This window comes from Plectrocnemia conspersa, unplaced genomic scaffold (assembly GCF_051122295.1).
Source record: "Plectrocnemia conspersa isolate PC_06_02 unplaced genomic scaffold, ASM5112229v1 ptg000013l, whole genome shotgun sequence".
NCBI lineage: Eukaryota > Metazoa > Arthropoda > Insecta > Trichoptera > Polycentropodidae > Plectrocnemia > Plectrocnemia conspersa.
The window spans coordinates 4,990,294-5,567,009 of NW_028277177.1; the positions used below are offsets into that span (position 1 = coordinate 4,990,294).

Sequence of the window (576,716 nt, forward strand, 5' to 3'; positions counted from 1 at the left end):
AATGTTTAAGTAAGTGAATAATCATTATTTTAACTGACATTAGCCCAATTTCGAAATATTGAAATACTTCAAATTTGACTAATAATACTTTGACTTAGTAATAAACAGAGGGAAAATGTATAAATATTGTGTATTTTTTTCCAATTTTTGTCAAAAATACTGTAAATAATTGAAATACGTTTTATAATTTTTTTTCTTAAAAATAAATTCAATTGTATATAATTTCATGTTTTATATAATTTTTATATAAATTTATGATACAGGATAACATTTTTTTGCCCTTCTGACGTAATTATCAACCAAATATGAATATATTTTTTTTTGCAAGAATACGTAACTATGTGGTTCAACAAATTCTTGTCGTACATTATACCCGTGGTGAGCGTGAATAAGTTGACAAGTCTAAAATATCAATTTTTAAGATGAGCATTTTTAAAATTTACGATTTTGTGCAATATATATATATTGCTTCTGTGATGTTTTTTATAATGGCTATAGTTTTTATTTAGTGAACTTTTGTTATATTTTTCATGTAAATCATGAAAAATACCTATGTCCATAGATGATTTTAATACCATATTGACAATTTGGTTTTTATTTAATTTTGTCACTATAGTTAAACATACGTTTTATGTAAATTTCAGTTTTTAAACAAATACGGATGACATATTTTAATTGGTATATTAAACCTTCCTTATTTTTCAAGTCTATTAAGAAAATATATTGTTTTTACAAAATAAAACATCATAGCAAGTTTCACATTTCATTATTTAAACAATTGATTTTTAAGATCAATATTTTTTTTTCTTGAAGGCATCTAAGCTTTTTAAGCCGATTTTCTGAAAGAGAGTGTAAATATTTAATTTTCACACGTAAACGCCTTTTTATTGGGGTATCTTGTAAACTTATTTCCTAAGGTTCTGAAACAGTATCTAAATCCATTATCGAGGACGCAAAATATTTATTTGTATTATTCGATGATACATTATTTAAAGGTACTGCATGTTTTTTAATTTTTCGAAAAACACTTTTGGTAGTGTAAAATATATCTAATAAAAAATATTTTTATTTAGTAAACTTTTAGATGATACATAATAAAATTATACTAACTAGCACGAGAGTTCTTTATAAATATAACTAGTAAATCAGATCAAAGTTGTTGAATTTATAAAAATAATTATTAATCTACTGCTTCGATATATCAGTCTAGAGTGCAAAAAGCAAATAATTTAAAATCTCATGCATCTCGAGTTGTTAACTTATTCACGCCCACTACGGTTATACTTAACGTGCATTTTATTCGTACCTAATGATACGTTTGAATAGAGAACATATGCACGTATTCTTTATAAGCTAGTTCTACGTATTTGAGCAGTTTTTTAGCAATGTCTTTATTTGCAAGAGCATACGAAATTTATTGTGGTAGATTAATTCACGATTTTCAAAAACTTTTTAACGACTTTTTAATATCTTCAGTTTGTTATTATATTTATGGTTATTGTTAGCTTCGATGCTCATTGTACATAAGTTATTATAGCTGAAACACAGGTGTATTCATTACTCATAAGTCAAATAACATACTATCATAGCGGTACTGCTCAATGCGAAAAATAATGGATGTTTGCGATTCTTCAAAAGCTCGTCGATGCCATCGTCCGCAGATGTCTCGCGAGATGTAGGACATTGTCCTCAGTTGTCCAAACACTTCCTCGTACATTTCGTTGAACTTGAATAAATATTCATGACCTTGCCATGACTCTTTGCCCCGGCTGGCCGGCGTTAAGTTAGATTCCTACATAAATTTAAATAATATCCAAATAAATTTTGTAATAATAGCAGCGCCTGGTAGACCTCATTTTTCGGTAAAGACCCGAGAATGTCAAAATACCAGTTCTCTGGTCTTATGGGCGTTCAGAGATGAACGCTGCTGGCACAGGTATCGTTGCACAAACACTACAAGTTGAATGTTATTTAATCGTAGCACTTATTATAGAAGATAGGAAATATTTAAATTAACACTTGAGACTAAGTCAAAGTAACACATTTTAAGCTGCACAAATAATCACTATGATGATTACATTTTGCATCCTTCTGTTATATTTTTTCAGTGACGAAAGTAAACTATTTTCGTTCATGTTTTTGAGATATTTATCCGGAACTATGACTCTGTTCCCAATTTGGAATAAATAAGAGGTACACTCACACAAAGCAAAGTTACGCCGAAATAACCCTTATAAGACCAAGAAAAGCAATCGATTTCAACTTTGACTAGGTCAAGCTTAGCTGCCACTGGAGCTCAAGAGCTCAACCAGATATTCGAGATATCTTAGAAACTACATGACAAACATTTTTAAATTAAAAACGTTGTTCTATATTGGCATTGAAAGAATGTAATGTAACATTTGGCATTGAAAGAATGTAAATACCCATTATTGATTATTAACGTAATTAGGTAATTATTACTGTTACTTCTTAATTATGTAGATAGCAGAGAATTCGTTTTTTACTGTTTTGTTTTGTTTAATTAAAATTATTTTTAAGATAATTCACCTAATTAATTAAATACATATTTTAGTTGTGTTGCAAAATAGTAATACATCTTCGTTAAAGATACTATAATTATGTATTAAATATAGATTTATTCAAGACCAAATAGTATTTAAAATATTTTTGTGTAAATACAGATATAAAAATAATATATATAGATTTTTATGCAGGGCTTGTCATGTAACGCTATTTTAAGATGCATATTGAGCATTATTCCTAAAAATGGAGCCTTCCGGCCGGGCCACAGAATAAAGAATATATAAAAGCGGCGTTCGCAAAAAAATGTTATCCTGTATCATACATTTACATCTGTTATCATGAATTTATTTACAATAGAACTTATTTTTATGAAAAAATATAACGTTTTTCAATTATTTATAGTATTTTTGTCAAAAATACACAATAAAAATTTTGTCAAAAATATCTCTCTGTTTATTACCATTTTAATTAATTATCTAACTAAATTTTTTTTTATTGATTGTATAAAAACATGTCGAATTTCCAGTATTTTAATGTTTCAAAGTTTTTGTACTGGATAGAAAATGGAAAATGTACAGGAAAGGGACACGCTGGAATATTTACCTGGAAGTCTTAATGTGTATATGAGCAAAATATGCACAAGTGGCATTTTATTTAATTCCTATTTACATTGAATTAAATGATTTAAATATTCATTGGTGGAATAGATTTTTTTTCAATTTTTTAATGGATGTAGTTTTTATTTAGTGGGTTTTCGCAAATGAATCTAATTATTATCTCAATAAAAGCTTCGTTGAAGACTAAAATAATTTAGGCACTTTTGTTCATCAAACTCGTCGGACCACCTTCGACACTTTTTAATTCTTCAAAAACGTTGATATATGGTTACTCAAAAGACGATATTCGGCCATAGACATTAACACTATTAAATTAATCGAGAAGATTTGTCAGACGAGAATTGGACAAAACTTCAAAATCAATCACTATAAACTTTTATTCAAATATATGATGTTTTACAATTTTATTTTAGATTTAATCTTCTATTGTATATTTTTATTTGTTTTTTTACCATTAGATTCGACATGTCTAAAATAAAAATAAATTATGATAATTTTTTATGGGTTTTGTGGCATACGAAAAGCTGCGTTAATTTTTTATATAATTTCTTAAGTAAAAAGCTCACTTTTTTTATTAAAAAGCCCTGCTTATGCTTATATATTGTACTGTATAGTATTTAAGTGCTACGTTTATCTGTCTTAAAAAACACAAATTTTCTCTTATCATCATTTTAAATGACTTTCGCTCGATATCTTTTATATATTTCATATGATTGAATCTTGAGAATCTCGAGAGCTGGCTTATCATCATTTCAATGGATATCATTACTCTGTCCACGTCTTGTCCAAGACACAGCCTCCGAAGCAGGTTGGTTCGCCCGAAGCGCATTAAGTGAAAGGCCAATCTGGTGTCTTACCTTAACGATTGGCACCGAGCGTGTTTTGAAACGCGTTTTTATCACCATTGTCTATGGTTAAACGCAGTAATATTTTTTACACTTCTCGAATAACTTCACATATGTTTTTTTTTTGGTTCCAGTAGAGAATTTTTGCGTCGTACTGTTACGAAACAACAAAACACACAAGCACGAATCGATTTTTATACTTTGAGAAGCATGAGCGTGCATTTTCGGCTCCAGGGTCAGTTAAATAATTAAGAAGCAATTAAGAACGGTGTGTTTGTTTTCGGTTTTTAAAGAATGTGCATATTGACAGATGTATTTAGAGCTATTGTGTATTTGAACAGTATGTGTGTACTTTCCCAGTTTCTAAAATGTTAATATAACATGTATTCATGTCAATGATTGAAAACACTTCAATGACGCGAATGGTATTAAGTAGTTAAAATTAAGATAGAAAGAGACTGTCATCATACTGATTGAGTACAGAACACAAAAAAGTTGATCTTTTATTTTATCAATTATCTTATCTTTTATTTTATTATTGCAGCATATAATTTTTAGATTTATTATTGAGAGCTTTTCATTAATGGAAGCAAATGAGAATATCATGTTTTTTTTCATTTATTTTGGGTCAAAGATTCCACTTCATATTAATAATATAAGTGTTCTTTATAGACTGGTTTATATGAGTCGCTTTCATTATTTAGTATTTTTTTTATATCTAAACTTAATAATTAACTTTGCATTCTTACTCCACTGAGCCATCACTCATCATAGTTATATATTAAGGACATACATTGATCGTTCTTTAATTTGATTTATAAAAATATTGCTTATAAAGCGATCTAAATATAATATATGAATATTTTACAGTGCAGCCCGTTTAGATTAACTATTCTTAAAACATCTTATTGTATTTTTATCTATAACTCAGAAATACCTAAACATTCTAAGTCACGTTTGTCTTATCATGAATATCTGAATAAGCCGAGCATAGAGTATTTATATAATATTTTTATTAACCTTTAGATGTCCAAAGGCATGTATGTCATGCCCAAAATGGTCTTATCATTACAGTCCAAAGGCCCAATAATATTATATATTTTTTGAAGCCATTTTAAATGACAAACCCAACTATTTTACTAGAAATTACTAAATTACTACAATTTGTCGTAAAATCTGTTAATTCATCAATATATTTTTGAAACAATTTTTTTAGCAGTCTGTACCAGCCGCTCAAAACCTATACGTGTAAATTGCTATCCATGATTCTCAATCTAAATCGTTTTGTTTTTACATATAGGTACATATTTTCTTTAAATAAATTAAATTACTGTTTTCAATTCAATATTAAGACAATATATGTTGAATGGTGAAATTATATATTTATTATTTTGTGCCCCTTTCAGTCCTTTAGTTGTACGATAAATTTTGTGATACATTGTTTATTTTGAAGGATATCATATATAAACAGTGATCCAATTTCAGTTTCTTTTCAAACAAATTTAAAGATATTTTTAGATTTTTTTTTATTATTGGCACATTTGATGTATTTCATTAATTATGAAAAATATTATAAATTAAATGGCTGCGTCTGGGCCTTATATATTTATTAATATACACTTTTTGGAAAAGGGGAGGATCTCTTGCTTTGCTTATTTTGGATTTTTGAGCCAATGCTACGATTGGGGTGGAAACAGATTTGTTTTGTATAGTTTTCTTATAAAACTTTCTGGCATAATGGTTACAATTTGAAGATACATAGATGTACTTGTAATTCTGAGTCGCACATTTCACTTATTCCTTTGCTTAGGTAATTCGTACAAATTTTTAATTATTATAATTATGTACAAAGATTCAGTGCCAGCAGTCTAGGCAGACTTTTGAGTAGTATTGTTCATTCTTCTGTCTGGTTATTTGAAGTAAAAAGTAATTTACAAGGATAAAGAAACAGAAAGACTAGCTACATGCTGAACATGTTAAATCCGCACGACAAAAGGCAAGTAAAAAATATAAAATACTCCACAGCCTCTTTCAGATTAAGGTTAAATCATCACTTCCAAGTATTTCATGACCTTGAACTATCCACAATCTTACGTATTCAAAATGGCCAGCGTGAAATCTCATTACGGCTTTCGCCACGCCCGATCAGACAATTCAGCGATTGTGCCTTTGAAGTCACGGTCCCCCCGGCGGTGCCAAAATATGACCGGAATATTTCTGAGCCATTTGACATTCTGCCCGTCTCGTCATTATCTCACAATAATGGCGAACGGAGAAACAAAACGCGCCATCGAAACAAGACTCGAAACACACTCCAAGATTAACATTCTCCAGCGTATGACCCACATACACGCGAGTATGAAATCCACTCTGAACGCACACATGTACGTACTAGTGTTATGGTTATACACAGAGAAAGACTGAAACCCTTCCTGTTAACTGCTGGCACATTGCGACTTTAACGATGACCTTTCATTTGCACGTAAAATTTAGATTTGCTAACGCGCAGCGAATCGGACGCCGTAACAAACGCTCAAATCGGCACTGCGCAAACACCAGTTTCAGAATATGTTCTTGATGCTAAAACAGAGCGGTGATTTAATAGTTAGGGTTGAGATTATGACTTGGTAGATCAGGGGTTTGATTCAAATATACGTAGGAATTTTCCAGATACAAAATTTTTAGCTTACATGGCAGTACGTGATTATTTTCATGAGTTTAAATATTTTATCTTTATTATACTAGTGCATGCAAAGTGCGACTTATGTGGCTCTTTAGATATGTTGAATTTTAAAATAAGGCACTAAAATTTATTATTAATTTGTGTCTATAGATCTATAATTTTTTTTAAAAAGTCAAGCATCGGTTTGTTTTAGTCAGTAAATTTAATCAAAGCTCTTGAAATTGTTTCTTGATAAACGAAGCTTTAGTTTTGGACCACAAATGTTAGAAGTAATAGTAGTTTTTAAATATAATAAAATATCTTATCGTCTTCCTACTGTTTTTTAAATGATTCCTAAATCAATCGTTAGTGTATAGTCATCAATGATATATTATATAAATTAATATTCATATATTAAGTTACTTAAACACGGAATCTGAAATGTTTAAATTATAAAAAATTGACCCACTCATGTTAATATTTGCCGGCAAAGGTGTTTGACCTTGCGTTTTTAAATAATATTCGCAATGACATAGATATACTGTAGATGTGAAAAAAAAAGCAAATTTGTCTGTGATGATACAGACAAATGACTATATTTAGTGTTATGTAAAAAAATGTATGGAAATTTATTAGCTGTGTGTACATATGACCCGTTTTTAAATAAATGATCATATCGTTGGGAAATGTGTAATGTTTTTGTTAAACGAAAAGCATTGATAAAGTAGACGCATAAATTGTCTGGAAAATTGGAGACAAAGGCAATCATAAAAGTTGCGAACGAATTTTCGCTCTATCTGTCAAGTAATCAAGTTTGCTTTGGCATTGGGGTGACCAACCTTAAAATTGTTTGGAGACGTTGTTAGTAGAGATTGAATATTTTTTTCGTAATTTATACATAAATATGTAATAATTTTGATTAAGCATTTCAAAATGTATATAAAAAAAAGTTTTATTTTATTTTTTAGCACATGGTTATTGCTTTATGTTTGCTTGTAATTATGTCGAAAGTTTGTTAATAAGGCGTTCCGAGTTACTTGAACTTTTCACCTAGTGCTATTAAATAAAAAAAATATGTAGTAAAAATTCTATTTTAGAAATGTAATTACTGTGCATAACCATAATTAATATATTTCTTTCAATCGCAATTTTATAAACTGTACTTATCTAAAATTGAAATGAGCAATAAATAGAACGAGCACTAGAAGTAGAAAATCTAAAATTTCACCTTTATTTTAGAAATGAAATCACATTATAAATAATATAATCAAATTGTTGCATTGCTAGCTTTCCTTTACATAAAATTTAATGTGTAACTTTAAATATTACTTGAAAAATCGTAGGTAGTACAAAGTAAAGCAAAATAAGCTATTTTAATTAGTTTGATTTCTCTGTAACTTTAAAACAAAATTAAATTAAATGATTTTAGATGTTATATTTTCAAGCTTTTATGCTTTGCGAGTTTTTAGTATATACATAGTGGTATAAGTTAATGACTTATACTAAAAATACTTGGATTAAAAACCATATTAACCGATTATCTTATAAATATAATTTCGACCGTTCATCACAGATTACGTTTTCTTGATTTTCCTAATCTCACAGGTGAATATTGTGATGAATAATTAAATCAAACTATATAATATATGCGTTAACACAGTCAGTTCTAGAACTATCCATTTCATCATTAGTCAGAATTAAGAAAGAGATAGCAAGTTTATAAGTTAATAAATATAAAAAAATATAGTAATGATTTTTATTTATATAAATTTGTTTTTATATGAATAAATATAGCATATATCCGTATTGTGTACTTTAGAGCTAATAGTAAGTCCAAACTTGCCATCTCTTTCTTAATTATGAATAATGATGAAATGGATAGCTCTAGAACTGACTGTGTTAACCTAAATATTGTATAGGTCGTAACACTGTTTTAACGTAACACGTTTTTTATTGTAAATATTATTATATATACATACTCAAATCGAATAAAAAAATAATATTATTTAATTTAACTGCTGATATCTTATAGATAAAAATATCATACTTTAAAGAAATCAAATATAGGAGTTCACAAAAAACGTTTTACTAAAAATATATTTATACAAAAAGGATAAATATATGACATATATAAATATTTATATAAATAAATAACTAACTTTTGAGACATGGGATGAAAATATAGATAAATTTTGTTAATTTTATTACTAGTTTAAGGGAAACGTTTCTTTATTTCACAATCAAGAAGAGATACTCTTCTTAAAGATTTACAAAAAAATGATAAAAATTATAATATATATTTGAAAAAACGCTTGCACCCTATTACATCCTTAACAGATTGAGATAAAACAAGATTCAATCTGTGAGCATACCAGTATACAGATATGGAGCTAGGACAAATATCTCGATTTTTTGTACTCTATTGTGCTCCCTAGATATTACAGTCGCTTCGTCATAAGTATGAGCAATTATTTTTTCTGTACATATAAATATGATCGAAAAAAGCATCAGCTGTTCTATAGGGACTTGTATTGATATATCCGCAAATCCCTCTTGAATAATATCGTTCCTACATTAGTATGACCGTTAAGTAAAATAAGTCACGAAGAGAGATTTCACACATGCTTTGCAATTAGTATGGAAACGACGGTTCCCGGGTGCTCCCACCCGCTTCCTCAGGTCGTGTGTAAGCCGAGTTCAGCTCATTAGCGACCCTAGCACTTGAGCACATGCTTCTCATCGACATAGGGCCGTTGGATGACCGCGGTTGGTAACCCAGTCAGGAGCTACTGATGGTCTCCCGGCTTCACTATCTTTTGCTAGAGACGGATATTGGCATGGAAAGCCGGCAGCTCCCATTGCGAGACATGCATAGACAGATTCAAAACGTCAACCGCATGCACGGTTAATGGAGAGCGAATGTAAACATGAGCACGTGTAACGGCTAAAGTTCTAGTGCGCATGTGCGACCAATTTTATTCCCGATGAGAAATTCATAATGCACGCGTATCGACTACATAAAACAGCTGGCCAACCAGTCCGCCCGCGCTGCAGTCGGCTTTTGCCGCTCCCTCGGTGTGGTTGTATAGCCGATTTTTTTAGCGATTACGTTTCATAATTATGTCAATAAAAAAATGAATATATGATAAAAAAAATCTCAAGGCATGCGCCGCACTACCGCATGTATGGACCGCACACCACTAATATATATATTACATATATTTTTTTGTTGTTGTGTATTGAAATAATACAATTATTGTTTCTGATGATCGTGACGCATTGGGGTAATTTGTTAGGTTACGATAGTCTTAATTTATTTTAAATAAATAATAATTTATGTTAACGAACTTTAATGTAAAGCTGTCTAAAATATGAAATATAATTTCACACTTCATGTTTTTAGTAGCATAAAATAACTATCTTTCCATCGTATTAGTTACGGGTGATTCCCAGTAGGTGTGTTTAGCATTATAATCTCAATCAGTTATACATTTGTTCCCAAGAGATTGAAGAAATATAGAGTAGCAATCACCTTTGATGTTGTGACTATGTGGACAATATATTTAAAAAAAAATATGTTAGTCTTAATACTTAAATCCACTTATTTGCAAATTTGTCTTATACATACATAATATATATCTAATAATCTTGAATGCGAGTATTACTGTGATAGTCACATATTGAATATAAATAATAACTGATTTGTTTTGTTGTTGTGTATTGAAGTATCAGCTACTTCACAAGGTCAAAGTTTCTTTAAACTACAGCAAGTATATAATTCGCTATAGCAAAACGCTTTCAAATCACCCTTTCTCGGATCAATCGGACCAAACTTGATCCAACTCCATCTCCATGAAGCGCCTCCGCGTTAATTAACTCGGAAGGTTTAACAGATTCTTGTTACGAGATTACTAGTTCCGCGGGTCTCCGAGGGTCTCAGGGCCCGCCGGACCGTAACCCGGGGTCTCCTCGTCGTAAGTTTTAGAAAGTTGGTTTTGAACTAACGCGCAGAGTACGCACTGAGTGGTACAACAGTACAAGTTACTTCAGTCGCTCGCCCACCGCGCACGGGGGAGGTTGCGCTCGCTCGCCAACTTTATTTTTCCGATACGATTCTCGTGCAGTTTTCCGGTATTTTCCCGAGTGGAAAATTTCAATAATAAACTGTCAAAGGATCTTGACGATTTTCGAATTGTGATCGTTGTGATTGGCGACAAAATTGTTGTGATTTGTGCGTGTGCCCAGTGCTGAGACTTGAAGTCGGAGAAAAGTTTTCCGGATTGTCGAATTTTGTAAGTAAATGCATTGCTTTATTTATTTACTGTTTGGTTCGATGAGTTTTAAACTAACATATGTTGCGGATCGCTTGCATTATTTGAATGAAACTTGCATTAGTAATGTGATCGATTGTGTAGTTTTGAAAATTTTTAGGGAGAGAAAAATCAATTAAGATACTATTATTTTTATTGACAAGTAAATTAATTAGGTATAGAAACTATGCTTTATATAATATTAAAAAAAGTAGGGAAGGGTTCAACGAATATTAATTTATATTAAATTATATACATCTATTTATGTAAAATTATTTAATATTTTAACACTGTCACAATATATAGTAGTAGTTTAGATACAAGTTTTTTTGGGTCAACATTTGTATTGTATGCAGAATAAATGTATACAAACTTTTGTGTTTCCACAAAAACTATTTATAATACTTGGAAAGCTCTTAGTGTAAATGTAGTTAATAGTTAATTTATTTTTATATAAATAAATTAATGGAAGGTTGAACTTATCGCGCTTAGGGAGAAATGTACATTTATTTTCTCGACGTTTCGGCTTTAAAAGTTGGATCATCATCTAAGTCGATCTTATCTTCTCCAAAGTAGATTTTCTGCAACAAAGATCGAGTTGAAAATAATGCAGCCAGAAAATCTGCGTCGGGAGATAAAATCTGGGCTCTGCTCCAGACGATGACCCAAACACTAGAGGTCGAAACGTCGAGGAAAGAGATGGAGTGAGTTGACATTAAATAAATAGTAAAAACAGGGTTTTTTAAAATAAATTTAATTTTTCTTAAAGGCGATGGAATTTGTTTTATAAAAAATGTATATAAAAATAATATCGTGCATTTTTATAGCTGTATATATTTTTTTTTATTGCTTAGTACTTAATAATAATATTAAAATAAAATAAATTTTATTAATTACAGAAAGATATAATATTAAAAATTATTAGAAAATCGAGCTATTTAACAATCTCATAAAAATGTTCTCATATACATATTATATATATGTAGAAGTTGTTATATCTTACTCAAGACCGATTCGAGACGATCTTATCTCAATTCCTCAAATACAGCCAATTTTACAACCAAGCACGATTTTACGATTTATTAATTGATACGACGGGCCTAATTCGATCTATTTATTAACTTAACGTCAATGTTTGACTGTATCGTTCATCTCGAACAACTATCGCTTGATCTAGTATGGAGGTAATCGATATTAGAAAGTGAATTGTATATACCGTTGTCGAAACATCTCGTTCGAATTACATACACAAATTATATTGTATTGTGAATTGTGCAATCAATGAATCTATGAGTCCTCATAACCTTCTATCATTGTATTCGGTATTGATTCATTATGTATTCAAGATGGTGTAGAGAAATATTTTTTTGCCAATACGTCAATGTGTACATCAGTTATGGTAATGTTCTTTTAAAGCAGTACGTGTGGGGGAAACATTTACACGAAATTGATTTTTGGTGCCATATTGTATCTCTTGTAAGTCGTCTCGACTGGCTGATGTTTACGGAGTCAGAGATTCAGACTGCTCACGTTTTCTATACGGTTTCGTAATCCGTTCGATCAGGGTTGATGAACTTATCAGGTCTGATTGTGAAAAGAGTTTAAAGAAATGATCTCAGTTATCAATGAGCATTTTTAAAAATAGTGTCTGCAGATATTGTAAATATTTTTATACCTTAGCTGAATTTGATTTTTAGTTCAATATTTTATAAGCTAAAATAATTAAATACTTATTCGATTAATAGCTGTGATTATAATTTATTTTTATAGTATTTTTAAATTATTAGTAAAACATAATACTAGCGATATCAAATTTTCATTTCGTTGTATATTATTACTCTTGATATAAAATTCATATTGCAGTAATATGCAAATGTTTGTGATAATTTATGCAGTCTAAAAACGAACTGTTTGTGGTCTCTGTACTTATATTTTAAAATAAGCTATTGTAAATTGTAAGTTCATAGAGCTGTATTAATAAAAATGATTAAAATATTTATTTAACATACAAGGAGAAACACTCATTATACTTTATTCAAAGATTTTATTAAAAAAATACGATAACAAATTTTTCTTGGGCTTTGTTTTTTTAGCACAATACATATTTTCAATGTTTTATTTTTGGAGTAAGATAAAGTATATTATTAAATAGAGTAAGTTGTGGAAAACATTGTTTATTTACGTACATAAATTTATCTTTTATTGCTTTATGGAAACTTTTTTTTAAACAAATATCCAAAGGCATTGATTATTTTTTATGATTTTTATGTCAACAATGTTATTATTATCTTTTCTTTATAGAAAAAGGGATTTCTATTCGTTGCATTGCAGAGTAGTGTTATAAATTGGCAGGTTTCATCAATTTCACATTTATGCACGAAAAATATCAATATTGCCATATAGATATATGTCATCTACATTGATTAAAAATAAAACTTATAATTAAGTTGGTAATGCCTTATTTAAGATAAGGATTTGTATGGGTTTTCAAACAAAATCATATTTTTTAGATTTAAGTCAATTTGTTAAATATGGACTATACAATTCGTCTAAATTTGCCCCATCGGGAATTAAGGGACTGATTTGTGTTTTTTTTATTTAATAATACGAATAAAGTTATTCCTAATTTCAGCTCTTACTCTTCGCCAATAATTTCATTTAAATTGATTTTATTGAGGACTATAAAAACATTAGATGCTAAAAATAGTTCAATTACGATTACTATTTAGCATATTATATACCTATTTTAGAACAAAAACACTGTTTAAATTTGATTTTAAAATGGACAACAATGTGCTTATTTGTGCAAAAGTGTCCTATTTCAAAAGGGCTACATATTCCAAATGCAATAAAGCATCTAAGATGTTATTTTAGTCTCAATTAGTCAAATAATGCAACTGTATTGCATGTCAAAAGTGCATTAAAAAAACTATGAGATTCATTCTTCAGCCTACAAACGGTAAGGTACGCCATATTTTTGATTTATGCATTGGCGAGTAGCTAATCTGCTCGTCGACCGACCTTGAGAGTCAGCTGATATTTATTTTTGACGCTGCAAACCGATAAACCGCATTCTCTGTTATTTTATTTACCTACTTTTATTAAAAATGGTTTCTCAGATTTTTATTTATCACAAAATTTCTACTAGGTATGCTTATATATGATTTTCTCAAATCATGTCGACAAGTGTACTCAAGAAAACAGTGATGTAACGGGTGTACAATGCAGACGCATTGTAATTTTGCCAATGTTATTATTGTAAATATTTTAACATTTTTTTTTCTAAAGCCTTGTACATGTAGTATGCATATAAAAAATAAATTGTAACACGCGAGCAAACAGCTAATGTCATTATCACTTTTATTATTATACAAATTATTCTATGGCCACAATATTATTTAAATATGTTGTCATTTTTGGCAATGTGATGACAAATCAATTCTTACAATAAGCAACAATTAAATTTTGGGCGTCTCCATAACCAAAACAGGTTTATTGCGATTGATTTGGATGAGTCATATTTTTTTTTTTTATAAAAAAAAATCACCCACACTGTGTCATCATCACCTTAAAAACAATAGACGACGAATATGCGCGATATATCTATATACAATATAACGAATTATATAATGTGCTATTTTCTAAGCGTGATGCTCACAATTCATGAGCATAGCGCGAAATTGTGAAATATTTGACATTTCCATTATTTCCGCTTCGTCTTCTCCACGTTTAAAGCAAATTATCACGGTATAAGCACCAGTCTTTAAGAATTCTTCTCTTCCGGTTCAGTCTAAGCTTCCTTTTTGTTTTAATAAACTTCATAATATAATATTTAATATAAAGTATGTAAGCTCTCGATGCTTTTTTGTTTTGTTTTAATTTGCTTATATGTAATTAGTTGCATAAGCATAAAAGAAACATTTATATTTTAATATCAATTTGAGAATTAAATAACTGCATTTCCATAATATTTTTTATTGAGTAAAATGTAAGTGATCCAAGTGGCATTATATTTTAAATCAAGAAATTGATTTCATCGATAATTACATTTATTTTTTATTTTTGCGCATTTGCGAATTAGTAGTAATAGATATTATTTTTTAAGAATTCTAGTGCAGAAGAAGATAAAACAAACAAATATCAAAAAATGTATCAAGTAAATAATATAATGCGATAAATAAATCTAGAGCTATTCGAGCGTGATGCTTCATGTCGTGATTTTTATATTTATTTTTTCCTTTCCAAGAAATTGTCACTATACGCTTCATTTGTCACATTGTGCCAAAACTAAGCGGGTGTATCTATATATACACACACATATGTATGTCTGTAATATGTTGTATATACAGAGGGTTCTGAATTTAAAAAAATAATAACTGAATTCGATTGTTTTTTTTGTTGTCTTCTTTACAGACTAATAATTATTAATTGTGACAATAACATACAATATCAGACAATTTTGAGTTAAATATTAGTGTAATAATTTTAAGAATAATAAGTAATAGCTATTTAATTTTATGAAAATGTTCTTATTTGATGTTAGATTATGTATATTTTTCTATATACGATTAATATAAATATGTCTGTATTTTTTTTTTTAAATATTTTTTTTGCATAGATAATCTGTGAGTTCCTACTTAGAACATAAACCCTACTATATTACGAAAAATCATAGACATAATACAAGCTTAAACGTTATTTAAAAAAAATAAAATAGAGTTACTTTAACCCGCGTAAATTCTTAATGTTAGCCTATATATTTTTTTTTGTACACCATTAACCTAAACAAATGTATTAAATGCATCTATATATCAGGCGCGTATGGTGAAATACGTTCCCTTTCGCTCGCTCGCGTGCTAAGTGACGAGAGTGTGTGAGAGATAAGGGCGTACGTCACATGCGTTCCGCACGCCCACTTATTCTCATTCACTTTCGTCACTTAACACGCGAGCGAGCGAAATAGAATGCATCTTGCCGTACGCGTCTTCTATATATATGATTTTAAGTAATCTAAATATTTTTTGCATAGATACCCTTTATGGTCCTAATTAAAACATAGACACTCTACTATAATACCATAAATAATAGTCACTACACGTTTTAATTTTGTTTAATTGCAATCTAAGAATACGGAGAAATTATAGTTACCTTACCTCGCGTAAATTTTTGATGTTAGCCTATATATATTTTTATATACACCTTTAATGCAAATATATGTATTCAACCCGTCTGTATAATTACTTTATAAATACTTTTGACCAAACTAAATATTTTTTGCATATATACTCTTTAAAAACCTGCTTAAATTTTTTTAAAACAAATTTCATAGATGCCCTATAATCCTACATGCTTAAACTTTGCTCAGTTTCTATTTAAGAATATGAATAAATTTTAGTTACCCTATCCCATGTAAATTGTTGATGTTAGCCTATGTTTAATATTTATATATATACCATTAATACAAATACATGTATCCAATTTGTCTGTATACTTACTTTCTTTATAATTTTGACCAATCTAAATATTTTAATTACATTCACAGTCGTTAAACTTTTTGATGTACAAATTACTATGAATACAATACTGTACAAATCAAATGAAAATTACTTAATTTATTATTTTTCATACTTTTTGATCAGGGACGATATTTCAGCTTTTTTGATCTCTAGAATTAAGATAAGGTGCTATTGTATTAATTTAAAGAAATTCATGTACTATTTTAAGTAGTACATAATTTTATCGAATTTATTGTATAAACAGTAGTTAATGTTTGGGAAGAATTTGACGTACATAAAAATCGGATCCGTATCGCCGCTTGTTTTTTTGCAAATTTGTGTATAAAGTAAGTAATAAGAAAACAATTAACCGTGGTCTGATTATTGAACTGATTAAAATAAAATCTTAGCAGCACAAACATGTGGAATGCACACCTGTTTTTAAGATAAACGTTGAACAATAATAAAATATGAGCTTTTATAATATTTTGTTTTGTTCAATGACCAAATTCTTCGAATTTCGGTCATAGTAGATACAGTTGATAAGCATTATTTTTCGAAAATAATTGTAAATAGAAAAAAAGTCAAGACTTATAAGCGTTATAAAATTACTAAATCAGACCTAGCAAGGCTATCTTAAACACACACCGTTATACCACTTCACTTAAGTAAAAGCCAATTCGCTTCCATTCTTTCTATAACTTTGCCACTAGTTTTGATATACGACGTTCCACCGTTATGCTTTTACTCTTCATGAATATAATTAAATACGTTCGCTTCACCCTGTATCTGCTATTCACTAGAAGGGGTCCCTCGATTAATCATCTCGGCTAGGAGTTTCCTCGACGTTGTTTTGTGTGCGTTTGAAAGTTGGTTTGATTATGACGTGCAGGGCTCAACAATCGGCGTCGAAAGTTAGCATTGCGCTCCGTAAGGGAGACACGCAAAAAACCGGGAAAAAATTCGCAAAGCCACCCTAAACTTGGCTGGCAGCCATGCAAGTTTGATCAGGTCGCCGGGGGTGGTAGGGCGGTTTTGGCGAGAGCGCCAAAATCAGACCCCTATTAACCCGACCGTTCTATGGGAAATGATAGCGCGGTTCAATATGTCAATGGTGAAATATTGAAAAACCTCCATTATTGCCCATGATAAAAGAGCGCCAAGTCAAATATGCTAGCTGATGAATATGATAATTTGCGTGTTTGTGGCGGAGTAAAAGAAAAAAGGGTTAGAGGGCAAAAATAACCGGAGAATCATCGTATCAATGGGGTATGAATGGGTTTGTAGGCAATTTATTATGAATAGCTGTCCAGACCATGTTACGTCGTCGTCGTCGGATGGGATGGATATTATTAGACTGTGTACTATTTTATTAAAATAATTTCAAATATATACTTATATTTATTATTAAAGTATATTTTTATTTAATGCATAGTGCAAAAAGTTATTGGTTTTGAAAATCGCTACAGTTATATAAAATATATATAATTAAAATGTCAACCATTATTCTAATTTATTGCGTAGAATCCTCTTACTTTCTATATGGATATTGCTTATTAGTTAACTATTTTTTGCTGCTATTATCATGGCATTTTATAGTTTCTCAAGCTAAATATTTTGTCTCAATGCATTCAAAGATTTATTTTAAGTAGTCTCCTATTTATTTTTTTAATTATTATTAAATCTCTTTGAGTTAAGGTTGATTTAGGTATTCAATAGTGTATAATTTTTTTAGCGTTTAAAAAACTAATAAAACGTTGGATTTGATAATTATCTATAGTTAAAAATAAGTACTAATAACATAGTGTATGCCCATAATTTTTAAAAGATTTTATTATTGCTCACTCTTGCTCATGAACATCAATACACTTATCTTAGAGCCAGAATTACTCCCCAGATTCCTCCAAAGCCCACTTTGGTAACCTACGTAGTAATACCAAAATTTTTTGAAGTTAAATTTGAACTTCTATTGATGTATCTAAATCAAGAACGTAATTTTTAATAATAATACATTGTAGGGTTTATAATTTTTGTTTTTAAAAATAAATGTTGTGCAATAATTTTTTAATATTATTTAATAATTTTTATGACACACACTTAAAATATATGAGTACTATTTATATGTATATATTCACATATTTTTTTCAGCTTCTCATACCTATCGCCGAAAATATCCTTGTGTTGATATGTTGAGAAGCTGGATAGTTTGTTCAAAAAGAGCACTTATTCGCTATGCGCAACGCTATAGAATCAGGGACGCGATCGCGACTCTCTAAAGCTTGCAGCCGAAAGTCACAAGGCATTGATGGGTTGTCAATACCGCCCCTTAGAAACTTTATAAAGTGCTTTATTAAGTAGAAGCTAAACCGCAACGCTCCTAGTAAAAAACCTCTGGGATACATATATGGATATGACCCGTAGGAGTATTTGTAGGAATATTAAATTTTTTTTTAAAAACAAGAAGTACTTCGCTTCACTAATATTACATGCACACATAGACGTATGTAATATATGTTATGGACGTAGTACTGCGTGTTCATAGTCTCGTTAAAGATCGCGTTGAACTCTTGGAGCTTATGTGACTGCTAAGTAAATATAAGCAGTTGTCTAATAGGGTTTAGTCGTAAGCTTAAGTCGATTTAGCATAACGTTTTACGTTGCGAGCTTCGTATATTCTAATTTGTAATGACAGTGGTAGTTAAAAATAAAGTTGTTGTCTGAAAAAAAGTGATTAATTATGGCCATGTTCTAACCATCAGAATGCAGGAAGGTTCAGATCCCTTCAAGTTCTTGATTATCTGGTCAATATTTGTGCTTCGGGGTGAAACCAGACTTTTTGTATCTAGCTCTTCGTAGTCTCTAGACCATTTCTAAGAATACGTTTATTGGAATTCAGGTAACTACCAAGTTAAAGCTGCTGCATTTAAAGACATTTAAGGGACGTCTTCGTTGATTTAGCGTAGCTTCGCTCGACACAAATTCAGCTGAACTGAAGTATATTTTAGTTAATGATCGTTTGGCCAATCTCGATGTTTTAGGGCGAAACCAGATTCTTTGTTATTATCTAACACATTTTATTAGATTGTATCATTTAAAATCAGTAAAATTCGGCAACGTAGTCATTCTATGGAAAATATAATCTGGGGATGCTGCGCTTAGTACCTGATTGGCAAAAATATGCCCCCGATTTCTTAATGCATATGTATTTTAGTTTAAGACAGGTACCATTTTTAGAGCATTTAAACTGTTTTACAAAAATAAATAAATTTAGTTTTTGACACAAATAAATAAATAAATTTTGAGAGACTCATTTACATTGTCATTCCAAATTAATATCTTTGCATCAAATATGGGTTTTCATGACAACACACTATGTATAGGACATATTCTTACAAAATAGTAAAAAAATGTGCATATTATACCTTAGTGAACGACCTTCACCATCTTAAAATATAAAGCTATTTATCTCTAATGCATTTGACTGACATTGAGAGGAGATATGCATTTAAAATACTTTTTGTTGTTGTTATTGGCTATATGTCCATTGTTATATTTTTTATAAATTTATTGCATCATTATTATGATTTGGTATGTTTAAGTAAAGATAATGATTGTATATATATTTGTTGTAAAATTAAAAGAAATAGTTTTTTTGGTTTTATAATATTGCACAGTGAGTAAGTCATTAGTTTATTTTTTGTGTGTATTAACTTTTATTTTCAATGTTGTTGGTACATCAAAAATTTCGTTTTTCCAAATAAATTAAATACAGTAAGATATTCTTAATAAGCTTAAGTACTTCATTATTAAATAATTTTCAATAACTAACATGTGTGCCCTAGCTCAATTTCAATGATTAATTGATAAAATCTCTTAAGTTTATACCGACTTTAAAAAATCATTCGACCAAGTTTGTCATGAACTACTTCTTCAAACATTAAGCAGCTTTAGTTTTATTTGTTTTTCTACCAGCTACTTAGGCCACTGCTGTAAATATGTAAGCTATGAAAATCGTTGTTCCTATTAGTATTTCGCTTACTCTGGAGTACCACAGGGATCCAATTTGGGTCCTCTAATTTTTTCACTGTTTATTGACGATATTCATTTGGAAATAAATACCTCAGAATATTCATTAAATGCTTAAAAGTGTTCTAGAGTATTCGCACAAATTCAAATGCACTTTCTTTACATAAAAATGTTTAGGCTAAGGTGTTTTAAGCAAAAAATACTTACTGGTGATGTTCAAGGAGGGATAAAGATTTTCTTTGCACATCGCCAAAGTTTGCGATAATGCGTCAAAAATGCTCGGTTTCGTTATGCGAAGCGCGAGTCACTATTAGCGATTCGCATTCTGTATGATACGCTAGTTCGTAGCGTCCTCGGATATTCGACGACGCAACGAACTAATAATATGGATAAAATAAAATAAATAAATCATCATCACGATAATATCCGTGAGTTGAGGAAAATCTTGACGAACTTAATCATATATTAATCATTTACTTTGATCTTCCTGACACGATAAAAATTTAAATTGCGCGATAATATGTTATTTACAAATAAAATAGCTACTTACTTTATAGTTACTTAATTAATGAAATACGAGATTGTGTTGATTTTTTTTTTGATTAAGAATCAGGACACTGTTTTCAAGCGGCGACGACGATGACTAATAGTGGCGGTACGCATGAGCGTTTATCGACCACAATAATCAGTGACAAATCCTGCATATAAATTAAGGAGTTATAGTTCATTTCTAATCCCTTACAACGCTTTGATATCCTAAATAATAATGTCTTATTTGAACTATTAAATTTAAAAAAATCAGAACGAAGCAAAAATAATATTTAAAACCCAAAAAGTTAAGGATCCGGTATTCGCACACGAGAATATTAATTTATAAAATATATCTTTAAATTTGTTTCATCACATTTGTCGATCTCTGGCTTATTATTTTGGTGCTACTTACAAAAGCTTAAGTACAGTAAAAAAAAGTTTTATAAAAAAAGCGGTACTTGTATAATACATAGAAAATAAAAATAGCAGTAAAATATGTTTTTAATTTTTATTGACTTCCATTGTAAGAATTGTAGTAATTATCACATAGGTCATACAATTATTGTATATATTGATTCTCGAAAATTTAAAAGCGTCTTTTATTATTTGTTAGCTTTATTGTCAATTCAGATTGTGATTATTTTTTCAGAAATCGTTTATATATTTATTTAGTATTGGTCATTTTTGCGAAACTATTCATAAGCATTTATAAGGAGATTTCAAGTTATTTCCTAAACATAACAAGAATTATTTATCTAGCCGTCTATTATTTTTATACCCTTTCTGGGTCAATGTGGCCGTATAATGAACGGTTACGTAATATAATAAGTTTTCTTTTATATTTAATGAGCAGTGCATGTGGAGATTCTATACAAATATGGAACAATTTGTGGTTTAATTGTATATATATATATATATAGATACATTTTAACTGTACGCTTACGTATATATTACAATATATATTTTGAGACAATGTTACAGTTTTAAGACGCAACGTAATACATATAAAAGATAATTGAAGTTGTTAGAAGAGAAGGATTCTCACGCGATTTTAACGGCTCGCGTAACCAGAAAACCATCACATAAATTTTATTTGAAAAGTTATGTAACAGTCATGTTAAGAATAAGATTAAATGTAACAATTTTGTAAAGTTAAAAGGGTTTATAAATCCCTATTTTTGCGCCAATGTTATAAAAAAATATTTACAAGTAATAATTTCTTTGGGAGACTTATTTATAATAATATGATAACGAGATAAAAAACTTTTACTACCTACATAGCGAATTAATTTCACAATCGCATACATATATTAAAATTCATTTCAGTTCGATTAAGTAAAAAATGCGGTTTTAGAAAGTATACCGTCACTATTTGACTATGATATTTTTAGTGCACAAGTGCGCTTACGGCACGGTTATAATATAACTGTTACAATATTTTGTTATATCCGTATCGGATCGTTCGACGCGATTGTGTCAATATATTTTCGTATTGTACTTTCACGTTATAAATATGTATATTAATCGAACGTTTTACGTAACGTATTGTTATTTTCATACATTTTTTAAATATTACCACATATTACAGTTGTGTCGCGGTCGCATTACAAGTAATTTTATGTGCTTCAAAGGCATGTTGAAAATGAGAATGTAAGATTGAATTGCCGATGGCAGAAAAATTGTTATGGTAAAAAATAGATTGAATAATATATTTTTTGTGTTTTCAATAAGGTGTTCGTAATGTAATTAAAATAATATAACGGCGTCAAAGAAACTTACGTAATTAATAAAAATGTATAAATACACACAATATTTTTTTAATTAAAAAAAATTGTTCATTAAACTTGATATTGTTTTCATTGAAGTAATTACCAGCCAATAAAAATTGTGAATTATTTATAAAATTATTATTTTGTATAATCTTCAGTTCATATATCGATTTTGCCTTTTTCTCTTCTAAAGTCGCAAACCAATGTTCATTTAATATTCTTTTTACATAATCATTTCTCTTGTCAACTTCGACGTCTTGTAGATATTTATACAAGTATAAATAATTATTTCGGACATGGTATCTACATTACATTTCTACCACTTTCCTAAAATTAATTTAATTTTTAACGCAAAATTAGACTAAGATCTGTTGTTTCGATTTATAATAAAATAATCGCGAACGTGACTAAATTCGTCGTAAAAACTTGATTGATAAACACAAATTATAACCTAAAAACAAGCAAAGTTTTATTACATTCTATTTTTATGATTTTTTAAAGCATATATATATGTACGAGAAATCTGGATTTTTCAATAAGGAGTAATATTTTATTGTCATTTATGGCATGTAGTGTAATTAAATTGTCACAAACATATCATAGCTTATTAATAATAACATAATACAAAAATCATTTTTACAAAGGCAATAAAGAAAAATGGGCAAAACTTGACGTTTTTGGTCATTTATTAAGCACAACTTGCAGTGCAATAAATTGTAGCTTTCTACTTTATGATTAAAAAAGTTTTGAGATTTTTTATTTATTATTTTTATTGACATCCACGTTCAAAGTGCACAAAACACTACAAGCTTTATTGTTCTCATTACGAGTAGTAAGGTGCATCCAATCTTAGATTTACGAAAAACTGGTCAGTTGGCGAGTAGCTAATCTTTTCGTCGACCGACTCCAAAAATCAGCTGACATTCAGTCCTAATCCGCGACAGTAGGCTGCATATCGGCAGCTAATATTCGCTGATTTACTAACTCTTAATAGAATTTTTAGATGAGACAATATATTTATTTCCCACAAAATCACTATATAATTCAGATATTTTTTATTAACTGATCATCATAACTTGATAGGTTTTCCCAATGCGTCACAACAGCCATTATACAAACAATAATAAGCATATAAAAAATAAATCAATAAAACATTTCTCATATTTTTTCTAGCTTCTCATAGCTATCGCTGAACACATCCATGTGTTCGGCAAGCTCGCTAAAAATTTTCGGGCGCTGATGTTCTAGCCGCAACGGGCAAAAACATGGAACGTGATCGTGACTCTCGCAGCCACAAATCATTGAACATTGACAAATTGTCGATTACACCACTTAGCAACCTTAAAAAAGTGTAATGAAGTAGACGCTATGAACTATATTTTAACGTTCCTAGCAATATGATACTAAGGTGCAAGAACAGATTCGATATGTACTCCCTCTTGTAGATATCTCAGAAATGTTCTTTTAATACTCTTTAACAATAAGAAGTACTTCGCTTCACACTTCGCAACAAACAAATAATAATTGCTGCATGTATGTCACTAATTAAGAGTAAAAAGAGTAGAGGATCCATTTTCTCGAGTCACGTCAACGAGTAAATCTGAGAAAGCACTTTTTAAAGCTGTTTATATGGAATATACACAACTTAGTATTTGTGTTACTTCCCGTTTTTTAGTATTATTTGATGTACCGCATGCAAAAAATGCAATTGGATAAGTCTCCAATAGACATAGCTATAAAAATAAGCTATTTTGTTCTTTTTGGCTAACAATCAGTGTATATAAATTTATCTAATTGTTTTAAATTTTTTATTTTTATGTATTATTTTTTTTTGGCAGGGTGCACTAGCGTAAACCTGTATGTCCTACTCATGTATTTAAATAAATACATAAATTTGCCCGGCGTTTTGTTACGCCGACGCCAACGGGCGCGTCCTGACACGGTCGATGCAACTTATTAAAAAAACATATGCGAATCATGATAATCACGATTTTAAATTAAAAAAAAAATCATTATAAAACATAAAATTCAAATAATTTCTTCTTCATCTAATGAATATTCAGAGTTAGAATAGGCTTTAATTTTGTTATCAACCGGAATTTAAATTGCCTGAATCAATTTTTCAATAAAATAAAACATATTTATCTATTTAGATTCAGAGATTAATTCAAAACCTACTCAAAAGTTAAAGTGGTACAGTAGATTACTTCTTTTAATAGTAAATATTTTTGAAAACAGATGGGCGTATCGAAGCAGTACAAAATACGTGTCGTGTTGGTCTCCTGCTTTTAACCGATAAGCCTCGCGAATTCAACGCGTTAATATATTTTTCTGATTGTAGATTAAAATCTTCAACAATTTGGTAGCTATTAGCAATAATGAGAAATCCAGCACGGTTTTCGCGTTATTCGTTCCACTCCTTTCATCGATTTGATCATGTCTCCGTAATTAGTTTATAATGCGAGTTTTGCCCAAAGGAGGAGAATAGCAGGAGGTTTTCTTGGTGAAAAAGTGGCGAGAGGAACTTCGCCGCGAGCACTTTAAATATTCATGAGTTTAGCCCCGTTGTTATCTCGAGGTATTCAAATTGGCGGGCAGGTACTAGAACTCGATCGGGAACCGCACTTTTAACCGCTCGCACCCTTCGGTTAGGTTAGCTGTACAACTGTAAGGGAGCGAACCCCTAACCTGGCGCAATAATTCGATGCAAATTGTAAAAGTTCAACTTGGAAAGCTGAGAAAATCCGATGGCGATGTGAAATTTTACTTAAGAGTTTGCCGTAATTATAAAAAAAAACAATTATTTTCCTAAAGAGATTTATGATTAGCATATAAAAGTTAATTACATATCAAAATACTTTTTAGTTATATTTATTATAGATATTCCAAAAAATTCTGGCAGGCAAATACGATCAATTTCCCTAGTGCTTATCAATAAAAAATATTTTTTTTTCACATATATCCACCATTTTTTGTCAGGCTTCAAATTGTGTATGACACATATTAGTATTTATATCTATAAAATGTAAGCAAAGTTAAATTAACTTTCTCGATATTATTGATTTTAATACAATAGTAAGATAATCTTATTATCACTGTTCTATATTAGCTCATATTGTATATTTTTATTAATTTTATATTAAGTTTATTTAAAATTTTTCCATTATACGAGCTTTGTGTATATATAAAGACGTGAACGATCTCACAGAATCAATAAAACAATCACGATTAAGTCGTTGACGTCTACGCTTAGTTAACTGATTAACGTGAGATTTTTACAACACATTTAATTTGCATGTCATTTGTGTATTTATAAAGATAATATCTTTGAATGGACTATTTAAAAAAACATACGTTAACTACTAATAAAATAAATATAAAAAAAATGCTTAAGAACTCGTTTTTTAACGTCTTTAGAGTTGAAACTAATATTATTAAAGCGTCGCAGTTCGTTCAAAGACGAAATACAATATGCTCACATTATTAAAATGAAAATTTAAACTCTTATTTGTCCCATCTAAGATTTTTTACAAAGATAAAAAGTGTCTTTCTCTTATCTTTCCGGCGACGGCACTTTTCGAAGGCGCAGATGTGTTTTATTAAAAAATTCGTTCGGTTTTGAATTGAATGTACTATAACTTTCCAGACGTCTTTTCAGATCTATACGTTTTGTTTTCTCAATAAGATTGAAATTTTAAAGTTTCCGTTACTTATCTCTTCGGCTACAGTTATTATTTAATTTAAACTCAACGACTAGTTTAATTGAATTGAAACAGTGCATGGTTTTTGTTAGATATATGGCGCTTTTCGGAATACAATGGTTTATTTTGTATCTTAATATACAATAACTTTAGTTATCAATTAGAAAAAAATAATTATGTGAATATATACATCAAACTATACACATAAAAAATATAATATATTCATAATACAGTTTTAATTTTAACTAAATATTTATGCAATTTTATAATGAAAATATTTTCAAAAATGCGGACGGCAAATCTCTCATATTTTGAAACGTTTTCTTTGACAAAATGTCGTCTTTAAAATTTTTATAGAAGGGTTCAGAGTGTCATTAGGCAATATATTCTGATAAATAAATACCTATATTATTCATCATTTTTTGTCAGTCACGATTATTCTAAATAACTTTATGCAAAAGGAGTGCATAGAAAATTGTAAATATGTTTGTTCAAAATGTCACATATTTTTTTTAAAAACAGATTTATGTGATTGATGATTGTGATATTTATGTTATTAAGATGTAAATAATTTACATATTTTTTTTTAATTATTGCATATTTAAAATAGATTTATATTTAAAAAAACATCTCTCGTATACTTATTTATTTTTTAATGATCGAAATTTCTCGAGAGCAGTCCCAATCTCTTCCATAACTTATAGAAGACGTGCAATATTTTAGCAATAAAATTATCTCAGCAAAAAATATGTCACGTCAAACACTCGATGCCACTTTCTAGTAAAATTCTAATCGAATGCACAATATAGCACCTCATTGAAAGCCGAGAGAGCAGATTTTACATCAACGCATTCACTCACTCGTCTGCTTTCCATGTCTAAAATTTAATTCATCTGCAGAATTTTCAAATTCTGTTTTTGGGAATTCTAATGGATCTGTTTAATAAACGTCTGGTATATGTATACCACATTTGCTTAACACACGGACAAAAAACATTTTTTAAAAAAAAAACTTTTAGCGAGTTTGAAAGATCGCTGTTGGATAAAACATCATAATAGATTTAAAAATATTTTACAAACCAAATAATAAAATAAATCAATAGCGAAAATGCAAAAATTAATTTATGTACAATTATGTATTCATTATTTATATATTATGTATAAAAAGTATTTAAGGTATTTACTTATCTTATCTAGTGTATTTTTTTATGGCAATTAATATTTATTTTTATTTATAAAACAGCATTGTAATAATAACCATACTGTACTCCTTATGCTTCTTTAAAAGTTCAATTTAAGGCCAGTGACCTAAGTTATAATAATTATTTCAATGATATTTATGTAATAAACAATTCGCAAAACTTTGCTTATTTTGTACTCAAAGTAATATTAATAATACAAAGCTTGATATATATACTTTATATTTATACAGAAGGATATTTAATTAAAATACTTTCCTAAATATTAAATTTAAATTTATATTATAGCAACATAAACTTCTTATACTTAATGGCAATAACACTATTTTTTTAATTATTAAATTAATGCTTATGAATTAATGATTCATGATTTTTATGGTGTTATTTTGATATTGAAAAACTATAATTGTTACGAAAAATTGGCATATAAAAAATAGGTTTACTTCACTCCTTTTGTGATATCAATTTTCAAAATAACCATGCAGCGATATTGAAAAGTTAAATCGTTTTGATATTTAGACTGCCTTTATATATGATTTTTACAGAAAAAGATATATAGTCATATATTCATTGGCAATGAACATTTAGTCACGTTTGATAACGTTTAAAGTCACAATTGTCGCGAAATCACGGTTTTCGCTTCTCTCCAACGGTTTCTAGGTTTTTTATCGCAAAAATTACGTGATGACATTGATCTGTTCAATGACAAATTTCTAATCAAACACAATGCCTAGAGTTTTTATACAACATCAACCGATTGGAACGTAAAGGTATAATGTTATAAGATTCTGTTTATTTTTTTTCATCTCTGTTAACGAAACAGTATAAAAGATTTATTTTATATAATGAAGAGGAAACATTATGGAATACAAATATTCGATTACGGTACATCAAATGTTATGTTAATCAAAGCAGGTTTATATTTCAGTCTTTTATGATAATGATAAACACGAATGTCAAGGTATTTATGAATATATTTAGAGGTGGATTTCAAACGTGTTTTACTCGTATGCTGTAAATACATATAAATATAATTAAGATTTAGGACTTTCTTCCCAATTTCTAATTATTACGTAATATCTTCATTAAATGAACGTTTTTATTATAAAATTGTAGCACGCTATATTTACTTTATAAAGAGACATTTTCGGGCCTCAAATGTCAAATTATATAATTTTATCTTCTTTGTAACGAATAAATTGTAACCACCACAGATTGGTCGAGCTTCAGAGTGAGTAATTGAGAGGGTCAGATTTTGCGGTTCAAATCTGACACCAACCATATAAAATATGAGGTTTGTTAAACATTAACCGAATTTGCCTTATATATTATATGATATACGATAATCGGATATTTTGCCATTTTAATATTATGTGACATTTATTTATTTTATTATTAATTTATTTATATAATTTACGTTGCTCATATTTTACAAAGACAAATGTGAATTACAGTACATCTTTACAAGAAAAATCAATTGTAAGCATTGATAGCAAAAGTGATTTCTTATACATCGGGTAATATGCCATTATAAAAATACTGCTATATTATAAATATTATTACCAAATCTATAAATCTATTAAAAAAACTTGCTATAGATTTATTTATAATAGAATAGTGTTTATATATTTCCTGTTTAATTTTAATATATATTTAACTTTCACCAAATTAAAAAAATATTACATAGGATTGTAGTATTAGGTTGTTGGGAAAATAATTGCTGTTTATAACTTTTCTTTTAAAATATATTTCCTATGCTTTTAAATAATCAGCACCATTAGATTTATGTAGGTTTTTTTTGTAATGTAAAAATCTTTAATGAGCTCTATTTTTATTAAAATTTTGATATATAATATTCTAAATAAATATCAATTATTATTTTGATCAATAACTTAAATATTGTTATTAAAATGTTTTAACAACCTAATCTTTCGATTTAGTTTTAAACAGGCATTACTGTAAGCAATCATGTGTAATATTATTATAATATATATTTAACAAAATATTATATTAAATATTTAAATAGAAATCAAGACGTACATAGATTTATTACTAGAAATAGTTAGGTATAAGAAAACGAGTACGGCCATGGGAAAAATGTACGAAGGTATGAATTTGTACATTAATATTCTTAGGCAAATAATAAAATCGTAGGAGGTTTCGTAAATCGAATAAAGAAACACCTATTATGTGTTTTATGTATTTTTAGTATAAAATTATTTAGTGAAAAATTAACTTTATTATTTAAATAAATAATAAATATGTAACATACATGAAATCATCTATATATATCTTGGAGGATATTAATTTATATTGCAGTGTTGTCACAAGCTCTCTTATTTATCAGTCACATTTTTCTTACTCACACATATCTTTTCAGTGCGTTTAACCGATATAATATTTAGTCACCACAGTACTTCTTCCCTAGCAATTTAGAATTGCAAAATTTAATTAAGAAGAGAGACATGAAACGCAAATTATTAGTTTGATCCCCACAGTACTCCACCACTAACAATTTCAAACTAAAAAATAATTAAGGGAGAGAAGTGTAGAACTTTTGCAAAATATAGTGATCTGGTTCTCACATATGTTTTTATTTGCAATATTTTCATTAAAGGAAGTGCTTTGTTCCGCTTTCCATTTTTTAAATTCTATATTTCGTTTCATATAAAATTAGGAATAATAGGGAGAAAAATATTTAAAGTTTATCCTTCAGTCTATACAGGTTTACCTTGTAAATATATGTTGTCTATACATATACAGTTATTTTAGCACGATATTGTATAGTTTCGTGGCTAATCGGCGTGTATTACTCTTCTGCGTGATCAATCACGATTATCCGCCGCCCCGGTGACCCATTGAATGCAAATCGGACCAGATGAATACCAGATGGGAGTGTGGGTGGTGTAAACAGCCTCCGAGCGTTGGCTGCCTACCAAATTGAACGCCCTCGATACAAGAGAGTCTGGTCGTTGAAATCCGGATACAACACTTTTATTGCTCCTTCTTCTAACATCCGCTGGCGCCACTGTTTCCTACCCTCGTATTAATGACCCAATTATATGTGTATATAGTGCAGGGGTGCAGTGATAAGGCAGGAAAATGGTTAGAAACGACAAGACGTGACTGTAAAGAGGAGAGAGTATTTTATAAAATTGTAGACTTTATCATCCTATCATAACTTTAATCCAACTAACGGAAAATTAAAATTTCCTTCATAACTCAAAGATCCAAATTTGATAAAAAACTAATTGGCATTCGCTTCAGTGGAGGAAGCATCGATCGCGTTAGTGAATTTATGCGCAATTACGCCGATGGACCGGCGGGCATTAAAAAGACGACTTCTCATAAATTCTCGCGCAAAGTAGGCCGGTCATCCAAAACCGCAAGGAAGCGGTGGTTGTTCGAGATTAATATATGGCACTTTAGAAAACTCGGATCCGGTTTTTTCTCTTGGAGAACCATTATGCGAGGCAGTACTTCGCTCGTGCGGTTCGTGACCGAACCACCGGCAAGGACGGCGATCGAATATTGCTTGCTATGAGTGAATGTGGTTTTGCATTCGTGGCTGTGCTAAAACACCCATAATGACCCCGGGTTGCAAAACCGATAGTTTTTTTGTTTATTACATTATCTCAACACGGCGATTATTATGTGTTCTTTTTTGTCCGTTTCCATTCTTTCAACCGGTGAATAGATAATTAGCAAACCGCGGGATTTGTTGGGATGGGCGAAAAAAGACCATCGACTGTGGTGTGTTTATTTACATTAGCATAATATGGTAGTAAAAATGTTGAGGTCTATCATCAGCGTTTCTGGAAATTTTTTAGTTGTCTGTTTAACCACTTGAATCTCGTCGAATCTTTGCATTTTTTACTTCAAAATCAGTTCTTTGGACGTAAATGATTTCGATGAGATTAAAAATCAATCATTAACTATTATTCAAATGTCATGAATAAGTGACCTTTAATCACAAGTCTTCTTCGCATGCATGCCTATTGATTTACTTTTCACATTCCTAATTTTCAAGGCTTGATGGAATATTTTGTAGTTTAGCAGCGTCTTCATTAAATAATGCATTTATTTATTCTGGAATTTATGGATATATTCAAAATGTATTTTTTATTCCGTATTTCTATAACTGAAATTAATATGTTCAGATATAAATGCTTATATATATTGATAATGCAGTGTCTACAAAAAATCCGTAACAGTAATTTAGTTCTATTAATATAATATACATGCGTTCGTTCCATCGCAACTCCGCATCCAAGGTCATGCCGAAGTACTTCGCAATATTGTAAAATTGATAGGCTGAGATTAATCTCATTTATTTTGGTAAGCCATATGTTAGTGCATTCGTTGACTTAATTAGAAAATAATCTGATTGAAAAATATCGCATGAATATGTTAGAGCGAATGTTTTATTTTCACTGGAATTTAGTGAAATCATATCCACATACATTTTCAATAGTAGATATAGTATATATTTCTACTTGCAAAAATATAACTTAATTAATATGTGATAGTGAATTATATTATCTTCCATTTGCTGTTCAAATCCAAAATGAACTTAGGCAAATTAACAATTACACCATTTTTATATACCTTTAAGTTAGGTTTGGGTTTAAACATTTCGCAACTATTAAACTGTGTTTTAAAGACAGTTTTATAAGCTTAATAAGTGATTTTATATTTCTTTTAGTGAAAATATAAATACAGTGCGACATAAAAGTAATGGCCCAAGCACACTACTTTGAGGTACTCTAGTTGCTTATTTTTTAAAATAATCATATTTTTTTTATGTTTTCGGGACCCTTGGTGTAGTATATGTGCGTCGAAAAATCGAAGAAAAATATATAGCTGATTGTTAGTACCCAAAATCAAATATAGTGGCGGAAGCGTTATGGTTTGGCGTTGCATGGCAGCAGCAGGGGTAGAAAACCTGTACCTTTGTGAGAGTAGTATGGATAGTGACATTTATATTTCAATGTTGAAATCCATTTTAATTGATTTCCATAGAAAAATATTTCCAAGCTTACCATACTTTTAGAATGGTTGAGACACTAGCTTTAGCTTCTTGAAAAAGGAATCTCTTGAACACCCTAGAATTTTGCACAATATCCATGTAAATTTTAGATAGTCTTAAATTATCAGCAATTAAATCTTCAGTCCTGGCTAGTGTTTCAGGGTGTTCAATTTTTTTTATAAAAGTTATAAATGATTATTTTGAGTCAGTGCATGTATGGTTTGTAAATTATCGTAGTCTTGTTTGCGTCCAAAATATCTAATCATCTCAGGAGATTTAAGACTTCGTAGCTGGATCAGGGTTGACGTGAAGAGGGAAGCTGCTGGTTTCTCAAAGTGATCAGCGTTGCTTCATTTGGTTTTAAGTTTGGATGAACTATCATGTTTTCTTCTTGATTTTTAAAAGCGAGCTACAAATCAAAGTGTAGATATAGGCAAAAAATATTCGCTTTTATATGATTTCGGGAGATTTTGTTTACACTAATTTTCGCAGTAATGATAAAGATTTTGTATTATCTGTTCGTTTTTTCAATGAAAGCTTTTTTGTGTTGCACAACAACTTGTGATGCAGCTACCTAGAAACAACCTAGAAAAAAATATGCATTTAGGTTTAGATTTATTACCGACATTCAAAAGATGAAATACGAGACAAAAAAAAATAGTTTAAACGAAAATACATTAAAAGATATTTTATTATTTAGAGGTAACTAGGAATTTATTTTGTTTACATATGTTTCATTTAAATATGTTTAGTTTATTAAATTATATTATTATCATATATTATATACTTCTAGTTCTAATTAATATAAATCTAAGTGTTAATATTTATATTATTGAAGTGTGCTTATTAAAAAATAAAAAATAAAATATTTTAAATTAGAGTAGAAAATATTTTTGTATACAAATAAAAAAAGTTAAAAATTTTAAAAATAGCTGTCGGTATTTCACTGTCGTGAGGTACCAAAGCTAGTGAGTGTGCGTATGCCGGACTCTAAAATTTTTGGGTTATAAATACTATTTTTTGCTTCGTTCTGATTTTTTTGAATCTATTTTTGAATTTAATAATTAAAACAATATTTTAAAATCATTGTGTAGCACATCGCAAGTGTGCTTCCTAGTGCATTTTTTACTGTTACCGCGTTACTGCGTAAATTTGCGCATTACACAGACAAAACGATTTGATCTATAAAAAAATACTTAGCACTTTCAATTTTAACTGGCAAGTACTAATGGTTTTGGTATCACTATAATTATTTTATAATGCTTAATAAGCAGTATAGATTAGTTAGAAAAGTTTTATAATGGTTTTAAACACAATTTGCTTAAATATTTTTACTGCGATTAAACCTTGCAATATCTTTGATGTCAATTAAAGTTAGGTTTACTCTATATTTAATCCTATTTATTATACTTCTGTAAAAATTTTAATTTAGATAAAATCTTTATTCACTAATTCTTTGCATTTAAAGAACAGAATGCGATTTTATAAACTTTCAACTGACATTTTATAACTAAACTTATATCAGGTATAGCTCTAGACATGGAACTTGTCCTATTGCAATAGTGTGAGTAAATATGTATACTAATCTGCACTGATTGGACCCTGTAAAATAATTTTTGACGTAAAGACTTTTTAGTGGACGGCGATAACATAGGGATGGTTTAGGATCAAGCGGTAGCGGCGAAATACTTTCCCTATCGCTCGCTCGCGTGTTAAGTGACTAGAGTGAGTGAGAGATAAGGCATTCGGACCGTATCCCCTTATCGCTCACACACTCTCGTCACTTAACACGCGAGCGAGCGAAAGGGAATGTATCTCACCATCCGCGCCTGTTGGTGTTAGGTAGAATGGGTGTGAGTCAATAGGCAATTGGCACAGAGCAAAGCTGTCGTCTGTTGAGTACACGGTGTTTATCAAGTATTGAGATGTCGGAATACAGCAAATTAGGGCAAGGAAGAGCATTATCGGGACAAACTAAAGAAATGGCTTTAAACTTATATACATATTTTAAAAAGATGGACGATACTAGCAAATCGGTAATTATTGATAAAATGACAATAGATTCAGTAAAAAAACTAGTGGAAGAAAAAATAAATATCATAACTGCCAACGAATGGAGTAATGTCTGCCGAAATGCAACTCAAGGTTGTCATTCACGTATTTAATACATTTTAAAATCGTCATAATTTCTAAAGTATTTAATATAATTTAATAAAATTTTAAATTCTAAATTCCTCATATACATACCAAGTTTACAAATTCTAAAGATCCATGGAAGAACCATTGATATTAGCTTAGTAAATCTATCACAATGCGACAAGTAAGACAAAAAAAATCCCTTGCGCCAGCCCCATGTCAATAAACCATCCCTATCCAGGTATAAAAAATGCTTTGAACATAATTGCAACAAAAAAACAATCCATTGAAAATCTGACATAAATACGATCTGTTTCATTTAATATTTAAAAATAAATGCTGCAAAAAAATAATATTAGAAAATAAATTAATAACAAAATGTAAAACATTCATCAAACACCCTGTGACTCACACACACGCAATCGGACAAGTTCTGAGTCTAGAGCTCTACTTGTAGTTTTATTAATTGCAATTAAACGTCTTACCTTTAAAATAATCTTTATTTTATGAATATATCTCATTGACTTTCATCTTAATGGAATTTTATTGTGAATCATCAATTTGGTGACCTTAAACTTATCACTTATCACCAATAGCCTTCAAAGGTCATTATCACCAATAGCATTGAAAATATTTATGTAGCTTTCAAAACTTCTGCATCCATATATTAGTTAAAAACCCTCTGTTTTTATGGTAAAACATTATCATAAACATATTAATAAATCAACGCTGTAACAGACAGTAATTGACTCGATTTGCTTCCGATAAGTGAATACTTATAGTAAAGATTCATTACCTATCGCTGACGGCAACCAAAAACCATCTAATAAATCCAAATTTAACAACAACGAAGCACAGAGCTGTGGTAATAACCGAAATAAAAAATCATAATAATCTACGAAAACAAACACAGCACCGACTTTACTAGTTGTAATTACGGGCCAGAGTTATCTACGAGTCGGAATTAGAAAGTTGCCTCTCGGGGTCGGGACCCGGGAGCCCGTTTCGCGTTTTGATGCCTTATTTTACTTTCATTCGTATGTAAATACATCGCTGTCTCCAGTGGCGTAGATATAAAAATTAAGCTAATGAGTCGATTGTTAAAGATTCACTTTACATATTATTTTATAAAAATAATCTGAGAGATTTAAAGTTGTGTAAGTGTAAGGGCTTAGTGGACCAAAAACACGGTTTTCGTTTATGTCATTCCACATTTATTAAAAAATATGACGATATTATTTATTTTAAAGAGCAGTTTGCTTTGTAAATTTAATATATAATTGATATTATTGTTGTTAGAATACATAGTTACATAGTCAGATGTGCATACAATATGCGCCGCTTCCGGCTCGTGAGCCGTATTTGGTCGACTCCTGTCCTACGCCACTGGCGCGTTCGTAATGAGATTCTCGCGAATGTACACCGAATTCTGGGAGCCGATAATCTCGTGTGAGGTACTTTGAAGCGAGCAGGTGTCGCACTCTGTATGAGTTGTGTCAATAATGTTGGCATTGTCTACGCGGATTCAGATTGGACTTTGCATATTTATGCTCATGTGCACACAGCGCGTTTTAGCAAGGATAAACAGTCAGGTAGATAATGTAAATATCAGGTGCTGTGCTATTTAATATGAGCTGCGATTCTTTCATAGCAAATGTATAATCGTAAGCTATTTTTTGTGAGTCATTATTACTGCAGTTTTATACTTGTAAGAAAACTCACTAAAATTAATCAGCTTAAATGATTAAAATATTTTGCGATAACCTAATTAACTAAATTAATAAAATATATAAGATGTTTCTTACTCAACTATTTTTAATTGTATTAAAGTTACTTTGATGAATTCAAACATTATTCATGCTATATGAATCGTTATTTTTATCTCAGCAAACATACATATTTTTATATTTATAGCATGCAAAGAAAATAATGAGTAATTTACTGAATAAAAATATTTTTATAAACATCTACATTATATATTATGTTATAAATAAATAATAAAAAAATTCGATCCAACAGAACGAATATACATATTTATATATAATAAATTTCTCTGATTTAAATTTTACATTAGATTTTTACGTCTTTCTTCGCCATCTATATTTGTATTTTCCGTTGATATATTCAGATTAAAACACGTTCCAGTATAATAAATATAAAATGTATATTTTTTATTATAAAGAAACGGTGTCAACATTACCGTTATTTCATAATATTTTATGTAACAGAAACGAACACGGTGACATCAGAATAAATCGCGATCGTTATGGTCGGATTCTGTTATTCTTATCGTTAAAACTTGAATGCCTACACGAGTGTAAAACATCTTAACAATTCAGGTGTATATTGTATCCGAAAATATTTCAGAAATGAGCAATTAGTATTCGAATTCGTGGTAATATTTTTTACATAATTTTAAAGCAGCGTTTTGTATCGTTTTGTCATAACGAAGCGAGATAGACATCTACTGGTTAAAATGCGGTAAAATAAGATCGCGTGGTTTATTATTTCTGATTATGTGAATTCATATTAGGTTTGATGTATTACAGTATAATTTATCATGTGTCACAAAATAAGTTGAGTGTGATACGTTATAAATTAGGTATTCGTTGAAAAATGTATATTATTATTATTTTAACTGTCAGTCGAGATGACTTATCATTTTTAGAGTGAGAATTGCTTTCCAGTTATAATTCATATATCATATAAGGGTAGCTACTGCATACCCATTGTAGTATATTTTATATTAAATAGATCAAGTTAGAAAAAAATATGACGAGTGCCATATTTAAAGATATATTTTATTTTATATTATATTTTATTGATAAATATTTGTATTTTAAAAACAACAATTCAATTTTAATCCTACACCAATTTTTTATTAATAATATTACAGCTTTTGCTATAAAGATAATATTTTAATTAATTTTAAAATATGGTGTCATCATTGGTTTAAACATGAGTATATAGTAATAATATATTTATTTATAAGTATTGTCTTTAAGACTTTATTTTTATTTATACGTTTTCTATTTATTATAAGCTATAACGTGTATTGAACAAATATAATCAGTGATATATGTTTAACTTATTGCAACAATATTTTTTATTAATAGTGTATTTTTGAATAATAATAAAAAACTCGATTCCATGTTTACTTATTTAAAAATAAGTTTAAAGCAGTTATTTATGTTTATTTAAAAAAATGTGTTAATATTATTTCGATAAAAATTATACTAATTTAATAGATATATCAGATAAAATATTTATAAAGAAGTGCCTGAAGAATTTTTAGGGTTTAAATTGTTAATGGGATAGTATATGTATGAAAAATCACGTGATATTTACTATGCAGTATCAAAATATTATCCAAATTAGTTAAGACCAAGTTGTAGATATGATTGTTAAGGCCAAGAAAGGAGATTAGCAGTGTATCTATTCAACGAAACAATTAATTTTTGGAATTTGTGTATAAATGAAAGTTAAATCTTTAATCCGTAAATTACTAAATTGGAAATATTAAATTAAATATTAAAATACCACTATGATTAAATGGATTAAATTTTTTTTATAACGTATTATAACAAATATGTTAAATATAGCTTTAGAAAAATTATATACTGTTTCATAATTTTGAAAATATTTTATTTTTACCCTATAATATTTTACGTTAAAATTGCTAATTAAAAAAAAACCAGCAGCTTTAAATTAAATGTAAATTAAAAATTTCAATTGAGCTTAATAAATGCAGAATATAGAAATGACAACAGTTTCAGTAGTATATATTTAGAAGTAGCAAGTATTTTCGATAATTTTTTTTATAAATAAGCCGGAGAATTAGGTTCATTTTTATATTTCAAAAGTTTTAAAATAATGTATAGATATCTTATCTATACATTATTTTAAAACTTTTATAACAGGGTTATAATGTATTTTAGAACAAATATTGCATATACTATTTACATATAATTATGATATTTTTTTTAAAACATTTTCATGTTATAATTCTTGACTTTTTTATTTTGATTTTTTTTAGCAGTGTTATTTTTTTGGTATAGCAATGTGGAAGGTGCAACTAGCTGGTCATTAAAACGATCATTTTCAATATTATGCTACATGCTAGCATATCATTCTTAAAAACCAGAAAAACTACATTTTTGCGCGTAACTGATACGCGATAGACAATGCGTCGTATCTGCGTAAAAACCGCTATCGTCATCTGTCTCTTGCATTAATGATTTTCTATAGTTTCACTTCAACGCGTAAACACATTTTGTGGTTTGAGTAATGAAGTGATGCAATTGAACCACCAACATCCGCACCTGTGTTTCGGCAGAACTGTCTCGAATTAAGGATATAAAATATGTAACACTTCTTCACATCGAAAATTATTTGAGACGAAATAATCTGATCGTTTAAAAATCGTAACTTTGCTTTATTAACACTTAGTCTACAGAATATAAATCACCACTATTTATCTGCTTTACTGGCGTCTATTTTTGGCTGTAAAGTCACACCGATTGAACCTTAAAACCTAAAATACACTATATGATAAATCAAGTATTTTTCATAAAAATACTATCTAAAATATTAATAAACAGTAATACTGCCCGGATCACCTGTAACCGTTGCATCTTAATTAGTTGTGAAAGACTCACTAAAAACGTTAAAAAACTAATAGATTTGTGTTTAAGATATAGAGCTTTTATTGGCGTAACAAATCAATAAAAATGTGTAATAAAGTTATGACTTTTGAAGCACTTGCATCAAAACCGTTAGAATATACTTTAACAAAAAAAGTATCTGTGCTAAAATTTTCTGTTGAGAAAGTACAACAAGCTTAAATTGCACATTTTATGATGAATGAAGATATTGGTAAATAAACTGATTTAGAATCGATCGTACGCCAAAGAATTTGATAAGATGTGTATTAGGCAATAATAAAAAGTTTGGTTCCACTCTGTATTATCGAGATTTGATAGATTTAAAGGGGATATAAGCAAAAAAATTCTATACGCGATATCCTTTGTTAAGATTTATAACCATATATTAACCATTGCGCTTTATTTAGTTTGACGTAAAGCCCGGAAGATATTCCTAATTATTTAACTTCCAGACATCTTAATATGGATTATAATTTTTCTTACATAGAAAATTTAACCATTGAATTATTCTTGCAGATATGTCGCCTCTTCGTCTGATATAAATGAAAATTATATCGAATGCCATCTGTTCCGAATTTCGCTAATTTCACTCTAAAATTCTATGAAAAATTTCTAATGCTTAAACGACTGAACGACAAATATGTGTGAGTGAGTATTTAGCTTAATTTGCATTATTTTAATTTCATAAGAAAACTGTGCTAAAATAATTATGTTTTTTATTATGAATACAGTACCTTACATACAAATTATAAAATACATGATTTCAAGCGTTCTATTATATTATATATATAAATAAAAATTCCTCAGGTAGATTATTATTAAAGGTTAAAGATTGTTAAAAAAACTCTCTATTTTTATAAATTAGCCTTTAATACATATTCAATATTTTTACTTTTCACAAAAAGACTGCGGGTATTGTTGCTATGAACCACGCAAGTGAAAACCTATCGATTCGCCCACATTACAAAAGATAAATAGCTTTTGATAAACTTTTTAAATATATCAACGCTAACGGATTTTCGCATTGTTTTCTAATATAATAATACTAAAAATAACTATTGCCTACCAATAAAAACGTTCGCCATTGTATGGGCGTCAATTTTTTCAACGTTTTTCGTTGCTGTGTGAAACTTTTCCATAATATTTATGCGTGATGTATTGTCAATTATTTTGGTGTAAAAATCCCACGTTTTTACATAAAACATAACAAAACAGTGTAAAAAAGGCGTTCACGATTGAATATTTGGCAGAAAAATCCGTTCAAGATTTATAGAAGCACTTTTCGCATTATCTATCGCTTCACCCATGTCCAGATAGAATCTCTTTGTTCGCGTTATCAATATCCATTTTTGGAGACTTAACCTAAATTTGTCCAAAATGTGATAAAATATATTCTGTGTCAATATTGAGGGGCGCTGCTTTGAAAGTCATAAAAAGTGTCTCGGATGTTCATAATTGCAGTAGCAGATGTACCGTTAACGTAACTCCATCTATGATCTGACCATTTTTTATTATTATTTTATGGCACTGTTATATCACTTTGTGTTTAATAAAAAATAAATACTTATAACATAAAGAGATTTTTTATATAGTTTTATTGATCTCAACTCAGTGTCGTATTGGATGGTAACAAATCATAATAATATCTTTTACTTTGGAATCGATCAATTGTTTAGCCTAAATTATTGAGCTCAATTTTACTAAAAGAGTGTGTACGTGTTGTGTGAAATTGATCTATGTTGTGCAATGTGTTGCTATAAAAACTTTTTTGTTTCACGTCAAAACTTTGTACTCGTACATGAGAGAAGTGGAGAATGTAGAAAAAAGGACATAAAGATTTAATGCACTTTACTTATTCCGCGGCCAACTTTCCGAGTCAGTTAGCTTTAACAACTCAGCTTTAGATTTAAGAAAGTTTTAGCCGAGATTATCTTGAGTATAACACCTGATCTCGCTACTTGTGTCTACACTTGGATTTAAATTTTACACACAAACGTAATTAATTTAATTTAAAAGTTTAACACATAATACATAAGCTATGTAATGTAGGATTGTAACAGGTTATATTTTAGTATTTTTATAAAACATTATACTGAATATCTTTAAGTAGAGCATTTTTTACTTCAAAGGTACTAATCAAAAACTTTGCTAAGATCGATTTTATTTTTGAAAAAATTGTTAATGCATAGTTTTACATTAAAAAATCTTCAAATATCAATACATGTATTGTAAATACACTTATTGATTATTTTTATTAAAATATGATTTGTGTTACATTTTTAGTTTTTTAAAGGTAAATTTTATTGTGATATTTTTTTACCAATAGAAAGTAAGATAATCTTGATTTATTTTTTATATTATAAATATTTAATGTGAAATATTTTTTTTTAAATCACTAGCTGTTCTGAATATGTAAGATCGTAGAAAAATATATTTAAGTAAAGTTGCAATAAAAACAATGATTTTTTACAGATATACATAATATTAAAATTATAATGATATATCTTATTCATGACAATTTTCACACCTCTTTATCGCCACTGTGGTTAATCATTACGACTTGCAAATTGGCTCAATTATTCGCGATTCGCTCCAATCCACTCTTTCACCAATCACGCAATCAATTTTGTCATTTTTTATTTCAATTTTATTTATTATGAAGAGAAACTTCGAACCATCGACCTTCCGGTCGTTATACTCCTCTGGCACTGCCCACTTGACCACGGTCAAGAGCCTGTTATTACGTCCAATAACGAATAAAAATATGGTTCTATGGCACTGCTCCGACGTGTCGTTAAATGTAGATACACTTTTTTCCTTCATTATTATATATCGTTCAAGTCAAATCAAATCGAAGAGTTGTATCGCTTTCGAGCGGAGAAAGTTTCATCTCGAATCGATCTGCGCGAGATTTGGCGATGTGCAATTTATGGTTGACGTTGAACAATTCTGTGCTGTGATTTATTATAGGATACTCGGGGATAACGTATCGTTTGTTATATCCTACGCGGATCCAAAGACAATGGAGGTTTTATTATAACAAATTGCGCAAAAGTCACGTGATTGAGGAGCATAATCTTTAGGACAATTGACGGATTGGACAGATGGTGGTAGAAATTCATTAAGCGCAACTTTCAAGGTCGCTAAGTAAGGTAATCCTGAAATGAATGTCGTGTTTTTACTGAAGCAAAAAAATCACGTTTAAAAGATATATCTTTCTTTCACCTCTTAATATTTTTTTAAGTCCAATAACGTAAATTGTTGGAAGCTTTGATTTAAAACATAATATTTATTTCGATATTTTCATTTTCTCCGCAGTTTGAATTTTTGTTCCGTTCAGGAAGCATTGCATCGATCGAAATAGATTGTAGTCGGAAGGAGCAATGTCTGAAGAATATGATGGATGAGATAAAAACTTTCAGATAAATTCTTTCATTATATTAAATTCAATTTTTGCTGGTTTATCACATTTAAGACTTGACTTTATATCGTAATTTCCCGTTCGAAGTTGTTTAAACCATTTTTGCTATTTGCAGATATACCTACCACTTCACAAATTTAGCATTTTAAAATAAAATACATATAAAATGCAATTTCGTTATTATCAATTATTTTAAACAATTTTTAAACCCATTTTCTTAAGCATCGGAATTTTGAGTCCAGATGCTTAAAACATTAAACTTAAATTATTAAAAAAACAATTTCGAGATTAATGAGTAATATTTTAAATATTATCTTAGAAATATCCTTCTGTTTGAGTCATGTTTTAATATTTCGTATAACGTCATAATAGTTTAAATACCGTAAGGATTAAATCTTGACCTTTCACTAATTAAATTGCAGATAGAGCAAGATGTGTCGTCATCAAAGAATACTTCAGATTTGCGGCTTCTGGCATATTAATTTTATAAATATAAAAATCTATAGAGAAAAAAAATTATACCATAAAATTATTTTTATGCTATACAAATATTAAAAATATAATTTGCTGATTTTACTACACAAATTTTATTTCTTCTTCATCCTATATATTTAGTGGTAATATGAAAGTTTTATTTGTTTTTATTTCTTTGATGATGTTATAAATTACATAATAAAACCCAGGGTGCTTTATTTCTTTCATATAATAAAGATGTTCATCACTATTTGTTGACTTATCCGACGTAAAAAATCGTGACGTATGTATTTGTCTTGTTAAATATAAAACTCGTTCATAAAACGCATTGCCATTTTAAGACGACGTAATTATGTAACACGAATGATGCTTTAAATTTAATATTTTATTTATTATAAATATAAGTAACATATTCAAGAATTACATAAAATAATAATTCTAACATAAGTAACTCAAGATAGTTTGATATCTAGCGACACATAACGCAATTGCGACGTTATTAATGCCAAAAGGTTAAAAAAATATCCTCTTAAGAAAAAAATAACCTTTAAGCATAAAGATGATTCGATAGATTATAGTTGCTCAAACGTTCAAGTCGTGCCTTCAAACGTTAATGACGATAATTTATTTTTTACATGAAATTTTAATATTATTGACAAACATTATTGTTGAAAATCAAAACATCCCTGAAATAAACTAAATAAGATTTTTAGACGGTCGATTGTTATTTAACCGCGTTACCTTTTAACCTTAGATGCGAGGCGATGATATATAGTAGGATTATATATCTAATCCAGTTCAGCAATTTACGAAGAACATATTTCGAGAACCCAAAGGTTGTAATCCCGAGTACGAGATTAAATGGAATTGTTCCAAATAATTCATATAAGGTTTTATTATAATAGGAATTCAGCACATTTTTACTGTAAGTATATAGTAAAAGCACTATTCAGCAGTTTACTTGTATTTATCTTATTGAATAAATATTCACATTTTTCACTGTTCTTAAATATTAAGGTATATCTGAATTTATTAAACACATTATTTTGATTAAAATATCATCTGGTCTTATTCTATATAATATAACATTTTCGAGGAGTTCATGAATATTTAGGATTAAATTAATACTTTTAAAATTAAATTATAAATTATGAATAAATATATTTCCCATGGGTAATAAATATAGCTTACGGCTAAATTATACTGCTCTTATTTAATATCCGTTGATTTTTTAACTAATAAGATGTTAGTTTAATAATATGGTAAATTTATTAGGTATTGAAATTTTTTTCATTAAAGTATTTTTATTTTATGTTTCGATTGCGTGTTTAATTTTTTTGATTAATTAAAATAATAATTTTATAAATACTGAATATTTCAGTGAAGGTTAAGTAGCGAATATAAACTTATTGGATTCGCAAGGTTAAACAAATTAAGAACAGCATTAAACGAATTATATGATCACTTCACGCTTTGTAAAATATGTTAAAACGATTTGGTACTTACATATATTATAGACAAGGTTCTGAAATATCACGAATGATAACTGTCTATAAATAATAAATTTTTCTTTCCAAATACTTTTGAGCTAAAAGGAAAAGAGAGTTAGAAGTTGCAAAAGTTTACTATATAAGCTATGAATGAAATGAGATTGGCAGTGCCGAGACTGGGCACTTGAAGATTGGGTCAATTCAAAAAATCTTTATTTTATTATATATTATAGTTCTAATTCATCTTTATGGCGCTCAAGTAGATTTTTAGAGTGGGTGATGAATATATAATGGATTGCGTCGAACATAATAATAGTAATAAGAAAAGAGCTTTCACCTATAATCATGTCATAAATAGTTGTACTGAAAACTCTAGTAAAAAATAAAATAAATAAATACAAGCATACTTGTTTCTTATTGAATCTGCACTGCAATCCAATTTATTTATTTACAAAAATTAAGCTTTTTAAATATTATTTATATATCATTTATTTAGGGTAAGCCCTGTACCCGTTCCAGATGTTGGGACCACTACCTGATAAAAAAACACCCAGTAATGCAATGATAACCTTTGTGAATAATATTTAGTTAATTGTTCACTACTTTAATTTACACAACACCAGTGGTTCTCAATATATTTTTCAACACACGGAATTTATTGCTTTTTTTATTACTTTGATATATTAAACACTAAATATGTATGTACATTAAAATTTATTTTACATAATATAGAAATTTACTACATAGAAATAGTTTCCACACCGTAATGATTTTTTCCCCTTTAATGCAAATACTATAATATTATTCTTTATTTATTTATATGTTACAACTTATACTTTGCATTTTTTTATTGCTTGTGTTAGCCATAATTGCACTAGTTGAACATATTTTTAGAAAAAGTGAAATCAGAAAGTAATTTAATAGTGTAAAATTAGCAGGGTGATCCAATACGAGTTTCATTTGTCAACAATGTAAATCAGACAATTGTCAATAATCACGCGTGAACAAAACATCGTTGCAACTCTTTTAAAAGGGGGCAAAAGTTTGCCAGTTTGTGATGTTTTTTTTATTAACATTTCGATTACATTGTATTCTTCATTAAATGACATGCATTTTTCTGACCGTTCAGTCCCTGCTTCAAATCCACGTTAAAAGCAATAAAATCGTGCTCGATTTCCTAGCGTTCATATAAGACTTTTTAATACAATATTACGACTTATAATAAGTGAGAATCGTATACTTGAACTTCTGCATCAAGCGATTTGGTCAACGTTTTGGTGAAAGACAGAAAGTTAGTAATAGTGGAATGGGCGGAACAATGCGGGCGAAGAGTCAATTAAATTTGATAATCTATGATCTACATTATTCATATTGAAAGGCGTAAAAACATTTCGTAGGTGTGTTTTATACGCGATGCAATTGGCTCGCAGACATCCTCATCTGTGATACGCCAGAGTTGCTTCGAATCAAGATTATTAAAGATGTAACGCTTGGTTATAAAAGAAAAGACGCCACAATTACAGTAGACAACAGTTCCTGAAAGATTAGGATTTGAGAAACTCTTTACTGACAAAAAAGTGAGATTGTGTGATTTATATAATGTTGGAATCAATAAACTAGTTTTTAGGCTCAAGAGATTAATAGTACACATGTCAGAAAATTATAATAAAGGGTTATAAGTCGATACCAATTGTTTTTTAAGCTTGTTTGCTTTATGAATATGATTTAAGTATGAAACTTCAATACAAAAACGTGTTAACTGATATAAATATAGCTTTAACTCTTTGTAGTCCAAACTAGTGATTCTCCATGTCTAAGCGATTTTGAATAAATACATTTAATTATATAATTTAATGATCATTGAATATAATAAAAAAAACTATTTCTTCTGTATTGTATAAAATAAATTATATTTTAGCAAAAATAATTTAATATATATTAATATTATAATACTAATTTAAAAATGATATTTATTTATTTATTAACTACTAAAATTTATTTCGTTAATTGTAATTTATATTTAATTTTTATAATTAAATGGAATTTAATTAATTATTTATAATAATTAATTATTTACAAAAATTGTTTTATTCATTTCTTCTTTTATTATATTATAAAGAGATATGTGTATATTAAATGAAATATTTAAAATAATTTTTATTCATTTGGTTTTATTGTATATTTTATTTAGACTGTTAATAATTTTAAGATATAATATTACATAATAAAAACTATCCAGACGTTATGGACATACGGCAGCCAGTAGAAACAGACATGTGGACAAAGGACTTTAAAGGGTTTTCAGGTATTTTCAAACAATTCTATGTTTATATAATTTATAAAAAAATACAAAGTATGGATGACAATTAAAATCTAAAATGATACTGCTTATTGAATTTTCATCTCCAATATATTTTTACAATTGTTTATAAGTAAAATGCAGTTTACATATAAATTTCCCTGTATTATGTAAATTGATTTATATTTTATTATTTGTCTTACCAACCTCTGTTGTTTTTGCTAAACATATATCAGTTACAGCATAGTTGTGCTTTCAGTGTGTGTTTAAAAAGGTGTGGCAATTTCCGCTGAACTTCATCGCAAAATTATTTTTGTGTCATTCTTGATAAGCACAATAATGAAGTGTGGCACACGCTTATATTTTTAAAAGGCAAAGTTACTGATAACATTTTACATAATTTGTGTAATTGTCTTGTAAAATCCAGTTAATTTCGAAGATCAGGTAAAACTATAGATTTTTGACTTTGTATCTAGACAAGAGCTAACGTGAAATCGGTATCGGCTGCTTCCTTTTTCTCGGTCAGTAATCGGCGTAGCCCCGCTTGGTTCAAAATATTTTTTTTTATAGTTTATACACGATTATTAAAATACGGAAAGTACGTTTCTTTTCCCTACTTTCGACTTTTGGGCTTAATCTCCAATATGAGGGTAGAAACAGATTTAAATTTCTTTATAAAAATATTTTTTAAATAGCTAGAGATTCAGATCTCTGGCTATTTAATAAATCTATTTTATAAACCATATACTTAATGCGTCAGAATATCCAGACATAACAAATATGTTGTATTGTCATTTTTCTTACTTTGCACATTTTTTATATCTGTTTGCTGTCACTAATACTTATTAAAAAAAAAAAGAGAAAATAGTTTTTGTATGCGTTTAACAATAAATGTTTTTATTTGACAGTTAAGCTATCAAAAACTCAAATACCAGCAACAACAAATACAAAAACAGATTTTTGAAATAAGACAAAGCAAATCTTTGTCTACTTTAGACGCTTAGGTCAATTTTATTTTATAAGTTATATTTCTTTTAAGAAAGAATTTCTAGTAACGGTCACAATATAAATAGCTGGAGATTCGGATCTGCTTATGGTCCATTTGGAATTGCATATTCATATTGCGCAGAAATCTCCGATCGTCACGTGCGTTAGCGTAACGAATACACTTTCGGTGAATCTTGAAACTGATGCTTTTAACACATATTTGCGACGAATCTTTTCTAACAGTCGTTTTTCTCAGTTTAATTTTTCTTTTCTTAGTTTATTATCACGGACAAACTTAATTAATAATAAATAGTTTTTAATAGGCATTTAACGATTGATAACGATTTTTACTACAGCTACCGAAATATTCAGTTGTTGGAAACTCGAAACATATTTGACATTGTCTGCTTTATGAAGTACAAGTGTTTTAATCACAAAACATCTTTAGAACTGTGTTAAGTTAGTATTACATACATGCTTCATATAAATTATGTTATAAAACCATATTTTCCTGGAAAGACAATAATTTCTTAAAACTAAAGTTGTGCTGAAAACTAAGTTTACTCTTTACTTTAATGTTGTTATAATAATAAACATACACAAAACTATTGTTTAAATGATTTAAAGAAATTGTCGTAATTTATTTTACTATATTTAAGAATTTTTTTTAGTAGCAGATAATTTGATAATATGTTCCGTTTACAACAGTTTACATTTGGTAGCTTTATTAGGGAGCCCCATTATTTTGGTCAAGGTTGAATATCAGAAGACAATCACTAGATGGCATCTCCATATACGAATTTCTCTTATACGCCGAGAAATAAACACACCCAACTCAAACAGGTTTCATAGTATCTCCTTCTTCCGGTGTGTCCAAGCAGCCACTTGCCATACCAGAGAATCCAGTACCGAAGAATGTTGACCGTGGAAAGTAGATCTTATTATTTTTTACGATGAACGCACAGATAATTACATCCATCTCTCCTACATAGATACATATAAAGACCATCCGGCACGTGTCGTCGATAAATTCGCTTATTGATTATTAAAACGGTGCGGTTAAACTATAAAACTAGAGCGCGCCACCAAAAAAGGGAGTCTTTGGCCATTATATCCACGTACTTTGGACAAGGAGGGTTTCAGGGGTCACAAAATACGGTCATGATAGTACGTCGAAGGTTTTGTGTGTGTCTACTATACACAAAGTAGTTTTTCAAAATTATATTTCCCACGGGCCCGCAACACAACCGAACTTTATTATTCTTGGGATGCAATATATCAAACGGCTCGGTAAGGAGAGATAAATTTAATTAAACGCCGCAAAACGGGCCCTTTTCCAGACCCAATTCCTGGACCCTATAATCTATCGTAAATCGAACGATGCGTATAAATAAACATTACAAATAATAATCGCCTTTGTTTGTTTTTGTTTCAGATGAGGTGAGCACATAACTATTTTTTTGGGACACGGTGTGTGGTAAGTCAGCGGTGCGTCTTATCGGTTGAGTAATTTGTTATTGAGTATTTTTTTGCATCAATGTAACCTTATGACCTGTATGTAATACGTTTCACTTTTACGTGAGAAATCATCTTTGATGGGATGCAAATTTTGCAAGGTGTGTATGCGTGAGATCTCGTATACATGATAACATATTTGATGTATAAAAATACTGCTGATATTTATAGTGAATTATAAAAAAAACATCTGCTTAAAATATATACATTAGGCATGGCTTAAAATTTTATTTAGTGGAATGTTTGATTCACACTATATCATATTAATCATGTATTTGGTTTTATGAATGTTTACGATCGTACAATAATATTTTTTCATTGTCATGTGTCATATTGCACGTATGTATATATTTTTTAACAAACTTGATGATAAAAAATGCTATTTCGTCATTGACTGTATTGTTTTACTCAGTATACGATCGCTTTAAATTTTTTTAGCAAAGTTTGCGTTTTCCTGCTGCATATCTTTGATTTAATTTTGAAGAGTTGGAGAGTCAGTCCCGGTGCTCATCTAAAGCGTATATTTGATCTGATTCAATGTCACACATGTAGTAAAAATTTTTAGCCACCTGCACAATTTTTTATTATTTAGAAGTCATTCTAATGACCATTCCAAATAAAGAAAAACGAGTTTCGAAAGTTAGGCTACATACAGTATGAGACATCTCATGCCCAAACAATCAAACGTTTATAATTTTAAATATTTTACTAACCGCTTTATATCATGGCACATCCGAGCCAAGACGTTTATTACTTATTAGTATCGCTAAACATACTTTTTGTTTGGAAAGGATGCGCGCTAGATAATACGTTTTACCATTTTAAAATTTAAAATTTCTAATAAAGTAAATTACTTTTGCATAAAATATAATGCATGTCTGTAATCGTTTTTTCTTGGTACCTATGGGTTAGGCCAGTGGTCGGCAAACTTATTGGCCGAAGAGCCAAATATGTACATTACAACGATTCAAAAAAGTTTTGAGAGCCAAATCTGTTTTTTAATTTAGTAAACCTTTATTATAATTTTAGACCCTCATTAAATTACGGGTACACTGAATAAAACTTGATTTCACACTTAATAAAGATTTATTCGTTGATAAACAATAATATGAAAGTAAGGTATCCATAAATTAAAATCATGACAATGACTGACAAACACTTAATGCGAAATCTCCTTGGAAAGTTTCAGTAAGTCAGGTTTATATGTTGTTGTCTTGCATCTCCTTGGAAAGTTTCAGTAAGTCAGATTTATATGTTGTTGTTTTTAATTTTAGGCATGACTCCAGGTTCTCATCAATAAGACGATTTCTCAGTTTACTCTTGATAAAGTTCATGCTTGAAAAGGATTGTTCGCATGAATATGTAGAACCAAAAAGGGAAAGAACAGCAAACGCAAGTTTTTTCAGCTGATCGTAAGAGTCAGAAATACTATTCCAGACGTTGAAAATGATCATGTCTTCATTCTCCATGTCTTTCAAAGCAGACCACTTGTATTGTGAACTAAGATCACATTCGTTCTTCTCCAATATTTCCAAATCAATACAAAAACGGTGAAATTTAGAGCTCCATATTTCCTTGTTTTTTAAATCCTGCATTTGTATTTCAAAGTTACCAATGTCAATGCCAAAAACAGAAAATTTCAACTCAGTTATTGTAGCATTAAGAGGAATTTTGACGAATGCTTAGGTCGCTTTGCTGTTTTTAAACTCCTGAAACCTGCTGAGAAATGCTTCCCTCATATTTAAAATTGTTGTTTTGAAATGCTGTTTGTCAATAGAGGAATTATTTTCTTGGCGATGCTTCAGCAGGCTCGGAAAGAGAAACAATGTTACCCTTTCAAAATCTTGAGCAAAAAGGGATAATTTGTTTTCGAATGATATTACTTCTTCTAACATCGAAAAAATTGTGTTTCCTTTCCCTTGTAGTTTACGGTTAATCTGATTTAGATGAAACGTAACGTCTACCATGAAATGAAGTATTGGATCCACTGATTGTCTGTAAGTTCTTGATAGTGAACACCCTTCTCAAGGAGAAATGCTTCAATTTCTGGCAATAGGGACGCGAAACGTTTTAAAACGTTCCCTCTTGATAACCATCGAACCTTGTTATGAAACAGAAGATCAGGACATAAGGACACTCGACCAGAATTAGCGCCCGGCTAATTTCACAAATATCCGTGGATATCTGTGCCAGAGCCGCACTCAAGGAGCCAAAGAGCCGCATGCGGCTCCGGAGCCGCACTTTGCCGACCCCTGGGTTAGGTCAACACCGTTAGGGTACTTACTTATTTTGATTTTTTAAATTGCGAATACTATTTTAGTAGCATTTATTATTTTTAAGTAGCAAATATGTAATATAAATAGAAACTAATAATTATAAATTTAATTTTTATTTTTTAAGTACATAGCACTGTAGAAATAAAAAAAATGCAGTGTTTATTCAGCCAATCGCTGCAGTCGCTTCTTTGAACAACGAAAGCGACATTCGCTTGATGGGCATTGTCCAAGGTCATATTGCATTGCAACCGTGACCGTTTCACAACTAAAAAATATTCTCTCAATGACAGAAAATATTTACAGTAAGAACAAAACTCGTATTATTTATGTGGTTGTAACAAGGGATTTTATGTGGTCCATCCTTTGGATTGCTATTGTCTTGTTTTCTTGTAGATGGATGATCATTTTGGTCACAGTAAATCAACGCAAGTTTTTAGAAAAATACCCTTTTAAACGTAGGCATCTGTGAGTGATCGCCACACTATGATCTCGGTGAGAACATTTTAGCTACTTCCACTAAATCTTAGAATCACTTTTAAGAGCGAGTGAAAGTTCTCTCTACACCTAAACGAAAAATCTTGTAAAATGTTCGGCTTTGTTATTCGTCAGTTATTTGTATGACACATTAGTTCACAGCATTCTTGAACCAGGATCTATAATTTACAATACAATCCTGAATAATCAAATACTACATTTAAATCTAAAGAGTTGGAGAAAGCTTTTATATGAGGATATATACATTCTTGTGTCCTTTTTTTTAGGAGCGCTAGGATACGATTCTCTAAGTTATCGCAGAAAGTTTTATGTCACTAAGCATTTTTTAAAACTACTAAAGGGTTTTGTTGACACTAAAATTATTTTTGAAAAATTACAGTTTTGGAATGTATTCGAGAATCACGTTCGCGTTCTCTTCTAGTGCCCGTCAGAGCCAGGACATCCGCACTAGCCGACTCCCTTATCACTAGAGCCATCCGGTTTTTTAATACGCTGGCAGTGCACATTGATCTATTTAGTGTCAGTTACGAGAAGCTGGTACGGCTCATATCATTTAATTTTTTGTGTAATAATAGTACAATGTATTGTTTTGTATACTATCGTCACGAATTGGAATAACGTGTTAGGTCAGATGATCTTAATTTAAATAAATAAAAATAATATATATTGCAGGTTGTAAACAATATAGTATTTTAATGGGTGTCAGGCTAATGTTAAACAAAATTAATTCCCATGAAATCGGTTAGGTAAATTAACATAGCTAGAATTTCAATGGCCTAGTTAACGTCGCAGTTAATCGCTTCCATACTTCCAACACACAAAATATGATATAATGAGTGATGATTGCGCCTCGGAGCTATCCGCTTTTGAACTACCGTCTAATTTTTGTTCCGGGACGTGTCCAGAATGAAGTATTTCCACTTCGTGATTGTTATTTATAAAAAATGACTAGATTTGCGTCTTAAAAACAAAAAAACAGACGCAAAAACACCAGCATCTCGTTCAAGGCCTCGAAATCAATAGGACTGTTGTTTTTTTCCGACATACCTGCATTTGCTCAACAATAAAGGCAGTAATCCAGCGCGAGCGAATTAGAAGAATAGATTAGGTCCATTTTTTCTCCTTTGCTCTCGCAGCAAAAAAATGCGAATCCATCGTTGGCAATTATCGGGGAGAGCGCGCCGATCGTCTAATGGAATTATATAGCAATTTAATTACGCGAACGCGGATGTAAAAATATATTAAAAATTGCACAAAAAATAGGTTCGAAGATCTGACGATCCTTGCATATTTTTTCTCGGTTATATAAGACCGCAGGTGTGACGTAATAAATTGACCTTTTCATTACGCACCGTGAACGAGATGAAAAATTGTCGCAAATTATGACTTAGGGTTCGAACCGCTCTGGTAGCTTTATGGTGATAATTTTTCTTTCGACTCCCATAACTCTGGCGTAGTGCTTCTCAAAAGGAATTTTAATGTGCTAAAGAAAATTTCATTTATAGAAATATGCTTCACTTACGTCTGAAAAAGTGCATGGTGTATGACGGATGGAAACAATATAAATAGATCGATACGAAATTAGTTGAATGTGGACTCAATATTGTTAAAATATTTATTGTCAAGAAAGAATCTTTGAGGAACACATTCATTAGTGTGTAAGATAACACCCAACCTTGGTGCGGTGTAATTTCTTAATAACCTAATCTGCAAAACTTACGTTTCACCATTAAGCACACGTACCAAATCGAGCCTTTGGGCGCCGAAGAACGCATTAATTTAATTAAATTATGTTTTATTCAAAGACGTCACCTGGCGCGGGTTCACCGAGACCGGTGAAGGATTCATCCTTTATTCACCCTTTACGTTACCTAGTACCTAGCAACTTTAACTCCTTAAGCCGAGAATGTAACCGCTCGTGGGACCATCGGTGGCTTTTGGGGTCAGATTATGTTCCACGGCAAAGTTGCGCAAGTAATCTGCCTACCTGGTCAGATTTGCTTGCATTCTACGAACGAAAGTGAACTGAGGTTATAAAACAAACCTTGACCCTTAAACTTTCAACAGTGACAACGGTATTTATTAAAGGCGTGATAGAATATATTTTGGGCTTTCGAGTTTGCGGCAAAGTTTAAATTAACATTTATCTTTCGTGTTCATGTTGTAATGTTGACTTTAGAAGGATTTGTCTAAATAGTTATTCGGTTTACATTTTTTTACTTTGCTTTATTATTAATATTATCTTAGAGTTCAAGTGTTTGTTTTTAGCTAGATTAGATCAGACAGTCAAAAGAGAGTAAATATAGCGTAGTTCTGCTTAATGCAAGTTCGGTTCGATTAACGTTAATTCCAAGTCGGAAGTGAAGTGGTAATTCTGGATAAAATTTCCAAATAATTGTTTTGAAGAATACGGCAGTATATCATTTAAAATTGGGAAAAGTGTAATGTAACAAATTGTCCTCAATTATCTGAATAATGTATATTATTTGGGACGGAATCAGACTCTTTTTTACTGTATAATACAGATATAGCTAGATTGAAAAAGAGTATATATTAAATCAACAATATCGCCAACGTCTTCTATAGAATGCTGCGTTTGGTACTTGTTCGGTAAATATATGCACTGATCCTCCTATTTGCTTAATTTTTATTAAATCCTGAATAATTTCTCTCCACTTGGATACGCAATATCGTTTGTTTATGCCGAAAAAAAGTCATAAATTAATTAGATAGTCGCAAAAATTATTATTTTATAGATTGTAAAAAATATGAATTTGTAAATTAGTTATTGTTTTTATTTTCAATTTTATGTTTTCCCAAAGTTTTTTATTTTTCAAAATTTATCATTTTATTAAATTATTAAAAAATTATTTTTAAATGCATTTTTGCGATTAAATATATTAAATATTACATGTGCTGATTTAATATTCGTTTAATTCGTTTTTTCCATAGAAGTTTTACATTTAGTTATTCCTACTAATAATAAAAAAAAATCGATTCTGCAATACAGTTTAATTATATATTAATTTAATTTATAGATAATTTTTTTTATTTAGATTTTTATTAAGTGATGAATTTTGTTATTAAAGTGATTCGTTTTTTCAGTATATTTTTTTAAAATTATTATCTTAAGGACGTTACGTCTCAGACTAGTAACTCTAAGGTTGCGGGTTCGAGCCCCGACAGCGGCACTCGAATTTTTATTTCTAAAAATGCGCTATTATTTATTATTACAACGGAATATTTATTAAAAAATAAAAAAAATATAGCCCGTAGCTAGATTTAATATGTATTTTTTGAAATTCATTAAAAGCTTAGGGTTTTGGGTTTTTTTACGTACTTTTTGTCTATATTTCTAAAAATGAATTAATTAAGCTATTTTTTATAATGAAATATTTTGTGTAAAAATATTGAAAAAAATGTTTATCATTTAGTCTCATTCTGTATCAACATATTGATTAAAACTCGTAACTGGAATTAAAATAGAATAATTCTTTTACAAAATTCTTATTATTGTTTCTTGTAGCAATTATTATTTTTAGCAAACTAATCCATTTTTTTATTATACTGATCTTACAATTTTTAAGACTACTTACTGTAAAAACACTCTTTCTCTCTAGAAGAGTATATACTCATAGTTATTTTAGATTTTATTTAAAAAAATTCTACATTATAATACAAATCTATAATATATATTAAACTGATTTATAGTTGAATCTTGGGATCTTAATTATAATACAATTTTCTGTAAAAATGATACTAAAAAATATGTTTTTTTAACTAGATTTTTATTTAAAGTCTCTTGCTGTAGATTTTTAAGTAATGATTTCTATAAATTTACTACAAAACATAATGTTATATCATATCGCAATTTTGAGTTAACTACATTTTTGTGGTATTTCTTAAGATCAGATTAAAACTAAATAGGTTTGAAAATACACATAGTATATTTTATATAAAGGAGGTAATCATACTCATATTGATGTATGCTGTGTAATAATTTCGACATTAATGGTAACTATTATCTTAACGATCGTAGTTATCATTTGTAAATATTATATGGCCATAAAAGGAAGGTTATGTATTTTATATAATTTATAAAAAATATATTGTGATATGTCACTTTCTAAGCAACGCTAAATGTATCGCTTTAATGACTTAATGGATAAGTATTTTGAAACATCCTCTCCAAATGCATTATGCATACAATCGATAATATAAGACAATAAGCATTCTCTGAACTTCTACAAGCATAGAATTGTGTCAGGAGGGCATAAAATGGATAAGCATAAATTTACTTACACTGCATCGTAACACAATGGGGAAATTTGACGTTTTCCATAAAATATTTTTAATCCAGTTTATTATGAAGAGCCGTTTCAATAGATAGTCGAGTACCGATAATATCATTATCGGGTTTCTCGCTTTAGACTCAAAGAGACAGCAAATGCAACAGCCAACTTAAATTGGATTATGTCTACATTGGTCTGTGTTTTAGTTTGCACTCATTTACATGCTATATGAGGCGAATATGTATGAGAGACAAGATTCCTATACAATTATTCAAAACGGAATAACGAGCTATTGTTACATCCACAGTCCACCTTATACGACAATTCCCACGAGAGGATTAACGATAATAACTCAAATAATATATAAAAAATGTCTAGATCCTTTATAGAGTATTCCAAAGTTTCGGGATCTTGCGACTTGGGAATACATATTTTTCAATACAACATCGCTGAGAGGAAAATACTTATATGTGATATATTATCTGTGTATGAAATCCGTCACACGTTATCCTAAAGTTTTGCAATTTGTAACGTTGAAACCTAATAACACTTTGGCCTACTTTTGGTCAAAAAGGAATGATTGGAAAAAGTAGTTTGTTTTCTGATCCGGCCGCATATTGAATAGTGTTTACCATAAACTAGACAGAAACGTATAATGTGAATTTAATATATACATATATTTGTATTTATTTTGACGCATAAATCATGATAATAAATTGTATGTTTATGTTTTAAAGACATATTTATTACTGTTCTAGATTCTTGAGAAATTAATTTAGACATGAATGTTTTGTACATTTATAATTTATACACTAAAGATCAATATTTAACGAGCCTGTATTGTTATTAAATACATTATATTTGTTATGCATACCAAGAAAATTCCATTTCAAATGTAATGCGATCAGAATCAAAAACGCGATGATAATTACATATAATATAATCTACTGAGCCTTTATTTATAATTTTCTGAATTAAAAGCTTTTTACATATTATATTATTAAATTATTTATTAAAAAAAATGTTATTGTTTTAGTCTGACATGAAAACATTAATGTAAGCCTTGACTACATAATACATGTTTTAAACCTAAATAATTCTTAAAAATATAAATTAAAAAGCTTGAAGCTTTTTTTTAATATTTATTAGTCTTAGATATTTAATTATATTTGCAACTTACTATCAAATGCTCAATTTTCTCAATAAATTAACTACAACATTTTATTATTTATCGATACACACTAACTACGTGTGACTTTCTATGTGTATTTAATAATACTGTTTTTTTCGTCTCTTGATTTTGAATATAAATTAAATTGCTATATATGTAACTTATTTCACTCTTAGTTTAGTTTGTATAAAAATTAAATTATTTGTAATATTTTTTTTTAGAATAGCATTAGTTCTTTGATTGGTTAGAATATTGTTTTTTTTTTAAACATCAAGTAGTTTTGTTGTTATTATTTAGTTTACATTTTTTGTATTATGTATTTTATATTTATTTAAGGCTCTTAATAAGGATAAAAGATTTCATAAAAAAATATTTTTATTATACGCATATTTTACAATATTTTTTTTATAAATAAAGGATAGTAAATAAATAAATTATTATAGCAAATAAAATTTACCATTACAACATGTAATTTATTTTTAATTTTATCAATTTAAAATAAAACTAATATATCGATTATATGAGCCGTTGATTTTGAAAGTTGGCCAAGTCCATATTATATTATTGTTGAATAATTAATGGTTATAATATACATATATACGATACTAGTCTGATAACAAAAAAATGATAATTAAACTGATTGATGTTAAGTAGACCACCAAAATCTTAGATAGTTAACGGCGCATAAATACAGCTAAAAATAAAGAGACTCTAAGTAGGTACTGTATTACAACAACGGTTACATTTTTTTTTAATATTGCATCCATTTGTGTTGTTATTCAAACAGTGCAGACTTAAGTATACTATTATAGCAATAAAGCATGCAATATAAGCGTTTTTGTCTATCATTTATCGACTGCCGTTATTTCGCCACATTCCCGAAATAATTAGCAGTTGAGCTCAGACTGAAAAAGAATAATTCTATCGCCGGTCGAATTGTTTCGTTTTTTTGCTCGTATTAATATTTTTTTCTATCGGCAACACAACACTTTTTGCTTTCGCTGCGTTCGTGACTCGGTTAATATTTGAAGCGGGTCGTTAAGCTTTCGAGAACAGAGCGAAGGAAAAAATCGCGAAAGAGTCGCAAGACCGTTCCGGTCCCTGGCCACGATTTCAGAGTACAAGTCGACGAGACACGTACTGTGAACGAAAACGGAAAAACAGCGTGATGATACGTGCTTATTATGGAAAACTACAAATTAAAATCCAGCGAAAGCTCGGCGCGCGAGCTTTTCCACGAACTTTGGCACTTGCGCTTTAACGGCCGTGTAAAAAAGTTTCGAATAATTAAAGTTGAATTAAAGCGGCGTAAACGTTTCGCAGCGGAACACTCTGACACGCGTTTTTTTATATTTTTATGTACGTTTTATTTTTTTATTACTGCTTCATAACGCAATACAACCAGAAGATTTGCCGTAAAATTTTATTTTATTTTTTTATTACGACGAAGTGGCGCCGAGTTGGGTTCAAAAGTGCCAAGGTGCTGTTTAGAGTTTATGTTTTGAATTTTAAACTAAACTTTAAAGGTTGAACGTGCGAACTAACTGAATAGCTAAATAAATATCAGATTGATCTTTTAAGTGGAAATTAAAATATGTAAGAGAAATATACAAATAGTAAACAGTTAAGATCAGTAAAAGCGATTAATATTCTGGAGTACCACAGGGATCTAATTTGGGTCATCTGATCTGTAATTTTGTGCAAATTTTGCGATCACGAGTTTATTTTCATATAATAAAAAGTTATAGATATTATTATTAGTATTGCGCATATGTGTTTCCATTATACCCTTGTCTATATTACGTTGTCTCTAATCATCTTCTCCGATTATTGTTTATTAGACTTTGGACTTCATAGATTTAATCTAAAGTAGAGAACGATTGCTTTCTCAGTATTCTTAGGGTCTGTTTGGTGTAAGTTCAGATAAACTCTTTTGTGTGCTGTTAACAGCGACAGTGGGAAATTAAAGTTCTAGATAGATGATCCTCATTAAAGTATTTTTCAAAAAAAAGTGTCGTGAGTAGTAAACAGCAATATTTTAAATTTATTTCACGAGGGGTGTTGTGTTTTTTATTTGTAGACATATTAATTTTAAAGACTCCTATGTGTCGACAAAAGATTTACGAGTTCAAATTTAAACACAACGTGACGCATGTCACGAAAAATGTTAATTTGGGATATGGCGAGGGTGCTGTTAGTCAGAGAAATAATAGGCATTGCTTTAATGAATTTCTTAAGAAAAAATATTGAGAAGTACTATTAAAAAAATCCACAAATAACTTTTTAGAGGTTTCTTTTATAAAAATTGTATAACCACGAACTAACCAAATGGAAAAAAAATACTAACGTTTCAAAATCTTTTCGTCGTTAGTTTTCAGAAAAAATTTGAAACTATTCTTATAAATAATTGTTACTTACATTGATAAATGAATTTTCTATGGTAACCAGAAAATATAAAGATAGTAGTTAGATGACAAAAAACTTTTAAAACATGATCTGAAATATAATGATCGTTTTTTAAACCAGGCGAAATTATTACAGCAGCATCATATTGTAAAGAAATTAAAACCACAACACTTTTAATGCTGGTAAACAGACTTAAAAAAATATTGCTTAGTGGTAATTCAAAATCTTAAACTGTTACGAAATTTAGCGAATTTGTATTGAAAACTTTCCTTTATTTCCATATTTATTTCTGAATTTTTCTTCAAAAATTATCAATATTTAAAAAATTCAGAATATTTTTTTATTAATATAGAATACGTTACACAATTTTTACAAATATATTTTTAAGAACAATAATTTATTCAGTATTAAATCGTTGACAATAGAACATTTTTGTAAATGGGGTATATTTTAATTATTAATAATTGTGGTTAAAAAATTTAGCGTTCTAAATCTTACTATTAACCCTTGAGTAGTGAGCTAATTTATAACATTTGTTAACTTGTTAATAAACACTTAATTTTACATATGTTTTAGTTGTTAATTGTTTTATATTGTATTTATATTATATTATAAAATACTTCACTGATCCTCACTCTTTTTTTGCTTTGATTTATTTTACTATTTTTTTAAATTATTATATTTTAATAATTTATTTTACCACTTTTCTATTAACACATTTCATTTATTTATTTTACATATTTATTATATATTATTCAGCTTTTGTGGATTTTTTTTATATAAATACAAAAAAAGAATTCAATATTTCAAGAATTTTTATAAAATTTATTTAAATTATTTTTTTTATGTTAATATATTTTGTACTCTTTAATTTATTGATATTATTTTCTATAGAAATCATTTCCATTGTTGAAATCTAAAATTTTTGTTATGTATTATTTCTTTAGTATATAACAATATAGGACACCTCAAAACAGTGAAAGATCGACCGCCGTACATGTACGGCGATACTTATTATTGTAGAAAAAGGGAGTTGCTTTTAATTTGTTCTACTCATGACCCTCAAACTAATGCGACAATTTGGGGTGATAACAGTATTTGTTGTTGTCTTATTTTTTTTTATGAGAATAGCCATTTGCGTAACTTCAAAATTTTAACAACTAGAGATTTGGTAACACTGTCAATGGACACTTATACTATGGGTATCTGCTAGCTACATTAACGCAATTTCTCTGTCTTTGTATAGATACCGTCTGTCTTTCTCCGATCATTATCTGCGTTTGTATAACGTCGGCGTGTCGAATAAACTTGTCCTATAAGTCGCAAATATTTCACAATAATAGTTTTTAATATATTTTTAAATAGTGGTTTTAGCATCTTTTTTTCAATGAAATTGCGAGTCAGAATATTTATTATATGCTTGATTGAGAGTATTTGAATCTTACACAAATACCTCAAGATCTGAAGCATTGCCTTAAATATTAAGCATATTTAATATTACAATTATTATTTTGTTTAAAAAGGTTTTATAAAATATATAAAGTGATATATATTTATCTATATGCTATTACGAGCTTTGAGCGTTGCGATAATGTGATGTGACGTTCCTACGAACGGTTCTAGTTCTTGTTCCGGCGATATCGCGAAAGCTCAACTGTTTAAGCTCTAAAGCTTCCGAGGCGGCAATAGCGTTCATAGCGTTTAAGTGCGGTTGTCGGCCTTTGATAAGAGATAAACCTTCACACTCTTGAGTCATTAATTCGTATCATTACAGCTAGCACCCATAAATATTAAATTTTAAAGCCTTATAAAAGCCCACTGAACAACTTAGTCATGTATAGTGATTTTTGTATATATAACGCCCAAAATAAAAAAGCAATAGTTTAATTATAACAATATTAATTTATTGTTTGGAGTGCTGTACGTGATCAAATAAATGCGTGTTTTTCAGTCAAGTTATATTTTTACTAGTATAAATATAATTTGGATCACTTGGCTGTAAAGTTTTATCTCATCCACCGCATACTCCAGATCTTGCTTTTTCCGACTACCATTTATTTCGATCAATGCAGCATTTTCTAGACGGAAGAAATAAAAATACAATATTTTTAATTAAAGCATCCAACATTTTATACTAATGGAATTAAAAAAATAATCAGTAGGTTGAAGGAAGAAATTAGTGTTAGAATCATAGCATTGAAAAATAATCATAAAAAGTATTTTTTTTAGTTTCATTTAAACAAAAACATCAGATTGAGATTACTTAATGAATGTATTTTTTTTCACTTTATGTCTTTACTATCATTTTATATTTAGTTCAAGGCTTAATTTATTAAGAGTAGCCTAATATTACATAAACGTTACTAATTACATAAGTTCCTTTGATTATTCAATTATCGATGATTCTCAATTTCTATTTCGAGAAGTATCAATCGTGATATAGAGACAGACCCTTCGGCATGTCTCTAGAGAGCGGTGTCATATAGATCATAAAATCTAACGACTTGGAAACAACCGTGTCTACCATATTGATTTATCCGGGATATTATATTTTTATCTCTGAAAATAATCGTAAAAGTGGTTTTTATTATGCATGTGATGTTGTAAAAATGCTCAACTGCCAATATTGTTTTGTTTAAATAACGTTTTATGCCTTTCAGTTATTGTTTCTATCAAACTTTATTTATTGTTGCAATAAAAATATTTTTCCAGTTGTTTTTAACTGTGACTTTAAAATATATACTTTTAGCTTTTTTTGATATTTTATTTATGATGTTCAGAATGATACAAATAAATTGCTATGCTTTTCACATATGTTGATATAATATCTTATTGTATAATGTTATATATTTACTATTGGTCAATACTATTGTAAATACATAGTTTAACAAGCAAAAGGATTGACTTATAATAGTAATTAAATCTTACATTTTCGCATATATGCATATATATTTACTAGTAAAAATATAGCTGTTTTAAGCTGACAATTAACAGACGTGAAACGTTAGTCGTTAAAGTTCTAATGAATTGTTTTATTATTATTATAACATTTTAACTGATATTTATACTAGTAAAAATGTGACTTCACTGAAAAATACATAATTACTGTAACAGTTGCTAAGTGTCTATTTGCTGTTAAAACCCAAACCTAACCCAAGCAAATCAATCAAATCCAACTTGACCTAATAAAAGTCTTAAAAATAATTATAGTTTTTAATCTTTTAAACTATAAATAGACATTTTAGCAGCAAATATGTATCAATGAAAATGTATTTTGATATGATTTATGAACAGTCAGTGAAAATATATTTATACTAGTTTAAATATAACTTTATACATTGATAGTAACATATATTATAAAACGACTATTGGTCAGTATTAATAGAACTCGATCTTCAAAAGTTTACCGACACAAACAGTAAGTTTGCCGAATCGAATCAGTTTTCTTTCGCACTCGGATCGAGTTAACCAATGTTGCTTAACGTTGTTATCCAGTTAGTTAGATACTATATAATTTTGATTCGTACACGTAACAGTCACGTCAATGCGACGTACCGTAATCGGCCCTTAACGTGGTAATAGGATTAAAAGAGGATTTTCTTTGTTATCCTAATTGGATTACGTACATAATAAAAATAGTTTCGTAACGTTATTACTATTTTAATATATAATAACTAATGTAATTATATTTAATAGAAAATTAATAATTTATTACTAATTTTTTATTAAATTATTTTACTCTCACTGCGACTGCGTCGACACGATTTTATTGCTTTTGACGTGAATTTTTGCCTTCTGAGAAGTGATGATTGTTTTTAAATCGGGTAAAATTCGGTTTAGATGTGCTGAAATTAAGTCCCTGGCGGACCTCCCACAAACATGTCAAGTCATCTGGATCAGATTTGTAATATTAATGTCCAGATTCGATAGTAATTGAAAAACGCCAGCATCCATATGGTCTTTTAGGTAAACCACTGGTTTTCTATGCTGTTTTGTACATTTTGTACATAATTGTTTGTTTGGTTAATTAAGGGTAAATATGCAACAGGGAGACGTAGTGTCACCGATTGTATAAAATATTGCCTTGGAATAAATATTGTAGCACTATTATATTCATCTTAAACTGTTTTTTTAAGTATAAATATAATAAAATACAATTACTATATAAAACTAAACGTATTAAGGCTTTCAACGGCGTCAATAGCCATCACTTCTGCGTAAATAAATTAACTCTAAAACTTTTCCATTGTATCACTGTACGTATTATTCGTATGTGTAAATAAGAAATACATTATTTATATCGCATAAAACTTTTTTCTCGATTCTCGCATGAAATGGGAATTACGTCGAAAAACACAATTTAGTCAACCGGCGACCTAAGTTGCGATAAAGCCTGACTTAAGTGTAATTGTGTTTTGCGGATTCGTTGTGCGAAAGTTGCCGTTACCTCGCAAATTTTGTATGGGAAGCCCTTTCATACGACGCGTGTACATATACATATGTAAATATATTAAAATCTAGATTACTGTGACTACGCACAAAAAATATATATGTGCTGTACGAATTAAACGTGAAATTCAAACGCATATCAGATTTTTACGTGGCGTAATTAATGTACGTATATGCAGAGCTCGAAACTCTTTCTGTCCTATTGGGACGCATATATCATGTGATTCGGAAAATATACCGAAAAAAAAAATTTTGCTACCCTCAGGGTAGGTATGACATAATAAAAACCAAAACCAACAATACAATCTTGATTTTTTGCTTGGGTTATGTAAGGTTGTAAATGTTTGCTTGTATTTTAATTTGTAAAAATAAAATTTATTGATTTTATTTATTTATTACCGAGAAACAACATCGTGTTGTTGGTCCACTAGTTGACGCTTGTAGTGACTTTGATTGGGAATATAACTGTAAATAATTATATCAACATAGCAGGTGCCGAAGGAACAGATGTCCATACTCGCTTCACATACTCCTTCAACATCCTTCAGGCATTGCAAATTTAGCTGTACATTAACAAATTGCTCCACTTTTGTTCTCGAACCTTTGATTCCCACTCACGATTCGAGTTAATAGTCTCTCAGAGCAAGAACAGCTCTGACGAATCACATATGCGGATGTTGGTATGCCAATTGCATCGCTTGATTATTTAACTAACGTAATATATGCACGCATTGAATAAGTAAAAATACAAGGTGGAACTTTTGAAGGTCGTTAATACAAAGGCTAAAGACAATAGCATTTTTTATGCCCAATAAAAGCATTTTCATTGACGGATCAAAGGGTAGTTTTTCTGATGCTTACGAGTGGTTAATGTGCTAGCAGGTAGATGGTCTATGAAATTTCGCAATTGAGGTATTGAGTATTGTTTTATTTTTATTAGGCATTTTGTCAAAACATGTCGCTTTTTTTTCATAATATTTGAAATGGTCGTTTAAATGCCATTGGAGTTAATGGATGCTGCAGCTATTTGGACCTCTCACATATGCAATGGCAATAGTCTTTTTCTTAATATATCTTGAAGTTTTACAGTTTTTTCGAAAGTTTACAAAATCAATACTTCCTTTATTTGAGTCTTAATAACGTAGATTTGTTTGCAATTCTACTGCAGGAAAATTAAACGGAAGAACAGTTTAGATTATGGTTTTTTTTGCAACATTTTATAATTTTTTTAAAAATATTTTTTGTTAAATTAAATAATATGAGCGAATAAGATATACTTAATATTAAATTCGTAGTTATATTGAGTTTTGTTATTAGCTAGTTTTATATTTTTAGTATCTCTATAAATAAGTAGTTGGTTATTTTTAACGTTTTTATCAAGTGTTTTGGTAAAATAAGAATAATTTTAATAATTTTCATGTCTGTATATATTATTGTTTTTTTTCACAAATAATATAAAATAAGAATTTACTTTTTAACTTATGTTAAAATAAGTTAGTGTCGTACATTTTTAACCATCAATACATATTTTTATATATTTATTATTATATTTATCACAAAAGCATACATGTCCTGAATATATTTAGAGTACACGTGTTTAAATTAAAGTAATAAATATAGAGCCATATAATAACTAGAAGTATACTTTAGTCTCTGAAATATATATTAATATTAAGAAATTCTCGAATTACTTATAATAAAATCCTTTGTACATATTCTCGATCCTTGTTTAATGTCGTTTAATAAATTCTCTTTGATTAGGGTAAGTGTCTCTGACATATCATGGCAACCGGATGACCCTCTTGTGGTCATTCTGCAACAGATTCTCCTTTTAGTTTTAATAGTAAAAAAAGTTGGTATTTTATTTTAATAATGAATAACGTTATTTTTTTATTTTATTATAAACTAAGGTATACGTTTTTAATATCAACATCCAAATATTTGTTACCGTTGACAACAGATATATTTCAATTTTTAATTGAAATTGTTGTTAAGTATCTAATGGCTCAAAGGCAAATTATCTCGAATATAGATTTCTTGGCAATTTCCTTTAATTCTATAATTGACCTAAATAAAAAATCTATTGGGGTTATTTGATAACAATTCAGAGACAACAGTGTGATGGATTGGACTTGTGATCAGTACTGGAACTTAATCCGTTGATCGTAGACACGAAATCCATATAATTTAGATGGCAAAAACAACAATAAATATACTTATAAAATACAATGAATAACGCTAAAAATTATAAAAACTTTGTACTATCGAAATCGTATTTTTATTATACTTTACAGTTAAAATATTTAAGCAAATTTACTATTCGTTCATATACATATATCGGAAAATACAAATGGTGATTGATTCTTATTTATTTATTTTTTATTATTGAAATTGTTCTTTTGTGTAGTGGTCGCTTACGTTCCACTTATAACGCAAAGTTTAATTAAAGTTCTGTTCTCAGCTATTTTTTAAAGAAACATAATAATGCTTTTCTGGCAAATACAAACTATGCATCTTGCATATGATTGACAACTAACAGTAAAACCAATGTATATAAATTATCATGTATATATGTATTAATTTCACACTACTCCCATTTTTTATTAATGTAAATGATGTCAAAATATTATTTTCTTGTATGTGATCTTAAATTATTTTAATATAATTTAAATTTACTATGGACGCTTTACGATGAAATATTAAATAGAGTGGGAAAATCTAGTGATGCGAAATCAAACCTATCGTATATTTTAGCTGGAAAAGTGCAGCGAGTGCACTATCAATCGTTTGTTATGCAAATATTCCCTGCGAGCATTTGAAAGAAAAACGTTTTCATTTTGCAAAAGCCAGCTAGTTCTTCTATAATACATAGCACACAAACACAGCCTGGAGGTTTTGTTTGCGCAAAACTTTCAAATAAACTTCAAACGACATTTGATATAAAAAATAAATTCAAAAAATATTGTGCCTCCGCTGCTTTGATACATTCCGAGCGCATATCTGAACAAAACTACTGAAATTGCTGCCATAAAATGCACTGCTAGTTAATGCAATTTAAAAAATGCTACGCAAAAAATACTTTGTATAATAATACATAAATAAATAGTGAAATATTCATACTAATATAAAATTCATGAGAGCGCTCGTCGAGTCCAAGTTATTGAATTAAACGTCTCGGAGATATCTTTGTATAATTTATTTAATGTGCGCTGAAATATGATAATCATTGTGAACGGAACCGGAAAAATATTTGTTTATATAAATAAAGATACGTATTTTCATTACGCTGTAACGTAGCTACCATATTAATAAAAAATATAAGGAACGATGAATATTTTTGCTGCAATATATATAGCAGTATGTTTTTAGTCTGATGTCAATTAATTAAAAAGCGATTTTTAATTTCATACACAATGCAAAATGATTTCTTTTAATTGATAATATTGATATATCTATAATATTATTAATTCAAACACTATTCAATTAGTTTTCCCTACTTTTTTCTATATTATCAAGTACCAAGTTCTAACAATATCTTTGCTAAAAAAGCCTTATAGCGCAATGACAATTTTACCGTGACATCACCAGTGTAAGGAAAATATAAAAATTTGTGAGAAAAGCATTTTATTACCTAAATAAAAAATATAAGTAGTGCTGTCACTTATTTATATATTCAAATCTATGTAATTGCTAACAATGCTTAAATTTAGTTATTATTTTTTTTTATAAAAACATTTTTCTTGTTATTTTTTTATTTATTTTTTATTTAGTATATATGACAAATATTTTTTTGTATTTTAAAATAATATGCGGTATTTTTAAATTATATGGGGTACACTGTGATATACAAAACATTTCGTTGAAAATAAATCTTAAATGGCTTTAAAAACAAGCAATAAATTTTTTGTACATTGTAATGTGCACTGGGGCAGAGGAGGTTAAATTTATAATAAATTACTAAATTTATTGGTTTATTTTAGATAAATTAATATTTTTTAATATTTAATCCGTTTAATTTGTACAAATAGTTTATTTATTAAAATGATAAATATAGATTATAAAAACCGTACTTTAAAATATTTTGTCAGGACGCAATCATTGCGTCAAAATCAGAAAAGGATCACATTACTAATAACTGTGTACCCAAGTGTTTCTCAAAAATTTTTTATTGTAGTTTGTGATTAAAATAATACACTATATTTTTTATAAATATCTGTATTTTATTGATAAACAGTGATAGTTGAGTACAACAAACTTCAATAGGATGATGATTTGCTATCTTATTTGATTTGAGTTGAGAAAATCGTCAACAATTTTTTGCCATTTAAATACGACCTTTATTAAAAGCTTCCAAGAAAGCATGCTCATTATTAAGCATCTGGCTTAGACTCATCCTTTTTTATTGAGCAATATGAAAAAATGCTGCGGTTGTAAATAAAGAAATTTATTTTTTAAAAAATCAGTGAAAATTCTCAATTTGTCATTATTCTCAAGAAATTCTCAAGAAATAATTTTAAAGAAAAACATTTTGCGTATATTTCAAACATAAATCCCTAAATTTCGCATCAAAATTGTCAAATAAACCGATTTTGAATATACTTTTACAGCAATATCCATGCTTAAGAATCTGATAAGATATGTTTAAATGAGTCCAGTTTTACCCTAAATCATCAGCGTTGATTAAAAAATCGAGAATTGTAGGGGTTAATTAGACTTTTTTGTATTTTCTTATGATATACATATGTATATGACAAAACAGCTGTCAAAACTTACGGCAAAATTTTAGTCCAGATTACGAACGCAGAACTAATATTTAGCGGAGGTACGCTGAATTGAAAGAAACAACCCTTTGCAGCTCGAGTAAATCAATCGATTTTACTTCAACGTGTGATCTGATTTAGCCAAGAGTTGAATATTATCTTATCTTTATTACAACTTGCATGATTTAAAACGCAATACTACGGCTAGAATACATAATTATTATAAAATATATATATAGCCATATTTTGAACCAATAAAAAACTTCATAATTATAAAAATAAATGCTTATATATTTATTCCTAGACGCGGTTAAGTTTTTTTTATAGTATAAATCGTACAAATTTGGTTTCACAGTGTACAAAGGCATGAGTTTATGGCCCACTCTCACTAATTGCATTTGACTTACATATCGAACCTCTCTCACTGCCCAAGCAGTGTATCCTAAGTTGCTTTTTGATTTGCTCGCGTTTCGTTGAAAATTTTTCTCGTATACTTCATAATTTAAAAAAAAGTACAAGTGAATATTAATTGATCGTTTTATTATAAATTCCGTCCTATCCCTTAATTTACGCGATATTTCCTGGAACGTATCTATCGCGTAAATCGATGAATGAGTGTACTGCATATAATAAATAAAACCATTCAAACAAATAGATAATATGATTGCAAATCTTTTATCTGATGATGTCATGCGAGAGTTATTTAGGTTTATTATTTATTTTATTCAGATAGGCTTAAGCCCAATGCGTTACAACGGGACACATTTGTAGTAACTGGGTAAATCAATCAGACATTTTATACCTTTAATTAAGTATTAAATACTATACTGGAATTTTGTGATATCTATATTATTAATTATAAATATTTAATCAAAATTATTGATAGCGCATTTTTATAAATACAAATTCGAGTCTGCGCTGTCGTGGCTCAAAACTGAAGCTTCTGTCTTTCCTGTCTAATAATTTCGGACTACACTTTTCCGACCTTTATATACTAATGGTAATAGTTTTATTAGTGACAATTATTTTATTACGTTTCATGAAGACAAAAGCCTTACACGAACTAAGGATGGGTAGAGGGTGAGATATAATAGGTACCTATATTAAAGACAAACTAAATGTAGATAATTTTTAATAACACTGTTCATGAACTGATGTTTAAAATATGTGTAAAGCTTTGTAGGTAAAAACTAACTTTTTAACAAATAGCTTTTGTTTTAAAATAGTTTTTAGATACATTGAAATAATTAACACTTAATTTAATTAAGGTATAATATATTATTTTTTACATAATAAAATATTGCTAAAAATTCAGAGAACTAAGCTTGATCGCATTTTTAAAATAAAATATTGGGTTTTGTAAAAATAAATGTTTTTTTAATGAATATATCTCCCCTCTCTCAGATATCCGTATTTAGATTCTTGAATTTATGGTAAGCCTAGGTAAAATTATCGCCCTGGTTTTATTATATACATTGTTTTATATCCATTTATGGGAGGAGTACAAAATCGGTAGGAGAAATAAGCCAGGACATAAATTTTGTTTAAGGGACTATTACCAGAAATTGAGGCATTTAGACACTTTATTTCAAACTATGTACATACTTCAATAATTACTTATTAAGAAACATTTGAGAAATGGTTGTTAAATACAAATTTAATTCATACATTTTTTAATATTCTAATAATTTAGATTGTGTCAAATTTAATAACTAAACTATGACAGTCAATGAAAAAAAAATATACAAATATCGAGTCCCTATAACATGACATAATTCCTTGCTTATCTACGTATATGCATTGAAGCGCAGCATCCGTTTTTAACTCTTGTTACCAGCAAACGTTTTCTTGCTTCTAGTTATACGGAATTTTCACACAAACGGGTTCATAATAATTTGAAAATGGATATCGTGCTTTGTTTATTGAGCAAAATTTATGTGAAAATGTCTGAAAAGGAAACCCTGTGACAAGTTAATAACGTTGCTTCGCTGACATAAATTATTTGTAAAAAAAATCGCGCATGAATAGTCGAATGTTGAGATCAAGTCTTATCGCGGGATTAATAAATTTCATCGATTATCCCTTAGTTAGTACCGCGCCGAGGGTAAATTACGACCGTAGAGATTATGGAAGGGGTGCTTATAAACGGTGTGTAGACACGCCCTTAATTTATGGCCTCGGACCGTTTATCATTCAACCCTTTCGGGTTAATTTCGAACCCCAATATTTGCATAAAACACTCGAATGACACGCGGCCAATTGTCAAACTTGAAACTAGGGAAAATTTTCAATGTCCGTCACGAGTTTTACACAAATTTACCACCCCTGTGGGGAGACGCGAGTAATTGTCGAGTTTTATTTTTCGATAAGTATTTTTGATACAATTTATCGCCTGTGGGATTATTGGATCAAAAGTACTCGAGTTTCGCTATAGAAAATGCTCTGAAAAGAAACCGAATTTATTGGTAAGAACATGGAGCTGTATTTTAGAGAGGTATTATTTATTAGCTGGCTTTAAATCTGTTAAAAATTGTATAAAATAAAATTTATTTTTATAAGCAGCGAAAAAACCCCATAAAATACGACAAAGATTTAAACTAAATAAAAAAGGTAATATTGAAATGATTTAAACGCAACTCCCAAATAATATTAAACTAAAACACTTTTTTTTAAACATATTCATAAAAGGCATCACTTTTAGTTTTACGTTATATTGTATGCTATAAAAACATGTTCTGATTTTGAATTATTTGCATGTCATAGAATGCATAGGTATTTTGGAAAATCTGCTCCTTAAATTGCATCATAAAATTGACCATGAAACAAGCACTCATTTTTTAAATAAAGTTTTACTACATTGAACGACTGTCGACATATTTATTATCATGACATATAGAACATAAGGACAATTTAAATCACTGGGTTTTAATAAATAAATAAAATAGGATGATTTTATATATTAGTCAGTACGTTGCGGAGCTTGGCAGTGCATGCAATTTTTATATATGTATTTTTTAAATCTTAAGAGCTTAAAATGTGACGGTATCTCATATGCAATAATAAATATATGTATATATGTGTCTGTTTTTGCCATTAAAGACGACTTTATTTCTTAGTATTCTGAAGGTCGTTTTAAGCGATTCGGCGTATCTCTGTTTGATGAAAGTTAAAGGCTGAACTAATATTTATAGCTCACAAATGGCATTGAAAGTTTCGTTTTTAAGTCCTGATTAAAGTGATTTAAATTGTCAGTTTTCTGTCATATATGTTATTAAGGAATGTTCCTTTAAATTTTTGATCTTTTGACCAATAATAATGATTTAGGGCGAAACCAGACACTTTCTTTTAGTGCTTTACAGATCTTATAAGACATTTTCAAAAATATATGTCATTGTGGTCATAATTTCGCGGCATTCTGGTAACACTGGTGGGCTCGCACGCCGGTTCGGGCCCGCGCCCCGTATATTTATTACACATTGATTTGCTAAAGTAGTTAGTTTTTGAGATTTATATAAAATTTAAATTACGGAATATTTAAATTATGTTTTTAAATGCTAGTTATTAAATATATTAAAGTGTTATATCTATTGTGTATATATAATAATTTATAAAAATATATTAGTTGAGCAAGAAATTTGCAGTGACACTTTCTCTAATAAAATCATGTGTGGGATAAAATAAAAGCATAGATAGCTACTCTTTGATAGGTTAACTAAAAGCATAAACACACACTTATCGAAAAGGTATTCAGAGCAAATTTCAAAGTGAAAATGTGATATCGGTCGTTAATTTTCCGACGTGCTGATTCGCAAACGACCCTTTTCTAATAACAATTTTCCCGTTTTACGTACGTGGGCTCCTTTAACTTTTAACGTGTAGATATTTCCTTCAAATTTATTATTTTATCCTTTCAACAGCCACTTATAAATACACTTACGGTAACCAGGGAAAATATGCCCGATACCCTTTAAAATCGGGAAAATATTCTGGCCTTTAATAAATTTATTAAAAGTTTTTACATTATAACAAAAAATATAACTGTGCTTATATTCATAAGGAAAAAAAAATTTATTCCATAGCCTAACATATATCGTATGAATGCATTTATATTGTACTATATTGATAAAAATATATTTTATAGCTTAATTCTTAAAGGGACAATTGTTGTGTATTATTGTGCAAAAGAATTGGACCTCTTTGATTGACCAGTACGGGGACCAGTTGTCGCAGTTTTTGATAATTGTTCTTTGCCAAATATTATAGTCTGATATACTAAACGCAGAAATATTTTTTTTCTGCTGTTATTCTGGTTCTGTAAAAAAATCTTTAGGGCTTCATTTGTGTCCGATCATTGTATTGATCGCTTTTTGGTATTGTATAATTTTCGTCGCACGTTACAATACTATCAATTATCGGATCGTTTATGTTGCGTAAAAGTTTGTAAATGCGATTTTTTTGTGTGCGGTTATATTTGTCAAGCTTGTTTCTTTGTTTACTTGAGTAGTCCAGTGTTTTATTGGATTATTAAACATTTTTATGTATCGTTCTAATTCAACAAACTAATTTGCTGTTGTTATCTGTTGAAGGACATCTCACAGTAACCTCACAAAAAGTCTTGTTTTATTATATTATTTTTTTTTTATTGAAACTGAATTGAATTAGCAAAATATTTATAAAACGCTACTAAATCTTATAATACGAGCCGTTATTAAAAAAAATAGTTAGCATAACATAATCCCTAGATAAAAGAGCATTCAAAATAAATTACAGCGATGCAGCATTTCAGGTATATTAAATAGGAACTAAAGGCAAAGAGAGAAAGTCGTGAATGTTGCGCTAGCTTTTATAATTAAAATAAAGACAGGTCTGTTTGCGTCAGTAAGCTGCAATAGAAGTAGCAGTAGCGCAGGGGAAGAATTAAATTTGCGATGTGCAAGAGCCGAAAAGATGGAAAACATTTTCGGTATGTAAATATTCTTATTATACATCTCGCTCGCCAGGCAACTAATTTATTTCGACTGCTAGACTTCCTCTCCGAGAGCTTAAAATTAAGCTCCAGTAAGAGAATTTTTCGACTATCAAGTCGCATGAAATACAAATAATAATAATGGTATACTGAGTAATGCAATTTTCGTGTTGAGCTCGCCAAAGAAGCAGCTTCTCAAACGTCTGCATTTGATATTTGAGTAGACGAGTAATAAAATTATAATATATTTAACATTTCAGTTAAGCCGTGAGCATTTACTGAATATATAATGCATTATAATAAATACGAAATGCATTTATATTTAATAACCAAATATCGTCATATAAAAGTCTCTTAAAAAATCTTTTTTTTCGATTAATTATTTGGCCACTCGGATTTTAATTCAATAATTTTGACCAATAGGAGAGCGCAAAAACAATTATCACTTCTCAGAAGTAAAAAATCCACATAATTATTAAAATTATTTTAAAATTTGTAATAATATTTTTTTAATTTTTTTTTATAGGTGAGTGAAAAAACTTCAAGTGCTTCTAATTTAATTAATATATTACATTCGAAAGGTATGTGACTTGATATGAACGTTTTACATTATGGTAGCTTATTACTGTTGTCTTATATATTATTCTATATTTATTTAATATTTAATACAACTATTCAAATATTTGTTTATCAAAAATTTATTTTAGTTGAACAAGTATTTCACGTCCATCAGATAAGCAATTAAAATATTTAATTAATTTCACGTGGACGTAAATGAATTTTCACGGTGTGGTTACGGCGAATTTTTGTTGTATCCGAGGGTAATTTCGAGCTTAAAACCACGACTGCATGAGAAACCCCAATTTAGCAGCCCTCAAAGTCATCAAGAAGCCAAGATTACAGTTTACGGTCGAATTTAATTCCATTTTAATCTCTACTCAAAATTTGCCACCCTTCACTGCCAGAAACTGCGCCCCCTACACAAGTAGAATGTCATAACACCTTTGTGGTGTGGCGGCGAAAGTTGTTCAGATTCGTCTGATAATAATTTTAAAACAAACTTCCCCATGCATATTAGTAGCAGAGTCATTGGATAAATGTCACGTTCATGAGTCCTTGTGGAGCCTTCTGATGGTAATTATCTAGGGGAAATACACACAGGATGAATTAAATAAAAAGTTAATTTAAAGAAATAATATTTAATATATAAATTTAAATTAATAGCTAAGTATACAGTTTAATAAAAAAATTAAACATACATATAGAACATGATACAACATTATAATTTTGCTCTTAATTCACAAATATGTTTTTTTTTTATTCTATAAGGAATACAATATTTTTAATTTGATTCAGACATTTTAAGAAATGTCCTGATATTTTGTAACCAAATCTCAAATTATTCTAGATGAGTTACCTTTATTTAAGTCTATATGATTTTAATGATCCTTATTTATTGTGTACATCCTGTATATCTCTATGTACATATTTTAGGATGATTACAAAATGATTTATTAAATTCCCTGTGGACCGACGACATCGTGTACAAATATCACGAAACCATAAATTACACAGAACGTACTTAACTAGTGCAAATACAAGGGTCCTGTCTAAACAACCTTACTTTTGCTGACGAGACAACGACATTATTTCAGTGATGTTCGCGATTTAAATTATAGGGCAAAATTATGTCTTCTATGAATTTGTCGGTAATAGTTATTAAATAAAAAAAATGAAACATATACTGTATTCATTATCTATATAGTATATAAAAATATATAATTTATCAAATCCCACAAGATGCTTGATAATATTCATGTATTTTATTGACCATAATCAATTATGATAACTGTGAAAGGTCGACTATACGAATTATTTAACACTGCTGTTTGTTTATAATTGAGCTTATATATTTTGGACTGGGATTATTAATTACCAGCTGTATTGTACGCATAGTTTGTGATTGTCAATCAAGTATTGACGACGCATTTTGACACGGTCTTTCATTTATTTTACGGAACAAAAATTTGCATTACAAAGTGAAGCAATATTTTTAGAATCTTAAATGAGGGGTTTACAAATTGTATAAATGTTTATAAGTGGGTCGTGAAAATACCATGAATGACAAAAATATTTTGAGAAAGATTGTGCTTATAAATTGTTTAATTTTTATTAGAGGTGTTTTTAAAAAAGTTCAGATTTAATTAAAATTAAATAACTAATGACTAAAAAACATATAAAAATAAGTATTATTTATCTCGCAAATATTTTCTCAGCGCTCCACAAAATACATATATAAAATTATAACAGTATAATAAATTTATTAATATTATTTTTCAATGCCATTTAAAAAGCTATCGATTGGCATTAAAAAGTTTGGGGAAACAACACGTAATCATGAAAAATGAGCTTTTAAAATTTTCCAATGCCGACTGAGGAAGAATAATCTCATTATAATTTAAGAGGAAATGCTTAAATAAATGTTTTTATTATTTCTATTTATTAAAAAAAAATATTTGTTGAATATTTTATAATGGCATAGTTAAACTTTATTTTGGCTAGTATAAATATAAAAAAGGTTACATTATTATTTTTTATTATAATGCTACATTAATTAATCCTATTTATTTATTTTATATAATATACTTACTTACATATACGACTAAGTTCAAAAATAAATTTCATTGTAGTAAAGAAAAATAATAACTGGAATATCTTGTGTAATAGTGTAATGTGATTTTAAATGCTGGATGAGATGTATATCCTACGATTAATTATACATAATCTTAGCTTGTATTGTAGAATAACGATGTTAGATTATAAAGATTATAATTCTACCTAATATAAAATAATTTATTATTATTGAGTAAATATTAAACTTATTTTTTTAAAAGCTTTTAATTTCGTTGAAAAATTATTGGATTTTGCTATATTTGTGTTTATAATCTTTTTCATCTCATTGCATTTTTTAAAAATATGACGATAAAATATTTATAAAAATAAATATTTGAGTTTATATTTTTGAGATCATTTCATATTTTTCTGAAAAAAATTGAATATTTGTGGTATCTTTTAATACATTTTTGAGCATGTTATAAATTAATTAAATCCTAATTAGTCTATGTTGATTCTTGAACTTCTTAGTTATTATTATTCGAGATATTTTTAATCAGAATTTCATGTTACAAAAGTACATTATTTAAAAAAAATACCTTGCTATTGAATTGATATTCTTTAATCATTTTTAGAGAGCAAATAATTTAGTTGTGGCAGTTACTTTTTTAGCGTAATTTCATAGTACTGTTCTTTTGCAATTAAAAGTTTAAAAGTTCTTTGAAAAGGAAAGGGAAATTTTATCGTAAAGGTGAAACTTCAAAGATTAATTTAATTTATAATTATGTGTCTAACTTAAATTAAAATACATAATCGCATGGGAAGCTTTCTGAAAATTTTAAATATATATTTATACTGTAAATATTATATGCTTAATTTACTAACATCTGTGAAAGATAAAATTATTTTTCTCACTAGGTTTTACTTGCTTAAGAGAGGCATTATAAAAGATTTTTCATGGAAGCTAAGTCAGGATAAATATACAAATAATAAATATAAATTAGGTATTATAATAATGATTTTAAATACATTATTTTAGCTATGCCCAGAAAGTGTATAAACATAAATAATGTCAATTATGTTTTTAAGTTGGATTCAACAATTTTGCGCCAAAAAAAAAATTAGGGTGTAATAAACGTCTTATAAATAATGGCGACTATGACTTTTAAGCTGTTATAAAACTGTTTTTCGTTCAAAAAAAATTGGGCTAAAATGAACGTTTTGCTATACATTTTTTAATTAAATTTTACTAGCATCTCTGATGATTTCTTGCTTAAAGTTAACTGCTTCATATACATACATATTACTATTATTATGTTTTTTTAAGATTTACAATATTGTTATTTTTCAAATCTAAGGGGTACAAATCACATTATTTGCTTTATAATTTTAACAATATTTTGAAAAGTATGTACTGTAATAACAAACTAAGATTATGTTCTAATCTTCTTGATAACTTATTAATAACTACTGTCTGTGTCATCGTCAAAATTCAAATAAAGTGATCCTGATGTAATAAATAAAATATATTAAATCCTGGAAGCTTGGAATTTTAATTTTACGATCCTGGGATTTCACGACTGGTTCTCAAAGTAGAAGGAAATATTTGTTTTTCATCATATATATAAATTTATATATGTACAATTACTATATACTACATAAAACAGATATAATTTATAAAAAATAGCAAATATTATTTATTATATACGTATAATATATTTATTTTACATTTGCTACATACATATACTAAGGAGTATGTGATATAATAAAAAAGTGAAAGTTAAACAGTTTTATTTTGAATTGTGTTACTAAAGTAAACTGAAACCGTATATATTAGCATTAATGAGCTCTCTTTGCCATTTACAAGTTTCAATTATCAAAATTATTTAAATAATATAATTACTAACACATGTAACGATATTAAAATTACGTTCTACACCAATAAGTGATTATTTAAAATATGTAAGCATCCGGTGATCCCGCACGTTACAAGTGCAGGTGTATCGTTCATTTTAAATTTGTTCAATGACCAAATAATCGAGGTTATATTTGTTCATACATGAATTAATATATTTTCTGAAATTTCTTAATTTAGTTTTAAAATAAAATAATTAGTTAATATTTTATTTTATATGGCATATTTTTCGATTGAAATTTTTTTTCATTCGTGTTGCTTGATTTTAATTATCTAAATTATTAAATAATATAATAACTAACACTTATAACGATGTTGTAATTGCGTTCTACATCAATTGATTAAAAAATATTTGATTTTATCTTAAGAACGTGCAACCTATTTAAAAAATCATATAAAGAGTGCTAAAAAAATTCGTGCGATATGTTAATTGAAAATTTGATATATTACTTATATTATATAAAATGTGAAAATTGCTTATTATTAATGGTTTAAATATTATCAAGATCCTTTAAAAAATATCTGTTTTAATGTTCGCTCTTATTTGATTTAATATTTTTTTAAATATTTTGTCAACAATTGTCAAAAAGTTACATATTTTTAGAATAGATATTATTAATTCTTTTAATTGTGATTTGTTGTCTCTTAAAACTTTAATTTCGTGTTTGTTTAAAAACACTTGATTGTATAGTTCTTATTTTTAATTCTTTTATAAATATTATTTTTTATAAAATTTAATTTATGTTGTTTTTATATTATTTTATATTTATTAGGTGGGTCTTTATTTATTCATAAAAATAGGTTACCCCAATGTGACACAATAGTAAAAAAACAATACATAATGATATTTGAAGAATTAAAAAATACCAATTTTTTGTCATTTATGTAGGGTTTTAAGGAAACAATTATTTTTATTATTTTGACATACAACGTTTTTTTCTGAAAATAAATATATCAATATACATATATTACAAATAAATTAAAAATGTCATTTATGTTAGGACACGATTACTCCCGTTATTTTTTATTTTAAATTGTTTTAAATTTAGCTGCGATTGGGTTAGTAAGATCTGGCACCTTGTTTAAAAATAGAGAGTAAGCAAAAAAAAAATTTAATAATCGTAGCTATATTTGAAAAATCAAAAAAAAATATGTAGCTGTTTTAAAAAGAAAAAAAAGTTCTACAATAGATATTCGAAGATTAAAATAAAAAAAACTTTATACACTATTTTATATATAGAAATTCACCAAATTATTGCAGGCTTTGCCGAATTTTTTTCTTATGTATTATTTAAATAAATAAATATATACAAAACTTTTACTGTTAGATCAGTTGTCTTAAAATTTTTTAACAACCTTCGTAACCATAAATTCAAAGTGAATCGTCTCAAATTTTTGAATGTTCAAAGATCTAAACTCCTATGCTAGAATTTTTTATATAAAGCCATTTGCCACATTAAACGCACAGTGGACCAAGTGTTAAAACGCAATAAATCAAGCAGCGGAAAAAGTAGTCGGAAAGATACCCCCGCAGAAAAGATCGGTTTTGCTCGATAAAGAATGTGCTGAAATAACAAATAAAAAAAAATTGGCGTACAAAAAGACACTACAAAGTCATTGCACGCGTAGGACCCAAGAGGATTATTAAAATAAACGCAGGAAAGAAAAATTAATACACCAAAGAAAAAAGAGAATATTAGATAATCGTGAGCTTGATGAGTTAAACTTAAATAATAAAAGAAGAGCTTTCTGTAAGAAATAATAAAGCTCGCAACAACTTCAAGCCGAAAATGCTGTTGACATTCTGAATGAAAAAAAGGATAACTTTAACAGATGGTCAAGGTACTTTCGGATCTTATTGAACGGTGGTAAGGGAGGCTAATAGTTTAGTTCACACATAATAAGCGATTACTAAACCAACATTTGAAGTCAATTAAAAATGGTATATCAAGAGAACTTTTTAAGTACAGCGAAGGCAACTTCCTGAACATTACCTATGATATAAACATATAAATATGGAATAAAGAAGATATCTTTAAAGAGTGGAACAAATGGATTATATGCCCTATACTAAAAAATGGATATTCACCCTTGTGCTAACTAAAACTACCGAGGAATTATACTCATAAACGTAGGATATAAAATACTGTCATATATTTTTTTTGATAGACCTCACGCCTCCTCGATTGTGACGGTTATTAAAAAAGGCTATGAGTACAATTAAGAGTAGACCTTGCAACTAACAAATATTTTATTAATCGTTGGTAATTTTATTTAGAAAAAATAATGCAGCAATTTCAGTCATTATGAATATTTTTAACGTTGTTAATATTTATACAATTATATAATAAAATTCAATCCCTATTTTAATAAAAATATTTTTATTGTTGTACCTTTTTTGTAGAAGTTTGATATTAAATTTTAAATAAATAAATAATATCAAAAATCATTAAGACAAAATGTTTGTTTGTAGCAAAATTCATCACCCTTTATTTTGCTTGCTACGCAACAAACACAATCACGTATCACAGGTTTACAGCAGTACGCCGTCAATTTCATGTCGCGTCAAACTATCAACGTACAATTCAAATTATTTAGACGGCTATCAAAAACGTAATTGGATGACGCGTAACCTCACAAAATTCTCCATTGGGGATGATGTGCTACGCCCCCATTATAGTAATCGCGACGCGTATCGGCTACATCCGTAGCATATTAAATTCGCGGACTGGCCATAAGCCACCCCCATCCCCTTAGGGCATGTCACCACACGATATGTAAATTTGACACCACTTTATGCAAACACATTTTGTGAATCTCCACTTTTTGAAACCTCGAGTGCGGGCATAAAATGAAACACATCTGTGGGATAGCAGGGTTTTTTCATTAAGTGTTAGTCGTTTTAGAGAGGTGTAAAAATAATCTAATCTAACTTAAAAGTGAAGATGGGTTAGCATGAATGAGTCGAGGGCTGAAAGAGTTATTAAAAAAATAAATTGCAATAATGAAACTAGCGTCTTTGTAAGGCTTAAATTTATTAAAACTACTTTTACTTTGTAATGCGCATATTAAACGTATAATTTGTAATTGACAATTAAATATTAATTACGATTTTTTTAAATGATTGTTGTGATCGTAATATAATTATTTTTATTAAGATTTATATTTTAGTAAATTGCTCACTGATTTTTTAAGATAGTACATTTTAATATAAATATGATACAATTTTATAAAATCCATGAATCAATAGACTATGACTGAAAAATAATATGACTTTATGTAGTATTTTATAAAAGCAATAGTAAAGCTATCTTAATATTAGTGAATACCTGTAAACCTAATGACTTTGAATATGCTGTGAATGTTTAATAGTTTAGTTTTAAAAAGTATGGAACAATGTATGAAAAAAAAAATTATGAGATTTTTGTTTCTCGCTCCCAGGGGTAACATTGTGCGCTAAAACTGCCCCGTATAAATTATACATGTAATATAATATATTATACGAATTATCTTATTTATTACTATACGCAAAATGAGTCGATTTATATGCGCATTAGCTTTATGTAAAAATGTGTATTATATAAACACGCGTATGTATATATGAAAGTATAAAAAATGTCCAAGTAATATGTACATACTCTCAATAATACATACATACAGATTTTCCCATATCTTCTATTATGTTTTTCTTTCGTCGACATTGGGTTTTATTATTATATTAACGTAGAAAAAATATATTCTTGTATCGCTGCCGAAAACGATAGGAATCTCACACAATTCAGTATTGTATATTTTATTTTTATATAATAGGTATATTGTGTTTTTTTTTGTTAAAATTCAACCACTGGTATTCAGAACAAAGAGTATAAAAGAAGAATTATCTTTAAAAAATCATAAATGTCACTTGCTAAGAGTGAAATAACAACGAGAAAAAACAAAACGGGAGCAATTTTTATTAAAGCTGAGATTAATAGTCTCTAGTTAGATTTACATGCATAGATAGTTATATGATACTATAAATTTACATTTCAAGTAAGAAAAGCATTAAAGAAACATGATTTATTGTTATCTTTTATGAATAAAAACATCATGCAAATCTTTCAGAAACTTCTTAAATTAATTGATGTAAGATTAAATAAACATCCAGCCAAAATCAGACGAGTATTTTTGAACCCAAAAGAACCTTTTCGTCTCGGTTCCGATTTCTTATTCTCGTTCTTTTAAAATGTAGTATTCGTCGCAATTGCAGCACACGTGGAAGGTAACGTGAATATTTAAACCAATGGCTTCACACGAAATACATTTATTTGCGGCGCAATTCCTATTAGGTAGCTATGCCACAATAATACTAGAGTCAATATTTAAATTTATTAAAAGACTTGCTATTAAATACTTATACTATTGATAAATGTAAATGGTGTCACTAAATGGTTATTATTTGTCTCATATAGCGACATTCGCTTGACGGGCATTGTCCAAGTTCGTATTGCATCGCAACAGGAATCTTGTTGATCTGGTAATTTATTATATTCATGACCGTTTCGCTACAAAGGAATATTCTCTCTATGCCGTAGAATATTACTGTAAGAATGCGATTTTTTCTGGTCGTAACGAGGGCTTATGTGTGTGGTTCATCCTTTACGCTATTGTTTTGTTTCCTTATTGATGGATGATTATTTTAGTCACAGTAAATTAATACGAGTTTTGAGAATAAGACCCTTTTAAACGTGGCATCTGTGTGTGGTCGCTACAGATTTATATTTCTACTAACCTGAATATAATTTAACTGCTCTAAAATTATTTTTTGCTATAGCTTTTTTTACTATATATATTTTAGAATGATATTATATTTCATAGCAGATAATCAAAACATTCCAAGACAGGTGTAGCGATAAACCCATAACCGAACGATAATATCGAGTTAACTATTTACTCGAACCCCCATCAGTCTGCGAGTTAACTCGACACTCTGACATTTCGACCGAGCTTATCGAAGGCCGTTTCGACTGCATTCCGAACAATCGAGAAAGTTGCAATTTTATCTCCAACATTTTTTGTTGCTGTAATCTCAACACAACAACGATTCAAGTAATGGAATAGCGCAACCAAAGCAAACAGGTGCCCATTAATTTCTTTAATCGTTGCACGAGATTACGCTCTCTCACGCGTTATTCTTTTATCCTCGTGCTCTTTGGCTTTATCTAGGGCGTGTCTAAAGGGCAACTGATTATCCGAGTGAGACTTTATATTATATGAATGTGTCGCATATGAACTAAACGAAGCTGAATGCAAATGTGATTGTAGCTTTAATTGGACCATCTTCAAAGTACTCCCTTGGCGACTCTCGCCGTAGATTTATGGCTGTAATATAATAATTTATCTCATAAAATAAATCTAATAGAATGGTTATAGAGGTAACCCAAATTATTTCCTGGAAACACCTAAATTAAACTTTTTTATTCTAAGTTTCCTAATATTTTTACTAAAGTTGAAAAATAATTACAATATTTATTTTAAAATACATAAGTATTTGTACTAAAGTTTATTCTATGAATACCAATGGAATAAGTAATGTTTATTTAAATTTAAATCGATATGGATCTCGACGACATGGTTTGACATCGTAAAAAACGCATAAAAATGAGCTTTTAAAAATTCGACAAAAATTAGATGGCATTGCAAAAATTGCAACTTCAAATTTTTCGCATACTGGTTACTAAACTAATTACTTTAGGGATTGAAATTATGACCCTAAAATAAGTAAATAATATATTGCATAGCATTTAAAATAAGTTTTTTTGACATTGATACAATTTGCCATAAATAATCATTTTGATGAAATTAAAAAAATTGACATACATAATTAAAAATTTGACAAGAATAATTTTTTTTGACATTTATTTCAATTATTAAAATTTTAAGAATGATATTTTGTACTTCTGTGAACTTCCTAATATTTTATAAAATAGCTTATTTCAATGAGATCTTGCCGATAAAATGTTTAATAAATACTTGTATTCTGCACTCGTAAATCATAATAACAAAGAGAAGAACTTGTTGAAATTCGTTCATAAAAATTTACCACAGCTGTGTGAGAGAATTCACTTTGTCATCGCCTTTCATACATTTCACAATGGACCCCATTATAAATGATCTCTCGTATTCTTGGTAAATTACTACGGATATGATCCACGTACGCGTTACAATTTCCAAGTTATAGACACGCACATACCTACACGAATTAGCATTCGAAACAACAGGTGCAAGTGATGTTCTTACGTCGCGAATGGGACGCACGAGCTTCGTTATGAATAACCACGAAATTCGTTACGAAACACGACCTTAATCCATAGGAATGTTTGACGGACACTTGAAAATAAATTAATCAAAACTATTTATATTTTTTTATTAGATATCGGTTTATAGGCCGCAATGGTAGCAAGTCCTCCAAAGCAAAGTTGTAAAATGTGTATATAAAATTTAAGCATATGTATTAAACGCTTGTTTTTCATTTAACATTACTGCCCTGTTTTTTTTAGAAAGGCGGTGGCAAATTTTATTAAATACTATATTTATAAAGTTCAACCACTAAACCTTCCAATCAGAATTATTATAGTCAAAGAAAATTTTAGGAATAACCTCGATTTAAGATCTGAAAAATACCATTAACTAGCGCAATATTTAAAATTTATGGCAAGATACAGTTGCTAGGGTAATGGGTTGGTGATTTCAGAAAGTTTAAAATCGTATCCATGTCATGTAAATAGTTAAAAAGCGTCATCTCGGATCGATTCCAATGCACGTTTCTAGTGTTAAGATCCACGGATAAAATCACGAAGTTTTCAAGTCCAAATACTGTATTGAAAGAACGAAAGGTCAATTAACATCTTTGGGAGAATATACCATGCAAAAATTACTTTTATTTTTAACTTGAATAATTATAGTTTCTTGGTTAATTATTGTCTTGAGAAACAGTCTCTCCGAAAAAAGAGGAAGTTGGAGATGTAAATATTAACATGCGGTGACTACGACAATATTAATTTGGTTTTTATTAATTATTAGTCTTAGATTTATATTGGATTTAACATAATTAACCTTTTATTTTTATTTATATAGTCAAAGATAATTTTAGGGATGACTTTAACCTTGCTCTCTGGTGAAAAAAACACAGGAAGCTGTTCTGAAGACAGAGCCGCCTGGAAATATTACATATCTGATATCTGATAAATACCATTAACTAACGCAATATCTAAAATTTATGCCATAATGCAGATGCTAGTTTAAAATCGCATCTGTGTATTGTAAGTAGTCACTAGATTGATCTTGCTAGAACGATTCCAATGCATGTGCCTAGCGTTGAGATATCTAGTTAAAATCACTGAATTTTTAAGTCCATACACAGTATCGAGATCAAATGGGTTATTTTATTTTATATGAAAATAAACCTGCGACAATTGGTATTATCATATTTTATGTTTAATTTGCAATGATTTATTTCTTTTTTTTTTACAAATATTGCGAATTCTTCACCTGGTCATTAAAATAAATTTCTTATTTAGCTAACTAAATAAGTAAATAGATTCCAAACTTTGAAAATAAATAAATAAAAATTTATGAATTTCAGAAGAAGGATTTTTAAGCGAAGCTTGCGTAATTAAAATGACTATTTTAAACACACATTGCAAGTCCTATGATTTTTTTTCTTAGTAGTTCTACTATTATCTTAATGTTTGTAGATTTTCAGTATACATATGATATTACTTTATTACTTAAAATAAAATATGACGAAACTGTAAACGAATTAGATGATATTAATTTAATTTTTATCATATATGTATTGAAGTTAAGTTTAATTATATCCTGCAGTTTTTTTTATAAATTCTGTACTATCACGCGGACTCTAGCGAAAATTGCAGTACTGTCAATTAAAGAAAGCTCAATTATCTTGCTATTTCAAATTTGTATATAACATTCAGTTATTAATATATTAAAAATGTTATTCATATTTTTTTGTTATATTAATGAGATGAATAATATTTTTCATACTTTTAATATATTTTATTTGTTATATTATACTAACTTTTGTTTGAATTCCATTATTTTTCGACCACCCTGTATACATTTGTGATAAAATATTTCATATATACGAGGAGAAAAACGCTTTTCCCATACCGGTCCGGCGTGCACGTGTCCTCGTCGAATAATCCGTCCGTCTGCGAGTGTCACGTCCGCGGGTAGGTGATAAAAAATGTGTACATCCCCGGCGCAGCATCCCCTTCTGATCCCGTATGAATATTTAATTTGAAAAATGATCTCTCTCTAAAATGGAAACGATAAACAAATTGGTGTATCCGCGTTTCGGGACTTTTGTATGCCGGTCGCGGAATTGGCAGCTAGGCGCGTGTTTCACCTGGCTAATGCCGAACGCGCAAAGCCGTATCGGGTTTTGTGAGAAAAGCGTAAATTCAATTTTATCAACAACATCAGTTTTTTGTTATTAAGATTTGAATGAAGAATATATTTAAGAGAAAATGATACGATATATTCCCGATGTCGGGAACAGAGCGTAACAGTCAAGGATAATCTATTATCGATCATTTTTCTACTATTAATTTATATTCTCTTTTGCTTGGGTATTTAAGATGTCATTCTTAATGATATTTTGTGAAGATTAAAATTTTAGATAATTATAGTTTAGTATAAACATTAATAATTTCAATACAGTAGCTTCTAAAATCGACCATATAAATTTTACCTCTGATTTGGAAATACTTTACAATTAATATAATATAATCTGAATATTTGTATGAAAAGTATTAAGTACAAATCATTGTTATAATATTTATTTTATTTAAATTAATTTAAGTCCATCGTGACCTTCCAAGTTACCCCAATGCATCATCAAGGTTTGAAACTGTTTAAAACGGTATTTAATATTCCATGTATGATACTTTGAAATGAATAAGTAAATGTTATTGTTACCTCTATATAAAAGGTAATTTTATGTTTTTGAGTTAATGTGCTTTTCTCATTATATTATTATGTATATATAACCAGGATAAACTGTCTATTAGTACACTAGAATGCTTGCTTATACTAAGCCAAGTTAATTATCCAAAGGCGATATTCTATGTATTTAATAATATGTTATATTCACATCAACGTACATTATTATTATGTCATTTGTCTTATGATAATCTAAGAAGAATTCTCTGACTGAAGCATTAGCAGAAGTGTACAATTATATTGCGCTTTTGCACTGATGTTGTCTCAACTACTAGTCCTGAAATTAAACATCGCTCATAGTTTATTATGTACGTGATATATAAAATTATTATATAAAAAGCCTACGTGCCTAGGGGAAATAATTTTTAATTTAAAAATTTATTAAGCATTACACCCAACCAATTTGACTAAGCCACTCGAGACTATTTGCGTAGGAGATTTTTTTAAATTAAATTATTAGACGACCTTTCGCTGTCTTGTGTAATAAATTATAACAAAATGTTATTCTTGTTGACTCAGACGGCATTTTTTATTGACACTACAGTCTGTCATAATTTTGTGCTTCTTTGAAGTTGTGTCCATATTATCTTGGGTTTTAAAAGAGGATCGTTTTATAATTAAGGACTTTGTATAATGAAATATAATAAATGTTTATTAGTTTTATTTTTTAATTAATATAAACCTAATACATATGTTTTATTAATAGAGAAACATTTTATTATAAAATTTATTATGATAAACTTCGCTAATAATGCGACTTTAAATTGACCCTGAGAGAAGAATTGCTCTCCCAAGCTAATTCTTGTCACGTTGGGCGTCTGTCCTTGTTATTGATTTATTGTCATGACAAATAAATACAAATGATACCTTCTCTCTCAACAATCAAAAATTAAAATCAGTCAATAAGTATTTTTTTTTGTAATATTGGTAATGGTAACAATATCTAGTACATATATTGATTAAAATATTTTAAAATTACATTTTGTAGATCTTTTTGATCTATGTAGGCAGAGCTTACCAATATTTTTGTCATTGCAAAAATCATGAACTCACGATTTTATACTTTTACTATCCACAACCAAAAATCTGTTACATATTTATATATATATATATATATATTTAATTATTTTAAAATTATATATCCTAGTATATGTTTTAACTTAATTTTTCTTGTTGTAATGATCTATATAGTTTAAATATTTTTAAATATATTTTTTATCGCAAAAATCATCAACTACTAACTACTAATACTATTCTCTTTAGACAATCAAAAATAAAAAGAGTTATTTTTGTACTTTTTAAAATTAACTTTATTTTAAAATTACTTAAAAATTTAATTTTTAGCATATAATAAAATCTTGTTATAAAAATCTATGTACGTATAGCCCATCCAAGATGTTAACGCTCATCATTGTTGTGATGGAAATAAGGGTGCGTGTACGCATGCATGCATACATATGCAGTGTTACGAGAATTTGCTTACCCCGATAGGAGAATGTTACCAATATAAAATTAGTACTGTTTTAAGTACGTTGAAAATTGAATTAAAAATTATAATGTGTTATATTTTTATTATAAATTATTGTCATGTTGTGTAATTTGGTAATCAATTAAACAATTCCTGTAATATTCTATTGGTATTTTAAAAAATATCATATTAAACAGATATTCCAAAGAGTGATTCCAAAACTGCTATCATGTTTTTGCGTCAAATATGTATATAAATAAACAAAATAAGTAAGAAAGTGATATTTTACACTTTCCTCAACAAATTAAAGTAAAAAAGTTAAAATTAATTGTACATATAATTTCAAATGGTCACCCTATCTTTTTTTCTCGCCAATACTGTGACGATGAGCGTTCATATCTTGGACGGACTGTAGTTTCTCATTATTTTAAGTATCGCAAATTTATTTCGAATATGTATGTAAAAAATTCTCTTTAGACCGTTGAAAATAAAAATCAGCTACCTTTTTATTATTTATATATCATTTTTAAATAGAGAAACAACACAATTACTACAGTCTGTTTATTTTCATAAGTCAGTGGACAATAAGATTGTATATCCATTTTTGTCTAGTGATTGGTTGTTCGACGGGAGGGATGCAACGGTACGTGTTAAGACACAGGATTGTATTGATCTGCTGTTTTAGTAGGTATGATTATCAAGGTTATTTTCTTATCACCCCTTTCAGTTTTTTGCGAGCATCGATAATAAATTTCCTATGGGCTTTGAAGTCCAAAAATGAGAAATCATTAAAAACTAATTTTTAAACGTTTTCTTGAAGTATTATGGTAATATATATTTTATTCGTTTCTATTGTATAAGCATTTTCTTGCTATTTTTATTTTTATTTTATCCTAATTGTTTAAGGTTTTATTTTATTTTTAATTCATCCTCTGCAATTACGTGAATTAAAAGTGTTTTTACCTTGACTATTTATAATAAATAAACCATTGATCGGCTTAAGTTATATTTAAGAGTTTCTTAATATTTCGTTTCTTGATAGCGACTTGCTTTGATAAAAAAAACCCATCAAAATATGAGCTGCAAAGGTATCAGCCTATTCCTTATCACTTCTTGCCCATTTATTGTTTGCTTTTCTAATTAGCGATGAGTATGCTATGGGTTGCTTTAGTTTTTATAGCTTTTCATAGTGTAGTCGTTACTTTTTGAGACCGAAAAGTTCTTAAAGTTTTTTTAAGTCTTTCTAATAGAGCCTTGAATTCTTTAACGGCCTTATTGAATTTTGCTTTGTCGCTTGGTAATTCAAATTGTTGCCACTTTTTTTGTTAATATGTAGTTTTATTTTTTAATATTGTACTTTGCGTGACAATAAGTAAGTTTTTTGAAATTGAATGCAAGTCGCTTGAAAGTATTTTTCTTGAATTTTTTCTTCTTCATAATGTTAAATATTGTTCTTAACTATTGCTGTTGGCCGTGTGCATTTCTGTCTGAGTGTCTCGTAGAATAAACGCAGTATCAAGGTATTTAAAAATAAGTTTCGGTCTATTTTGTGTTCGAAAAAAAATATTTCTTGTGTATTTTGTGATAAGCCGTTGGCATTCCAAATGGCAATATGTAGTAAGACGGTAATTTTGCAATTTTAGCAACTACTGTTACTAGTTTGAGCATAGTACTCATTTGTTGCATTAGCTCTCTCATCATTTTTTATTTCGGATAAGTCATTGTGCTCTTCTAAAATTTCGTTCGGTTGTGTAGCGTCATTTTTAACTTTCTTTGCATAAGTTAGTTTGTTCTCGGTCGACTCCTTTGTATTTGTATTGGTTCTATTTGTATTTGTTTTGTTCGAAGTTGTGGATGCTGTTTTTGTTGGATTTGCTTATATACCAGACAACCTTTAGAATTTGCTAGGTGGTTTCCATTGCAATTTGCACATTTTATGTTTCTTTCTTTTGATATTCGCTAGTTAAATGCATCCCTGCACACTTTACACCTTTCTGATTTATTACAAACTTTAATATATATTGTTAAAAGTGGGTAATATTAATCAGGAAGCATGCGCGCGAGCATAATCTGTACTTTTTCAGCATGCTTATGCAAAATTTGTATGGGATTAATTTTAAAATATGCTTTGTGAAGATTAGTGTAGTAAATGATTTTTAGTACCGTTAAACCTACTAGAGTGTTGTTTTTTTACTTGCATAGGTACATTCTATACTATTTTTATTTATACAGACCAATCAGAATTACGCAATCGATAAATTTCCATTAGATAGACCCAGCTCGTTAGTGGTTTCGAGTATCGAATCACTGTGCTGCGTCGCGCGAAATATCCATTGAAGAAATCCCGTCAGGTGTGAATAACCATGCGGTAATTGAGCCCGCATACCGACCGCGTCTATTACCTACACCTAAGATGTTGCCCAACACACTTTGAGAGGTGGTGTTGTTGTTGCGACTGCTGTTGCTGCTGCTGGTAATTCATCTGCATTCCTCTGTGGCATTGGTGTTACGTCACCCAACAGGACCGCAGGTGGCATGGATCCAGCGAGCGGTGGCGTTTTTGCGCAAACAATGCCTCCAGAGTGGAGGCGGCATGGCCTCTAGAGATGCATTTGCATCTATGGATTGCTGTAACGGTTTAGAAGCGCTGAGGATAGTGCGTGGATGGATATAATATGCAAATGTCTAGTCTTTCAGATCCTTCCATAATGGTGTTATTTGCAATTTATTTTTATATGGTACAGCTTCTTTAAAAGGCAATAATCGTGTGGAGCTCTAACGTCATAATATATTAGCACACGAAGTAAGAAAATAGTTTTTCAGACTTATACGATGTGTGGCAAACAAATACTAGTCATTATTGTATTACGCCAGCGCATAGATTGTGTTTGACAGACAGGTGTTGACAATGCATTTGGTCACGCTCTGCGATTTCCGTATTCGTAAAAGAATTTGAATTAATTTTTGAGTTACAAATATAATATAATGATGAGCAGTGAAATAGTGCAAATGTTGGAAATATCTAAATATAATAGTAAAAACGATTCTAAAAACCTACCAATAAAAATGTGAATAAATGGATACTTTGTGCTTAAGAATCGCCTAATCACTATTAGAGAGATTGATGAAGAAGTTGGTATCTGGTACTTTTTCAAGTGACAATTTTGGTATAAAACAAGAAGCAATCATAATTGTGTCAAAAACAGAATTGTTAAACGAAGTTACTGACGACTTAAAATTATTCCAACGCGGTCTCAATAAAAACGTTATCCTGAAGAAGAACAAATAGCAAAATAAGCACGTCAAGTTCAATTAAATGTCAAGGTTATTTTTATTACAAAGTCTTATTAATAGGCCAAACATTTGTTGTTCCATAATTTAAGGTGCAGGTGCGTTTTTTAAGGTGCATCTTTTTATAAATTATTCTCCACATGGGCCTGGCATGTTGTGAGTATCGATAGTATGTAAACGCGGTTGCAGGTATACATATAAAAAATAACCATTGCAGCTTACTTAAAAAATAGTCACCGCAGAGTTTTATTCATTATCTTTGTGACAAAAATCATTTTATTATTAATATAACCCGGTTTTCTGATTAATAAAAAACTTTATCTAAAACAATGGCAATATGTCACTTGGGACGTCCAGGTGTCTCAAAACGAATTTTTGCATTAATAAGATAAGGGCCAGCCTAATTTACATATTATAAGAAATATTCAAAAAAGAAATATAAAGGTACATAGAATATTTCTTGAGATTTTTAGCGATTGACTTAAATATATTTATATTTAAACATCGTAAGTCTAGTATGAATCACCTTGTGCTTACTATATTTTTATTATAACTTAATAATCTTTATGTATTTTTTTATGATTGTGAATAAACTTAATCAATAGAAAAACACATATTAAAGTTATTATTTTATTTTTTGAATTTGAATAAAAAAACAAAAAAATATATAAACAAAATAAAGTGGTCGATGATTTTTTTATTGTAGTTTGTTGTGTTCCTTATAATAAACGTGTCAATTTAAACATACTGAAGATGTAATCTTTGCCACGTCAGGTAGGCCCCTAGTGTTAAAATTTACTTCTAATTTCGTCAGCCTTGAATTTTGACTCTCTTAATATCCCTCGTTTAATGAATTGTTATTGATTAGACCCTCATAAAGCCGCATGTTAAAAATACCATTTTTAAGCAATGGTTTAAAACTAATAAATTTCGAAAGCGTTTCAAGGTTAACTGTTTTTTTTTATTGTCTATAATAAATGTTGAAAAATTTGTATATAATGGCTCAGTTCGTGATCTGTTAATTATTTCTTCATTACATAAATCTCAGCCATGTATATACATAGAAGTATAGAATAAAAAAAAAACAGGTTTCAGAGAAAAGTTAAACAATTTCAAGTCGTATCTTACAGTATGCGCATATATAAGGTAGTGTTTTGATTTATTTAAAAAATAAGTACACTTAACATACATAAAAAGGTATGATACCGCGCGAGCACGGCCTCTTTAGAATTCGAGTCGCAATAGCGCAAAGAATCTGGGTTTATAGCGTCTATTATATTTTATTTATAAGACATAAATTATGCCAGTGTGTTATGGTAATGTGGTTCAACATTGTGAGGTGTAAAAAAATATGGCTTGTCGATTTACGCAAACGTACGTATTATAAATGGCATACGAATTATTATGAAGGAGAAAAAGAACGCGAGTCGTCACACATTATGGACACGAGAGCGGAAATAGTATGTTTTATGTAATGTGGTATAATAAATTGTGGGTAAACGTTAATGTGGCGATTATGTGTAGATTAAATAATGGATTCATTGTGAAATTTTACACTTTTTAGCCGCTTTTAAACGGCAATAAATAAGTCAACTGGCAACTAATTGAATTTATGAAAATTTCTTCTATTGCATCATTGTAATGGAATGTATATTTATTTATACATTGATATATTTTGCAAATATTTTGTATATAGATATAAATGTGCTAACTGACTCAAATATTTTTACATCAAAATCTGTTCGATATGTACTAATAATCTTTTTTATTTTATTACAGGTGAGCGTTATTTCACAATCATCAATCTATTTCATCAATTGCTATCTCTTATTACAAGGTAAGATACTTTAATATATATATAGTTGTATTTAATTGCTTTCTACATTGATTTGGTAAACGTTATTCTACTAGTTTAGGGATTGGCAAACTTTCTTTTAAATGGATAGATAAATTTGAATTAAACAGAAAAATACTTTTTTAAAATTTTAAATGAATGTAAATTTTTTAATGCTTTAATGATTCAACATTTTTCTACCTCTTAGTTAATTATTTTATTCCATAAACATAACATTGGCTTTGATTTAATATATTCCGATAGCCTCCTTTTCACATCGTCTGCATTTTGCATTTTTTTCTGTCTAGCAAGTGTTCAGTCAATCGAACTAAATTATAGTAGGAACAAGGTATTGGGAATAAGGTATATAAGATAAAATCTTCTAGCCAAGTTTCTTAATTTTATAAAGACAATTTAATGACTTGGAGACGCGCATTCTTGTGTTAAAAAACTGCAGATATTTCTTACATTTTATGGTCAACTATCAAGCGCATTGCTGTTATTGGTTGGCCATAATGAAGAGTTTCGTAATGCAAAATACCTTTGCACTCCCATCAAACATACAAAATAGCTGTTTTACAGTTAAGTTAAATTAATTTATTTAGCAGCAAGGAATGATTTTTAAAGCTACTTAGTATTCATCAATTATAACTTAGGGTGATTTTTTTATTGTTTTTATTTTATAAAAATATCAATTGCTACCCTGAGTGCAAAAAATCTCAATAAAAGATTATTGTGACTGGGCTATCAAACTGCTGATTGTAGATCAAGTAAGGATATTTATGTTCCTTTTTTGATAAAAAATATTTTCTAACTAACGACGTGTTTACAATTAAAAGTTTATTGCTGACACAACTGGTTCAATAATACATGATAGATTGAGATGTATTGCACAAAGTATTTGCTAATGAATAATCAGTAGTGTTAAACACCTTACATTTCATATTTTTCAAGTTCCATATTTTTTACTAACTAAGCCTTAACTTGATTTGCGTATATTTTTACAATAATCAAATGTGACACATTTCAGGCAAATTCATTTCAGAATAAAATTTGTTAAAAAATTTTCAGCTAATATTTTTTTTGCTATTTTTATAAAAATATATTTATTTTTTTGGATCGTTCCAAGTTTTTTCAGTAGTTGTTCTATGCAGGTTTTTCTTGAAAACTGACTTCAAACATAGAATTGACTTCTCAGATAAACAATGTCATTCAAACCAGTAGCTCATTTAGTACCTAAATTTTTGCAAAAGCTTTTAAAAATGTTTTTATCCCACCCTTTAATTATTTTTTATTTCGCAAAATGCACAATACTCCATTTGCGTTAACATAGTCAGTTTGAGAGTTATTCATTTCATCATTATTTATAATTTAAAAAGTGATGGCAGGTTTGGGTTTACCCTCTAACTTTTAGCTCTAAAGCACACGATACGGATATAAGTTCGATATACTTATAATTACTCTGGTTTATTTTTTGAACACATTTATAAAAAAAAATCTATAAATTTGGGGCGTAAACCCAAAATTACCATCTCTTTCTAAATTATGAATAAAGATGATATGGATAGCTTTTAAACTGACTGTGTTAACGCAAATAGAGTGTAGTTATAATTTGAAATAGGACACATTAAGAAAACATACATTTATCAAAGGCGCTAAGAGCTGAAAAAGTTAGGGAACTACTTAAAATAACTTGTTTTACTATTAAATTGCCTATTGATGTTACTCACAATGTGCTCAAATCTGAGTCAAAAACAACGGTATACTGATTAAATAAAGTATATGCAAATATTGTACAATGAAAGAAATCTGTTATATTTAATTAATTTTATGTGTTTTTTTAGAACATCATTATTGTTTTTGGTTTTAGTATTACCTATTTCTGTCTGAGTTTTGTCATTAAAATTAGGTGTTTTTTTTAGCTATTTACGTATTTAAGGGATATATTTAAACACTTTAGTTAGAAATTTTAAGTACTCTGCCTCAAGCGATGTTGTGATTTTGAATCACAAAACTTGTAGTTATAAAAAATAATGGAGAACAACGAAAAAATCTAACAAAAAATTATTTTAATAGAGCACTTTCTAAATAACTATATATTATTTTATCAAATAAAAATTGCATTATATTACGGTCAAATATAAAACATCAAAATTAAATATATTATATAGATTAAAAGGCAAGCAAATATTTCTTATATTGAAGAGGCAAATAATTAAATTTATATATTAAATCCATTTTGAAATAATTTTGGTTTTTTATAGCTTTTTATTATTACTATTTGAAACATACGATATGAGGCAATAAAGCGAGAAGCTTTTCCTCTAAATTAAAAAAGAAAAAAGGAATAAAGTGAAAACTTTTCTCGTACGTTTTGAAGTCGTATATTTTTTGCGCGTAAATTCCTACGCACCATAAATGATAAAAAAATATTTTATGCTTCTTTTATCGTTGGTTTGTAATTAACATTTACAATTTGGAGGCCTTGTATAATAATTATCGAGATGAGACGCTATATGGTTTGACAGGTGTTGCAATGAATTTCACCTACGTTTTTGTACTACGTATCGTCAATTCGAGTTACGCAACAAATTCGAGATAAATATCTCGAGACGTATTGTTATTTCTGTATATTCATAACGCAAAAAAATGTACACACCCATAAACATATTACAATATATAAGTAGGTGTTGTATGGTATGCAGCATTAATAAATTGTTTGGTAATAGCATAATCGATCGCAATAAAAAACGATTCTTGTTAAATTTGTTAAATTTTGAAACGCCTTGAACCATATTTCGCATAACTAAAATGTTATAATAAGATTAATGGTAACTTTTACGGTCGATTAAATATGTTATGTTTTAATAATCTCAAGGAAGTGTTTATATTATATTTTAATTTCAGAACAGCCAGATTTACGAGTGTGATTAATTGAGTGAATGGACTGTTCGCGTGTCAATCTTTTTTGTTTTTGAAACCTTGATTTGTCTCGCGATAGATGCTTGGAAATATTGTGTATATCACGACTCTTATTTATGAATGTGTGAGAGAGATATATGTGTGAGATAAATCCGTGAAAAGCATACGACGTAAGCCGCAAACAAGACAAGTGCTACGTAGATGAATTTGTAACGGCGAACAGGTGAAGCGTTCACCTGTTACGCAAGTCGCTTTGCTTCGGGGAATCTCAAGTAGTTCTTAAGTTTTCGTGTATACGCTAGTTAGTAGATGAGGTGATTATCAATTAGCGATGTACTGTGTTGCATTGAGTGCTTTTGCAAGAATAGAATTGCAGATAACTGCATTGCTACGCTGCCCTTTACTTTATATTGAAATCTGTCTTTGCGTTATTTTATTTCACTTTCTCTTGAAACATAACTGCGATAATTGAAGTATATTTTTAATATGCTAATAATATTATTCATATTAACAAAATACTTTATCTTTGGAGTGGCATCTTTCCACGATCGTCTTCTGTGTCACATTTTTTAAAATGCTGATTCGAGACAGCTCTGTTGAATTGCAGATGAGGATGCCTTCGGAACAATTTTATTGCTCCTTATACACACCCACGAAATGTGTTTACGTCTTTAAAGAGAACGGAATGTGCGATCGGTAACCAAATCGATAATAAATGGTATAAGAACACAAGTCTTATGTACTAAGTAGAACGGATTGTCTATCGCGCATCCTTTCCAAGTAAAGAGTAGTTTTGTAGCGGTACTTATGTGATATGCTATTAGGTGGTCCGTAAAGTATTTCTTATTATTAACTCAATTGTTTGATCACAATATCTCTTTTCCATTGTTTTCAAAATACTGTGTGTATCCTAACCTTAAAGATAAAATACAGTAATCTTTATAGCAACTGTGTTTTATTCCTTGAAAGGTACTGTTTTTATATTCCTGTAAAAAATATTTATAGTTGAAATTTGTTGATTAAATATAATATAAAATGCCATATGGCATATTTTAGGTTTTAGATTAAAAATGCTGAATTTTAAAGAAAAAAATCTATATTGTAGCTAAAATCTTTTTGCCAAAATTTTAATTTTTGTGATTTTATTGATAATTAAGTATTTTATTCTAATATTTAATTTTTTATAGATGTAAAGTTATGTGTGATTTTTGATGATTAAGTAATTAAAAAATAAGAATATAAAGAAACAAATTTATTATTTATCCAATGTATTAAATTCTTAATCCGTAAAAAACTTAAATAATTTTAATTTTAGATTAACTCTCTTAGTAAAATAATTTGAAAGGAGATTATTTTAAGTGGCTTTGGTTAGTAAGCCATATAGATGTAAATTCAAAACCTTCTTAAAATAAAAAATTGAAAATGTAAAAGGGTGTGTTATATTCAAATTTTCTTTAGTGATAAAATATATTGCTGCTCCAAATAGTAAATATTTACAACAATAGATGGGCCCAACATCGTAATACAAAAAATGTTTCGTCCTCGTCTCCCACTTTTAACCGATAAGTGTCGCGATACAATCTTCATATCTCCATACAAAGTATATTATAATATTTTCAGTTTTAAGTATGTTGCTTATTTATAAATATATTTAAACAAAATGAAAAATATATATACGCGTCACTGTTACCTGTAAAATAAACATGAAACCGCCTATAATAAACAATTATGCAAATTAAAAAATGATTAGTGCAGTAAATAGTAAAAAATGATTAGTGCAGTAATTAGAATAAATTAAAGATATATTTTCACCGTAATTTCTTTACTTTAACTATTCATTAGTATTATCTAAAGAACTTAAATTTTTATATGTACAATATATTATACTCTTATCATAAATTAAAACAAAACCTTCTAGAGATAATGCAATTCACTAAATTAATATTATTATTTAATATTTATAGCAAAATATTTTATATGTATTTTGTTAAATAAAAATGTCCATTTTTTTATTTCAATTGAATTATTTTTGTTAAGGAGTTTGAAGGTTTAAATCAGAGAGGAGTTGGCAAATATAGTATTTTTAGACTATTTTTGCATATATAATATATATTTACAGTTTTAAAATTCCAAATCGAGGACAATTATGATAGCTTACTTCAACTAGAAAGTATTATTAGTTTCTGGTCAAGCCCTGTATTCTTTTAGTGATGGCACTTAGCAAGAACTGGGGTCTTAATAAAAAAATCTTAAAAAAATATCTATTTGCTATCAAAACCTAGACCTAACCTAAATGCATTAACTTGACATGATAAAAGTAAAAATCTTATAATTATATATAATTATGATTGATTTATTGAAACTACTAAAAAAATAACAAATTGGCTAAATATCTCATTAGTAAAAATTCAGTAATAAAAGAGGTACAAAAACGTTTTTTTTTGACTAACTTATCTCATATGCACCATTTCTTTTTAAATAATTTTAACTATTCGAATATCAAATAGCAAACGATACCATTTTTTGTAAAATTATCAAAAATCAAAATATACAGTTAAAATATCATATTAAATACAGATTTATACAAACATATTTTAATTTCAACAAATAAAAATTAAAAAAAATGTTAAGCACTAAATTTTTTTATTATTTCTGCTACTGAAAACATTCATTTGGTTTTTGTTCATGTGAGCTTTATTGTCAACAATGTGTTGCGTCAACTATGCTAAGTATATTTAAGTATTTTCATATGCTAAGTATACTTAAGAATAAGTTAGTGAGGAATGACTTTTATATCAGACGCAGCTCCAATTTATTGGTTAGGAAGCAAGGTTAGTAATTATTAGGTTTTATTTTCTTTAGAACAAATAATTTACATATTTAATTTATTCGAGAAAAATAGTGTAGACTTCTGCTATTAATTTGACATCATAATTTGTAGATGATTTTTAGTGGATACTGATTTTAAGTATGGTAATCTAATGGGTGTTAAAAATATGTATTTGTAAGTTCTTTCAAGATTTTATTCATAAATATTACATTATTCTGAAAAATATGATATTATTTACATAGATATAGAAATATGAAAGGTATTCAATTCAAGCTATTTAGTTCTATTCATAATATACATTCAATAAATATTTTTATTTTTCATACAGATGCAATATTTCAAAAGTAAAATATGATTCATTGAGCATTCGTGCACTTGCACGATAGTCACGCACGACATACCTTCAATTATTTCATAATTGCATACTAATCCTATTAAATACGGCACTGCACAGTAAAGCGCATTAGCATGCCACTGTAAAAAAATAAAATAGTAAAATAACGATAATGTATCGAATAAACAGCGCACAAGGAAGCGTTACATTTCCTAATTAAATTATGAGCTTAGAAAGTAGTACAAGGTTCGATGCATTCATAACGCATTCGCAAACCAGAATCTGGCCCTAAAGTTGTTTTCTCTCAAACGGACGCTGTTATTTATTCAACTGGGCAAAGCTGTCTAGGAGTGGTAGCCGTTAATATCATATTTGAGTTAGTTTACCATCGCTGAAGTCGCAATTTGTATGTACGAACGTGTTTGTATTTGTATTTATGAATTTGTTGCGTTTGTAAAGGATCCATTTAAGTACCACTTAATGGAGCTTAGTTCTGTACAACTCATTTATGGGCACTGGACTTAAAATATACACTAATTGCTGTTGGGTATGTATGCGATGATAAATACGTCATTGAGATCGCTAACGATTCAATTTCAATTCAAAGTTACCTATGTTAGAAATTATACTAAATAAGTTTGAGTGGGAGAAGGAAAATAATATTAAATAAAGCTGTGATAATTAAATATTATTTAATGTGTGTGTATCAATATGTGCATATATAGACACGAAGGTGTGTAAGTGTCCGAATTAATTATAATGGTATTCGCGATTAGTAACAAACGCATCTTTTATAATAAAAAGCTTACTTTAAAACACGATCTATTAAACTTGCAGCTAAAAATTAGCGTACGACGCTGATGTCGTATCTATAATATAAAGCCATCTCTATGTGAGATGCCTTATAAACTTCCCATTATCGGTCTGTAAAGCCTGATGGAAAAGTCACACACAATCCACATACCACATTAAAAAGGCTCTGGTTTATTACAGACGGATTAAACTGTTGCTTTTATTGATTTAAACCATATTCAATAAAAATATGATTTCTGATATTTTGTGTCCTCTTTACTTCCAGTATTCTTATAGCTATAAGATCATTGAAATATCTGCATATTTTTTATATATCCCAGACAAACGTCGTAAGTGTCACATGTGTCACAATAAATCGACAGATAAAGGATACTCTTTTGTTGCAATTTATGTTTTCGTTTCCAGTCTAAGCCCCGATCTTCCATCTAGGGTTCGAAGGAATTCAATAACGTCACTCGAAACTTATCTTCATTCGACGCCTGTTTTTTTTACATGTACGCCTTTGTCGCCGAACCGTTACTGGGTGTCCGATACAAATCTTATTTGGTATTCACCGCATTCGACTCTCATGCAAAAATACGCAAAGATAACTACCAAGTTTGCTGAACTCGTTCGAAGTTCACAGGGAAGCCATAGTTAAATAGCTCCACGGATAATTCGATTCAGAAATTATTTATTCAGCTTGCGGTCTAAGTACGCGTGTACGAATTCGATTATGCCATTTGTCGCAATAGTGGTTTTAAACATAATACGATATATAATCTTAGTGAATCTGTAATTTAATTGTTAAATCGCGCATAAAATACATATGCGATAAAAAAATATTGTATAGTACTCAGATGAACTAGTCTGATTTATATTAATTGCAATGAGTTCTATGTTATAGCACTATTGATAGAAATATATTTATTTATACAGTTATTTCGTTATGTGCTTTCAAAAATATATAAATAAATGACTAGGTGGTGCAATAAACATTGGATGTTATTAAAGGGTTTGGGTTAATTCTCGACAGCCGAAAGCTCTGAAAAATTAAAATGGAATATATTACACATTTATATGTAGATAGCTTTCGGTGCCTTGCTGTCATGTGTACTTAATTATAATTAACTTTTAACTGACTTTAAGCTGTTAAGATAATAAAATATTACTAGGTAAAGCAAATATAGCAAAATAAGATACAATTAAGATAATAATTATTTTGGCAGCATTATCGTTTTTGTGCCAATTGCCTTTTTTTAAAAATTAGTTCTATTAATAAAAACTTAAAAACTTTACTATTCGTTTGTATCAAAGAAAATAAGTCAGAAATTAAAAAATAGTACTACATTAAATATATAATTAAATTTTTTTTGAAGATGCTTATTGTCTCATTCTCAAACATTATTTTTCACTCTTTGAAAGCATGGTACACGAGTGGTATTTTACAGTAACTAATAGCTGAAAAACTTAGGTTTAAATCTTATACAAATCTTAGTGTTTTACAATTTCAATTGTGTCGGTATTGATCTTCATAGATTAGAATTTTCTAGATTTTTTTTAACTTCACTGAAATATTGTGATAAATAATTAACATAAAATCAAGCTGGGTTGTGCATAGCAACGTATTTTTATTTTAAGGTTATAAATAAAAAAATATATGTTAAATGATTTATGGACTTTTTATGGATTTCAGTCTGTTTCAGTCTAAAGTTTTTGATTGTGTTTACCCCATTGTAACGTATAGGTTTAATGCTTTGTGTTGCAACAGTAAATTACTAGTGAGTTGACATTAATGTACATGTATTTATTTAGTTGAGTAAGCATTATATTTTTTTAATATGTCCTATTTTCACAGTTGAATTCAATATAATTTCAAAACTTATTCTAAGGTTTGCTTCCTAATTTAGTATTTAGAGATATTGAATCAAAATAATCATCATTTAAGATTATCCTCCATCTCTAAATTTCGACAGGCATTAATTAACCGCTTTGCAGGTTTCCAGTCGTCCATGCATGTCGGGCCCAACTAAAACAATCAATTGTTATATCTACACTTCCAAATATTATATTTTCTTTCAATAAAATTTTCACTCAAAAGTTCAGTGCTTATTGTTTATGTCTCTCATCCGTATTTTAGTAAAGTTATGCTATCTATATTGGTACTATTAAAATGTATTTATTAACCATATAAACAAAACTAACCTGCTGGTAAGTTTTATTCAAGTAGAACTGCAGTTTTAGGCTTAAATATATTTTGTTTAATTAATTGCCAATTTTTTATGAAGATTTATATAATGTTAATTTTAAAGAAATACACGTAGTTTTTCTATAAATAATAACATATATATTTTATTAGACATAAATATGCTTTGATCAGTCACTGTTGAACTTAGTTAATATACATATATAATAAAATTTTAGTTTATCTGAAGTAATATTATATATAAATATCTTACACGAATATATCTTGACTTTATTTACAAATGTAGATATGTGTAAACAATTATAAATAAATTTGCGTTCATTACAATTAAAAATATTATTATTATATCAAACTAAACATAAATATGATAAAATCACTAGATTGAATAAAAACCTTCTGAGAAATAATTTCCATTTAAAGTAGTACAAAATAAAAACAATTTTATATTATCAAAACAATACTGAAATAAATGGTAACTTTATATATATAGATATTCGATGTATAACATTTGCTTTTTTCGTACATATAATTTTAAACATATTCTTCGTTTTATATATATGTACATATTTTGCACATATTTTTCAACTAAATAAAAAACAAGCTAATACAGTATTATTTATAATAAATACTTACCATTTTCTTGTTGAAGAATTGAGTCTCATTGTCTATGAGCTATCAATCTTTTTTATAAAACAATTATTTATATGTCATTCCTTCGGCACCTCCTGAGTTCTTTAATATAAGTATTTATAATTACGACACGATTTTATTGCTTTTGACGTGGATTTTTGACTTCTGAGAAGGGATAATTGTTTTTTGCGTTCTCCTATTGATCAAAATTTGGTTTGGATGTGCTTTATTCGATTCTAACTTATTGTAAGTCGTAATATTGCTATACATTTTTTTAATATGAACGTCATTTGGGGTGGTGGTGGGGGGGGGGTGTTTTTTGTGAAAAGTGAGCTAAATTGTAGTTTCTTATCTTTCCCAGAATATGTGATTACATTGTTGGCCCACTCTTTGAGAATTATCATTTCATTTCCAAAAGTTCCAACATTTCTGCAAGATTCATTTTGAGTATGTTCAACCATTTATTTTTTGACCAAAAATTGTTTTTGATCTAATGACTAGCAATCCGAAAAAATATTTTGGGTTCGACCTTGCTCCTCAATGATCAGCTTCAGATGATTCAGGAGCATTAACTTGCACCAATATTTTTTATATTTTCTGTCGCCGTTTCTGAGACGGCGGTTGAGAAGTAAACAAAATTTTCTTTCATTTTTTTGGGTTAAACTTTTATACGTAAAAATAAAGAAAATAAAATTAATGACGTCATATATACGTGAAAATGAGGAGATAAAATGTTCCGCAGATTGTCAATCGCTACGCACGTGTACTCCGTAACAATTGCTTTTGAAACAGTAAAAATATCGTAAAAAAGGTGCCGAAACACCGTTCCACTGCGTTACATGACCATAAAAACCCTGGGTGAGATCATACCATATTTAGGTACTATTCCGTTTAAATACGTGAAATTAGTTATTGTAAATTCATTGTCATATTTTGGGATAAATTAGGAGCTAGTAACTCTTATTTAATTGTACTGCGTATGTAGTCAAGAAACTTTTGTACAACTATTTATAAGTCATTAGTTAATAATAATAATAATAAATTATATATTATACATTGATCGTTTATTAGGCTGTGTGTAATATTTGTTATTTATATAACACGTGGTATTGTAGCTCTTTGTTATTAATACGTAATGCCTTTGTAGCAAAATTCCAAACAATTTTGCTACGTCTCTCACGCGCTTTTCAGCGCAATTTTCTACAACATCCTGTCATACGTGCCAAAAGCGAGATGACAACCAAAAGTGAGAAACGTCAAGACGTACATTTTTGACGCCCCCAAAACGTAAACATTGTCTGCCGGCGGAAATTTCATCGTAATGATCCGTTTGTTTCTTTCTCCTGCGACATTTTTGTAAAAATAAAAATAAAACCTCCGATTTGAACGACGAAGCCACCGAAGAAGCAAAGATTAAATCCCCTTTCATATGAGAGGAGTGCACTTTCGGTTTATGATTTTTCACCGATTTTTCCGTGCCGTTTATCGCCGAGTGGAAGACGTGCGCTTTTTTGTGCAGTTAAATTTAACCGAGTTTATGTGTGACCGTTTCCGCGCAGCCACTTGATGAAGCGTTGACCGTAAATATCCCCAAGGAAAATATCCAGGCGTAATTTATGTATCTCACTTTCTTGTTATGACAAGAGCCGATGATAAATGGCATTGTCCTGATAGGGGATCTCTCCTTGTTATAGTACTACATCTTAACCGAGGCAATAATTGTCGCAAATTGAAACGCTTTGTGAAAAAGCTTGTTTTTGGAATGATTAACGACCATTTTGTTATACGTGCTCGATCGATTAGAATCGTTTAATTAAAGGTCGTTTGTCTTTGTATTTAGAATATATACATTTATTACGTAACTTGATATGAAAAAAAGTTGATGGCAAATACATTAATTGTTGTATTAAAAGCGTTCCTCAAATACTGGGAAATGAGATCTGGATTTTCTAACTTAAAAGAATATTTGGCTTTGAATGATTGTAATGTTAAATAAAGGATGCAACTCAATGATGTGTTATCAGTGTGAAACGCGTTCCTATTAACTTAGCATCAATACTATTGAAATGTAGAAAGAATTTTCACTATCTCGATAACTTAATTCCGAAGTTTTTATTGTAAATCTCTTTAACCAGTTGAGTTTTACACAAGCTCAATAAAAATTCTACTTGCAATTGAGATTATAAAATTGACATGACATGACACTATTCTTCGAATGAGTTCTATATTCTAGAATGGCTATTAGGGTTAGGTATATTTTAGCTATCGCTAAATTGTTTTGTAATATTGAAACATCGATCGTGTTTTTTACCCACCGTGTATCCATCCGATTGACAAACGCGGGTCGCAGTCAATCATTCGACCTCATCAATTACCTCCTAGCTCTTTCACCCCTGATCTGGCATAGTCTTTTTTGCGTCATGCCAAAAAGGGGCAAGTCCTTCTCGGTCGACGTCATGCATAAATGATATTTTCCAATATCGTATCACGTGTTTGGCAAGCAAGAAAAAAGTGAGCCGGAATGTTCTCTCATCCGCACGAATTGAATATACATGGAAAGTGGGAGAGGAGAGCAATACATCGCGGAAAATGCGTAAGTCACTATGACTCGTGTTCCTATATAGTACAATTTTTTCGCATGTTCCGTGTGATCGCACCGTTGGAAAATCTAGTGTATCATTTCCCGAGACTTCCGGACAAATGCCTTCGGAGCGCTCTGTCTTTGAAAAACTGAATGTTGGGCGTTTTGGAAAGGGGCTGGAGCAGAATGGAGAGACGGGGAAAAAACGGAATAACGTTAAGTCATACAAGGCGGAGATAAATGATCAATGAGGAAAATATAAACGACTTTATTTTTGCTCAGAGATTTATTTATATCGCTTTAACTTCGTTTCCGGCGATGATGAAGGGGCGTATTATAATGTAATTTTGGAAACTTATCGTATTTCCTGCCAATAGACAAAAACGTCAATGATGCGAAACTTTTGCTATGGGAGCGCAGATTTAATCTTTGGCGAAATTTTAACCTTTGAGTTTGTTGTTTTGTTTGAACAGGTTAATATACAAACTCTTCGTAACATAATGCAAAGATATTCCAAAAGTAAAGAGACAAAGTTAATAAAAAACAATACTTTTAAATTAGTTTCTGCGTGAGTTGACCAGCTTCAATTGTAGCAAGTATTTTGAATTGCTCAACTAAAAGTCTGATCCTAAAGTATTTCTATTATAAAGAAGTTAAGGATATTTACGAAAACATTTAATTCATAATAAAAAAAATAATGACAGGCCATTCGTTATCAGATATGAACTCGTTACAAAAATACGTTATTCAAAAAGTCTCTCTTTTACTAGCAGTTACATGATTCATATTCAACACTAACTTGTTTCTGCTTTAGCAATAGATTTTAAATGCAAAATATAGTTGATAATAAAAAATAAGGGAAAGAAAGAATTCATATACTTATTTTGATACTTGCTTATCAATATCAAAAAGTGTACAAATTTATTAAAAAGAAAGCTGATAGCAATAAAGATTTTATAAGGATCACAAAATGTTTTGTTAAGAAATAAGCAAGGCTGTGTTTTTAAGTATTTTTAGTAAATTCTATAGACATATTTTTCAGACCTTTTAAATATTTTTGTACACAATATAAGACACTTATATTTGTATATTAATTACATTTATTATTTTATCTAAAAATCACAGTATAGTGTTTTAATTGGGTTCTATAATTATTGAAATAATTAATATATATATGTGTCTGTTCGTACAGTAAAAATAATCTGCCTGTCTAGGTCTTCTTGGGGTCGTCTCGGTTGCTTCAGCGTAGCTCCGCTTTGTGCAAGTTCATCTGAACTTTTTCAGTATTGTTTTGGCTTATAAAGCCTAACGTATCTTCCATTTTTCGATCCTTTGACAAATGCCAATAATTTGTTATGAAAATAGTAATTAATTAGTTAAGTTTCAGCTGGGAAATTTTGACTAAGTTTGAAGTCATTAAGTACGAAAGCGTTATTTATTAATTTTAAATTATGGCCAACATTACCCAACAGGTAATGGCTTATATACATAGAAAATATGTGCATTATCCCACATCATCTGCACCAGCATTTTACCAATGTTGACCAGTCGGACCGTAACCAAACTTTTTGTTAATGTGTAATGTGCATCTGCGTAACGTCATTATGTAAATAAGGGCAAAAATAAGATACGCACTTACGTTTTTAATACAGTGCTTTGAAACTGTCAATAGATACCGTTTAATGAATCAGTCCCATTAGATACTCAAAACGTTCGTTTTACCGACTAGAATAAAAACAATCAAAACGAATCAATTAGTTAATTGAGACTCTTTTAGCAAGTTTTTTGCAAATATTTTTTTAGCAACGATTTTATGTGGTACTGAAATTATTTTTTTGAGGTAACAAAGTATAAAGTTGTTTTTTTGCGAATATATATAATATATTTATAATCAAATGTAATCCCAACACTCGTTTGCAATACTTTAACTATTTTATAACCTAATGCATTTAGTCTCAAAGAGTTTTTAAAAGTTCCATTTGTAAATATTTAAAAAAAATTATTAACATAGTCAAAGTCAAAAAAATTAGATTAATATTTTTTCATTATATCTAGAAGATCAGATTTTTGATTTATATTAAGTATAGTTTTGCTTAATATCCTTAGATTAAATTTAACTAGCTTTTTCAAATATTATGGATGCTAAAAAAAATAATAATAAATATATATGTATCTAAGACATACCTAGTGATATAAACTCTTCTTAAATTAAGTAATGGAGCTTATTAAAAATATTTCGAGTTATTTATGGTAATTTCAATACATAATAAATTGCTTTTTATATTTTCAGTTGCTTCTTTTAATCTAAAGTTTCCAGATAGATTAGTAATTATTTTAATATGTTCAATATATCATATTATTTTGCTTTTAAAAATAATTTCTGCTTATTCTTTAAAGCAAAAGTATTAAAGAATAATATTTAAAATCAAATTAGATGTTAAATTACATATGTAGATTAAGTTATATTATCTTTGTTAATAATATCTTCTGCAGAATTATATTAAGTTGAGCACACATATAAACAATGATTTGAGCTTCATAATTTTCGCGTTTTAGTTTAGAGGTTTTATGGCCACAGGGGCGTACTTTGCATCCGAAATAGACGCCATAAAGCTAGTAGCATTTTATACGATTTACTACAACGAAATATTGTCTATTTATACATATATCGTAGATAGTGTTGTTTTAGAAACTGATGGAGAAGTGATGTCTTCTGGGTGATCCGCTGAGGTCTTTTATGTTTGTTGTTGTTTGTTCTCGGTCTCGGTCTGGTTGTCAGTATCGTCTGCTCTCGATGCGTATGATTGTTTCTTATCTGCTCGATCGTCTGTCGATGTGACAAAGTGTCATATTTTTTAAACTCTTAATTCGAGACGTCTCTGGCGGATCGGAGATCAAATGTTGGCTGGCCAATTGCATCGCTTGCATATTTAACTAACGAAAAATGTTCACATCTTGAATAAACTATACTGCAAGATATACACATTTCAGGTCGTTAATGCAAAAGGGTTAGATTACAGTAGCGGTTTTTACGCCGGTTAGCTGCATTGTCTATTGCATCCGTTACGCAAAAAATATAGTTTTTCTGATCATAACGAGGAATTAACGGGTCTCTTCAGTTACGCAATTGTGGTATTAGGAATTATCTTATATCAAAACGCGTGGCAGTTCTTTTTCATAAGTTCGAAATTGTCGTTTGAATGTCCTTAGCGTTAACTGCGAAGCTGGGTGGACTTTTCACATAATTTGAATGGTTTTTAGTTTAATTTTTGCGCCACAACGTATCTCATTAAAAAAATATAAGTAAGCTTATATATTCCTTATTCCTTGGACTACCCAAGAACAGATTTTCGGATTATATCATATATATATAATGGAATGGTGGCATTGATAAATTTTCACAATATTAAAGACAATCAATATTAAAGAGCCTGTTTCCACTTTGAATCATCGAAATTTGCCAAACAATAGTTAATTGGGAGAGACGTAGAACATATATTGGCTCAAAAGCATTGAATTCTATTAAGTCATAAACACAATTTACTAATAGTATAGCACAACATGCCACTGCACATATTGCTTTAGAGACTGAAACATATTATTTAGTGGTTCCAGATTTTATGCAGATTTTAGGTAATCTCTTGTTTCTTACTTACTAAAATTTTAATCTTTATGTAACACAATTGGAAACATGAATTGGTTAGAAACATGTAACATGTTTGTTTGTTAGTAATTTAATCAGAAAATTGCAATCTTAGTTAGCAGAATTGTAAGTTTATGCCGCAGTAAAGTGAATGGTTTATAATACACTAATATACTCCCAGTGTTATGAATCAGATATTTGTTAAATTTTGTAATCATTATAAAAAAATATATTTCTTTATTAAGTTTCTGTGTTTGCTAAGCATGATATTTTTGCATAATATTTGATAATATTTTTATGACAGCTTTGATTGATTTTATTTTTTACAAGGAAATATTTTTGTTAAAATTTGCTTTCTGTTGTTTGTATTGGTGTCTATTTGCATTATTTGCAGTCAAGATATGAAAATACAGATCAAAAGCTACTTATAATACCTTATTTCGCTTTTCTAACTTAGTCTCATTTTATCAAATATAAGCTACGAGTATTACTCCACATATAAAAGAATATATTTCATATCATTGAAAAATTTTCCGGGGCACTTTTGCGTTTTGCGTTTCGTTTGAAAAACGCGACTTGTTCGAAATGCCAATTTTATCGTTGCCGCAGAAGAATGTTGCAATAAAATTCGCAAAATAAAGCAAGCGCTTGCAGATAACAGATGCACTTCCGCATACTGTCGCCATAACTGCGCAATGTGCGCATTATTATTTGGGCTTTCTCCTATGCTCTTCGAGCCAACCGAGTTTTCCGTGTGTATTGTGTTATATTGTAGTACTTTTCAAGTACGTGTGTGTGTGCGTATTAAAACCGTAAAATATCATATCGTATTTCTCGTTTTATTTATATGAGATTTACGCGGTATTACGTAAATTACGTGAGCGGTCTTATTCATGTACGTATGTATGTACGTGTGTCGCTTTAGAACTTTCATTTTCGCTTATTATATTCGCTTCCTATATGCATACCATTTTTTGTCATAAAAATAAATTTATGTAAAAAAACTTTAGACCTCTGTGTAGCAATGCAAATTTTAAACGCCAGATTTAATTTATCTTATACATTTACACTTTTCATAATTTTAACTGAGGATCTTGTTAATAAATTAAAGAATTGTTTATTACTTCAACCAAAGTTTAATCCATACTCAATTAATAAACATAACATTAAAATTTGTAATTTAAACCCATGGAATTTTTTATACGTGAACGGATAATTGAATTTTATATTAAGGTTCCGTGGTTAGGGGTTAGTATGCTTACTTATAATTTTGCTAAAATATTTTAAACTTTTTGAGCTATATATGCAATTAATATTAAATTTATATTATGTTAAACCTTTTGTATGTAATTATTATAAAGTTTATTGAAATATATTGTTTACTTTTATTCAAAAAATATATAGTTTATGGTAAATATGAATTTGTTGTAAATTTTATTTTACCACCAAATTATATTTACATTCATATATAAAATACAGTCCATTTGCATTTTTTACACTGTAAACAATAATATTATTATATCAACTTTATACTAAACAATTCAGTGCTACGCAATTTGTTAAATGAATATTCAGGAGATGCAAATTAACAATATCGTAGAGCTACATCTCAAAGTAAAGCTTGGCTAAATCAAGAATATTATATTTTCAACAAATCAGCATTGTATGCTGCGAAGTTGCATATAAATAAATTCATATCTGATTTCAAAAGTATTATATCTTAGTTACTTCTTAACAATTAATGCACCAGAACACACCACAGCATTTATTATTTGCATACCTTTCTTTATCTATTATATATATCTTTAAATATAAATTAAAGATACATTTAACGCAAATACTTCCGGTTTTATCTTTATGGGTAGTCAAAAAGCTTCTTGAACTTATTTCAAAATTCTGTATTTAAAAATATTTGAAGTTATTGAAAAATTAAAAAAAAAATTATTTGCAAAATTACTATAATATGATTTTAAATAACTGCAACCTTGATAATAAAACTTTTTTGTCAGTAATATTTTGCTATTCTAAAGAAATATATTATAGGTCAGAGGTTAGTGAGTTTGATCCGTTTGGTAAAGACGAGCTAACTTTCAAGGTCGGTCAACGAGAAGATTATTCTCTCGACGACCAAAAGTTTGTAAGCTTCTAGTTAAGTGAGCGGCATATGCCAGCAGTTTGTATTGTTCGTGAATTTGTGTCTGTTTAGTAGAGACCAGATTAGCTGATTCTAAGGGTCGGTCAACGAGAAAAATATTATTTCGACGACCAACTGAGATATAGGTGTGTGTTATGAGGTTATGATTAAGTGATTTTTATAGAAAAATCTGTTTCCTTATATAGTTTAATTTCATCAATTGGTTTCTAACTTTTCTAATTTAATTTTATAGAATTCTCACGACTTTGGTTTTCCTGTGGGTACAATATTTTACATTTACAATAAAATAATTCATGACTTTTTGCTTATGAGAATCAATTATTTTTTGCGTGAGAAGCTAAGTTCAGATTAGTTTGTTTTATTTACATTTTTCCAACAAGACATTGATTTTATGTTGCACTGTTAATCAACTTAAGTATTAAATTTGATGTTGTAAACTTAAATTTTACATTTAACAATAACTAAAATTGTAATGGCTCCTTTACTAGCTTAAGGTCTATAAATTTGTATTTAAAGTATTGTTAAAAATATATTGTGGAGCATTATTATTTTTTTTTATTATTATAAAATACATGAATAGCTTAATTAACTCTTTGCTTACAATGCGAACTTATATGTGCTTTTGATAAGCGCTTGGCCTGTTTATATGCATTTCGCATTAACAAAGTTATCAAATTAATATTATATATCGCGGCGTTGAACTCGCAGTCGTTGCGATTGTTGCGACAAACTTGACAAACGCGAGTTTCATTGCACTTTGCTCTTTTGACTGTGAAACTCAAAACGTGATATACAACCCTGGCCGTATTGCTGAAATTACGATATAAAACATGAAACGGTGAAATAGTAGGGGCGCTTTTGCAGACGAGAAATTAAGCAAAGGGTTGCTAATATGAGCGTATGTGACGGTTTGATTTTAATTTTAGTATAACAAAGGGTAAGCCAATATAAGGTTTAAAGGATAAACGAAAAATATAGTATTTGCAAAATATGTATTGCCTGGTTAAATGTTATGCTCTAAAGATTATTAATAAAATTATTAAATATATAAAACTATTTAAAAGCAATTTATATTATATATTACAAATTTTTATTATTAGGAATTGGTATAAAAACGCCACTAGAAATTATTATATAATACTTTAATGTTAAGGGGTTCACCTAAAATAAGTGAAAGCTTCTTAATATTTTTACTTAAGAATATTTTTTATATGAAAATATTTAAAAGCTTTAGTAATATATTATTCAGAATTATCTACTTGCACTTCTACGATTTTGTTGTGATAAAAAATAACGATTGACCTTAAACTTTCTTAATTGAAATTAAGTAAATTTCTTAGAGCATTTTAATTATAATATTTTTTAACGTTATCTCATTATCTCAATTCACATTAAAATGAATCGCCATGAGATATAAAACCAATTACAGTTAATTTAAAAAATGCGTTTAAATGCAAAACCTGTTTTTTTTACCAGTTCCATCTTTCTCATTAGTCGTAAGATTATCTAGAAATACAAAATCCTCGATACCAATTCGAGTAATTTGCATTAAAATTACATAAACGAACTTGAACGCGTGCATACTAAGCCAAAGCTCGTTTTGCTTCATCACCTGGCATTCTAATTAAAATTCTGGTGATGAAACACCAGTGGGTCAGCGGTGTAAAGCACAGTGGTAAGCTCAAGTCTGATTTATCGTTAAAGGGCTCAACGAAGGTTCTCGCGGTACAAATATTTATGTGATATAAGCTCAAGTGTGACATAAATATATGTGCGTGTGTTAATGCTTCTTATATGAATACGTAAATATAATATATGCGTTCATACGGAACCTCTGAAGTGATTAAATTTAAAGATGATTATTTAAAGCGGTGAGATGGGTCTGATTCACCGTTCAAGAGCTTTAGATTATGGCTTATAATCAAGAAATCGTTTAAATGATTCAATCGGAAATAAGAGATATGAAAAGTAATGCAATATATTGTAAAGTTTGAAGACGAAGTGCTGTACTAAAAAAATTTGCATTATAAAAGCAATTGATTTAAATATACACATTCTATGAATATTGTAGCAAAATACTATAATGGCACAGTTTTAAAAATACTTTATGTATATAGATGTATATATAATACTAAATTAGCATTCACCTAGCGCCTTGCTGAACATTCGACTAGAAAGAACTATATGACGTTTTGTTTATGAAAAAATCTTTTGTCAAGACAAAATCGGCGTAGAAAGTCGTACATACGTGGACCAGTATAGGTTTCGAGAACAATTTACATATTGACAGAAGATAACGGAAGGTGTTTGAGTTGAAGTTTCTTTCTTTGTGTGAAAGTGAGAGAGTTGTGTGTCGATGTTTTCTTACTAGTATTCATATACTCATTTTTGTGTTTTCTTTATTTACAGATGAGATAATAGCCAAGGCGATGAATGCCAACAATTCGAACATCTCACTGCGACAACGAGTCAATCTTTGAAATTTTTCCATGTGAAAGTGTATTGAGGTCGTCAAAGCGTAAAATAGTGCCAAGGTTTCTGCGCCAGTGAACTTCATTCGCCCTTTGGATTGTACCTAAAGATCGAAACCATGGAGACCGAAGAGTTGACGAAACTCGTCGACGGGATATATAAGGTATTTTATTATTACATTACAATATATTATTGATATTTGCCGAAAGATTTTTATGAAATATTTTATTCATGACTTGCCAAAGTTTTGACCTCGTTGTTTCTTCAGACCTTTGCTCATAAAACATGCAGTAACGCGTTAACGGTTTATTCTTTAACCACGCGCCAACGTGACGATTCGCTTTGGTACTTTGGTAAACACTTTCGACCAAGTAGGAAGTTTACCTTGGAACAATAAGCACTCGGATACAAGTTAGCTGTATTAATACTATTGTTTGCTCAGTTTGTCTCGAAAAGGAAAATAATAATAAAATGCACGCGAATTAATATTTCCGCGACACGCAATGGTTCCGTGCAAAATATACCATCATTTATGAAGTCATCTTTAGCGCATAGCGTAATTATATAATGCTAATTTTAGAAACTGGTTACTATGATGATTCAATGCATCTGATGCAGTAGTCTATTAAAAATGATTAAATCAGCGGAAATCATAAACAGGATGCACTATTATAGCTTAAATCTAATTTACCGTAAATATATTTTAAAAAATCAAATAATTTTGGTTATAAAATATTTAAGGTTTTCAATGATCTTTTAAACCTAGTAAAGCTCTTAAATCAATTGTTATATCCTTGTAAAAAATACGCCAGTATCCATATGACTCATTGATGTTTTCAACGCCTATTACATAGTTAAGTAGTTGGTATTAATATCAATCTCTGAAACCACTGAATCGATGTTTGATGTAGAAACCTTTCAAGACCTTTCCACCGTTCACATTTTGCTCATCAGCTGAGAGAATCGCGATTTGGTTCTCATTTATCAAAATTAGACCCTTCAGTTCGTAATACAATTGAACCAGACCAGTGGTTTTGAACATGTGAACACACCATTTTAATTTAAAATTATGACGGTTCTGTAAAAAAATAAAACTATATTTTTGTTAGTATTATTTCGTTAAGAATATTTTTTATTAATTTTCGCAACACATGGATGATATGCTACATTGTAGATAAGTGTTATATCATTGCTTGTCGTTCTGGCTAATATACAACTGGAAAAAGAAGGAGATCGACGTCCCTCCATTAACCGTATACTAGTTTGAGTGTTTTTGGGTAGTACTGGAAGCTTTGATTTAATTTAAAAAATATCATATTAGACTTTTCTGGTTGTTGGAGTAGGTATTTGATCCGGATTACTTTATATATATATATATATATATATATATATATATATATATATATATATATATATATATATATATATATATATATATATATATATATATATATATATATATATATATCTGAAAGCCACTCTGTTTCTTTGCAAATGTAGGAGAAAAAATAATGAACAGGCAGAATGTGTTAAAACTACTTAACATTTAAAGTACCTACAAGAAAAAAGATATATGTAGTCACTGAGGAACTCATTTTAAATTTAAAGAAAAATCGTTGGGCGTTAAACTATTAATATAATATAAATACTAGTTTGGTCAAAATTGTAATATTAACTTTGTGTAGCAAAAAATCAAGAAATTCGATTCCAGGGTCAACGAATTTATTAACATTCATAAAAATTTAAATAACTCATCCTTTGAGTGTCGCACATAACTTAAAACTTATTAGGGTTTTTTGCATTTTTTTATTCATTAGATATTGATAAAAAAATAAAAACAAACGTTTTTATTTCATTATTCAGAAAATTTTGTTATAAAAAGTAACAGTTTCGATAATGTTTCCTAAATAATCCTGATTATTTTCTGTTTATTTTTTACAAATTTTGTCGCTAAATATAGATGAGCTTTCTCGTTGTAAAAAATTTCCCTATGTTTTGTTATAAATTTATTAACAAAAAAAAAAAGATTTTTTTATATAACTAAAAAAGTTTTAACTGAAATTGTTCAGTTAGATTTCACAAGCTCATAATACGTGATAATCATTAAATTCCAATTAACATAAAGCGTTAATTTTTTGATGAATTATGGCGTTAGAATTGCGATTTTATTTTATATTTAATAAGCAATTATTATTAAAGTTTCTGTAGTTTCGTATTGCACTAAAATAAATAAATAAATACACTTACCTACCATTTATTTAATACTATTTCTTTAATCTCTATGTGGTTATTAATTCAGGCGCGTATGGTGAGATACATTCCCTTTCGTTCGCTCGCGTGTTAAGTGACGAGAGGGAGTGAGAAGAAGTGGGCGTGCGGAACGCATGAAACGCACGCCCTTATCTCTCACTCGCGCAAGCGAACGAAGGGGAATATATGTCACCTTACGCGCCTGGTTATTAATTTGGCAATAAAAGCCTCTAAAGTCATCTTGTTTTTATCTTATGAAAATTTCTAAAAACATCATAAGATCTATACATATTTAGTTGCATTACTACTGTACTTATTACAGTCTTTGATAAATTTATTAATGCACTTTTAGTTTTTTTACGAAAAGATCTTGATTATTTTTTTACCTACAGCATTAAAATTTTTTTAAACAATCAAGTGGGCTATAAATAAAATCATGCACCTATCCTAACAGTTTCTTACTTTCTAAAGATCTTATTTAGACTACTTTTATGTTGAAATCCTTTTTTTTGAAACCATCTTAATAATTTTTTAAATGTTTTTGCCATACGTAAAAGAACTTTTTCTGTTGCTAATTTAATAACAAAAAACCTAATTTTTTATATTACTTTTAAAATTTGAACTGTAATTATTCAGTTCAATTTCAGAAACTTATTATAATTAAAAATATTTTTCCAATGAGTTATACCTTTCAAGCGCCTAGCTATAAAAGTGCACACAATAAAATAAAACTTTTTCTTTAAACAATCGATTTATGATATTGATTGTACAATTTTAACCATAATTTTTATGGTAAATTTACATCGATTAATAATCATTTTAACCTTTAATTTGTCAATAAGAGACCTTCAATACTTTTTAGTCTATTGATCTTTGGTTGCATATGTACTTTTGGGTTGTTTTCCAAAAAAATCTTCATTTAAATAATTATATGAATGTTTTTTTTTCACCAATTAAATAGTTTATAATTAAAATCGTACAGAATTGCTGAATGTTAATATTGAAAAAGACGAAGAAAAAATATTTTAAGGAGATCGTTTGAGACCCAGAGAAAGTGTACTATGAAAGTTATGAAAAAAAATCAGGAAATATTTGTATAATTGTGCTGCATAAATAAATGCTCTTTTTAATTTCTTAATTAAAATATTGAAATATTTCACGCTGCATATATCTTAGCATTAAAAAAATAACATTTTTGCAACCTTAAAATAAAATCTAAGAAGCTTTAAAGGTTGCCGACTTATTCCTTAAAGCGTTATTCAAGGATAGGGTTCCTTGAATAATATTATTAGCTTCGAAGGTTCCGAAGGCCGCGAAAGGTCAAAGACCACTACATTACGTGTTACACGTAGTGCATCGTCCATTACATTTTAAATAATTTATAATATACCTATTTTATATACATATATATATTATTTACAATAGTATTATTTAATTTATGGCTCACTTATTATTAGCTTTGTAGAATATACATTATAAAAGTTCTTTTTAAACTAAATAAAATAAAGATTTAACTTCATAGATTGACTTTTTAAACAATTAAAAATTCTTCTTTTATTAATTGTTAATTCAAAGGTTATTACATTTTTGTTATTAGGTCATAGTCTATTTTACAGCACAAGTTGTATTATTGATCATTAAACGATTATTAAAATATGTGAATAATATTGTCTTTCCTCATTTTTTATTTATTAAAAAAGTGATTTTACATAAACATATATTAATATATATTATTTATAATTTTATATGTTTGATCATAATATTTATTCTATTCAGAATTGCCTTAAAATATTTTCGACGTCCGAAATTGTGTCACAGCCTCTTTTTTTACAACTTTAATATCAATTTGGCGAATGTCCAAAAATCGCAACAAAGCAAGAGTCAAGCTCTTAAGGATTATATTATTCTTTTAGGTAAAATCGTAATTGAGTTTATGCTTTTAGTGCATCATTGCGTTCATCCAAAACATCGTCTGATAATCGAGGAAATTGTATATTATAATTTACTCTTGATAGTAGCCGATTCAATTGCTTAATAAACATTACTTTTACATTGGACCGAGAGTGTTTTCTAGGAAAGAAATCCTAAATATCTTAAAAGCTTCCGCCGATTATATTATCGGCGGTAATTTAGTGCCAGATTGAAGTAACGCATTTTGTAGGGTCGGGCCGGGTTCTTCGGAACGGATCCGCATTTAAAGTATACACTTAAGCATGACATTCGTAAAAATGGGCCTTTGGAAGTTGGGTCACGTATCGAACCGAACCAGCGATTGACCCGCGGGTCCGTCTGTCGCTGACCTTACACCATGTTTATAGCGCTTTAGGAAAATTTCCCAAAACGAAATTGTATCAATATTGTATCGATACAAAGTGCGTGAAATGGCTTTAAAAGCGTACGTGTACAAAAATTAAGCTGATAGAAAATATTCAAATATCTTATACAACCTATTAAATATATTTTATAATAGAATCATAGTCCTCGCTCTCTCTTAATCAAAAAAGTTGAAAAAATGTTTGTGAGATACCTTTATTAAATCATTTTTGTTTATTATCCGTTTAGTATTTCAACGCCTCTCTTTTAGGAGTGTTGAGATACGAGTTCTCGCAAAAAGTTGTGCGTCGCTAAGAATTTATTTAAACTGTTAAAGACAGGTACCGTAACGTCTTCGAAAATCACAATCTTTTGATGTCTAATAGAGTTCGTTTATGTCTGTCGCCATCCGGCTCCCTAATACGCTGGCATTACTCATTGATATCAGCTACTATGAGCTATTGCTTTCATCATTTATCATTTATAAAATCAGTCTTCGATGTATAATTTCTCTGCAATGTGTTAGTTTCAATGGTTTATTAATACAAAAAACTTATTAGAAATATAAATAAAACAATAGCAGAAAGCAAACAAACAAGACGAATTTGTTATCTTATTTACGCGAAAGGGAAGTGGCTCGCCCGGCGTAATCATTTTCACGGAGCCGGCTCCCTATCCGGGAATTCTATTATTCCTGTCCTGGCAATCCCTCTTCCAGAAAACAAAAAGTGTGATAAAATTTGCGTAACGGCCCTCTTTTCTTCTCTTCTGTTTGGCTCTCGTAACGAGATGTAAATTAACGCGCGGTGGTTTTGATTATTAAATGCGATAAAGTAAATACCGATTGTATGTTTACATCACAAAAAATCCTCTGTATTTGATTTAAATATTATCTTTTGTGAAAATTGATGCTAATTGCGGCAAGCGTGCTTGTAGGCGGATGTTAGTAAAACTGAGCAAATGCGATCCGATAATGTTTACATCCTGACACAGTTCTTAGATTAGTGTTTGTTGAATTAATAATCATTTAATAAGTAATGCGACGCCCTGACATATATTTTTTGTGTTTTGCATTTATAATAAATTAAATTAAATTTAATTAAGATTAGAATTTAACCTTTACAATTAAAAGTAAAACACTTTTCCTTTTTAAAATATGCTATCGTTGTATAACTAAAACAATGAGCATTTACTTTAATGTTACGGTCAAAGTTTGAAAGTTGATTTTCGTAATGGTTGCGCCTCACTAATTACTACTTAATTATCTGTGAAATTAAATGTTTAATGCTAGTAACACAATAAATATATACTTATATTTATTAAAAATATAATAAATAAACAAATTTATTCATTAAAAATTATCTTTGAAGATAAATTCAGATCAAGGTATAATATATATAAATGGATTTTGATCGAATGCTATTTTGTTAAAAAAAATAGAGGCTATTCTAAAGAAAATATATATAGTAACTATATATAAATGTTACATAATATAAATAAAAATTAAAAAAATATTATTATAAATTTAGTCGTAATATAAGTTTAAAAAAACATAGATCAAGTAGATATCTAGGCTACGTTTGTACTACAGCCTGATCTGTCATTATGTTTAAAAATGCATTGAGTTAAAAAAATCGTTAAAAATTATTTTTTTGTTATTAATAAATTTATTTGTATAGATTTTTAAGGACTTTAATTAAATAACAATTCTCAAAAAAATTAACCTTTAAAATATTTTGTCATAGTACATTAAACAGCTTGATTCACTATATTATTTCAAAATGGCAACTAAAAAATTTAATAGTAAAAATAAAGTTTTTTTTAACGTATGTGTATGGGTTATTAAACGCTTTATAACTGCTGTAGTTTTAATTATAAATTTTACAATTATTAAACCTTGTTAAAATCTTGTTTGTCCAAGTTTGTGAGGTCTGCTTGATCAGACATATTGTTTTAAAATTATAGCTATACAATAAAACGGTTAGTTATTTTTTTGTTTTTTGTAAATGTGTATGTATATATTTTTAAGGACTTAGTAACTGCAATCGTTTAAGTCAGATATCTATGATTTTTTTAAAAATAAATTTGGTTATTTTTTGACTTAGTTCAGTAGACAGTCAGAACCGTTACTGTTTCAAAACAGCAAATATTAAAAAAAAAATAGTTAAAATTTTTTTCTATTGGTTTTTAAGGACTTGTTTCTACCGTAGATTTATCAGATTATAATTAACCCTTTTTTAATTTCAATCACATTGTGATGCAATTTTAAAAAAATAATTACATTGTGAATATTTTCGATACAAAAGTGAGTCATTTAATCACATTGTGAATATTTTAGATAAGTTAGATCGCCTGTTTGAGCAGTCATCTCATTTCGAAATGGCAGCAACTGAAAAAAGTCTTATTTTTTTCGTAGTTGTATGAATGTATTATATGTGTATGGATTTTTGAAGATTTCCTAACTGCTATAGTTTTATTTAGATTTCAATGAAACTTCAAGGAAAAAATTGTTAATATTTTGGCTATCTTTGTTAGATCCTGATGGTCCATTATGATAAAGAATTTGAAAATATATTTAAAATTAAAATAAAAGTTTGTTTGTATTGCTTTCTGAGAACTTGGTAGCTGACGTAGTCTTAAAAAAATCTTTATCAATTATTTAAAAAAATATATACTTCATAAATATTTTGGCCATAGTAATAGACCAACTTGATTTGGCATATTGTTGCAAAATCGCAGCTATAACAAATTTTTAACAATTTTTCTCATATTTTATGAATGTATGTGAATAGACTTTTCAATATATGCCATAGTTTTTTTCAAATCTCTATAAAACTTTTTAGAAAAATATCCTTTGTAAAAATTTTGCGTAAGTTTCTTAACAATTTATTTTAAAATGACAAATAATAAAAAAATACTGAAAAAAATTGTAGAAGTTAATGAGGACCTCAATTAACATTTCTGAAAAATATTCATTGCAATAAGTAATATCTTGGCTAAATTAGTTAGCAAATTTTATTTTTCACCTTTTTTTAAAACGGCAGCTATTCAAGAAAACCATCACAAAAAAATTTTAATACGATGTAAATGAAAATTAAAAAAAATATATTTTGTTTAGTTTGACCGCTTGATGTATTATGTTTCAAAATGGCAACTATTGAAAAATTGTATTGGTTTTTGAGGAACTTCTAGCTACTAAAATTTTAATCAAATCTCCAATTAACATTCTGAAAAATACCTTGTAAATATCTTGGTTTATTTAGATAATTTGCCATCTTGTTTTAAAATAGCAGCAATTCAAAAATCTTATATATTTTTTTTCATGTTTTATGCATATACGTATGTGTAGAGATTTTTGTATTCAATTTTTCATGCAACTTTTTTGATGGATAGACCTTTTAAATATTTTGGCTAAAATAGTTAGAAAACACATTGTAAAATAGCAATAAAAAAATCATTATTTTGTAAAAAATTATGCTAATATATATTTAATCATTAAAAAAATTATTAGTATGGAATAACATTGTAGTGAATCAAGATACTCAGTTGGTTTCTTTGTATGCGTTTGTATTTATTCATTACTTATTCTAATCAACACTAATGAACAGTTAAAAAACCTACATAGTATAGTTTAAACTAAAAGTCAGTTAAAATTTGAGCTATGTAGGCTGTATTTGACTCATGAATTTAAAAAGATATTATATTAGTCTCTCAAAAATAGAGAAAATCCGAAAGGTTGAGACATACTTTGTCATATTAATTACCTTATTGTTATATTTTTTAATATTTGTTTTATTAATGGCTTATTTTAATATAAGCATATCTATTTCATTTATGTGAAATTTTTAATGTCTATGGCAATAATTTAATCATGTATTGCTGAAGTATTCATTGTGAATTTTTTCATTACTATTTTTTTTTATTGAATTATTTTGAAAATTAATTCTTGGCTATTATTAATTTGTTAAATCCTTACATAAAATATTAGTTAAACTCTAAAAGAATCACTTAATAATTAATTATATTATGTATATACCACTTAGCAGAGATCGTTATTTTTTTTACTAGATTTCATAAGCGCTTAATTGCACTTTTCAATGCTAGCCCAATGTTTTTTTCCTGTCGATTTATTGTACACTACCGATTTTTCATCTTCAGTCTAAAATAAATTTAAAAAATGCGCTCTAATCAATTTTCAGTCGATAATTAATGAGAGACGCGAATATTGTACCTTTAAACCACCCCTTATTGACACATGTTATTTAACTTCAATGTGTTTCAACATAAAATCATACTTATCGTTCATTAAAAAACCTCTATAAAATTATATTTTAAGCATCATTAGGTCTATTGATAAATATAGTATACTTGCATCTCTACCGTACACATATTAATATTTTTGTTATTATGTAATTTTATACAAATTATTTAATATATACTGGAAAGTTTCACAATTAAAGAAACAAATCATATATGTTCTTAATATACATATCTATGACTTATATAGTTTTTTATCACTTTACAATGCAAAAATTATGAAATATATTTTTATTTTTATATTTCAAAATTAATGTGATATTTAATAAACTTTTTTGCTAATAAAATATATTTTCACAAAATCATCAATAAAAAAAACGAACAATTAGACTTCGACGCTAGGGCGTCACGCGAACCCGTTAAACGAAATTTAGTGGGCAGTGAAATATTCGATCGGTTCAAGTCTCTTAATTTAATCTCCAAAACCATCATCGGTTCCATTGATACACCTTAATTTATTTTCCTGCCCCTCTTCTCATGGCGTAAAAAGAGGCACTTTACGAGCAACTTTTATCGTCCCAATGCATTCGGCTCCATCTGATATCATTCGCTATGCCAACTTGGTACATAAATCGGCAATACTACAAAAGAGTAGGAAGTGTTTTCATCGATCGGAACCCTCCCTCTATGGTTTTCGGGGGTTTATTTCAACCCTTGCTAATACATATAAAATCCGCGAACGAACAGCCGCCGACCGCTTCGCATGGCGTGTACTTCGATAAAAACGTACAAATATTTTAGTGCAGTTTTATTATACTTTGATATTTTATGAGAAAAAACTTTCATGAAATGAATTTTGAAATATACGCATTTGCGTTCATATACTCACATATTCGCTATATTGTCGGTTTAGTGTTGGCTCTAAGTAACTCATTGTGGTTTATATCTTTTGAACAGTCTAGAACAGTTTTATATCCCTTATTATTATTTATAACAATTTAATTTTTAGTAACAAATACGATTTAGATTTGGGAAAAAAATATTTTTAAATAATAACTATTGTATCTTATACTGTTAAGCATATTAGTTAATGATGAATAAATTAATTTAATTAGTCTGAAAGCATTTATATTTTGCAACATAAAATAAAATTTATTAGAAATCAATACATTAAATAATATATATTTATATCATAGATACTGTATTGAGTGTAAAATATGGCCAAGGGCTTTATGACAAAATAATTTGTATTATTAATTGCATAATGTGTTTTAGCCCTGTGTTTTTCTTTATAATAAAAGTGTCATATGTTAAGAGTAAATCTACGAAATTTAGCCGCAAGGCTTTTGCCTTAAAAATTTAAATAATAAATGTAATACAATTTATTTACAATAACGATACGGTGCTATTGTAGATAGCAAGCAATGTGACAAGCATCTCTGACATATTTAGAGAAATTTCTCAGCAGATTGATACTAACAGGAATGCTTGAAATTAACTGTCACTATGCTATCAAGGCGTCTGTGTAATGAAGCAAAATTTATATTAAAGCACATTATTCACATAAATATAATTTTATTTTATACAAAAATTAAAAATAGCCATATTTAATACTTTTTATGCTTAAAAATTAATATTATTATATATTTTTGATGTTTATATCGTGAGGTCTTATTTTATTAAAATAATTAGTAATTACATAGACAAAAAACTAAGTATTTTATTGAAATACGTAATTTTTCTGTTCATAGCAATTTTTATTACAAAAATTCATTGCTTTATATTTAGACTTAATACAGTGTTACATCATATTCGTAGGCTTTTTTCAGTGTCTGTCTCATTAGATGGATATATTCTACGGTAGACCTGTTGGCTCGGAATCCAAACTGATATTCTTTCAGTATTTCATTGAAATATTTTTGTAGCCTACTATATATGTTTGAGAATACTTTGTATGTGACGCTTAATATATTCCTCTTTAGTTTATAGTATGAAACAGAAACTGATAGTTTAGGGCATGTTAGTGCGTTTTGCAAATCAAATATAAAAGCAAAATAGTTTCCTGGATTTTTTGAGGCTAGTGACTTATCTTCTTGTAAGGCTTTTCTAGTTAGTTGGGCATCTTTTAAATAAAGTTTATGTTGTTTCATCATATTTATTTTTTCTTTAATATTGCGTGACGTTTTAATTGAATCGAACTTTTTACACGTGTCTTTACGTGGATCATGAAAGTACAAATTAATTTTCTTGTTAAGAATATTCGTATAAATTTTCTTTTTAACATAACTTGTGTTATTTTCTTTACATTTATCAACGTATAAATTGTATGCTTTTATTATAATCAATTCAAAGTTAAAATACTTTCTTCCTCATTGGTTTTCCTGAATGCACTTCCACTCTACCACAAAGATTTGTTGCATTGAAAGCGCGGTCTACTCTTCCTTTATTTATAATAAATGTGTCAGTAAATTTTGGTGACAGTGTAGAATTCTTAAGCACCCTGTATATGTTCGCTAGCAAAATCCAATGCGTAATTTTTTTGCGAAATGGCAACAAATCTAAAAACTTAAGCACTTGTAACTCAGTAGGTTTAAATTTTAACGAAAATATTTTTATAAATGAAACGTTTATAAGCCTAAACTTTATCTAAATAAAATATAAAAAAAATATGTTTTTGATTCAAAACAAGTGATGTATCAGTTCGAACGGACCATTTTGGACTTGCAGAAGTGTAAACGCTTTTAATTGCTTGGTTTTGAAGATTTAAAATTAAATTTTTAGTATTGTATAGAACTACTGAGCACCCCCTATACATTCTGTATGAAAAAAAAACAAAATTTACAAAATGGCGGCCAATGTAAAAATTAAAAGTGTCTTAACTTTGCAAAACCCTACTCTTCCTTTATTTGTATTAAATGTGTCTAAAAAAATCTTTTGCATATTAAAATTTTTACGTCTTAGGTATCTAAAAAATATTTAAAACTGCAAGTCCTTTGCGTTCCCCTGTTATTTATCGGTCGCATTTTTCTCTAAGCACACTTTTGTTGAAAGCCATTGGTCTGTAAGACTCCAAAAAACTTCTAAATTTTGTTTTCTCGTAATTATGGAAACTAACTAACATATCACGTTTTTTAATTTTTATTAAAATTATTTTATTTTGAGTGTACTTGCCTCATTTTAAAAATCAACAAACAATTAATATCATTGACCAAAGTAAATTACTAATAAAAAAATTACACTGTTATTTATAAATTAAAAGCAGAAATTCTTAGATAAATTCTAATTAAAATTAGCTTAAACTCTTTTATTAACAAAATGAACTTGCCCCACTTTTAAAATCAAAGGCTCATTTATCACATTTAATTATAAGTGATAAAAAAATGATTTTAAACTATTATGTAGTATGTGTATATTTATTATAAAGTACTTATTACAGATTTATAAAGGCAAATAATTTGAAAATAAATTATTGAATCTTTATAGCATGAGAGCGTAACTTAATTAATTACTAGAAAAATAAATCAAACTTAGCATAAAAATTATAAAATTTACTCTAAGAAAAATATTACACATAATATGAAAAAACTTACTTTCTTTATTTTATCTCGTATTTTTGATATAATCTAGAGTTTAAAACTGAAAATAAATATAGTACATACAAAATATATCCCTCTATAATAAACGTAAAATTTAAACTTATCAGTAAATATATGCCGAAAAACAATAAATTAAAAAAAAATATAGTATATAGCTTAGATTTCGAAGTTTATTTTGTTTTCAATTTTCTTTTTAAAGTATAGTTAAATGAAATTATAAAAAAAATTGTAGCACAGAATAATTATTTTTAATAAAATTCTATATGAAAAAATATTACATAATACGTATATGAAACGTATGCAATCGTGTATCTATCCAATAATCAAAGTCGCTGGGGCGAATTCTATTACCTCATTCTATTTCCAATTTCGAGAGTAAATCTCTTACACTTCGACAGCTGTGAGACACAGAAGTAAGATAAACTGTCTGGATGTAGGCACAAGAAACGATTGAGCGAGATTTTCGTTAAATGCGTATTTCTCTAGGTACACTTCTGGACTTGATATAGAACTCAGATCCATATCTAATAATTTAGTAGCGACAATCAAAATTTACTTGACATATTTAAAAAGTAAAAAAATGGGACTGCCTTAACATATATTACCATTTTTAATAGCCTTGAACGTAACTAAATTATGTACGAGCATATGTATACATACAAAAACACTTGTGTGTACCTATGTAAAATTAGAAATAGAAGAAGAAGTAAGGTTAAGGATAATTGAGTTAATGCATTATGCATGTAAATGCGTATTTAAATTCGTGATTCTACCACCGTTTTCGCTTATCAACGCTTCACGTCTCTTACATACACCCAGATAGGAAGTACGCCTCGGTAATTAAGACTGAAGCGAGTTTATACTACGTATACTTTTTACGTTAAAATTTCTTTTTTTACGTCGGAAGATTGCGGAACTCGTTATTAATGATACTAATTGTTTACGCGACGCGCCGGCCGATTTAATTAGCAGAATTTTAGATGAAAAATAGAAAATTTGAAAGATGCGAGGAAGGGACTGTAGAGAAAACGTAGAGAAGGTCGCTAGTGTCACGGCAAAAAGCAAATTACTTACGACATATCACGACTTGTCGGGTCTTCCGTGCGATTATGGGAAGAACACTTTCGCCTTTGACGTTTTGCGTTATATTATTATTATTGTTATTATCATACAATTTTTGCTTGTGTGTTTCGCTTGAATCGAACAAAAATATCCATAGCCTAATGGTTAAATTGGATAGCCCTACTTTTGGGTAAAAATGACTTAATAAAGCCACTTTGCTTTCACTGCTTTGATAATCTTGCAACTACAAAATATGTAGTTATTCGACTGTCATTGTGAAAGTCATCAGATTAAAGACCAACCTGTTCAAGTATGTAATTAGATTTAACTACTTTACAACCCAATGGAAGGTTGCTCTAATTATAATTTTACTGAAATCATACAAATATTCAGACGATATTGCCTCCTACAAATTAATAAGTATCTCACCAGTTATGTCAAAAATTTTAGAAAAATTATGAAAAAAAAAAAACTGGTTCTATTTTTTAGTAGAGAAACTTAATCTCTTACAATTTCATCAATTTAGCTTTAAAAATATGCTTTATTTGGTAATATATATCTATTAAGACTTAGAAATTTAAAAATATTACTCAGTCGTATTCTTAAATATAACCCATGATTCTGTTAAAGCGTGGCACCTTGGACTACCTTATAAAGTTAAGAGATTGTTTCCACACAATATATTTTTATTTTATTTGTATAGTCCTACCTGAAAGATAGACACTTTTAAATTAAGATCGGATCAGCATACATAAAACTGTACCAAATAATAATGGGTGTGCCTCAGGGCAGTGTTTTTGGGACGATGCTGTTTTTGTTATACACGATAAATATTTCTCAGATGAACTTGACATGAATTACTACTTTTCCATTGCTACTACAACAATGGCATCTGATACTGTCTCAAAAGTCCAAGTTTGTCTCTTTATATGATATATCAAATGAGACATAATGAAACTAAGTCAATCCATATTAAATTTACGCTGAATAAAGATACTAGTCCTCTGGTATCCCGTAATGGGAAATATAATAAATACAAAAATATAATTCTGTATTTCATCTTGACATTCTAAAAAACTTATATTTAGAACAAAAGGCAACATCTGGGACTTACCTTTACCAGATAAAAACTTTTTTCTTATTGAATCCACTGCGTCTCAATTTATTTAAACACAAAAGTTCGTCATAATACCTGTTATTTATATAAAATTTATTTATGGTGTACCCTGTACTCGTTCCAAATGTTGGGATCAATACCAGAAAAAAAATCACCCAAGAATGCAACGATTGTAAATAGTATTTAGTTATTTGTTCACTATTGTATTTCACACAATACAAATGGTTCTCAACACATTTTTAATCGCACGGAATTTATTGTTGTTTTTTTATATTACTTTAATATATGAAACACTAAATATATTTATGTATGTATATTACAATTACTCACATATTTATATACTTGTTTGGTTATATTTCCTATCGTGTGATATTTTTCGTAGCAATGTTCCATATGAAGATATGATTTTGAATTACGTTTTTAAAACATCTTCTTTGTTTTTCTTCTTCTAGTTTTATTTTTACATAATTTAATAATTTACTACATTGTCCTTTCATGCAAATACTATAAAATATATTTGTGTTACAACTTCTTCCTTGCGTATTTTTTATTGCTTGTGTTAGACATAATTGTACTAGTTAAATATAATTTTTGGGAAAGTAAACTATTAGCAAGTTAATTCGAGTCTCAAATGTTAGCAGCACTGCAAATCAGACAGCTGCCAATAATCACGCGTGTTCAAAGTATCAAATGCAGTTACGTTATTTCAACTTTTTCCAGGGAGAAAGGGACAAAAGTTTGTCGGTCAGTGATCGTTTTTTTATTATTTCGAATTAAAGTATTTTTTCTTATATGGCACGCATTTTTCTAGACACATTTTTTTGCTTATCTAGCGTTCATATTAAGACTTTTTAAAATAATATTATGACTTACAGTTAGTGAGAATCAAATAAAGCATATATAAACCGAATTTTGACCAATAGGAGAGCGCAAAAAACAATTAACCCTTCTCAGAAGTCAAAAATTCACGTCAAAATCAATAAAATCGTGCCGTCACCGACGCATTAGGAACGCTCGTTACCAAGCGTTCCCACTGCAACGGCGCCGACATGATTTTATTGCTTTTGACGTGAATTTTTGACTTCTGAGAAGTGATAATTGTTTTTTGCGCCCTCCTATTGACCAAAATTCGATTTGAATATACTTTGACCAATGCTCTCATATCAGAAGTCCGTAATAATAATAGTAAGGATGGCTATCGTATTTTTAAAACATAGTGTAATATCGAAGCGCAGACAAACTATAAAGCAATATGCGAGATGCGTCGTCTGTCTGTATTTTTTCTTCCGCTTATTTTACCATAAGAGAAATATTTTGCACTTGAAGTTTTAAAACTTTCATTAGGTTAGGTTTGGGTTTGAACATAAAATGAACGTTTCAAATTAAGTTTCATAGACATTTAAGAACAGCCTATAATTTAACTAACGTATCAGTAAAAAATATTTTTGCTAGTAAAAATATATATCTACCAGTGAAAATGTATTTGGTCTATACTAGTGAAAATATAACTTCATTGAAAAATACACATTCACTGTAACATTTGTATTTCGCATGGGAATAAATAAAGATGTTTACGTAAATGTGTATATTACTACACATGGAAAAGTTGAAATCATATAATTTATTAGCACCTGTCAGATAAATGATATTTTCACTAATAAAAATATTATTAAGTCATTTAAAATGGCGTCAGAAAATAAAACATATATTGGGTATGTCATTGATGCATTTATACTGCAAATGTAAAACCATTTTGGGCATGACATATTATACATTCCTTTGGACCTCCAAAGGTTGAGATGTATCCAGTTATTGATTAATTTTTCTATTTGAAACCAAAGAATCAGTCGCAAGATTTTTATGATGTTCAATACAATAAATTCGTTCGTAAGCTCATTAAACGCATTGAGGCATAAAATTACTATATTAAAACGTTATTAAAGGGTTCTTTGAAGTGTATTGCTTATTAATCGCAATGTAAAATGCGTTAGTATCTTTACGTTTTAAATGTCGCTAGAATGTCTTTCATATTTTAAAGATTTCTCATTACTTGAAAGGTTGGAAATCATAACACAAGACAGTAACAGTAATCTTGTCGATTTATTCTCGCAAATGACGCTGTGTTGAAAATTGTTATGAGCAAAAATAAATACCCTTTCACTGTACGCAGTGTAAATAATTCACATGGTAATATCGAAATAACCATATATCATGAGATAATCTTCGTGTACTCAAGAGGTGAAGAGAACCAAGCGAGTGGTGATCATCATCAAGAAACTATTATATATAATTGTTTGTTGAACTTTTAGTGCTAATGATCTTGCTTTATTTAAAAAAAAAAACAGTTTAAAATTATTAAATTAAAATCTTGATTCAATCATTTAACTTTAAGATGGATATATAATTATACATAGCATGAAAGTAAAGTGGTTGTATTTTTAAGGAAAGTTAGGTTATGATATTATCAATAAATAACGACAATTTTTATTTTAAGTTAAGCAGATTGACTTAATTGATAATGTCTCTTTAAAATAGTTTCCATAAAATATTATGCACTTATGCTAGCGTTTGAAATTAACTATTTGCTATTTAGTTCACTTAGTTGTATTAGTTTTATCTCCTAATGGTCTTACAATGCTTTTTTTTATATACCAATTTTATATTTACAATTTGATATTAGCTTAAATATATTAAAAAACATATATATAATAAAACGTTAGTAGTTACAGTTTAAGGGGGGAAAATAGCTAAAAACTTTTTTTATTTTGAGTCAAAGATAAAATAAAAAAACAATATTTATCTGAAGATCTGGAAGCATTAATATGTGTTTTTCAATCTATAAAGCAATATGTGCCTTGTAATTGATTGTATTTAAATTTAAGTACATCATATTACTTTCTCGTTTTACTTTTTTCTGTTAATAATTGCTATATTTTAACTAGGTTGCTAGCGAACTTTTTTTGCTAACAATATTTTTACAAAGTCAGTTTAAAACAAAACTGCAATTCTTTTATTGATAAGAAAGAGTTATTTCGTAGTTTAATTGGATTATATAAACATTATTAAAATTTTGTAATTACTCTGTACTGACATTAAAAAATATTTAAGGGAAAACTCGTGCTAAAACGACGTCGCCGCGAAAAGTTGAAAGTTGTTTTTATTTTGGACTTATATACACAAGCATATGTTAAATAAGTCTGATTAATTATTTGCACAATATATTAATGTTTTATTTTTTATAGTAAGTGTATTCTTTCTAATAAATATTGTAATGGCGACAAGCAATGGCGACAAGCCCTTTTAGTACAGTTTCAAAATGTGTTTATTAATTTTTATCTTAGAGTCACGGTGTAAGCTTAAGTACTAAATGCTAGATTTTTATTTTATATTGCTGCAATATCAAAGTTTATTTACGTTATTTTTATTTTACACCTCTTGAAATATTTAACTGAGTTTTCAGAATATTTTTATTATCTATTCCCGATTATTTTTTTACTACGAGCACAAAAAATCTCTATATAAATAAACGCGTTTTTTAATTTTCGGAAATCGTTCTTATACAAGACAGAAAAACGGTCCAAGCAAACTTCCCTGAGGTACTCCATCTGGACTTTTACGCAGTATCGAGTATAAATTATTTAGTAAAATAGCATAGCTCTACTTCTCTGTTCTTTTTCTATATTTTTATCTATAAGAATATGAAAAAGTAGCAAGAGTAGCAAGTAAATACGGTAAATGTACTAGCACGATGGTGTTGTTTTTGCTCAAAAATTCATGAATCAGCTGTGAAGCATAAACCTGCGTTTTATCGTAGAAAAATTTTAACACTAATGTTATCCTCTTTATTGTCAGAATTCAAAGTTACAATAAAAAAGGAGATCTTTGTTGTTTGATAAATCTCGACGTGCTTTTTTGGTCTTGGATTTTTTGACCTTTTCAATTGGGACAATCACATCTTTGTTATTATGTCATAACCATTCGCTTAGTATTCATCACCTGTTATAACGCCTTGTAGCAATTCTGGGTCATCAGCGACACAACAATTGCTATTTTTACGATGCCGTTTCTGTTAAACATTTAACAGTTATGGAACAAATTTGGCTTCTACTTGTTTTATGCCTAGAATGCCAGTCAAAATTGCTTTATATGAAACGTATCTAGACACTGATTTCTTTAGTTATGTTTCGATTATAAAACGCAATATCTAATTTTTCCTTTTAATTTGTCGGTCGAAATAATATTTGTATACGTTTCGTTAGCATTCTACTCAAATTAATGTCTTACAACTATATTAAAATTAAGTAAAATACTTCACTGCACCTAATTTTATTTTTAACGTAAAATTTGATCCATATTTATTGTACTGTCATTTTTGAAGTAAATAATTACACAAAATTTAATACCATGGATAGAAAATTATAGAATATTTTGCACAATAATCGGTCGGCCTTTTCAAAGACTCACGTGTGTTTGCGTAAACTTTTTTCGAGTTATTGTTTTCAAAATTGTAATTTATTTATATAACTTAAAGCGCATAACCCCATTTCCACGTTCCCGTGCAGAGAAATTGTGTAAGTACCTCTAGCAAATCGTTTTACCGGAACAATGCAATGCTTTACAACAGTACAAAACGAGCCGTTCTTGTTATCAATAAAACTTTCTCCTTACAGAAAGCACAGACAGGTACATTTATGTATATTCATATATGTATACATAAATAAAACAATACTATGTGTCTCTGCAAAAGGTAAAACGTTATCTCAATCGAGGTGGCTACTGTGTAAATTTTGTTTAATTGCATCCATCGCGGCGGCATAAGTGTATCGTTCAATTATACAAATGCCCTCGTATAAAATACAATGGAAGGGTAGTCGGTGGGGGTTGGGGTGGTTCATGAAAATTGCAAAAGGGGGGTCATTTGTCAATTTTTATTACGGCGACGACGCCGGATTGGCTGATTTGTTACGGGAAAAAATGACGCACGGTTCATCGCTTGCCGAAAGAGTGTACACCGGATAGCAAATAACAAACATATCGGATGTAATATACAAATAATGAAAAATACCCAAAAGAGTAGTAGCTTAAATCAGATCAATATATACTTTTTGTTTATCTACAGGTGTAACATTAAAGGCGCTTACCAAATGCGTTAACAACGTTTGTGTAACAATAATTAAGAATATATTTTTTTACATTTTAAGGACTAATATATTAAACTCGATTTTAATTTTAGCCGTTTATTTGTAAAATTATGGGATTAAATTTAGATTTTTTAAAGTTTTTTTAGCACTTACAGAATTATTATTAGATAGAATGTATCTTAATTTAGCAGTAAAAAAATATTATTTTCACTATAAAAAACAATCTATACTTACATAAGAAAACTCTTAAATTACTTTATTTAAAAATATATTATAAATATAAAATAGTATTAATATATTATATTAAAAATATAAGTTTAATTTAAATTTAGAGCACAAACTTAAATTTATAGTTTATAGCAGTTTATTATAATTTGGAAACAAAATTTCTTAACAATATTTTGGAATTATTTATAAAAACTACTCTTAAAAACTTTTTAACAAAATAAAAAAATAACTTATAGCATTTTTACGGTAATATTCTAAACAAATAATATTTGTAAATTGATGATTTACTAAATATATGTTTTTATTTATTAAAAAAAAATTATATGATAACAAGTCACTTTAACATTGCATAAGCATCTGCATTCAAAATTACAATGTGCGTATAATATTATATAATCTGATTTGCTAGAAGAGGTTAAGCTTTTCAATCCAGATAAAACCATCAAGCAAAATATATAACGTCATTAAATTGGATTATTCTTAGTAATATTATTATAATTATTAAAAGCATTTTTAATCGCCTTTGAAGCACATTTGAAAAGAAAATATAATATTACATAAAATCAAACTCAAGTATAAGCGTTTAATTGCGAATAAATTAAGGTATTGCTAGGATTAATTTTATGATCATCCTTGAGGCGTTCGCGAAGGGTAATTGTTAAAAATCTCAAGGACTAGCGTGATAATGGAATTAGAATGGAATCGCAATAAAAAGTCCTGTGAGCGATTCTCGTTTACGCACATTAAAATCCAATCACATTCGCTCGTGTTCTTTTCAAGTGGCTCTCTCTTCAGAGACAGAGAATCAAAGAAATCGCATTAAACGTAACGCGATAGCATGAAAAGTCTCTCCAGAGACATTCTCTCCTCTTTATTCGGAGAACGAGTAGATGTAAGGACGCTGAGCTAATTTTGAACTGTGTTGAAAGAGAACCTAAACGAAACCCAAATTCTAAACTTTGTACGGGTCTGACCTAAATCATTTGAAACTTGAGCGATTAATGGCTGCGGGTTTTTAAAGGACGTGTGCGAAACAATGCCGTTCGGAAATCTCATCTATGCTACTATGGAGTAGGCCGGAGGTCTGTGAAAGGTCCGAACATTGAGGTCAGGTGTTTATTGTCACACTAAATATTTCGCGTAGGGAATGAATTAATTACTTCAATTGAATACTTTGCCAAGCGATAATATGTACAGAATTTCAAGCATAACATTTTCGTTTATATTGTATCTAACGAATTAATTTTAATAAATTAATAATATATAATTATTTAAATGTATGTAATATTTTATTATTTAATTAATAATAAATAAACAATATTTTATAAGAAAAAAATGAACTAAAACTATATGTTTTATAAATAAAAAATCATAGATTTTTCGTTTAATTTATACTTGAAAATACAGTTAAAAACATTTCTATATTTTTTAAGCCATAAATTAATTTTTTTTTAATCTAATAGTTATAATATAAATTGTTTTTTCTTATTATAAAATAGATATTTTTAATACCAAAAATTAATAATATTTTTTTTGTTTATAGGTGAGCTTATCAATTTCTAAGTCATATCGTGTATACGTTAAAAAATGGTAAGTGGCTGAATTCTTATCCAAGGGATCCAAATTTATGTAATGCATAATATTATTTTGTTAATATTTTTAATTAAATTATCTTTAGTTATGATTCGTTACAAGTCTGCACAAAATTCTAACAAAACTTCGAGTAATCTGTTAGTGCTTGCGTTTTTATATAAAGAATTTTTAAAGAACAACAAAAAAGTGTCTGTACATTGTACAATTTGTGCAATAATTAATGTACTGCATCACACAGTTTTGATGTCGTAGCAAATATAGATTAGTACTCTTGGTATTCACGTGACTGTTAAGCTCGACAACTCTAGAAAATGGCTGCTTTTTTAGGTTTTAATAAAGGTAGTCTAAGTCGATTTGGTGTGATTTAAGTGGGCACAGCAGTGTTCTGGTTTATTCACCCATTATATTTGGTTGACGACCAGTTCCTTCTAATTCTTCCGATTCTGACCAAAACTAGACTTTTTGTTTTGTCTAATACAGATCTTTTCAGCGTATTTTACGTATACAATGGCGTTGTGGTAGATGTTAAAGTGAAGTCCAACGGTTTTAGTACATATATATTTGAGTTTATCAAAAATATTTGTGCACTTTTAAATTAAGTTCTTTGTAACTATTGATAATAACAATATTGTTTGTTTGTGTCGATAAAAAAGCTATTAGAAAATCACAAGCAATTGTCTTTATGAAACAGTTTTAGCTTGTAAACAGCGTCTTAGTTAAAATATAATAAATAAATAGGTATTTAAGATAAGGACAAAACGAAAGCTTAAGAATTATAAAAAAATTGCGAAGAAGGTTTTATTCTCTTTTAAACTGTTTTATGTATTACACTTTAAGCTTCTGTATTTTATTAAAGAATTTACTGTATTGAAAATACTAATTTAAAATGACTAAAAACGCTGTTTTTTTCGTAAAAATATACTGTGGACTGTAAAAAATTACAATTTATATATATTATGGTAATGAAATACATTTTCATTAAAAAAAGTATCAAGTAGAACTTACTTTTAAGTATTGTTTTTTTTTTCTGAAATATAGTGTTATTTTATTAGTTATTAACATCCTAGAATATTGATTTTTTATCTAGAATTATAGTGAAGTACAGTATTTTTTGTTTTCTGCATCCAGAGGATTCAGAGAATATTTATTAAATATATCTACCAAAGAAAAAGTACGGATGGTATTTATATTTTTATTCTTGTACCTTTTGTCTAGGAGAGTTAAAATAAAAATCATTGATTCTCAACGCAGAAAAGCTACTTTTAATTTTTGGCAGTTTGAAAACATTCTTTCTATGCTCAGCGATTTTAAGCTGCGGGTTGTAGAGAGTCGCGATTGCATCCCTAATTCTTCACAGTTGCGCCACTTTTTTGATGAGCTTTCCATTCCATATATTGCTTATTCATGTTGTTCAATAAATTATTTTTTCAATATTGCGTGACGTTTTAATTTGTATATTGCGCAAATCGCACTTTTGGTATGTCTTTACATGGATGATGAAAGTGCAAATTAAATTTTTTGTTACAAATATTTTAATAAATTTTCTCCTTAACATAACTTGTGCTATTGTCCTTAAATTCATCAACGTATAAATTGTACATTTTTATTATCTTTAATTTAAAGTTTTTGGATTGTAAGACCTTGTATAATGGCCTTCTGTTTGAGGAAAACTCTTAATGTGTTTCTTCACGCGTTTTACTTCTTTCTCATTGATTTTCCTGGAGGAACCTTCCATTCTATCACGAAAATCTACTACAAAATTTTGTTGCATTGAAAGCAAGGTCCATTTTTCTTTTGAATTCATTAAATTTGTCTAAAAAATTGTTTGAATAATATTTTTTTTTACCTCTTTGCTAATATTTAAAATTGCAAGTCCTTTGCATTCTCCTGTAATTTCCCAGTCGCATTTTTCTCTTAGCCCACTTCTGTGTTAGACTTTAAAAATTTTCGTATTTATGAAAATTAACTAACATAACACGCATTTCAATTTTTATTAAAATTATTGTATTTTGAGTGGACTTGCCTTACTTTTAAATTCAACAAACAATTAATATCATTGAGCAAAATAAATTACTAGTAAAAAAATACACTGTTATTTGTTAATATGATTGTGAATTGATTAAAAATTGAAATTGTAAGATAAAATTTTATTGGAAATTAGCCTTTTTTTAAAAAAAATGGACTTGCCCCACTTTCAAAATCAACATCTCATATGCAAAATAGTGCACATATTTTTTCATTATGTATATATGCGCTCCGTCACTTTTTAAAGTGTGTTTGTACTTATTGCATTCGCTATAAACGTCTTGAATATATACTCACATATGTATATAAGCATATCTCGAACATCTCAAGTAAATAAATACGTGTGTATATTATAACAATGTTTTCATTCGCGAACGAAAATCCCAGCCAATGTATAAATTGGAGAGCCGGATCAAATACGTGTTGAGGTTGAGCATTTTCCTTTCGGCTGGATTTATATTTATGCCCTGTTGAACGGAAGGCTTTTCGGCAAATGGCCCGGAGAACATATGCATCCTCCACTAGAGTCAGAGAGTCTAGTTGAGGGGCAATGTTTGAGCAAAAGTGGATTTTGATTCGCAATTTCATTCCTAGTGCTCTTTCAATAAATGTATGAGAGCGCGTATTTTGTTAGTACATACACTTATATACGTACGTATTATTATATACGTAGACATTTATGTGTTTAACGTCTACGGAATATTTTTCAGATTTTTCCGTTTGCAAAGCTCAGTTTCATTTTTCAACGCGACGTATTTCGCAAATTTAAGATATGGATTCGCTGTGTGTGCGCATCTCAGTAAAAATTCCACGGAAATATGTCTCTGGTTGGTAAATGTGCACTGATATATGTTTTCGTTCGTATTTTAAAGTTTATTTAAATTTCTAAGAAATATTAAAATACTACATTGAAATGTAGTCATAAATTAAGCATTTTTATTTTATGGTTTTCGTTGCTTTATTTTGTTTTAAAATCATTGTTTTCATACTATCCCTAGCGTCCAAAATCCAATCGATGTTGATTGAATGTTTTTTCTATTAGATTACCAATTTCCAGTCGTTTCCCAAAATGCGTCAGGTTTTGCACTCAATTACTGAATACTTTTTCGGCTTCAGGTCTGGTTGAAATTTTCACCCCCAAATCGAATAAAATTATCCATACAATGGGATTTTGCGCGCTGTTTCGTTTGATACGCTTGCATAACAATTTTATTACGGTTGGAGTGTATTAATTCAATTATAGGAGAGCTCATAATTGTTTTAACGAAATTATTCAGCCGATCGCATCATTTCCCTTTATCGCTGATGATATTCGTAAAATCGTTCCGTTCGACAGTTCCAACGATTTAATAATTGTTACATATGGGTTTTTTGTGTCTGTGCTCACTAATAAATTATAAAAACTAAATATGAATTATATAATTCAATAAAAATTTGTTTAGCTCTGATTAATAATTTAAATTTATTATTCCCAATTTTTATAAAATTATTGCACTATAACTAGTAAAAGCTTAAAATAAACAATTAATATTTGAGGTAATAATTTTAATCAATATTTGTTTATAAATTAGTAGAAATCATTAAAATACCTAATATATATATGTTTAAAAAAATCTTTATAAAAAATCCATTCGTGGTTATTTTCAGTTTATTTTACAGTTTGTTTTCTAGCAATAATTTAACTGATATAGTAATAATATATCAAGCAGTCATTTAAAAAGTCACATTTGCCACAATAGTTTCATTGAGAAACATAAATTTTTTTAATGTTTAAAAGAGTCGAGAAATTTTACAAATTAATTAATTTTAATAGTTAATATATACATATGTATATAAATATAGTTGTTAATTACTAGATTATATTTTCACTTTCAACTTAATACAAGTTTTTTTATCTATGCTATAAATGTAGCAGTAATTACTATTTTATGTTTAAACTTTCGCTCGCGTAAGAACGTAGAAAAATACTATACTTTAACTTTCTAGCAATCTAGGCTATTTATTTTTTTATAAACATAATGTTTTTTAACTATTTTCAGTTAAGAATTAATATATAAATTTTATTTATTTTATATATTATTTTTATTATGTAAGGTAAATAATTTTTATTTATTTTATATATCAATTTTATATATTATTATTTTTCATATTAGGTAAATAAAACTCTGAAATAATTATTTTTCACCAAGTCAATGTTGCCAAAATGCATAAAAAGGGCCTCACTACATTTTTTTCTGCTACTATAATTTAGTGTTTTTTTAGTTATATTTCTTAGATAGTTAGAAAAAATTAAATTAATAATGACAATATCATGGATTAAAATCTAATTAAATAAATAGTTGTTATTACATCAATTATTGAATTTATATAAATTATTTAATAACAAATAGGGTATTCTGTAGATTTGTGATTTATCCGAAAAATATAATAATTTCTTACGCAAAGTAATATTTTCTTTCTTATAAAATCATAAAAATACACGTCTCATAAATTTTATTTATAAAACCGGTTTAAAGCTGTGTTTTATTTCAATATATTTTTACTCATTTAGGAGAACAATGGTTGCTACAAATACTATCAAATTACTTTCAAGACAATTTCAGTGTAGTATTTAAAAAAATGTTAATCTGGATACAGATTTGATACTTTTGTTTTAAATCATTACTTGCTTTTTATCAATAAGGACATAAGATTTACATTAGTTTTGAAAATAGTATATTATACTTATATTTATGATATATATTTGTAAAGAAATGATTGATTTTTTCAAAAAAGTTTTCTATAATAGAATTTAGACTTTGAATGGCACTCGAAACATTTTTTGATTCAAGCTTATTTTTTGGCTTCAAAAGTGCGCAGATTTTTTAGTACCCTCATTTTTGACTAGATAGTCGTGATTATTATAGGTACTTAACTTTTAAAATTTGCCTCAATTTTGCAAAAATATGACATCTTTGCATTTTTAAGTGATTAGTATAAGGACTAATACGAGGTCGATTTTATAAAGAAAAATAAAGGTTATCTGTTTAAAACAGAGTATTTAACCGTCATATAAAAAACGCAACTCTTATAACAGTTTGTATGGCCGTCCGAACAATTTGTTATAAAGAAAATTTTTTTTTCAATTTTATTTCGATGCAGATTTTCATTTTAAACGTTTTTTATTATATACATTTTAATGTATGCTTTTATTCGACAGAGTTATGAAGTTTTTAGTTTTGAAATTTGTAATTGTAATTGGTCTGTAAAAAATACGACAAGTTTGTTTGTTTATTGTGAATCATATGTTGTAACATAACAGGCGTTAGCTCAATGAGTTACAACGAAGTAAACACAATCAACAACTAAAATTATTATATAAATTATTGATATACATATTTTTTAATAATTATAAGCTATAATTTTCGCTTACAATCACAGTTGATTTTTTTTTAAATTGAATTTTCTTTAATAAATAATGATTAAAAGACTTATTTAAATAACGTAGGAATGTGTCCTTTCAAGATAACTTACCGTTATCTTATTTCATTTTCTGATAATTTATTATAAGTTAAAGGAAAAATTTTTGGATGAGAAAAAAATTCAAGATATTAGATCACGCATGTCAAATACAGATGGCTTGCCTAGATGCTTGTTAACAAGTAAGCTTACGATTCATTTATGCGCATTCCGGTGATGTAGACCCAGCATACATATAAATATAATATACGTAGAAATATTTAATAAAAAATACAAAATAATAATTAAAACTTTAGCCAAAGTCGAAACTTGAAGTGAATAAATGCGATTGTTCTATATACGTCCGTCTTAAATGACCGTTGCTGAGTAATTGACCTTGATGTACTATTTGTAGAGACGCATCAAGGTCAGGAGTTCTGCATCACAGGATCGATATACAAGTTAAATAAAATTTATCATAATAGTTATTTTTAATAATTTTTGAGATTTATAATACATGATAGTATGGCTTTTTTGTAATATTTAAATTTCCCTTGGATGATATTTGAGTGAAAAAAAGCTGTTTTCAATGAATTTTAGTACTTTATTTTTGTTATAAAAAATATTTATTTTTATATATTACTGTAATTCATAATATCATTATCTATTTTAATTTGAGTTTAATACTATTTTCTAGTTAAAAAGTTATATTGTATATACGCTCTGATCGAGCAAAGGAAAATATTTTTGTAAAATATTACACTTTCATATTAAAGTCGGTCGAAAAGTTTCGGGACCGAAAGCGAAATCTGACAAACATACATAAAATACATACTAGACGCCCATATATGATACGCACGGCGTTTGTAATATATACCATGGTGTCCATGGTTACCATGAGTTACGACACTGGGGGGAATAAATGAATCTGTAAGGTTGCAGTTTTGGAGTTAACAGCATCCGAGATAAAAACTTTGTATGCGGGGAAAAATGGGTCAAACTCAAGCTAAGCGCTTTAATGAATAATTTATCATTTAGGCTGGCCGTTATAAACACAAAAAATGGCATGCATCTTAGCCAACTTTTGATACTTGAAGTATTAGAGTATTAAACCAAGAATTTCAATTGTAATAATGAGGGAAGTAATGTCTAGTTTACATTTATTGAATATCATGTATGAAATTAGGTAGACCGATTAACCTGAAGCTGTTTTTTTTTTCGTTGACCGGAAAAAAATACAAACAGCGTTCAATTCTATAAATAAAATTTTAATCAAATATTACACATTAGTTTTATTTAGGTTTTCCCTATATTGCCGATGTCGTGATGAATTCAAATAAAATCGAAGTATATCATAGTTAAATTCATAGAAAAATACGCCACTGATTCACATATTTTAATTTCAGTTTTTTGTTTTATTGCTAGCTTAGTGGTTGTTGATTGTGTTAACTTGGTTGTATCGCTTTGGGCTAACTTCTATTGCAATGGAAGATTTACAATGCATATTGTAAAATGTATAATATACAAAGATCAGTTAGATTATTGAATATAATATAATATTAAACACTCTATTTGGAAATAGGTGCACGAAAATTAAACCCTGCACTGGCAACCAGTGAAGCTCACATAAAACGATTTAATATAAGCTTATTAGATATTTAGGCAAATGCTTTTTGTATAAATTTGGAGAAAAGCAGCATTTAATTGTTAGATTTTCTTACAGCCAAGTCGTCACCATTTATCATGAGTTGGATATTACCGTCACTTATGTTTGCTTTAAAGTCATGACACTACATCTTATCTTTTTTTCCATAAACATAAACAAGTTTATGTGAACTAATATTTCAAATAAAAAAAAATGTTTTTTTATTAAATAGATAATTGTAGTTATAAAAAATTTAGACGCCCTCAGTCGTTTAAATTAATAACATAACGAGTAAGTAATTTCCTTTTGAAACGACTGTAAAATATGTAAGGGTCACAATGAAAGTCCCACGTATTTTTCATTCCTATTGTGTTCCATTGCAATTTTTCATAATTAAATATAATAATAATTATTATGGGGGAATTTTGCGCACAGGGCAGTTGCTTTAGCGGTGTGTAATTGAAATGTTGAATAATTCGCCCGCTATGGTCTGATGCTTTCGACTCCCTACAAACTCTACTACCAGAAATGTTCAACCTTTCACCTTCGCGTGTTTGTTCGATGCTAATTAACAACAAAACTTAATTCCCAGCTATCCGAGCAACATCCGAGTTAATTAAATGCTGCATAATCGTGTTTTATCCTAGCTCTTAGAACATTCATATGCATAGGTATAGATCTTAACCCAAATCCATTATTAACAATGAACGTCTGTCGTTCTCCTTGAAAAATATGAAAGAATAGATCGGCTTCGTTTTCATTCTTCTCTCGCGTAACCCCGATACATAATAGGGGCACGTTCACCAACGTTTTACGACGCCTGCCTCGCTCTGAACGTTTCGAACGGGGCATTATAATTAGCAAGCGTTATACATACGAACGTTTTCAAGTTCTAGGCTATACAAAATAAAATGCACTGCTCAAACGAACCATTGAGTCAACGACGAAAGCACTTTAAACCCTTTAGCGTGTAAACTGTTTTTAGAGAAATTTAATTCTAGACAATCAATTGTACATATATGCAAAAAGGCAAAACATCGAGAATCAATACATAATATAAAACTTATTTTATTAATATATTTTCAGGTAGATAAATTTTAGACCTACTTTCAAAAAGCATTCGAGAGAGTTTGTCATGAACTTCTTCTTCGGAAGTTATACAACTTTGAATATCTAACCGTCAATTCAATCCTACTTTTAAAACCAGTAATTTTTTTTTAATTTAAGACTATTCTTATTGCTGTATTTTATAAATCTTAAATATCGTATTATATATATATATATACATACGTATATATATTAAGGAATGCGATGGAACTTTAGTAAGCCCAAAAATATTAATAACAAAATTATTAATTATTTATAAATAATATAAAATAATTTAATTTATTACTTATTCTTTCAGGAATCACTGCTATCACTAATAACTCATTTTTTGTGAAACTTTAATTAGGTACCTATCCAATCGCTTTTGCCTTTTTTTTAATAGATTCGTGGCTCGCATTACTACAGTGGTGGTTTTCCACGAAATTTTCCACTGTTCCCTACATTTTACAGATATCTCTTTTTTTGTGTATGAATATCATCATCGTTCTTCTCCAGTTTAATCCCAAATACATTTTTTTCGACAATTTGCGACTTCTGTTCATAAGCAAATCCAGCCATGGTATTAGGCCACAGTTTTCTCTAAGCAGAATTGATGGTTCTCTTAATAATTCCACTCTATTTTTTATCGATGATCTTGAGGCATCTTACGATATGTAAATGTTTTTTTACAAAAGTCTCAAAATGTAAGATTTATTCATTCAAACACTTTTTAAAGTTTGAAATGACTGAAGTAATAAAGTGACGATGGGATGAAGAAACTTGATTCTAATGAACTTGAAATCATCCATTAAGTCGTCTTTAAGGTCTGGAGGATAATCAGGAGTAATACTCATAACCAGATAGACAAAACTAGACAAGTGCCGAATTATTATCGATAGTCATTGACTATCGAGAAGAATCGTCGGCTCATTTGGGGAGAAAGTAGCAGTGGAATAAAAATGTATAATTTATTTTCAACCTTGAATAACTGCACTATATATTTTTTTTAAATATAATATGTTTCAAGGCTAAATACTAGTAATTTTCATTAAAAGCTAGTTTGCAATTTTTCACTATAAATATTTAACAAACTAAAATTTTCCACTGATTTTATTATTGTTATAAATAACATTTTTAAATGTACATTGATAAAATAAATAATATTTGTAATACCATTTAATATTATAAAATATTTGTAATGTGATATATTACAAACAATCATAATTCTTGCTTCTAACAGTGGTTCAACGTTTAATATATTATAATGTCATACAAAACTGCATTTCTTTATTGACCTTGGCCAAATGCCATAACAATTTATTAAGCAGTAGCATTGTTAACGAATGAAATAATTTATGCGCACACGTAATCTGAATCAATCTCGATTTCGAGTTATGAAACGTTCTCATTGTTAAAAAATGCAAATCGCACAGGTGCACATACATGTATAATATTTTTTGTGGGCGTCTTAATGGCTCTTTATTTATTTAATAATTGATCACAACATCGCTACTGATTATATAAAGAATACTAAGATAAGAATCTAACGATCGTTTCAGTATAAAATAGGCAATTAAACTCTTTCTTTTGTCTAATACTCTAATGCAACGCGACGGGAAAATGTTACGCATTAAGAAAAATCACGTAACATAACAAAGGCATAACATGCAGTCGTTAAAATCATTGATGATTTCTTAAGAATCATATTTAGTAAAGCTTGTCTTATGTATTTCATTCCATAACAAAGCCGTGATTAATTGATTCTTAATACATGTATTTTATGTGTACCTGTTTTAAAGCTAAATATGGTATTAAAACGGAATTCCTTGTACTGCGACATTTTCGTACCAATTAAGCTGTATAATGCGGAAGTTGATAAAATATGTGGTACCAGCGTACAAGCTGTATAGTGTTTCATTTAACAGATGTGGTAAACCTTGTTTGATGCGTTGATACATAAATTTTAAGGAAACTGTATCTTAAAAGGTGCTAAGAAAGAATGAGACGATGTGTCTTAGAAATAATCTTATCGGATGAATTAAAACAATTCTTAAGACTAAAATATCAAACACTAAATCCTAATTATCACGGGTTACTTTTAAATGCGCCACATGTATTCAACATATAACATATGTGATTAATGATTTACTTTTTAAAATAAAATGGTATTATATTTGTTATGTAGAAAGGCTAGTTTAGCTATTTGTTAAAAAAAGACTTGGTCAAGTTAATAAGTTCAAAGTATACATTTATTTTTATTACATTGAGAGTATTTTATATGTATCATTTTTTTCATCTCTTTGTAGTCATATTTGAGGAAAAAAAATAGTTTTTGGCAAATACCAATGTGTCGTATGTTGCCATACAAGTATAAATGCTTCAGCAATTAACCCTCTGGTTGCCAAGCCGTTTGGGATCACTATCTAAATATAGATGTATTACATAATAAATAAAAGTATTTTTGGAAAACGTAATACTATATAATGAAGCAATTACCATACAGTCCGGTAAAATGTATCCGATTTTATTTATTTAATAATAACGTCAGATTCGATAACAATAGGTAAATAAGCAAAAGTCGATATATTGTTTTATGCAAACAAAGGGTTTAATTGAAGCTTTTTTTGTTGTTTTAAGTTGACAATCATATTAGATTTTTTAATTTAGCTTACTGCTGTATGTTATATTTCAGTAGAATTGTACCCAAACCATTCTCTAAATTTCGTAGCTGCGAAATGCTATGTCTGCCTATTCTTTTTTTTCGCTAATTTTCTCTTGAACTACTACCTTATTTAGTTTTTTAACTTATTATATGACATATTATCTCAATGTTCCGAAGCACTTCTCGTTATTTATGCATATGTTAGAGTACTTCAATATTCTTAATTCTGTCCTTCTGTCACGCCAGTGTTACCAGAGTGCCGACAAGTTTTGGCCATAAGGAAATATAAATAAATATAAATTGGCCCCCTACAATGATATTTAATTAGTAGACGGAATGTAGTAAATAAAAACTGATTTAAAAGGTTTGATACAGCTTATTGCCAATATTTTTTTTATTTGCCGTGTTCATAAAATTAAAATCATATTTTTTTATTTTTGACTTATTGTTTTTCGACTTAATAACTCTTGTAAATATCTTGCTTAAATTGTTGACTTAGTGGCTTAAAATGGCGGCTATTTAAACAATACCTCTGGCAGAAACAGAAAGTTAATAGGGCAAAAATGTTTTAAGAAGAATATTTTATTAAGAAATATTATGTCATTATGTTTTATCGATGGACGAAACGTAGTTAATAAACACCGACTTAAAAGGTTTGGTGCTGCTCATAACATTTTTTTAAATTAACGTATTGGAAAATAATATCTTAAGATTATTTAATTGCCAGGGTTTTTTAGCTCAATAACTGCTGTAGATTCCCCAAAAATCTTGTAATTTATTTCGTTAGGTTCTTGAGTCTTATTTATCATATTATTTTAAAATTAATTATAAAAAGAATAAAACAGAGTGTAGTCAATAAAAACTTACTAAAAAAGTTTCGTGCAGCTAATAGACGAACTTTTTTCGATTATTATGTTTTAAAATTATATTGCTAGTTTTGTCAATTAACTATTTTTTGGGGTCACGATGATTGCTGTATTTTTAATTAGATTACAATTCAACTTTTATAAAAAGTGACCTTATAAATATCTAAGTTTTCAGTTTCGATAGTAAATCTTGTTTTAAAATTGCTTAAAAAAATATTCCAGTTGAGTATAAAAATCACTTTTAAGGTTTTGGTGCAGTTGATGGTTGACCTTTTTTTGATTTACGCCGTTTAAGATGATGTTTTTATACTAGCTAATTAATAAGTTTTTAAATGACATAATTACTGCCGTAGTTTTTATGATATTCGAATTAAACTTTGAAAAAATCTTAAATTTATTTTTACTAATCCGTTGTCTTGCCTAATTTACCAGTAAGGATATTATTCCATACATTTAAAAATGGAGAGCTTTTTTAAAAATAATCTTTACCAGTAGGGCTTGTTAAGTAAAGTTAAATTTATGACTATATTATAAATATCAATTTAGTATTAGAAATTTTATATTGAATTAATGTGAATATAATTTTGTGTAAAAAAATAAAATTGATTAAACTACTTTGCCGCCTGCCCTCCAGGGGGGCGCTATGGTAATGGAAGCCAGGAATAGTGAGGTGCGAATTAGATTTTTGTGTCCAGATCACGTCGAGAGGTCACCACTTTAGCGCCCGCCCTTCAGGGGGGTGCTGTGGTAGTGGAAGTCAGGAATAGGGAAGATTGCAGTCGAGTTCTCCAAAAATATTACTGTATATACTTCTGACGATTGGTTAATGGCACTTTATCTTCTTAATTGCTCCATATTTATAAGTAAATATTTAATTCGATACTCGAATTAATTAATTTTTAGCATGTGTCTATACAAAAATATTAAAGCAAAATTATTTTTATTTAAATAATATGTAGTTAATTTGTTGGTTTAGTAGTTAATTTCAAATAATTTACAAAGTATAAAATTACATGTGTCTTATTGCCAGACTTGATTGTTTGTATATATGAATCATGATTGTATAACATGTTGTAACACTGAAGGCTCTTGCTTGTTGTAGTAGTAGATTTAATAAAAAAACATTTATAATAATAAACTAGCACGGAGCTTCTTGTATGATTTCTTTTGGCAAAGGTTTTTATTTGATATTTCCCTGTACATAGTATTTTTAGCTTGTGATTAATAATTTATATATTGGCACAGTATTCACCTTAAAATCTATCAGTATCTTATGCAACTTGTAGTTATTTTTATATTTATTTCATTCAAAAAAATCTGTAAATACGTAACAAATTTGTAGAACGTAAATCTTACCAAAAATGAGGCTGCACGCTATTTAAAACCGCAGCACTGTTTATAGCGTATCTCAAAACAAAAAAGATACATTCAGAATTTGCAAAAACGATTATTACGCTGCATTTATAAAATACAAACCATACTGCCTAGAAAGCGATAGACGTTTCAAATAATTGCTTTTTGCGACCGTTCCATTCTTGCTGCGCGAATTACGTAAAGCCTCCGTTTTGCAACGAAAAAACTCTTAAACGGTACAAACGTAGAATATGCTATTATTTCTCAAAAAAATATGCTAAAAGCGACGTTCAAATTGACCGCAAAGCAATTCGCCATTTTGACTTCTCACTTAATTAAACGGACAAATATTTGTAAGCACTCGCAGAGTCGTTTCTTGCTTCGTTAAATAATAACGCCGCTTGTGTGTGACGTGAATTTTCCACGTAACATTCCGATTGTTTTCGCTACGAGAACGAATTAGCCATCTACGTGGTGAATCATAATGCTTGTACTATTTTCGCACTTTGTAATAGAATGTAGTTTCTCATTAAGAAATGTATTAAATAAACAATATTGTAAGAAGTGTGACAAACTCATTCCAGGATTGTCTCAATAAATATAAGTATTCTTTACACATCTTGTAATGCTTAGTTTATAATTTAAGGTTAATTAAAACTAAAAATAGCTATCGTTATCGTTGTACTTTGCATTAAAATTAATTTCAAGGATTAATAATATTTGTTAAATAGTCGAAAAAGTATTTTTTTTTCAATTTTTTTAATATCACTTAAATATATTAGAAAATATATACTATTTTAAGATCAGTGTTAAGAAATCGGTATGTGTTATTTTTAAAAACATATTTCAGGAGAAACCTTAAGTATAAATTAATTTACTTGTAAAGTTTGGTTAAAATAATAAAAGACATTTTTTCGATTAAGTATATTTTTAGATTAGCTAATTTCAGCCAAACCTATAAATATTTTTTTCAGTAACTATTCTTAGAAAGACATTTCAGATACATATGGTGCACACTTTTAAATTACGTGCATGTCACATTTTTATCTTACTTCTTTCACCTACATAATATAATCCGCGTCTACAAAAATAACTTGAGAAGTGAAGTACAACTTTTCTCGCCTTTTTTATTGTTTTATAAATATTAAAAACATACGTAGACATAAACAAATATTACAAAAACTGAAACTATGAATGAAAAATAATATGTAATTTATGTTAAAAGGGGTTTTCTATAAAAATAAACTCACAATGTGTCAGTGTCACATATTATTATATATAAAAAATATTACGAAAATATTCACTAAAAACATGGGATTAATTATGTATGATTGATTGCACGCGAATTTGCAATCATTTTTGTCAGTTTGGAAACAAACATTGAATACTCAGGTAAATGATTAATTTTACTGTCGACCTTTGATTGTTATAGTATTCTATATATTAAAGGTAGCCATATATTTTATAATCAAATTGAAGTATATTAAAAAAAGTAAACTATAAAACTAATGCAATTTAATTATAAAAAAGTACTATAAAATAATTCTTTATAGGACGTGTTGTATTGAAATATAATTATGCTGATTTGTATGACTTCGTTCTCACGGTGTTAACTGTGCGTATTGGATGTGTAATTAAATAATTAACGTTTAATGGTTGTGTAATGGTAATTTTTTAGCATATTATGATAATATAATTGTTAAAGATATCATCTGATATAATGTGATAATAATTTTATTATGTAAAAGTTGCTTATGTAAGACCGTGACCAAAATTAGTGTTTTACTTTTAAGGTGATCTTGGCCTAGGCGTTACTATTGCATATTAAATAATTGTTTTAGAAATCATTTTATGTGTTCATAAATAATTTCTTTTTAGTATGGATTTAGTTGCTTAGAGAATAAAATTTCATTCAAAATCCGAGCCGAAATTTTTCACGGAACGCTTAATGCGTTGTTATCACAGAATTGGTGTTCTCATAATACGCTTGAATAACAAAGACTGATATTGATCGGTACTGAAAGCTACAGATCTCAACTTGTTTTACCTTATACTTCTCTATATATAACACATAAATATTAAACGACAGCACAAGATATTTTTTATAAAAAAATCACTTGTGGTAAATAAATCATTGTTATAAAAATGGAATTATTTTTTAATGCAATTATTTCAAATTTTTTTAAATATTATTTGTCAAGGATCTAACTCAAAAGCACATTGTTGCAGTTAAATATAGTAATTACAGCTCATTAGTGTTGAAAAAATTTGTAGACAAAAACTATTTAAGGATTTTGCATGAAGATTTGATTTTTTCTGCTTAACGTTCAACATAAGAGATCATTACAGGCTATTGTGTTATTTTACGGCAGAAATCCAAGTTAGATCTGCTTTTTCTGATTTTTATCAATGGCATATATGCGCCCTTAAGTATTCAGAATATTTATTACTTCTTAATTTTTATTATCTACCAAAATATCTGGAATTGCTGTAGAGGTTAAGGGTTGTATTGCTACATTTTCCAGCTCGTTTGCTCGGTGGGTTTTTTTAATATAATATTTAATTAAGGCAGAAGTTCAACCAGAAGCTAAAGTTCTCTATAAGGCGTCAAAGATGCTCGGATTCGTTATGCGGAGCGCTTTCTACTTTTATTTTGCGCTTTGTATAATACGTTTGTTCATATCATTTTTAAATACAATGCAACTTCTGGTTGTTAGATCGGATTTAAAATAAGTTTCTTATGAATTAAAAAAAAATAGTAAGGATCGCACTTCTACTTACCTACCATCATGTAACTTTTTATGGCGGCGGTGAAACTGCTAAAGAATATTTCTAAAAAAATATATTTAGTATTTCAAGAAGTGACTTAATAACTAGAATAAGGCAGCCAGTATAAGGGTTAGTAAATACGGTGGCTAACAGCGTTTCCAAGCCCAACTCCTATTGTTGAAATGGTTTATTTATGTAACGTGTGGTAGAGCATTGTCTTGCAAGAGAATTGCAACTAATGACTAATCTAAGTTACTTAATCACATCATTCCGTTCAAATGGTTGCAGTAAACATCACTGTAATATATTGACAAGGTCTAATGAAGCTGTAAAAAATAGTACAAGTGCTGAATAATTTATTATTTAATATACCCTTTTAGATTCGAGCTGTGTTTTGCCACTTTATTTTCATTTAACACTATTGCTATAATTAACCATTGTAGTAATAACTTAAACATTACTGCTGATTCGCGTTTGGCTACAGATTAATAGCTCATCATTATCTTAATTGGATTTGAGTTGCACTTATTCTTAAGATTAAAATCATAAGACAGTGTATATTCTAATTTTGGGAAGGCGTTCAACAAAGTTTGACGTTAGTTATGAAAAAAGTTCTTTATTTCTTATTAAATTTATACTATTTTTTTAATAATATTAATGATCTAGTTATTATCTTAATCTACGACATTTTCAGTTTCGTAAAATTATTATTTTTTGCCAGAATATTAGGTTGGTTATTCGTAAGGGAAAAGTTGACATAAACCTCTTTGCGGATCTGTTATTTTTAATTTTAATCACCAGCACGATAGACGAGTGGTATAAATCTCCGACTATTGAACTGAAAGACCTAGGGTTTAAATCTCATATGGACTTAAGTGTTTTTACATATCTATCGTGGCTGGGAGATCGGAATTAATGATTATTTTATAATTATAATTCCGATCGATCGTCACAGATTAGGTTTACCTAGATTTTCTAATTAAAATCGAACTAGGTCGTATATATTACATATTGAAAATTCTTTAATAATGAGTTATTTCAGCTCATAGAGAATATCTTATATAAATATTTTCACACCAATTTCTGCGAATCATCGAAAAATATTTCGAATACAATTTTTACTTGTAATGAATTAACAGCATTAACAAATATATTAATAGATGTTTTAGCACAAAACTGTTTACATAGCATTTTTGGTTCAATTTTAAGTGCCGGAGTTAGCGACGGATTTTAAACAGAACATTTGGCGCCCCCATTTTCTCCGAGGATTTACAGGTGTCACAGCAGTAAAGACCTGCATGCAGATCATTAAACTTCTCTAACGATTCGTTTCTTAATATATGTTTATTTTTATTTTTTCATTCATTCTAAATTATTCGAAGATTTTTCTGAGAGTTTATAGGAAACTGATTCGTTGATAGTTTGATGCTAGAGTACGGTCCTTGTATACTTTTGAGATTAGAAATACCTATTTTAAAAAACGTGGAAGTATCCAATTTTTAAGCAAACATTAAAAATCTTTGCTAGAAAATTTGCACCTTTTGAGGTACGATATTTATTATTTTATTAGCTCTCGGGGCCTTCCAATGACATAAATTATTTGTACAAAATTGTCGGACCTCGGTTGCTCTGATATTCTAACCTGAGTTATTTAAGCTTTCGTAGAAAGTGCAAAACCGATAGCATCCGATTCTTGAAAAAAATATTCCACCCTAAAGTGGTTCCTCAAGGGTTCAACCTGGGTGTTTTGCTCATCACGTTATTTATTAATGATAAAGATACAGCTTCTATTCCTTCTTGTCTTGGGTCTTGGTAGGTCTTGGAATAACTTAATCTAAAAAATTTAAAACTGGTTTTTGAGATACATTTATAGAAGGTTATTATTCGCTTTTGAATCCTATCGATTTTCTGTTAGAAGCGTTAGGATACGATTCGCTGAGTTCTTGTATAAAAAAGGGTAAAGAGTAGTTTTGGGTTTCGGGATGTGTTTGAGAGTCACGATCGCGTCCTCTTCTGAAACCCGTTAGAGCCAAGACGTCCGCACAAGCCACCCCACGTATATCTGTCGCCATCCAGTTCCTTAATACGTTGGTGTTTGAGCCGCTGATTTTGAAAGTGTCCATATAATCAAAATTAAATTTTATTTAAACAAATTATTTTTTTAATGACAGATAATTGTTTAAAATAAAAAAATATTTCCACACACGTATTAATAAATAAATTAAAAATATAATATTTATCATATATTAATACTTACCTTAAATACAGAAATTTCTTAATTAAATATTTTTAATAATGATTTGATGTAAACGATATTAGAACTCTTTTTTACAACAAAATGGACTTGCCCCACTTTCAAAATCAACGGCTCATTTAACATTGATTCATACAATAATCTGGACCGATACGTAACACTTTATTTTAATATTGCATGAAATTAAATCTGTCTATGTCACATTTTGGATAAAATTGTTAGAGATATCGACTTTTAAACTAATAGTTAGAAAAATGGGACTTTTTTTATATTCTAATGCATTTTAAAGGTCAAGAGGTCAAGAAAATAAACGAAGGTCCATAAATATTTAACAATACATATTAGCGCATTTTGCTTTATTGTTTCTTACTGTTCATTATTTAAGTTCTTTAGAGTTACGTTTCAAAGTTCGCTCGCTCGACCTCCGAGCGGACGTTTCCCTTTCATGTCTCACACCTATTGCAAGACAGTAAATTAAGACGGATGATCTTGCTAATAGACGCGCCGTTTTAGCGGAGATAAAAAACAGTAAAGAGCTGAGAGTAAAAAATAACCAAACACATATAACAAACGACCCGTTCCTGTTTACGCGTCCATAGTTAAATTCGCGCCGGTTAATGCCTCAGTTTGTCAAGTTAATGTTTATCCAGCCACCGACCTCGAACGTTTTTTTTTAGCTGTCGGTTTGCGGGTTTTTCGTCGTAAACTGCATGCAGTGTAAATTAACACCTTTTTTACGAGAAGCCAGGATCCAATGAATTGCAAATGCCGCGCTCGTAGACTGCATAAATTTTCCGTTTCCCAATTGCATCTGAAGCCGAGGCATAAGTGGTCGTAATCGCTAGGGGGGAAATTTCTCTTAGAAAGATGTTCAATTTGGATATTTGCATTGGGAATAAAAGTAATTTATATTGATAAAAGTATCGCTAAGCGTTAATCGATACGGTGGCGCGAGTTCAGCTTTCAAATCTCTGATTTGAGTGCTTGTAAGCTGGAGGAAAAGTTACTCAATTTTTGCTTTAGAAGATTTTTGATTAATGTATTCATATGTAATTAATAATACATGTATATTTTAAAAGCTTAAATTGTAATAGCAATATAGAAAAATAAATGACAAAACGAGCTAAACTTTTAATGTACTTGAATATAGTTTTAATAGCACCATATTTTTGTGTTTATCTGTCTAGTTAAGATACCGTTTATTATATTGTAAATGTTAATAATATTATGTATCTTACATAAATTAGGGACTGATGGTTTGTCCACTGACTGGAAATAATTTGAACATTTATTTGCCATCAGAATTTAACAGCATTTCAACGTGAAATTAACTCCTTTCCGACTTCGATCGACAAACATAATGTATCATCGACATCCTTGGAAACATTTCCACAGCCAGCTCAGTCGAATGAAGATTGATGAATGTGCTGATTGAGACCGACACGCATTTCTTCTTGGCTCATCAATATTGGTTGTATCGCACGACGGACGTGTATTGCTGTTTACCTTCACAGCTAATAGTTTTCATTCCATTTCATGTTAAAATAATATGCTAATATCGTTGGTGATATTTGCTCAACATATTTTTGCCTTGTGAAGTGTATAGAAGGATTTAACATGCTAAATTAAACAAAATTTCTAATGAATATTACACGTTGTTGAAATAAAATTTCATCGGCATGCAAATGGTATGTGGGTTCTTGGAAAAATTGTATAATACAAAATTATACTGTGCCAGACTTGAAATTCATAAATTCTAAGAAAAGGGCTGCGATTTACATATACGTATATTTCACGTGTGGAATTGTATTAAGTCTTCTTTGAAACTGATTGTCTGTGTCGGAAATATAAGCAGATATTTTAAATATGATTCGTTCCTTTTAATCATATTTTTTAAATCTACAGATTTTATGAATTTCTATATTTGTTGTCAATATCTAAAATAATAAAATTAATTTCTATGTATTATTAAATAATTATGTAATAAGACACCAAATTAATATCAAGACTGAATCTGATTTTTCATGATTTTTTTTATATCTAAGATCGATCAGAATTATGATTCCATAATATTCGCTAGTTTAAATCTCACAGATACGAAAAAAATTTAAAAACGCTCCATATAGGATTCGAACGTAGGTCTTTAAGGTATCAGTCACCAACTATAGTGCTGTATTATCGAGTGCGAGTTTGTTCTTTACTGACCACTTTATTTTGCACTGTAAGACTTGACCTTAATCCATAATCCCCAACGTCTGCAATTCTTCACGTTCATAAGACAAATGCGCCCGCGAAAGAGTTTCAGTATAAGTCGACAACCAAATCAATATAATAATATTTTGTTGTATATACAGGCTTGGTCATAATTATGTAGCACCTCAATAAATGTATTATATCTTAAAAAATCATTTTGATTAAAATGTCTGTTTTTAGCTTATTTCTAATATTTAGAAGGCCCACCCATTGTGGCATTTTGTCATCTAATGACTTGCAGGTGACATTTTTATCGATTCCATCTAAAATTTTTCTTGCAACTCAATTTTGGATTTGCAATTGTGTTTGACAACATTTCCTTTTAATTTTGCCCATAAATGCTTTATAGGATTTAGGTCTGGTGACTGTGTAGGCTATCCTAAAAGCGTCAAACGCAAACTAATCACTGCTTTTTAGTGAAGTATGGCTCGGAGCATTGTCTTGCTGGAATCTGTGCTTGTAATAGTTTCATGTACGAATCCATTAAAGTGGATTTTAACATTGAAATATAAATGTCACTATTCAAACTACCCTCGCAAATTTATAGCTTTCCTACCCCTGCTGCTGTAATGCAACTGCAGACCATACCGCTTCCGCCACCATATTTCACTTTGGGCACTACGCTATTAGCTAGATATTCTTTTCGACGCGCCAGGGGTCCCAAAAACAAAAAAAAAAGTAATAAAAAAAGTATGAATATTAAAAAAAAATATTTCGTTAGAATTTTTTGAATAAATTAAGTTTTCAATATATTTTTTTAGTAACCAATATTAGATTAAGATTACCTCAAAGTTGGACTCATTGGACCTTTAGATGTCCAATCTCAGTGTTTTTTGGCCCATTTTAACCTTCGAGCTGTATTTATTTCTGAGAACTACAGTTTGTGCCAAGTTTTATGCTTTAAAATTGTGGTTTTGAGTTAAAATATAAGATAAGGTGCCTTTCAACATCTTCAGATTTCAATTTTTCTTTTGTTCTCAAGGAGTGCTCCGTTGATTGAAATATATGATAGTCAGACGAATCAAGGTCTGGTGACAGTGGCGTAGCTAGGGTATGTGGTGCCCGGGGCTATCCTTAAAATTGCCACCCCCCCTATTCATTTTTTGCATGGTCAAAAAAGCAGCATTTCTTAAAATAATTAATTGGTTATTGTTAAGCTCTTGCTATTCGTGGATATATATGTATTTTACTGCATTTAGGGTTAAGTACTTCACTAGACGATCCCATCGCAAATATGCCGCCTCCAAGCAAGTGCCGCCCGGGGCGGCCCGCCCCCCTCGCCCTACCATAGCTACGCCACTGTCTGGTGAAAAAGAAGTTCAGAATCAACCAGAGAACTTAATTTGTCTTCATGAAAATCCGATCGTCTTCCACTTCTAGGAAGGTCTTTCAGGCTACGATTACCTGATTTGAAATTTCAAAATTAAGATTGACAACTGTTTACTTTTAGAACTTCTCCATAAATGTTGTTAATGGCTTCTGTGCATTAGTCATTTATCGAAGAAAAGCAGCATGTCGATGTTGGGTTTAAACATTTTACCCTTAAGATAAAAATAAAAAACGTTAGAATCAGTGTTATGTTGACAAATGGTCATTTAAGGTTGTTTTCGGGTTTGGCTCGCAACATTGTCAGATGTTAACACAGCAAGCCAAACGTTCTCTCTGCCGCCGTTTTGTAGTTATTTCCGCTTCGTTTGTCGCTCTGAATATATTTGCGCCCTACGTACAATTATTTATATTTGTTGCAGATTCTTTGAGAGTTATTCATGGGGTGTTCACTGTTAATTAACGCTCGCTCACTCGCTTGCACCTAGCCTGTCCTACGGCCTATATATTTTATAAGATATTTCTAAAATAAATAAGTTATGGCCCATTTATATTTTTTTTTAACTCACATGACCATCCTATATTTTAATTATCACCTTATGCTATTTCTAGATCCAAAGTCGATTTAAACTATTTAATTTATTGCATTATTTTGTTTTCTTGTAAACTATTAAGTGGTTACAAACTAGAAATTTGTACTAAAGTCTTAGAAATAATTTATTTGTAGCTGATTATCGTAATAGTTTAACATCATAGAAACATAGTTTCAATACATTGTATTATATCTGTGATTTGATACAATAACAACTAATAATTTATAGTCATTCATGAACATTTTGTCAGCTTTTTTTATGATTTTTGTGCGTTTCTAAAGATCAGAAAATAAAAAAATATGCTTTAAAGGAGCAGTAAAACTGACTGCAACTTTTTAAAATATTTGGAAACCAAATTAAGCCATAAAAAAACTTCATCAGTTACTTAATGATTAAAATGTAAATACAAGTACCTAAATAAAAAAGAAAAACATAAATAAGCAGGAGGCGAAAAATATTATTCTAAAAGAAAACGGAAATATTGCATGAAACCCTCAGGAATATTTTGCCATTTTTTCCATGGGCGACAACTCGTTATTCATTTTGTTTTGGCAACTTTTGTAATACTTAAAGCGTGCCCTCAATGACCGAAATTCCTAGAGAGCATGTTTTTTTGTCATTTAGGGCTTTTAAGTACACTCATCAACGCGACTCGAAGAAATCATATTTCAGCATACCTTGTAGAAATGTTGTGGAGAATAAAAATTGAAATATTAATATCAATATACCATAGAGTAAAGAATGTTATATATTATATGATATTCTTTACTCTATGCAATATACTCTTATGTATATGTATCCGAAAAATATTTTTAGAGTCGGTTGTATAATTGGGAAATCAGACCAGAGAAGCACGCTTGCGCACTATAAATTTATATATGACTACAGTACCTTCAAGCATTAAAAAACATTTTTGTACTGAGATAAGAACGTTGAGAAATTCCTAAACTGGCAATGTATTCAAACGACTCTTGTTGCCCATATTAAACATATTAACGACGATTTGAAAAGTATGATTAGAAATAAATAATCATCTGATGGGAAAACCCAAGCTTATCTATTCTTTTGATGCAATGAAATGATCTCAGTAGAAAACCATCTATAAGATATGTCACGTCAAGTACTTATCATAATAAATTTAATTATAGAATGCAATATTTATAGATTAATAACGACTTTATGTGTTATAACAGATTCTGTACTCAACTTTTATATTTTAATTAGTTTTGAATATAAACTTGCATTAAAGATAGGTCTATTCAGTCTCTGCCACTGCTTCTAATATTCAATTGTTATAAAGAGCAATACCCTTGGTGCATTGAGATGAAAGAAGTGTGAAAGTGTAATATTAAAAACCTTGGTAATAATTCTCGGAGCGTGTCGCTACTGCATTTATATTATAGATAGGTATTGTTATAATGTTCACGACCGATTACGACACGTTCAGTTACGTATTACTTTTTTTAATTTAATTTTTTCAAAGTATCAATGCGGCGAATGTTGTCAAACTGCGAAAACATTCCGAACGTCCTGCGGCGGTTCTTCGATTTCGTAATTTATGGTGTCTCCTACAAAGGCACGTAGTAATAGGAACGGTTCGATTCGAAAAACCGCATCCGCGCGTGAAGATATGCGGAATTGTTCTCGCACGAAAGGGGAGTAATGAAAATACCGCACTTTAACAAAACTCCGCTGTACGAAGCGTTTTTAATTAGTTTCGAATAAACTCTTTTAATGTATGTTTGATTATTATTATATTTAATTTTTAATAACAATGTAATAATCATGATTTTTATCTTGTTTACAGGTTAGTGTTCATTCTACTTCACAGCAGTTCCCTCCGTATTATCATCTTACACACATAAGGTATTTAGATCAGCGATTAGTATACATCTATATTTGTGTTGTATGTTTTTAATATTATTACTTCAGAATCTAGTCAGTGATTATACAAAATACAAGAAAAGTGAAGCTTGCCATTAATATTGAGAGCTATTCAAAAATAGTGAAATAATATTATAAATTTTCATATCGCAATCTAATAATATATACGCTAAAACCTTTTCCAGAAATCGTTCAAACCTTTAAAGTAATTTACATACAAATTGGATAATTAGTTTACGGGATAATAGTGTACAAACATACTAATACGCTTCTAATTAATATGATCATCATTGTAATGTATAACGTATATAAATATAAAATAAATTCAGTGTTCATAGTAAATCATATTTAGCTTATACTATATCCGATTGATCCAGAAAAGCTGCTTTCTATCATTCCTCACGTTCTAAACGGCAATTATCACCCATCGTTCCGTGTGACGATTCCTCGTTTTCGTCGGCGCTGCATCACGTGTGTCCCGCGCTGCCATTAGAGCTTCGTAGCGCTCGCGCGCGTTTTTTTACAGCAGAGATCGAAACCATGAAATTGCATCCGCTCGAACGAAACCGCACACGGCTGGTTGTAACGGACCACGTTCGGTTTAGTTCCTCCTTTGCACAGACGCTGCATCTCGTTCGTCACACGCCTGACTATGCGCTGACTGGGATGTGCTCCCCAGACAAATGCGACTTCGTTAGTGTGCGGTACGTGAGCAGATCGTTTCCTATGACTGCAAATTCTGCATGCGGTATGCTGCTTATGTGGCAAAATCTAAAAAGTTTGAGCGAATTATTTTTAGTGATTAACAAATTAAATCGGCACTTCGCTTTGCACCTACCAACTTTTATGCATCTATCGATTTTGCAGAAAAAAATATTTATAAGCATAATCGATAGTATGGCTGGTAGGTTGTACTCTATGCTTTGAAGGCAACCCATTTTATATTTAAGTTGGGCATGACGCTAGGGCAATTTTATTGCTTTTGACGTAAATTTTTGACTTCCGAGAAGTGATTTTTGCGCTCTTTTATTGACCAAAATTCAGTTTCAATTTGAGTCTCGTATTTTTTAATTCCCGGGACTCGACACGAAAATTCCCGGGAATTCCCGGGAATAAAAAATGTGATTATTTTTTTATTTAAATCACAGAAAAAATAATGGTAAAAATTAACTTATATTATCTTTTTAAAACCATAGTTAGCCATAATAATAATTGGGCACCCCAATATATGTATTTGTTACATCTAATATATAAATAAAAAACCGACTAATGCTGTTTGAAGTGTTTATTTCAAACTTATTTTCAATATTTAGTGGTCTCACGCTTAGCTTTAATTAAAGCTGCAACCCTTTTTAGCATACTGTCAACTAATAGCTTGAGGGGTGGATGAAGATAATTTTCTCCATTCCATTTGCAATTTTTCTCGCAGCTTAATTTTGGGTTTACAATTGTGTTGGGCAACCTTTTTTTTAATTTTGCCCATAAATATTCTAAAGGATTTAGGTCTTATGATCGTGTATCCAAAAAGCGTCAGACCTTTTGACGCAAACTAACCCCTGCGTTGGAGCGTTTTCTTGCTGGAACCATATGGTAGCGTGGTATATGCTTTGAAATTTTTCAGTATGAATCCATTAAAATGGATTCCAACCCTCGTAAGTATACAAGTTTCCTATCCCTGCTGCTGCCATGCAATACCAGATCATAACACTACCGCCACTATATTTGACTTTAGGTACTACGAAATCAGTTAGACTCTTCGACGCACATGTATACACCAAGGGTCCCAAAAGTTTTTAATATTTTTTTTATATTAACCAATTTTAGTTTAAAATTATCTTAAAGTATGATTCAATCGGACCAAATGACTTTCATCTAATCTTTAGATGTCAAATCTGTGTTTTTAAGACCACTCTAATATTTGAGTTTTGTTTATTTCTGAAAGCCACGGTTTGTGTCGGGCTTAACAACCTCTGAGTTCCACATTGTTGAGCTTTATTTTCATCGTCTGTAAAAAAAATGGATGGCCCTCTGCTCGCAAAGACTTCAGCTGCTAACTTTGCAGACATTTTCCGATGATTTTTAAGGGACTCGCGAACCAATATTAGATATTCTCGAGCAGATTTCTTTCGTTTTCTTTTAGTTATTGTCTTTGATTTGTAAGAATCACATTTCTTGAACCGTTTCAAAGCATTTTGCACAGCATGTCGTGAACAATTAATGTATTTACTATTTTCCGATATATTAAATCAATAATATGCAATAAAATTAAATTTACTCTTTTAGCATTTTTCAAATGTTTATATAATATTTACAATAAATAAAAAAATTAAAACGATAATTAAACGTAATAGTCACTGAAGCGAAACTTAACAATTTGACTTGCAATTTTTTTGTAAAACTGTTGTAAGCAATTAAAAACGACAGATTCTTTTGTATAGTTCTTAGAATTATGCTTAATAATACCTACTAAAATATTTCGGTTAGAATATGCACTTGTAAAGAGTTACACGCCATTTTACGGGGTGCCCCATTATAATGGACAAGTGGTAAAAATTTATGGAAACAAATTAAAAATATTTTATTAGATATTTAGTTAATGGATTTGCATAATACAATGTTTTAAGACAAAATTACTATATAGATTTGATTATAAAAAATACGATATTATGCTTTTGAAGGATAAAATAAGTTTTTAAAAACACCAAGGCATTTAAGGACGAATCAGATCCTAGTTTTTGTGATAAATATACCGGCCGTAGAAAATACTCGCTCGCTTTCTATCGATGTTGGCTTAATTGTAAGCAATGATTTATACAAAATATCTAGATTTTATTTAAGATAAAAAATAAACTTGCTGGTGTATAAAATTACGAAATAATTCTGTCTTGACTCGTTCCAAAGATAAATTATTATGAATTTTAAAGTAAAAAAGCATATTTGCTTTTTTATTTACTAATCACGCAATGTGACAGGATTTTACAAAAATGATGAATGCTTCTCTTGAGATTAATTATATGTCGCAATAAAGCTTGTATCAAAGGATGTAATATGGCTTGAAACATATATTAAACTAATGTATGTTCATACATTAAAATCGCAGCTTCACCTAGATTTACATTAAGAAATTACTTTTGCCTTCTTTTTGCAGTCCTACTTTCATTTATGATTACAACTTTTTACAGTCTGGTATTAAAGTGTGTAATTCTGTTTGTTTTTATTTTGGTTTTTAAGAAGCAATCTCATTTTTACTTTGTATAATACAAAAGAAAAGTTTTAATATAAATTCACCAACAATAAACCGTTTATGGAATTTAAAGCGACTTTTAAAAATACATATTAATATTAAAAAATAAACTTTCAAGTAAGTTAATAACTATATTTTTTGTTAGATAAATTGGCGTTTTAAATTGCCAAGAAACTTGATCTACTTTGCCCTCACAAGCAGTTTAACCGGAAAACTTAAAATAGCCATAATATACAAGATCCCGCAGTGCTGTTATAACTGTTTAATAGTTTGCCATATCAAACTAGAATCAACTGTGAGATTGTTACTTTAAGTGAAATTTGAGTGTTGCTATAATTTATTCATTCGAAATCTATTGACGATAAATCGAATTTCTTTTCTTGCACGTGCATAAAAAATCAATATGATTTTTTATATTTATATACGATAGAATTGAATATGTGATCTCATTATCTGACGCATTGATAAAATTTACCAAATCATTTCCAAACGATGTGCGTGTCAATTTAGGGCCGATGGAAAAATAAACGAACCATCAATCGAATCTTTTCGAAATGCTAACGTTCAACTCGAATTTTTCACGCTTTTTGTACACACAATAAACGTTACATAAACCACAAGATTGATTTTTTAGTGATTCGAAAAATAAATTATAATAGCGATTATGTTTGATAATACAATTTTCAAATCTGTTTCTTAACATAACATGTTTTGAGGTTTTCGTTCATTTTACTTAATAATAAGTATAAAATAACCCTAGTTCCTTAAAATCATGAAAGCAAGTATTTACAACATTAGCTTCATGCAAATATGCAAACACACACATGGCGATGAATATTTGTACTCGCAACAATATCTAGATCTAATACATAGGATGTCGTTTCCTCTACAGAAGCACTCTCTATGAGCTTTTGTGTCCTATAGCAGTATATTATATAATATCACATTATGTGGATGATAACCGCACAAGACCATGGTTATTGCGGCGATGAATATTGTTTGACGCAAACAGATCACTGCGGTTAACATATTATGATTACAGCCCTATGGCAATGGAAGCACACATATCCTGAAGGCCTTTGACAACAATTACGATCGCCAAAGAGATCGTTGACTTCTGACCAAACGGAGTAATTGATGTTGGTCCCCGTAACGGAATTCACAATCGATTGTTGCAATCAAAGCTCACCGATGCAAATAATTGCCAAGCAAATCGAAATTATTATACAAACACCGCCGGCTGCCGCAAGTATCATATCAAAATTGTTTAATATTACATAAGAAATCAGATTTCATGTGTGATAATTAAACTAATGATATTTAATTGTGCTTTTTTTCAATGAGTGTTATTGTCTATATTGTCTTCAAAACATTTTCAATAGTAATTTTCAATAATAAAATGTAATTCCGGTGTCAGTGTTGGGCGGCAGTGTAGAATGCGAAAGAGTCCAGGTTAATATAATAGGTTGTAGTGGATATTTAAATAAAAATATGTTAGTCCTTAAAAAAATTATGTTGCTGCTAAGCGACTATTAACTCTTTTTAACGTTTTCTAACATAAACTTGGACGAATGAGAAAAGGACATATTTAAACTACAATAATTAAGCCATATAATTAATATATTAATTACAGGGCTAATAAACGTAATTACTGTTTGTTTCACGTTGACCAAAAAAATTACAAAGAATATGAGCTAATTTTTAAGCAAAATAATGCATCGATAATTACAGTATATTGTTTAGTGGTACAATCTTTTGTTTATGTTTTTAGAAAGTCTGTCCTATTTTTTTATGGCCTATTTTTATTTTAGATGAAAAATAGTAAAACAAACATAGGATTAATTAAGAAATAAATACAAAGTAAAATAAATGGAGAAATGTTTGTAATATTCAGCGGAATACTTTTTATTTAACTAAGGACCTGAGCTATATAAATAGTTATGGTCTTAAACATATGTGCTTAGGCATTTTAGATTCATACTTAAATTGAAGTTTGGTTTGGTCGTAGTCTCTGACTCTGAAGAATAATATGTTAATATGGTTTTACTATATTTTTCAGTATTATAAGGGCAATGTTTTTTATTAAAAGATTTGTAAAAAATCTGTTTTAAATTTTTTTTTCGCTTTAATTTGAATGACTTGAAAATAAAATGCATAAAATCGCTTCTGTTTTTTTCACACATTTCCGTGAAATCAAATAAAAGGTTAAATTGATTTTATCATACGTGATTATAGTTAAATAAAAAAAGTTTTTAATATTGTGATATAATTTAAGTATTGCAGTCTTTACTCAAACTTTTTTAAAGCATGTTTTATAGGTAAATTATTTATTTATTTTATAGGAAAAATTTATCAGGGAAACTTTTATAGGGAAAAAATAATACATACAACTAAAAATAAAATTGCCCGATTTTTTAGTTTACCTTTATCCAATAATGTCGGTTTTTATTTGCCATATGAACTTGCGTAGTTAAGAAGGGATAAACCCTGCTGCGATCTTAAGTAGTGCTCCTTAACCTTTTCTCATCCGTGGCATATTAACGACTTTTATTTTTGCGACGAAAACAAAGCAAAATATTACTTAGCTACACGTTAAAAATATGTTATTAATTAAAATTAAAAACTTTAATAATTTATTAAAACAACAACTAGCCATTGCTTAAAAAGGTACACTGTAATTAATTTAAAATATTGAAGACGTAAAAATTTAGTCTCATAGCTATTAGATTTTTCGGGTTTGAGGCGGAAAGGGTATGAATTTGCAGCTAGAATAGCTGGTAACAGTTTATTTAATTAGGTACAATTTACCACAGAGACGCAGTGTCAAGTTGTAGAGTGCTAGAGGAGTAGCTATTAGGTAGTGATGTCCTCTGGACGATTCGCTGTCGTCTCTCGTGTGTATGCGAGTCTCTTTGCTTTGTCTCTGACTCTCTCGTATCGAATCAATCGATCGTCTTGTATCAAATCGTGTGATCTTCTGCTGATGTGATAAATCAACACATATTTTTTACTCAAGATTCGTGACATCTCTGCCGAATCACAGATGTGGATGTTGGTGGGCCAATTGCATCGATTGATTATTTGACCATCAATAAGAAGTTAAACTGCAATGTGAACTTTAAAGGATTGTTAATTCAAGGGGTAGATGACAATCTCAGTTTTTACGCCGAATAGACGCATTGTCTATCGCGCGTTTTTCACTGAAAAAGTGTAGTCTTTCTGATGCTTACGTGTGTTTAATATACAATAAAGCGGGTGATCTATGAATTATGCAATTGTGATATTGAGTATTCTTTTATAAGTAAGAGGCCATTTTTTTAGACGAGTTGCCATTTTCTTTGTATAATATTTGAAATGGTCGTTTGAGTGACTTCAGTGTTAACAGTGCAGCTGGCTGTACCTCTCACAGATTTTTATAAACATGTAAAAAATAGATAGAATAAAAACAGTCATAATTTGTTTAATAATATTCTTATTAAGTTATTATTAATATTTTTATATGATCACAAATTTGATTACGTAATGATACATTTCAGGAAAACCTAAGCCTATTATGAATTTCATGTTTACTGTGTACTAAAAAAATCAATACGTTAAATGTTATTTTAAGTACGTTCAGCTAAAGATATGGAACTGTTGATATGTGGTATTCAGCCTCTAAAACATTATGTGCCTTGGCTTTTAAGATTGTTTTAATCGTAGTTTTAGATACACGAGATTAATGGGATAGTATATTTACGTAAAATATATTTTTTGTATTTTCAGATATGAAATTAACTGTGTTTCTTGATTTCTGGTATTTGCAGGATATTTAGTATTTTTAGGGTTAAGTTAGAAAATGTGTTTTATTTCATATTTGTATAGCTTCATTTTAAATGACTTTTAATAGAAAAAAAATATATGTAAAGATTAGCCGGGATAATTGTCTGTATAATATTTTTTTTTGGTAATCGTGTTTTTTTTTGTATTATATATCAGTCAGCAAGCCCTTTGAAGCGAAATTCCTAAATGTCTGAAATCCATGTGTATACTCAAGTATTTAACGCTCGCTCTCCATTCAATGTGATGTCCTTGTTTTTTTTAATAGGTGCAAGCAAGGGTTGTCTACATTTTGTAAATATTATTGCTTCTGTTTTGTCTTGATTAGTTTTAATTCTATATTTCATAAAATATTTTTTAAGTTTTCAAAGGATTTTTGTAGTTTAACTGCAATATATTTAAGACCGTAAGAACTAGTTAGGATTGCAGTGTCGTCAGCGTACATTGATAGTTTAGTATTTTTTTTAAATTGGAATATCATTAGTATATAATATAAAAAGAAACGGTCCAAGTTTACTTCCCTGAGGTACACCACGCTGTATCGAAAATGTATTATTTAGCGATACAACATAGCTTCGATTCTTCAGGTAAGACCGTAAAATATTGGTAGTTTAATAAGGAGTTCCGTTTTTTAAAAGTTTATACATTAATCCGTCATGCCATATTGTATCAAAGGCCTTTTAAATATCTAGCAATAGAGACCAGAATTTTTACTTAAATTAAAATCAGCAGATATATGCTCTGTTAGTCTGCTGAATTGATGCGTAGTCGAATGATGTTCGCGGAAACCAAATTCTTTATGAATGATTCATTTAATCAAATAATATGATTTTTTCAAGTAATTTACTGAATGACGGCAGTAAACTTGAGCGATAGTGAAATTTCATGACTTACTGTGCCAATTATAGTACCAATGATTCTTATTAACTAATTAACATAAACAAATAATTGCAATAAAGTAGAGTATAATTTTTTTAACTTACCGTCCCTTGAATATATTTGTTTCAAGGATAACTAAATGTTCTATTATTTTTTGCTGTTCTTCAAATTAATCCGATGCTCTTATTTTCTTTTAAAAACACTAACATATTTTTTAAGGCAAATGATCTAATATTCCTTCAGCATCCTTGCACGCGATTCACCCGTCAAAAATTAGAGTGAGTCACGTAAAACAGTCCCCAAAGCGACAAACACATTTTACGGACGGATGAAATCCCTGAAGTATCCTGCCGTTGCAACCGTAAACCACTACCTACTAGAAGCAGTCTCACTCCATGCGTGAAAATGCATTTTTGAGTAGTCTGCTGCAGTCGCGAAGTTAACACGATACCAAGTAGCGTTTTACAACCATTGTAAATTTCAAGACCGGTCGGTTCAAGAAGCAGGATACTAATAATATATGACTCTGCATTATATCATTACCGCATGCGGTACTCTAAAGTATAAAATTGTTTGTTGCTGATACATAGAATTTAATATTGCAGACTGAATCGATTTGGTACGTTCGGCACATAATACGTATTACCTATAAAATGTAACCCGAACAGTATGGTAAATTTAATTTAATACTCAGTTTTGAGCCAACGTATTATTAGTTAATATTATGTATTTTACCATCAGCTATTTTATTTTATTGTTAAACATTGAAAATGACAATAAATTAATTTTAAATAAAGATATTCCTACACACTCGCGTATGAATGATTACACTATGTTGACTTTTGATTAATTAGAAATGGCAAAATTGGACCTGGTCCAAATGGAGATTGAAGAGCTCAACGCATTTACTCCTGAGACCCTTCATATCCGACTTGCATACCGTGAGTAGATTGTTTCTGACGCCATTATTCAACCAAAAGGGCATTTCTATTCTATATCATACATAAGCACTACGAGTATATAACTAAAAGCATACGTTGCGTAATTTAATTGCTATTATTATTATAAAATTGTAACGAGAAGTAACGATTTGTTTTAATTTCATGGCATTCACTCTCTTGCGGTCCAGTTTCCTCGGTCTATTATAGATGACCGTTGAGAGTATTTATTAACGTGGGAAAATTACGGTGCGTGTCGGTCGCGACATACATATAGTTAACACAAACATAATAACTGTCTTTGGTACCTTTTCTTTGATACGACAGTGAAAGGGCGAATAGGTTGTTAGTTTATCACGCACGCGAGCAGAAACGCTTCCGTTTGATTTTTATTATTATATAAAGGTCATTTCACACGAGACTAAGTAAGAGAAAACATATAAAATTTCTTCATATATAACATAATAATAATTTTATATGATATATTGTACAAATTCCATTCAGAATTTACTTAAAATTAAGAGCAATTTCTTATGTAATTAAATTGATGTGGAGAATCACTTTTATGCCTTTCATAGATTTTCGATCACGTCTCTAATTCTTGCCCATTGAGGCCATGACGTCAGCGCTTGAGAGGCTCTTCTTACACGAGCCATCCAGTTTCTTAACAAAAGATTTTTTGGCGATATCTATGATGAGCTAAAAAAAAATATGTTGAATGGTGCTGTATTTTTTCAAATGTTTAATTGTATAAAAACCATAATGACGCATTGGGGAAATCTATCAAGGTCAGATTTGTAATAAAAAATATTTTTAAATCATTTTATTTTTGTATGATTACTAAGTTGGAATACATATTATTATTGAATTACATTTTTTTTAATTTGGCTTACATTTAATGTATATTATAGCAATAGTTCTACGTCACGTAGTAGTGAAATCTGCTGCATTCTTTTTTTCTAAAGTTTGTCTTGATCTCTCAAGTTTAACTAAACTATGGTTAAATCTAATTTCTGACTAATAGGTTGAAGGTAGTGTACTAGATTTTATATCCCTAAAGAAGTTTAACGTCCCTATTAGTATTTGATCTTCAGAACAATGGCAATGATTCGGGGCGGTACTAGATTCTCTGTTCTAATGCAAATCTTCGGCATGTATAACGGCATAATGATACATTGGCGACGTCACTATCTCCTAAAATGTGCGATTTGGGGATGCTTGCACCTGCTCAGTTAAAATATTTAGCACCATTTCCAACGGTTTCAAATGGACGTCAGATCAAATATAAAATAGTTTTATGACTCATTTAACGAAACATTAACAAATAATTTCAACAACTATCAAGGGTGGTCCTGAGAGTTTTAAATATATATATTTTACATTTGTCAAAATAAGTTTGTCACTGATGTAATATGTGATAATGTTTCACGTTTTTATATTACAAAGTATTTTATTGTATAGATTTTGTATTATACTCTAGACAAAATGTACTTTTAGGTCAAAAATATATTCCACAAGTTTTGCTGTTTTTGATATTAGGTTCATATTTATTGCTTTCCAGCTATTTTAATGTGACAAAATATTGTTAATGAATTTTCCAATTGATTAGAATATACTTTGATAAATATTATATGATTAAAATCAAAATTGTAATTATAAAAATCGCAACATAAAAGAAAAAAGGCAAATTTTGATAGGATTACCATTTTTTAAATGTATTTATAAAAATAAAATTAAGACCTTAGTTACCTAACAAGCTACCCCACTGCGTCACAATGATAAAAACACAATAGATAATTATAGATTAGATGTCATATAATGTTTCACGTTTTAATATTACAGAGTATTTAATTGTGTAGAATTTGTATTAAACCTTAGAAAAAAATTACTTTTTGGTTACAAATCTATTCACTATTATTATTATAATATTTGCTGTTTTTGATACAAGGTTATTATTTATTGTTTTTCGTCAATTTTGATATAACACAATATTTTGAATGATTTTTTAATCGATTAGGATACACTTTGATATATTATATATAATTAAAATTAAAATTTTAAACATAAAAATTGCTACAAAATATCAAAAAAGCATATTTCCCCAACATTTTAATTTTTTAAATTTATTTAATAAAATTAAGAGCATTGTAGCCTAGCAGGTTACCCCAATACGTCACACTGGTCAAAAAACTATACATAGTATTATTTAAAAACAGCAAAAAATATATTATATAATAAGAATACAAATAATATTTAGTACGAAAAAAATAGTAAAAAATCATAAATTAATAATCAATATTAAAAAAATATAATATTTTTATTTATTATTTCATGGAAATTAAATTAAAACCATCGTATCCGGTTTACAGCTTAGCCCAATGCGTCACGATGGTCGAAAACAAAAGTTATATTCTTATTATCCCAATTTTAAATTTCATTATTATTTTAAACAACTATAGTTGTTAGATTGTTTTAATTTATACTTTTCTCTCGAATTTATTTAAATATCAGATTTCTAAAATAATATTATTTTTAAATAAAGACTACTACTACGATTTCTAATATTTTTTTATAAACTGTTTTTTTTTTTGTAATTTTAATAATTTCTATAGCAGTAGATTTAATACAGTGATTTTTAAACAGTAATAGTCAGTTATGCTCTTTTTATTTTAATTTAAGACTTAAGTGATATTTAAAATAATTAATAATAGTAAGATTATTTTTATTTATACTATAAACATTTTTAAAGCTATGTTACAGTTTCATCATTTATTTTAAACCAATATTTTTAAAGTGACATAAGTGGTTCAATTTATTAAAAATATATGATTTTACCGTAGAAATAATAAAAAAATAGCATATTATCAATAAAAAATCACTGAAATGACGTATTGAATTATTGAAAAAACCAAAATAGTAGTTAATTAAAAACTACCAAAAGTTTTTGTATTGTAGTTTTATACCAATTTTTTTCTTAATTTAAAATTATATTTAAAAAAATAAAACTTTGCTTATTAATTTAATAAACATTTTTTTACTCTAGAAATTTAAATAAAGAATTATAAGACGAAAACTTGATAGTGTAATCATAAACAAAAAATGTAGTTAAAATTAAATATAATATAAACATTCATTGCAATTTTAATAAATAAATAATCTACAACTTAACAGCTTACCGCCCGGGTTGTTTTTGCCGAACGTTGCTTGTTGGACGGGCGATTTCGCAGAATAATGGCATACAATTATCTTTCTTAGTAAATTTCTTAAAACTTATACACCAATTAAGATATTATATTTAAATTTAATATGTAGCTTCCTTATGATTTTCCGCATAAATAAATTGAGATTTTTTGCATAAATATACCTTTTGAAAATTAATCTATTAAAGTATAAGACGCACCTCAAATTCGCTAATTCCACACAGATAAAAAAATGCATTTTATAATCAAAGGAATGCAGTATATTTAGTCTCTTCTAAATTATCGACCAAAACGTATCGCAAAAATTTCTCTTCTATCAGTGATCTTTAGTGATGGTGATTTTAATTTAAAAAACATATTTTCAATCACCCTAAAATGGGCGAAGAAGATGAAACCTTTTTGTAAAATGGTTGATCACGCCGATCAATACATAGCTACCTAATATTTAAAAATAAACAACGGAATAAACAAACAAATGTTTTTTTATTTATTTCAACGCGCATTGTTTTATTCGTTCAGTGTCTATCGAAATTTGAATTGTAACACCAAAATTAAATTTAAAGATTTTCTTTTGAGTAAGGCTAAAGAACGGATGTAGAATTCAGTAGAATCTATCGATTCTGAAGACACATCTTACCGTGCTCGTGCTGTCGATTCATCAGAAAGGCTTTCGGATAAACTAAAAAACCATCAGACAATAAAAAGAAAAAGTGTAGAGATATATGTGAGAAGAAAATGTCGTGCTTGTTCTGTACATGGAATAAGGAGAGATACACATGCTGATGTTGTGAAATTTTTCTTCATATTGGCGAATATTTTTATACGTTTAAAAAAGATTGAAATAGATAAAAAAATGTAAATAATAAAAATAAATAGTGATATAGTGATACAGTGTGGTTTATAAGTGTAATGGTAAAAATAAATGTGTTAGTGACAGTTGTGAGCAGAAAAAGGACGTCGAAAAATTTGGTGAGTGCAAATTACTATATTATATTATAAACGGATATTTTTCATAAATCGTTTATACAAAAAAATATAAAAAAATTTTACCCGCCGTTGGTCGCGCGAGTGTTGCATACGCCGTTGGTCGCGCCTGAGCGAATAGCCGCCTCTCGGTTCTTTATGTTTTTAAGTTTAAATATCGAATATTTATTATTTTTTTTATTTTTGGTTTATTTTAGTGTTGTATATATAAAATAAATAAATTCTTTAAAACTTTTATTTACATAATGAAAGAAGAAAAATAAAATAATAAATATTTTAAAAGTAAAATTTTTTTTTTTAGATATATGTTTAAAACTTTAAAAATAACATGAAAAAATATATTTCATTTTTGATCTTGATTACTTGAATACTTAGTTATGCAATCTGGACATAATGCCGATGACAGTTCTTTTCATATTGGGTTATAGCACATGTGGCATTTGATGGTGATTTTGCGATTTTTTTCCTAGAGCAAAAATTACATTTTAGACGATTCAATTCACTTGGTTCTAAGTGATGAATTATCGTAGTGTCAGGTTTCTCTCCTAAATACTGCTATACTTTTATTTGCAAACTTTGCGATAAATTTGTTTAATTTTTTTTAATTATCTAAGGAATCGAAAAAAAAATCAAAATAGTTTTTTTATACTATGTATCAAAAGAGTTAAAAAAAATATATTTATAAAATAAATTAAAAACATATTAATAACAACAAAAAAGTAAATATTAATAAAAAATAACTACCAAAAAATTAAATTTCCAGCACGAATCTAACCCGCGTAAATAACGTTCTCTCTCGATCCTTGATATAACACAACTAATACGCAAAACCAAATGTATATCAAAATAGTAAACACGTGTTTGAGCCTGCAATATTGAAGAAAACATAATTCTTGAAAAGTAGAGGGACCCGCAAGTTAATATGTTTCAAGCAAAAAAAACGGCATCAAAAAAACCGATAGGGTGAGCGCTGCGCCGCCGTGCGACCAACGGCGGGTTAAACACACATATTAAAAAATAATAATTAGCTAATTCGTAAATATTGCAACCATTTTCAATTTACACAAAATATTAGGAATGAAAAATACATATTTATTCGTTCATGATTTTATTCCTCAGAGATTCTTTTAAGTGCAATAATATTTATTTTTAATTATTTCTCAATAAACTAATACGGCGATAATTTAACCGAATTGTCGCTTTTTTCTCTTGATTTTTTAATTTATGAATCATTGTGGTTTTCCAAATGGCGAGGAAATTTCTAAATAACGAACACCGGGAAAAATGTTCGTAAGTTAATGAATGATATTTTTTGGAAGTTCTTTGATTACTGTGTTATCTAATCTATCTACATATAGCGTAACGATTTTACTTTTTAATATTACAATAACATACAGAATTTTAGATTGAAAAACTTTGTTAATTGATGTAATATCAACTGAGATGTTTCAACCTGAAATTTATTTCTGTTAGAAGTGTAACATAAATTATTTTTTTTATATGAAATAAATAATTATTGTTCATATATTGCATAAAAAAATTCACGTGCCTCAAAAAGGCCACGTCTCATTGCAATCCCTTGCAATGGGTTAAGACGACTCTTTTTACAAAAATTTGAAGTAAAATATAATTTATTTTTATTTTGATAGTACGTAGAAATGGTATACTAGCATTTTTGATTATCATATAGAGACAAAGTTGGTGGTATTCCAGTATTTTTTTAATGAAAGAAAACGCATGACGCAGGACTCATGCTTGAGTTCACGGCCACTAAATAATGTTCTTTCAAGACTCGTATACGAGTCCGCGGGCGTTAAGCTGTTAAGGTTATATGAAATAGTTCTATAAGAAAATATTATATTGCAACTCGCACAAATATTATTTAGCTTTGTTAACAAAAACAGGAAAAAGGTGAAGGTTATTAATTAAAGATAGATTTAATTAAAAAAATAATTTGCAGAAGATTTACTCTTAATGAATTAAATAGTATTTAAAATATTTTTTTAAATTTTAAGATGATAAATAAATATTTTTAGAAGGCAGATGCAATCTGGTATTTTGTTTTGAGCTCACTTATTTGTGTGAATGTGTTTTTTTTATACAAACTAGTTTGGATAGTAGCAAATATATGCATATGATTGTAAGGGTGCCATATAGCTATATGGTTATATATTATAATTTATCAGCTTTCTTTACAAAGTAATATATTATTCTAAAGACTTTAGCTTAATGCTTGTCTTAGCAAATATTTTTAGAGGCGTTATATTACCGGAATAATTTCGAATTACGGCAAAATAATAAAATGCGACCTAAACTTTCCGAACAACAAATCCACACCTTGCGTGGAAGACGTCGTCGGCAACTTAGCGACCTCTTTATTTACATGCTAGAAACGAAAGAAGAAAAAGGAATGAAATAAAATAAAAAATCTCGCAGGACTGAGCGACTTTTGTTGCAAAGTTTCTCAATCTACTTTGCAAACTATTGTGTTCTTTCGGCTCCGTCGACTCGGCTTAAGCACTTTACTTGTAAAAATGAATAGGTACTACCACCAGCACCCGCGAATTCAAGCTCAAATAGACACATGTTGGAAACTACGGTCGTGATATTTTTTTTACGATGCCATTTCTCATTTGCACGTTGGCGAAAAGTTAGCGAAAAAAGATCGTAATGACCGGAAAAGTTTTCTTTTGACGAGATCGAATCTGAATGCGCAAAGAAAAAAATGTATATTTATATGTGTGCAGTATTAAAAATTTACGATCGAACCGAATGTTCTGACTGTGATTTATTATTACAAGATTAAACTCTAAATATATGACTGTGTAAATATTTTACTTTTATTTCAAATGACCTAAATATATAATTATGCCGAAAGCAATGCATCGAATTGTTTATATAAATAATAACTTGTTTATTATATAGATTATTTCCGTTACAGTTACCAAGATCTAAAACGTATTTTATATGCTTAAGATATTTTTATTCCATACTCAAATTGGTTTATATTTCATCTTGTTCCATTTCACACTGGGTGCTAAATAGCATACTCAAAACTCTATCATTAATCTGATGTATTTGGCCGCAATACAATGGATGAAATGTTAATTTTCATGTATAAAAACGATCCATTGTTTAAAGTGTAGATTAATTGCACGGTCAGTGGCAATAAAGTATTTTTTCTGTTCGCATAGTTCGATTTTAATCGGAAGTTTAACGCTATATAAGTTGAACCATTTTCATATGCTTAACATACTTAAACTCATTAAATTGTCTGTATTTTTTTAAAATATATTTGTCCAAGGAATTATGGTAATTATATTAATAACTAAAAAGAGAACGGTAATATAAATTATATTTTTTGTTTTAGTGCGCCTATTCACATTCTCGGATATTTGCATAATTAAGGGACGTTGAAGTGCACGCCATAATAACCCAGACACGTGTACAATGAACGCGTTACGAACCCAGTAAGAGCAAACAGACAAGAACGGAAGTCGTAGCTATTTCCAGTCGTTTCCATGTAAATGCCCCGAAATTAGGGCTGACGGGAATAGCTCGACTTACGCAAGGGCAGCGTGGATAAAAAAACCAGATGGCTTATGAGAGGCTTCTCGACGCCAATTGCTGTGTTGCCATTCGCTCATTTCTTCCATGGAAGCCTTAAAGTTGGCTTACGAAGCCGGTTGAGCCTTTCAACCCTTAGCGTAACGACTTTTGACGGGGTGGAAATGCAGTTCCTGTAATACACGCCTCGGATTAGATACACGCGCCTGTTTGGGTCGGATAAAAGCTCGTTACACTATTCAAGTTCTTTAAGTTATTTTTAAAAAATGATACCGAATAAAAAAAAACAATATTTTTTTCTGCAAAGATAGTCTTATATATTAAATTAAATAAAATTTCTTAAAAGGTCTTAAATTTTTTTAAAATGCTTTTTTTGTGTTGGTGCAGATATAGACCCCATATTTATATATTTTAATTAAATTAAGCCCTTAAATTGACGATGGCAGAATTTTTATAATGTAAACAATAAATATGAAAGGCAACTACAGCCACTAAAAACATTTGTAAAGTGATAGGTTATTCATTAGATATTCGTAAATAGCAAAGATGATTAAAAAAATTAAAATGAGAAATTACGATATTAAGAGTAGATCAGCAAAGATAGATAGATAGATCTATAAAAAAAATTTTGATTCAATAAACTTACATTTATTCTGAGACGATTTTTTAATTTGTATTGTATGTGGAAACTATTTTGTAGTAGTTAGGACGTAACAAAAATAAAAACTGAAAACGCTAGCTAAAAATCAGTGATTCGATAAAACACAAATAAAATAGGGTTATCAAAAATATTTAAAACATATTAACAGATTCATGTTTTGACTATATACTGATATTATATTTATTATCTTTGCCTATTTTTTCGTGTAAAGTATTGGATTGATTTTTGTTTTTGACTTTTCAAAACACATCTGTCATAGCATATGTCACAGTCATTGCATTTTTATCATTTAATGTATGTGTTAATAATTTAGACTTTTTTTGGAGATAAACCTTTTGAAAATCATTAGTAATTTTTAGAAATGTATGTTTTACTCAAACATTTTTTTATTATATATACTTAGCATAAGCGTGAATCACACTTGCTTCTAGTTCATTCCTTTTCTAAAAAAAATCCTTTTAATTGTAAAATATTTAAAAAAACAATAGGAAAAGCATATTAATTTGCGATATCTACCTCTAGATTTGCTTTGTATGGTTAATTATTTTTATCAGTGTTTCATTCTAAATCCCTCGAATTGCTTAAAAAATGTGTTATGTTAATTTATATGTAAATTACTTAAAATTTCAAAATAGCGTAGTCTGTGAAGTTTAGACTACTAATCCGAGTCCACGGGTTCGAGCTACTGCAGCAGACATATTAATAAAAATTCAGTTGCAATGTAAAATCTAATGATTGTTAATTATAATACCCTTTAGAGTTTATAAATAAAAAAATATCGATTTCCGGACTTACAGTCTGGTGGTTTAATACTTATTTGTAGTAATTCATAATGTCTGATTGACTTATCTAGTTGGTAGAGATTTATCCCATTGTAACGCATTGAGCTTTACGCCTGTCAGGTTACAAAGAAAGATTTAAATAAATAAATTTTAATAAAATATATAGACATCACCGATAGTCAGACTTATAGCCTGGTTATTTAATTTTATCACCTATATAACTCACCCAGTAAGTACAAATTCACCTAGTTATAACGTATTGGGCGTACGTTTGTCAGGTTATTTTTGTTTTACTTTGGTGAAAGGTGCCTAACAAATATGTCATTAAATACTTTCTAAAATGTTGATATTTATTTATACGACTGATGTTCAATTATAGCATATTAACAGAAACTTTTTATGAATCAATGATTATGGTGGTTGAAAACTTATCTTTTATTTGATAAAAAAAAACTATTATCATAATTTAAATTACAAAAAATCAGCTTTCGGCCAATACTACTTTTTATTATTAAAATTAATAGTAATTAGTGCAAAACTTACTAAAGTGCACTTAAATCACTTCCTGAGGATGATGCCGAAAGTATTTTTTGGCGAAACATCGATGTAAAACTCTTCTCAATGTAGTAAAAAAATCAGTAATTTTTATTTATATGTGTGCAATATTCTGATCCAAGTTTAAAATTTACAATAATAAAAATTTAATAGCACAAAAAGTAAAATAAATACTTGTAGTTGTAGCGACTGGTTCGGTTAAACCATGTGTTTTGACATATAAAACCATTTGTACGAAAATAAGTCGAGTACACTCATGTACCCTTTTGTAAATGTTGAAAGATATTTTTAGCAAAAGGTCGAAAAAAAACTTTGAAATTAAAAAAATCATAAAAATGACTTAAAAAATATTAATGAAAGTATTATTAGTGTTATGAATTTTTATTATCATACTATTTGCTAAAATATTTTTGTTGTATAAAACTTATACCGTAATTTTCTAGCATTAAGATGCAATAAACAAATATACATTTTTTAATCATAATTTGTATTTCATGATTTTTTAATCCTATGTTCTGGTTTATATTATTTGTCATTCAATAAAATCTAAAAAAACTTCAAATGCTGAGAAAAAATAATTCAGCAGATAGCAATACAAATTATAAAGTCGATTATAACAACATTAAAAAAAAAATCTGTTCACAAAAATGTATAAACTTATTAAAAAATACTAAGCAAATAATATGTAGAAAGATGTTTGTAAATAAAATTTTACTTTTAATGTGATTTACTTTAAATGATCCTATTAGGCTTAAAAAATTAATTTATTAAAATAAAAGTAGATTAAACATTTTATTTAAATTGTGCTTTAAAATCTTAATAATTTAGCACAATGCTATTTATTAATAAGGTATGTAATACGAAATATAGTTAATAATATTTAATCATACCAAATAAAGCAAAATAATTTGTTAGAGAAAGTTTTAGAAAAATAATATTTTTTCTTTAGGTACGAGAGATTTTATAGAGTACAATTTATATCATATTGCACTTTCAATTATATATTACTAGTAACGTTAAAGTAAATAATTATATTATTGTATTATAGTATAAATAATTATATAGTATAAAATAAAATAGTATAAACGTATCACAGCCTAATACTATGAGTGCATTAGGGGGCGAATGCGTTAGGGTTCCTTTGAAAGGTAAATAAGTAAAGATTCTTTGGAAAGTAAGTTAGCAAAGTTGTGCAGGATGTTACAAACGTTATTATTTTATGGAAACAAAGTGAGCTTATGTACATTTCAATGCACAAGAAACTCGAGGGGTGATATTATATACTCTGAAAAGATTTTTTGCCGTCCTGAAAAATAATCTATTAAAAAATGATTGATGGTCGTCGCGATAGATTAACTGAAATTTTCATTACAGAGCTAATTGATCGAGGGTTCAGTAAATAAATTTGTTTTAAATTTAATAAAAAATCTTTATTAAAATATTAAGTAAGTTTATAAACTGTAAATTTAATAGGGCAGTATTATAAATACTAATAATTTATTTAATAATAAGTATTTTTAATTCCAGAGTTGATAGCATCTTGAAATGTACTTTTTCTTAATGTTAAAATAAAAAAACTGTAAGCAAGGTTAAGTAGATAAATCAATATAGCATGAGCACGATTTAATGAAATTGTCATCATAGCAAATAAAAGTTCAAATTCCAAAAAACCGCAACCTAATAGTTAAAACATTAATATTGTGAAAGTATTATAGAATGGAATTAAGCGATTTAATTTTGAACTGTGAACAAAAGTGCCATGAGTTATGTGCATATTTGACTGTAATGACTTTTAATAAAACATCCGGATTATGGCTATATATTTTGCTGATTTATTCCATTTGCATAATTATAAATTCTCTATTATTTTATTAGCTTACTCTAGCATAGTATCTCTAGAGTTATTAAAAAAAATTTAATCCCAAATTTAATAGGGGTTCAAACAAAATTAAGGTCTTGAATATTCAAACTATTTCACGCTGCATTGGCGGTGGGCCTCAAACACGAATTATGGACAACAATTACGTTGGCGCATTTTGCAGACCTCTAATTCACGAGCACCTGTCGCCGAAACAATAGGTGCAACACTCCATTCTGCACTTTGATGACTACCCATGTCCACACCGTAATTATTTATGGAGAGCCAACGGCGGGAAAAATACCCACACCCGTTAATTATTATAAATTCGCACACACGTGCGAATATCTGTAAAATAATAGGCGCAGCAAAAAGATACAGTTTAATATTAATTCGAAAGCCTTTGAAGTTTTAATTACTTTTCTCTCTTTGACTAAACGAAATTAACGAAGTCCGCTTAGAACTCAAAAATGTATTATTTTCGCTTTATGTCTTTATTAGCAGCGCTCATCGAATCATTCAAATGTATATACTGAAAATGCGTGTTTTTTGACATTTTTATTATAAAAAAAATATATTGTAGTTATATTTAATTTAAAATTATTGAATATAATTATTTCACATATGTAACATTTGCTTTTAACACATTAGTCCATTGCTGTGGTATGCGTTATTATTCGGTAGAGAACTCCACGGAGTACCGCACGACGCGCGCAAGAGCAAAAGTATTTTTCAAGTCATTTTTTTGACGTTTTTTTTACAAAGATCTTAAGGAAACACTTGGTTACCTGATATTTTACTACAAAAATGAGACTTACGATCACTTTTGTGTTTATTGAAATGGTAGATCAAAAATGCTCGAAAAGTATACAAGTGTTTAATGGTTAGGTTAAAGACAGATCTTATTTCATTAAAATCATATCATACGATAGTAATAATTATGATTGTTTAATAGAAACATTCAAAAACTTACGGGTGGTTTGCTGAAAGATTTTTAAATCAGTATTTTTAGATTTAAACTAACATAAATTGCTTAGATGAGATGAAAAGATGAGCCGCATATTTAGTTGTTGAAACCAAATTGTAGGTATGATTAGTAAAGCCAAGAAATAAAGTTATTGGGAAGCGAGCACATGATCGAAATTAGCGCCTAATTTGTCTGACTAACTTAAACATGTTCAAACAACGCTCTTGACTTTATTTTCACTAATAGATATTACTTGGTAATAGTTTAGTTTAAGCCACTGCTCACATGCTATGAATAAAGCGAGGTATTGCCTCTTGGCTGACCTATGAAACAAGGGCGAAGCCCTGACGTTTAGCCATCTGCTGGTGAGCTAACTGTGATTTATGTGAAGACTCTATCTGTGTTATTTCTCGGCAATGAGTATGCTTTCTGCCAATTCGTAATTCAAATTCATTATCTAGTATCTGACGGAGGGTAGGTGGATCTTATAACCAAAGATTATAAGATTTGAATGACTCACTGAAATTTTCATTAAAAAACCACCCTTATTTTTTTCTAAAAAGACAGTTCTTATATAATTCTGAGGCGTAGCACATGTATTTGTATTGAATTCAAAGTAAAAAATAAAAAAGTAATATTTTTATTGAATTAAAAAAGCATTTATTTATTTTAAAGCTACTCATAATTATTTAAAATTTAAAAATTAATATAAATTATTTTATTCTAAAAAATATTTTTCAGATTTAATTATATTAAAATTATTTACTTTTATCTATTGAATTATTAAATAATCAGTAAGTTCTACAGACATGTCATGTAATTTAATCTATTTAATTAGCTGACAAATAAGAAATCAATTGTAGCAAATAAAAATAATTAAATAATTTTTATTTAAATTAATTAATGAACATTGAATTATATTTAAATGCGTGTACGCGTAAATCATATACCCACCTTGCACAATAGAAGGGATATAGTAAAAATGTGGCGTGCTAGATTCGTTGGCATAGTTCGCGGGATTTCAGATGCGCGTGAGCCTTGTTTCTTGACTCGTGTTGTATATGAATCGCAACAAAACAAAAGATTTGCTAATAATATAAATTATTATTTTTCTTATTGTTTTTATTAAATATAAATGTAAGTAGCAGAGAACCTAGTCTGTCCCAAACTGTCGCATTGTCCAAAGGTTCGAGAGTAGAAAAACGTGAAAGTACATCTTCAATTCAAAAATATAGTTTATAAGTGCGAACAAAACGTACTTGTGAAACTTTCTTTTGGAATATACTTCCACTAGCATTTTCTATTTGCTACTTTTACAAATTAGGACTATAATTTTTTTAAATAAAAAATATTTTCAATCTGTAAGGTTTAAACTTTTGTGAATTATACACATTTTTATGACGATTTTAGGAGAAGAAAAAAGAAGTTAAATTTTAATTAATTTGTTCACACTGTTTAGTCAAGTAAAGACTTGTCTTACTTTAGTTGAAATTTAAAACATATTATAAAATATAACAATATGATTCTCACGCGTCACTGGACTGATTTTTAACCGCCTGTTTTTATAACATAAAACAATATTAGAACGGTTCATAAAATACTATTTTGACTTTTCGGTGAATTCTTTAAATTTACTACTATAGTTACTTTATTCTGGGATAATATAATAACCGAATCGAAAGTAAAAGCAATCAATACGATAAAACAGAAAAGGAAAGCGGAAGTAAACGTCGTTAAAGTTAACAACCGAAATACGATTGTATTATTATTGTAGCATTATATTTATGTGAAAGGACCTGCCTAAGTTAACTTGCCAATATGTTATGATGACAAGTGAAATCAAGCAAACAGTGACACGTCCGTCTGTGTAACGTGATATATTGCACACGAGCGATACATAAAACGTATAATATAACTATGGAAAAGTATGGAAAAACTTGCTTTTTGTTCTGTTGAATTATTTACACATAAAACTAATATATTGAACGTTAGCAGAAAAATAAACATATAAAACAGTTGTGTGCGACATAAGGAAGTGTCTACGTTGCAAAATCGTATGTGTGTTATTGGATAAATCGCGTATAGTTTACCGGAAAGATAATGGGTATTGTGGTGATTTAATTAAGAAAACCAGTCTAGGAGAATCTAACACAGACGTGACTGAAGGTATGTACACTTGTGCTGTGTATAGAGAACGTGCAATGGCGAAAGTGGCAATTAGCCGCTAGATAAAAGCTGTTTTGATTTTTGGATTGCTGAATGTACACCAACATAATGACGTTTGAGTAAGGATAATTATTTCATGGAACGAGGGCAAATATTTTCAAAATGTATTTTACGCCTGTTTGTATGCAATTGATTTGACGTAGATGGTGAAACAATTGCATACTATTACAATTTCAGGCGAAACACACATTAAAATATTGTTGTTTTTTAATAATTTGATAGATGTTGCACGGTTAAATATTTTAATAAATACATTTCCATAGTAAAGGTTCTCGATGAATATCTTTTTATATTTTTATATATGAGGGAAAACGCAAATAAATAAACAGCGCTGTAGATTGAATTTGTTGAAATAAAGGGTTTACACAACGGGTGTTCAAATTTAAATATATATCGAATACAACGGGAGGGAGAAAAATTGAATTTTCTCGAATCTTTCTACACTGAATAAATGTGAAAATTTATCCCATGCTTAGGTTTGTTATTTTTTTATTATTTACACTCGAGAAGTAGATGATTAAAAATCTGAGTGAGTGACATCAAAGTTTATTATACAAATTAGCTAGCATTTAAAATACAGTTATGTGTTGATGGCGACACTATACTATAAATTAAATGATGCTTAGCTTTTTAATAAATAACATAACACAGCCATGGTTAAAAAAATTGTAATTGTAATATGTTTTGATTGAATTGATAATAACAGTTTTTAGCTCATGTTGTTAAATGGACCTCGTAAAATGTTAGATAAATATCTTTTTGTAGCAAAGCTGTAAATATGTGGGATCAAATATACATTTATGTCACTGATATTGTAGAATTTTTTCATGTTACATATTATTTAGATTTCACACCTTATCTAAGATTATCGAATACCCTTTCAACGAGTTCACTTCGTAAACGTGAAAAATAATGTTCCGAGTCATTTTTGGCCCTCCATTCCATCTGGATAATGCCGTCGCCGGTGTCCGTGGAATAAAGCCAATTCAAATTTCGATCAGATTCTTTCTCCGTTGCAATATGGAGTGTGCTCCCTTCGTATCCCATTAAAGAGGGGCAGAGAGTACTAGCTTTCTCTCCAAGTTCAGTAACAAAAAGGCGCCAGCTCGTCTCCTCAGTCAGCGTCTATTTTCTTCTCGTTGCTACTCTTTAGTTTTACTGCCGTCCCCCAAGCCAGTTTTTCCCTCCTTGCTTTGCTCACATTTGTATTATTTTCGCGTCTTCTGTGTAAACGCACCCAAACACCCTTAAATTCTGCCCCGTGACTTCCTGTTCTACATACGTATCCCTAGGTACGGTCCGGATGCAGCAGACGCTAAGATATGTGCTTTTGAGGTCTTGCTCTTGTTTTGGAAACTATGCGAAAACATCCATTTAGATTCGCGTAACGTTTTAGTACCTGAAATTTTGCAATTGTTAACACACTGTGGGTATGAAGTGTATCTTGGGTTACATGTATGAGAATGATTTATCTACATAACAATTTTATACAATACATTAAATTATTTATTCTCAATAAAAATATTGTCTTCTTCAAATATAATATGTATAGGCCAATGTTTTATTGTTAAATGCTCTATTATGTATAATCTTTGGAGATTTTCTATGGTCGCAAAACGTCCCTTCAATGTCCTTCTTTAATATGAATCAGGAGTTAATACTAATGAATTTTATGGCTATAAAATTACCAAATAAAAATAAGAATGAGTCAGTGCGTTATCGTGGTGCAAAATGCAAATAGCATAAAACTGAAAAATAGTACTCCTAATTGTCTGTATGACTTGATGGTGTGAATTTTTCGTTGACTCTACTGTTACAATTAAAACAGTAAGAATAACATTGACAAGTTCACAGTGACATTTAGATATTTATTTCGATGTCATTACCATACACCTATAATTTGTCTGTACACTATATTTGCGCTTATATACTATTTTGGATATAGAAGAGGTGTTATGTTTTTTTTTCTAAATGTGATATTTTAAGGAGGAAATATACGGTTTTTGTCTGTTTCTTTTCTAACAACTATTTTTTAAACAGTTAGCAATAATCCAAGTAATCCAGATACATGATTTTGACTCATCGGCACTTAGTATATTTATAAACATTAACTGTCTTAAGTTTGAGACATTTAAAAAATACATTAAAGAGGTCATGATCCAGTAAAATTTCTGACCGTCACATGTAAGATAACACATTTTTTATATCAAATTAAAATGTGCATTTATAAATAGTCCGAATTCGACACAGTATAGCATGATTATACAAATTATGCAAATATAAAACCCCTGAATACGCTTAATCAAGCGCGTACGGTGAGATATATTCTGTTTCGCTCGCTCGCGTGTTAAGTGATGAGAGTGAGTGAGAGATTGGGACGTGAGGAACGCATGTAACGCACGCCCATTTCTTCTCACTTTAATAACACCAGTGTTTCTTTTATATCTGTATTCAAGTATTTTGTTATACATCTTTAAAAAAATACATTTCGGGCTTTGATGCTAAATGGTGTATATGTAGCAATAAAAAAGATATTATTTAAAAATAAAAATTATTTATCACATGTATAGAGGTGTAGATATAGGAATTAGACGGTGGAGTTTAATGACAGGTCTTAAAGTCCGAGAGTCTTCCCTTTGGTCAGTCGTTGAGAAGTAATCTGGTGGCTTAATCGATAATTGATTTTAGTATGTCGTTGTGCTCTGCTCATGTGAAATTCAGTTCTGTGCTATCGATCCTCAGCCAATGCTTAGCTTTTAACACTCTCTTTAAGTTTTCTATGTTTTCCTGATATGACAAAATGTCATATATATTATATCGATCGTTCGAGAAAGCTTTGAATAATAATTGACAAAAAAATTGGGAATCAATCGCGTTATATTTGTACATACATTCTTATTTGATGACGTCATGCGGTTCAAAGAATAAAATGCATTTGATGCGAGGACATTTGATTTTTATGAAGATTATAGATTTTATCAAGTAATGTTTAGTGGCTTTTGAAAGTTATTGGTTATTGTGCAATATCGGGTGTCCTGCACGATTTATAAATATTGTTGCGCTACCCTACCGTTGTTTGAATTCTTTATTTATTATCTTATATTTCATTTATCATTTCCGGTATCTCTAAAATAATCCTGTGACAAAAAATGTAAAATTTCAGTACAGTCTTACTGTTGTTAAAATAAAATTTAAGATTAATTGCTATATTTTACAATATACAATAAAGTAATGTAACATTTTTGGTACTCTCAGTGTATTGTTATATGTTTTTGTATTCATTTTGCGTGAGATATTATCATTCTTTGAAGGGCTTGGTTGTATGATTCGCACAGGGGGAACTTTTTAATACTATGATGATTCTCCTAGTAGAGGTCAAAGCTTGGCTGCCCTTTGTCTTAATTAATTTCCCACGGGTCATTATTGTTCTTTGATTACCTTTTGTCCCCGGCGTCGAAGGTGAAATGAGATTTGAATTTTTTATTCCGCCAGATGCACCCCATGAATAAATTTTAGCCTAGCAAAATGCACCAGCTAATTTACAGGAGGCGAGGGGCGGATTTCTGCCGCTAGGAGGAAAAACGAGACGCAAGTAGGGTGGAATCTAAGTGAAAAATGAAAGATAGTGTAGATTGCCGGCGGGCTGCATGATAGAAAATTGATTGGATATCTTACTTTGATCGTAGTTAAATTGCATCCTTTCATAGACGCTGCTTCGATCGTAAACATATAATTGTTTGCATATATAAAGTTTCATAAAATATAAATTGTTTGAACATTAATTTGTAAGAATAGCTCATAATTAATATAAAAATAGCAAGAGCTAGTCTTTGTACTACAAATTTGCTATGTAAAGATATATTATCTATATACATATACTATTAGGGGGAAAGTTGTATCGTCCCTCTTTCTAAGAATTCTTCTATATGATGAAACTTAACAAGGGAGGCCTTTGAATGACGGCGTTAAAAGGAAAGTAAATCTGTTACGTCAACTGCTTATTTAATCAATGCTTCTAGAAAAGAAGCTTTTGCGAACGCATTTAATACATTTTTTATTTCATTTTTAACATACAACTTCTAGACGCGTACTAAATCGTATAAAAGCTAAAGTGTGCTCCAGTAAAGCGTCTTAGTTAGCGGAACCTGAAAATTTAATTGGATCAAGTTAAAATTTGTCTACAAGACTTTGGAGACAAGTGAAAAGTTTCGCATTTTGCTCGGAGAGGCTTATCTAGTTTCCAAAATTGCAACTGTTGGAGGCAAATAAGACTGAATTAAGCCCTTGGTGTTATTTTGACTTACATATTTATATTATATAAAATAAGTTTGCCTATAAAACTTAAGTAAAGGGACAAAATATATGTGCTTTTAATTATAATTATTATTGATTTCTTAATGGCTTCTCAATATTTATTTTAATTTAATAGAACCATTTCTTACCACTCGATTATTTTTTAGTTCTACTGGCATAAAATATTGAAGGTTTCGTTTCAAAATATTCCCATAGCCCTTTTTAATATCGTCTGCATTTTAAGTCTTTTATTATTAGAATGTGTTGGATGGATTAAAATAAATGGTAGTCAAAAGGTATGGGGAATGAGTGAGATAATATAAAGCCTTAAACCATATCCCTTAATTTTATTTTATTTTAATTTCGTCGTTAGGGGGTGTTGTAAAACTATTCGGCTTCTGTTGACAAGTGCAGGCCTTTTAACAGTAGATTACAATAGAAGAATGCTGTTATTGTTTGACCAGGTTTTTAAATGTGTAAACAGATCTTTTTTATAAAAATAAAAATTTTGTAGATTTTATAAACATATGTATATAAATTAAGTGCAGCTGATTATTTATTAGTAAATACAAAAATGTCGTACTTCTGGGATACAACTGTAGCAAAAATCATTTAAATTATTGTTAATTGAAATATTTCACATTAAGCCTAATTATTTTAATTTGTCTTGGTTATTAGCTAATTTAAACTTTATTATTATTTTTATATTATTTAGAAACATAAATTGCTTCAAAAATATTTTAAATTGAATAAAAAAAATTATGAAAAGTATTCTATTTTGATTAAAGAAGAGCTTTATTAACTTAATTAATACATGTTTTTCTGTATTTATGATTTATCATGATTTTTTTTATTCCTATATAATTTATAGTACATTTTGTTATACTTTTAACATATAAAAAAATATAGTAATTTTGGTCTATTCTATATACAATAAAGTCTGTAGTTTAAAATCCATCGAAGCAAACGAGTTAAAGTTTCGCATCCCTCGCTTTAATTCAATCAATCATTTTCTAATCATAGAGCATTCTTAGTCTTCCTCAGTTCTGGCAAATTCACCCTCTTGTTATTTTTTGTTCAAAAGGCACAGGGCTGCGGTTTGTTGCGTATAACTCAGCAATAAACAACACGGAAAACTTTCAGGGGGTTGTTCTAGGGCTTCCTATAAATCACAAAGTCATTACTCATCAGTTCCTTTGCTGTCTTGCCGACAGCCACAAACTTCAAATTAAAAATAGATAATAAGACTTATGCACGTTTCTCCCGTAAGCCATAAAAATGCATATTTGCTTCATTGGAAGTATAAATTTCATCTTCACATTGTTCTCCAGAATTGATGAGGTAATTTTGCCACTTGAAAATTAATTATGCAAGAAATTCGTTCGCATGCTTATTACTAAACACTTTGGTGGCAATGAACGAACTTGAAAGGCCGCTGCGAATAAATGAATAAATCATTGTCTAGAATTTTATTATTAAAAAAGTTTCACGATTGAATAATAATATTTTATAAAAATGTGTGCGCCTCGTGATTTATTTTATACACATTTTGTATACTCGATAAAATTTCGCTAAAAGAAATTGCAAGGGCAATGATCTGTGCATTCTGTGAGCACAAGCTTTTCCCCTATATCAAATTTACAAGCTCGAATGGTTAGAGTGCCTTTTTTATTGCACATTTTCGGAGATTAGAGCAAATTAGCCGAAATCTAAGGGCCAAACGAAGAGCCTGTTTTTAGGTAATAAAAAAAAATATTTCTCATAAACGAAAATTGCACTTTTTTCACTCTCTCACTTACATATTGAATATACATAGGTAGGTATGTAGTTGGGTGTTGAGGGTTAAAATCCGTTCTTATGGGGTTACATCTTTTTTACGATGTGGCGAACGGCAAGTTAATCTCATTATATAACGGAGGAAACCCTTTTATAGGGTGATCGAAAAAAATGCGTAATGAAATGAACAAATTTATGAGATACGCTTTTTTCCTTAATTAAAAATAATATTATTTAATATCACAGTTAATTAACACTTTAAATTTGAAAAATACACTGAAGATCCTACTCACTTTCTGATTGCAATCTTAATGATGTTTTTCTTTTGATAAGAAAAAGTGGATAGCGTCTGAGAAATAGAAAAAATAAAATTTAAATTATTTACAATTTTCATACTTGTGTAAATAAAAAACAGTTGTAACTGAAAATTTATATATATATATATATATATATATATATATATATATATATATATATATATATATATATATATATATATATATATATATATATATATATATATATATATATATTTATTTAGAATTTATTCATTTTGAATTATTTACACCGTTCCTAAGATATATATATATAAGATTTTTCAGGAATGTAAGAAATTCTATTGTCTATTCTAATCTTTGTTCCTTTGACAAATGCCAATGCTCATAGGCGGAGTCCGACTCTTTGTTTTTGTCAAATACGGCCGAAAAGCGCTATAATCTAAATTTCCAAATTAAGATTGTAAATTCGTATACTTAGCAACGTTGTTATTATTTAGAATGTATGTGTGTGTATAGAACTTATCCGGTAAAAGTATTATTTTATTACTATTTATGTTAAATATCTGTATATAAATATAAATATATAAAGTACGACAGTGGGGAATGTGGGAAAGTCAATCGTCCCTTTCTGTCCTCGACATTTAGGCAGTACCAGACTCTTTGTTTTTGTATGTAACACCTCATAATGAATTCAAAATCGTTCGGTAAAAATATCCAGGCTTTATTTTGTTAAAGTTATTTTGGACTCATCCCATTACTCTGATTATGCAAAAGCTCGAATGCTATCATATAATTTTACTTCTACTTTAATGAGAACTATCATTTCAATTGATCATCCAATATGGTTTAGCTAATCAGTGATTTTAAATCTCTAAGAGCTCAATTCGATATTTGAGATGACTTGAAACTGTGTGGCCATATTTCAACTTTCGTTATTAAAAAATGTGTAAAAATATTACCAAATATTTTAAAATAAAGTTGATAGAATTTTTTTTTATAATTAGAATAAATTACATTACATGTACAAAAAAACCTAATAGTAAATATAGTTTATAAAGACATTATAAACATCCGAAACTTTGAAGGAAAATTGAAAATGATAATAGAAATTAGACATGCAATATGCTCTCATTGCAAAAAAAAACATTGTATTGATTTACGATATTTGTATTTATAATTTTTCCTAGTAACCTAACAGCCCAATGCGTTACAGAGGGATAAATCTGTAGAAACCGGGTAAGTGAATCGGACATAATAATTACATAATAAAAAAAATATGATTTTGATTTTGCTCTTATGTGACCCACATATTGAAAACCGCTGATAAAATAATTTTAACACATGTATCAATACAAGCCAAAGTATCTGATATTTTTTTTGTTTTTTTTATACCTTTTATTTCAACAGTTATCATATTTTTTGTTACACGAATAAATGACCCGTTGGTCAGTTAAGTGTTAAGTTGACTTTTGCGCATGCGCTAAATTGTTTCATTGTATATGTTTTCGTATATGTGTGCATGTGCGGCAGTGGCAGTAATAAAACCGACTTGTGGCAAAAAACAATACAATACTACTTCAATTTGTTACGTCAATCATATATATCAGAATCTAATAAAACGCATAGAAAGACAATAATTCTCATTGTATCTTGAATATTGCGACGAAGCAATTTATTATTTTTATAAAATATATTTTGATAATCTGTAACAATACATTATTGCACTATTGAGTATTTTCCGTAGACCTCAATAAAGTGAACACTTATTTCCGGTAAATGAACGCCGCCGGACGGAAAATCTTTGCAAGCGGCATTGAACTCCCGACTTCCGGTGGCCGCAAACCGCCATTTCCTGTCTCTAGAAATTCGTTTAACACTACATCACAGCTACCACGTGCTACACAGTTTGCCTTTATGGTATACGTTTGCACGTGAAATTTGAACCAAGGTTCAACTTTGGTACCTACACACATCATCGGTGTCGTCAAAGAAAATCTTAGCAAACGCAAATATGTCCATAATAGCTGGGGGTGGCGAAATGGAGAATTCGAAATAAACCTAGGCAAAGTTGTGCCCCGGGTTGAATGTCGGCATTGCGCTCGGAATTTTGCTCGAAACATTCCTAGTAAAAGGCTGTGTTATGTGTGCGCGACAAAAGCTTCCGCCGCAAAACGAGTCGAACGTTTGTAAACACCGTGTAGAAATTCCGTTCCGTTCGATACTTGTAACAGAGACTGAAAAATATGAAATAAAATAAGACTCTGTGTTATGCTTTCGTTATTGCACGTTTATATTATGAAGAAAGTTCAAATTCGCATGATGGAAATGAAGTATAAAAAAAATAAAAAATTTACCGTGAGAGCGATATTGTTTTTATTGTATTTTTTTTTTTTGAGAATTTCTTATTTTGATTTTAAATAACTTTTTAATAAGAAAGGAACTGGGTAGTGGTGAAAATGAAAGGGATACTTAAGATTATTATTACAATATTAATATGTAGATAATAAATTCATATGTGAATGTATGGATCATATTCGTATTTGTATCATACATTTTTTTGCTAAGAGCGTCGGAGTGCAATTTATTGCATTTTTGTCGTAGCGTATATTTATTAAATCATTTTTTTATGTTGATAAGGTTAGTGTCGACAATCCGTTAATAATCGGTGATTTTTTCTGCAAACTGTTGAGTGCATTAAAGAGTCGCGATTGCGTCCTTTATTCTTTCCCGTTGCACCCAACGATCAAAGCGGTGATATTTTCGGTGATAGATTTTTCCAGCTTAGAAGCTGGAAAAAATAAGGTGGAATAATGCATTTTTCTTTGAGGTGTGAAATGTCTTTAAGAATGTATTTACTTATATATTTATTAAAAATAAATTTGTAACCTAATATGTTTTTTCCTTTTTAAATTTGTTATTATTTCTTTCTCTTTCTTCTATTTTTTAGTTGTATATCACTAATAGGTATTTTGTTTGGTGTACTTTGTGGCTTTTGTGTATTTTTTCTGATATACACACACGTGAACGATATCCGCATGAAATTTAAAGCCGACGCTGAAAATCTTGTTTGCGTCCCGGAAAATCTCGCGTCCATTCCGCCCCCCCAAAGACGGCGCCTCTGCATGAATTATTCATGCTCCTCAGATATGTGCGCCCGCGGGCTACGCCTCCGTTCTTACGGCTTATGCTCCCTTCATTACCTATATTGCCGATACGTGCTTTATTATGAAATTTCTGTATTGATATATTCTGATTCGTGCAAGTGGCTTGTCTGCCCGAAATTGAGTATTTGCTTTTCATACACGCATAGGGGGGAAATAAATCACACAACCTTAAATTTACAATAAAAGTACGCTTCTCAATAAATTTAAATAAAATGTTGGTTTTTTTTTCCAGAATATCCTAGAGAAATTCAACCCTGGGGCTCGACAGATGATCACAGCTGGAAAGGCTTACTTGAAAGCTTTGCATGGTGAGTTATTTGTTTATTATAATCTTAACATTATGGTCATGTAAATCTACCGTTGTCATATAACAAACAATATATTACAGTAATGTTACAATCAATACCTAAAACTAGGAATTGTTTCAACATCAGGCAAAAATTTAAATTTTAAAATCAATGGCATATATTTTATCAATAATATTTTTTCTATCTATCATTACTTTCTAAATATTTTTTTTAAAAGCAGTTTTAATCTGGTTCTGTGAAACGGTGCTATCTTTTTTGGCTTAAAAAATGATCGCCACACACTTGATTTTTAATAGCAAAACCTATGTAGATCTGATCCTTCCTTGGGACATACTTTTCATAGTTGTTAATTTTAGCCTTTTTTAATCTAAATCTGTTAATAACTTATTTTTATCACGCCGGTTTTTTGGCTTTTTGTTATTTACGTCTGTTTTTCATTTTTTAACTATGTAATAAATATATTTTTATCACGTCGGTATATCGCCACTTTTAAAATATTTTTTGAAAAGATTCCAAAAAATAGTGCAATCTCATTTGGCGTGACAAACACTCGCTAGTATTTTTAAATTAAGAAACATATGTACGTAGTAACTTTTAGTTTTTCTTGTTGCTTTAGGCTTTTATGATTGCCTCTGATTTTATATTGTCTAGCTCTGTGATAAACATATTTTTATACCGTTAGTCTATCACCATTTGTAAATATTTTGATGAAAAGCAGTTTTAATCGGGTCTTAAGAAACAGTGTAATCTCATTTGGTATGGCTAACGGTGCCTAACTGGTCCTTTTTGGCTCATGCTTTTTGTAATTGTTGTTGTTTGATTTTTGTTTCCATTATCTGTATTTTATTCACGTTGCTCTAGCACCACTTTCAAAATATTAAAAAAAAAGTGTTTTTAATATAGTATGGAGAAATAGTATAATCTTATTTGGCGTTTTATCACGTCGGTCTATCACCACTATTTTAGTTCTGAGAAACAATTTAATCTCATTTAGCGTGACAAGCAATTACCACAATCTCCTTTTAAACTTATTTTAATTATCGAAACATAAGTGTATATAAGTGGTTTTCTGGTCCTTGGCTCATGTTTCTTGTATTTGTTGATCTTAAGTTTTTGTTAATTACGTCTGTTTTTTCGATATATTATATGTCATTGAAATAAAAGTGTTTTTATCACGTCTGTCTATCACCACTTTCGAAATCAGTTTTAATCTGGTTCAAGAAAATAATATAATCGCATTTGGCTCATACTTTCTCGGTTGTGATTTTACAATAATGAAACATATACAGCTACCTAGTAACTTTTTGCAATGTTGATTTTGTTTTCTTGAAATTGCTAATGTTTTTCCGATATCTGACTCTATGAAAAGAGCTTTTTTAAAACCCTTCAGGAAATTTATTATTTATTTATTCTTCAATTAATCACTATGAACTAGTAAATATTTTTTTGTATTAAAATAAATATAAATCATTTTACTTGAATTTGTAATGCAAAAAACAATTAAAAAAATATATTTTATATATATTTTTAATCTACACAATAAAATTGTCAAGAAAAAATCTCCCCTACTTCTTCGTTTCCTTTTTTCCGTTCTATCTCTTTGTTTATTTTGTTTGTTTACTTTGCGAGAAACAAATCCAGGAGTGTAATAATTCATAACATAGGTCACGAAGCGGATGGGCTCTAGCAAAGCTGAATTTAACAGGAAACGTTTCTTTATTGCGCAATATACTACATAAGCGCACGCACAACGTGCAAAATAAATAAATATATAAACATACATAAATTACAATATTGTATTTAACAAGTTAAAGGACTAGGATACACACAGTGAACAAATCCTTAATAGCTTAACTGCTTTTCACAGCGCATAATCTGATATTTTAATCCCGGAAGAAAGCAATAAAAGACGTGCAATTTATCAAATGAAGCGACAAAACGCAAAAATAAATTGTCCTTTTTCAAATAAAGGACCCTAACATTGCTCGGACAAAACGAAGATTTATTTATCATAGCTCGTAGCCGTAGAAAGTAGACAGTCGTCAGTGGAAAATTAAATTAAGGGCGCGTTTCTTTTCGTAGCTCCGCGTGTATTTTCTTTTCGTTTAAGGGCGAGCTTGATGTTTAATACAACGAAAAAAAAACACATTATAATAAATAAGGCAATTAAAATGTTACGGGCATTTCGTCTAAACGCATCCCTAATTTAGTATTTTCGTGACTGAGGTACATAATTAGGCGTATAATTTTTATCTGAAGCATAAAATATAATATTCATCCTTAATAAACATAATTTAGAATACGGTAAATGAATGAATTGCACTTTTCTCTTTAATGTGATTAGTATACATTTTTATATCTCTTGTTATTAATTTATCGGGCTTTAATATTTTATTTGCATTTAATTTTAGTGTATTGTTTTTTAACCATATCGTAAAATAAAAAAAATCTTAATTATAATTTTTTTTAAATATAAACTTAAATTATCTTTATCAAAAAAAAGATATACATACATTGTAAATTTAAACAATATAAATAAACATATAGAATATGAAGGCACTTAAAAATACATTACCAATATAGATTATCTTAATAAGCTTAATTTAAAATTGCAATTTCTGATATTTCGAACTATAAAAATATCAGTATCATAGATTGTAACTAAGAATAGTAAATGCATTAGATAATAATGATATGCTTATATCATGATTGACTTATGTTTTATCATAGTAGAACAAAATTTATCTTAAGCAGTATTTTTGCGTCTAAAAATGTATAAAGGATCTTCTAGCTAATCAAAGATTGCCAATTGTGCTGCAAAATAAAAGTCTATATCTTATATTTTATCAATGAAATTAATTAAATATTTGTTTATATTATAATACAAAAATATATTTGTATTTTACATATAACCTTGTTTATTCGTCCTTTTATTTCAACATCCACTTTCATCTTACAAAATTGATCCAAGATAGAGAATTAATTTTGCTTTTACTTGTGGTTATTGTTCAATACTAGGTATCCTGCACGATTTCTGTATCTATTGTAAACGCTTACCCTTTAGTGGAATTATATATTTTTATAATTGCTAAAAACTACATATTATTATTTGCACGAGGTTTAAATTTAATATATACGTCTTCAAACCATTTTTCGTTGCTAGATTAAAAAAATATACTTTTTACTGAATTCTATTTAAGCTTCTCTACACAATCAGTTGTAATTTTATTTTGAAAATTGAAAACCGTTCTGATACTTTTTTTTCAATTTGTTTTTTACAGTTCTTAAAAATGTGGTTTAGAATATTTTATACAACTTTTATGTCGCAATTTTATTTTAAAGTTAACGATTTATTAACTTGCTGCATACAAAACATTTTGTTAACCTTGCAATTTTATTTGTATATTTTAAATTGGTGATTTTATGTTTTGTATTTTAATAGTTAATTCAATATAAATTAAATACAGATTAATAAAGTAGCGATAATTTAATATGAAATAATATGCAAAGCTCCCGTTTTTTCATTATTTATTTTATAAAAATATGATATTATCTTCGAACTAAAAAAACTTTTATATATTCCACCTTATCCGATTTTAATTATTTATTACGATATTCATCATATACAATAGATTAGGAAAAATCTTTGAAAATCTAAATATTGTAAAATCAGACTGAAAACAGTTAGTTACATCTATATTTTTAATTATAAATTATTATCAAACCTTACAAATAAAATATGCCACTGCAATTTTAATTATATGTATTATAATATTCATTTAAGAGACTAGGAAAATCTAGGAAAACACAATTTGTAATGATCTATTGGTATTATAATTTTATAAAAATTAATAACTTTAATCTTTTAGACACAAAAGCAATCATATAGGGTTCAAGCTAAGGTGTTTTGGGTATTTGTCACCGATTATACCACTGAAACTTACATATTTTTTACACAATGTTTTATGGCTTTGAAAATAATTGATCTGACCTGAGAGATGGTTAAAGATTTTTAAGGCTTATGATGAAATTCAATGTTTAACTTGGCTGTAAGATAAATAATGATATATGCGACATAATTTTCAGTTGATTATTTATTTTATTTTATTAATTTATTTAGCTAATATAGATACTATTAGAAAATTAGAAAATTCACTGATATTCTAAAAGCTTTTATGAGAAAGATAAAATTTTAAAACATCGGTAGAGGCTGACATTAATTATTATATAATTCATCAATGCTTCTATATTTTACAAAAAATAATAAATAGTTTTCTAGATAAATATATGTTAGTTTTAAGGCTAGAATTTTTTTTGCTAAACTCGATGCTGAAAAGCATAATTCATTTGACTATTATATTACTTCATGACTACTTTTCATTTAGTATCTTGAATATTTTAATTAACATATGTTTACTTTCTGAATATATTATTTTTCTTTATTTTTTTTACGTCTTTTTAAATCTTCCGTTGTAAGCCCAATGCGTTACAACAGCGTAAATCTGTAATAACTGAGTAAGTTAATCAAATATAATGAATACTCAGTGATATATTTTTTTAATGAATGTTAATAATTATAAATTATTATGTGTACTATAATTCATAACCAATAGATGTCACTGCAGCTGGGGGCGATTTTTCTTAATAATATTGAATTTTTTATAAACAAAAATTCGATTGCCGCTGCTGAGGCTCGAACCCGCAACTTTAGATTTACTTGTCTGAGACGTTACGGACTACGCTATTCCGTCCTTAATATCTCATATATATCTTTATTCCGTTAATTTTTTAATGTTGCTATGTGCTAGTTATAATATGTGATCATCACTTTAACTTTTAGTTTAGGAGACTGATAATATCTTTTTTTCTGATGGTACTTCTATAATTTTCAAAAAAAAATTTTGGGCACCTACAAAAAATTGTTTAGCCACTATTTTCATAGACTCTTTGATAAAGAATTATAGAACATAATCCGTTAAATCGTACAGTCGAAAAATATTCTGATTGTAAAACATAAGCTTTATGAAAAAAATATAACTATATTAAGTATTTTGAATAAAAAATAAAATAGTACTTATTTTCTGAATATTTCTCTTACGTTTTTTTTACCGGTTGCTTAAGATTATTGTTGATAAATGTTTTAATATGTAATATGTTTAACTATACCGCTGTAAGTTTGTTATACGTAAAATAATAATAATAAGCCGGTTAAAGTTATACATATGTATATTAAATATCACATTATCAACAATTATTAGTATTTTGTTTAATTAAAACGTACGAGTGATTCCTTCTAATTAAATGTATCATATTACGTATGGTAGGTTATACTTTGCTTCTAAGAACTAAGTTTAAAATATATATATATTCATACCTAGAAGCAATAAATCTGAATATAATTAGGGAATTGAATCAATATTGAGCGTAACCAATTCCTTAGCCGCTGCGCGAGTTATAGGCGTAGGGGAAATTGTCCGAAGGGCTCCTCCTGTTAATTGAAAATTTCACGAGTGATTTATTTCCTGGTGGGATAAAAAAATCTATCGGCACCGGGTGTGCTCTGGCCCGCCATTGTTTTTAGACGAGAAGTAAGACCGCGAATAAAATTTTCGAGCACTCTGTTTAGGGGCGAGAGTAAATAGAATGCGCCGAAGCAAGTGAGGTTGAAAAAAGATAACAAAGGGAAGAAGGGCCCGCAGTAAATACCAATAATGGTCCATTTGCTCTAGAACGCTTCGGTTGAAGGAAGTGAGAAAAAATCCAAGCAGCGGCCGACGAGGGAAAGGAATAACACATTTCGCCTACCGAAGCAATCTGCAGAATGGGAGTTATTGAAATGTTCGAAGCCGAAACGAAACAAAAATATTTTAATAGGATTACGGGACGAGGGCTGAAGCTGTAACGGGGCGGCGAGAAAAAAAGCTCCCGGGAGATTCGCAAATGTGGCAAATTGTTTTGATGGTTCGCCACCGCTAAAGGGTTCATTGCGATAATTGAGATTTTAACGACGCGAGCCGTGACCGGATTGCAAAATGACCCTTTGTTCGTTATTAAAGGACACTTTAAAAGTTGTATAAAATTCAATTTTAATATTAACGTGACGTGCGCCACTAACGAAGCGAAGGGTTTTTATATTGTGCGTTTCAGGTTTAATATATATATATATATATGATTTTTTATATTCAAAAAGTATTGTTATATATATATGTATATATGTAATAATTGTTAATTGTAGAGCACTGCTCAAAATATAATAATATATAATAAATGCTGATATAGCAAACAACGCGATAATTTCCCCCAACTCTGAAAGTTATTTTTCAGTCGTCGGGCTTCTGAAAGTGCTCCTAGTTATGTTGTAGCTAGTCCTAACAAGATTATTTTGATATTTACAGCGTACACTTATTATAAATAGCCCATTGTGGTGTGTACGTCCAACTTTGAACAATGTTCAAAAGTGTATTTGAGCGTGAACTGGGGAGGGGTCGGAAAACGCATCCCTTTACGACACCGAGGGTTGTATCTAAATTATAATATTAAGGCGCATAAAAAACAATGCGATCTCGTGCATTGTGATAACAATAAAACATAAAATTGAAATTTATCGTCCGCATAGGAAGGGAAAGAGAGAAAATTTCATTTTTTTACCTCGAAAAGTACTATCCGAAGCGGACATGGTTTGTTTTGATCAACAATCCGCTATGTTTGATAAATGGCGACCCTTTTAAGGGTTGAAGGTAGGGTGAAATAGGGACAAATGGACATATTAAGATATCTAATAGAAGTTATATTTGTTATGCCTCACACTAAATAGTATGCTAATATTCCTAGACTAAATGTGCGTTTACCTTCAAATTCAATACTGAATAACATAATATGTTACACTATACACACATATAATTTTAAAACTCTTGAGTTTTATTCCTGATGTTTGTAAAAGTTAAGTGTGTTAGAATCTCGTAGAGCTCTTGAACGATTACCATACAGCCTTTTAACCATGCATCCGGATTTACGCAATTACTTTTTTAAGTAAAAAACGTATGATTATATATGTATATAAATAAATCTCATTTATTTATGAAACTTATAGTTGATTGTATAGTATTAATAAAAAAAACATACAAAAAACTTGAATATAAAATATACAACAAATAAAAAAAAATACATAATAATCTAGATCTCTATCAGATATAATTTTTTTTCTTATTGGATCCACTGCGGTTCAAATTATTTAATCACATAAATTTGCCTTCTTACTTATTATTTATATATAATTAATTTATGACCCAGATGTTGGGACCACTACCATAAAAAAACACCCAATAATGCAATGCAAAAGAAACAATGTGTTGCTCTATCCTTATAATAGTATTTAATTCATTGTTTACTATTGTAATTCACACAATACTGTTGTTGTTTTGTATTTAATTTTATATAAGTACATAACAATCACTTGCATATTTTTTTTAATTCTTCCGTTATAACCTGACAGGCGTGATCCCAATACGTTACAACGGAGTAAATCTGTAGCAACTGAGTAAGTCAATCAGATATGATGAATACCTACAAGTAAATAATAATAACCAGACTGAAAAGTCTGGAAATTGGTGACACCTGTATTAATAATTATAAATTATTATGTGTAATATGGTTTACAACCAATAGATGTCATTCCATCTGGGGACAATTTTTTAATAAAAGCGCAATTTTTATAAATAAAAATTCAAGTACCGCTGCCGGTACTCGAACGCGCAACCTCAAAGTTACTATTCTAAGATGTTACGGACCACACTATTCCGTCCTTATATACTTGATGTATGTAATATTTGTCTATCTAAAAATATATATCTACCGGTGAAAATGTATTCCGATATAATTTAACTGAAATGACAAATTAAAAAAAAAATTTTCAGTATAGATTTTTTTGAGGGATAATAATTATATTTTTAAGCTATTCTAGCTTGAAAAAATTAAATACTTTATTATTTAATATTCTTAAACTTTAGAATCAGGTTATTTATTGAATATTTTGTAAAGAATTTCGGGCCTTGATTTATTTTTTTATTTTTATTTATTGCATTCTCAAGTTTTGTATTTTCATCAAAAAGTTGAATAAATGTGTATAACTTAATAAATATTAACTCCTCTTGCTATTTTATTACCTCTATTATATTGAAAAAGAGGTTTGTTATTTTATTTAAATAAAAAAAATAAAGTGAGGCAATATATTTTTATCCAATATGAATATTTTAGAATCAAATGTGTTCTTTGTATAACATATCGTATATTAATATTGTAATTTCTGCTCTGTAGATAAAATAGCTGTGTGTTTCATTTTATCGTTTATAATTTGTAGCATATTTCAGGATAAATGGCAAAAAATATTTATTATTATCTTTATATATTTAATATAAAAAATAAATAGTGATGTAATACTCCAACTTTATATTTTTCTTGCTCCTGAATATTGTAAATTGTATGTTAATTATTTTCAATTATTATGCATTTTTTACACATTGCAGTTTTGGATTGCATTAACAATATAGGACAAAAAATAATTCAATAACTAATATTGTTGTTATCAAAAATAATATAAAATAAATATATTACATATCTTCTCAATAATTTGTATCAATGTAGCTATTTTTTTAAATTTTATTATAGTATTTGCTTTTTTATTCAAGAAGCACAGCTTTAAATAAATTTAATGTAAAATATTTATCAAATACTATTGGTCTCTATAATAAAATGGTTTCTAAGTATATTGTCAAATAAATAGTTTTGAGTAGCAATTTATTTTGTCTACGTGATCTTATAAATTTAAATAAAATAATTTTAGCGCAAGAATTTAAAACAACGTTCAATTTTACATTTCCTATCTGTAAAACAAAAATCTTGTTATTTATTTCTTACATGCATCCATGGCCATAAATTACACTCGATTAAACACAACAACAGTGTAAAGCGACGCATGAGCATTTGCTTCCCTTAGCCGCTGTAACAAGACAACAAACGCAGACAGCTGTCCGTAACTTTCAACCCCCCGGTCGTTATCCCCGGACGGGGTGAATGAGTTTTTTCTTCTCTTCGAATTCTTTCCGCGATGCAAAGGAATGTGTGGCATCTCGGTATTGCCCAGCCGGGTGTGTTTATATTTTTTTAGGGGTTGCACTCTTCTTTTGCATAACGTTCCGAAAACAATAACAAACGGATCGTAAAGTATGATCATGTAGCAGCTACCCGCCTATTTGCGATAACGATACTGGGTACTGCCACCCTGATCCTGTACACAATGTTTGTTTACATTTGGTTTTTCAACCCTAAAAGCCCTTGTTTGAACGAAAATCTTTTATGAAATATAAAACATGTACTAGATAGAAATATGCACAACCTAATTAGTGCTTAGTCGACGATTGAATAAAATAAAGCATTGTGTTATTAATGACAAAGTTTAGGATCATAATCAGATTACGTAACATATAAAAATCTGTAACTTAGATTTTTCATATTTTTTAACACTAACATTAGAAATTGTTTTATATTATAAATTGAATAGTTCACCTCCTCTTTTTTTTATAGAATTTGTCTATAAGTCGAAACTCATTTACAAATCAAATCGTATTCACTTTCTCCCCAGGGTGAATTTCATAGCGAAAAGGCCCGGGAGGGTAGAATCGTCCCCGAGCGTCCCATGAGTCCTAACTACCGGACATTTCTCGAATGTCTACCCGTGGGCATATTTTCTATACGTAAAACCACCCCCTATACGACACTTGAAAACCACCGCAATTTTTATACATGCACGCCACTGCGATAGCGCATTTGCAACGGCGTGAAAATTTCAAAAGCGTAAAAATTCACCACACACGCACACATATGGACCTTTCACCGCAGGTGAAATATTTTCGGATTAACGGATTATGGAGCATGAGCCGGGCAACCTTTTGGGTTTTTTATAACCAGAAAACTGTCCCTTTTTGACCATAAGCAGATCGTATGTATTTCACAAAAAAAACATCTGGAAAAATATTTTTTGTTCAATGGGATACAAATAAATAGGTATACGCTATTCACTAATACGATGGTCTTTGAAAAATTAATGATATATAAAATACGATATTTAAAATGTTTTTTTTTTCAATTATATTTATGTACGTAAAACAATATTTATTAAGATAGTAATTTATACCAATATTGAAAAATAGGAATTCATATTTCTATTTCTTGATATTTATTATATAGATTTTAATTTGTTGTATTAGACCTCAAGCTACATTGAAATTTTGGACTCACATATTTATACAGGATTTTCAATTCTATTTTACTTTTTTTATATGTTACGAACAAGATAAAATTAAAAAATTTCTTTGGGCTATTGAAAGCCCCCATAATTTTTTGCAATCTGCCAATTACGAGGCGAAGCAGCTTTTTCTTATCTAATTATTAATACATTGTTTAGATTACCCAAGATACTGAAGCAAAGATATTGTATATTAGAGCAGTTGATAAAATTGTATACAATTTTTTATCATTTAAATACTTCTCATATTTTTAAATGCGTTTAAAAAAGCAAGCATGTTTACAAGCATCTTGCACGGGTCAACCCTTTCTTATGCAAACGTAAAAAATAATTGCAGAGGTTGTAAAACAACTAAAAATATACATACTTTTAAATTATTAACAAAAAAAAAGTTTTAAAAATTCTTTAGAAGAAATAATTTTTTCAAAAATAAAAATTGTCGATGTAATATTTTTATCCAAAAATTCTTATTTTTTAATAAATGAACACTTTTTTAATATCTCATTCTTTATTATTATATTATCATGTTACACTCGTATTGTGATAATATATCTTACACTAAATAATGTAATCTTACACCGATTTTGATAAGGCTTTTGACGAAGTTAGATCACTTAAAAATTTGATTGAATTATTAATTTGTTTGAATCATACTTTTTTAATCGTCTGTATTCGCCTGAATATAGTGTCACATTAGAACCTCATCAGGATAATTCAAAGCTTAACAACATGTATTTTGCTTATTAATAATATTAATCTAGTTTTTCATAATTGTAAATTATTTATTTTTTTCAATAACCATAAAATAAATTTTAATAAGGCCAAAAAAATTAAATTTAATGTTTTATATGTGCATATTAATTCATTAATTGATTAATATTAAGCATTGAAAAATGTAAAAAAAATAAAGAAAAAACGATACTTAAATTTGATTTTGAAATTTATAAAAATATGCCTTATTACACATATATTTTAAAGAGAACTACAGTTTTCCTTAGCATATAGAAAACATGCAGAATTTGTTTTGCGATATGCAGTAAAATTATAGAGCTGTAGGGCACTGTGAACTTTATATTAATAATTAAAATCGAGCTATTTCGTAAATATTAAGTATTATTAATTTAAAGCTAGTTCATAAAAAATATTTTAAATGCATAAAAAATAATTATTAACATAAAATGTCTTGGCATTTCAATTATATTTTGTGAAAAGTTTTTGTATTTTTTACTGATTTATCTTTTCTTGTTATTATTTTTATTATTATTGATATTATATATATATATTTTTAAATTAGCCAAAATATATACTTGCATAATATACTTATCTCAACTAGCTGTCGGTACCTCAATGTCGTGAGGTACCGAAGCTAGCTAGTGCGCGAATGCCGGACCCTCAACTTTTTGGGTTATAAATATTATTTTTGTTTCGTTCTGATTTTTTTAATCTATTTTTAAATTTCATGATTGAAATGAGACATTAATATTCAGGATTTTCAATGATAGTCAAAATGGTTCAATCTTTGAAAAACTAATTTGAAAATAGGTTTACAAATTTAATATTTCCAGAAGAAAATATTTTTTATGATTTATAGTTAGATTTAAAACTTAGATATTTAATGTTGTAATTAATTGTTTTATATAAAATAGTTACAATTTATTGTTAACTCTATATTTATCTATATTTAGAGGTCTATATATAAACTATAGATGAATTTCACGATAGATTTTTAACCAATGACGAAAATTTCACTCGAAATCACAATATCGCTTTCAGTTGTTTACCATACATCCCCTTTCTAGCTAACTCCAGTCCTGGCAGTGCAGGCTCTCCGGTTCTAGTTTAATGGCAACGAGGGAGACCCAACAGGCATCAGTTTCGACCCTTTTAATCTTATTTACGGTAATGTCCCTGGCGCATCTTTCTTTTCATACGATACAGGTGATACCGGGCGTTAAGTGGAACGTACAGGTGCGATGGAATTAATTCGAGCGGAACAAATTCGGTATGAATTTTGTATGCTTCTCGCCATGTGGGAAATGTTACGCGATAATGGGTTGTGCTTTTTATTTATAATATTAATTTCTTAAATAAATTCATAACGCCACGTGGTTACTTTGCTTCATTAAAATATAATACCGAAACATTATTATAATGTAGTAGCGTATCGCCGGTTGAATAAATTAACGCCAGCTTAGTGTATGCTAGCAAGTGTCAGTCAAATTCACACATACGTGTTAAATTACACGAGAAACACTCATGTGTCATAATGCTATCAATCTTGTTGTTTTCTATTGATCAATATGTTTTAAATTGACGGCACTCGAATGCTTTATAGCTATGCTTTACTCTAAATTAATCTCGTATCAAATAATTTGTAAGAGTTTAACTTCATAAGTTTCAATACTCTTCTATAAAAAAAACACGCTAATCGCCTTACATCGAATAAATATTTTTTGTAATTATCAGATGGTCGCCTAACGCATGGTTTTGGAGGTGAAGTTCGACCCTAATGCGAATCGCTCTCATTTGTCCTTATATATTCTTCTTAAAATGACCATTATACAAAATGTGACTGTTCAGCTCCCACGGCATTTAACTAGCTTCAAAAGTCATAATACAAAAAAAAATTAAAAAATTATAATATTTTTTTTTAATTTCTATGGATATGAAAAAATATATATATTTTTTAATTGAAGCAATTTAAAATAAGGAATGTGTATATGCATATATGTATGATTTTGTTGTATTACTATGGCATGTAGTCTCAAAGTTGATCTTGATTCAGGTGACTGTTTGTCAATGTAGAAGAAGCTGCTACTTTCTTGGGCTTTTAATACTTGTCGTTTTAGTTAATTTGACATAGTTCTGATTAGTTATACTTAAATCTACATAAAGTTTGAAGCAAAGTTGTAGCTCTAGGTGAAGTTCTTGATTGAAATGGCGTAGTACAAAAGTTCCAGATTGTTAACCCAGAAGTATCGGGTTCGAGCTATAGCAGCGTTCTTGAATTTTTATTTAAAAAATATTCCTCAGCTGAAAATTTACGTATATTATTTATAAATAAAATACATATAGTATTTTGAATTATTTTTATCTGTATAATATATCACCGATTCACAGACTAAAAAAGGCTGGTGGTTAAAATTTACTTGCAGGTATTAAGTATGTGTTATTGATTTACCCAGTTGTAACGCATTTGACCTACACTTGTCAGATTATAACGGAATCTTAATCAAAAATGTCAGTGAGGTAATTTTCTTGCTTATATACTCTTCATATTTAGGTAAGTCCAAGGTTTTTGATCCTAAAGCCAATTTCTGTGATTTGAGATTCTTTGCTATATGCGTATCTGTAGGTCAAAATTTAATCAAATCAGAAACATCATCATTCTATCGAATAGGAAATCTGAGGCTTAATACTTAAGCGGATATATGAACCGGCTCTATCTTGTGTATTTAGCACCAATCTTGTTTGATTGAGATCCGTGTTTTTTTAATCAATCGTTTCTTTTGGATAAAGATCCTTACTAAAGTGTCTCAAGGAGTTAAACTTTTTTTTGTACACTTATCATTGTATAAGTTATAATATTTCAAAACTTTTTAATATGGGCAAAAATAATATTTAAGTTAATTTAAAAATTATATTCTATTCTTAAACACGCGATTACTATTTTTAATGTCATTGATAGTTTCATACAAACGAAAAATACATTTAAAATAATGCATTGATCAATAAAAATTAAAAAAAATAGTATTCTTATAAATGCAGCTTCTTAGAAAGACAATGTAATGAAATATTTTAAAAATATGTGACAGATTATTCGACAAAAGTAGACCATTCAAATGCTATGGTAAAATTGTGCCTACTGACTGTGATTTCTAAGCAAATTATAGTCATATATAATATAAGTATTAGATTATAAATATTACTACAATACACAATTTTTATGCAATTCAAAGTATCTAAAAAATGTGTAAAAAATAACAATGATACAAAAATGTAAAAATTGAATTCTATTTAAATATAATGCTCATTAAAATATTTATAATGCTCAAATGCTATTGAAAAACATATAAAAGTTACATTACCAGTTAAAACCCGTTTACAGATATCGATGCTTTTTATTAGTCTTCTTTAGAATTCTCTACCGACATACAAAGTCGATATACTATTCAACTCATTAGTTTTTAGAAGTATATATATACTTGAATATATAAATGACCTTTCATGTTAAGTAATGAAAATACTTTGTAAAGATACTCACGTGAAACAAAGGATTGTTTTTATACATAAAGGTCATTATATTGAGATGTATGTATGTACTCGATTCTTATTAATATCAGAATAAAACGTATTAATTACGTCAGTTACCTTCAATGAATTATTATTAGCTACTCTAGATACTATGAAGTATCGTGCCTTTCCTTGACACAACGATATATCACACGTGGCACTATAATAGCTGTATAATATAAAAAGATTGTTCCATAAAGGTAATACCATTAATTCGTATAAACTAACGGTGGAGAGCAATTAGGCAAAAATTGGACGAGCCAGCGAAATCACCGACGCAGACGAACCGGTCCCGATTGGTTAAGTTGTAATCACTTTTAATCAGAACTAATAGTTAAACATTATCCTTCGCTGTGTCTAAGATAGGGCGACCGCAGGTAATTACCGTCATTAGCCCCAAGGACCTGACCTGCTATTTTCATTAGGACTACCACTAATTTTCCTCGAGTCGAGTGTTGCGAATATGTATTTATATGTATATTTCTCCGGTCGTAAATTGCCTCGCGGATTATAACGATGACAAGTTCAAAAGGTTTTACAAAAGAGGCACTAAGAGTCTGAGGGATTATTCAGTCCTTTGGACACGATTAAATTTCATACCGCAAAAATGAAAGAGGAGCATCAAAGTGTGTATTGTGGAACGATAACGATCAGAATAATCGAGCGCGAATGAAATACGCGATTTGTTTCATCGTCCGTGTAATAATCGCTACTGTGGTTATTTGTCAAAAGGTATTTTTTCTTACTAGGTCTATCTTTAACCTTTTTATCTCATCATCCACCTGAACGCCGAAGGCAGTGTTTCAATGTGTAACAAAAAATATGGTTGTCATCAATTTTTTGCCTCCCTTAATATCGTCCATGATTGATTGCGACACCTTACACTTATCTCATTATTGGATTTAGCTTTTTTGTGTGCGATTTGTGTTGAATATTAACAATATTCTTTTATTGTATTTGTTAATTTAATAGTTTACCAATACAGTAACAAACTATAAAGCATGTAAATTAACATTTCAGACGGTTGATATGTATTTGTTTTTTTATATGTATTTGTACAATGATTGAATAATTAGTAATACAAACTATTAATTAGTACTATCATTACAACTACAATTAATATATCCCACTCTGCATCTTGTTTATTTTTATTTGAATTATTGATTACAATATTCATCTGTGAAATTAGGAAAATCTAGGTAAAGCTAAGCAATAATAATCGATCGGAATTAGGATTATATACAATAATATTCACTTATTCCGATTTTCCAGACAGTTCAGACTAAAAAATATTAGAAACATAGGTCTCATGATTTAGTTTTTTTTAAATAAAACGCGACAACCTAATCTGTAATGTTCGATTGTAATTATAATTATATAATACTCACTAATTTATATTTCACAGACACGATAAAAATGAAAAAGCACTAGTGTTTATATCTGATTTGAACCTATGTCTTTTAGGTATTCGATTGGTTTATCGTGTTGATAAAAATAAAATATAAAAAGACATAATCTATTTATCTTAAATAAATGTTTGCGCTACATAGAGACGATCAATCTAACTCGGATATACTGCCTCTGGTAAGCTTGAAAAGTAAACCTACAATTTCTACATAGCAGTGCATAGCGTACAGATTTTAAATCTGACATTCACCAAGTTTGATATAAACATCATTTAAAACAGAACTCTGCAAACATTTCTATATTTTAAAATAAAGTTCATAGATTATCTCAACGAATCCGTGTATATATTTTCGAGAGGCAGAATATTATGTGTAGTGTTCATATATCACACATCACAGTCTGTTTACGGCGCCAACGTGTGTTATGTTTCGTGTTTAAGTTCTTTAATGCACATTTCCCATAGGGAGGGCAAACACAAAAAGGTTGCACAATGCGCCATTTGCATTTTCAATAGGCGCCGGAGCAGAATTACGACGCCATTAAAAGCCCGGTCGGGCTAGGGAAAATGTGTCCTCTCTCTAGGCAGGTCTGCCTTGCACACAATAACACACACAGGGCCTAATCTGAAGCCGTGGCTGCTGCGAACAATTTACCGTGGCGATATGTTGTTACCTAGCGCCGGCCCTGTACGCCCAGAATAATCTGGTCCCGATCCGCCCCTGATCGTCTAGGGGAAGCGGCGAAATGGAATCGATACTGTGTAATGCGTGATGTTCGATGATGGGGTTTCCATGTATTGTTGTACAATAAGGAGTCCATTAAAGTATTTTTTAATATTAAAAAAATCATACCCTAACACAAAAAAAATATTATACATATTGCTTCGTACTAATCTGCAAAATATTCCGTTAAGACTACTACAATTTATTTGGTACCTTTTGGGTGCTTTTAAGTTTGGAAATATATGCTAGTCTGATGGACCTTGATCCATTAAATAGGGAAGATGAGAACATTTTTTGACCATTTAAGAAGTTAGACCTCTATTGTAATATTATGATTTGGTTGTTAGAAATGTTATTCACCAGCAATATTCTCTGTGCATCACAAAAAATAAAAACACTCATCAGACAAAACCATCATTTTTTCTACTATCACAAACATTGCTTCACCTTAAAATTAACACACTGATCTAACAAACAACTTTTAAGCTCGCTTATCTTTAAGGTATTTTCCCAATATTTATAAAATTGCTATATTCACCCAATGAGGATCCATTAGTTTATTAACTGAATTCAGTGTATATTGTTATTGTATGTACGTATCACACTTTTTGATATTAAATTGTAAAATATAGGTTTATGTTATGCACTTTGTTTTAAAATTTACAATTACAATTTTTATTCATATTTTAAAATAAAATATGATTTGATTAGTATGTTCCAGTTAAAAAGCTTATAACACAAAAAATATGTAATTTAATTTTTTTTTTATAAAATCTCTTGCATTAAGAGATTAAAAATCAATGTTGGACGTCGTGTTTCGTACATTTTAGAATATTATGATTATATTTTTGTTCATACATTTCATTTTTTATTTAATAACGTATGCTATAGATTCTCTTTTACAACAGTAAGTCTGAATATAACTAAATAATAAGTTTAACAACCAAGCATTTAATATTAAAAATATACCTTTAAATTAAAGCTAACCATATCATATGATCACATATTAGAACATTAATAATGTCATAAAATATATGAAGGAAAACGTCACAATGTTAAGAAAATGCTATATTTAACCTTATTATGTATCTGCTATTATGAAAATAAAATCATATTTTTTACATTACATTTTTCACAAAAAATGTGACAGTTTAAAGTGCTTGTCATACAATTAAATGAACGTAAGAAAATATTTTATAAATTATATAATATATACATGTAATATATGACAATAGAATTAAAAAAATGTATGTTGTAAAGAAATGGAATAGACTGAGACAATATAACAATGTAAACATATAATATGGTAACTAATACAGATAAGCAATTAATGAAAGCTCAACTTTGACAATTAAAATATATTTTTAATTTTTGTGAAGTCAAAACAAAAATATTTCAATTAAATATAAATAAGTAAAAAAAATACTAGTAACTAGTACATATTATCTAAACCTATTTTTAATAATAAAATATCAAAGTTGAGTCCTAATAAATTTTATGTGTTTAGATGGTATTTATTTATTAAGCTACAGTTATTAATATATATATAGTCCAAAAATTTTCATAAAGCTCTTTCTCTAGAATAAGTAATTTTTATGGTGATATTTCATTCACAAATCAATAAGATGGTCAATCTTATTAACATTTTAAAAATAATTTGTGTTTGATATTAAGCTTTTTGCAGACCATAGTTTATTTTAGAAGCGTTAATAAATATTTTATTTGATTTGCCACTTTCTTGTCACGTATGAGAGTGCTTTCTGAATATTTAAATTGATTTACCATTTATGTTTTATAGATATCCAATACAGATTGCCTTTGATAAAAAATAATATTAAAAACATAATTTTGAATTTCGTTATTTCTTTTAAGATTTTATATGTAGCATTACACATTTTTTTATATAAGGTTTAAATATATTTTATTAACCTAATTTACTAAAAAAATATTACATGTTATTATATACATATTTTATTACTTATAAACTAAGTTTTAAGCAATACATATTTTAGAACCTACGAAATTATCTCACAGTACAATGCAACTGATTTATTTTTATATTTGTTTTTTTTTTACTTTTAAAGACATAAAGATGCAATTACAGACTTGAAAATTTAAAATATTGATTTTGATAAAACGTTGTATTAGATATATGTGTAAATGATATTATTAATAGAGCCACTTGAAAGCGTAGTATCTGAAGGGAGCAGGACTTCTGGTCAAAATTTTTTTTTTCACTAATTTTTTGCCTTTGTTTTAACCATTCCTGTTTTTTCTTACTTATAACATTTTATTGAATGGTTTTCTTACATTAAAATAGTTTATAATAATAAAATTTTAACTATTTAATAATCTTACCCATGTTCTAATCGGGTCTCTCCTTTTATTCTCCCTCACATCTCCACAGTTTCAGGTGCACGCGTGCACTTTATTACTCTGTGCACGTGCAAATCTTATAAAGTGTGTGTATATGTATATTTTACATCTTACTCAACAAGGCCAATTGTTTCAAATAACAAAATCTCAACGCAACATTTTCCGTGAGCAAATATTATTTTTAACACATACCCACACACATATCCATGGAAACGTTTCGTAAAACGAGAGGGCGAAGGGATCGGCCGCATTAGGCGTTATGATGTGAAAGTTATGTCTCATATTAGATACAAAACGGCGCCAAATGTCCAACGGCGTCTCGTCGTTATGCCCCAAAAATATTATTCCAGTATCTAAAGGCAACCCTGGGAACGGCGCCAACAGATGGACGGACAAGGATCCAATTCCGGCGGAATTCGATTGGAAAACGCGTTTGGATGCTTACTAATCGACGCGGTTGTCCTTAATGAATTGATTTGTACTGGACGGCCGGATACACTTGATCGGACAACTTGTCCGTAAATTAATCGGGATATATGTAATTCTAAACCAGATTTGGATGATAAATGAGTCATATAGTCAAAACTTCTGATGGCGCAGTTGTGCCGTGAAAATGCAAAATAGTATTTTTTAGCTTTCTTTACGTTGCACTTTATTACATTGTGCTTCGAGGCGTTAATCATCTCTGCGTTGAAATTAAACTTGAAAATACTATTGTGCCAACTTTATGAAGTTAAAATGACATATAATTGCATAAATTAATATATTTTATAGTAGCTATCATACAGCATTTTTAAGTATTTTTAGACTTTTTTTAATGTGAGAGCTTAGGAAATTTGTGGCAGCATTGTAAGGCGCAGACTCTTAGATATGATGTTGTCAGCGTAGCTCCATGCTTTGATAACTGAAATTAGCATTGTTTCCTATTGTGATTCCACCATAATTTAGAAATTTTCTTATTGAAATCCGTGATATTAGGTCATTATTTCTTTATACTTATCTCAACTAGCTGTCGGTATTTCACTGTCGTGACGTACCGAAGCTAGCGAGTGTGCGAATGCCGGACCCTCAACTTTTTGGGTTTTAAATATTATTTTTGTTTCGTTCTGATTTTTTTTAAATCTATTTTTAAATTTAATGGTTAAAATGAGACATTCATATTTAAGATTTTTAATAATAGTTAAAATGGTTCAATCTTTAAGAAACTAATTTGAAAATAGGCTTACAACTTAGCTAAATATTTCCAGAAGAAAATATTCTATATTATTTGAAGTTAGATTTAAAACTTTAATGATAAAACTAAATATTGTATATCATTTAAGATTAGGTTTAAAACTTAGCTAAATAATAATAACACTAAATTGTACAGTAAAATCTCAGTATAGCGAAGCTCACGGGACCGAATAAAAAATTTTGTTTTACTGAAAATTCGTTACATTGAATGTAAGGAAGATGATATATTTTTATTTTATTTTTAATTACAATTAAATTCAAATTTATTAAGTAAAGTAAGATTTATTGGAATTATGGTAATAAAAATATTATTTGTATTAGTTAAAAGTATGACTCAATCACATATGACTTAAATGCTTTATTCCATTTGTAAACGGTTCTGTTTTATTTTATTTAAAATTTTCAGTAACACAATCAGGGTTCTGTAGGTTATGTTGCTGTAGTAATGCAATTGTATTAATATAACCTAACTAAATAACTAAAAGATATTACTTTTTCACAACTGCAATAATCAACTGAAACAATAAAAAAAAATTAGCTTTTCCATAAAGTGGCAATAGTATTGTTTGCTTTATACTAAAAAATATAAATATAATTTTTATTTAGAATATGTTAAGTTTATGTGATTTGAATAATAGTTCAAATCAAATAAATGGCCATGTTCTAGTTTTTAGTAAGATACATTGTGAATTAAAGTATATAATAAAGTCTGTATGCTCTATAGTTTTTCAGTGAACATGACCGTAATGTAACGAAATTAATACAACTTTAAATTATAGTTTAGCAATTCGAAAATTTATCATTTTCATGTATATTTAAGAGCAAGCAGAATTTTTTTTAAAATACGTATTTTTCTTATTGAAATAATTTTAAATAAATTTAACCAGAGATTTAATTTTATGTAAGTTGTGTTACTCTGAAAATATCTAGATTAAAGATTTACGCTAATATTACAAAATATTCATTGAAAAAATATATATCAATAATCGATATTATAAGTGTTTATATAAATATATGTGCTTAGTATTTTGATATTAATATTTACTAATTTATATAAATGTATGTTATGAATATTGAAATTTTTTATAAAATACAACAATATTTTCGAGTCGTTTGTAATTATTTTATGCTACATTTATACTACTTAAATTAAACATTGTAATATAAAGAACTATATTTTTTTAATATAAACTAAAAATTTTAAGCAGTTTTTATTTATTTTGCACTATATTTGTACTTCTTAGATCAAATATTGTAATATAAATAAGTTTTTATGTGTAAATTAAATAAACTCTGCATTGATTTGTCATTGGTACTATTGTAATATAATTAATATAATATTTTTTTAATTATTTATTTATATTAATAATGTATTTCTGTTTTGTTTACAGGTGAGTGCTATCAATATCTTCAAAGAATAATTTTTAATAATTTTCCTGGAAGGTAGGCTAATAATCGTTATATTAAAATATGTTTTGAAGAAAAATTTTATATTTACAATCTATTCATTATTTTTTTGATATTTCATAAACGCTTGAAAGATTTTTGAGTCTAGATTATTTTTTAAATTAACAATATATTTTTATCATAAGCTTAACTTAATAAGTATACCCTAAATTATATTTTTTATTAGAAATGGTAATTTATAAAAATTTAAGATAAGCTTCTTTATTTTTTTATAATAAGTATTTAAATAGTTCCATAATGAAAGTCGTTTTGGTATTAAAACTAAAAATATACTATCATATTTTTATTTTTATTTTATTAATTAAAAATGTAATTTTCATTTAAATATATTATAATTTACAATTAACCTTCTCTCATATATCGGTTATTTTTTAAATTTCAATTCCAGTAAGCCATCTCTTTATATCGTCTGGATTTTATGTGTTGCATCAAACGAAATAAATAAGATGGATCAGATAGATATTCCAGCCAAGTTCCTTGATTTTATCAAGTCAATTTCGCAACATGTCGTGTTGTAGAACCATTCGTCTTCTGTTGATAAGTGCAGGCTTTTTTTATTTTCCATGCAAACGATCTACAATAGCTTGTTGTTGTTGTTTGGTCAAGTTTAAGAATTCTGTAATGCACAATCTCTTTGCAATCCCATAATGTACACAAAATAACTTTTTTCCTTTGAGTCCTTGTTTTGACGTAGGCTTTGCAATTTGATCATTGGATAACTACTGTATTCTACGACAATTTGCCGTACATCTCTGGTTATCAAATGATCATGAATAGGTGATATCATCTTTGTCATTAACGGACATCTAATGAATCACCTACCACTTCACAAATATTTTTAGCGGCCGTAGATGCCATTTTTTTAATATGCAAAAAATTCTGCCATCATAGAATTGAATGCAATTTTATAAATATCGAAATATGGAGTCAAGATGTGCACCAACATAATAATTAAAATATATGTACTCAGGTATTAACGGGTAAAGCACGATTGACTGTTTAAACTTAATTTTAATAAAGACATGTTTCATTTCGGGATAACCTAATAGTAAAATAAAAAGTAAATTTTATTAACCGTTTAGTTAATAAATTGTGTAAGCTTGCCCTAATTTTTTCAATGTTTAATTTAATTGTTACAATAAACCTGAGATGAGCCGTGATTTAAAATTACGCAAATAATTAACCGTTGACGGTAATACAGATAGAGAATTTAGCAATCTAACCCAGTCAACTGTTTGCTCCAAAACGTGCTGGGCTGTCCACCTGCTTTGCATTGTACGTTTACTACCCTTACAGAATTTCAAATAAGATATCAACAACACAACGTTCTCAAACATTTAAAAATTCTATACAAATACTTTGTTTCCTTGAAATATGATACTTTATAAACTTATAATTTTATGCATTTACATTCGTTGGGAATACGTATTGTTACGAATGGAAAAAAGCACTCACAATAAACTTTTTCAAGTTTCAAAAATCTCCCAAAGGAAATCACGTCGATGGAATTCGCGCGTATTACAAAAGCGAAATGTTCTGAAAAGATCGAGACGTAATACTCGCGCTTAAAAATATTATATATAGATTGAATATAATATTTAACACGCCACATATATAGCTATATATAATTTAACTAATTTGTGCGCATTGACCCATTTAAATATTCAGCGATGAAGAGTAGAAAATCGCGTTGAAACATTTTTAGCTGAGATATGAAAGAACAGTAATTTATAGGGATTTGGCAATTTGTCCCCGTCAAATATTGACATAGGCGTAATATAAAAATTTATATCTGATTCTGAAATGGAAAGTACTTTACGTGTTTTTTGTAAATATACCTAGTCCATATTTATTTTTAATATCATGCTTGGAAGCTTAAAAAAAACCTAATTAAAATATATTAATTTATTGGGCTTATATAAATATTTTATGCTTTTTTATTATTAATATAATATCTGTGCGCTTTGGTTTAGGGTTTCAAAAGTTGTACGTGTATATACACGGTGAAAAGTTTTCGGTCAATGGTAATGTTATGTAAATCAGTCATGGGGATATGGTAATATATCAGTTTCGTTTCCAAAACATGCGGACATGTGCTCTCTACGACAAACCGTATTATTTGTATATGATAAACCAACAAGCTCCTACGGTTCAAAAGTTTTATTAAATTAAAAAATATAGGTTTAACGCCTTACTGAAAACAGATATTATTGTAATAATATAATAGTGAAATATTTAAGTTAGCAAATATTTATTAAAACTACTGATCATTCAATTAAATTACTAAACAAAATTACAGGATATATTTTATATGCGTTTTGAATTGTTTATGTTTATTTAAAAAATTAATAAACTTAAGCATTTTTTATAATATTTGCATCCAATAATACATATTAGTATTATTTGCTTAAATGGATATGTGAATTTATAAAATATGTTTTAAAAAATTTTAGCCGACGAACTAGCAACTAAGTTTTTATTAGCAGTATTATATTTTTAAAATCATTATAAAAGTTTTTTTAAGAAATTGTATTTAATTAATTTTTGTAATTTAATTTACAAAATACGGGTTTAAAAATTTATTAAAATACATAAAACAATATCTACCGAATAAATTATCAAAATTTTTTTTGTTAAGCACCCCTACATCTTAGTATTTTTTTGAGCTCTTTTCTTCTGATTTATAATAAATTTAAAAAAAAAGACTGAGGTTAAATATAAAATTATACGATTAAACAATACTTAAACATATAAAAAATTTTCTATCTTTTTTTTTAAATAAATTAAATATATATTTTTACAACAATTTTTTTTATAAAAAATTGAGGCTGTATTTTATACTACATAAATAATAAATGGTTAAAAACACTCAACTGCGCAAAACAGATTTTTAAAGACCAAAAAAAAATGTATTTACGCACAAATTCTGAAAATCTAAAAATATTAGGCAAATTTCTGAATTCCTTTGAATTTGCTGCTTCGTAGATTTGTATGATATTTCTATGATTTATTTAACAGCTCAACACCATACTTTTAATACGAATCTTGCAATTTTTACTAGAAATATATTTTCTAAGACCACCACATAGCCATATTGTCTATAAAATATATATTTCTTATTAATAGGCAAAAATATCAAATTTTACTTTTTGTATGCTTGACCTGCCAGCAAACAATACTTAGCGATAATCAAATATTAAAGCTTTTTAAATTAAAGAAAAATTTTATTTCACTAAGGGGTGATCACAATTGATCGAATTAAAAAAACAATCGATAGAAAGAGGCAATGTTTTAGTGCATCTGCCCTATGGTCTGGATATTACAATGTAATGGTGTAAATTCCCCATATTTTAACTTCTGCCTTACAGTTTCGTTATCAAGCTCGATAATTATCTGTCTTTTAAATATATTTTTTATTGAGTTCCTATCCTAAATGCACTTAGAGTCTCAGAGTGACTAGTAACTAATCCAAACATATACTTATCTTTTCATTTTCACCATAGGTTTCGTTCACCATAGGTTTCGTTTTCGTTTAAAAATAACGAAAAATATCCAATGCACACCTGGAAACACCGCGTGTGGAAAAATGCGAAATATCCGGGGATAGCGTAGTGCAAATTTGGGTGCCATTAGGGTGAGCTCGAGCGCAGGGTATTTCGAGAGCGTGTTTACTATTATGTCGTCCAGTAATAAAGTCCCTGGCAGACAGATTGTTTGCAGCAGACGCTGCGGTATTCGCTCTCTAACGATCTTGTTCCTAGACATTGTTGTATATTTTTATATGCGCCATTTTCTATCGGGGATTTCGGAGTATAAGCCGCGATCCGGCTCTGCATGTGACTGACACACGGGTGTGATTTTGTTTAAACTTTTAATAAAAAAATACATGTACTTCTTCTTCTTTTGATTCAGTGCTTGCCTTTTATTTGGTATTGCATTAGCAGTTAAAATATGCTACCTAATCTTATGTGTCCTAGCTATTGAGCCATTGATTTTGAAAGTGGTGCAAGTCCATTTTGTTAAAAATAAAGTTAGGGTGAATTTTCATTTATCGCCAAAACGGGGTTGTCTTTGATAATAGTAATCTTTTAACAGAAAAACTGGGCCTATTACTAAAGATAAATATAAGGGTATGATGGATACATTGCCTTATATACCACCCAAAAATCATGGGTACTTCAAAAATTTGCTCCACCCTGATTAAAAAAATAAATAGTAATATTCCTTTAGGTTTTTGATATTTTGTATCTAAGTTGTTGTGTGTTATGTTTTATATATAATTATTATATTTTACTTTTAATTGTTTTCTCTTTTCTGTAAAAAAATATTAAACTAAAAAAATATTAAATTAAATATTAAAATTAAAAATATTATTTTCGAAAAAAGTATGAAGTGTGGAAATAAAATATAAAAGTAAAGAAATTATTCATTCTATTTTTTCTTATCACAATTAAACTCTTGAAAACAGGAAATCAACATTTTTATAAAAGCAATGCTTTTGAAAGTGAGGTAATTCTATTGGGCCCTATTAAAAACATGTTTTTTGTTTAAATAACGTAAATATAATTATTGCTTATAAAATTTTTATGAAAAAATACTTATTATTGCTTACGTATATTTTTAAATCAGTTCAAACGCAAATCAATAATTATCTAACAATAACATAATATGGACTTGGCCCACTTTTAAACTCAATGGCTCAAATGTATATTTTTAAAATATCATTGTTTTACTTATTTTATTTAGAAAATTTCCACATATATTAGTTAACATATTTTTTTAATGTTTATATTCGATATAATAAAACCATTAATTTTGTATACTGTTGTCTGACAAATACAAATATTTTTTCTTTACTTAAAAAATAAAACGAAGCAAAACTTTATTAAATAAAAAATTTTAATTACACTTGAGGTTTTACACGCATTAAATATAGTTTTTCTCTGATTTTTAAAAGTAAAACATTACGTTCTAAATAACTTTTAAAAAGTCGCTCTTCAAATATAAAACATATTTGCTTAAATTCTAGATTTAGAACTAATGCATTACGAAAGCTCTTCCTCTTTGTCAAAAGCTCTCCGTCGTTGAGTGCAGACATTTATTCGCGTCTATAAACGAGTGTCTTGTTTAAGCAATTAAGCAAATGCCCTTCTACATAAATAATCGACGAGCCTTCTTTCTCGATGGTAGCTAATTTAGTTCGGCCCTAGAAGGGGAGCCTGGAGGTACTTTGGCGACGCAGCTAAGTAGTAAAAAGTGTTCGGGTCTAAAAGGGGTCGCGTGACCCCAGAAAGTCTGTCGGTGACGTCTTCTCTGCGAGACAACAATAAAAGTTGTCCACCTGCAAATTGACTCTCCTAGGTAAGAAATTAACGGACACGATAAAGAGCGAAACTTTTGGAGGTCGTTATTTATTTTCTGGGATTAATTTACGACCAGCTTCGATTCCAAAACTTCTGACGAACGCTTCAAAGAAGCAATTCATCAAAATTGGTTATTCACCCGTCAAATTTGCCAAAGACACTACATTCTAATAAAGTTTCTTTCTAATATAAAAAAAGCAATATTGGAATATTGATCTTGCGCTGATAAAAATATGCAAACGTAATAAAATATGTAATATTATATGATACAAAGCGTTCTTACTATAATATTAAGGGCTAGATTAATATAATGAAAAATTTATATCGTTTCAAAATATAGTACATCTTAGATTTTAATCATTCACGATACACATTTTTTTATAACTTTGAATACTAAAATTTTAGATAACGGCTTACATAAAAATCGCACATAAAATAACATATATGAATATTTACAACTCTATCGGTCGTATTACATATAGCAAAACGACATCGTTTCCCAAGATTGCACGAGTCTGCGGAAAATCTCAAACGGCCGCGATTAGAATGATTTTTTTCTCTGCGGGAAAAAAACAATTTCACATTCCCCATTAACGCCCATACTTTGAAAATTACAAATCATAAGTCTGCGGGTGTGTGTTTTTTCTCTTCATTTCTCTTTTGAACCCGGCGCGATTTTCCATTTTATTAGTGGCTCCTCCCAGCGACGTAAAATGTTTTACGACGTCGATTTTACGCGTTTTCCCCACCATCAAGTTTGCTTACATTTTCCTCCTTTCTTTGCTTATTTCTTTCCTTCGTTTCGGTTTGTACTAGTAGCCAAAGTATCGTGTGTATTTGGGAACGTTTATTGCCGAATACCGATGACGGGTTTCGTTAACTCTACGACCTATAAACGCCGTAATTAAATAGCTCATTTCTGCTGCTTTGTTAAATGGACAGTCTTTTGTGTTACCAGAATCATTGATTCAATATTAACAGAAAATAACGAGAAAACTTTGCTACATAATTTTATATTAATATTGCAATTGATTTTTATTTATAATTCTGCAAATTTCGGTAGATTAATTTGTTTATTTTGTGCACTTTAAAATAAAACTAGAGCTGTTGTTTCTGATTTATTTTTAAAATACTGCAGTTACAAATTGATCTTAATGTTGTGTTAATTTTTAGCATTTGATTCGCATCTAAAATTGAGTTCAACTCTTGAATAATAAAAGTGACTGCTTGACTGTACCATATTGATTGATTGGAGTTAAAGCATATGCTTTTCTTTAGTCGACATTATGATTCATGTAAAAGTTTCGACACAAGAGAACTTATTTTCTATCATAACATTCTGTAGGAAGAGTTCAATGCCTCTTTTTTGCTCCAATTCCTATTCTGGATTTGGGTCGGCATTGTAATATTTTGTTTTATCTGATAAATTAAGTCTAGCAATAAAATAATTATTACTTGATTAAGAATCATAAATCATGTTTTAGAGTCAATGTTTGTGTTTTATTGCTCTGCCTTTTTTATGAAAAAAAGTCGTTTATTGTCTTTGCACGTACAAATAATATAATTCATTATTTTTATGACCCTTTCATTTTTTTCCACAGATAATTTTAATAAAATAATATTATATCCCACCAAACACAGAAGTTTTTAAAGCGCCTGATAGTAAAATATTTACATATTTTTTATCTAAGTGCTCGTGTCTTGCACTAAAAAAAATAATTGCTGAAGAAAGTGACTACCATATCTTTCTATTCGCATTCGTATGCGAAGCCAATATCTGGGCATTTAATTTACTGCTAGGTCCGCAGGCGCCGCTTGCGGAATTACAGACGCGCATACGCCGTGTCCCTTAACTCGTATTATTAGGTATGTATCGCTACAAAACTATACTCTGGATAATTGTTTGACTGCAATTTTTATTTTCATTCATAATTGTATGTAGAATGATGTTCTATGGCAGTATTTTAGTTTATATACGATAAGAATGAATGGAGAAAATCCGAAATCATTGTTTTAACTGATCTGACAAAAAAGGTTTTTTGTACAAGATTAAATCAGAAACGATATTTTTGGGTAAGACTGTCTTTGATAATGCACAATCTTTTATTATTTGTGTTAGCACGATAGAACCCGTTCAGGCATTAATTTATTTTGTCAAAAAATACATCACTGTTGTTTTATTGTACTTTTTAATTTTTAATAAGACAGCTTAGTTTTTTCGCACATACATGGAGTACAACTCTATTATTAAGTAGCCAAAATTATAAAAAAAGTGAGAATGAACTTACCATACCGTCAATCAAGTAATAAATAAACGTGTTTTTATTAACACATCTCATTGCTTCTTAACAGTAAAATATACTATAATTCGTAGGCTATAAATTGTTTATGCCATCAATTGACGCGGTGGTAAACTACTAATACGATAAATTGCTGGTGGTAAATTGTGGGCGATAAATTTTCCTAAACCTTATTTATATATATCTATATATAAAGTAGTGCTTAATAATATTTTTAATGGTTTACAATATTGTTTATAAGTTGATAATACATGTTTTTTATCTCCATGGTTTTTAAGGGTCAGAATTATTTTTGAAACGTAGTTTTACTTATACCACTGATTCTATCGGTCTTTTAATAGAAAATCGATAGACGAACTTTATTGACTTTAAAAAAGAAAGAGTTATCTTTTATTTACTTGTTAGATGAAATATAATTATTATAAGATTTATTTTTATAAGCTTTTTTAATCTATTGATATTTTTTTAAATAAGAACATTTGGTAAGGAATTGACAATAAGACACGTGTTAGTCTTGACTACATTAATTAATGTTTGTAACGGAGTTTTTTTAATCGCCGCTTTGTCATTCTGTGTTGCCAGTGCACCATGTAACTTCTGGTTAGCTAACTAAATCCACCCCCACAAAAAAAATATTTAAAAAATATGTGTAGTACATGATGGTAATTTTCAGAAAATTCGCACCCTATTTATGTAGATTAATCTAATATTAGTAAAAATATCTTAGTGAAAAAACATTAATAGCAGGTACTGGGTTTGTACTTAAATAGTTTATTTATATTAACTACTACTTCAATATCTTCAATATCATTTATTCCTGATTTGATTGAGAATTGATTTAATAAAGGTGTGAAAATTTCTTTAGGCGTTTAATAATGTGAGTGGATTCCTTGTGCGAATACGATTTTCATTGGAATTGATGTCGCGGAAATAATCAGGGGTAAAGTCGCTTCTGAAAATTCCTTTGTGGCCTCAGATAATATTCTGAGAATCATTTTCTGCGGTGCATTTGCCTGCATGTTCCGATGCCGCAGGATGTAATTAAAAGTTGCCATTGTTTGAATTTCAGGAACTTTGACGGCGCTTTTAATATAGAATTTCTTTGACGATATTGAAATTAAACGACCTTTTTATTTCATTCACCTGGTGAAGGTGTGATGCGTCAGCTTTCTAGGCTTTTGTAAGCAACCGAGTAACTTTTTCAATGGATATTTCAATAGCGGTGCAGATTAATTGATATCGAATAAAATAATATTAATTTATTATCGCAATTCTAAAGTTTACCTTTCTGGTAATAATTACCATTTGCTCTGGATAAAATAAGTATTCTTTTGAGCATACATTTTAATTGGATATAAGAGATACTTTTTCTTAGAAAATGTGCTTTGAAGTCTCCCCTTCGTCTTGGAAAGAAAAATATTAATCTAGCTTTATTTATGCAGCTATAATTTTTTTCTTATTTATATTCAAACTCTTATTTCAAATAAAACTTATTGTATTCATTAAACAATAAATATTGTTTGATGAATATATATTATACCAATTTATCAATATTTTTTGTGTCAGATTCATACAAAAAGACAGATGTTTTAACCTAAGAAAAGACATAAGACATAACGACGCCGAGTAGTAATACTCTCCTTGCTCTTTTCTAGGCGATATTGGATTTCCTAAGTAGGTAATAAAAACGCTACTTCATCGCATTTTCATTGTTATCAATTCCTTTTTTTTTAATAAAATTATTATTTTACAAGTCGATTAATGCGCGATGCTGAGTCGGCACTTTATTACCATCAAACGATAACGCTCTGCAGTAACTTTAATCGTACGTAGGTAAAAAAGCAACCCTCCGAAGTGCGAAGAGCGCTAATATGTGGCATAAAAGGTCCTTTAGCCATACAGCCTGAAAATCCGTTCAAATTAAATGGTAATGTCCGAGAATTTATTGCGGCAGTAAACTCGACGTAATGGTCGCATGAAACATTATGAATACGCCTACTTTTTAAGCTATTTCACCTGCACTTTACTGCAGTTAAGCTACCACGTGTTGGTAGTAACATTTTTATTTTATTTTTAACATAGATTTATTTTTAAAGAACTCCAGTTGACTGACGGTTATTTTTTAAAAGAGGCTTAAAATTATATTAGGATAAATATAAGCTTTAAATTAATGACTTTGAAATGTAAGGTAACGAATGTGTTATAAAATTAGTTGATACAATAGTTATTAATTAATATGACTTTCTAGTGGTGTTTAAAATCAAATTAAACCTATTAAATTCAAATTTATTAAAAAGCATGTACAAAATTGTAAGACATTACTTTTTTATTGTAAGAAAAAAAATTAGAATAGAATATGCAGAATTGCAGTAATTTCTTAAAAATTTAAATTATTGTCTTAAAATGTGTTTTTATATTTATATTTGAAATATTTCGCTTAAGCAAAATTATTTATTAAATTATCTATTTTATAAAATAGGTAAATGTTTATTATATATAAATATTAATACGTGTTTACATAACTGAACTGTGTCTTTTTATAAATATTATAACATGACGTCGCATATCCATACTGAAAATACAAATAAAAATCAACAGTGGTGTGACTTTTCAACCAGTTAAATGCCAATGTAAAATAAAAATATGTACCAAAAAAATATGGTTATCAATATTAATTAGCGTAAATTGAGTGATTAATTTTTGCCGTCCGTTGAGTGATTGCCATTGATTGTTGATGTGACTTAGTGACACATATTTAATAATGGTATTTCAAAGAAAGCGTTAGGATCTAACTCTACCTTAAATCACCTTCTTTAGTTAAAGCTGGCTTAAAAGTCCGACGTTTAGCGACCGTTTAATAATTATAAAGAATAATTGCAACAGTGCAATTTTATATGAAGCGTTGAACCAAACCATTGTCGTTCTTTTGATTACTAAATACCATTGTTAAAACACAAAAGACAAGTAATTATTCATAAATATGAATAAATTTTTAATAATTATCTTATAAAAAAAATTAATGCATGTGCTCTTATGTAATAATATTTTTTTGAAGTAGTAAAGCAGTTTTATTACTAACAACATTTAATGTACAACAGTTAACAATAATTTAATCATATTTTGTATCTTTACGAGCACCATTAAGTAAAAGTAAAATAGAAAAATAATAAACATAATGAACGAGCTCAGGATATATATTTTAGTAGGGCATAATCGTAAGTGTCTAACCCTAGTCATAAACTTCAATGAATTTTGCAGAGAATGGTCCATTTTATTATATAGTAGCCATTTCATTGCAATGGTTATAGTAAGCATTAAAATTAATTATATTAGAATAAGTTTAAATTTTAATAGAGCTATCTTTGTATTTTTTGTAACATATAAATTTTAGGATATTATTACGACATATGATACATACATGTTTAAAAGAAGAATTTTTGTGTGTATAAATTTGCAAAGGATGAAGTATTTTTTTTTATAAATATTGCATGTTCATTTATTATTTTTATAAATATAGTGAAGCCAAATTATAGTCAATTGTGTAGGTTAGGAATTTATTATACGATTAGAAAAAAATGTCGCTAATTCTTCACAATAGTTCTTTGGCCGTAAACCTCTTTTCTTGGACTTAAGCGTCATACATTTAATTAGAACTTAACAATTCACTTGTTTTTTTTTTAAATTATAGTTTAAAATACTAAATTATTTTTCTTTAAAATTAAATAATAGTAATATTAATACTCAAAAAATGTTGAATATATTTTACGGTTTTATTTTTGTACTGATTATTTGCTTAAGCATTGCACCATAATCTTATATTATTCAATCATATGTATCGTATATTAACATATAAGATATAGCATATATTGGATATACATATGTATATGTATGTAGCAGCGCCGATTGAAAAATAAAACTCGTTACGCTGCTCCGTTCGTTTCTGCGCTGTTCCTTTAATACAATTCCAAAAGTTATTTGTAGGAAAGCGCGCTTCTGATTTAACCTATTGGATTTTGAAAGACGAGATGCTGAAAATGTGCAATTTATAATTTACAGTCGAATATCTTGTTGCGATTAAATGTAACTGATTGACAATCCTCACTTGTTAAAATCGGGGTCATTTCTGATAATCCTCATTAGAATGAATTGATTTTATCCTACAGATTAAATTAATTAAATCAAATACAATACAAAGCGGATAGAGAGGGCGTGGAAGCGGATTTCCAAGTAGAAAAAAAGTCGAGTAATCCAACGAATGGTGCGACAGCAAAACGTACTTCGTTTAAATTAGGGCTTTTAAAGCAGATACAGATTTGACTTTAATACACGGTCTGTCTAAAAAGTTTAAAACTTTTAAAATTTCTAATAAATTTTATATTGATTCATGTATGGATTATGGTATGAGTAATATCTAAAGAAAATAAATGCATTGTTATATTGTCATAAGTTGCGAATCAATATCAATTTTTTTAATACAATAATAAAAAAGAACGGACGAATCTTCTCTAGAATAAAAAAATATTGCGTCTTTATGATGCTGACGATACAAATCATATGATCAAAACCAAAAAACAACCGGCCGCAATTAATAATACAGGTTTTGATCTGAAATAAATCAGTTCGAAAGTACGAAATAAAAATTGGTGAGCTTTTAGAACAGACCAAGTCCATATTTTTTTATTATACCTATGCATTTTTAAAGGAATTAAATTTTCAGATAGCTCTCGAAGCTTTGCCGTTTTTTTGTTTGGATTACTAAAAATACCCTCGGGCTGCAATTCTATTTCGCCAAGAGATTCGCCATGACGTTTGATAAAACCTTTCACGTTTGTTGAATCTTGGAATTCGTGAAAACTATGAGAGATCTAGTCTGAGCTGACGTACTTTATTTTCGTATCCAGCGAAGCAAACACAATGTTCTTCATTCCGTTAAGGGTTGTTTTAAACTTGTTCAATTTCAAATGAACATTGTTCAATTTAATATATAAATATAATTCTTATACGTTAATAGAGTAATTGCGTAAATTCCGGTTGAGGTAAAACTTCTTGGCACACTTCATCGGCTTTGGAGCGTTTATTTTGAGCGAAATTTGACTGAAAAGAGTCTTTGTTTGACAGGAAACTTTTTTTATATTTTCTAATGAAAAGTTCGTAAAACTTCGAGGACGCCACATCAAAACTTCGCAAGAGTTCAATTGGCCTCTCGATCAAAAATTTCAACATACGTGTTTTGATTTAGGTCGTAAATGGCTGCCCATTAAAATTGCAAACAAACTTGAGTGCCCAACTTAGGTTAAAGAAGTTTTAACTCAACTAATAAAACGAAGACATTAATTATAACCAAAGTTTTCTAAAATTACATTTTGATCGCAATGCTATTTATATATTAAGTTTTGAATTGCATTTAATATTCCTATAAAACTTAGAAAATTTTGATGATAGTATTCAAGGCAGATCATATCTGTTTCTTTCTTTGATAGCTATTTTTTTGAGAATGGAGTTATTATATTATATTTTTATTTTACTATCCTATTTTATGATTTTGCACTCAATTTTTACAACTACTAATGAAAATACAACGTGTGTGTTGTATTTTCATAATTTAATACATGTTGTTTCAAATTGAAGCAATATCCAAAAGTTGTATTTCTTTAATATTAGTATGCTGCAGTAATCTTCATTTCAATGAAACTGCATATTCTTGGGTTATTTATTTAAGCCATTTTATGACAGGCTTATCGAGTATCAGTTTTTAATATTAATTCAGTTTTAATATTTAGTAGAATCTTTAAGTTTTATGCCTTATATACAAATAAGCGTTAAGAGTAAAGGTTGAGTTTAAAGTACTTTAGCATACCGAGACGTTATTCTTTTGTAAGTATCCATAAGTACTGCATAAACTACTGTTTGTATTAGAAATATGCGCAATAGACAATGCGTTTTACCCTGCGCAAAAATCTAGCACATTTCGTTAGTGTGTCTAAAAGGCAGTGCAATTGGACCGCCAACATCTTCATCTGCGATTCGCCAGAGCTGTTTTGAAATATAAACATAACGCATTGCAGTAACTTATTAGGTTAGGTTTTTCTAAAATATTTTTCAAGTTAAATATGTTATGTTAGGACCATTTAATTTTTACCGTCGAATAATTAATTAATTATTTGTTTTAAATACTATTAGAATCGACAAAATTTTAATAAAAAAATATCTTTTTTTGTGTCATTTTTAACCATCCCGATATTCTGTTACTTTGCTAATTTTTGGGCAATAATCGTTACAAAAATATTTATTTAAAATTTTAGTTTTTATTTAATTGATTAAAAACTAAAATGGTTACCAAATTGCACAAAAAAAATTGCAAACACGATAATTTTAAAGTTTTAGAGTTGATAAAATCGAAATTTTTAATCTTCATATTGCGATTTAATATTTGCGCTACGGTGATGTACTCGCAGTGTACATTTAAAAATAGTGATTAAAAATTGTAAAAATCCAAGGATTATTACAAAATTATCATAATAATAATAATTATAATTGTTGCATGAAATAATGAAAATAAAAACATTTGATATCAAAAATGTTTTGTATTAATTTAGAAATGGAACGTAAATACTCTTTTTTCGAGTACATAACTTTAAAACTTATGTACCTGAACATCACTTTTGTGCAATGCAAAAAAAACACTAATATTTTTGACTTTATTAATAAATTGATACTCAAATAGGTATAAAAATTTATACATAAAATGATAAAATGTACACTAAGTGTACATCACAGTAAAGGAAACGTTATTGTGTGATAAGCTGTTGCCAAAATTTCTGGTAAATACAGACTTAAAGTGGTGGGAAACCCTTTACAAGTTTATATTCTAGCCGAAATAATTTAGTAGACAGTTTTAACTATAATTCTAAAAACTATACAAAGAAATTTGTCGTTTTTAATTTTTTACTTGAGTTTTAAAAAAAAATGTAGGTTAAATTGTTTAGTTTCGGTTGAGTTACCTTTATGTTCAGTCGCGTGATTTTTGCCTTTAATTGCTTAATAAAATTGTAATGTAATATAATTGTCTTCATCCACCCGCAAGTCATTAGTAGACAGTATTCCAAAAATGATTGCAGCTGTAATTATATCTAAGGGTGGGCCCACTAAAAATTTAAAATAAATTTTAAATAAGCACTTTAAATAGCCTCAGTTTTTCATTTCTATTTCAACGTTTTTTTAACATAAAACACATTTATTGGGGTGCCCTATTATTATGGCCAAGCCTGTATAGTGAATGGATGAATATTTCATACAATGATGTTTCATGAAAAAAGTATACATTTTCTATTAATTAATGCAAGAATCAGAATAACTACTTTTTTTTATAAGCTGTAATAGTTTCGCCATGAATAAATATAGATAGTGGACCATAAAATTGTTTAAGTGTAATATTGCTCTTGCGGAATACTTTCTGTTGTTATAAATAATTAACTTCCCGTCGTAAATTACAATATGATAAAAAAAATACTGTTTATGCTGTGTAAAGGAAGCGTAAAATAAACTTTGTAACAGCATTTTCTTTAGTTTCTGCGATACATATTTTCAAACAGCTGTTTTTAGTTGTATAAGCTTTTGAATTGTTGTCATGATTAAACTAGTTCCTGTGATCAACTGAAGAAGTTTCTTAGCCTCCTTGAGCTTTAATGTCTGGAATCTCAGTGATGTGAACTACTCATTGTTGTTCAATAGGATCAGATAAAATTTCTCAGATCTCTCAATAAGTACAGATCGTATGGTATACTTTTTATAAGAGCGTTAAAATGCCCATTTTTCATTCTGTTCATAGCATGTGTAAAATATTGTAGTTGAAATTGCAACTATCGAGAGTTTTTTGATAGTCGCGATTGCGTCCCTTATTCTTGTAGTATAAAACAAAGCATCAATGCTCGAGAACGCTTCTTTTACACGATCTATTTAGCTTCTCAACGATATTTTTTTGGATATCGATATCTTCTTGATCGCGCATTAATATCTAAAATAATGTTCATGTTAAATTTAAATGAAATAATTTTATATATGTATTTCCACGCTTCATTGCACAAGCGATGCATTTCATAATATAAAATTCTCAAGTATTATTTCGTTGCCATTGAGTTCTACTATTAATTACTGGTATAAAAGTTCATGAAAAGCTTCATGTCGACACTAATGTCGACTCGGTGACGATCACGATTTTAATTATGGCACGTAACGATTTCCGGTTAATGAACCGTGATTGCAAGCAGTACACTGGATGTAAAGGTGAGCGATCGCGTTAATTGCCAAAGCCCGTTTCCTGATATCTTAATTGGATTTCCGAGTCTCGCCGATAACCAGGCGTCGCCCAGTTAACTGGGTTAAGTGTCGAATTCAGCAAATAAGTACCGAAAGGTATTACAAATCGCCTCAATTATTTTTTTGGTTGATGGACATAATCAAACGTTTCCGGTTTTAGATGAAGATTTTATCTGTGAATTTTAATTAATAGATATATTATAATGTACTATTTTTCAGAAACACCTATATATATAAGCGTAAAAAATAATATATTCCACGCATAAGCTGATGTTGGCATGACTTAAAATCTCATTTTCATGGTCAAGCTAAAATATAGTGGTGTTCATTATATTGGAAATATATTTACAATTTATGAAACATTATAATAACTTCGATCTCCTAGATAGGAAATGCAAACTAGAGGCGTCCTGGTTGAAATTAGCAAGTGTTTTGGCACGTTTCCTCCATTTCGCTTATCGAATTTCGCTTTGTTCGTAAATTGTCATCGACATGAGTGCCTAGGCGTATATATTTGCTTTCACCTGGATTAATGGATGTTTCACCTGTGACGTATTAGTTCATCTCGTCACCCGCAGCACCCGTGGGATTAATTATCAAATGCACCGTATACACGCTCAAACGATTACCGTTTTAATATGAGATTATATGACTTGTGAAAAAATGTGACTATGATCAATCTCATCTATATTTTATATGATTATATAATTATTATTATTTAAATATTTTTTATAATATTTCAAGAGTATTTTAATCATATTATACTTGTGATGTATTTTTAACCCTATCAAGTACACGGGTGTCTTAACAATGTCCGTTCTTTAACCGGAAATCGTTACGGTACTTAATTAATCGTCGCGGGGGCGACGAGCGTCGACGCGACACATTTTCCTTCCGTTCAAAGCTTCGTCGAAAGCTTTTGATGAAATTTTAACTTAAAATATATTAATTAACGGCTTATTGTTTTCGACTAAATTAGATTCGTGTATGAGCATAACGGCGTACAACATCCGTCAAACGCAGCTGACCGCCTGTGAAAAGTGACAGTTAATCGCCTGTCAAAACAATCGGGCAAGCCGACGCCAGTACTGCTATATAGTTATTTTTAATATCGCAAAAAACGCACGGATGATGAATTTTTGATATAAATTTTGATGCATGACCTGTGCTTGGTAATATCACAAAATAACGAATCTGTGATAACAGAGAGACAGTAATTAAAAATCAGGGTCTATTAGATTTTAAAATTATTTTAATTATTACATTTTTTTATGAAGCCTGTAATTTTAGTATCAAATAAAAATATATTCATGTTTAATTCTTGACATATACTACATATGTGTACTTTTAAATTAAAACCAATTTTAATTTCACTACTGAAATATAATGAAAACATTTATATTAAATTTTAGATGGAAAACGTGCATTGTTTCCTAGATAACCCATTGTATCCAAAACTCTCGCGTATTGTTCGTTCGAAATATTAATTGAAACTGATATTCACAGTAGGTGTTTTTAGAATTTACCTCAACATAAAACACAAAGTCGGTTTAAATTAAATCGTTCGCGAAAACACGAACAGCTGCGTTACTTGTTCAATATTGATGTTTGTTTTAACGTAAACGTAGCTAATTTGTGCACAGGTTTCAGTAATAAATAAACAAACATAAATATATTACTTAGTGATGAGCATTGATTTGAAAACGATAGCAAATGCTCCCTTGTGTTCGCCCGAGACAAAGAGAAAATTTCTCACGTTGGCATAGAATCATATTGACAATGATTATAATAATATTTAAAGTATTTATAGGCATAATGGCTCAGAAAATAAATTATTAATATTATCAAACTTATATTAAGGTATTAAAAATAATGTAAAATATTACGCTATTTTTTATATACAGATTAAATATAGAATATATCTAAAATAACATATATTTGACTCTATATTAAAATATAGTCACTAAAGCATTTTAATTGTATTTTTATAAATGAATACGAATTTTAATTAAAAATATATTAAATAAGCTAAGCTTTTTTTTTATTACATAAGGTAATAACATTAATATTTTGGATATAATGTGTTTAAAAAATTTTCGTTTCTAACAATAAATAACATTTTGTATAAATGCGCGAGTAAGTTACCTTGCTCAAGTGGTCGAGAGCAGGACTCATTGTATCACGACACAACTGCGTGATATGCATAAATTTTGTTATCATGAGTAACAGCTGCAAATTTTTGTGTTTTAGTTGATTTTTTCTCTGAAAGGCCAAAAGCTATACATAACAACTGATATAAACGTGTTTTAGAAATATATTTGCAAATCAATTTTTATTTTTAAAATGTGTAACAACAATACAACTATTTATTGTGAGAAAATATTTACAAGTTAAAAATATTAAAATGTTATTACTTTTATTTTTATCTTTAATTTAAATATATACGTTGCTTCTGATTTTTGGCAAGAAAGCTCTAGTTTATTTTAAAATTATAGTTATGTTAAATAGTACGTAAGAGCATTATTATTAAGGTTATAATTCTTAGATAAAATAAAATTTATTACAATATCTAACCTGGCTCTTTTTACATATTTATAATACAAAACACAATTTTTATTATCCTGAAATTATTCCATTTAATGAAAAAATAGAAAAGTACGTGTTCACTATGCCACTTTACATATTTTTGTTATGAATAATATTTACGACTTTCTTTGACTTTTTAGTTATACATACACAGAGTGTTTTTTAATCATTTAAAGCACAAGCAACCCATTAGTTGTTTCCTATGTTTGTATTCTTACTGTATAAAGCTTTCTACGATTGTTAGTTAGCTTTGATGATTATACCAATTTTTAATAAATATTATTTAATCCGATTTTTTTAAATAATAATATATTCACTTTTGGTTGCCAAGAAATTTTTAATTACACTTAAAATCTTAATATATGTCATATTGCTTTATTTTCTTTTCAAACAAATATCCTACGTATCTAATTCTTTTAGCAATGATATTTTTAAACCCAGTAATTTATGCTTATGTAAAATTGCTATATGGGATATTAGGAATCTGATTATTGCATTACTCCTACTATATTTTAAAGTTTAAGGCTACAGCCTAAGTTTATCCAATAATATTCACCTCACTATATTAAGCTAGGCAGAGCTGGTCGCTGATGCAAAGCATTTACTTCATATGATTATCTTATGTCAGGTTTATATAATAGTAATCGCTTTGCGGGTTTAAAATGCCCTTCTCAAAAATAATGTTAAATCAATAAATCTCACTTGTCAATAAATTACCAAATTTCACAAGAACTTTCATTGTTTTATAATCATTGCATATAAAGGGTGGGTCTGTTCCAGATGTTTAAAAATATGCATGCCTTCTTATAAGTTTTTGATAGAATGTCGGAATTATTTAAAAGGCAAAAAATTGTTATTTACCTTTACTTTAATAATCTAAGAACGTCACTTTATTATATTTACATACTCTATATATTAAAATTTCTCAAGGAAAGCAAAAATCAAATATTTAAAATTATTATATTTATTTGTAGTATTAAAATGGTTAACTCGTAGCTATAATTTATTCAAGAAATTATATTACGATTTTTAAAAATATATTATATATCAGTTCTGTGTATATGTGTTTTAGCTCTTTTGCATATAAGGTTTGTGCATACTAAAGAAACACCAGTGTATTGCCAATCAGCGCTGACACTAATACTTACGTTGGTAATAGTAAGAAATCTCAAATTTATAATTAATAAAAATGTGTGGTATGTTTTTTGTGACATTAATACTAATTAAACATAACACAATTCATATTTAAATAGTGTCACACAAAAATATATACTGTCTAGCTTACACACACTGTCAATTATAATTGGCTGCTGAGACGATAGGAGACGAAGGTGGGAAAAAAATATTTTTATTTACTCAAAACTTTTCCAGAAAAGCCTAGTACTTATATTCAGACTGAAATTTTGAATTGTAAATTTGACAGTTGAGTAGTCTCTCATCTTTAATCATCAGATTAAAGTATCAAGAAGCAATTCAAGATTATTTATTTGACGCAGTACTATGACACTAAAGATCACGTCCTTATCGGAAATTGTACAAAACTTGTACGGCTGATGCATTAATTTATTATTGTAATTTTAATTAAGCTAATAAAAGTATTGTGTGTGTTCATTACACCTTGCATTCAACCTATTATCAAAGTGACGGTATGTGTGTCGATTTATATTTGTATAAAATTTATTTTCGATGCAGAGAAATAAGTCCTACAATATATTATCCACAACGGCTCCAGTCACAACCCACGCACCACCACTGATATGTAATATTATATAATATATACATATGTACAAATGTACTGTGTTTGGTTATATTACGATTTTTTTACCATAGAGAGCACGAATGCTGTGCAAAAATGTAATATTAAAGTAATTTATAAATAAGCCGAATAAAACGCGCGGCTGTGGCAATTATACGTCGCATGTGCGCCACAGTCGGTTGGCGAGCGCGAAAATTGGCCCCGCAAGGCCAAATGGCGGCCGAAAGCTCTTGGCACGCGTGCCAAATGGTTGCGCGGAAGACCAGAGGCCATTAACGCCGAAACAAGGGTCCGTCGAGATAACTGGAGTTATAATGTTCTAATAAAATCCATATGTGTGTATGCGTGTCTTTGTCCAGGGCAGTATTTGCCCAACAATCGTCAGATAAGGGCAGTTTGATGATATTCCTTACACAATTAAAAATATATGACAATAAATGGTAATACTGTAAACCAACGAAGGCTAGAGATGGTACACAGATACTATTTAATGTTGTATAATGCTTGCCCTATATATTTTTTATTTTTATAAAATTAATATTTATTATGTTTTTGGGGACTTTGTAGTTAATATATTTAAATAATATATATTTTTTTTATTCGTAAGTGCAGTTACTGAGGGGCGCAGTATCAGAGAGGCGCAGGTCATATGGTGACGCGAAGACTATGAGTTTGGGTCACTGGTTCTGGTAGGCTCCCTGAAATTTAATCTTAGTGGCGCAACTCCAGGGATGCCAAAGGAGGTTGTGATCTCTGTGGGCACTTCTTAATGCCGAAGGCCTTCTTTGTGAGACAGGCTCTTTGGGTTAAATACAAAACTCTTATGTATGTCTTCAAAAGTAAATCCACTTTTGGATTACCCGTTTCTACTTGTCTTCTCTAACAGGGTTTTTCAAGAACAAACTTTACAATTTTATGAAAATATAATAATACTTGGCATAAAATAAATATTTTATTTTAAAGTGAAACGTAGAAATGAATAAGTAGTGTTAAATAAATTTCGCGAAATTTATTAAATAATGATAAAAAATAATCTATCTATATTATAATTGTTCTAAGCCGTCACTTCCGCTTCCGGACGCACATAACTTTAAATGAAACATTCTCTAATTTGTGAATCGTATCACTTTGTATAAACGGTGTATAATATACAAGTAAACAAAGGAAATATATTAAATTAAAATAATAAAAATAAAAATTGCATTTGTAATATAAGTACTAGGCTTTTCTGGAAAATGCATTCGGTTGTTTCGACCAATAAAAAAAATGCATTTGAATATAAAACAAGATGGCCGACATCAACGTGACGACAGTTTTAAATAATTATTATTCATTAATTCGTCATTTGTTTTTTTCAATTTGACCGAGTATAAATAATCGGATTGCAAATTAACTAGATGTGTTATAACTATCAAAATTAAATATATACATAATGTGTTGAGGATTAGAGGAATACATTGATTAAATTAGATAAACAATCATAAAACAATCTTTGTAATGAAATCTTAAAATTTTGAATTCCCGGCGACGGGCTCCGAGGCCGAAAAGTGAGTTTTTCTTTTTATAATACATTAACATTATCATTGTTTCCGATTAAATGCACTTATACGTTAGATTTTACTGAACTAGCTACATTTTAAAATGATCATGTAATAAATACTTAGTACGTATGAAGATTGAGGTTAATGTCGATCAAACCGTATAAATGCTATTAAAACGTATTTTTTTATTTATTCATATTTGGGGATACTATCTTTTACGACGATCTTGTGACAATGATTGTAATTCAGTCGGTTATTTAGCTGAAGAAGCTTGGTTACTGTAGAGAATTTTCTGTTAACATCACCATATTTAATACATTTTAATAAATCTAAAAAAGTTTAGTTTTTCTAGATTCTATAAAACTTATTGCTATATTTGCTTTATGTATAAATAATAAAAATAATACTACCGCATTTAAATACGTTAAACCTGCAGTACTATTTTTCTTATTTATATATATGTAAAGAAAATATATCAATAAGTATATGTATATGTTTCCTTTATTACCATGTTTTATTATTGAAGCAAAAAATATTTGTTAATTATTTTATTCGTAATGCTCGTAAAAGTGAAATATGTTTTTTTTTATTCTTGAATATTTATCATAAAAGAAAATATTATCAGTTAAGTAAGAATTATAATTTTTAAATGAATTACACAATATATTTTATTATTTAAGATACTTAAATTTAACGACAGTCTAAATATGTATACTAAATTATTTCATCAGAATTTATAATGTTTCTAAAGATGAAAATTCAAAGGGTCTTCTGACTTATATATTTTTTTCTAGAAATGTCAATTCGTAGAATATCAGACATTGTAATAAAAAATATTATATTGAATTAATTATAGGAGCAAATACTTTTTTTAAGAAAAAGCTTGTTTTATTATATTTTAACTGGTTTGCATTATATATTATACTTTAGAACGATTAAATCTTATCAGGTGATTAACCCAATTAGTTCCAGATATTCGATTAATTCCCAATTTCTCGCCTGTCTAAGAGCAAAATGTCAAAGCGTGATAATAATTCATATTATTAATAATAACAACAACATATATTTAGAAAACTTTTGTGTTAAGGCTTATATCATAAATGAATATAATAAACGCGAGCATTGGGTGATTTTATTATTATTATTTTCACCTGCGTAAGAAAGACGTGTAATACACGTTTACGTGTGACACACGGGAGAAGGCTTAAGCTGGAAAAATCCCTTTGAATATTTTCATCCTGGTCCGCCAAAGCCTTTTCATTGTGTTCCTGCGAGACCTTTGTGCCTTTGGAAGCGAAACGTTGCACCCGCAGTCTGCAAAATGTATACAAGGACCTCAAGGAAAAATCTATTGATATTGGATGGATTGTATTAAAATGATTTATTTATAAAACATTAATGAAAATTATTCTGTTTTTTTTTTAGGGTAGTCAGATAGAAACACCGCTTGGTTGTATTTCAATACATTTCTTATCCTATTCTTACAGATTCTTACAAATACGATCAACCCCTAAAAAAGCATAGAATTTATATTATTATTTTTGACATATATCCGAATAATAAAGTACTGAAATTTTAAATAAATATATTTTTAATCATATTTAGATAATTATTAGTCATGTTTAAAATCTCGTTCTTTAATTCGATGCAATTTTTATATACGAAAGCAATAGTTTTTCACATGCTCTATATATATTAGCTACTGTTTTATATCGTATTATTTTTAATACTAATCTTATTCAGTAATCCAATTAAATTGTTTTAATACCGTTATAAATTGTTATAATATGTAGATGTGTCAGTATTTTTTTTTAAATATAATAAGCTATTTTAAGGCTCCAGGTGGAACTTTTCAAGAGTTCAATTTATAAAGTTAAAGCGTAATATTGTATGAGCATAATTTGTTTATATATGCATAATTTTAAAGGATTTTCAAATATCAAATATTAGAAATCCTGTAGTTTTTTTATATTAAAATAGGCATTGGATTCTCTCGCGTACTTGAAATATTACAGCGACTATATATAATATATGTAAATGTTATGCTATTGAATATCGATAGAATTTGGGGAATGCTCTCGTGATTGCGTGAGGAGTACACGTGCTCATATCAAATTATATTAAATACAATAATTTGGTATGTCTCCGAGAATTATTCTATGGTACTCTCGCTTTTCAGAGCTTGATTTGAAAATAATGAATGTCTAAGTTGTTTTAGAGTAGTAAAGTCGCTCAAAACACAATGCTCTAATATTTATTAGAAAAGGGAATTCATCTTAAATATATTAATATGAATGTGAGTTATAAATTATAAATAATAATTGATAATATAAATACTTAGCTATGAATATGTGTATTTATTTCTTATTGATTTTTTTAGGAATATGTTTAATAGGAACCTTGTACTCAGAAACTTTTTTATCTATAAATATTTCTATATATTTATATACATCATTTCTCAAGGATTATATGGTATATATGTATAAAATATTATTTTAATTTTATGCGTTAGTATATGTATGTATCAGGAAATTGCTTCATAAACATCAGCTTTCAAATATAAATCACATTTAATTTAACAAATTGACGGGTAATAGTTACTGTACTGATCCTTTATATCCATTAACTGACGATATATCAAAAACTACACTGTATATTTAATTTCTTGCTATTTATTTTCTAGTCAACATGTAACTGTTAAATGGAGCAACAACAAAAATAAAAACATACATTTTAGAATGTATATTTTCTTAATCTGTATCATTTCGTAATAAATTACAGAGAATTTTTGGTGATAATTTCTTATCAAAATTTCAATATTTTTTATTTAGCTTAAAGCTTAAATTTAATTTAATTATAGATAATACAAGTGCAATGAAATACGATACAAAATTTGGGAACCTGAAAAACTGAAACGGTATTGACTACAACCAATATTAACCGAAATTTATTGATTATGGCCAAAACTAGGTGGCACTTTGGTAACTAATGTGACGCCATCGAATTTCAAAACACTTTTCGCCAAAACGACCGGCGAGATTTTTTTATTATTTATAATTTAACATGTACCTTCGCCAAATCACAAATTGCTATTTATAATGACAGGCCGCATTGTGTTTAAGTTTAAAATCGTACAAAAGAAGGTAACGTAAATATTTTTTTGACATTATATTGATTTGACTTTATAACTAGTAACATAACATGGATGACTAAGAAAAATATAATCTGATATGAACAACAAATAAATAACACAGCATCCTTCGTAAAATAAATAAAATATATGGTTATCTATTTATTACAAACGTTTAATTAAAATCATGGTCAGTAAAAAAAAGGGTCACCTGATATTACACAAGCAAAGATGGCAATAATATTGTATTATATATCATACATATAAGATATTTTTTATGTAATATATAAGACGTATTTACGTTAGCAATAAAAATAAATAGTTGTGTATTGGCATTTAGATTTTTTTAATGAAACTGCCACTATATATTTTATATGTAATATTTAATATTCTGTTACATCACATCAACGTCAAACTATCACATGTTTTCAACTACAAAAATAATAACATTCTACAGCATAATACATTTTATGGTTCCATCGTATGACATATTCATTCGCAATAAAACATTTCACCCGTCAAGTCGCGTCGCCTCAGTCCAATATCAAATATCCATCAAATTCTATGTCGCATTCGACACAATATAAAATTGAACTTTTTTAAACTTTCAGGTACAGCCGCAGCTTCTCGCCTTTACGTGGAAGCCATCACCAAATTGGGACGTCAAGCGCAGCAAGGAACATGGGGAGGTTCCGCCGATATTGGTGAGTGGCAAATATTTCCCTTCTTCTCGGCGCGAAAAATTTATTACGCTCATTACCACTGAGACACTTCTTTGGTGCATGTGTATGTGTTCAGAGTCGTAAAGCGACTTTAGCGAATCTCACTTTTTCCCCTTAACGACTACACTTTTCCGAGCCGCCGCCTGGGGCGCTTTTTTCTCGCTCTCCTGAACCTCGCTCCTTTGATTATCTTCCAAAGTAGCGGCTGTCATTAACTATCCAGAAGGCAGATGCCGAAGATAATACGTGCTTCGCTGGTTCGAATATCGATATAAAGAATTGATAAGAGGCTGCGAAAAATTGTCTCTCGTCGTAAAAGTCGACGCTTGACGCTTGACATTATTTGTTCGAAACAATTTCATTCAAAGTTTATCTAGGGTGTACATGAATACAAAACTTTTTTTCATTTACGATATACATCAAATGTTTTTATTATTAAGTTACGTAGATCATGTGACAACTAGGTATATTCTAGTGATTTGGATGTATGCTATGTTATATCGAGAATATCACAATGAATTAATCTCGGACCGTAATTGATAATAAGCAATGAAATTTATTATAAACTATTATTTTTAAATTATATTTAAAGTAAATAAGATATTTACTAAATTATTATTTTATTTTAGGTTAGCCCGCATTTTTTATTTTTAGAGTATTTTTAAATGACTTATAGATTGTATGTAGAATAAGTGAAAAAATAGGTGTTATAGTTATTTTGTGTACTATTTATTATTTTGTTATTTATTAGTATTATTTTTTTGCCAATATCATATAGGTTATTGAGAGCTTTATTCTGTATCAAAAATCTTAATTTTTAAATTGAACCAAGTCGCATAAAAGGCTTGCCTATGGAAAGTCGCACAAAAGCTCGTATAGGGTCCTATAAATTTAACATTAAAGTTGTTTTAAAGCAAAAGAACTATTGTTTTATATTTTATTTCATTGGAGATTTACCTTCTTAAGATTTTTTGTCCCAAATACTTTTTTGTAGGATTTTATCCCACGAAGTTATAGTACTTTAGGTTTTTAAATTTGCCGCTATTTTGCAAAAATATATATTATTATTTCATACCAAATATCAATAAAAAAAATGTTTTTAAAAGTGAAAGCTTTTATTTTAGTTCTATCCTTAATATATTCATATTAAATCAGTTAATTTAAATATAAATCGCAAAAATTGCAAAAAAATATTCATAAAATCTAAAATCATTATTATATTTATGCATGATTTTTTAGAATTACGCTTAAATCAAGGTTGCAATAGCGTTTTCTGTGAGGTCTAGACTGGTAATTAAGAGGCTACGGGTTCGAGCCACGGTAGCAAAACTCAATTTTTCATTTAAAAAAATGCGCTCTAGAGTGACATTCATTGATTATAAATTATATAACACATAATAATTCATAATATAGCTGTCACTGATTTGTTCTTACTTGAAAGTAAATATTTATGACTGATTGATTTTTCCAGTTGGTACTGATTTGTCAAATTACAATAAAGATGAAATAACAATAAAAATCATAATTTGCTTTTCGGCAATGATTAAATAACATAAAAAAAGTTACTTTTGAAATCTATTATTATTGTAATTTATGCACTATCAAAATTGTCTCAATATAAAATTATAATTTTATGAAAAATGGTATGGAATATTATTTTCAAGGTATTACGTCTATAACATTTAATTTCTATTTGGATAAATAACGGTCTGAAATTTAATTCTAAATATATTTATTATATAAAAAAAATCAACGACAGCAAATAATTTAGAAATTACTATTCAAACTATCTTGTATTTATTTTACAGTATTTTTAATTAAATCTGAATTTCCGTATCTTTTGTATATATAATAAATACCATTAAGTTATTTATAATTGTTCTATATTTCATTCAAGATAATAATATAAATTCATTACGCTTTATAAAGCTTTGTATGTATAAAAATATATTTCTTGTATTTTATAATATTATATTCGCAATATGAATATATTTGATGTACATGTAGCTATGTTTTACTCAAGACAGTTACGCAATAACAATACATCTTTTTCGGCTATGCCTTTTTTATTCGATTACAATTCTGAAAGCGTGGTAATTTTATTACATTCAATTACTCAGAGAGACCTAAATTGGTAATTACAAGAAGAAATATTGAATTAACGGTGTTTGGTGATTTCAAGCTTTCAGTGAATTAAATATACATAAAAATGTATACATTTGAATGAAATAAATGTTTTATATTAATATTCCATTTAAACGTTTTACAATAAGTTAAAGCAGTAGTATCAAATAAAGAATATTCAAATAGTATCAGCCATATTCTGATTAGGTATTTATATTTTAGAGTGATTGTTTAGTAGCGTCCATAATTCTCATATGACTAGAAAATACTCTTAGATTTATAAGACAAACAAAAATGTCAATAATAAATTAAGTAGCTTTTTAAACAGAATAACACTTAAAAAGGCAATATATTATTCTTGGCTAACTAAAATAACCCCACCTATAAGTAATGCAAAATAAAGTTGAACGTAATGTTTTAGTCTATACGTAAGACATGAAAAAAACTAGATTAGTCAACTGAATCTAAACATTACTTAATTTGGCTTAACTTGTTTTGATCTATGTAATATATTAGCATATGATTAAAAAAATGTTCATAAGAAAAAAATATATTATATTTTCGCCTTAGCAAAACTTAATCTTGCCGTTTAGTGGCATGGCGATTTATAAGACGGGTATAGTAAACAAATATGTCAATAATGGATTCAATCGCAACGACATAAATCTCCAACAGTCGCTTCTTGTTGTCGTCGAAAGAATGGAAATTGGTATTTATCGCCGGCGAACGGACCAACAAGCTTCGGCCATTAGTGCCGCAAATAAATAAAACCTAGAACTGTGTATGAAAGCGGCTAACCTAGATATATAACCATGTATACACGCGATACCTTATTTATTCTGCGAAAGAAGAACGGATTCTCTTCTCTACCTATTGCCGTTTATTTGTGCGAATCCTGCATTATTTGATGCCATAAATCCCTACCCTTTGTATTATATCCAATGTATACATATTCTTAGAATGCATTAGTCAGTTTCACCTGAAATTGTGATGGATTGCATTACATTTCTTTGAGCAGCGCACATTAAACTGCACTATCTATGCACACTATGTAGAATGTTAGTTCTAAGCTTAAAAAAATTGTAGTCTCTTAAAAAGCAACTTTTTTTAATAATCTTAGGCGTTGAGTGAATCAATCAGATATAATGAATACCTAAAAATAAGTATTTACCACCAGACTGAAAGTTTTGGAATCAGTATATGTGTATAATAATTTATAAGCAATAAATGTCACTGCAGCTGAGACTGTTTTTTTTAATAATAGTGCATTTTTTATAAATAAAATTCGAACCGTCTTTAAAATTAAAATAATAATTCTATTAGCATTACATTAACTAATTATAGAAACTAAGCCCAAATTAAAATCTTCTGCATTATATGTAGTGTACATTAATATTTAAATACCTTTGATTTTTTATCTTTATCGTTTTCCGTTTGGCGTTGTCATAAAACATGTAAGTGAGCCCTATTACCTGAGATTTGTTTTTTAGTAATAAATATTCTCGTTGTTGTATACATTCTCATATAAAGGAGTTCGTTGTCATGGCGTTAATGGAAATTGTATCTAATGCAGCAAGTTTTGCTATAATTTATTCTAAGCTTTTGTTTTGTACGAAATTAAAAATTCCTAATTGTTTTTAAGGGCAGAAGGATCTAGTTTTTTTTTTATTTGCCATGTCAGTTATTATTTCAGAACTGCTTTGAGGTGATTATGGAGATTGCTCATAGACAATTCTTTACAGCTCAATATTTTATTGCAATGATTGTGGCTTGTTTTCTCTAAACCTTTTTGATATTATTTCATACAGTATTCATTGTAATCTAAAAATTAAAATAAAAAGTTTTAATAATGACATTTAAAATTAAATAAATAAAATAAAATTTGCTCAACCCAAAATAAATTCATTGAAAATAAAAATAGTAATTCGCCACTTTTTAATAAATGTTTAAGGCAGAGTTGAAATTTTTATCGGATCAATTCACAAGAAAAAATAAAATCGAATACTATTAATTCAGACGCGTAACAGAAGTAATTATCTCACAACGGAGCAATCTGGCAGACTGAATGGCATTCAAGCTTCATCTAAGACTTTTTATTCCAAAACATCTGTTACATTGTTTTGAAAATGACGATGAACTTAAGTAGTGTAAAAAACGCTAGGACAAATTGTTTTTGTGAGAACTCTTTAAATTGTATCTAAATACTCTTAAATAAAGTAGCTACAATAATAAATTAAATTCCTATTGCCTTTCAAGAAATAATGACGTTTCGATAATTATATCTAAAATACGTTTCAGATGAGCAGGGAGACTAAATCAGGCCCAAAACAACACCCTAAACGTGCTCCATATATGCTTTCTGTGAGCAGTTTGATTGTAAAATGACTGTGGACTATGTTGATATTAGATAGCTTATAAAAAATCAGAATCTGAAAAAGTAATATAATTTTTATCGATTGTTGGAGCAACGTTAATTTTGTATTGTTTTTAAACACAGTTTCAGTTTAGTTTGCGTTCTCTGAATCATCTGATTTAATATCAATGATAAATTAATTATTTAAAAAATATTTACTAATAAAATTAACTTGATTTAAAGGCGTCGTATCAGTTAACTGAATGAACTTTCATATACACTTTCAAACGACTCTTCTGCCTTGTTTTTTCATTTCTTTTTCCAGTTATTTTATTAGAAAAAATAAAATCTGTGCGTGACGCGCGTATTTTTGGGATACTATCGCATCCCGTGCAAAAATATGGCTTTATCGCCCAGAGTGGCCGTTCCCTTGGGGGAAATTCTGTCGGCGCAGGGGGGCCAACTGTAAAAACATGTTTCGGTCGCAACCTTGCTTCCCTAGGAGCCTTAAGCTGGCGTTACTGCTGGGGGAGAATATTCCACAGTACGCACAGTACACGGGAAAGGAATGTTTTGTAAAAGAATCTTGCACAATGGAGGGCATTACCAGCCGCAATCGCGGTGCATACAAAAAAGCGCCTCCTCTAGTAACGAGCCATTCCGAACGGGAATCAGATGCTCAATGACAACAATAGGGAGCAGGGTATGTACATAATGCAATAAATTTGCGTAATAATGGTGGAGAGTACGTGACGGCGCACAAGAACTGAGTTGTGGGACGTGAAAAGGAATAATTAAGCAGGCGTTGATCTATTTTTACGAATATTATTCGGATAGTAAAAATACAAGATTTAAAAAAAAATTAACAACTCAATAGAAATTATAAACAATGATTCCGTGAATTTAAAGTACAAAGGAGTTACGTTTATGATATAGAAATTAGTGGAAAGCTTCACACCTCCGTACATAATTCCCCTGGTCGTAGTCATATTCTTATACCTAACTGTCCTTAAATTTTCTCTATTTCCAGTATTAAATCTATGTACATCTTTATTTCTTATTAAATACTTATTAAAATATATTGGTAACATATTATTTCCTAACTAGTATATAAATACTAAAATATTCATATTAAGTATTACTACCCATTTCAATCTATCAATCATACTGCTACAACTAGTGAATCTATTTTTATTTAAGACTACTCTCATTGCCCTATTTTGTAATTTTAAACATTTGTTTATCTTATTTATTAAACATATCTAATATTGTTGCACAATAAGTAAAATGGAGCAATATGATACTATTGTAATTTTATTTTGTGTTTATACTATTCTGGATAATATACCTATTTTTTTACTATTTTTTATATGTAATTCCAATGTTCCATAAAATTTAATTTTTTACCTACAACTACTCCTTAATATTTTATAATATTAACTATTTCTATATTAGAGTTATCTATAACTATTTTTATAATAATATTTAACATATTTTATAATTAATAAACATACATTTAGTTTAAGTACATTATTTTTTACCCATATTTCTATTATACTTAATTTATTATTTAAATTATCTACAACTTCTTTAATATAATCGCCTATGCAATACATTGATATATCGTCCACAAACAGATGTATTTCACACTTTTTTACATCAATAACTATATCATTAATATATAAAAATAAATAATAATGGTCCCAATTTAGACCCTTGTGATTCACCGTGATATATTAATTTCTCTTTGGAATGTGCATAATTTATTTTATCTTTTTGCTTTCTTTTTTTCAAATAATTAATAAACCATCTTAAGACATATCACTTATACTGATGTTCTCTAATTTATTCAATATTATTATTGTCTATTGTTTCGAAAGCTCTCTTGAAATCCAAGAAAACTGGTCCAAGAATTTTGTTTGTATCCTAGGCCAACAACCAATCATTTATCACTACCTGTAATGCAGTCTCAATGGAATGTTTTTCTCTGAATCCCGATTTTTTTTCACAAAGGATATTTTGCGAAATAATAAAATCTTTTAATTGTTTAAATACTATTTCTTATGTTTATGTTTATCTAAAATATGCCATAAAAAATTCTGTCGGCGAACTTAAATCTCGTTTTGGCTTAATACAAAAAAGGTCATCTCAAAATTATTTTTATTTATTTAGAGATGCTGCGGGAGGTAAAAACGGTCGCCCTAGACATTTTCACAAAAATGTGTTGTGGAACTAAAATAAAAGTCATCCCGGAAATTTTTCATTCAAAAATGTCTCTTTTACTGAAATTTCGGCACAATTTGACTTTCAACCAAAATCCTAGACAGTGATTAAAATTCCAGGACAATCCCGGTCAATATGCGACGGTAACAACACTATTTGTGATTAGTTTATTCATAATAGAATAATATATTAATATACCCGTATTATTTTTTATTTAACTTTGCAAATACATTAATAAAATAAAAACTACATACAAAAAAATTTCAACGTATTTTTAAAATATATTTGCCACTGTTTTTTACCAACAAGTTTATCGATATGTATACAAATTTTCCAGTCGCCCGTCACCAAGGTGGTTTTGATAATCACTTCTTATAACTTTCATTTCTGAAAATAATTGTTCACAGAGATAGGTAAATAAGCTTACTACTTGCCAAGCATTGTTAGCTAATAATGGATTTTTTTCAGATGGAAAATGGTTTTTATATAAATGAATGATGTATTGCAAAATAATTACCTCTATTTAGAATTATTCTGGTATTCTTTCAATATCTAAATTAAACTAGGATAAAAAAAAATTAAAAGTAGTTATTCTACCGTAAACCTTTAAAACGTAAAGCAAATTCTTTTCAATGATAGTTTTAACTAATGATCCACCCAAAAATATAATATACAAACCAATTTAATTTTCAATATGCATTTGTATGACATTACTAATTTTTACCTGTATTTTTATTACGAAATTTTTTAAACTATTACGATTTTAATATTGATAGTTATTACGTACTATAAATTAATGTAGAATAATAAATTTGTAAAAAAATTAGCAATTTTAAGGCTCTCTTAACAAACATATGTTTTAGATTGTACTACTCCTTAGTATAATTAATTTCAACATCAATTTGGTCACATTTTCAGCAACAACATTCAAACATCAAAAGCAATTCAACACAACACAAGAACGCAAAACTATTATCTCAAATGACACAAATCTCGTTGCTGATAATCCACTGCGGCATAGGATGATGGAACTTTAATCACACGTTACGCTCATCTATCAAAGCGAATCCTCACAGACGTAATCCTTTGGTATACGATTATCGTACGCTTTTAAATTTCATATCCCCAGAGTCTTTGTGCTCGTAAATCATACGCCGTATTTATTACATCCGAGAGTATATATGTATAAATATATATATATACATATATCAATCTTTTGTGTTTTATTCACGTCGATACGACTCTTTGTTCGGCGCTGGGTCCTAATTTTACACTTGGCCTAACTTGTCGCACACGTCTGGATACCTGCCAGCGCTTTCGGTAAATATCATACCATATATATGTATGTATGTATTTCAAAAATTATCTTGATTATGATACGTGTGTTTTGCTTTACCTTTATTAGTTTCCGTATCGCTCAACGGCTGTCTTTCTGCGAAACCATTCCTATTGTTAATATTCTGCCGGATGAGATTGTGACTGTGTAAAACAACGTGTATTTGGGTTTACGATACGAATCCTCGAAAGAGAGACTTAAATATAACTTTTAAGAGTATTTAGAGATACTCTATACAAAAACACTACGTAGATTTTCTCAAAATAATTATACTATACAACATATTTACACTTTATGCAACAAAAATAAAACTACACGTAAATATTTTTTTTTCTGTATAAAAAATGATTCAATATGATTTTCAAAAGTTCACTAAAGTCAACAACTTATATATTACGATACATGATCTTTTTCTTGTCTTGGTTCAAACCAGGGGTCGATAAACTACGGCCCGAAGGACTAATTCGGCCCGCTGTCTATTTTAATCTATTATAATCTGGACCCTGATCTAAAAATAGATTTTACATTAAAACTCTTTTAAATTTTAAAGTATGCCCTATAAATAACCATTCAATCATCGTGTTAATGAGTATGACTGTATGTGGTACTCCTATTGCTTTACATTTCGCTGTGATGTTACGCAGTTATAATTTGACAGCGTCTTCAGTGCCCCATGTAGCGCTTAATGCGATATTTTTTTATATTATATATATATTCATATTTATCTTGGCATTGTCAAAGCTAGAAATTTTTTTAATTTTTTTTTTTCAAAATTACGTTTTTTATTATTTTTAAAGCTTATTCAAGTTTTGCTGTCTTCTCAGTCGAACCTAAATAGTTTTGATTCAGCCTTTTACAAAAATAGACTGTTGACCTCTGGTTTAAGCTATAAAAACGCATATAATAAAAATATATAAGATTTGTCGTACAATTTGTATTTTAAAAAGAAAGCTCAAGACTTGTTTGAGAGCTACGGTATGCCATCATATAAATAAAAACAAATTGTTATATGAATTAATTTACTTGATTAATTACTCCAACTAGTAATGTCTAAGCGAAGATAATTATTCTTACACCAAACCACTAAACCATTGATTAAATTGTGTCCGTTCTTAATGCAGCCGCTGCCATGATAATTAAGCTCATTGTCCAAAGCTCCGTGGGGTGCAGTGCGTCTGTTAATTAATAACATTTCCGTGTTTAATTATCCTCGATTCACTCGCAGCGCTAAGTCTTCTTCGTTGCACACAACAAGAGCACGCGACGTAACTAGGCTTTTATACTTAATCCATTCTATAATTTGCCGAGTCAGGGCTATAAATCTCTGGGACGCATTCGCCATCGAATGATATATGATTTCGTCGCGGGGGTGGAAAAGCGCGATACCCACCCGCCCCTCTCTCAACGAGCCGATAGATAAGGGTGGTCCGTATCTCCCCGCTTTCGCTTCACTTTCGAAAAAGTTAAATGAAATTCGAAACGGCTCCCGGAGTGACGGGCGAACCGGCAAATTTAACCGAAGCACATTTTAACTTTAATCCAGCTCGTTTGTGTGCGCCGCGTTAAGGATTAAGCAGCGATTCAATAACGCGTTTGACAATCGACTTTCGGTTTTGGTTAAAAGTCGTAAACTAAACGGTGTTCCGGTTTAACCCAAAGTAACGCGAGCAATGGGATTGCTTTATGATTAATTTCGGTCATGGAGTCATTGGTAAACTATAAAGCGGGTTAATGTTACAGTTAAATTAGACAGATGTTTCACACTAAAACTAGGATATAAACATTGATGAACATAATCATAATCATATACAAATATAAGGTAAAATCACATTTAATTTAGGGTATTAAATATAATCATACTGTACAAAATAATTTATAACAAACTGATGCTACATATTACTTGGATACTTTTCTTAATACTTATGCAAACTAATAAATGGATGTATTAAAACTATGAATTTGTACGCTAAAAATAAATATTATAAAAGCTATATAAAATACAATAACAATGCGGTAGTTCATGTTGATAAATAATACTAGTTAGAATGTGAAATCATGAATCAATTGTTTTTAATTTCAGTAAAAGATTACTTCTGTTATAATCTCATTGGTATTTGTATGTTTGGTATTAAATCGTTGATATATATTATTTGCTTTAAAAATTTAATATTTAATTTTTTTAGGCCTTATAAAAACATTTTTTATAACTTACCTATTTTAATTCTGCAGAGGTTTGTAATTTTCTTATGATGCTTTATAAAAACTTTTTAAATTTCTTTATATATTATATTAGCTAATTAAATTCTGCAGATATTTAAAAGTTTTTTTTTATATAAAATACGCAATATTTCATAGTTTCCAAAGCGTAAATTATAAAATGCCCATTTTTATAAAAAAAAAAACATGAACTATTGCCATTTTAAAAGTATGTACCACACAACCCATAGCAGAGAAATATTTTTTTTTCTATTTAATTTATATTTAAACACATAAGGTACTCTCTATAAGCTAAAGTAGCTCACTATTAGATTTTTTTAAAACCGCACATCCGTGAGATTAGGAAAATCTAGGCAAACCTTATCTTTGATGATCGATCAATAGTCAATTTTTTACGGCGGCAATTTTGTATTAGCTTGTGATATAAAATTTGATTAGTATCTTAATTAAAATAATTTTTTATATAGATTAATAGTTTAATTATTTTTTAAGAATAATAGTTTAAAAAATGGTTGTTTAATAGATGCAGTTTATTTATACGTATCTGTTTTTAATTCGTATCAAAGATCGTGTTAAACTTCAAGATTTTCGTGGTAATTGCTTGATCTAAGTGAAAGTGACTATTAATGGTAGCTTGAGTCGATTCGCCGTATCTATATTTACTACGATTTTATCTAAAATTTTGTTATACGAAATCAAAAATCGGTTATAAGCTTACGCCTGTCAGATTACACTACGTAACAATGCTTACAAATCATTCAAATCGGTAATCTATTTGGCTGATATGCATTAGTTTATCATTTGTATTTAAGCTAACAATAGCACTAAACTTTTAGTGCCTTTGTTAGGCTGAGGTTATATTATAATATAATGTTCGGCGGAGATTTTAACCGCATTCCTTTGCATTTGGCATTGACCGGTACTATTGTTTGGGTGGTCTAGATATATTTACAATCGTTTATTTTACGCTAATAAGAGAAAAACTTGATTCATAAAAAATCCTATTGATGATAAAATAAAAATACTTTTATGAAATTATTTTATCATCGCAACAATTGTGGGTGGTCCTGCCAATATATACATTATATTATTAATAATAAACTAGTTATCAAGCCATCAATAAAGTGATGAAGTGCATCAATGTTCTGTCTTATATTTAATTCAGAAATTACGAAGTCTAATATGCTTTCTAGTACTTTATCCTTTGACTAATTCTAATGATTGGGGCAGAACCTTTATCGATTATTTTTAGTCTATAATAGATCTTATTACACTTTAGCATATGTAGCAAAAGCACGTTAATTTTAAATTTTGTACATTTGGTAACAAAGGTATTTTCTAGATTGTGTTATTTTTCTCAGTGGAGATACTAAGCAGTGGCCATTTTTAGTTAAAATTAGGCCTGATGGTTGTTTTAGCTTTATTATTATATACTGGTAACGGACATTTTTTACACAAATTTTTCGCAGACAAAAAATATTAGTTTTATAGTCTTTTAAGCAAGTTTTTAACAACTAGTTTCAATGCAAAGATTAACTGTGACAGCTAAACGTATATCAAAAAAGTACGATGAATAATTATATAAATTAAGTTATAAAAAATTCTATGTCTATGCGTTATAATTGTCTTATTAAAATAATTATTCGTGTAATAAACGTACCATTCCAGTTTATTAAAATTTATTGCATGTTAAATATCGTAATATACAACGTTGGGGGTGTAACGCTCTTTTTGCTGTGCACACAATATAAAACATCCCTCGCGTCAAGGGGGTTGCATTTTAGCTCGCTAAGCTTTTGTAATGTTTCCCTTCTTGAATTAATGCCGTCATGAATCAATACAAGTGCATTTTAAGCTTAATTTTAGGCGGATTTTAATTAAATGCACACAAAATTAAACACCTTGTATTATAACATTATGGTATGAATGATTTATGTATCGAATAAAAATATGTCATAAAAGTAAGTGTAGTATTGATTCAGTGTCTCCGAATCGTATCTTGTTTCAAATATTGCTTTCGAAATGTAATATGTTGCCAATTCTATATAATATAATCCTATAATCCTATATAGAGAGAGCTAATAAACATATCGAGATCGGTAAATCGTATCAGTTACCATAGAATCCCCTACCGTTTGATTCCGTCGTATGAGGTATTTGTTATAGGATATTATTATGTAAAAAAAACTTTTCTAAGGTTGATTTACATATTTGTAAGGGTTTGAAGATTTTTTCAATATATAGATATATTGTATAAAAGTTATGCCAATAAAATTTGAATTTCAAAGGCAGTGATTCTTCATGATTTTGATACATACATATATGTACATGTTTGTTGTGCTTAAAGTATATTCAAAATCACCATGAATTTTCAGAAAAGCTTATTTTAACTATATATTAAATTTATTATGGAACATATCGAATAGCTAAAAAATGAAATTTTATGGTTATACATCAACTGCTTTGCCTTATACACTAAATCTTAAATCTTAAAAGTATGATATATAATTTATGCAAATAATTAAAAAAAAAAATATTAGGGTAATTAAATAGAATATAATATTTTACAAATTTAAAACATATACATCAATAGAAATCAGGATCTTAAATTTAATTAATTATTTTATTCGAATCGTTAATAAACAAATTTATATAAAATAAAACAGTAAATTTAATTTATAAATACACCTTTGATGCAACGTATCTCAAATATTATAATTAAAATGTAACTACATTTTTCGTTGTTGATATAATATTTTATAAACATTTATTAAATTGCGTCACATTATAAAATAAGAAGCAAAACACAGAGATGAATTGATTTGGTTTTCCGAAAACCATTAAATATGATTGACTTGTAAATAATTTAATTTATTCAACGAATATTCAGTCAATAGCAAAAATACATAAGCATACAATTTTATATATTAAAGTGTATAATGTATAAATTTATTCTGAAATAATTAGTCTTTGAGCAAAACAAATATGTTTTTTATAAACATGTTTAAATATCAAAAAATGCTTAAATAAATACTATAAATTAAATAAACAACAAAAATGTTATTATTAAATATTTTTATGATATTGTTTCACAAAAAGTTGTATATAAAAGCGGCACACATTTTTTCTCCTAACAATTTTTTTTCAAAAAATATAGATTAATCAATTTTTCTCCAAAAAGTATAGATTTTTACAAAAATGGTTTCTATCAAATGAAAAACCAAACAATATTTATTTAATCCACTAATACCCGTAGTTGTTCCTCATCAACGTGGTTATAACGTCTAGGGCTTATTTTTCAAGGATTAATTTACTGATCGGACTTATTGAAGCAAAGTCGACAAGATTAAGATTTCAATACATCTTCACCATATGATATTTTTTTATTCGCGGTAGTTGCATTACTTCCTTTTATAAATGCATACAACGTGCAATGATGTACATGTATTTTTAATGGCTTCTATATTTTTATAAACTTAAGGTTGTCACACAATCAGAGACAATGCATCATTGCATAATTATTTTATGGTTTTTAAGCATACAAAAAACACCCGCAGCTTCAACATTATAATGCACCGACTAACACTGCATCCCGCGACTACATCGTATTACAATTTGCACGATTTATTTATGAATGTATGCCTGTGAAAATACACAGGCATAAATTCCATCCATTGGTTTAAGGAGTCAGGAACTTTTTTGTGTATTTATAACATGTATATTTTTGGATGTGTAAAAGAAATGGAAGTCATTACAAACACAATGTACGGATAAATATTTGTTATGCATGTAAAGCGTTTCAAAATTGAATTTCTTTCATTTTACGACAAAACTGGGGCGATCGTCTTGGTGGTATTCATTTTTTTGGCTGTTTTTTTGTCCCATGGCGGCGATTATTGTTGTCATATCGTAGAAGGCTCTTGCGGCAAATCCAATTTACTCCGAGCGACTACTGCTCGTTACACAACATAGGGGGTAACGCCGTTTTTCCCACTGTCCAATAATACAACGGGGATATCTCATTTTGCGATTATTTTTCCTTATTTATAATATGATGAAGAAAAAAAATACGGGTTCGTAAATAAATATTTTTTTACCATCGCTGAAAGATATTTTCATAAAAGAAATTCACTTCGAGAAAGAAAATATTTTCCAGCCTAGTGATTTGTTAGTGCCTTAGTAGCCTCAGGCGAAATCCAATAAACCATACAAGTGCGTTAGACACCTTACGTTTTTGCGTCAGCCCTTTTATTGCGGAAGCAGCCAGTATTAAAGTCTAAATCTATAAACTGTTTTAATATGTTTTTATAATATTTTAAAAAAATATATAGATTACGTAAAAATTAAAAATATTAAGATAAAATACAGTGCAACAAAGTTCTACTAATATTAATTAAAAAATATATATTATAGATATTAATTTTTTTTCAGTCTACTTTTTAGTTTCTTTTTAGACGCAAAGCATATTTTTAAAATTCATAACATTTCGTTTATGCTTTCGAGTATAATGATTCAGGAGCATTTTCTCTAGAATCTCACAACGGCGGCGTCAACACGATTTTATTGCTATTGACGTGGATTTTTTACTTCTGAGAAGGGATAATTGTTTTTTTGTGCTCTCCTATTGCTCAAAAATCGGTTTTTGATGGGCTTAATTTGATTCTCACTTGTAATATTGTTATAAAAAGTCTTAATAAAAACGCTTGATAATCGTTATATAGGAAATTATATTATGAATCGCGTTTACGGACCAAATTGAACAGATAGACTTTTTTTGTAATATTGAGTTATATTCAGACAAAATTGCAAATATCATTAAAATATTTTTTTTATTGCTACATAATTGTTATAAATCAAAACTGATCAAAATCGGAAGAAACTACGGAGGTTTTTTTAAATATAAATCATTAAAACGACAATGGTTTGCACAATAATCATGCATTCTTTCAAAAGCCATTCCATAAATTGTCACAAAAACTCCCCAAATTATTTTATTTAAAACATTTTAAGCTCGGTCAAAAAACACTAATGGCAATGTATTATTGTCTTATTTATCATTTGCAATTATCGATCAGTTGTTCGGAGCGTGCTTGGAGGTGGAGTTAGACCCTAATGGAATTTGATCTCATATTTTCTCATCAGCAATCAAATCACTTGACGGACTTTGAAGACACGCCAATTCGGCTTTTTATATTTTTTACAATGAACAGATTTTCTAGTATCTAACTGGCTGAAAAAGTCACACTTTTTAGCTACAAATCCTGAAAATTTATGGAATTTTCATACATACATATATCTTAATAAAATAATATACTTCAAAAACGACCCACTTTTGCTCTAATGTATGTTAATAGAATCATTTTTTTAATTTAGGAGATGATGCCAGGTGTAGCGTTTATATTTTATCCAACTAACAATATAATTTTTAAAAATCTGTTTTTCTGTTAGTATTTTAATTTGCCGAATCAAATTATGTCAATAATTTACAAACTAACAAACTTCTTTTAAAACACTGCTGAATTGATTATGATACAATAGTAAATACAGTAGATATATAATAGTATGCCAATTAAAAGGTTTGTAGTGAATGCGAATTGTATATTTTTATAACAAGCACTACATAGCTTATATTTTATGATTACATTAAAATTAAATTAGAACCGTGTAATTGATGCAATTTGCGAGCTATACTGTTATTATTGAAAACCGCTAGTGGTTGTATTTAATTTTTCCAAATATATTATATGATAAAGCAACTATATAATATAATTATATTCAATACAATTTATATTTTAATATACAAGAAAACAAATAGACCTAATTACTAATTATTACTTGTATATATACAACTTCCTAATTACATTTCTACAAGACACGTATTCATAAATTATACAAACATAACATTACACATAGCAAATATATTTGCAAAGTGATTGGTAAGCTGAAAACTAACGGCAAGTTACTGTAGTAATGAACATTATTGTTCGCCTGATTGTGCAGTTCATTAGAGGCCCTATAGACCCAGGAAGGAAGCTCTTAGTAACGTTTGCTGATCTCCTACAATGAACCAATATCCAGCACAAAAGATCGTGGCTTGCTTCATCGTTCCTCTTCCTTAACAAAGGAACACTATTCCCGAACGTCAGATTCAAATTTACAAACCATTTTTGTAAATCCTAGTCAATAAATAAATTTTGTTCCATGTGGTATAATATATAGTGAAACATGAAACGTATCCATTTTTATTTCCCCATGTATGTAATTCCGAACCCCTTTTGTCATCTCTACTTCCAATATAACAACTGGGAATAATGTTTGTATCTAATCTTTTATTATTCTTTGAAGCGTAATCTTATTCTGTCCACGCTCCGGACGTTCACTTTCCGACTTTACCATTGTAAAAGTTTGTGTTGCATTTCTTATCGAGGGGGACGGATCACGTTGCTCTGTGTTCTCTTTGAAGACGAACATTTTCTCAATATTAAATATCAAATTTCGACCTAAGAGTGTCGATTTCAACACGAGAGAACAGGAGGGTCGAAGTATTAATCTCGCAGTTTATTTTCAAGATTTAGAAAACTCCATTTCAGGCGGTTAGCTTACAGTTCTTTCGAACGCCATCAGAAGTGAAATGATTCTTTCAAAACAAACTTTTATATAACATCTTATGTCATGTCATATGCAGGCGGATCAAATTTATTCGCAATGATATTTTTGAAGCGCATCTAAATTGCTAAAATTGACATTATATTATTTTTTTTTTAATTTTGATTAATACATTTCACAGTTGACTTAGACTTGTTATTAAAATAATATACTCTATTTTATTTGGTACATAAAAGTTTTAGTAATAAATTACATTGATTAATTAAATGGTCAATGGAATAGGACTTGTATTAAATATTTAGACTGTGAAAGTTTAGTTTTTTATTTATCAAGGTAAATGTCTATTGTTTTACTGTATCTGTCACATTTCCATCTATAGCATTTTTTTTTTTTTTAAATTAATAAAACATGTATACATAATAATCATGTCTACATATATTACAGCCAAGTCACTGAATTATTTTTTTGGTGTTTGCTTTTCTGTTTATTTTTTCTAAGTAGGGTTTTATAGTAATAAATGACTAAAATTTATTTTTAATATGATAATTGAGTCCACATATATTACAAGCAGGTCACTTTAATTGTCTTCTGGGTTTACTTTTCTCTGTATAAACTGTTAGTTTTAAAGACAAAAAGAGTGGAGTAATTGTTTTTTTATGTAAGGATTTATTATAAATAATAGATCCTATATTTTGATAAATTCATTTAAGATCTTATTTATATTTATAAATGTTAAATATCTGACTTTATGTGTTTATGGCTCAGTTCTAGAAATTTTGGATTATTAATACAACCAATGTTTTTTTCTTGAGAATATTACAAAATACAATCAGGATTTATGAGTCAAAGCTTTCTAGAAAAAGATTTAGTAAAGAATTACTAATAAAAAATTAAAACATATATTTATTTTTATTGTTATTTGATTGATTTTATAAATATTTTGCCTTTAATTTGTTTGACATTGGTTGACTTTAGACAATTGTATCAAATATCAAAATCTCGTAAAATCAACAGTGATTTTGATTGTCTTTATATCAAACCCACATATAAATATGTATCATATATAATAATAAATCAGTTATGACAATAATTCCATTAAAAATAATATAAAAGAGGGAAAGTGGCTTAATAGAATTGCCATACGTCATCGGATAAAAGTTTGTTTTCAGATGAGCAATGTACCATTCTGCCCTATCCCTTCTTCCACTCAATCACATTACGTCTGCTGCAGGAATATCCTAAACTCTCCCCTAAAGATCATATACCCGCAACTATGCATGCACTTTTTACATTTTGTATATAGTAATAACATTTTTAGATGTTTGGCAAATATGCTATTTCACATACAGTTAATCGGGTCATCAAGTTAGTATCATTTTTCTCTAAATAAATACCGCTTCTTTAAATTATTTTATCCTTTACCTGATTTTATTTTAATATGATTTTCTCAATTTAAAACTCTTTAGTGATTAGTGTCATTTATAATACTTGTTCTGAATTTTTGTTTCTTTTTACTGTTTTACGTTAAAAATCATACAGAATCTAAACGTAACGCAAAACAGAAAAAAAAAACATGCACAAAATCAATGTTAATCGTAGATATTTATAAATAGTAATACATTGAATGAAGATGAGCAAAATAAAATCGCTCTGTATTGATCTTTAGATTAATAGGAAGTTCGTTGTATTAAAATTTAGTTCTGAAAATGTTGTCAAAGCATTTAAGAACATGTTAATCTTACAAAAATAAAAATAAAACATTTTTCTTTTTGTTAAGAAATAATATAGGCTTATTTTAATGTGAAAAAGAACGAGATATTTTTAGCTGTGATACCTATACATGTAATTAATTTTTAAAGGTAAAATTAAATTATTTTATTGTATTATTTATTTGATAAAAATATATATGCATATCCATGTGCTTTACTAAGCTATTTCTTAATTAATGATAGAGTAAGAGTTTTTAATGTTTTTATAAAACAACATTTGAGATATCTGCCGATCATTTATGTATTATAATGATCAAATTAGATTAGATTACCATGTACCATGCAATATTTTATTTTATGAATTTCCATTCATCAACTGCATCTGCAATAGTAGAATTGTGAGACGTTACCTAAAAGACTGAAACAAAATATTAAGTAAATCTCTATTTTTGTAGTAGTATGATATTAAAAATGTATAAAAACAAGTACGCTTTAATTGCTTCATATTATATAATATTTATTAGTAAAAAGATCACGTTTGTAATTTACAACGTTGTGGCCCACATTCACGAACTTCCGTAAGTGATACTCTCCTCCTTTAACGAATGCGTTACACGGCGTCAGTTTGATCCCTCTTCAAAAAATAAAACATAAATCTATCATCACAGTTTCCATTAAGGGTTGCTGCTGTACATGGCTCTACCGCGTCAGGGTGTCGAATAGGCAACGATTAATTTCCCTTTCCTTTTCGCAGCACAGGCGTGAATTGTTGCCGCCGAGTTCAGGTAAATTTCACCTCCAGACCCCAATCTCCCCTCAGGGTGTCTGATCTGTCGCTCCATCACTCGGAAGTCTGTAGTAGAGACCCAGCCCTAGACATGTACAAGCCGAGCAATAGATTCACCTCATCCGGGTGATCGTTCAAAGCAACAGCCAGGTGAATTAATCAGGGGCGTGCGCCAAATAACCCTTAACGCATTTACGGGGAACAAAGGCGACGAAATCGCTTGTGTAAAATACAAATGTCTCACGATAAAGGATCAATCCGGGTTTAATTAAATTGACAGCGAGAGTCGCGATGGCGGATAGAAAGGACAATGTTCGATTGGTGCTGAAGTTCCTTTGGAAATTCTGCGACATATATAATATCATTAGTAAAATAGTATAATAGTAAGCCATAATTTGTTTGTGTTTATTCTCGTACTTAACATACTTTTTATTCTAGAAAATATTTCTATTTTACTACTAATTTTTTTGAATATGTAATTACAATGTTCCGTAAAATTTATTTTTAATATAAAGTACTCCTAAATATTTTATAATATTAACTATTTTTATAATATGATATAACACATCTTTATAATTAAAAAACATACATTTAGTTAAAGTTAATTTTGTTTAACCATCTTTCTATTGTACCTAATTTATTATTTATGTTATCTACAAGTATTTGCGCAAATTTCGATTCACTTTCTTTATAGAAAGACTTGGAGTCGTTTTGAAGGTAATCGATCTACATTCGACTTCTTTTTAGCATTGTCAATTGTCAGGTTGTCACATTTTCCAGATCCCATTGTTCAGAAAAATTCTCTTACATTTTGAACGGAGGCTTGTTAAACATAAATTCTTTCATCGATAACTTAGGAGTGATGCTCGAGCAGGGATAGAGATTTTTTACATTGTCATGTGCTCGGTCTTGATATGCGGAGCGCGTGTCACGCGTTCTGCACAATACGCTAGTTGTAGCGTCTCTAAATAGGAATCTATTGCCTGGAATCCTAATCAAGCGAAGTGCTCTTTGTTAATGGAGAAAATATTAAAATAAAATCTGAAATATTTGTACAAGAGGTAGTACGGGTCGTATCTGTGTTTGTATCCTAGTGCCTCTTTGCTAAGAGCGTTGGAATACGATTCATTGCTACCTAATAAAGCACTTTTATAGCGACGGTGTCGACAACCCGTCAATGTTCGGTGACTTTCGGGTGCCCTAGAGAGTTGCGATCACGTCCCTGGCCCGTTGCGGCCAAAACGTCAGTACTCGAGAACGCTCCTCTTGCATGAGCTTTCCAAACACAAGAATGTTTTTAGCAATAGCTATAAGAAGGGATGAAGCTCGTCTATTTGAGATGAGCATCATAAGCTTTTTTAAATGTTTATTTATTGTTTTCATCATGACACATTGGGAAAAAATGTCAAATCATGATAGTCAGATTTTTAATAAAACATTAAAAAAATAAAATATATCTATTTAATAAATTAAATAATATTTCCTCGGTCTTATTAAAATCATGTTTGAGCTTTTACAGTTAGCTTTGAGCTAACGATCCTGCTGCGACGTTTGCGTGCAGTTTGCATGCAGCTCGCCTAATTGCAGTCGCTATTCCCTGTTTGATTTTGTAATTACTAATAATCCGTGTTTACAGCGTAATTAATTCAAGCTCCAGACACCCACCCTGGTATCGATTTGCAGGGCAAAGTCGTAAAATCGCATCCTTATTGCCCCCAGTGTTTATCGCCGTGTCCCCTAACGCCCCTATCTGATCGGCAGATAATATGCCAACTTGTGTCACGCGCCAGATATGTGACTGCGTTTTACTGTGTTGTAAATTTCTGGCAAAAACGACGAAAATATACGACGAGGGAGGAAAACGGAACTCTAAATAAAAAAAGCTCCAGTCACGTCGCGTGTGTTTTTTTTTTTAACAAAAAGCTTGACGTATGTACTAATTATTGGCAGATTGCGAAATTGTGAGAACGCGACTCGAGTGGTAATCGTGACCCGCTTTGTGTGTTTTGTAAATATTTGCATTAAATCTGGGATTCGTCTGGTGGCTTTTGCGACAAACTGATGTGACGCGTAAACGGTTTATCGTTTAATATGCACAGATTAAATGTGTCAATAGCGGCTATGCTAATATTAATATCTGAGAAACGGTCGAACTAGGCATTTAACGTGTCAAGTTATAAATAGCTCATTGCATAGGTTCTCAAAATCATACAATGTTTCTTTCATGTTTGAAAAAATAAATTATTTTAAGGTAATCATTTTTATAATGACTACTATAGCTCTTTTATATTTTTTAATATGAAGAGCCTTTGCTGTAATTGATGAACATGAAAATTGATTATGGGTAAAGTTTTCTCTCTTTGACTACATCTTTAGATTTTTTTTTCCAATACTAGTCCTTCAAATTAAATTATTCTCTTCAGGCAATGTGCTTCGAAAATTTGAGTATATGTTTTAGTAAATATAAACAGGATATTGTCTTAAACTAATGCGCTGCAAAAACAGCATCAGTGTGATTTAATTATTAGAATTAAAAAACTCTCGTAAATTTAAATCATAAGTGATATTCACAAGCAATAACTTATAAACACCTTTTTAAAATTGTTTAGAAAGGCAGTTTAACAAAAAGTTTCATTTAGACCTTTTTTTAATAAACATAAATTTAAAATATCGGCTATTAGAAACTCAAAAAATATTTTAATTCAGAAATTAGTTTTCAAAAATCGTGTCGGCTCCGGCGACGGCACGATTTTATTGCTTTTGGCGTGAATTTTAAACAGGGACGTCGTTTAAGGTGGAGCGGTAGGTAAGGTATTTTCTTCTCTCCTTGAATTTGCCTAGAAAAATGCATGCCATTAATGCAAGATATTGTAAACTAAATTCGCATGTTAAGAATATTTTGCCTTTTTCAAAACTTGCTCTGTGATCATTTGCCTCTCTTAGGCAATTGCATATTTTATAATGCTGGTTCGAGATAGCTCTAGCGAATCACAGATGAGAATGCTTACAAACAACTCAATAGCACCGTCTTTTGGACACACCCGACGAAACGAGTTTACACTTTAAACGGTAGTGTAGAAAGACAATGGTACTATGTGCATAGCAAAATATATTGTCTAGCTAGCATCCTTTCTAAACAATGAGCAGTTTTTTCGACTGTACTTATGGCTTTTTGGCGTGTCAGAACGGACGTGCTATTAGGTAGTCCGTGAAAATTTTCTAATTATTTGGTCACAAGATCTCTCTTTCATTGTTGTGAAAAATATTATGTTTGGTTTTATATCAAAGTGGTCGTTAGAATGAACTCTAAATAATAATAAATATTTCATGTGGTTAAACTCCCGCAAAAGCAAATAAAAATTAACATTATTAATGAAAAAGTTCTGCCATTCATATAAATAAATTTTCACCATCTAAGTACACACCTTTCTTCCACTCACCGACCAAAGTTGCCGCCGATTCGCGAATCAAAAAGACAAACAATAGCTCGTCTTCGCTCCGGTCGGTCGATTGTTTTCGTGCCGAAAATAATAATAAGCACTCCTCCGGGCTTAATATTTACAAAAGCTCTTTTCCGGCTCAATCCCGGGAAGGACGCTGCGGTTTGAATCAATTCCGGGAGTCCCACCGTTTATATGTAAAAGGGTCTCGGTCGATTCGGGACTTTTGTCTGTTTACTCCGCAATCAAACTTTGATTGTTTGTGCACGAAAATTTTTCATATCATCTCATATAAATATTCCGTATATATAGAGTATTTACACTCGAAAGTCGTATAAACAGGCACAACGGGGAGTATGCGTTATTGACTCGCGCTCCGTTTGATATATAAATAGATATGTACACAATACATTCCAACGTACATGCATATATTAATGAATTAAAATACAGGAAACCGCTCCACTTGCCTAAGCATCACTAAAGTATTTAAATTATGATTGAACATCTTTGAAGCGCTTTCTTGTCGAAAACATTGTCCTTTCAACGGCATCACGACGTTGTCATTTTTATACAAATTTCAAATCCATACATTATCGTTTATAAAAAAATTAAAAGTATTTACTTGTCTTTCTTATTATTTTAAAAATAGCAATAGAAGTATTTTTATTAGCACATTATAAATCAAAATAACATTTTACATTTATTCATGATATACGACGTCTTTCAAATAATCTTAATTTCGTTACCATTGAATTAGCTAATGTATACTGCAGTCCACCCTGTGCATACATTTAAACTACATTTAACTACTTTATGGTCACACTACACGCTCGCATTCTTAATCACGTATAATTCCAACAATGGGTCGAAGCAGAGCCTGCAGTCAATGGCAGTGGTGGTCAAGTCTAGTCCGGCAACTATAGTGCATAGATGTGTAGTCCGATGAGATAACGAAGCATTTGTAATTTGTGCTATTCCGTGACCCTCGGTAAATTCCATTAGAGACCGTAGGACCTTAGCTCCTCGACCCTCGGGGGTCGACACTTCACTACTGATTTCAATGGCTGACGCTAAAATACAATAAACCAAAGACACATAATGGTATTTCGTTAGGTGGCTCCCCTGGTGTTTTATGAGTTTAATTTGATATTTTTATGTATGCGCTTATATGCATGTGTGTACTTTATGTGCTATTCAAAGTAAAACGAGTATCGTTTAAGCTTTATTTTTTATGATCATCATAATTTAATTTAATTTTAATTCCGTAAAAAAAAGCGCATAATAAATTTCGTAATGGTATTTTTTCAGTTTTCATTCAGTTAATGCAGCATCCATTTATCAAGCTTTTCTTATTTTTCTAGCTATTTTGCGTTGCTTGTAACTGTTAGGTTATTAATGCTTAACTTTTATGCAAGCTCTCAAATTGTTGTGAATGATTCTGCTTTAAAAACACGTTCAGTTACTCAATATCAAATTAAGAAAGATGATAAATTTGAAAACCGCTGTTACATTCAAACTTGTAGTTAATGTTGTAAAAATAAATATTTTTATTCGATTTAATTTATTTTAACGAACATTTGACATTCCTACTTTCCTTAGAATAAATATAGTTCATATAACTTTTCAATGTAACAAAATTTTATTTAAAGACATATTTTACGACGCCTAATAATCATATAAATAATATATCGGTTGATAAATAAAAATGAAAAAATATTTTAAATTTGTTTTTTTACATTTAAAAAGAATGTAAACCCTCAGGGCGTTTCAGTAATAAATTATCCAGTCGCACGCATATTGCCTTTTTCCATAAGCTCTACGAACCCTTATTCCTTTTCTTGTACCATACATACACACATCCGTGCACGCAACTGTTTTTGCGTCGGATGCACATATTAATCGTAGCTGTTTTTCGACCCCTTCGCCACGGTCCTGGAATGTCTGCAACTATTCGATAAGAAAATTTTTCGCCCCTTAGCCCATCTGTTTCCCTATAGGACTGAAATTTAATTTTCCATTCAACCGACACCCCTACAACTATTCCTATAATTCATTTTATAAAACTCATGCATATTTATATCTGAGTCGACCGCATCCAATGTTGGCTAAAAAATAGAATTTTAAATTTAAATATTACATATATCGGTTACAAAAGTGTTTAGTAATTAAAATACTTGTCTGTTTGGCAATTATTATAGTGATTTTACAATCGCGATTGATAGACAAATTTTGTCAAGAAACAAATTAGAAATTCCAATTGTAGCAAATGTGTTAATATGTATAAATTTATGTATTGGTGTTAGTTAATTGCAAATTAGAAAGGTCACAATAGGCAGACAAAGGCCCGAAAGCTTCTTATATATGAACTTTGTCCACACAGCAAGCGGCGTTAACTAGGTGTTAAATCGCGGCAAGTTAGCGAATGACAGTTTAATTATAGTTTGGCCCGTTTAACCGACTAACAGGTCGATATTTATCGCCAGGTGGATAATTCCGTAATCTCTGAACTGTCCGCAAAATTATACTCGTGCCAGTTGCGCAATTAATTGGGACGAACTAACAAATAGACGGTAATTGGGACGACGTGTTACCTGTGCATGTATGTCTCGTATATATTTTAACAACTTTGTTTGACTGTATTATCATGCAAGCTTAGCAAAGACCGCCTTTATCATTTTCGTTTATGAGACGGACCTAAATTTTATAATAAATTTTCAACTAATAACACAATGTTATTGAAGTTTGACTGAGCTCTGCTTTGATGTTGTTTGTTGGAAAGTTTATTAGTATTTTTATTATGTACCAGGAACATATTTATAATATATTCCTAAAATAGATGAAATTTAACAATAATAATTTATTGTGACATCTTAATATAAATAATATTATATTTGATAGTACAAAACACAATTTTTTTAGTAAATATATTGTAGCGATTAAATTTGATATGGCAAATAAGTATTTTGTGATATTAAATATTTTACATTTTAGTATATAAAAACATAAGTACTTTCTTATACAGATGTTTTGCTTTTATGAAGTTAAATTTATCGTGTAATTATTTATATAAGCATAAGTCAAAATAAATGACGTTTATTAATGTGCTTGAACCACGTTTAAAAAATCAGTTTAATTGTTTTAATATATTTAGTTCATAAATTGAATATTTAATTTAATATCTCTCATTAACCATAAATATTAAAGATTGAATAAACACATATACAATAACTTTAATTTACTACTCTTTTTTAAATGCCTAATAATTAATATATTCTGTAAATTATAAATTTGTACTAATGTTTTTATTTTATTTTGTTTACAGGTGAGTGCTATCGATATCTATAGAGATTTTCTCATTGTATTACTTCTAAGAAGGTAGGCCATAAATTGTTTTATTTATACAGGCCATGTTAAATAAACGTTGATAATGAGAATCCAAAGAAAATTTCTCTATATTTTACAAAACATCTTAAATTTTAACTTTGTTGAAATTTTATTCTACAAATTTGAAAGTAAACTTTGTCGTATTTTTTATTACGAGCTCTACATATAATGCTATTATTTAATTATACCTTAAATTGCCGCTTCTAAATAGGAGTTTCTCCAAGTACCAAAACAATTTTCGCTCCATTTCCCAACTGTAACACATTGTGTCGTTTGTCCCTTATGCACTGTCAAGATATTCACGCCTTTGTGCACATCCACTGATCAAACCCCCATGTGAAGCGTTTGATAAGTGCTTCTGTTGCTGTTAATGCACGCCGCCGAATTCCACCCGGTAATAAGCTTAATATAATTTATATGATGCTGTGTAGCCATAATATTAACTGGTCTGGGGGAAACTATCGACGTAAAGTGCTCGCTTGTGTAATCTCCATCCATCCTTCGACGAGAGGGATGCTATTTGAAACTACGGGGTAAATGCTCCTTTAATCTGAAACAGTGTGGCGTTTTCAACACCACTCTGCAGCTTCTAGGTCCGTTCTATCTTCCATCTTGTGTGTGCTTCTGCACCGGTAACTTTACCTTTGCATATTTTGTCTTTTAACAAATAAAACTGCTTTAAATTTGTTTACTTTTGGAGAAAATTTGTACGCATAAACATGTTTTTAAGTTTATCTTCCAGGAGAAGCGCTTGGAGAATTTTGATTTATAGTTTATGTGGTTTTAATCAGCGTGATGGCTCGTGCACCGTTTTACTTGTTGTTTGTGTTTTGTTGGACTAGTTGGGTTTCTTGTTAAATGCTTAAAGCGTATGTGGCGTTTTCATTTTAATATTAGAAAGTTGTTTAAGTTTGAGGAAACTGAGTTATCTAACACACATAACTTTCAGCAAATAGGTGTCTAAGAAATAATAAAAACTGATCGTTAACGCATCTCTATCCTCAAGAAAAGTATTGTAAATGTTAAATGTTGTTTGCAGTAGATTTATATTATATAAAAAGTATTTTTAAAAAATGGCTGACAAACTATCGAATCAAACTAGCTGATGCATTTAGTCGATAAATATATTAACAAGGATTTATTTTAGAATATTTGACTAAAATGTGAGAACTATAGTAGTACTATAAACAATTTTTTACTCTACTATATTATAAAATAATTATTAAAAAACTTATTTGGCATAATCTATAGTATAGTTCCCATATATTGTCTTTCTGTTTGTTCTACAAAAAACTTAGCAAATAATACATTACAGCGATATGATTTAATGTAATTTAAATAATTAGTTATATACCCACAAAAATATACATTTATAAGCAATGCTTTTAGCAATCAATGTAAAAGATTTGGTTTAACAAATGATCCCTACAGCTCTCCCAGTTGTTCAATTAAGCTTATTATAAATTACATTAAAAAAATTCTTCATTTGGGCAATGATTGTGTTTAACACGTTTATGGGCAATAGTGTACACATTATTTATTTTTAACGTATTTTTTAAACTTTCAATACCCATTGCCTTCGCCATTACAATGACTTAGACTTCTTTCATGGTAGTATTTGCACTGTATGTAATGTCTATGGTCAAATGAATGTCAGGAAAAAAATACAATTAAAATTACAACAGGAAAAAGGTACACAGCAAAAAGTATACAATGCAATAAATTTCACACTAAAGCAATTTCATATTTTTCAGTACTATTTTTAACCCTTTCAGTATGCGTATATAATATTAAAATTAGAGCCAAATATGTATTTTTTAATAATTTTACATTCTCCAGTAATAAATTTTAACTTTTCGGTGAACATATTAAATATCAAAAGCGAAAGCAAAAATGCTACCAAAAAATTGTATAAAAAAATATAAAAAATATTAGGGTGCTTCAAATAAAAGTTAAATTCATTCTTAATAAAGTCAGCAAAAAATAATGACAGGTTCTAATTTTATAACGGGTTAATCTAAGGAAAGGAAATACAATTACAAAAGAAAATGTTCTGTACAAATATAAATTACTGATTTCATTTTATAGTAATTTAAAAATATTAAGGTTTCGCTTTTGATATTTTATCTGCATACTTTAGATTTAACATGATACTGGAAAACGTGAAATTATTCTAGTATGTAATTTCTTCCTATGTAATTTTTCTGTGTAAAATTCTTTCTTTACTCAATTATTGTAAGTAAAAAAATACATATATTTTAATTAAAAATCTAAATATGTTGTATAAATTTATCAGTAGTAAGTTTAATTATATATTATAAGATAACAAACATATTTATTTACTATTACACAGTACAAAAAAAGATCCGAACTTTAATATAAATATATACATATGTATATATTCGTATTAAAGCTCGTTTTTTATAATAAAAAAATATTTATCCAGATGGCCTTATATCGGAATAAGCCTCATAAATATTACATTTAATACGGTACAGATATTAAAGGAGAACTGAACCGTCTGCGTCTTCTTCTTTTCGTATTTATCTTGAAATGCTAATAAACAAACCAAATAAAATTTGCGTCTTATAAATGTGTATATAATAGAATATGAAAAGTCCGCTTTATATTTATTGTATACAAATAGTTTTATATTCGATTAAAACATTTATTATTCCGCTAAAAATAAACAGCTGGACAATATTATATATTTCAATAAAGCACAAGATAAAAGTATTGTATTGTTTTAAAAATTTAGACTTTGTGTCGATAGACTCCAATGCAAAATCATTTTAACCTAAAATATCAGAACGGCAATTAAGTGGTATAGTTGATTAATAATACAATACCTAAAAAACCTAGGTTAGAATTCCATATCAATCTTGGTTTTATAACATCAGTTAATATTAAATTATAATTCTGATTAACTATCACAAATTAGGTTATTCTAAATTTTCCTAATCTGGTAGATGAATATAGTTATAATTTTTTTAAATATTGTATAATCTAGCTGCGTTGTATTTTTGGCTTTAATAATAGTAGTTTATAATAATTAAAATAACTTTCAGACTGACTTTTGTCTGGTGTTTTACTACTGACTTAGTATTTATTAATTATGTTTCGTTATTTGTAACGCATCGAGCTAATACTCATGCTACACCGATAAATATATATGAATAATATAAAGCTGCTTTATGAGGCATTTTCAAAAAAAATTATATATCTGATTATTTTATTACAGCATATAAAGCTTGCACAAATCCACAACCCACATCAAAGTTTTATATACATTCAGCCTGTTTCGATTGTAATTACCGGTCGGTACGATAATTGCATATTCGTGCAATATTTCATTATGGGTCATACAAAACCACCGCCGCCGCTTTAATCACAGCTAGATTTCTATTAAATTTGGCGGTCCTTTTGGGCTGACAACCGATTAATATTTGGCTTTGGTGATGCATGTGTGGCGCTGAAAATGAAATATTTCATCATTAGCGCGCGAAAGTGCTCGAAAGCTCGCGGAGCTGATTAAAAGCTCGCGCTTTTAGTGTAGGGGTGGTGAAATCTTTTGAAGTTTGACAAATGTTCACCCAAGTGTTTTTAACTTGCGCTTTTGATGTGAGATTATTTTGAACAATAACGACACATTCTTCTCTCTATACATAATTATATTGAACTCGATTCTTATAAGCTCAATATTTCTCGGGATTGTTCGAGAAGTAAATTAAAAATAAGTCACTTTAAGTTTTTTTTAATGATCCTTAAATGCACATAATGGGTCGTAATCCAAAGTTCTATATAATGCATAACGATTTTGCTGTTCTAATAGGAATTTCGGTACTTGAATCATCCCGTTCGATTGGCTCGTTTCCAAAGCAATCTGTCGAGCACCAGCTACCACTTGATACTGGAACCACTAATAGGTCCATTAAAATAATATAGTATATGTATTTAACTGTTTTATAATATTTAATAAACAACGTTTAATTGGTTATTTAAATAAACTTATTATCAGTAGTATTTTAACGTAGATATTATTTATATGCATCAAAAATAAGATATAGCAATTTATATGTATTTTTGAACAAGCCTTATAAACAAAATTTGCCTATAAGTTGTAGTCAATTTAATTTTTGTAAATATTAGATTTTTATTTTAATTTATTATAATGCAATTTTTCTACTTGGGCGATATACAATTCTTATAATAAATGTATATATTTTCGTCTTTCTCTTTTTTTCCTAGCAATTTAGAGCTTGGTGAAGAAAAAATAAAATTAACATAAACATACTATTAGTTTATATAAATTATTTAGGCTTCCTCTAAATAATTTACATAAAATAATAGTATGTTTAATTAAGTTAAATTATAATATTATTTATATTTTATTATGGGTTCTTATAGAAGTACTTTTGGTATAGTGGTCACGATATTGCTTATGTAAATTAAAAGTATTTCGTTTAGTTGTACCATTGTCTTTCAGCAGATTACTTGCTTGTATGTTATGATGAGTTTTTAATCTGCTCAAATACTGTTCACATATTTTTTTGATTGCATCTTTACACTAACACAGTTGCAGTCACTTTATATATAACTGTTAGGCACAGATCTAGTAGATTTTTTAATATAAAATATAGTTTATAAGTATCTTAAAAACGCTTTTATCATTATTTTTTTAATATTGGCACGATATTTTTTTTCTTTTAAATAAAAGAAAAAAAACAAAGAAACAAAGCTGGCATATAAAATTTTCTAAAACATTTACATATTTATGTGCAATAACTATGCTAAAATTTTTATTATTAAAATCTGATTATAACACTACAATATTATTTTTTTTAATAAAACGTGCAATAATTTTTATAAAGCAGATTGTTTGTTATACATAAATATCTCAAAGTAAAAGAAAATAAACACTGTTCCGAGATATTTATACATTTGCAAATTGTCTAGCATTTTCATAATTTAGATTAAAAATATTTCAGAAAATCCATGTTTTATAGAATAAATACAAAAATTAGTCTGGAAAATATCGCAAGAATAAGACATATTTTTGTATACAAAATATATTTAATACTAAATTTTATAATGATGTTTGTTTTTAAATATTGAATTGACGATTTTTAATATATGCGCCAATTTAGAACATGATTTTACTGGCTAAGGAACTATTTACAATGTTTTTTTGTAAAAAAATACATAAAAATTTATTAAAATATGGGGAAAATAAATATTTCAATTAACATCTATTCATAATAAAACATTCAAAAATATTGTTTTTTAAACTTTATTTTTTATCTGGGATTTTTCAACTGGGTTACGATTTTTTTAAGTCCCCATTTTAACACAAAATGGCAAACCAACTAGGCTAGCATAGTTATATTTACATTTAGGTTTATGTTTTTATAAAATTGTATAAATATCTAGGACAGTTAAATAGTTTTGAATTGATCAAAAATATTTAATATTTTAATAAAAAAATCTGACAATATTTTTTTCAATGAATATTAGAACTCACTTATAAACAAATCGTAAGTTAGCTGATATATAATATATATGTATATATTTATAAAAAAATATATATACTTTAGTTATTTATTAAAATTTAAAACCATAAAATATTTTATTTTTGTGGATTGTGATATTAAATATATTTTTAATCTCAAAGTCGTATATGAATATCTTAATATGAATTTAAATTAAAAAATAATAATGTCTAAGTGTGAGTATGGATTTAAGGGACTGGCGAACTTTTTTTGCTGAAGTAAGACGCTCGGTGAAATACATCCCGGAGGTTCACCTGACCAAGAAAACTTAGGGTAAACTATACCCAAGGGCGTGGCGTCACTCCTTCGAGGTCGTAAAATTTAAAAGGCGTAACGCATCGCGACAGGACAGCTTTCGTGTTTTTGACCCTGGGGATAATCTCGAAAAGGGTTGACGCTTTTATAAAACGGCTTACTAAAGTATAAAAAAAACCAACGCCAACATTAATGGAGTTTTTCCTTCATTCGAAACGTACGCTTTTGGGCGAATTAGCTGCGTACAAGAATAGACAAAACATCATATATGTATTGCTATAAAACAAAATACCTTCACATAAGCGATGTTAGGCAAAGAGAGAGATATCTGTGGTTTAATTAGTAAATTTATTATCGGATTTACCGTGCTTTGATTATTCGTTTATTAAGCAGCTCACGTAAATAGAGGTGTATTCGCTCTCCAAACTTCTCATAATCCTCCTTCGGCAAAGTTTGCCGTCTCATTATTATTATCGCTGTGATAAAACTTCGCAGACGAGACAATTCGTTCGTCCGTCAAATTAAATACCTGGGCGTTTAATTGTAATCGGGTGTCGGTGTGTGCGTCCATTCATAAATATTAACGCCGGCGCTAGGAAAGTTTGCCCGCAGAATCGCGCCGCCCGGGGCTTCTGTATCAACTTCGCCCCTCGTCCGAACAACCGTTGTTACGGCCTGTCCCGCAATTTGTGAACGCATGGCGGGCCCGATTTTGACAGCGGTTAACCGCAGATATGCCGCCGGAGACAAGTTTGCTGTTGAACTTTATTTGGTGTACTAAATTATGGTGAATTTTTGTTTATCAAGAAATTATTAGGAAATTATAACTTGGATGTGTAGCGATGTTATTTATATAGCAAAAGTTAAAAAGAAATATCTTTTAAAATGTACATGCTGTATCAATAAGTTTTTAAATGTCTTTGAAAAAATATCGCTTTCCAAACTTTTTGTAAAACAAATTATACGAAAAAAATTTCAATTAAATTTTTATGATTATTTTTGAATATATAGTTTAACTGAATTAATGTATCATACGATTTAATTTTTACGTTATAATACAATATATGATGTATTGTTCTTAACAATCCAAATACGTAATACTATTTAAGGTACTTCGTATTACTTTTATTTTATCTTTGTTGTCTTTTTAATAATTACAACACTAGCTTAATAGTTTTTCTAGAGAAGAAAACACAAAGAAATAAAAAAAATTATATTAAAACGCTTTACCAATTAAAAATCGTAATTTTACTGTTGACCCTAAAACCTAATTCTTAAATTAGTGTTATTTATTTTTATTTTAAAACAAAATGTCTTATAAAAGTATTTTAGAATATTTTTCAAATTAAGAAGGATTGAACAATGTTATATAAAAATCAATAGATTATTGATATATCAATATGCTTATTAAATAAACTTGGTTTAGCTTTAATTTTATTCCGTTTAATCAATTATGTATAAATCAAATTAAAGATTTTCACAAATGTATTATATTGTCAAATTAACACATTACGATCCGTTCACGCACTTTCACGCCATAGTGAAATTATTACGGTCGGTCCGGTCAGTTCACGCGTTTTCGAGGGTTGAAAATTATGTAGCCTCTGATAATATTGTGCGAATCTAAAAAAGATTTAAACTTGTATTAAGAAATTTGCAAGTTAATAATATTATAATACTCCTTAGCTCATGATGAAAATTATGTTGCGAGCTAAATATAATATATATATAATTTTCTCGATCTAATTGCCATCAAAGATCGAGCTGAACTCTTAAGATTCAGATGGCTACTTTAACTGAGACAGATTAATAAAAACGGTCGTTAATGGTCGTCTTGGTCGATTCGGTGTAGCTCCGCTTGGTTTTATTGCGTCTTAATTCTTGTTTATTATAATTTGAAAGCAAAGTGTTAGTTCTATACTAAGTTATTTAGAGTGTTAGTTCCATATTAAAAATATGTATTCTGATTTTCGTGCCTGTTCCATAGAGATATGTTCTCCATTCCTATGCATTTTTTCAGTTATTTAACGGTTTTTATTAATTTGTAAGTACTTTGAAACTGGCTGTTCAGATATACAGTATCGTTGTCAACTGACGACAGAGAAACTTGGTTTCTTAGAAAATCCAAGAGACAAAAATAGAGTAATTATATAATTGAGACCCTTTTGGCAAGTCTTTTGTAACTAATTATTATAATATTATTTTAAGTAGATTTTATCATTTTTATGGTTCAATGTAATATAGATAAATTCGTTTTTAATTAATATAAAAAAATATTTAAAAAATCCATTATGTTTTGTGTAACATATTGTAATTGATATTATCATATTACTACTTGTATATTGTACTATAAATTATGTCTGATAAAACTTTTATTATCAAAAAAGCTACACATATAGACATGCGATTCGCTATAGTCATTGTTGAATTGAAGGATCGTCTTGATGCAGATTTGGACTTCATAGTCAAAACTATAACCGCAGATGAAATTTGAGTGTATGGCTATAATCCTGAGACGAAAATGTAGGGTTTCCATCGAAAACAAAGTGACTCTCCTCGCCCTAAGAAGGCATGTCAGTCAAAGCCAAACGTCTTGATCATGATAATTATTTTTTCGATAGTGAGGCCATAATGCTATCAGAGTCTCCATTCTCTCTGAAGAGTGACAGACTTTTCGAAACGTCAGACGCTCACATTCATGATCGCGATGGCATCCGTAGTCAATATTAATATAAAAAATATATATAATATATATACTATATATATATATATATATATATATATATATATATATATATATATATATATATATATATATATATATATATATATATAAATATATATATATATATATATATATATATATATATATATATATATATATATATATATATATATATATATATATATATATATATATATATATATATATATATATATATATATATATATATATATATATATATATTATAAAGATATGTGGCCACTGTTGCTTTTTTTGAATAAGTAATGGAAACACCAGTCAAACAAATTACACACGTCGGTGCCAGAGTGCAAAAAAACTATTCGCTCTAACACCACCGTAAACACTCGTAGTTAGAGGCAGTAGCGAAGCTATCGGAATTATTTGGAGCGATAAGCGAAATTCTTGATGTTAAAAGCACCTCAACAAGAATTGACCAATAAATCTAGGACCCTTCGTCCATGGGGTGAGCGATGTGTCCAGCACTTCCTACCCTCGCTAGATTTAGTGTCCAGTCCTTGGCCAGCGCCAAAGTCTAATAATGACTTTCAATATGTCCGACCCAGTGAGAAATGTCGAGGGTTCTTGCGTTGCCACACTCTCCACTTACACACGAGTCAAATATCAATCAAAATATATATTTTTCCACTCGCTCATAGTTCATATATAGTTCTACCTTCTTAAAATACGTTAGAATCACTAATTCAAAACCTGAAGATCTATTTAAATTACCGTCAACCAATTATTTTCTTTCTTAGTATTTAGCGGAGAAGTCTGACGATGCATTTAATGGACTACAATAATTTTGAGGTTTCGATTCCGCAATGGAACACTGGATCCAAAATTTGCGGTTTTTGCGTCCTAGCAATTCGAACGGCTTACTGCGCCATAATACGCGAATTTATTGTCGCAACTACATGCTTTAAGGGGTGGTTTCAAAGTGTGAATGATACTTGCTTTGCCTGTGATTTTAAAGGCTTATATTTTTAATTAAAAAAGTATGATTCAAACAATATAAACATAAAAGCGTGCTTTTAAAAATGTAGTATACGAAAATACGACACAAACATGCTTTAATGATAACGTTATTATTTATCAGGAATTTTGAGACTGAAACTTTGCTTTAAATCAAAGGTTATATAATCTTGTTTATATAAATATTTATAATTTATTATGATAGATTAAAATACTAGTTACATAAAAAATGAAATAATTAGTTACATATTGTTTCACTAAAAATAATATGAAAATATTGACGAAAATAAAACTAGTTTACTTTTTGACCTATCTATATATTTTCTAGACATGTTTTAAGATTGTAAAAAGAATAAAAATCACCTTATAGTACCACCCTTAGTTGTCAAGTATCGCCTGCGCCCTGAATGCGAAACTAGAAGCGACCCCACAGGAAATGACCTCCTATGCGACATTTGAGACTTAAGGGATTCGCTCGTCATTTTCCACGTCCTCTGCGGCCGTTTGCATTCTCTTAATTGCGACAAACCCTTTGCCGGAGAATAATCGCTTTTCTTTTCAGACGTTTTAATTACAAAAGTCAAAGTCGAAGCGGCGTAATTCAGTTACGCTGGATGACCGGACGCGAGAATAATAAATCCACCAGCCGGACACAAATTAGTTTTTTGGTTGCTTTTCACCCCTTAAAGTGTTTCCTTAATCTCCTCCGCACCTAGCACGGGGACTAAGAAATTCTTTACGCAAATATTTTGACGTGGAAAAAATTATATAGGGAAAAAAAACCGCTGAGAAAGGGCCGACTGTTCCTTTTGTTTTCTGAAAATTCTCCACGGCCCTTCACAGTCCTTTGTGAGAACGTTTATGGCGAAATTTTTCATTCTTTTCAACGCGCAAAAGGACATTTTTAACTCGTTATACGGTGATATATTTTTTCTTGTGATTTTAATTATTCAATAGCCGTTTCGGTGATGCAAAAAAACAATTGCTAATGCAATCACTACTTTATGTTTTAATATTACAACTTCAAAGGTAGTGTACTTATATTGCATAAATTTAAAATGAAAACTTACGTTTTAATAAAAAATCTAGTCATTTCATAATAACGATGTAAATGTACATATGTGCTTTGAAAAATATTTTTTTATAGTTTTAAATTTGTTTACATATTTTTAATTTAATTATTTTTGTAAATAAGTAGCAAAACTATATATTTTTATGTTTTCTTTCGGCAGAATTTTTATTTATGATGATGCACTTTATCTCATTGTTAAATGCTTAACAACTTTTAATTATAATTATTATTTTATCAGAATTTAATATATGTTTTATACATATTTAAAATAAATAGCATATTATAAAGACATCATTAAATATTTCACTAGATTTATTCTCGTGAACCGTTAAGGTTACAAAGAGAAAAGGCTACAGTCAAATAGCCGGTTTGTGTTAATTTAAAACTACCTTCTTGCTATATAACTTACATATATAATATACATATATTAAATTTTTTATCCTCATTTCAGCTCATTGTTATATATATTCTGGTTTTCTAAATAGTATAATTTTGTTCTCGAAAATTTAGGAATAACTTTTTAATTTACTATGATAAATTGTATACATTACGATTTTTAGATTTTAAATCATTTTAGCTTAAATATCAGGAAAAGTGATTTATATTAAAAAAAAACTAAGGAACTTATTTTGTATTAAGACTATGTAGATTACTGTTTTTCAAGAAATTACAGTATTAGATATGGATTTGAGTATACTACTTAATAATATAAAACTGACGTTTTTTATTTTATTTAGATGTTTTTTGACATATATTTTATTTATGTGTTTTACGTTTTTTTTCATTTAATTAAATACACAAAAATTCCTAGTGTAATTAAAATGAAATATAATCATCCTATCTGAAATAAATTATTAAATTAATTAATAATTACTTGAGCATGCACAAAATGAATTACTCATACATATATATTTTAAATATTTTACTCCACTTCATCGGCCATTTCTTTGATTAAGCAATAAGACTAGATAAGACTAAATAAGATTAATTATTATTATTTCAAAGTAAAACATATACTAGACATACACTCCAATAAAATTTATTTTATATTGCCAATATTAAATCTAATTACCGTATGAATTCCACGTTCCTTAAATTACGTTGGTCAGCTTAATGGGTTTTTTTAATAACAACTTTTCTAGGTTAAAAATATGAAAAAAATGTGTTATTATTAAAATTAAATGTATTCAATATTATTAATATTAAGGCGTTAAATAGATTTATAACAAACGGCTATTATATGAATAAAAATGAGAATTTAGTATATATTGCTCCCATACCATTATGAAAAGTTTTCCCGCAACTTTAAGCTGAACATAAAAGTCGGCATGCTTATTGCGAGATAAGATCGCCGAACGTATTATTTATAAGCGAGCTTTTACACATACATATACATACAGTCATTTTTCCCGACGCCGCCGGCCGTTTTCCCTTATCCCTTTTCAAGTCGTATAAACGTATTCATATCGGGAAGTTATCTTGGCGGAGCGACGCAAATAACGCAGTTATATCCAGAGGCGGCCATTGAACGCACGAAATAAAAATGTACACCGTGAAATACGACTGGCCCTTCTCCTATCCACCCACCCTTTCTCAGACTCTCCACCGCCGAATAATGCCGTAATAAATCGACGAGACTTTCCACCACCACTACCAACAGCAGAGAGGAGACTTTCGTGGACAAACCCCATTTAACCGGTAGGGTCACTAGGAAAATCCAAAGAATAAAATCGCACACCCGACGCTGAGTAATGACCTTGTTCGGGACTATTTTCACGGGACGCGTTCGACCCGTTTACCCAATTCTGGAGCGTGTTATATTACGTTCTAAAGTGTCGGATTCAATTTCAATTATGGTCGTGATGTGCTATACTTTTTGTTTGTTTCTCGACCGGGTGGCAATTTGGATTGAGTTTAACGATTGTACGGTTTTATTTCATCCCTTAATTTACTCATTGTTTGGGATCTTAACCTGCATTTACCGTTGATTATTCTGGGCAACAAAACAAAATAGAGATCAAAAGTCTCGAAAGCTCTCGTGAGCAAATACTTGTATGTATATTAATTTAAATTATTGGATGGAACACTTCATAGTACATCCATCCCGTATCATTAATAAAAGCTGTCAAATCTGTAGTGTTTTGAATGTAAGTCATAAAAAATAATCAAGCTTTGATGACGGAGCACGACTCTCTATAAAACAAATATCACGAAAACCTAGTATATTACCCTTACTTTTCCCTACAAATCAAAGTATTTAATTACGTGAAAGTGTCAAAAGTTCACGTCAGCGGGCCGCGACAGTTTATCATCAAAGTGCTAGTGTAGGTGGGAATTTCCAGGAACAATTTGTGCCAAAATCTGGGCAGCTAGGGACGAATTGATCGCATCTGGTGCTGGCGGAGTCTGCGTTAATATCCCATGCAGGTTGCGTGCCGTCAGACGTCACAAGTTGAATAAATCACGTGAGTGACGTCACGGGTCGGGACACGTCCCGCGGGAACAATACCAGGATGATAGCTTTCGAGGTTCGCAATCGAGAAAAAATACACATGAGAACTCTTGAGTGTTCGTGTGAGATGAAAAAATAGTTCGTGCTGTACCGCGTGAATGAAGAAGGACTGGGAACATCTTTATGGGAACTAGAAATCCGTCAAGGCTGAATCGTTAAAATATATGTTTTAAATTTCCCAAAAAAATATTTTTTACACTGTGTAAAAAATATATATTAATAATCTCCTAGAATAACACAAAATATAATAAATTATTCTTTGATTGTGATGTCTTTATCTTTAATATATGTTTTGTTATATTAAAGATAAAGACATTAAATTCAAAGCATAATATTATATTGAATGTAAGGAAATTATATGAATTTTATCTTGGTATTCGTTACAAAGAGATTGCACTGTAATAGTTTTAATCTAAATAAGAGGCTCAGATGAAAAATATCACCTTAAACATTCAACGGTTATTCTTACCGACATTTATTTTACTAATTCAGCTTTAACATCATAGAATTATTCACTGAATTCAGTGGCATAGCTAGGGTATGTGGTGCTCGGGGCGATCCTTAAAATTTCCGCCCCCCTATACATTTTTTCATGCTCAGAAAATCAGCATTTCTTAAAATAATTAATTGGTTATTGTTAACCTCTCGCTATTCGTGGATATATATATTTTAGTGCATTTAGGGTTAAGTACCACACTAGACGATCTCCTCGCAAATATGCCGCCCCCAAGCAAGTTCCGCCCGGGACCTCTCGCCCTACCATAGCTACGCCACTGACTGTATTCCATCATATCTTGGAATCGAATATCAGCAATTTTTAATCTTGTACTGATTTCAACTTACGTAACCGAAATCACGCAACTGAACATAACGGTCGCATAGGCAATGTTGAGCAATTATACTTTCAATCCCATTTAAAACTAAAGTGAGCAATAAAAAATAACAAATTCCTTTATTTAGTCTTAAAAAAATTATGAAATAATATTTATTTTATTTTGTAGTACTACATTATAAATTTTATCTTTTTATGTAGCAATATATTTAGCCAGATGATTTGAGTCTTTGGATAATGTTATACAATATATGTTTATATAAATATAAACGTATGTATATTAGGAATATTTTCGATATATTTTATTATTTTATTTATTTTATTAATTTATTTAGCTTAATAGCTAATCTTTACATCTAACAAATTTAGTAAACATATATAAAAATATATAAAAAATACATAACAGAAAGAAAAAATGAAAATATACAATAATAAAGTCTTAATATTATAATTTATTTCTATATGTACGAAGGTGTTTTTTTATTCCATTTATGAAACCCGTTATATTTTTGCTGTTTCGGATTTCTCTTGGAAGACTATTATATAAATCAAAACCTCCGTACATAATTCCCCTAGCCGTACTCGTTTTCTTATACTTAATTATCTTTAAATTTTCTCTATTTCTAGTATTATATTTATGTACATCTTTATTTCTTATTAAATACTTATTAAAATATTCTGGTAACATATTATTTTCGAATTTATATATAAATACTAAAACATTCATACTCAATATTTCTTGAACATTCAACCATTCTAATCTATCAATCATACTTTTACAATTAGTTAATCTATTTTTATTTAAGATTACTCTCATTGCCCTATTTTGTAATTTTTGCAACATTTGTTTGTCTAATTTATTTAACATATTTAATAGTGTTGCACAATAATTAAAATGGGGCAATATTATACTATTGTAAATTATTTTTTTTGTATTTATACTTAATATATTTCTTAATCTAGATAATAAACCTATTTTTCTACTAATTTTTTTTAATATGTAATTACAATGTTCTTTAAATTTTAATTTTGTATCAACAATTACTCCTAAATATTTTATATTATCCACTATTTCTATACTAGAGTTATTTATTACTATTTTGGTACTATTATCTAACACATTTTTATAATTAATAAACATACATTTAGTTTTATTCTCATTTAATTTAAGTACATAATTCTTTATATTAAAACTTAATTAAAAACTTTTATACTATTGTATGTTAAAATGTCATAAACTCTAATATAGAGAGAAGCGAGAAATAAATTTAACTTTGCAGCATTAATGTCTAGTTTGCAATTTTAAAATAAAACTTAACTCCTCGATCGAGATGAAACTTTACACGCTAAGCTTCAGCGGAATATTTTACACTGTAATATAAACAATCGTTTTCAATTATCGTTCTTGTTGCTAACTTTATAAATTGAAAATCTTTCAAACTTTGACATCCATTAGGCGTAGGAAATTTATTGTTTGAAAATTTAATTTATAACTGACCATGAAAATATTGTTTGTCTATAAAACGTTTTGAATAATGAACATCTTTTATATGTATCATTATATATCAAATTCATATCAAAAAGTTAACGATGTGTCAAATCCATGTCAACGCAAATGTTGTATAACACATAATAGTGATTATGTGACACATAACTTATAAACTATATAAGCAATGGTTCGCACAAAAAAAATCTGATCATAGACGATTAATATCCACATATTTGAACATTAAAAAATACTTCAATATACATAATAATAAAATAATATCTGTATATACTATGGCATTAGGATATCATATTTTATAATTATATTAGTAATTTACATTGGTATGATGCACTTACTTTTACTATAATTACACAATTGTTTACTTAAAAATAAAGAAAAATATAAAGCAGTTGGAATTGAAATTAAAATATATTTGACAATCAAACAATCACCTATATTCAGAATTTTCGTAGTGTGGAATTTTCATTTGCGTAATAATCCGGTCACTCTAAGTAACAACTTAAAAACAACCAATTAGTTGTTAATTGTTGTAAGGCATTAATGCTGTCATGACAATAGATTAACAATAAACATACTAGTACGATTCATACAATATATATTATTGTTTATTACACTTCGAGATAAATCAGGGAAGTTGCGTTGCGAAAAACTTTATAGTATTCCTTTATCTTTAAGTCTAGAAGGGTGATAAAATCTACTATATATTTAAAAAGAACTCTGATGTCTTTCTAGATTATAAGGCACAAAGCTAAAATTACGTATACGTTTACGATCCCCTGCTAAGCGATCAATCTTTTAATTTGCGTGACAAACAGCGCAATCTTCCGAAATATATATTGCGCATTACTCTCCCCTTTGATCTCCCATTCAGTAAGGTAAAAGAAATGCATTAAGATATTAATAATTTCATATCCCCCTTTTCTGCTGCCGTAAATTAACGCACATAGTACGCATACGGGAGCGAATAAAAAAACACGCTTCCTTTTCCGAACAAGGGGAAGGCATTTCTTTTGCTTTATGATTAATCTCTTGCGCACACACGCCGCAAAATTCACTTTTGTTTGACCGAAAAGCTCCACAGGCGAAAGCTTTCCTCCACCTGACCAACAACAATAACGCAAAGCTTTCATCGCCCCGAGCATATTGCTTTGTTTATCCATATTATTACTTGCGTTGTTGCCCACCATCCTGGACACGTCTCTCACTTCTCATTTTCCTTTATTTCCAGTTGCCTTCCCTACGAACGGCGTGTGCCTTATATAACTTACGTGACACGAACAAAACTTAAGATAAAGTACGCCCTTTCGCTGCAGCGCCCTACCGTTCTATCCCAGAGGTTCAGAAATGATGGCTCATTTATTTTATCTGGCCCTGCTGTTTACGCTCTCTCCAGTTTTTTTTTCTTACGCTTTGGCGTTCCAGTCATTCTGATTGATCTTGTTTTTTTACATCATGTCTAAGGCAAGTTACGTTTATTAAATAAAAAGTCACTAGTAGTTTAATTAATAATCAACTGAAAAGTTGACTTTTAAAAATAAATATATATTATGTATGTACATATAAAATATTATAAATAATATAAAAGCTATTTTATAATGTATACATTTAATGCACTGACAACTATTAAGCTATTAAAAATGATCCAGGGAAAACAAATTCATTAAAACACTTCATTTTAAGTCTTTCTTAGTGTTTCGGCTTTATAAATAAGTCAAAATCTTAGCTAAAGAACTTAATATATTTATTTAAATTAATGTTAAAATTTAAAGAGATTAAATTTCAATGAACTTAAATTTATTTATATTTACTATTATTAAAAATCACCATACGCATTTGAAGTAATAGTGTGTTTTGATTCTCGCAGTGAGAGAAATCTAAAATTGATTTAAATTTAACATTACAATATTGATAGAAATTACTTAATACTGAGTAACATTATCACTGAAAGAAACACTGCATTTTTTTTCAAAATAAAATTTTTTTTTTTGTAGATTATAGTTTAGATATAAAAAATGTACAGGCGGCCCTCGACTTTCGCACATAATTGGTTACTGAAAATGTGTGCGAATGTTGAATGTACGAAAGTCGAGGGAATTAAAAAAAACGAAATTGTGTGTATTTTAAAATATTTATTTATCAAGTGAATATAAGATGCTTAAAAGGCGTTTAAAAAAAACGTTTAATTAGAGTTTGCGGGTGTTTCCTTTGAAAAGTTATCAAGAGTTAACTGTTTTCCACTCTTCTTCTTCTTTTCTTCACATAGTATTTTATAACATGCTATGTTTTTATTGATCGCCCCACGCACTTGAGATATGCGTTCTCCATTGGGATCACAATCTTCCACAATATTTAAAAATTTGTCAAGGTGCGTGATGGCTTCAGTCATATTTTTCATTGAAAAGAGTTTTCCAAAATAAACCTGTCTCATCTACATTAAATATCTGGCTAGAGGAATATTCTACATCTTCAATAATTTTGGATAATTAGGAAATAAATTCTTTTGCAGCATCTTTATCCGCATCAGCCGATTCTCCAGTAAATTTAATATTATGAAAAGAATACCTCATTTTAAAATTGTAAAACTAACCGCTAAAACATTTTTTTAATCAATCCTTTAAACCGTGTTAAAATATTTTTTAAGCAATCCTTTCAATCTTTATGCAAACTAAGAGCTTTCGCTTGAATAATTGAAATACTCAGAGGGACATCTTTTTGATGTTGGTCATCGATCTACGATGACAAAGATTTTCCATTTCATCCATGTTTTTTTTTTGCTGTGGTTTTTTGGAAACATATCATTAAAGATTATTAAAATATATCTTTATTTTCCACAATTTTAAACGTTTTCTTTAATTTTATTTTTATTTTGCAAAATTGAACATATCGTAGACCTGTTTGTATTATACGAACGTCCGATTAAAGCAAAAGATTCACCGCTATCAGAACGTTTTTTAAAAAAAAAATTTAATTTAAGAAAATTGTTTTTTTTTTAAATGTGCGAAATAGCAAATTGTGCGAAAGTCTAGGACCGCCTGTAGTTTTATTGAATTTATCGTGAACTGTGTATTTATTTTAAATTAGGCAAAATAATATATGCAACATTTTTTTTCAAGTCCACTCAAAGTTTGGGTAATTATTATATATACTTGATGCACGTATAGTCTGCATCTGAAGAATCTATTCATCTCTAATTATCTGGGTAAACTCTTCCACATTCGACGACAAAAAATTTCTGACGTCGTATGTGGATCGAGGTTTACGTAAAGAGGGAATCGGCTGCTCTGTCGGTCTTATCAGCCTCTGTTGATGGTCATAATAGTTCCACTTGCTAATTCTGATGAGCGTCCTAAGTAAAGGATTTACATTGAAAGTGCTTAATGAAGTGCTGATAGGTATATGCGCTTTTATACACTTGGTCTCACTGGAAGAGGTTTCGATGCTAGTCCATTTTTGACGCAACGATCATGTGAATAGATTTGTTTCTTTTTTATTTAATTTTTGTTTAAATTTTATTTTTAAAACAGTCGCTTTTAATGACCGTTATAGTTGAAATTATTAAATAACGCACAGCCTTGCACTTTTAATTTTATATTTAATCCGTTCATCAATGTAATACATTTTTTTTATGTGTGTAAAAGCTCCGCACGATCTTCTAGTAATTTTTCCAGCTTATCTCTAAACATTAAATATTTTCACGTACAGTATTCACTAGAAGTTTATAATTAATAAAAAATGTTTATTGCACTTTTAACGAAAACTACGAAACAACTCTTTTTCTCACAGTAAATTTCGATTGAAATTTAGTGGATTAATAAATGGACCAGACAAATTTAAGTACACCTTAAAAGTTCATTTTTTCCTTTGTTGAAAGCCCAAAATAAGTATAGAATTTGTCAATTTATATAGAATCCAATAATTTAAATAAAATAGCTTGCTGGGGCAAAATAAAAAAATTAATATTTCACTAAATGTTGTTCTATTTAATATATAATATAACTATAACATAAAAGCTCATAAATGTGAGTAATTAAAATAAAAATAAAATAATTATTATTTTAATCTTAATCCGTTTATTACATAAAAATAAATATTAGAGGCAATTTAATAATATAACACATAATAGTAGTCATACACATTTGTATAACAAAACTCCATATATAACTTAAAACAATAGTTAAAAATTTCAGATATGTTTAAAAGATTAACTTTGCAATTCTGATTCCCATATCTTTAAAGTAATGTAAAACAAAACTTTCATGTAAATATTATCTTTAAATCTGTTTAATAGTTAAAACAAATAAATACGTTATCATTAAAACAACCTTTTCTAGAAAAAAAACCTATATACAATAAGTAATTAACTGAAATTTGAACATACATTTATAATATATATTTAAAAAAATAGCAAAATTTTAACTTTTTAAATTTCTGCATATTACTGTTTTTTGCAAAATCTTAACTGTTTGTTCTGCTCAATAACACGTTATTGATCACAAATCTGAAACAAGCTTTTAACACATCTAAATAAAATTGCAATTATTTTTAATGAAATATCTCAAATACAAAGTATGTTATAAACCAAGCAAAATTTAGATAATTGTACTTAAATTTTTGAAATGCCTAATAAGCCAATATTTTTAATGAATTATTATGCACTTTTATACGGATATAATACATTAATTAATATGTCTGATGTAATTCGAATTCAAGGCATAAACATAAATCTTACAGACAGAGGGGTAAAAAGTAATAACTCCATTTACCACAGAGAGTAATGCTTTCCTTGATTGCTTTCTTATAAAATATATAAAGACGTTTGCAATCGTTTGCTCATTGCTTAGATTATTTTGACACAAAAGTAAAGAACTACATATTGTATTACTTTTTGTTTATAATATTAAAACAATATTATGAAACTATCTTTTTTAGATGATTATGTATTATTATTATAAAGATGCTTTAAAGAATCAAAAGTAGTGCATTTTTCATTTGTTCAATAAGAAGAAAAATGCATAAAAATATAGCTGCTATTGAATAAAATCTTATTTATTTCTGTTACAATATATTTTATTTAATTAAAAATATATTTTTTTACATAGCACAGCTTTAAATCTCATTGCGTGTGGTAAATCCACGTATGTTTTTAATTGTCAATTAGAGATTATTGTGCTATACATATATTAGTTTATTAATTTTAATATTAATCATAAAGGTCAATGAAACTTTAAAAGTAATAAAATAATGAGCTTTATAAATGTTTAAAGGTCATATTTAAAGATTTTAAGAATATTAAACTAATATTGCTGTTTAATTAAATTTTATTTTATTATATTATTTACGGTTCATTAAATATGCTTTAAGTACACAATCAACGATTATGTCATCCTAGCATTTGCGAAGAAATGCCGTGAGGGTGTCACGCACGGGGGGTGGTTTTTGCAGAGGGTGTCACTGAAAGACAAGCACGTTCTTCTCTAGGCCGACGATAAAAACTCTAATAATGCAGATGGATAGGGCGGGCATGACGTGACGCGCCAAATTGTCTTGACAAAGGGACCGAAGGGCCCCCAAATGGACCAGGGTCGAAAATTTCATCAAATTACTGCACTTTGGGTCTTTCCTAACTTTCTGGGTTAAATCTGAGCACGTTGTGGTGTATTAAATAAATTATATGGAAGTTTATGCTTCCACAGATGAGGAAAAATGCATACTGATGATTCTAAAGAATTTGTGAAGCTAAGTTTGGTACCAAGTTTGGTTTAGCTCTTTATATTTAAAGATAAAACTGATGTGATACTTCTGTGGTCAATTTCTGGTAGACATAGTTAAAATATTTTATTCATTGATTGCAGTGATTTAAGGCTCGTCATACCGTTTTTAAAATGATCGAGCTTTCTTATGAATCATTTTTATTATAATTTTACATTCATTTCTCACACTCAAACATTATCGCGCGACATATAAACGTTTAAACGGTTCCACAGTGCCTAAAAAGAGATTGCCTCCATATATAGTACATAGAGAGCCCCTCTGTCATTCCAGCGCCCCTCCAAGATTTACAGCACTAGATTTGGGTGAAATTGCAAGGCTTGCAATGCTTTTGAGCGTGAACTTGGGTGTGATTCTTGAGCCGCGTGAAATATCCACTCCATCATAGTGAGTCCGACCGCCAAACGGCGAGCGAGACGGAGAGAGAGATGAAAATTACAACCGATGAAAAACGAGTCGGTGCCATTTTCATTTCAGTAAAATTTATCGGCAAAAATATCCAGCGAAACGCGTGAATATTTTATTGCTCGGATATATCACGCGACGCGTCGGGAGAAAATTTCAACAACGGCCGATAAAATGTATCGATGTTCTCCATTAGCGTTGATTTCGATACGAAATCGCAGAGCTTTTTACACAGCTTGATTTTTTATTTAATATAGCCATATACAATCGGCCCGGGTAGTATTTATATATATATTTTAATTTGAATTGAATGACATTTGATGTATAATTTGCATCTTATTAAAATCTTATTAAAAAAAACACGTATAGTTAAAAAAAATGCAATATAAAAAGTCTTAGTTATTTCTTTGATAGTAGATATTCGGTTGCGTCGATAGGTTTTTTTTGAGGTTGTCAGTACTGATGATAAGTCTGAGCGTCAAGGCGTAGTGTGTCTAGTCCGGCTTTGTGTCGCGTTATAAGCACCGTCACGCAAGTAAGGCGTATCCCCACCCCGTACGTTGGAGGGGATCGTAAGAATGCGAGCCTACTCCTCAGCAACTGCTAGGTCTACGGGCACTACTCTCGGTACTTTGCATAAAGTATTAGGATTTTTTAATATTCTTACTTTTTTTAAATTCTTATTTTATTAAATTGTAACATATAACCATTTGTACACATAAATATAAGTACTTACCAGTAACATGTATTGTAAATAATGGTATATTTGAATAATTATTCAAATATTTAAAATAAACTTTTTATAAAAAAAAATATTTTATTGAAATTCCAATTTAGACAATTTTGCCTTTAAAATATGTAATTGGTGGTTTAACAATTTATGACCATGTTATTATATGACATATTTTAAATTAAAAACATCACTTAAATTGTATACATCGCAAAATTAAGAAGCTCACGGGAATTGTGTGCCTTGTATAATCGCTGAGTGCCTAGTACATTAATGCATATTTTTCTGGTTTAGTTGCAAAATAATTCAGTCGACTTTTAATTGAAAAAGGCTAAAAAATATATGCTGGGATATGATTCCTTCGAGTCGCGTCAACGAGTGTACTTAGATAAACACTTCTGGTTAAGAATATTCTCAATTATGAGATTCTAGAAGAACTTAATTATTTTGTTCCATCTAATTATCAGCGCTTATTGTAGTATTAGATAAATCCCAACTTTTTTAATCATCTGTCAGATAGTACTAATTATTCGTCCAGGTACTCGCAATTGCTAAACGCATTGTGGTCTAATAAATATTGTATATAATACATCATTATTGTTCTGTACATATTTCATTCATATGTAATGTGGATGCACATGTATTTAAATTATTAAATAAAAAAAATCACCCTTACAACAAAAGCTCCGAGACTTTATAGTTTGTTAAGAACGATTCTAATGGATTATTAGGCAATTCCAAAATAAAATGAACTTTTTTCTTATTTTTTAAATAAAACCTGGAAGATGAGTTTCCACCTAGGCATTCAAGCTGACACAACAATCAAGAAAGCCACTTATATTAACTACAAAATTATTCCATCTCCGCCCAAACATATCACGCGTCACGCCATTTTACATACTACATATGGTGATTCACATCCACGAATCGGGCAAGTTTTCCCTATTCAAATCTGAATTGCTAAATTAATTTCACACGCTATGAACACGTACGCGGTTTAATTTAAAAAATATGTTTTTCACCAAAACGATCCGTTTTACGATATTTCAGTGTGATTTCACGATAAAGCAAATCGTCTCGTTCGGCATAATTTATGCGCTCAATGTATAGCAATAAAATGAGCTTTTATGTGTTTATTTTACTGTGGGACAGTTAGCGCAGTCGTATATCACAATTTCGTCGAAAATTTAATGCCATTAAGCTCGCGGAGGCATCATTGATTCATGTCCCGAATTTCACCACAAATCATCCGGACACTTTCTCCCGTTTGCTCTCCTCTGGAGAGTGCCTCCGGGTTTTCCCCTTCGCTGGAATTTCCCCAACCTTGAACATCTCATCTTCGGGCCTCGGATCCTCGGGCGACTTTTACTACCGAAGTTTTGACTTACGCTTCTTCCGCGTGTTCTTTATTGTTCGCCCCTTTCTCCCAGTTTTATGTTTCTAAAATTTTGTAAAAAAAAATCGCTTTACCTTTTAACTTTTTCGCTCAACTCCGAGCTCGCTGAAAACAAGTCTAGGATTCTTTTTGTAATCGACACTTCTTCGAAAAGTGGTTTTACTTTGTATAGAAATATATTCAATTGCAGCTTTCTAACTTTTTAGATAGAAATCAAACACAATTGTCAGTGAATCGTAATAAAATCATATTGAATAATCAGATCTAATTTTAAATTTAAATATAATTTGATAAGTGATGTATTATTATGTATGTATCAGATACCAACGCGTCCCCATTAATCAACGTTCGGTTGTTTATGATTTTGTCAGTGTATATACAATACAAGACGATGGGGTGAGTCAGACACCCCATGGATTGCTGGGACATCAGTCAATTTGCGGATCCCACTAATTACCATGTTAATTCGCGCCGTGAGGGTCTCGAGGCGCGGCATGTCAGAAATAAAGAACCTCTATTGTTGTCAAGGGTAGCGGCTTCTATGAATTAAACATCGCCGTAACAAAGTATTTCGTTTAATTTAACCACAGAAGCCCCCCCGTCCGAAAACTTTCGCGAAAAGCTCCGAAGCAGGACAATAGTATAAATAAATATTCATTAAAAGACTGAGGGATTGTGCGAGGAATTTTCTTTTTAGTTTCAATTGATTAGTTACAAATACGTGTATATATTTATAATTAAAAAAAAATAAAGTAAAACATAATCTCTGTATAATTTATTCGGATTAAATACTATATTTTAATCATAAAATTCATATAATAAATCTTAAGTTAGACTTTGATTAATGTTATGCAAGACAGTCTTTTCTTATAATATTTTTACATCTTAAATTTATTGTGTGCAAAAAGAGCAATGTATTTGAGCTAGATGCTATCTTTAATAAAGTAATTATTTTAAAAAAAATTTGGGTTGTCATAATCTGACATAAAAAAGTAATATTTTTTGCATTGTAACTGTAAAGGATCAAAAATTGTGGTATAAAAGCAACAAAAAAAATACAAAATTTGATTTAAATTATCATTTTATAACACCCAACAATTGCATATTAGCCACACAAACTTGATAAGCTTCGAGACACGTCTAAAAAAATATTTAGTATCTTAGACATAATAAGCAATGTTGTACATATTCTTAATAATTTTCGGACGGCTACCAACAAATTTAAGCTTTCACTAAAAGGGTGGATTAAAAGTGGAGCTAAACAATAAAGCGATTATCTCTTAATTTTCTGTATTTTTTATCTGTCCAAGCTTCCTTAAAGACTCAGTATAAAGTGAGTCAACATAAAAGTAATGTTAGCTGGCCAATTTAAGTGGCACCTAAAGTAGTGGATGTCAAAAGGTCATTTACGAGCTACCGGTTACTTACATTGCCATGACAAATTATGGGGCAAATACAAACTTAAATGCAGTCAAAAATTGCTTCATTCTTATAGTTTTAATTTCGGTTAATAATTTGAATAAATTGAATACGAAATATTCTGATTTAGCTCCCAATTTTATTTTGAAAGGTTTTGAAATCAGTCTAGCTGATCTTTTAAAGCATATTTTTAATTTTCATAAAAAACATTATTACTTATAAAATGGGTGACAAATTTCGCATTAAAATTTTTAGCTTCTGACAAATTATTTTAATAATTATTTATGGAAACGTTTTCCACTGTCATTTACTTTTTGTCTATTGTCAAAACAATGACAAATTTTTTTTATGCAGGTATACAAGTAGACGTAGTATATACTGATTTTGAAAAAGCATTCAGTAAAGTTAATTTGATTTAACTATAATATTCCTGAGTTGATTGAGCGATGGTAGACAGTTTTCGAAATGATATTTCATTCCTTCGGGAGTTCCTCAAATGTGTAACCTGGGCCCTCTGCCTTTTTCGTTATTCATAATTGATATTAATGATTTTAAATTGTTTAGATACATCAGATATGTTTCAAATTATTACTCTCTACAAAGTGATTTAGGTACTGACCGTTAGTTTTGGAAAATGCCACATTGTGTCATTTATCAGATCTCATTTGCAATCAGATTATTTTTATGCTTTTATGTAAAAACTTCCACTAAAGATTTTGGAATAAATTTAGGAGTGTTTTTCGGAATCACGTAAAGATTCTCTCTTCAAGGTATTCGGCATTGTTATGAGAAATGCGGATGCAAAATTGTTTTAAATTAATAAAAAAAAACAATGAGAGCAAATTATATGATATAGCATAATATTAGTAACATTTTTGACTAGAGCACTAAATGAATTAGTACGCAGTTTAATGTGTGATTTTGTTATAATAAATTTAAATGATAAAAAGCACAAATTTGTGTACACGGTATTCAATGTGTTAATACCCTGGCATTTTACATTGATCTATGAGTCAGCTATGGGAACCTCGTTCGGTTCGTATTATTTATCGTGACTATCGTGACACATTGGGGTAACCTGTTTTTTTAATAAAATAAATAAATTCAAGGTAGTACATGGTATTTGATCCTTCGTTCAGAGCAACATTTTCCTTTTTTCTCATTCATGTACCTCGTAGGGGAAAGGGGTGTTGCCGTTTGAGGCCCAAGTCCTAGCTATGCCATTACCGAGGGAAACCCGCTAAGCATTCCATTACCGTGGCGAAGACAGGCCACGTGAATAATTGGTTACCCGGAGGCGTCACGTCACGCCGCTAACCAGATGGCTTCATTTGTTAAGCGGACCGCTAACACGTATTAATGGCGGTGGCCTGTCTCGGCTCACTGCCTTGCCTGCTTGTTACCTTCGATTAATACTCTACTCTTACTTACCAAGATTCGAAAGCTTCTGGATGCTGTCGTTTTTTCTACAAGCTTTTAAGCAAACGTCAAGTTTTCTGCAAGCTAACAAGCTAACATTAGTATAAAAACAACCAGTGGGAATACAGGTTAAATTTTTTTTAATACAGATTATGTGTTTTAATGTATTTGTCATTAAACCTTATTTTCATTACAAATTATTTTTAAAAACTTATCAATTTATTATGTAGATATTTTAAAAATACACAAAAAAGTGTATCCCTTTGTATGCTAATTTTTGTGAAACTCTTTCTACAATAAGTCATTGTAAAAGGTAGATAAGAAAGACCATTCTCTTTTAAAAAAAAGTTAAAAACTGTATCAAATTGTATACGACTATTAGTCTATCATAAATATATTTTGCCAGACTACTCCCTACTCATTAAAAATTAATGAAACGGCTCTTGCATTATAATATACTTATCAAAAAATCTTTCAATTAAAATACAATTTTGAAGTTGATTCGAGGCAATTATAAATACATTTCGCTTCTGAAAAAAAATTGTCTCAAATCTCTCAAAGATTTATCTTTTGCGTAAAAGACGTGTTTAAATTTTAAATTAAGAACGCTTTAATTAATCGTCTCTTCGACGTTTTCTTTGCGGCTATTTAAAATAATAAAAAACGTGTTTATACTGGATGTTCCATAATTTTGTGCATTGAATATCACCATATTATAATAATTAATGCACATAAAATATCCTTCATAGAGTATGGTAGTGCTTTTTGCAAATGAAATGTAAAAGCAAAATAGCAAATTTCTTATTAGTAAAAATTTATAAATATGATTGTGAAATGATTTAAAACAGAAATTTTAAGATAGGTAATTTCTAATGAAAATTATCTCTAACTCTTTTTTTTAAAGAAATGGACTTGCCCTACTTTCAAAATCAATGGCTCAATTATTGTTTCCCAGACACGATATAAACAGAACAACTTTTACCTTTTTTATCTTTTAAAAATAAGTAAAATGACTTAATTTTAAATATTGGCACAACCCATAATCGCTGCGTTGCTAAAAGGGCAGTAAAACTGTTTGATTTGCAGCTCTTGAATTTATGTGGTATCAATAGGACGCATATTAAAAAAGATTTAAAAACATTTCTGTACAAGGTCACGGTACAAAAACCACAAATTACGCTTTTTAGAAGATGACTACATTGACAAATGTATTTATTTTAAATCTACACGCTTAATAGTTGTATTTGCTAATAACGAATTATCGATATCAAACTATAAGCAATGTGATAATAAAGTTTTAAAGTACAATGATGAATTTAACATCTGTAGTTTTTTGTTTATAGCCACGAATTCACATGTTAAAACAATAGGTAAAACAAACGTGTTTTCTTTATGGGACACCTTGTTAAAGAAAAAATAAAAATAGCACAGCGACACGCGACGATCAATTTTGTTGGAAATAAAGTGCGGGACAACAGAAGATACCTTCGTTTAAGGGTAGGATGATTAAACGGGTGTAATTTACAGGAGGGAAACTTTTTTCTCGCGAATAATAAATATTTCCCTCTTGTCATAACAAATGGATCAACTTTTTTATCCAGTGCAGCCCGTATCATCCTAGCGGAGATGAGAACTCTTTCTCAGTCTTTCATTCCCTCTCCTGCTAATTAAATTTGAGCAATAACTTTGTTTCGAGGAGCCGCCGCATATTTGCCCAGGTAAAAACAAGAGTTGAGCCCCTATTTCGCGAAGCATTCTAATTTACCGTGAGCACTCCACTTGAAGCGAAGCGAGCTTTTTGAGTTTTAAATCACTCGTGACGAAAGCGTGTCTTTCCAGTGTTATTATAAAATAAGGCACAACAACATCAGATGACAAAGAAAGAATCTTATTGTTGAGAGTTGATTTTTTTTATATAATGTTCATTAAAATATTTAGCTATTTTAATACAGTGTATTGTAATTAATTTATATACCGAAAGACACGTTTGATACGTTTTCGAATATATGCAAATATAATTCAGGTGTCAGTATCGGGCGGCGGTGTCGAATGCGAAAGAATCAAGGTTACTTAAAAACTTGTAGCAAGCGGCTGTATCTGATGTAGAGTATTCCTTGCAGTTAAATATTAATAGTAATTATTTATACTGAATCTCTTTTTGCGTGTTTTTTCAGTGACAATGCTATCTAACATAACCTTAGACAAAAAAGCATTGTTAATACTTTTTTAAATGCTTGAATGTATCTCTCTGTCTATCCGATTGGCTCTCTTCCCAAATGAGCAAGTGTCAAGCCTTGTATTTGTATTACTACAGAAGCTTTAAAAGGCGTATTTTTAATATCACTCACAAATGCCATTAATTTTATCGTTTTATTTATAAAAATGATTTATTTTATCAAGTAATACTAATTAATAAAAAAATAGATCTTTTGTATACTGATTTATTTATTCATATTTATACTTGCTGTATATAGTGATGGTATTACATATACATGTTTCTCAAATGACATTTTAACTTAAATTACATGCTGATGGAGAAAAATAAATAAATTAATAAACACAAATCAATTTCAAAAATTCCCAGATTTGTTTACAAATAATCCATAGAATTCCTAAGATGTATTTATATAAGAATCAATAATCCCTTATACATATAAAAGTAATATAATAATAAATGTAACATAACCTAAAGCACAATACATGTCAACTTACTTCACTGTTTTCGTAAAGTTCTCAGTTTGTCTTTTTAACTCGATCGATAGACATCAATGGTGCATTAAACGTAAAAGTTGTCTTCAGCCGCAGCAGGGGGCGAAAAGAGATTTTGTTCTTATTCCTCGGAACACCGTGGTCCAGCAAACAATAAGCACCGAGCAGAAAGTCAAAGAAAAGTCAAATCGGAATTTAATTAACAAAGTTTCAATTCGGATTACGCCGATGCGTGAGAGGGACCCGTTAGCGTTTTCTATGGCGGATCAGCGGGTAATTCCATATTATTTCCCCAAGGGCGTGTATTGTATGAGGATCAGCATTAAAAGCCTCCGGATTATTTTTTGCTTCCGAAAGGACCGAGTCTCTCGAGTATTTATTGCGCGACGCTAATTTGGATTTGTGGCGTGAGTTATTATTATAGTTTAATTAGGCGCATTCCAAATCTAAGTGCAAAATTTTCGTCGAGGATTTAATCGCGGTACGTTCCGAAAACGAATGTTAACCCTTTTTAATATGCTTAATTGTTCAGCGAAGAGGGTTGGATTTCCTCAGATATTAAAACCCTGTTCAACGTCATAATATTAATGTCTTTTAAGGGTACGTTTTCGAGTTCGTAGCTTAGAATGAATTTTTCCTCTTCAGATACTTTTAAAAATCATTCTGATTAAATTATGTAATTAAAAAGGCGAACCTGTATGATATCTTTTTATTAACATATTTTTTTTATTTTTAATCATACTAGATCAACAAATCGCTAATGTCTAGAATTAAACATAACTCAAAAAAATAAGTTAATAGCTAATTAAATAATGTAATAAATAAAAAGTGTCTCAGTGTCACAGTTTTTTTTATATTGAAGGCAAAATATTTGGATATATAATTTGTATATAAGTCTTTGATTGGATTAATAGTTATCCTTTTATCAATTGCCGGTATATTTACTTTCAATGACTTATCCATAAGATGAGGATCTGAAATCTTTAAATTAAAGTAGTGGCTTGAGGGTCAAACAATAATAAATTTTAATTTGTAAAGTATTGTTTTGATACTATCTTGTGTACACAGTTGTTTGTATCCACCATATCTTAACAAAGTACATAAGTAGGGATCGGAAGATGTAAGCGAACGTGTCAATGGCTACTAGGACTGCGGGCACCGCTCGCGGGACTTCAGACGCGCGTGTTCCATGTCTCGTGCTTATGTATGAATCGCTACAAAAATTGTACATAAACAGTATAAACTATTAAGTCCAGGTTGTATTGGTCACGAAATATGCTCACTTTAATAATTGTATTATTTGATTCCAACATTTAACGAGTATAAACTATTCATTTTTAATGGTTTACTAGATTTGATGCCATTTTATGAAATTTATTTTTAATAATCATTTATATAAATATAATATGTTACTATAGTACATTTAATTATTATATCACATTTACCTCTTGTGTCGTCTGAATGCGGTGACTAAATCCTTCGATTTTAAAATCCAGGTCGATGTAGTTTATACTGATTTAAAAAAAAGCATTTCCTAAAGTTTTTCATGAACTACTTCTTCAAATATTAATTACCTTCAATTTCTCAGTCTTACTAGATATTTTTTAGTTACTAATTATATGAGCTATGGCAACCGTTGCTCTGCTAAGTAGCTATATCGTTTATTCTGAAGTATCACAAGGATCCAATCTGGGTCCTCTATTTTTTTGCTCTTTTATAACGACATACACGTGGCAAATAATAATTTATTACATGCTGATGACAATCAACTATCTTTCAGCATCGCTAAGTGTCACGTTGTCATATTTAGTAGATCCCCTTGCCCAATGAATGTTTTTAGGCATGAATATTTTCGTTAATGCCGTTCAACCAGAGATTTTGTATTCACGTGGCTAAAATTTGCGATAAAGCTTAAAGGATACTCGACTTCGTCATGCGGAGCGCGTGTCACTTTAATAATTTATTGGCGACTCGTATTTTGTACGATACGCTAGTTCGTGACTTTTTAAATATGGCTTTATTGTCTATAATTCAACGGCGCTGGAGTTCGCTGTTGTCTTGAGGTTACAATTCAAACTCTTGAGGGAAAGTAACCTCTTGGGGTGGCCGTCCGAGGTAGAACATTACTTATGAAGAACAAATCATAACAGAGTAACGCAAAACGCCAAAGGGGCAAATGGACAAATTTTCTGAGATGTATTTATAGAGAAGGTACAGGTCTTATCCGTATTTGTGTCTTGGAGTATTTTTGCTAGGAGCATTGTATAATTCATTGAATTCTTGGTGTAGCGTGTACTTAATGAAGCACTTTTTATAGTTGCTGAAGAGCGATGAATGCTTGGCGACTTTCGGTTGTGAGCTTTTGAGTGTCTAAGTCGTGATCGCGTCCCTTATTCTTGCTCATTACGGCCAAGACGTCAGTGCTTGAAAACGCTTCTTTTGCACAGCTTTTTAGCGAGCTTGCCAAACACAAAGATGTTTTCGGCTAAAGATATGACGAGCTAGACAAATTTTAGGTTTGCACTATAACTGTTTTTTAAATAAATTATTGTATAATGCCCGTTATGACGTAATGGAGAAATCTCTCAAATCGCGATAATGAGATTCATAATATAAAAAATAAAATTAAGTATGAATAATTTTTTAACATGTTATTTATAAATTAGAAATTTTTGGTGATGCTATTTTTTTTAATAAAATTATTGATAAATGCAATTTTTTGCCACATTTTACTACGCCACATTTTTTGCCACATTTTACTGCCACGATATAACATAATTGTATTTCATGTAGCTTGATTTGATAAATTGTGATAAAAGTTGTTCCTTTATAAGATTTCAATCGGAGTTTTTTACTCATTTTTAAATAACAAAATTATAATACAACTTAAAATTTGTAATTTTCATAAGACTAATGAAATAAATAATATAGCACATTAATGATTACTTTAATCGTTATGATAATGTTTTTCCGCTACAAAAATGATACAAGCTCTAATTAGTAAAAAGTGCTTTACTATCAACAGTAACTGTCACTAAAGATAAAGTAGTTGTATCATCACTCACAATAATATTATAATAAATAAATAATAAATTTACATTTCAAAATAAATTATTATTTTTCGGTTTTATATAAAGCCATTGGGGATTTAAGATAAAGAAAGGCAAGTAAGTCTGAATATTTGATAGTTATAAAATGTTTTTTTTTATATATACTTGTTAGGTTTGATTCTCTGAACATAAACAAATATATTTATTGTGAACGATGCAAGATTGAGTTCAGTAATGTAGTGAGCAAATTTACATGAAAAGTTTAAACCGCGAACTTAATACATTAGCTTCACTGTTATATGAAGCGCGGGTAACTCAATGAAATATAACCAAAAAACATCTCAATAATACGTTTGATAATAAAACGATAATTTCAATGGATCTAGAGCTATATGATCCAGGGTGGTTATTAATGATGCGAGGGTTAAAGCTTAGGCGCGATGTGTTTTTGACGAGCATTCGTGTTCTTTCGTTTAAAACACACGAAAATAATTATCCAAACGATGCCCGACAATGAGTTATTGTCGGAATTTAATATTAATAGCGGCACACACGTGAATAAAAACACACAAAGTTAACGTCTGCGGGCGCCGGGGTGTTAATTAACGTCGACGCCATTTCGCCTCGGCGAACGCGGTTAGCGAATATTGAATTTTGCATAATTCAAATTAAATTCAGGCCAATTTCCTGCCAAGATGCAGTACGTTTTGTGGCGGATGAAATGATGTATGGAAACGAACCACAAATTTAACTTACAATTAACTGTGTTTGTAACTTATTTTTGTATGTAAGTTAAAAATATGTATTCAAGTTAAAAACCAATATAGAATATTTATTATTTTATTTTGCGCATAACACGTGGATCAGCAAGTTTATTTATATTATATATGTTTATTTAAGAATAGTTTTAATAATAAAAATATTAAAAGGCCTAATTAAATAACCCTTTACTCGCGAGCCATTAACCCATTTACCGCCCCAATCGACGAAGTGAATACGTCGTCCAGGTTCATCGGCACGGACTTCCAAATGAGCTCTAAAACCAAGATGAAATCGATATGGGGTTTTTGCGAGGGCTAAAACGTGTACGCTCCACTGCAGGGATAAGGAAAAAGAGATACTTCTCAACCAGAAACGCTCTCAAACACATAGACACGGATACGCACACAGCCGAAGAAGAGATAAGAAGTAAACGTGACCCGAATCGCTAACAGCCGCCGAAATTTTTATCTCGCTCGGCTTGGTGCGATTTAGCGAGAGGCGAATTAACATGCTAACCTGGATGGCCTGGAGCGTCGGGAAAACTCGCGAAAAATACTATTGAATGCGACGCGCGATCTGATACACACCTTTTTCTACGTGAAGGATTTCAGTGATTGAGTGGATCTCGTAGTGGGTTGAGATTGGTCGGGGTTACTGATAAATATTAGAGATTTCTTATTTCATACAGTGAATCATTAAAAAAACATCTGACAAATACAAGTATTACAGAGCTTGACAAGTTCATGAATACCTTTAGAAAAAATGAGTGCGCCGCAATTTGTGCATCGCCTGCTACATCTCTTTATTATATATGAACCACTTTATTCCCAATGCCTCTTTAAGATATCCATCATTCATTAATTTGGGTTCATAAATTTAAACAGGGATTAACTTATGCTGTTTAATTATAGAAATAAAGTGTTATAATCGTCAAGAAAAAAAATGGAACACTACCGTGAAAAAATTTTAACAGCTCAAGTCACAAAGTACACGCTATAAATCAGATGGGATTAAAATAACGCGTACATTTGTGTTTGCCATCGAAACAGTCTCAAAGACACTTCTACACTTAAACATATATTTTGGAATTCAAACCTTGACTTTAACCAAAAGGAAAGTACGCAAAAACCACCTTTTCTTTGTTCGCATCTTTTGGTCTAGTTTGACATCTTAAATCCAGAGTTAATCACCGTAAACATATTTTTACTACTAAAAAATAAATATTTACTGTTTTTCGTTATATTAAACTCAACAAATTATTACTGTTTTTCGTTATATTTGTTGTCATCGCGAAGTAGATGCAATGGTTTCGCTTTAAAAGAGTCACGCGCAAGTTTCCTATTGCTTCTTTAGAGCGATGGACGTTATAGGACTTGTTTTTTCGGTTTTGATGCCGAAGGTATTTATTTAATATTAATTTATTGTTATTATGTATAAAGAGACTCTCGTGCGAATGCGTGTCTCAATCGGTTTTCCTCGAATGCCATCTGTCTATCTAAGTTTGTCTCTGATCGTCTGCCATCTCGAATCATTTGATCGTCTCTCGATGTGACAAAGTGTCACATATTTTATACTCACATTCTGTCACATATTTTAATTCGAGACGGCTTTGGCGAATCACATATGCGGAGGTTGGTAAGCCAATTGCATCTTTTGATTATTCAACCAATGAAATATGTTTATGTCTTAAAGTGAAACTTGCAAAGGTCGTCAATGCAATTGGTAAGCCACAATAGCGGTTTTAAAGCAGAAAGCGCATTGTCTATCACATGCATATTTTATGCACAAACTCTGCTACTATAAAGACTATTCTTAATATGACCCGACCCTCTACTACAACCCTTTTGATCAACCTCTTTCGCGTTAAACACTACCATCCAATACTGAATTTCATCTGTATATAATTTATAATTGTGCAATAAAGCTACATTTCAAATTTTTTGTTATCATAGCAAATATGGTCTCATATATCTCTGCGTTATTATGATTATAAAGAACCTTTTTATTCTTCATTAATTTATTTTTGTTTTTCTGTTGATGTCTAGTGTTAATTATTTTTAAATAAATTCTAAAATACATAGTACACGATATGTTTTATATTTCACCAAGCTAATTTAAGTTAACCATGCAAATATGTTTTTTTAAACTTTTATTAACATATTTAACGAGGAACTCAAGTACTCTAACTTTAAAACATTTCATGTGATTCAGATGATTGCTTCACTCTCATCTACAAGTTTAGTTTTAAACTAATAAAAGCAACAGATCTTCAGTAAAATTTTTACTTTTCACATTATGAATCTTTCTAGTTCCCACGGTCGTATTATTGCCTAGTGAAAATTCATATTGTAAAAATTGATATAAATTTTCAATGGCTCTTTGATATTTACTGCTAAAAATCGTTATTTATATTTGGATTAAAATACGTCAAAACTATGTTATATAAAAATGACTAAAAATAATCTTATTTTCATCTTGTTACTAAACAAGTTTGGCGAATAAAATTTTGTATACTGAAATAAATAATACAATATATAATGTAAATTTATTTTTACTTATCATTTTAAATTATTAGGTGAAGAGATTTTTGTACGTATAATATTATAAATAGCTATACAATGTATATAAATATATCTCAAATAAATTGAGGAATAAAAATGAAGTATAGCATTGTAAGAGACGGCAGTTATATATAATTTTGATTCTTGAATTATTTTTTTATTTTGCCTCTCTTAATTTAATATATATAACCAAATAAACATCCACAGAAAAGTTTTATCGTGCTTTTTACCAAAATAAATTGCCAATAATCAATGTAAATGAGCGCTTTCACGTTCGGAAGTAAAAGCGATAAAATCTTATTACTGATGAACCAAAAATTTATATCAAGGGGTTGTCGGACTTAATAATATTTAAATATTGACTGTTAAATCGTAATTTACCACAGCCTAATCGCAAACTGAGCATAATAAATATTTTTCTTCATTTTAATTACCGTCCTAATGATCGCCTTGAGTAACAAGATGTGATTTTTATGGAATAATAAAGCCCATAGCTATGGTGATGCTAGTCAATTAATTCAGAAATGGAAAATCCTAAATGTTTTCGGAATACTGTTAATACACTGAATGCTCCCGGGAAGCTTCCGCTTCCGTTTAATTTCATTCTCGCCCCCCGATCTGCCTACCCCTAAAATTATATTCTTTATCCGGCATAATGAACGCTAGGGCTAGATTTTTTTTTCGCAAGACTGAATTTTATTCTGCCGCACAATCGCCTTTTAAAGGTCCTAATACCTCATCGGCTTGTATGAGGCGACGTAAATTGACACTGAACGTATTTACGCTGCGTTCCAAATTGGATGTATAAATTCTCCAGACCCGAATTTTAATTAAGCTGTAGAAATATAAACAACAGCTATGTATACGTATATATTTTTAATCTGATTTTTTTATTTAATTTTCAGGAACCGCTCTGATGAAAGTTGTCGAGGTGTACAGGGAGATTCAAGAACAACAGATGAACATTGTGAGTATTTTTCGTTTTGTTTTAAAATATAATAATTAAAGTTCAAATTATTTTATTAAAAATTCAACCATCATAAATGGACAGATTTGATCCTAAAATTCTTTTTTGCAGCTGTTTACTTTTAGTATGTTTGCCGTGCTAGCAAAAATATATTAGGCGATTAATAAATATGTAAATAAATTGTTAAGTACTTAATTAAAATGCATTTTATATAGATTTGAAAAGTTATAAATGTAACTAAACTTTACAAGACTCACAGTTTTAAAGCAAAAACCGTTTCTAGTATTTTTTTAAGTCAATACCAGTATTTGTATATAAAAAAATTAATTAAATTACTATTTTTAATCTTAGTTTTGGATTATATTATAAAAAAAATCAAAATTTTAGTAAAGCACAAAATAATTTGCTAAAAGTGACGTTCATTTTTAATGCTTACTTTTTCATTCCGTTTTTTAATACCACCTTATTACCAGTAAGTACTTCTTAACTATTGCTTAAAATAACTCGCCGTCAAGAACAGCTTTATAATGAATGTTTATAGCAGAAGAAAGTGAGAGAATGTTCTTTATACTTTTGTATCTCTTGTAAAAATTGTAGAACAGCCATTGAATTGTTCGTTTCGCTCAAACAGTTCCGATCAATTATAATTCCGCTCTCAGTGTAATCTCACGATGTAGTTTGTATTTCCTTTTTTAGTTATATTAATTGAATCACCGGTGTTCATTGTGTGCAATTGCACTGGTGCATTCGAAGGGTGATAATTGAAATGTATAATTGGAGGAGTACGAAGTGTCTATCTATCTATAATATATATGTATACTACAAAATAGAATTTCAATCTCGATTGAACTATAGCATGTGGTATATTGTATACGTTTGAGTAAAATTTATTTATTTATTTATTTAATAAAACATATCAACTAAATTCTAAGACAGTAGCAAAATAATTTTAACAGTATAAGAAAAAACTTTAACGAATACATAATTACTATATTTCATATTTTAATATATAAATTTAAATATTTATAGTATACAATTATAATATATGGAATTAATTTAATATCGCCCTTTACCTTTATCGCATTGATACCATGCGCCATATGCCATTGAATAAATTGCCTTTCGGGCCAATTCCAATTTCAATTTTAAGCATTTACACTTCAATATAGAACTCAATAATAATAAAATAAACTTACTTGTTTTAAAATTATATATATTTATAGATATAGTACATGCTTGATATAAAACATAATTCATTAATCACAATGACGTTCCATCCACTTGAATATCGCTTAAAAGCAATCAATTTTATTCAAAGTCAAATACTATTTACTTTGATCTCGCGAATTTCAGATGAGCCTTATATTATCGTTGCTTTGCAGCATAACTTAAGAAAATTACCAAACTCCAATCACAGTAAAATAAATCATACTATGTTTATTATAAAGCTTTGTATTATAATATTCGGTCATTGAGCTTTCGGTCTAATTCATCATATACTAAAAAAATATTTTTATAAATTATATAAATTATTTAAAAATATTATTATATCGTTTAAATGTTTTTAATGCAAATTTAAAAAATATTTATAAAAATAATATATGATATTTTACATTTAAAGACAATGTTAGAATCAAAAATAAATGTATGTATATTTATTCTGTTACAGTTGAAGGCGTTTTACGTGGACCTTCTGGTACCTCTCGAGACCAATTTGGAAAAGGACACAAAAGTCGTTCAGGTGAATATTTTCATACTATTTTATAGTTTAATTGAAATAGCGTTTATCTGGTATCTATACAGCAAGGTGTATATTGCCATAATTGAAACTGTTTAAAAATAGGTTTGGTTGGGTTCGGTTAAAGATTATGGTTTTAAAGTGCTTTATGAAACTTAGCATAGACAATTTATTGTAGTAAAAACACAATTCACAGCAAATAATTTTGCTATGAATTGTGTGTCTGAAAAACTTATATTTCATTATTATGAAAGTCTATTTTTTAATAAAGCTGCTTAGAGTATATATTCAAATAAAATATAAAAAATAAAACTTATGTTAAAAATTACTTGAAAACTTCTGAGTAGCTATTAACAACTAAATTTAGAAAGTTTTACTTTTAGTATTTATATTTTAACTATCATAAAATTATAATAAGGTACATTTTTTAATTTATTTAATAAATATTGTGAGCTTATTTAGTTGAAGAAATATTAATAATATTGATTTACTATGTTTTGTAAATAATCCTACAATTAATATTTGCTTACATATAATCTTGATATGATATATTTTTAATATAATCTGTCTGAATCAAAAATTTAATGTTGCACTTTAAAGTGGGTCCATATTACTGTCATAATTGCTTAAATTGCAAACTAGACATTATTCTTAATTTTATATTGATTTTTTTAATTAATACCTTTACTACACTTTTATATATATTTAATTTGTTTTTTTCTAAGTCGTAAATTTATACGAATCCTAAATCACAAATCGATATAAAGGTGATAAATCTAAGAAATATAAGTTTAAAAATTTTTTATAGTTATTAAGAAATATATTAATAATTATTGTCGATATTCTTTAGTAAACCAACAAGTTTTATTTTTAATGCTACGCAAATTTGGTATATTTACCGATATTGTTAGTTATTTTTAGATTTGGACCTAGATTCTGGTTAAAAAATAATAATCATCATCTACTATACATTAAATAAAATTATACGTTAGCTACTCTTTGTGGTTGACTAATGTTAGTTTTATTCACAAATGCTTATATTAAATTATGTTAAGAGCACGATGGGGAGAAGTTAAATAGTTATCTTTGAAAATTTGCCTCCAGGGAATCTACCTTCCAGGAACCCATCCTTTGAAATTATAAAAATCCTATGCTATGTTTTTAAAGGTGTACATGTCGCGAGTCTCAACGATATGAATATAATATATTTTTGATATTGTTTTAGTATACATATTTAGAATTAATTACGTGCATATTATTTACAACCTGACGGTCGCATATGCTTGTTCAAAATTCAACCAATTCATAATTTGACAAACAAAATCAAAACATTTCACATTAAATCATCTGAAGCTTTCATGTTGAAATTTAATTTATAATATACATGTGCATAATATGTAAGTATGTACCTTTGAAACGTACATACCGTAACTCTGCATTGTCGATGTGATTGACGCAACGTCGAAACACTGCAAACTATGATTGTGCGCTTAGAAACAGAGCTGAAAACGCTACGAAACAATAACTTTGCCATGAAAGGGAAGTCTGTGACGCCAAACAAAGAACTTAAAAAAAGCAGTTTTTATAAGTCGAATCTTCTCTATCCCTAAAATGCATTCAACATTTTTTTAATCTATCAAAAACGATTTTATAAGTAGACAATCAAGGCTTTCGATAGTAGTATTCTGGATTCAAATTTATTAATATCAAAATACTAGGTGCTTAAAGCTTACAAAAATGTGTGATCAAATCCATTGAAACATATTATTTGGATATTTAAAAATATCCGAAGTACCGGCCTTGAAGCGAAAGCTCATGGTAAATTTTCGATTTGCAAAATATTTATATAGCTCGTGAGTTATGTGTAATGAGAAAGGGCGGAATGTAGCAGGGTGCATTTTGCATGCTGGCTTTTCATTGTAGACTTCATGTGTGCATTTGACATGAGCATTATACGGACGATGTAGGCGACGGAAAGTGCAGAGCTTTTAGGATATCCGGAACGGCCCACTTGTACGTGACTGCGACATCGGCCGCCTAACGAATGACGCCACTGTTGCAGCGCCATTTTGGATGCGTTTCAGCCTATGTGCCTCTCAAATTTTATAATAATGTTTATGTGGTTCAAACATTGTCTGACTGATGATGATTCAATTTGAGTGAAACTAGAGATTATGGCGAAAGTTGAAATAGGAGTAGAACTACGAATAGGAATGGTAACCCAGTCAATTGAAAAATAAAGTTAAATCATTAATTTTTAATTTTGCTTTTAATATTGGGATCAATAAAACAAATTGATAACACAATCAATACATATATGTATAACGCATATTAAAACAATATTTTAATTCTTTATAAATTCTTCTCAATCATGATTTTTAAATTTAATAAAAAGTAGAACCTCTAAAATGTACATTAATTTTGCTTAACAACTACCAATTACACGAGAAACTTTTATTAAAAATTGATGTGAATGATTTATAAATCATTATTTACTTAACAAACTTCTGTAAATTTTACTTTACTTTACTTTAAATACTTTTACAATATAACATATAGCAATTATTTTTTTAAAACACAGATTACAATTTATTAAATTCAACTTTAAATTATACTTCTTGAAGCTGTTATTTATAATATCCTGAATTTTTAAAAACATTGCATTAATGTATATTTTTTAACTTTTTTTAAGCAAAATTAATATTTTTAATGTCAATAGAATTAATCTACGTATTTTAATATATTATATAACAAAAAAATATAGTTGTATAAATAATAAAATCAACTAAAGTTATGAAATATATAGATTTTTGTTTTTTAAATATGTAGTATTATATTTTTTTTTAAATTAAAAAAAATTATATAAAAAACACTTTTTACTTCATTATTTTTTATATAAGATTCTTGTTATCAGATATATTTTTTCATTTTTTTAAATTAAAAATTAATCTACTAATTACGATGTATATTTTTTACAAAAGTTTCATAAAGATCGGATTAAAACTACGGCAGTTACAATGTATTCAAAACTCGCTACATCCAATTTAAATGGTGTCGTTATTAGGTGAACAGAATTTATTTTAACGTGATTAAATTACACACGGAATAAAATACATATTGAAAAACATTACACAAGAAAAAATATACGTGATAAAATTACACAAGGAAGAAATTACACTCGAACGCTTCAAATAGCAGTATATTATTTTTTCATGTGTGCACATAAAATATTAAAAGCAGAACCAAAACGTTTTGTTTTTTTATAACTTGATTCTTTTGGTAATAAAAAATAATTTTAAATAAAAATATTTCAATAAATTAAATTGCAATGGTACATAATTGCTAAAAATAATACTTATATTATTTATAAGTAAAAAAAAATTTTAATAAAGCAACAAATATTATTGATATAAGTTTTAATTTTTATACCGGCTCAATACAAAAAATATTAATTTTAATATTAAACAATCAATAAAAAAGTGCTCCATATCAATCAAAATTACTAATTTTATAATTTAATAGTAAAATTATATATAAATTTAAAGTATATAAAAAAAATGTACATTTTTTTTATATATATATTTTATATGGACACCGAAATAAATTTTTATAATATGTAATTTTTGCTGTGTAATTTCATCACTTGTATTTTTTTCTTTTTGTAATTATTTCATTATAGGCTTTAACTTAAATAATTAATCGAAAAAAATATATACATTTAATTTATACTCTTACAAGCGGTTTTAGAGATTGAATCATTAAATTCTAGTTTGCGAAAAATAATATTTTTTAAATACAAACCAATTTCATGTTGCTTCCAAACGTAGCCCTGCAAACAGGCAATATCGAAAAATACTGACTGATTGTGAATCGGTGCAATTTTTTCCTTTGACGTTTGACCAAATAGGCCCCACGGGAGAACCCTTCCGATTTTTCCGATCAAAAGTTGGGCACAAATATTTGAGCCAAGTAAATAGACATCGTCACTTTCCACTGTCAAAAAGCGTACACATCAGCTAAGGTTCAGGACACTCCCTCACTAAAAAAAAGAGTCAATTTCATTCCATAGAATTAAATACAAAACGTCAGATATTTATGGCTTGTTAAATATAAATGAGGGGACGCGTTCATATTTTATGGCTTTGTTCAAGAAATCGAGGCTAGGTCCCTCTTTGCGTGTTACGTACAACACTTCCTCGCATTTATTATTAAAATTTATGGTCTAGGCAAACTGGAAGGAATTGCCACTTCGTGATTCTCTATTGTCGGTAGCAGGTGCCGTTGCAAGATGAAAAAAATATCTTTCTTCGGACATATGAATGTGTTTCGATTCGGTCAGAATGGGGTAAACAGGGATTCATGGCTGAAAACCGGAACAAACAGTGCAGCTTTGTTTTGTGCCAAAGTCGCTTAAAGTTGACGTTATGGTAATATAATGCTGACATTTTTGTTGCAGTCCGAGCAGAAGCGATTCCTACAACAACATAAACTTAGGTCGGAGAGCTACAGTAAAGCTGCAGCGGCTATGAAAAGGCAGAGGAAGAAGAACACCAAGAGCACCAAAACCAGCGGAATGGCCATGGATAAAGAGCTAAAGGTTTTATTATGCAGTTTACGATAATAACTTTAGATAAGATAGATTTATATAGAATATTTTATTTAAAAATGCATTTTAATATTATGTGTACACACAAAGATGAAAAAATGGCGTCTAATATTTTTTTTAAATTACAGAGAAGTTTCTGTAATCTAAAAAATATAATCAGTTTTAAGTAAAATAATTGAAATTTTAAACAAAAAAACTATTACATAAAAATCGAAATTAAAATTTTAGTTTATTTAATTGTAAAATTACTTTTATTATTTTAATGTTATTATTATTATTTTAACCATACGCAATTTTGTATTTCAAACATGTGATTAAATTTTTAATTATTTGGGTTTTATATCCAAACTAAAAAGAGTAAGCGGAAGAAAGATTCTTAGTCACTTAAATTACATTATTCATAGGAAAACAATAATGCATATTACCTTTTATTTTCGTGCTTTTTCCACAAACTCTTTATATTATATTATATTATATGTATAAAAAATATTACAACGTTTATTGCTCAACTGCCATTTATGAAAATTGGTTTACTTTGCCTATTAATAAAAAATAAATACATTTTTATTGTTACATTTGTTCCGTGTAAGTAAAATCTAATAATAATATATGTATTGAACATATATAAATTGAGAAATACCACAGGAAATCCCTTCTTAAATAATTTGATTCTGGGTATCGTATAATTTGGATGAAATTGTACGTACGAGTAGTAGGAGAAATGTTCATTATATTTACATTCATACCGAATATTTTGGCAAAACCAATACGAATTCTAAAAATAATTTAATACGTTAAGGGAATTACTTTTGAAGTTGTACGTAAATTATTGTAAACAATCTTATTTACAGAACATGCAGATCCTCGAGGAGGAGAAGACAAAGCTGGACTCTTTCTGCGAACAAAGTCTTAAAAACGTGAGTATATGTTTATTCTATTCCCCGTCTTCTTCTTCATCTGCCTATTTTACAGCCTCTTTCCCGCGGAACTCGCGAATAACGACGGTTATAAAAAACGATGGGGCATTTGTCCTCGGCGATTCCTTCGTCTTTATTTTCTCTCTTCGCTTTGCATGAGACGTTTTTGACTGAAGCGTCAAGATAATTTATTTTCCGAGCCGATGAACGACCGTAATTCGTTTTCGGTGAAAATTTATTAATAAAACAAACACACTGTGTGGTAGTTTGTTTAAAATGATTCGTCCACGTTTATGCAATTTTTACCCACTTAATTTCGCCTCCGGGACTGTAGAACTCACCCCCCGTACGCCATTAGGGGTAATATTACCCGGAGATGGCGTCGCTAAGTTCGAAAGAAGAATTGCTCGTTCAACTTTTGCTTTGTTAGCGTATAATGGATGTTTGAACACTATAATATGAGATTATGCAACGTTAATAAGTAATGAGTTGTTGTCTATGAAATGACGTTTAATATGGGTATTTTAATCTGATATTATTTTTATATTCATAGAACGTATTTGAATATAGAGTACATAAAAAGATATCTGAGCTTTAAACATTATTTTTATGAGAAGTTTGTGTAATAATGAATAGATATAGAATAAATTATCAAATTATTTCAAAATCCATTTCCTTATAATTACTATAGAAGGGTTGACAATCATGACGCTTTTACGCTAATTGCATTATTAAATATGAATAAAAAAAGAGCTATTAGAAAAAAATGCTTATTTTTATTTAAAACTATTATATAGTATATTTTTAACCTAGTTTATATACCGTTAACTGTTAAATTTAAAACGACTGCATTCGCAGTGTATCTATTTATTATGCATGAATCCAAAGCTCGCTTGGGAAGTTTGCAGATTCAAGTAAAAATAAATACCGGCAGCTTCGCACACGAGGTCTGAAAAGTTGTTTAAGAGGTTTAATCGAGATTTATAAGGCTAGTAGTCGAAACGGAACAAGACACGAACGGCTGTTCCGGGTAAGGAAATCGGAGAAAGTATCTAAGTGCCAAACCGCTCTGGAAATCGATAATGGATAACGGGGTGGAAAATAAGAAAAATGTATTAACGGTTCATTTAAACATACCATATAGTAGAATACAAAGGTAGGATAAATTCCTGTGTTTTTATCGCAAAATTTGTATGCCAGTGCCGAAAAAATGTTTAGTATTCGCGTTATGTCGTTTGCTCGTCCGATCCTTTTGAATTAATTTTCGTACGCTTTTCGGTTAATTTTAACCGGGCGTTTTAGTATTGATTAAAATTTTATTTGTGTACATTGTTCGTTTGACTTTAATCATGCTAATATGATTAATTTAATTAAATAAAATATTTTTTCATTAATGGTTAAATAAATCGATTTGATATTCATATAGACATTTAATCAAATCAAATAATGAGTGAAACAATATGTTAATTAACTGTTAAAAGAATGGTAATTTAAGACTAATTTGAACACTATAATACTCTATACGTATATTGGAGAATCCAAGAAAGTTTTACTCATTAAATACTAATGAAAAATCAAGGATCTAATGAGAGTATTTAAACAACAAACTTGGATCAGAAACAACAAACAATTATCCTCTAACATATTTCAATATAGAAAGTTTCTTAGTTGTTAACAGATATGAAACTTCAGAGCCAGTTCATCGAAACATAATGTCTATAACAATAAATAATATTTTTTTATATCAGTATATTCCATAAATTATTATTTTAATGCTTCATACTTATTTAATATAAAATGAGAAAAGTAATTTGATTTTAAATTGTCTCAAACAACATTAAAATATTGAAATTTAATTATGGTTATTGCAAAAACACTATATTGCACTGAAATATTTTAAAGTTAAAAGGCACGTCGATCAGCATTAACGAAATGCGTGGAATGAAAACATCTTTTAATTTAGAACAGCTGATTAAAAATTTTACCTTATTTATGTTTGCCATCAATATTATAAAACACAACTATTTTCATTACATTCTATTGTAATTTTGATAGCAAAACCATATTCATGTAAAAACAATATTCCACTTAATTATGTTATGATAATTGTAATACTAAATTAGAGTGATTAAGTAGGTGTATTCAAATCATATATATAATAAATATATAAAATTCTAAAATATTAATGCAAAAAAGAGAATTACGTTAAAAATACTCGTTATACACACCCCGTGTGACTCGATCTTATAAGTGCACTTGTCGTGTTCTAAATTAGCCATTGCCAAGGGCTGCCATGCAAAACGACTAATTAATGAACAGCACTTGCCGTTAAAAATGGCGTTCTCTAACACGTGTATTTTTTACTCCGTTGAGACTATACTGTGGTATAAATTAGACCGTATCATTTAGGTTATTATATATTTAGCTATATATTATATTTTAAAATATCTATTGTATAAAGGATGGAATAGCGTAGCCCGTAACGTCTCAGACTAGTAATTCTGAAGTTGCGGGCTCGATCCCCGGCAGCGGCACTCAAATTTTTATCTATAAAAATGCGTTATTATTAAAAAAACTGACGCCAGCTGCAGTGACATCTATTGAATATAAATTTTATATCAAATAATAATTTATAATTAATAATATAGATGCCACCAATTCGCTGACATCCAGTCTGATGGTTAATACTTACATGTAGGTATTTATTTTGTTTGCTTGACTTAGTTGGTACATATTTACCCGTTGTAACGCATTGATCTCACGCCTGTCAGGTTACAATGGAAGATTTAATAAAAAATAATACTAGTAAAATTTGTGCAATAATAATATATGTGCTATATTTCTGTCTTTGACGCCTTCTATTTGTTTCAAAGATCGGGTTGAACTTTTGAAGATTCAAAGTAACTGCTTGGTTGAGCCAGATCTGACGGTCGAAGCTAAAAGGGCCGTTATTCTCAGGCTTCAAAGATTCTTGATTATAACTCCCTACAACTTAACTTTTATTAATAAAAGTAGAAAGGAAACAAGCAAAGTGATGTGTTCTGTGGATAAATTCCAGTACCAGTACGATAGACCAGTGGTATAGCCAGTGATAAATACTTGAAAGACCTGGGTTCAAATCCCATATAAATCATATGTTTTATTTTCATTTATATCGTGTCTAGGTGATGAAATTGGGGATTATTATATATTTTTAATTCCGATAATCTAAATTTTTCTAAGCTTATGGATCAATATCATAATATACAAATAAAATTAAATCAAGCTAGGTCGTGTACAGTGTCATTTATTGATTTTAAAAATATATCAATGCATTATTTCCTGATAAAAAAGAGGTTTTAAAAAACATATATTTCGCGCAACTTTTTCAAATACAATATTTATTTTAATATAATTATTGAGACTTACTTAATACTAATGTTAAGTAAAAACATAAAATTATGTCTGAATGGAGACAAAAATGTACAAATAATAGAAAAAATTGCCTATGTATGCAATACCTGCTTTTGTTGTCACTTCGCCAGCCATCCCTAACATAAAAAAAAAATCTCTGTCACATAACATAATTACTGGTAACTGCTAGGTAGCGTTATATTTGCCAAAGATAAAACAAATGTATTAATTTTATGTCCACGTCGCGCATATACAAAAATACGAAAATATCGTATATGTTCAATTCTTTTTTTTTAAATTGCGCCGAAATATCAACCAGTGGAATTTTTCGTTTAGTTAAGGTGTTTGGATATTTTGGCCTTTGTACTAAATGAGATAATATAATTCTACTTTGGTATCCTACCCCGATAAAACTAAGTCATGGAAATATCGTGTTCAGCAAATAAAAATTTTCCCGAATACCGGTATTACTTGTATTGCAATCCCTACTCGTTACCTACTAAAGAAGAAAGCTTATGATCTTCTTCACTTTAAAGTTTCTCGTATCACTTGTACCACACAATCCACACCAAAAATAATGTTTAGTAACAAGCAATTTGAACTCTTATTTACTAATAATGTTATTATCTTTTTTTCAGGCAATGACTCAAGAAAGACGTCGATATGGATTCGTTCTTGAACGTCAATGCTCATTGGCTAGGCACTGGCTTGCTTACCACGCAGCTGGTACAGCTGCTTATCGCGCTGCCATAGATGATTGGCAAGAAGCTGCACGTTCCAGAGAAGGCCTGCCACCAGCTGTCGATGCCATGTTCATAAACAAGATGAGGGTATGTAGCACATTCAATTTTACACAGTGCATAGAGTGAAAACTGACGCTAGTTTGAGTTGAGTTCCCACGCGGGCTGAAACGGAGTGCTCTCTTGCATATGTTTGAACTCAAACTGTATTAAAATATATATTTTTTGAACAGATCTATATAAATATTATATAAAAATACATTAACAAGCACACATACGTTGGCGTCGGTTTGAAAAAAACGCATTACGTAATAAACGCATTAACAAATCGCGCAATATATCGCCGGTCATTAAATAACCGCCGAAACCAGGTAGAACAATGCTTTTAATGAAACTGCCCGCCCGTCCCCACTGGGCATTTCGAAATGCACTAATGCCATTATATAACACGCAGACATTCGAATCAAACGTATGTGTTATGTGCTACTTGTGTATGCATATCGAATTATCGAATCGGAACGCCGTCTGATAAATGGACGCAAAAATTATCGGTTTTGCCAAACGAGTGGTTGTTATAATTTGTTAAAAGCGAGTTTTTTTTGCAACCCTAAATTATTTTATGTAGTAGATGACCATCCGCTAAGATGAAACATTTTTATTTTAAATGTGGAACAATCATATAAATTTAAGTAAATATATTACAGTGAATGTGTATTACCAGTGAAGTTATATTTTCACTAGCGTTTCAGTGAAATCATATCTGAATATGTTTTTACCGGTAGATATTTATTTTCACTAGCGCAAATATATTTTTTAATATAATAAACCAAAAATATAAGCAAATAAATGTTTACAGCTATATTTAGTTTAAAATAAACAATAATATTAATACTAGTAAAAATATAAATTTTCTAAAAAATAACATACAATACAATTATCGGAGCTTGGCAATATTTTTACTGTCTTGAATAAAAAAAGTACTGCTCTTTCTTAACCACTGCTATAAGCTCTTCATCCTAGATATTTTCATTCTTTATCTTTGATGATAAGGTGTAAGAGAAAGTTTTATAATTATTCAACCAATATTTTGCAGCAGCAAGTATCATTTTGGGCTGACGAAGACGTTTATGCGAGTCCAAGGAACGGAGGAGCAGCTTCGGCTGAACAGCTAGAGAGAGCTAGCCTTGGAAGCTCGCAATTGAGAAAGACAAGAAGCATGGATGCTTCTTGCTTGGATGTTCGTTCTCTGGACAGAGCCGCAAGTCCACTAGTTGCCATAGAAAGGGCCAGGTCGGACTTTAATTTGGCCACCAGTACTCATTCTCTCGAAGACGGTTTGTACAATCATACAAAATACTTTAAAAAATAGTGCTTTTAGTAACATATGTTTTTTTATTAGAATCCTTAAATGCCACGCCAACACGACGTCCAAAATCGATGGCTCTGCCAAATACCCGTGAATCAATGACACTGCCAAGAGCCAACTGGGGACCTACCCTAGTTCGCGCTCTATACGCATATCTGTCTTCTGGCGAAAATCAGCTCAGCTTTCTCGAAGGAGATATACTCACACTCTTGGGCGAACGTACCAAGGGCTGGCAGTACGGAGAAAACCAGCGTACTCTTCTGACTGGATGGTTTCCTTTGGCATACACAGAACCGATCGACGAAGACATTGTAGGGTAAGTATCAATTGCATAATGAATTATTTCTAAACAAGCACGAATTGATAAATTTGCTTTCTTTATAGATCGCCGAATCGTTGGGGAAGCCTCCAAGTACCAACACCTACAGTCGGTGGTTCTTCTGCTCCTGGCTCTCCAGCTTCCAGTAGCCGCTCTGGTACAATTCCAGCTCAAGCTCCCGCTTCCACTCCCGGACCAGTATCCACTCCTCAGCGTCCTTCTCAGGACCTCGTACCTCGCATGTTTGGCGACACACTGCTAACGAATAGGAACTCGAAACAGGTAGATTCATCAGCTAGATCATATCCCCAATGCTTCATTTTAGTTGCAATCATAGAATAAGTTTACTTTTAAGTTTTAGTTATCAGACAACGCGCAACATTTCAAAAAATAAGCACTAAGCTTTAAAAAAATATCTAGAAATCTAAATATTTTTTTATTGAATATGATAGACAATGCTGTAAATATTTCCTAAGCGCTGAAGAAACTTGTACGTTTTAACAATTAATTCGCAAAGAGCAACTTATTACCTTTTTTTATAATAAGAAGGTGTAAATAATATACATGTTATTCTGCTAAGTCGAAAAAATAATACTGCTGTAAAAAATAGTGATAAATAAGACTTCCAAAAAAGTTCATTAGATACTGCATGACTGCTTGGAAGTACAAAAATTAATTTATCAGGACTGTTGTGATCAGAATGGCTTACTTACTCTATAGATAATGCAATGCATATTTTTTTCAAACGATCAGTTACTATTAGTGAAACAAAACTTATGCAACAAAAAAGGCTGCTAAAGCTCTTGCAATAATATTTTTTAGAATATCTTAGTATCTTAGTGGATCATAACGACAAATTTTAATGAAAAAGCAAAGAAGAAAGTCGAATGCTCGATTCTTGCAAAATGATAATAAAAATATATATATATCGGTCTTGCCGAATAAAAAAATGGTCTCAACAAGTAAAATATGAATAGATTTACTATGATAATTACAAGCAGATTCTTCTTATTTACCTGATTTAGCAAAAGGGTATTTAAAAAAAATAGATTAAATAATAAAGAATGCGAGAACAATAATAAGATTACTTTCAAACATTGAAAGCGAATTCCTAAGTTATTCGTTAATATTGATTTTAAACAATGCGTTTGTATAAAGAATGCTACAAAATAATTGCATAGTATTTTACAGATAATATTTTTTTGTGATCGTAGTAATATGTTTAGTATATGATTAATTTTTGATCTATATAGTTTTTTTTTAGTTTCAATTAATTAAAAAATTTTACAACTACGTGTGACGCGTTACCATTTAAATTATGTAATTTTTCTGGAATAATATTTATTATATTTTTTTATTACAAAAAACATTAATCTGATATTTAAATATTTTAACCCTTTGAGTAGTGAGTTAATTTTACGTATTTTTCCATAAATATTTATGTTGTTTTTAATTGCATTTATAGTAAACTATTTATTTTTTTATATATTACACATTTATTAATGCTTTAATTATTTAATAATAAAAAAGAAATCACATTTACTAACATAATCAATTAGGAACTATGAGAAATAATTCTTATTACAGCCTATTGACGGCTGTTTTGCACTACGCGCACATAATTTAGCGTTCTCTGCTCATAACCTAGCTTTTTGTGATATTTTAACTAAATTATTTATGGTTTGCGTTCAGGAAATTTAGAAATGATTAAATTAAAAAACAATTAAGATTTATGTCGGTCATCGTGCTTCGAATATTTTAAAATAATATTTATTAAGAGGCATATATTTTTAATAAATTTAAAGTTTATCAATATATGTGCATATATTCATATTACTAATTTAGGTATGTATTTTCTTAAATAAAAACCATTAATTGAGACAGCAATTGTGTTTGATTTTGGTTTATAAAAGAAAGCAAATTAAACAGTCAGTTTTTAATAAAAACTTTTAAATGTAATGATCAGTAATATTATTTAATAGGGTCGCTTTATAATGACACATGGTCAGTAAAGTTCTAATGCTGCTAATTAAAATAATTATTTTTATCATTACATTTATACCTTATTATCTTAGTATTAAAATGATTAGGAACGCAGTATTTTATCGATATATTTTTTGCAATATACATCTAACATATAATTCATAAAAAAATACTATAAAAACATAACATTTACTATTTACTAACGATATTATAGATTAAATAACCGTTTACTGTAATTACTGAACGTTTAAAAACTGATTACTTATTAAAGCAACTGGCCTTTTAATTATAAAAACAGTAATATAAAACGGGCAATAAGGATATTTATTTAAAGTGGTTAGTTACATTTTGAATGAAAATTGGTACTATTAAAAAGAGCGATAATTTATTATTTATTTTCAAAATTTTTTATAAATATAATAATTTAATAAAAAAACTGGTATAATAATCGCATATGGGGCTTTTTATAATTTACTTTAACAAATTAAATTTAAAGTTATTAAGTAACCTTGTTAAAAAAATATTACTAAATATTGCATTTAAAGTTACAGATAAATTATAATTTTAATACTGACCATTTATTTTTTTGCTTAAAAATATATTTTGAAACATATGTGAAACATATTTTTAAGTTTTAATATATTTAATTGCTTCAAAATTAATGGCTATGCGTATAAAAAAGAATACATGTGCTAGCATATAACCTTTTTAACCCTTTGGACGCGATAGTCGACTACAGTCGCTCAATTGATTTTTTTATCTCTTTACGCAAAAATCAGTAAAAAAAAATGTTTTTAGGAAAAAAAATTTTTTTGTGAATAAACATAAAATATCATTTTAAATAAATAAAAATTAAAAAATCAGAACATTTAAACACAGAACCAAAGTAAAATTTGAATTTTTAAAAAAAAAAAAATTATATTTATTTTTGATTAACGCGTCCAAAGGGTAAATCAGTACTACAATATAATACTAGTTTTATTTTTAAAAAATGCTAAGTAATTTTTTGTAGCAAATGATGATATAAACTCTATGAATCTTTTCTTAATAATCCATACCTATAATATTGTACATAAAAATATTTTTTTAAATAATGAATTAGGTGCTTTTCATATTTTTGTCCTAATTATTAATAAAAATGCGAGAAAAAAAATTTTTTCGTGTATTTCGTCACAGAAAAAATGTTAAAAAATTATTACAATATAATAATTTAATCAAAACTCTTCAAAAATATATGTCGCGATATTTCAAACAATACAGATATAATTTGCATTTTATTAAAATTATAAATAATTAATTAAGAATAAATTAGAGTAGGAATAGCGTAGTCTATAAGATCTAGACTGCTAACCCAGAAACTTTGGGTTCGAGTATCAGCAGCAGACTCGAATTTTTATTTATAAAAAAATGCGCTATTAATAAAATAAATCTGATTTCAACTTCAGTGATATCTATTGATTATATATTATAATTATAACTTTCAGTCTGGTAATTAACATTTACTAGTCTGATTGACTTACCCAGTTAGTATAGATTTACTTAATTGTAACGCATTAGGCTTACGCCTGTTATATTAAAGCAAAAGTATAAAATATAAAAATAATATATATAGTATATAATAGCCTGTTTTCACTTAATTAAATAACTGTTCTTTATTGATTCTTACACACATTTCACACGCATGTTATTTTATTTATATAGAAACTATTACGTGTATGTCAAATGCAACTGTTACCATGTTTTAATAAACTCGATATTAAAATTTGGAACGTATTTATTCAACTGAACGACTCGTGTGAAATGACGCGTTTACGGTTTTCGTACCGCAATCTGTTTTGAATAGTATACCCTGATGTGATTGCTTTCAATTTTAACAAAGCATTTGTATGGAGTATTTGCATAAGAAAGTAGCGAATGAATTATTGGAAATAATATAATGTCTATTTATATTTACCAATATCTTAGTTTATTTAAATTGCAAATTTAAACAATGTTTTTGATACGCGTAGGAAAGATAAGTCTTAATAACGAAACATAAATTTCGTTTGATTTCCAAAAGTATGCACGCTTAAAATTATTCCAATAATTTAAACTGGCGAATTCAGAGAATCAAAAATCGGATATCTTTGAAACAGTTGTTATCTTTGAAAAGTTTACAGAGATTTTATCGGAAGTTATCTTTCGCATAATGAATTATTCGCTCCTGTACTCCGCTTCTCTTCTTCAAAGAGTTTATTTTAAAATTAATTTAAAAATAACATATTCTGATTAATTCCCTTTTGAAATAAGTTTTAATTGCATACGTTGAATTTTAGATGTTTGCTTTATGCACGTTGGCATGTTTGATTTATTCCGTTGCGAATAGATTTAATTACGAACTGCACCAAGCGATGATTGAGCAAAGTGCAAGAGAAACTATGCTTGTAAAGCTCTCCAATCGAACCTAGTACTTCTCGTCTAAATCTAAAGTACATACATCAAAAGCAAACATTAGCGCACTTTGTGGCGAACTCGACGAGTGTGTTTCCTTCTGGGGTTAAACGACGATTCGATTAATCTAACGCAGGAGTGTCAAACTCAGGGTACGCGAGTCGAATTGAATAAAATACACCTAGAACAAACGTTTTGATAGAGTTTTGAAATAAAAATATTGTTATTTTCTATAAACCAACCATTATAATTACACTGTGCCACAATAATCACAAAAACTAGTATTATCGTTAACTTTTTTTACCGTTAACAAATGTAAATAGATATCGTCGAATTCATTTTTATTTATAAAATTTACAAAATTAATTGATATTTTAGCAAAAAAGTTTGCTTTTATATTAGATTAAACTATACTAATATATATACATTTAAACTGATTTCAGGCCTTGTTTTGGCTTACTACTATTTAATTATGAATTTTCAAAGTATGTTTTTTATTTGTTTATAGACGTTTTTGCTTTTGTAGTAAATATAGTACATCACTGTATATTCAGTACAAAAAAAAGTAGATTCAAATTATAATAAGTAATCAAAGACAAACAGCATGATAGACCAGTATTATAGGTCTGTGATTAAATCCTAAAATATTTGAGATCAAATTACATAAGAACTTAAGGTTTTTAATTTCTTTCGTATCTGATAGATCGGATTTAGTGATTATTACACAATTTTAATTCTAAATGATCATCATAGATTAAATTTTCCCATATATTTTTTTGACCTCGCGAATAAATATCGTAATATATTAATTAAATAAAATCGAATGACATCTATTTACTAAAAACTCATATACTATTTTATTATCAATAAAATATATGTCACTAATTTTCATACTGATTCCAGTTTAATGTCTCACTATTTATTTAATAACTGGTGATTGTGTTTACCCCGTTGAAATGCATTGAGTTAATACCTGTCATGTCAGATTTACAATAAATAAATATCATTAACTTACATAATTATATCATCGGATTAGGGACCGGGGTAAATGAGCCCAAAACTTTTTTGAACAAATAATACAACAGGTAAATTAGCAGAAGTACTTCTCAAGCATATTTATAAAAATAAAACACGCAGTGAATTTTAAAACAAATAGTATTTATGATTTTTAGTCATTTACATCGTACTGACTAAAAAATTTAGTGATGAGCTAAAAATAATTTGATTTAACCCAAATACAGAGACGAAATTACAATAACATTAAAGGGCCCTGGAAAAACAATGATTCCGGACCTCATGACAAAAATAAAATTTTATATTTTTTCAACATCGTAGTATAATTTCTATGCTACAAATAAATATAAAAATTAGCCACCGATGCGCCATATTTTCTGAAATCATATTTGATGTAAAATATTTTAATTTAATATTAAAAAATATCTACTCATAATATTTACCTGATAATTATTCGTATTTTCTTTGCTACTCAGTGCTGCCATATAGTAAATTTCCAGTCCAGGACAAAAGCAATAAAATCGTGCCATCGCTCGATTATCAATCGTTAATATTAAGACTTTTATAACATTATTACGAGTGAGAATCGAGAAAGCTCATTTGAACTGAATTTTGCCCAAAAAAAGTGCGCAAAAAACAATTATCTCTTCTCAGAAGTCAAAAATTCACGTCAAAAGCGATAAAATCGTGCCCTCGCCTTCGCAGTGGGAACGCAACGGTGGCTAATGGGAAATATTTCGCAACGGTGGCTAATTTTTATATTTATTATAGCATAGAAAGGGTTAACTTGTACCTATTATTATTATTAAATAAATTATATTACGATGTTAAAAAATATATAAAACGCCATTTTTGTCATGAGGCCCGGAATTGTTGTTTTCCCAGCCCGGCAGCCCTGGATATGAATATTATAGTAAAGCAGATACATATTTAACTTAGCGTGAAATATCATTAAGATCTGACGGTAATGATCTTACAATATTTTGATTTATTTATCAAAGTGTAAAAGCTAGGTAAATGGGTGCCGCATAAATTAAACGAGCGTCAGAAGAGAGATAGAATCTTGCCTTTCTTTACTTTTGCGACATAAAAGCAAACCATTTCTATATCATATTGTTACCTGTGACAGAAAATGGATTGTTTTTGACAGTTATAAGCGTCTGGCGCAATGGTCAGATAAAGATAAAGATGACGAAACACAATCTGAAACAGAATAAGCACCAAAATTGGTCCAGCGCTATAATTATTTACTACAACTTCATAAAATTTGGCTAATAAATTACAGCATATGTCTACTTCGATAGAGCAGACGATATTGGTCAATAGACCGTTGCTCAATTATCTTAAAAAAAACCTTATAATATATTGTCGGTTTAAACCTTACGCGATGCACCCTAAATATATCTAATAATTTGATAATATTTTTTTATACTATTTTACTTGCATTTCAGATTCGACGTGTTACAGCATCCGCTTCAGCTAAGCAAGCCAACCACGGCCCGCCGCCAACCCTACCAGCGCCGGTGCCGACCCCGACAATACCCATCACCAAGAAAATCACCCAATCGCAGAGTGCCAACTTCCAGAACTCGAACGCTACCCAGACCAAGTCGGCCACAATGAAAAATTCCACTTCCAACACAACTTTCCCGTCGGCGCCAGACACCAAAGCCAACTTTGGACCTCAAACGCTGCCGGCACGCGTTCAAGCAGGCGCTGCGGGCAAAGGTATCCCCAAGGGAGTGGTTCCAGTTGGAAACGTCTCATTGCACAGCTCCAACGACAGTGGCTTTTCCAACGAGCCCCCGCCCCAGCCGGAAGTTGATTATTCAGACGAGGAAAACGCACCCCGCAATCGAATTCCAATTAGGTAACGTACTTCCAGTATATTTAATTACGATACACTCATCCAATTAGAGCAACATGCAAATTACACCATTCACTATAAGCTCAGAAGTTCAGAATTGATGTGATATGATAAGAGTCAAAATGTTGAATATAGATTAATTTAGAGAGATTCCTAAACAAGCACTTTATTTTTCATATAGAGATATATTTTATATAAGCTTATTGAAACATACGTAGTATATTATATAGCCTAATTGTTCTAATTAAGTATTTTTAAAGACTCACGAGTGGGTATAGCAAAGTTTTGCATATATGAATCAAAACTGATCATACAATAATAAAGTTTGAAATTATGTTTACAACCATATCTATATCTGACTCAAACATTTGATGAAAATGCAAGTGATTCTAATTCGTTGAAGTAGTACTGTAGACGCTCGTTTTGTGTGGCGTATTTTGCTTATTATGTAAATAGCATCTACCTTATTTTGTATTATTATTTTGCATTATGAACGCTTTTTATGTTTTATGTATCGTAGAAATAACCAACGTCGTTTCGATAACCAAACAAACGGACACAGTCAAACTCTCCAACGCGAACCGGGAAGACACCCAGAAAATGGCTATGCGAGTACAGACAGAAACGCTTATTTAACTGACGATCAACAGATTATGTTGCGGACTATGATCGAGCACGATAGAGATGGCCAAAAGGTTAAAAGAACTAAATCTTTCTGGAAGTTTGGAAAGTCCGCCTCAGAAGATATATTGGAGGGCATGGCGCTTTGGAGGCACAGAGACTTGGTTGATACATACCCGGAATTCAAAAGAAGGATGGTCGAAACTGAAATGAAAATACAGATGGAGTATAAAGCACCGCGCGCACCTAACGATGCTGTGGAGAACGTTCTTAAATACAATATGACTAAAATGACCATTGAAGACAAGACGCTAGATCGTTATGAAAAGCATGGTATTCAAAAATCTAAGAGCACTAGCTCTATCGTGGCTGCTGAAAGAAGTCAAACTAAGGCAGAGCCCCAGATTGTAACAAGCGCAGTGAGCCAAGAAGTAATAAATAAAAATCGACCTCAGAAGCCTACTCCTCAACAGAGGATGGAAGAAGAATACAATGCCCGCAACGACAGACAGTCAAACAACTCGGACGTGACTAATTCTAGCACGATCAAGACCAACTTTGAGAATAGTTTCTACGATGATGAAAACGGAGAAGGGTTAGTCGTGAAGACGGTTAAGCGCAAAGAAATCCTTCAGCAATATGATAACGAGTCTTTGAGCGGCAGCGAAACTGAGCATCACTCCATAGCGTCGAGCACTGATCCGTACGATTGTATAATTGTGGACGATCACATGACTTTGAGGAAGCAAAGAGAAATGGAGAATAGAAGGCTGCAAGCTCAGCAAACTCAATACAACGGAAAAGTGTCAGAAAAGAGTAGGACTAAGCAGATGTATCATTCTGAAATTAGCGACAGTGACAATAATGGTCCAATTAAACCACATTTGAGAGCCACGCTTTCTACGGAAAGGCAAAAATCTTCTAGAAAAGCTGAAGCACCCGAGCCCACTCAACAGCGAGCTAGTACTTTCAAAACTTTCAAAGAAAGCGAAAGTGATTTGAAAATGTATTCAGACTCGAATGATACGCTTAAGTATTCTGAACAAAAAAGGAAGGAAGACAAATATTACCAAAACCACGAGACGGACTCTAAAAAGGCCAAGAGCAAAAAGTATTACACGGAACAGAAAAATCACGAAAATCACAAGCGCCATTACAACGAGCAGCAGCACCCTAATTCTAATTCTAATGGAAGACATCAGAATAATGGTAACTATTATTCGGAACAGTCGGACGATTACAAGTACAACGAAAACACAGAGCAAAAGCCACAATTGTTACCGAGAACTAAGCTACTGAAGGTGCCCAGCGTAGGTCCCACTATGCAAACGGTCATGAAGTTCGAGCAAGAAATTGGAATGATGGAATATAGGTCTCCTAGAGAGAAGGGCAAAGGCGCCGATCAAAGCGAATTTCTCGTGTCTCCCGGGCACACTTACGGACCATGGTTTGACCTATGGGATAGAGAACACAATCCCAGAAAATGAGCAGGTTAGAAATTAGTTTGTTTCATTACACCCTCTATAATTATTTGTATATATTTATTATCATGGCTTCTGAAAATGTTCAGAAAATCATTGCCGATTTTGCGCGATCCATAGTAACCTTAAATAAAAGGTGATTTTTTCATCTAATAATAATAATTTTATTATTATTTTGAAATATTAAAAAACATAGTAAAAATATTGAATAAATTATTTTATAGTAACTTTTAGTAACACATAAATAAACATTCGTAAAAATACTTACATTAAAAGTAATAAATCTATCTTCAAATACACTTTAAAATTATTATGTTTTGGATAATACAAATGAAAATATCAATAAAATCTAAATAGATTATTAATTTATTTTTTGAGGAAGTGTTTTTAAGAAAAATAATAGGGAAAAAGCTAATAAAATAATATTTTTTATTTATTAACAATATTTCTGTAACCATAAAGTTAAAAGTCTATTCTAGATAGCATAGTTTAGCTAATATTAAATTACTAATTTAAATTTTAAGTAGCAAATAAATAAACTCAAATTAAAGTCTAAATTTACATATACTTAAATTCAATTTTATTTGATTTTTTTGTTATTTCGTTGTTATATTTATTTAAAATATAACCTAACCTTAATTATTTTTTGTATGTATATATATATATAAAAAAATGGAATTATAGAAAAAAAGTCACTTTAAAATTAAAGAAATTAAATAATACAATTGATATAATTTATTTTTATAATATTATATTTTTTGTGCAATATTATATTTTGTGTAATTATGATGTTCTGAAAATAATAAGAAAAGGCTCAATAAAGATTAATACTAAAAAACTCAAAGGTAATATAATAAAATAAAATAAAACGTTTCAAAAATGCATAGTTGAAATATGTTTAAGTTGCTTGAGAAAATTAATTTATGGTATTAAATTTTTTAGTAACACATAAATAAAATAAACAAGAAGATAATAAATTCATTGTTAAGCACATTTATTAAAAAAATAAAAAATATATATTTTAAATTACACAAATAAGAAATTTTTTTTTTTTTTTAAATAACAATTAAAACGAAACAGGCTTTTCAATTTGTTTTCTTATGATATTTAGTTAAAATTAAACTTCACATAATTTTTTATATTATGGAAAAACTCCTAATAATATGAGGGAGAAACTTAATTAGAACTAATTTTTCTAAGAACTCGAGAGTAACATAATAAAAAATCGATTTAAATATTCATAACTAAGATATTTTTCAGTTAATAAATTAATATTATTTTATGCGTACTAATTTTCTATTTATGCAAAAAAAATATTATTAAAAATAAAAGATCAGATATGATATATTTAATCTTACATATTTATTCTCACATATATTTTTCATAACGTTGAAAAAGAGATGCAAATATTAAAAAAAAATATCATCAAAAACTATTTTATTTTATATATATTTTAAATATACACTAACCTCAAATATAGTGATTATTTGTGTTTTTATGAAAACATAAAAAATTATACATAAAAACAAAAATATAAAAAGCAAGCAATTTTAAAATTAAATAAATAGATTAATTTATTTTTATATTTATTAAAAATATACTTTCACTACATAGTTAATATTCTTTTAGTTAAATTATTTAGAAATTTGTATAAAAGTGTATATATTATATTTAAAATGTATTGAAAATATTAGAGAAAAATTCAATTTTATTATTTTATTACAATATTTCTGAAAACTCAAGGGTAACATAGAATAACATCGATGCAAAAATGTTTACATTGTATATTATATTTATAGATTTTTTAATAGCACATAAAGTTACACAAAAAAAATATTACAGTATGTAACTTTTAAAAATCAATGATAATTTTATATTTACTTAAAACCTTTTTTCAACTTGACCTCATAAATTGATTATATTTTTAATTACACACAAAGTATACCTTAAAAATATTGAGTCTTTTTTCTGATTTTTATTACTTATTTTGTATTATAGATAATAACATATTTAACGATTAATAAATTACGGTTTCTTAATTGGCAATTATTTTCTGGACGTTTTAATCTACTGTACTGTACCCATTTAAGGCATGAGAATTTTGTTGTCGTTATGAATGATATAAACCACCAGTTTAAGATAGTTTACATTACGATGTAACGCAAAATAACAAATATCCATTAAAAGTGACATTATTATTACAACGACTAACCCCTTTTGCTGCATCCCTTGTCCAGACTTTCGTCCATAATTCTAGGGGATGAGAGCTATCCATTACGAACCCCTAGTAGAGAAAAGTCCGCTCGAAACAAATCCGCCCAGAAATGTGGGGTCAACTTATTTTCACAGAACAATTAACTAACTTTAATTATACGAATAAATACCAAAACATTTGTGTGTTAATGTGTCTGTTTTATTTATTTTTTCAGGGTTAATCAATTCGCTACAGTAAAGTTAAGGAAGACATTAACCAACGACCGATCAGCTCCAACTTTAGAATAATAAGAGAGTAAATGATTATAAATATAAATAATGTTTTAAATGAAAATAAAATATAGACATAAGTTAAATGTTACTAACATAATAAATGATGTATTATATATTACACCTATATTACATAACTTTTGCACGTGTATATAAAGTGCATATTCGATCAATTTAATGGTGTTGGTAATAAAGCGATTTTTTTTATAATTATATATTTTTATTGAAGTGTATATGTATTTATGCATATAATTTAAGCAATTATTGTTGTTTAATTTTTTTTATATACATATATATTATATTACATATAAAAATATTATATATATAAATATATACAATACCAGTGAAAATAACATATTTTATTACATGAATTAAAAATGTAGTTATATACATAATTATAATATAAATATTATATTATTTGGCCGGTGATGGTGCAATCATATCTATACATTCTTTATATGAATTATTCTTTATTTTTTCTTCTTAACTATTTCTTCTTGGAATATACATACGATTACACTGGCTCTAGGTCTTCTATGGAAAGGGTTAACTTTATAATATCATAATGTATAAAACATGTAATAATATACCCGATAGGTTTAAGTAAGGTAAATAAAATGTGTTCTATAATATGTATTCAGAGCCAAGCCGATAGGGAAGGCAACCTAGGCAAGCACCTAGGGCGCAATCGAAAGAGGGGCGCCACGCAACGGCAGTGGTTTTTTCGTTGTTTTTATCATTTTATTTTAGAATAATAATGTATATTTAAAATATATAAATGAAGGGCGTCGAGTGCATAGTTTGCAAAGGGAAATATATGTATTGTTATACAATTTATGAAATATAAACAATAGATCAATTGTTAGATTTTTCATAAAAAAAATATATAATAAAAAAAATAATGAAAAAATATGTATTGTATAATATATTTTATTTTTAAATTGTTGATTTATTGATTGAAGTGCTTGTAATATTTTTTTTTATAATCTTAAGTTATGTAAAAATGTTTTTTAATATTGATTATCTAACACATATTATATTATTATATAAATGACTATTATTATTCTATTTTATAAACCGTCCAATATATTTTATGATGTGTTAATGATTCCATATATTCACTAACTCCAATACCATATATAATTTGTGTTTTATTATTATTATTATTATTATTATTATTACTGTATTCGGTACAATTATTTGTTTATTATACAAAAATAAATAAGTTGTAAAAAACAATGACTTTTATTTTTAATCGCACGAATATTGGTGATCGTTGAATTTTATGAATATTCATACAACAAAGACGTTAAAAGGCATTGGTTAATTTTGAACAGTATCCAGGCGAGATATAAAACCAGTCCTTCCCCATTGTTCTTGGTTGATTTAGTACGGCTTAGCCTGGTGGACAATACGACCCCAGAACAACCGTTTATTAATGTAAAAATGAAAAATAGACCCTGAGACTCACCTCAAGAGCAATAATTGACCAAAAACTCATTGTGGTTTCCAAAATTAATATATAACGATGTAAGAAAATTATTATATAATGACGACATAACGACATTATTAAGAATCCAAAAGGTACCTTTTGTCGTTGTTCTAAATAAAAATGAAAAGCGCTTAATATTTAAAGAAACCGAGGCAAGAAAAAGCAAAAATAAGAAGACGACGACCAGCGGCGCCTCTTCCACCGAACTATTATAACATAACATTCGATTTAATATATAATCGCATATTGTTTCAATAAACACTGCTGTATATTTGCCACCCATCACGATCCATCCGCCCAAAAAACTAATAAATTCATTACATATTTTCTCTTAATGACAAAATTATATTTAAATAAAAAATGCTATGTCTTAAAGACCTTTTAATTTAATAATAATTTACAAATAACAATAATATACAATTAAACTACTCCAATTTAAAAAAAATATTTATCTTATTTGATCCTAGATGGAAAATAACCAAGTAAAAATAATAACAGTTTTATAAATAGATGCTGAATTTAAGAGACATCTTACGGCGCTTTGCTTAATTTTTTAATACAATAATTATTTTATTTTATTAATCATAAAAGCGCACATATTTATCTACCAAATATGGAATGTCTAGAAAACCCTAATTTTTTGGGTTAATTAATTATAATTTAATTATTTTAAACACTATGATATTTGTTGAAAACAAATGAAGGTTGTTATATGTGTATTGACTTACCACAAAATAACTGCAAGAGATGTTTGTGCGTCATACTCTTCGAAAAATAGCATTAGATGTTAATATTACGACACAAAGTTTCGAATATCATGAAGCTCCATTGTCTTGCTATGCTCCGTCCTACATGCATGTAAAATATTCACATATATTATACATATTATACATAACTTATTATTAGTTTGGAATATATTTTTGATTTTTTTGCCTATTATTGCCCTCACAGTATGATTATATTTATTAAACTTACATTACTTTTTTTAGCACTTCTGGTAAAACCATTATGTATTGTGCAAATAATATGTTTAATGCAATAATTTATAGTCAACGATTTATTGACTAAATGGTAAATACATTATCCTTCTAAAACAGAAGTAAGCAAACATTTAAATAAAATTGCGTAAAAATGTGTTTCCTAATGAGTGAGACTATTTATAAGAGCCTAAAAATTGCCAAAGGTACTTCTTTAACTCAAAAATTAAATACGCAATGAATTTCATAACAAAGCTGGGTTTAATTTATATTTTTTTTTTGCGGTCATGAGCCGCAAAATTTGGAATATAAATCGAAAAAACTATTCAGATAATTAATTTAGCACTAATATTATAGAGAGACTTTAAACGTGTTTTTAAGATCTGGCGCTAATTTTTCTTATGAAGAAAATTATTTAAATACTTCTTGTAAAATAATTGACATGCTTATTTTTTTCTTAATTTATATGTATTTTTTAATTGTTGTAATTTATAATTAGAAATAAATTTATGGTAAACTTTAAAAAGTCGTTACTAACTAAATAATATTGTTTCAGTGAGACAATATTTAATAATGATTACTAGCGGAGTAATGATGAACAGGTAAATCTGAACTTTTAAATTATTATTTTATAAATATTAAAATTGCTTTTTTAAATGAACACCAGCTAAATACTATACGTATTAAAACAATCATTAAATATTTAAATTACTTGATACAGATCGTGAGTAAAAAGTAGAACGATCACAATATTAAATAGTAGTTATATTTTAGCTTAACGTAAGACCTAATGAGATCTTAAAGTACAATTTGTAGTTTTAATTATAATGAATAAAAAAACGCAATGCCAAAAAATTAGAGTACGCCAAATAAAAGCTTTAATATACAAATAAACCTATGATAGTTGTATTAAATTGAATTAAAAATCCTTTGAGCTATGTGGATTAGTTACCATATTGATAATAAAAAACTTTATTTTAATGTCTCACTATTTATCTAAAATAATTTAATCATTTGGATATTTCTTTACTATCTAAAAAAAAGACAAAGTTCAAGCAATTTAAAGAAAAAAAATTATCGTCTAGTTAGCTTTTTCGCAAAATAAATATATTATAACGTCTAAAAGAACCTCTCAGTTTAGTTATAAAATTATAAACGATCAATTTAGTTTTCATGATATATATTAATTGACTCGCTAAACTAACAGACTAAACTAATAACGCATTTAAACACCTCAGAATAATAACGTTAAGGTTGCGGGTTTGTACCCTGGCTTTTTATTTATAATTATTTATCGTCAGTTTCTAGCTGTTTATTTTTTCTTTTTATAAGTCATTATTTTTGCAGCGAAAAATACATATATGTAATGCTTATAAATTTAAACTTTATTTAATAAAATTACTTACGAAATTATTTGGCAGTAAGAACATTTTTTTCTTTGTTAGGGTAATGATCTGTATAGTTGATTTTTTGCGAGTACGCAAAAAACCTGGAAGCAAAATTTGATAGTTTCACCTCTGGTCAATGGGTCTAGTAAAACATATTTTAAATTATTACTAAAAAAGTTTTCCGACCACTATTCTAAATCAAAATAAAATAAAACAGAATATTTTCGAAGCAAAAAAAAATGTTGACGGCCCAAACGTGACTCCATTAGTGTTAAAGTATGGTCACGTTGCCTGTTGTCGCTTTTCCAATTTCAGGTCTACGTCCAAGGGGTGTGGTGACCCTCACTCCACGTGGGGAAACTTCATTCTATTATACTAGTCTCAATAGTATAAAACCAGTGCACAAGCCGTCCATTCAATTATTTCCCACCATTTCAATTTATAACAGTCGTGCGTTAAATCCATATTTCATTCTTTCGAACGAACATTGTGTACACGGGATTTTTTTATCAAAAACTGTCAATAAACTACAGCAAGCGTGTTTTTGAAGTGCGAAATACACGCATATATAGCTACACGATCAAATAAACTATATTATTAATCGCGCTTTTTATATAAATGTAATAATTCAACAGACAGATTAACGGAGAGCTTTTATATTATTTACAGCTTAAATATAATAGTTATCAAAATAAATAACGTACTCAAAGCTAACTGCCACTTTATATTGCAGTTAACTTAAAAAAATATTATATAATAAAAAAATCTATTTAAACAAAATAGAAATTTAACGTACAGTCACGTTTTTATTTACAAACTGTGTTTGTTTTATATGAGCATGAAAAAATAGATCTCATTCACTCTGATTGAAAGTCGGCTAAATAAACAACCTAATAGTTAATAAAACTTTTTCACCGTTCATTATTCCAATTATAATTTGGTTAAACAAAAAGTTTAAGAAACATATATATACAATATAAAACCAGAAACCAATATTTAAAAGACTTTGTTCTAATATCATATGAAACCTATTGTTTTTCAATTTCTTTCGTGTTTAAAAGTTTGGAATTAGTGTTAAATAATAAATATTTCAATTAAAGATCCCATATAATGTTTTCTTAGATTTGTATAATCTCATACATGATTAGTTAAAAATAGTTCAAATAAAATCGAGATACTTCATCGTGCATAGTGGCATCAACCTTTAGGAACTCTCGGACCAATATGCTAAGTAATTGCTATCAATAAAAAATATATAATTAATGATATAATTTACGTACTTTAATAAAATATTATAATAAATAATCACAGATATATTTTGATCAATATGTCATATATGATTATTTAATACAAAAGGTTATTTTGATTTATAATTATTATTTATGCAAAAAAAATATTCACGTTAACGTAAATTATCAAATCGTCTGTAAATCTAGAATAAGAGAAGCCGTCAATCATCAATTGAAGAGATCAAGAAATCAGCCGCTTCCCTCTTCACGTTAACCCTGGATTGGATCTCAAATTGTTGTTATTTTTTATTTTATAATAATACTTGCAAAAGGTCTCGCATAGCTATTTTGATGCTTTTAGTTTATTCCGTCTATTGTCACGTACGGTCCGCGCTAGCCGGCATTAAAAAATAATAAATAAGAGGTTTTGTTTTTACGGTCAGTGCCTCGATTTAAATAAAATTTTGTACTTACAGGTGGTCACTGTGGACCCTACAATTTCATTAAAAAAATAATAATAATTAATTTCATTAATTTGTTCTTATCGTCAGATAAGATATCTTGAAACCTTAAATTATTTTGCAGTTGTAAGAATTTCAACGTTTATAATTTTTAAATAGAAATTACTATCATTAAGCATTTTAATAAAAAATATTATTATATTTATTAATTAGTTATTGTTAAATAAAATTTAAATATTTGAAGCAAATATACATACATATTCAACTCAATAAAAGTAGAACATGAACTTTTTACAATGCAAATACATTAATATAGTTCACATAATACAAAAGAACAAGTTCGTATTAAATTAAATAAAAGAGTGCATATTTTACTCGAAATTATTCTCTAAAATTAATGAATCAAACACATAATAGTCAACATTGAACCATGACCTTGTTATTGCTATTGGAACTCAGTGTTAGTTTAGAAATTCGACAAAAACCGGTTAATGGATTCGTATTGAACAAACAATATTTTTTTTATTACGTCCTATTACTCAAAAACAATATATAAATCAATGGTGAAAAATATGTTTTTATATTTCTTCTTGACATTCGATAACTTTCACTGATTTTTTCGCTAATAAATAATGATTAAAGTGAGTTAGTATTTAATAATTTAATTTTGCACCTAAAATATGTCTAATTGAACATTTTGTATATTATATAAAATATAATATAAAATACATATAATTTAAAACCAAAATTCTATAATAAAAATACATTTATATAATTTAAAATAGATAGTAAAAAATATAAAGACATTACAGTGTATCTTTAAAGATCAAACAAAAATAAAAAATTAGAAAGCTGCTGATGGCTCTCAAATAAGAAGGAAAAATTAAAAACTTTCACAGGTAAAATGCAGTATTATATACAAATTTTAATAAAAATATTAACCTACGCCAGTTATCATTGCAATTAAAAAAAACGAATAAGTAATTTGCATTAAGAAATGTAAAAATGAGAGTGAGTTTCGCTTTGCAATCACATATTTAAAACAACTATTTTCTTGTAGGGTAAACCTGAGGTGAACAGACTCTTTTTTGTAATTTAATAACAAAGAAAGTGACTAACGACATATCTATGAATAATTATTTCAAACAATTTAGCAGGAGCTGACAACACTGCGACTGGTCTATAGTTCTTTATACACATTTTTGTGAGTGATTTTTGTGCATTTCCATAGATCAGGAAATGATGCTGTATTGAGAATTAGATTAAAAATACGTTTCAGAGGAGCAACGAGACTGACTTTGCAACGCAAAATCAAATCAGGCATCTTGTGGTACTAGCATGTTTCTCAAACTTAGTGAATGAATTAATATTTATATTAACAATGTTATAGGAGTTTTTTTTTAAAAATAGGAATTATTTAATTATGTATCAAAATTATATATTTTTTTATAATTAATCATTAAATGATTTGAGTTTGTTTTTATTTTATTTTTTTAATAAAAATATAGTTGGCTGTTTACCCGCAGTTTACCCACTGTATACAAACAGCATTTTATGATTCAATACACTATAATTTACGCATTATTACACCACATAATAGAAACTAGTTTCTGTTTCTGACCGAAAAACGTAATTCAATAAATATGCATGAGAATTCCACGAGTAGAATTGCCAAAAAAAAACTAGGATTCATGTAATATTGTAAAAAATAGAAAACACGATGTATCGAGAAAGTTGTAAGGATCTAGTAAATACTTAATTATTTATAGTCAAAAGAGAAAATTTCTAAATGTAAAATTTACGCAATATTCAAATTTACGTTTTTTTATAATTCACATAACGTATAAAGTACGTAATAGAAATGTCTAAGCTGAAATGCACAATTAATTGGTTCTCTTGCGGAAATCGACAATGGGACATATTTATGAGCAATCAGATATTGAAATTGTCAAATATCCGTTGTGTTTGTATCCTGCGTAGAAATAAAGAGGGGAAACTGAAAGGCAATAAGCAATCCGTCACCAGCTCACCCTCACTAAATATTGGGGATGAAATTGCTTAGTTTTTCGTGTAATTTAAACGGGATTTTGGATCAATGCAGATTGATGATGCTGCTGCACGATCATTAAAACTTACTAGACTTCCTAAATAAATTGATTATCTAATTTGTCACCTTGGTTATTTAATTATTTATATATGTATATGTGCAAGGCATAACCGCATTTACAAACATTTTTGGGTAGACCACAATAATGCGGTAATATAAATTAACGGAAACACAACCAATATCCGGGTTGTATATATTCCCTACTAGAATTTTAAAATTGTGTCAACGCGACTCGAGTAAATCATATCCCAGCATACCTTGTATGATTTTTTTAGGAAATAAGAATAATCACAATGATAGTTTTTTTGGAATGGCAGTAATATTTAAATAGCTCTTTCACTCAATTCCGAATATCGCATTTTGATCCAAAAATAATCCAATGATTCATTCTCAAATATTTTTTTAAAAGATTACCGATAGATAGCATGAGTAACTATTTTCAGAACAATCGAAGTGAATAAACGGATCTACCACCCACAAATATCCTATATGCGGATCATTTTTAGAAGGAAAATATTTATTAAAATTATTAAAAATCATGCTTAAGTGCTTTATAATTATCTAAATAAAATTAGAATTAATCGCGGTTGCAAATAAATAAAACATAGAACACACTCCTTCTATTTTTTTTTCTAGATAATAACATATTTTTTTAAATGCCTCAATCTTTTCTGCTACACTAAAATAATTAGGTAATGGACCTTGAAGCTGTAAATAAATTAAATATGTCAATTATGTATGTATATAATAGAACCCTTTTTTTATATTTATATAAAATGTATTATTAAAATAATTTGCAGCTGGATCGCATATTAGCAATTATGGTCAATCGCTTGTTGGCCGCAGATTGCCGACAACTGATTAAATATATTATTTTGAGATTCACCTTTTCTTCCTCGTATATTATTCGCACTCTCTTCGTTTGCAAATTCTAAAAGCTGTCAGAGGTTATTGAATTTATTACATTTTAGAGACAGCAATGCATCTCTGTGTGCATTAAGCCACAAGAGAAACGCATTTCAATAACAATATAAACTATGGTCGTTATTCATGCAATTCGACTATAAATTCTATTGAAAAAAACATGTCATTTCATATATATGATATATATATTCAATGATGTTTTATTATATATGATTGTATATATATATATATATATATATATATATATATATATATATATATATATATATATATATATATATATATATATATATATATATATATATATATATATATATATATGTATTATATAAGTATTTTTATTGCTATTGCACACTAAAACAATGCAAAACCTTTACATTAAAATATGATGAAGTGCATGTCTGAGAGATTTAAATTTCACACACAGTTTACTACAGAGATTCCTACTGAACTACGAAGAGCAGTTCCGGAAGACTTGTCGCTTCGTATCACATGTCTGCAACATTATAAAGACATCAGCCTTGCAAATTTTCCTGACTCGCGGGGTTGTGCTGGAATTGCATTCGGTGTATATTCTAGTTATCTCATTCTAGATCTAACATTTGAATACGAAAGTCGTCGAAATTCTTCCGGAACAATTCTGAGGAAAATTGTACGAAAGTTAAGGTTACTTACTAGGAATGTTAGCTTTTATTAGATAAAACTTTAAGCTAAATAATATTGCTTTTTATTATTTTTTTATAATATAACTCAATATTTTTTTAATATCATATAACTAGCTGCGGTACCTCACGATAGTGAGCGACCGACAACTACTAGTATATTATAATATTTATCATGACGTTATACCAGTAGTATAAGTCTGTGTCTAATACCTAAAATAACTGGGTTCGATTCCCATATATACCTTAGTGTTCAGAAATTTTTATCATTTTTAAAAGATCAAAATTAGTGATTATTATATCATTTAAATTCCGATCGATCTTTACATATTAACATCGCGATTCCCATTAAAAAATAAAATTGAACTGGATCGTGAAAAATGACATAGTATAATAATTGTAAGGTAAAATTATAGCTTAAAATAAAGAAAATCAGACTTTAATTTTAGTCTGTCTCACTACTTTGTAGTTGTTGATTTTGTATACCACATTGTAACACATTGATTCAACGCCTGTTATGTTGCCACAAAATAATTATCATTAATAAATTTTATTAAACATTTTAGGTATAAATAAAAGATGTTTAGAGTGATACATATTTCAATATAAAGCAGAGTTTCGAAAAGCGCAAATTTCGTAGCTTTCCAGGACCGAACTGTACTCCCGACGTTATATTGAATAGCTGTCAGGTTAATCGCCTTGCTACACTTCAAAATATTTTTAATTTATTACTTAAAATTTTATCGTTTCATGATTCGTGGAGATGTACGAAAAACACCAACCCCAATCCTCTCAAAAAAAAAAAGATAAATCGTGTATCGAAAACTTTAGATGTATTTCTATTTAACAGCTGACATAACGACACTGACATTAAATATATATATTAATATTGCTGAACGATCCATGTCAATAAACGCTATAACTTTGCGTGCGTTCCGAGCGTGTCTGAAATTTTAATTTAATTTTTATATAACGATACGTTAAAATTATTCAGAGATAGTATGCACGCGGCCAGCCTAACCCAAAACGTGACAGATATATCTAATTATAATTAAAATCCTCGCTTTCGTTTTCACCTATTCTCATCGAGTGCTCTGTGACGAAACAATATATACATACAAGAAGTTGCGAACTCTCTTCAAATATTCATCCTGCGTTTCGCAACACTCATAGCACGGAACTGTTTGAATACGCCTCTCTAAACATTCCAAAGCATTTTTCTGCCGAATTAACAAACGTACATATTTGTCTAATATTGTTCTCTAATGTCATCCTAAATTACCTGTGGCGTGTCGAACGGGTTACAACAATTGCGCAACAAACTAACTCTCATATTCTTCTTGTGGCGCCTTCGTATTTAATTGAAACAATTTTGTGCTGAAAGCGAAAATGATTTTACCGTAACAGTTAAGATTTACAAGACATTAAAACCTGATTGAAATATTATAATGAAACTTTCTTGAACAGATATGATCAACTGTGCTTTCTCGATCATTATAGCCAGTAGAAGGTTCAACTACCTTTTTGCCCAAGGATCAGCTTTTTTAAATACTTTTTTTCTTTCAAGTTCGTGGAGCAATATATAGTGAAAGTAAATTCTGGTATCTATAAAAGATGACCAGTTTAATTCGGGTGCTGAAAAATGGTCCAACCGAAATAATGGAATGGAAGAATCGAACACAGATAAAATAATCAAATCAAAAACAAAAATATTGCAACCATTCGATTATAACCACACTTTCAGTATAAATTTGAAGTAAAATATGTATTTAATTTTAATTAGTATCTGAAATATTTGACTATAAGAATCTAAATTAACCTAAAAGTTTATAGAAACATTGAAGTGCTGTTATTAGTGCCTCTAAATTGATCTCTTTCTCTTTGATTAAGTAAGCAAAGGACAATCTGTTTTTACGTTTTTTAATAAAATGTAATTTAGACCAAATAAAATGTTTCTCCCGAGTGACCTACTATAAACAAAACCATTGTGGTTGCTTCTTGATGGTCACAAGAGATCACGAATAAGAAATAGTATGTGTTTAGTGAAACAATAATAATTATTTAGTTGTTCTCAAAATGTTTTTTTCAAAGACTCGCTGGCTGTCTGGTATTACAATATAGTTTATCTCCCTTTTTCTATATGGGTGCAATTATTGATGTCTTCTAGTGTTTTAGTATTATTATGTTTTTCCAGACGTTACATTTTACTTTATGTATTACCGTAACAAGAGAAAAATTTCAATACTTAAGTAGTTCTCAAGTAATTTTCTCTTCCCCTGGTGCTTTATGATTTTTTAAGCTTTTCATAGCTAATTTTACTTCAACAATTGTTGGGTTATCAATAATCATCTCTTTTGAGAATTTAGCTGCTTCTTGGATACAATTTTGCTATTCTGCGCGGATTAGTAAATTTTTAAAGAACTCAGCTCCAACTCCCTATGTTTTCGCTAGTAAATTTTTAAAGATAATCTCTGAATAATCTGTATAAAACTTTTAGGGTTTAGTGCTGTTTTGTTCTTCATTATTGGTAGCTTATATTTCATAATTTCAGTTCTTTTCTTTTTGCACAATTTTGTGGCTCTATTTTTGTCTTTTTTGTGCTCCTCTGTAGCCATATCTTTCTTGCTTAGTTTTGCTCAACGATTGCGGTTCTACACTATTCGACAAAATATTCCTTATTTATTTGTGTTTGTATAATTCTATGTTTTATTCCGCGCTGGCTAATATGCTTTTCTTAATTCTTTCCCAGCTTGCATTGATGTCCTTCGTTTCAATTATCCTATTTAGTTTTTCTTACAGAGTGTTTTGATAGTTCATTATCATGTTTTTGTCTTATAGTTTTTGTGTATGCTAATTCCTCAGAATCTTTAGTTGTTAGTTACTAATGCACTTGTCAGAGAGTTAAAAAGCTAATAACATTTTAGTTTATTGCGCTTTTAACACGTATGCGCGTAAAGTATATTACCGTGGTCAATGCGTATTTTGGATCTAATTAGATAACAAGTACTTATAAAAGAATATTTTTTAAAAATTGTGTAGAAAAATTATTAAAATATGTTTGTGGAAAGATATATTTTTTATTTTTTATATCTAAAGCATTACTCTGAATCTGCAGATAATTATTATTGCACAGCAACATTTAATAGTGTGATCACATATTATATGCACTAAAATGTTGATAAATACTTATAATATAATAATACGATAGTGAGAACTATATAATATTTTAGACTATCCCTAAAATCAGACTTATAGCTTACTGTACACAAATTATACTGTATTAATAAAAATAAAACTTTAGAGTGCTGCATTTTAACAATTCATTGCATTAATTGACACTTGAAACTAATATTTATTTTATTACTGATTGTTCTGAGATTATTTTATTTTGAAAATCAGTCTAAAAATAATGGAAAGAATTTACATATTCTTATAATGATATTTAAGAATATTTAAAAAAATATTTACCACAAAATTTTTGATGCATGTCATTTTATTGATACAAAGAATATATTTTCAATGCCCATTAGTTTCACAAATATGGCACATCGTCATGATTTTAGGAGAGAAAGAGAAAGAGGTCTCCCACTCGAGCCGATTCACATATATTTCACGAATGACAATATTAATGAGGAAAAGTTGTCTTGTACTTCAAAACTTTTTCTCCATTCAGTTAATTCTTTTCACTCGTAGCGGTAACACCTCTCTCAAAGACGTTTTGCTTTTTTTATTTTCTCAGTCGAATTACGTGAGTAAATCAATGACGCGAAACAATCAGTTTAAATTCACATAAACTGAGCCATTACAGGCATTTCACACAAATACAATATACAGTGTGTTAAAAATATTACTTTCTCCATAATAGTTTTAAAATCATAAATAAAAATAATTATGTACATATTTTGTACATACATATGTACATATTTCTGATGCTTATCGTGTGAAATTAAAAGTGTTTTATAAATTAGTTAAAATATTTATTATGGAATATAAGATGTGCATTAAGTGAGTGTTTTAATTATTTGCAGAATTTTCAATACAAAAATGGATCGAAATTTGTGTTTTCTATTGCTATTTTTAACAATATTTCAACAGGTAATATTTATTTTATTTATTATTAAGATTTTTATTTTTAGTTAAAATTTTTATTTTTGATTAAAAGAACATTTAACTGTACAGCAAAATTTTTGCCACAAAGATAATAAAATTTTATGTACTACGTGTAAATTTAAACGTGAGTTTTAACTGTCGTTAACTAAATAAATAAGTTTTTTGTCATGATTGTAAGTATTTAAATTCTACATTGCAATAAATATCAAGAGACTCTTGTGACAAATATATTGTATCTATCGCTGAAATCTAACAAACGTAAACCAATGACTAATAGCGTACATACAATATTCACTAAAACATAAATCCTTTTTTGATAATAATTAAATAAAAGTTGCACAATTATATAAAAAAAATATTAATAATTTTTGAAGCTACGAATAGTTTAATTTTAAACTGAAAAAAATAAAGTTACTTAGCTTAACGTAAATACGGTTCAGTTGCTAGTTTATTAGATTCAAAAATTTCTAAAAAATTCAGTTTCAATCCAAATTAGTAAATTTGTAATTATAATTATGTGTAGAATGAATTAAATAATATTAATAGATTTGCCTTTAAGTTCGTTATTAAAACCAGATTGTAAGTAAGACCGTTAAGGCTAAGAAAGGAGGTAAACAGCCAAAAGGTGCATAGTTGGGATCGGCAATCTTTTTCAAACCACCTAATAAATGTTTACACGCCTTTGATTCCACCGCTGTCAGAAGCTGTTTTAAGCAAACTTAATATATCATATAAATATTTATATTTCGCTTGCTATAAAGTAACTAAAAAAATATTTATGTGAATATTATATTTATGATTAAATATGATAAATGGATATATAAATACATGTATACACATATTGGTATAATACTTATTTAAAATTAGGTACTATTCATGTTTTATAAAGTAAAAAATATTTATATAGTCCTACCGTATAATATTAAAAACTAGTGCGAATAATATATAACAATAACTTTAATACTTTGGTACAAATATTTTCTAAATAAAAAATATTTTAATTTTATACATATAATAATATATTTTATATATAAAAAAAAGCTTACAGACATGTTCATATTAAACAAAAAAATGTTTTATCTTTTATAAAAATATGATCATATAATAAACCAAAAGCGCAACCAACTGTTTTTGTAGGAAACTAACAAAATTATTTAATATACTTTATTAAATAATTAACTAATATTTATGGTAATTCATATAAATATTTTATATATTTTAGGTTTCTTCTACGTTTTTCAACAAAGGCAAAAAAAATAATGAGGTTATAATTTCTCAAATATAACAAATAATATGATAAAGTTTTCAGTGTTTTAATATTAAAAAATATATTTTAGGAAGAAATACATCATCACTACTACGAAGAGCATCATTATTATCCAAATAGCCATGCACCACCTAAGTTAAGGGAAAAAGAACCATTTGGAACTGGACTGATAGTAAGTAAAATATTTATGTAAAAACTAATTACTATTAGTCAATCAATAAATTAAACATCATTCAATATACAAAAGTTAAAGTTTTGTTTATTATTTAAACTTTTATAAATACTGCATTTACAAATATTAACATGTATGTTACAGAATTTTTTGAAAAATCTTTTCCTCGGTAGTAAGCAAGAAACTTCAAATGTAAGTAGAAATAAAACAAAAATTCTTATCTATACTTCATAAAAATATTAAAAACATATATAATATGTATATGTATTAATAACATAAATATGTTAAAAAATCTTTTATTCACTAAAATTATATATTACTAGATGACAGTACCTCACTGTCCAAAGCGAATACCAGACCCTCAACTTTTTGGGTTTCAAATATAATTTTGGCATCGCTCTGCTTTTTTAAATCTATTTATAAATATAATGGTTGAAATAAGACATTAAAACAATTGTGTAGCTGTGGGATTTATAATATAAATTGTAAGAGATCACACGTGGGTGTACGAGAGATATGCGGTTAATCCTAGTCCATTTTTTACTGTTACTGCGTAAATTTACGCAGTGTATAGACGAATATTTAGGATTTCCAATGATAGTCAAAATGATTGAATCTATAAAAATAAAACATGTTCAATTCATTTAAAAATAGGTTTACAGCTCAGCTAAATATTTACAGAAGAAAACATTTTATATTATTCAAAGTTAGATTTGAAATTCGGATATTTAAAAGATTAGGTTTAAAACTTAGCTAGATAATAATAAAAAAAAAATTGTATTACGTTTTAAAATAGGTTTGCAACTTAACTAAATAATAATAAAAACAATAAAAATACCAAAAGGTTGGCAACATAAAAAATAATATTTTGTATTATTTAAAATTAGGTGTGCAATTTAAATAAATAATAATAATAAATGGCATCGGTTACACATTCGCTCAGAAATAGGACTGACAATATAAAATATTTTGTTATATCTCACTGACGCTACAACACAATCAATGACCTATAGTTGGTTTAATGTGAACGATTATAAGTCATTGATTGTGATTTAACGTACTTTGGGTGTTTGAGGGCCCGTTTTCTTGAAATAATGTTTTTTTGTTTAAATAACTATAGAAATATAAAAAAATATTTATCTATACTACTATGTGATATAAATAACATATAAATTATGTATATATAACACAATTTTATCATAAATTTCAGTAATAAGAACGTTTTTTAGTTACATCATAAGTTACTTTATAATAATTATTTTTTATTTATTTTATGTGTAAATATTTATTAAACCCAGTTTTTAATTACATTTACTAATTAGAAAGAAACAATAAACTGAAAATATCGACCACCTAATCTGTTGCTTTAGACCAAAAGTGGACCGTAATGCCTGCATTACACTCTCTGGAAGTTGGCCAAGGTTGGCCAAGGACGGAGAATATAGTGGGTTACTTTGGGGTTACTTCGATCGAGTTCGGTTCTGCCCGCTCTAAAATCTCTCGGAAGTTGTCCGAGGTTACCGAGAGCGGGAGGTAAAGTGGGGGTAATTCAATCAACTTGGCCAGCTTCGAACGCTTCCGAACATTGTCGGCAAACGGACCGAAGGCAAAGGATCCGAAGTCGAAGCTGCTCTTTCGAGCGCGAGCGGTGAGATACTTCCCCTTTCGCTCTCTCACGTGCTAAGTGACGAGTGAGAGAGATAATGACATGGTTTTTCGCAAACTGAGATAGAACGAGTAACTCGGTTCAATTTCAGGCAAGTTATAATACCACATGCTTATCGGGGACTTCAACAGACTCTTACTGACATCTTTGAATATTTTAGGGCACCAAAAAGGATTAATTAAAATTTTGATAGTATATTCTTCTAACTATATTTTTTTTAATATAAAATTAAATATTTTAAAAATAATTAGTGGTACTAGATTTTGTTAAAAAAAATCGTTTCGAATATCCTTATGTATTTTCCTAGATCGGTTTATATAAATGTCACACCGTAACGTATTCTTATTTAGAATCGATGGCGACAAATTCTAAGATAGTCACAGATGTGATGTTCGTATTCTGAAGTATCATTTTTATGCCTTATTGCATTTTGCAAAAGCCGACAAAGATTTTGCGTAAATTGTATATTTACGACCGAAAAGTTTTCACTGATATTGTATTGGTGAGTGCCCACACAAACTTTTATAATTATCGGTAGCGTAATTTTAATAATATGACAATTTAAAAATTGCGATTATTTGGTACATTATTCGATCGCGCGCAAATATGCCAGCTGTACGTGACAGCAGCCGCCGTGCATACGTCGTTCACGGCCGCCATCCGGATGGCATATGAAATTTGTGGCAGTGTGGCCGCTATTCGGAAGTCAGCGACCTCGGCCGACTTCAGTTGAACTTCGGTTCGGACAACTTCCAGAGAGTGTAGTGCAAGCATTAGCACAATATGCGCTTTAAAAATAATAATAGTTTGAGACTCATATTTATATTTATTTAAAGTAAATATTCTAAATCTAAAACAAAATAAAAAATATTATTAAAATTGAAAAAAATTTGAATAAATCACAGTACTTTACGAGCTGTCATTATGACAGCGCGAATAGTATTTATTTTGCTACTTCTTTCCTTTTTTTGGAAATGTTTTTTTAAAGCGAAATCTTAAAAATTCTCTAAAAAATATAACTTTAAATTGTTTTTAATTGCCAACGTTCGCCAAAATTTAATTACACCTCTTTTTGTATGGAAAAGGTAATACAAATCCACGTCATTTATTTTATATTTATTTTATATTTAAAATCCCTTATAAACTAAACATATTTTTCTTAACTTATAAAAATTTTTTTTTAGAACTTGATGATTTTTTTTACATATTTTGATAAGTGTTTTACAATTTGAATCGATAAAATCAATTGCATAGTTCGTTCTCAAACGCACCAAAATCGGGACTTCCCTCTCAGTCTTACATTTGCTTACATATGACAATTTTTACTATCATCTGTCAAACGCTTGGTTCGCGCAGTTCGGTGTAATTAAATAAACAGTGAAATGTATTATAATCACAGCATTTTTCATACAAAGTGTTAATTGAAGATGGTTCAAAATGCTGTAGCATTGGAATTATAGACAATATTACCAAAACTTGAAATTATGAGTGCCAGTAAGTGTTTGGTTATATGAATCATGGTTATTCTAACAAAATTACTATTGACTTTCTATGATCAAGTATTAAAAAACAAACAGCAGTGATTTAGCAATTAAAAATATACCTACCAAAGTTAATTAAATATATTTCAATGGTATGATTAGGTAGTAATAATGAAAAATCTCATATTAGTGTAAACATAAAGTTACATTTTACTCACTATCTAGTATGGTTTACACTTAATTTTCAGAAGCAATGAAAGATTACGTATTGCTACAACTTATTAGCTGAAAAAGAGATACCAGTCTACATATTTATCCCCTACGGTAACTTTTGTTAATTTTGTTCTTCAGTTGTCGTTTAAATTTAATTTATGGATAATAGTACTAATAATGTGTTTAATGTTTAACTCTTGATATAGTCTTATTGTTTTTAATAATTTTTCAGAAGCAATGATAGTACAATTTGATGATCTATATGGCAACAACGTATACTTGGTATATATAAACAAAAAGTGAATCTTCTCAAGTTGAAGTCTATCAGCAAGTATTATCTTTTTATAAAGAACATACTACATAAGTTTGATGTAACTGAATATCCTGAATCTGGCTGTTCCGAAAGAGAAATGATTGCACAGAACAAAAATTTATAAAAAACAATGACGTAGATACATATTTTGCCACTTCGGAATTAAAAATAACCCACTCTTAGATATTTTAGCTATCGATTATTCCAGGTATACAATCACATATTTATAATCATTGTAAAATGTCGTCTGTTAGATAACATCTAAAAAACTACACATTTATAAGCTTTACATTGTCTGATATACATATTACGAGTCGTCGCTCGGAACAGAACGATCTAGGTGAAATTTTTTAGAAGCCACAAGCGAGCAATAAGATGACTACGCAAAAATGGAACCAAACTTCTTTAGCTAAATAACCGACTGCATCACAATTATTGTCACGCCATCGTCGTGAAAGATAGTATCCCCAAATATAAATAGATAAAAAAATATGTTTTATTAGCATTTATATGGTTTGATGAACATTAACCTCAACTTTCATACGTACTAAGTATATATTCGCAATTCAACTAATTATCTAACGAATATGTGCATATAATCAGAAGCAACGATAATTTTTATGTATTATAAAAGGAAAAACTCACTTTTCGGCCTCGGAGCCCGTAGACGGAACTCAAAATTTGAAGATTTCGCCACGTAGATTGTTTGTACAGTTTAATCAATGTATTCTTCTAATCCTTACACACATTATGTCAATCCGAATATTGATATTCAGTCAAATCGAACAACATACATGACTAATTAATGAAAATTATTGTTGCATAACAAAATTATTGAAAACTGTTGTCATGATACTGTCGGCCATCTTGTTTTATATTTGAATGCTTATTTTTCATTGGTTCACAACAACAGAATTCATTACCGGGGGGGGGGGCTCGGAAATCAATCGAGCAAACCCAATTTTTATTTTTATTATTAGTTTTTTTTTCCTCGTTTATGAGTATATACTCTGTTCATACAAAGCGATATGATTTGCAGAGAAAATTAATTTTATATAAATTCATTTTGATTTATTATAACCTAATCCACATAAGCTTTTAATTTTTAATTATCAACTGACTGTAGATTTGGACAGGATCGCGCATTTGTAAATTAAAATTTACTGGAAACTTGTCGCTTTAATGACTCCGGAACAATATATTTGGCTTGAGAGAAAAATAATAATCTTAAGTTTCTCGTTCATAGCGCATTTTTTTGAACTACGATTGCACTGTACTTTCCTTAACAGTACTAAAGTAAAAAATATTGTTCAGTTTACGACCAATTTCATCTTATAATAACATTCTATAATGTACGAAACACGATGCCCTACATTTATTTTCATGTTCTTTTTTATCTTTGTCATAATTCATAAATACCGTCCGAAAAAGGTAGCAATAAATAAAAATATTTTAATTGAATAAGGAGTGGCTAGTTTAACTAACAAAAAAGCACGGCTCTAAGCGCGACACGGGATTACGAGCACAGAGTGTGAAATCATGATCGCAAAGCACAAGCTTTTGGTTGCAAAGCATGATAGCACAAGCTCAAAATGCGAGATCATTGTGCGTATTATCGAGTGCAAAGTGCAAAATAGTCTCCAACATTTAGTTATTTCTACTATTATTAATTTCATTTTATTTTCATCTTTAATTTGAAAGCCCAATTTGAAACAAACTTAATAATATACATGAATTCAGTGTAACCATAATAAATAAACTCAAAATATAATTTTATAATTATATTAACACAAAGATAGTCAAAGAAAATTGGAAAGCAAATTTCACTTCAGTCATCAAACTGACTATCGGATTATTGCCGTTTCACAACAAATGTTCCATGGCCCACAAAATTCTTGGCCTAACGACAAAATGCCCAAGACAGTTGGCCGAGGCGACAAAACACCTACAAACATAAAGTACAAAATGCTTTTTTTTCATAATAAAACGTTCAAGAATTTGATAAAATGTGAGATAATGGATTTTTTTGTAAATGTAAAGTTTTGTCGATGACCAATTACCGTGGGCCTTTTATCGTTAGGGCAAAGATTCGCAGTATGTATAATATGAAGCAATAAAATTATTAACATGGTATTTATTTATTTTTAGGCTCCTGTTTATGGACCACCACCTGTTTATGGACCGCCTCCTGTTTATGGACCACCTCCAGTTTTCGACGATTCTCCTATTTTTGAAGAATCTCACGTGTATATTCCTTCACCTAAACCAGTGTATGGCCTTCCACCAAAACCAGTATACGGCCCTCCTCCAAAACCAGTATACGGCCCTCCGCCAAAACCAATTTACGGCCCACCACCTAAGCCAATATACGGCCCTCCACCTAAACCAGTATATGGCCCTCCGCCAAAAGTAATATACAGTTCTCCGCCAAAACCAGTGTACGGCCTTCCACCAAAACCAGTGTATGGTCCTCCACCAGTACCAGCATATGTCTCTCCACCAAAACCAATATATGGAGCTCCAGTGATACCTGAACTAAATATTGAACCACGACCAAAACCAGAATATGGACCTCCAGCGATACCCGAACTAAATAATGAACTACAACAATCATCCTATGGGTTCTCAGATACTTCTAGTTACAATCAACTCCTATCAGGATCCTTTTCTTCAACAAATTTCGGTTCGAATAGCATTTTAGACAATAATGTAAAGAGAGCTACAAGCATATAAAAATTTAACTACAAATAATATATTTATTACATAATGTACATACCGATGTGAAGATAGTAGATTATACAACTATTATTTAACACCGATTACAAATATTTTTTTCATTGTAACTCATTTTTTTACTATATCAAAATATATTCCGGATAGCATTAATTTATTTTATATTTTTAAGTGAAAAGTTAAAGCATTTACTTCTATTAAACTTTGAGTTCGAATGTAAATATTTTCGTTTGAAAAGTAAATAATTTGCTGTTGACCAAAATATTACATTAGTATGTTAAAGAAAATATTTTAAATCAAGTTATTTACTTTGTGTGTTATTTTATATTTAAGTATTGTTAAAAAATATTCACGATGCCATACATAGGTTCTCATATTATTATAATATATATTTACTACTTATAAATTGGAATTTCAGCAGAAATAATATAATCTTTTTTAAAGTGCTGGTTTAACTTATGTAGAAAATATTTTTCTACCTAAACAATATCTAGGTGTTACACCAAAGAATTTAATAATATTATAATGATGTGTTGATTTTAAAATAAATTATTTTATTATATACCGATTTGTTTTAATTTGTAGCTACGGATAATAACTACTGAACATATAAGTGTACAGTGTAAATATATATGTGTAAATACATAACTATCTAAGATACCTCAAAACAATGAAAGATCGACCACCTTACATGTACGGTGGGCTCCCAGACATTTCACCACACGAAAGAATCCATTACACAATATTGAATTTAGAAGTGAGGAATTTAAAATATCATTAACATTGGTTATTTAGTTATTTAATTTAATGTTTAATTTTTTTTATGTTTAATGTTTATTTGATGTGTTTTATTTTATAATGTTAAGTACAAGTTATTTTATTATAATTCATAAATTTTTCTAGTGTGAACGACAGAGGAAGAAAGTGATGTTAATAAAAGAGAGTGCCGGCATTTTATAACATTAGAGGGTTCATGGTAAAAAATGATGATATATAGTCATAACTTTATTTTATTTGTATTTGGCGACGGGGTGGTGACGGGTGGCTATTAGACAGATTATGCTGCTGCAGTAGTATTTTATGGAATTATTTGAAGTTCTTACATGTTTATACAACTACGGGGCACGAGCCCGTGCGAATGAGCCAATGGTTGCCAGGCGAGAAAAAAAACCGTCATGCTAGTGCTACCAGAGTGCCGTCAAGTTTTATCTATAATGAAATATATATTCAAATATAAATAGGCCCCAACAGTATGTATGTTATTATATTTAAGCAATGATTAATCATGTTTTTTTGAATTGTAGTTAAATGTCACTGTGGTGAATTGTCGTTGTGTCCGAATGTCATGTGGTGAAATGTCGTGTGGTGAAATGTCATATAGTGAAATATCGTGTGTTAAATTGACTTGTGGTGAAATATATTTGTGTTGGAAGTGTCTTGTGATGAAATGTCGTGTGGTGAACAATTCACCATAGTGACAATTGAATACACGACATTTCAGCATAAACCAAAAAAACATGATTAATCAATATTTAACACATATAAAATTATAAAATACATTATTTATAAATAAACTGTAGGAGGCGTACAGCTATTTATATTTATTTATATATTTTCATTAATCCTTTCAATGCCAAGCGCATCATATCATGCGCAAGTAAATCTACCGTCTAACGCCATGCGCATTATATGATGCGTTCGTTAAAACCTTCGTTTTTTAAAGAAACGGAAAGGTAAAAGCTGGCAATATATGTTTTAAAAATCAGTTTGAGTTCCTAGTAAACGATTTCAGTGATTTTATTTATAGAATTTGCGATGAAACAGTGGTATATAAAATTATAAAGTCACGCCTTAATTTTAGTCTTTTGTATTTTGCGCGTGATTTCGATCGTGCTACTTTAGGCCACTTTTAGGGTTAGCACAAACGCATCGCGTAAATTGGTTTTTTTATACTTTAATTTATGAATCGAAATTAAATTATGTCATCAATACTTCAATGATAAATGTGATTTGTAAATACTTGTGAAAATATTTATACGTTATTTCGATTGTTTTAATATTGTCAACTGTTTTTGTGATTGGTTTTTATTGTTTGTAATAATTAAATAATAATAATAATAATTACTTCAAAATACTTATTAATAAATATAAATAAGATATAATTACTAAAACATCAATAATAACTCTTAGTAAATATTAAATAATAATAACAAAAACGATTCCTTGTCGTAGAATCATTTTATTTTACTTGTTCTATTATTTTATAATTTATTTGTAATATGTTTATTTATTTACAATAAATTAATACCATCGTGACCTAACAGGTTACCCCAATGCGTCACGATGGTCGAAAAGTTTATTATTTATTGTATATATATATGTGTGTGTAATATATATTACATATTCTGCCTGGAGTGTAGATATGTTGCACTCTTGCCGGTCCCAAGCCCGGGTAAAGGAGTAGGGTTTCTATCATGGAGCAAACCAACCAACATGGATAAATCCAAATAGTTACGAAAAAATTACAAAGAAATAATACATCCAATCCGATTTATAATGACCTAGACCAGTGTTTCCCAAACTTTCGACATCTTTACCCCTTCTATAAATTTTCGTAACATTAAGTGCCCCTCGTCAAAAAAAATGCATATACTTTAATAACAATAAAAAAATATTTATTTTTTCTTTGTTCCATATCCAAAAGCCTGTCACCGTTGCACTGCATTTTGCAATCACAAGCGACACCCGATACGAAGCTTCTAGGATTTTTTGATGGTCATCTCCTGTCAAACTCCACATCATTTTTCGAGACTATTTAAATCCTTAAGTTTATTTAAAAAATAGGTTGATTAGCTTATCTTTGTACTGATTGTGGTTTGTCTTAAGGTGGCGCTTTAGTTTGGATGGTTTCGTGCTTTCATTTGTTAGGTTTTTATAACAAATGAAAAAGTGGAATAGGCTCTTTTGTTGCACCAGGCGCAGCCAAAGCCCGATGCAGCGCGTACCCCCACTAAATTCTTCCCGTACCGTTGTCGATTTGTAAATTTTTATAACAGGATGTAGGTCAGACGACTTGTCGTTCGCTTGTATAGTGTGGCGTGCGTGCATGTGTGTGTAGGTGTGAGCACGCGGGCCACCACGCGGGCCGGCCAATTGATTTAAGTGCATAATAAGTTTTGTTTACTTCATATTACCAACAATACGACGAAAAATGTTTGTTTATTGATAAAATTAAAATGTTTAAATCATGTTAACCATACATATATAATTTTAAAATATAAAAATTGAGTATTTTGAAACCGAGCAAGTAGCCAAAAAATTATATTGCTAAAAACGCATGGCAAAATAGCCAAAATATTTTATAGCTAAAAACACATGGCGTACAGCGAGTAATTAAGAATTTACCGGTCGGCGGTCTAAGGGTTAATTTATTTTAAGGTTAAGTTATTTGTTTATTTTTAAATATTGTATTTTATAACTATATTTAAACATTTTTTAATCATGTTTTTTGGATTGTGGTGAAATGTCTTGTGTTAAATTGTCATTGTGAAATGTTATGTGGAGAATTGTCTTGTGGTGAAATGCTTGGTCACCATACGGCGATAACGCTCAATGTTAAAAAAAGTATATTAAAACATAAAATTACAGTAAATATATAGCAACATTCTCTAAATATATATAAACTAAGTTTAACATAATTATTAGGCATTTATTTTGCTAAAAAATAATTTAATCATTCTGCCTAGAATCGATGTAAATACTAATTATTTGGTATTGATACGAAGCGTTTAATATTTATAATAATCGCTATAAAAATAATATCTAACATACTATTTATATATAAATTGAGGTAATAAGTATTTTACTCTTATAACAGCAAATTAAGATTCGCGAAGATTCTCGAATCGCGTACGTGCAGCTGGTCGCATGAACGCCGTGCTATGACCATATTCCTGCGTTCTAGAAATCCGAGGCTATAAATAGATGTCATAATTCCGCAGGTCGCCATTTTACGCCGGATGGTTGGACGAGTTGGGTCTGCTGCGTTCGAGCTAATGTTTTCTTCGATGGCCTTTGTCTTGGTGTTTCATCTATCGCGAGATATGGTGAAATTGACGAAACACGGCGGTCCCATAAACGTAAGTTTAATTTCTTTTATTTGAACCTAAAGATTTTTCTGCCGATGGCAGACGCAGTTTTTACATAGTATTTTTTCCGTTGTACAGTTCTTTCGCCTAACTGCGGTTCTTTCGCCTAACTGATAAGAATAAAGGCAAGACGAGAGCGTCCAACGTGAGCGTCAAACGTGAGTATTATCTTTGTTATTTAAACATAACCTAAAAATATATTTTGTGCCGGCATCTTGGATGTGCCGCCGTCTTGGACGTGTCGCCATCTTGAATGTGTCCTCATTTTGGATGTGCGCAGCCACAATGTTGATTGTCTTTATACTTATTTTCTCGTACATTTCTTGCAGTTTCTCCATCGTTAGTCATGGTTGTTGATCAAGGCGCGGATAAACTTAATACGTTTTCATTTACAAACCTCAAAAAGTTTCCAAGAAATCAGCATGAAGTCCGATGTCAAAGTCGTTGTGGTTTTTGTGAGCTGCGCGGTGCGCTTCGTTCACAATCTGTTGTGTTTGTCTGAAATGAAGTAAAAGGTTAGTTAGTCTGGCCTTTAGGGCTTCATGGATTCCAATGATTATTATTCTTCATATTTTTGTACATATGTTCCAGAACCCAACGTAATGGATGTATTATTCATATTGTTTTGCTATTGTATAGCGATCACGAATAAGTAATGCTGCTGCAGGCAGCCACATTCGTTTTAGAAAATCAGTTGAATGATTAAGATAAACACTGAAGGTTTGTACATTAAGTAGTATTTGATATTTTTCAAACATTAACGGCTGTTCTTAAATTTTATGTTATCATTTTAAAAATGGTCCACCAAATATTATTATTTTTTTTAATTCGACGATATCTTCGTAAAATCTCTTCATTTTTATTTATAGATATCGTGGATTACTGATGTTGCTCTTCGTCCGATATAGTACGAGATGGTTTAATTACCTTAGGTAGCAGTTCATCCAAGTATTACAATTGATATTGAAGAATTGTTGAACTCCAAGGTTTATCTTTCCTTGTATGTATGTATTGATAATTTGTTACTCGACTTACGCAAGACTGGATGTGATGAATATTAAATTTTTCTTATAACCCTTCAGGTATATAATATAAAATTGATCCCTCCCTGGGACTGAAAATCTGTTTTACGTACATGATCCTGTAGGATTAACTAGTGTAAAATGTTATATGCGTACTATGTTGTCTCTTAAAAAAGAAAAACTACAATTTCTTTATTAAAATGGAATTATGTACACGGAAAAGATATAAAATATTACAATCTTAAGTACCTAGTTAAAACTATTTCATTAATTACAAAATGGTATTTTAAGCTATAAATAATGCTATAAGTACAATTATTTAATATTTTAAATGTGGAGGAAAAGTTGGCAAAAACCTAACAACAATATAGTTACTTTATAAATAATATAAAAACTTACGACTACTTACATAATAGGTTTTAACCACAGCCACCAGGGAAGAACCGGTCAACTTCATTCTTATATTTCAAAATAACCAGTTAATCTCCGGTGGTCAATGGTTTACATAATTTTCTTAACTGAGCCGTGCCGAGCGGTGGACGCGCTTCGCTTCCACTATTCTAAAGCGAACTCGCGGCACACTCGGGCACAAGAGAGCATTATAGTTTCCGCTCTGATTCTGATGGTTAACAGTCTGATATCATCCCTTATTATGTGTTTGGGAAGCTTATGCGTATAGGTGTATGGTAACCTTTTTTTGTCCCAGTAAAAAACCTTTAAAAAGCCACCGGCTATGTTACCATTAGCCGGTGGTAGTGTGGGATTTTTACCCACTAAAAACACCGCGTACCTCTACTGCACACCCCGGTCCGCGAATTTGGTCATTACTTCGGGGAGGCAGCTGGTCTTAAGCCCGCCGTAGACTTTATCTTTCTACGGCAAGCATATCGATCGGAGGGACGCCGGACACTGCCAAGGTGGCGTCCTCGGATACCGTGCGGGACGCCGATATGACCCTCAACGCGCTTCTTCGTTTGACCCTCACCAGGGTGAGCCTCGTTTTTTCCACCCTCATGGAATCAGCCCACACGGGGGCCCCATATAGGAGGATGGAGTGGACCGCTTCACTATATATTGTTTCCGCCGAGCTCTACCCATGTCCATCCATCCTTGCTGTCGGCCTTGGCGTTGGTAACGCGTAGACGGCTCGGGGTACGTAAATTGCAGCTCTAGAACTCGCGTCCGAGTACCACCGATATGCGAGGTTTCGGTACTGCTCAGACGCGATAACGACATCCACGCGTTCTTCAAGGATGGTCTACTGTAGCAGGTCCTGCGCAGCCTGGCAACCGTTAAGGTTGATTTGCAGAAATCTTGTCATTAGAGCTGTCTACTGCGCGCCAGCTCCCCCTTAAAGGCGGGATATCGGCTGCTTCTGCTGATGTGCGCTGCATCAGCAGCGTTCTGGTTCTTCTTGTGCATGCTCGTTAATACATATTGTTAGGTCCATTACGTATAAATCAATTAATTCTTTACAGCTTTAGAAGTCAAATTTATTCTTGAATTACCCCTGTTTTGAACCCAATCCGTCCGAGAATATATCAGACAAGTCATATCAGTCCTCTCCACCGAACCCCCCAGTGAAAATTTCACCGGCAGAATCAGAGGAGAGTTTCTGAAGGGTCTCCATTGACGCTACACTCGGGACGTCTTTGTAAAGGGCAATGTCCAGTGTTGATGATTCGTTTTTCAAATAATGTGGGCTTGCCTGGGAATTCTATATTGAAGTCTCTAATACTCATTAGGTTCACTACAGTTCTGCCGTTTTTATTAGATTTTTGGCAGTCACAAAAACCATGTTTGGCATTTAAGTCACCTGCTATTAGGACCGCAGGAGCAGCCGCAATAAGTTTTTCTAAATCAGTTCTAAATTCGCTTCCTTGCTTAGGGCAGTATGCTGATATTATTAAAATGGGCTTCGAGTCTACGATAATTATAATAGCGACCGCTTCGATAATTTTGGTTTCGGGTAATTTAAATTGGCAGTGACCAAGGATATTCCTATTGAGTATTGCTACACCCCCGCCCATATACCGCGTTCTCTGTCTACACCAGGTCTCGGCAATCTTTTTTGGCTGCGGGTCAAAATAATTCAAATGTGACTATGAAAAAGCCTATTCATGTCAGTGAATATTTTTGGTCCTAACAACCATATATGTGGTCTAGTCGTGACATCGTAACATGTTAAAAAAATGATATTTGCAGAACTAAAATGGGTCACTTCAAATCATCAAACCGGTCACTTGGTGACCCGCGGGTCATAGGTTGCCGAGCCCTGGTCTACACAATAGCAGTCAAAACAGAAATCTTAAATGTGAAATTTCGAATCTATTTCGGCTCCTTACAGTTTGCGGGAATGTCTGTTTGAACGCAATGTCTCTGCTCCAATATAAATGCAACCTTGGAAGTTTCACCAACCCCATCCAAATTATAAGTCCAAAAAACCTCTTTATTTCATTCTTGTTGGTAGGTGTCCATTGATGTAACCGGGAAGATGATCCCAAAACTTTACCTTCAATTACTTGCACTGCATATCGATTAGATTCTCTTGAGATAGCTTCGAAAATGTCATCTGTTACCAAGAGTTTGAAAAACTCAAAATGGTTTTCCATGAAGTAACGTCTCCGAAATTTTAGCCTTGACTCCTGAACAACTCACAAATGGTGGCACATTAGCTGTGGCACCCACGGGATTGAACCACATATTATCAACACTCATCAGAAACACTAGTATCAATCACATTTATTTCCGATTCACTTTCACTCTCTTCCTCTGGTAGTAATTGTCGACGAAGGATAATATTTGGGACGCCGGTAAATGAATCGTTATCTTCACCTCCAGAAAAATCTTCAAAAGACATATCTGCATCTGATGATGTGCTGCTTGCCATGTTTATGTGGGCTAAAAATTGAAAAAAAATAATAAAAAAAAATGATCCTAAAAGAAAAGATGGAAAGACTACAAACCTGGTTTATATTGATATAGATTGGGTGCCCAGTAGGTGGTCTTCTGATGTATATATGTGGATGATCTGATTGGAGATCGGAGTGTCAATTATACTTCTCAGGTTCTGTTTGCACGTTTATTCGATTGAAACAATGAACAATAAAATATGATGTCTATGATGAGACCTTGGCCGTCGAAAGCCGTAAACTTAGTAACACGTTCCTTCTTGCAGGGAGGATGAAACAATACTCTCTTGGGTCGGGAAAATCAACCCAGCAACGGTTTTTACCAGAAGGGAGGGGGATGAGCCAAGCTTTCACTGATAGACAAAGCACTGAAATGCATGTTTCTCAGAAATTCGCCTGACTGATCAGGTACTCCAAACCCCATACAGGTGTTCCGGCGTTTTGAAATATGGGTGTTATTCGCAAGAAATAATCACTTCAAATTTCGAAATTCTACCTGGTGAAACCTTCAACTCCAAGAGGGTAAAATCCATTCCATTAGCTGAAAGACACGTTCTATGTGATATCCTACACAAAATGAAATTTTGCAATCATTCTTAGAAATGATTGCTACCATGTATATGCACTGTACGAAAAAAATTAAAATACATTTAGCGAAAAACATATTTTGAAGGGTATGCTTCAGGTATATAACATTCATCGAAACACATTTTTTAAAATAAATAATATTTCGGTGTGATATAGAAGCACGGTATGAGCGGCACCGATTTCTTCACAAAAGGCACGAAAAATGCGATAAGCGCTCGTCCACGGATATATTTTACTACATTTATTGCAGTAATTAGGTGTTGTTTTAAACTTTCCGGCAAAGCTTTTAACCCAAGTGCACGACGATGCAACATGCAATGCGTTATTGTAACTTGCGGTAATTCTCTTTTCACGTGTGAAAAAAATCCGGAATATTTGCCTAACATTACATCAGTGCATATTGAGCCAATCACATTCGTTGGTAATTGATATTTTAGAAAAAATCTTTGATATGATTGAAAACATCAATTCCTCTCGAAGTCAACTACAGTGGCTCACATAATAGAAATTCTTCTATCATTTCTTTTTCTTTTATATATCGCAAAAATACCAAGAGTTGGCTGCAATTATAAATATCAGTTGACTCATCCAGTTGTATGCTTACTTTTAGTGGACTGACTTTTATGTGTATATTATTCATTACATACCATTTTAAAATAATGTCCAAATTACTTATTGTTTAAAATATTGTGTTTTTATTTATGTAGTCTTGAAATATTTAATTAACCCCTTGGATGTTAAACAACGATATTTTGTTATATCACTGTTGACCTCATGATACTTGAAAAGGTAAATTTGTGAACTTGACAATGGCATGAAACTGTTTTTAAGTGAATTTAATTATAATGTGTAGGACAAACCGATGAATATGTGAAAAACATTTTTTAGGAACACTGCAGTATCCAAAGCTTGAGTTAAGTTATTAAGAATCATTCAGGGCTTTATCTGTTACACCTCATACTTCCACAATATTTTCCTTCATAAATAAATGGGGGTTGCTCAACATTACTACAACACTTCATAAAAATCTAATTTTGACTTTTGTTTAGGAACTTTGTATTAACCTGAACTATCATCTAGAACAGAGGTTCTTAAACTTATGTAGTCTGCGGCCCCTTCTTGAAACAATTTTTTTTCGGACCCCATCCCAACTCTAGCTATTTATATAGATTTTGAGACTTAACCACTTGACAGTTTTGCCCGAGCGTGGCTCGTGCGTGGAGTTTGATCGTGTATTGACTAGCCCGAGCGACGCTCGGGCTAAACTTGTTTTGTAATGTTTGTTAGTAAATTCCCCGAATGACGTTCGGGCTCATCGTGTTTTGACTTGTTTTAGTGGTGGGGATGTCCCTGAGCGGAAAAATATGTGCATACCAGAGAGGGAAAGTTTGTATAATGAAGTGGAAGGATAAAAAGGACGTAAAATTATTGTCAACAGTACACAATCCAAAAATGGTAGAAATCGAGAGAAGAATTCCGAAACTTGTTGGGGACTACAATTTCATGGGTGGTGTTGACAGAATTGATCGATTCAAAAAGAGAGTAGATATTATTACCCGGATTGTGATGTAGGGTTGTGTATTGAATGTTTAAAAATTTATCATACAAAAAAAAAATATTGAATAAATTGTAACCTTTTGGATTTTTTTTTTTTTTTGAGATCTTGAAAACATATCACTTGGTAATTATTTATATTGCTCGATAATTGTTTTCCTTAAAAAAAAAAATATTTTTAAAAAAAAAAACCTGACAATTTATGGACACTCTTTTTTACCAAAAACCAACTGCTAAGTGGTTAATTTCTGGTTCAATAGGTCATAAGCTCTTGGGTTATAATAAATATTGATAAAAATGTATCGCTGGTTATTTTAATACATTAATAGTCTTGTGCAGTTGGTTAACCATTTTATAAGCAAATACATAGTATAAAAACATAACCGAATTAAAACAATTTAAAAAGTTACAAATTATAATGTTCACAGACTCCAGCTTAAGAACCTATGCTCTAGTGGGACTAGCCACATGTCCATTTATCCCAAAACAACAGGCGATCATTGCTTCGAAATACTTCTTGTACGAATTCCTTTAAGAGAGTTCCACAAATTCATTTTATTCGAGTGGCACGTACAAATTAATTGCGACTAAAGCTTCTTCTTTTTCCATGGATTCACGGAGATGCTTATACATAGAAAATATGGCAAGGCTACGGCACTTTTATAAAAATGTGTTTATACTGTTTTCATTCACTTCTTCCTGCGATCCATTGTGTAGATAAACATTTACTGGTGTTGTGGTTTTATCCAAAAAGTAAAAAAGATAATATTTGGCAGAACCGATTTTGGTTCATTGTTTTTGAATATATGGGGTTTTTGAATATAAGGTTCAGCATGTAACAACAAATCTCCATATTTAGATTCAATTTCTTCTAAAAAATATTTAAAGTGCCCTGTGTGTTAATGCATATTGTGCTACTATTTTATCTACGATCTTAGTCACTTTTTCCACTACATCCATAATTTGTTGCGTAGATAGATGCCTTCGCAAATAAATTCTCTTCTTGTATGATATAATGAAATGATAATAGTGGACGGTCAAGCTCTTTCTTCATTAGTTTAACAAATCCTACATGTTTTCCAATCATAGACAATCAATGTTGTAAGTAAACGGAGGTTGCTCAACATTACTACAACACTTTGAAGCGGTCGTGGTTACGCTTCTATTTTGTAGTCTTCGGCGGGTCCGGTTGACGGTCTGTGACGGGACGTTTGTACAGCGAACTGTACAAAGTGGCCCTTGCGAAATCTTCCAGAAAGTTCTTGACGCGTTTTGACGGTGATCCCTCGACAGTCGTCGATGTTAATCCTCGAGCGCGTGTCCTGGAGATGGTTGCTCAGACAGGAGGCGAGGTGTAGAATCAGTGTTCAAAAGTTGAGCGAAGATGAGTTCTGAGCGGCGAGTTGTAGTCCAGTTGAGTTGCTGTAGAGTCGGGTGTCCAGAGTTGAATGATAAATGTGCACTTTTGGCCCCGCCTTATATTCCCGGTCGGGTGCGCTAAGGTATCCCCACTCCGCGCGTTGCTTGCGGCTGCGGGGATGCGGCGTCATTGTACGACGCCGCTTAGTTCGGGTGCAAGGCTCAGCGGGAGTTTACTTTCGCGTATGCTGCGTCCCGAACGGTCGTCTCGGGATCGCCATAGTACTCCCCCTTTTAGCAATTTACAGTTGCGAAATTCAACCAAGAGGAGAAATTATGGCTCGTTGTAACTGATGTGGTCTTCGTGCGCAGCGTGGGTCGGCGCAGATGAAGCAGAACCAGTTCGTTGATGATTGTGTGGACGTATGTACAGCGAACTGTACAAAGTGGCCCTTACGAAACTCTCAGCTAACGAAAAAGTAGGGGTTCGGGGTCCGTTTGTCACTTGCACATGACATGGTCCTCCAATGGTGTCCTAATGTGCATAGTTCTACCTTAAAATATAAAGAATAATATTATTACTGTAATTAAAAAATATATTTCAAGATACTGCCTGCGTCGTCTGTATTTGTGTAGAGCTCGTCTGTCGTTTTGTTGAAGCTGTTGCTGGATGATCAGTCTTCCAAGCGTTTTGGGAATTTCACTGTTCTTCCGCATCTTGTCTGATTGATTACGCGTTCAGGCGGCTTCTCGTTCCGTGGAGTAGATTCCGCTGGTAATTCTTGAATAGGCGCCGTATCTTGATCCGTTGTCTGGATGTAAGCCGGTTTCAAGCGGTCGATTGAAACGGTTTTCGGCTTTCCTCGAATATTCACTGTTACGCATTTGTCCGTTCTGCTAATAACAGCGAATGGTCCGTCGTATGGTGGCTGTAGTGAGCCTCGTGCTGCGTCATGCCTCACGAAAACGTGAGAGGTTGTGTGCAGGTCCTTGAAGACGAAGGTAGAACGTGGTCCATGCTGCTTGGGCGGTGTCAGTGTCAGTTCGGCCATCCGTTGTCGTAGTCGTTCGGCATAATCAGGAGTCAGTGACGTGTAATTATGCGTGCGTGGAGCCAAAAATTCTCCCGGTAATCGGAGAGGTTGTCCGAATACTAATTCTGCTGAAGTCGCTTTTAGATCCTCTCGCCAAGCTGCGCGGATTCCCATCAAGACTGCGGGTAATGACTCAGTCCATTGCTCATCTTGATGGCACATGAGGGCGGCTTTCAGCTGTCTGTGGAGCCGTTCGACTATCCCATTTGCCGCGGGATGATACGCCGTCGTCCTTATGTGTGTAGATCCGGTTGAGCGGGCCAATTCTTTAAACAGGGCGCTTTCGAATTGCCGGCCTTGATCGGTGGTTAGGCGAATAGGTGTTCCGTAGCGGGAAATCCAGCCGCTGAAAAGCTCCTTAGCGACGGTTTCTGCAGTGATGTCGTCGATAGGAAAAGCTTCAGGCCAGCGGGTGAATCTGTCGACGCACGTTAACATGTACGTTTTTCCCTCCGATTGTGGAAGAGGGCCGACTAGGTCGATATGGATGTGTGCTGCGGTGCGCGTGTCCTTTCCCATGGTCCCGCGCTCCGTCCACGTGCGTCCCTCCTGCACCCAGTGTTGCTACTACCTCTCTTCCCCCGCATCGGGGTTGCCATCACACCACAGGATGTGTTCAAACCGTCCCTCCGGGGGCGGAATACTGCCGATCGGCGTGGAAACATGGTGAGAAATTTTCGATCGCTGGCATTGTTCACACTCTCTAGCCCATCGCTTGCAATCGGTGCGCATACAGGGCCAGAAGAATTTCTCTGCGACGAGTTTGGTTGTTGGTCGTCCTCCAGGATGCGATAGGTTGTGGTACAATTCGAAAGCTTGTTTTCTAAATTGGAGCGGTAGATATGGTCGCTCGTTGCTGGTAGAGCTATCGCACAAAATTGTCGCATCGGATCCAGGAATGTTGACGGTCCGCAAATTGGTATATTTTTCAATTTCCGGATCTGCAGATTGTTGGCGCGACAGATCTTCATAATTTAAAGACTGCACGCTTTCTATTCTGGATAATGCATCCGCCATGACGTTATCGCTGCCCGAAATGTGTCGGACGTCAGTTGAGAACTGCGCGATGTAATCGGTGTGACGGAATTGTCGAGGGGAAGCTTTGTCGGGCTTCTGTCTAAATACATACGTCAGTGGTTTGCGATCGGTATGTATTGAAAATTCTCGTCCTTCACCTTGTCAACACCTTGTAGTACTTCGTCTCGTCCGCCGTAAGTCGAGCATGGGCCAGTTGTTCTTCGAGCATGATGAACCACAGGATAGGGTCATCACTTGTGAAGGGCGGAGGCGTCACGGACACAGCATCGGAGTTGGCGGTTGGAGCACTGGTGTTGGTTGGAGCACAGGTGTTGGTCGGAGCACTGGTGTAGGCTGGAGCTTCCATCGTCACGTTTTGAGAAAAATACGGCTTCTCGGAAAAAATATTATTATGCGTTGGTTCAAACACTGCTGTTAACTATACGTATTTAAAAATACGGTTTACGCAACAGAAGGGTGCGTTAAAAATCACGTCGGGGTCACCAATGAAGCGGTCGTGGTTACGCTTCTATTTTGTAGTCTTCGGCGGGTCCGGTTGACGATCTGTGACGGGACGTTTGTACAGCGAACTGTACAAAGTGGCCCTTGCGAAATCTTCCAGAAAGTTCTTGACGCGTTTTGACGGTGATCCCTCGACAGTCGTCGATGTTAATCCTCGAGCGCGTGTCCTGGAGATGGTTGCTCAGACAGGAGGCGAGGTGTAGAATCAGAGTTCAAAAGTTGAGCGAAGATGAGTTCTGAGCGGCGAGTTGTAGTCCAGTTGAGTTGCTGTAGAGTCGGGTGTCCAGAGTCGAATGATAAATGTGCACTTTTGGCCCCGCCTTATATTCCCGGTCGGGTGCGCTAAGGTATCCCCACTCCGCGCGTTGCTTGCGGCTGCGGGGATGCGGCGTCATTGTACGACGCCGCTTAGTAAGGGTGCAAGGCTCAGCGGGAGTTTACTTTCGCGTATGCTGCGTCCCGAACGGTCGTCTCGGGATCGCCATAACTTCATAAAAATCTAATTTTGACTCTTGTTTAGGAACTCTGTATTAACCTGAACTATCTGGAATAATGTCATTCTTGGAATATGAATAGAAAATGCAACATGGCTTGGAAAAAAGATAGGTTGCAGCATTACAACAATTAACAAAAATCCAAAGTCTCACTTAGACAATACATTTTGGATTCAACTTCAAACATTGTCCTATATTTACCTAAATCGGCTTCAAGATTATCTGTTTGAATTTTTTTGGAAGCAAATACTTGAAATTGGCTTCTGCCTTGCAATATTCACTTAATTGTAAAAATCAATAAGCTGACAGATTCACTTTACTAATGCAATTGGCAGTTTTGCATGCCCAGCACTCTACCTAAGGGTAAATTATTTTTTTTATACTGATGCATATATCAGTTTAGTAGACCGCGTAAATCGTTATTACGGTTTTTCCTCTCTTTGGCATGAATGACTGGAGTTGAATTCTTAGATGCTTCCACCATGTTCTGCTTTATAAGTTAACGAGGTTTGCTCAACATTACTACAACACTTCATAAAAATCTAATTTTGACTCTTGTTTAAGAACTCTCTATTAACCTGAACTATCATCTGGAATAATGTCATTCTTTGAATATGAATAGAAAATGCAACATGGCTTATAAAAAAATAGGGGTTGCAGCATTACGACAATTAACAAAAATCCAAAGTCTTACTTAGACAATACATTTTGGATTCAACTTCAAACACGAACCTGTCATTGTCCTATATTTACCTAAATAGGCTTCAAGATTATCTGTTTGAATTTTTTTTGGAAGCAAATATTTGAAGTTTGCTTCTGCCTTGCAATATTCACTTAATTGTAAAAATCAATAAGCTGACAGATTCACTCTTACTAATGCAATTGGCAGTTTTGCATGCCCAGCACTCTACCTAAGGGTAAATTATTTTTTTTATACTGATGCATATATCAGTTTAGTAGACCGCGTAAATCGTTATTACGGTTTTTCCTCTCTTTGGCATGAATGACTGGAGTTGAATTCTTAGATGCTTCCACCATGTTCTGCTTTATAAGTTAACGAGGGTTGCTCAACATTACTACAACACTTCATAAAAATCTAATTTTGACTCTTGTTTAAGAACTCTCTATAAACCTGAACTATCATCTGGAATAATGTCATTCTTTGAATATGAATAGAAAATGCAACATGGCTTATAAAAATATAGTGGTTGCAGCATTACGACAATTAACAAAAATCCAAAGTCTCACTTAGACAATACATTTTGGATTCAACTTCAAACATTGTCCTATATTTACCTAAATCGGCTTCAAGATTATCTGTTTGAATTTTTTTGGAAGCAAATACTTGAAATTGGCTTCTGCCTTGCAATATTCACTTAATTGTAAAAATCAATAAGCTGACAGATTCACTCTTACTAATGCAATTGGCAGTTTTGCATGCCCAGCACTCTACCTAAGGGTAAATTATTTTTTTTATACTGATGCATATATCAGTTTAGTAGACCGCGTAAATCGTTATTACGGTTTTTCCTCTCTTTGGCATGAATGACTGGAGTTGAACTCTTAGATGCTTCCACCATGTTCTGCTTTATAAGTTAACGAGGGTTGCTCAACATTACTACAACACTTCATAAAAATCTAATTTTGACTCTTGTTTAAGAACTCTCTGTTAACCTGAACTATCATCTGGAATAATGTCATTCTTTGAATATGAATAGAAAATGCAAAAGGCTTATAAAAAAATAAGGGTTGCAGCATTACGACAATTAACAAAAATCCAAAGTCTTACTTAGACAATACATTTTGGATTCAACTTCAAACACGAACCTGCCATTTTCCTATATTTACCTAAATAGGCTTCAAGATTATCTCTTTGAATTTTTTCTCTGATTTTTTGCTGTGTAAATAGTTAATAACCTTGTCAACCTCTGAGTCTGAAGAAATGCTCAACATTTCTTTCCTCTTCGGTGTAGGTGGAGGTCGCATTTCAAGTGAGGAATGGTACTGATTCTTTTCATCATTGCTGTTCGCCATAGGCGACGAAAGCTATGACGATAGGCTTTCATCTTCCTTTTCTATTGTACTATCTGTTATATTACTACTTTGGGGATGATATTGAAGTGTCGTATCTAGAAATGACAAATGTCTACTCCATGGCCAATTCTATTTCGTCATCCATTTTTAGGCGGTCACTATAAAAATTTGTGATTTTTTACAACCGGATTGCTTGTCGCCGCGACGGTGTTTGGCAGAATTCGGTAGACCGCGTTCTGTCTGACAGAGCTGATGCATCATCACGTAATACAACCAGACCGCCGCGGTCGGATATCTCTTCCCGCTGCGACAGACCGCTTGCTGTGTGGCCGAGCTTTAAAAATGATTGACGAAACTAAATTATTATTACGAATAAACTTGAAAAATCTATTTTCATGTGACTCCAGTTCGATAGATAATCGGTGGTATTCACCCAATTGTTTTCTTTTCTTATTGATTTCATGCACCCAAAATCGTATTTTTTTCTTTCTGTATTGCAAAGCTAACAACAGCAGGAGTTATTCTTCATCTGAGCTAATACTCAATAGCAATATGAAACACAAATTATTTTGAAAATGCACTACTATGGATCGCTCACATAAGGTATCGCGTCCTATGTGGCGTCCCCATATCGCAGATTGCCGCGACAAACGCTGGATCGCCTCCCGCCGCGACAGATCGCTTGCTATGTGGCCGAGCCTTTAGGGTAAATTATTTTTTTTATACTGATGCATATATCAGTTTAGTAGACCGCGTAAATTGTTAATGTTTTTCCTCTCTGGCATGAATGACTGGAGTCGAACTCTTAGATGCTTCCACCATGTTCTCCTTCATAAGTTAACGAGGGTTGCTCAACATTACTACAACCTTCATAAAAATCTAATTTTGACTCTTGTTTAAGAACTCTGTATTAACCTAAACTATCATCTGGAATAATGTCATTCTTGGAATATGAATAGAAAATGCAACATGGCTTGGAAAAAAGATAGGTTGCAGCATTATGACAATTAACAAAAATCCAAAGGCTCACTTAAACAATACATTTTGGATTCAACTTCAAACACGAACCTGTCATTGTCCTATATTTACCTAAATAGGCTTCAAGATTATCTGTTTGAATTTTTCTTGGAAGCAAATACTTGAATTTTGCTTCTGCCTTGCAATATTCACTTAATTGTAAAAATCAATAAGCTGACAGATTCACTCTTACTAATGTAATTGGGACTTTTGCATGCCCAGCACTCTACCTAAGGGTAAATTATTTTTTTTATACTGATGCATATATCAGTTTAGTAGACCGCGTAAATCGTTATTACGGTTTTTCCTCTCTTTGGCATGAATGACTGGAGTTGAACTCTTAGATGCTTCCACCATGTTCTCCTTCATATTTTAACTAGGGTTGCTCAACATTAATACTACACTTCATAAAAATCGAAGTTTGACTCTTGTTAAGGAACTTTGTATTAACCCCTTCAGACCTGATTTATTGTTAAGTGCGATAAAAAATATTTTTTGATATATTTGGGTTCATTTAGGTTTAAGGAAAATAAAAACATTAAAATAAATTTTCTATTCTCATATTTACTATAAAAAAAAATATGTACATAATTATGTACAAACCGTCTCAAGCGTCACAATGTAATGAAATCGATGCAGTTTTTTTTTAATAATTAAATGAAATAAATTCCACACAGACATAATTTTTATAGCTTATACTATAATACAATTAAAAACTTATTTTTAAAACATATTGATAATAAAATAAAACTTTTTACTTGCGGTGGTACTAGGCGAAACAATTTTGTTTTTTTGTGAGACATAAATGTTATTTACATTTATCACAATAAAAATGTGTCCTCTTATTGCGGTTATTTTTGCATCTTTTTCCCTCTTTGTTATTATCGAGAAATGGCATGTGGTCTGTCATGTCATATCGTATTTCCGATATAGGACGTACTTCCTGACCAAATTTTAATCGCTTTGCTATTGGTGATGGCGAACTTTTGCTTGGTCTCCCTCTATTAGATAAAATATTAGATTTGCCCATCTTTACAAGACTTTCAGAAAGACGCATCCGAAAATGTAATAAATCTAATTGTTTTTTATGTGGTATATCTAATTTTCTCATTGCACATCTATATTCTAACCAACTATTTACAATTGCCAAGTCCACCGCATGAAAAATTAATCCAAGGGTCCACTTCCTCGATCTAATAGATATTCGGTAAAGCCCTATCAATTGATCTAAAAGATCGACGCCTCCCATCGATTGATTGTATAGCTTTACAATTTCAGGACGTTTTACTTTGATGTATTTTTTTTCTTTTTTCTCCCAACGTTCAACTTCATCAATTGCACCAGTTCCAACGAAATTTGATGCGAGTGTAACTGCACGGCTATCCAGCCATTTGACTAAAACTACTTCACCATCTATGCTTGTAACTTCATCGCTACATCCTCTCGTTTCTTTTTTCATATCTTTGTCGGATCGTAATGGAGGATTAGCAAACCTGTTAACTCGTATTGTTCCTGCAGCGTATATTTTACGTAATTTATGCCCTTCCTGTTGAATACTCTCTGTTAGATGAAGCACGACCGATGCTCCTAAACCATAGTTTTTTTTTGATGCAGTCTTAACTCTGTCGTATTACCTTGGTAAATAATAAAATCGTACATCTGTCCTGATTTTCCACAAAGAACAAAAATTTTTATTCCCCATGGTGACGGTTTTCCTTTTATATACTGCTTTATTGAGAGTTGCCCTCTAAAAGGCACTATCTGCTCATCAACGCATAAGTTTTCTTCTTTTTGTAAATCAAGACAACGTTTTCTAATTGAATTATATATTGGACGTACTTTATAAAGTTTATCAATATTATTTGCAGGTATTTCTAAATTATTTACAAGATGTAAATTACTCCTCAATTGGAAAAATCTATCCCTTGACATTGAATCAATAAATAAATTAATACCAAGAGATCTATCCCAAAACAGACGTACTCGAGGCAACTTTAAAGTTCCTATTGCTATATGTAGTCCAAAAAGTGTTTTCATTTCATTTTTATCTGACATTTTATAATTATTACAATTTTTTTGAATTGCAAATAAATTTGTAAATTCGGCCATTTTTTCAAAATCCTCTTCGTAAACTTCCTCCATATCCTTTTCGTTTGTAGGGGCGTAGATTCTTTCTAAAAATATTTAAAAAGCTATTTTTATAAGTAATTGATTATTTATAGTGCATAATTTACGATTGAGTAGTACAAAAAAAAACATTATCGAAAATATATTAATTCTTATATTGCAACCATGGGGACTATTTGTACATAATTATGTACATCATTTTTAATTGATCGTAAATTTAAAAAAAATGTTTTTAGGAAACAAAAAATAATAATAATAAATCAACTGTAATCTTTCTACATTATTATATGTAAATATTTTAAAACTTTGATTATAAGTTCTGTGAAAAAAATCAATTTAAATACACTTACCTTGTACTTTTGAAAATTTCTCGGCCATGATGTCTTAATTTACCGAATATCTCAGGAACAACTCGACACACGCTGACGTAAATTTTAAGTAAGGTTAATGAATGTTGCCAGACTTAAAAAAATTAGGTGTGAATAAAAAATATCGATCCAAGTTCATAAAAAAAAATAATGAACTTGATGTACATAATTATGAACACCAGGTCTGAAAGGGTTAATCAAATCTTCACCAATAGTATATGGTTTCTTGTTTCGGGCAATCAACCAGGCTACTTCAAAGCTAGCCTTTGATGCTGAACGCTGATTAAAAGTACCAAACAAGTTGCTGTCCAATCTTTGTCTTTTAACAGACATTTCTAAATTCACAAAGTATTCTCGCGGCTTGGAAGACAGATGTGGATGCAAATTATCCAAATGTTTCTTCAATTGATTTTTTTTGAAAGATTCTGAAGTCAGTATTTTCAAACATATAACACACTGTGGTTTCATCGTACCTTTGTCTTCTATTTGTGTAAAACCATAATTAAGGAATTCTTCCTGGTATGTTCTTTTCCTATTTGCTGCCATCTGAAGGGTGACGGAAACAGTGGTAAAAAAATTTAAATTAAATTCAATTTTCAAATCGCGCTTACCTTGATAGTGGAGATTGATGATGAAATGATGTGTCTCGTCAGTAAATTGCACGCAATCAAACGACGCGTCGGAAACCCGTGCATAACTGACCGTTGAGTGCTAAGTTTAAACATTATAACGTACGCAGCGCCTCTAGTGGTCGATGCAAGAAACAACGTAATGCAAGCACGCACACACACAACGCGCATCTCTTGCTTATCACGCACACACTAAACGAAAAACTCGACTTCAACTAGAATTAGCGGCCCGAACCGTATATCGCGCTGAATTGTTGAAGTTTGTAAACATACTAACACGTTTATGAAATAGCAATTTAAATATTAGAAAAATTTCGCTATTACCCAAAAAATTTTACCCCATTTGGGGTAATTTACCCCGGTTCCTCGACCGCTGTTCTAGTGGAACTAGCCACATGTCCATTTATCCCAAAACAACAGGCAATCATTGCTTCGAAATACTTCTTGTACAAATTCCTTTAAAGGAGTTCCACAAATTCATTTTATTCTAGTGGCACGTACAAATTAATAGCGACTAAAGCTTCCGTTTCCATGGATTCATGGAGATGCTTATATAGAATCGCAAATGGATGTATTCAGTAAGTTATACTTGATCGTTTTGATTATTGCTCCCTGACAATCCACGTTGGACGGATGGTTCATGCGCATTCTCACTGCTTCATCTGTGTCAAATGTAAAATCTTTTGGTTGAAAAAGCGAATTGATTCGCAGTGTAAACTGGAAGTGTATGTAAAATCTTTTGGTTGAAAAAGCGAATTGATTCGCAGTGTTCTATAATTTCTCTTTTTCCATCATACTTAAATTGCGCTGGTTCCGACATACAAAATTAAACAAAGTAAATATGGCATGGCTTACGGCATTTTTATAAAATATATGTTTATACTGTTTTCATTCGCTTCTTTCTGCGATCCATTGTGTAGATAGACATTACCTGGTGCTGTGGTTTTTTATCCAAAAAGTAAAAAAGATAATATTTGGCAAAAATGATTTTGGTTCATTGTTTTTGAATATAGGGTTAATAAGACATGTGGTGTACTAAAAGACATGTTCGAGGTGAAATTTGCCCATCGGGACAAAAATATATTACGAAAATCGCTATTTAAATTTTTAAATTATTACGATAATGTTCGCGGACCCCAGTTTAAGAAACTATGCTCTAGTGGGACTAGCCACATGTCCATTTATCCCAAAACAACAGGCGATCATTGCTTCGAAATACTTCTTGTACGAATTCCTTTAAAGGAGTTCCACAAATTCATTTTATTCTAGTGGCACGTACAAATTAATTGCGACTAAAGCTTCTTCCTTTTCCATGGATTCACGGAGATGCTTATATCGAATCGCAAATGGATGTATTCGGTAAGTGATACTTAATCGTTTTGATTATTGCTTCCTGACAATTCACGTTGGACGAATGGTTAATGCGCATTCTCACTGCTTCATCTGTGTCATAAATGCATATAGTGGTGACCTACCTTCGACGTGTAAACTGGAAGTGTATGTAAAATCTTTTGGTTGATTAAGCGAATTGATTCGCAGTGTTCTATCGTTTCTCTTTTTCCATCATACTTAAATTAAGCTGGTTCCGACATACAAAATTATACAAGTAAATATGGCATGGCTACGGCACTTTTATAAAAATGTGTTTATACTGTTTTCATTCCCTTCTTTCTGCGATCCATTGTGTAGATAAACATTTCCTGGTGCTGTGGTTTTATCCAAAAAGTAAAAAAGATAATATTTGGCAGAACCGATTTTGGTTCATTGTTTTTGAATATATGGGGGTTTTGAATAATAAGGTTCAGCATGTAACAACAAATCTCCATATTTAGATTCAATTTCGTCTAAAAAATATTTAAAGTGCCCTGTGTGTTAATGCATATTGTGCTACTATTTTATCTACGATCTTAGTCACTTTTTCCACTACATCCATAAGTTGTTACGTAGATAGATGCCTTCGCAAATAAATTCTATTCTTGTATGATATAATGAAATGATAATAGTGGACAGTCAAGCTCTTTCTTCATTAGTTTAACAAATCCTACATGTTTTCCAATCATAGATGGATCACCATCAGTTGTTATGGATAACAATATACTTTTTAAATGTAATACGTTCTAACTATTAACTTTGTAAACTTACACATTGCAAAAGCTCCATAGACGGCCTGAAATGCGATCAAAAAATATGATATCTCTCAAGGAGCTTGTTTCATCTCAATGTATTTCGCTCTCACTATATCTCCTACAACTATGGAATCATCAACCATCAGGTCGATTCCCTCTTCTTTTGAGATCAAACGTGTCATATCAATATCTGTGATATATTTAATGCAACATAAATAATATGTGGTCAATATCCTTGAGAATTCAGCTCTTGCTTTATCCACCATCATTTGATGAAGCTCTACGACACTCCACCAAGTTGATTTGCCAAATTAATGATTTCAGATGACAATGTCGAAGTATTTATTATTTCGCCATCTGTAACACATTTGGGCCAAATTGCTTTCCAACAAAAATTTAAAGTGTGTGGAGTTATCTGAGATATAGCACATGAAACATTATTTATACAGTCCAAAATTTAAAACTTTTTCCAAACTTCAGGTACAGTTAATATATCATTCTCTAGTTTATCCAGTATATGTCGATAAGTGTTCTTAATATAATACTTTTTAAAAGTGGAAATGATGCCCTGATCTAGTGGCTGAATTAGGCATGTCGTGTTGGGTGGAAGAAACACTATTTTCACATTTGAATGTTCTAAATATGGATGACCTGGTGCATTATCTTTTAATAATAAAGCCTTGAAATCGAGATTTTTCTGCCTCAAGTATGTTTCAACTTCAGGTACAAAGCAATCATTAAACCATTCGGTAAATACAGCAGTTGTTACCCAAGCCTTTGCATTGGCCATCCAATAAACTGGCAGCTGCTTTAAATTTTTGCCTTTTAAAGCACGTGGTCTTAGTGATCGATTTATCATAAAGGGCTTCAACATTCGATCACCCGATGCATTGCTACAAAATATTATTGATACTCGATCTTTACATGCTTTAAATCCGCTTGCTTTTTTCTCGGCCATTGCGATATATGTTCGACTAGGCATTTTTTTCCAGAATAATGCTGTTTCGTCTGCGTTGAAAACTTGATCGGGGCTATAGCCACCATCTTCAATAATTTTGATAAACTCCGAATAAATAGAGGCTGCTCCTTCATTGGCTGATGCAGTTTCACCTTTAATCCGTTATGGAATGAATATCGTTTGAAAAATCCAGTCAGCCATCCTTTGCTAGCAGTAAATACTTAAGCATTATAAGGTGAAGTGAATTATGCTTGCTGCTTTATTTGTTCATGTAACAGAAGAGCTTTTTCCTTAATTAAATATCCACATAAGGGAAATCGTTTTTGAGATAAATCTTCAATCCAAATTACAAGTGCTTTTTCTGTTTTTTTGATGTAAGATTTGAGCTTAACTTTGCATGAATTTACAAATTTATCGAAAACAATTTATTTTATTTCCGTTTGATTTTTGTCTTCTCTGGTCAAACGATCGTCGAATCTGAGCACTGAAAATATTTCCGAAAATTTATCTCCATGACAATAGTTACTGAATAGAAATACAGCTTGAATAAATCATTTGTGATTCATAATTCCTTCCAACTTTTTTTTATGTATGAATGTTTACATCATACATCGGCGCAAGCGCGTTTCATCAACATTTCATCGCTTGATGGGCATTGCCCAAGGTCGTATTGCATTGCAACGGGAATTTTGTGGATCCGGTGATTTATTATATCCGTGACCGCTTCGCAACAAAGAAATATTCTCCCAATGACTGAGAATATTTACAGTAAGAACAACACTCGTGTTTTTTATAGGATCTCTTCTGGTCGAGAGCTTTTGTGTGTGGTCCATCATTTACGCTATTGTCTTGTTTCCTTGTTGATGGATGGTCATTTTGTTTCACAGTATATTAACACTAGATTTACTGACATTAGATATATACCTTTTTTTACTGAAATCCGTCATTTTGACGGGTTTATTAAAACTACATTTATTATAATGAAACTATTTAATTTAATTTTAAAACAACGTATTTTTATTATAATAATTTTATTTCTTACATTTTTTTACATATAATATCAATTTTCAACGTACATTTTCCACATACATATTTTTTACATTTATTACAAGTATTGTTAGATCTATTTTTTTTACAAAACCCTATTTGGCAAGACTTACGATTACGGACATTTGAAATTTTGGACGGTAGGTTGGCACTAGTACCGGGGGCATCTCTGTTGTCATCTGCTAGCTCTTCGGCCAATTGAAAAATAAAATTTTTTCTTGATATGTTTACTCCAGTAACCTCTTTATATAGAATCCATGCATTTATCGCCGCTAAATCTAAGATGTTATAAAAAACTTGTAGAGGCCATCTACGAGATCCTGCTTTCACACTATATTTCCGCGCCATTTGATCCACAACATCCACTCCACATTTGGTTTTATTGTAATATGCTACCGTTTCTGGGACAAATTTATTACAGTTTTCTATTTTTACTGTTTTGTGCCTTGAACTTAGCAATAATACTTTTTTTTTAGGTTTGCTTTTATAAATTGTGAGAACATAGTTTTCAGTTTTATACAGTTTTGATGAAAATCGAATCATATCATCATTTTTAGCTTTTGCAATTTTCGGCAATTCTTTTTTATTTCCACGTATAGTTCCTACTAAAGTAGTTTTTTTCATAAGTAATTTTTTTGCTAGTGAAAGACTAGTAAAAAAATTGTCAGTCGTAATATTTCGCCCACAACCTAAATATGGGTCAGCAAGTTTGAGCACAACATGTTCACCTAAAGGTATATTGGTAGTTCGCGTTTCATCTTTACCCAAATATGGGAAACCATTTATGAGATATTTACTTTTTACATCAGATGCTAACCAGAATTTTATGCCAAATTTGTCTGGTTTATTTGGCATGTACTGCAGAAATCGGCATCTAGCTTTTGTTGGAAATAATTGCTCATCTACTGTAATATTTGCATCAGGTTTGTAACAATTTTGACTGTTTTCAATGAATCTATTCCAGATTGTGGAAACTAAAGCAAATTTATCCGTTTTCAAGCGTTGGCTTCGTTCATTTCTTTTATCAAAACGGATAAATCTAAGAATCTCCATAAATTTGTCCCTGGGCATTGTTTGCGAAAAGAAGGCAGGTCCCCATTTCTTAGACCATAAATAAGAAGCTTTCAAAGCCTTTGCTTCATATGCTCCCCGGGCATATAAAAGTGCCAGAAAAGCCCGTAATTGAGAGTTTGTAATAGTCTAATCCTTTTTCAAAACTTTGCATGCTTCAGTTTCAGTGCAAGTTTTGATATAATCCATTATATTATGATAAATTATGAGCTGGAATGCACTACTTACATTTCCAAGCATGATGTTTCTTTTAGCATAGGCAGTGGGACCAGAGACATCGTTGAATATAGTGTAAGCTGATGGTCTACCACTTTCTCCACCTGCTTCTAATATTTGCCATACAGTCCCATCAGAAGATTTTTCTGTCAAATTGTTCTCATTATAAGATCTCTCAGCAATATCCATATTACTTTCGCTTTCAGATTCTGAAGGAATACGCATAGTTGTCTTGCTACGACATATATTACGAAAATGTTCATCTTCGCTATCGGAAAGTTCACTTTCAGTGTTTTCTTCCGCAATTTCATCATCGCTTTCACATAGTTCAGTAACTTGTGCATCTGATTCAGTATCAGATACGTCTTCGTTTATACGAATTATTTTTTGTAGTAGTTCATTTTTTTTAGATGTTTGTCCATAACAGCTAACCTTTACAAAATAAATGAACATATATTTTTTATTATAATAAAAATAAATATATTGTAGATTTTCAAATTACCCACCTGGGAAATTTCGATTTCAGTTAGAAAGTAAAGCTCTATCACTCAATAAAAATAAAACTCAATTCACACAAAAATAGGTCGAATCAGAATCTTTTTGATACGCAATAGATATAATGTGTACTCTAAAAAGTAAATATAAATTTATATTCATAATAAATATAAGTATATGAAAATGTTTTCGAAAAACATACCTCAGGATTTTCAATTAGAAAGTAAAACGTAAATCACAAAAATATATATCACAAATCGAATAACAGTACATATATTTCACACGCGATACACAGCAAACGAGTTTTTTCAAATAAAATTCACTTCAAAATTCACTTTCGTGTTCGATGTTCAACAGTCGCTTGCTAGGCCAGGACTGATGACATATCTTATTTTTTATATGTTGTTGTCCTATTTCAGTCAAATTTAGAAAGCAATGACCTAATAATGTGCATACAAGTCTGAGGGTAACAGTGCATCGATGCACATAATCAGAGCAAGCAAAGGGAGGAAAACAATGGGTCTTTTCATAACAGGATGGGGTGTCAGTAAAAATAGGTATATACAACACATTACCACTAAATTAAAAGGGCAATAAAAAAAGGGCTAGTGATATATATGCGTATGATTGTATTGTTAATAACCAACACATTTTGATTGGGGTATAAAAAAAATCTTTTTTGTATTTTTAAAGTCAAATCCGTCAAATTGACGGGTTTCGTAAATCTAGTGTTAACGTAAGTTTTCATACCCTTTCAAACTGTGTGGTCGCCACACAGCCTTTTTGGAATTTAATATTGTAGATGGGTTTAACTAATGGTTATTATGATATGATGCATTATCAATTATCACCATTGATCTGGGCTCTAGCACTGGAATTAACATTTCCGTTTTTATACGATTTTCATAATTCATGTCATTATGATATTCTCCTGTCTTTACATGCGATTTGTAAATTAAAAGTGCATTCGGTACAAATCCTTCCTCACCATCAGCGTGTACTATTATGAATCTAGACCCTTTTGATACAGGCTTCTGAATACCGTTACTCGATGAATCGCTCCAAGCAATGGATGAAATGTGTGTAGAGTGAACATATGTTTCATCAGTATATATAATTGGCCTTCCTTGTTGTCTATATCTGGAAACTTCTCTTAAAAAAAATATTCTTTTGCATACTATTTCACTTTTTTTTTTAAATATGAATAATTATCGCGTGTTTTTGCCCACTTAACCCTAGATCTTTAACGACTATTCTACCCAATGTCTTCTCTGATCCTACAAACAATATCGGTTTCTTCACAACAGGATAAATTGTTTTAATCATCGGGAATTGCTTATTCATTAAATGAAAATTGTGGATGCATTTTCTAAACACCGATTTGTCAAAGTCATCGACGATAATTCTATTTTTTCAAATTCTAATTATTTTTTCGGAGAACCTAAAGCTACACATGTTCCGTTATTTTAAATTCCCAAACGATTGTTTGTATCTTTCTGACCGCCAACTTTTGGTACAAACTAAAAATACACATATTACTTTACTCACAAATATTTTGACTAGATTATTATTTTAACAATAATTACCAAATCGTTGGTTTCGTACATCTTTTTTAAATATTTATATACATTTATTTATTTTTTTTATTTTATTTTATTAATTTATTTAGCTTAATAGCTAATCTTTACATCTAACAAATTTAGTAAACATATATAAAAATATATAAAAAATACATAACAGAAAGAAAAAATATACAATAATAAAGACTTAATATTATAATATTTTATTTCTATATGTACGAAGGTGTTTTTTTATTCCATTTATAAAACCCGTTATATTTTTGCTGTTTCGGATTTCTCTTGGAAGACTATTATATAAATTAAAACCTCCGTACATAATTCCCCTAGCCGTACTCGTTTTCTTATACTTAATTATTTTTAAATTTTCTCTATTTCTAGTATTATATTTATGTACATCTTTATTTCTTATTAAATACTTATTAAAATAGTGTGGTAACATATTATTTTCTAACTTATATATAAATACTAAAACATTCATACTCAATATTTCTTGAACATTCAACCATTCTAATCTATCAATCATACTTTTACAATTAGTTAATCTATTTTTATTTAAGATTACTCTCATTGCCCTATTTTGTAATTTTTGCAACATTTGTTTATCTAATTTATTCAACATATTTAAAAGTGTTGCACAATAATTAAAATGGGGCAATATTATACTATTGTAAATTAATTTTTTTGTATTTATACTTAATATATTTCTTAATCTAGATAATAAACCTATTTTTCTACTAATTTTTTTTAATATGTAATTACAATGTTCTTTAAAGTTTAATTTTGTATCAACAATTACTCCTAAATATTTTATATTATCCACTATTTCTATATTAGAGTTATTTATTACTATTTTGGTACTATCATCTAACACATTTTTATAATTAATAAACATACATTTAGTTTTATTCTCATTTAATTTAAGTACATTATTCTTTAACCATATCTCTAACACACCTAATTCATCATTCAAATTACTCACAACTTCTTCAATGTTATCACCCATGCAATAGATCAATGTGTCATCCGCAAATAGATGAACTTTACATTTTCTTACGTTATTAACTATATCATTTATATATAAAACAAACAACAATGGTCCCAATTTAGACCCTTGTGGTACTCCATAATACACTAACCTCTCTTCAGAACATACATTATTTATCTTAACTTTTTGTTTTCTTTTATATAAGTAATTATTAAACCATCTCAAAACTATATCACTTATACCTATACTCTCCAATTTCTTCAACATTATTTCTCTGTCTATTGTTTCGAAGGCTCTCTTGAAATCCAAGAAAACTGCTCCAATGATTTTGTTTGTATCCTTAGCCAACAGCCAATCATTTATCACTACTTGTAATGCAGTTTCAGTGGAATGCTTTTCTCTGAATCCCGATTGTTGTTCACATATTATGTTTTGAGAAGTAATAAATTCCTTTAATTGTTTGATTACTACTTCTTCTATTATTTTTTCTATACACGGTAGCATGTTGATTGGTCTCATTTCTTCAACTTTTTTACTATTTTTTATTTTAGGTATAGGTACAATAGTAGCAATCTTTAAATTTTCAGGCATTTCTCCTAATGAGAGTGCTTTATTTATTAAATAATTTAATTTAGTTCCTATTATTTCCCATGTTTCTTTAATTATATTTATATCTAGTTCATCAGTACTAGTTCCTTTTTTAAATTTACATATTATGTTATGAATTTCATCTAATGATACTGATTTAAATTTACTAAATTTTACAATTAATGTTTTATTATTATATTGTACTAAATTACTAATCCTTGGTATTGAATTTACAATTTCTTCTATGCTCTCAATGTAATATGTATTCATCTTTTCTGCCATTATATAAGGATCTTGATATATATTTCCATTAATTTCCATTTTTATTATGTCGTTTTTCTGAGTTGGATTAATTAATTGTTTTATTGATTTCCACATCTTATTTGGATCATTTTGTATTTCATCTATCAATTTTTCATACCATTTCTTTTTAGCCATTCTTAATACTTTGACTGCCATATTTCTACATTGTGTGTATGTTTTCCATTTTTCATTAAAGACTTTATATTCTATTTGTTCTGTTTTTAATATTTGAAAAATTTTGTATGACTCATCTCTTTTCTTTATAGCATTTTTAACATCATCATTAAACCACGGTTTTGGGTTGTAACGATATTCCTTTTTAAAATTATATTGACTTTTTGTTTTACAATCTACTATATTCTTATAAATTTTGTTCCATATCCTATTAACATCCATATTATCTACATTCCAGTCACATTTTTGTAATTCTAATCTTAATTTATTAAAATTAATTTTTTTAATTATATCAATTTTTTTTGTTTTTTTAAACTTAAGTTCATTATGTTTTTCTATATAAATATATACAATTGAATGGTCAGTTATTCTTGGAGTTGATTTTACTTCACAATAAATTTTTTTGTTGTTGGTAAATACTAAATCTATTAATGTGCTCGATCTATTATTAGTCCTTGTATTTTCTTTGACACATTGTCTTAAACCAAATATATTTGATATTTTTTCTAATTTTGCTGTGTAAAAATCTTCACATTTGTTCCAATTAAAATTCCAATCTCCAATTAAAACAGTATCCAAAATTTGATCAAAACTCCATTCTGCAATATTATTTATAAATTCTATGAATATATTCGGATTACTATTTGGAGATCTGTATGCTATACATAATATTATGGGAATTTTTTCAATAAAAATCTTAACTGTGATAGACCAGTATGTCTTATCTTGATTATTTTTAAATATAGTATTGAATTTTATATCATTTCTAATATACAGTATAACACCTCCTGTATGTCTGGAATTAGAATCACATCTAATTATATTATAATTGCCAATATTTAGTTCAAATTCTTCAATGTAACACCAACTTCTTTTGTTTGTCCCGATAATCGTCTTCCTGTTCCTAATTTAGTAATATCCCACTAATCATAAAAATGATTGTATTTGTTTAATACTATTGGGTTTTGGATAATCCCTAATGCATGAAATTTTGGATGGGTCTGCTCAGACTCCATTTTGTGTAATTATATGCCCAAGATAAGACACCTCATGTCTCATAAATTCACATTTATCGGCTTGTAATTTTAGATTATGTTTGTCCAGCCGTTGAAAAACATCATGCAATTTTTTATCCATATAATCTAGATCACTCCGGAGCAGCTCGTCACTAGGCGAATTATACCCCGCAGCAATTATTATTATTTTATTTTTATGAATAATTTGAATCGCGACGGTTACTAGGTTATTAGTGTTAGTGTTAATACATGTGTGTTTTATCGATTTTTTAACAAATATCGCGACCCCTCCGCCTGGCCTTGAGGGTCGGTCCCTCCGAATGCAGGCAAAGTTAGGTAAATATACGTTAACATGTGGTTTTAGATAAGTTTCGGTGACTACGACAATATCAAGTTTGTACTCACTGATAAACAGCTCCAGCTCTCCGGTTTTGTTTCGGATCCCACGGGAATTCCACGTCATGAGTTGAATGTCTTCTTTAGAAGAGGTCATCAAGATACTCGACCATCATCAAAGCAATTTCAATTTTGCTAGCGCACTTTCCGGCCTTAGTTCGGATTTCCTGGAGGATACGACGGGTTCCCGGGCGCTCCCACCCGCATCCTCAGGTTGTGTATAAGTCCTTACCTATCGGCTCTTTTGCAACCCTAGCACTGAGCACAACCGCTTCCCATCGAACAAGCCGATGATTCGCTTCCACGTCTCGGCCGGAGTCGTCCCGATGGACGGCTGCGACCGGTATCCCGGTCCGGAGCTACTGATGGTCTCCCAGCATCACTATCTTTTGTTGGAGACAGAGGAAGGAATGTTCTGGTTATGGGTAAAGGCAGCGGGGTGGTCGTGCTCCGCTGGCTTTGTGTCTCTAGGAAGAGATGTGTGTGTTGGTAGCGCGCTGTCGCGCTCGCGTGTTCGATTGTACGCTGCAGAAGGCAGACTGTATCCAAATTTCGTGTAACGGGGGAGGCTCGCTCTTTACATTGCGAGCCCCGCCCCTGTCGTCGTTTTTGTGGCGAGGTGCGTCCGTCGTGTTCTGATGTGTCGTCTTGTTTAGTCAGCTAGTGACGCGTGTATTTGTGTAGAGTTTAAGACTCTGAGGCTGTGGAGAAATGGCATTGGTTAATTATGAGGTGTCGTCTCACGTACGGCTGCACCTGTTCTGAAACTAAATTGGGTTCTGGGTTAGTTAACATATTATTTTGCTATGTTAATTATTAAGCAAGTGTTAGTAATAGGCGTTTTGAGTTGGCGAGCGTCGCGCGTCAGGTCGTTGTCGGAATCCGGCGCGCGAGCTGTGTTTTTATTATTTGTACCTAGACTTTTCAGGGAAGGAAGGTTCTCTTATTGTTGGTGATGGGCGCCCGCCCTACGGAGGACGGACGTCTTCTCGGCAGGCGTATGCCTTGCAAAACTTGCGGAACGACTCGAAGTTCTTCTTTGTGGCCACCATGTCTCTGTGAGTCGGAGGGCCCTCTTCTTTGAGCTCTAGGGCCGCGAATAGCGCGGCTCTTTCACCTTCGAGCTTCGGGCACTCCCACAGGACGTGCTCGGAATCCTGGACGTCGTCTCCGCACGGGCATCCTTTTTCGGCGCTAAACCCAAAGCGGTTTTGGTAAGCCCGGAATGCTCCGTGTCCTGTCATGAATTGGGTGGTTTCGAAGTCCGGTGTCAGCCAGTGTCTCTTCAGCCGCTCGGCAATTTCCGGAAGGAACCTGTATGTCAGCCTGCCGGTGTCGGCAAGCCTCCATCTTTCCTGCCACGCTTCGAGCACCACCGCCCTCCCGAGTCTCTTGATCAGGGCCAACCTAGCTGCGGGGGTGGGCTCTCCGCCTGGAGGAGTCAATTTTCTCCCGTCGATCTCGGCATCTCTGCCTTGTTTAAGATGAAACACGGCGGCCTTGTACTGCGCCGTAAGGTCGATGGGCTCGACCCCGGCGAGCGTGAGGAGCGCCGCGTTCGGAGCAGTTTTATATGCTGTGGTCGTGAAGCGTAACGGGGCGGTCTGAGTCCTCAGCAGCAATCTCTGAGGGAGACCCTTTGCCGCTTTTGCGGCCCATGCGCTCGCGGCGTACGTGACGATGGGGACGTAGATGGCCTTGTACATGACCACCCGCGCCCTGAAGTTGAGGCCCCAGCTGAGGCCTCCCAACCTCGCGATCTTGCCTAAGGCGTCGCGGCTTTTTTGTGCGACGTGCCGAATGTGCACGTCGGGATTGAAGTTTTGGCGGATTTGCACGCCCAAGTAGCGTGCAGATTGGACAATTTTTATTTTATGGCCGTCCATGTGGACACGAGGTGTGCTCGTCAGGTTCCCCTTGAGGAAAACTGCTTCAGTTTTGTGAGGGGCGAAGGAGAGTTTGTTCTCCGTGCCCCACGTGTGGACGGCGGCGAGAGCGAAATTCGCTTTCTCCGCCATTTCTCTCCCGGAGTCGGCTCGGATGAGGAGCAGCAAATCGTCGGCGTATGCGATCAGTTCGCATCGCGACGGAAGTGCGACGTTGAGGACGTCGTCGAAGAGTACGTTCCATAGGAATGGCCCCAGGACAGAGCCCTGAGGACATCCTCTTTCCAGATTTTTCCACACGAGCGACGCGCCGGCGTCTATTACGACGCGGCGGTCGGACAGGTATGACCTTATGACCTTGAGGAGGTCAGAGGGTATCCTCTTATTGCGAAGCTTTTCTACTATTCCTGGCCACCAAGCGTTGTCGAAGGCCCCCGAGATATCGAGGAGCACTCCGACGACGTAACGTTCCGAGGACTGCTCTGTTGCACTTTTGGCGTAATTGATCTCGTCCTCGGTGCCCCTACCGGGGCGGAACCCATATTGTCTGGAAGACAGGGCGAATGCACCTTGTTTAAGATGCTCTTCGAGTCTCTGGCAAATGACTTTCTCGAAGAGCTTGCCTATGGTTGAGAGAAGCGTGATCGGTCGGTACGCCTTCGGGTTTGTCCTGTCCCTGTTCCCGGGTTTAGTGAGAATCACCATCTTCCCGAGCTTCCAACAGCTCGGAAAGACTCCCGCGGAACGGCACTCCTCGAAAACGATTTTGATGACCGGTCCTACTGTCTCCCAACATTTTTTAACTATCGTGGTGGTCACGCAGTCGAGGCCCGGGGCCGTGCCCTCTCGCGTGCGCTTAAGGGCCTCCTCGATCTCGAGCCGCCTGATCGGCTCCGATTGTCGGGTGTCGACCTCCTCTCGTAGTCGCCGTCTGATCGTGCTTTGTGCGACCGTGTCTTCTTCGGTTCGGTCCTCGGGTAGCAGTGCCTCAAGGACGTTCACCGCTGCCTGCCGCGAGTCGATTGCGCAAATTCCATTTCTGTCCTTCACGTCTGCTAGCGAGATCGCCGCTCTGCTGCTCATCTTAACGCAGCGGTATGGGCCACCCCACGTGTTCTCGGCGCTCTCTCGTTCAACGAAATTCCTCCAGTGGGTTCTTTTAGCCGTTCTTATTAGGGATTTATATTTGTTCATTTTGTCCCTCATTTCTCGCTTTATTGCCCTGAAGGGGTCGTCTTTCGGGGTTTCAGCCGTGATCGTCCTCGACCCTCGGGCCTTCACCGCCGCTGCGTAGGGGCGGTGAGCTCGGTTGGCCTTTTTACGGGCCTCCGTGAGGGCCGGGGTCCACCAGCTCAGTAGAGATTTGCGTGGGGGCTGGGGCTTGCTTCTGGGCAGGTTTCTTTCGGCGGCTGCGATTATAGCCGTCTGGAGCGCCTCGGCGCAGGCTTCGGGGCCGGGCCGGAGCGTCCTCGCGGCTCTGTCGAGCTCCGTCTGCAGGTCTCTCGCTAGGTTTTCCCAGTTCGCTTTCGCGATTCGGAAACGTCCGGGGAGGGCTGCGCGTCCTTTTGTTCGCGAGGTTTCTGTCTTCTCGCTTCGCTCGCGGCAGATTCTCATGGTGATGAGTCTGTGGTCCGAGAGGCACGCTTCCGTGTGGATCTTCCAGTCTGCTAGTTTAAGGTGCGGTCCGAGGCTGTAGAAGGTCGCGTCTGGTGTTGATTCTCCGGTCGGGCCGTAGTAACTACATTCGGAGGGGCCTTCGCTCGTCGCGACCGTGAGGCCGCTGGCGATGACGAAGTCCTCCATCTGCCGGTTCACTACCGAGTTTTTGTTGTACTTTTTTTCGTCTGGATCGCCCCAGATTGTCGAGTGTGCGTTGAAGTCTCCTCCGATTATGACGTGTCTTCCCCTGAGGGCGTTAAGTGTCGTCGTGAGGCCGTCTATGTGTGTGCCGATGCAGTCCCCGAATCGAAAGTATGCCGATATTGCATACATGTCGACTCCCTCCGCTGAAAGATGGACGACCGCGCGACACTCGTTCGACAGTTGCGTCAAAAGAGTGACTCGCAGCGCCGGGTTTAAGACGGCTATCGAGGCTCCCGCGGGTTGAATCTCGAAGATCCTGGCCCGCGCGCCGACTCCAGTCGTTTTCCCCATCCAGATGTATGGTTCTTGTATGAGGGCTACATCGGTTTTGTGTTTTGTTATGTTTGTTTCGAATTCCGCCATCGCGTCCTTACAATGGTGGAGATTTTGTTGGGCGATCCTGACGTCCTTTAGATTGATTTGTAAGCTATCCATCGGTGTTTGAAAGTTCCCTCGCGAGCGCGGCCTTATAGGCCGGGCAAGTCCGGTCTCCGACCTTGTGGGCCGGGGATTCGTGCTGTCATCTCAGACAGCAGCAGGTGGCGCAGTTGGTCGGCTTGTCCCTATTGGGGCATTCGCCGGCCTCGTGGGCGGTTCCACCGCACCAGTTACAGGAGGCTTTTTCAGCCCTGCACCTGGTCATCGTGTGCCCGTATAGTTGGCACCGGTAGCAGCGGACCACTCTGATGTGGTCCCGGATTCTGGGTGGTAGGGAGACGACGGCGTGCGTGCGATCCTTAGCACGCGTGTTTAATCTTGTGACTACGGAGGAGTTCTTAAGGAACTCCTCTTTGCTGATTCCCGATTCTAGGTTCTGTTCGTAAAGCGAACTCATTATCTCTTCGTTTGTGTCGTTTCTGAAAGTGTCGTGAATTATCACTCGCGGATTCTTAAGTCCGCGGAGTGACGCCTTTAGGCCCGCTTTTTCGAGAGTCGGGTTTAGGGAAATTAGCTTTTCAGCTTCGCACCTGTCCTTGATGAGGGGGGGGGAAGTCGGCTTTCGATCGCCCTGAAGCGCCGGTCAAGTTCGTTGGTAATTTGCGGGGCTGCTGGCCCGGGTTTCGTTAGGTGCTTTTCCTCGAAAAGCTCCTCCAGTTTCACTAGGAACGATTGTAATTCCTTCTTTCCCGCTCTTGGGCTTCTATTGCCCCCGCGAGGTCCTCCAGGACCTTCGCAAAACGCTCCTTGGTGGAGGCCTCTGCGTTCCTGCGGGGTTCTATGGCGGTAGCTGGCGGGGCGGGGGGAGATTTAGTCTCCTCCGCGTTCTTTCCTCGAGGATAGTTGGCCGGGTGACTTCCACTGCATCCAGTGCAGGTTGCTGGCGTCTCTCGGTCTTTTTTAGTGCATTCGGAAGTGGCGTGGTTTCCTGTGCATTTCACGCATCTGGAGTCTCGTTGGCAGTTCCTCGCAGCGTGGCCATACTGCTGGCATCTGAAACATTGAGTCGCGTGCGACTTATTACGCTTGTATTTTTCAAGCGTGGTCTTAGTGAAACAATCGTACCGTCTGTTTCTAATGGACGTCACCGTCGTCTCAGCGGAAAATTGCGTCAGGTAGAGCCGCGAGGAGGTCTCTGCCTCGGTGTTCATCGCCGTTACTTTGACGACGCTTAGTCCTTGCCGCTCCAAATCAGCAGCGATTTCTTCAACGGGAACCTCAGGAAGCCCCCTCAAGACAGATTTAACTGTCTTGTCTTCGTCGGCAGTGAAGGTGTGAAAGGCACGGCGGCCCTTCAAACCATCCATCAGGGTCGCTCGTAGTTCGAGCGTCGCACACTGGATGGAAACATTACCTCTTCCGGTGTAGCGGAGGGTAAAATTACCGGATTTGGTCATCGACTTGATGAGGTCGATGGTCTGGAGATGTGTGCCAACCACCTCCATGATGACAGGTGGCACTCTTGTGTGCTTACTCCCGGCAACTTCGGGGAATTTGTCTTACCTGATATGACTAAGTCGGCAACAGGTTGGCATCAGTAGAGGGTCGGGCAGTTTTCTTTGGCATCTGCCATTCTTGTTCTGCTGATGGCGATAGGTACGCTTTTAACGTACCCACCGCACGATTGCGCGTAAGCGCCTTCTTCATCGCGCCGGCAATGTCTCAGGCGTCGTAGTTGTTGCAAATGGTCGCAGGTGGGGGGTTGGAGCTTTGAACGGCAGCGAGAGCAGGCGCGGATGCGTCCGTTCACCGCTGAGGTACAGAGCAGGGTGAGCATATCGTTAATTTGTCTTTCAACTTCTGCCTTGTGTACTTCTGGATACCTATATGATTTTGTATAGATTGGCGTTTGAGAAATTATAGGAATTTTATGATTCATCATATTTGTAGTGCTTAAAATGTCTCCTTCGAGGTGAAAAATATGTTGGAATTCACTACATAAATTTATAATTGAATTAGCCTCTTCTTTGTTTAAATGGGACATACGTAATTGTGAGATAATTTTATCTTGTCGCGACGCGATTTGTTTTCGGTTACATGCGAAAAATTGAAAACTTTCCTTTTCTTAAAAGGGTTCTAATGTGACGTGAGTTTTAAAAATTGTGGCTCTCTGATCGTTTGTGTTAAGAATGGTTGCATAAGCTTTGTTATCTGATTGAACTGTAGTAATCACATGTGAAATAAAAACGCCTTCTTTTATCTTTATATCTGGTATATAATTAGTTTGGTAGCGTAATTAATAGTGACATTGTGTCTTGATAGAAAATCATTTCCTAATATTCCGTCGAGAGATATGTTAGTATGCTTATTAGGTACAACTCGCATTAATTGATTAATCCCGATATCTTTAAAGTTTATTTTTACAGTTCCGATAGTTTTTAATGGCTTAGTAGTTTTATTTACCCCGTCAATTTCTTAATTTTATTGATTGTTTATTTTTTCATCGCGATGTAAAGAATTTAATTTTATTATTAATATATCCGCACCAGTATCTATTAATAAGTCTAGATAACCGTTAATTGCTTGATTAGTATAAAATTTTACATGTTTTATTTCATTGTTGACGCGTTCTGCCTGAACATGTTTTTCGTTCCGATGATCGGCAGTTATCATGGAATTGGACTCGTTTCCTGAGTTTCCTGACGATTGATTTTTGTTAATGCGTTCATTACAATTTCTGTTATTACCGCGAAGGTATTTATTAATTGCATACAGAGAGTTACGATTATTATTATATCTATTATTGTTTGGCTGATTACGGTTATTATGGAATTCATGATTAGAATCATATTGATTGCGGTTGTTATTATACCGATTATAATTATACCGATAGTTATTGCGACTATTATCGAAGTTATTGTTGCAATTACGATTTTCATAATTATTTTGATTTTGAATATATTGTCTTTTACGATATTCCTCGATTATGTGTCCCGGTATTTTCCAAAAATTGCAGAAACGTTGGGTTTAATAATCCCATGTTACTCGTTTTTTGTTCAATTTTAATTCGCGAGCTAGGAAAATTTGAGTTATTCTTGAATTTGTATTGATGAGCATAATCCGAATTCGGATTGGATGCAATATTTTAATATTTACGTATTTCGTTTTTTGATTTTAGTTGCTCTTCATTTAGAGCTAAAGTTATCGTGTTCAAAAGAAAGTGTTTTGTATGCTGATGCATAGATCAGTTTAGTAGACCGCGTAAATCGTTGTTACGGTTTTTCCTCTCTGGCATGAATCACTGGAGTTGTACTCTTAGATGCTTCCACCATGTTCTCCGTCATGAGTTAACGAGGGTTGCTCAACATTACTACAACACTTCATAAAAATCTAATTTTGACTCTTGTTTAGGAACTTTGTATTAACCTGAACTATCATCTGGAATAATGTCATTCTTGGAATATGAATAGAAAATGCAACATGGCTTGGAAAAAAGATAGGTTGCAGCATTACGACAATTAACAAAAATCCAAAGTCTCACTTAGACAATACATTTTGGATTCAACTTCAAACACGAACCTGTCATTGTCCTATATTTACCTAAATAGGCTTCAAGATTATCTGTTTGAATTTTTCTTGGAAGCAAATACTTGAAATTTGCTTCTGCCTTGCAATATTCACTTAATTGTAAAAATCAATAAGCTGACAGATTCACTCTTACTAATGCAATTGGCAGTTTTGCATGCCCAGCACTCTACCTAAGGGTAAATTATTTTTTTTATACTGATGCATATATCAGTTTAGTAGACCGCGTAAATCGTTATTACGGTTTTTCCTCTCTTTGGCATGAATGACTGGAGTTGAACTCTTAGATGCTTCCACCATGTTCTGCTTTATAAGTTAACGAGGGTTGCTCAACATTACTACAACACTTCATAAAAATCTAATTTTGACTCTTGTTTAAGAACTCTGTATTAACCTGAACTATCATCTGGAATAATGTCATTCTTTGAATATGAATAGAAAATGCAACATGGCTTATAAAAAAATAGGGGTTGCAGCATTACGACAATTAACAAAAATCCAAGGTTTTACTTAGACAATACATTTTGGATTCAACTTCAAACACAAACCTGCCATTGTCCTATATTTACCAAAATGGGTTTCAAGCTTATCTGTTTGAAGTTTTACTTGAATGTTGAAGCCCATGCGTCATGTTGGAAATTACACCATGTGTTTCTTTGGTTGTAGTTATTGTATTTTACATTTAATCCTTTCCAAAAATCCAATTAGGTACATTAAAAAAGCTTTTGCAAATCGATCTCAATTTGGGTATTTGCCCATCGTAATTAGTGTTGCAGGTCAGCGTCTTATGTTTGGTCAATTTCATTTTCAAAAAAAAACGATTTGTGCCAGATATCTCAAATTGAAAAATTTCTTTTTTGTGACGAAAGTGTTATAAAATTCTATTTTTGATTCTGATGTTTCAAAAATGTGTTTTAATTTAATATTGCACTGTACGACAACCATTTCCATTTGGAGATATTCTGGGGTTGACTCGATTTCAACATGAAAGGGAGATGAATATATTTAAAATATTTTGTTGTATTTGTCTTAACTCTAAATCGGCTTTCAAAAGCAGCTGTAAGTTTTCTTATTTCTTTTGCATATTTGAAGTAATTGTTATGCCTCTACATTCTCTCGAAGTTGTCCGAACCGAAGCTACAACTGAAGTCGGCCGTGATCGCCGACTTCGAGTAGCGCTCCACACCCTCGGGGATTTCATACGCACTTAATAATAGTTTTTGGTACTTAGCAAATATACTACATGATGTAACTGAATTTCTTTGAAAAAATCTATGGCTTCATAACACTTATGAATCCTAATGATAGGATAAATTGTATTTTCTTTTCTTAGGGTTTATACTATTTTATTACCACTATTTTTACTTGTATCAGAGTCAATATTTAATTATTAGTTAAAAATTACTAAATTAATGCAATACAATTGCAAACATAATGATTTTCAAAGATGTATTGAATCTTATTATTTCTTATGAAAAGGCATATTTTAAAGGTCAATGTTACCAAACTAAACTTGTATTTATTGTTCACGATTATGTAATGACGACTCAATATTGTTTGATTAATTTATTAAATGAAGTCACATAATTTGTAGACATGCTTGAATATTTTTTTTTGTGTATAACGTAGTTTATTATATATGTTATTTATTAAAACATATCTATGTATAATATATGTATGTAGTACATTTTATTTATTATGTGTATTTAAAGTATTATACTATATTTGCAGTAATGTGGTTGCATATCTGTGGATTCATTCAGAAATACTAGAAATAGATTTCTGAAATAAAACAGTTTTTTTAAATTTGTTGTTAAAAGTATTGCTGTTTTATTACTTGTGCTGTAAAATCTGGTGCATTTTAATGATCTGTTTCATGCTATAAAATTTAAAAATGTCGAAACAATGCTGTTTAGACGATAATTACTGTACTTTTTGTTTATGATTATGCAATGATTACTGTTTTACTCATTTATTAAATATAACTGGAAATATCTTTTGTAAACTTCAAATTAGTTTTAAATTGTCAGTTATCGATTTAAAAATGTAATATGTAAAATTGAAAATTTAAAATCATTGTGTATTATAATTTAGTATATTTGGTAATTAAAATAAATGATATAATGCTTATGATGGTCTTTTTTTTGTAAAAAATATATTATTCATAATATATATTACATAAATTTTAATTTATATGTACTGTATTTTCTAAAACTCAATCATAATCACAAATTTTTAAATATTTCTACACTTACCTACATACCATATACATTATTTAACTTTACATATTGAACAAATAATATTTACAATAATTTATATCCTTCTTAGACTTCTACCAACAGGCACGGCTTAAATTTTTATTTTCAGAAATACTGTGAAAATGGTTCTGCGTCATCAAATTTTGAACTATGAAGGTATGTAAAATAATTGAAGATCAGATCATTACATTTACAACATGACATTTTAAGCCAAAGATATGTTTAAATGTTTTATAAATTTTAAAACATTTTTATACACGATTTTATGAATATAAATGACAATTATTGTACGGTGACTGCTTTTAAAAAGTTTAGAACACATTTTTGATGTTTCACAATAATTTCTACAAGCACTCGCCGTTCTATAATTTTATATTTACATTTAAATTGCTTGCATGTTAATTACTCATCCTTTACTTTCATAAAAAGCCTCTTTATTTTATTTATTTACAAGGTTATAAATTCTTCAAGTCTTGAATTGTTAAATTATTAAAAACTATAGATAACAAATTTGATAAGTCAGTCAAATTTATTAATTAAGAACTTGTAACGACAGGCACAATTTTTTAATAACATTATTGATCATGTCATTAATCAATAATGTGGTAATGTCAACTTTTTTAATTCAACACTCAATTAGTTTGTATAAAATAACATGTTTTTTTTATATGTCAATTAGTTGTCAATGTAAACTCCAGTCATAGGTATTGCCACTTAATTCTCTTTGGTATTCTCTGTTATACGAAGAGGAATTCAAGTGATGTGGACCTGGCTGGAATTTGGCTTGATGTCAGTAGCTTAAATCGCTGTTGTTGGTCGATCTCTTGTGGCAGCACATTTTGCATAAAACAATCAAACAACCCACCCCTAAAAGTGTACCTCCTAACAGTCCTAAAATTACACCAGCCCAGTTGATGATATTTGTACTCTCTCTTCTGCTGTTGCATATTTCTGGCGATTCATCTCCTAGAAGTTCGAGCATTTTTCCAGTTAACTCCCCTGCGTATCCGATCTTCTTTAAGTTTTCTTCTATGTATTGCTGCTTCATTTCTCTGTTTGCTTTGGAAGAACTGCCGTCATTATTGGTAATGTTTGGACAATTAACTACACCGTTGCAAACGAGCCTAGCCGGAATACATAGCCCATTTTCTCCGGGACACAAAAAATCACAGGTTTCAATTAATCGCTTGTCTGTGCCAAATTCGGCATTGTATTGACTGTCAATCGAACCGCCTTCTACTAATCTTGAAGTTTGCAAAGTCCCGTCCGAGTTTCTCGGAAGATGATACAATTCAGTCCAAGCTATTTTGAATGCTGCTCGAGTCGGAGAGCTTATGCTCATGAACTGGATTCTAATGGCTCGTGTCTCTTCTTGATTAATCGAAGAGGGTTCTTCGATCGATTCCATTCCGAGCTCGCTTGCAGATAAAATTGGCAGTTCTTTAGCTAATGAAACGTTCTCACCACATATTGATATATACGGTTCGAGTTGCCCCGGAAGATAGATGTCTATTTTGCCATCTTCGCAGTTACGTGATGCAAATTTGATCTTATCGAAGTGCAGCCATAAGTCTCGGTCTCGATTGATACGAAGATCCCAAATGCATCTTATGTCTTTAGGTGGATCCACGTATCCGAGTGCTTCCAGATACGGGAATAAGATTTCACCATCCGCTGTTGCTTCGATTGTCGCTGGACCACATAGCGGACTGTGAATGAATTCATATGTAGCTTCGAATAATGGAGTTTGATGTTTGAAGTAAGACGAAGCTGCATGCGCATTGTCGACGATCATTTGAAGGTTCAATTGCTCACTAGAAGATATCACTTGGTAGGGCTTATTGACTGAGATGAGCGGAGTATGTTTGGTACATAGGCAAGACCCTGCAGCTTTTTGGATCGTCGTGTGGAGGGGTGTAGGCGTTCGGCCAATGTTACTTTGGTTATTGAAGGACACGGGTAGTGGCTCCCAGATGACTAGTTTATCAGCCCGATCTTCATAACAGTTTTGACATGGGATGGAGGCATATGGATGTTCCTGGAATCACAAAAAGGTATATATTGTAATAATAATAAAAATATTATAAGTAAGCGTGCCACACGTAGATAGCAGTTATTGTAAAAACATATTGACAATTGAACAAAGATGCTTTACAAACAAAAACACATATTTAGAACCCTCAACAATTTAAAGAGCGATTACATTAGTCAAACAGACTCAAAATAAATTAGAAGTGGTAACTGATTTGGGTATCCTATTTTAAGATGACTACAGATCAGAATATAAAAAACCTATGCAATATAGCATCAAAGATTTTTTAATTTGTCTTGTGATTATACCCTGCACATGTATGTATGTAAATAAATTTGCGATAATCATCATAACCATGTCGAAAGCTATGATACATTGTCTCGCTGCTAAACGATTTTGATTCGTTATTCTTTGCTGTCATTGGGGTGTGACCACAATGGTTTCACTTATAAAATTTCACCCGGAAGACCTAGTTTTGTATGGTTGTAGGCAGAGTAATGTTGGTCTAAATAAATTTATTTACTCATTGGTTCAAACTACTAAAAGGCTGGATATTTGCTCACATTAGAAGAGAGCGATCTACTCGGAGCACCAAATATTTAATAAAAACGGTAATGTATATTTTTTGCTTACTTTAAAATTGATGGCTATGATATTCAGTATAACTCTTGCAAATAGTCGCCTGTCGGTGACGAATCGGTAAAGACATTTGACGTCTTCGACAGCTGAACCTCCCCGTTTGTATACCAAAGTATTTGGAGGACTTCTTAGGAAACCGCGACTTCCTTTCCAAGCGGCTATTACTTCGTCGCATCTCGTGCCTGCGACGGGCTCTCCATAACGAGTGTTATTGAAAAAATCATAATGCGCCCAATAATATAGTGATGAGCTGAAAAGTAAAAATGTCATTGAACTTTTAAGTAAAGACTTACATATGTATTTAAAATACGTTCATCGTGATCAGGTTACTACATTGCTACCTTAGATAATTTATTGTTTCTATTATTAATTTGTTAAAAAACAATAATCTTGCTTGCTTTAGATTCAAGAACAAGCCACATATAGTTCATAATAGAAAAAGCAAGGAAAAACCAAATCAAGAGATTTTTCCTGAAATTTATTTATGGTCATTGCAAAAGCAAGCCTTACAGGAAATTGAAATATTATAAAGTTAAAAGACAGGTTGGTCGGTATTAACAAAATTAAAACATCTTTGCTTAAATTATGCAATTTCAGATGATTCTGAATTATACTTTTTAATCATTATCGATTTATATTTACTATTAAACACTAATTATTGTTTTTATATGTGTTAATGTCTTCACAACCAACTGTGTTCCATTGCACAGTTTTGGTGGATTCAAATTTCTAGGAGGATAAGTCTGTACTGTGGAACTTTGAATTCAGGTTATTTAAGCACTAGAACTGTTGTGTTAATTGAGTAAAATAAACGTGCTACAACTGGCAATACCTCTTAAATCGAGTAATTGATATCATCGACTTTTATATCGACTGCTATTGCATAATACTCTTTAATAAGTTTCATATTGTATAAGTAAGTGTATAGTTACCCGCTGTAGCTGCCGGTCTTGCTTTCGAACCTGACGAAGAGTGAGTTTCCGGTTGATACAAAGTCATGTTTTTCCATTGCCTTTGAGAACGTATCGCAAAAAGTCTTGATTATTCTCGAGTCGTCTGGCCAGGATGCGTCGTAGATCGTCAAACTCTCTCCGCAGTCTCCATCAAAGGGTTGAATAGGGGATTCGATGCGATTTATTCGGAAACTGAAAATATATAATATTTATAATAAATAAATTAAAATTAATTAAAGTAAATAAATCACTCAATTAGTGAAATAATTAATAATTAAACCATTAAAGAAGTATCCATTTTAGAACTTTGCGTTAGCTATAAGCTGTGTATCATATTTATTATATCAAACTATTGCCGTGTAGGACGCAACCAGAATTTTTGCGCACATTTTGTCACGCTTTGCGTTCATTTATCGCACACATTTTTTCTTTACCTTGGAAAGTAGAGGCGTACGATTTGATTCGGCAATCCTTGCATCAGATATGTACAGGACGTGTGCGGCGGATACCAATGTGCCACCGAGAGGAAGATCCCCTCTGTGTCGCCTGATTTTTGTAGTGATTGCGAGGTGAGTAGCCAGTCGCAGGTGCCATTTCTCGAACCAGCAGTGTCCACGTGTCCAGGCCAATTTCCAACGTTGAAGTGAAAACCGGTGTTCAGAAGGGGACCTATGACAAAAAATATGTAAATATATCTATTTGTTTCTGTTTTGAGACTGAAGCTTGTAAACTTTTTTTAAATTAAATTACTCAGTAGAAACGTTCGCTAACATCGAATTTATATTTCGTTGCCGTAAAAAACTTGCAGAGTTAAATTTGTTGTTCAATGATACAAATGATACAGGGTGTATTTAAAGGGTGTATCTATAATATTTAGTGATCGCTATCTATAGTATTTGGAAAGTGATAAACTCGACGATGAAACGTTGGACGGTTCACAAAATATTGCTGACGGTTATGCGCAATATTTTCGTTCCATTTTTGAGGAATATGTTTCGCCTTCAGATCAGGCGCTTCCTTGTTCTTGGTACTGACCATCAAAGAAACTTGAGCGCTCAGATCTTAAATTCGGACCTGATTTGATTTTGAAAGGTTACTAATTCAGAATCGCTGCTTCTCTAAAACGTATTTGTTATCAGCTTCTGCTGAATTGTTTCAAATAATTATCCATAGATATGTATTTAATCACTTTCGGCCAGTTTTGTTGGACCAACAATATGAGTTTCATCCCGCCTGTTCCACTGTTACTAACCTTCTGACATTCACCAAAACGGTGACAAAACCTCTCGATGTGGGAATTCAAGTAGACGCCGTATATATAGATTTTGAGAAGGCCTTCGACGAGGTTTGTCATGGCTTATTAACCCTTTGCACTCGTATTTTTTTTTTGGTTGGGGTAGTGCCAGCTCGTATTTAATTTCAAGATTTTTTTTAAGTTCAATTTTTGGAAGTAAAAATGAAATAAAACATGTTTTGATTAATCTTTTTACAAATTAAAATTAGCACAGCGAAAGATTGATAGTTTGTCAGTATTTTAGTTAAAAAACAATAAATTAAATATTAAAAATATATTATAATTTAAATACTTTAATCGAAAAATAACTTTTTTTATTGTACTTTTTTAAATAATTTGTAAAACATTAACCATGAAACTTAGAAAAAAATAATTTATTGAAATGTGTTCACGAAGAATTGTACTTACTATTCACAAAAAAAAGAAATAACATAGTATTAGGTATACATAGTATAGGAAGGTAAATGTAATGATGTTTTTAGATGATTTTTCGTCTATCGCAATCAAATGCGCGGTAAAACAAATAAATAAATTATTTAAAAAACAGCTGAGTGATGTAGCGGCAGGGGTTTATAACCATTAAGAAATTTGTAAATAGCTAGATGTCATATGAATTCTGAATAATTAAAATATTGGACTGCTTGTATTTTTTTTGCACCTATCGTTTATTATCTTGCGCAATGCGCTTATTATCTTGCGCATCGCGCTCGTTCTATAGCGTTTAGCGCTCATAACATCGATCAACAATTTGCGTTCATACAAAAAAATAATATTTACAATATAATTTAATCAAGATTAAAATTACAAAAAGCACAAGTTTTTTACTTGTTGTTTTTTTTCTTAATAAAACCTTAGTTTTTAGTTTTTTTAATTGTTGTTTTTTCTTGGTGAATAGTTAATATATTCCCATTAACAAGTTTTAGACTTTTTAGAAAATCAAATTAAACCTATTATAAAAGATAAAAAATGTACTGTTAGTTAAATAAAACATATAATAACATATAATAAAGTTTTAAAACACAGATAATACGAAAAATTGTTATGCACCTTACAATAAATAAAACACAAACAACATGCACATCAGTACATATGTTTTAAGCAAAAGGATACATATTGGCGATTTAACCAATGATTTTTAAAAGAAAATTTAACACTTTTGACGCTAAGTTGCCGATAATGAGATTCCGAATAAAGTAAAGCGAAGGTCCATTTATAAAGGAGAATGTAGATTAGTAAATATGGTTCTAGGACACTAACCGCCTGGAAATATACTTCTTGGACAATAACCCCCCGTCAAAACCCCCCTGGACATTGACCCCCCGTGCAAATAACCCCCTGACAATTAACCCACCATACAAATAACCTCCCTGACAATTAACCCCCGCCACGTATAAAGATAAGTATTTTATATAAGTTAGTATTTATAATAAATGGTCATTATTTTATTAAAATAATGTTTAATATGAATAATCAGTATCAATACTAATTATTTGCACAGGGGATTATTTGTAAGAGGGGGTTAATGTCCAGGAGAGTTTTGATGGGGGATATATGTCCAGGGGGTATTTGTCCTGCGTTTACGTGCACTTAGGATAGGAATATTTAAAATACGAAAAAGAAGGCCAAATTAAATTAGATATTTTTTTAATATATTCACTGTCTATGGAAGAGGTCAGAAAATTACGGCCAAATTCAGCCCTCTGCTAATTTTAATCCGGCCTGCAAGTAATTGTTAGATTTCACATTTAAAAAAATCAAAGTATGTTCTATATTAGAGCGGCCTACCGTCGAGTTAAGGAGCTAGCTAGGTATCACCTTATAAGGTGCTCCTATTGCTTTGGATTTCACTGTGACGTTATGCAGTTTAAATTTGACAGCATCTTCAGTGCCCACGTAACGCCTTTTGCAACAGATTTGTTCGTCTACCAGTTTTTCGGCGAGAACAGTTGCTAAAATATAAGCACATTGTGTGTAACATCAATAGACAACTAAATAACAGTTTTTTTAACTCAATTCAGTGGATTTAAATTATTTTCGACTCTTAACACCATTGCTGAATTCAGGCTTTCGTATGGCTCTCTAAGTCAAAATATTACATGTAGCCTTTGCCAAATAGTTAATATTTTGTATAAGTAAAGGGTTATGTATAAACAGTAGCAGTATTTATCCATTTTTAAAGGCCTCTGCAAACAGTAAGTTACTAAGTAAGTTACTGGTTTGCACAAAATTATTTATTCAAGCAGTCAATGCTATGTTTAAGTGACTGAAAAATTAGTTTTGATGAATAGTTTGCATGGAACAACTACAAATGAAAATATTAATAATAAAGTTGAAAAACGTTAGCAAAGTACATTTTAAAGCGAATTTCGAATAAAATGTGTAACATCTGATATTAAATAGATTTGAGAATTAGCCTTTGCTGCAGATATCATGAGATTTCTTAACAGATTGAACTTAGAGCTAAAAAGAAAAACAGTGCTTATATTTAAAATTTACACCACATTTGAATATTTGAGAGAAATGATAAAGCTCATTTTAATTTTACTTCCTGGCCCGCTGAGCTTAAAATATTTACAATCTGGTCCTTCACAAAAAAGGTTTACCGACCCCTGGTCTATGGTATTAGACGAGTAAAATAACCTTGTCTATATTCTTCAGTCATATGTTTTACAGAGAGGCTTTCAAAGTGCGTCATGGCGATTTTACAACTTTATATTTAGATTGTCTTGTATAACCGGAATGTCGCAGTCCTTAAGGCGTTGAACTGATATCCAAGAGGCTATCGGTTCAGGTCCCCGCAGCAAACTAAACATTTTAATAATAGGAATGCGCTATTATTAAAATTAGGCCCTAGCTGCTAAGCGACATTTATTGATTGTAAGCTGTAATTATAGTTAACAATATATAATAGATATCACTAATTTACAATCTGTTTTTTAAATCTTATCCAATTAAATGTGTAAGTGTTGATTATGTTGTGCATAAACGGCTTTTAACAATAATTTTTCAATGACACATATTTGAGTCATTCACCTGTAGAGTGTTAAATATGGATACATTTATATAAGTACAATACAATCCTAAAACTCACTGAAAAAATATGTCTTACAAGACTTTTAACCCTTTCACCGCGAATGACTTCTATGGGTGTCATCAAGAAAATCGTCAATACTCATTAGACATTTAAAGGTGCCGGAAACATTTGAGCCTAATAAAATGACTTTTTAGTACAATTTAAGGCTGTAAATCACTAGAATTATTTGAACCATAATATTTTTAAAAATATGGCATGAATAGGTGCCCCCACATATTAACAAATTTCGAAATGGCGCTCAAAAATATCAGCTGTGGTGATAATCTAAATGCAATCGGAGCCAGGCCCCACCCAATTTTTTTAAACATAAAAAATATTAGGTGGGGCCGGTAACGTTTTATTATATTTTGTGAAAATGATCAAATTTTCTATTTAGACAAATATTCTACAAGCTTTTTGTATGTATTTGCCCATTTGAGGCAGAAATGATAAATATTACATTGTTTTTTTATGGGGATCTGTTTTGGATTGGCAGGTGCTCTTACACCTAGAGCGAACCAGCGTAGTTTGGCCTCGTGGATTTATTTTTGAATTTTTAAGTTTTGAATTTATTAAAACAGTTTTTAAAAATATAAATAAAATGATCATAAAAAAATATTACATTGAAAGATTATCCTAAAACTTGAAACTTGAAATACTTGTACAATATTTAAAATTGGTAGAAATAGTCTTAGCATAAACGCATACTATTACTGTCACAGTAATAATATCACGGTTAATATCAAATTCATCGTCACGTCCTTAAAAATCCATTATCATATCGTCATTCGTAATTATATGGATAATTTTAAAAATAAAATCAATATATGTATTTATAAATAATTAAAACACAGATTACTAATTCTGTTTTACATAATTTAGTAATTTACTAGCTCGAAAATAAATTAAATGTGTCGAGACCAATATTATCATTTGAGTTGAGTACCCAGGTCGATAGTTGTCAATCGCTCATTTTATTAGTGCGAGCGAGTAAGCGAGCTCTGCTTGCATAACGGCATCTCGCTCTTTTTTCCGTCTTACAAATTTTATTTTTATTTCATAGCAGACACACAATATAAAGTAATAATTATGCACAATTAGAGCATATGATCCCGTTTCATCCCATATCATAAAAATATAGATGCCCTTTGAAGGAAAAAATCAGGTTTTGAGCAATAATTGACAACCTAAATCTGTCAGTCTAGCGCGATGCCGTCCTAACACCGCGCGCTTTGACCATGTTCCGATGAAAAATTTTACAATAAACTTACACTTGTAAATTTAAAATTATTGAGTTATTTGCATAAGTTAAAAATTCAATATTACTGAAATGTGTTTAACAGAAGTCTTTTTAATATTAATAAATTTAAATTTTCAAAATTTGCTTGAACACAAAGCCAATAAATGCATTCAAAGTTTTGTCGACATATTGTCGACGTTCGAGTGCAACGCTTGAAATACGATGTCGACACATAGTCGACTTACGAGCGCAAAGGGTTAATAAAAAATTGTCGAACCACGGTTGCTCGGATAATTTGACTTGGTTAATCTCGAGTTATTTGAGCGATCATAGACAGTTTGTAACCTATAATACAATTATTGTTTTCGACCATCGTGACGCATTGGGGTAACCTGTTAGCCTGTAACTGGGGTAACCTGTTTTAATTTAATTTTAATAAATAGATAATAATATATGTCACTAATTTACAAAATTTAATTTTAGCGTAAGATTATGTTACAACGGAAGATTTATAATAAATAATGTTTTAATTATTAATAAATGTTTTTTTTTATTATTCCTATAACTTTACAAAATAAATAAAGACACTTTTAAATCACGTTGTATGTATGTCTTATCGACATTTCAATTTTATTTACCTTTATTTTCTTAGCGAGGAAAATGTGACATTTGATATGTATTTACTCTGCTTCATATTATAAATAATATGCTTATATCTTTACGGATAATATTTTTGCTACAAAAAATATAGTATATGTATGACTTGGCTAATAGCTTTTATTCTTTATATGTACATATGTCATACAATTTCGTATCTGATATCTCAACAAGTAATAATCTACATTAATATTGAACGTTGATGTAGGCTTAATAAAAAAGGGCCATTACGCTTGAATCCACAATTGTAATATTTTCCGTATTGCGTCGTACATTCAAATCGATAGCACAGTATTATCGGTGATTTATGGTGATATTCTGCCACGTTAAAATCGAGACTATTTTTACTAAATATTTGAAGAATCTGAAACACTTACATATTGTCAGCTTGAAAGAAAATTCATAACGCACAGTTGTTAAATTTTCTTTAATTTGTAATAATACCTTTTTAAAGTCTGATTTTGCTTGAAACCACACATGATTGATTGTACTTGGTTGTAATGTTATCTGTCGTACATGCTAATTGATGACACGGTGTTTTTATTTTTGTTATTGGCTGTTAAAATCGGATCATACGTTACCAAAATAATCGCAAGCGAATCTTTAACCTTTTACATATCGTCAGCCTGGAACAAGACTCATGTATGTCCACTTGACTGGGGAATGTAATAGGAACAAGAATACTTGACAAGAAAATAAGCTTTATAGCACTTAAGTCTTATTCAAAATTAAAAATAGTTCAAGTATATATATAGAAACTCAAAAAATTGAATGAAAATATATTTTATACAAATAAAACATTGATGCAAAATTATTATTTTTAACGGCACTTTTTATAGAAAGGTTAGGGTTTCTATCTTGCTTTTTAACGTCTTTTTGTCATCCAAAAAAGACAATCTTTACCTAACTTCAAATTTGTTTTGTCTTCGGTTGTATAACAACACTAAATTGAAAATTTCTGACATTGCATGTTACACTTGAGAAAATTCAAAATTTTTCTTAAGATGTATCTACAATTTCCAAGGCTTGTATCCGTATTTTTATCCTAGTATTTTGTTGCTAGGAGAATTGGGATACAATACATTGTGTTCCAGGCATTTTTTTACTAGTATTTGTATATATTAGGCGCGGGCCATGAGAAACGTGAGAGATAAGAGCATGCGATCCGCATGCCCTTATCTCTCATTCACTCTCGTCACTTAACGCGCGAGCGATCGAGAGGGAAAGTATCTCATCGCCCGCCCCTGGTATATACATATATGTATTCAGGGATACGCGCTTATTTTGTCTGCAATCAAAATAGTTTGCCGAAAACGCTCCTTTTGCACGAGCCATCCAACGTCTTAAGAAATTGGTCGAATACAATATTTTCGGCGATAGCTACGAGGAGCTGGAATAAAATATGTGGGATTATGGTAATTTTTTTAGATGTGTACCATAATTCCTTTTTTTTAATAGTATGATTATTGTTTGTATAATGACCATCAAGACGCGTAAAAATTCTCGAGTCATGATTTGCAATAAACAGTGAAATAAAAAAATAAATAAAAAAAAGGAAGCAGTGCTACTATAGCGACTAAAAACAAAATATTGTTATTAATTGCCAAATGAGTATTAGGTAAATTTCTGAAGAACTTCATATCTTGTACGGTTCAAGCAAAGCAATTTAGACTAAAATTTCGAATATAAAACGAGTAGCAAGTAAATTTGTTCCAAAACTGTTGACAACAGGAACAGCATTGTAAAAAAATGAAGTTGCTAACCACCCTGAATTGTTTCAATACGTCATAATATGTGAGTATGACTATTGCATTGAAACAAATTTAAGCAAACAAACGATTAAAAAAAGCACGCTAAGTTTGATCGAATGTCAATGTTATCGTTTTTGTTATCTTTGATTATAACGACATAGTCCACTACGAAATTTTACCACCAGTTCATACAGTAAATAAGAAGGATCAACCAAGAGTTTCATGCTTTTTTCGCAGTATAAAAAACAAAAAATTGTGAGCAAACAACTCTTTAAATTTGTACTACGATAACGCACCGACTAGCACTTCACCACTAATGTGAATTTTCTCTTGAGTCCTGGTTTTAATATAATTGGATAGTACCATACACGAAACTTAAATTATATTCTCTACTCTTTATACCAAATGTTACAAGCAACTTTGATATGTAGTTTAATTAATCGTTCTTTTTCTTCATGAGTGATTTTTTCCTTTAATATGGTTATAATATTTTTCGTTCAACCGAATATTCGCCACTTCTCTAATTGAGAACAGGACAAGACGGAATAAAAATACGATATTGAGTGACATTAAAATAGAAAGAGCGTCAATCTACGACAGCATTTGACAACTCTGAGTTTTCAGTCACTTTATATTAAAATCTCGAAAATTATTTACATTACTTTTAAAAGCGTGGGTGTTTCTGCTGGTTTTTATGGTAAAACATAGGCCCTTATCCATAGGTCCATTAACGAAGAGTAGCATCATGTAGGCTTTTCTTAGTTGGCTGTACGCCAACGAAGTGCTCCACCTCTATTCTCGACCTAAGCCGTGGCGATCGACGACTGTGTAACGTAACTTTTCCTGTTTTTTTTTTTAATATTTATGATCATTATTATAGTATACATGTTATAAGGATTATATATGAGTGTTGAAACAGTTATAGGATTTCGGACAAGTAGTCTGCGGTAAGCCGCCGTAGAATTTCAATTGTAAGCCCGCGTTATTAATGTATAACTTTGATTCTCACTCAAGACGGATAATGTGGAAGTGCCAAAGCTCCGGAGGAAGTAACGCGGAACTTTGATGTGGAGTGGAAGCTTAACAACTTGGCTCAAGTATGGCCCGTTGCTAGGCAACGGGATTGAGTTGTGGTCGGGGCGAACCCACTTCGATAACTCGCAACAATTTCCATTTTCTTTAATTCCACGTTCAACCACCACCGAGACCAGGTGCTGTTTTTGAAAGCTCTTATTCGATATGTCATTTGCGACTGTGTTGACATATTTGTTATTTTATACCCCTACTTGACTCATTTTTACATTGAAATTAGGGTTATTAATCCCTTTATATCGATATTTTTTAATACCGCTGTATTGATATAACCAAATTAGGACTTATTAATAAAGATTATATATGGTTCTTGTTTTTGTATAATAATTGTATTGATGGCTTTTGTATATTAACACTCAAATTAAGTTTGTTCCTAGATTTACTGTGTGCTTTTGAATCTAAAGTCTTGCGATTATAAGAAATAATTTGAAAACAGGTTCATAAAAAATATTGAAGTAAGATGATAACGCAGTTATTTGTGTAGATATGAATGTTTTTGTATTATAGTTTTAATTTAGTCCTATTCACGTATATTATGCCCTTGAGAAAAAACAAGTGTAGCGATCTGCGTTATATCTCAAATATATGTTTTTGGAAATAGGCAGACAATAGTGGAAAGTATGCCAAATTATGCATACCTAGATTCCGTTTCTTTTAACAGAGTCACTTTGAAGTCTCTCTACTTTGTCATTATTCATAAGTGAAAGAAATATGACAAACTTTGAGTGTACGCAAAATTTGCTCTAAAGTACAAGACGTTCGATATATTTATCATTACTCCTATCTACATTTTAAACAAATTTAGAGAAATTATAAGTGTTACTATATTTTTTTATGTTGAAATAGTGAAAGTTTTAAGCTATCAAAATCAATAATATATCAATCGTTATTATTTATGTATGTATAGCGATAAAAAATTAAGGACGTCAGAATAACAATGAAGTAGTTGGAACGTACGAGATAAGCTTCAAAGTGACTCTGTTAAATGAAACGAAGTATAGGTACCGATTTGTGGGGACCATTGTAATCAGCATAAATTGATGTAAATAAATTGTGTCATACATTATGCGAAAAAATAAAATAAAATTAATTAGTGTTTAACCAGAAAGGAATTTCGACGAAAACGGTCTGACAATATGGCGCTAAAATTTCCATTCCTTCACAATTAACAGGATTGGACACGGTTTAAATTTTCATCATGACGCAATAGGGAAATCTGTTAAGTTTTAATGGTCAGATTTATAATAAGAAAAAAGTAGCATATAAATGCGTTCTTCTGCAAAATTAGATAAAAAAGTAAGCGAATGCCATTTTTTCGTGGAGATAGAAAAATACCGTCGCCCGTTTTACGCAAATATTCAGATGCAATTAATTTATTAGCTTATATATGTTCCACGACAAAAACTCCAATGACTTTAAACTACAATACGTCTACGATAAAAGATCCAGTCAGCAAAATATCTAACCGACTAAAGCTCCAGTCGACAATTGATCCAATGACATACGGCAATAAACAAAATATTCAAAAAATCATTTTAAATATTTTATTTGTTGCCGTTTTATCGTTGGATCTAATGTAGTATGGATCATTGGTAGGCTGCATCTTTGAGTCGAAAGACAGTGAAGCTTTTATCGTGACACGTATAAAATACGGTTAGTTTTTCTATCGAACTATTTTTTTAATAAAATATTTTTTATTTCTCTGTTTATACCCTCTAAAAAAGAAATATATGTAAATATTGTTATTTTGGGTATGATTATTACTGTAGTATTGAATCTACAAGGACCGTGCAATATAGTATAGCTACAGTCGTACCGCTGTACCAGATAATAAGATTGAAACATTATCAACTTTAAAGGAGTATAGAACATGTAAAGCGAGTACTCACCGGCTGGCGAGGACACAAATTCCACAAACAAGTCTTGAGAAGTTCCTATGATGGAGTATGGAAACTTGCCCATGCCGCAGAACGTGCCTATTACTTGCGACGACTCGTCCTTTCCGTCGTAGATCCTTATGTAATCGTACGGGCAGTGTTCAGACCCTGAAATAAATTCATGTAATAAGTTTATGTATATTAAACCTTTAAAGCACATAAAAACTATAATTATGACATTTATAAATAAAAAATAAATTTCTTTAACTTCCCCTGCGGATATGAATGATATTCATCTCCAGAAAAACTTCATTCATCAATGGGATTGCTCTTGCTATATACGATTTTTCAATACGTATGATTTCGTAAAGCTGGGTTATTTTTGGTGTAAAAACTAATGTTTGCTAAGTATATATAGGAGCAATGTGTGATGCCTCTTAGTATCTTGTAAATATTTATTTACAATTTTTATGCCTTTTATAGATATTGACTACGTGATAATTTAAATTCGAATTAATAATAAAATAAAAATTTCAGATGAACAACTGCGGTGTTTATGTTAATTTTATGAAAATAATAGTGGACCAATATTTTATCATTGGGGGACTCCAGAGCATAATTGATATTGTTTTAGTAGAGTTGTGTATTATGAATTATCAGAAACCATAAGATCGATCAGCTTGTCGCAGTAAAAAGTATTATGTAAGTACATTGCATGAATTTATGTAAAAATTAAAAAAAATATTTTTATAAATTTTTTTAAATATCAAAGGTTTGTTACAATAATTTTTAAGGAACTAAAAAAACAGATTTTACAATTTTTATTATCTGGGTTTATTAATAAGATGATCATGACTACCTGGCAAAGACAGTGTCATACTTTTATGTTGTGATATTTTCATAGCGATATCATTAAAGCTTATTAAAATTTGTTTGTCAAAGTTTTTTACTTTCATTGGAAAAAATGCTCAGTGCATATCTATTTTATTTAAGTCTTGAAAAAACCTTTCTGCTGAACAGTTATTGGCCATTAATTGCTTTCCCATTGAGAAAGGCATTCTGATTTTTTCTTGTATATACTTTAATAAAGGTCTGTATGAGATAGTGTTTCTGTGGGTTATGGCTTTGTCTCACGTATATATGAAAGTACAAAAGTATATCAGTAAGTTTCAGTTTCTTTGGGCATGTTTTCAACACCTTGCTAAATTTCTTGCTTCGATTATGTCAGATTGCAAGAAATGAAAATATAAATTCTTCTCATTAAATTAGTTTCGAGTGCATCTAGTATGTAAATAAAATATGCTACCCTAAACTTATCATTTGAAGAAAGTGCATTTATAGTTGTATATTTATAATTTTTATTATTTAACATTTAGTAAAGTGGTTTTTGCTTGTCGCTCAAGCTCTTTATATTATTTTTTAATTTTCTGTAAAAAGCCCTGAAGTGACATGTACAAACTTACACAAGATTCGATAACAGATTTAATTTATAAACGACTTTATTGTTCTTATGAAAATAGCTTAGCACACGGCTCAAAAAGTGCAACATAAACACAAATTAAGATTTTTCCAATTTTTGCAAAAAATATTAGTTTTAAGGGTAGCACCATCCTTGACATTAACATCGAAATACAAGTGACTTAGGACATCAGTTATATCAATGTAACTTTCAAAAATAGCTTATGTGGCTTTTGCACGTGCCTCACATCCAGTACCTTTCAAAAATTCAGGCACAGTTGCGAAACGTCGATTTGCTATTCAAACCCAAACCTAACCCAATGAAAGTTTTAAAACGAATTTTAGTTTAATAACTTTCATTAGTTCAAATCCAAAATATAAACTAAGCCAACTCATCTCTCAGAGGAAAATAAACAGAAGAAGAAGTATAGACAGATATCGCATCTCGCATGTTGCTCATACTTTATCTGCACATTTTTAAAAAATATAATAGCTATCCCTACCGATTTTACTATGAACTTCTGATATTAAATTATTGGTCAAAATTTATTCAAACCGAATTTTGGTCAATAGAAGAGCGCAAAAATAATTATCACTTCTCAGAAGTCAAAAATTCACGACAAAAGCAATAAAATCGTGTCGGTGCCGTCGCAGTGGGAATGCTCGGTAACGAAAGGTCTTTTCAACATCTGTATATACGTATTAATATATCAATGGTTTTATATATTCAGCGAAATATACTTGAATTATCACTTAATTCATTGTTTTTTAACCCTATATTTAAATTTTTTTTCTGTCTAAATTGTAGAAGGTTTTTTAGTTTTTTCCTCTTTAATTATAAACGCCAACGTTTTATTTTATATTCCTATATTTTACCAAATAGCTAATAACAAATTAAAAACATGAACATGGAATCAGTAACATATATAGAACTAATTAGCATGTTAGTAAAATTATTTATATTGTTGAAATAAACGTATTTAAAAAAAAAAAAATATTTTTGATTTTTTTCTTGTCTCGACATCATAGTATATAATTAATGATTAATACATCCATAATACGTCTGAAACCTTTTTCTATAATTAAACAAATTAGACTGCAGTGAAATAAATAAGAAAAAATAGTTGACCTCAAATAGTTAATTTGCCTATTAATTTGCTAATTTTGTACAATATTATTCAATACTATATTCTCTTAATTATAGATCACATTTCGTAATACACTATAACTTACCAAAAAAATCGTAATCATTAGCAGAGAATCCTAAGAGTTTCAGCGATTATTTGGATGCGCCTTAATACAATTCACATTAAACTAATAAAATGTAATTCTGAATATTAAATGGACTGCATCTCACCTGATGTGATGGGTCTCATCGGACACGTCATGATGTTCTCGCATCTCTGGCCGTCTATGTTGAACTCTTCGTTTTCTATGTAGAGTTTGATGAAGGGCAATCTCGTGTTCAGATGGTATCTACAGTGCAAATGGCGAGGATATACGCCTGGATAAGCCGGCGACTGGACGTAGCAAGTCTGGAGCCGACAGTCTCGGAATACTCTTTCGCAATACGACCTGGAAGCAGTTCAAAAAGCAAATGATCCCCCTCGAACGAGCTGAATTTTGATCGGGTTAAAAGGTTTTCCTCGTTCATATATAAACTGAATTTTCGACTTTAATTGAATATTTTAGAAAGGGTAGGCAGGCGGGCGCGATTTTGATCTGATATGAAACTATTTATAGCATTTTGGATGCTGTATTTTTTATTTATAATTGGCATATTATAAATTTGTAGGATATCACTCCTAATATTACGACTGAAGATTTGCAGATACCTTAACGTACATGTTTTTTTAACGAAACTTTTCGAAAATCACGCGACCCAGATGAAAACGTTTGTCTCGCGACTTCTCTCTCGCTTACGAATGCAAATTGTGTTGTCTAAACGTAACTTTCGAACGAATCCCTGTCTTCGGGTGATGTAATAATTATATCGGCGGATCTAAGGGCGTGGCCCCCGGGAATAGGGAGCCGTTATACCTCTGCGAAAAATGGTAATTTATATTCAAGTTAAAATTACCAATTCCGCGGTGGCCCCGCGAGAAGTTCTCCCATTATTTTTGAATAATAACACCGCGGAAAGCTTTAAAATTGAATAAAGATGAGGCAGGCGGGCTACACGTATTTACATTCGATTTAACCTTAATCTCGCGGTTTAACCGCAATGATACTCTGAGCCGAAACTAACCGAGGATAACTTTAATGTAGCGCGACTAATACATTGAACGGTTGCTTGACTTGCACATAAGTAAACCCAACCGGGCCATGGGTCATTAGGTCATTACGTATAGCGTAAAAGATTCAGATTAACTTATTTTTACAAGAATATTCGTAAAATAAAAATTTAATAACTCGATGATTTATAAAAAAAATGTGATTAATGTAGTATGATTTTGATCTACTATGAAAATTATCAAAAACATTGAGATGCATCTCACGTACTTCATGAGGCACTTTACTACAATAGTTGTACAGAAGTGTTCTAAATGTAAGACATACAAAGATATGAAATTGCATAGACTATATAGGATTTGTAACCCTTGCAAAGACAAGAAAACCTAATATTATATCTACGCACTGTTTTTTACATAGAGAATTTTTAGTTTCGGAAACATTACCAGCAGCACTAAAACCTGTACTAGATCAAGGTGTAAATATGGTGAATTTTACAAAATCAAGACCTTTAAAAACACGCATTTTTAAAAAACTTTGCATTTCTATGGAAGCTAAGTACGAATGTTTGGTTATCTAAGGGTAAAGTTTTTTGCCGATTCATAGAACTTAAGAATGAATTGTTAATTTTTTTTCGAAATGAATGTATGGATGATTTGGTAAAATGTCTTCAGAATAATGATTGGTATGCTAAAGTGGCATATTTAGCAGATATTTTTAATTACTTATATAACGTTACCACAAGCATTCAAGGAAAAAACGAAAAAAATTGACATCCATTAACAAATTGACAGGATTTCGAAAAAATCGAATAATAAAAAAAAGTAGAAATGTTTCCTTCACTTAACGAAAACATTCCCGAGGGAGAAAATTATGACTGGATACGAAATCCATTTGCTACGATTGATATATCGTGCTATGGATTTTCATACGTCGAAGAAGAAGAATTAGTCTCATTGTCGACTGATCGTACTCTAAAAATTAAATTTTCCGAAATGACCATGAAGGACTTTTGGATTTCTGTCCAAGAGGAATATCCAGTTCTTCACATGAAGGCACTGAAAATTTTGTTAAGGCTGTCAACATCATATTTGTGTGAGCTTGGTTTCTCAACAATAACTAATATGATAACTAAAAAATTAAAAAGACAAAAAAGACAGAGAAAAAAATTTAGACGAAGAATTGAGGGTAACTATATCAAATATTCGACCTAATATTTCTGATATCTGCAAAAGCCAACAAGCTCAGGTATCACATTAATTAATTTTTGATTGATCATATAAATTCCATTATACATATTAAGCATGGACGTCTTTTTGGGTAAACAAAGAGGAGGAAATGCACCATTTAGATTTGCCACCCAAAGAGCACCTTCAAATATTAATACAAATATTTTTAATAAAACGCGTATAAATATAAAATTGTTTCTAGGGAAAAATTAACTAACTTAATTTATTTTCAATATTAAACTTTTTTATATAGTTTAACTTAAAAAAATTGTATGTAACTATTATTTTTTTTAAATATGTAATAAAAATTATGTCCACATATTTTTTTCGACTTCTTAATTCTGGTGCACCGCCACTTTATCCCATGATCAAAAGTGCACCGTGACTTAAGAACCACTGGTCTGACTACATACATGTCATTAAAAAATGTACAGTTCAAAACAATTTATTTTGAAAATTAGACTCTAATAAAATAAATATGTACAATGCTGATATAATCATAAATAGAATGAAAGATGCAAGAAAAGTTTGAAAAAAATATAAAACATACATATACTTAAAAATATAAAGAATACTTCTTGCGACTTAGCTCGGATGACCGTTATTTTTTTTCTATTACCATTTCAGTAGGGTTCAAGGGATATCTCAACAACAAAAATTCATTAATGAGTCATCTCTAATCTTGCCGCGCATTTGTAATTTAATTTTTTGCTTGTTTATATAAAAAAATATTTTAAATATATTTTTCAATATGTGATGTAATGTGATTTATCAAATTGTATATTACTATTAGAGTCATTAATAGATTTATTTATCAGAATCAAGAGTTTCTGTACTAATTGTGAATATGGGTAAAATAGTCATTACTTTGATTAAAAACTTTTTTAATCAACCCTTACTAAAATATCACTTTACAATTCACCAATACTTCTGTACATAAATCTATAAAAATAAACAAAATGTTAATGTGGTCAAATCTCTAAGCACGATTTGAGCTAGATCATTTAATTAAAGTTTACAAATATTCGTTTTTTTAACTATTTAAATATCGAATATTAAACAATAAAATATGTAAAAATACGCTTAAAAACATATGGGTAAAGTTACGAAGAATAGAAAAATACTGTTTGATAATAATATATACATATAAATAGACATAATTTTATGTTATAACGAAAAAACAGTAAAAAATTCAAGACTGTTGATAGATTATTACTAAGTCGGAATTTTGTGAACAATCTCTGTGATTTTCATTTTATCAAATTTTACTGGCATCTTTTTTGTATACATATCATACATTTTTGGTTCCCACAGTCGAAAGGTGTAAAGTAAACAACGTGTCGTAATGCACTTTATCGGCACATTAAAAAAATATATTTGATCTCTACGGTTCATTGACTAGGCCAAACTAGCGTCATTAAAAACATATATTTTCTCATTATTTTAAATTTATTTGTACTATTTTCTTGCTTTCTTGTTAGTTTAATAAAATAATAAATTTAATACGCGTACTCTAATTATTATTTTCTGTTTAATAGCCGATCTTTTTAAAACCATTTTTTTCGAAGTATTTCTCGAGTTAAACGACCCGGCAGCTCCAGTAATAATTGAAGCATAAAAATATAATGTCAAAGTGTATTAAATCAGCGATGCCTACTTTTGTCAAGGGAAAGATAGAGAGAGAGAGAGAGAGAGAGAAGAAGCCGCCGCCCGGAATAATTTAATGAAGAAGTGTCGAGTTATAAATGAAGATTTAATAAAGTTTTCGCGCTCGGTGTGTCCGATCAATATTTACAAGGGCCACCGTTGTTGTTTGAGAGGCTTTCATCGAAGGGCTTATTGAGGTTTTTCGTCGGGGCGAAAGCTTTAAGCGAGGCTGTAAACAACTTACCCGGCCACGACCTCCCCTCGTCGATTCGGGTAGAGCTCTGGGTGCTGCCCGTACCGCAAGTACACCTCAAACTGCTGCTCTGCCCTGTAAATAACCGATATAGCTTCATTATCTAGAAGTTACTTCATGAAAATATACAAACAACTATGTAGTACTAAATAAATATACTAACAAGTGACTTAGATCTTTTATGCTATAAAATATAAAGAAAACAGTAAAAAAAACATAGGTGACGCGCCTTTCGGCTCAGAATTGCGTGACTTACTACCTGTACTATTCCGTCGGCTATGACTGTGACTTCAAACTGGGATGCATATAAAATCATATTTTAATTTGTTTTATTATAATTCTCATTTTAACAATAAAACAATTAATTTTATTTTTCACAATATGTTTATAAAAATTTTGTGATTTTTGTAAAATATATAAACTTTACTTAAAATTTAGTTATAACATATGACTAAATAAAATTTAAAACACACATACTTATATAATAAAAATTACACACTTTGTTTCTTAATAACAACATAATACCCAACACAGTAATGGATGGTCACACCATTATGTAACTGTCAAACCACATATGTAATATGTACATAATTATTATTTATAACACAATAGCATGTTTGTTATTTTCTTGTTGGGATGTAGATTTTTAATGCACATTACCAAAGTTAAGATAAGGCGTCGAGCATGCTCGGCTTTGTTATACGGAGCGCGTGTCACTTTAATAATTTATTGCTGTACGATACGCTAATTCGTAGCGTACTAAAATATGGCGCCATTGTCTGAATTACCCTTTTTTGTTAAAGAGAATTTAGAGAAAAATTCTGAAACATTTCTAAAATAGGAGTATGGGTCGTATCCGTACTTTTATTCAAGTGTCTTTTTGCTAGAAATTTTGGGATAAAATTCATTGCAATTAAGCACTTGTTATAGTTACTAAAAGGCATTGTCTTTCAAGTGCGAGATTTAGAACGCCCTAGTGTCGCGATCGCGTCCTTTATTCTTAAGCGTTGAGGCCAGGACATCAGCGCTTGAAAACGCTTCTCTTTCACGAACCATCCACATTTTTAATAAGCTTGCCAAACCCAAGGATGTTTTTAGCTACTGCTATTAAGATCTGGAAAATATGTGTGATGGTGCTAATTTTGGGTGTGCATCACAACACAATTTTTTAAGTATTTAATTGTGTAATTATTGATTATATAATAACCATTATGACGCATTGGGGAAAGCAGATTTGTAATAAAAAATGAAATAAATAAATATATTTTATATTGATTAAATACTAAAAATAATGCAAATTTAAAGATGGATAAGTATAATTAAATAAGTATATATTATTTCATTTTTATAACTGATTCTAAATAAAAATGTTTGATTAGATTTGCTTCTATTTTTTAAAATTTATGCTTTCTTTTTTTGTGTGGATTTACTTGGATAACATATTAAAATAAAATATGAACCAACAACACTTCACCTTAATATGTATTTTATGTATCCTAATCATATTTTCAATATGCAATGATAAAATGTTATTACAATATGTAAAGCTGTAGTTAATCACACTTAAGATTATTTCACTAATTAAATTGTAATCAATACTACAATGAACGATTTTGTATATAGTTATATTATTGATCCTCCAATTTATATTAGCACACTGTGTCTTATATAATGATTTTAGACTGAATAGATAAAATATAAGAAAGAATTTTTGCAATTTAATATTGTAGAACTCAGTTCAAAACTATACTATTAACCACTTTTTAAATTTATCGTTTTGTTGTAACATTTTTACTTTTAGCATATTTAAGTTAGGTCTTCAATTACTTATGTAGATCTCTCCATTCCAGGATCGCCTTTGATTCATAAACCCATCTTAATATATATAAAAAAATATTTATCGTATTCATATTAACATTACAAGTAAAAGATGTACATAAAATAATAATAAAAAATAAAAGCACTCTTCAAACGATAAAATATGTATCTAAATGCTTATTGAACGATCTTAACCCTTTCCGCTCTAAATTATTACACTTGAATGCATATAATAAAGTAACGTACCTCGAATCAAACGAAAAATACGTTTGATCGGTGAAGTTGTCTGTGTGGAAAAGCACTTTGACAAAACTCGTCTCTGAGATGAACGTTTGTGGTTGCTCTGTTTCGCCGCAAAATAGTCCTGGATCTTTTCGATTGGACACATCAGTCTTGGCGTTTCCATCTACAATCTGAGAAAGAAAGAAAATAAACGTTATATTTTCATATTTAATAAAATATGTACCAAATAATAATCACTAATGCTATCATTTAACACTTAAACATATGTTTATGTTATAAATGTTTTTGTAAGGTATCTTACGTAATTTCTCAGTCAAAAAGACTAAATTAAATAAAAATAAATTTATGTTAGAACTACCAAAAATTTAACCGTTTGTATAATAGACATTGTTTTTTATATTTTTGTCGTCATCATGAAGCGACCATAATGGTTTTATTGTACATATACAGAGTCACCTCGGCGATATACTAATGCTTGTACTACACTCTCTGGAAGCTGTCCGAACCGAAGTTCAACTGAAGTCGACTGAGGTCGCCAAACGGCCACACTGTCACAAATTCATATTCCGTCCGGATGGCGGCCGTGAACGATGTCCGCACGGCGGCTGCTGTCACGTACAGCTGGCATATTTGCGCGCGTTCGAAAAATGTGCCAAATAATCGCAATTTTTAAATTGTCATATTCTTAAAATTACGCTACTGATAATTATAAAAGTTTGTGTAGGCACTCACCAATACAATATCAGTGAAAACTTTTCGGTCGTAAATATTCAATTTACGCAAAATTTTTGTCGGCTTTTGCAAAATGCCATAAGGCATAAAAATGATACAGAATACGAACACCACATCTGTGACTATCCTAGAATTTGTCGTCATCGATTCTAAATAAGAATTCGTTATGGTGTGACATTTATATAAACCGATCTAGGAAAATACATAAGAATATTCGAAACGATTTTTTTTAACAAAATCAAGTACCACTAATTATTTTTTAATTATTTAATTTTATATGAAAAAAAATATAGTAACGATATCTGTTAGAAGAATATACTTTCAAAAATATTATTAATCCCTTTTGGTGCCCAAAAATATTCAAAGATGTCAGTAAGAATCTGTTGAAGTCCCCGATAAGCATGTGCAACTTGAGCACATGACCACGATACAGCGCTCGTCATGCGTGTTGACCATAGGACGCCTACGCGCATATTGAAATTTAACCGAGTTACTCGTTCTATTTCAGTTTGCGAAAAACCATATCATTATCTCTCTCACTCTCGTCACTTAACACGCGAGAGAGCGAAAGGGGAAGTATCTCACCGCTCGCGCTCGAAAGAGCAGCTCCGACTTCGGTCCGTTTGCCGACAATGTTCGGAAGCGCTCGAAGCTGGCCAAGTCGATTGAATTACCCCCACTTTACCTCCTGTTTTTTTTTAATCCTTGCAAATTATATTTTAATACAGTACTCAAGGGTAACGTCAAATAGTGAATTAAAAAATTCGCTACAAACTATTATTTTGTGACCAAATTTAATAATACGAAGCAGCGCATTAGTCAGTTCGTGAAACTTACAATTAATATTATTTTTTATTCTTAATTATTGAAATATACTTTTTCATTTCACATTATTATAATATAAAGTCGGAACGCCAGCTATCTACAGAGTAGCTAGATGCTACATCAACATACATACAAAAACATCAGGAGAAGCTTAAAAACCACCCCCGATATATTAGCGCAAAACAAAGGGCTTACGAATGAACATCATTAATTCATAAAGTTTAATTTTGCCATTATAATGAAATAAAACTGAGTTTAATACCTAAACAAAAATGGTCTGAATTTTATAATGAAAAGACATTTTATTAACTCTGTTAAAATATAAAGAACCAAATTTACAGTTGAGTTTTTATTAAAGGTTTATAGTAATTGAAACGATAGCCTGGAAGTGACTGAGGAACCGAGCGTGGGAACCGGACCCGAATTGTCCCCAAGCGGACGTCGCTAATTGGCTTATAGCCGGGAGATGAATTTAACGCTCAGATTGCTCTTCGACCCGATCGCTCGTCTGGACCGATTCACACGAGCCAATCGATTCTGATCCCAATCGAGATCCCACGTAGGGGTCACGGTGCGAATTAACAGTTGGCGACCCTACTCTGAAACGTCAGAATAATAAATCAGGCCTTTGGAAACTTTTCAATTTTCATTTGAATTATTCCAATTTCCCACGGATGTAATAATATATCGGGGCGCGGTGGTGTCTGAACAACATATTTTTTTCATCAATACCCAAAGTGGAAAGTTGGCCAACTGTTGTCCCAAAGTGCTGGCGCTTTTGTTCGAGTCAATAATTTTTCTCGGCTGCTGAAACTTTCAGCCTAACTTTCCCGCTTGTTATATCACTTTCCCCGACGCCTGCTTTTACTCAGGCTTGAGAAAGGCTCTAAGCTTCTAAGCGGTGTCGATTTAAAATTCTAGACAAACGACATCGTTCCATGTTTTCTTATAACGCCCATGAAGCACCTTCTTAGGTACTTTTTGAATTATTAACTTTTGTAGTATAAAATAAACAATTTGATGAACTGTATTGCATTGATCGTAATAATTTATATCTATATAAAAGAGTTTCTTAAAGTAATATGTAAACGATCGTCAGACTTCAGAAAAAAACACATTTTACCGAGACTACATTATAAGTGTTAATGCAAACAAGATTACTGGGTTTATAGTTTAAATACATAAGCATACACCTGAAATTTAAGCTTAAATTTAGAAACTTTGATTTAAATAAATAAATAAATTTGTAGTATATAGCAGGCTTGGCCAACAAGTCGATCGAGATACAATGTGTCAAAATATTCATAATCAGATTTATGGCCGAAGAAGTGTAACTTTGCAACCAAATAAATGCTGGAAAATCTGGAAACATATATAAATTACCACATACTCGTATTATAGGAAAATTTAGATGCCGATCATGGAACTTGGAGAGTCTTCGTTGGCGTGTCGAGTTGTATTATTGTCGGCTGTGATTTCAGTGGAGCACTTGAGAGTTGTTGTGATGTTTTCTCGTGATGCTCTCTGAACGATCCGCCGATGTCTTTTGTGTCGATGCATTCTCTTAGTTCGTCTCTGGTCGTCTCTGCTGATGCGTCTCTCACCACGTTTCTCCCCTATGTTACCATGTGTCACATATTTTATAATGTTAGATTTGAGACAACTCTTGATAATCGCAGATGTGGATGTTTGTGAGCCAAATGCATCGCTTTTTGATCAATAACCAAACGGCAGAAAAACAATTGTATCGTGTCTAGCGCGCGTCCGAAAAACAGGATAATTTCCATTCCTCATGGAAATTATCATATTTTTCGTCATTGTTGAAAAGAAATATTGCTAAAATGTTATTAAAAAAAAGAATTCGAAACACCATTTCAATATGTGTCAAAATTAATTTTTATCTAAAAAAAGTTGCAAAAACTAAAATCTGGATTAATTACGCAATGAAAGATGTTTCAATGCCAATGCAACACTTGCTTCTTTGCGACCGAGTAATCAATTTTTTCTAAAAGCGAATTTGCTACAGAAACCATAATTGAATTCGCGGATTCCCTACTTGAAAACATCATAAACAAAAGCGAAATAAAAAGATACATTCAAGATGTAGAATAATCTCGAAAAAAAATTTAAATGAACGCTGAATGATATATTAATCAATATATTACATTTTTCTTACAATTGGATGAATCGACGGTTGTCAGAGATATTGTAAAATTGCTAGTTTTTATTATAATGTTTGCAGATTTTTATTTTTAAGAGGAACTGACGGTAACGATTTAATTGCGATGTATCGATTTTTTTACTGGATTCAATAAATAAATATAATACGTAACCAAGATACAGTTGCTATTAATAAAACTTGTCTCAATCAAATGAATTTATTACCTTATGTCAGAGTGATGAAGATTTTTCAGACATTTTGAGCTATCATTGCATTATTTATCAATTAGTTTCATATAACAAGAGGCTTAATTCATTTAAAATTAATAAATTGCCCTTAACAGTTAAAAATGTCAAATCTTCTTTATCAAACAATATTTATTCTAAGAGTCTTTTATATAGTTAATAATATTTAAGTCATTTTCATAAATAAATGAAACAATGATTAATAATTTTGTTGTTTCTAAATATATTTATTGTGAGATTCATTATTTTTGAAATTTTTATCTCAATGTCTGTGATCTCTATAGTTTTAAATCGTAATCCTACTTTTTATTTACAACTTTTTTGGTATCGTAAGTATGTCTACATTGTTATTGTAATAGTTAAACATTTTAATCTATTTAAAATGAAAAAAATTGTAATAAACTGACTGAATTACTAATTTAAAAATATATTTTCACAAAGAAAATTAGGGATATATAATATATTAATAATCTATAATATAAGCAAATCTTTCATAGTTAAAAATGTCATATTTTCTTTAGTCTAACATTTTCTAATGTCGTTAATAAAATATTAAAGCGATTTAAAAAAACATAAAACAATGATATTTTTGAATTACCCATTTGCAAGTATATTTTTACAAAGAAAATTAGGTTTATTTTATATTTTTATAAATTTCTAAATACATTTTTCAAGCTTCATGAAAATGTTTTTAATTGTATTTGCATATCTATGATCTCTATAGTTTCAAGATCAGATTCGTATTTTATATTAACAACTTTTTTAATAACTTTAGTAAGGGCTACATTATTTTTTTTATGAGCTATTTAATTTATTTATAAATAAAATCGCAGAAAAGGAAGATAAAATATAATTGCCTACATTCTTTAACAAAAATGATTGTTGAAGAGAATACATTTTATTAAGATGATGATTTGTTATAATGGATGCAAATAATCGAACTAACAGAACGGATCGATTTACTTTGATTGATTATAGAGCGTCGAGTTGAGAAGAAATTTCTTTTTTATACCTGAATCATAGAGAAAATTGGTAATAACAGCCGTTGCTACATGTTTTGAGCCAGATAAAGATAAATAACTTCTTTGCATTATTCAAAAATTTAAAATAAAATTCAGGGACAGACAAATTTTATGGCGTAACTTTGCGAAAAGCCCCCTTACATTTTTGCAATCTGCCGTATCTTATGTTTCTTTTTATCTGATTAATAATGTAGCGTTTCGATTAACAAAGTAAATCAATAGCAAATAAAACTATTAAGAAAATCATAAATGATTTTTTGCTGATCATATTCTTGTAACATATATTAAAAGCTTCCAAGAACGCTTGTATATTTTTAAACATCTGGTATAGACCCACTGTTTCTTATGCAGCGGTATAAAAAAGCAGCTGTTGTAAAACATTACTATTTTTTAACAAAAAGACTCTATGAAATATTTTTTTTAATTTAACATTTTTAAAAAAAAACAGAAATTGTTAAAATAACAGTAGTTTGTTTTTTAGCCGCTTTTTTATCAAAAGCAAATATAGATCTTTTTTTAGAGCAAATTTTTTAACCAACGTCCAACAGTACTAACTCTTAATTTAAAATTGATATTTTTCGTAGCCTGTGCCGCATTGCGTTTCACTTAACAAAAAAAGGATATGCAAGAAAAAATAACCTGTGACTGCCAATAATAGAAACAATAATTTACTTCGAAGAGTTATTTACTGAAAATTTCTTATTCCAAACAAAGTCTCTTGTCTCAAAGATTGAGTTAAAATCGACAACTAAATAATATGCATAATTTAGATATGCATTTAAAAATTCGCTAGCGCTTTCAAGTTACCTGTATATAACTTATAAATCGTGTTAATATATTACAATTTTTCTCAGACATGAAAAAGCTATAGTGTTATTGGCATAATTCGAGAGAGTTTCTTACATAATTTTCTTAGAAAAATATCATGCTTATAATGTATTTTGAGTTAGGAATTATTAAATATAGATATTTACATAAAACACGGTACTTGATATAGCAAAATTCTATTTTAGGGCTCTATACAAACTTTTCGAACCACTCTCGTATGCTTTGTTATATAAATTTTCAATATCATCTATAAAATTACTTTACCAGAAATTCGTATTAATTAAATATTACATAATATATATAAAATCGCGTAGGTGTAATATTTATATATAATATACGTATAACACATAGCTTATGTTTGTTTAGGCATAAAATTAAATTTTCCCCGTAGAGAAAGTCAAGCGGCAATTTTGTTATTAGAAGAAGAGTGTTGGTAAGTCGAAAATTGATTTCGGCAACAAAGGACTTTAGGGAGTGCGTTAGTTATACGGATAGCGGAACGGTAACGCAAACAGGATGTAGGCTTGGACGAGATTGAACTTCCGTTTCGAAAACCCCGGGCAGGAAATGAGACCCACTTTGATAGCGATGAATTTCTCGAATCTCAAAGCTGTAGTATAGAGCTAAGGAAATTGAAGCCTCACCTGCATGTAGCCCATGTGACACGTGGTCGCGTTAACCAGCGTGCCTACTTTGAACTTCTTGAAGCGTATCCTCAGGATCCAGTCTTTGGGGCTGCCCCTGAATGACCTGAATCTGTACCAGCACGTCATGGGACGGCCGAAGGTCTCTAGAGTCACCTCTGGAGAGCTGACGTCTTCGTAAATGTCCACAGTCTTGTTGCAATGGTCCCTATTCAATTCAGCTGCAACAAGGAAAAGTATAATTAATATTTTGATTTATTAAAAACTATCAAATATACAGTACAATTAGAAAACTAAAATTTAAAAAGACTAGTTTTAGGTAGGTCTTAAAAAGATGTACATTTTAATCTTTTAAAGGTAAAAATCAATCATTAATGAAATGCAAAAAAAAAAAACATTTTCGATTTTTGTTAAATCTATTTATTTTTAAAATTAGTTTTGAAAAGAACAAGTAATTGATTTTAAGATATTAAATATGATTTTGTAATAAGAACAGCAGGATTATTTTACTATTACGCTATAGGAGGGACTGCCGCATACGCTATATGGGGTTTACTGCTTGGGTTTATATATAAAAGGGTTTGCAATGAGCTTTGAATGTATTTGTGTCAAAAATACGTTAGCTGGGATTTTTTTACACTTATTTTATTTTAATTCATATAAGCATTATTTTGCTTAAACAAATATTATTTTATGTAGTTTTTTAAGTGGCTTTTCTGCCCATCAATGCCCGTATCACATTAAGATGTTAAAATCAGTAGTCTACGAATAGTTTGAAATTCAATTTATTCTAGAGCTTTCACTTAATAATGATTTATAAGGTATCAATATTTCTATATGTTCATTTTTGAGTCATTATGTATGTAAGTCATATTCAAATTCTTGTTAAAATGCAATCTTGTATTTTACATATTTATGTAAATCACATTGAAGAAGTCTTTGAATATTGGTACCAATCTTTTGCGGTTTTTTTGGATTGTTACCAAATTTTTTTTTTGATTGTTACCAAATGCTTTTTTTTATTGTTACCAAATGTTTTTTTTATTGCTACCAAATGTTTTTTTTTATTGTTACCAATTGTTTTTTTTTTATTGTTACTAAATTAATTTTTTTTTTAATTGTTGCCAAATGTTTTTTTTTATTGTTACCAAATATTTTTTTTTATTGTTACCAAATCAATGGTATTGAATTAAATGAATAAATTGAGCTGTTTCTAGCTTTTAAGATGAGATCTTAATTGTTAGTATATTATTATTCTCAAATAGTAGAAATATATTGTATGGTGAAAGTTTACCAACAATTTTTTATTAGGCAAACTACTCATTTTATTATTGATAATAATACAACAAAAATCAATACTGCTATGTGCACGTTTGCTTGTGGTGTTTATTGTGCTTTGATTGGTTCTGTTTGCTTATAGCACACACTGTAACTGCATCCGTGTGCCTTATTGTATGACCCAATTTACTCCCACTTACAGGCCTCGCAAACATGTTTTGTTAAAATATTATATTTGTGTATTATAAAATTGTTTCAGATATCATTAAATTACATTGGAAATGTGTATATTTGGTAATCAAAACATGTATTTGATTCTCGAATTTTTTCAAGTACCAATCGTTTACTACCCCTACAGCAGATAAAAGCAAACTATGGCTGCGCTGCAGTGCTAGCTGTCGCTACAACTCTGACAGACTGCGATATTGATTTCACATTAAAAGCACATTAAACGTAATATCGGCGTACGTAAGAGCGAACAAAATGTAATAAAGCTTTGCAATCGTACTCAAATCGGAACATAAAGATTTAATGTCATCAGTGTCCGTTGCACAAAGCATGGATTGCTACAATTAAACCCTTATCGTGAATGATTAGTAACTATCAAACCATTGAATATAGGTATCTCAAGGTTGATTTAAGAAAATATTCTGTACTTTACACAGTGACACTGGCAGATAATAAAGCTAATTTTTACAGTTTCTTATTTTATATTAATATATATTTTCTTACTAATAAAAAAATAATTAAACTAATTTAACTTCTGCCTTGTAATTGCTTGTTCGCTATAAGAGCACTGTTACGTATAAGAAAACAGAACAGTATTATTTTTTTACTGTCAAGGTACAGTTGTTGAGATTCTGCGAACACCGGTAATAAGTTTTTCCTAGATTCGCAATGGGCTTTTAAATCATAAAAGTTTGGGGATTTTCACGAAGAAAAGACAGAAGTCGTTAAAAAATAATATATTGAACATAGATAACAACGCAGTTATTTTATTAGTTTTATTAATGTTTTTTTATAATGATCAATAAAAATGTTTTAATAATATTAGTTTTTTTCTCTTCACAGCGATCAAGTAAATTCTACGTGAATATGTTACTTTACTAACTTTTAATAAAAAAATATACCATTCTAATATTTTTTTATATGAATATATTAAATTTGTTAAATACTCTTCAATTGCCAAAATGACCCTCGCGCTGCGCTAGGAGTAGACTCGCGCTAAACAAGCGTCACGGCAAAAAGGTTAAAGTTAAAATAACGCATAATAAGGCAGCCCACGGTCTGTGCTACTAGTAAATAATATTTAAATTTTATAAGTATATTTATTTTTTATTATAAAATTAAATTCCATAAAAATATTAAATCTAACATGTCTACTATAAGATTACATTGAAGAAAAAATATAAAAAGTGACTATTGATATTTAGGTGCAAAGCGCAAATTTTCTAAAAATTAGTATTAGAAAAAAAGTTTTAATTGTTTATTTAATTTGTAGCCTTATTTATTATATAAGTATATAAAAAAACTGTTTAACAAAGTTTACGTAAAACATATAACCAATAGATAAATATCACATATATATGTTTTTTATTCGCCTTTTATTTCAACACATTCGCTACCAATTTTTTTACATGTGTATTAATATTTATTTATTACATAATTAAATTTATTTATTTTAATTAAGTGAAAATAGTAATACGAAATTTATGGACGTTTACTCGAGATTAGTTTTGAAAAGGGATAGTGTTAATGAACGAGTTTGGACAAACTTTACCGAAAATCCTAAGTTATATCAAAGGGATAACCCAATAGTTTGTCAGTGATTAATTGATACATAATCCCCTTGATACTATCATACATATTATATGTATATTGTACTATGTGTACGGTCCTGTTAGTTGCGTCGTTGAATTTGTGTGTATTTTTCAATAGTTGGCCGCCAGCCCAAGAAAAGTAGGAAGGCAAAAGAAATAAAAAATAGGATTTTTGGGGTCAGCGAACTAGATATGATATGTAGCTTTTTGAAGTAAGTAATGTATTTTGTATTGCATGTTTGACAGAATATTTTTAGGAAAATTCAATGCATTTCACATTATACGTAGGGTTATGTAATTATATCCTAACACGCACATGTATAATATTACATTAAATCAAATTAATAGTTAGAGATTTATTTGTAAAAATATTTATACATCATTTTTTAATCATTAAAAACTCTAAGTATAATCTAAATATAAAATATAATAATATTATCTATTATAAACTGTCCATATTAATGGGGCACCTCTTAAAATGACGTGAAATTCTTTACTATGCATAGTCTAACCGAAATATTTTAGCAGGTAGTTTTAAATATAATTCTGAGAACTATACAAAGGAATTTATCGTTTTTAATTGCTCACTTGAGTTTTAAAAAATGATTGCAAGTTAAATTGCCAAGTCTCGCTTTAGTGACCTTTATGTTCAGTTGCGTGATTTTTGCATTTATTTGTCGTTATATTTTATTTTATTAACCCTTTCGTGCTAAAATTATTTTTTTGCATTTTTTAATTTTTTTTTTGCATTTATTAGTCATTATTATTTATTAAGAAATATAGAAAAAAAGGGATTGAAACTTATAAAAAATTTACTGGGATCTATACTTCCCACTGATACTTGGCAGAGTACTTATTGTGCGCAAAAAAGAAAAACTTTTTTTTTTAAGAAATTAATTTATTTACTTAATTTATTTCAAGTAAAAAAACAATATTATTAAGATAAAAATAAAAATAAAATCATTTCTTATGAAAAAGATAAAAAAAATTAGTTTGTTTCGCCTTCTTTTTTACTCTACAGTCTACACCTTCTGTAAGTTTCACTTTTTAGAGGCACATGTTTACCTACAGATTCTAGGGGTATATTCTTTAGTACTCGGGCATTATTAGGCAAAAAGCTTGATGGTCTGCCACGGCGTTTCAGCAAACTAAACTTGCCGATCAACTGATTTTCTAGAGATATCCTAAAGGCTAATTTAAAATTCAAATCAAATCACCCCTAATGTATATATCACACAGTTTAAAAATGTCTTTATAACTCAAATCGAGCGTCAAAATCCTTATTGTCCTTAAAATTTTAAAGTTTTGTTACAAATTCAACTTATCTAACACACGACACTTGAAATAATACAACCCGTCTTATTTTAAACTCAACTGCCACTTTTAAGTTCAATCGATGAAGTAGGTAAATGTTTAATCGTAATACCCAATAATAATTCTAGATGGTAGTAGTGAATAAAATTGTGAAACGTAAATCCCACTGATCTGTTTAAGACAATTTCGAAAGTGGGAAACCGTATTCCCATCAAGCACGAAAGGGTTAAATAATTTTTTTTGAATATTATACAGTGAAACTTTGTAACGAATACCGAAATAACGAAATTCCCATTATAACGAATTCATACAAAATGTTTTCATTGTAACGAAGACTGATCTCAGTATAACGAAAACAGAATTTAAGAATGATGTTATAACTTGACACAATTATTATCCGAATTCAATTCGTCCTTTACTTTGTTTGACCGTGTGCCGGATGGGTTTTTTGTAAGGGGTTATTTTGATGCTGTAGTAAGATGATAATTAAAAATAAAATAAAAATATATCATCTTCCTTACATTTAATATGTCGAATTTTCAGTATAACGAAATTTTTTCTTCGGTTCCGTGAGCTTCGCTATACTGAGATTTCACAGTTTAAATAATTTTTCGATGTTTATTCTCTCAAGAATATTCTAAAAAAAAAAATTCGTTGATAATCCGTCCGAAACGTTATCGTTAAAATCCGAAACCGACGAAAACCGAGGCAATTATTTGCATGTATGTATTAACATTATGAGGCATATCAATGTGAGCGCGTGGGTCGCGTACGCAGAGAAAATCAAAGACAAATTTTTCGCGAAAAAAATCGACGAAAACCGAAACCGACGATAACCGAAGTAAACGAAAACCGAGGTACCACTGTATATAGTAAGTGAATATTATATAACACTATATCATTGACTCCCGTATTTATACCCGAATCATAGAGAGAAGTGTCTATATCAGATAAAGATAAAAAAACCTTCATGGATTATTAAAATTTTTATGGCATAATAAATCATATGGAAAGCATCTCATACATTATGCTAACTACCATTACTCAAGTGGAGTGGTTTCTTTTTATCTGATTATTAATATAGTTGTTAGATTATCAAAGCAAAGATAAGGCTGATTAGAGTAGCTTAGAAAATCGAGAACAAATTTTTGCCATTTAAAATACTTTTGACTTTAATTAAAAGATTTTAAGCAATGCGCATATTTCAAGCATCTGGCAAGGACCTACCCTTTCTTATGCATGATATAAACAAATACAGTAATTATTTAATTTTATATAAAAAAATGCTTTATGATTTTTTTGTGTTTAACGTATAATATATGTTTAATTTTTGACTAGCGAGTCATGTTTTATTTTTGAGTTTTAAGTTATTACTTAAACCTCACTAAAAGCATAATTAAAATATTGTTAGATAATCAATGGTTAGAAATTATTATTTAAATTCAACCATTGTACTCTTTGCTCTAGATCATTTTAAACTCAACGCGAGCAGTTTTGCCGGCTTATGCTTATTTATCTGCGGTTTTCTTTGTAGTGAAAGCGCAGTCGGAAGGATAACGCTTATTTATGAACTGCAAAGTAAAATTAAATCGCTCGTAAATAACCGAGCGAAATAAATAGCGTGGGAATAAAATAATAATAAAAAAATCGCCCGTTCCCTACAACAATAAAACGAAAGTGAGTTTTTCGGAAAAGCTTCCCCAGTAATGAGCGTAATAAAGGGTCGTCGACACTTTTAAGGGACACGCCGTGGGTCGGTAGTTTCGCAGTGGGGTCAAACGGTAAAGGTAAAGGATACACGACCTCTTCCGGTTAAATGCAAATTATATAGCAATTACCTTTAATAGTTCGCTTACGGAAAATTATCGAATTAAGGAATGCGAGCGTGGAAATTCCTGGGCGCGCCACAAAGTCACGGATATAATTTTGTATTATGTGGATGTAATTATAAGTCACGAATGCTCATACCTTTTATTGCTGGGCTTAAATTGTTTTTTATGGAAACGAAAAGAAAGCACGCGAAGCTAAGCGAAATGTCATTTTGCTATGGCCTTATGAGTTTCAAACTTTTAATATTATCTTGATTCGCTTTGTGTATTTCATACGGCAATTTTTTTTATTATAATCTTGATTCGCATTATATATTCTATAAATATAATATATTATATATAAAGATTGTTTGACGAAATTTTGACAATAACAGATTTTTCTGAAAAAGAGGAAAATGATAAATTAAATATTAGATAATACATTACTAAATTATTTGCTACAAAACATTAAATTAAATAGATATTTATACTAAGATTATTTATCTAACGTACTTTATTTGCAAAGAGACAATACAATATAACGTAAAGAGAATATAAAGTATGTCAGAGTTTGTTTCATTGCAAAATATTTGTGCAATACAGTTAATAATACTCTTTATATTACTCAGTATCTCCATAATGATCGCAAAATTGTTATTTTCTCTATATATGCTGAAACACAAAAAAATGCTATCTCATGAATAGTGTTAATGTAGCATCACAACGTTGTAGTTTTTAACCAAAAAACACGAATTAGCACTGAAATGTGAGCCGTTACTTTATTGTGATAAAGAGTACAACAGTTTTGTTCATAATTTTATTCGCTTTTTTTAAGATTGTTTTACAAAAATAGAGTAAAATGACAATATAATACTTTTTACAGACTGTACGACGTAGTAGTTGAATTCGTAGTATTTAATAATTAAAAGAAAACCTCAACATTTGATAATATTTAACGTACTTTTTGTTCTAAGATCTACTGGTTCTTCTATTAGGACCATGAGACATTTGTTTTGATCGCATAACTAAGGAATTTAATATCCCAGTTCGTCCCCAAAATCTCAGGACTGGTCCTGGAGTATAAAAAAATATCAATAATGTTATATGTATACCAAATATTAAATAACCTTTATAAAATAGTTTAAAAATGACAATTAAAATTATATGTATATTGTATGTAAGACATTTATTTTTAATTAAGTATTTGCTTAAGGGTTTAGTTTGATAAAAAATAATTAGAAAGTAAAAGTTAATTTAAATAATTTTTTAAAAATAAAACGTTATTTATTGCCAATATAAAGCTCTTTTTTTATATATATTGTTATTTCAATAAATAAGATAATTGAAAAAACACATTTCTGACATTGTTATAATTTCGTTTTGTATCATTTATTTTTTTATTATAACATGTGAGCATCCAGATATTCCGCACGTGATAAGTGCAGGTGCATTTTGCAAAATTGCTTTGCATAATCCGCAATACCAACTTCAAGTAGGGTTTGGTTAATTTGTTGAGGTTAGATTTGGGTTTGGACAGCAAATGGACAGCATATTTATTTTTCAATAAGGTTATAATTTCACTAACTAGGTCAAACGATTGATTTATTATCAGTGCGGATGATCGGGTAAACATACATTAACAGATACTTAGTTACCATTCATTTTTTGTAACAAAATTTTCTAGTGGTGTACAGGATTTAATAAGACGCGTTCACAACTGTCAGTTAAAGACCCACTTATATCGATTTGGTTTCAAGCCTGTCAAACTAGTCTAGAGCGAAATGTAATTTTCTAGCACATGTCAGAAAAATTTAATCGGTGAAAATATATTTTATTATACTATCAGTAAAAATATTTTTACTAGACTTCACAAATTTACTATAAAAAATACATAACAATTTTTTTTACTGATTTGTTTTATTTTTTATATATCAGTAAAGAAATTCACTTCGATCCGGTGCTTGTTTATTAAGAGAAAATTTGCACGACCTGTTCTACATTTCTTTATATTTTTGCTTTATTCAAGACACGCATATTACACTGTAAAAACACTATTTTGCCAAAAAGATAATATTTATATTAAAATTTCAAATTATAAACCGATTTTGTCTATAGCATGAGTTTTTTTAAATAGAGTTTAAAATATATTTATTTTTGAATCTTTAAAAAAATATTTTAACACACTATGAAATTGTTATGTGTAAGTTTAACTTATAAAAAGATAAAAAAAATATAAGCCGGTTACAAATAAAGAGGAAAAAAAAATATGTTTTGTTTTCAGATAATTTAAAAAAATTTTTGAAAAAGATTTTTGCATAAATTTATTTAAAATATATTTTGATACAACATAAAAATAAGTTACAATACATTAAGATTCCTTAAATTTTTAAAAATATTAGATTGGGTAGTAGATTTTTTAAAATGCAGTTGTACTCCTAATTGTATTTTCAATACATTTTTTAAAATAAAAATAAAGTCCGCACTTGTATCAACATTCAAAATATGTCCTTGAAACTGTAGTTTGTGCTCTGAAAATACAGCCTTGGACATTATAATGGGGCATCATTTAAAATGGTGTGTAACTAACTCTTTACAAGTGCATAGTCTGACCGAAATATTTTAGCAGATGGTTTTAACTGTAATTCTGAGAGCCAATCAAGGGAATTTATCGTTTTTAGTTTTTAATTGCTCGCTTGAGTTTTAAAAAAATATTTCACTTTTATATTGGTATAAACAGAACTTGAATTTTGTAAAAGAAAAATAAAAATACATATATTTACAGAATTGTATTACATAACAAATAAATAAAAAATATACTACTTATTTTTGCTAGTAACTTAAACTATTTTCACAAAATTTTAAAACACAAGGATTTTTAATTCATTTTAAAATTGTATTTTTAAAATAAACGACGCAATTTATTTGATATTTTTTATTGCAGTTAGTTTAATGATTTTAAATATTTTTTAATCTAAAACAGTAAGTTTAATATGTAGCCATATTTTTTAATTATATAAAAAAATTAAACACCTAATCTTACTAAAATTATTTATAATTTAATAAAGCCAATATCAATTAAAAACTTTAAGTGCTAAAATACATACGTATAAAAACTTTAAAGTTTTATATGCTATTGAGTAAATAATTGGTATATGTATAGGTTACGGTGATTGTGTATTATAGTTTCACTAGTATGAATATAATTTCACTAACTCAGTTAAAATGTATCGCGCAATTGCTTTACAATTTCACTACTATGTATCAGTAAAAATGTATTCGTTTACATACGGATGCTGTGGTACGCCTATTTTCACATGATCAGAAATTCACAGATATTTTAAATAAAATAGATTAAACCATAACATAATCTTTACAAATTAACCCAATTAAAAAATATAGTATGCTTAAAAACTTTCATTAAGTTTGGTTAATTTATCTATTTGGACTAATTATAACAGCAAATGGAAACTTCGCAACTATTAAATTGGGTTTCATAGAAATTTTAGAGTAGCATATAATTTAACACCAATAATATAAATACTATTTTCGGTAGTATAAATATATATATCTACCAGTGAAAAAGAATTCAGATAAGATTTCTCTAAAACAATTAGTAAAATTATATTTATAATAATAAAAATATAACATCACTGAAAAATACATATTTACTGTAATATACACAGCTGTCACAAAGTCACAAAGAAAATAATTTTATTTTTTCTATTTAAAAATATCTTATGCATAGAGATCTGAATTTCAAATGTATGATATAGTAGTCAATTATAAAAATATAATAAAACGTGGTGTTCACGTTTTATTATATTTTTATCATATTCACGATCTTATGAAATAGCTAAACACTAATGATATAAATTTCGGTCTGTGTATAATTTTAAATTCGTAAAATAAAGTGTTATTTGTAATTCTTGATTCAGTTATTATACGCGTGTATTAAATAAATATACATAGGGTTATTCGAAATTTTGATGAAAAAAAATATAATGGATATTTAATAATGTTTTGATAGTGTATGACCTAATTTCCTAAGTCTAGCGTGATGATTAAACATTAATATTTCATCGCATTTCACAGCACATCGTGCATAGTTGATTCGGCGTGGGAATGGAACAAATCAAAAAACAATTTCTAGGCGACATTACACATTTATGGCGGCTTTCATAATTCCTGACATCTGGTAAAAGTCGGTCGAGTTACGTCATAACGACGCCCCATCACATTTAGCACTCTTGTTCGGAAGAAAACTCTGCCAAATAAAATATTTATCCATTTGCACTGCCTACATCTTTTATATTTAGGAGGCCACGAACTCTAGATGGCGGGGGGATATTAATAATGGAATAAAGATACGTAACGCGGGGATCGAACAATAGAACGGAACGAGCGAATTTAATACGCGCTGTGGTGTATCGTAGATTTGAGACAAGATATCTCGTTTCGGAAGTATTGTTTCCGCGAGACGTTTTTATTTTTATGTTGCCAAAATAAACAGGCAATTAATAATACAGCTTGTTAAAAAATTGACATTCTTTAATTACTTTAACAATTTTTAAACACATTCTTTCTTGTGATGTACACTCACTGTACATCACAGGAAACATTTGAAATACAAGCAGTATTAAATAAGTCGATGACTGATCTGGGTTCAAATTCCATATCAATCGGAATTAGTTATTATTATGTAATTATAGTACTGATCGACCATTAGAGATTCACAAGTGACATATATATTGTTGGGTCGGTGTGGATACTTGCATCCATGGATTGAAAGAATTTTTTAAAATATAAAATTTACAGAATGTGTGCTTGTTGTGTTTTTGTAAATCACTTATATTTACTCTTATAACACACATCAAACTAATCCATTCTATTACATATAAAAGATAAAAAAAAAATTGTGATACAAAATATAAATGCAACGTGAGAATTTATTATCAAATTATGAAACATCCTGTTTGTTTCATACATATACATATATAATGATGTCAGGGGTGATCGTGTCGCCGAACAATGTTCCTGGTCCCCAGAGCAAAACCCGCATATTTTCACGTAATAAAAAGCCCTACATCAATTAGGCGCATTTAATTGCTTTGGGAATATTTCATATTTTTTCAGTTTCCTCGCATTCGCGAATATAAAAAAGGAAATTCGCAAGACACTCCCCTTAATTTATATCCGGAAAACCCGCGTGGTAATTCGATAGAAACCTGGTTTTCCTCGAAAAGCGATTTACTGGCCCACGCCCCTCCCGCATTCGCATAATCTCATTTTTCATCTGGCAAAATATTAAATCTTTTCATAATAGAGATCTGTAGAATATATATTAGCATACATTTTACCCTTAGATGGTTTGTGCATTTTACAAATAATAATATAAAATAAATAATGTATGAGAATGAATTGTACAATACATTGAGTTGTTTCCTAAGTAGCATTTAAGTACCACTTATCGATTCGATAAAATTGTTATCTCCTTAACATAAAAGATTTATAGTTTAAAGGTTGAAACGCTATATGCGCCAATCTAAGAAAACTATGCTTTCAACGTGTTCTGTGAATAACACTAATGAATTTTATCTTCACATTTATTATAAATCTGATCATCATAATTAAACGCTACATGATGTTGTTTATACGTATTAGTAATTTAAATATTTAATACATATGCTGCGAAGTGTGCACTTAAAAAAAATGTGCATCATTTGTAGCTAGCCCAAAAAACATCTTTGTGCTAAAAAACACGGTAAGAATTTTAATGATTTTTGTAAGAGGAGTGTCCTGGCCGCAGCGGTAAAGAATCGTGGACGCGATCGCAAAACTTTATATCTCGCAGATAAAAATCAGCATTGATATATCAGATTAATTGACGACACCGTCCATGTCAAACTTTATGAAGTTTTTTATTGGTCTATGCAGTGGCGTAGCTATGGAGGGGCGGAGGGGACGGGCCGCCCCGGGCGGCACTTGCTTGGGGGCGGCATATTCGCGATGGGATCGTCTAGTGTGGTTCTTAACCCTGAATTCACTAAAACATATATAAATCCAAGAATAACAAGATCTTAATAAGAACCAATTTAATATTTTAAGAAATGCTGATTTTATGACCCTGCAAAAAATGTATGGGGGGGGGGGCAATTTTAAGGATCTCCCTGAGCGGCACATACCTTAGCTTCGCCACTGGGTCTACGATACGTCAAAAATACAATAACTTGCATTCCTTCGCTTTTAGAAATATATTTAGGGATGTGTGTATTATTGTTAATGTATTACAATCGGAATAAAAAACTTGCTTTAATAATTAGTTATAGTAAACTTATTAAACGTTTCATTAATATTTGTAAAACATTGTTATAATGTTGAAACTCAGTCAATGAAAGACTTTACCTCAAATTCTAATTACCAACAAAAATTAAAAATTTGCAATTATAACTCCGTAGATTTAAAAACATAACTGTTGGTACAATATTAATAAAACTCAAAAACTCCAAAGCTAATGTTACTTTTTTGTTGAGATATAAAAGGAGTTATTTATTAAATGAACTGTGTAATTCACAATTTAATTGGCTTAAGAAATTTAATAAAAAAAATGTCTGACATTGGCAAAATGTGTCACAATTTTAAAAATTACATTTTCATAGAACGTGCTTATACAAAATATAATAAACGAATAAAGATTTTTTTATTCTTTAGCTAAAAATTAAAAAAAATTATGATATATTTTTCACAGTTATTGGAAAGTAATTGCTATTTTTTTCACAATTTTTGTAAAAACAAAACGGCGTTTTAGCGGTTTGCATAATAGTAAAATTAAATATGATTTATTTAATAAAATAATTATAAAAAATGTATTTAAATATGATTTATTCATTAAAATTAAATATAATTTACTTAATAAAATAATCATAAAAAATTATAGACTAAATAGGAAATTTCTTATTTTATTATTGAGAGATTCAGGGCATTATCAGATAATTTCATTATGCAAAAAATTAAGCTAAAGTAACGATAATTTCTTGTAATGTTAACTTTTGCCCAAGTTTTTATAATTAGAATTAACATTATCATAGAACGTGCTTATACAAAATATAATACGAAGAAAGAAAGTTTTATTCTTTAACTTAAAATCTAAAAAATGGAGGGATATATTTTTTACAGTTATTGGAAAGTAATTGATATTTTCCCCCCTTTTTTTGTAAAGACAAAACGGCGTTTCAGCGGTTTGCTTAACAATAATTTTTTTTTAATTAAATAATAATAATAAAATGATAGTTAAATATGATTTATTTAATAAAATTAAATATGATACGGCCGCTTGTTGGCCACCCCAGATTTACCATTTACCCTAAAAATATTTAAGTTAAAACACTTCAAAAATCAAGTAATTTAAAAATATCAAGTCTATACATTACTGAAAAAAGATAAAAAATTACAAATTGCTTTTATCTTTATTATTATTTTTTTATAGTCATACTATGGGTGTTATAAATGTTATAAATAACGTAAAGATAATACTAATTTAACTAAAACGTGACACAATAAGGCTGCAGATAATACAGCGGTATCTGCATGCAAGATAGATTCAAACTTATTATGTATCCATTAAAATTTATCCTGTTACTACAAAATTATTTCATTGAACGTATTGCAGTAGCACACAATCGATTGTAAGAACATCGCTGTTTAGTTTCTTTAGCGGTTTTATTGTCATATATTTCAGTAATAAAAAAAATAAATAAAAGTTAAGAGGTAAAAATAGCACAGTTGACATACATAAATGACAGCTAGAATGACACGTGAAAATGACACTTCACTAATGTCCACTGTTTGAGATAACTTCTTGTGACAGACAGACACGCGTATTTTCTGTTTTATAGTATAGATTTAATATAAATATTAGAGGTATTAATAGATTGGATATCTTTTATAACTTTATTATATATAAATTAGCCTTTTATTATTGTACGGACAGCTGTTACTAGCGTATTTGATGAGATCCCTTTAAATGATTATTCCTTAACATAATTGAATCTTTAACATGAGCACAAACTGCCATAGTAAAAGTAAGAAGATGAAAAAAGGTTACTTTTATCCGAAATAAAAGCTCTCGTAAATCACGATTAAATATTTACGACTTATCCAAAAATTACATTTTTCACATAAAAGTGTTATCGCAACTCGTACAAACTTCTTAGGTGTATATTATATAATAAGAATCATTTTAATAATTTTCTTATACAAATCAAATAGTACTACTAAAAAACTAATTAATAAATATTGAAGTACCAAAATAACAATCAATCAATCACGATTGTTAAATTAGTTATTTATTTTATTTAATGGCGTTTTGAATTTTCAATTAAAATTTACAATGTTAGACGTTTTGTGTTAAGTGAAAATTGTTTCTAGATACATTTTATTAAAACATCGCATCAGCAATTTTCTAATATCCACAAAATTCTCGGTTACCCTCCGAGGCAATATTTCACGAAGAAAATTCCCAGAGGGCCTTTATTTACCGATACACGCGTAGATATGTATGTATTATATAATATATACACACGTACACGTTCTACCTTTTATGAACTTTTGCTTGTTTAGCAGCGATAGGGTTATTGCGTGATAACAAACATCAATATCTTAATTAAATTCAGCCGGAATACAATCTGAGTCAATAGGGTCGTTAAGGGACGAGTTAATGTACTTTATATATTTTTATTGTAAGCGTATACAATCAGATTTTATATAAAAACAATTATAAATATAAATTATATTTTTCTTATATTTTATGATTAAAAAGTCGTTGCATGTGTGGTTGTATTTGTTGTAATTATTTTAATATTTTTAATATAAAACACGTAATATAATCAAGAAATAATTTTTTTATTTTAATATTTTAAAAAATATTCATGTGAAAAAAAAATGTAAAAACTTATATTTATAATTTTTTATTTTTTTAGATACAAAAATATGATATATAGAATCGGATTGTAAATATGCTTTGAATATATAATATATATTACACAATATTAAGCAATACTTTTGTATTATATCTAATTTCATTTTTAATTTCATAAGTATTTATTTGTAGCAAATATAGCTATGTAAAAAATTTCCAAAAGTTTCAAGCAGTTCTTAATTTAAAAATATCGTGTTTATGTATTTTAAAAACATATGTCGCTGGCTCGTTAATTAATCAAAAAGCGTTTTAATCATTTAAGAAAAGCGTTTTAATCATTTAAGAAAAAAAATGTTTCTTCGTTAAAATGAAACACCGTGGGAAACCTCTTTACGGCTTGAGATACGCAATATAAATCAGAAAAAAATATCTGCTGCTTTGTGCATTTGGATTTATTATCAAAGCAAGCGTTTCTGACCTATCTTAGCGGCCAATGGATATTTGTTTCAAAGAAATTGTCACTCTTATATAATTTCTCGTTTTACCGAAAAAGGGGCGGACAACCAAATTTACTATGAGGGGTTATCGATATAAATACTGAAACGCGGGCAATTACGAATCACTTGACCTCTATAAATGGTTTGTCTGAGGACTTCTCAGAAATTTTCTCTGACACTACTGGCATATACAGTTAAACATCTACATCGAAGTTCAAAGCATAAGATCTCCAGGAGCCCTTTAATTTGAATTTCAACTGAGAAGAGATCAACTCAAACCAACGAAAATTGCAGAAGCTGCCGCTTCCCTTTTCGAATCCACTGGTTCAGATCGATGTCCTTCAGATACGTCCGCAGCTTATGAACGCATTCACAGACGTCTCAAACGTTTCCAACCCAACAAATTTAATATAAACTATCATTGTAACCAAATATACACCTTTTAATAAATTCTTAATTAAATAGTTAACAATATTGGTATTTTAATAGATATATTGATGCATATTTTTTTGGGATTTTCGGGTTTTAACGGGATATTAAAAAAATGGCTTTGAATCTTTAGAAATATTATTAAAACTTTGAAGTAGTGGGATGCGTATACAGATTATCTATAGCGCTAGTTTTTAATGACACGTTTTTAATATATTATGAAAGGTTTTTATTAAAAATAATTTTAAAATATTTGTAACACATTTTATTAAATCCAAATTTATCAAGAGATGCGACTTTACCTCTATATATTATATAATAATTATTAAACGATAATAACTTTTAAAAAAATCGCAGTAAAGCAGTATATTTACAAATAATAAAATGGCACAAAGCAATAATAAATCTGATTTTTTCAATAATTAAACATATATTTGTATTTAAATTTAACAATCGGTCAAAAATCTAAAATATACAAACAACAGCTTATATATCAATTTATAATTAATTATTATTTTTTAATAATTGAACATATTTAAAATAATCCAATTATTTTTAATACCCAATAACGTATTTATTTACAATTAAAATAAATACAACTAATATTTAAAAAAAAATAGATTTCTACACACAACTATTAAAAGTTAAAAAATCATATATATTTTCGCAATAATATTTAAAAAAATAATATAACCACTTTCATCAATACTACGGTTAAAATATTATTTTACCTTACGTGTATGTGTTTTTAGATGTGCAAAAATTTCAAAGCATATGAACTTACATAGTTTTTTTATTAATTATTTCCAATTTTAGATATATGAAACAACTGAGCAAACAGTCCAAAGAGTTGGTTATTTTAAGAAATATTTTTTAGCTATTTTTCTTTTATGTTTTAATGGTTTGCGTTAAAGAATTTTCAGCTATTATCAGTTTTTTACAAACTATAGTAGTATATTTATTTCAAATATTATTATTATCAATGGTTTAATCGGGCAAAGAAAGCAATAAATAATGACAAAAAAGTCAGCGTCCGATATCTGTAACCGTCAGTTAGCTACGGTAGCTCGCAGCAGAGAGACACTGTCTATTACATAGTTCGTTTAAAATATTTGTATGCTATTTACTATAAATATTTCTTACTTAAAAGTTATCACGTTTCATTAAAAGGCTTCGTCCTTTTTCCAATCTATCTCGCAATCATTCACCGCGTGTTTTACTCATTTAACATTAAGCCGTTAAACGAGCGGCGTAAATTTTTCGCAAGCCAGCCGTTTAAACGGCAGTTATGCGCTTTTCCAAACTATTAACATTTTCGCCGTCGGTGCTTTTTCCTCTCCCCACGGCTCTGGTGAGTTATTGCCGGATCAGCATCTCTCCCTAATGAAAATGGAGAAAACGGAAAAGAAATATTGAAAGTGATTTTCCGAGAGGCGAACGGTTCATTAGGCCGTGAGGGAGAACGTGATGTGCTCGCCGGGAAATACTTATTTCTATATTTAACCGCGCAATATGGCAAGACCGCACACACTTGCGCCAATCGCGGAATTCATCTAGGTCCCCTTCTTACATGAAAGGAGAAAAACCTCAAATAATAATAAAAAAATAGGGAAAAAATAACAGGCCCGTGCGAAATACCCTCTACCGTCGTAAATCCACCGTTAAACACTCCACATGGGCTGTGTTGCCGGGCAATGATATCAATCTTACAATACATTATTTATTTTCGCCTTAATCATTAAGACGTAAGTAAGAAGCTAAGAGAGAAATATATGTGGGATTGGGATATCCGTCGAATATGAAATACGCTACGGGAATCAATCACAATCAGAAATTATATATCCATCAAGGTTCACGTCAAAGGGCATTTTATATATTATACGTATAAGAACTAGTTTGAATGAAAGTTTAATCTTTCTTAATAACAGTAGGTAGCTAAAAGAACAATAAAAAGTGATAAAATGCTATTTTTATTAAAACTTTATCGCTTATTATTACAAACAATAATTTTGCACTTTTTCCCAAAAATATTTCCCAGAATTGGAGAGTAGGCAATCTTTGATAGTTTTTGCCATTAATACTTCCTAGATAGCGCGTTGTCGAGGGTCTGCGCCCATGGATAATGTGTTATTATCCCGTGTCTTTATTTATTTTATTTATAAACTTTTAACTTTTAATTGATTTATACAAGTACGACTATAACAAAGATCTATATAATCAAAACCAAATAGCTATATGATATATATTTAAATCAAACTATTTTAATTATAAGTAATTTTTTGAACGATTTTTTGTTGTATTATATTATAGTCATATCAAACTAGCACTATGACAATGTTTGGCAATAAAGAGCCCAGAGTGCTCGTAACATAAATTCTTGATTCGATTTCCTCGCATGTGTATATATTTTTAAATATACACTTTGCGCTTAATGCCGGCCAACATTGAAATCGATTGATAGTAACAGCGTTTTATTGGTCACCCGGTGACGCTCGGACACTTTCGACGCAGTGTCGGGGAGGTTTTAATGTCGCGGCATTGAGCCCGATGGGGTTGTTATTCGAGGGTCAGAAATGTTCATGTTTTTGCTCTCCAATTCCCCGGAAATCTCTGCTTTTACGTTTCTAATAAAATAACAAATACATCCTATGTATTTTGTTTGTTATATATCATGTTTTCATGCAAGAAAAATATATTTCATATTGAATCATTCATTGTATACATTGTTTCACTTAAAGGTATTATTAAAGGTATGTTGAGTTGAAGATATAGTTCGTAAATAAAAAATAGCATGGTATTTTATATGGTATTATCTTTAATTGATTACACAGTATAACAAATTATAACTTTTTTATTGTATTAAACAATAGATCGTTTTCTCTGGGGATATTAATATATAATTTATTATTGATGTTTATTAAAAAGTCTTACTGCTATTACTAAAATAGGTGTATGAATTCATAATTTAAACGTTACAAAGCTTTTACTTTTAACTAAAATATTACTTTAAACTATCTGTCTGCAAAAGTAAAATGAAAAATAACTAGAAATATTAATCTGCGCAGCTAAATTATGGATTTATACAGCAAGAGTATGTTTTGTTTTTTTACTGAGGCAACTTCTCGTTAAGAATAATTCCACAATATATTAGTGAATACGTAAATTATTAATAAATAAAATACCTAGGTTGAAATTCTATATTCAATCTAGTGTTTTTCTTTTTTTATGATCTAAATAAATGATTATTATAAACGACTAAAAAAAATAGTGGAAAAGTAGAATTTATTAATTATTGATATTCATTGATATGCCACAAAATTTTATTAATTTGCTTAGCGTAAAAAGTAAGCCAAACTATATAAAATTCACTTTTTAGATAAGCGACAAGTATTGATTTTAAAGTTATAAAGAGCTATAAAATGTTCGTGAAGATATCCGACGAGGCTAAAACTGTCGCGACGCATCTTTCTGTGTCGCGTCAAATTGTGCGTCATGTATATAAATAGTAACCGCAAAATCTATAAGTATCTAAAGCTTTTAATATCAGTATTCTGATTTTTATGATTTCATATTAAGTATAATTGCACTAGAGCTGGTACACGTTGTACACATTGCTGAATGAAGAGTAAGTATTAAAATTTTATTAAAAAAAATATAAGTTGTATATATAATATTTAAAATTAATAAAAAATCCCATTAAGCCCAGACTTAAAAAATAATTTAAAAATGTACATTAATTAAGTTGCTTAAGAAATAATATAAAATATAATTATTATTAGCTGAATTAATCCAAGCAGTAAATAACAATGAGCATATGCAGTGAAGAAATACCCCTTTATCCTATTTATACAATATAATGCACAGTGGGAAAATTGAGTGTCTGACTACAAAAATCAGTGCGAAACAACAATAATATTTAAAACGCAAAAAAATTCAGTGTCCGGTATTCGCACACTCGCTAGTTGCGGTACCTCATATTAGTGAGTGACCGACAGTGGTTAAATTATATATTATAAATGATAATATATGGTTTTTTTGACATACTATAAATTTATAGTATCATTTATGTTTTTAATATTTTTTTGTACACAAAATTTAACAGTTAATTTGTTTCGTAATACTTAAAACATATATTATCTTTTAAATTGTCATTAGTTTTGATCATAAATATAAAATTACTTCATATTTCAGAACTCAACATTTATTTAAGCGTGTAGTGAAACTTTATGCTTTCAATGTTTAATTACCTTAATATTATAGCAATTAATTTCACGTCGGTAATTCATACTAATATTTCAGGTGCTAATAGGGATTATATTATTGTCTGCAGTAATAAATATATTAGGTAATGAATGTACGACCAAAAGAACTAATTATATTTCATATGTAATGTGTCTCTTAAATTATTTTAGTATAAGCGTAATACACCTATTAATTCAGAATGCTTAAATTTATTAAGCCTTAATATTAGAATTATTTTACAAATCAAAATGTATTACTATAATATATAATTATATTGTTCATTAAATATAAAAACTAATAAACATAATAATGACGGACAAAATAATTGGTTCAAGACTTTAAATCAATACATATTATATTCACTCTAATTCTTTGCATAAAACATACTTTTTTAAATAAATAATGGTGTAAGTAGGTTGCATTGATTGTCTGAAATAGTCATCAAAATATTTTTAGCATATTTTAAAACCATAAAAATATGAATAAGGGATGCTTATGTGTAAATTATGAATCATATACCTTAATAGTATACAGAAATATAAATGATTAATTTTACTTTTAATTACATATTGTACTTATGTAGACTTATATAGACATTATTTTAAACTGGTTTTTATCGCATTGCAAGAATCTAACTGATATTGTTAAATATTAATATTTTTTTCTGAAAAAGATTAAAATTACAAGAAAGTATATATGTTTGCAACTTAAAATAAATATATTTATAAAAATGTATCAGAAAATTCGCTCCTTAAAAGATAGGATAATAAGTATGGTTTTTATCTATTGAAATATTTTCAAATAAAACATTAAGCTCTTAAATATTATAATGAAAAATATAAATTGTATTAAAGATTTTTATAAGTCAAGTTGGATCTAGAAATAGATTAAAAATGCTTTGTCAGTCGTTTTTTTACCAAAAAAGTCAGTGGATTTTTAAAAAACAATATTACATTACATTTTTTAGGTATATCTATTAAAATTTCTGGTGTAAAAATATCTATGTCACAGGTTTTGGGGTTTTAAAAATTAAATTGTTATTTGTATTAAAATAAAAATTAAAGTTTTAAATTTTTTTTAGCCCCAAAAAGCAAAATCATTTGGATAGTGTATACATTTAAGTTTTATTTCAGCTCTAAAAAAAGAACATAATCTTAAAAATAATGCTATTTTTACCCACTAAATTATGCATGAAAATAATTATGAACAATGATTTAAATCTGTGCCGTGATCGACTAAACAGGCTTGGAACGCTAACGGTTTACGCGATAAACAATTAGAAATGCTTACACTTTAAAATCTTAACATCTCTATTTTGAAAATAACTTCAAAACGTTAATAAAGATAAAGCATATTGCACTTAAATAATAATCAGAAATGTTAGTGAAATTAATATACCTAAATTTATTCTGAGAGAAATTTATTTTTATTTAAATTAAATTGCAATAAATTAAGTTAAAAATGACAACTTTCATTAATTTTTCTCAAGTTTTAATCACCATAGGTGCCCGTCGTAAATATGTCACGTCCAAAGTCAATTAACAAGAATTATTAAAGCAATTATATTAATATATAAAATAATTGAAATTGTCGGGCGAAAGGTTTCCGAGGGCAATGCGGCTCTGTCTGTACACGCACAGCAGCAGCCAAAGGTTCGAAGCAAAGGTCATAATTCACAAATATGAGGCCGTTATGTGTAAAATACGATAATACGAGTCATTCTCAGTGGTCACGGCCTATTATCGGGCACGGGGTCGTTTTCTTTTTCGGAAGCGAAAGGCGTGACGATCCTTGCGGGGGCATATGCGGCCCCAGGTCCACTTTAGAGCGAACGTGTCTATTCTCTTACTTTCCATAAATAAAAGGCCGCGACAAATGGGCGGTATGAAAAGGCTTTCACGGGAATACGCTCACCGTAAATATCGTCAAACGCTACGGGCCGTATCGCTCTACAATCATTTTTTTTTCGCCCGGGGCAATTTTAAAAGGGGGAATTCTTTAGTATTTATGTGGAACTTTTATGTGAATGTATTTTCACGATTGTTAAAAATGTCATTGTAGTAAATGTGTTGAATTTTTTTGATAAATAATAAATGTGTATTTTGGTATAAGTGCGACACTAGAATAGATTATGATAAAGTTCTGTGTTTTGAAAATCGATACTTTTTGAATTCTTGGAATGGATTCATGGGATACTTTAAAATGAGATATGGTAATCGAAGTTTCAATATACTTTTAAATCTCTATTTTCCATGATTTGGGTTTAACCATTTGAGTGCCATACATTTTTTCATATAATGTAAGAATTGACAACAATTTCTTAAATAAAAAGAGAGATATTAAAAAATTTAACTATTTTTTTAAATGAGAAGCAATCGTAATATTTTTTATAGACTATAATAAAAACAGTTCTTAAAGGTATATACATGTCAAAACCTTAAATTAATTATTTAGTATATTAAAAAAAATATTAAATAATAATATGTGTTTTTCAATAATAAAAAAAACTATGTTGAACAATAAATTTTACATCTTTCTTTATATATTAAAATTTTTATTATTATTTCATAGACGTAAGTATCAGCAAATATTTTTTTGTAAATACAAATGTAATATTTACATCATAAAAAAATTAATTAATAATTAAAACTTAATCTGTGTACACCTTTTTTACATCTGGCACAAATTAGGTTAGATATTTTTTTATAGGTTTTTAATTTTGAGAACTGCATACAATACATTTTCTTAAATTACGATAAGGTAATTTTTCCAAACCTCTAAATTCTGCTGGGGTAGCATTTATAGTTGGAATAGGTGGTTGATTTTTTATTTTCAACAATTCCTGCACAATTTTTTTATTATACTTGATGTGAATTGAAAACGTAGCAAACATTTTCTAACCACATTTATTTTATAAACGATATAAGCATTTGATCTGTCATTACATTTGTTTTTTGCACAACTAATGCCACATATAAAAAAGCCATGAAAAAATGTAAAAATTTTCTAAACTGTGTTAGTAGATAATTACACTGCAAATAAATTATTTTTATCTAAAATTAAGAACGTGAAGGTTTCTATGTCACAGTGCATAGTAATTTACGATTGCTACTCTTCAATCGTAAGCACATAGAAATCATCCATTTTTAAATAAAGCCTTAAATTTTTTATTACATATTTTTATCGCATATTTTCCTAACATTAATACTTCGTATTTTTCTTGTCTATATTTCCCGATCTTTACCTTCTAGTTATCAGTAATATATGTTGAATACATGATGCGAGAAAAAAATACAAAATATTCAAAATAAATTGAATATTTGAGTTGTGAAATATATTCATAAGAGAGTTGGTTAGAAGAATGGCCACATGAGCAAAGTTTTTGGGCATTTATCATTGCTATTTTTAATTGCGTTTGGCACGCAGGCATTACACGTTAATAAATTTTATTTAATTTACCATTATCTTACTCGTTTTTGAAATGTAAAATTAAAATATATTTGTACAAATCTAGATCCATATTTGTTCCCCATATTTTATTTACATCTTAATAAATAAACTGTGTTTGTACATATTTTTTGTATGTATAATACACAACATTATCTAATATTATTCTGACTTATCGAATACCGAAGGGTCTACAAATCAAACGACCATGCCAGTTTGAATAACAAAGATAAAACGTAATAATTCGTTTCGGAGTGAAATCAGACAAGAAAAACCTTTTAGGGCAGCAAAAAGGTAAAAATTGTATTGAAAAAGCCAATATGAGGACAGCGGGAAAGTTGGCGCTCTTTATTAAGCCATTATTGAGTAGAAATACTTTTTTGCGGGGCAACAAAGGGTGGGCGGGGGTTGTTTGATCGGCTTTATCTCGGATGCTGGTGAACACAAATGGCAAATATCCAACTTTTACATTGTTCTATATGCACGTCTTGTGTTACGGTTGAATGCGGTACACATATCTCAAGTCATAAATAATATTACTTCGTCCTATTTCTATTCTGCGTATTTTTTTAATACATTCGAAACGGAAAAAATACATTTTTTCGAACGAGAATTTCAGAAAAAAACAGGACCGGTATTATCTAGCGTGCGTATATTTTACCAGATATGGTAAGTTATTTATTAGGGAATTAAATTACTTAGAAAACACTAGTATCTACCACAATAAATGACTATACGTATAAATACTTTAAGCCCTTAAGAAATAAGCAATATAAAAAAATCAATAGTTTAATTAGATTAATATTTCAATTACTCTATTGAATCCATTAGGCAAGAGTTAATTATTTAGATATAAAGATTAAATTAAGAAGCTCATAATTATATGATTTTAATACAGTTTGATATAATGTAGAATGTAGATAATAATTATTAAAAATCTTAGTATGTATCTTGACTAATGTCTAAGAAAATTGTTGAGCAGTGTAAATTACCATATAAACTTTTATTTATCTTATTTCGTACTTAATGTTTATATTCGAAATACATGTGTTTTTTATAAAAAAATCTAAATTGTTAATTATGTGTTTTTTTAAATATGTATTTAAATTTATTCTAAATAATAGCAATATACTTAAAAAAAATTATTACATTGACAAGAGACTAATCGGTCTGTCTGATTTTACGTCTTTTGCGTTCTCGGATTATGAATTAGTATGACTTTTGCCATTAACTATGTTAACTACTTTTAAACTTCTAATACGTTAAATCGACCACAGTGCGTCGTCTTGAAAACTTTATTAATCATGTAAATGAGAATGCATCGATCACTCGCCTCTAAGACAAACTTCTAAAATAGTTGCATTAAGTTTGGCGAACGCTCGCGACCAAATTTAATGTTCGCAATATTTCGCGGATTAATTAAAACTTGGCAACGTGAATGAGCCGTGTTAAATCGTAAACTGTGTACTGTAAGGGGGGTATTTTACCATTTTACTATAACGACCTTAAAAATGAATGATTGATGCCAAATTATGAATTCGTGACGGAGCATAGTTATTTTATTTTCGACCGCACTATATGCCAGGATTGCGTATCGTCACGCCATAAAGCTTTCCAGTTTTCCCTGGGAAATTTTCTACTTAATAAATTTCACTTGGCTAAAGGAAATTAAAGCAGTTAAAGTTTCCTTTACATTTAGTTTAGAGCGATTTTTTACCACTGGGTTTAAAAAAAGGAAGCAAAACCGCTTTGAATACATTAAAAACGTTTAAAATTCAAAAGTTTTTGCAATCCATGCATCACATATATCAAATATTTAAATAGTTAGTTATTAGACTATCTAATTTTTAATAATAAAATTTAATAAATAACATAGTATAAAAGACATAATTATTTCAAAAGATCCAAGCATAACAAAATTCAGATATTAAGTTACTATTTTATTAGATCAACTAATTTTTAATCAATCAAATTATTAGATACGACAGATTTTAAGATAGAGTTATTAACATTAAAAACAAATATTTAATATTAAGTTACTAATTTATTAGATCTACAAATAAACCATTAATAAACTTGCACGATTGGAGGTGGTATAAGTCTCTGACTATTGACCTAAAAGACCTAGGTTTGAATCACATTTTTTCTGTCGTGTCTGGTAAATTAAAATGAGTGATTATTATGTAATTATAATTTTGATCGATCATCATATATTAGGTTTACCTGTATTTACCTAATCTCACGGATGAATATCGTGATAATTAATTAAAATCGAGCTAGATCGTACATATTAGGTATTTATAATAAGCTACTTAAGAATGTCTTGTATGTATTCAACAACAAATATTTATGATAGATTTTAAAATAGTGTTAAATTTTTTTCATAATAAATCAGACCCTTAACTTTTGCAACATTAAAAGTACAGCGTTTTTTGAACATCTAAATAGCACAAATATCAGATACTGAGTTACTTATTTATTAGATCAACAATTCATTAATTTAATAATAACTAAAAAGTTTTTAGATATCTACGAAACATCAGATATTCGGTCAATAATTGATTAAATTCGCTAATTCTTAATTAATTTATTTATCAAATATTATACATAATCTTAAAAAAGTTGTTAAACATTTAAATAAAAAAAATTTTAGATATTTAGTTTTTAATTTTTTAGATCTACTACCCTATATTTAATTAATTTAATAAATAATATTTTTTTTTATATGGTGTTAAAAATATTCACAATACACACATAAGTGTTTGTATTTCTTAGAAATATATCTAAAACTTCAATAATTATTTATTAGACCCACTAGTTTTTACTTAGTGAATTTGCTACATATTATACAGATTTTAGCATAGTCTTAAAAACATTTATAATATAAAAGAACTTGGATATCTAAGCACCACATATATTAAATACATTTATTATTAAAATTAATGTTTTTAATTAATGTATTTAAAAACAACTACATATAATATATAAATTTTGCGTTGTGTTTATTTTAAATATGTTGATAATAATAAATATATTAAATTAAAACAGTACTATGAATTTTTTGCAGTCGAGACCACCCGTATTTGTTGCGACAAAATTAGTCGCGAATGACTTCCTAAAATAATATTTTTTTGTACCTCATTGATTTTCTTGAAAATTGCGATGTTCACGTTGTAAAAAACGATTGCATAAATAAATAGAAATATATGTAACGGTATCCATTGACAGTTTTAAAAGCACTTTGTGCTTTGAAATCTAGATCTTATATGTACTGGAAGGTCTGTGTTACATGCAATATTTTATTTTTATTAAGTTGACTTATGAACACAACCAAATAGATATTAGACAATAAGAAAGAGTCTGTTTCTACCCCAAATTACCGATTTTTGTCAGATAATAAGCGAATAGAAAGGAATGAATTTTATAGGGTATATAAGTCAAAAAATTACCGCACTAAATCACTTACTTTTAACACTAATACTTTACTTGCGACTTAGAAAAAAAATTCAGCTAAGCTCGCACTAAGCGCAGCTACTTAGAAGCTTAGAATCTTGGGAAAGCAGCAGCTTCTACATTGAGATAAGTATAGATAGCCAGTCGTCTGATTTTAACCCAATACGGCGAAAAACAGACACGTAATTTATATTCAAATTAATATACATCAATTGTATAGTCAATTTCAAAACTGTTTTAAAATAATTTTGTACCTATCAAAAGCATGCATAATCACTAAATTTAACGCAGATCTAAGTAAGATCATTGAAATAAGCCACTCAATAAATCAAAACGAACGAAAGGCATGCTCATTTATTTTCACAATTATCATTTTATCTTACAAATAACTTTTTGGTCTTTCAAATAAAGTACGTATGCATATTAAATTATCATGAATTGCTTTGAAAAACATGTTTTCCTTTCTCATATAAAAAATAAGAAGAACAAAAAGAGCACTCAAAGGTCGCAACGTGTTTAGGTACAATGCTTAAAGTTTTCGTTTGCTCCATTTTATTACCATATTTCTGACAAAAGGGGATAAGCCGTGTCTCAGGTCGTATATTGCGTTGAGTTTTACGACTCATAACCGTCTTTCGGATACGACACACGGTTTTCTCGCTCTAGAATTGTGTACGAAGGTCGACAATAGGAAAAGCGTCACAATGCTTGATAACATATATGAGAATATTAACTTAGAAGTTCACTTTCAAGAGTTGTCGCAAAAATATAATGTAGAAGCACTACAAGGTAGTAGATAGAAAAGAGAACATTTGCTAAACGAAGCGAGCTTTTATTCATGAAAGTGAAAACGACATTAGGCATACGTATATGGGGTCCAATTTTAAATTGTCGTAAATATTAAATGTCTGACATGTGTCACGCATACATATTGTGTTATAAAAAGGGAGAATAATAACTTTATTCTTTGTGGTGAAATTGCCTTTTGAAATATAGATATTACGCTTAATTGCTGTTATATTATTTAATAAGAAACTTGTAATTGCATATGTTAAAAAAAGCATCGTTAAGTAGTTATGTATAAATAAATTATTATTTTTTCTAAATTTATAACTTGTAGAAATTATTAAGTTTTTTAGAATACATTAGTTAATTAAAAAAAGCATAGATATTATTATAAACATTTATAAAAAAAACTGAATTAAAAATAAAATAAATTATTATTATTTCAGGCATTATTCTTAATTTAATATTCATAAATATTTAAATTAGTTGTCAAAATTATTAATTGAAGTATTTTTCGTCGTTATAGTGTTTTATAAAACATTATGTTATCAGTAAGTATTTAAAGTAATAATATATTGTACTGAAATAATACAAAAATAATAGTTCGATAAAAATATCGATAAAACGTACAGTTACTTCCATGCCTATAGTTTAATAAATAGATTATATTTTTAAAAACGCCATGTTTTTAAATTATAAGCACATTGTTAAATATGTCTTGGTCACAAGATGTTAAATACTAGGTATAAGGTATATTTTTTTATTCTAGTAAAAGTAAAAAGTCTATCCGGCATTTATTTTTGTTATAATACTATCTTTGTGAACTTTTTCATCAACATAAATAAGCATATTTTATTTTGCGAGTATAACTTAGTTGATTCATTAACAATATTTTGCGATTCCTTGAGAGCAAAATTCAATTTTCTGAATTTTTATTAATTTTATTCTATCCTTTTTATAAATCTGCATTTTTATTAAATTATATCTTATCATTTGCATGTTTATTTTATTTCAGAAAACGATGATTGTTAACAGTTGCCGTATAAATACATAAAAGCAATCAAAGCAATATTATTTGCAGAAAATAATATGTTGTAATAAATACAGTCTCTGTATTACTTACAAGATATAATATTGTATCTATTATTTATTTTTGAAAACCAAATCAGTATTTAAAACAAATAAAATTGAGACTATCTGAAAAGTTAAGGCATATTTATATGTAAACTAAAAAAAATATTTGGTAACTGGTATTTATAAATTATATGCTTCAATATCTATCATCGAGATAATATTACTTATACGTTATTAATATTTTATTATATATTTATTATTAATATTTTGTAGCAGTTTGATTTAATGAATTAATATTATTTAAACACGATAAAAATATATTTTTATTGTATAAAACTAAATTAAATATATATTATTATTTTAGCTACTTAACCGTATACCAATATATGCTTAGTTTGTAATATAAACTAGTGCGAAAAACTATGTATATCTAAAAGTGTTCCTTTAGAAAAGATTAAATTAATACGCTCATGAGAGCAAATATAACATGTATACGTTGGCTTGGATATGTACATATATCTCATAATGAATTTATTATAAGCTCAATTAAATGTCACGTATGTCACGTTATAATTTCGTTAATTTTACAACAAAGGTCACGCCGCAATAATTTAAACAATACCGAAACTTTGCTCGCAACTCGCACAAGGTGAGAAGCAAAGCGGCGCGTGCGTTAATTAACAACAATTAATTGCGGCGTAACGTTTTAGGGGTTGCAAAATTTTCCAACGTCTCCCTGTTGAAATTTTCCAGAAGCACCCGCTGCAATTTTCCTACGTGTGATCATAATTTCCCGTCTCGAGGCAAAATGGCCGCCGCCGGTTTGATTTTAATTAGTGGCGTTTAATGAGGTGGGGCGACGTGTGCCGGCTTCCCTTACTTCCCCGGAAAGGTGGAGGGTTTTAATGAAGTGGAAAATGGAAACAAGTCGGGGGCCGTAAAGATTGAACCCGGAGACGACGACTTCGTTTGCCAAAATCGAATTTGTGCCCCCCCGGCTCTAATTTAGCGTGGGCGATGCGATTTGCTCAAAACGACAGCTGCGGCGTCGGTCATTTATACATAGGTACTGTGTATATCTCTACATATATGTATATTATATATATATATACATACAGTATGTGTGGGAAAAAAGTACAATTAAAAAGTTTTTCAGATTTTTGCCCTCCGAGAGAGGCTAATTGGCTTACTTTCGAGAGCTGCTACACTGGCAGATACGAACTTACTTGAGTTATGTATACAAACTTGCAAATAAAGTGTGGTCTTTGTATTATAGAATGTAAAAAGTATTGTATCGACATATTTTTTTGGTAGCATATCTATTTTTTGCCAGAGTTGCTGTACTATTATTTTAGCAAAACTAAACCACTTTACGAATAAAAATGTATATTTCTCAGCGCATAAAAAAAAATATTAAAGAAATAGTTTAAGCTAAAATAAATAACTACGCGTTACAAGTGACCAAAATAATTATTTATTCACTACCAGAGCAAATTAGATTTTAATAACCTTTACCTAAACATTATTATTCGAATATTCGTCTATTTTTACACTATTTAACTTTTCAAATATTTTAGTATGAATATTCGAACAATTTTTTCAATATCAATAAAAGCACATTGACAATAATTCTGACTACTATTTTTATTTCCGGAAAAGCTACTAAATAAAATGATAATATCATCCGAAAATTCAGGGACAGACATGGGGCAGGAGCTACAAAACACTACCATTTCATTTGCAGAATAGCATTCGCCATCTTGCAAAAATTATAAAAAAATGTATAACACAGATTAAAAAACATAAGATTACTTTAAAAAACGAACGAAGTGAAGCCGCTGTCAAAAGCAAGAAAACAAAAATTTTTGCCGTCTGGTTTTATTTAAAAAAATAAGAATTGAATTAAAATATAATATTTTTACTACTTCATTGTTTTTAAAATAAAAATTTAATTGAAGAAAATAATAAAAACCTAATTAAATTAAATATTTATGCAAATATTCTGCATGTTTTTGTTTGTATTTGACCATTTATGTATCATATATTACATTTTTATGGTGGATCTGTTCAAGTTCGGCAGGGGTTTTTACACCTATAAAAGGCCAACGTTGGTGATCTCGTGTTATCAAGTCTAAAATCAGTGACACATAGTTAAATTTATGTCACTGATAACAGACTGATGTCTCACTGCTTATTTAGTAGTTATTGATTGTGCTTACTTGGTTGTAAAACATTGGTCTAACGCCTTTAGTGATACAATACAATACTTACAATAATTAAATTACGTAATGTAAAAACCATTGCAAAATTAAATTAATGTTATATTAAATGTATTTTTAAATTAAATGTAAACTCATTCTATTTAATTATTGCAATTGTATTTTGTAGCTTCATTTGCTATTTTATAAATAGACACTTCATATGATAGCACTTTGCTAATTATACACTAAATATATGGTTTATAACCACTATTGACTTAAATAAATTGTTTGAAATTTCGTAATACGTAAGGTATAGACTAGTAATCCAAAGACCATGGAAGCAAACCCCAGCAGCAGTCTCAAATTTTTATTTTTAAAAATTCGTTATTTTTAAAAAACATTAAATATATTATAATACACATATTTATAGGAGAAATATATTAAATAGATTTCACCGATTCATCAGTCATAAGTTGGTACTGCTATATAACGTTGTAATTCATTCGGCTTACGTCCAACAGACAGCAAAAATATATATAAAAATATGTTTTAATATGAATTTATTGTTTTTTTTTTGTATTTATATACATATAAAAATACAAAAAAGTTTTTAATATTTTTTAGTAAACTACTACGTAATTCAAAAGCAGACATTTAAATACCATAAACGTAATATAGAAATACAGCGAAAAAGTCGTTAGGGTTTAAGCTTTTATTAGATTATTTGAAAAAGACTTTTAATTATAAAATTACAGTTTTTTTACATAAACTCAATATATTTTTTTTACAAAAATTCCACTTAAAAAATATTCATATAATTGATTCGCCTCTGTTAAAATTATAGTTAAAATTATGTGAATAATATTTTTAGAGTATATTTAACCGTGAGGTGAAATTAAATTTAAGCAGTAATTAAGGAATAATAAATTGCGTATATAACAAATGCAAAAATGCAAGTGGTTTTTACTTTATTATTATTGCAAGTAGCTTTGCACAAATTGTGCCTTTATTTACAATATTAGTCTTATCCTTGAGCTAAAGATGCCACTTAAATAGTTAAAATAATATTAGTATAATATTATTTGATTTTATTTTGATCTCTAACACAGTTACTTATATCTCATCACCATTTATCGGCCTTCCTACAGACATTCATCAATACCTAACTTATCCTAAATGTTTTGCCGCTAATATAGTATAAAGTCATTAGCGTAAAGCCAAGATGACAGCTTGAATGGGTCCATTCAGCAGCAGTATAGTTCTAAAAGCAACTACAATACATTTTTTCGACATTTATGTTATTATTCAAGCTCAAGTTAAGCTAAGAAAAATGTAATAATATTTATTCTACTTATTTTTTAATACCAGATTTTAAAATAAGATAACCTATTAAATAATATAAAACAATATTTAACTTATATAAACATTTGAGTAAAAAAAATATACCTAGAATCATTAAAATGTGTGCTTCATGTGCTTATATTAAAATTTAAGATTGTTTTTGGTATAGTTTGCGATTTTTGAGATTAATGGTTTAGCATAAAATGGTGTATTATAAATTATAATATAAGTTATATTTTGCTTTATTTTCTGTTAATATAGGTATGATTAATTGTTCGTATATATTTTTTGTGCCTATTGCATTATCAAGAATTTAGAAATTAAAGCTTGATTTGTATATACCATCACTACTTTATTAACTTTATAAAAGCATTACCATCACATATTTTTTTAATGAATCTTAGTGGTAAAACATTGTGAAAGCAGAAAAATAACGTACCTATTTCCACCGAAGACCGTTTCGTGCGAAACGTTCTTCGCTTATAATCACACGCTTGGCGCTCATAGTTTTGCCCTTCATGCTTCGCTCTCATAGTACAGAGTGAGCCAAAAATAATTTTGTAATTTAAAAATTAAATATAATTTTTGAGGTTATATATATATATATATATATATATATATATATATATATATATATATATATATATATATATACATATATATATATATATATATATATATATATATATATATATATATATATATATATATATATATATACATATATATATATATATATATATATATATATATATATATATATATATATATATATATATATATATAATATTAAATTTTCAATTGCGATATTAAAAATTGCTTGGAAAATACGATAATAATATTTATTTTTATACATATTTAATTTGAATTTAAACATTTTTTATCTATACGACATTTTTTAGAGAAGCTATTTTTATAAATCAATTATATTGTCATTTGTAAAGCGTTTCCAGAAAATTTTAATGTACAACATACAACTCCTAGTGTTCGATCGTACTTTTTGCTGTAGAAAATACTGATAATTTCATTATTATTCGTGGCAAGTTTGGGTTAAATATACCTATGTTAAATGTTAAATATACCTATCATTACTCTGATTGATTGATAAATAAAAAAATATATTATTGATTTTAATTTTCATAAATTTGTTCAAAATATAAACAGAAGTAATGATAAGTATATCGAACGTATATCCGTATCGTGTGCTTCAGAACTCTAACCTACCATCTCTTTCTTAATTAAGAATAATGATTAAACATATAGTTCTCTAACTGACTGTGTTAACGCAAATAGGATTTAGTATTGAAATGGACTTGTATAAAATCCATTAAAAATAAAAATATGTCGTTTTAGCGGCATGATTAAAAGACATATGAAATATAAGCAAGTTACGAAATTTATTTTAAACGGCACAAATAATGAAAGAATTGGTGCGTTTTTAAAAATAAGCAACAAAAGAAAATTGAAATATTTCTCTGATAGCAGGTAGTAAAATATATATTTTATGGTTGCAAACATTTTTCAAATATAATGTTCTAACAGTAATTTAGAAGATAAAAACAGAAATTGGTTTCTGTTTGTGGATATGGGAAAAAGAGAAAGAAGATTATCATTAGAACGCTGCTTATAGAATCATTTCTCAAATATCACATAATTTCACATTTTTTTGTTTAGTATTATTATTATTATTAAATCTTCCGTTGTAACCTTACAGGCGTAAGCTCAGTGGGCTACAACGGGATGAATCTGTTCCAACTGAATAAGTCAATCAGATATAATTAATACCTACAAGTAAGTAATAACCACCAGATTAAAAGTCAGGGAATCGGTGACATCTATATTAATAATTATAAATTGTTATGTGTTATATAATTTATAACCAGCTTGTTGGAACCGTTTTTTTATAATTTTAATAAATACAAATTTGAGTGTCGCTGCCAGGGCTCGAACCCGCAACCTCAGAGTTATTAGTCTGAGACATTACGCAATACGCTTTTATATAATACATCCTTAATTTCACTTTACGTTAAATTTCGACTCAATTTTGTAAAGTTTAACTCGATCTTTAAAATAAATTGAATATTTTATGATATACAGTAGCATATTATCCATTTAAAACATAAATTTCACGACCATATTTAACTATGCAACTAAAACAAATATAAACTCGAGTATGCCGAGGGTCGGTTCAGTATAAATTGATAATATTTTTGTACTCAACCTAAATTGTCAATGAAACTAAACCTTAATTGCTGTTTATTGTGCTTAAAAAGTGTGTTTGAAATCGCCATGCCAATTGATAATCTCTCTAATAAAAATTAGTAGTGTTACTTTTATGTGCGAAAGTATAAACTGCTGATGAAATTTATTATCAATTAGTTTCTGTTTATGGCAATAATGTTGAATTGGAGAAGAAAAGTTTTGATAGTGTTTGATTATTGAATTTTATGAAAAATGTAAATAAGTTTCAGGTCTGAGTTAACTATGTATAAAATGAATAATAATGAATGTAATAAAGGGAATATAAGTCAATCCTAAAATAAAATGAATAATTATGTATCTTTACTTTACAGATTTTTTTATACTGTTCTATATTTTGAGTTCAACTCATTCTATCTTACGAACGCAAGAAAATTATGAAAACGAAATCCATGATCTGGAAGTTGAATCTCGGCTAACTAACCGTACTCTTTAACGCGATAATTTTCCCAGTGTTAAATGTTCACGAAAAAGAGATAAAAGCGAACAACATAAATCAGCGATTACTTTATTACGTATCCAAAATTATATTTGATTACATTTTTAATGCACGCGCATAAACCGTCTGATTTATCGCATTCTCTGCTGAAAAGAAACACTGCTTAATATTGATTTGGCATTATGTAAGCACACGCGTGTTTCTAGATGAATTTTGCCCTATTTATATTTTACACACACACCCACATACACTCGCATTTAACTATTTACACGCGTGTGTGCGTATATAGCGTCTATAAACTTTATTAACCGTTTGTATAACGGACCAACTAAAAGCATTAACTTTAATGGTTATAATATACCCTGCAAAGTCGCCTTCCATCCCGATTACCGGGGTCAAAAGTGATTAAGGAAAACCACAAAACCATATCCTAAGCTTTAGGCTTATGGCAAGCGTTTTAACCATCAAAAAACTATTTTGCGTTTAACGGTTTAATCAATCGTATTACCTCTTACATAGAATTGAACCTAAAGCACGTTGCATTTTGACCTTCACTACTATTGGCAGTCTATCGTAAAGCTTATTTTTTATCGCTTATTGAACTTATATATTCTTAAAATAATAAATATCTTACATTGAAATATAATTCAAGAAAACAAAGAAAAAGATAATTCTTGTACAATAGACTTTTGTGCTAAAGTCATTAGCAACCGAAAAGTTGCTCACTATAAACTGTAGTTAAATATACTATTTATTAAACAAAATCTTTTGCCTTCTAACCATTTTTTAAACAATAATTTTAATTTAATAACAGTAAGATACAATCACCTTGTTTCTCCATGGAAAAACATCGTTACTAACTTATATAGTTTTTAAATATTTTTTTTTAATTAATAACTATATTAAAATGCCATATTCTGTCATTGAAAAAATAGGTAATGCTGCGGTTTTTATCTGTTAAACATTGCTTATGACATTTTTAAAAGTTGTTACTATATTATTCTTTCTTACTATCATAAAAGAAAAAGGGCCTTGCATACTTGTGAAACAATTGTGTTATATATGGAACCAATTCTGTGTATTATTCAATTCAGAGTGAAAATTTTAGATGTCAAAGATTCATCTCGTGCCGGATAACCTGTCAACACAGATGTAGAGCAAATCAAGACCATGATTAATAGTGACAGCATTTGATGTCACGTGAGATTAGTCGGACACTGAATACTACTACCACTACTATTTCGAGACATTTACATAAGCTTTTAATGCTCAAGAAGCTCGTTACTTATGTGCCGCATAAAATTCCCGATAAGAGGGTATTAGATTTATTTTTTGCTTGGCATAAGTTATTTAAATGCAATAGAAACAAACTAATTAGCAAACCAAAAAATCTTCCAATTATTGATCACACATGTCTAAAAAATTCCATAGATATTCAAAACTATTTTAATGATATTAATTTAACAGAACAAACCATTTTATTGATTCTACTAAAAACTGCGCATAATTGACGGACTTGAGAAAAGCAATCGAGAGGGAAAAGTTAGAAAGTGCTTGTGCTTAACCAATGCCATATCATACGTTTCTAAAAAAGTATTATAGCTCTGCAAAACTCTCTTAATGGTGTAAATTTGCTAGATGCAACAATACTGTAGATTATACTAAGAACTGCTTATAAATAGCCAAACTAAGAGAAGCAATTGAAAGAAAAAGGCTGGACTTGGCTAATTAAAATTGCAATATGTTTAATTAATGCCAGATCACTTGTTTCTAAATCTCAGTAGCAGAAACATTATGCTTGTAGTATGTTTTAAATTATTGTGTCATTGATAATCAGTTTAAAAACAGAAAACTGCTGCAAAAACTGCCCCATCTCAACTGACATTAGTCTGTCGACAGTTGCCAAGATTGTGAAGTAAGCTGAGCGCGCTAACAATTTTGTTTACAAATTTAATTAAAAACATTAAAAAGCAACTTCAAAATTCGTATTATATATTTAGCATAATACTGTCTAAATTTTGAAGGTAACAAGTCGGAAATTTTTTAAATGATTAAAATAAATCAATTTTAATTTTTAAACTAATTGTAAATTATGCACATAAAATCAGGCGTATATTAAATAATAAATTTAGGTTGAAATAATATTTTTTCAACATTGTTTTACTTATTTTGTTTTTTTTTTAATATTATTTATTAACAGTCCCTGGACCTTTAGTTAAAAACAAGAACTTTAACGAAATGAAGGCATAATAAATTTCATGATATGTCTATGATTGTGCCTGAATTTAAGAAGATTTAAAATTCAAGGACCTAATATATTTTATGTGTTATACTTTAAATAATAAATAAATAAATATTTTTTTTATTTTTATTTAAATTAAGTATACCTAACAAAATATTCTAGGAGTTCCGTTAAAATTATAGGGTTTACGAAATGTTCCATCGCAGGAAAAGCTTGGGAAACCTTGCTCTAGAGAGTCGCGATTACGTCCATTATTCTAACTGTTGCGTCCAGAACATCTAACCAAGCCATTCAGCTTCAAAATATATTTTTAGAAATAACTATGCGTGATGATTTTTAATGAAAATAATTACGTTAAAAGTCACCATGTAGCATTAGAGAAACTTGTCAATCGTGATGGACAGATTTCTATATTTTTTTAAAATATGTTGGTTTATTACATGTTTTATAGAAGCATAAGATTAATAAAAACTTGATGTTTGTTATGCTACCAAAAAAGGTAATAATTAAGATTTACTGATTACTTTTCCAAACGCTTTAATTAAGATTAAGATTTACGATTCTTATAACAAAGAGTCGTAAAGTTCATGACCAAAATTTCATAAAAAATCACACGAGACAAAAAAAAATGTAACCAGATTCCCATGATTTTATCAGCGAGCATATTTCAAAGTATGATTTTCCTTTATGGGTAAAACTTTTGATTAAGTGGCGCTTTCTGTGGCTACACCCCGGTTAAAAGGACAGTGGATCTCGGCGAAGTTTGAATGACATAATTATGGAGTAATCCTCTATGAATACCAAATTTGACGTCAAACTCGGATTAGCCCATTACCTGCGCTATGTTACAGTTTTATTTTCCGCGCGTTTAACTTTTTATTTTAAAATTTTATACGCTTGTATTTTTTATACCTTTATCTATTTCCCATACACATGAAATGCGTCAGCGTTGGTTTAAGGAGAGCGCGTTTCAATAATTCAGGGAAAAAGTTTAAGGGATTTGCCTTTGCGAAGGGGACAAGAAAAGCGCTTAGTAAGGTTTTGCTGAAATTGAAAAAAAATATTCTATATATGTTGCAAACGTGTATTTATTTAATGACGCTAATCTGCTTGACATTATCTAATCAACCTCTTAGTGGGAATGCTAATATTATGTTACTAATCCCTCCGGCAAGCATATTATATTAATATTGAATATTAAGATAATACAATGCGCACACATTATATTAATTTTGACTCAATTATGTAATGCATGGTAATCTGACGGTATGGTATTACGTATAAGATACTTTGGCACTGTAATATTAAATAAATAATATTTTAATTAATCATCACGATATTTATCCGTGAGATTCAGATTCAGATAAATCTGTGATGATCTATCAGAATTATAGTTTTATAATAATCACTAATTCCGATTTTATAGAAATGATAAAAATTTCAAAACACTAAGGTCCGTATGGGATGCGAATCTAGGACTATCAGGTCACTATCACAGACTTATACAACTCGTCTATTGTTCTGGTAGAGTATAAAAATAATAATTCTATAAGTTTTTTGTATTTATTTCTATAGTAGAGTGTAATTAATTTTTCTGTCCCTATCTAAATTTTAGATTAATTTACTTTTCCATGGTAAAAACAAGCTTAAAAAATTCTTTATTATTTACTTTTTATGATTAAGTAATAAAGACTAACGTGTTTCACATTTTATTTATAAAATGTCTTACGATTAATAAATAAATTAGGAATTAATAAAAATTTGAAGTATAAAATTGTTACAATTTTGTTAGTATATTTTTTTTATTTGAATTTTTAAAGTAATTTGTATATATTTTTTAACGTGAAATAAAATAAAAATTTTATTTGCTAAATTCAAACATATTAATTTTGCACTAAAAATTCAACACAACATTTAATGTTGTTAAAAATATTTTCTTTGACAGTACAAATATTTTTGAATGTGAGGTTAAATTTTATGTTTTTTGTGTAAAAACCGCTACAAAAAATAGCTTGATGTATTTTTATAAAACTACAATTTTATTGTGGGATGTCCACCCAGATGCGCAGTTAACGCTAAGGTTATTCAAAAATCAATTTTGAACTTAAAACTGTAATAACAATGCGTTTTGACAAGAGGCCTGATAACGGTAGGATAATTATCAATACCACAATTGTGTAACTGTACAGACACTCTATTAGCAAGTCACTTAACCCCTCGTAATGACCAGAAAATAATGCAATCAACAATGCGTCTATTTGGCTTAAGAACTGCTATTGAAAAGTTTACCTGTAGCTAAAATTCAAGGCCTTAACATATTTCATTAGTCGAATATGCGATGCAGTTGGCCAACTGATATCTGCATCCCTGACTCTAAAGAGACGACTCGAATCAAAAGTATAAAAGATATGACACTGTGTCACATTAGAAAAAGTTCAAGCGATTCATGATGAAAAGGTCAAAGACAATCACGCGTAATAAAAGCAGTTGACCACGATTCAAAACGAGGTGACCACATGATTAGAGATGACCGGCAACCAGACCGAGACCGAAAACAAACAACAACAAACACGATTCCTCGGCGGATCATACAGAGTATAATACCTCTCCACCAGCGTTTAGTCTACAAAATATTTACAACTCGAAACTATTTTTCTTTGGTAAATTGTACAACCTAGCAATAAACTGTTACTAGCTTTTCTTGCAAAGTCACACTTTTTCAACTGCAGAACCCTAATTTACAAAATATTTTTTTTTATTAATTTTTGGTCTGACACAATACCTAAAAATAATTTAAAATTTGATTTTATTAATAAGTTAATATAAACTAGAATGTGAAGCACATCTAAATAAAATAAAACAAAAAAATTAGGCTTGATATAATTATTACTTTTTTTTATATTTAATGTTCAATTTTACGCCGATTTTAAAATTGTAGTTAGATATTATGGGCATATTAAATAATTTTAATATTAATATTAAAATATTTGTCAATCAACGTCAAAAAATTTTTTTTTTAATTTTTACTACAATAACATAAACAATATTTTTAAGAAAAATACGTCATGACTATTGTTTTACAAAAAGAATTTTTTACTTGAAAACTATTTATTTGAAGATAAAAATGTGCTTCAAATTTATAAAATAAATAATGTATATATTATACATATAATTTTTTTTTATTATTTAGTATACAAAAATGATTTTACATCTACAATATATCAATTGAGTTTTATATATGTAGAAAAAAGGTGCAAAAATTTTGTACCGTGATATTTTCACGCCTCATACAATGTAATATAGATTTATTACATGTGTATAAATATGTTATTAAAAAAATATGACACCGCACACTATCTATTTATTATATTAAATATAATCTTAGGTCGCATTTATCTTATAAAGGGTGTCGAACACGACCGTTACTCATCCATATAAGTACATAAAACATACACAGCTATAACGTAATACGTTTTTCGGTCAAAACTTATCATGCAGCAGTAAATCTTGCGCAGCGATCCCAAACATCCAAGTCCGGCTATATTGCCCGAGTTTAGAATAAATACCACGGGACCGCAACGAAAGTAAATGCTTACTTAGCAACAGTTCTGGAATTAGGGGTAGCACAGGGTCGGGGATAATTTATATGGTAGATATATATAAACATGTACTCACTTCTCTTGCTGGGCGGGTTCGAGACCGCAGCTGAAACTAAAGCAAACAGCATGGCGACTGCACAGGCCCACTGGCTCATCTGAGCCAAACGGTTTTTGCCCACAAGGACAGCCATCGTTTTCTCGTCTCTGATGTCTGCTGGCCACACGACCGCACTAAAACACTGCCACTGATTCGCGTTTCATCGCGCCGCGGTCAAAACTGGTGTATGCCATTACGATAGCTTAAAAATGATTGTTTTTAAATGTCAGTAATCATTAGTTAAAACTATAAAAAAATTATACATTGCTAATATTGTTAACTCGGCCGAGTACTCGCTCAGTCATAACGCATGTTGTGGTACTCGGCCGAGTGAATGAAATTGTGTTCAATTCAATGCAGCACGAAATACGCACCATAACAATAAGTACGTGTACTGTAATTGTATATATATTGATCATAATTTTAAATAATATACCATAATAAGAACTTTTATTACATAAAAATAAATTAATGCGTATATATTCCTTCAAATATTGTCTAGAATATGAAACTACTTTAAGTTGCCAAAAATGGCTGGTATGGAATATATTCAGACGGTGTCTGATATTTGCATAGTGCCAGTTATATTCTGCAATAAGCTATTAAATAAAATATTGTCCATATACATATATAATGTATATGTTTTAGAATATCTAATAGGTCTAAATAATTTTTATAGCAATTTTCTTGTCCAATTTTAGGTACAATTATGTTCGACCAAAGTTTTCCAATTTATTCAAGTGTATGTGTATTACTCACACTATTTTAAATATTTAACTTTGTTATATTTTTATAATAATTCAAAATTCATGATACACACTAATAATTGCAAAAAATACATTAACTGATGTTTTGCTAAAAAAATAAGCTGTTAAATTAATATAAGTATGGCATCGAACTTAGGTTAAAAGAATAACATCCCAAGTCTTATTGTAAGCAATAGGCAAAAAATCTAGTTAAAGGATAATAATAAGAATTATGATTTATCCAGTAAATATTTAGAGAGTAAAATAAAAAAATAAATTACATGATAAATGTTAATTTCGCTAAAACAAAATTATGAAAACTAGGTTTTGATATCGCTTAATATCTATATTCTTAAATTTATAAAATATACTATTTTTTATATTTTATAAACTCAACTAAGCTATTTTATTTTGTAAAAAATTATTTATACTTTAATTTTAATTTACATTTTTTATAAAATTTATTTATATTTATATATTAATTATTGTGTTAACATATAAAATATATTATTGTAATAAATATATCACTGGTTTTTATAGTTAGCTTTTATGATAGTGAAGATAATCTTTCTATTAAGTACTTGCCGAGAATGAATTTTGGAAGGCTTGGAATGCATAATTAAGCACATAAATGAAAATAATTATTGGTCACTGATTTACATACAAAGGTAAACGGCACTTAATCAGAACTTTTTAATGTGTTAAAATCAATAATATTTATTTAAATTATTGTTAGCTTGGAATACTCTAGTGTAAATTATACTAATTTACGTGAAACAGTTATGTTTTAATTTACTAGTGTAGTTCATAATTTATATCGATAGGATTATATTCACAAAATAAGTTAGCATTTGTATAATACATAGAAAATACTATTTGATTCACAAAATAATAATAAAAACAGGAGATTAGGTCTGCTTTTGGTTATAAAAAAGTTTGTGCTAATGCTAATAATATTCGTTGATAGTTTCTATTAGTTGGTATGATATTAAAAAAAACTTACAACATACTAAGGTATTTTTTAATTTGATCTATATATTTATAAAAAAATATATTTTAAAGATTTATGAATAGATATAGCTTATGTTGTAGATCATATAATAAACATTTCTCAAAGAATTATATACTCATTTTGTGTAATAGTTTATGATGTCTATATAAAAAAAAAAAATAAATACTCTATTGTAATTAACTTGAGTTGTATTAAATACTATAAAAAGCTTTTGTCATGTTTTTATAATTTTGATCTGAATTAAAAATATTAAGCAATTAATATATTGCTTACATAAAACCTACTTAAAAACGCAAAATAGTAAATATTTTATATTATTACATATTTTAATACAATAATTAATATGTATTTTATCGATTAAACACACATAACTGTATATTTATTTAAAAAATAACAACTGAAAATTTTATTTTTTGTTTATATTTTGTCGTAATACATTTAAATATTGCATTTAAATATAATACTAAAAAATGTGTTATTTAAATATGCGATAAAAATATATATTAATAATTTTAATACTATATAAATGTTAATACGTAGAACCACTGGTTTTTCACGCAGCAGTTCAATCTCACCCTATTCACACGCGTGACACGAATATAAACCCAAGTGCGATAAAATAAAAACAACTCACGATTATATGTATAGTTCTTAAGAAAATGTTCGATTTAATTCAACAAAATATGGATTTAATAAAAAATATAAAACTGTTTATATTATATAACTTTTCACCAAACGTCACGCGGTGTTTTTATTTTAAAATTATTATTCTATTGTTTTAATTATTAATACCGATTGTCGCTCTTCGGATGAATTAATATAACGACGGGTTAGTCTAGTGATTATTTTAATGGTGCTTCGCCTCGAAGCGAGCCGTTGAACGTTCGGAGGGAAAATCGCAAGCGAATTTTCCGACGCGGAAAACTGTAACGGGTCCAAAGTAAGCGGCGCGCGCGCGCTCTCCCGAGGTCCAGGAGCGACTGAAGACTCCACCACAATTATAACGAGTCCTCCCTCCCACCATATTTTGTTTACACCATGGTTCGACTCGGCACAGGGGTGGGAAAAATCGGCGCATGGTATAATAACATTAAAATAATAATAATAATCATGAAAAAAAGATATTATGTATAATATTATTTTTAAATCTTTTGCAGTTATACAAAGACGTTTTTAAAATACTAAAAACGATTAAATTTGTCGGGTTCGAGACGTTTGTAATTTTTAAATAAATGTGATGTATAAAGTTGCCATTGAAATTATTATAGAATTATCTCAGTATTGTATCAGACTCCGAATGTTGTCACCATAATAAATTACATAAACATGTAACACATTAATCAAATTATCTTTATATACACGTGTATTGCATTAATCGAATTATTTATAATTATTATTTTATACAAGTGTATCACATTATGTATACGTGTAACGCATTAATCATGTTATTACGTTTTAATTATAAATATAGAATAATTAATGAATTAATCAGTCGCTGAACTACAGGATCATGCAGTCGTATTATTCACGGAGCATCTTTACGTAATATCCTGTTCCATTCGTCTTGAGACCAGAGATGCGGCGCAACAAATAAAATATGAAATATATCAATAAATTAGTGTGCAGTTTGCCAGAAATGCTTTGCTTGCCTTTGCACTTATAATAATTATATCAGGTATGTAAAAATACGAGCTGAGATTCGTTAATACTGTCATTTTATACTGAACCATAAATTCTGTAAATATCAGCTTCTAAAGCAATCACTAAAAGATCTTAAATAAAACAGCTTGTGACATTCAAGAGCCTTCGAGACAATAGAAAATGTTAATCTGTTTCTGATATTCAAGTTTTTTGCTATAATTTTTTAAGAAATGTCTTTGATTCAATTAATAGCATTATCGTAACGTATCATTACGCCAAAAGTGATAAATTTCAATGAAAAGATTTTTGACGGTTCACAAAATATTGCTGATAGTTTCGAGCAATATATTTTTTCTGTTTTAAAGAATTTTTTTTCACCTTCCGCTCGGACGTTTCCTTCTTCTTGTACAATGTTAACTATCAAGGAAACTGATTGCTCAGATTTTAAATACGGCTTTGAGAAGTTAATCTGATTTTCTCTGATCACGATCGTGTCCTCTTTAGCCAAGACATCTGCACTAGCCGAATCGCTTATGGCTATCACGATCCAACTCCTTAATACGCTGACATTTAACATTGCTCTATTTAATGTCAGCTACGAGGAGCTAGTCTGGTTCGTATCATTTAATTTCATTGCTTTATGGTTTTGTTTATTGTTTTTTTTTACTGTCGTGATACATTTGAGTAACCTTTTAGGTCATGATGATTTTAATTTAATTTGAATAAATATTTAAATAGTAGTGCAAATAAATTATATAAAGTATTTTATTTTCTGCATATAAGTTTGAAATTCCTAGAGAATTAATATAAATACTAATAAATTCGTGTCTTTTATTTTTTTTAAATTAGAGATTTTGTCAATGATGGAAGAAAAATATTTATATGACAAAATAAAAAAGTTTGTGTCCGCCCCAAATCGTCAGTATTGGTCATAAAATCGAAAACTGAAAGTAAGACTTACCGGTATATATCAAGGGCATATAAGCCAAAATACTACCGTCCAAACATTTTATTTGAATATCTACACCAAAACTAGCACTTATATGTAGAAGGCGCGTATAGTGAGATACATTCCCGTTCGTTCGCTCGCATATTAAGTGACTAGAGTGAGTGAGAGATAAGGGCGTGCGTTACATGCGTTCCGCACGCCCACTTCTTCTCACTCACTCTCGTCACTTAATATGCGAGTGAGCAAAAGGGAATGTATTTCACCGTACGTGTCTGATATGTATATTATGAAAGGAGTTCACATAAACTAAAACCAAGCGGACCTACTCTGAATCAATTGAGAAGAACTTTAGATGCTTGAAAAAAGCAGTCGCATTTACTCCAATTGTCAGATTTAGTCTAGCTTAACAGGCACACAGAATTTCCAATAGTTGCTTCTAATTTTTGATATGATAGCAAAGTTACAACGATTTTTAAAAAATATACGGTCATATTATTTGAAAAATATACATATATATAAAATTTCGCAATTATAAATATAAATGCACGTACCCTTCAGTGCAGAATTTGTTATAATTACAAAAATAATATAACGACCATTTCAAACAAAATTATGCCGCATAAGTATTTTTTTCAATAAAGGAAGAGAGGTTTTGTGACCGAACAATCGCGTTAATAATTAGAAATATTACACGAATTACCAAAAAGCTTATCCGTTCCGCGACATAATTTACCCGCAAGTATCAATAAAAAACTATTCTTTGTTTGAATAAAACGCGCACTAGCTATAAAATACATTCTTTCTTGCGCAGTACTATTGTTTTTTTATCCTCTGGTTACTAATCGCCAAATAACTATCTAGCGTGAACATATTTTGTTGGTGTGTCCAAGAAGCGATGCAATTACCCCGCCAAGACCCTCATCTGGGATTCGACAGAGTTGTTTTGAACTAGCATTATAAAATATGTGATACTGAGTCACAGAAGAGATTCAGTATCATATATTTTCATCTCAACTACTGATAACGGCATCTACATTTCTCTTTATATGTAATAATTTTTTTTTTCATATTTTCTGATATCTACTTTACCTCTCACACCTCTTCAACATACTACTTTCTTATTTATTATCATATACTTAAACTTGACTTATTTTTTAATTATGAAATATCGGCTTGGAATTTTATTTTTAAGAAAATATTAAATAAAAAACTTTGCAAAAGTGTTATTTTAAATAATTGATCAAATCTTATAGTTAAATACAATTTTTCAATCACCTAAACAACTTGTAACTTATCAACAACATTTATTAAAAAAAATAACGAATGTTAAACAAGTAAAAATTAATTAATGTAAATGAGTTGTTGTGTTGATATAATTATTTTTTTCGCAAAAGTAGAATAATTTATAATAAATATGTAAAATAAATTAACAAAATTTTACAATATAAAAGTGTTGAAATATATTAATAAAACATACTAAGACAAAAATAAATCAAATCAATGAAACGTTCAGAATCACTTTTATTTTTAAATTTACTATAAATAAAATAATAATAAAATAGTGTATTTACTAACAAATTAACAAAGGTGTATTAATTAACTCACTACTCAAAGGGTTAAGCTTTGTGATTGCTTAACATTATCTCCAGGTTTATTGACATTTTTGTATTGATTGAGTTAAACGTAAGAAAAAGGTTTTTGTGTAACACTATTTATTATATATAAATAAATGTACATATTTTTATCATTTTTATTCTTGAATAATAATATTTTTATGTTTCCAAATTACTTTAATTTAAGTTATGCAATAAATAATTTGTCTATATTTATATTTTTGTGCCACGAAGTAACTTGTAAGGTTACATATATTTCTGTTTAACGCGTTGATTTATGTTGCCTTAGATGGAAATATTTTTTATGTGTTTCTAAAGGTTATATTTTTACGATTTTTTATATAACTTTTAATAAAAATATACACATGCGCATTATATAAAATATTATGGCTCATATTGCGTGCGACAGAATCAACGTTGCGCTACACAAATCTCTTAAATAATGATGATAAATTTGTCACCCTCACTCACTCTCAAAAGCACACCCCTCAAAATTTGGGACGCAGATGCAACAAAGGACGATCCAAGGGACGTGTTACAAGGCATTACGCAGATTACATAAACAACTATATGACTCATAAACCATTAAGAATATTAATGAAAAAAAATATCAAACGATACTTGTTTGGCATCCCTGAATGCGATTTTCTATGTGCAATGGGCCTTATTTTATGACTTGGAAAATACTTTCTTTCTCTAATGCGGCCCTGTTGCCTCCTCTTGTCCCTTTGCATTCTTGATAATCGTCTAGTATGAAGATTGTTCGCTCGCAAACGTCCAAAAATGAAAATAACACGTTCTTACGAGTTCTACCCTGTCTGAAGTCTGATTTTATAGTGTCGGGGGGTGTGAAACATGCACCAACCCCATTAGTGAACACCAACCCCTCTAGGCACACTACGTATAATGATGCCTTTCAACTTTTTGTGGTTTATATTTTTTGGAAAGGTTTTAACGTATTATGATTTTAGATTGATGGGCAAAAGTTTGTACGAGAAAGTTCATTTACTCTTTGTAATATTAAAATTTGTTATTTTTTTGCTGTAAATATCACAAACAAATTCGCTTGCGAATTTTAAAACAATATTATTTTAACATATAATCTAATCCTCGAATCAATCATCTGTTCATTAGATCTATTTTTTAGAAAACAACATTAGATTTGTGTCACTAGGATTTGATACTATTTTTATGTATAGACACTAGTAGTATATAAAAATTCAACCTAATAATAATAGAATAGCCAAAGTTTTGGTCACGAGGCGGTCGGTGAAACGTCGCTGACATTGCTTTTTAACAAGTGTAACTTTGCGATCTTTTCTGTGTTGCCACAAAGGCATCGTCTGACGGTGCAGTGCACGCCAGCTTACGTGATCCGAAATCGTTTTGTGGCCAAACATTCAGCCCTTGTGTGTATGTGTGTAAGTATCGACAGAAAAGAACCCCCGACATGCCTCCTTTGGAAAACTGGGCTTTTTGTTTCGACAAAACCACCCCCCCTCAGTCTTTGAGGTCAAAGTTTTGCCTCTAGTATGTTTGCTCTACTATTTTTGTTTCCGTTCGCAAGAAATTCGCGGAGGATCTTTACGACCATGCGAACCGAGTAATGAATATAAATTACGTTTTATCGCCGACAAATTCGCTTATTACGACCGTCCGTTTGTTGCGAATTTTATAATCTTAAAACTATGAAAAAAATCGCTAGCCATCTTGGGATTCATGTATAATTTTTCATATCAAAGCTCTACGACCCATGTGAAAAAGTTTCACACATATATAGCAAAAAATACATGACAAGAAAATGGACTTACTTTCATGCGCAGTAAAATAAACATATTTGAGATCGAAAACAAATTGGTGAGAAGGAAATTTCTATGGGCGATTTATATAATTCCATCATGCGTGCCATTGTAGGAAGTTGACTGACGCCGGTCTACGAACACGCTCGTTGCGTACCGGAAATGACAAAAATTATTTTTTGTGACTCATCCAGTGTTTCTAAGACTGTCATGTCATATCTTCTTGAGGAAATAAAGCAAATTTAAACTTTAAATATTAAAAAAAAAATTAAATTCATTTATATAAAAAAAAAACGTAAGTAGATGATAACAAAACATATGACACATGTAATTATCATTAATTTAAATAAAACTACGATTATTTAAAAGTCACAGTCTTTTTAACTGAATTAAATAAGCCTCTGTTTGTGACAGTATTTTTCTTTGTCTATTTTGTTAATTAAGTGCTTTAATTACAATTGTTTTAATATTTTTTATAGTCCCATAATTAAAATCCCTTAATTTTAATTTCTAAATAAAAAAAAACAAATCTGAGCTTTTGTAAAATTTTATATTTTTCTTTTTATTTATTTTTACTATCTGTTAAAACTTATCAACAATTTTAAAGTCTAAAAAACGATACATTGCCCTACTTTTTCGATTATTTTAAATATTTTGCTTAACCCTTTAACTGCGGATAGCATCAATAGATTTTAAGAAAATCGCATTATGTGCAATGCAAAGTATAAACAAATAAATTAATATTATATAACATAAATTAGATTTTGTAATAATAAATATGGAGAGGCATCCAATGGGATGTTTTCTTTACATGCCAATATCATACTATTTTTTTACTAATTGTTTGTCTATAGACAGATTGTAAATAAATATATAAAAAAGGTGCAATGAACTTTTTAACCTTGTATTAGGTGTATGGTCATTTTAATTTAATTTAGTATATATGTATAAGATTGCTAATGAATTTTTAGCATAAATTAGTGCCCACCACAACACCACACATTAAAGTGCGAAATGGCGTGCAAAAATACCAGCAGCGGTCAAAGAGTTAATATTTTACAAAGTGGCTGGTTTATTGATGTACAATTTAAATTTTATATATTAATTTTAATTTTATAAATTAATGAATTATACTTTCTATTTTTAAAATAAATAATTGTACATAATTATTCAAAGAGATATTATAATTATATTTCACAAATGTAAAATAGTGACCAATACTAAGCAGTATACTGTATTTGCGTTAACACAGTCAGTTCGAGAACTATGTATTTCCTCATTATTCATAATTGAGAAAGAGATGGAAAGTTTGGGTTTACACCCCTCCTATTAACTTTAAAGCACATGATACGAAAATACGTTTGATATATTTATCATTACTCCGATTGATTAAAAATATAAAAAAATATAGTAATGATCATAATTTTTATAAATTTGTTCAAAATTTTATTGCCTTTATTTTCTTAGTTATACATATTATCAGGACCTATCAGCGTTATAGAAATGGTTGGATAACGGTGGTAGCCTGCATGTTGCGCAATGTGTGGGTCTGTGCACAATGCAATGGAATGCGTTGCATATCTCAAAAGATTTACAAAAGTACTTTCCACCCAATTTTATGGATTTTAAAATTATTATTTCCAGATAGTCCTACTAGATATTAAAAAACAATACCAAAAAGTCTCTTTCTGTCCTGAATTTTTGCATTGTTCGCATGGTTGATATTAGAAAGGGTGGCCAAATGAGGCTGTATTGATTTCACTTTCACCAGGAAAATAATTCCTCTAAAAATTTTCGTTTTTGACTTAGAAGCCAAGAGCAGGTTCTTAAAAAAATATTTTTTTTTATATTATTAAGGCATTTTTTAATCTACAAGATTTTACGACGCTAAGAGATTTCTGGATTGAGCTACTGTGAAATTAAATTTTCTTTCTTTAATTACATAATTGCATTGTCTACCAATTTTGAATTTATTTCGAAGATCGTTACTGTGAGGGTAGATTATTTTTGCGGTTTTTACGCAGGTTAGACGCATTTTCTATTGCATCATTTCCCACAAAATGGTAGTTTTTTAAATGCTTATGAGCGGTTAACGGATTTGCTTACACATATGCTGCTAATGAAAACGATAAATGGAGATCGGGTGAAAGATACCAAATAAAAATCCAATACTCTTGCTAACCGTCTTAAAGAAGTCTTCAAACCCAATGAAATTTAAATACAGAACAACGACATAGGAGGTAAAATAGAAAACCAAGGAAATTAAAAGATACCATAATGAACACCAACAGAAGAAGCTATTGAAATAAAAACTAATACTATCTTAAATGAGGCACTTGAATTTGACTTATAACTGGAAAAATTATTGTAGTATTGGGTTTTTTATGATTGTTCTGGGCTGCTGTGAAAATAATTTTCCGTTCTGTAATTACATCATTGCGTTGTGCACTAATTTTTAAAATGTTGTTATGCAAATAATTTATAAAATAGATATTTGGTAGACAATAAAAATTTGTTTCTCTCCTGGATAGTTGCATTGAGTAAAATATCAAAAATAATGACAAAGAACTTTCCTCTAGCTCTTAAAAAATATAAAGGTTCAAATACGAGGTACGGAATTTATTGAAGCTTTCGACAGGAGCTCTTATCAAAAATATTTATCACAAGATCTTAACACTTTCGTCACGTCGTTTTTATTTGGATCAGTCGAGTAGTCACAAATGATCATTAAGAAGCTTAATTTTATATTTTTATTTTATTGTTTAGGTAACGCACTAAGAAAATTCTATAATTACAGGATGAAATTATTTTTAAATATTATTTTTACTTTATAGCACAAGTGAAACTTACTCTTAACTATGAACGCTAGGCTTAGTCTAACTAAGGAGTTACTTGAACCCCAAGAATTTAATTTGATCTTCGAGACAAGTTTAAGACTACGTGACGTAGTAATACGGCAAAACACGTTTATAAACTCAGTATTTTTCGAAACTGCTGTAAATTAATAATATTTTTCAGTAATAAAACACGATTATTGCTATGTACCTCAATCTAAAAAATCGTATTGCTCATCTGATTAGATTAAGACGGTGACGGGGATTTATCTTTTCTTATACACTAAACCCTAATTCAGGATACATCTCATTGCATTGCTCTTTGAAATTTAATCATTATTCATGAAAAAAATGTATTTTTTACAATATTTTAGATTAGGCCTAATAATGCAATATTTATTGTATATTTCAGACGATTAACTTTGTATTTAAATACTTAAAACTAAAACAGTATTAAGTAAATATAATTTAAAGAGAGGTACTGCTAGTAATGTTTTTATGTTGACGGCAACGTTTTTTATTTTTTTTATTATAACGTTTATTCTCATGCGTATGATTACAAAAAATGCTATAAAACGAGCCATAATAATTTTAATATCACTTACCATTGTATAAAGTTAATTAAAAAATATAAATTTATATATAGAAACAATCCGTGTAGTAAATAAGATAAAAAAGTATTTTATTTTATATTTTTAAATACTTAATAGTAAGAACTGTAATTTAAAAATAAATATTACCTTCAAGTATTAATAGTATTTAACTGTTTAAAGCAGACGCAAAAAACGCTTTGTTTTAAATTAAATTTTCACGGTAAAATATTTTCATATTTAAAATAAAATTCAGTATATAATTTAATTATTTTACAATTAATCTGGTTTATAAAAATCTATCTCTCTGGAGTAACAATTATATTTTTATTGTTAACGTGAAAAGGGTTACAACGTATTCGAATAATTATATTTTATTCAGTAAAATTCACACATACTCGTAAAAGTGAATAAAAAACACTCAAGTGTCATTTTGCTGTCGAACGTTTTTTTTATTTTATTGTTTAACTTGACATATTTTTATTACCATCAATTTTTAATCTTGTTTCAAACACAATGAGAAAATTAATTTACTTGAGAATTGTTTGCGTGTTTTTAAACACCAGCAAACAAATCACCATTACCTTAATCTAATAATCAATTTAACACAAATTAAACTTGGCCGTTTAACTGCAAAAAGAAAAATGAAGATTAAGAGGTAACTAAATTTGATGTATTAGTTAATATGAAAATACCTAAAACATAATATGCAAATGTAAAACATTTTAGAGAAAAATTATATCAGGGAGTGTTTTAGCTCAATACGTTACAACAAGATCAAAGTAAGTAATTGTTTAGGTAGACATTTATTTAAATCTATTTTGTTATATTAATATTGTTTTTATTTAAGTAATCATTAAATGTAAAATACTAATTCTAGCATTTTTATCAATATGCAAAATAATCTTGTCTTTTCAATGTTCTTTAAATCGGGGGAAAAAATCACAAGTACGACATCACGACGGTGTCGTTTTTGATCAAAAGTTTACAAATAAATACTTATAGAGTAGTTTGCTTACGATTCTAATCGCTTTTTTATACTTCCTCGCGCTAACAACGTAAATGTGAAAGATGTGATTCATTATTATCTGTACGATATATATCGTTATACTAATAGAAAACAATGAGAATAACCTAAAGACGTTTGATCTAGCAAAACATAAAGTTTGGTATTGACTTTTTAAAGAGCGAGCATATAAACGACTGGACGTTTGTTTTTATGTCATAAACGATTGTCATATATTATGACACGTTAAAGCAATTCTGTGTAGAAAGTCTACTTAATTAAACCATTGCTCAGCAATTTCTTTACGATTATATGACAGTTTACAGCTGCTCCTCGTTTCATTCTCGAAATTACTTTGCTTGAACCATATAATATGCCAACTTTCTAAGCAATCTCTCTTGTAGTGATTTGGCGAATACTAAGGACATTATTGTCATCATATTTTTAGTTTTTGATCTCTAGTTGAAATACTATCTATTATTTTTTTTATTTTCGAAAAATATTTATGCTATTTATAAACCGTTAATTTGAACATAAAATTCTCACCAAAAGCCTTTTTCCGTAATTTTAAAATAAAATAGCTACCAATCACAAAATACGCGTCAAATATATCTGAGAATTGCCATGCGCATCATAGACTTATAATAATGCAAAAAAAAAATATAAAAGTAATAATTATATTGTGTGGCTAGAGTGAATAATTTTCTTAATAAATTAATGGTATATACGAGCACATATTTCTGAACATTGAGGCCAGTAATGGTTCAAATATCACGAAAGTTCTTCACCATTATTCAGCTGACTAATTTTAGAACAACAATCCAAACACTGCAGATGCATTGACCAACTAGAAACGGTCCAGCCACTAACACGGACACAATCGTTCGAGATAAACATGAATTATTGCCGGTCGTAAAATTCGAGTTGAACAATTTGATATCAGAGTCAGGGGTCATTTGTCACTCTGCTAAACCCACTTTGCCACGTTCGTTCCGGCAAATGACCCATTTTTAAATTAAACTCAATCGTCGATGACCCACACTGCATATGCAGTACAACGTCAACGCTTTCTGACGAACAGATAATAAATCTAAACGAATTCGAATGCATATTTAAAGAAAATAGTCATTCTTATATAATTGAGAAAATATTGCGCCCAAATAAGTTTAAATTACAATTGTCATGCAATGGATTTGCGTCTTAGAATCTCCAGGTCATTGGGGGGTGAACACTGGATTGAACCAAATCTGACGATTGAGATGAAAAGGATTCTACTTTCTCGAAAAAAATTATAGGCTCGTGTTTTGTTAGCTCGGCTGGTTGTGAGTTCAAGCATTGTATGGTAGTATAACTAAAGATAAAAAACTTAACTCAAAACTGCTAATGAAAGTAATCTATTATTTATTGTTATTTTTGTTAATTTGGATAGTAATTGTAAAATCAGTTTTTTTCAATAAGATTCAATCTCAACAAAATATTTTACACTTAAGCAGACGCTTCTCGTAAAATTAAAATGTTCAAAAAAACATCGGGGATGATGTTAGTTGCTTGCGCTACCTGCTACTAAAGTAAGGTATTCATGTTATGGTTACTTTTGAGCTTTCCCATTAAAGGCGTCACAAATAAATAGTCCTCGAATATGATTCATCTGAAATTAAAGTGAAGTAAACTATTCTTTGTTTTAAGGGGAATTAAAAAAAATCTAAAATATATGAGTTGAGAATTTTTTTTTCATAATGACATAAGATAATTTTAATCATACATAAATGCATATTTCGCAATCGATATTACCTAATAAAAACATAGAATTAATATGTAAAATACTTTGAAAGACTACGAAAAATAATATTGAATTATTTTTTTAACCATTTTTTAATTACATACGCGTATATAAGATGCATAAAATAAATAATATACAAAACATAGACGATTACCCAGTGCCTATATATTTATATATTTTTTTATATAATATTGTATATTTTTTTGGGTGGATAGTTTTGTATTCAACGAAACCTACGCGCGTTTCCCCGACGATAGTTTTTATTCAAACAATGCGAGGAAAACCCCCATTTCGAACGAATAGGTTTTCCTGTTTTTATTTTCGTCAAAGCCTTTGTAGATTCCTTAGACATTGGCCGTATTTATGATCGGATCGACAGGGCTTGTCAGACCTTTATGGATATGGAACCGGTATTTTTTCTATAATACAAAATGCTTATCTGCAAGGTTGCAGATATAAATATATACATAATTTAATATGGTAAATGGAATATAACGTTTATTGATTCGCATATGCCTGTATACATTTTTATCTACTCTTAAATTCGTTTGAGATAATTGTTTTTCTACTCTTAAATAGAACACTATAGACTAATTTTATTTCTGTAAATTAAATAAAAATATCGTGATCAAACAGGTAACCGTAATGCGTCACAAAAGTAAAATATAATACATATTATATAAAAATAATAAACGATAAGAACTAAACCAGTTTTTCGTAGCTGACATCACATACAATATACCAAGGAACCGGATGGTAACAGCCATAGGCGAATCAGAAGAGGATGCGATCGTGACGTTCCAAATTCCAAAACCAGAATTCCTTGAAAATAGTTGGATTATCAACAGATTACTTTAGTAGTTTAAAAAATGCTTAGCAGCATACAACCTTCTGCGATAATTGTATCCAACACTTCTTTTCTGAACTTTTTTGATTAAAAGAGAACATTTGGTTATTCGGATATTCAAAATTATAGACACTGATTTAATAATGCTCGAAAGTTTAAACTAAAATGTCATAAAAGACTAACTGACGGATCGTTAAAGTAAAACGCGTTCCTAATAAAAAAGCCAAGCATCTTTGAATAATGTTCAAAGACGTCATTTATGTGTAAAAAGAACTTTCTCTAGTTCTAAAGTAGTTTTGAGATCTGTAGTAGAAGTTTCTCTAGCCCAAACTCTCTCATCAAGAATTGTAGAAATAATCTGATATCGAATGAGTATGACACTTTTTCTCATTCTCTATCAGTGAAAATGTATTAAGATATGATTTCACTGAAACGCTAATTAAAATATAACTTTATTGACACAAAAATGTATTTTTTATAACCACATGGTTTCAATAACTACCGATCACTCTGTGCCTACATTCTGAGACATATAGAAAAAGATAAAATACGATTTTATGAAGGAAAAAAAAATTGACTTATTTGATTCAAGACTGTTCGTCGCACGCGAGCGAAAGCTTTTGTAAATATGTATATATTTTGAAAGAGAAGTATGATGTACATATTGTATATGTATATACATACATATATATCTGTCTGATGTGTAATGTTAATATAAATATATTATACGTATATTACACGTGTAATGAAGTATGCTGTCGCCGAGAGAAATGCTCACCCTTCAACCGTCTCTCCTGATGAAGCCCTGAGGACATCATGAATAATGGATGGCGCAAATGCCCCAGGTCAGGACGAAACCATTAGAGCGTTGCCATGATCAGCTGATAAGCTTCCGTCTTACTCAATTGAACGTGAGCAATTCCAGGATGTGCGCAATTAAATTATAATGACTGTTGAATAATTGACTATAAGTATACTACTGCAAAGCAGAAAGATATTCTATTATAGTATATTTCGTTGCAAAGATCCACATCATATAAATATCCCTATACAAAAAAATAGTATTCTCTTTGATTTCTACTAGTGTAAATGTATTCGATAATTTATTACTTGACTGGTAATAACATTAACTGTAACGTATATAAAGACAGTTAAAAACACGTACCATAAAGGCAAACTTTAGAACAATGTAATTTGAATTTAAAGATTGTTAGGTGAACTTATGAATGATAGATAAGTTAAACAGTAATAAAGAGATTTTTAGATAAAATTTATATTAATATTTTGCGATAAGGGTACTTTATCATCGTTGTATGTTTGTTATCTATTTTAAAATTGTAATGAAATCATTATATTGACATAATCGCAGTTAAACTTAAGCATACTTAAATATGACTACCAAACTAGTACTAGAATTTTTAATCTGACTAATGTAGCTATAATACAAATATTTTTTACGAGCGAATCTTTTTTTCTACAGTGTAATATATAATATTAAAATATTTTGTTAATATTTTAATATTATAAAATAAACTATTCTTTACTTGATGTAAATTTAATATGTAGATAGTTTTCAAATACATATATTATATTAAGGCATCTTGATGCATTGGGATAACCTGTCAAGTCATAATATCTAGATTTTAAATTAACCTATATCCATATCAAGCTTTTCCACGCGTAGTAAGGTTATAACATTGAGTTGAGTTGAGTTGAGTTGAAAGCTCCCTGCGGCGCTTTACAAATGGAAGACGTTGAACGTTTGATGCGGATCAAAAGTTTTAATTAACAATGTCAGAATTTACGATGCACAGCCGTGTAAAAAGGTGTAAAACCCGCTTTCGAACATCTTTATTTATGTGTAGTTAATACGTGGCACATACACACACGAGACTAGGTGTATCCCCGGGGCTGAAGGCAACTAAGTGTAATCTCCCGGGCGAGTGTGCCCGTGTATTTCTGTCAGACTGGGAGATAAAGTGTGAGTAACGACCCCGTAACCATATTTAATGACTTAGTAAAAGCCAATAAATATCAACTCGCAGAGACGACACAATTTCATAATTTGTGTGAAATAAGGGGGTGTGCGAGTGACGCGTTTGAAATGTTACGCTGTCCGATTCTGAACTGGTGATATATAATTCGAAATGATTGTAGACGTGACTTTTTTCACGCTAGGCATACTTTTATTATTTATTTTGTGCTTCATAACCGTTTTATGTCGTCATATAATATGTGGTTTTAAATTTGTTTAGTGATGTTTTTTTAAATTTAAAAACAGATGCACATATTACGTCAAAACTATTCTTTAAAGTTACTTTTAACGCTTTACATGCATTATGTATCGTATATATGTTTTTAACAAAGCCATTTGCCGCTCGACGTCATGCAATTTGAAATTGATAACGAGGAGCAGCTGCACATACAAAATATATACAATAATTATTTTAATAAATATCAATATATAATTTAGTACACAGATATTAATTGTGCAATATAAATAAATATCAGATAAGCATCTCAATGGCTGGCAAAGTCACACATACTTATTCTTAAAATTTTAAATTTATTTTAAATTACCTAAATTAATTTATTAAATTTATATAAATACATCATTTTTGTATTCATGTGAAAAATTGTAGCATAATAAATTATTTGAAAAAAACTTTGATTATCCTATTTCTTAATTATTTCACTCGAAATTCTTGTGTGATCCCTGACTATGAGTGCTATAAATAGACTTACCATAGACGAATTTGGAATATGGTGTTAGAAAAGGATGCACGTTGTCTCTCAGGGAGAAAAGTGAACCGATGTCTCCATAATAGATGAGGTGGGTATCCAAGAACGGCTGTCTCTGATCTGCCCAAAGAGAATTTTTAACATAATACAAAAGAGTAACTTAATAAATGCATATATAAAAATATATAAGACATCATTAAAAATATTAGCTATTACTAAGTGCAACCAAATTAATAAGACATTCACCTTTTTTTTAGACTATTTCGTCTTATATGTGTTATCTTAATTATCACTACATTACAAAAATAGCTGGTTCTGATATACCTCGTCGTAATTATTTTTGTTTTGCAAACTTCGACAGGGAAAATTAATTTTTGTTGGTCCTAGGTCTTAGCCAATTTTTAAAGTTTATCTTTTGTTCTAATGTTGTTGAATTGAATCTTCGATTTTGAAGGTAAATATTCGATTTTATAAAACTATGTCATAACGAACGGCCTTATATAATTGCATAAAGACTTCTCTCATTTAAAAAAGTAAGAAATAACATATATGCAATTATTTTAGTTCTTTCGTTTATATAACCATTATTTTATATTTGCTAGTTATATTCATTTTAATTTTTATATAATAGTAAAATATACTTACAATTTTTTAAATGTCTATTGTAAATGGTAATTCTATACCTGCTTGTTTTGCTCATAAACGTGCAACATAACACTAAAATCAGTTTAATATTTAATAAATATAAGTAATTAGTGTTTTATTACATTTGTGTGCGCGTGAAAATCTCGCAGAACTTAATATTTTATAATTTTATATAGTTATGACGAATGATCTAAGCTATTTATATTATACTAATATTTTTAGGTAATAAAATAACTTATGTCACTAATATTAAAAGCAAGTATGATAAAACAACTTTGGCGACCACATTTACACGCAAAACCGCTATTTGAAACCAGATAAATAATCTCACAAAACACTTCACTGGCAGATGGCTCATCGCCGGGGCTTCGCCCTTGTCCAATTGAAACTTAACAGGCAAATGACATCCATTAGCGCCCCTAGAGACCGCAGATAGAGAGAGAAAGAACGAAAGCAGCGTTTTCAACTTAAAGGCCTTTTAGCGAAAATTTTAATAAAATCAAAATTAAATAGGTTAAACAAATATTCAAACAGAAAAAAAATAATAATTAAATATATTAATTTGTAGATTTAAATTTTAAATTGGGTTAATAATTACAATATTTAAGAACATAAATACAAGGGCATTAGTTTTTTTGTAAATATATTTTTTCAGTTTAGTGAAACTACAACATAAGAACATATTTAAATATATATAAATGAATAATTTTATTATTTATAAAAAATTATAAATAAGTAGAAAAATTATTCATTCATAAATTTTAAATCTCTGATTTTATTGGCCTTAATTAAGCTATAAATAAATAAAAAATCAGAAAATGCTGTGCAATATCCTTTTTACGTGTGTTTTTAGCGCAAAAATTATATTAAAAGCTGAAAAATTGTATATTAAAAAAAAATATAGTCTTATGTTAGGTTAAAAAAATAATGTAATATACAATAGCTTTTTTAAATAATAATTTCCTTAAAAATATATTTTAAATCAGGAACTCATAATTATGGTTTTAACTAAACAAACGCTAAAATTTTAGTATTTTTTTTAAAAAATATTAAGCTTATCCTTTTGCTGCTGTAAATTATTATCGTTAAGTATATTTTACAAATATATGAAAGAAAGGCTTTTTTTAAGTATTCTCGTAATGAATGATATTTATTAAAAATAAAACTGAGATGTATTATTTTGAGCAACTGCAATTTTAAATTACGTACAAATAATAATGTAATATATATTACAAAAATAGCGCAAATAAGTTATTGTTGTGTATCTGGTATGATTAAAAAAAATCGTGAAATACGAACTGCTACCACCAAACCAAACTATTTATTCTACTAAGCACTGCACACAATTCACCAAACTTAAAATAGCAATCGAGTTAGCCAATAGAAATGGCGTTGTGTTTTACCATTACAATGCCATGCTATACATTTATGTAGAGACTAATGCAGCGTTTGCCAACCTTTCGGATCTAACGAGCCACTAAACTATTTTTTTTATTTTTCGTGCAAGTAACATTCTTAATATAATATTAAACAGGATTTGTTTTTGCACTCAAAGCTATTTGAAAAAAAATATCATCAGTAATATATGATTCATTAAAAATGAGTATTATAATAATAAAAAAATAATTATTAATAAATTCATTATTAAAATGCAAAATTTAAAATTTTATAAAAATTGTGCCAATGATAATATTTTTCTTTATATTTGCCATTTGTTTTAATTTGCTAAAAATTTTATAATTATATTAACGTATACGCAAATCATTTATTTAAATCTTGATCCGAAGGATCTAGTCGTTTGAAAAGATGAAGTGAGAGGGAAGCGGCCGCGTTCTCGATCTTATCTGTTGATCAGCGGCTATATTTTTGGTTTGAGTTCGTACAAACTATTGTGTGTCTAAATTGGATATGTATTTTTGAAAGCAAGTAGCAAAGATTGTTGTTTTCAGCGCTGTGTATCTAGTTTTATACACATGGCCGGCCTGAGGGGGGTGTAGTGCTCACAAAATTTTCGCTGCTAAGATCAATTACGACGAGCTAGAAGTGTGTTTAGATTAGCTTGTTTAGCTGGATATTTTCAGCTGTTGTGTTGGGATTTCTACTAGGTTGAAACCTATTGTCTGAACAAGTTTAGAATAGCCGTTAAATAGTCCCTAAGTGGTGTTATTTGTTATATATTAATTACACTTGAAAAGTCTTGAAAGGCTGTCGCTATGCTTTTAGTTAATTCTATCTATTGTCACTTACGGTCTACACTGGCAGGCATAGATAAATAATAAATGAGTTTTTAAAGTAGATAAGTGTTAAATACTAACATTTTGAACGACAATTGTTTGAGCATCATATCGTCCACATTTCCTCAGAATCCAAATAAATATACAAATGTAATCTTAGTTAGTAACTTTGGTAACTATTAGTAAGGGTTTATGCAGACCTACTCAGGTATAGTAAAACAATGATAAATCGAGGTAAGCAATAATGAGCAGAAGATAACACTTGACTATAAATATTTTGCAAATTTTGAAGGATTTTGTATAGGGTTTTCATTGTTTTCTTCGGTCGATGCCGTTATGTTAACATTTAGATCGGATCCCTGATAAGACCGCAACATCAACAAGGGTCATAGACGGTCATCCCAACAAATGACGGTCCAGGGTCCGCACTCAAGAACAATACGCTTCAATACGACAAAACGAGCCCAAACTCCGTCCTTGAAATTAACAGAACACTTGTGAAAATTCCCGGTTATAAACAACGGCCGGTTAACTGCGTCTGTAGGTATGTCGGCGTAATAATTGAACGGTTTAAAAGCATTCCCATGTAATCCATCAATCATTTAATTTGGACCGTAATCCGGCTCCGGGATTCGTCTGTGCTACACCGGCTGCCCGAACAATGCCATTTTTGGGACAGAGCTTTTCCACCGGTGAATCTGGATTATTAATGAGACCCGGACGCGATCAATTATCCGCGCTTCTATTATGAAAATCCTACGAATGGGCTGCGGGGAATTTTTTTAACATTACCGTAAAAATGTCATCGGTCGTTTTTAAAGGCGGTGAATTATAATCGCCTAAATGACGCGCCTGGTTTTTCACGGCTGGCGTCTGTTGGACATTCAGTACTAAAATATTCAAAAGCTTTGCCAAATGACCACTTGACCAAATTCGGCTTATGATTTGTTTTTGACAAGACACCTTGCATTACTAATGTATCTAAAAAGTAGTGAAATCATATACAGGCCTGCCGAGAGGAGGGAGCGACGGAATAAATTCCTGGGGCCCGACTCACAGCAAAAAATTCACAACAAAAATATATTCATAAAAAAAGTAAAAATCGACCTCAAATAACGAATCTTAACCAAACTAGTTTAAGATGTATATACTGATGTATTTCTGATAAAAGTTCCTTAAGCCCTTTTTCATACATACATGAAATAAAAGAAGCGAAACATTGCCTTAAAAGTATATATTTTCTAGGAAGTACTTCGACAATAAACATTATTATTTAAAGGGACAGATTGTATTTTTTTGACGTGGCTCCGTTTGTGTTAAGATTTGTTTGCAAATTATTATTGACTTTATTGCATTTTAAGCCTTTAATAAAATATTAGACACGGGAGGAAATATTCAACGAATGTAAATTAGTAGCAGTAAATTTAGGTATTCGATCTGAATTTTTAGATCGGCGATAAATGAAATAGCAAAGAATTAACAAAGAATCAACAACAACATTAGCTAAAATATATAAATTTGATGTTTTTATAGATTATATTTTGGGTAATTTGCCAACCGTATTTAATAGAGCAAAATAAATAAATAATGCATTCAGTTTCATGAGATTATTTTGCGACTTGAATTACAACGAAATTCGGAAAAAGGTATAACGATGATCTTAGTGAGCTGTTATCCAAAGAAATATTACATTTACAATCAATAAATGATGCAAAATTAAAATTGAAAATATGTTACCTATATAGTTGCTAAGTAAAATAAATTAAATTAATCTTGAAATAATATTTCCCAATATTGTTATTGGTTTACTATTATTTTTTGAATACCAGCAAAGACGTCATTTAAAGGGTAGGTAAGAATCCCCCATTGAATTTAATTAAATACTATGTATCTTATTAAAATCAAAATGACGTCCCAGATTCTGAACTAAAAATTCCCTAGTAAACCCTAACAGAAAATCTAAAAAAAAATAGTCTCAAATCCATCCCAAAAATATTTTTTTTTAATATGTCATTTCAGTAAAATCATATCAAAATACATTTTCACTAATACATATATTTTTACCAGTGAAAATATAATTTATCTGGCTGGTGAAAGTAAAATTATATGTTTTCAACTTTTCTATGTAGTAATATATATATTTACATACTTATCATAATTTATTTACATTCGATGTATAAATGGTAAAGCAAATGTGTATTTTTTGTTAAAGTTATATTTTCACTAATAAAGTCCAAATACATTTACACCAGTAGATATATATTTCTACTACCATAAATATAATTTAATTGATAGGCGCTAATATGCTGCTCAAAGATGTCTATTAAACTCAATTTGATAGTTGCGAAACGTCCATTTTCTGTTCAAACTCACATCTAAGCAAATTAAAGTTCTAAAACCAATTATAGTTACATATAAAATTAGTACAGACAGACATCGCATCTCACATATTGTTCCATAGTTTGATCGATATTACATCATGTTTTAAAAATATGATAGCTATCTTTACCGATATTACTATGGACTTCTAATATAAGAGGGCCGATCAAAGTATAATTAAACCGAATTTTGGTCAATAAGAGAGCGCAAAAACAATTATCACTTCTCAGAAGGCAAAAATTCACGTCAAATGCAATAAAATCGTGTCGGCGACGTCACAGTGGAAACGCTCGTTACCAAGCGTTTTTTTCTCAGAAATTAAGAATAATTTTAAATAATATAATTATTACTTTATGCTACAAAGACTACACTAACAGACGACGAGCGGCGGTACGTGCTATATTTTACAAATCATCATATCGCATATACATAGCTAGGGTATACAGGCATTTTATTATTTTAATCGAGTGGTATAAGTCGCTAACTATGGGCTTGAATCCCATACGAACCTCACTATTTTTAAGCCCTAAAATGATTTAATTATTCATCACATTTTAGGTTAACCTAGATTTTTATGATCTCACGGATGAATAATTAAAATCGAACTAGGTTGTACATATAAAATATTTTTAAATCTCTAATAATGAGCTTTTTATCTCATAGAGAATATTTTATATGTATTTAACAAAAAACAAAATAAAAATATATCTGTTTGAATATTTTTTTCTAGCATGTACAGTTTTTTGTTTAAACCAGTTTTATTATTTTCACGATTAATAATAACATGTATCATAGCTAAATAAAATATTTTTTAAAGATACAATCAAATATATTATTATTATTAATGTGCTACAAATACAATACAATGTGATTTACAAATATGTAATAAACTCACTAGTTGTCGAGTGATGAGTGGCGGTACGTACTACTGTTTATTAATCACAAGATCAATAAACATAAGAAGAATTTTTGGTATTGTAAAATTTTTAAATTATTTATTTGTATTTTAAGTATATTTTTAGCATGCTTTAATAATTTTTACATAAAAATTATTTATTGTTACACTAAAAAATCTATATTACCTAATTTATACATAAAAAATATATATTTTTATAATATATCCTTTTTTTCATAGCATATCTTTTTTGTTGTAGTAAATTTTATTATTTGTATTATTATTTGTAGCACCTAACTAAATTCATTATTTATCTAAAGTGAAATTTTAAACAACAGTAATATTATTTTAAATAATTTTTTGCTATAAAAACTATTTAAACTCATTTACACGTCGTCGCTTGACAACGGGTAATATAATATAATAAGAACAAAATTAATAAAATAATAAAATTACCCGTTGTTGAACGACGACGGGCGGCGGTACGTACTACGATCGCGTATATATATATAGCAAAGGTAGAAAGAGTTTTTGATAATGTAAAGATGTATAAATTATATATTTGTATAATTGGTCTATTTCTAAGTACAATATTTTTTTAGACGATTCTATAATTTTTACACATATTTTTGTAGTACAATAATTTTTTTTAAATAAAATAAAAATATTATTTTTACTTTAAATATTGTTAGGCTGCATTATCTCATTTAAATGTATAACTTATATGGTTGTATAATTTGTTTATTTAAAAGCATATATAGTTTTCTTGTTGTAGTCAATTTTTTATTTATATTACTATTTATAACAAGTAATTTAATGCAATATTTATTTATAGTTCAACTATAAATATCGTAAATATTATCATATTTATTTTTTAACCAAAACAGTTTATCTCGATATACATATACGTAGTAAAATATACATTATTGAACGATGACGAGCGACGGTACTACTACCGCTTATCGATCGCATGTATAATATTTAGCTGTGGTAGATAGCTTTTTTGTTAATGTAAATTTGTATACACTATATCTTTTATAAATAGTATATTTTTATCATGTACAGTATTTTTATGAATTTATAATTTTTACATATGTTTTTGTAGTACAGAAAGGTAAAAATATGAACAATACTTTTAATATTGTGGGGATGCAAGAAGTGTATTACCTAATTTATATATATAAATTATATATTTGTATTATTAGATTTTTTTTTGGAGCATTTTTATAATCAATTTTACTACTCATATAATACATAATTTAATACATTATCTATTATAGTTAAACTTTAAATATTGTTTATAATATGATAATTAGTTTTTAAATCAACATTACAATACCCGATTCACACATACGTAGTAAAATGCTGAAATTACCCTTTGTTGAACGACGACGAGCGACGGTACGTACTACCTTTATCGGTTATTAGATCGCGTATATAATATATAGCTGTGCTAGATCGAGTTATTGTTAATGTAAATATGTATAAATTATATTTTCTCTATTTGAAGCATCTACAGGTTTTTGCAATGATTTTATAATTTTTACACATATTTTTTTTAAAAACGTTCCTTATTTAATTATATATCTGGAAATTAAATTATTATTTTTTTTATTATTGGGTCAACAACTCTTTATTACCTGATTTATATGTATGAACTATAGTTATATAATCAGTTTTTTTTGCTATAGTCTATTTATATAAATATTTATAGCACAGAACTAAATGCATCATATATCTATTGTTGAACTAAGAATATCGTTTATATTATTTTAATTATTATTTTGATACAAAAACTTTTTAACCTGAATAATATATATGATTGCAATATTTTTTTGCATTAAATAATTTTTAATATCAATGCATATTTATTTTATTAAAACCTAATTAATAATATTATTCCGATATATACGTATATAAATATTATTTATTATGGCAGCTGTTGCTCTGGGTCAACTCCAGATTAAATTTCGAATGTTTTTTACTATATATAGAAATCTTTACGTAATGGTGTTTTTTGTTTACTGTTAACACATATATATTTCGACTCACTTTAAGTCCTAAAATTTTGTTTAGAGATTTTTTTCTGACAAAGATGGTGGATTAAAAACAATTTGTCAATTATTTGTATGCATTGTTGCGTATCTAAATCTTGATTACATATTTGTATACGAAGCTGTAAGGAAAACACTTATTCATTGTTTTAAGAAATAGTTCTATAATTTACGCCAAATAAATATCTATGCAATTTTGTAATCGTCACTGGTGCTCAAACAAAATTACATGATTTATATGAATGGTTTATGATCTGTTGACAGATAAGTAACAGTACTTAATAGCGTTTTTTAAGTACCAGAACATATTCTATCCTTTTTTTTTAAAAAATGACGAATAAATTTTAATTCAGCTATGTAAATATATAACATGTATCATAGTATAATTGAAAATAATATAAATTAAATTAAACTATGTACATACATATGTAATATATGTAGCATATAGTAATAAAATCTATTAGTGTGTTCATTTTGTATTTAAATTAAAATTTTATAAATATATTACTATAAAGATATTTTTATTAATTAATGTTACTATACTATAAAGGTTTTCTCCAAATACGTTTTTAATTTTATTTTTCATATTACACATTTTAAATATTTATTCTTATAAAATATTTTAACAATTATATTCCTATTAATTTAAGCGTGTTTATAAACTTTCTTATGAAAGTACAAAAAATAAAAAAAATAATTAAAAACGAAACTTTATTTATCTACATAGTAAAACGCAATAAAACACTTAATTAACGTTTTTAATTTATTCTTTCGCTAAGTTCTCGTTTGAGCCAAGCGGAAATCTGATTATACGAAGCACAGATATGAGTCGCTGAAATGCAAAGTTTTTCTGTTTCTGTTTTTGGTCCATTTCCGTAAAACTGTGCGGTATTTCGCACAATAAAAGAAAAATAATGCTAATACACAATGTCCGTTTTTTCACGCTCGGCGATAATTTGTTTATCTTTCCTCGTTGCGTCGAGCAATAAAATGAAATAATACATTTTAAAGTTGACACGAGCTTTGTTAACGTGTACGTTTTAACGTTATATTGGTACTCATTATTATGCAATGAATTCTCTTGAAAAACGGTTAAAACGTAGCAAAGTTTCATTTTAAATTTGATTAACAAATAATTGGCATTGTAAAATATATTTTATGACTTATTAATAATAAAGCCAATTAGCATCAACATTTTAATTTAGTTGTTGGTAATAAAATTTAAATTGTTCATAGACAATCTAAAATCATACTATATATAATATATAATATTATAGTTAGTAGGATAAAAAAATGTATACTTATGTATGTATGTACCTAGTATATCTTTGCTATGCCTCTTTTTCGTATTATCTATTCCAATGTCACGGCGCCACCCTTTTATTTCCAAGTTTTATATCCGTGAAATCTTTTAAATTAAATGTCTACCTGGGTATCTTTTCCGAGATAAGGAAAAGTGAAAAATAAACAGACTGCTTGGAAACAGTCTCGAGGGAGGAACGGACGAACGTCAAATGCAAATTAGGGAAATCAAGCGGACATTTAGCCAGTAAATCGCGCCATTGATGGACGTTATTGTTTCAGAATGAAATTTATTTTTCCAACTTCCGAGAATAGATAAAAGGCAATGGGTTTCTCGGGGATGGGGTAGAAATTGCTTTTTTGCGCGGGATGGGAAAAGTTTGCAATCGAAGCGCGGTTAAGTATGTCATTTTAAGAAAATTATAGATTTACTACATCGTTCGAGTTGGTCCTTTACTTTTAGCAGTATTTATAATCTGACAATTTTTTTTTTACTAATTATAATTTAATCAATATTTATAGTAATAAAGCATTTTTATATTCTCTGAAATAATAATAAATTTATCTTGAACAAACACATATTTATTTTAAACACATGCTTAGATATTTACATTGGGATTTATTTTGTTCATAATCTATGTAATTTTTAGTATAAAATAGCTCCGCAAGGGCATAAACCCCGAGGTCATAATGACTAAGGCTTATACCTCATTAGAGAGAGTTGTCAACCCTTTGCCGGGGTGGTTAGACCGCCTTAGATTTATTGTTGGTCTGGCATGAAAACAAATATAACACAAAATATATAAAATAGGCATATGAAAGATTTACATATAAAACATTATTTTTTATATTTAAAGCTTGTACATTGTAGTAGACATACAATTTCAGTGTTGTGGTAATATTACAACATGTTCCAAAATGAAATATGTCAATATTATATACGTTCAGATATACAGGGCATAAAATTGTCGAGGAAACAGCTTTTCTGTAAACTTTTATAGATATGAAAGCACATAAGCTTGTGGCGAAAGTTGTTAAGTGTAATTTTATTCCTATTATTTTTTTTATAATTCTTTTTAAATTAGAAAACATAAAAATAATATATAAAAATGTCACAATTATGTATTTTTAATTTAACCATTTCATAACTATCATACATTTAAAATGGATTTCCGTATTAATTAGTTTATTAGTCATAAGCATAAATTTGATCGACTATCGCAGATAAGGTTTTCCTATATTTTACTATCGTTATAAATTATTATTATATCGATTATAAGCTTTTATTTAAAATAAAATATATGCCAATGATTTACATTCTTTGATTTCTGTCTGGTGTCTCAATTTCACTTAGTAGCATTTAATTGTGTTAACCCCTTCATAACATATTGGGCTTACGCTTGTCATGTTGCAACGAAAGACTCAAAATAAATATAAAAAAATGTAGCTACTGATTGTGTTGGCTTTCTTAACGCTAAATCTAATCATATAATAATATACTGTTTATTAATATATAATAAAACACAATAATACATATGAAATTTATTAATAAATAAAATTAATTCTTTGAGAGTATAATTTTTTTTAATAATAATTTTTTAAATAAACAAACTATTATTATTAAGTTAATTATAAGCTAGTCGAAATAAACCAGTACAAATACATATTCACTTTTACTGTGTTTTCTTTCAGTATTTTTTATATACACTAATTATGAACGATGTTTAACGACACACTTTAACCTGATATATATATTGAAACAGTATACAGAGCCTTTGATTAATAAATATATAAAAAAAACTTCGTGGGTAGTACCTTTGTTTGTGTAACTGTATCTCCGCTCGCTCATATCTATTATACTATATTTTTTATAATATTATGTATAGTCGCTGTTTTTCCCAGAAAAAGCGAATATCGGGTTACATAAAAAAGTCGAAACGGGCTTTCGCAGCGAGAAAGTATATCGCATTTGAATAAAAAGTGTAAGAGTGCAGAAGGAGCCCAGGGTAGGAGTGTTAATACAAAAGTTTCTTTATGACACCGCCGCGGGCGATAAAACTTTCAGTCTGAAAAGACAAATGTCCTCAGCTTTCGTTAACTTTGTCGCCACGGCTCGCTGCTGCTGTTCTTTTAATTCTCTAACATAATAATAACGTTTTAAATATCAATTTGGATTATGATCCGGTCCAGAATAGACTCACCCTCTTTGCTGCTGATAAAATTTTGAAGAAGCAATTTTTATGTTGAACATCTTACATGCCGCTTATAAATTAACTTTATTTTAAATTTCAATTGCTTCATTATTTTAGAGTCAATTTGTGGTAGTGTATTATCGTGCAAGAGAATTAAACCTTTTCGATTGACGAGTGAGATGCCAGTGTGAACAATCGCAGTTAATTTTACAAAGCGCAGATCATGAAACTCAAAAAATACTATACAGTAATATAATCAATAATAACAATTTGTTAATAGCGATCGTAAATTATTGTTTTTAATATACAATGTAATTGTATTGGTAACAAATCAAAATTATTGAAGTATTCATTGTTCTAGATGCGAGAGGCTGGTGTGAGTGTTTATAGTTTCGAACAACTAGTAATTTATTGTTATGCATGCTCAACCACAGCCCAACTCTATCCGTATTTCTCAAAATTTAGATTAACCGACCGGAATTTCGTAGCTTATCAAGTGTTGTACAGTGACTATAGTTTCAAGACATTGAAACTTAATAATCGAACTTGGATGCGCAAATCTAACAATAACTGTTTACACTGGATTTTGTAGAGTAATAATAATAATATTTATTATATTTTAAGCTTAACCATACTCTATTACCGTAGTGTAGTATTTTTTTATATAGACTACCTGTAATAGTTGAGACAAAATTATTTTTTAATAGTTTTTTTGTCAACAGTTAATAATTGTATCCATTATCTGTGGATATCTGTGCCAAATATTTTTGCCAAACAGGTAACAAACATCCTTGGATAATGCATTGCGAAAGATGACAATTTTGCTAAATGTACCATTTTATTTTTTACCTAACATCAAAGAGATTTTTTTTTAAGAACTTCAAGGATTAGAAAGGACGTTATACTTATCACAATTATTACGTATTATTAGTATATAAAAAAATACTGTCATACCGGTTCATTGCATCACTTTCACAACTTCCTTTTTTAGAAACTTCATACAAAACTACCACTTGGATTCTGACTTAAAATAACGAAAGTTTATACGAATTCACCCTAAGATAAGCTACGTTGAATTGACCTAGATGAACAAATGTGAACGTATTTTCTTGATTTTTAACTAAGCTGGGCCAATAATAATGCATAATACTCTCCATTTATTTGTTGTCCTTTTTTCAAGTAGACAATGTGAATCCGTGTCCATCTTTCCGAGTGATTTCACCGTCTTCGCCTTCTTTGAAGTCAGATTGTTTCCAAAAACCCACTGTTTTGACTGTTCTTTTGTTTGATCAAAGGTTATGTATCGACGCCGAAACTTGTTAGTATTCCCACACAAAAATCTTCAGTTGCGTTAATTCTGCACTGTGAGCAAATGCAACATCCATCTTGCCGATATCTTTTTCGCACCCAATTTTTGTGTAAAATTGAACCCACTGAGCCATCTAATATGCCTGTGGCCTAAACAAATTTGCACACTTTGACTTGCCGATCACTCAAGACCATACGGTGAATTTTGTCGATCGTTTCTAGCGTAGTCACCACAAGTAGACGGCCCAAACTATGTTTATCACGCTTAAATTACTAAAATAAAATAGCAAGGAAATAAAAAAAGCAAAAAACTGATAATGGCACTATATATTGTTCATGTTACAACGATAACCATTACAGGAATGGTCTGAAAATCTTAGTAACTAACTTATTTCACGGCGCCTGTCTGTTAAAATCCTTTACCCATCTCTTCCAATTTTTTATGCTCAGCGTCCTTCAGTCTTCATCCATCCTTCTTGACCTGCTCTATGAACACTTTGGGGGTTTCTACAGATGTCTTATTAATTTTGCATCTTTGAGGCTCTGCTAGTTGGCTGTTTCATCAGATTTGCAGAACGTAAGATACTTTCTTGCTCTGTGAGAGCTTAAACTCATTGGTCATTTTTATTCTGTATGTACCATATGCTTCCTTGGTCGGACAGAATATTGTTCTCAATTTTTTTTCAAGCTGACTTTCTCTCCTCTGTGTGGTTGTTTAAATTTTACTGCAATATGTAAAGATGAGAGTCCGGAAAATTTATCACCACCAGCAATTTATCGCTAGCAGCTTACTGCCGCGTCTATTGATCACATGAACAATTTAACGCCTACAAATGATCAATAGCATATTTTATCGTGAGACATTACATATAATTTATATACAATTATTATTCATTTGTATTTAAAACAAAGGTTTTTTTGATTTATTGAATTTTAAAATTAAGTGCAGCTACAAATGGAGTTATATGCTAGGTATACATTTATGGCTAGAGTTTGAGATTCACAATGGACACTAGTAGGTGGCTTTGTTTTACTTATTATTTATTTATCTCAACATGACTGATTCTGAAAATTGCATAAACGTTGATTTTGAATTGTTGCAGCGTATAATGATGAACTTAATATTATAATTAGTTTAGTTTAAAATTAGTTTATTGTTATATTATACTGTATATTGTATATATTCTATTATTTATTACCTACTCATTGTTTAAATAATAGATTTTTCACTATATTTGTAACTAATAAAATACATTATCTATATAATATATGATATTAAAATATATTTTCATACATTTATTTTTTAATTTCCGTACTTTTTTCTCATAGTTCATAAAATTCCAAAATCATGCTAATCATAGCCTAAGACAGAAACCTAACAAAAAACATCGTTTATCATTGCATTTAAACGGTAAAATATGCTATCGATAATTTGTAGGCTATAAATAGTTTATCGAAGCAATTGATGCGGCAGTAAATTGCTGGCGGTAAATTTTGGGTGATCATTTTTAATAAAAAAATACATAAATTAGTTTATATAAATATTTTTCCATTTACATTCAAATTACATAATAAACTATTCTTACATGTGTTTAAATATTTAACAAATACACCAAAGTCTGCAACGTTCGCATTCCAAAGAATGTTTGGTCAAATCGATGCAATTTTAATTACACATACATCATTCTATTTTGGTTAACTCCAAAGAACCAATAGTTTAAGTTTGCTTTTCTCGCAAATATTATTCTATAATATAACTCATACATAAGCTTAGAATGATCAATTTTGAAATTGGATTAGGAAAATTAAGTTGCATTCTACAACTCTTAAAAGCTTACTTATTGGACCAATTTTCATGTAATTGTCTGGGCTTAACCATCTGCATTTATATGAGATTTTTTTTATAGCTTTCCATATCAACTAAAGTTCAAACTTTCTATTTACATTGCGTCTTGCTGAAGATCTCCATACTAGTCTACTTAATATATATTTTAAACATGTGATATATTCGAATTAACCTAAAAACATCTCATACTCTCGTCGCAAGATACCCGTTTGAATGGTACCCATAAAAAGAGATTTATGCGATAATTTCGACTGATAACATGTCGGTGCCTAAGCAGCTTTGCGAGGCCAAAGGGACCCGGGGATTGAATTGATTCTTCTTCCTGAGTCGCATTTCATCTCTCACATAGATTTAGTCCTTCGGCTCGATCCCTATCTGATCGTCCTGCTCTACGTTCGCATCTAATCCGCGCCGAGATAATTTGATTCTCGCCAGGGCAGGACTGAGACCTTTGCCAGAGATTTTTCCAAGATGGCGCTGTCCTTCTTCAAGATAAACGATTGCTCCCGCGGCAGTGTCACTTCATTACGCCCTCGTCGGATTTGCGGAGGATAAAAAACGGGTACACTAGTTGGAGATGATAAAAGAGGTTCATTGTGTCGCGTGGATTTTATTCATCCGGCCGAAATGAGGAGGTATTGTGTCGAGCTGGCGATAACCGTGGCCGGTATTCAATTTATTTCAGTCACGAATAAGCAAGAAATATATATAATTAGGACGAGCGAATTCAATCCTGTTTTATGTGCGAGTATGTATGGTGTTATAGCCGAGAGGCACGTCCCGCAAATTTTCGGGTCACTGGGACGCGATGCTCAACCGATGGTCAAGTATCGATCTCTAGTTGAGTTTAATTATATCACAAGCGAAGGTATACTATTTTTAAAATACGTATAAACACCTTAAAACCATAGTTTATAGCTTTTTTTAATATTTAATTTTAACACAAAGTTTGATCAGTCGGAATAAATAACTATTGCACAAACAGACTCTTTTGAATATTTTAGGGCACCAAAAGGGATTAATTATATTTTTGATAGTATATTTTTCTAACAGATATCGTTATTATATTTTTTTTCATATAAAATTGAATAATTAAAAAAATAATTAGTGGTACTTGATTTTTTTTTTAAAATCGTTTCAAATATGCTTATGTATTTTTCTAGATCGATTTATATAAATGTCACACTATAACGAATTCTTATTAAAATCGATGGCAACAAATTCTAGAATAGTCACAGATGTGGTGATCGTATTCTGAAGTTTTATTTTTATGCCTTATGGCATTTTGCAAAAGCCGACAAAGATTTTGCGTAAATTGAATATTTACGACCGAAAAGTTTTCACTGATATTGTATTGGTGAGTGCCCACACAATCTTGTATAATTATCAGTAGCGTAATTTTAATAATATGACAATTTAAAAATTGCGATTATCTGGCACATTTTTCGATCGCGCGCAAATATGCCAGCTGTACATGACAGCAGCCACCGCGTGGACGTCGTTCACGCTCGCCGTCCGGACGGCATATGAAATTTGTGGCAGTGTGGCCGGTACTCAGAAGTCGGCGACCTCGGCCGACTTTAGTTGAACTTCAATTCGGACAACTTTCAAAGAGTGTAGTGCAAGCATTTTATTCGGATCAAAATATTTCGTTATACTAAGATCAGTGTTCGTTACAATGAATATTATATGAAAGTTTTTCGGGGAAAAATTAAAGATTCATTATACTGGGAATTTCGTTATTTCGGTTTTCATAACAAAAAAATATAAAATAGCCAGTAATCAGAAGTTAGTGTTCAAAATATTTTATTGGATATAATAGAAATTTGATTTTAAAATTCATAAAAATTATTAGTTGTCAAAAACATTCAATATTATCCAGATACGTATAGAAAATATAACGCCTACAGCCGTATATACACCTATACACATCTTAGCTAAAATATGTGATTTGTAATAATATTTTTTCTCCGTTGAAAATCGATAGAGCAAAAAGAAACACGTCTACGTACACGTACCTACCACGTGCACGTTTATGTATGTATATACTTATGTATGTACGTGTGAAGTGGAGTCTCGGTGGGGCGATATTCTTAAAAATTGTCACGTAAGTGCGACGCGTGGTTTTCGTAGACAATTTCAGCTGCTCTGAGCCGAGGTTGTGTTGTGAGGCAGTTGTGTGTCGTAATGGATGGTGGGTCATATTTCAGCGGTGCACAATGAAGCACGAGGCTGCATACGTGGCAAGTGTTTCGCCGCATTGTGCTGAGATGTCACGTCACGTCACCGTAACGGGGCGGGTGGGTGGATGGTGGCAATTCAAATACCTGCCTAGGCACTTGCAATTATTACACGATTCCAAAATTAGATACGGCGCCGTGCAATTAGCAATATATTCAGCTTGCCGGGGGATACCGACACACACATCTCAGCTTGCTCCGTGTTCCTCCTTAAATCTGGAGGAACGTTCTATTTATGTATAAAGCTAGCATAGGGTGGCGAAATTGGAACAAAATTGTAAAGGTTTTGTATTTATTGTTGCAGAGAATTGTGCTGATTTTTGAATCCATACAAATGTTTATATAACATTAATGTTTATTTTTTCAATTTAGTAATTGCTTTTATTTTTCTTTATTAGCAACTGAAAGAAAGAGTATAAATATATAAAATCCAGAGAAAGGGTTAAGTGCTTCTGATGAGATTACTTAAATAAATATGTTATTATTATTAACTTGCGGACAAGTGTCCAGCACAATACTAATAAAAAAAACTCTCTGAGTTGGCCGGCAGCATATAATTGACTTGCCTGCCGACCAGTTTTGAAAGTTCACAGTTTGTGAACTATTGGTGCTTCCGCATAGCTGCACGATTTGTTGAAAAACAATTAAATATCAAATATTCGAAATGAATTTGCAGCATTTCTGACTATATATACTACACTTGCTCACATAATGATATCTGATGTTCTTTGGTAATAAATCCTAAATCTTTAATATGTATGGTAATTGTTAACTGACAAAGATACTAAATTCATTATGCACATCATCGCTTTTTTCAACGGCTGATCGATGATGTTATGTTTCATTTCTCATATCTAAAATTTATGAACAAATATTGATTCCTCAACAATACCGTGAGAAAATAAATATTTTACAATTCACGGTTGAAGTAATATTTTAACGACAATTATATTTTCTTACGATATATATGTATATTGTACAAGTTAAATACAAGTTTTTACATGTTCGCTTCATCGAAACTTTATATCCAAGGTCATGCTAAGCTAGATTATTTGCGGCATGAATTGATTTTTATTTTTTATAAAGTTAATGTCAATAGCATATTTTTTAATGATGACAAAGTTGTGCCATGATATCGCATATATAAAAAACGGTCTCAAAAGACCTTATCGAGGCACTCCAGTTAATTCTTGCTTTTGGGTAAACCTTAAAGTTGATAAAATATTGATTTTTGTAATAAAATACTAATTTTATTTTTTCCTCCTTATCGTTGGAGAGAATTCCAATATATTTTATTAACATATCAAGGGAGTAGGGGTCGTATTCGTATCCTAGTGCCTTTTTACTAAGAGCGTTGGAGTATAAATCAGTGCGTTTTCAGTGAAGCGCTTTTTAAAGTTGCCAAAGGGCGGTGTCGACAACCCATCAGTGCTCAATGACTTTCAGCTGCAAGTTTTAAAGTGCGATTTTTTTTATTCTTGCCTATGCTGACATATTGTCAGCGCTTTGCTTGCTACACATTTTTGGCGATAGCTATAAGGAGCTGAAAAATGTGGAATGATGCTTATATATTTTAAGTGTGCATCATAACTGTTTTTTTTATTTATATTTAAATTTTTTATTGGAAAATATAACACATTAAAATAACTTATCAAGTCATTTTTTAGTATTAAAATTGGTATACATAACTAACAATTAATTTTACTCTATATGAAATAAGTTACGTTTTAAACACTATGTTCACCAGGCGCGTGCTTTCATATACTTTCCCTTTCGCTCGCTCGCGTGTTAAGTGACGAGAGTGAGTGAAAGATAAGGGTGTGCGACCCGCACGCCCTTAATGTAAGGTTTTTATAAATATGTTATAGCATATTATATAATATAAACAGCAATAGTGTGGTACACCATGCGATATTATTTTCTATTTGGAACTTATAATTTATTTTAAATTTTGGTTCTCGTTTTATCAAATAATTATTAAACCATCTTAAATCTGTTACACTTTTATCGATATTTTTAAATTTCTTTAACATTTTTCTTCTGTCTACTGTTTCGAAAGCTCTATTGAAATCTAAGAAAACTGCTACAATGATTTTGTTCGTATTCTTAGCTAACAACCAATAATTTATAATTACTTGTAATGCAGTGTCAGTGACATTTTTTTCTCTAAATTCCGATTATTGTTTACATGGAATGTTTTGAGAAATAATTAAATACTTAATTTGTTTAAATACTACTTCTTTCATCACATTTTCTATACAAAGCAACATGGTAATTTGTCACATTTTCTCAACCTTTATTATTGTTTATTTTAGGTATATTTATAAGAGTACCAATTTATTTACTAAATATTGTAATTTAGTTTTAAGTTTCACCTAAGTTTCTATAATTATATTTACATCTTATTCATCAGTATTGTTACCTTTTTTTAATTTACATATTATGTTGTAAATTTATTTTGAAGATGCTGATTTAAATTCACAAAATTTTACATTTAATATTTTAGTGTTATATTGTACTAATTAATTAAACTAAGGTATTGAATTCACAATCTTTTATATACTCTCAATGTATTAATTTTTCTGCTATTATATAATAATCGCCAATTTTGATCACTCAGATTTGATTAAAATTAAAAAACAGATTTATATAAGATTTTAGGTCAATAATTAACGACTTATACCACAAGTATATTGTGATGCTATCTTCGAAACGACTTAAACTACGACGTTTCATCATTCCTCTTGCATTTTTATGCCATTGTATATATGCATACTTCCATCAGGACGTTTATCAGAATTTCAGTCACCACTTCTCAGAAATTTCCCACAGAACTACTTGGAATAACGAGAGATTAGCTCAACTTGGCCGAGACGATCCTTAGAAGCTTGAAAAAGCATTTGCTTTCATTTTAGCTAGCAATAAACTCCGAATTCCTAAGTTGAGTTGAGCTCAGACTTTAATACGAATACATATATAAATATATATTATTATTGCATAAATTCTACAGACATATTTAAAATTCATACGATTTAAAAATAATTAATTTATAAATTTGTTATTGAAAATACGTTTACCGTTCAGGTGAGATACAGTTATTAGAATATATGATAAGTGTTTTATCATGATTTTTTTATTACTCTTATAAATTATTTTATTAATCTATAGAAAATGCTTAATGCTATTATTTTTTACAAAAACTTTTTCATATAGTTTTTCATTTTGCATATAAGAATATAACTGAATAAAAGTTATTAGTAGGTATAATATTTCAGTATACGTTTACAAAGCGTATTTCATAAATGTAATATTCACAACACTGCAATATTTGTTCTGAGCAATGTGATAAAGTAAAACATACATTGAATCGTATCAAAGGTACACAATGTCATGGTATTAGTGTGTCGTATATTGTATAGCGTGCAAACAATTTCCTGCGGTTTCGTCGCATGGACCGTTCCTCACACATTTTCTTCCTCGTCTTTGTTTCCCGTGACAAAAGGTTTGTAATTGAAAAAAAACTGCAAGAGGGATGTTTTCTCCTCTGTTGTCGTCAACGGATCCATCCGTGTCAAGCTGTGATCTCTTTGGCGCCTTTGGATCCCTTTATTTGTTTTCCCAAGACCGGTACTTTCTATTATATCTCAAACAAACAAATATACGTCTTCTTGCTTCTGTATAATAAAATAATAATATTTATTTTATTTGTAAATATTGAAGACAATTTTTCATATGTATAATATATTACGCAGATGTTTCACTAAATATATGTATTTTATTGATTGCATAAAATTAATATTTAAAAAGCACATACATACATACTGAACATATTATATAATATGATGATATTACACGAGTAACGTAAAAGACAACTTTTTCATCGCTTTAAATCCTATTTGGGTACTACCAGATAATTGCTTAATAAATTAGAAAAGGATAATATATTCCTTAGGCATTATTATTTTTTAATTAATTGTATATAAAATATATTTGATATTATATTACCTATACCCAATTAAAAACATTATCCTATTTGATGAAACTATTTACAAAAAATATTTATAATATATATAATATTGATTCTTGAGATAGTAAATAGTTGACTTGACAATACACGCATGTTGTCAAATAATACAATAATGTAAGCCCCAGAGTGTCAAGGGGCTATCAGTGTTTTCCCTCTATTTCTACCGCTAATCTGATTTCTTTTATTTTTCTTGAGAAAGCTCTTACATCGTATGAATTAAGCATCGGAACGACCCCATCGCAAAAGAAGGACAGCAATACGTCCCACGGTGTTTATTCTTTATGCGGTGTTACGTCCTTTAAATTGGATAAGAGTGCCATTTGTTGAAGAAATGGTCCATGCGACTTTCCTATTCCCATCCGCCAAGGACCATGTCCTGTGATATCCCCACGGGGGGCGCTTCTCGGTTTCCCCGCGAAATCCTTTTGTCGGATATTAAAGCTGGCCCGGACCGTCTGCGAAGGTCGCAAATCCCCATCAGATAGTTTCTTTTTTTTTCTTCAAAAAAAAAAGTCCTTGCGAAATCTTGTTAGCGGCGGAAATATAAATCAAAAGGCTTTGCGACCGAATGTAAGTTAGGCAAGACAGCTAAATTATTTCTTACCTAAGCACAATTGAATTGCTCTGTTTTCAATCAGATTAGTATCTGACTTAATACGGTTTTGTCTCCTTAGAAAATACTAAATATTTCAAAGATCTCATAATGATTCGTATGGAAAAAATATAATAATAACATGTTTTAGTATATTTTTAATTGATATTATTAAATATACATATAAAAATCAAAAATATGATTTTTTCTGTTTAATATTAATTTATGACATACGTATGTACATGAAAGTGTGTTTGTTTTGATTTGTATTTTTCGGATCAGAATTAAAAGGTCAAAATACATCAGCCAGAATATAAACGGCTAGAATAATTATTAGATGGTTAGAATTTAAATTGGTTATCGTATAGTGTTGCAATTGCTGTAACGCTGAAGATTGGTACACCGCAGCCGCTCTGTCGTTATTCCCGCTTCTTCGTATGTTTTTGGCGATAACCACAAAGAGCTGGAATAAATATTATAGGATAGTGCAAATCTCTTTTAGGTGTGCATCATTTGTAATAAAATGCGTCATTATGTCTGAATTGTAATAAATAAATATTGTTATTAGTTTTTTTAATGACAACACAAAAATGGAAAATGGCAGTGTCAAGGAAGCTTTAATAGTATGCCTTTCACAGGGGAATTGTAGTGGCTCGAGAAGGTCTCGTCTATATAATAGGCGTTCAGGCAACTTGTGCCGGGGGGTCTCTCGGACCCCGGGGAACTAGCGCTTCAGATTGTACACGCGATGCTCGACTCAAATCGTAAAGGTAAACTGAAAATCTATACCGTGAAAACACTAAGGAAAATGGAATATTTTAAAAATGTATACTCACACGTTTGGCCGAGACGCGACCTAGGCGATATTATATTTTGTTGCATTATACAAAGCATATGAACATATACAAGTCGTTCAGATTTAAAACTATCCTTAATATTATTTTAATTGCTTATTTACATTTTTAAATTATTCTTAAAATAGCTTAATCCCGGCAGATAAAAGTATGATGCAACTTTGTTCCCCAGCGTTTTATAAAACTGTGTTTTTACTTTAGCATAATATTTTTAAGCAAAAGCCACTTTTCTAATGTGTAATATATTGAGTGACACTTATATAAAATCAAATTTAGATTAAAAATACAGGAAGAAGTAAATAACAAAAGAATAATATTTGTAAAATTAGTCAGTGAATTTGAATCTTTGCATTTTATTTTTAATATATTTTATCGATGAAAGGTTTTTTTTTACTTATGTATTTCTAAGCATATCATGCAAATTTAATTAGGTAAAAAAAGCTTTTAATAAAAAATATTTTTCAGAAGGTAATTTCACGTGAAAAAACAAAGAGTTATAGTAGATTTTTGCTTATTAAAATAATATTTTTAAGATCGATGATTTATATTTATTTTTATGAATTTATGCTTTGATTTTTACATAGACTTTAATGATTTTTTTAATATTAAAGTAGGATAAAAATGCCTATATATAATAAAAAGAACAGTTTTTAAATATTTAAAATAAATCTATGCTATAATTTAAGAAAGTTACATAATTTTTTTTACGAAACAAGAATCACCGAATTAAGAACTTTAAGTGCTAAGCTTTCTATCGAGTGCTCTGTAAATTACATATAACATAATATAAGCATATAAAATAGGAATAAAACCTATATTCCTTGCTTACACATTTTGATTAAAAAGCTTTAATTATTAATATCTCTGATTATTGCCATCAAAATTTGTACTTAACGCAATTTTAAAATGCATATATTTATTAAATACAATAAAAAAAATATGAGTTAATTTCTGTTGATTAAATATATCATACAACTAAAATTCACAAAAATATTGTGTCATTTTATATAATAATAAAAAACGCAAGTGTTCAATGTATCAATTAATAAAAAAAATAAAAATATGTTCATAAAGCGCTATTGCTTATTTTGAAACGTAACGACTTATCCGCGTACATTTTTTGATATCTTCCTTACGCATTTTCGCCAGAGAGAGTATATTATACGAAGCAACCGGACCGTAAATGGACTACAATGCCATAATATCAAATAATATATGTATATCATTATTACCCCGTATATTTTGCGGTAAGCCGCAAAACAAAGATATAAAAGCGGATGATTCCGACGAAATTGGCAATGTAAGGCCGAGAAAATATTGATATAAACATATGTACATATCGAAATCCAGTGTTTCTGTTCCGCGGCGACGTCTAATCGAAATTCTAGTTCGGGACGAAACTTTTATATCTGGATACACATGTATGTATATTTGTAATACATGCGTTCGGTAGATTCGAAAAGTTCCAACGATGCTCCCGATTCGATTCCGTTCGCTTTTCCGCCACGCTCGCCCCCCAAAGCTTTCGATATGTTTCCATCAAAAGGAAATTGCCTCAATTTTCTTGTATTTATCAGATGGGAGAAACTCACACGGCGATTTAATGTTCGATATGTTGAATAAACGCATTCTGTAGATACGTATATTTTTATTATAAATCACTTTTCAAAATTATAAATATTTTTAAGCAAATCTCAAAAATAGAAAGCTCTTATCAATAATATTTAAGTTTCGCTCCAAATTGCCAATTTTATTTACTGCAAACTGCTATTTAAAATTACACAATATTTATACAAAGGCTCGGCAATATACTATTATTTTTTCTTTTACAAAATGGACGGTTAATTATTTTTTAATGATCAAAATATATAAAAAATATTTTGTCTTTACTTTTACGTATATTATTAACGCTATTTATTTTTAAATAATATCTTACAAACGCGCATGTTGAATATTATTTGCAAGATAAAATATAAACTTTTAGAGATGAGTTTGATAAGAAAAAAAATGTTAAATTTATTTTGTATTATTTAATCTAAATATTTATAAAAAAATTTGATGTATGCGAAAATAACTCAATTAAATATTTACTACAATAAATTGTATACGGTATCATAAATAACATACAAATTGAATCGTATACTATTTTTTTAAAAGATACTTATAAATTAAAGAAAATATATTTTTCGAGTATTTTTTAATTACTGCAGCCTGTTTTTAACTTAGTTTTTTGAAGTTATATTGTACAAGCTGTAGTATCCGGGTTTGGCTGGGTAAGATTGAAATTCTTTATTATTAATTATATTTATCCTGTTATTACATATGTATTATAATACTTATCTATACACAACATATTTAGTATCTTGTCTTAATGTATTACAATACCGTATCTGCAATTTAATTGGCACGCATTTCAGTAGCACGAAATCGGTCATCGGCACTTCATTGCTCAGCCCAACTTTCGACTTAAAAATTGCTAGTTGAAAGTTGAAAATAGCACTGTTAACCTAATAATGACAGCCAGAATGACATGTGCAAAGGCCACGTCGCACAGTGGGGTTTTTGCCCGATCTGGGCGGCCAAAATTATATCTTCACTTTAGTTAATTCCATAAATGCTCTTAGTCAAATATATAATATTATAAGTGTTAAAAAATACATTATAGTAATTTTTTTTTTTAAAAAACTAAAAAAAAAACTTTTTTTTTTATTTTTCATGAAATAATTCATGAAACTTTATTTTTTTAAGTATTTAAAGTATTTCTTAAATTATAGGCCCAAAGAAGAGGAATTCCGTGTTGAACGGTCGTGCGAATTTCGCCGCGTCAAGTGTTAAAAATAAAAAATAAATTATATATATTACAAAGTTTGATATCTGTTGTTTTTTAACAAGAAAAAGTATTTGACTAGTATTTTATCATGCTCGGTATCGTTTTCATTTTTAAATATGTGTATATTTGGTGATTCTAAACAAAATTTTTATTTTATTAGTACGTTTTGATTTTACCATGGTGATCATATTAATAAAAAATAACAATCATTATAAAACTGTATTTTAAATTTGACGTTAACACGTCACCTAATTAAAATGTTACAATAGTTTAAAACGTTTAGGTCCTAACTTTCGCGACTAAGCCCCGTCCCATTTTTAAGAATAATGGTATGCAATGTGTTAAAAACCGCAAAAATGTACATGTATCATAAAGGGAAAGACCTTGTATATAAAATCTACATTAAAAAGTGAAGAAAAATATAATTAATGAACTCAAAATTAGAAAAAAAAATTGGAAAAAATTACTAAAAAATGGTACTTATTCAAAACAATATTGTGTGTTTAATATGACAGCAACTACAACAAAAAGCTATGAAACGTAGAAACACTTAGCTGTTTTATCACAATCAATGGTTTGTATTTTTAACTGTACTCAAATAAAATAATAAAAATTGTCCAATGTACGAGTATGCAATGCGTGCACTCGAAGGGATGACTGACTTCCGACCGATCGTGGGGGCGCTAGCGTTATGCAAGGAGTGGGGGAATTGTTGATTATTATGCGCAAAATTATCAGCTTTACAGAGCAACTTTTCTCTTTTACCTGCGCTTAAATTTTCATAATAGACTTTTGGCCGCCCAGATCGAGCAAATGCACCGTGCGTCGGTACTGTTCACCGTTTGGGGGGAGTTCTTGTGACAGACACATGTATTTTATGTTGTATAGTATAGATTTTACCTTTACTTTTTCTGTTGATTTTAAATATATTGTGTGAATTATTGATTAAAAAAAATGTAATTCGTTTTTATATTAAAATTTTACTGATGGTTCTTATTTTCTTTTCAGTTTTTTTTTTTGCAAAAATTAATACAAAAGTTTGAGACTTTTATAATATGCTATCTTAAAATTTTAGAGTATTGGGTTTTATATAATATTAATAATGTATTTTTTATTGACAGTAGCAATAGCACTGCGAGCAATCGTTAATCCAGTTTTTCGAACATATATCACGTTTCGAACGGCCGGGTAAAATGATTTCGTAATTTATAATTAAAACTTAAATAATATACAAAGCACGTGTGCTACGGGCACACACTTTAATTAAAATCGAACTGCTTTCGCGATCCAATAATCGTTCTGTCGATTGAAAACGTGCTTTCGACACGCGTGTTTACGCGTGCACTCGCCATGCTGAGTTTGCGGTCAATAATTAATCAGCAGACCATAATCGGTACAAGCTATAATACATATGTACATACATATAACGAGAATACAAGTGTACATACATATGTGTAGAGGGCAGTGCCGTTTGGCCACACAATGGGCCCTGGAGTGGGCTAGTACAATGTAGCAATTTGGGACCGATTCCTACCGTTGCAGTTCAATCACGTAATACTGCAGACACCGATATTCGTGGCGTGGTCACGCTGACGACTATTATACGTGCAATTACGGACTCGATTCAAAATTAAATGTGTATTCTAAAATACACGTGACGATCGTGTTATTGGAATATTTTATATTTTTGTGAAACTCGTATGTAAGTCAGAATTAAGATTCATTAAGTACAAAAAATAGCAAATTAAAATTCCTATAAATTTTCAGCAGTGTATAAGTTCAAATAGATGCATTTCATACAAAGCAAAATATAGAATGCGGCAATTGCGACCGCGCGCTCTCTAATTGAATTTGTGACAATTCGCTCGCGGGTCGCAATTTATGTTCATCATGATGCGGAACTTACAGTTTTTATGTAAATATATTCTATAAATAGGAGAATAATAATTTTAATTGCGTTTTTAACATTATAAAAATTTATGTAAAATAACGCTATGAAAATTACTCTCAAGATTCATAAGAGTAATGACATTTTTTAATTTTAAATTAAAACATCACCAACTCTGATATTTTAAAATTGTTAGTTTATTTGACTTTTAAGTTGATAAGCAATTCTTGTTATTTTCTATTAAATCAATCATAAAAATAAAATCCAAAATAGCTTAGAAACAAGAAGTTTGTGTTACATTGAAATAAAGTTGCAACATTTATTACTCTTCGAAAAAGGTAGTACATCCGTTTTTTGTTCGTAATAATAACTCTTTCTTTCGCCCGTTCTCTTCACAGGACGATTGTTGTATGTTGTAGTGTTTCGCTTTGGAAAGAAAGTTGGCGATCGATTGTCGAAGGAATAAGTGCTCAAGTTTTCAGCACTCTCGCCGTTCCGGTTCTCTCATTATTCCGGCCAACGAGTCATATAGTTCCGGAACAAACAGAAACATTTCTGATGAAAGAGTCGCTTCGCGAGCGGCCATTGTTTGCCGACGGGATTCGAGACTGGTAAACAGCGAGCGCCGGGCAAACATCAGGTACACAGAGCTACACACATGTAGGGAAAACTGTCCATTTTCATCTGATCACTAACCGACCGAGGGCGAACAAAGGGATGCTTTGTCATGCGGATTATTTGATTAGCCGAAAATAATGCTGCTGAGTGCTATTTCGGGTTCAAATCTCTGAGCATGTTAGTTCTGTGCATGGTTTATTGGGTAAGCTAATAATCCATAAGGTAAGGGTAGCAAAGACGTTAACCACAAATATATTTTAGGTGTTCTGTACTAAAGGTAAGACTGGCAAATGAGTTATATTCATAAGCCGAAATTCAAAGGATTTATCAAATCTAATGTGAAGATCTCATCACAATTAATGAAAATTCTACTTGAAGGATCACAATAAAATTCCTTTTAAAACAAATTTCTCAACATAAATTAGTAGCTTTCATGACGGTAAGGTTAACATTATTTAATATTTTTATTATAATTGAATTAGAAAATAAAAAATAGGCAATAATTATTTTATAATAATAGACATATTTATGTTTATGAAAATTTTAAAGCGATAAAATAAAATTTTAGATCAATATTTGATGATAAAATTAAGAATCATTTTTCAAAGAGCCTTTGCTGTAGAAATTAATAAGCCATAAAAAAACTGTTACATGTAACAAATAATAAAATTATAAAATTTGTTTTAAATGAACACTGGTATATAAAAAAACTAACAAAAACAGCATCCACAACTTCAAACAAAACAAATACAAATAGATCCAAGCAACGCAAATAAAACAGTCAACTGAGAACAAACCAACGTATGCAAAAAAAGTTTGAAATGGCGCTACGCAACCTATCGAAATATTAGAAGAAAGCAATGATTTATCCCAATAGAATGATGTAAGAGTAATTTGAAATGAGTACTTTACTCTACCTACTAACAGAATTTTTCTCAAAAAGTGCAAAATAATCGTCTTACTAGATATTACCATATGGAACGCCAACGGTTTATCGCAACACACAAAAGAAATATTTTTTCTGTACTCTGAAACTCTTTTTACGGAAAAAAACATACTTTAAAATACCTGGATACTGCGTTTATTCCGTTTATTATAAACACATAGGCGCACATAGGCCCAGCAGTATTAATTAAAAACAATATTTAAAATTAAAAAAATATTTTCTTTAAGAAGAAAACTGACTTTAAAATACAAGATCGTTACTCATCATTAACGCTTTCTTACGTTGCAGAATTATCTTTAAGAAGTTTATTAAGTAAACATATATTGACATATTCTGCAGACATTAAAAAAAATATTATGGCTCTCTACTGTTTGTTGGTTAAGCCAAAAATGAGCAGAAAATAGTGAGAAACTGTTTCTTATATAATAGAATAGTTTGAAAACAGATGTTATTTATCGATTCAGAGGAAAACAAAAAAATGTCAAAACTTTTGCATGAACACAATACAAATTAACCTTAAAGGCATAGTATTTTCATTATTAATTATTTAAATATATGCTTCATATCAAAACAAATTATTTTCTCGATATTAACTCAGAGAACGTCTGTTAAACGTATGTCATAAATTAATTTGAAACATTATTAAAATATTTCAGAAATTTATTAAATACCTCTCGAGAAAAATACTCGCGAATAGCTCTCGGGAATTCAGTCGAGCGGATAATGAAATTCTAATTACAATATTATTTTAATATGTATCAGAGATATTGAACTTAATTTAACTTTACATCGCGTAATTAATCAGATTGGTTTATGTAATATTTAATGCAAATTCTTATATTTTAAATATAAGCATAAACATTAGGGTAATGAGCTTATCATTAGCTTAAACGCACATGGATTTTATTTTAATTACATTTTAATGACATAATTTAATACACAAATTTCACAAATAGTTTATTTATTTTTTTCGAATGGTAAGCATTACGTCTTTTATTTTCAATAGAATTAATAGTATTACAGTTTAAAAAATGAACGCCTCACCGTGAATTATTGTTCGGTGTTAAATTTAAGAAAAATTTTCGTGCAGCTTATGATAAAAAAAACACAATTTGTGTTTAAGAGAAAAGATTGCTGATAACGTCAAGACATTTAAGAGCGTTGCGTTAAAGCCTACATGGTTTAAATCATAAAAATTAAAATCTTTTTAAAAGACATATCTGATTTATTAAGCCTTTAATAGAATATATCAACTCATGCGCATTCTGATGAATTTATCAGCTGTTCGTCACTATGGTGTTTATGAATAAAAATCAGTCATTGTCTCAGTCACTGAAAACAGATTATATTGATTTTTTTTATTCATATAATAATTAATTTATTAAAATTTACATATATTTTTATAACTAATTGTCTTGTTATAAAATATAATAAACTCTTAATCTCACTTTAGTTTTTAATCATGCAGGTATATTTCGTTAACTGAATACTTGCGAATGCACGTATAATAATAATATAGTTACAGAGTTGACATCGTCTATTTGTGTGAGATGACTTGTTTTGCTATGTAAGTGATGATAACCAAACAGAGAAACCGAATGGTTGTCTATAAAGCTCTTTGTCTCTCGGAAACAACGCTGCAGCTGCCACGATAAAATATTCTAGCAAGGAATTTAATAAAGTTAAATATTGCATACTTCAAAGTTAAAAACGTTCTATTTTAAACACTTCTTTGTATTGATCAATTTGTAGCTATTTTTATTACCAATATAAATATTTCAGTTTTTATTAGACGTACAAATAAATACTGAAAATATGAACTATGGGTACAAATAAAAATATATTTAAATACAACGCAACTTTCCTATTTTTTTCAGATAATAATTTTTTTACACTTTTTCTATACAAAATTTAATATCTATAAACTTCGTCTGAAGAATAATAAATAAAACGTCTGTTAGTGCAAATTCATTATTAATTATTTGTAATTGAAAAGTAAAATCAAAATGTGCTAACAATCGATTAGTGTGAGTATTATCAATAGAATTAACGCGCTTTGAATATAAAAATATGCCACTGAATAAAGCTTTCGGTCTTTACATTTCAATCACATTGTTTTGAGCTATTATTTACATTTTTATATTACTGTGGCGATTTCTAATTATGGGTTAAGCGTTTGTGACGTTTTTCATTCAAATTTGTAGAATGATTACTGTCAATGATGCCAGTATATTATTAATTAATAAATATTAAATACACAATTTCGATAATATTAAATAATGAATACATTTCCACATACATAAAGCATGATTAAAACATATTTGCATAAAAACATCGTTATTTCATCGGCAAATTAAGCAAACTGAAAAACCGCCTTTTCCAAATCAATATGAAATAATTAATAGGCAAATGCCATTTCCGCCATATGCTACAAACAGTACTGTCGTTCCCAATTAGCATAGCATACGAATATTCCAAACAAATCCTATCGAATATTGTTTTTGCTAATTCGCTGAAACAATAATAATATTTTTCAAAAAATATCTAATAACCACACCGCGTCAATTGATTGCCGGTGATTGCATAGAAACCGCCTTAATAAGATCAAAGGTGATCAGTGGCAATCTAATTACCAGCATGCGTATGTGTACTAGCACTGATTATGCTATGTTTGTATCAAAGGGAAGGATGTATGTAATTAATTCAGTTTTGCGTCATATCAAGTTATCGAAACAAAGGCGGAAAAGGAAACGCCGAAGTCTAAATGGTATTAAACCGTTGGCTTCCTCCTGAGCTTGCGGATATCCGTTTAAAAAGGAAACGAGAAGTTAATTAAATAAATTGTTTATATTCTACATCTTTGTGTTGGGTATTATAATAAAAATAAATAATATTTATAATAATATTAGCTGCTGGTGTCACGCTGTCGCGAGCTTCCGCAGCTAATTGCGGTATGGGTTTCGGACGAACAACTTCTATTCCCAGTTTTATTCCATCGTGCTCATTTGCAGTTTTAAAAAATAAGTGTTATACTATTCAATTTATGTAAATATAAATAATAAAAAAAAACATAACTTTTACAACACCAAAATTGAAGCTATATTTGAAATTTGGATGATCTGATGAGCTACGTGAGTTAAACCGATGACCTTTTTGTTCAACACCAAGAACATACCGTATCTTTAAAATAAGTAGGGTCACAGATAAACATCACAGGGTTGCCACTTAATTTCAAATGTATTGACAATTAAATAATAAAAATTATAGGAAGCGCAGTCATTATAAACAATGTTTTTCGCCTAAAAATACTAAAGGTTTGGCGACGGCTGTTCTATCTGCTAACTTAAGTTCCATTTTTTCTAAACAAACACTCCTTTTTTGTATGAAAATATATGTATATGCAAAAATATAAAATAAAGCCGTGAGTAAACGTTAAAATATTTGACAGGACCGCACAAGTGTGCGGTAAATAAACTCAAGTTTTGATAGAAACAGATGACTCGATGGGGTGAAATAATTCCTTCATCAAACATTCTCTTTTGTACCTCGCCCGGGGCGGTTCTTTTTTTATCCTGAATGTGTACACAGGGGGCTGAGCACCCCTGCGGGGAATCCGACTTGTGCTTCATTTATATATGCGCAAGCAATCAATTGAACAGAAACAAAACAAAGATGTTAACATATTTTATGCAAACATCCTATTTCACTGTGTGTAAATAGTAGTTTAAAGTATACAAAATGTTATGTACAGAAATATGATACGATATATTAAAACCGAATTATAATACCAATAATGAGTATATTGTATATTACTAAAATAACTAAATTTGGATTTAATATTTGGAAAGCAAATCTATATTTGTAGTTTACATATCATGTTAGTATTGTAATATTATTATTTATAGATATATAGAGTAAATTTTAAATTAGTGTTTTACTTAGTAGTGATGTTCTCTATTTTTTGTAGTATGGATTCGTGTAAAATAAATATAAATATTAATAAGCAAAATTATTTATATTTATATCTTTTCTTACAGAATATATGCTAATATTTTTTTGTAAATCTAAGTAGATATAATATAACTTGGATGAACTTATTTGATCCTAAATAAAAGTATTGAAATGCCTCACTGTATTTATTTATGTTATTTGCTGATATTTTTATTAGAGAATATAAGTTATACATGTGATATAATATGGCTATAAATATAATATATAACATTATATTATAAACACTCTATATCTCTTGACATTAGTGACTATATTTTTATAGCAGAGATCAGCAATTATTCGCGATTTATCGTTATTTGAATATTAATAAGCGACGAACGACGACTCGAGATAAAACACTCGTAAAAAAGTAACTAGCGATAAATTTCTATGGATTTTATTAAGTGCCATGTGACGTGACTTGAAATATAATTTTAGCACTTTTCACACTTGATATTCCCGTCATAATTTTATATGTATTTTCGAAATTCGCTCCGATTTTACGATTAAATATATTTGTTATTTTATATCGCAGCTCACATTAATTAAATGTAAATAATGCTCCCCCACCATACATGTTTTACCGCAAGCCTGAAAATGTAAACTCGCCGCATCAGCGCTAATTACTTTAATTAATTTACAAAAACGAAACATACCAGCCCCATATATTTTGCGATTGTTTGTGTAATATTATAATCAAATATTCGAAACGACGTCGTTTAGATAAAATTTTAATTTACCGCTGTTTCAAAGAGCTTAAACATAACCGCCGCAACGATACAGCTGCTACCCCACTGAAATTGTAGCTTTCTCGAATATAATGATTTATCATTAAAATTCAAAAGCAAGAGTCGTATATTAATATTAAATAGAATTTCTATTTTATTCTTGAAATGGTATATAATGTGTTTGTCATTATTTCGTGTGTTTTTATTTATTTTTTCCATTCAGTAAAAGTTATTTTTGTTGGTTTTCCGCTCGGCCTAACTGCCCATTGCAGCTTTAATCGTTTTATTTCTGTTTCTTGCGCTATAAATATGTCTCGTTTTTCATACTCATGTGTGTGTTATGTGTAATATCATGTATATACATATATACATTAATTTGTCGTTATATTACACACTAATATGCTTTGTTGTATTATATACGACCACATAGGAATTCTCGTCTTCACTTCTCAAATTTCCCGAAAATTCTCGAGAAATTTTGATGAATGGAAAAATGTATGTAATACAGATAAATATTGCAGATACATTATTACATATTATTCTTGAAATAACCCTTTAAAAAACACATGTCATCTAAAGTAGATCCATGCATCTTCGTTCTTTCTTTTTTTTTAAATTTTGGCAATGAAATATCTCTTCTCATTTTGTATTGATGCTGATTTAATCAAAGGCTTGAAATAGACACTGTAAATTATTTGTTTTCTTGCCCGTCAATTATTATATTTTTAATTATTTCTCCAATAATTCGTGAAATGTTGGTTTTCTTGGCTGAAAGAAATTCATTTCTCAATTCTTAAATTTTTTCAATGGAATCTAATGTTTTAATTAAGTCTCGAGAGTTCTTAGAATTCGTGGAAATATTAAATAATCTGTGAATATTTTTTTTCCCAATTTTATATATTTCTACTTTTGAAGAAGAATTAAAGAAGTCTTTATTTTTTTGACTAATGAAAAAATTATTGACATCAATGTCTGGTTTCCTTGATTATATAACTTCTCTTTAATTGCTTGTTGCAGTTATATACTTAGCTCAGAACTGATATTTTACAAATGTTTTAACGAACAAATTAATGCCTCTTCGGCTGTCAATAATAATCATGAGACAATTGTCCATAACAGCTATTGCTACTTCACAAAAACAATATATAAAACCCTTTTTGTATAATCTGTAAAACAAACAGCACTAAATCGTTCAGCGTTGTGCCAATTTTTATGCGTAATTTATTCTTTTCGATTTTTTGATCACCAAAGCAAAGATAAAACCGACGGCCGGTTAAAGTTTTAAAAATCGCAAAAAATTGTTGGTCATTCAAATAATTTTGCTCTTCCGAGAAAGTATGCATATTTTTAAATATATGTCATGAACATCTTTGGAAAGATTTATTATCTGAGTATTTTTTTTATTACTTAAACAAAAATAAGGTTCAGGTGTTAAAAAATTGTAAACATCGTTTTGTAATTCCCATTCTCATTTTGAAATAAAACCTTCTACGAAGTATGCTTTACTTATACAGGGTTACAAAAATAGCAGTGGTTGTAAATCTTTTAAAAATATTCGTACAAATTTAATTTTATATATGTAATATAAAATGCAATATAAAGTTTCTTGAGAAATAAAAATTCTCGTTTTGCCATTTTTCTCAAGGAATTCTCAAGCAAAAATTCTCGAGAAGAAACACTAAAACCAGATATTGTTTTAACACATTATCATTTTTGGTTTAACCAGGTTTTCGTTTTAGATGAAAAAATACAGCTCAACTTCATATATTTTAAATAAAGTATAAAGCTCAACGTTAAAGATGGATTAGTTTAACTGTAATTTTATTTTATTAAGTCTAAGTATCTGGCATATTCAGATCAGCTTATGCGAGGCTTTGTCTTATACTAAGATTTTTATCCAGTCTTTATGCGATATCAGCTGTTATATTAATAAGTTGTTTTACTGTTAAGTAATAGTATATATTTATATTATATGCTACATATGTATAATCAGCTTGTTAACTGAAAAGCACTTAAAACCCTTGAAACGCAATCGCGTACGACATTAAAAATCTCGCCGGCATAGTTCATTTATTATTAACTATGCCGGCGAGTTACTTTGTTGCATTAAAATGCAACAAAGTTACCTAAAAAAATATATTTACGCAATATACTAGACATAGAAAAACTGTACATTTTATTAATAAGTACGCCATTTAAAATTAAAAAAATATATGCTAAAAATATATTTAAAATTAAAAATATAAAAATATATATAATTTTTATTCTATCATTAGCAAATAAAAGTCAGGATATTAAATAAACAACCAACAGTCCATCAGAATTACGTTTATATAGTCCAGACTAGGGATTCCAATCCCGGGCCAAAATTTTGATCCCGGGATTTCGGTATTGCAATTAGTCGATCCCGGGATCCCGGGACCAGTCCCGGGATAATTTTCATGTTATTTTATCGATAAAAATAATTTAAAATGAATAATACAATATATTTTTACATCTGTTTTTTATAACGTACAATGTATAAAGTACGTATAATTTTAGTCTTGGACTTAAAATAGAAAATAATATAATAAAAATAAAAAAGGGAAGGTCTTATATATTTATTTGAGAAGAAAAAAATGAACTTTTGACAATGTATGTACATACCGTCTTTTTCCGAAAATAACACATCCTCCGAAAATAAGCCCTAGCGTGATTTTCAGGAGTTCTTGGAATATAAGCCCTCCCCCGAAAATAGGCCCTAGTTAAAATAAAATGAGCGCCAACATGTGGCGATTGAAATTCAGGATGGAATTCAGAATTTGATTAGTTATGAGTTTATGACTATGTTCCAAAAGTAAATGAAATGACTGTATTTGAATAAATTTGAAATAAATGTAAAATTCCTATATAAAAATAAATAATAATCGAAAATATATAAATTTACTTATTGTACGTGAAAAGTAAGCCCTCCCCCGATAGTAAGACCTAGCTCATATTTCAGACCAAAAAAGAAAGTAAGACAGTGACTTTTCGGAAAAAGACGGTATGTACATTCATAGACACAATTAATTGAAAACATTATTTTGAATAAAACTCACGAAGTAACATCAAAGCATCAAGTGTTTTATCATTTAGCTTTGATCTGATTTTGGTTCCTAAGCAGCCTGCTGCTGAAAAAGCACGTTCAGACTCACAGCCTTAAAGATTCACAGATGACACGTGCAACTCGCGCAAGTTTGTACACAAAATATAACGATGTTGTCAATAATAATTCGAGTGTGCTTGATAAATCAACCAATCCGAAATATTCGGGATTATGTTTTATAATCCCGGGACTCATCGGGTATTGAAAATCGTTCGGGATCCCGGGATCCTGGGATTCGGGATCCCGGGATTGGAATCCCTAGTCCAGACCCTTAGACTGTTAATTATTGGTTTTAGCTATCAAGGTGCTAAGTTTTAAGACGCCTTGTAAACTCGATACCATTATTTATACACTATGCATTTGTTGATAATATTCATTGCAGCTAAAGTAATTTTATCGTTGACATATCAAATTAATATATTTTATATGTTAAACTGAATTTGTTTCCAACACTTATACCTAAGCTTAACAATACATAAAACTTTGTCGAAAACGTAACAGAACACTTTTTAATGGGTAAAATAACTTTGACAGTTCTGTCGTCATCAATCTACATATTTAAAAGTTATTGACACTTTCATCAAAGTGTTAAACACAGCGAGAGCTTGATAATACACTATATATTTTGTACGTATGCTCTTAACAGTATGTTCCTAATAAATATTTTATTTTATTTTTTATAAAATCAAAGTGTAATCAATTTCAATTTATATGTCTATGATAAATTAAATAATGAAAATATATCTTCATTAACTAGTCTAAACCTTAAAGTATGCTCTATGATTTTGCTCAAGTTTTATTATTACATTTAATTATAACTCCCACTTTGTCCGTTTTGTGAGCTCCAGCCCTGTTTGGTCTTTAGGGGCGAGAGCCACTATCAATCTTCTACCCCTGAGTGATATCTTGAGTCTTGACAATGCCACGTAGGGGATGCAAAGTGTAATTGAATTTTGTCGGCGGTTGACAATTTGGCTCCATTAAACGTCGCCGATGGCGCGCTATCGATTTGCTGTCAACGGCAAAAGTCGACGATAAAATATTGGAGAGCCATTACGGACAAAGGCAAAGAGGAGACCTCCGCCAAGGCACAATGAAAATAATTCGAAGCCTTCCACCGCCGATTGATGGGACACTGCCAAAGCTATTTGGCATTGACGCAAAAAATACACCACTCGTACCGTTAATGTTAGTAGCAGCGGCGCATTGATTAATAGAGCTACTTATGCTCGAGTAGATTTCACCTAAGTAACGAAAAATTCATATGGCTCATTCTGTTCATAACGTTTTTATACTATATTGAATATTAAAGATATAATCTTAAAAAGTGAACATTAAACAAAGCTATTAAAAATGACAGTTATTTTTAAACACATCTGAAAAAATACTGGTGATATTTTTTTACTCATAAACGTTTTCTCATTAAAATAAATTTACTCTTACTTATTCACAAGACAGTAATGGGTTCAATAAAGTTTAAAATTAATATTATTTATTTTGGAACTAAATATATTTTTTTGGCCACCCCTTATGTATGGTATATGTACTATAAATAATAAATTAAATATATACGTCTTTAGTATTAAATTTTGAATGGTTTGCGATAAAACTGTTTTAAGAGATTAACTTCTATCGCAATAGTAGTATAATACGAAAATGCAATAAAGGGTTATCTAAATAGCCCTGCGTGCTTTTCACGACCCAGCTTCTCAAGTCCATTGTGCGACGAAACACATCCACGTTGGGATATAATAATATAATAATAACAACAGTACGCAGGATGTGATATTGAGTGCAATGAAAATAGTTTCGTCAGGCTTAATACGCAATAAAGCCCGACTTACACCGCCCATTAGGCCGAAAGCACATAAAACAATGCATTGTAAACAGGATGTGGGGCGAGGAACATGCTCATATCCTGTTACGGAGTTGGGCTGCTGTTTGTTTTACTGCCGAGCAAGACTTCCGACAGTACCTGGGAACAATTTTATCGCGACTTCTCTTCGTCCTGGTACTACCTATTACGTATTATGTGAAAGGAAGATTGTACGCCTTGCTCATAGAAATGCGACGTTTCATAACTAAGGCGTAATTAAAGTAACTTTTCGTCTGAACGTAATTTAACTTTAAGACAATATCGAAATATTTCGGTAAACAATCTTTGTCTTTACGTTAGGTAACTTGCGAATTATTAACAAAGTTATAATATTATCTGTAATCAAACGACAACAAAGGCAATAAAATTGAGCAACGTTATTTTTTGTGAATAATCAAATACTACAATATTTCTTTTGTAATTGGAATCAAAGTAATTATGTATATCTGTGTAAATATATGTTTAGGAAATAAATAGTATTTTAAATACATATAAATTTAAACTATTATTTATAGAACATGTAAATGTCTACTTTGTCATTATTTTAATATTCTTAAAAATATAACTATTCCTTACATAGAAAGTTGCACAAAAATATTGAAAACTCTCTAAGAATAGAAATGTCATAACTCTAAATAATTCTACAACTATCGATCGAGTTTCTTATTTAGAAATATTTTTGAAAGGTTAGGAGATTACTTTAATACTGTATATGCTATTTCATATGTATGAAACGTTGATCATTTATCTCATTTAATTTTATTTATTTATTTCCTTTACTCAAAAATGTTAACTCGTGTTTATCATACTTATCAATTCAAACTCTCTAATATAAAATTTTGGGATTTGCAAAATTACTAAAAAATAAATTTCTAAATCTCGAGAATCTAAAAAAGTCAAGAATTCACAATCACTACTCTTAAAATATAAATTTAAAGATTTAATTACGATTTTTGTATATGTTTATATACATTCTATGCTGTATCTATATTCACTATTATTAGTAGATATTTTTAATAATTTTTAATGCTTAATTAAAATATTTCGCATAAAATATGCCTCAACGGTGGCTAATTTGTATTTTTATTTGTAGCATAGAAAGGGTTAACTCGTACTTTCAAACATATGAAATAATTAACTGATATTATTTAATAAATATTTATTTAAGAAATTATATTAAAATTTTAAAAAACATATAAAATTCCATTTTTGTCATTACGCCTGAAATCATTGTTTTTCGGGTTCGCTCTCGGCGGCCCTGATCATTTGTATATGATTATTAAATCAAAACAAAGGTCGAATCGTTGCAATTGAAGCGCACTGAAAAGTCAGCACTAAAAAATCACGGCAAGTGTGATCAAATATTGAGGTACTTCTTAATCATCAGGTCATATGACCAACAAAGAGCAACTTGCAGTTACACTTATGTAAGCGAATCCATAGCAAAGTTAATACCATACAAGCAACCATTTTTAACGAACGATAAATTTGGTCAAAAATGACAACGTCATGATGCCGCAGATAAAATAATATGAGCTAAACACAAATAGCGCATTCTATAAATATTTTGCATATTAAAATAAGTGATCACGTAAGGGTATTAATCTAAAAAAATAATAAGATCATTAGAGATTTATTATTTAAATATTCCTATTATCTAATAAGATTCATAGCTTTAAACCAAACGGTATTATAGCTGAATCATTAATGTGTCAAGATATTTTTATATTTATCCTTTTCAATACTGTTTCGATAGTAAGAATATCACGTAGCACGTCAGGATAATAAGCGAATGCATAAAAGTGCGACGGAATCGTTATCGCCGGAGTTGTCGGACGTGAAATTCGTGCCAGCGCCGATAATGCAGCGTGCAGAGTTCGCGAAAAACGATACAAATATTGCAGTTTTATTACATGCAATCGACTGAAAGGAAATGCAAACTCATGACTGTTCCAATATAGCCGAACACCGTGCGGTATAAGTCACCACGACAACGATATTACTCAAAGGCTTCGCGCCACATCGCATTGGCTGCTCGAAGTAATCTTATTTTTCTTCAGACTCGTGTTTGAATATGTTTGTATGTGTAAATTGATATGGTTTGTTTTCAAATTTACCTGAGCACATTCTAAATGGATGGTGGATCAGGTGATACTATTGGAATAATCGAACCATTGTTATAGAGTAGAATAATTTATTGAAACCACTTATATCGCACAATGAGTTGAGGTTTATTCCTTGGTTTATGAGTTGTCTGTAATATTTTAAAGATTGCAATGAAGCAAATTTATATTTAAAAACGCAGTAACTATATTTAGGCATTAAGTGGACCGCAACATATTTTACAATGTAGCATTAAATACAAAAATATTTTATATGTACTCATTTTTGCAATTCAATATTAAAATAATTTAATTCGTATTTCATAAAAATAATTATAAACCAACCCTTTTTATTTTGAATTATCGACATTGTTATTTGCTGCTTATCCAAAGTTAAATTATCAATTTTAGTCATAGTCAGATACAGAAATATTATTAAAATTGACCATTTAAAAAAGATATATTTGCATTAAAAGCGTTATGAAATAAATGCCATTAGTTTTTACAGTACGCCAGCAAGTTTGTTATGCCGTACGTAATAAAAGATGGATTAACTAAAAGCATCGCCCTAGCGTAACTTCGCGAATAAAATATTACCTTGACAACAAGTTGAATGCAAAACGATAAGTGCGAGGTTGCCGAATCTTTAACGGCTTAAATTTAAATCGGTCACGCAACGCCAAATGTTTTAATACTTTCGCGGACACTTAAAAATGTTTCCATGTGACACTAAAAATTACAATAAAAAAATATGTTTAATTTTTTTTAAACAAATTAAAATTTTTTTTAAACAAATATTTTATTTTCAAAAGTTGTTAAAATTTTTTTTTTTAAATAAAACCTAAAAATTACATTGATATAAATAATATTTTCTAAATAAAATAAAGGAATATTTTTTTATTTTACTTTTCAAACACTTTTTTTAGACACACGTTTTTAGATCTTAAACGGAACACAGAAACTGGCAATGAATTGTGATAGGACATCAAATTATAACTTATAAACAGATGAGTCAACACACTCGTCTGAAAGAACAGACGTGCTCCGCGTAAAATAAAAAGTGTGTCTGCAATTGAAGACGTGTCTCACGCTAACTTAAATGAGCGTCTGCAATCGCAGACGTGTCCACAAATATGATAATAGGAAAACAGTCACACATAAACAAGTTGCGGCGAGAGTAGGAAAATCAAGAAAAATATAAAACGCATAAACAGCGCTAATACTGTCACTTTTATTCGTCACTGCGATAATAAAAACTGCTGTTAAAATTAATTTTGAACTAATCTTTATTGAAATGCTATTATTATCAGATAAATTGTTGGCAAATGCTTGGAGGATTTAAGCAAAAAGAAGTAACGATAATGTTAAATATAGTTAAAATGCAATAAAGGTAATTAATGTACTCGGAAAAAAATATGTAAAAATGTTTTGTTATACATATAACGATCTATGCATTTATTAAATAATGGAAAGAGTACCTAGAACTGCTTTATATTAAATATTTATAACAAGATAAAATATTATAAATTATTAACTCGTCTCTAATGAGCTTTTCCAGACTAAAATATTATTTAAATATTTTCTTTACTTTATATTTTTATTTTCCGAATATCCCTCGCATGTATAACTAAAACGACGTTGTCAGCGTGGTACAATCAAACCATTTTGCATTCAGCTCGCATCGCTCATTATGCTTTATATCCATCGCCAAGTGTTTCTAAAGGAGTCATGAACGTTCATACTCACACAGTTTACCATAATCGCCCACTGCTCAGATTGTCCTACATTTGACTGAATTCCATGGTAATACACTTACTATCGATTTGCCGAACACAATGAATATCATAAAACCGAATACATATACAAATAATTAAATATCTGTGTACAAAACACTTATGTTAACAATATCTACTAACCAGTAAACGGAAAACATGAATTAGTTAAATCACGCTTTTAATTAAAACCCAAATCGTTAACAATTCTGTCAGCGGCACATATACTCCCGTAAACAACGGTTATAAATTCCCGTTCGGTAATCATTTTCGGAATACACACAATACAGTAACATGGAGTTTATATATTTTAATGATATCGTCAATACGAGCAGATGTGCCTAATAATTTTCGGCTTTGAAATGTGCAAATTGAGCCATAATCACGCGCTCGAGTTGTGCTAAGCTTATCATAAACATAGAGCAAAATATATTACAACGTAATATAAAATGAAGGGGAGGATTATATTTAAGCCTATTACTAGGCCACAAAACTAATATTATTGATTTCTAAAGGTCAGTATTTAGTCAAACTTTTAAGTACATTAGCCTGCCTCAAATATGAAGGAATTGACTGTTTTATAGTGAGCTGATAAACATAAACAGATTTTACTAAAAAAAAGACAAGTTCACATTATAAATAAAAAGTTATGGCTAATGCTCACTCAGTGATAAATTACTAATTTTCAGAACGAATTAAATTATTTTTAATTTATTATAATATATTTAAATTATTGCAATCACTGTTTCGCTTGTACAAAAAAAGACACTCGACTATACGCTTATATTATTATTAATAATAAATACTAGATCCCATAAAAAATCAGCTGGCAAACTTCAAGGAAGTTTACTAGGGTCGTTTCTCTTTTCACTATATACTAGTTCTTACGATCTTAAACAAATTGAAAATAATATATGTTTAAAAACTAAATAAATATTTACTATATTTTATTTATAATATAAACTTGATAACATTTTTAACTTAACCAGAATAAATCAGAAGCAATTAAATTTGCGAAAGATAGACAAACTTTTTTAACGCCTCCCAAATAAATCATAGTGGAAACATAGATTAAATATCAATTTTTAAATACATAGACTTTCAAGTTTAAACTTAACAACCACATTTTGGAGCTTTGCTTAAATGAGCTTGCTGTCATTACGGTCCTTAGACCAATAAAAACCGAAAAGAAGTGCGCTTAATATTTATTTAATCGTACTTCTTATATAAGAAGTACCACAAGCAATATTATTTTTTTAATCGCAATTCATCCAAACTAAAGCTACAAATCCCAACAATAAAAAACATAATTTTCATAGTAAAAAATACTATACAATATTTCACATATATTTATAGAAACAACCTTAAATTAAATATAAGAACCAAATTACATTGAACATAATTGCTTTAGACTTTAGAGGAATAAAACTACATGTTAGTAGTTTTAGCTCTATATACTTAAAATAGCATTTAACCAGTATTTCTTAATGTCTCTTTGTTATTTTTTCTACTCCTATTTTGAACGGTTATTAGTATTTTCCCCTAAAATATTTCATAACATTTAATTTTTATTTTAAACTATAGTAAATTTCAGTTTTTATCTAGTTACATGAATGTGTATTTTTTAATAAAGTTATATTTTTACTAATATTGTTACCAGTAGATATATATTTGTACTAGCAAAAATACAATTTAATCGATAGGCGCTTGTCAAATTATATGCTGCTCTGAAATGTCTATAAAACTCAATTTGACATGCCAAACGTCCATTTGCTGTTAAAACCAAAATCTAAGTTAGTAAAAGCTCTTAAACTTTTGTGTCAAGTTGGGTTTGGCTAATTCGTTGGTGTTAGGTTTGGCATTCAACAGTAAATGGTGCTTTCGTAATCGTTGTGAATGCGTATTTAACAGTGAAATATTTTCACTGGTATAAATAGGTCAGTTAAATTATATTAAAATATTGATTTATAATTTTACGGGACAATATCAGTGAAACTGTATTTTTATATTGAGAACTACGGATCGTTTTGTTTGACATTTGCGAAACAATAGATGTGTTCTTAACAAGCGGTTAATACAAACTTATTGAAATTGTTGCCAAAATTATTTGATGGATAGTTAGATTGTACTCTGAATTTTATTAATTTGGCAATTCTAGTTAAATAATTAGTTATTAGCAAATCTCTCTTTCTTATTACCGTAAATACCTTACTAAATAAAATACTAACAATTTAGGCATCATATTATTAAAAAAGGCTTCATAAAATAGAAATTATATTGTTCAGGACATAGATGCATTTGGACTGAAATAATAAAAACATTTTAGTCATTACATGCCTTTAGATTAAGGGTTAAAATGGCCAATTAAACTTAATTTAATACAATTAATATAACATATTTACCTTAAAAAACACAAATATTATAGTTATACCATTTAATTGCTGATCAACCATCGTTTATTTTCAAGCGGCATGGGAAATTGTCGCATTGTTTTTAATTTTAAAAGCCGGAAAAATCCTATTTTTGCCTTAAGCTGTATACTAGCTAACCCGAGTTACTGGATTCTTTAAAAAAGTATAATATTTGTAAAGCTATTGGTATGGATTTTTTTAGACATAAAAAAGGCTTGATACACTGTCTGGCATCACGGTTCAATATACACATTCCCAAAGAGGTTAATAATGTTCTATAAAACAGCTATAATTAAATTGTTTTTTTGTTAATTTTAATATCTTGTGAAGTAGTTATAAGACGTTACAATAAATATAAATTAATACGAAGCTTAGGTACATCGTATTTAAAATAAGTAACTAAGGTTCAAGTTTTAAATAATATGGTAATATTTTCATATGTACGACTTTGTACGATAATTTTAATTAACTACGTGAATGTGCGCATTTATGCAAATTGTTTTGCCTACCTTGCTTATTATTTTCTCAAAAAATATTACGTGGAATAAAAATTGCTACAGCGAGTAAATTAAATTAACTCAATGTATCAAATTGATATATTTTATTTTTAATTGTAATATAGAGAGAAAATAAATAGCATTAATTTTTTTTGTAGCTTCTTTTTTTCAATGATGTTAAACTTTCGTTCATACATTTATAAAATAAATAAATGCAAGTCAATCAAGTAATTAAAAAAAACATATAAAAGAAGATGGGTACGAATGACGTTATGTGGTTAGAATAGTCCAATACAAAAACAATGTCAATACAAGCAGATGAGCCAAATAATTTTCAGCTTTGAATCGTGCAAATTGAGCCATAATCACGCGCACGAATTGTGCTAAGCCCATCATAGTCGTAAACGCAGAACGAAATAGACATCATAGATACAGGGGGGTGGTTTTATAAGCCTATCACTTATAACAACAGAGCTTTCCAGAATCGTTCCGCGATTTTCATTATGCAAATGGATACTAAACAATCCATTGTTTGCACGCCCATTGTTCGGCCGTTATAATAAAAGCGATTTCACAAAGAAACACGGCGACCTGGCGCTCTCGTCGGAGCTTTCGTTGTAAAAATAAAAATAATATTTATGAATAGAATGAAATATAATAAAACAAAAGCGGCCCGATTGTTTGATTCAATTTCGAGAATCGGAATTGCGGCCGGTGCACGCGTAAAATTCAGTATAAAACCAGGTATTATATATTGAAAAAGGTGGACTCGCCCTTTGTGAGACTTTTCGCGCTGGATTTCGCAGAATTTCTCTTGGTTGGTTTTTTGCAAAATAGTCGATAAAGCGTAATTTATATGGTCTGTGGAACTTTTTTGGATATTACCAGATTTAAGTTTTTCTATATTTTTAATCAAATAATATATTATTTTATATATGTAAAAATTGCATTCATATTAAGACTAATCTTTTATTTATCCTAATGTTTCACTAAAATATTTTTATCGTGTATTTTTGTTAGATGTATCATACAGAAACATCATTAAAATTTGGCGATGCGCATTTTTGCCGTCGCGCCTTTTTTCATTTTTTTTATCAATTGCGCCTTTGATTTTAATCACCTGCATAATTTCTCACTCGACCAAATAAACAAACGAGAAGAAAAACAAAAAAACGTAGTATATTCACAACAAAGGAAGAGAGATCTCATGACCAAACAATCGTTTATAATTAAAAATATTACATGGATTACTTAATAGCATCCTGACACACTAAATCACCCATAAGTACCGCCGAAATAAATAAATTTTGTTTGTGAAGGACGCGTGCTAGAAAATATATTCTAACCTGCACATAATATCATTATGTTACTACCTATTGGTTACCGATCGCTAAAGTAAGAATCGAAACCATTTCTCTTTCTAAGCATTAACACATTTTGTGGGAGTTTCTAAAGCACAGCAGCAAAAATAAATAGAGACGACAGCGTCTACAAATCAGACAGCCTAAAGAGTCATCCTTAGATGCTATGTCCACTACTGATCATACTCCAGGAGATCCGAGTCAAAGCTGGGAAGTGCGCAAGTAAAATAGAAATCGCCCTGATGATGATCGAATATTCAGATGTTCTGCTCTGAATTCTCGTAGACTCTAATATAAAACTGGAGATGTGGAACTACTGATTAGTGAGTACAAAATATATATTATCGTAGTCACCGAAAGAGATTTAAAACCGCACGTAAACATTTACATCCCCAACTTTGCCGGAAGAACCGTTTCTTAAGACCAGGCGGAGATAAATAAATCAATAAAACACGCGCGCATATAGACTAACACAACTGGCCTAGAAACGGTAGAGATGATCTTGATGCCGTGATCTCAACGACAGACACGTGCATTGGAATTGTTCTAGTGCAATGCAACGCATTAAAGCATTCCTCGGACCACCATCCTGTGTTTTTTTTACGCTGGAGAGTGAGGCTGAGGTTATCTATAAATTTGTCTTTGATTATAACAATGCTAATTGGAAGGGTTTCAGGAGTATTGTCGAGTCCCGTATAGTGCTTAGGCGAAGTAAAATGAGAAATCAGTGGCAAAAAACTAAATATCCGCAATTGAAAGTTTAATAAACAAACTGACCAATAATATTTGCGATAAAATTCAGAGCATTAAAAACGAAACGTAAAAACCTAAAATAGCAGATAATATAAAATAATATAAATTTTTAAACACTCTAAAACTAAAAAGAAAAATAGTAGCATCTGCGGTAGATGAGGATTTAATTGGCAAAATTAGCACACGGAAACTTTAAAACATGAAAAATAAAAAAAAGTTCTGGAATAGATAAATTAGATAACACGTTGATTAAACACTTTTCCGGAATTTGCATTCATTACTTAACAAACATCTTCAACACCTGCTTCTCTTTTGGGTTTTTCCCAACAGTCTGGAAGACCGTTAAAGTTCTTACAATAAAAAAACTCAATAATGATCCTACAAATCCGATTAGTAATCGCCCCGTCGCTTGGTCTAACCTTACTTTCAGTCTTAAATCATCTGACCAATTATAATTATTCAAGGCCAAAATGACTTAAGTATTGATAAATACATATAACAATGTAACATTGATTTCAATTCGGTACATTTGGCATCTTCTGTGAATGCATTGTCCTGGATTTCTGGACCTGCTTTGGCGAAGATTTTTGAAATAGACCTTTTAATGCACCTGTCTAAACATATACTAATGTATACTGTTTAATGGACGTTTGCTTAGATACGTAAAAACTAAAGAAACTAATTAATTAGTTTTATGATCTTTCAATCAAGTCTTATAAACTAATTTCCCAAGCAGCAAAACACTGGTGAATATGTCACCATGTTTTTATTTAAAATTTTACTTAGAATATATTCTGTAATTGATTATCGATTGCGACAAGTAATATATACATATATGTATAATATATCTATATACATAATCAAGTACAATTTTATAGATCACATAGCCGTAGTATTATTAAACATATTTCTTCACAAGCTTTTTTTGCTTTCCCTCTCTTGGGTGCTTTGAATCTAATTTAGGTCTACAGTTGCTTTTATATATTATATATAATACATATGAATTTATTATATATGATTCAGTTTCCACTGCTTCACAAATTGTATATTTCCAGGAAGTTATGATATTGAAATTGAGTGCTCGTGCCGTAAAAGTGAACAATTCAACAAAGCGTTTTTTCCACTTAAATTTACCATACTTTTTGCAAATATTTGTTAATGAAATAAAAGCAATTATTTTATGTAAAAAAAGCGATTCATATATTTATATATAATGCATATAAGCCGCTAAAACAATTTTGTTAGGTATACATTCATATTTTTCAGTAATACCTGTTTCATTATGGGCTTACACCGACGATGGTATATTTGTTTTTAAACAATATATAACCTTATTATTAAACACAAGCCACAAAACGGTCTTTTAACTTAATTTCGTGAATTGCGGCCATTACGCGCAAAATTTACTAAACCTGAGTGTTAAATTACCGATTTTACCCTTCGCGGAAAATTTGGCACCGTAAGATATTTCTTTGAATTTAGCCCAGATGTTTTGAAAAATATCTTTATTCTACATTAAAGGAGTTTACTTGTTAAAATATTAAGGGAAATTGCGTTCGGTTCAAAGGGATTTCTGCGACTTTTGCGAGACGCCGTAATAAGAACAAAGATATTTCGCCGTTTCGAGCACTGCGTCAATACTTTCGATTTTAATTTTAATACCCCTTTTCGTCGTAAAAGTGTAAAGGCATTGTAAATATTTATAAAAGAGCTTTATCAGTTGCCGATTTAACTTGATAGCCACCGTAAAGTATTGAAGTATAAATAACAAGTGTCTGTAATATATATGTAATATATTGGTTGATGCAAAGGTTTTAACATAATTTTATTACAAAGTAGATTTTTTTTATTTTCACAATTAAATAATACTCATATATCTTTTTCATTTCTATAAAAGTATTTTAATTTCTGTGACTAATGCAAAAAAAATTATATGCTTTTTTTACCTGTTCTTATTTAAATTTTTTCTTATTATCTATCCATTTTTTTAATGCTCTGAACAAATAATTAACAGAAAGAGCAAGGTCTGGAAAGTACGGTGGGTGTATAATAACACCCAAATTCAATTATTTTAGTTTGTGGTCAGTCATCATCGCCAAATGCGGTTGCAAATTGTCATTGTAAAAAACTTTCTGCTTAACAATTGAGGTCTATCATTTTTAAAAGCTGTGTTAAAGTTTTTTAATTAATAACAATTACGTTTGCGGTTAATTGTAAAAGCTTCTATTACACATACCCTAGCATTTCCACCATACACAAAGCATTACCAAATTGCTGTCGGGGTGGTTATTGAGTCTTTCCCAGTAACAACCAATGTATTATTTTTCATGTCATATTGTTGTAGACAACCCGTGTTTCATGTTCAGTTAGTAAACAATGCAAAATGGCTCGTGCTTTTGTATTGCATTCAAAGCAACATATGTTGAGATAAAGTACAATTGATTGCAATAATTTAATTTAAAAATTTATAAAAAAAATATTTATAATATAAAAAATATGATATTAATTCTTGATTTAAATGATTTTCTTTATAAAATATAGATACATTTAGAATTGCATTTGAAAATCAAAAAGCGAAAGTTCATAAAAAATTATAACTAAGAAGAAAGGAATGGTTTCCAAAATTTTAACTGTTGAATATAAATTTTGAATAAAATAAGTACTTCAAAATTAATTGCAACGGCGGCTAAAAATATTATGTTTTACAAAACTATTATTGTTGATTAATTTATCAGTATTAAAATATTCATAGAAAAACGGATCTACAATTAAATAACTTATATTAATCTGTTAATCCTTTGACTCATAGTAAAAACACATTTTTTTCGTCAACAATACATTGTTGACGGCAAAAATGTGTTTCTACTATGAGTCAAAGGATTAACAGAAACTTTATGAAGTGTCGACCACTGTCAACATTTGCAGATTATAAACTTGAAAGCATCCTAAAATTTTGAATGAAAATTTTATGATATTCTATTTATGTAACACCTAATTCTACATGCAGATTTTGCTCTTTTTATATTTGCAAAAGTGAAGATTAAATATTTTTTATTACTTCTAAATCGATAATAATTATCAAAAACCTTATAAAATAATTTATTTTGCTTAATTGTTATCAAAATTGTAATGAAATATTTAAAAAAAATCTGTTCATGTATCTTGCTAGAGAGCTAACTATCAACCAATAGATTTAACGGTCATAAAAAACTGATGGTAAATAGAAACAATAAATGCATTTTTGTGTCCAACCGTCCCCCGAGTATGCTGTGTATATATTTTTTTGCAAATAATTAAAAAAAATTTGTTTAACGGAAAATGTTTGAGGATGACAAAATGAAATGTGTCATGAAACCTACACTGTAAAACAATATTTTCGGACTGTTTAATAAGTATTTCTCACCTAATCTTGAAATGGAAGAATAACCAGAGAATTTTGCATCTTGAAAATTGTGTGAGATATAAATTTCATATGAAGAAATCAAATATTTAATGGAAATTAAAATAACTGAGTATCCGTTAAAAATAACAGGTGACATGCTTTTTTGAAAATTCGTGGGTACCCTGGTACCCGGTTCGGAAGCCCTACTTTTAGTACAAAAATTAGCCGTTATTCATTACTATAACGGTGCTCGTCTTGCAATTGGCATGTCTTATATTAATCATTGTTCTCTAAAACTTATATTGTTTAATCCTCAAAAGATGATAGAAAAAACAATGCTGTTGGCTTGAGACGAATTAAATAAATTGCAGAAAAGTCTGAAGCGGCAATGAAATATTTTTAAAATGACACCATCATCGTTTGATACGACAGTTGGTACAAGTTACATTGTTAGTCAAATTTTAATAAAAATAATGAAACCATTTTTTTGAGAATTAATATATTGCTTTCTTAGACAAAAAATAAGCAACCTCAAAAATTAGTTTATTTCAATTCACAATTTATTCCAAGAAGAATTGACGATCTTTAAATGATATTTAATTAAGTTTAAGGGAGTAATTCACATCTAACTGAGCTTTGGATTTATAATGACTATGGCTAAGTTCTGAACAAATCGAAGAAAAGTGTTGTCGTAGTGTAGATAAAAATATACAACTGAAAGCTTTCGCATAACCGGATTAAAAACATTCAGCACATAGGCATACATGCCCGAGTAAAAGTAACATTATAACTCTTTACCGTGCGAGTAATTAAAAATTAATGAACTTTTGCCGCCTGCGGCTTAAAACTGAAGGATATAAAAGTCAAATATATTCAAAATTCAATTAGACTATAAATTATTTAGAATTAAGTTGAAAATTTGAAACGTATGAAACTTTGACACTTTGATCGTCTTGCCATCAGCGCCTCTCGCATATTAGGAATATTATATTACGACCATGTACACGCACAATATGTATGTACATGTCTAAAATTCGCAATTTAAATTGAATGTACTATTTCATTTCGCGCAATAAATTAGGTCTCCGAGAATAACGATTCGAAACGGAATGAATAATGGGAAAAGTTTGCGAAGCGTTTTTGGTCCTTTGGCCCTGTCCCACCCCACCGTGCGGCGGCCGATATAAAAGTGTAATTCGCACTTTGAATTGACTTTGCGACGTGTACCCCCGCGACTTTGACGATCCCCGAAAAACCCACCTAGACACTAATAAAATTACGTTTGCGTGATTTAAAACATGAACCGGTTGTTTTCTCAGTTTGATTTGTACATAAGTCGGGCGCAGACAGTGGGGCGAAAGGCACAAAAAATATAATAGAATTCTGTGAACCGTCAAACTGTTATTGAAATCCCGGCTCGTACTAACTATAGGAAAAAATAAAAAAATATTTCTTTAATAAATATTTACAATTTTATATGTGACCTTACATCGCACATGTAAAAAAATATAACATATTGGCCGATTCGCAAGTTTCAGATTTTACGGGAAATGAACCAAAAAAACAACACAGACCACTTTCTTGTGGTTGTTGTGTTGCTTAAAAAATCAATCTTGTATAAGTTTGGGACACTAATTCCAAAAACTTTCTAAATAGAACTTATTTACCACATAATCCATTGCTTTTATTATTATATTATTATTTTATAGCTACTATAATAAATTGGTAATAATCATTCACAATGTGTGCACTTTTATAATAATGTGTATTATGGACATAAAAAATAAACAACGCGCATTATATATCGGTTGTGTTGTTTATTCGACATTTGTTTTTATTAAAAATTGTTTGAGATTAAAATTGAGACCTACGACTTCGAGTAAGCGACCACACTATCGCAAACTTCATATGCCGTCCAGACGGCGGGCGTGAATGACGTCTGCACGGCGGCTGCTGTCATGTACAGCTGGCATATTTGCGCGCGATCGAAAAATGTGCCAAATAATCGCAATTTTTAAATTGTCATGTAATTAAAATTACGCTACTGATAATTATGAAAGTTTGTGTGGGCACTAACCAATACAATATCAGTGAAAACTTTTCGGTCGTAAATATTCAATTTACGCAAAATCTTTGTCGGCTTTTGAAAAATGCCATAAGGCATAAAAATGATACTTCAGAATACAAACACCACATCTGTGACTATCCTAGAATTTGTCGCCATTGATTCTAAGTAAGAATTCGTTATGGTGTGACATTTACATAAACCGATCTAAGAAAATACATAAGGATATTCGAAATGATTTTTTTTAACAAAATCAAGTACCACTAATTATTTTTTAATTATTTAATTTTATAATAAAAAAAATATAATAACGATATCTGTTAGAAGAATATACTATCAAAAATATAATTTATTCCTTTTGCTGCCCTAAAATATTCAAAGATGTCAGTAAGAGCCTTTTGAAGTCCCTGATAAGCATGTGGTAGTATAACTTGACCACGTGACCACGATGTAGCGCTCGACATGCGTGTTAACCATAGGACGCCTACGCGCATACTGAAATTGAACCGAGTTACTCGTTCTATCGCAGTTTGCGAACCACCATATCATTATCTCTCTCACTATCGTCACTTAACACGCGAGAGAGCGAAAGGCGAAGTATCTCACCGCTCGCGCTCGAAAGAGCAGCTCCGACTTCGGTCTCTTTGACTCCGGTCCTTTTGCTAACAATGTTCGGAAGCGCTCAAAGCTGGCCAAGTTGACTGAATTACTCCCACTTTACTTCCCGTTCTCGGAGAAATTTTAGAGCAGGTAGAATTAAACTCGACCGAAGTAACCTCGAAGTAACCCACTATATTATCCGTCCTTTTTTTTTGCTTTTAGAGAGTGTAGTGCAGGCCTAAGACTAGTAATTCGTGCCCCGGCCGCGGGATTCGAATTTTTATTTATAAAATTACGCTAATATAAAAAAAATGGTTCCAGCTGCAGTGACATTTATTGGCTATAAATTATATTACACATAATAATTTATAATTATTAATATCGATGTCACCGATTCCCAGACTTTCAGTTTGGTGGTTAATACCTACTTGCGGGTGCTCATTATATCTGATTGACTTACTCAGTTGGTTGAGATTTACCCTGTTGTAATGCATTGGGCTTACGCCTGTCAGGTTACAACGGAAGATTTAATAAAAAATAAAAAAATATCTCACACAATTTTCAAGATGCTAAATTGTGCGACTATTCTTCTATTTTGCAAAACCTATTTAGAGCTTAAGTGAAGTCGAAATTTTTTTGAGTAGAAGAAATTGCCAATGGAGCTAAAAAATGTATTTTTAGATTTTTTAATCTGAGTGAGTAGCATGCGTTAGATATCGCGGATTTTCGCCGTAAGCGTCTGTGTAAATCGGCGTATGCATCACCGTCCACTCAGTGTCCAAACGTTCAAAGTGTGCGCGGCGAAGTTTATGCCATTATGAGTTGATAACTAAGTCATTTTGCCCTAATATGATAAATCAGAATTTTTTAATAGTTCTTAGATCAAAAAGCTCACAAAAGTTCCAGATTATAAAAAATCATAAATAAAATAAACTTATGCTCAAATAGTTAAAAAAAACAACTGTTGTAAGTTTTTCACTCTAAGCTGCAATATGAGTTTTAATGTTTTTTAACTGATAGGATAGTTTTCTTTAAAAATAAAAATAAGAAATATTTTATAAAGTATTAAAAATTATAAATTAAAAAAATATTTTAATTATTGCTATTTTTGAAATAAGTAACCCGAGTATATACAAAAAGTTTAAACAAATCAAATTGTTTAAACACCAAACAGTATATGTATATAATACATCACAAATACAACTGCTAGTTATTAAACCTAGTTTTAATTCTACTTATAGCATATCCTATATTTTTTTACATCACATTGATATTTTTAATGCTCACAATGTTGTGAACATTGCGGCAAAAAATTAAGCATAATATATTTTTTTATCTCTCAAGTTGATTTCTGACACATTGAGCAAATGTCCTTGTGACTTATTTATTAAAATAGCAGAAGCAAGGTGCATTGGGAATTGAGGCAGCTTAAGTCAAAAAGTAAAATCGTTAGAGATCAGCGTGATTCTGAGAACGAGCACTCACGCCTTTAAGCATGCCAATCAGAATGTCTGATTAAATTAAATAATTACTTAATGTCTAGTTAATCTCTATTTCTCAGTAGAATTATGTCCTGTGATAATCCATTTGATTAGGTTAATTTAGGTACTAAAATGCATTATAGGTAGATAAGTTCTTTATTGAGTAAAAAATGTGTGTGTTACCTAGAATGAATTAATTTTATCAGCTATTATGCTTACATGAAAACACCAAAAATAATATCTTGAAAGTAAGATATTAAAATTTTGGGAACGTTTTTTTTTATAAAACATTTATTAAATATGATAATTATCTACAAGTCGATGGTTAAAGTTTAAGGGTAGAAAACCAAAAAAATCATTGTACATTTAAAGGTGAAAAAAATAAAAATATAGATGAAATGTTAATTTAAGTATATTTAGTATTTTAATAGCTTTTTTTTAGATGATTTATGATGTATTGCTAATGTTACTCCACACCTAGCAAGCATATGGTAAAATTGGTTTGATTATACTATGTAAGCTATTAATAATAATAAAAAAATCAAATATTTTTTCTATTTGTATTGCATTGTGCCCACTGTGTGGGGGGTTTAGAATCGTTTTAAGCGTGGAATGGGTGTGGGGTTTGAAGGAGAGGGAGAGATTTTGCTTCATGATGAACAAAAGAGCAATTTCTTAATTAAATTTTCTAGCGTTTTACGATCGCGGGTGAGCGGACGACTGTTATTGGATTCAGCGCTGAAAAACAATTAGTCACATTTTCAAGCGGGAAGCGGAGATATTTCCCTTCTCTCCCTTAGCTTAAACCGGGAGGGAAACAAAGAGTACCCATCGGATGGAGACGTCGTTGTACAATCGGGGGAACCGCGCTTGGAAATCACTGCTGTAGTAATGGGCGGTACAAAAGAAGACTTTGAATTATTGCCGTCGAAAACGCGCTGAGCAATCAGGGCTCACCTAAATCGGGGACATTCTTAGGCATAAACAAATTAGATCGCGCATCAAAAGCCGAGGGAAGCGATTTCGTTTTGGGAATTTCGGATTGGAATCGGTGCGGGGAATTTGTCGCGCGGGCAGAATCGAGATTCAGAGAGAATCGGTTAATTTAGACGAGATGTTAGCAATTAGTCCGTACAAAACAACAAAAGGTATGCTTAGAATAACAGTAGTTCTTTAAAATTTTGTCACACTTTACTTATAAAAAATATTATATTTTGATAGCCTAAATTTGTATGCCTTAGACTTAGAAAAAAATATATTCTATACATAAATTCCATAACATGAATTACACATAATTTATCTATCTATTCTATAAGCATTTCTTTAAAAATATGTGACACAAGAATGATCATCTGAACTCGCAACAAACACAGCTACGACGCCCATAAATAAAGTTAACAGCCGATTCCCTCTTCACGTTAATCCTAGTAAAATTTAACCCGATTTTCAAAGACGATTATATTTTTAGACGCAGATAATCGCTATTAATTTTATATATTCAGCGTATCTTATTCATTTAGTTTATAATAATAAACAAAACATTCTTGATATGTTTAATAAACTTTTATAATGTAATATTCCAAAACGACACGCCGATTTGACTTCGTATCGGTTAATTAGTATACGTCGGAGAAGTTGTTTGATAGGAAGTTCAAAAACCTCAACCCCTTCGCCTAACAGCAATCAAAGTTTGTGATTTAATATAACATTTCAACGTAAACATAATTATAATGCTAATATAAGATTTACATATAAGTAAACTTAAATTCTCACTCCACTCGTAATATTTGGAATACTTTATTACTTCTTAGGCATAACTATATTATGCCATGTGTGTATGTATAATATATAAAGGATCAAATGCTCCTTAAAATATCGTTTAAATATATTGAGTATATAACTCCAGAATTGCTGACATGATTTACATAATTGTCTTAATTGCATAAATTAAATATTATAATAAGCGAGAATATTAGCGATGATGAAAATTTACTCCTCTAATTGAGTTTCGTCTTTGTGTCGTCCTTTGAAACGAAAGCCTTGTTACCTACTATAATTTATATTAACCCCATGCATGTATTATTCATGTATCATTATATAATTTACTGGTGAATGTGTTCGGCCTTTTCCGGACTAAGCTATATTACTATCTTCAATTTTCTTTACGTTAGTTGAATGAATAAATAATTTATCGAACCGATCAAAAAATGGATAAATCAGTTTAAATATCTCATTTTGCGAAGAATGTGTTTACGAAGTCTAAATATTTTTAAGATTATTAGAGAATATAAAAAATATTAGGATGATAAAAGTGGAACGTATATAATATACGACAAGCAAAAAAATATATTTTAAACTTATTAACGTTTTAATCACTTAACCATAACATTTTTTCTCCTGAGATAAATTGATTAAATTTAACAAATTAAATATTTTATTATCAGTTCAAAGTTTAACTTATGTAATAAATATTAATTCAATAAATTAAGCAAACTTTGGACAGTTAAATTGTTCAATAAACGTTATTTACTTATACTTATTATTTAAGATTTTAAAATTGCTTGAGAGATCAATCTTAAAATAAAATTTTATTTACTAGTATTTCAAGTTTTAAAGTAATATTATTGCAATCCACAAATCACAATTGATTTACCGACAGCGCAATATACATACAATTAATTTTTAAATACGTTTTACATATTTTATTGATGATATTCAATTATGTAAATATTAGATGTATCGATGCTCTATAGCTTTTACCCACATATATATTTATTTGTACTTTCATTAGTATGTATCAGCATGCTAAACGTGGTTTGCGGAAACTTTATCGACGGTTCCCCAAGCCAGAGAAATGTTCCCTGTGAAGTTGGTCTCTCGTATTTCATCACGGTCCCCCCGGGATTTTCATTTATCCAATTAGGTCCCCTAGCTGTATTAGCTGTCAGTTGGTGAGCCGACATCTAATGCCGCAGCATTAATGACCAGAGATTATTCTCATATGACATGCGATGCCGCCAATTGATACTAATGCGTCTGGACAAGTTGAGTACCTACAAGCCAAAAACAACACCTAAAACCTACAACAGCCCGAAAGGTGATAAGTTAAACGAGGCACGCTCCAACTTCGCCTCTTCGGCCTCTGTCATAATTCATTGTTAAATATTAGTTGCGAAGTGCTTCAATTATCCGTAATTAATTTATTGTAGAGATAACTCAACTATGCCAACTATGGGAGAATTGAAAGCGGTTCGAACAATGTTATTCAGAAAGTTGCTGTTATATATATATATATGTGTAAACATATGATTTTTTTGCTGGAAATCAAACGGTAATTAGCTTTATCAGAAATTTAAAACAAAACAACGCAGCTTTAGAGCTTAGCTTATTTTATTAATAATAAATTTACACAAAAATATTACAGGAGTTAATGCTCCTACTGTTTCCTAAGCCACGGATAAAAATAAAAATAACGAGTTAAAAACGACGCAGCTATAAAATTTGCGTTAGCAGAGATAAGATCATGACTACGCCTAAGATTATGACACCAACATTGAGTCAAAACGTCGGCAAAAGAGATTAGAGAGAGAAAAGACGGGATAGGCGAGCCCTTTTATCTCCTAAAGCTAAGTACCGTGTTGATTTTTGATGAAAAATCTTAATAAAAAAATATAGTTTTTTTAACCATGTGCACTTTTTTATAATTTAAAAGTCATTTCAACGAACATTTTGAATAAACAAAAACACGTTTCGAAAGTATGACCATATACAGTATTTCACACAATGTAAGAAAGATCCCGCGATCAAACAATTGCGTTTATAAGTAAAGATTTTTCATGTACCACCTAATAGCCGTTAATCATCTTTAATTACATCTAACTACTACTCTTTATTTGGAAAGGATGCGTGATAAGCAGTATATTAGGGTTACCCAGAGAAAATGAGGTTTTTATACTGAATAATTTAATGTCAGCTGTGACTTATTTGTTGTTCCGGTAGCATGTCTTTCTTTCGGTAGTTTTTGGATCAACATCTGAAAGATATGTTACGATCATAACAACAACAAAAAAAAACACCTTAAGTTTCAATGGTCGATTTGTACTGAGTTTTTACGCATTTATATGCCCGTATGAATTTCACAAAAAAAGTCGGCAACCACAACAACAAAAAACTTTTGTGTCGTCTATGGTTAAGTTTAAGCTTAAAAAATATTGGTATGTAATTAAAAATATTAATCAATTGTATTATATTTAATAAAAAATAAAATAAAACTAAATAATTAAAATATAATAAAATAAAAAAGATTGGTAAGGCGTGTGGGTTCCACACGCACTAAGCGACGAGAACAAAGCGACGCGTCTGCCTCATACTGCGAGAATCACGCAAGAAAAAAATAATGCTTTCAGATGGAAAACTGTTGCTCACCCTCCATATCCCCCCTACAATATAGCACAATCAGATTACCATTTATTTAAGTCTCTACAACATTATTTAGAAATTAAAAATGAATAGTGTTAGTGAAGTTAAAAAATTGTATTAAATATTTTTATGCATAGCCAGTTTTTATAAATGTGGGATTAAAAACTTTCCTCATCGATAAAGAAAGTTTGTATCTGGTAATTGAGATTATTTTGTAGAATAATATTGTAAAATAAATTTGTTTTTGGAAAAATACTTTTAAAAATAGTAAATAACGTCCTTTCTTCTGGGTACTATTGTTAAAATACCCTCATCATATACACTGTCTATATTAAGGCGTAATCATATTTCATGAATGTGTCTAAAAATCGATGCAATTATCTGAAATTTACTAGACTTGTTTTAAACCAATATTATGAAATGTGTGACATCTAGTTACAAAGAGGAAGACGCAGTAAAGACGCAAAAAAGCCATACTGGAAGATACACCAAGAGAGACGCAATGGAATCACAACAGATGAGCGTAGATCAGCGAGAACATATCAGAAGATAGTCCGGCAATACCAGATTTTAGCTGCTCCACGAAATCACAGCCTACAATAATTCAACTCGACACGCCAGCAAAGACTCAAGTGCTTAAAAAAAATAATTATAATAATAAAGTCTTTTTATATTCCGTTTAAGTTTATAGTATATTTTATTTGTTTAATGTATAAACAATATGCTATATTAGCTAAATAAATTATTAAAATAAAAAAAAATAAGATTACCCAAATACAAATTTTATACAGTTTCTGGACGTGCAAATGGTAAGCGAAATTGAGCTTTCTTTTTGAAATAAAATAAAAAGACAAAATCAAGAATTTTAGTATTTCGCTGGTCCTTCGAAGCCATAGTAAGACAAAACCTTTGAAACTTAGCTTTAATTTGTGATAAATATCTCTAACTTTATGTTTATGTCAGTTAATAATTACTTGCCTTAGAGGTCTTCATATATGTATATATCTATTAAATCGTACAATAAAACATTCATATAAAAGATGTACTAATATTAAATTCAAACTGAATCTACGGATATATATAAATTAAACGTTAATTACATTAAAGTAGAAAGTACATTTATACAATAATATGCAAATAATAATCTTGAAAAAAAATTTAACTGACACCTTACTTATTTATTTACTGTTAATCTTGAATGATTTAGTAAGAATAGGATAATTTAAGTAACAATAGAAAAATACTGTTACACAATTCGTGAAAATTGAATTTTAATTATATAATAATCGCTAATTTTGATCTGTTAGACATAAAAAAAATACAGTAGGTTTACAATGAGATTTAAACCTATGTATATCTGTTGGGTATTAGTTACTGACTTACACTACTGATCTATTCTGCTGTTATATAATATATGTAGTAGTAGGTACATATTTTTAAGGTAAAGTTACATGTTAAATATATGTTTACTAAATTTGTTAGATGTAAAGATTAGCTATTAAGCTAAATAAATTATTAAAATAAAATAAAATAAATAAATAAATATTACAAATAAAATAATTCAGACAGTTAAAATGTGTCAAACAACTATTTTACAATTTTACTGCTTCGTATCAGTAAAACTAAAATGGTATTAGTTAACAAATAAATGTTCTGGTATTCGTATTTTTACAATGTTCAACAAAAAACTACAATATTTTAAATATTGTATATTAAACTAAATCTAAAGCTAACCTAAGTGAACTCCGCAAAATCAAAAATTGGGTTTAGGTTTGAACAGCTAATTATCGTTTTAAAACTATGTACATTTTCAAAGAAGCATATAATTTCGATATCATTATTTCTAGTTTAATTAGATACATATATTATATCAGTAAATGTATTCGTATATGATTTTACTAGAACGTCGGTAAATATTATTTAACACATTTACTATAACATAAATATATACCGTATTTCATCGACAATAAGACAAGTGTTTTTTACTTTTCTTGTGTATCTGAATTATACATAGTCTTTCAAAAATCAACTCCAACGGTTTTAGATATGCAAAATAAAAGGTTTAGTCATTAAGAGCACAGAAACAATATTTTATAAAATAACAAAGAGATAAACGATCGTAAAAAATCGAAAAATATTGCAGATGAAAGTATTTTTTCATTTTAGAGCAGCATAAACTTTTATTACCGCATGCTAATTTATATTTTCAATAGCAGAATTATTAGTATACCAGTAATAAATATGATTTCACTCAAGAGTGAAAAAGGAGTTGATTGTGTTAAATATTTTTATAGTAATAATTTTTAGTATAAAGCAGTTACATATTTGTATCGGTTTTTTTAAGTTGTGTTTCATGGCCTTTATGTCCACGTACAAATATCACAAGTTGTACATATTTGCATCACCCTAATGAATAAACAACACTTAACAATTAGAAAAAGTGCACATATTTTTAATTTAACACTTAAACTCACACATGAAAGCGTGATTCGATAAACAAAATAAATTTGCTCTCGTATGGTTGAAACGTACGTATAATTGCTTTTTTATATCGTTAAAATCTGATATTATGTAATATTTGAATACATTTTAAAAATTGAGAACCCTCCATCGTGCGGTTGTTTTACGGAAATTAAAAAAAGGTCGCTCGTAAATCTATTAATTTATAACTTGCACATATTTCAAATTGCCAACGCCGAAAAAACACACACACAACACGCCAACTCGTATTTTTTCTCGGCGAAACTGTTTTTATGATTCCACTCACACAAAATCTCATATATATATATATATATATATATATATATATATAGGTATATGAATATATCTAGACTTTCGTATAGATATATGAACCCTGTGGAATCATTTCCGGAATTTATCGACAGCGTCGGAATGAAGCAGGAGTAAAAAATATGGACGAGACGATATGTCATTGATCACGGATGAATTATATGAGGGGAGGAAAATTTATCGCTACGTATACTATGCGAACGTGTTTAGCTTTTCTTGCTTGTTTGTTATGTTTTTTTTCCAACTCTTAACGAAATAGTTAATTCCGGCTGCATTGTATCGCAGTTGTAGCTGAAAAAAGTTATGGCCCGGCGTTATTTAGTCTCCGGTCCGAGTTTCGAGCGTTTAACCTTACTACGTGCAGCCAAAGTAAAGTAAAGCGGAATATATGTACATACATATACATATATAACCGAAACAAATAAAAGCCATTGTTTCTATTCTTGCAAGGATTCCTTTGTATAATCTCCTAACACTGGCAACGTCTCCTGGCGTGTCGAGACGGTAAAATATATGGGTAAATAACAAAAGTAGGATTTATTCCATCGCGTATTTATTCAGATGATTTACGTAATTGTTACGCTGCTAGATGGTGTGAATTTGCAAATGCACGTTCTGTGTATTTATTAACTAATATTAAGGATTAATTTATTCTGTAGAATATAAATGTGATCATGCTAAAAAAATATTTATTAAAATTGTTTATAAATCGTATTAATATTATTAACAATTTCACAAACATTCTATTAAGAACTATGCATCTCACTAGTTTTTACTCTAAGGTAAATTTCAAATGTTCAGATTAGATAAGACAATAATTCAACACCTTTCTGAAATTTATGTTCATTATTCAACAAACATTTTAAGTTTTTTAAATCATTTGAACAACCGCTAAAATATATTCGATAAAGGCAATTTCTGCAATTACGATTATTTATCGCCCCATTTATTTCTACCATAAATAAGTACAGTATTTTCAAAAATAACATAATTGCGTTTAAAAAGAATAAAATTATAAACAAACAATTTAGCTCTTATAAAAATCACTTGACAACCCCATAACTCAATTGTTAAAAGAAGCATAAATGCACCATTTTTAGTATATAAACGTGTACGGGCCTTTTAATGTTAGATATAGAAAAAGCTTTCGACACAGTATAGCATTAAGGTTTGATTCACAATCTTTTCAAATAAAACATTTTATAAAAAATGTTACTGGTGTATGACCATTTTAATGTTTGCAATTGGGTAATATACTATAATATGATAAAAAATAAAAATAAAATAAAACATTGGTAAAAAATAAAAATACGGTTTCAATTTGAGTCAAATAAATAAAAATATATTCAAAACTCATTTTTATAAACTATTTCTAAAATAAATTATTTTTACATTTTTTTAATAAAACTACATAATAATAAAACATATTTTGCTACTGCGAAACTTTATGATGATTGTAATACGTTACATTGAATTTACGCCCATCTTGAATATCATCTCACATTTTTATATCTCTGGTCATATTATTATAGTATTCAAATATATTTCTTCTTAGAAACGTTTTCACATATTTCGAGTCACCCTATATATTATTTATCCGTTATTTTCGTACACATTCATCCGTTCTATCATTCGCTTACGTAAGTGCCAATTTTTCTCTCGTCGTACTCTCGATGTGGGATGATACGCTTATATATATCAGATCTGACCTCTGGAATAGTTATTTGCTCCTCGTCCCGCTTCGGACCATTACCTTTTATGTCTGACCCTCAATTTATCGCGGCTGTCGGTAAAGACCCCTGTCGATTGACAATATTTAACCCTAAACGCACAATGCGGTCAACTAAACCGTGTTTTACCGCCGGCCGCTTCAATCACTTTTCGTTCTTCGTAAATCATGAGCTCTTGCATCATATAATTTATGTTTGGAGCTTCCGAGTGCTCCAAAGAGTGTTCGAACAGTTTCTCAAGATACGAAGTAAGTTCAAAAAAAAATGTTAAACGAACAACCCTTAAATCTCCACTTTTACGGCGTTCAGCCAATTTCCTAAAGTTGCTATTAATCCTCGACACGTTTTATGTATTGTTGTGACCGTATTACGCGAAATGCATTTAGGGTATATAATTATTTAGCTGTGAACGTTAATAAGGTCTCTCTGTACCTGTTTTACATTTACATTACTTGTCATTTGCATATATGTAGAGGATAGACAAAAAAATTAGACACAGCTAATTTATTTTATTTGCGTATTGTAGCATTAATGCAATCGCTTTATTTTTTTAATTCAGATATTTTAATATCGCTGTACTTGCAATTTTTATATTGTAAAAGTTACTGTATTTACATATTTCTAATATATATTGATCGTAATAAAAAAATATAGATAAACTTATTTTTAAATAAGTTTATTCATACGTAACATATATATGTATATTTATCTGGATTTTTTTACATGGGAGCAGATCTTCTATTTAAATATTCAAGTCTTGCTAGTCAAATGTATTTAATTTAGTATATACGATGAATATTTAGAACGTTCACTTTCCAATATATTTTTTCTACCCCTAATTATCCAGAAATAATTCTAAACAAAAAAAGTTTTTTAGGATTAAAAAATTGCCTAATCTGTGAAGAAAAGTTATATATACAAAAAAAAATATTTTACAGAATAAAATTGTAAAAAAAATTCTGATCGACGGGCAAGAGAACAAATAATTTACAGTGACTATTTGAAGCATTGTTTTCGATTAAAACAACATCAACATAAAACGAGAGTAATTTTTCTACGGCCGAAATTTTTTTAGCAAAAAAAAGAACGAGGATTTTACTTTAGATGGCATGTGTTTTTTAAGAATCACACGAAATAATGTATCTGCATTTTTTTACTATATTACATTACACTTTCTTGAAAAGAGTCGAAAATTCTCATTTCTAGATAAATGAAAATCATCGAGGAATCAAAATGCCTAGTGAGGGCGGCAAGAGAAAAATGCCTATATCATTAAAAAATACTTTTTGCTCAGTGTCGTCATTTCATTTTTTTTTAAATCACTAGAATTAAATCAGATGCAATCGATTTAATTAAATACGTTTTAAATAATTCAATCACATTTATTAAATATATATTGAACAAATTTGAAATAAATATAGATTAGGTCTGTATCAGTGTTTGTTTTGTGTGGATTTGCATAAAAATAAAATAACTAAAAATAAATTAAACACGATAAAATATTTGGAATAATTGAAAAAAAATCTTTGCGTCTTAAAACAACAAAAAGATGACATAACACAAACTTTAAAAAATTGCGACGCACACGAACGAATTCTGCGAACTTCAGTCATAGTAGATGCATCGATAAACATTCTATTCACAATTTTTTTATTCAAAAAGGCGTTTTGTTGTCTTCCGTACCACAAAATAAAGGCGAAAAAGAACCATGGATTTTAGAACAACACAACAATGAAAAAACGACTACTTGTGTTGCTCAAGTATGAAAATTGTTGAATTCAAAGATTATTTTTAAATTTCATTCGAGATAGTATATACAAATATTCGAATAATCGAATATTAGAATATTTGATTGAGAACCTCAGAACTCGCTTAACACATAGACGAGGAATAGGTGTATTTTTATTTAATCCAAGATAAAAAAAATAATGTGAGGAAAAAAAATATACCATAAATTAAAAAAGTATTTTCATGAACGCGTTTAGTTAATTTTCTGGTTTATAACTATATTTTAAATCTATGTTTGATTTTGAAAACTAGTGTTAGTTATATAAAATACATAATACAATGAAATTTGTAAAAATAGACGTTTCATATTATTGGTGATAAAAAAATATATGTAAAAAATATTATCCGAATATTTTTTCATTAAATTTAAAATTTATTTTACAATAATATATTTTATAAAAAAAAAACGGTAATAAATGCTGCGCTTACTCTGATTTATAGTTAAGTAACATAAGTTCTGCTATTCAAACATTTTTTTTCGGATTTAATGGACGTCAGTAGGATTGTATGAATATTTATTACATATAAACCTCTACTGATTTCATAGTTGCATTGAGATATATGAGAGTAGCAGAAGATTAGGATACGATTAAAAAGTTTAAGATACATAAAAAACATTCATAGCTATTTTTAAATTTATAAGAGCATAAAAAATGATAAATCCAGGAACATATTGAATAATAATCTGAAATCCCGTGAGATAAAACCTATAATTTTAAACTTATTCTTAAATTTACAAAAAATAATATAAATCTAACAAAGATATAGCTATAAATCTATCAAAATACAGCGCATCTCGTATTATATGAACACACAAATAGTATAAACTGACACATACATAATATGCAATAAAGCTTCTAGGAAACTCGAGCGATCCAAATCCAAGTGATTATTGCCATGACACCTGCATGTCCCCAGAGAGTTTTGGAATAGATTCGCATGAAACTACCTTTATGTTTATGTGCTACGTATGATATATACGATACACATTTCATATTGGTTTCTAACCATGTTCCGACACACTACAAACCGCATATAGTTTTACTTGCGATTTGACCTATTACTCTATGTGAGCATTTTGGAACGGTTCCAACTCAATATGTCGCGTACAAAGCTAAGTGTTTTATAAAACACACATGTCCGAAATTTTTCTGTCATATCCACATTCGAACATTATCCGCACTTGAAAGCTTTGCAAGCTAGGATTTTATCAGCCCCGTATTTCAAAATTTCTCTTTGATAAAAGCACTGGTTACGTAATGTCCAATAATAGATTTTATACATACATATATGTATTATAAAAGAAATGCATATGGATGCCTTAGAAATGAATTTATATTGTCAATGCTTTTATATATTTTCGTAAATATACCAAATATAAAGATCATATAAATGCTATTGACAATTTGCAGTATAACACGGATAAAGTAATAAAAAAATACTTAAGAAGTTGAGACAATTTGATCAGTTTCACTTGTCTCGCATTTCAGTCCTTAAAAGATGAAAGTTTTTTGTTAACGTTAGTCAAACTTATTTTTTGTCGAAGTCAATTTATTTACAATACCTCTAACTAAATATTGGAGTTTTAATAATATCCTTGCCATTTCATTTTTTGCTTTCGTTCTTAAAGACTTGATTCAAAGACACTATTACGCACTAGTAATTATAAGAATAAATATTCTCAACTGATAGTAATGGAATAATAATAATGATAACCTTGTTTTCAATCAACATAAAATAATTAAAAAACCTGCGCCTTTATTTATGATTACTGAATTTGATTCTACAATTAATAATTTCCTTCGGGTTTATTTTGATTTAGACGAAAATAATAAGTATTTCGTTTAATCCTCTACAAAGGATCGTTTCAAAGAAACTTTTGCTATAAGAGTGTAACTGCTAAGTAGACGAATTGGAAAGCGAGCAGATTAAGATGTTAAAATTCAGGATCACGTTTATCGTCAATCTTAATTTTGCTGCGAAAAATCGTAATTAACTTTTTATTTAAATTGTTGCGTGGGTTGAATCCGAAAGAAAGAAAATTAAATTGGCTTAATCGTGATTGATTTTTTTCTTTCACTGTATTATATTTTATGTCTAAAGCAGGGGTACAATAATTCGACTGATGAGATACATTTAATAAAAATGATAATGTCTTATCATTTTTATCTCGCGCTAGTACCTTTGTCTGGTATATACAATTTCTAGCAATAAAGTTTTAATTTTTGACCGAAACTAACTGAAACCAAAATCAAAAGTTTGATCGATCTTTTATTCGGCCGTGATACTTATAGTCGTCTTAAAAGTTTGCCGACCCCTGGTCTAAGGGATTCAGCTTAATATTCAATGGTTTCGGGAACGTTGAGCAACTTTATCCCCTCGTCAATTTGAACTCACCCTGTATATTATACTTATCACAGGGGTAGAGCGTCGACTAAGGTGATATGTTCTCTAGATTTTAGTACCTTTGGGAATACGAAGTTTTCTGAGAGCACTTTCAAGGAGAGCTTATACACACAGTATAAAATCATGACCATATTACGTATAATATAATATGCAATTCATATTGTACACTATTCATAAATATTTTAAAATTTATTTATAATATATATATATATAAACATATACATATATACAACGTTAAGAATTTTATTCGCAAATACGTTTTGCTTGTTTTCTGCCACGAACAACTTCCCTCTGACGCGGAAAAACTTTTCTCTTGGAGACTATAAAAATTTAAGGATATGTAAATTGTTTGAAAATCCTTAATGCTTTATATATTCTAGATAACAAAGCTTATATATGTTACACATAATACAAATAAAGTAGACGCGATACATAAATAAGATCGACCAGAATATTATTCTAGTTGAAAACAAATACGAACGGTTAGAAATCAAAATAAATATTTGTCCTTCCAGTATCACTATTCTTGTTTGCTTTCATCTATACACTCAGAATCGTATATGATTTATATATAGAGCCGTAACAAATACACTGCTCCAAGTTCAAACATTGAACCATTTTTCATCAATCGAATGCAACTTTTACAACTCTAGAGATGTTAAATATATACAATATATATATATAAAAAAAATACTTTATACTTCTATAATACGCTCCGATTTTTTATCTGTCACTCGCAATATGTGATATCATTTCTTCTGAATATATTATGCAAGGCGCGCTTTTTCCAAAGTTTTCTTGCGCTATTTTTCTAATCCTAAATTTGCCTCTTTTATTTTGTTTATCTCGAGTTAACCTTATGCGTTCTGACACACAAATCGACCGTTATTACTTCAAGTGAACCTTTTTTAGGATTAAATTTATTATTTTTTTTCTTTCGTTTTACGCTTCAACGTAATAACGAATTCTAAACGATTTTCCTCAAGTCAAACCAATCGTAATAATGTGTTCGATTTAGCTTAAGCATAATGATTTAAACTACGATTTAGCTTAAGTTAAACCAATCGTAAATAATGTGCAAAGATATTTTATAAAACCTAAACAACATATAAAGTATAATATTATATTCGCATATTTAAAATATATATTTTCACTAACAAATATTTTAAAAAAATGGTTATTTAGAAATTTAAAGAAAATATTTCTGTATAATATAATTGCTTTTAACTGCTAATTTGAGATTTACACATTCAAAAAATCATAAAAACTTTTAATCAAAACACATTTACTAGTATTTGTCTGTTTCTTAGATAAAACATGCAAGGGAGAAGCTGCTTTGTAACTAATTGTAAAATTTATGAATACCGAGTATTATTAGAAGGCGTCAAAAGTTTATGGTGTTTCAAAGGGAATGAATTTATTGTATGGTAAAGATAACAGAAACCTTGTGAATTTTGAATGAAAATGTGCTATTTTACTTAATATTTTTTTATTAAAATAAAATTGTAATAATGAGTATTAAATATATAATAAATTAGATTTTTAGTGCTGATAATAAAACAATCAAAAGAATATGTATAAACGGGCTTTTATATGAGGTTTAATTAATTAAGTGATTTAGTCGAAATTATAATAAACAGTGTACAGTATTTCAATAATATGCTCAAAGTATCTAAGCGAAAGTTTTATTTTTTGCTAGTATATACAACAATTTAGTTTTAAATCCCGATTATTATTTTTACACACATATATATATATATATATATATATATATATATATATATATATATATATATATATATATATATATATATATATATATATATATATATATATATATATATATATATATATATATATATATATATATATATATATATATATATATATATATATATATATATATATATATATATATATATATATATATATATATATATATATATATATATATATATATATATATATATATATATATATATATATATATACATACATACAAAAAAACAAAAAAATTAGTTATTTTGTCTTAAAATTCTAGTGAGCTACAAACTAAACTACAGTGAGCTTCGATAGGTTCTGATTTATTTATAGGGGTAGTGCATTAGTAAAAGTTACAAGGTAAATAAAAACACTACGTTTTGGATCTCATTGAAAAAAAAATATTTTTGCTATAAAGATTCATGTCGAAGAATTATAGGAATATTGCCAAAATAGCAATGTTCTTTTTCTTTCTGATTATTTTAAGAGAGCAATATAAAATAATTTAAAAATAGTAAACACACCTAAGCATTTGTATTAAATCTACTCATTGCAAAAGTCGACCAATTAAATTTTTCTTTATTTTATATTGACACGAGCTCTTTTAAAATACAATAGCTGTATTGAACGAGTAAAGAGCTAGGGCGCTCCAAATTTTAAGATTTTGCTACTAAAATTAAAGATTTGGAGAGAAAAAGCAATTTAACTTAACAACACAAGTGTAGCGCTCTTAAATATCCACAGAAGGTAGATACTATGATTTTTTATGCCTTCCGAACTCATATGACCAGTTGAAAAATTTGCATTTGCTATTCTTACTATATTCGAATCTAAATATGTATGTTACCAATTATAGAAGCATTTTGAGAAGCCAAATTACCGATGAGTGCGTGAAATTTAAAACTACATATTACTTATCAAACAAAAAGAAATGCAAGGTATAAATTGTGTATAATTAATATTTTATAAAAGTATATACATTTATGATTTCATTAATGAAAAATATATTTTAATAAATAAATAATTATAACATGTAATTAGTTCACTAAATCGTATTTATAAAAATATATTTATGGCTCTTGAAAAAATTCTAAGCCGTTGCGCTACTCAAATTTGGCTAACCCCTACATTAACTTCATAATTCTTAGAAATTTTAATTTCAGGTAACTGATGCTAATTAAAAATGGTATCGATAAAACATAAATTAAAAAAAAATAATAGCATATTATTTATTAATAAAATTTAAAAGTACATTGACGTATGGAGAAATACAAAAATAGTGTTATTGATGTAAGTAGAAATAAGATATATTACTCTTATTTGTTATACATATAACTAGACAAATGTCACGATTTACTTAAGCGAAACTAGACCACATAGATCTTAACTGATAGTGACGGCTTGGCTGTTTAATTAATCCGAAGATCAAAACTGCCAAAGTCTGAATGTCATCTGAATTTTCTCCCAAAGACTAGTGAGTAAAAATAGCAAACTACTTTTAATCGTCCTTTTAAGTAAATTGCATCTTATGAGGGCGTGCTTTAAATTTGCTTAAAATATTTATAACATACTTAAAATAAAGCATGCTCCATTAAAAAAATTATAGAGCCACTATAAAAATATAAATATCAGTCGAAGTACGCCATTACGAATCAATTTACAAAGATAAAAATTTGGGGGGAAACAATTGTATAATACATTGCAAAAAATCCGCGTTTGGTGTAACAAGTGTACATTCCTCAGCACTTTTAATTGCACAAACACTAATACAAGCATCGTAAAAGATTTCTACACTAGACCACCTACTAAAATAAATAGTTTTAATGTGATCCTTAGCAGTCAATAACAAACCAACCTAAATTAGTTTTTTATTGACTAGCAACTTGCTGAGGAATGCGTTTTTTTTTTAAATGTATAATTGTTTCCTATAAATATTGGTAAATTGATTTTTATATGGCGTACTTTGACTGATATTTATATTTTTTATGCTGGCTTTATACTTTTTTTAATGCGGCATGTTTTATTTTAAGTATGATATAAATATTTTTGTATCTTACTTACATACTATGAATTCCATATAACAATATTTTTAAACATAGATATTCAGAATGTATATAACTTTAATAAAATGTTTAATCTAACTATCAAAGAAAGCTGTACTTTGCAAAAATCAAAATATTTATTTAAATGTCTGTTTTTTAATTAAAAATGAAATATGCTTTTATACAAATTTATTGCTAGGTATTAGAGATAAAACACATACATAAGGTAAAATGATAACTGTCGTAATGTATGTAGTATTTACATTCCACCTCAGAGCTATAGTAGAAAAAATAATTAAAGAAAAAAACTGGCATTATTCTTTCACTGTAAATAACATTTAATAATAAAAATACTGTTTTATTTTTGAAATATAAGAAAAATACAAATGGTGTATTATATTTGATGCCTTTCCTTTACTAAACCACTTTGTCGATCCCACCAAACACCAGTTTAGAATTTCACACGTGTGCATTAGCCAAATAGATTTCCGCTAAGAGTCACATGCCATATTTCACAGCGAAAAAGAATATTTGACTTAGCCCCCAGCCGCCCACCGCAGCGGCGTCCCCCCGGAATAATTCAACGCGGAATAGTTCATCGGCGGCGCATAGGGTGGGATCGCCAGGGGGTGAGAGAAGCGCTTCGCTTTTCAGCGGCCCGGCTGAAAGAGGGCCCCTTTCGTCGCGGAATTGTATACACGTTTGTGGGGCAAGTCGAGCGGTAAATTTGTGTAAAACGCCTCTCGCTGTCTGCGGACACTTGAGTTTCTTGGCCCCCCACCCTGGCCACCCCGCAGAGGGCCCACCCCGCCGACGTGAAAATCAATACGAGAAAAACCCCGGGCCGTGTGTATTAGACCCCGATGCTGGCCGGACCCCATAGGTGGGCCTAAGTGATTTCGCTAATGATCGAACCCGACTCCCCTTCCGAATTCGATAACGTTCGAGTTGCATTCGCCTCGTAAACTTTGCGTTTGAGAGCTTTGGGCCTGATGAAAGTGGTGCGTGTGTTGAGAAAACGCTACCCAGGTAATGGTAAATATTATAATAATAAGGTATGTATTTTCTCCCTTGGGATTCTAGTTTGTCATAAACAATTTTAGATTTCTCGGGAAATAATACTTGTCCTGATATTCCGAGACATTTATAAGCAACAAAAGTATTTGAACCTTTTTTCGCAACATTTTCAGAGAACTAGACGAGAGAAATATATTTTTTAAAAGCACTATATTCCATTTAATTAAATTGAAAACGATTAATCCTAAAAATATGATGTCGAATATATCTTTAAAATACGATCTGATTGAAGTGGCTGACGTAGATCCAATTTTCACATACATATAAAGTAAGAGTGTTAACTCTAATTGACCGCGTGTTGTTTGTATGAATATTTTTACCATCCATATCGCTTCATTTAACTTTCGGTCATTTGTCAACCAGCGCGTGTCCCCGACCATGGCTAATTTGTACCATGGACTTGGCTATGGATACGAACGAAACGGTTCAATTACGTGGCTCGTGTTATTTATGCCAGTTGGCTTTTAACAAGCGGCTCGCGTACTTTGTATGCGTTTGCGACAAACCCCGTTAATCCTAGCACAACGTAACAGGAACAGGATGAACCGTTCCGTGATTAACATTCAAATAAGGCCGGACGGTATTTTATTTTTGTTGTTGTTTAGTTTCTGACATGTTTGTCCGCTTTAAAATCCATTAACTCATCTGCACTCTGAATAAACAGAGGCGGCTCCATGAATGTATACCAATTTCCAATATATCACGCTCAAAGGACCCATTCAATCCATTAATTACAACGCTCATTTTGAGCCATGTCAAAACCGTGAATGTAAATTTGCACATGGCTCTCGATACGTGTTTGACGATGTTATTAAAATTATTAATGCCATATTTGTATTCCATGTTTATTTTCTCTTTTAGAAATACTGCATAAAAGTGATTTAAAATCATCCTTCTTTCATTCAATATTTTTAGCAACGTGTACAATAATTTTTCACTTCTGCTTTGGCAAAATATTTTTCAATTTAAAATTTTGGCTATGATCGATATTTATAAATATATTTTTTGAAAGTAAAATACTCACAAATGAGTGAAAATATTTTTTCAATTAAAAAAATATGAGTTTTCAAAAATAGCAGTTAATATTTCATGTTTTTACGAGCAATTGTGACAATAATTTTTAATAAAATATTTAGATAAACTAGTGTTACTTTAAAACACAATTGTTACGTTGTTAGATAATAAAATAAAACCAGAAAATAAAAACAATGAACAATATAACAAACAATAAAATAACGCAACCTTTTACTATTTAAGTTACCGAAAAAAGTAATTATTTCATACAAACTAAATAAATTTAGATAAAAATTTATAATTGAGCCGTTGATTTTGAAAGTGGGGCAAGTCCATATTATGTTATTGTTAGATAATTAATGGTTTGCGTTTAAACTGACTTTAAACTATTAGTAAGCATTATTAGACATATTTTATATTGTCTTGCCCCACTTCCAAAATCAACAAACAATTAATATCATTGACGAAAATAAATAGCTAGTAAAAAAATTATAGATATGATTGTGAATTGATTTAAAACAGAAATTTCAAGATAATTTCTAATGAAAATTAGCTCTAACTCTTTTTTTAACAGAATGGACTTGCCCCACTTTCAAGATCAACGGCTCAATTATTGATATGTATGCTTCTGAATCTTATGCAATATGTAAATTTATTGCTTAAATATAAGGTGTGTTTTAACATTGTCTCTGATACTTGGGATAATACATAATAGTTACGCTAAACGTTATGATATTATTTTTAATTAAATTTAGAGGAGGACTAGAACTTTCACTAATAATCAAGCAACTATTTCTCTTTTGTATTCAATTAGATACTCTTTAATTAGCACACCAATGCGTACATGTATTTAATTAATAAACTAATTAACGGTAACATATTCACAAATGTACATGTCTCTCAAAGACGTAACACGAATCAATTTGAAACCCCGCAAACTTTACACACAAGTACCGAGTACAAACTCGATTAATTATTTTGATTTGATGATCGATAGGTAGTGAAGGCTTTTACGACATTGCGAGTTCGAGTTAATAAGTTGTTTCCAGAACTATTTAATACAAAACTCAATCCCCATACCGCGCATATGAGAATCGCTACAAATTCCATTAGGACGAAAACCGAACCCGATTAAGACATGGTTCAACATTCAATCAAATTACAAACTAGACCGTTCAATCACAGTTATGGATTCCTCTGACAACTTTGACGGGAATCTTAAAAAAATATGTATCTTTTTATATATGTAGGTATATATAATACAATGCCTATTGCGTAAAAATATATGTTTCTTTCCATATATGTTATACATATAATACGCCGGCCGGTCAAAAGAGCGTGCGTCAAATGAGCGCCGTCATATGAGCGCTGCATTATAAGCGCTGCGTTATAAGAGCGTTTACCAAAGTAGCGCTGTAAGAAAATAGCGTACGTCAAATGCGCAGTCATATGAGCGCAAAAATACTTGGAGAAAATCAAGTAATGAATATGTTAGAAATTAGATATACAAAATATAAGTAAATTGTGAGAAATTTACAAAGAATAAAAATTCACGAGATATAGGCGGTAAAATTAGTATTTTATGTGCCAGAGTGTAATGACGATTGAAATAATTAGACAATAAAAATATTATTTTTTAGTAATTATTATGTACATACGAAAGTATTATGTACATAATAATTATGAAAGTATGTACATAATAAGTAGCTAAGTTTTAAAAAAGTGTGTGTCATATCTTAGGGATTGCAAAACCTGAATTTTCAATACTGTTATTACCGAGAGAAAAATAGTATTACTAGTATTCACCAGGCGCGTACGGTGAGATACTTCCTCTTTCGCCCGCTCCCGCCACTTAACATGCGAGGGAGCGAAAGGGAAAATATCTCACCGTACGCTCTGGGTAATCACATTATTATTATTTTTTAAATAATTGACCAAATGAATAATCTGAGTACCGTTCGCATGATTTGCCATGGTTATTCACTAGCAAAACCAAAGCATTTAAATACCCCGGCAACTATTGTTTTGATGTAAATAATATTTTAGTTACAAATTATTTTAAATAAAATACTTTCATTAAATATAAAAAAAATGTTTCCAAGATTTCGGGTGCCAAATCAATTTTCTTATCAAACAATAAATCTATTTGACAATAAATCGTATTTGATCGACTAAATTTTTAAACTAGGGACTAAAGCAGCACTCGTCAATTTACTTTCATAAAATATAAAAAAATATTATTTTTTGTCAATTAAGATTATCCGAAGAAGCCTTAAGAAGTGCGTAGAAAAAGGTAAAACTGTTTGTCCAAAATACGTTTGTCACATCTCAATAATATTTTTTTTAAAAAACATATTTATTGAGATGTGATTTATTAATATTTTTTCATTTTAATTACTGCACATTTATTATTTATATCTAAATATCGTAATAATATTTATTTTCGAAAGATTTACCTCTAGTATATTTATTTATTTTTACTCATGTTAAAAGTAGAAATATTTAAATTTGAGTAATAAATGTTGACATAAAAGGAATACATACAAAAAATGTTGACAACAATATAAAAATATCGAACATGTTAAATTAAATTTTGAATTTTTTCGATGAAATGGTGAAATTATTCTCATTTGTAGAACGGGACGTTATTTTGCCCCTCCTATACTAAAAGTATATTATTATTTTACTCTGATATCCTACCCAGATAAACTACTCAGGTTAATCCCTACAATGAGCAACGTTTTATTTTACGCTTTTGCTTTCAAGCAATATGGGCATTGTCGTTTTTGTTGTTCTAAGCCATGAAGATAATATCGAATAAAAAATATTTTTGGCACTACCGGTATTACTGAAAGTAACTTTTTGCCCCAATACCGGTATTGCAATATCTAGTCATAGTAAATTTCGCCGTTATCGCTGATCTATCCCTATTTTGAGAAAATTTTAAGTCCATTATTTTCTGATTAATGTTTTTTTGAAACAAGTGGAAAGAGTGATTATTTAGACTCTAAATTTTTTTTTTAAAAAAAAGTAAAAGTAAAGTTTTCTATTATCGTCATTGCTCTAAATTTTAGAGCAATGACGATAATAGAAAACTTTGCCTTTAATGTTTATCTCATTTAATGCAGCATAAGTAAATCTCTCGAGTGGCCCTCTATAAACGAAACCATTGCGATTGCTTTCTGATGGCCATACATAAGATAATAAAAATGTTATGTATTAACGAGACCTTGCGTATTAATTCGACTATCACAATATATTGTATTGTGTGAATAATTAGTGTTTATTAGTAGTAATATCACTGTTTTTAAAACACTTATTTAATGAAAACAACGCATGTAAGTTCCATGCGTAAGAACAGTGTAAATAAAAAGAGCTAATGGTAAAAAAATTAATATGTTTTTGAGACCATATTGACAAAATACTACCTCAGAAAAGTAATTTTATTTATAAACGATCAAGTGAGATTTAGTTACACCTGCAGAATTGTTGTGAATGTTAATAATAAAAATAGTATTATGTGTTAGAAAGCCAAGTTGATTATGCTAATTTTTAAATTATTAAATATTGCTACTTTTTTTAGATGTTATTGAACATTTATTTTTGCTTATTTTATACCGATACTTATAAAGCTAAAAAAATCAACAAATATAACATGAACTATATTTAAACATAGGCGTGTACGTGTTCTACAGTTGTATGGTTGATTAGGTTAATAAATTTAAGACTATTTAGTGTTTTAATATGTTAATATAAATACGAGAATAATAATATACAACTATGCAGTTTAATCCGTTGGATTCAACTATTGTATTAATACGTCATCATTAACTGTATGAATTAATCCGTTATACACAACGTGGCAATTTAATTCCCGGAATGTCGCTACAGCACTAGGAACAATTAAAATTAGAATGAAAGTAACACAAACATCGTATTTTGTGTCATGATATAGAGCAACCGGTTATTTATATTTTTGTTTTGTGTATAAGGCAAAACTCTAATCATTAAAACAGCCGCTCGTTTGTCGAGATGTTTTGGACCCCAGGATTCTTTATCAATCCTGCCAAACATTAATATTATTATCTGAATACAATCTTTACACCCAATAAAACCTGTGCCTATTTGAAACCTTATTCCCTCACCGTATAATTTTATAAAACACATAGTAGATACAATGTGTTCACATGCTAAATAATTTTCTGGCATGTGCGCGCTAATTTAGTGCCGTGCGCGCCCCTATGACGTTCAGGCAGTTTGAATGGCACTAATTACAGGTGAGCTTAAATTTTAATTAAGCAATTAATGTTAAGAAAACCGAAGCGTAGCGTCTTTATTCGCATTCACCCTTAATTGGGTGTACAGGTGTGTAGCCGGCGAGGGATGCGGGGACGTGAGATTCCCCCCGCTAAATAATTATTTTAAAACAGGTCGTAAAGTAGGAAAATTGAGCTGGTTTTACTTTTGTGACACGAGGCCCCGGGTGAGCGAGTTGGATGACCTTAATTTAGGCTTCGAGTGGGACAGTGTCAAATTTGTCACGGGCATGGTATTTTTTATTTCGTTTTAAATAGCAACATAAAATAGCAATTTGTCCGGAGTAAATGAAGATATAAAACGTGTATGAGACACTCACTGAATTGTAGGCAATTGTATATACAGTACTTAATATAAATATGACAATATGTTTTTTATTATTTATTTTTATGCATGTCCAGGATTTTGCGTCAAAATTGCGCACAGAATGTGATCAAATGGAGATTTATTTTAAAAAAAGCCTTTATGTATAATATCAAAGATGTCAATATGATTTTAATTTTAAAATATCATGGTTCAAAAATATTTCACAATTTTTTAAGTATTTTAGATTCGTATAATATATTTAAATTTCCTATAATTCCACAAATATTTATTTTAAAAAAAGATAAAAATATAAAGCAGTTGGAATTGAATGTAAAATATATTTGACAATCAAACAATCATTTATGTTCATGTTTTTTTTTGTTACCAACAGTGCTTTATGACAATGCATTGTGCAAAAATTTTCTATAGAATATCCACAACTGTCAGCAGGAGCTGAACTAAAAATACGGGTTTCGTCTACGTCGTTTCATGGTCTCCAACCTCCTATGCCGTTCAAAAACAGTTACAATATCACTCTATTCTAAAATTGAGACCGATTAATCAGATTTGTATTAAAAATATAGTAAATAAATTTAACATAAAATACTAAAAAATTATGCTTTTATATATGTATTCCTAATTTCACTGCTATAAGTTGTGTGACACATACTTTTGATCTCTTAAATAATGTTTGTTTTAAAATATAAATCATTTTAAACAGTACAGCATGCGACCAAAATTAATTAAATATATTATAATACTGTTTTTTTTATTTATATGTATGTGAAATTCATGTTTTTATACGTTAACAATTTATTTATTTAATAAAAATAATATTAACAGCTTTAGGATTATCCACCTTGCACATAACAGGTAATACTTATTCTAATTTATACTATTAAAAAATAGTTTAAAAATCAGATAGCTGAGCTTATGGAAAAGTTATCTAATACTCGTGTTTAAGTATACGGTACTTCAAACGATACTTAAAAACACAAGTGCTGATAATTGGGTGGTACACAAAAACAATGTTCTTTCAGAATTTCTATATTGTATACATTTCCTACAAGGAGCTTGAAGAAGTGCTTTTACAAGTATACTCGGCAACGCGACTCTATGAAATCATATCTCAGCAAGGCTTTAGAGAATTTTGTGGGTAATGAAAATGGATAATACAATATTTATATTTTTTTATGTACAGTTATCTTTACATTATAAAATAAGTCAGTTATAATATTTTGTATTAAAACTATAAAAGCATGTTTGAGCACGGTGGATAATTATACAAGGTACACAGTTCCCTCGAGCACTTTAATCGATGCGCGTATTGCAAGGCAAATTCCACGAATAATGGCTCTTTCATATCAGAAGCACGTTTATTTTATGATCGTTAAAATAGTATTTTGGCAATTTTTACATTGAATAAGTTAAAAAATTTTGTATAGGTAATTCTAAAATAATATAAAAAATATAATAAAAGATATTTAATATTTTTATATTAATCTAAACCAAATAGGATTTCAATCAAATTGTAGTGTACGTAAAACTATTCAGCTTAATTTGAAACCTACAAAAATATTTCTTTGCTGCTAAAATATATAAATAATAAACCAATGAACAATTCAAAGTATATTTACATATAAAACATATACGTTACTATGTGTTCACAGATCTCTTAGTTTAAGAGAAACATAAATAGCCTCATTAATACGGAAACTGCATTTTTTTAAAACATCTAATTTCCCAATAAAATAAATAATTTTTATATACATATGTGTTTACTGTATTATAGCTTTTTTAGTCGCTTGTTAGTTTTTCTACATTACTAGTCATTAAGTTATTATATTATTCTGATAAAAATAGATATTTAATATATAAAACTTTAGATATCTGTTTGTGGGTAGAAGATACGATTTAACCTTTTATATTTAGAACATTATATAAAAGAAAGAAGATACTAGTAAATATGCCAATGTGAATTATAAATTTAAGTACACAGTGTCTAAGAGCGCAAATGATATTGACACTAAGATTATTTTTGTTATTATACTAATATTTTATTATAAAAATGTGTAGTTGTAAACAGTGGAATTGGATTAATCTATTGTTTCATAATCAGCAAATGATGAAATTTCAACATCAAATGAAATACATATGTATAAGCATTATCATTTATAAATAAATTTATAAAAATGGGTTAAGGATCTATGCCTTAAATTTTTTTACTAAAAGTTTTAAAATAAAAACTAAAATTAATTTTAATCGTTTTTATATGTGCTTTTCTATTATTCAGATAACTTAAATTGCGTTTTACTAAAAGCACTTAATGATACACGTAACACACTCTTTTAAAATATAGGTGGAAAAAACCCACTTGGTTTATCTATTTTATATATTATTAAATATAAGTTCATTTTTTAGATTTGTTAATAATATTACCTATTTTTACAAAATACATGTTGAATTGCCACAAATATGTCACAAACTAGATATTGAAATCACTATAGATAGTCATATTTCTATTGTCGTTATAATTATATAAAGGAATTGCAATATTGCATTACATTTACTAAGAACTATGAAAATATTTATATAATATATGTTGATTAAAGTATGTGAAGGACTAGCAAGAGAAGGTAGAATAATACAAATACAAAATGGTATTAATGGTTTTATATTAATAAATTTAATAATTGTAGGACTCTTTCAATTGAAACTAATAGATAAACAGCATATCTGCCATCATCATTAATTTATTTAATTTCATAGATTTAATTGAATGTAATCTGAATGTGGAAATCACTGATAGATCTCAACTACCGATGTTTTTACGGTATTTTTAATTAATGCGATCAAAACTCAGTCTCGCCTACTATAAGTTCTACAACCCTTCTTCTAATTCTACCTAAGTACCTTTTCCACTTTGCTTTCATGAAGTTATGGTCAGCCTATGAGTGAACAGTTTTTATGGCAAGCAGCATCATCTGCTGCCAAGTTGCTGGCAATTAACTCGCTCTTTGTATGAACTACCACTCTCGTCTCGCTTTACGCTTTGTTTTTACGCGAATTTTACAACGGAGCTATGCAGCGTTCAAATTACGTTTTGCTAAACTCTACGACCGTCGGCCCTTCTTTCTTCTGGCTCTTTTAAGCTGTAAAAAAATTAAAAGAGGACCCTTCAAATCCAGCGTTTGATTAAACAGCACAGACGCTTCTGCTTCTGCGATAATCGTAAAACGAGCTTGCCATGAGATTGATATGAATTAGATTAAAAATTTATGAAAATGTATCCTGTAGCTTCACAAATTTTATCGGTGCCATCTAACTGTCAATCATTCTAACGACGCTGTTATTTTGCCCATTCTTTTACTAGAAAAAAATGTTAAAAATAATTCATTTACTATTATATTGTAAGATATATCTTGGAATATAAAATATTTTTTTAAAAAACCGATGCCTGACGCTAATATTGTTTTCATTAAAAATATATATAATGTCTGTTTTATTAACTGTTAAAAAAGGCTTGTTGAATTGCTAAAAAATAGTAAAGCTGTCTTCAATACATAAAGTATGTAATTCTGTACTGCGTAAGTTAGATTGAATCAATTGTAAATGTACTGTTTCATATTTTTTATTTGAGCGACAGACTTTTTTCATTGATTGGGGACTAAAAATAAAAATAAATATACAAGGTGACTTTAAAAACATGTGCTTTCAAAGACGAAATGTAGCAATGGAATATAAAGAATATAAGTAAGCTGTGTAAATCTAAGTTAATAATTAAAGCTAAACTTTATGATCAATAAATAATAATATTAAACCCTGATTTTAAATTAATATATTTTAATTATTATACAATTTAAAACCAGTTGTTGTTAAATACAATAACAAGCAACTATTGTATACGTAGCAATAATCTTCTAGCAAAGATCATTGAGTAGTTACCAAGCACTCCCTATATTTTTTTGATCTTGCTCTATTCTAAGATTTCAAATTATTATTATTGAGGAGCAGTCTGTGTAATTATTGTATTATATATACTGCCTAGTCTGCGTCTACAGAATCGTCTAAAGATTGGTATGAACTTTGAATTTTTGGCGACGTACATGGACCAGAAATTACGTGAAGAGTGAAGCGGCAGCTTTTTCGGTATCTTTAGTATTCGTTGATGAACGACATAGGTATACTTGGTGCGATTTTGGATAAGTCTGTGTTCCAAGTCAGAAATATCGAATGAAAATTAATTTAAAAGTATATGCGCTGTGAATATACATGGTCTGCTTGGTTGAGGTTTCGTTGGTCTCGCATTTTAGACGCGACTGGAAATTAAGAAGATTCAGGGGTGTATTTAAATTTGTTTATTGCAGATTATCATTTTGAATTCAACCTGTTTAATAATGTAATACATTATTATAGGTGTGTGAAATATAACAATTCATGAATTCTTTTTATCTATGTCTCACAAGTATGAACCTTTCAAAAACAACCATACTTTAAATCAATATCTTTATAAAGTCAAAAACATTTATTTTATTTAATAGCCCTTTACAACCTGGGTTGTTGTTGTGAATTGATTATCTGCGACTTCCGGCTATTTCTAATTATAAGTTAAAGATGAAAGGAAATCTTTTGGTACTGTTTTATATTAAAACGATCCATGATTTTATGGTATATCTTGCAAGGATATACATATTTAAATACAAAGGATATTAATAATGTAAAAAATACAAAGCCATACAAATTATATATGTCACAGTGAATATATAATATAATACTGATAAAGCTGTATATAATTTCGTAAAACGCTAGTGATAATATAGTTTTATTTATATTAATTTTTATAGCAATTGATATTTTTGTAAAATCTGTGCATATTCAATTTTGTTTAAAATTTTTAGAATGAAACGAGCAGCAGTCAAAAATACAGCACAGTTAAAAATGCAGGGCAATTGGTAAATGAAATTGATCTTTACTAATACACTTTAACAATACATATTAAAGTTCAAATCGTTTAAATTATAAAGTCCTAAAAACTAACACTAAAATTAATCAAATTTAACTCAAAAATTATATAAACTACCCTTCAACCCAATGAAAGTTTGTTCAAATTATAACTTTACTAAAACCAGGAAAAAAAACTAGACGATATTGCCTCCTAAATACCAATAAGTATCTTACTAGTTATGTCAGAAATATTATAAAAAATACCGGTAAAAAAAATCGAAACTTAATCTCTTACGAAATCATCAATTTTGCTTTAGAAATAAAAAATACTGCTTAACCGCATGCGCGTACGACGAGGTACATTCTCTTTCGCTCGCTCGCGTGTTAAGTGAGGAACGTGAGTGAGAGATATAGGCGTGCGTTACATGCGTTCCGCACGTCCTTATCTCTCACTCACTATCGTCACTTAACACGCGAGCGAGCGAAAGGGATTGTATCTCACCGTACCGCTTCATAGATATATAAGTGTGACACCTTGCATCAACACAATACCTTCTTAATAATACAAGCATAGCTAAAAAATGACAATCACAAATTAAAATCGAAGAAGTAAACTCAATACTATATTAAATATCATCGGGTGTGCCTCAGGGCAGCGTTTTTGGACCGATGCTCTTAATTGTTATCAAGGAACCGTCATGCTATTTTTATTTTTTCTTGTGTTTAGTTTCTGGAGGAAAGAATAAAGAAGGATATTTGCATTATTTATAAGAATTGTTTATTGTCCAAATAGAGAGATTGCATAAAAATCCAATCAAATGTCAAGATATAGTCCACTACGAATTCTTAACATCAAGTCAACAGTTTTACTCCATTTTCTAAAGGCAACCAGAGAAAATTACCAGAAATGTGAACGGTTTACTCACAATAAAACTGATTCATGAACGTTATCTTTTTGATATTGCATTCATCGTATTCATTAGAATGACCTCTAAAAACGTTTCCTTGTTTTAAAAATAGAGAAGAAAATATTAAAAAGCTAAAAAGATATTTTATATCATAAATATATAAGAAAATTATGATTAAAATGTTAACTGCTTACACACAGATGCTTTTAAATTTCCTTGAATCATACATCATTAAATAATCTTTGGATGTGGCTTAATGATAATGCGCTTATATGCACAAGCACAATAACAATAATACAACAACGAGCGACTTACTTTCATACAAACACAATAAGGTATTATATAGTGTATTCGTATTATATAATAATATTGTAGGTAAATTGAATTGGCCAACTCACATCCGCATACACACGTATTATTATTTATTTAATTAATTAAACTTAATGAGGAGAGTCCTACGTGATCGTGTAAATTTACAACAAAACTAACTGCACTTGCAATTATCCGCATTCGTGCAACGCTATTCACCTGGAAAGGTAATCTGCATTTTGAATTTGAGCTTTCAATTAGGTTCAAGAGAAATACGTGGGTCGTACATATTTTATGCACAAGTTGTGTCGGATTCAGTTATTGAAATAACAAATGTTTTAATGAGCTGTATAGAATTAATAAACCGAATGTTGGTCACACCTGGATGAAGAGCAGAATTTGCTTTGCCATCCGTACGTAGCATAATAGTTATTGTAACAGTACACACCGTGCGCATACGAGATAATGGATAGTTTATGATCGCGCATATAAGGACATGTACATTGTAATTGAGATGGAGCATCTGCTGATGTTTTTTTTTTGTACACATGAATGCAGTGTTTTATGTATTAGTGTCCATCGCACTATATATTCAGCCCGTGTTATAAAAGACGTAGCCGAGTGTTTAGCGTCACTAAAACAAACTTCAATAAATACGAGAGACATTATTGTTTTTACAATAAAGCTAATTTACATAAATGTATTCCATATATAAAGTCATTGCTTATTGTCAAGCATTTTATCTTTACAAATATATTTAATAAAGATAACATTAAAATACTATTAGTAATATAATTATGTTTACATGTTAAATTTATTTTAAATAATTTCATAATAATAAGAGAAATTTAGGCATTTGAGATAATAAAAATATTATTTACATATATTTACAAGAACGTATTTTATTTATTTTAAAATTGAAACGGTAAGCTTTTTATTATAAAAAAATCTTTAATAATTAAAACCGAACATTTTTATTAAAAATATTGTTTGTTAAATTTTCTTTTCATATGAAAAATTAATAAAACATGTCAGTCTATTTATATTATTTTTCAATTGCATTCCAAGCTTTACTAATTAAAATAAAGCTTTCTACAATAAAAAATTGTTATTATAATTTATTTTTATTTAAAAAAATAACCATAGATAGCTATATAAGCTTACAGTTAATGATCAAAATAAAAGTTGAGAGTATTGAGCGTATAACAAAGGCAGCATTCGCTTTAAAGCCAATGGTCTACTCTGAAAACGTGACATTCCCGTCACGTAGCTTAGCGAGTCAACTTTGCGAATGTCCAAAGAGAAAGATAATTATACTGTTCCCTTTCTCATGCCACTTGCTCAAATAACAGTTGTATCGAAGTGTTACTTAATTCAAAGAAAACAAATTTCGCACAAAAATGAAACCCGACTACGCTTGGCGGAATTTTTGTCAGTGAAATTTTCCTTTGACGTGATATAAAATTTAAAAAGAAAAAATATATATTAATAGAAACATAAAATTATAAATGAGGGAAAGAGAAAAAGAGTCGTTGATTAAAAATGCTGGATAAATTATTATTTATATTTGAATATTGCTCATTTTCCGATAAGCTTGTGAAAGCTTCGATCTCCGTTAATGACGAAGGGAGAAAGCATTTGAAAAATTAAACGCCGTGAAACGTTTGTAACAAAAAAGGATATTTACATTATATTTATGTAGACTTTATTAGGCAGAGAGCAGCGGCACTCTTACTTTATTAAACAGAAGTCAAGAAAAAATATCAGCTCGAACGCAAGGAGAAATAAATTAAAACGAGGAGAAAGTAATAAAAGTCGACTGCAAAAAGTAAGAAAAACAAATGTGTTTTATTTTCTTTCACGTCATTGTATGCGATGGTATGTTTGCGATAGAAATTATTATTACTTTTTTATTAAGAGTTTACAAAAATACGTCGAAGGTTTATGCGCGTGGATTGGGTAATAAAAGCACAAGTAAAATAATATTTAACGGCAGATATATATAAAATTTTCCGTACAAATATTGACTAAGGTAGATTACTTTTATAAAAAGTATATAAACGCATTAAAAATTATCTATAAAAAACTGGTATGATTCTTAGTCCAAATAGATTATACTACTTTTTCGCTTCCATTCATATATATTATTATTTATCAATTCCAACAATAATATTTATAAAAAATATCAATTCATAAACTGTAATTTATATTTATTGATAATATACCTATTCTTTGCACAGCAAATTTAACACTACATAAATATAATTTTATAATAAGGTTATCATAAATAATTTAATTTTTAAATGATAAAAAAACACGCTTCTTTGCACAGAAAATTTCACATAATTAAATACAATTTTATGATAAGGTTTATATAATTTATTTTATATTTAATAATAAAAAACCGCTTTCGGTAGAATATTACAATGCTTTTAAAACAAGTTTTAAATATATTATAAGAAGTTCTTTATCTAATTAATATTTCATAAATCTAAAGTGTTAAACTAATGCTTTTTTTCTAATTTATATAGTTTAAATTTGCACAAAAATAAATAAGCATAAGTCAAAAATCTTAATATTTTGCCATATTTAAGATATTTTATTAAATAACCCGTATTTCCCTATAAACATATTTATTATTATATTTTCAATAAAAAAATGCTTTTTTTGCAATATATAATATGTAAAATATAACTATGTTTTTTAGTAATCTTACGATTGGATCTTTAATTTGAAATATTACTAATATTTATTTTTATTATGTTGTCAGATAATTCCGAAATAAATGTCGTTTTTTTAATTTTAGATTTAGTAGTCAGTCGTGTTTTGACCCTTAGTACCTAAGTAAGTATTTTATTATAACTATGTACATCTAGATTCAATAGTCTGATGCTTAAAAAAAATGTGCTTTAAATTGAATGATAACAGATAATTTATTCAAAATTTCATATTACATGATTTTTTTCAAACAAAATCGGCGAATACTTCTACTTAAAACATTTGTGAAGTGGTAGTTGATATATTATATTTTCTGAATTGGAAAAATTTATAACGGGAAATTACGATATCAAGATCATCTCTGTTTATCAAATAATCGAGAAAAGGCGACCAGCTATAATTAAATATAAATTGTTTACTTTTAAAGTCTATTTTTTAATACCAAAATGTATGTATAGTTAAAATGTGCATCAACAAAGATATAACAGAAGACGTACTTAGGTATCAACGACCAAAGGAAGACTAACAAATTGATAAAAACGACACTTATTTCGGAATTAGCTAATTTGATATTCTTGAAACGAGCGAAAGAGATATTTTGCCAAATCAATTTTTTTTAACGCGTACACCTGCTAAATCATGTGTGAAAAAACAGTGCAATCCAAATTCAATGTATTTTAATGTATAATTAAATAAAACTATTATGAACCGAAAATCTCACGCTAAAAAGCAAACGAAATCCTATTATTAAACATCACAGAATATGGATTTTTTATTTTATTACCATGCAGGAGAGCCAAAATTGAATAAGTAATTTTAAATTCTTAGTGTAAATCTTACACATGCTTTGAAACCAAAATCGTAAGAAAAATACGATATTGCTATAGACAATAATAATGAAAAATTTGATTTTTCTGTATGATTTTGGCACCGCTTAAAAAAAGTTTATTTAGTGTATTTTTTACCTCACCCGTAATGGTAACTTTTCTGATCTAAATAGCTTTTTAATGAATAAAACAAATAACTAGTTCTATAAAATAAGTTGTTTTAAAAAAACATTCCAGTTAAGCTATTTTAATTGATATCTCGAGATTACCGACAAATTTTAGGACACAAATCATGTGGCAACATTTTTTCAGAACGTTGCATAAAATAAAAAAAATATATTAAATGTGTAAAAAATGTTTTGAACAAAAAGTGTGAGATATTCTGCTATACTTTTTGTTGCAAAGAATTTTGGTGAATAACATATTTTTATATATAATAAATAACAAATTTTCATACTTTAAATAAATTGCTTTTCCACCTTAATTCACACAACTAGTATTGGTAGATATAACTGGTGTAGTTATGCAATAACAAAAAGAACTGTTAGAATAGCAAAATTAGGAATTTAAAAAATACTATACAATATAAAAAAATGCAATGGTTTTGTGTCGAGAATCAAATACCGAAGTATGACAACTTTACCAAAAAAAAACTACTGTTATTATTCTCATCATCATATTTAGTTGAATGCGACTTTAGCGCTTTAAATAATTTATTATTGAAAAAAGGATGTTTGGATATCACAAACAGTGAAGATTTACGATTAAAATTTATCAAATTAGTACCTTATATAAAGGCACACATTAAGCTTGTTATTTTCTTCAGAGTTGTACATGTAATATTTCATACATTTACTTACATGTAAAGCATCTTAGCAAAGCTCATTAATTTTTTCTCTTTTGTATATAAATATTGTTAATTAGTTTTAGGTTGTTTTTCCTTGATGTTTTTTGAGACTGATGTGAAAATAAATATATTATAGCATCTACATTAATAATATAAATATAAAAATAAAGTACTCGCAAAAAAGTTTTTTTTTAATTTTCCTCTGTTAATAAACATAATAACTTCATTACTAAATAGCGCAAGTAAATAATTAAAATAAACATGTGTTTATAAAGGTAAGTTTAGGTGCTTATTATCTTGAATATTAAAGTAGTAAAACAATTAGTAAAATATTATATTAATAAATAACTTGGGAAAGTCAGATTAAAAATCGTTTCGGTTATATGCATTTGTATATGAAGTAGCCATTAAATTTTATTCAGAATTCGCTAAGTATACAATTATGATATTTTGATATCACTATAAACAAATTTGCGTTATTGAACCTTATAATTCTAGCTGTAAATTGAATAGGTGTTTTCATAAAATGAAAAAATAGTTTTGTCAATAATTATACGACATATTTATGAATCTACCCTTTAAGAGTTACTGCAAACATAAAAATAAATTATTTTATTATTAGGTCACAAACTATTCAAATGGCCCACGTATATTGCCAATATTTACCTTTAGTGTGACAAATCATTTTTATATGACTCATACACATGTACGTACACACATTGAAGTGTGTCGTATTTGTTTGCTCGATAAAAGCCTCAGAGGCATGTTTGCTCATGGAAAAATATTTACAATAGTCCATTTTTTCAAAAATAAAAAGCACATTCGTGGAATTCGATATTATAATACGATCTTACCCCTTCGGTATGGTGTGTATGCGTATATGGAAAAAAAGATGGAAAACACGCCGAAACGCGCAATATTAAATTTTCATTCCCGCGCGACGCCGGGGGTAAATTGTTTCGGCGATGTAACGTTATCCTGAGGGGTGGATTGGAATGGAAACATCCCCCGAGTGTCACCGTCATGTGTTTCTATGGAAATTTGAAGTTATCCTTGCTCATCTTTTTATCGAGCATCCAATTTTCGTTTATCATTTGCGCGTCGATACAATCTCTAGTGATGGAACTTGTATTATAATTCGCGTATCTGTCGAAATGTCGCGTATTACATTTAGGTTACGTACTGGGGGAGTTGGAGGGTGTTGAGCTGGGAATTAGGGAAGTGGGTGATATTTGGTGTCAGTCAAAAACGAATGTGCAAATCCCACTTCATTCGGATCGCGTGTCTCGTCGAGAATTCGAATTGCCTACTTGGCACGTTCAATCGTGTGAGTGTGGGGGTACAGGGCCGTTTTGGAGGTTCTGTATTTGGATAAACATATTACGTAGTTGCATATAGTAATTTAGTGTGTGTGTATATATATATATATATATATATCGATTTTTTTTTTTAAATTTGTTAAAATTAAATTAAAAATTCGTGACCATGACTGGAGCATATAGAAAGAAAGTAAATGAAAATTGCAATGAATCTCTCATCTCTTAATCATTTTAAAGATTAGGATGAGCTCTTGAACATACAACAAGATTGCTCAGCTGGACCAACTCGTATGCTCAAAGAGAGAACGACTGATTTTTCGTGCTTTTCAAATGTTAGTTGACCCGGCTGAACTCGTGTACATCCCAAGTCGAAAGAAAAAAAGTAGATCAGCATTTAAGTTCTGTATGCAAGTAATTTAGGATATAAGGGTTAAAAGTCTATCGTGATTAAGGTTTCTGACCCAGGTCGACCTGGGAATACATAGGGTTTTCGATGCATCGAGTCCCGGGATTCGTAATAATTTTGAAAGAGTAAATAAAATAATTTCGTCCAAATGTTCTGACTTACGAACGAAGTTAAAAAGAAATGTTTAGGTTTAAACAAAGAAAAAACACACTTTTTGAAAACAGAAAAGTTCCAGAAAACAATATCAATGGGTTAAATTAACAATAAATCATTTAGTCGCAAAATACAGAGATACGAATTTTTGGAAATTTGCTAGCATTGACGACTGTCAATGATAGCAAATTGCTAGCAAAATAATATTGGTGAATTGAATTATGAAAATGAGAATGAGAATTACTCTAGGCCTAGAGACACGAAAAATTATAATTTTGTTTATAAAAGGTTCTGCCAAAAATATAATACTTAAAAATTATATCAACCTAGAGGTTAATATGGAACTAATGCTATGAATAGACATTAAACACGGTGGAATTCACTTGTAAAAATGATTGAGCGACTTTTAACCCTGAAAAAGGTCTTAATCGATATTCAATTAGAGATATTATGGACCGATGATAATATTTATATTTTAAACGAAATATTAGAAATAAATTTAAAATTAATATTTTTAACACAAATTTTAAATGACTCAAATTTCAGATCAAACAATACATTATATTTTAAAAGTTGCACCAAAGATGAATGAATATCACATGGAGAAACAATGATGAAGAGATTATATGCTTCAACTGTAATTACAAATGATGGCACAATGAACGAAATTCTTGTAGATTCATATAATGATATTGATTTTACAGAGTGTTTAACAGTGAGTCAGGAATTGAAGCACAAAAATGTACGAGAAAATATTTTTAGTTTTAAAAAATAAATAAAATAATATAAATCTACATGGGAGAAACACCTATTGTACAAAAAATTGTTTGCTTCCCTGTTGACTATAAAACCAACATCAGTAAAAACAGAGAGAGTTTTTTCAATTGCTGGAAATATATGTACAAAATCGAGAAGTAGGTTATGAGATGTAAATTTGTGATATTATTTTTAAAATGCTATTTTAAATAAAATTGTTTTATATTGCGTTTTTAATTTCAATATTTTAGTTTTTTTAATATAACATATAACAATACAAATTAATGTTTTACTATTTATGAATATTTAAGTAAAAAAATATTATATTACCAGAGTATGCTAATAAATATTTAATAAGAAATATATATCTACCTAGATTTATTACTAGAAATAGAGATAATTAAATGGTAGATACATAGATATAAGAAAACAAGTACTGCCAAGGGAATATTGTATGGAGGTGTAAATTTTCATAATAATATTTCTTGGATAATCCAAAAAAATTAATATGAAGCAGTGATACTATAAAATATCTTCGTACATCCAAAGTTTTTTATATGTATATGTTAAAATTTATATTTTGTTAGGTGTAAATAAAAATTATTGTATTATCTGAATAAATCAATAAAATAAAAAAAATATTATACAACAATATAGTCTATTTTCGATCCAAATTTTCATAATGCTACAAAAGTCAAGAGGAAAAGAGCATGTATCTTAATTACAATAAAATAGAACGTACTCTATAGAAAATACTCTCTTTGTGAATATACTAACATTAAGATTTTTCATTTGATACTTCCACAAACCAAAATGTTTGCTTTTGATTTGGAAGACAAGAGAAAATTCTAAATGGCATGAAGAGGCGCTACGCCAAATACCAATCGAGAAGACTTTAAAAAGACCAAGGAAGCAGTCACTTCACATCAAGCCTGATTAAACTACAAAGTTTAAAATCGAATTATACAATCCAATCTTCAAAAAATATAAATAAAGTTAACGTTAATGCAATAATAACTACACAAAAATAGCAATAAATAATAATATTTAAATATTGTATTCATAAAATTATTACTGAATAATATTTTTAATTGCTTAATCCCTTTTTTACGTCATAATATTATTGCACATTAACAATTTTTCACTTAAAATATAAGTTAACGTGTTTTTAAATTTTGAGCAAATATAAACAAAAATCTTATATAATTCTATTTGATACGAACTTTACATTTTAAAGCCTAATAAATGTTATAGTAATAAACCATTTTCAAGCTCTTTGAAGTTATTAAATTTATCATAAAAATATGTATAAATGCTCATGCTTGAAATTAATCTGATATTATATTATACTATCATATATTCTATTCAGGTAGACTTAAACCAAAAACTAATAATTAAATTAGTAGTTTTCATTCAAAAGCACGGTGATGTACACTGTATGTATAACTAAATATTTTAATGCATTATATTTATTTGACAATTATAATTAAATACAATGTAAATATTTTATATATAATACATATTAAATGATTATTAATTAAAATAATATATTATTGTAATATTATTGTTATTATTAGTACGTTATACCAATTTATGTCAAAATTATATTTTTGAACCATTGTATTTTAAATTAAACGCTTCGGTCGCGTAACAAACGCGATAATCAGATTTCACATTAATTTTATGAAATTGTGATTTGCCACCAGATTATATTGGTTAAAAATAAAACCGTCGGTGTGACGTGGCGATTTGCGTTTATTTCCTCGTTTGGATGAAGTCGCGATAATTTTTACAAACGGCCTGCCGACATGACATAAATATAATCCGGTATCCATTATTTTTAATATTAATAATAATATTAAAGGGTTTCCCTTTATATTGTTCGTTAAAAGTTGACAGCGCGGCGGTCCCTTTGTTTTTATTTTACGCTCTTTTATTACGCGAAAAAGTTTTAATGCCCCGTCGCGCGAAAAGTTGATAGAGAATACAGAATGTAGGAATTATATTTTGAAAAAAAAAACATGAGAGAAACATAGCCGTCTTGAAAAGTAACAATAAAAGCAACGGGAAGAGAATTGAGTGAAAGTTGCGTCCTCCGGAAGGACTGACCAAACAAAAAGCGAAATATAGATATGACTTGTCGACCGATAACTTCTCAGCTTTCTTTTTGTTACTTCAACACTTTTAGGATAAACATACAAAAAATAACATAAAGCATTATCAAAACGTAGTATATCTTCAGGGAAATATATTATGGATACCGTTTATTTTTGTTGTATGTATATTAATAATAATTCGTATCGTTTACTCTGAAAAGACCTGAAACGATATAAACGTGATAAAATTGTATTTATTTCAATTTACGTTTTGTTATGTAATTACTTTTTAAATTGTTTTTTTTAATTCAACTTTTGTCATTTTGTTCTATCTTGAAATCAATGCAGCGCAGAAAGTTTAAAATATTAATGACATATTTGGCGAGAATGTGGCTAATAAAAGCACACAGTACGTCAATAATATGAAAACAATTTGCCAATGGTCATTTTTGAGCAGGGTAGACGCATTTTTTATTGCGAATCTTTTTTTACACAAAAAGATAGTTTTTTCCAGGATCACGCGAATATACTAATATGTGATCCGTGAAATATTACCAAATATCAAGCAATCTTAGCGCTGAATACTTTTGTCAAAGCGAGTTGATATTTATTTTTAATATTTTGAAGTTCTCGTTATATTGATCTTTAAGTTAATGGTTAAGATGGTAGGATGCCTCATCATAAAACATGAGATAAGTTGAGAGAAGTGTGTTGATATTTGCAAAGATAGTACTTGAGAAATAATAGAAAGATCAAGGGAGTTGTATCGCGTATTTTTTAAGTAGCGTCATGAGCTAACAGTAATTGTATTTTGGATAAGCAAGCACTAGTGACATAAAATAGTTTTAAAAAGTTGTGCGATTATATTGGTAGTGAACATCACGGACACTTATTATATACTAAAGTAAGATGGCTATCCAGAGGAAAATCACTATGCTTTATGAACTTTAAAGAAAATATTTTATTGCAATCTTTTATGGTTTGTAGAACACATGACTGTGATTTTTAAAACCTAATTAATTCAATAAGTGATTTAAAACAAAAATATAGAGACCAGTAATTTAATTATTTCTAAGCAAATTAGTACGATTTGAAGACTGACTACACAGTACCACGAGAAAAACATACAAATATATATGTTACAGTGAATGTGTTTTACCAGTGAAAATATATTTTCGTAATCGAAATCGTAACAAAATAGATTTTCATCGATAGATATATACTAGTAAAAATATTATATATGTGTATGTACTAAAAGATTTAAAAAAAGGGTGACATATCTTGCATTGATAATAATAGACTAGTAGCGTTCCTCTTAGCACCTGTGGGGTCCTATTCTTAAAAC

At 29.6% G+C, this 576,716-nt stretch overlaps 3 protein-coding genes and 3 long non-coding RNA genes across 15 annotated transcripts; 4 read left to right on the forward strand and 2 right to left on the reverse strand.

Moving 5' to 3' along the window:
* Positions 1-10,698: 10,698 nt before the first annotated feature.
* Positions 10,699-329,778, forward strand: IRSp53 (Insulin receptor substrate 53 kDa). 3 transcript variants are annotated; one of them, XM_088202037.1, is made up of 15 exons: positions 10,699-10,946; positions 115,140-115,365; positions 194,337-194,412; positions 241,814-241,906; positions 304,674-304,735; positions 306,405-306,476; positions 310,930-311,070; positions 311,931-311,996; positions 316,028-316,219; positions 317,223-317,463; positions 317,529-317,811; positions 317,880-318,096; positions 324,693-325,111; positions 325,629-327,220; positions 329,640-329,778. In XM_088202037.1, the coding sequence occupies exons 2-14, from the start codon at positions 115,321-115,323 to the stop codon at positions 327,214-327,216; spliced, it is 3,495 nt and encodes a 1,164-aa protein (XP_088058163.1). In that variant the 5' UTR covers positions 10,699-10,946; positions 115,140-115,320; the 3' UTR covers positions 327,217-327,220; positions 329,640-329,778. The 3 variants fall into 3 exon arrangements, with proteins under 3 accessions (XP_088058163.1, XP_088058164.1, XP_088058165.1); XM_088202038.1 differs by lacking the exon at positions 10,699-10,946 and adding an exon at positions 94,588-94,640; XM_088202039.1 differs by lacking the exon at positions 10,699-10,946 and adding an exon at positions 94,588-94,640 and having other exon boundaries at positions 317,226-317,463.
* Positions 329,779-342,633: 12,855 nt separating this feature from the next.
* On the forward strand, positions 342,634-350,976 carry LOC148227116 (uncharacterized). 5 transcript variants are annotated; one of them, XM_088201769.1, is made up of 6 exons: positions 342,634-342,682; positions 342,963-343,029; positions 344,267-344,308; positions 344,382-344,483; positions 344,628-344,675; positions 350,305-350,976. In XM_088201769.1, exons 2-6 carry the CDS (start codon positions 342,979-342,981, stop codon positions 350,887-350,889), a joined length of 828 nt encoding a protein of 275 aa, XP_088057895.1. In that variant the 5' UTR covers positions 342,634-342,682; positions 342,963-342,978; the 3' UTR covers positions 350,890-350,976. The 5 variants fall into 5 exon arrangements, 1 of the variants encoding a protein (XP_088057895.1); XR_015811934.1 differs by lacking the exons at positions 342,634-342,682; positions 342,963-343,029; positions 344,267-344,308; positions 344,382-344,483; positions 344,628-344,675 and adding exons at positions 347,232-347,643; positions 347,879-347,954; positions 348,076-348,174 and having other exon boundaries at positions 350,305-350,459; XR_015811935.1 differs by lacking the exons at positions 342,634-342,682; positions 342,963-343,029; positions 344,267-344,308; positions 344,382-344,483; positions 344,628-344,675 and adding exons at positions 347,232-347,643; positions 347,879-347,954; positions 348,076-348,170 and having other exon boundaries at positions 350,305-350,459.
* A 3,870-nt stretch (positions 350,977-354,846) lies between these two features.
* LOC148227117 (uncharacterized) lies at positions 354,847-391,675 on the forward strand. 2 transcript variants are annotated; one of them, XR_015812137.1, is made up of 5 exons: positions 354,847-355,028; positions 355,116-355,195; positions 355,367-355,552; positions 355,629-355,757; positions 355,907-361,752. It is a non-coding gene; the product is annotated as an uncharacterized LOC148227117 (long non-coding RNA). The 2 variants fall into 2 exon arrangements; XR_015812139.1 differs by lacking the exons at positions 355,367-355,552; positions 355,629-355,757; positions 355,907-361,752 and adding an exon at positions 391,534-391,675.
* Positions 366,759-371,490, forward strand: LOC148227118 (uncharacterized). Its single transcript, XR_015812141.1, has 2 exons — positions 366,759-369,093; positions 371,337-371,490. It is a non-coding gene; the product is annotated as an uncharacterized LOC148227118 (long non-coding RNA).
* On the reverse strand, positions 371,579-371,835 carry LOC148227119 (uncharacterized). The gene is made up of 2 exons (XR_015812142.1): positions 371,757-371,835; positions 371,579-371,691 (listed from the first exon to the last, which is right to left on the reverse strand). It is a non-coding gene; the product is annotated as an uncharacterized LOC148227119 (long non-coding RNA).
* A 949-nt stretch (positions 391,676-392,624) lies between the features above and the next one.
* LOC148227120 (cubilin) lies at positions 392,625-466,624 on the reverse strand. Of its 3 annotated transcripts, none has more exons than XM_088203041.1 (11): positions 466,435-466,624; positions 463,864-464,130; positions 422,645-422,865; positions 416,191-416,357; positions 414,118-414,201; positions 410,123-410,340; positions 407,320-407,475; positions 396,758-396,992; positions 396,303-396,515; positions 395,365-395,620; positions 392,625-394,737 (listed from the first exon to the last, which is right to left on the reverse strand). In XM_088203041.1, exons 2-11 carry the CDS (start codon positions 463,976-463,978, stop codon positions 393,490-393,492), a joined length of 2,913 nt encoding a protein of 970 aa, XP_088059167.1. In that variant the 5' UTR covers positions 463,979-464,130; positions 466,435-466,624; the 3' UTR covers positions 392,625-393,489. The 3 variants fall into 3 exon arrangements, with proteins under 3 accessions (XP_088059167.1, XP_088059165.1, XP_088059166.1); XM_088203039.1 differs by having other exon boundaries at positions 466,218-466,620; XM_088203040.1 differs by lacking the exon at positions 466,435-466,624 and adding an exon at positions 466,277-466,410.
* Positions 466,625-576,716: the final 110,092 nt, after the last annotated feature.

Bases quoted from the DNA above. Each gene is read 5' to 3' on its own strand.
- LOC148227116 (XM_088201769.1), top strand. From the start codon at position 342,979: ATGGATCGAAATTTGTGTTTTCTATTGCTATTTTTAACAATATTTCAA. The intron at 344,309-344,381 runs GTTATAATTTCT...AATATATTTTAG, and splicing joins AAGGCAAAAAAAATAATGAG to GAAGAAATACATCATCACTA. The intron at 344,484-344,627 runs GTAAGTAAAATA...TGTATGTTACAG, and splicing joins CATTTGGAACTGGACTGATA to AATTTTTTGAAAAATCTTTT.
- LOC148227120 (XM_088203041.1), bottom strand. From the start codon at position 463,978: ATGGCTGTCCTTGTGGGCAAAAACCGTTTGGCTCAGATGAGCCAGTGG. The intron at 410,341-414,117 runs GTAAGTTGTTTA...AACTGCTTCCAG, and splicing joins CGAGGGGAGGTCGTGGCCGG to GTCGTATTGCGAAAGAGTAT. The intron at 395,621-396,302 runs GTAACTATACAC...TTTACTTTTCAG, and splicing joins AAGACCGGCAGCTACAGCGG to CTCATCACTATATTATTGGG.
- IRSp53 (XM_088202037.1), top strand. From the start codon at position 115,321: ATGGAGACCGAAGAGTTGACGAAACTCGTCGACGGGATATATAAG. The intron at 194,413-241,813 runs GTGAGTTATTTG...TTAAACTTTCAG, and splicing joins TTACTTGAAAGCTTTGCATG to GTACAGCCGCAGCTTCTCGC. The intron at 311,997-316,027 runs GTGAGTATATGT...TCTTTTTTTCAG, and splicing joins GCGAACAAAGTCTTAAAAAC to GCAATGACTCAAGAAAGACG.